The sequence below is a fragment of the Marmota monax genome, unplaced genomic scaffold (genome assembly GCF_021218885.2).
Source record: "Marmota monax isolate L192 unplaced genomic scaffold, Marmota_monax_Labrador192_F-V1.1 WCK01_AAM20220418_F8-fsc00003, whole genome shotgun sequence".
Taxonomy (NCBI): Eukaryota; Metazoa; Chordata; class Mammalia; order Rodentia; family Sciuridae; genus Marmota; species Marmota monax.
Window position 1 is genome coordinate 24,174,426 of NW_026694084.1, and position 576,716 is coordinate 24,751,141.

At 39.2% G+C, this 576,716-nt stretch overlaps 1 protein-coding gene across 4 annotated transcripts; it reads right to left on the reverse strand.

Moving 5' to 3' along the window:
* Window positions 1-60,525: 60,525 nt before the first annotated feature.
* Samd12 (sterile alpha motif domain containing 12) lies at window positions 60,526-446,512 on the reverse strand. Of its 4 annotated transcripts, none has more exons than XM_046464750.2 (5): window positions 446,377-446,512; window positions 405,745-405,923; window positions 294,801-294,900; window positions 239,999-240,139; window positions 60,526-68,618 (listed from the first exon to the last, which is right to left on the reverse strand). In XM_046464750.2, exons 1-5 carry the CDS (start codon window positions 446,387-446,389, stop codon window positions 68,596-68,598), a joined length of 456 nt encoding a protein of 151 aa, XP_046320706.1. In that variant the 5' UTR covers window positions 446,390-446,512; the 3' UTR covers window positions 60,526-68,595. The 4 variants fall into 4 exon arrangements, 3 of the variants coding, with proteins under 3 accessions (XP_046320706.1, XP_046320704.1, XP_046320705.1); XM_046464748.2 differs by having other exon boundaries at window positions 294,771-294,900; XM_046464749.2 differs by lacking the exon at window positions 60,526-68,618 and adding an exon at window positions 238,460-238,977 and having other exon boundaries at window positions 294,771-294,900.
* Between the last annotated feature and the right edge of the window lie 130,204 nt (window positions 446,513-576,716).

Sequence of the window (576,716 nt, forward strand, 5' to 3'; positions counted from 1 at the left end):
CCACAATAAGCAAAATTTTCAGTTTGCTTATTCCATTCTCTTTAATGTTTGCATTTTTCTAAAACTTCTTATGTATATTAAAATATGACAATAAAAGTAGAACACCTAGCTCAGAGGAGAAAGTGCTCAATAAATGGCATTTTCCTTTCTTCTGTTGCTTTTATAGGGTATTATGGCTAATAAAGCATTTCGATGTCCATCATTCATTTGGTCTTCTTAACCCTGAGAGGGAAGCAACACATTTTTATACCCATTTTATATATTTTACTTTTCTTGTGCTTTCTTCCTTGACCTCAGAGATATTTATAAATGTGCCATATAATTTTGAAATTGTTGATGTGGGGATGTGATTCTATATATCTTAAGGTGATTGATTTCTTTTTTTGGGAGGGGTACTAGGGATTGAACTCAGAGGCATTCAACCCCGAGCCACATCCCCAGCCCTATTTTGTTTTTTATTTAGAAACAGGGTCTCACTAAGTTGTTGAGCACTTTGCCATTTCTGAGGCTGGCTTTGAAACCTGCAACCCTCCTGTCTCAGCCTCCTGAGCTGCTGGGATTCCAGGAGAGTGCCACCGCGCCCAGCTAAGGTGATTGATTTCTAATGGAATAAATCATGCAGAAAACACACTGTATGATTTCAATTTTTTAAAAAAATAATGGAAGTGCTTTTTATATTGATTGTATTAGTTACATACATGTCAAAACGATCAAATTGCATACTTCAAATATGTGCATTTTATTGTACTTCAGCTTTATCTCCATAAAGCTATGGGGAAAAAAGAAAGTATTTAAATTAAACTGTGTCATTCCTACTTCCTTGTTTACATTATGAATTCTTTTAGGACAAATACCTTCCTTATGCTTTTTACCACTAGCTCAACGTGTCAGGGTTCAATAATGGATACAGAGTGACAGTGAGAAATGATTTTTCTATTGAAGTCCACCTTAAAAGAGGATGGTGGTTGTTTTCTGCTTCCAGTAGTCCTGCAGCTGATAGAATAAGACAAAGTACCCTTTCTAATGTGAATTTATGGAATGATTGTCTGCCCATAAAAAATTATTCTCCAGCTTGGAGCAATTAAAGTGGTCTCTCTCCTCTCCAAATTAATGTAATTAATACTATAGTCTTGGTTGTTTATCATGTCTTGATAATATCACAAGGGAATGAAAATATTGGCTCTTTTATCCCCTTAAATAGCTGAGATGAAACTGTTCGAGCTCTAATGTTACAACAGCTGTTTCTCATGTCCCAGAATATAATTGGTTGGTACTGAGGTTACTAAATTGTAAGAAATTGACTTTGGTTTTATGCTCGCCTGCTTTTGGTGGAGGGAGAGATGGGAAATGTTAGCTTTCTCTTGTAATGAAAAGGCAAAATCTTCCCCAGTGAAATGGCAGCTTCTGGGCCTTGTCTGTATAATTTTCTTCCACAACCCACTGTCTCTGTGTTTGCTGGCTCACGCGCCTGGGAAAGCAGGACCATCGCAACCTCCCTCCTAATTAGCTCTCAGCCCAATGCAGCGGCCTGAAATGCAGCCCGGCTTTCCCATGAGGGGCTCTTTCTGGAAGTCACTGTAAAGTGGTCTGTTTCCAGTGACAAATTCAATAGGGGATTTGAGATCATAATTATCCCAAATAATTTGTAGGACCCGAGGTTCTTTTATCAGAATATCTTCATTGCTTTGGGCAGTTGTTCTCTGAGTGTCATCCCTGGCCCTACCCCACCAGCATCACCTAGCAACTGCTTAGATAGGCAGATCTGCAGGTCCACTCTAGACCTATGGAACCAGAAACGTCAGGGGGAGGGTCCAGCAATCTGTGTTTTAATGAGTTCCCCAGGTGACAGTAATGCACACAAAACTTTTGAGAACCACTAGTTTAGGATACAACCAGGTTTTACTGGTTTGTGGAGGGCGATGCTCTTATTTCATTATCAGCTCATCTATTTCTTCCTTTTTTTTTTTTTTTTTTGGTACTGGGGATTTAACTGAGGGGCACTCAACCCTGAGCCACATCCCTACCCCTATTTTGTATTTCATTTAGAGATAGGGTCTCACTGAGTTGCTTAGTGCCTCTCTATTGTTGAGGCTCAGCTCATCTATTTCTAATCTTCATTAGTCTTCCTACGAATAGAACAAAGTACACACTTGCCTTCACACCAGCCTCCTCGAAGCAAACCCACTCCTTTATTCACTGTCAGTGTCTTTGCTCATTCTTTATGGGGTTGCAGGGCAGTGCCTCTGAATTTTTAAATCATAGGGTGTTCTCGTTAAAATGCAGAGTCTGATTTAGCATGGCCGGAGCGGGACTTGAGATTCTGCATTTCTAACAACTTGCAGATGCTGCTGCTGCTGCTGGAGGTGGTCTAGAGACCACACAGCAGTGGCCAAAACACTGGAGGAAACAAACAAACAAAAATGATATAAAGGACTTACTGGTTAATGGGTACAAAATGAGAGAGCCACACAATGACTACTGTAAGAGTCTGTCAGGTTGGGCTTTGAAGGAGCTCCTTGGACAAGGATCTTTCCGCTGCAGAAATGTTTTTTCTGTCTGCTTTCCTGCCCCTTGGGGTTCTTGTGCTCCGCACTCTTCCCTCTCCACTTCCACTCCTGTAACCCCTCCATCCTTCTTTTCTCTCCACTCCTCCACTTTGTCCCTGGACACTGTTCACCTCTCTGGTCCTTTCATTCTGAAGTCCTAACTTTGGTGATGCTCAATCAATTCTCATGAACTGAGAAGCTGGAACCAGTGCCAAAATTTTGGAGCAGGTCACAAGGGAAAGTCATAAGGTAGAACTGAAGGAGAAGTCCTAACTTTACCCCCTAAAGAGATTTTCCCAGTTGCAAATATCACCATTGAGATGCTCATTGCTGACTTCTCAGTTACCTGGTGTTCTCCACCCAGTGGGCTACAGTTTCTCGAGCCTTTGGACTCACCTCTTTAGATGGGACAAAGTCAAATGTGTGTTGGATTCTTCTGGTGGTTTCTAGACTGGCAAGTTTCCTTTAACCTTTGAAAACAACTTCAAAGTTTCCTTTGCAGAAAGCCAGCAGCAGGCACAGCTGATAGCTTTGTTCTGGGGTCTGCTTCCCCTAGCCCAGCTGCACAGGTGTAAATCAGGGGAGGGAGAGTCACTTTGAAGTGTGCTGTAAAATAATGGCACAAGGAGACTATAGAGGACACGGAAAATAACGCAAAAGAGTGACCAATTAGCAGAGAAAAAAACCCCAGAGCCTCCTGTATGAGAAAGTCCTAGGTAGTTTCTTTCTGGCTTCTCCTCTTCCCCCATTTTGTTGCCAATATAGGTTCTTTATTCACCAGGATGTGCGCCCCTGTCTCCAGTAGTCCTCAGAATTGCCCTAGAGTTATTTGGTTTGGAGAAGTATCAGCTTAAATTGAAGATCGGTCATTTTCCCTCTGGATTGCATTCTTGTGCTCTATGAGATAGACTGTATATCCAACAAATATTCAGAATATCCATGAATACTAGGGAATGATATTGGCCAAATTATATTGTAATATTTTGTACAAATGTGGATATGTAACAACAAATCCTGCCATTATGTATAATTATGATGCACTAATAAAAATGTAAAAAAATAAAAATTAAAAAAAAAGAATAACCATGAGAAAGTATTTTATCTTGCTCATAAGAGCTAACTTTCATTATCTTTTCTTTTTGTGTGACTAAGACTAGAGGGGAAAATTAAATATCAACATTAGACCAAATGAGTTAGCAAAAACAGGTGTGAGACAGACATCAGTTTGGAATGGAAAATCAGGGAGGAGGAGAGGATGGAGGTGAAACTTGATTATTGTCCCAAAGGATAAGAAAGGAAGTAGCATAGAATAGAGATAAGAATAGGGTCTTAACATCTGCATCCTGACTCTACCCTCACTGAGTGGGCGACTTTGAATAGGCCATAATGTCAATGAGTCTTGGAGTGACAGTGTATAGAAATGCTGCATAAATCAGGCAATAAGAGTGGGAAATAGAACCTACTCTAGCTATTTGGCATGGGATGTACGTTTGTATAGCCTGAAGTTCATATATTGAATTCTCACTTCCAAGGTGGTAATAGTAGGATATGGCACCTTTGGAAGCAAAGCTCTCATGAATAGAATTAATGCTGCTATAAAAGAAGTTGTCCCTTTCACCATGTGAGGACACTTCTATAGGGTGTTGCCCATGAACCAGAAATCAGGCCCTCATTAGACACTAAATCTGGGGAAACCTTGATCTTGGATTTTCTAGTCTTCAGAATGGTGAGAAATAAAATTTCCAGCAGCTCAGGAGGCTGAAACAGGAGGCTTGCAAGTTTAAGGCCAGCATCAACAATTTAGTGAGGTCCTAAGCAACTTAGTGAGACCCTTCCTCAAAAATATTTTTTAAAAGGACTGGAGATGTGACAGAGTGATTAAGCATCTCTGGGTTTAATCCCTGGTACCAAAACCAAACCAAACCAAACCAAACAAACAAAAATATTTTAAGCATAATAGGGTTTAAAATAGGGAAATAAAGGGTTGTACATTTATAGGTAAGATGGTCTGAATAGGAGGCACAAGTTCACCAATAAGCCATAAATATTCTCTTGCACCTCTGGTCAGGAAACTGCAGGAAATCACATTCACTAGCACATCTATCCCAAACCTGGTTCCCAAACCCACACTGCAAAAGCTCTCATTTGAAGAGCATGTGTATCAGCCAATGGCAACACTGGAAAAGGATGTCCCTCCTCCCTTCTATGTTCCAATCTTATGACAGCAGGACTCAGTGGCCGACCCTATGTTTGCACCTAATTTCACAGCAAAGGAGCCTGGGAAATGTAATTTTTAGCTTCCTGGCCCACATGATATAAAGCATAGTGGAGCTAGAGATGGTAGAAGTGGATGTTCACAACACCTAGTACAAGTATCAAGAGCAGCAAAGAAAATTAAGAAAGTCTGTACTGGAGGAGCAATCCATGGTGGGTGAAGTCAGCTCAGAGATTAGTGACAAGGTTTTACAGACATTGCAATAATCTTTCCTCTAGGCTGGAGGGAAACGCAATGACGGAAGACTCTCAGAAGAAAACTGTGAAGAAGGAAATGTGACTGCAGGGTTTTCTCATTCACCTGATGAAAAGGAACAATAGCTTCCATTCTGTCAGGTTGGAGAGTGAAGAGGCTAATCACAGCTTGCGCACACCCTGAAGCTGGGCCCCACATCTTCCTCTTGCTCAGCTTCCAAAAGGCTGAGGCCCATTTTTCCATTAGCTTTCATTCCGATCCTATCAGCTGGGATCTTCTCCTTCCCACTCAATCCCCTAGGGTGATAAGCTCATTTTCCAGCAGCCTGGAGTCATGGCTGCTTATGGAGACCATGCCAATCCAAACAAATCCAGCTGGGAGGCGCTGGGCTTCCTTCCCTCTGCTCTCCTCCCTGCTCAAACCACAGGGACTTTTGAACCTCAGGACCTGCAGACATGAGCTGAAGCAAGGGAGGCAAGTCACTTCCCTAGGGAGAAACACAGAGCTGTTAGAATGGTCCCAGTCTCACTCTTTCAGAAAACTTTGACACCCTTGAAGATGGCACTACTAAAGCAAAAAGAGAAATAATAATCAAAGTTAAAGGACAGTCCATGGTACTGTAAAACTGGAACACAGCCTTTTCTACTTTAAGTTACCTTCCACAAAATCGGGCAGTTTGTCTGTCTTATGTATTTTTCTATTTCCCTGTGCCCAGAACAGTATCTGGGATGTAACATACAAAGACTCCTCCTGTTAAAGGGTGGGCATCCTGTTGCAGGAAAGTTGGCATTCAACAAATATTTCATTTGCTCCCCTTTATTTTCTAACCTCCTTTGCACTTTGGCAGGGTTGCATGGTTCATTCTGGCCAATAGGCTGTGAGTGGAATTGACATGTATCACTTCTAAGCCAGCACTGATGAAGCCCTGAGCTTTCTCCCCTTACCCTTCCTTCCGACTTTGGAATTCATGTCTTAATCCACAGTGCAGACTGGTCCTGGTTTTCTGAGTCATTAGGAGTCTCTTCCTGCTGCATGACTTGCACAGGATTTTACATGAGTGAGAAATACTGGGCTAAGTCACCTAGATTTTGGGATATATCTGTTATTGCAACATAGCCTAGTCAATCCTGACTAATAAACATTGAGTTACTCATATATTAATTCACAGACATTTACTGAGCACTCCAGAGTGTTAGTCAAGGGACAAGAATATTTAGGAACTAACTAACATAAGAAGTTATAGAAATAAATTCTAAAACATTATGAAGTTCAAAGAACATTATTATCACTTCCCTGATTCAGGTGTTTTGAAAGTCTTGGTATTTTAGTAGCTCTTTGTATATACTCCCGTAATTTGAGACTGTCATAGATACTAATAGAAGACATAAAAATGAAAAGGTTAGTTTCTTCATGTACATGTGCCTTACATTTGCATGATCTTATTAGATTTTTTTTAATAATCCTGTAAAAATGAGGATAACTGCTCTCATTTCACCCTAGTGGATAATGAAGCTTGGTCAGAGGAGGGTCACATTGCTGATAAATGACAGAACCATGCCTCAAAAACAAGTTCTACTCTTTGGAAGCCAGTGACCCATCCAGCAAGCTGCTTGCTAAGAGGCAGTCTGATGTTTGAATTTCCATGATACAAAGAAATATAGAAACCAAGATGTATGGTAAGGAGACAGAAATAAAGAAGCCCATGGAACTCTGGTGAAGAGTTCTGAATAAAGACTATGAATATTAGTTTTGACTCAGTGAGTAACAGAAGTCTCATGGGTCTTAAATGGAGCATCTTCATACTTAATTTACATTTGCTCTGCCACTGGATTCCATGGCAATTACTAGGCTGTGAGCAAGGAAGAAAAATCAGATTTGGATTTTTAGTTCCAGAGACCCCAAGTCCAGGGAGAAGAATAAAGGAGGGCTAGGAAGAATCAGGGTACAGACACCGTCCTGGTCATTCCCTGTTGTTGTTGTTGTTGTTGCTAGAAAATTTTAGATGCTTGTTAATGGCCTGTGTTCTAGGAATTGTAGCTCCAGTCAATTTTAACATGAAATTATGCCTCCTTAGACTCAGAAACCGAAAGCCACAAACATCATGTGGCCTCAACTAAAGATTCTCACTGTATATCTGGAGGTTTTGGAGACATCTAAAAACACCTAAAAGCACTGGATTAGGAAAGTTTGTCAGCCTCAGCAGGAGGCCATGCAGCTCTCTCTGGACCTTGAACCTCTTGCTTCCACTGCCAAAATTAACAAATGTTAGAAGCAGGCTCTGACTATTCAACAGTGTAGAAGCCTGAACTGAAATGACATTAACCTTTTAAGAATCCATTTTGCATCCAAATCCTGCTTTCATCTCTGCGAAAAGAACCTATTTCTGGAAGTTTCCTTATATTCCCTCTAGAGGGGTCCTCTTGCCTTTGGTCATCTCACATCTTTTCATCCCTCAAGCCCAACTTGTCCTTCTTCTTCTGGGAACCTTTCCCTGACCATTGCTCCTCACTTCTGACCAAACCCTTTAGCCATTCCATTCATATCTGTGGAGTGCTTGCTTTAATTGCAGAACCCTTGCTAAGACTGGAACACAATAAGTGTGTTGGATGGCTTAGATCCCTGACCTAACTTCCAGTCCAATAGACCAAAGTACTTGCTTCCTGTCTGTGATTCTGCAACAAATTCAAGTCCTCCTATGCTGGCCCTAAGAATAGACTGCTGACAGGAACACCTAGGATTATAAGCACAGGTAAGCTCTTTGATGGCAGGGGCCATTCGTGTGTCATACATTTTTGATACCTGCAGTGGCAGGTGAAGAAGTAGGTTCCTTGATGAATATCTGCTGCTGTATATAAGTGACTAATATTATCCCATGTCACAGAGCTTATAGGAGGTGTGGAGAGAGAGAGAGACCAGTGAGAGAAGAGGAGATATGTTCAGACTTGGTCTGTGTAGAGCACAGACCCAGGAACTTGTTAGAATAATGAATAATAATAACGAATAAACCACAGGCACCAGGTAGGGACTGTTGATTGCCAAACTTATTATGGAAATCTGATGGCAAACCTCTTCTTGTTGAATAACTCAGCTTGTACTACTTATTCAAGCTTAACAATAGCATTTGACACCATGAAATTTATAACATTTAAAAAAAGAAAAGATTCCCAAAATATGACTTTAAGGTTTGTTTTTTGGGGGACATAGTCAGCTTGTGATTACCTATACACTTATTGGAACTCATTCAGGTTGTGCAAAACCAACAGACACACAGCACTTAAGAGGGTGGATCCTATTCCATTTAGGTAATGGGTTTTGCAAACTCCTTATTTACAGAATTAGTTATGTAGGACACCAAGCCAATTACATAAATGTTTTGGAACAAATGTAAAAAGTATTTTTTTATATATATATATATATATATATATATATATATATATATATATATATATATATATTATTAAGTTTTAGTTGTTGATGGACCTTTATTTTACTCATTTAGTTATAGGCAGTGCTGAGAATAGAACCCGGTGCCTCACATATGCCAGGCAATCACTCTATCACTGAGCCACAAACCCAGACCCTGTAAAAAGTATTTATTATTTAATTATGATTATTTTTAAAGCCAGAGGAGAACTTTGGGGTTAAATCCATCCCAAATCCCCATTTCATACAGGAGGAAACTGACCTATGAATGACCAAATGACTCAATGATTGCACACCAATTGGTATCAGAAGCTGGATTAAAAGCTCAGACTCACCATGTCCATCTGTGCACATTGTACCACATCACAGTGCAAAGTACAAAAAAATCTTAAGGGATACAGCCCAGAATATGAGATGATATTCTAAAGTGCCCCAAAATACAGAAGGTAGGAAGACACAGGATGGAAAGGATGGAAATCTCTGCCCTCATTTCCCAAATCCCCTTTCTGAGTTCGAGCACCTTGTTTATTTACTCCCTTGCATTGGCGTCTTGGGAGAACAAATGATCACCAACCTGGCTTGAAATACCAGCCATGCATTCTTTCACAGTTCTGGAGACCAGAAATCCAACACCAAGTGTCGGCAGGGCTGTGCTCCCCCTGTAGGCTCTAGGGCAGGATCCTTCTTCCCTTCCTCCAGCTTCTGGTGGCTGTAGGCATTTCCTGGCTTGTGGCCTCAGCACTCCAGATGCTACCTCTTTGTTCACATTGCCTCCTCGCCTTCTGTGTGTCTGTTCTATAAGGGTACTGGTGATGGTGTGTGGGGCCCACCTCTTCTCTCAAGGTCTTTAATCATGCTGGGCATGGTGATGCATGCCTCTAATTCTAGGGGCTTGAGAGGCTGAGGCAGGAGGATTGAAGGTTCAAAGCCAGCCTCAGCAATTTAGTGAGGCCCTAAGTAACTTAGTGAGACCTTGTCCCAAAATTGAAAAATAAAAAGGGCTGGGAATGTGGCGCAGTGGTTAAGCATCCCTAGGATCAATCCCTGGTACAAAAAAAAAAAGAAAGAAAGAAAAAAAATCCTAATCACATCTGTAAAGAAATTTTTTTCAAATATGATCATATTCTTTGACACTAGGAATCGGACATGAATACCTTTTGGAGAACTGGATTTTGATAATCACACCACTCTATTTCTGTTACTGCAGAAATTCATGATTTGGATAGTTATTTGGAATTATCCTCACTTGTGATGTGAGGGTCCACGGAGGGCATAGCCTTCTCTGTTCAACTCATCGCTGCTTCCAAAGCCCTTGGCACAGTGCCTGGGACCTAGCAGATATTCAGTATATATTTGTTAAGTTACTAAAATGATCTCTTAGTAATAAATATTAATATATTAAGTTATTATATTTTATTTCAATATATTATTTAAATTTATTATATATTATAATGTATCATATTTGTTTTATATTATTTTAATTAATAAAATAAAAATGCATCATAAAAATGTGATGGAAGGGGGCTAGGAAGATGAGGGGAGGGAAAAAGACAGAAGGAAAAGGAAGGAAGGAAATATTATTTCCAATCCTCACTACAGATTTTTATTAGACTGGGTTAAAAGTGAAAGACCAAGATGCGTTTTTCAAGCTGGAGGCCACCATTGCTAAACAATGAAGCTTGTAAGTCAACTGAAGTTCTCAAAATCCATGTATCTCCCAACACCCTCACTGGATTCTGGAGGTTAAGTCAGGGTGGGGTGATGGGATTCAGAGACCTGTGTGGTACACGAGCCTGGAAGAGCTTACAGTCCAATGGGGAGTCAGCCAGCTAGGTGCTTCCTACCGATGGTGGTGTGGCAAGTGACAAATGAACAGGGCCTAGATTCTGAGTCTTTTAATGCCTTTGGATGTTATTTTATAAAGCAGCATTTGGATGAGATTTTTCAGGCACAAGCAGCAATATTTAAAACTGGCTATTTTTATGGTAAATAACAATTTTTATAGCTATTATGTAATTTCAAGTACAAATATCTAGTGTAGCTCATGTTCAACTACCTTAGCCCAAGGGATTATGCTAAGGGGAAAATTACATATTTGGCATAAATCCAACCATTGAAAAATATCCATTTGAAAATGCACAATTATATCATTCCTGCAGCACATTTCATAAACGAATCTAAGTTTTCAAATCAGAATGCTCTCGAAGGTTGACCAAGATATCATCATTCAATGAGCATTCATTCATTTATTCATTCCCGCATTCATTCGATGGTTATTTAGTGAGATCCTATTGTGTGTTATTCTGGGAGCTGGAGATAGAATTGGGTAAGAATGTGGCCTCTACCTTCAAACAGGTCACTCTCTATGTCAGATGTTTTTGGGAGGCAGATGCAAAGTTGGGAGAGCAACAGGCTTATTAGAGAGAAAGCCTGTGGACGTGAAGGGGTGAGGAAGCAGGAGCAGGCAGGGAAATGTTTCAGACCACACAGCAGACACTGCATCTGTGAAAGGAAAGAGGAAGGAGACAGGACAGGGAAGAGAGAGCCTCAGACCACAGGCGGACCAGTCGCAGTCTCAGCCAATCCAAAGATTTCCTACTGAAGGAGTCTGGAGTTGGCCCTGGTTCCACTGTTAGGCTCACTCATTGGCTGGGGCTGCCCGAAAAGATCATGGCATCAGCTTTCAAGCTGAAGCAGATCCTGAAGGCATTAACAGCTGGAGGATGTCAGCTAACTGCACTCCTTGCAGCTAAATAGCAAGTTCTCTCTTGAAGGGAGATCAAAGTGACACAACCCCATGGCTGCCACATCTGATCAGGAAGAAGGCAAATAAACAGGCAATTTACATCCAATAAAGGTAATGACAAGGTGCCAGGGAGCCTAAAGATGGAGCACCAAACTCAGACTTGGGGACAGGGAATCTTATGTGAAGATATAGTGCTTAGGAGGATGCCTGGGTTATAAGTAGGAGCCAAATGAAGGAGGGTAGGGATAGGTAGAGAATGTTCAGTGCAGGGGAACATGGTGTGCAAAGCCTCATGGGAGAGAAAGCATGGCACATTTGAGGGAATGGCAAGGCCTACGGTATGATTTCAGTATCACATTACAGGGAAGTAATTGCAAGATGGAGCTGGAGAAGTAAATAAGGGGTAAAAACATCAAGGGCTTTGTGTACATGCTAAGGGATGCAGGAAGCACAGCCACATGGTCTGTGATTGGAATAATAAAAAAAAACACTAACATTTTTTCCCATCAGATTTTTTTGAGAATCACAAAGACCTCATATTCCAATAGTCTGGGTTTGTAACACTAATGGTCCTTGTGGATTTGGTACTGGGAATTGAACTCAGGGGCACTCAACCACTGAGCCACATCACCAGCCCTATTTTGTATTTTATTTAGAGACAAGAGTCTCACTGAGTTGCTTAGTGCCTTGCTGTTGCTGAGGCTGGCTTTGAACTCGAAATCCTCCTGCCTTAGATACCGCCTCCCCCAGCCCCCGAGCTGCTGGGATTACAGATGTACACCACGGTGTCCAATATTTTCATCCAAGGCCACTCATTCCATTCCCCAATGAGAGAGAAACCAAGACTGATGGCTTTGGTCAGAGGCATGGGCAACACAGAGCCATGGAATTCTCACAGCATTAGACCAAAGCATCCAAGCAAGAATCTGAAGAACCACGTTGGGTTCCCAGTATCAGAAAAAGGGTGGAAAAGAGCCTCGCATGTGTTCTGCCTGGTTATAATTTAAAAAGCAATGTTTAAAAAATGAGCCCTGGGATTTCACTTCCATTATTCCATCCTGTGGAAATGATCATAAATTTCAAGTTGGAAAATCATTGCTGATGACAGTAATGATGGCTAACATCTAATTGGTGTTCCCTGTTACCATGCCGAGTGCTTCACAGTTGATTTTATGTAAAGCTCACAACAACCATATTGTACCTACAAGGCAGGAACTATTAATCATGCCCATTTTCCTTTGAGAAAATTAAAACAAAAAAAAAAAGGTTGAATAACATGTCTGAGGTCACACAGATAATGTGCATAAACAAAGCATTGTTTTAAAAAACTATAAATGATCTAAAGCGAAAATACTGCATAAAATTTGACTATGTGTATATGAAATACATTTATGTAGTTATTAGAAAAATGTTTTCAAATTGTCATTAACAAACTTCAAAAATATTTTATGGTATTATTTTAGTGAAAATAGAGGAATGCAAATGCTAGGAATATAGCTTAGCCGTAGAGCCCTTGTCTGGCTATGTGTGAGGATCTGAGTTTGATTCCTAGCATCTCTGAAACAAAAAAAATACATGATTCTTATTGCTGGGTGTGGTGGTGCACGCCTGTAATCCCAGCGGCTGGGGAGGCTGGTCAGAAGGATCAGGAGTTCAAAGCCAGCCTCAGCAAAAGTGAGGCACTAAGCAACTCAGTGAGACCCTGTCTATAAATAAATACAAAATCGGGCTGGGAAGGCAGCTAAGTGGTTGAGTGTCCCTGAGTTCAACTCCTGGTACCACCCCCCCCCCCCAAAAAAAAAAGCAGAATGCAAAATGGAACATACAAAAGATGCTTTTTAAAATTGAGATCATTGAGGTATAATTTACACATTGTAAAATTCACCCAGTATAAACATACAATTCAATGATTTTGGGGAAATTTACAGAGTACAGCCATTACCACAACCCAGCTTTAGACTACGTACACTTTCTCGCAATCTGCCACACCGTTTGCATTTATTGCTATTTCCACCCCAGCCACAGACAATCCCAATACTTTCTTGACTGATTTGTCTTTCTAGACATTTCGTATAGACACAAACATATAATGTGATCATTTGTGTCTATCTTTCTTTTACTTAATATACTGTTTTTGAGATTTATCCTTGTTATAACATGATCATTGTTTGTTATTTTTTGTCTACTGAGTACTATTCCCCAGTGTGGTTATCCTGTGTTTTATTAATCATTTTATCAGTGGATGGCCATATGGATTGTTTCTACGTTTTGACAATTATGAATAATACTCTCATAAACATTTGCATGTAAGTCTTTTTATAGATTTTAAAAATATTTTTAAAAATATCTTTTAAATATTTCTTTTAAATATTTTTTTAGATGTTGGTGGACCTTTATTTTATTCATTTATTTATATGTGGTGCTGAGAATTGAACCCAGAGCCTCACACATGCTAGGCAAGTGCTATACCACTGGGCCACAACCCCAGTCCTACATTTTTCTTGAGTAGAGATTAAGTGTAGAATTGCTAGGTCATTTAATGGATACACCTTTAACTTTGAAGAAAGTGCAAAACATACTTACATTGTGGCTGGTACCATTTTACATTCCCACTGGATAATTTGTGAGAATTCCAGTCTATCTATATCTTTACCAACATTAGTAATGGTCTACAACTATTTGCAGCCATTCTAGTAGATATGAAGTCATATCTCATTGTGATTTTAATTTGTATTTATCTAAAGACTAATGATGTTGACATTGTGTGTGTGTGTGTGTGTGTTAGTTACTGGGAATTGAACCCTGAGGCACTCTACCACTGAGCCACATTCCCAGTCCTTTCTATTTTTTATTCTGAAACAGGTTCTCACTAAACTATGTAGACCAGCTTTAAGCTTATGATCCTACTGCCTCAGCCTCCCAAGTAGCTGAGTTTTATGCCACCACACCTGACTTTGAACATTTTTAAATAAGCTTATTTGCCATGTCTATTACTTCAAATCTTTTGCTTTTTAAATTGGGATGTTGTTTTCTTATAATTTAATTTTGAGTATAATTTTCTTATGGATACAAGTCTTTTATCAGATATGTGACTTCCAAATATTTTTCTTAGTTTTGGCTTGAGTGTTTTTTTAAGAGTCTCCCAAACAACACAAGTTCTTAATCTTGATGAAAATATGGAACAATTTTTTCTTCTGTAGATTGTGCTTTTGGTGCCTTGTCTAAGAAATCTCTAATTAATCCATGGTTCCAATGATTCTTTCCTGTTTTCCTCTAGAAGTTTTATAGTTTTAAGTTTTGCATTTATGTCCATTATACATTTTTATTACTTCATTTTTTTATATAATTGGAGGTATGGATTAAGTTATTTATTTGCATATAGATAGCCAATTGTTCCAGTACCCCTTATTAAAAGACCGTCATTCTCAACTGAATCATATATGTACCTTTTTACAAAATTCAATAAACAATATGTGTATGGGCCTATTTCTGGGCTCTCTATTCTGTATCACTGATCAACTTGCCCATCTTATCACCAGTATCACAGTGTTTGATTGCTTTATTCCAGTGATTCTCAATTGAAATAATTTTTCCTTCTCACCACCCACAGGAGGGAGTATTTGGTAAAGTCTGTACACAATTTTCAAATTTACTACTGGAGAGAAGTGCTGAAAATAAGTGAGCAGAGGGCAGGGATTCTAAGTATCCTGCTATGCACAAGATAGCCCCACAGTGAAGAACTGTGTAGCTTCAAATGTCAACAGTGCCACTATTAGGGAACTATGTTTTGAATATATAGAAGTACATACATATTTACCACAGATACATTATTATTACTGTTATTTTAAATAATTGGTTATCTTTAAAACATTCTTAGTTTATATTTACCCATTCTAGGGCTCTTCTTTCTGTTGTATAGCTTTAGATATCCACATGGTATACTTTTCCTTCTGGTTGAAATGCAAGTCTGTTGCTGATGAATTCTATCATCTCACTGTAAATCTGAAAAAGTCTTTAATTTGTCTTCATTTTTGAAAAGTATTTTTATGGGGTAAAAATTTTCTAGGTTGATAGATTTTTTATCACCATTGCTTTATAGCTCACATTATTTCTGATGAGAAATCTGCTGTCATCCTTAGTTTTGCTTATCTGTACATAATGGCTTTTGTCACAAGCTGCTTTAAAAAGTGTTTTTTTTTAATCACTAGTTTTAATAAGTGTATTTTTCTTAGTGTATTTTTCTTTATGTTCCTTGTACTTGAGATTATTGAGCTTCTTGAATATGCAAATTTATACTTTTCAAACATTTTGGAAAATATTTAACCATTAGTTCTTTTTATGTTAACTAATTTATTAATAAGTTGTTTCTTTACTCACAAAATAATGCATTTTTAGCTTTGAAATCATGATGTAAAACAAAAAGGTAAATAGCTGAAAATTACTAGCTAAAAGTAGATGGAAGTAACTCACACTGAACCATCAGCAATTGCTATGTGCTTTGGGCTGTAACTGGGGCATCAATCAAGCAAGAACTGAAGATGCATTGCTAACTCAACACCTAAGCTACCCTTAAAAACTGCTTAGTTTCCAAATGTTGTTAGTCCGACATCTTTGGGAAAAATTTACCCTTTCTCTTGCTTTCCTTCTTAACCTTTAAGTGTAAGAGCAGCAGACAATAATGCTTTGATGATAATCTTTCTAGTTTTTAGGATGGTGTTGTTTTAACCTGCATATTTTTGACCTTTTAAAAAGAAAAGTGCGCTGGCTCAGGGCTGCGGAGCCTGCGGAGGCTGCTTCTTGGACCCTGCTACTATCAGAGCAAACACCAAGCACCAAGAAGCCGAATTCCGGCTCCCGGATCTGAGCCCACGGGGACTGCTTCTTGGAGCTTACACTTAGAGGAGCTTACACCAAGCACGGAGCGGCTGAGTTCCGGCTCCCGGAACCGTCCCGGAACCGCCCTGGCTCAGGGCTGCGGAGCCCGCGGAGGCTGCTTCTTGGACCCTGCTACTATCAGAGCATACACCAAGCACTAAGAAGCCGAATTCCGGCTCCTGGAACTGAGCCCGCGGGGGCTGCTTCTTGGAGCTTACACTTATAGGAGCTTACACCGAGCACGGAGCGGCCGAGTTCCGGCTCCCGGAACTTCCCTGGACCGGGGCTAGGAGCCTGCGGAAACTGCGTCTTGGTCCGGGTCCTGCTGAGGGCCGGTCAGGACTCACCCATTGCTTGGGTTGCCCGGCAAGGGGAACGAAATGCTGCCATTAGCATAGGATACCAACATGGCAGAGATCTGATGTCAGCAGAAAGCGGTGGAGGAGAGATCTTCATCAATACCAGCGGTGACATAAGCAGTTGGTCTCCTGGTAAGGGGGGTGAGGCTCAGTCACCCGAGTCTCCTCAATTTGTCCTCGAGCCAGAGGGAAGGAACTGGGCCGCCGCCAGCCCCCGGAGCAGGCCCAGTGGCTCGCCAGCGTGGTGACCGCGTGACCCCAATTGGAGAGGGGGCGGAGCGGAGCCGCCACCCACACCCGCCAGGTGGGCAGACCCACGACCCAGTAGTACATGGGCGTGGTAGGAGGGGCAGGGCAGAGCCGCCCTTCGCGCTTGCAAGGTAAACAGACCTGTGACAGCCTGGCGGGTCAGGCCCAGTGGCCTGCCAGTGTGGTACACACGTCACCCCAACTGGAGTAGGGGCAGAGCAGATCCTTCTCCCACGCCCGGATCAGGCCCTGCCGGTGTGGTGGTCACGTGACCCCAATTGGAGTGGGGGCGGAGCGGAACCGCCACCCGTGCCCGCAGGGTGAGCAGACCAGTGATCAACCTGCAGATCAGGCCCAGGGGTCCGCAGGCGTGGTAGGAGGGGCAGGGCAGATCCGCCGCCCGCGCCTTCAAGGTAGGCAGACCTACAACAGACCGGCGGATCAGGCCCAGGAGCCTGCCGGCGTGGTACAAACACCACCCTAATTGGAGTAGTGACAGAGCAGAGTCGCCTCCCTTGCCAGGAACAGACCCAGCGTCCTGCAGGCGGGGTAGTCACGACACCCCAATTGGAGTAGGGGCAGAGCAGAGCCTCCACCCGTGCCCGAAAGGTGGGCAGATCTGCGACCGACCAGCGGGACAGGCCCAGTGGCCTGCCGGTACGACAGACACGTCACCCCATTTGGAGTAGGGGCAGAGTAGAGCTGCTGCCCGCGCCTGCAGGGTAGGCAAACCTGCAACCGACCGGCGGATCAGGCCCGGTGGCCTGCCGGCGTGGTACACTCGTCACCCCAATTGGAGTAGGGGCAGAACAGAGCCGCCACCAGCTCCCAGAACAGGCCCAGTGACCTGCCGGCGTGGTAGCCACGACACCCCAATTGGAATAAGGAGAGAGCAGAGCCGCCGCCCGCACCTGCAGGAAAGATACGCAAGCAGTATGAAAAGACAAGGAAAGAAAGGACCACAAGCAATGCAGGTCAACGCAACTTTAGAAGAGGTAACAGCTGCAGCAGATGGAATGTCAGATAAAGAATTCAGGATATACATGCTTCAGATGATCTGGAGTATCAAGGAAGACATTAAACAGCAAAATCAGACAATGAAAGATCACTTCGACAACGAATTACGCAAACAAATCCAGGAAGCAAAGGATCAACTATGCAGGGAGATAGAGGTTATAAAAAACAAGCAATCAGAAATCCTAGAAATGCAGGAAGCAATAAACCAACTTAAAAACTCAATGGAGAATACTACCAACAGAGTAGAACACTTAGAAGATAGAACATCAGACAATGAAGACAAAGTATTTCAACTGGAAAAGAACATAGACAGCTCAGCAAGACTGTTAAGAAACCATGAGCAGAACATCCAAGAAATATGGGATAACATTAAGAGACCAAACTTAAGAGTCATTGGGATACAGGAAGGTACAGAGCTCCAAACCAAAGGAATGAGCAGTCTATTCAATGAAATAATACAAGAAAACTTCCCAGACTTGAAGAATGAGACAGAATCCCAAATCCTAGAAGCCTACAGGACGCCGAATGTGCAAAATCATAAGAGATCCACACCTAGACACATTATAATGAAGATGCCCAACATACAGAATAAGGAGAGAATTTTAAAAGCTACAAGAGAAAGGAAGCAGATCACATTTAGGGGTAAGCCAATCAGGATAACAGCTGATCTTTCAACACAGACTCTGAAAGCTAGAAGATCCTGGAATAACATATTTCAAACACTGAAAGAAAATGGGTTCCAACCAAGAATTGTGTATCCAGCGAAATTAAGCTTCAGGATGGAGAATGAAATTAAAACCTTCCACGATAAACAAAAGTTTAAAGAATTCGCAGCTAGAAAACCATCTCTTCAAAACATCCTCGCCAAAGCATTACAGGAAGAGGAAATGGAAAATAACAATGAAAACCAACAGTGGGAGGTAGGACAGTAAAGGGGGGGGGAAATAATCAAAGAGGAAAACAAACCATGTTTAGTAACAGAAATAAACAAATATGGCTGGAAGAACAACCCATATCTCAATAATAACCCTAAATGTTAATGGCTTAAACTCACCAATTAAGAGACACAGGCTAGTAGAATGGATCACAAAACAAGACCCAACAATATGCTGCCTACAGGAGACGCATTTGATAGGAAAAGACATACATAGGCTGAAGGTGAAAGGTTGGGAAAAATCATATCACTCATATGGACTTCGGAAACAAGCAGGCGTGTCCATACTCATATCAAATAAAATAGATTTCAAGCCAAAGTTAATCAAAAGAGATAAAGAGGGACACTACATACTGCTTAAGGGAACCATACACCAACAAGACATAACAATCATAAATATTTATGCCCCAAACAATGGTGCAGCTATGTTCGTCAAACAAACTCTTCTCAAGTTCAAGAGTCTAATAGACCACCACACCATAATCATGGGAGACTACAACACACCTCTCTCGCCACTGGACAGATCTTCCAAACAAAAGTTGAATAAGGAAACTATAGAACTCAATAACACTATTAATAACCTAGACCTAATTGACATATATAGAGTATACCACCCAACATCAAGCAGTTACACTTTTTTCTCAGCAGCACATGGATCCTTCTCAAAAATAGATCATATATTATGCCACAGGGAAACTCTTAGACAATATAAAGGAGTAGAGATAATACCATGCATCTTATCTGATCATAATGGAATGAAACTGAAAATCAACGATAAAAGAAGGAAGGAAAAAGCATACATCAATTGGAGAATGAACAATAGGTTACTGAATGATCAATGGGTTATAGAAGACATCAAGGAGGAAATTAAAAAATTCTTAGAGATAAATGAAAACACAGACACAACATATCGGAATCTATGGGACACATTGAAAGCAGTTCTAAGAGGAAAATTCATTGCTTGGAGTTCATTCCTTAAAAAAAGAAAAAACCAACAAATAAATGATCTCATACTTCATCTCAAAATCCTTGAAAAAGAAGAGCAAAACAACAGCAAAAGAAGTAGAAGGCAAGAAATAATTAAAATCAGAGCTGAAATTAATGAAATCGAAACAAAAGAAACAATTGAAAAAATTGACAAAACTAAAAGTTGGTTCTTTGAAAAAATAAACAAAATCGACAGACCCTTAGCGATGCTAGCGAAGAGAAGAAGAGAGAGAACTCAAATTACTAGCATACGGGATGAAAAAGGCAATATCACAACAGACACTTCAGAAATACAGAAGATAATCAAAAACTATTTTGAATCCTTATACTCCAATAAATTAGAAGATAGTGAAGGCATAGATAAATTTCTTAAGTCATATGATCTGCCCAGATTGAGTCAGGAGGATATAGACAACCTAAACAGACCAATATCAATTGAGGAAATAGAAGAAACCATAAAAAGACTACCAACTAAGAAAAGCCCAGGTCCAGATGGGTATACAGCAGAATTTTACAAAACCTTTAAAGAAGAACTAATACCAATACTTTTCAAGCTACTTCAGGAAATAGAAAAGGAGGGAGAACTTCCAAATTCATTCTATGAGGCCAACATCACCCTGATACCTAAACCAGACAAAGACACTTCAAAGAAAGAAAACTACAGACCAATATCTCTAATGAACCTAGATGCAAAAATCCTCAATAAAATTCTGGCGAATCGGATACAAAAACATATCAAAAAAATTGTACACCATGATCAAGTAGGATTCATCCCTGGGATGCAAGGCTGGTTCAATATACGGAAATCAATAAATGTTATTCACCACATCAATAGACTTAAAAATAAGAACCATTTGATCATCTCGATAGATGCGGAAAAAGCATTCGACAAAGTACAGCATCCCTTTATGTTCAAAACTCTAGAAAAACTAGGGATAACAGGAACATACCTCAATATTGTAAAAGCAATCTATGCTAAGCCTCAGGCTAGCATCATTCTGAATGGAGAAAAACTGAAGGCATTCCCTCTAAAATCTGGAACAAGACAGGGATGCCCTCTCTCTCCACTTCTCTTCAACATAGTTCTCGAAACACTGGCCAGAGCAATTAGACAGACGAAAGAAATTAAAGGCATAAAAATAGGAAAAGAAGAAATTAAATTATCACTATTTGCAGATGATATGATTCTATATCTAGCAGACCCAAAAGGCTCTACAAAGAAACTATTAGAGCTAATAAATGAATTCAGCAAAGTGGCAGGATTTAAAATCAACACGCATAAATCAAAGGCATTCCTGTATATCAGCGACAAATCCTCTGAAATGGAAATGAGGACAACCACTCCATTCAAAATATCTTCAAAAAAAATAAAATACTTGGGAATCAACCTAACAAAAGAGGTGAAAGACTTATACAATGAAAACTACAGAACCCTAAAGAGAGAAATAGAAGAAGATCTTAGAAGATGGAAAAATATACCCTGTTCATGGATAGGCAGAACTAACATCATCAAAATGGCGATATTACCAAAAGTTCTCTATAGGTTTAATGAAATGCCAATCAAAATCCCAATGGCATTTCTTGTAGAAATAGAGAAAGCAATCATGAAATCCATATGGAAAAATAAAAGACCCAGAATAGCAAAAACAATGCTAAGCAAGAAGTGTGAATCAGGCGGTATAGCGATACCAGACTTCAAACTATACTACAGAGCAATAGTAACAAAAACAGCATGGTACTGGTACCAAAACAGGCGGGTGGACCAATGGTATAGAATAGAGGACACAGAAACCAATCCACAAAACTACAACTATCTTATATTTGATAAAGGGGCTAAAAGCATGCAATGGAGGAAGGATAGCATCTTCAACAAATGGTGCTGGGAAAACTGGAAATCCATATGCAACAAAATGAAACTGAATCCCTTTCTCTCGCCATGCACAAAAGTGAATTCAAAATGGATCAAGGAGCTTGATATCAAATCAGAGACGCGCCGTCTGATAGAAGAAAAAGTTGGCTACGATCTACATTCGGTGGGGTCGGGCTCCAAATTCCTCAATAGGACACCCATAGCACAAAAGTTAATAACTAGAATCAACAAATGGGACTTACTCAAACTAAAAAGTTTTTTCTCAGCAAAAGAAACAATAAGAGAGGTAAATAGGGAGCCTACATCATGGGAACAAATCTTTACTCCTCACACTTCAGATAGAGCCCTAATATCCAGAGTATACAAAGAACTCAAAAAATTAGACAATAAGAGAACAAACAACCCAATCAACAAATGGGCCCAGGACCTGAACAGACACTTCTCAGAGGAGGACATACAGTCAATCAACAAGTACATGAAAAAATGCTCAACATCTCTAGCTGTCAGAGAAATGCAAATCAAAACCACCCTAAGATACCATCTCACTCCAGTAAGATTGGCAGCCATTATGAAGTCAAACAACAACAAGTGCTGGCGAGGATGTGGGGAAAAGGGTACACTTGTACATTGCTGGTGGGACTGCAGATTGGTGCAGCCAATTTGGAAAGCAGTATGGAGATTTCTTGGGAAGCTGGGAATGGAGCCACCATTTGACCCAGCTATTCCCCTTCTTGGTCTATTCCCTAAAGACCTAAAAAGAGCATGCTACAGGGACACTGCTACATCGATGTTCATAGCAGCACAGTTCACAATAGCAAGACTGTGGAACCAACCTAGATGCCCTTCAATAGACGAATGGATAAAAAAAATGTGGCATTTATACACAATGGAGTATTACTCTGCATTAAAAAATGACAAAATCATAGAATTTACAGGGAAATGGATGGCATTAGAGCAGATTATGCTAAGTGAAGCTAGCCAATCCCTAAAAAACAAATGCCAAATGTCTTCTTTGATATAAGGAATGTAACTAAGAACAGAGTAGGGACGAAGAACAGGAGAAGAAGATTAACATTTAACAGGGATGAGAGGTGGGAGGGAAAGGGAGAGAGAAGGGAAATTGCATGGTAATGGAAGGAGACCCTCAGGGTTATACAGTGGAGGGGGTAGAGAGAGAGGAGGGGAGGGGAGGGGAGAGGTGGGGAGGGGGGAGGGTGGATGATGGGAAAGGCAGCGGAGCACAACAGACACTAGTATGGCAATTTGTAAATCAATGGATGTGTAACTGATGTGAATCTGCAATCTGTGTATGGGGTGAAGGTGGGAGTTCATAACCCACTTGAATCAAAGTGTGGAATATGATATGTCAAGAAATTTGTAATGTTTTGAACAACCCACAATAAAAAATTAAAAAAAAAAAAAAAAAAAAGAAAAGTGCCCAAATCAACTGCAGCTGAAAGTCATTTCTATTTTTAGTCTGCTGTAGCCCAAGTTTTATATAGGGATTTTTATTGCAGATTTCTATGACTGCATCCCTAACAAGCTCAGTAAACATCCATGACCATGGCTTTTGCAAAGTCCCATTTTTCATGTTGATTTCTGTGACTCTCTTCACAAGATCTTCTTTATACATCCTGTAGAATTTCCTTTTTTTTCCCCCTTTTTTGTCTCTAGCTTTTCATTATAAAAGTCTCTTGTGGTATAATTTAGTGTAGCACAATTTGTGTTTCTCCTACAAGTCTCTTGCTCTCATTACTTTCTTTGTTGACAGTACCAGATTTCCCCCCTTTGGTTTCTAGTAGATACTGTAATAACTTTTATCTGCCATCACGTAGAATTGAAATTAGACAGTACTGGGGTAACTCAGAAGATGCTACATGTGCTAGGATTCCACTTTCTCAAATGTATTTTTAGCCTCTCCCCTTTGAGACCTCCAGTTACATTTATACTTGACTGAGAAGTTGTAATATAGTTCAACTTTCAACTCTGTTCATTTTTCAAGTTAGTTCTTTTTTTCCTGTATTGCATTTTGGTTAATTTTTATTGCTATATCCTTAAGTTCTCTAATTTTTCTGAAATATCTAAATATCTAACTGCTTTATTTTGTCCAGTTAATTTTCCATGTTCAACATTTTAGTTTTCCCTTAAGATATATATGTATCTTATATGTATCTTATATATATGTCATATATATAACATATATGATATATACATATATACATACACATACATATAAAGGGATATATACTTCACGTATCTAATTCATATATTCAATCTTTCCTTCAACCTTTTAAGTGTGTGACAGTCAGTTTTAATAATTAGTTTAAAGACCTGTGTTCAATTCCTGACACAGTAACCCAGGGATTTGAGGTCAACTTCTGTTCCCTATACTAACTTTCTCCATGCATACTCTGGGCCAATCACTTAACCTCTTTGTGACTACTTTCCCTAACCATAAAATAAGGGAGGTAGATGGGATTGGTGACTTTCACCTATGTTCAGTGGAGCAGTGAAGTGGCATGAAGAAATCTCAAGCAAGATTAGGAAAGCTACTTACTTTCCATAGGAGCCCAACTTTTAGAAGGGGTTCAGTGGCTCAAGACGCTCTTCAAACTAAGCTTCAGAATAAACTTTCTTTGATGGAACAAGAGTAGGTATAAGAAGTGAGTGGGCTCCAGGAACAGAATATCTGGTTTTGAATGCTTGATCAGGCAAGGTTCTTTACCTAAGCTTCAGTTTTCTCAACTGAAAGGCAGATTATAAAATTATGAGGAGGACAGATGAGACAGTAAACTGTAGTCATATCCTCAGAGCTCTGTCCTGATTCTCCGCAATCCTGTTCAGCGCTTCTCTGTATTCCTCCCCTGGCTTCCTTTTGCTTCCGGAAGGTCAGTGCCTGAACATCTTTCTAAATGACTAACTTCCGGCTGCTAGAGCTGCTTTGCCAAGGCACAAAGAGAACAGAATTCAGACTGCGGTAAGACTTCACCCAAAATAAGACTTCTCCTCTCCTTTACTTATTTGTCCTGGGATTGTTCCCATTAATTCCTTATCTGGGCCTTTTTGTAGAGAGCCTAATGTAAAATATGAAAATATTACAGTACCTGGAACATTGTAAGTACTCAAGAGAAGTTAGCTATTATCTTTACTATTGTTATTGTTACTGTTGTTAATTTTTTTCACCCCAGTTTTTGGGAGTGGCTTTTACAGAAATGAGAAGTCATGTCACTTTGCAGTTTTATCCTGGGATAAAAGCTAAAACCTTATAGTAGCATTTAACTAGTTGAATGTTTTATTTGAAAAATATTACAGGAATGGTGGATGTTCAGTCTAATTCCATCATGTGAGTCTCTTTAATTTTTGAAACTAAAGAGCTAGATTACATAGATCATGGTCTTAGCAGAAGGGATAAAAATAATAACAAACATTAACAACCTGGAGTGATCATGGAGGACAGCAAATGCAGATGCAGATTTTGAAGTACCCCAAATCAAGGCCAACATGGGGAGATACAAAATGGGGAGAGTTGGGGGAAGCTGGGAAATCTGAAGGGAGCACAGACCCTCTGTAAAATGAAGTGGAAGCCACTCCAACCCTGAGATGTCTGACTGGGTGCTTCTCAAGGATCTGAGAATAAAGAGATTGTACTTGGAACCAGTTCAGATGTAAAGACCATGTCAAATTTTGGTCTTTACAACTTAGAAGAAATATAACAAAGTAGAAGAGGGTTCAGAAAAGAGCAGGGAGATGGTCAAATAATTGGCAGATAGAACCTCGGGGGAAAGGTTAAATGAGTTTGCATTGTTTGCCTGGAGAAAGAGAGGCCAAAGGTCTCCTTAATACTCGTCTTCAAGAATTTCAAGTTGTGATCTGACAAGATATTCTACGTTCCCAGAAAACAAAACAGGATGCCCCTTTAACTCTTTCCCCCACCAAAGTAAAGGATTTAAGATTAAGGATTGCAATAAGAAACTGAGATTTAAAACAGCAAGACTTTCTTGATTTAGGAGAAATGAAGATTTGAAAAAGTCCACCACTAGCAGAGATATGTCTGTTCTTAGTGGTTTATGAAGCACAAGTGAAATGACATTCTTATCAGAAGTAGATTTTTTTTTTTCAAATGGTGGCTGAAAATCTAAGAAGAGTCACATACTAATGTGAATAGATTTGACTTCAATTATTGCCTGCTTCAACTGCCATTCAGAGCATAATTTTTTATCGGTTCTTCTTAGTTATTCATGACACTAGAATCCATTTTGATAAAGTTATACAAGGATGGGGTATATCTTTTTCTAATTAGGACCCCATCCTTGTGGGTGGGCCTGATGATGGGATTTTCACACACATGTGTATATAGGAAAATTATGTTAGATTTATTCTACTGTGTTTCCTATTCCTATCTCCTCTCCCTTCCTTTCATTCCCCTTCGTCTAATCTATTGAACTTCTCTTCTTCCCCTCCCCACTTTTATTGTGGTTTAGCTTCCACGTATCAGTGAAAACATTTGACCTTTGTTTTTGGAGGATTGGCTTATTTCACTTAGCATGATAGTCTCCAGATCCACCCATTTACTGACAAATGTCATAAAGCCATTCTTCTTTATGGCTGAGTAATATTCCATTGCATATATATTCGACATTCTCTTTATCTATTCATCTGTTGATAGGCATCTATGTTGGTTCCATAGCTTAGTGGTTGTGAATGGCTGCTATAACAACAGCCATTGGTATGGCTGTGTCACTGTAATATCCTGAATGGCATCTATCAAAAATACAAATAAATACAAATGTTGGCGAGGATGTGGAGGAAGGGAGTGCTCATATATTGTTGGCAGACTGCAAATTGGTGCAACCCCTCTGGAAAGCAGCATGGAGATTCCTTAAAAAATACTAAGAATGGAACCACCATTTGACCCAGAGCAGCATTTGACAAACTATGGGCTATGAGGAACTCTCCTAACCCTAGGCTGGCTGAAGAGGGTGGGAAGGAAGCCCAGAGGATCATCATAGCATATTTTTCCCTTGCTGACAGTATCAGATAGTTTTCCCTGCATAACAAAACACACCAAAACTCAGTGGCATCTAATCCTTTTTTCCTCACGTAGACTTGGATGGCTGGGTTTCAAGCTGTACCTGCAGGTTGGCTCACCTTCATGACTCTTTGTTGTAGGACCTGTGTGGGTAACTGGGAAGCACCTGCCCTGGGAAAGCATTCCTAACAGTGATGACGAAGGGCAGAAGGTCAAGCCCCACTGTACATGCACAGCCCAGGCCCTTGCTTGCATCTCATCTCCTGACATCTCATTCATTAAACTCAAAGTCAAGGGAGAGGAAAGTGCCATCTGTCCTTTGTGGGAATGACTGACAGAATATACTGCAAAGGTTATGCATATAGAAATTGGTAAGGATTTGGGCCTTATAACACAGTCTATCTCTTTTTGCAGAGAGAGAAAAGAAAGGTCGGATTATACAGGTAGCTCCGATTCAAATGGCTTGGCATTAAGGTACTGGTTGCTTCAAGATTGGTCTGTACTGCAAGTACATTCTTGCTTGCATGGATGGACTTAGCTTAATTCCCCTCATAGGTCACAGAACTGAACTTGACTGTTGATTGACATTGCTTTAGAAGGGGGTTAAACAGAGGTCAGGCTAGTGCCGCAGTCTGGCTGGGCACACAATCACGAGCCACCACACAGCTTGTAGATTCAAACAGCAACTCTTTATTCCCGAACTCACACCAGCCGTCTACAATCACGTTCTGGGGAAATCCACATTCTCTGCCCAAATCCACATCCACTGGGCTTCTGTCTCCCCAAAAATACTGTCTGAATCCTGTGAGAACTCAAGGGGAACTCAGGCAGCAGGATACGCCCTATTCCCAGCAGGAATAACCTTAAACCTTAAACCTGGAACCTAAACCGGGAACGCCCTAAACCAGGAATATAAACCGGGAACACCCTAAACCCGGATCCGCCCTGGTCCTTGAGCAAGGTCACATACATGCAATGTCACTGCAAAATGTCCTATTTCCACGAGTCCTTCCACTAAGCAACATGGGGTACGCTGGCAAGGAAATTGTCATACCTACTTGGCTAATGGCTCCCAGCAGACTAGGAGCCAAGGATTACTCTGGGCCAGAGATGTAGCTCTCCTTTTCCCCTTCCTCCATATTCCCCCAAAGAAAAAGTGCATCCACCACCTATATCTTTAATCTGAACTAATAGTTTTACAACCTATCCAGTCATTCAATTTAGATGTGTGAACTTCACCCTTGATTCCTGTTTTCTTCATCCTGTCATCCAATTTGTTTTAAATCTCTTTAATCTACATCTGAAATGACTTTCTTTTCTATTTTCTCTGCTGTGGTTGACACTGAGCTCTTCCTTGTCTTTTATCTGCACTACGGCAGTGACCCTAACCAGGCTGCCTGCCATTGTACCCACCTTTCTCTGGACCATCTACAGCCCTGAAGCCAATTTCCTTTTGAAAAAGCAAGTTAGATTATGTTAAAACCTGTTTAAGCAAAAATGAAAGGACACATATGTTGGAAGACAGATATTATATAGAGTGAAGCGTGCATGTGTGTGTGTGTGTGTGTGTGTGATGTCAAAATCTTTACCATGGCCTTCAAGGACTTCTAAAATCTTTCTGTCTCATCTCAGTGCACCTGTACTCCAGTACTCCTAATAAAGACTTCGGATGAGCAAAAGGATACCTAGTAGAGCAGAGGAAGGAGAAGGGGAGAGGGGAGGGAAAAGGGGTTTTGTGAACCAAAATCCATTTCTATGCATGTATGAGTTTGTTGGAATTAACCCAAATACTATGTATAACTATAAAACTCAAATAATAATAATAATAATAATAATAATAATAATAACAACAACAACTAAGGAATCTAGAATAAAGTGTGAATTATAGTTAAAATAAAAAAAAGACTTCAAACTTGAACTTGCACTCCAGTACAGGTACAGAACGACTTAGTCATTAAATGTGCTATTTGCTTCATTAAAGTCTCTTATTTGCTCATACTATTCCCTATGCTTTGAATGTCCTCCCATATTTACTCCCCCAGAACAAAATTTCTTTTTTAATTAAATTATTTATTTTTAAAAATTTGTTATATATGATGGCAGAATGCAATTCATTTCATATTACACATATAGAGCACAATTTTTCAAGTCTTTGGTTGTGCACAAAGTATTTTCACACCATTCGTGTCTTCATACATGTACTTAGGGTAATGATGTCCATTGCATTCTATTGTCTTTTCTACCCCTTGCCCCTTCCCCTCCCCTTTGCTCTATCTAAAGTTCCTCTATTCCGCCCATGCTCCCTCTGCATCCCCACTATGAGTCAACATCCTCATATCAAAGAAAACATTCAGCCTTTGGTTTTTTGGGGATTGGCTTACTTCACTTAGAATAATATTCTCCAACTCCATCCATTTACCTGCAAATGCCATGATTTTATTCTCTTTTAATGCTGAGTAATATTCCATTGTGTATATATACCAAAGTTTCCCTATCCATTCATCTACTAAAGGATATCTGGGTTGGTTCCACAGTTTAGCTATTGTGAATTGTGCTGCTATAAACATTGATGTAGCTGTGTCCCTGTAGTATGCTGTTTTTAAGTCCTTTGGGTATATACCAAGGATGGGATAGCTGGGTCAAATGGTGGTTTCGTTCCAAGTTTTCCAAGGAATCTTCATACTGCTTTTCATATTGGTTGCACCAATTTGCAGTCCCACCAGCAATGTATGAGTGTGCTCTTTTCCCCACAACCTCGTCAACACTTATTGTTGTCTGTATTCTTAATAGCTGCCATTCTGACTGGAGTGAGATGAAATCTTAGAGTAGTTTGGATTTGCTTTTCTCTAATTGCTTGAGTTGTTGAACATTTTTTCATATATTTGTTGATTGATTGTATATTCTCTTCTAAGAAGTGCCAAAACAAAATTTCTAATTATTATCAAACATTTTTTGCTATTTTGCAATGAATCATTTTCTCCTCTGCATTCCCATGGCACTATCGTAGATGTCACCTAAGCATGCATGCATTTATTACTCACAGAAACCCCAGGAAGAAATGAAAGCAGTAATAACTTCTTCACAGAAAGGAAACTTTCAGAAAGCATTTAATCTAGAATTTTTTCTTTCCCTTTGTGAGGTCCAGAGTATTCTAGAGAACCTTCAAATCATAACATTTTAGGATAGATGAAGAGTTTATATAACTGTAACAGATAACCATGCAGAGCAGGCACTGGAGGAGATGAGCCTCCTGTGACCCAGCACTGTGTACATTAGTGTAATTGCAAATCAGGAACAATAAGAGATGGGGTTACAGTGCAATATCCAATAGAGACTTAAAAACAATTGTCTATAAACAGTATTTCAGTCTTGGTGTAAAAAGTTAAGCAAGCAGCCTAGCAAGGGACCAGTTCTTGACACCAACGGAACTGAGCTGACAGACGTGGAACCAGAAATGAGCTGCAAAGACCACACCAACCAAATGACATCCTCTTGGTAAACCCTGTTAGCAATGCTGCTCATGCTATAATTACATTGAACTTAGCTCTGCATATTAGTTACGGCTTAGTTATTAAACTTTAAACTGTATACACATGTGTAGTGAATGAGCACATACTTATTTATTTGTATCTATTTAATATATCTAATCTAGTTTAAGGTGTGGGTTCAATAGGCTTGTTAATTCTTTTCATTGTTTTTTATTAAGTCCTGGGTATAAAACTCTGCTGCATTTTGCCAACCACAGGATGAGCCCAACTCTAAATAAAAACAACGATGCAATGCTTAGGACCCACAGACCAGATACACTATTGAAGATTGTGGTGCGTGAACAAGATATGTGCGTTAGGGTAGGGCCATATCTAATAGTTCATAATTTGGTATCCTAAAGTTCTTTATTGTTCTATTCAGTTGTGACAGTCTCAAAAACACAGAACATATTGTATTCACTGTAAAACCTAGTTCAGTGCCATTTGTATCATCGACAACCAGTCAGTGTGCATTGAGCTAAATTCATGACTGCCAGAAGGTTCCCACGGATGCACCCCAGGCTGGATTGGAAGTGGATGTGCTCCAAGGAAAGGGAAAGCCAGGAACCCCAAGGTATTCCTTCACTGCCACACCAAGTGAATGGACCAGGATGAGGAGGTGCCCAAGGCAGAGATTTGATGCTTTTTTCACAATATACCTCAGCACATCTCCAGTCTGTTTAGCTTATGGGAGGATGAATATCTAAAAGGAGATGGTATGTTTCCGAATCAGCAGTGTCCATATTTCAAATTGAATAAGGTGAAGCAGGCTGGAATTTCTACCTGGTTTTAGATTTTTTCCCATCTTATTCTTTAGTTAATTCACCAAGCTCAGGGAAATTGTCATAGACATAAACCCAACATTTCAATCCAGCACAAACTTTTGTTTTTTCCTGTATCATAAAGCATACTTTTCTTTCAAAATGTGTAGCATTAATACATGATTTATTTTTAGCTTTATTGCCATGAATATTTTCAGAGTCACTATCCTGTTTTAGTTGAAGGCAAAGGAAACTATAAAATGGCCTCAAACTTGCATGGAATTTTCTGCAGAATCCACTGTATCCATTATTCCAGGGCTGCACTGCCTCTGAGTGACTATAGAAAAGGGCCCATTGACAGCAACGTCTTTCATTTTAGTGGCATTTTACATGGTGACAATAATAACATATAATCACTCAAGCCAACGCAGAACAAAGCATCTGTGGTATAAGATAACATCAGATTGTATCAGTGTGAAAATTTGGTCTAATATCATTGCTTGGATCCAAATGGTCTTTCAACCCACTTGCTCTAAGACGTCAATGCCATTTTCTGTGGGTGGAAGGTCAGAGTTGAGATTCTCTTTTGTGTTTCAGAGGCTGGTTGGAGAAACACTGGAAATCCAGTCTCCACGTGGGCCAGAGCTCTGAACGTTTTGAAAGGACTGTATGTACTGATCTAAGAAAACTTTTGTACTCAGTATTTTTAAATGACTGAAAGGAAATTAAGAAAAGTACTTCCATATTTACCACTTCCCACATTTTCTAAGCTATCCAGATCTTGAGCGTGTAATTCAAATTAAAAATCATTAAATGGGACCTATTATGTGCAAAGCCCCTGTGCTAGACATTCACAGCAATAAAAAGACAGCTACTATATAGAAGAATGGAAGCATGTATACAAAATACTATAAACTACTGCAAAATGTTGGGGAAGAGATAAAAAAAATGATTTGCCTCAGGGCTGAGTGGCAGAATGCCCAGATGGAAGGAAGGAGAAAGGACACAGAGAGCCATTGGTCATCTGCTGTTTGTTATCCATATTTGACAGGAATAAATGAATGAGTGAACAATGTGGTTTTCTTTTCAGATAAACTATGAGGGGTTGGTATGATTTTTGACCTATGGAAACTGGGAGAGGAGGAGATTCCAGACAGAAGAATAAATATAGACAATGACACAGCAACAGGAGAACCCACTGCAGCACTCGGGGAAATAACCAAGGGTTTTGTTAGACTTGACGAAATTTTCATAGAGTAGGAGTCACTAAGTACATTGAAATCATGCTTTTCCAGGACTGTAAAGTCAAGATGAGAAACATTTAATTCAGAGGTGCCAATTACAATTGGGATAGGATATGATTTGAATAGGATTCAGGAAGATGAGTATGGTTTTAAAAGGAAATACTTGGCTTTGGGCCAGGAGATCTGGGCTCCAATATGTGCTTCCCCAGTTATAAACTGACCCTGTGCATGTTACTTAATCTTTCTAAGCACCAGATCCTCCATCAGTAAAATGAAGACAAGAAACCCACCATAGACAAATTCCTGGACATGAGGAATGCTAACTCCAGGATAATGGTCACCTAAAGGGAATGGGCCTGGATAGAAACCTCAGCTGTTGCCAAAGCAGAGGTGGCAAGAGCAAGCATTGTGGATTCTAGGCATGGAGAACATTTATATTACTTTCCACTTTTCTAAATGAAATATTTAATAAATGTTTAAAAAGCCCAACTTGCCGTCATGGTTGCTGGACATACTATTTATTAAGTGTGTGATCCAAGCCCCGGGAAACAGCAGGTTTCCATAACTAAAAGTGACTTCATCGTTGTTTTTAACAACGTTATAGTAAAGGTACTAGATAGAAAATATAGCATGAAGAGAAGTGACAGAACACAGTTGCAGGCCTTCCACTCCCAGCCAAGAAGGGAAAAACAGAGACTAAATACTCCTTTCCGCTTATTACAACATAAAAAAAAATGAGCAAAATATGTGCAACAAAGTTAGAGGACACTAGACAAAGAATGGCAGTGTTCCCAGAGATATGGGAAACAAATGAGGTGAGCCCTGGGATTGCCCCAGGTGTTTCCAGGTGTCAGAGCAGGAAAGGAACTCAGGGGGATCCTGTAAGTCTCCCTGGGTTGAGAAGACACAGGTGAGAGTCCAAGGAGGCCAAGTTCCCAAGTGATTAGTTAGCAGGAGAAAATACCAGAGAAGAGAGAGCAACGTAGAGAATGGGCTCTGGGGATCTGTAGACCCCCTTGAGTATGCAGCTGAGTTATAATCAGCACATGTGTGTAAAGAAACAGCTCCAGGCCAGGAAGAGAACCATTCAAAAGAATTAGAGGAGACAGCCCTAAGATCTCATGTAGGACCACGAAGTTTGCCTGCTCACACCAGCAAGAACAGAAAATGTCATAATTCTTGAGGCATCAGATAGATGTCTCAGAAGGGCTTTATTTCACTAGTCGGGAAAACTTAATTGCAGACCAAGTTCTCCTCTAGCTCTGCCTAACCCCAAAGAATCAAACTATTTTCATTTTCCAAATTACTATATTCCAGAACAAATCTCAAAAATATTTACAGGAATATAAAAATATACAGCACACAATGAAGTAGAACTCCCAGAATTTAGGAATTAGTCTGACAAAGGATGTACAATGCCTGTACACTGGAAACTATGAAACATTGCTGAAGTTAATTTAGCCATACTTGAACAAATGGAGACATGTATTGTATTCATAGATTTGAAGACTCAATATTTTTAATATATAAATGTTATCCAGATTGGTTTATAGATTCAGTACAGTGACAGTCAAAATCCACCATATTTGTTTGGAAATACAATAGACCAATATTGGCGAAATAAATTTTCAAAATGAAAAAAGTGCATTACCTGACTTCAAGACTTATTATGAAATCACTGTAATCATGATATAATGAGCCAGATGTGGTGGTGCACACCTGTAATTCCAGGTACTCAGGAGGCTGAGACTGGAGGTTTGCAACTTTGAGGCCAGCTTGGGCAACACTGAGAAATCCCATCTCAAAACAAATAAACAAACATAATTGATATCAAGGTAGACAAATAAATCATTGATGCAAAACACAGTTCAGAAACAAAAGACAGACTCACACATGTGTATAATCAATTGATTTTCAGCAAAGTAGAGAGTTTCATAAATCATACCAAAAAACTTGCATATGCAAAAAAGAAAGAACAGTTTTGATCAAGCTATACACAAAAAATCAACTGAAAGCAGATCATAGATCTAAATGTGAAATCTTTAATTATACAACTTCTGAAAGAAAATATGGGGGGAAAATTTTATAACCTTAGGCAAAAATTTCTTATATATGATACCAATAGCAGGATCTACAGAGGAAAAAAAAAGGCTTTTATCAATATTATAAACTTCTCTTCAAAAGACACTGTGAAGAGATTGAAAAGACAAATCATAGCCCCAGAGAAAATATTCATAGATTGTGTATCTGCAAAGGGCTCATATCAGGTTGTATAAAGAACCCTCAAGGGGTTGGGGTTGTGGCTCAGTGGTAGAGTGCTGGCCTAGCACGTGCAGGGTCCTGGGTTTGATCCTCAGCACCACATAAAAGTAAAGGTATTGTGTCCAACTACAACTAAAAAATAAATATTAAAAAAAACCCCTCAAAACTCAACAATAACAATATTTATTAATTATTGTAATTTACCATTATTGTTTTAAATATATTTAATAAATAAGTTGAAATTTTAGCAATATATAAATGGTTATTTTACTCAAGAACATAAATAGCAAATAAACACAAGAAAACTCAATGTCATTCTAAAAACTGTAAGATAAGCTGCAGTGATAGAAAGATGACATTGTCTGCCTAGGCTGGGGAGGGCAGGGGTAGCTGGGAAGGAGAGTCTGAAGCACCTTTTAAGGGTTCTGGCTATATTCACCACCTTGTGTGTTTCACAGATGTGTATGTATGTCAAAATTTATCCAATTCAAACTTCAGGTGCAATTTAGGTTGAATGCAAATTATATCTTGCTTAGACATTGACATAATTTTGAGACAGCGAACTCTTTTTTAAAATTCTAATTTGTTATATATGACAGCAGAATGCATTACAATTCATATTATACAAATAGAATGCGATTTTTCATATCTCTGATTGTACACAAAGTATAGTCACACCATTCGTGTCTTCATACATGTACTTAGGGTAATGATGTCTAACTCATTCCATCACCTTTGCTACCCCCGTGCCCCCTCCCTTCCCCTCCCACACCTTTGCCCTATCTAAAGTTCATCTAATGCTCCCGTGCTCCCCTACCATCCCCATTATGACTCAGCATCTTTATATCAGAGAAAACATTCTGCATTTGGTTTTTAGGGATGAGACAATGCACTGTTACTGGAAGGAAGGAAAGAAAGAAATCAAAGATGACTCTAAGAAAATGTCAAGGTTTCAACTTTGACTGATTAATGAATATAGTGGTTTTATAAAAGAGAAGAGAGAGGAGAAAGAGAATGGGCAAGAAAATGATGAATTCATTTGGGGACATATGAATTTGAGATCCTAATGGGATGTTGGGTGAAGATGTCCAATGAAAACTAGGTCCAGACTTTCAAGAGGCATGGGTTGAAGATAAAGATGGACCCCTTTATAAAGTGATTATTGAATTCCTGCAAATGGATAAGATTGTGAAGGGGAGATGGAAGTATATGGAACTTTAAGAAATGTTGTACCTACAGGGGCAGAGGATGAGAAAAGAGTAGAAGTGATAAAGAAAAAATGGTTGGTAAGCTATGAAAGGCATCTTTGAAAGATGTCACAAATTCAAGGCATGAGAGAGTCTTAAAGATTAAATGGTCTCTAGCATCAACTGAAACATTAAAGTTAAGGAAGATGAGGACTGAGAAAAAAGTTGAAGGTTATTAGAAATATGGCCCAAATCAAGAGCAAACAAACAGAAACACAGCTTTGGCAGGATGTTAGAGGCTGATGCCTGATTTTGAGGTGCTAAATAGGGGAATATAACCTGTTACATATTATTTTAAGAATGTTGGTGGACAGGCAGTTTGTAGAGACTCAGCGTCAATAAACGTACTTCCTATTAGAGTTTGAGTGATGTGGACATGTTTTTAGGCAGGGAGGAGAAGGGCAGCAGGGGACAGTGTAGACCAAAGAGAAGTTATCACCCAGTGGTTCTTACAGTAGGTTACACAGAGGAACCTTCTGGCGGGAGGAGTTTTGAAGAAATACTGATGACTTGGTGCATCAATTGATCAGAATCTCTTATGGGAGCAAAATCTGGGAGAGCTTCAATCTTCTTAAAATAGGGAGCAGGAACATGGTAAGAGCCAGAGCATTGGGAAGAAAGGGCTTCCTTCCCAATGCTACCCAGATGCTCTTGGCATTGGAAATAAAATAGTTTTTCTTCATCTGGGGAGGAAGAAGTAGAGGAAAAGCAAAAGGAGCCACAGAGGGAGGATGAGGGAGAGGAAGAACTCCTTCCTCCAGGTTTTGGTATTTGTTGTGGTCAGGAGACACTTTCTCTGACTCACTCTCTCAGCTTACACTTATAATTATTATTGGGGTCAAGTTCAATGGTAGACATGTAAGGCCTTTGAAGAAAGAGGAAATGTAATTTTGAAGCATCTACTTCTGTCTTCTCTGGCTTTGGAAGGTCATGCCAGCCAGTGTCTGGTTCAGCTCTTACAAAGAGAGAGCCAAAAGGAAGGCCACCCACACCACTGTCAAGGGTCATTCCAAGCTATAAAACTGTGTAGCTCAGCACTGGTACATTTCTTGGGTCTGAAGAGGGTCAGACTATATTGTCTTTTCTTAAAGACCTCTGGTATTGTGTTCTTTTATCTGGTTTCAGTTTATTTTCAAGCTCTTCCAACTCTAACCTGTAATATAATTTTTTTTCTCTTAGCAGGTGACTAACTCTCTTGCAGAGTTAGTACAGAGTTGAAGGTGGAAAGAGCTGGCCACTGATGGAGACTGCCAAGGGTTCAAGTCTCCAGTCTGACTCTTGCATATTATGGGAAAGTTTTTTACTTCTCTGAGCCCAGTTCTAGTTTGCTTTTTAATCTATAATATAAAAATAGTGTCTATTTTTGCATTTATGCACACATGAAAATTAGACTCATTCTATCTCTATGTTTCTCTGTCTCTGTCCCTCTCTATGGAATGCAGTAGAAAAGAACCCTTTTTCTTACTCTATGCCCACTTTCAATACTTCACATTTGGGCTTCCCTTCACACCCAACATACATTGGTACTCCACAAACGTCAACTGAGTCTTACAGTTTAACTCAATTCTGACACTATATATCCGGAGATAACATCAGATTTCACATATTAAGGCCTCAGTCCCCCAAGACTGCCCTTACTTCAGGTGCTGATCCCAAGTCCCAAACTGTTGTGCTTCCCACAAATGGGATGAACATGGGAGGCTCCCACAATCCTTTTTCTGGGTAGGTCATTTGCTAAAATGGTTTGAGAACTTTACTTTTTCCTATTTACTATAAAAGGATATAACTCAGGAATAGCCAGATGGAAGACATGCACAGAGTAAGGTGTGGGGGAGGGGTTGGGAGCACCTCCACTTTCCACATGATCAGCAATCTGGAAGGTCTCCAATGTTGAGAGCCACAGCCGAAGGAGCCCCAGCAAACTTCCAGCTGCCGGCTGATGATTGGCTCACAGCGGCCCCAGCAACATCTAGCTGATTGGCTCCTCTGCGGTGATGCTCATTGGGCTGTTTCCCTGCCCTTTCAGACCATGGAGCTGCTCATTGGGGGACTTTTTTGGCTCCGCCCACGTGACCCAGCCAATCGGCCTCAAGAGCAGGAGGATTGTGGGAGGTGGAGAGAAGCTTGTGTGGGAGAGAGAGGCTTGTGGAAAGCCGGTGGTGGCAGTTGAGGCTCTGAGGGTTTTTCCTGAGAGGCTGTTTTGTTTGGCTTGGGTGGTTCTAAAAATAAAGTTAGTTTCTTTTGACAAGTGGCTCCTGATTGTGCCCAGCCAGACTGCGGCACTCCAAACTCTGAACCCTGTCGTTCAGGGATCCCATAGTTCAGGGACCCCATAGTTCAGGGATTTTTTTTTTTAAATGAAGGCTTTACCACATAGGCATGATGGATTATTAACTCAATGTCCAGCTCCCATCCCATTTCGAGAGGATGGGGAATGGGACTGAAAGTTCCAAGTATCTAATCATAGCTTGCTCTTTCTGGTGACCAGTTCCTACCAAGATTCACCTCATTAGGACAACAGACATTCCTATTTCTCAGGAAATTCCAAAGGATTAGTCACTCAGGAATCAAATATCAGAACAAAATATACTTCGAACACTCCTATTGTTCAGGAGATTATAAAGGGGTTAAGGAGTTCTGTGTTAGGAATTGGGGGCAAAGACCAAAATATACATTTCTCATTATAAATCACAATGTCATTATATATATATATATGCATGCATATATATACATATATATAAAATACTTGGAGACTGTAACAGATCCACCTAACAGATGATTTGAAGCACAGTGGTATAGTGGCTACAAAGTAAATGCTCCCTGTTATTAGTGTCCTCTCTTATGGTTTTAAATTGACTTATTCTATCTTATAAACCAATGGACTTCAAAATGTATCCATAGCATGGCATCAAATGGGAACACATCAGAAACTGAAATTCTCATGCCCAGACCTAATGGGGTGACTTAGTGGAGCCAATGACTTGTTCTGCAGGTAACAATAATGCACCTTGAAGTCTGAGCACCATGTTCTCCTCTACCAGACTGGCTAATATAAATAGATTATGAGCAGCAACTTCTTCTCGGGCTTGGTACTTCTCAGCTGGATTCTCAGTATCTGAGAGTTCTCACTTTATGGAACTAGCATGGGTGTACCATAGGGCTTGCGCTGCACTACACAATTCTTTACCATTCAGTTAGCATTGATGGAGTGTTTGTCTTATGCCTGGCATTGGTTTTAACTAATGATTTTTAGGGCCTTGTGTCTGATTATTCCACACCTGTATTTCCAAACTCATCCCTCTGCTTTCTTGAGGCAGGAACACAGGGTCTTACACAGTATTTGCATATGCCATTATACCAAATATACGATTGCCACTTGCTATTTAATTAATGAGTACTGCTAGAATTTTCTTCCTTTTCAGAAATAGGAAACTTCTGGACATGGAATCAATATTTTTCTTCTCACTTTTATGATTTGAAATATGATAATGACATGATTAAGTCCAGATTTTTCAACCCTTTATCTTTTCCTCCTACCTCCTAAACCCCTGGCTCCTATTTGTCTTTGGATTTGTCCTTGAAATATGTCTGCTTTGTGTAGCATTTGGCTTCTGGGTTGGTATGTTGGGTTTCTTGACTTCATCCGATTTTAGTTCCGTGCAATAAATAATAGCCATTTTAGATAGAGTTTTAGCTATGAATAGCTTCTCTCCTCATAACTTCATCTTATATTTATTGCCCAAAATGATAGATTGAAAGTCATCACCTAGCAACTGGCACATTTTTCTCTTGTGGTCTGGTTACTTGTAATGATTGACTATTGCTATCGCTTCATTTGCTCGTCCTGGTCAGAAATGGATATGAGGGGCCTATAAATAGAGGTCCATTTGCATACTCTCAGGATTATCAGTGCAACTTACTGAAATGAGTTCATCTGTGCAAAATACTTTGTCTATCAATTTATTTCTCACATCTGGAAAAGGGGTAGCTGATTCAAGCCTATCTCGGTTTTATACTCACAGAACCTTTATTAGTTCTGTTATCTCAAACCTCAGATCTCCTGTTGGAGACTGGCTTTTGTGGCTCAGTAAAGAAAGCAACTAAAAACTTAAAGCAAGAAAGAACACAAAGATTTTTATATCGCTTCATGTTCATTTCTCTTATATTGCTCTGTCACAAAAAATTAATGCTTTGTACTTTAAAAGAGCCTTTCATCCAAAAAACCTCAAAGAACTTATAAATAAGTAAGTATGATTATCCACATTTACAGGTTGGGAATGATGCACAAAGCTGTTAAAAGTGCATTGTACGTTATTGCCAGACTCAGAAAGAAATTCATTTTAATTAAATGCATATAAAATTAGTGGATTTGTGTATACTGGCTTTGTATATGCGTATTAGGTTTTTTTTCAGGCCTCAACAGACTACAGATATTAACAAAAGTTCAATAATGGCAAACTAAAATTTCTCTGGCTTTCCCCTCCTACATAATTCAAGACCTCAGCTTCTTGCAAAGCCCCCTGTGGGTATCTGGCTGTCCCCAGGAGGCATCTCCCCTGTACTAAGGAACTGTCCATGCCTGCTGGGCTTCTTCACTTCACTGAACATTAGTTTCCAATCAAGTGCTGGAATATACTTTTTTCCTCATTGCTCTGACAGATCCCTCACAAAGTTAATTATCCCTACTAGGTGTCTGGGTGCACCATGCACAGTGACCTATAGTGATGTAGGAGAATCTTCCTTCTTCCCTGTGCCATATCTGCTATTAGAAGGCAGTCTGAGGAGAAGTATTTTGAACTCCAGGGTTTTGGAAGTGGCTTTCTTTTCAAGGGAAACCATTCTATTGTCTCTTACTTTCTACCTAGGAGCTGGGCTCAGAAATGTGGCTTGATGAGCTCCAATCTGTTGGACCCAGAACTGAGCATCTTCTGTGTGCTCTATGCCACGCTCTGCTACTCTAGATCCGTCGTGGTGTGGGCTCTGGAGAGCTGACCTGTGAGCAAGAGCAGAGCAGCTCTTATTCTCCAGGACCTGGCCTAATACCAGCTACTAGGCCTCAGCATTTTCCTGTTGAAAAACATGACATTTTCACAGAACCTCAACATCAGATCAGATTACTCTGTTACAGGATGGGTCAAGACAACAGCCAGACTACCCCGTAGTTATGGTAGAACATACACAACAATATGAGCATTGTCTGAGCCACAAAAATGGCTGACTAGAAGAGGAGGATCGTGTCAGGAAAGGGAGATATTTCTATGATTGGGTATTTTAATAAATCTTATATTGAATGAGGGATCAGTGAAGTGAGGTTACAGCTATAATTGATAGAGAAGTTGCTTTAGTCCCCCACCCACCTTTTTTTTATTTAGTGCTGGGAATTATACCTAGAGTGTCTTAGGCAAGGGCTCCTAGTCCCCCTTCCGGACAACATCGAATCCAGGGAAAAGCCTTTTCCTTCATCCAGTCCTTTGCAAAATACCCGCCATGAGCCCAAATACTAGAGATGGGTCCTTTCTACATTACTTCCTGAGACTCCTTAAAAGTCTCTATGATATTCTTGCTGTAATGCATAAGAAACTCCAGACATCCAAGTATGAGGTCTATTGTTGGAGGACACTGGCACCCAAGTGGACACAAGAGTGGACTCCCTTCCCTTCTGACATTTTGTTGGGTGTGGCCAATGGAAGAAACAGCAGATAATGGAGTGTAAGAGGAGAATGAAGTCAGGGTACTTATTGCCCATCTTCCTCTGCCTACCTGTATCCTCTCTCCACATTCCAGTAACCACACAGGCTCCCCTGTGTAATAGCCTGGAAACACCGCACCATCCTTTTTTTGATTTCTGACCACACCTTTGCATATCATCTCTTTGTTAAGAGCTCAATTTACCTAGTCTGAGAGTGCTTTTGGTTTATCGCTGGGATCAGCAAGGATCAAAGCTTTCTTACCGGATTCTCTCTTCATACTCTGACCCTTTTCTCCTAAGTTGTGTTCTTATGATGCACTTTTAAGGCCTTTTACAAGGAGGTCTCTGGATTGCCTGCCTCACTGTTTGCCAGGCACATCCCACATAGGGCAGAATCGCTCTTTGGCAAGTTATCCTTTTGCTGTCATATCTAACGTGATGAATAGACTTAGGAAAGATCTTCACAAATTATTATGTTTCAAGATCAACCGACTGGAAAGTCTTACTTTTCTTTTACTGTGAAGTGAGAAATGTGCAGTTGCACACCAGTTGTGAAAAATCAGGTCCCAGAGGGGAAAAATTAGAGTCATGAAAATGAACATAGAAAGCAAACCCATTTTCACTACAAAGAAGGTACAAAGGATATTAACCAAACACATCAATGGTGTTAACATGGATCACCCAAGAGATCACCCTTAATTAGCACATTTAAAGATGTTTAGCATTGTAACACATTTCCCCCTCCCCCCTTTAAAACCAGCCATGGACTGATTATAGAGTCCCGGGAACATGGTAGACAAAATTCCTTTCCTCAAAGCTACTCTACCAAAACCAAAAAGGAAAGCAAAACCAACAGAACCTGGTTCAGTGCTTGAAGTTTTAGCACAATATTTGTTCTCCTAATGATTTAATTTGGCTCTATTATTGTTTTATCAAAAATGATACGTCTTTTTAAAAAATATTCAAGTTTTGAAAAGATTTCTTGCAAACAAAGTTGTATCAAAATTAAATGTTGGGGTAACATTTCTTTTTGTTCCAGTGGGAGTACATTTCCACTTTTATAAGTCAGTATAAAATAGGATTTGCTTAAAGGAAATTGTTTTGTAGTTATGTTTTAGGATCATGTGTAGTCCATCAATCAGCCACTCCAATACAGTTGGCAGAGGAGGGGCTCTATCAGGGAGATGGAAGAATAGTTTTGGAGACTTTAAAAAGAGGTGATATGTACAGTGACTTAAACATTTTAATTGCAATTAAAAAAATAAAGTCAACAGGGAGGGGAAGGGAATAAAAAAATCCCTTGTTTCTAATGTGAGCAGGGTCTTGAGTAGACTAAAAAGCTACATGGGAATTCTTTGGGGATAATTATCTTCTGAGAAATAATAAATAAAATTCCCCCACTTGTTCATTGTTTTCATGTACAGTTATTATTTTAAATAAACACATACATTAAGGAGATAGAAAATTTTGCATGAACTTAACAATTAAATATTGAGCCTTCAAGGAAATTTCAGGCTTGTGGGCCATGATCTCAAACCCCAAGGGAACATTTAAACTTTTATTTCTGCTATTAGGCAATATCTACAAGTCACCTCATTATACAGAGGGCAAGCAGCTCATCTGGGACTTGGGAATGCACGAGCGATTCACTGGCTGTGTGAACACGTTACTTAACCTCGCCAAGTCTTAGTCTCTTCATCTGCGAGAGGAAGAGATCTTGTGGAGATTAAATGCCACCCATAATGAAGAGCTCATCACAATTCCAGGCCTAATTCATGTTAGCCATTACTATTTGTATGCTTATTGCATATATATTAGTTTAATAATTTTATTTGAAAACTAATATCATATAAAATGTGGAGGGTACTTAGTGTCATTATTAAGATGTCATATTCTACGTTTATGTATACAGTACTTTGTAATTTCTCTTCTTTGCAGTTTTCTAGGGAAACAGATTTTCCAACCAATAAAACAGAATAGTTTAATTCATTGTAACTTTTACAATATGGAAAGGCATGCTAAATTTAATATTTATGATTAATTGATTTTGGTGCCAAGATAATTCATTTGGGGAAAGTCATCATTTCAACAAATGGTTCTGGCCCAATTAAGTATCCACCTGCAAGACAATATAGTTAGACTTCTACACTGTACAAAATACTCTTACCATGCACGAAATTAGCTCAAAATTGGTCATAGGCCTAGATTTAAGAGCTAAAACTATTAAAGATAATATAAGAGAAAAATTGTTGTGTCCTTGGGTTAGGTGATATTTTCTTGACAAATTTGACAAAAACACAATTGAAAGAAGAATAAATATATAAATAAATTGGATTATACCAAAGTTAAAAACTTTTGTGCTGCAAATGATACTATCAAAAAGGTGAAAAGAGAATGAGAAAATTTGGAAAGTTATATATCTGATAAGGGATTTGTATCTGAACTACATAAAGAACTCTTTTAACTCAATAAAAGACAAATAACCATATTAAAAATTGTTAAAGGATATGAATAGACATTTCTCCAAAGAAGATATACAAATAGCCAAAACACACACACACACACACACAAATCCTCAATATCATTAATCATTTTGAAAATGCAAATCAAAACTTCACTAAATTACGATCACATACTTACTAGAATGGCTATAATTAAGAAATTGCAAAATAACAAATGTTGGTGAGGATTTGGAGAAACTGAAACTCTCACACATCACTGGTGTGAATCTAAATGGTTCATCCACTTTAGAAAATAATCTGGTAAGTTCTCAAAAGCTAAGCATATAATAAATATTTGGTCAATAATTACATTCAGGAGATGCCCAAGAGAAGTAAGAACATCTACCCACAAAAAATTGAAGATGAATATTTATAGCACTGTTATTCATGACAGTCAAAAGTGGAAATGATGGGCTGTGATTGTGCCTCAGTGGTAGCGTGCTTGCCTAGCACACATGTGGCACTGGGTTCAATCCTCAGCACCACATACAAAAATAAATAAATTTATAAAAAAAGTGGAAATGACATAAATGTCTATCAACTGAGGAATGCATAAACAAAATGTTTACCCATGCAATTAAATATTATTTGGCAATAAAAAAGAACAAAGTGCTGACATATGCTGCAAAACAGGCGAACCTTGAAAACAACATGCTATGTGAAAGGATTCAGAAAATATCATATACCATGTGATTTCATTCCTGTGAAGTATTCAGGATAAGCATAGCTATAAAATCAGGAAGTGGGTCAGTAGTTGTCATGGGCTGTTGGGAGGGAGAATTGGAGAGAATAGAGAGTAGCTGCTAATAGGTATAGGGTGTTTTTTTTCAGGTCATAAAAATGTTTTAACATTAGAGCATAGTGGTGGCTATCCAATCCTCTAAATATATTTAAAAATATTGAAGTGTACATGTAAAATGGATAAATTATATGGTATATTTATTATATTTCAATAAAGCTATTTAAAAAAAGGAAGGAAAAAAGCCAAAATGGATCTTGAATGTAAGTGTTTATAGTCAGTTTCCTAAGTATAGGTTTTAAACATATATATATATACTTCATCATTCCATTGGTTTAGCCTAACACTACATTTTAGAGTAGTCATACTTGGCCTGTCAGAGTAAATTGAAAGACTTTGGAAAATATGGATGGGAAGGGTTTTAGTCAGCTTTTAAGTTGCTGTGACTAAAAGATCTGACCAGAACAATTTTAAAGGAGAAAAGGTTTCTTTGAGGGCTCATAGATTCAGAGGTTTTAGTCCATAGAAGGCTGGCTCCATTTCTTGGGGCTTGAGGTGAGGCATCATGGCGGAGTGTGTGGCAAAGGGAAGAGCTCACATCATGGTGATCAAGAAGCAGAGAGAGACTCCACTCACCACATACAAATGTATACTTAAAGCCACACTCCAATTTCCACCTCCTCCAGCCACACCCTACCACTTCAGCTACCACTCAGTTAATCCCTATTGGGATTAAATCACTGATTGGGTTAAGACCCTTACAACCTAATCATTTCTCCTCAAACCTTCTTTCATTGTCTCACACGTGAGCTTTTGGGGGATATCTCACATCCAAACCATAACCGGAAGGTAATTACCTTGGTCCAAAAGCATTCTACTTTGACTGCAAGGTAGGTACTATTGGATTTTTTTTTTTTAAAGAACAACTTCGTTCAGGCATAATTGATATACAAGAAATCTGCACCTAATGTATAAAATTTGATATGTTTGAATAGACATACATCCACAAAATCACTTTCACAATCTTAGTGATAAATATATCTATCAACTCCAAAAATCTCCTTCCCTGGTCACCAGTTTTTGTGGTAAGAACACTTGACTCAACATCTAGACTCTTAGCATTTCAGTGTATGAACTAGTTCTGTTAACTATAGGTACGGTGTGGTACAGCAGATCTGGAGAACTTAAATTTCATACCCACTGAACAACCCATTACCCATCCCTGCCAGGCCCTGGTAACCACCATTCCACTCTCAACATCTACAAATTGGACTATTTTCTATGTCTTATGCAACAGGGATAATGCAGTATTTATCTTTCTGTGACTGGCTAATTGCACTCAGCGTAACAGGCCAGATCCTCTAGTATCAGACTTTCTATCCCTCGCACCAGACAGGAAAGCTGCTTTCCCAGCAGCCTCTCCCTCCTATCAGGTACATGGCACAGTATTGACTCAGTTAAGAGTGCCACCTCCCCAATGAACAACACTATTCCTTACAAGGCTTGAAATTTCTTTTCTGTCTTTTGCCTTCTTGTCCAAGTATTGATCGAAGCAGAGTTCTATTTCTACGTGCTTATATAGTGTTAGGTTTTGTCAGACTGTGATGTTAGAGCTCCGAGGCTTCCTGATATAATGGGTCGACTGTCTTCACGGGGTGGAAGTGCAGGGAGTTAAGCTGGTGGATTACGGGGCTGAAGCTCTTGCCTTACAGGACCCGAAGGCTTGACTTACAACCAGTGCCCCTTCACCTCTGTCTTATTGACAGAGTCAGTGGTTGTCATTGTGCATTAGGAGGCTCTGTCCTTTAGACATGTAATCTCCGCTCTTTTTAATGTGATCACCTATTTGGAGGTGTGCTTTTGACATATATATAATATATATACATATATATGTTAAAAACTCAGCAATTAAAATTCTGCCCATTATTGTAAATAATACTTTTAGATGGTTTGATGTATAATGAAAGGATAAGCTATACAGTGATTCAGAATCATTCTGAGGCAGAAAAGTGGGGTTCAATCTTGGCGTTGCTAGTTAAAAGTAGTGAATTTGAGGCAAGTCGTATAAGCCCTTCTAGTACTACAATCCCCTCCTCTGTTCACAGGCTAATAACCTGTTTTGCAGTGCTGATCTGATCTGAGGGAAAGAGTTGCTGAAGTGCTTTTGTAAAGGGAGAAGGGCTCTCTTGGTCATCTTTGTTGTATATGGACCAGTTAATGCCCTTGCTGAGACTAAGGTTCCTAGCTTTTTTAAGTCCACAGGGCTAAGTGTAGAAACTCAGTTCAGATTTACTGATTTGTTGGTTGTTTGGGGAGCCCTTTTAGTTGTTGGCGGTCTGGTCGTATCCAAGTCATATTTTTCTGACTTATCTTGAAGGGACCTAGGACAAGCCATGGATCAGGGGTATCCGGGTGGATTATTCACTCACTCATTCATTCATTTAACAGCCATTAACTGAGTGCTCCTTGGGTTTAGATGCTAAGGATGAAGTGGCTGACTAGAATAACAAGGTCTCCCCTACCTTCTGGTATATATTATATTATTCTGGTATTATATTACAGAGGAAGAAGAAGATCCAATGGTCAATGAAATAAATATAAAATTTCAGAGAGTGTTTGGTGCTTTGCAGATAATACTGCATGATAAAATGTGGGGGTGGAGAGTTTTTCTTTTCTTTTTCCTTTTGAATAATTTCAAGTCTACAGAAAAACTGACATAATATTATGCCACCACACTGATTTTCTCATCACCTAAATCCACCAGCTATTAGCATTCCACCATATTGGCTTTCCTTCCCCTTTTATGTGTGTATGTGTTTATGCACATGTTTATATCCACGTGTGGGTTTTCATGTCATAGAGTAAGTTATAGGCAGCATGAAATTTTATTCTTAAATAGTCCATTAAATATTTCCCAAGAATGGGATCTTCACTTGTGTAATCACAATGCCTTTGAGACCCTCAAAACAAGTTCCAATAGCAGTATTCTATATGGAGTGGAATGAAAATTTTCCTTAGTGATCCCACAAATGTCCTTCATAGTTGTTTTTGATATTGGTGGTGGTGGTGTGTGTGTGTGTGTGTGTGTGTAAGAGAGAGGGAGAGAGAGAGAGAGAGAGAGAGAGAGAGAGAGAGAGAGAGAGAGAGAGAGAGGGGTTGTTACTTGCATGATGAAAAAGGTTTTGCTACAGATGTGTACCAGAATGTTTGGAGAGAAACAGTTTTGTGATGATCTAGTGCCTGAGCCTTCTACACATGGAGAGCAACAAGGCCTCCAGGTGGGTAGAAATAGGTGTGTTTGAGAAGTCTTGAAATTTTCTCTGAGCAAAAGGGACAGCATTGAGCAGAAGTAATGTGGAGGTTGTGGCAGGTTACATTGAGCCTCCTGGCTGCTGGTAGGGAGTTGAGTTTTAAATCAAGTCTAAAGGGGAAAAAGCCATGGTAGGATTAAAAACTTGGAAGGGATATGGCATGACTTACGTTTTAAAAGATAATTCTCTCTGTTATTTGGTGACTAAACTGAGTGGGGTAAAGAGGGAACAGGAAGGGCCTTTCAGAAGCCCAGGTGACAGACACTCATGCAGGTTTACCTGCTCTCGTCTGGTGTCACAACAAAACTCTCAACTATGATCCTACAACGAATTGAAACTTGTAAATTTGAAAGCTTGAAGTTTGGAACATCCAGGTATGTTTGGGCAACCTATAAGTATTTTCTTATGTCTTTAAAATCTATTTTATAAAGATAAATGGCAAATGAAACAATAAATGTTTTGAGACTAAAGTTAAGAAGTGTGTGCCCATAAGTAAATACAGTTAAGATCTAAGCTGAAGTTTATTAATGTAAAAAGTGGTAAATATTTAAGCTGAGCAATTCTGTGTTCAACTGAAAAGGAAAGAATAAGATTTAAATCCATATGCACACTTATGGAATTATGTAGTGAGAGACATCTAAAAAACTGAGGATCAGTTAGGAATTATGTGTTGTTGAGTTTCAGCTCTTTGGGAGCAAAATACTTTCCAAAAAATCATAATGGCTTCTTGTGTAAATTTTCAAGCATCAGGATTTTTTTTTACACATTTTTCATAGTCAGTTAGTCAAGTAATTAGTGCTAACTGCTACATCAGACAATCTCAGTGGCTTCCATAATGAAATGACACCTCTTTTCTTCCATTGCATGCTTTTAGCCCCTTTATCAAATATAAGATAGTTGTAATTTTGTGGATTGGTTTCTGTGTCCTCTATTCTGTACCATTGGTCCACCCGCCTGTTTTGGTACCAGTACCATGCTGTTTTTGTTACTATTGCTCTGTAGTATAGTTTGAAGTCTGGTATCGCTATACCACCTGATTCATACTTCCTGCTTAGCATTGTTTTTGCTATTCTGGGTCTTTTATTTTTCCATATGAATTTCATGATTGCTTTCTCTATTTCTACAAGAAATGCCATTGGGATTTTGATTGGCATTGCATTAAACCTATAGAGAACTTTTGGTAATATCGCCATTTTGATGATGTTAGTTCTGCCTATCCATGAACAGGGTATATTTTTCCATCTTCTAAGATCTTCTTCTATTTCTCTTTAGGGTTCTGTAGTTTTCATTGTATAAGTCTTTCACCTCTTTTGTTAGGTTGATTCCCAAGTATTTTATTTTTTTTGAGGATATTGTGAATGGAGTGGTTGTCCTCATTTCCATTTCAGAGGATTTGTCGCTGATATACAGGAATGCCTTTGATTTATGCGTGTTGATTTTATATCCTGCCACTTTGCTGAATTCATTTATTAGCTCTAATAGTTTCTTTGTAGACCCTTTTGGGTCTGCTAGGTATAGAATCATGTCACTGCAAATAGTGATAATTTAAGTTCTTCTTTTCCTATTTTTATGCCTTTAATTTCTTTCGTCTGTCTAATTGCTCTGGCCAGTGTTTCGAGAACTATGTTGAACAGAAGTGGTGAGAGAGGGCATCCCTGTCTTGTTCCAGATTTTAGAGGGAATGCCTTCAATTTTTCTCCATTCAGAATGATGCTAGCCTGAGGCTTAGCATAGATTGCTTTTACAATACTGAGGTATGTTCCTGTTATCCCTAGTTTTTCTAGAGTTTTGAACATAAAGGGATGCTGTACTTTGTCGAATGCTTTTTCTGCATCTATCAAGATGATCATATGGTTCTTATTTTTGAGTCTATTGATGTGGTGAATAACATTTATTGATTTCCGTATATTGAACCAGCCTTGCATCCCAGGGATGAATCCTACTTGATCATGGTGCACAATTTTTTTGATATGTTTTTGTATCCGAGTGGCCAGAATTTTATTGAGGATTTTTGCATCTAGGTTCATTAGAGATATTGGTCTGTAGTTTTCTTTCTTTGAAGTGTCTTTGTCTGGTTTAAGAATCAGGGTGATGTTGGCCTCGTAGAATGAATTTGGAAGTTCTCCCTCTTTTTCTATTTCCCGAAATAGCTTGAAAAGTATTGGTATTAGTTCCTCTTTAAAGGTTTTGTAAAACTCTGGATCAAGGAACTTGATATCAAATCAGAGACACAGCGTCTGATAGAAGAAAAAGTTGGCTACGATCTACATACTTTGGGGTCGGGCTCCAAATTCTTCAATAGGACACCCATAGCACAAGAGTTAATCACTAGAATCAACAAATGGGACTTACTCAAACTAAAAAGTTTTTTCTCAGCAAAAGAAACAATGAGAGAGGTAAATAGGGAGCCTACATCCTGGGAACAAATCTTTACTCCTCACACTTCAGATAGAGCCCTAATATCCAGAGTATACAAAGAACTCAAAAAAATTAGACAATAAGATAACAAATAACCCAATCAACAAATGGGCCAAGGACCTGAACAGACACTTCTCAGAGGAGGACATACAATCAATCAACAAGTACATGAAAAAATGCTCACCATCTCTAGCTGTCAGAGAAATGCAAATCAAAACCACCCTAAATACCATCTCACTCCAGTAAGATTGGCAGCCATTATGAAGTCAAACAACAACAAGTGCTGGCGAGGATGTGGGGAAAAGGGTACACTTGTACATTGCTGGTGGGACTGCAAATTGGTGCAGCCAATTTGGAAAGCAGTATGGAGATTTCTTGGAAAGCTGGGAATGGAACCACCATTTGACCCAGCTATTCCCCTTCTCGGTCTATTCCCTAAAGACCTAAAAAGAGCATGCTACAGGGACACTGCTACATCGATGTTCATAGCAGCACAATTCACAATAGCAAGACTGTGGAACCAACCTAGATGCCATTCAATAGACGAATGGATAAAAAAAATGTGACATTTATACACAATGGAGTATTACTCTGCATTAAAAAATGACAAAATCATAGAATTTGCAGGGAAATGGATGGCATTAGAGCAGATTATGCTAAGTGAAGCTAGCCAATCCCTAAAAAACAAATGCCAAATGTCTTCTTTGATATAAGGAGAGTAACTAAGAACAGAGTAGGGACGAAGAGCATGAGAAGAAGATTAACATTAAACAGGGATGAGAGGTGGGAGGGAAAGGGAGAGAGAAGGGAAATTGCATGGAAATGGAAGGAGACCCTCAGGGTTATACAAAATTACATACAAGAGGAAGTGAGGGGAAAGGGGAAAATAATACAAGGGGGAGAAATGAATGACAGTAGAGGGGGTAGAGAGAGAAGAGGGGAGGGGAGGGGAGAGGAGGGGGGATAGTAGAGGATAGGAAAGGCAGCAGAATACAACAGACACTAGTATGGCAATATGTAAATCAATGGATGTGTAACTGATGTGATTCTGCAATCTGCATACGGGGTAAAAATGGGAGTTTATAACCCACTTGAATCAAAGTGTGAAATATGATATATCAAGAACTATGTAATGTTTTGAGCAACCAACAATAAAAATTAAAAAAAAAAAAAGAAACGATACCTCTTGCTTGTGTGAAGTCTTCTGTGGATGGGACATCTCTCTCCTTGTCACCTCACCATCTGGCACGTGTGGGTTTCACAGTGGCCTGGGGTTCTCAGAAGAGAAGGTTGGAAGGAGGCATTCTGGGTATGCATTGCTTCTGCTCAGTAGTAGGGAGGGTATTGTCACCTCTGATCAGAGCCCATGGGCCCCAGCTAGTCTCATGGTGTGAATGAAGGGGGCAGCTGGGATATTCGATGAGTGTCAGTGTTTTCTCCATAGTATTACATATGAAAGTCTGAGATCTCAATAATAAAGTTTTCAAGGGTACTTGGTGTGGTGGGCAATGGTGTTAGAAGTAATGTTTGGAGTAGGAGAAAAGAAGTTGAAAGCTAATTCTTCTTTTAGAATTATCTTTTAGAAAGCTTCCTTCCCTCTTTCCCCTTGGCCCAAGGTTTTCTCTTCAACCTTTAAAGACAAGTCATTACTATAGTAGGGCCCAGGTGAGAGAGGCCTAATGCCAACCAACCTCTTAGACCAAATTCTGGTTATGGCCACAAGAGGCAAAAAGAAAGTATCTATGATTTAAATTTGGCTCATACAAATGAGGGATTACATAAAAGTTTAGGATCAAAACTGTGGGTATTAATGTGGATTTATCTGGATTATTTCTCATGTCATCAAATACTGGCAAAGGAGAGGCCATGAGGCAGCATTTAGAGCCAGCCCTGGCACCACCTACCTGGTATCTAGGATCACAACTTACTATCGTCACTACAGACTGAATTCAAATCATGTGAATTGTTAAACAGAAACAATGTTCAGCTTCAAAGTAAAACTGCTTTGGAGATTTAGCTCAGTACCTGGTGGCCACGTGGGTGGACTCAGCTCTGGGAAACCCTGTACAATTGGCAGTGACTGTGGGTCTCCAGGTCAGCTCCCTTCTCTGTGGCTCCTGAGGGGATGGTAGGGTATCGAAACAGATCTTTAGACAGGGTGCCAGCCAACTTTGTAAACTTACTGTGCTCAGAACCTATTGTCCTGTGATCTGTTGAGGAGCCAGAGCACCTGGGTCTTTCCCATTTATGGCTGCCAAATTGGGATGCTCACCAGAAACTGACTTCTGGGGCCCTGGAGGAAGATGTGACTGAGGTATGGCAGGTTTGGAATTGTATAGATCTAAAATCAACCCATTATAGATCTAATTGCAACCCATGTGCACACAGCAACCCTGCCCTTGTGCCCTATCCCTAGTCACTTCCTAACCATCTTCCAGCTAGACAGAGCCATGTGACTCACTGTGTCTGGTGAGCCACAGCTGAAGTGTTTCAGGCCTCTCTCTTATACTGCTTTATGGGCAGAAACCCAAGTTTTCCAGATGCTCGAACTTTTTCTGTCAGTCTGGGTACCCCAATATGGTAGGCAGCAGAGACCCTCACCACCCCCACTGCTGAGAGGTGGGCATGTAATAGAAGCAAGAATTAATATTTTGAAATGGTAAGCCATTAAAATTCCAGGTTTGATTTCTGGTTACAGCAGCATAAGCTAACCTATCCTAACTAATGCTGAATTTATAATCACTTCTTGGCTCTCCTGCTTGCTATTTTGATTCTCCATTTTCTCATGTGTAAATAAGAATGTACCCTGTAAGGACTGGCAGATATTTATGTCTGCCCTGCATGCTCTCACATCCACATTCCATGAGATTCTTGTGCTGGCAATCTAGGGATCCACTTTTCCACTAGAGGTCAGTCAATTTTAGGGGGTCATATCCTCATGGACACCCTGGCTGGTCTAAGGGATGGGTTGTGACACCCCCTAAAAGCCAGTCAGAATCCTCTTTCAGAATTGGTTTGAATATTGTGAGAGGATCTCTTTAGGGTAAACTTTGGGCTGTGAGGTACTATTCTTCCCACTCACAGAAGAAAGCAGCACTTGAGGATTTCAGAGCCAAAAGGTCCATCTAGCCTTGAACTTTTACTACATCATTCAATAAACCTCTCTTTTTCTCTCTCTGCTTAAGGTAGTTCGAGTTTGGCTCTAGTCACTTGCAAACAAGAGTCATGATCAATGCCTCTACTTTGTAGAGTTATTACAAGGACTAAATAAACAATGCATTAAAGTGCCTATCACATTACAGATGCTCCAAACACAGTTGCTATCACGGCTGAGGTTGGTTGCCAGGGGGCTGCAATCATAAGCATAGTATCTTGCTTATTCCTCATTCTCAATCCTTTAGGTAACCTTAAGATTTGATGAGCTCATAAACTGAGACCACATTATTTTGGCCCCCCACAGAATTTTTTACACCTGGTTTCACACGTTGCTTTGCCCTTTGCTGCCTCATAAGAAGCAGCTATTTGAAAACCTTTACTTTATATGCTACGGGGACTTTATTCACTGATTCGCTCAGGATCCCACCTATAAAGATCTATTAAGACATTTTTCTCAGACTTGTGCAGGAAGGAAAACTTGACTTTCCCAATAGCAATACTTTTCCAGCTCTCCTATCCCCCACCATAGAAGATGGAACTTGTCCCTCAGGGTTCAGAGGTATGACTCTGAGCACGGGAGGTACGATTTCTATTGCTTTACGTTAAAAATTCATGTGAGTTTTGTATTCATTCCTCTCTGCTATACATTCGTGTTTATTTTTATGGACATTGTAAATCCTGTATCAAATCACTTTGATTGCCTCCAAGGTTGACAGGAAGTTTATGGGTCCTTTTTAATAATGATGGCCGAAGAGTAGGGGTCAAACCCTGCACCCTTACCTTGTTCTTTTAATTGGTCTACATTTTCTCTGATCCTGATTTTAGTTTATTTTTAGCTTTCTGTTTTATGGTGTATTTTCTTATGAATTGTCTCAAGTACTTTGCGGAAATAAATGGGTTATGAATAAGTAAAAGCGCTCCTATAAACATAAAAAAAAAGGAACTGACAAGCTTTAAATTGTACTGTTTGAGGGCACAGGATAGATACCTGGTTTCCTATGAACAGCCCTTCACCCCCAACATTAGCTGAATTGGACAACACATTGGACAAAAAAAGGCATTTAAAATCTTTAAAAAAATGGCACAAAAAGGCATAGCCGACCTTCCTCTTATACACAGAAAATCAAAAAGTCCGAATTTGAGCAGAATACATTAATATCAATTTTGGAGAACAGAGATTGGAATCACCATTTGAAAGAATAGATTTAATTTGTTTCCTTTTTACCAAAGGCAATGAGAAAAATATTTTTTGTCAACAGAAGTGCCCATTATATATTCAACTTCACACATGGGAACCGAAGTTATGCAGTAATCATATCTTTACTATGAACATCCAATTCCTCATTAGCTGGTCTTTTGGATACCCTTAGAGACATGAAAGCACTCAAAAATCAAGAATGATTGCTAAAAATTTAATGCCTGTTTACTTACCTGGCCCCTTTCCTGGACAACATTCTCCATACCTTGTCTGAACAATTTCCTGTTGTATCCCCAGGGCATCCCATGGGAGGTCCCCAATAGCTACTTGAGGAATGAATCATAACTGTCCCTGCCCCCCCCCCCCCACACCCCGAGAGGGGAGTTCTGTGTTGAAGGCCAAGTCGTGGCTGGCTACATTTCTTCTATCATCTTTTCTTCACCAATTAAATTTATGTTGTTACTTAAGGCAAGAATTTAAAAAATGGAACGGGTTCAGAAGGCTCTTAAACCCATTGAAAACCTATGCCAAGATTTGTGTGTTGGGTACATTTTTCAAATAGAGCATCCACAGCCTTCAGCAGTGTTTCAAAAGTACTTTGCACAGCGTGCACTTGGATAGGAGGGAAAATGAGTGTTCTATAGCATAGCAGGGTGGCACTATGGTTGACAACAATTAATTGTATATTTCAAAATAGCTAATACAGTGTGTTTTGAATGTTTTTAACAAAAAGGAATGATAAACGTTTGAGGTGATGGATATGGTAATTATCCTGATCTGATTATTATACATTGAATACATCTATTGAAATGCCACATTGTACTCCATGAATATATACAATTTTTATGACAATGAAAAAGAAAAAAAGAACCCCCCCCCCTCAAACCGTGTGATTTTTGAAGAGGTCAAGGATCACTTATACAAGGATTAATTGCAGAGCACAATGTCTTATGTGTGGTATGTGCTCAGAAAGTGGGTGTGTCGATCAATGGTTGAGATTTTGAGTTTTCTAGTTGGACATAGCTGGGTGAGCTTTGTGAACTGGTCTAAGATCTATGTCTCTTTAAACTTTAATTTCTCTTTCTGTGATGGGAGCAATAATATGTAAGAGAACGTTGCTAGAATTAAATAAGATGATGTAAGAAATGCTTGACCCATTGTGAATACTCAGTTAATATAGCTCTTTTTAAAAATTATTATAATAAGTTAAATTGTACTTCAGAGACTATTTTTATATTCTCATCAGGACTCTTTCTCACTTAAATAATTTTTATTTTACAAATTATATAAAGTGTATAAAGAACTTTAAAAAGGATTCTATTTTCTTGTAACTTCATTATTCAATGATTTTGGAAAATAATGAGAAAAGACACAAAAGGAAAATAAAGGTAGGGATGAATGTGTCTTGTCCAGGGTCAGAGAGAGTGTTAACCTGACTGAAGGAGAATTAGGTCTTTATTTGAAACTCTCCCTTTCTCTTCTTCCTCCTTCCCTCCCATTTCTGCCTCCTTCACCGTGTGTCTGAGCATGCACACATGTGTGAACACGTTTTCAGAAACATCATCTCCCAAAAGGTAGCCAGAAATCTTTCTATATACTTTAAAAAATACATAGTTCTGGTCAGGTTCAGTGGTGCATACCTGTAATCCCAGCTACTCAGAAAGCTGAGGCAGGAGGATTGCAAGTCTGAAGCCAGCCTGGGCAACTTAGGGAGAACCTGTCTCAAAATAAAAAATAAAAAGGTCTGAGGAGGCAGTTGAGTAGTAGAGTATTTGCCTAGTGTGTGCAAGGCCCTGGATTAAATCTCCACTACTGTGAAAAAAACATTCCCCTAATTTAATTTTTTAATAGAATGTTACCAAAGGAAGAATACCCAAACTATCAAGTTTGATACCATTTGTTCTTTTTTTTTTTTCCAAATTCTTTGAAAGACTTCTGTTTTTCTTGATTTTATTGTATCCAAGAATAATTTTTAAAGATTTTTGGCTTAATCAATAAAAATCAACACCTGCTCATGTTGGTGAAGTTACCAACTGTGGGCCTATGGGCTTGCAGGATTGCTCAGATTGTGGTCCAAGTTCTTGTTTTCTTTAGAAAAACTGCCTCCATAACACTTGTGAGACAAAAATATATAAAGAAAAAAATATTCTTCAGTCTTAAGAAGGAAAGTAAATTACAAAGTACTAGAAGCTTCTGGTTTTCTAAATGTGTGCCTGCATATCTTTCAAAGCAAAAAGAATTGAGCAGCAAGTGTGTGCTGCAAGGCATGATGGGGTCAGCTATTTAAACCCTGAAAAATCCAGAAGAGAAAACTGAAATCTAGAGGGATGACACCCTGGACCTAGGTTAGACCACTGTTTGTTCCTCGCCCATACCTGGCTGGTGACAAAACTCAGATGTGATACTTTCAAAGGTTGAACCTATAACAGCTGATGAGTAATTATTTTTATTAATAGAAATTGGCCAGTTTGTTTTTAGCCCACTTTCTGGCCCCCAAGTCTCTGTCTCCCACCCAGAAGCCCATCCTTTTGCACCAATTTTTCCTAAGGGGCTTTAGATTCACCTGATTATGAGAACATTGCCATCAAACTAGTAATTGACTAAGAACTGCATTTCCAAAAATGCTTGGCCCCTGGACTGTTAGCTCCTATTCTCTGGTAGAAAGTAGCTGATGCTCAACTGAATTTTGGAAATGCTACACTGAAAAAAAATGTAGGATTGTTTCCTGCAAGAGTTCTCAGAGCCTTTAATATGGCAATGTGCATCTTGAATCTCTGGAAGAGAGAAAGTACATATATCATGTTTGTGAGTTCGCTTGGCTGTGCGCATTCTTGCATCTCTGCACACTCCCAGCATCTGAGAATGAATGGGGCTTAGAATATTATCCAACCAGAGGTACTTACATTTTAATAAGGGATATTTGAAGAAATTATTTGTCACACTGTTTGTTTCTCAATCTTAGAATGTAAGACCTTGAAGGTTAGGAAAGATGTCATTTACTTCTGAATCACCAACACCTAGCCCCACACATACCAAGTTCCTGGCACATACAACAAACAGCATATGACCCATTTATGTTTGTTAAATGAGTAAACAAAAAAGATTTCATACTGCATAAGGCTACGTTCCAGAGGTAGAATTCGAGCTATCCATGGTAACTTCATAAATTATTCTTCACTATAGATCATTGATTCCATAGTCCTGGGGCAAGAATGACTTAGAAAAATCTAGAAAAATCAATAAAGAAAATTATCAAGAAAATATTATATTACTATAATCTTTTTTCCCCTTTAATGATGGAAATAAAATCCAGTGTTTCCTGGTTTGGTTTGCATGATTTTGGGAGGCAGAATCAAGGCAAGAAGTAGAGAAAAAGCAGACTCAAGAAACGAAAATGGGAAAATTATATGGAAAAAGAAATGAGATTTAGAAGGGCTCTTCTAAAGAGAATAATGGAAATGGAAGAATGCAGCTGTCTTTGGGTAGAGGATAATAGGGGTGGCATAGGTGGGAAGAAGAATGTTTTAAGATCTTTACTGTGTAACACCTATGTGCACACACATCCACCCATTCTGCCTTGACAGCTTCATGAAGGACAAAGTCAAAGCTAGCCATGCTTTCACAGGTATTTTCCCCTCTGGGACATTCCTGCAGAGACTGGGCCATGAGGGGTGGGAGTAGGGGCTAAGAATATTTGGGTTATGAAACCAAAAGAAGAGATGAGTGCAAAATAGAGCCCTGGCAAGTTTCTATATTATGAGAAAGGGGACATAGGGGACATCCTCATTTGTGAAACAACTGTCTAAGACTCACTCTCCACTCCCACCTTACAGAGCCCCAGCCCTCACAGCAACAGAAGCATGTGGCTGCTTTTATTAAAGCTCTTCTGAAGTTAATTTTTCAGTGTTTATACACTATTCATGAAAGGTAATGGAAAGCTATTTTGCGATGTACACACGTCTATATGCCTTAATAATAGATATACAAGAAAGAGAAAGTATTAACGGCCCTAATGATTTCATAATCGCTGTATGAAACCTCCTCAATCAGGGAGACCTCTTGGCAAAATGAATCCACAGGAAACCGGGAAGCCTTTTAGGATTTCTCTAGCACAAAATGTCTAGCTCTGTAGTCTCATGGAAGGATTTTGTAAGATTCTGAATAATCTTAGGTCAATAAATTATTTTGGTGGCCTCCACTGAACTAAAAAATATCACTGCCCTTGATCTAAATATAGCTCCCATGTTTATCCAGAAAAGCATGAGTCCCCCAAGCCCTGGGTCGGCAGAAAGGCTTCTTTTTGTATTGGTAAAGTGGCATTTAGGGGGATCTGCCTGCTTCAGGCTTTGGGAGAATCTGTTACCTAAAGCTTTCATCTATCCAGATAACACAGCTGATTTTAGTCTAATGAAGCTCAGTAGACAGAAGCAAATTGATCTGGGGAGGGTGTGGCACCAACTTAAACTCAGCTTACCTTTCATTTGTGGAGCAGCTATGATGTGCCAGGAGATGGGGATACAAATACAAATGGACATCCTACCCTAAAAGAAAGGAGGAGAAGGGGAACTAGGTTGGAAGAGAGAGACTGAGATGGCAGAGAAGGGAGGGAGGAGACAGAGACAGATGGGGGAGGGAGGGAGCAGGGCACAGCAGAGAAAATTATCAAGACAACTGCATAATCAATTAAAGGGGGAGGACTGATGTGGACAGAGGAAGAACTAGAGAGAAAGAGACAAGAGAAGGAATGGACAGAGATGATCCCAGAGAGGCCAAGATGAAGACAGTGTTACATTTGCATGCTGTGGTTTCAAAGTCTTCTACAGAGGCTACCCAACAAGGCTGCCCCATTTTCCCACATCCTTAATCTGAATGCGGAGGAAACGGAAGAAACTTGTGCTATTGAGTTACAAGGTCCGTGGAGAGTTTAGAGGATTTATACACCAAGTTAGTGAGCTCATCTAGCAGGTTATCACAGGTTTTGCTTTTGGAAACCTCTTTTGGAAACAAAAACAAAACAAACACTAGATTCATGGTAAACATGTAATTAAAAAGGTAATATCTCTCTCTCTCTCTCTCTCTCTCTCTCTTACAGAATTTATAAATGCTCTTTCTTTTCTGGGGAAGGTGCCTTTCACTGCACCAGGCAAATCATCAAACTGAGTGCAGTCCTGGGTTCCGTAGGTGCTCATTATCATGTCTCATTGAAAAAGAGTGTGGGACATGGGAGTTTTGAGCAGGTCAAATTGTCTGCTGTTCACATTTGATGCATCCTATTATTCAGAAAAAAAAGTTGAAGAAAAAAAGTTTGGCATCTGTAAAATATGTGGATGATCGTGGAGAGCATGCAGATGTTTGCTGAGCTACCAGTAATGCCAAATCCATCTGGGAATCTCAATTTCTAACCCCAGCTCTCTTGGCAGGTGGTATTTGAAGGTCAGTATCTTCTTGGTAGAAGACAGATAGCTTACATTTGGTCATCACCTGAGAGATGCAAACGGGAGGTGCATGGAAATACCACCAATCAGGCAACTGTAAGCACTTAAGACTCCTGGGGGTGAAAACGAATTGGTAAGCTAAGATCTGCTGTCTTCTCTCCCTCAGGTGTGTTCCCATGCCTAGGAATGAATACCATTGTGATTTTTGTCCAGCTGTACTCAACACTAAAGTGATCAACAGTACGAGTCATCACACTGGTGGGACCTGGTGCTGGGGATTCTGTGTGCTGGAGGGAGGCCACCAATTCATTTCACATATATTATTTCTCCAGGAAACACAGCATAATTGAGGACAATTTTCCACCATGAATTGCATCATTAGCTAACACAGGGAAAGTGAAATGCTGTTAACTTTTCTTTTTCTTCTGCAAAGCTGATGAGCTGAAGAAAATAGAAATGAAAAGTTTAATGTAATTTTTTTTTTTGCAGGATGTATGTTGAAAATCAGAATCAAAACACTTTTACACGGTAATAGAAATGCCACATTTTAATACATTGCCATGCATATAAGGAGTCAAGTAATGCTGAATACAAAATAGTCAAATATACAAAATGATAAAGCAGATTTTCAAGCCTGATAGAGATCATGCTCACGGATACAAGGGGGCAAAAATCTGTACAGTTTCATTTTTATCAATTTAAAAAGAATCATGCCCCCAGTTCTTCTTGAGGAAAACCCAAAACAGAAGGAAATATTATAAGAAAATAGAAAGAAGACCCAAAGGGAATTGGCAAGTTGATAGCTGCTTAAGATACAGAAATCAGTGGTTCAAAATTGTGGTGCACAATAATTCTTATGTTTAGAGAAAAAAAGATTCTAAACATCTTAGGCCCTGGGAATCCAGGGAATGAATGTGAACATCCAACAGAGAAGGCACTCTTGTTTGGCCGATAACTTGGTTGTGTCCTCCTAAGTCTGGGTGTGGGAGTCTTCCTAGGGTGCATAGAGAGAGAAAAGCACTACAGTGCGGGCAATGAATAAGGGAAATGCTTATTTCATTAACCACTCTTGGGAGACCAACAGAACTCAGACTTCTCATTTAACTGCTCACTTAAGGAAGCTATAAAAATGTCTACCATCTACACAGGCTTCTGTGTTATGAAATGTGCTTTTTAGCCAGGTTAGTTTGAAAAGAATGAACCAGGTTTTCTTTTTTTTTTTTTTTAGTCAGATTCCCTCCTCATATTCTGTAAGGAATGCATTGGTCTTATATTTAATTCACATTGTGTTTTTTTTTTCCTTCCTCTTGCTCTCCTCAAATGAATACTAATTCACAATACGCAGTTTCTCCTCCTGGAGGAAGCTTGGTGTCTGTCTCTCCATCCCATGGCCCTCAGCTAGTCAACTTCATACTCTCATGGGGGACTCTCCCTGGGTCCTGGTGCTCTGAGCCTTTGGGAGGTGGAGAGGTGGAGATGGAGGGACACCTTGGAATGGGCTCTACAGACTGGCTCCCAAATACTGGAAAAAGCATATGTGTGTATGTAAAATGGTGATTGTTACTTTCGCATTATTCTTTCTTTTTCCTTTCTAAATCCCAGAAATACAAGCTTTGAGGAGAAAAACCTCATGTTAGGAAAGATGTCATTAAATAAAGCCCATAATCCAGCTTGCCATGATAATTCTGCATGCATTGGTGGAGTGGGATAGCTTCTCTCGTCAGCTCCATTTAGTCTCCAAATAACCTGGTCTGCTGAGCAGGGACAGAGCATCCCAGACAAGTGGAGGCCCAGGGAGACTGGGCAATTTCCGTTAGTCCAGCGTTCTCAAATTCGGACCATTTTATTGCCCTTATCAGAGCAGTGCCAATCCCTACAAAGTCCTAAGAATAACTCAAGTATATAAACCACAACAGATCAATATTTTCTTTTCTCAGGTGCTTTTTACTGCTAATATGTAATTTTGTTACAATATTGATCTTTTCTAAAATTTTGTATAAAGCTATTTAATTTAGTGCCTAATGATATTAAATAGTTGGATTAACTGGAACTACAGTAGTGTGATTTAGTGATATGAGAGTTTCAGTGGAATTAGTTTCTAAACATTTTTGCTGGCTTGGTTTTTTAGGAGATCAGTTACTTCTGCCCAATCATGACTGAGGCTCACAGTGCAGAGTCAAGAGTCTGCTATTTTTCAGCTCTTTGCAATGCAAGCCTCTTTTACTAGCCAAACCTCAGTCTCCTCAAACATGGCCTTGTAAGGACAGTATTTCCCTATTGGTGGAGGATAAACTATACAGAGTAGAGAGAGTGCCTTACGGTTGGTTGCCTGGTGTGAGTTTAAGCAAATGGAATTCCCTCCTGTCCCCAGTGGGGACCAACACCTACTGCAGAGGTTATAGCTTCTGCTTGCTGGTTATCAGAGGTGGGCGAGGGATAAGAAGGAAAAGGAAGGGCTAAGGCTGTAGCTCAGTGGTAGAGAGCACTTGCCTAACTTGCCTAGCTTGTGCAGGACCCTAGGTTCTATTCCAAGGGCGGGGGGGAAAGAAGAGAGAGAGAGAGAGAAAATGAGAAAGACAAAAGTACCAGCACTAAAACATGGCTGAAACATGGACAACCTCCCTGTCTCACATTTCCCTCAGTATCTACCTGTATCTAGGGGCCTCTTCAATGTGCCCATGAAAACCCCTTAGCTGGTATGTGGGGAAACATGCATTATCTAGAATCTAGACACAGGAATTGCCAAAAGCTGCCAGCTTGGATTCATAAGCAGCTCCCAATGCAGACAAAATGTAGTCAATTGTGGTTTTAAAAAACACTGAAAATAGATACAAAAGAACTAGAACTGATTCAGGGATCCTAGAATCAAGGACCGTGGCAGTGTTAAAATTCTAAATCTTATTTTTGCAATTGTGTTTGAGCTTAAAAGGTGTTTCTGTGGCATCTGTGCTATTTTAGAGGATGGGCTAAGCTCTGAGCAGATGGCAGAAGAGAATTCTCAGTTTGTGGGACAGGAGCAAGCTCTGTGGTTGGAGGCACTTAATAGCAAGCAAAGTTTTCTTCAAAGTTATTTTCCAAATGAGTTTCCCCACCCCAAGTGAAATAATGATCGAATAAGAGTTTACTGTTTTAGTTTTTTTTTTTTTTTTTTTTTTTTTAGCATAAAGTGTTTTAATATATTTTCATAGAATTTGAGAGGGGTGGAGGTGATTAAGTGCAATCCCACATAACAGAACTGTGAACTCTGGCACATCAACCCAACCTGGAATTCTACATCTGGTAGCTATGTGTATGCTGATGTGGCCAAACTATTCAAAACCAACTATTAATTTCTTGATCCAAACAACTAAAATTTCTTTTTCTTTTTTTTCTTGTGGTGCTGGGGCTTGAACCCAGGGCCTTCTGCATGTGAGGAAAGCACTCTACCAACTGAGCTTTATCTCTAGCCCCCAAACAACTGAATTTTTAAAAGCCTATGAAAAATGTGTCAGGCAAACAGCAATGTCTTCAGGGTTATAATAATTTTAGGTATGAGTATCTCCAAGATCAGATTAATTTAATTGAAAAATCTTTTTATAGTTCACAGTAGGTAGGGCTGTTTCTGATACTGCATGTTAGGCAGAAGGCCTGGGTTTCAGAGTCTTTCTAAGTCTCCTGGGTATGTCTGAGGGTTGGGAAGCAATCACGAAATAAACAACAACAAAGTGAAACTCCCAAACTATTGGCATCACAATATGCAGATTTTGTGTGATTATGAACAATGTCTAATAGCAACAACACTTTGTGATGTCACCCACCCAACTGCAGTCCAACACAAGACATAGGGTGACGGATTATAATTTAAGAGTAGGCTGTTTGTGCCTTTTCATGCTGGATGTAATTAGGAGAGGGAGGCTCTGATCTCGGAATGCTTGGGGTGCTTCAAGATTTTTAAATAGCCTTATGTGGCAAATGAAACTTCAGTTTTGCAAAACCTTTTACACTTGTTCCTTGGAAGCCATCTCTTAGTCATTTTGCCGCTGGGTGAGAGGACTAGAACGGGCTCATGCCTGATGACTCTTTCCTTTTGCATTGGTTGCTGATAAATTTTACCCTAAAATTTTTAGAAACAATGACTGTCTGCTCCTACTCCCCTGCCCAGGATTTCACCTGTGGAACGAAGGAATGGGCAGAAGACACCAGTATTGACACTGTCCCTTCAGCCACCTTCTCGGATGAGAAGCATCTATGTTGTTGTTCTTTTTATTAAGGTGTGGCAGAACCCGCCTGTGCTCTTGACCAGCACAGCTTTCAAATTAATGTACCCTGTCTCCTGAATATTGAAAGTCACTGGAGCAAAAATAATGGAAATATAGCCCTCTTTTACCTTGAAGCTGCCAGGGGAATCCACAGGACAGTTCTCGGGCTCCAGGATTAGATGCGGATTTAAGGAGAGGAGGGGCAAACCCTGCCTGTCTTTGAAATAGAGTCTCCAGCTGTGCCCCAGTAGGAACATCTCCTGGCCTGTCCCCTCCCTGATCCCTCGATTTAGTTTTGATGATCAGGGCTGACCAGTCCCCTCTTAGAGATGAGAATTCCACTGCTGTTTGGGCAGATAGCAGTCACCAAGGTCAAGCTTAAGAAGGAATTATTAGTCAGGACTGGGCAAAAAAAAAAAAAAAAGGTGAGGACTCTGTTTTTCTATTCAAGTTCTTTAGAGAATGCTTGAAATCTACCCACAGCACTATGTTAAAAGAAAGAGATGAAAAGGAAAAAAAGAAAATCACACACGCATAGGAAACAAAGCCAAGGGAGAGGTGAATAGAAACAGCCTTTGGGGAATAAAGGAATTTCTGTCACTTTCAAAGATTAGATTTTTAAGGGTCTATGGCAGCTTTAAGTCTAGTTGTCAAGTAGCAAAATTACTCTAAAGAATGAGGAGGAAAACATCTCAAAGATGGAGGCTGCAAATGCTCTAGAAGAGGAGGGCTGAGTAAAACGAAAGTGCTCAGGGGGTCCGGAAACTTTAGCTTCCCTGAGACTTTTATTGTTACCACCCCAAATCAGTTATGTGACATTTGCAGGCAAAGAAAGCATTTGCAAATAGAAAGGGTGGGGGCTTTAGAAGTTTTTATCCTTAGTTTATATTCTCTTGGAAGGTTGATCTCTCTTTTTACCTGGAAGAAATAAAAATGGTGCATTTCCCTCAGAACTAAGGACCATAAGCCTCTCTATTTGGGCAACTGCAAAGTGACTCTGGGTGGGGAACTCTTTAGGGGATAAAGGAATTCATCTATGTCTTTACTTTCTGGAAGTCGAAGTCAAATCTGTGGGGACACACCTCGCAGAGCCTGCGCAACGACTGGAAGGAAGGCCATTCCCCATAAGGAGAGCTGATATGTCCCTTATCCCCAGGCATGTCTCAAGCTACTGAAGTGATCTGCTTTTACTGGAGCAGAACCACCAATGCTCTGCATATTTAAATTCAGTTCTGGAGCTGGGACAAGCTAATCCCCTTGGCACCCTGGAGAGTCTGATAATTATTCATTTCTGTTCATTCCCAAGACTGCCTTCCCTGCACAAGTGTGGGTGTGAGCCTTTTAATAAAAGGTGTAGCACAGGTTTAAGTAAAAGTTAAGCATCAACAGTTTACAGCCCTTACACATCAAAATATTTATCCCTTAGCTCCCCATCTCTTGCTTCTTACTAAACAAAACTCACTGCACAGCCATTTCTGAATTTCTGGGAGGTAAAATTCTGCACAAGCGTGCGTGCACGCACGTGTGCGCGCGCACACACACACACACATTCCCCTTGGGAAAAAGGTATAGGTCAGCAGGAAGCAGCATGGGAAATCTCAGAGGATCACCATGGAAGCCAGAGGCTATGAACAAAGTCACTTCTCCATTTTGCTGGTTTAGCTTGTGACTGCTCAGATTTTATTCCACCACGTCTCCAAAGCTATGCCCCCAAATAATTTCAAACAGAGGTGGGCAGTTTGGAAAACAGGAGTAGTCATACGCAAGTAAGTGGTGTATGCCAGGCATAAAGGTATTTTTAGACACCATCTTCAACTGAGTTCTTTGATGGTCATTTTTACATTTGTCTTCTCCCATCTCCACCTTTCCCCATTGTCTTTTCAGTAATTATCTAGCACTCTTTTGACTCAAAAAAAAAAAAAATGTAAGCTAGGAAACTCTATTTATTTAATATGTTCAGACTTTTAAAGCCAAAGTATCAATGCACCCCACCACTTAGTGAATATCTGCACCATAAAGCATGTCCAATTTTCCAAGAGTGTAGTAGTGTAGTCCCAGGATGTCCCTGGCTGGACCAGTTCATTCCCAGCTACAATATCTCAGCACCTGGCAGTAGTTCTTTAGGATTCATCACATCCAATTCATTGTCCTCAGGACTCATTATAGAATTGGAGCTTTAGAGATTCCAGCATAGTGATCAATGGCTGTGTCTATATAAAGGAAGGATGGGGAAACAGGTGACCAGGGTGGATTTCAAGGAGAGTAACCTGAAAGCTGCTCTGGGAAGCTCTAACCAGCTCAATCTGGAAGGGCTGGCTGTACAGGAAGGGTACATATAATGTGCTATGGTGCTGTCCACTCCTTCAGGCAAGGGACCTGCCTGCTGCCGTGTGCATCTTCCTGGGTTAATCTGGCAGAGAGTGAATGCTGTCTGAAATCAGTTTTCATTGTGGAAGAGTGGGGAAGGGACAGTGTTTGGGAAGAGGAGGTACAGTTTTAGAAGGGCAGGAGAGTCTGCCTGGTACGCTGCAGTGGTCCCAGCTCAAAGATTGGCTCATGGTAGATACTCAAATGCTGGCTGAATTAAGAGAGGACTGGAAGGACAGAGAAGTCTTTCTGTTGGAACTAGGCCTCAAGAGACGGGCAATGGAGATAGGGATGTTATATCCTGAGGCACTGACAGTCAGAATTTGACCTCCTAATTCTGAATTTGTAGAGTCTTATGGTTTGCTGTGGGCCCTGTGGTCCTGATATTGACACGTCAGAGGGTCAGATCTCAGTGGTGACTGGAACTTCTCTGAGTTCCCTCTTGGACACCCCTTCTGTGGCTTTACAGTCTGACAGGCTTGTGGTCCAAATCACATCTGGATCTCTCTCCCTTTCATGAACCCCAAGTGGAGACAGTGAGGACTCAAGGAACCCCAAAATGCCCTGCTCACTTGTGCTGGAAGGGGTCCAGATGCTGTCACATCTATTTTAAAGAGAAATCTCTGATGCCTTTCGGCCTCAGGCGGGGGTAGTAGGCACACAGAACATACTCTGCTGAGGTTTTCATTCAGCCAACTTTGTATCCAGGGAAAAATGAGCTAAAATAAAATATAGGTCCAGTCAGTATCAAAGACAAGCTACAAGTCACTGAGTAGACAGTTCCTAAGACTGTGCTTTGTTATTAGAGAGTGAAAAAAAAATTAGTCATGAATAAAATCCCAGAAAGGATTAAAAGGGAGTAGAAGGTTCTATGCTGAGTAAGGAACCTAGTGTGGGACTGAACCTTTCCTTCTTTAGGCACAAAGGGGTCACTTGATACTGTTTCTCTTCAGAGAATTGTGATTGAACTTGACTTAGAATTTTTTCCACTGTTTAAGTGGGATCTCACACAGGAAAATTGCATTTTGCTGCCCTTGGCATCTATGGTCTTTAATTAAAAAGAAGGCCATCCTCCTTCTCTATAGAATGAGAAAATATGTACATTGGCCAAAGAGAAGCCTCCTGTACTTGAGTATTTGTATGTACATGTGTTAAGTTGTGCCTTGGTATAAGGAACCAACAGCTTCAGTGTTCCAATCCCCCAGGCAAGCTCCTACTTCCCTTTGGTGTTACAAGTAACCCGGTTATTCAGTAAAGTGTCAAGAGGTTAGGTCTAACAGTATTGTGGCCATATTTACACCAACCTACCACAAACGACTGGGGAATATGCTAGTAGTAGAGCTTATCTTGGACAGTCTGAGCCAGAAATAAGACAAGATTTATAAAAGAAAAAACAAAATACTTGTATTCCTACATGTACCAAACGTGCTAATTCATCTCAGCGTAGTGTTCTTTTATAAAGTGCTTCAGAGTTGGACAGAATACCTTTGGACATCATAACTAACATAACCAAGACACGTTTACATTCCTATCAGGGCATAATATTGTGAACACTTCCACCGAGACTGCAGAACTGCTGTAATTTTTTTTCTAAAACATCATGCCATCTGCACACATAATAAAATAATCCAGTAGTTGCCATGCTAAAACAGGACTGGTAGTGATGGGCACAGACAGTGCCCCAAAGGGAACTTGAGTTATGCACAGTGATGAAAACTGGAAGCCATCTTCCAGTGAAGGGTCTGCCAATGACCACTTGGAACAAATTGGCACTGTATAATTATGCACCTCATTTAAAAATCCACAGCAAACTAAGATTTTTTTTTTCCCAAAGCTTATAATCTTGACTGAGTGGGTGTTTTTTCATTTAATCCGGTTTATCTGTCAATGCTCCAAGGATCTCTTCCGGCAGGGCCATGAGTTAGTCTTTCTGTGGGGAGCAGGCAGGCCATGTTCATACCAACTGGCAGGACAGCAGCTTGGAAGGCTAACCATGTTTATGGAGAACCCTCGGCTGAGGCTGCAAGAAGAAAAAGGAGGAAATGTGGTGAGTTACTTCCTTTCTGCTCCCAGATACTGACATGTAGCAATTATCTTATTCAAACAAACCCTAACACCCTTAGGTCAAAGAGAAAGCTCTAGCCAGGATGGTGGTTACTCAACTGAAGGGTGGATTTGTGGTGGCTTGTGTTTATGGAATGTCCTTTCACCATTTGGCAGGGCATGGAAGACACCCATCTCAGAGGCGGGCCAAGCTGCCTGGAAGGAAGGAAATTGGCATCCAGCTCTGTGACGGGGACGTGGGTTGGGAAACCATTTCACATTTGTGGGGTTCATGCATGTACTTGACCTGGGGGAAGATCAGACTTGGGAAGGGTATGAGGCTTTTCGGGGGGGTGGGGTGGAGGGATGGTTTCATGCATCGGGAAAATGGTCTGGGATGAAGCCTATAAGGATATATTGGAAGTAGTATGGCTGGAACTTGAGTTTGTTTGTTAAAAAGTCAGACTGGTTGAGCAGGTTAGGGACTAGGAAGAGAAAGTCATTAAAACTGACAAGAGATTGAACTATTTGAATTGCAACTCTGCTCATGTTTGGTCTTGGGAATGCTGGTACAAATATATTTTCCTGATTTAAAATCTTTAATTTTCCTATTATTTTTATCTGGGTACTTCCTATAGTTCCCTATGCTCAGATCTCATATAATTCATTATTATACGAATACAACTATTTTGCTCAGAAAAATATTAATATAGTCTCATTTAGTACACAAAACTATTGGGCAATGAGAGAGAAGGACACTAAGAGTTGTTGATGTAAAAGAAAAAAAAAACTACTAAGTTTCAAATCAAACTGGTTCTTCAAAAGAGAGAATATATATAAAAACTTGCTACTTCTGAGAAAATGCAAAATTAAGAGGTACAAATAAATGTATTAAATATCAAATAAAACTACACACTTCCGATAAGGTTGTAATGTAAGTGGAATACTAATATAATGCTGATGGCATTGTACACTAAAAAAATAATGTCAATTTATTTAAAAATATTAAAAAATTATATTTCTTAATCCGGTGACCCCAAAGGAAATAATTTTATGAAAAATGATATATTTACATATATGTAACCTAGAAGTTATTTATAGTAGAGTAAAAATTGGAACAACCAGATTCCTATTGTTGAAAATTTAGGTTAAGTAAATAATGATAACTTAATAAGATAGATGAGCTGGGCACAGTGGCATACGCCTGTAATCCCAGCGGCTAGGGAGGCTGAGACAGGAGGATTTCAAGTTCAAAGCCTGTCTCAGCAAGTTATTGAGGCCCTAAATCACTCAGTGAGACCCTATCTCTAAATAAAATACAAAAAAGGACTGGGGATGTGGTTCAGTGGTTGAGTGCCCTCAGTACCAAAAAAAAAAAAAAAAAGATGGATGATTACGTGGTCATTAAAGTAACACTAATTACGATGATTATGGAGCAACTTGATAAACAGTTATGATAAGCTACAGTATATACTGACACACCTGCATGAGAAGAACTGTGAGTGAAAATGGTGCAGCTGCTAGGAGTTTTACTATTATCATGTTATTTTGCAAAATAGCCCCCCAAATTAGGCTCACAACACTGTAGACTTGACCCATGTGTATTGACTGAATGAAGCATCATGATTATTTTCATTCTCTAATACTGTCTAGAAAATAAATACTTTACAGTTATTCTAAGAGATAATATTCTAGTATTATTGAAGGGGAGGCAGAGACCAATGGGAGTAAAACTCTTTGGTCCAGGTCAACTCACAAGGGAGCAGCACAGCTTGGAAGGACAGCAGAGATTTTCTAGGAAACCAATACAGGACATTATTCTTGAGACTTTTGCTAAAGTCAGATCTGGAAAATGGATGACACTAAAAATGACTATGAACTGAAATAAGCATTATGAAGAGAATGATAATAAAGAGGCAGCCCTACGGGATCACTATACTTCAGATCCTTGCCAGCAATTGATAACTAGGTTTATCATCCAAATAACCATGGTGTTTTTGTTTGTTTGTTGTTTTTTTTTTTTTTTTTTTTGGTACTGGGGATTAAACCCAGGACTTCTTGCATGCCAGGCAAGAGCATTATCACTGAGCTATATTCCCAGCCCTTTTTAAATTTTTTTTTCTTTTTTTTTTTTGTTTTGTTTTGGGACAGAGTCTTGCTAAGTTGCTTAGGGCCTCACTGAATTTCTAAGGCTGGCTTTAAACTTGAGATCCTCCTGCCTTAGCCTGCCAAGATGCTGGGATTAAAGGTGTGTGCCACCATGCCCAACCTCCAGCTCTTTTTAGAAATGCTGTTTTGAGGAAGAGTCTTGCTATGGCACAATCCCCTTTGCCATCTTTCCGGGACACTTAGTGATTCTCCATTGCTCTTGGATGTTTCTGCTGCCAGCACTCTGTTTGGAGTGGGTCATGGTGATGCATGGGCTCTATGTGAAAACAAGAGGGTCCCATTTACATCCTTAACATGAGACATGTGTTGGGTTCCATCCCTGTATGCTTCAGCCACCTTAGACTCCTTCCAGCTCCCTGTATACACTGGGTTGCTCCTGGCCTTTGCTCAAACTTTCCTTCCCTTTAAGACAGCTTGTGGGTTTACCCTCTGACAACAGTGAATCCCAACCTCTCCATCTTTCCAGGTCCCCTCAAAGTTCACTATGAAATCTTCTCTCCCTCTAGATACAGCTAGCTACTCTCTTCGTGAGCTAGTAAGATTTCTTAAACTTATTACCATATACTTTATTTTAATGTATCCAACACTCCCCTTACACTTCTTTTTTTTTTGAGGGGCTAGAGATTGAAACCAGGGTCATAACCCTAGCCTACCTCTTCAACTTTTAAAAAAATATATTTTGATTAGTTTTTGATGGACCTTTATTTATTTATATGTGGTGCTGAGAATTAAACCCAGTACCTCACACAGGCTAGGCAAGCACTCTACCACTGAGCCACAACTCCAGCCCCCCTCTTCAACTTTTTGAAGGTGGTTTCAATGAATTATTGTGCCTTCCTAATGCAATATAGAGTGTCATGTATACAGAAAGTGCTTAATAAATCTTTGTGAAATTAAGAAAGAATGCTGTTAGAGAAAAATCTTTGTGTGTGTGTTTGTTGAATTCAGGAACTAATTTTGCATTCTTGGAATCAATCATCATTTCTGCCTAGAATCTGGCATGAGTAGGGAAGCTTTAGGAGCATGGGCTGTGACGGATCTCAGTTCACATCCCAGGCTCACCACATACCAGCTGTGTGATGCTGAAAACATGAATTTCTCCAAACCACAATTTCTTCACCTTTAAAATAGCAAGCAGACTCCCTACCTCATTGGGTTGCTGGGATGATAAAATGGGCTCAGATGACAAAGAACGCTCAGAGGTCAAGGCTTTGCACTCTCTGCCTGCCTGCAGAGGTCACGGTTACCATTTTGGCTTTCACTCTCCCCCAGAGTAGTACAGAGTTCAGAGACAGTTCCAATTAGGAGAGGGTGAAACACTTCAAGGGCAGCAAGGGGCTGCCTGGAGGCAAGGCAGCCCGCAGAGGGATCAGGAACAGATCTGGACTTGCTATCAGTTTCCCTGTTTCTCACTGCAGCAGCCAAGGGGCTGAAGGGCTTGGTAAGGGCAGGGAAGGAGAAAAGGTGCTGTGTTCCAGCAGCCCACATGCAATGGTCTGAAGGAAAGGAGCAGGACTTCAGTTCTTAAAAGGAGGTTCCGTGTCTTCATTCAGAAGGAAGGGGACTTGTCTTCCACCTGAAAGTGTCCTTTGTGGAAGTCAGGTTTGAGGTCTTTGGGGTGGGTCTAAATTGCACTGGGATGTGGGACAATGTGCATCAGGTATGAGATCCACAACTGCCCCAGCACAGCAACTCATGAACAGAGCTCACATTTCCTGAGCAGCTACCCTGTGCCAACTACATTTCACAAGCAGTCTCTCATTGCATCCTTGCCATCAGCTCTGAGGATTACACTACCCACTAACACAACTGGAGAAAACAAGGGCAGGTTCCTGAGCTTGTCACTGCTGTGCTCTGGTCTCCCACAGAACTGAGACTGGCACCCAGATCTGCTCTCACCACTAAGCTTTCCTGACTCTGTGAGAAGGAATGTGTGTGAGGAAAATGCAGGAAAGAAATCAAGTAACTGCTGGGTAAGAGTTCTCATTAACAATAAAAGTGGTTTGACCTAGAGAGTCGGTCCCTTTCTATTTAACAGTTCTTGTGTCTGGAGCAGTGGGTCCCATCTGGGTGCATTCTCTGTCCCTTGGGACAACTGGCAATATCTTCACACATTTCTGCTTGTCACACTTAAGAGGTACCACTGGCATCTAGTGGGTAGAGGTCAGGGACATAGCTAAACACCCTAGAATGTGCAGGAGAGCCCCCACAGCAAAGAACGACCCAGCTTACAATGTCAACAGTGCTGAGGTTGGTTTAGCAGATACAGGTCCTTGTTTATTTTCTATTCTTGGTTGCGAGCCAAATACATCCCTCCCAAAATAGGCCAAGATAAAAACCAACCTAAGTGGGCCTCTTATATGTACAGGAAATAAGGTTAATTTCAAACCTCATTCCTCTCTTCTATCCATCATTTTCTCATTTTATTTGATTTTATATTCAGTGTAATCAAACCCTCTAATACTAAATCACTTCTAACTTCTAGAACCCTCACAGGCATACCGTCATATGAATCAAGATTGGATGATTTAGACAGGTATGCTCAATTAATTAATTAGTATGTATGGAAGAAGTTAGGAGATAAAAAAAAGAACAAAGCATGATTTATGTGGCAATAAAACTAAACTCTGCCATCAGCCCTTTTGGTGGGAAAAGTCATATGTCTTTTGGGTGGCACTGATTCCATTTCTGCCATTCCTTGACCCCAAAAGGTTGAAGGGGTATTTGCTCCCTGAGAGTATGATTAAGTAATCAACTTTACCTCTGACTACATGGAAATGATGGTCAGAATCTGAATGTGGGTAAAGGGTAACAATAGAACAAATGATGCCTATAAACTAGGATGTAACTCTCAAAATTCCCTGTCAACTGGGAACCATAATGAGTCTGTCATGGTTAGTTTTATGTGTCAGCTTGATTGGGTCACAGGGTGTCCAGATATTTGGTTAAACATTAATCTGGGTGTGTCTGTGAAGGTGTTTGTGGGTGAGATGGATGTTTGAGTTAGCAGACTGAGAAAAGCAGAGAGCCCTCCCTAATGTGGGTGGGCCTGTCTAACCCACAGAAGGTTTGAATAGAACACACCTATAAGGGATAATTCACTCTGTGTTTCTTTGAGCTGAGACTTTGGTCTATATCTGCCTTTTGACCCAGACTCAGACTGGAGCTATACCTTTGGCTCTTCTGGGTCTCCAGCTTGTGTATTTTGGGACTGCTTGTCATCCATAATGATGTGACCAATTTCTTATAATAAATCTCCTCTCTCTTTCTCATATCTGTCCATCCATCCATTTATTTGTCCATCCATCTATCCATCCATCCATACATCTATCCATCCATTTTGTTATTCTGTGTCTATGGGGAACTCTGAGTAACACGGAGTCTACAGACAACAATAACCTCGATACTAAGCACTATCATTAACCAAGTGCTTACCATGTGCCTAGCATCTTGCAAAAAACCTACGTCCATTTTGAAGCAACCAAAGCAGATAGTACCACCACAACCCCCACTTCCAGATAAAGAAAGCCAGACTTGGAGACATAAATAACCTAAGACAGGCTGTGGTCTTTAAATCAGGCTATAATCCTTGATCTGCCTAGAAACTGTCAGGGACTTGTTGATTCCAAAGTATTAAGTAGGAAATGTGAGGCCTCAAGGCCCCATGGGAACGTTTTCAGACAATCATTAATATGTAGATGGGCTAAGAGGACCTTGGCCCCCATCTCTTACTCTCTCAGCCCTCAACTTTAAGGTTTCATTTAGAATGTGATTTGTTGCCTGGTTTTACACTAGCTCCAGGGGCCAGGGGGTATGGGGAAATTCTCTCTAGGGAGTTTTGGAGGGTTCAGGTGACCCTGTCCCAACTTATGCATATTGAAAAAGAATGCACTTGTGAGCAAGGTGTTTTCCCCCTTTCCCTCAGTCCTGGGGGTGGGGTGGGGACAAGGACACTGTGTTTGTCCTCATTAAGAGGCTCAGAACCCTCTCCATATTAAAGATGGGGATGCTAGTTACCCTGATTTGATCACTACACATCACAGACATGTATCAAATCATTGCACTATACATAAATATCTAAATTATTATATGCTATAAAAATCACAGTTTGATTTATGGGACCCCTCCCCCCAATAAACAGTAATTCTCTCAGAAATCAACTCTGCTTCCTGTGGGTTAAATTGAGTCTCTAGATTCTAGGGTTTCAAGATTCTGACATTTTGACTGGAAGTTCCCCAGCTTGCCTGCATTACACTCACCTGGGGGAACTTCTTAAAATTTTTATTCTGTCTAGCCTCTCTCCATCTCCACCGATTCAGAATGTCCAAGGGGAGGATCGGAAAACTCTATAATAAACAAGAGGCTCGGTAATTCTCATGAAGCCAGCCTGCCTGGCAACAGTCCATGTAAACACCTACGTCTTTCCCCTGGTACTTAAATGGTAGTTATTTGTCCTTTGGACAGAGAAAAGTGGTATAGGCTGTGGGAAAACTTGGTTTATAGCCTTGCTCTTTTCATATAATAAAATATCAAGAATCTTGGATATAATATAGTATAGTCACTTCCTTACAATCCACAACGCTGGTTTTAGAGTGGGACAGATGGGTGAGGCTTTGAGACCTGGCAAGCCATTCAACCAATCCAAAGTTCCAGGGATTCAGGCATGTTCTGTCGTCTCCATACTGTTAGCATCTGCCAAACGACATATATTCTTTTAGCACTGAGTAAAATTTCCTTCCCTGTTTGGTGATGTAGGCCTTGAAGAATTTCAAATTTGTGTAACATACTTTATTAGAACTGTCTGATGATGCCTGACGAGTGCTTCTCAAACTTCATTGTTTAGAACTCCTCTGGAGGGTTTGGTAAAACACTTCTCTGGGTCCCCAGTGGTAAGAATGTGATTCAGTAGTCTAGGGTGGCCCATGAATGTGAATTTCTAATAACATTGCAGGGAAGACTGTTATTGCTGGTCTGAGCACCTTCCTGAAGCACTACTGCTCTGAGCCTCAAGTTCCTTCAGGCAAACAGTAAGTTTTATTCTTCTCTTTCTGTAGTAAGGGGTAGAGTGTCTGCGATGCCAAAGGTGCTCTTGAAATGCTTGGTTAATAAATGAATGAGTATAGAAAAAAGTCTACATTAGTGAAGTTATCAGTTCCTTCAGGTCTGGGGAGAATTGATTAGTGGGGGACAAAACACTGTTTCTTGATGAGAATTGATTTAGGAATATCAGTGTCTGCAGGTATCAGAACTTCATAAAATCTCTGTGATCACTGGGCATATATCTATTAACCTCTTTATCTAGAAGACTGCTGCCCACAGTGGACCATCACTTTGCATCCCATGAACTGGAGATGATGTCTTCCTGGGAAAGAGATCCTTTGCTCTCAGCAGGGATGTGTTTGTACAGTCAATTAGTCAGTGGAAACCCTGGTGATTTCTTCTACACCAGACAAGGGCAAGTGTCTCAAGTCAGTATATCCTGACAGCCACTGTAAAAGCCCACAGAACTTTCCAGAAGAAAACTCTGTCCACTGGCACAAACAACAATGAATTTCATGAGAGAGCATGAAAATATACATAGAAGTTTAATCCAAGTTGTCACTGCAATTCCCCTCCCTCTCCACAATGCCAGTATACTCTGAGGGATTGCTCTCTAATTTCCCTCATCACTCTGTCCCTCAGCTGGCTCATTCCGGGAGAACGGGGCCCTGAGTGTTTGTCACCAGCATGAGGAAGTTACCTAGTTACTTTCCTTCCTTCCCCCCCTTTTTTTTAAAGTACATCTATTTTTCTTTGTCTTTTGCTTTACTGAGTTTTATTTAATCTCGAGGGCTTCTCTGTTGACCAATCCAACAGCTTCTCCACTGGAAAAATGTTCTGTAAGATTCACCTCTTTAGAAAAGGTGTATTGGGGCTGGGGTTGTGGCTCAAGCGGTAGTGCGCTCGCCTGGCATGTGTGCGGCCCGGGTTCGATCCTCAGCACCACATACAAAACAAAACAAAAAAATAAAGATGTTGTGTCCACCGAAAACTAAAAAATAAATATTAAAAAATTCTCTCTCTCTCTCTAAAAAAAAAAAGGAAAAAGAAAAGGTGTATCAAGACAATTCTCCAGTTTCCCAGAGAAAGAGGAAAGCATTCTTCAAAAGTAGTCTGTAAGTTGTAGTCTATAAGTGGTTCTCCTTTTGCATGCCAAGTCTCAAGGGGCCAAAAGTCTCTCTTTATGAACCAAGGCTAAGCAAGCTAAAAAATATCAATAATAAGGCTGATAACAAATTATGAAATTCAGCATACAAAATCATAGAGCAGAGTATCTTGAAAACCTTAGATAAGTGCTTATGAATATGCATATGAATCACACCTAGACATGTTGTTAATCACATGGTTCCAACAAGTCCTCAGGTGAATCTGTATCATACTTTATTAGAACTGTCTGATAATGTCTGACTAGTGCTTCTCAAACTTCATTGGTGAAACCAGTGCTACTGGTCCATGGACCACACTTTGGGTAGCAAGGCCAGACAGTTCCTTGATCTGTAGCAGCACTGTCCAGTGGAACTTTTGCAATGATGGAATGCTCAATACATATTCTAATATGGCAGCCATTACTCACATGTGGCTACTAAGCTCTTAAATTATGGTGAGTGCATGGAGGAAATTACTTTAAATTTGATTTAATTTTAATTCCTTTAAATTTAAATGGCCATATGTGCCCCATGGCTACCATATTTGACAGTGCCACACCGCAGAGTAGAAAGCTGAAATTCTGAGAGAATTAGTAAAAAGATTTCAGAAAGAAGAAACTGAAACAACAAGAAGCAGCTCTAAGTATTCTCATCTATACTGTAAATATATTCTTATTCCAACCTCCCCTTTCCTGTTTTACATTGGAAAGAGTCAAGGCTTCCCCTCTGTTTCCTATCATGCTCCCAGAATCACTCCATATACAAAACAGTAATTAGGAAAAAACTTTATAAACATTCTGAAGTGCAGACGATTATCTTGTTTACATAAACCTCTTCGAGTTGGCAAAACCAAGCAAGAAACCTTATGAGAAACAGTTCCTTTGTTATGAGTCCTTTCACCTTGGGGTCTGTCTAGCAGGATTCAGAAGACAGGCTCCCAGATCACATCGCTGTGGGTTCTGGTTCTTTGGCTTGGAACACAGGGGCAAATGCAAATAGTTCATCCATGCAGAAAGGTTTAAAGGAAAAAAGTGCTAAGTTCAAGTTGAGTTACCCCAAATGAGAAGGTGCTGAGGGTGGGGAATGGGTAGGGCTTGGTTTTGTCTAAACTGGAGCCGTCAGCTCCTAGCAGGTTATAGTCTGTATTGCAGTTAACGAGATTTGGAGATGTTCCCTGGATGGGTGAGTACTAATTTCCATTGAGGAAAAAGTTATGAGGCTTGGATGTCTTAATGATAACAGACAACTTCTCTGTGTGGGCTGAGCTACAAAGCATGTTGCTATGGAACTGCATGGATCGGGCTCTTTCTTTTGTGCACAAAGTTTCCCCTTAAAGAATCTACTTGGCATGAGGCACAAACCTGCTTGGGGACTCTTATGATTAATTGCTTGAACTGGCTGGTGGCCATCAGCAGGATCTTGCAATTTACCTGTTTCTATACAGAATTATGAAGCCAAAGGTTTAATGGGATTTCAGGTAATAGAGCCCAGATGTCCAAGACTATGATGTTTGAAATTACACCACTTGCAAGGCTGCGGAGCTTAAATCTTATTTATTTTTTGCTTAGTAGATTTCCCCATTCCCATCTTTACGTAACCTTGGACCAGTCAGATGCTAAGACCCACACCCTGACATACCATATCCACAGAGAAGTCATTCACACATGCACACCTGTGGCCAACTGCCCAGAGACTCAGAGGCTCCCTACTCTTGAGCCCAGGCTTTTGGGATCACCTTTCAGCCAAGGATATGGTAATTAACAGCCCCAATGCTTCTATGCAGCACTTAACTTCCAATTGCTTTCACACATATAATTGCATTTTTTTTTTCTGTTAGGGTCCAAAAGAAATGGACTGGGACAGGTATTATTATCTCCATTTTTTTAAAATAATTTTTATTGTTGGTTGTTCAAAACATTATTATTATCTCCATTTTGATGAAGAAACCAAGGTTCACTGAAGAGAAGGGACAATAATAGGTAATATTTGTGGAACCCTTGCAAGCAAGAAGTACTGTTCCTCTGGAGTTTATGAGCATCATTTTGTTGAAGACTGGTAACAGTCCCGAGGTTGATATGATTATCTGCTGTACTGTGAAACTGAAGACCGGAGTACAGAGTTTGGGTGACACCACTAATAAGTGACGGAGCCAAGATTGAACTTGGTACTCTGGCTCTAGTTACTATGCACTGATGCCTCTCTGAGGAAGTGTCATTAGCATTTCAAACAAGGCCAGGAACCTGTTGTAAATGTGGCATTCTTTTTACATCATTTGTAAGGAGTAAAAAATCCTAGGCACCTCTTTCTTTTATTATTATTTTTTATTCATAATTTTTAGTTATATACGACAGTGGAATGTATTTTGACATATCATACATACAGGGAGTATAACTTCCCGTTCTTGTGGTTGTACATGATGTAGAGTTACATTGGTTGTGTATTCATTTACAAACAGAGGAAAGTTATGTCCTTCTCATTCTACTGTCTTTCCTATTCCCATCCCTCTCCCTTCCCTTCATTCCCTTTTGTCTAGTCCAATGAACTTTTATAACCCCCCCCCCACTTATTGTATGTTAGCATCCACATATTGGAGAGAACATTTGGCCTTTTGTTGGGGGCGGGGGGATTGGCTTATTTTACTTAGTATGATTGCCTTCAGTTCCATCCATTTGCTGGCAAATGCCATAATTTCATTCTTCTTTATGGCTGAGGACTATTCCATTGTGTATATATACCATATTTTCTTTAACCATTCATCTGTTGAGGGGTATCCAGGTTGGTTCCATAGCTTAGCTATTGTGAATTGAGCTGCTATAAACATTGATGTGGCCCCAGGCATGTCTGTCTTTCTTTTTTTCTTTTTTCTTTTTGGTTCCAAGGATTAGATTGAACCCAGAGGCGCTTAAGCACTAAGCCATGTCCCCAGCCCATTTTTATATTTTATTTAGAGACAGGATCTTGTTGAGTTGCTTATGGCTTCACTACATTGCTGAGGCTGGCTTTAAACCTGTGATCCTCCTGCTTCAGCCTCCTGAGCCGCTGGGATTACAGGTGTGCGCATCCAGCCCCAGGCATATGTTTCTAATGAGAAACTAACTATGCCCTTGTTCCCTGCTCTCTTCCAGAGCAGTACAGCCTCCTGAGGGCTCTGATGAGAGCAGGGGGGTTCTGTTTAATGACATCCCATTTGAAAAAAGCCTTGGTCTAATAGTCCAGGCCCTTTATGATCACGTCTCAACATCTCCTCCAACCTATCCCAATGCATTTGACTACAGTAATTGGTCATAGTTGCCAAGTACGGCCCCACCTTTGTGGACACAGTCTCTGTTTCCTTCCCCATCAAATTCCTCCCTTCTACAGGGGCCAGCTGATAAGTTGCTTACTGCCAAGAAGTTGTCACTCTTGCACAGCCTCTGTCTCTGTTGTAAGCTTCCATATGATTTTGTTGAATAAAGGAATGAATGGAGCAGACCTCATTTCTATTTTTTAATGGTGTTGGTGATCAAACTCTGGGCCTCATGTATGCCAGGCAAGTGACAGACATATCACTGAGCTACAACCCCAGTCAACATCATTTCTAGATCACCATCCCAGGCACTATGTAAAATGTTGGGGATATAAAATGAATAACTAATAGCCCTTGCTCTTACCCTCAGGCAGCTCCCTGTCTACTGAGATATACACACACATAAAAATCACTATTGCCTAATGACCTGGGCATTGTTACAGAAGCACAAGATTCCAGGGGAGCAGAGGCTGCAGGAGTGCTCCTTGCTCTTTGCAGATAAAGCTGGGAATTCTGTCCAAGTCTTATCCCCTCTTCCAGGAAAGGAAACTTCATGGGGCAAAGGGACCGTATCGTTGCACAGCTCTCAAGCCCTCAACATAGTCTCCTAAATTAAGAAAAGTGACAACTAGTGAAGATGGGGTCCTTGCTTTCTGGCAGAGGCTGTCCAAGGGCCTTCCTTCCCTTATCTGCAGTGGAAATGAAGAAGAGGGAGGCAGGCCCTAGTGGCTGTCCACGATGGCCCCATTGGTACTGGTCCACGAGGTCCAGGGAGAAGCTCCTGGCATTTTCTCAGGATCAGTGAGCAGCAGAGGCCAAAACCACAGCTCTCTTTTGCAAGGTTTCAAGCAATATTGAATGTACTGCCTTAAAATAAAAATCCAGGAAAATCTCCCCCAACCTACACCTGTTCTCAAGGGTTGGAAAATATTTCTTATTTTTCCTATTTGAGAAGAGTGACTCTGATTATTTAGGATCATATGCCCCCTTATAAAACACTCTGCACAAATAAGCTTTTTTATTAGTGACCCTTGGAATTTGGTTTTGGGGACTACAGCAGCATTTCATTTGTGTTTCTCAAGTCTGTAGGATATGGGAGGGGGAGGCTGTCATTGCAAAACATTCATATCTTTCCAGAAAACTTGGGCTGCCCTACAATGTTAAAGAATCAGTGTGGAATAATGAAAATAACAGGTTCTTCCCCTTGCTAATTTTGAGACTGGTCAAATTACTTAAAACTCTCTGAGCCATCTGAGCTACAGCTTCCTCACCTGCGGGAAGAGAAGAATTTGTTTTTGTGAGAACTACCATATTCATGAAATCCAAGGTGCATTTAAAAAAAAAGTGTCACTAAGAAAGAAAAGTAGCAAAAATTACTGCCAGTTAAATTATGATGCTCTGTTTTGATAGTGCTTCACAAGGCAAAAGATGAACTTTCTGTTGCTTTGAGGTTTCTTTCATTTGCTCTGAAGAAACCTGGCAATTTCTCTGCCTCAGACACCAGCTTCATGGGCGGCAGGAGGTTCTTTTGCATGTATCTTAGTAATAAAAGGTGACATACCTTCATTTCCTTGTGATATCTTTCTATCTGAGCGCAAAGCTCAGATTTCTGCTTTGCAAAAACCTGTAAGAATGTGGTTATACCTCCAGTGTCAAAATTCGCCTCACTGATGGTGCTGTTTCCATGTCTTTTGGCTTAAAGATACATTTTCATTTCAATGCCAAATTATAGTGTAATATTTCTCAAACTATTATAAATAGCAATTAAACTTGAATGAAGTGATAAAAATATGAATAACTGCAGCCAAATTCATGTGTGCAAGGCTGCCATATGACCTATAGTGATTATAAGCCTTCCTAGATTATAAAATGTACAATTCAGTAAGGCAGAAATACGAAAAAATGCATCTCAGAGGCAATGAAAAATGGTAATTGAAAGAGCATATATCATGGGTCTTGCACCCAATAGATGCACAACAAATTTTAATCCTTTGCTTCTTAATAATGAATGAGAATGTGATAAAGTTCAAAAGAGTGTACAGGGACTGGACATCATCATTTGAAAGAGCTATGAAAATGCTAGGTTTAAATCTGATTCTTGTTGGATAACATTCAATAGCAGGAACCACAGAACCACAAGTGGTCTCTATATACTGAAAGAGATGGCTGCAAATTCTTTGTCATAGACTCTCTTCCTTCCTTCCATTGAGAGGTGAGATTTCTCTCCCCTTCTCCCTAGAATCTGGGCCATGCCTGTAAAGTTGTGACCAATAGAATATGGTTAGCAATGGCTTTCCACCAGTTGTGGGGTTATAATCTTTGGGAGGACTGGAAAATTGTTTTTTCCTCCTTTGAACTAGTGGCCTTTCTGCAAATAAGCTAAATAGCTACATGAAGAGGCCATGGGTGGGGAATTGAAGTGCTAAATGACAACATGTGTGGTAAAAAAACGAGAGGTCCCCATTGAGGCTTGCCCAAACTGCAAAATTATGCCCAAAGAATAACCTTGTTTTGAGACCCTAAAAATATGGGGTGGCTTATTACATAACAAATAGATCATTAAATTTCACTGCCTTGTTAATTTTCACAGATGCTCTGAGCAAGACTTAACTAGATTCCCAAGAAGCAGAAACTGAAATCCACTTTGTTCTGAACTGAAGACCTTTCATAATTATCCTACACAGTGGAGCTTGTCAGGGGCTAAGCAAAGCTCTCCTTAGCTCTCATGTGACTATATAATGAGGGGAGCCAAGACTCATTGCTGGTGGGTTGAGAAAAGAAACAGAGAAGAATCAACCTTCAAGAGGGAAAAAGTTTCAGCACATCTCTCTCTTTCTCTCTCTCTTTTTACACCCCCCCCCCGACACACACACTGTGTCTTGTAACTTACTTGGAAATGGAGAGCAGAGTCCACAAATTAGATGCTAACTGTACTTGAGAGACTCTCAAACATTTTTAGGTTTTTCATGGTGACCCCAGGGAATAATATTATATTGGAGACAAGCAAGAATTGCCAAAGTATTCATTCATCTCAGTCACAGATTATCCAGAATGGAATCTTAAGAAGGTACAGAATACCTTGTTGACAGAATAAAACACAGGGACTGGAGTCAGCCATGTCCTTCTGATGGGAAGACTCCACATGGAGACAAAGTCTGGAATATGATAACGTCACCTGTCACTTAAGGCAGTCACCAAGTATATATCATACTGTTGTTCAACATGGATGCCACCAGGCTGAGATCTCCTATTTCAACATGTAGCATCCTGAGCGCCAAGGTTACAGTTTGTGCAGCATTAGAGTAGGTGGTAACAGCGTGTCCTTGATGGTGTCAGGGATGCCTGCAGAGGCAGCACTGTCAAGCTTTTCACCCTTGGTGCAAGCTTAGTAGATGGATCTTTTTTGTCTCAGAGAAACTTTCAATAAGGGTGCCTTTTAATAAGGGTGTAGCAGGATGCTATCTACTATGGGTGTGGATGTTAGGAACTGGGTGTTTAATTTCATTTGGAAATCAGGAGGTGGGAAAAGTAATTTAAGTTCACTTAGTGTTGAATTCAATACAAATAGCTGTTATTTATCTTTGCTAAGCTATAGCAGTCATAAAATTATAATTCTTTCCTATGACTTGCTGGTTTCTTAAAGAAATCAGTAGTGTAGGACACAGCATGTGGCCATTCGGGGTAAGTGTAAAGTGCACTCAAACAATGACTAAAGGTGAAATTGAGGTCAGATAGGACCAGTCCTCAGATGAGAGGTTATAAGGAGACCAGACACTGTTGCAATCATTATATGGTAGGAGAATTTATTCAAAAGATTTTCCAAAAAATCAGAATAAGAATGATCAAGCCAGCTGTATGCAGTAGCACACACCTCTAATCCCAGTGACTTGGGAGGCTAAGGCAGGAGAATCACAAGTTCAAGGGCAGTCTAGGCAACTTAGCAAGGCCCTAAGCAACTTAGCCAGACCCCGTCTCAAAGTAAAAAATAAAGTGCTTGGGGTGTGGTTCAGTGGTTTATCACCCCTGGGTTTAACTCCCATAATGTGCTCACTTTTCAATAGATCATATCCCTACACACAAAGAAAATCTTCCTTATAAGTCAAGTCGATATCAAATACCTCTATTTCAAAAGTTAGGTTCTGACAATTTCAATAATCTAAAACAGATATTGGCCAACTATAGCCTCTGGAGGACCAATCTGATCCACTGTGTGTTTTTGGAAATAAAGTTTTATTGGAACGCAGCCACGTCCATTTGTTTACCTACTCTCTGTGGCTACTTTCAAATTACTGTCACAGAGATAGTATGACTTACAACCCTCCCCCACATTGACTATCTGGTTCTTTACCAAAAAAACTTGCTGACCTCTGATAAAATAAATCTAACACTGAAATAAATCTAGTGCTGAAATAAATCTATGCGTTAGTGAAAAATCTTGGAGAAGTTTAGGGATTGCTAGGAAAACAGCTGTCCCTGTGCACTTTGCTCTCTGCAGATGAAGCATGAGTCTTTCATCTCCCCTCGAACAGGTTCTGTGAAGTGGGGTAGCAGGATGGAAGCAGGAAGGACCTACAGAGAGCATCAATAAGTGGTAGTTGGTCGAGGACTAAAGTCACAGGAAAAAGTGTGAAATTGCAGCAATCTGGGTCCATTTAGTGTAGAGGCAGAATTAATAACTGATGTGCATTCTGTACCATAGAAGAATAAATAACAGATATGCATACTGATAGATTTTTAAAAAATCATTTAGGGTCTTAAAAGGGTAAGTTTCAGCAGCATGGAAGACTCTAAAGTTTGTTCTCAACATTTCTTGATAAAGTATTATCTATATAGACTTCAGAGAATTTCTGACATGGCTTTGTGTATCTAACATGTATGCATAAGTATTCCTTCACGATATCCGCTCTCCACATTAGTTTTCCTTGCTAGTCCCTGGTGTCAACATTCATCTTTCAGACCCTTGCAGTCGTTTTCATCTACCTTCTAATGCTCTCCTTTTTCTATGATCTATTCAAGACACTTTTCAACAGATCACATCATTAGAAATCTACCTGTCTCATTCATCAGCTCACACGCAACAAACAACTCCAGGAGCAACAGATTGTGCTCGATTCTGAGAGGGATCCAGAACTTGCTGAGGGAGTTTTTTTTTTTTTTTCCCCACCAACTGCTTAAAATATCTGGGAGGAAACACAATGTATTTACAGAGACATAATTGACAGTACAAGATATTAGCTGTTACAGCACAAAAAGATTATCAAATTTCATGGGAGTGAACACCGTTGCAGAGACTCGTCTGAAAGAGGCTGGAACTTGACCCAGGCCTTAAAAGAAAGGAGAAAGGATATTCTAAAAAGTTAGTGATGCTCACCTATATCCAGAAGTCTCCAGTGGCTCCACATTCTTTAGATAAATTAAAAAATACCATGTTATATCTGAGGCTCTCTATACTCACGACCCACCCACCTGCACCTTTCCCTAAGCCCTTCACAAGTAAGTTGTCCCCAATTCTTCTTGGTGCTTTTTGGACGTTGTGATCTTACGCATATGACTGGCATGCAGTTTGTACCAAATACAGCTCTGACCACATTCTGCAAGTTGGTCTGTACTTAATAAAACAAGTGCACTGGTTATAATTGTTATCAGAGCCTAAACGGTTATTCTCAAGTAATTTATTTGATGCATTGTGGATTAGTAAGAAATAGTTCACAGCCTAGTATCAGTGCTCAGCCTACACTTTAATATTTTTTTAAATTTAAATTTAAAAATTTTGTTTATTTATCTCTGAGACGGGGTCTTGCTATGTCAGCCTCACATTCCTGTGTTCAAGAGATCCTTCTACAATAGCCTTCTGAGCAGCTGGGATTACAGATACATACCATCCTGTCTGTTTCTCAATTTTTATTTTTAACTCACAAATAACTGTATATATTTATGGGGTAAAATGTTATACACACACACACACACACACACACATATATATATTATGAGAATGATTAAATCAAGCTAATCAACATATCTATCACCTCACACACTTGCCATTTTTCTGTAGTGATTACTTTTAAAATTCACTCTTTTAGGTATTTGAAATATATGATATGTCATTATTAACCATAGCCACCATTCTGTATGATAGTTCTCAAAAACTATTTTTCCTGTTTAACTTAGTATCCTCTGACCAACTCCCCACCTCCACCAGGTCCTCCTGGTAACCACCATTCCATCTGCTTCTCATCTATGGGTTTGATGTTTTTTGGTCTACGTATATAAGTGAAATGTGCTATTTGCCTTTCTGTGCCTGGCTTACTTCACTTAGCATAACGTCCTTCAGTTCCACTCATGTTGTAACAAATGGTCAGAATTCCTTCTTTTTAATGGCTGAATAGTATTCCATTGTGTACATATACCATGTTTTTTATCCATTGGCCCACTGATGGGCATTTGGGTTGAATCCATATCTCATCAGTCCATACTTTAAATAGTGCTACTCTACTCTACCTTCATCTCTTCTCATGTATCCTAAAGCATATACTGTTCATTTTAGGGGCTGAAAACTGGTGCCGTAGGCTAAATTTGAAATGATTATTAATGCTTAGAAATTGGAAGACTTAGACTTCTTTGGAAGTTTGGCATTTGTGACATTGCTGCTCCACATTCTCAAATGGCAATACTTGCCTAGAGCCAAGCAAATCTGCCCCTTTAGATGCTTCATGAAGCCTCTGGGTCCCCACAGTCCTCATGGTACTTTCTACCATTCTCAGGCCAGCTCACATTACTTATTCTTGAGTTCTCTTGAACCCTGCAGGCATTCATGTTGGCCATACTAGGCTATGATGTGCATTTTTGCACTTTGATTACATGATTATATACTCTAATTGCTTGCTGTGTGTTTGTCTTGTGCTGGCATATAGATGGGAATTCCTGGAGGGGAGAGACCGTGCCCTCTATTTCTTCATCTCTCAGTAGACAGCATGGTAAGTGCTAGCACAATAAGCAAGTGCTTGATAAATACTTTAAAAATAACTAAATGTGCAAATGGCCTATTCCATCTAGGTTATACACCCAAAGTACAAATTCTAAATCAAATATGCAGGTGATTTTGTTAACACTGTGGGTAGATTAATGACAGCTACGAATTCTCTGACATCTTTTCCTGGTAAGAAGTGAAGCTCTCCTTCTACCCGCTCACATTTGAATGCACGCTGGCCTCTGGCTGCTTTGACCAGTGGAGAATGGTGGAATGACTGGCGGGTTTTACTTGATCTGTTGAGAAGTCCTGCTGGAGAGACCCTGTAGAGGAGCCCAGAGAATATATGGAGCGGGGAGAGCCCCGCCAAGTCACATCTTCTAGCCATCCCTGCCACCAGCTCAAAGCCACATAGGAGCCTCATGTGATGCCATGTGAAGCTGTAGAGTTGCTCAGCTGAATCTTACCCCCAATCTCAAAATTGTGAGATATAATAAAATGGGCATTAAACAATGTTACACAGTAATGGATCAACAAAACAGAATTTATCTCAGAGTTTCCATTGTGAGCCTGACTGGTATTTTTATGAATCTTTTTAAAGTTATGGCATACACTGGGCATGATAATGCTTGCCTGGCATTCCAAGTAAATGGCGGAGGCTGTTCAGGAATGGAGAAACCGAACTGGGAATTCTGGGTCCCAGGCTGAGAAAATCAGTATCTCCTGGCACACATACCAGAGAGAGTGAACACTTTGGTTATTTATAATCCATGGTCACGTCCTTCAGGAATGGAAATGGGGAACAGTATCTTTTTCTCTTCAGCAATTCTGCTGGGTTATTAACTTTTTATTTCACATTTTATAAAGATATTTATCCATTATTTTGATCTACATAAATAATCTGGCTGTGATTCTGTGTTTTATGGCTTCTGTGTCAGTTAGGTAGTGGAATATAAAATTTGATAGTCTGTAAGAAAAGTTTCGTTTCAATTGCTAGACTCTAGGAATCTCTTAAGCCCCTAAAAAGTGCACATTTTTAATAACAGCCTACCTTCTCCCTGAGAGTGTTTTTAGTTAATCACTTCATTTTTCTCTTCAACCATTCTTATCATGTTGTAAAATCAGATTCCCAAAGAACTATTCTCATGTGTTTTTCAATTTCCTGTTGCAAACCCTGGGAGCCAACAATTGGTCACAGTAATGACTGAAGCTACCTTTACAGAGAAGTGTGATCTAGGCTTGTCCAAGGCCGGAAAAGGCAGTAGACAGAGTTGACAGTTGCCTCATTAATTCCTGATGCTTTACTCCCATTAAAAACAAAAACAAAATAAGAAACAATCAGATAACATCCCAAAGAACAGCCTTTCTATTTGATATGGCCATTTTGTAATCATTTGGCTTGTCACGATGCACATATGTTGAACATGTCTTTGTTCCAACTGCCTCAGAGGTTTAAGTGAAAGGGGTGGGGGCATAAAGTTCATAAAGAAGACCTTTGATGGACTGTGAAGATATGAAGACCTTTGGAATTATTTGCACATCATTTCTAAAAAAAGTTAAAGTTACATATATATATATATATATATATACACACACACACATATATATATATAACAGGAGGGAGAAGTTATTGAAGTTAAATTGGGTGAAAGGAGTGCCTAAGAGAAATGAAAGTCTCATGATGAAAGGAAATAAAGGATCCAAATATTTTTGTCTTCTCCATTACATATTTCTTGTCCAGCTCTATGCAATAAACTGAAGCCTATATTCATTAAAATGACTTCTACCCACAAGTGGTTCACAGTCTGAGTGGTGGAGTGGTAGAAAGAGGAAGTGACTTAACTGTTTTACAGTGGGAAAAGGACTATGTTAGTGGTGCAGAAAACATGCTAGAACACACAGGTAATAATTAACTACCTGCATGGAGTGGGAGGGGTCATTTAAATAGAGCCTAGAGCATGAGTAGGACATTTCCTTGTATAGCTAGAGGAACAGCGTTTCTTGGCTTAAGCCAACATTTGGAAGAATGAAGAAGCAGAGCTGTTTCTGGCATGCCAAGAAGAAGAAGAAAAAGAAAAAAAATCAACAGATTTGGCTTAGTCATAGGATGAGTTAATTGAGTGAGGGGCGGGAGAGAGAGGGGGTTGGGGCTGCTTGCAACCTAATCTAGTGTTTGGAGCCAGAACATGAAGAGACATGCATGCCAGGCTAATGGGTTTGGATTTTATCATGTAGGCATTGGGCATTTAGGAGTGTTTCAAAACTAGAGGGTGCGGCATAATCATAGTCACGGCTTAAAATATCACTGCTCTGCTACTGTGGGGAAGGTGGGCATGTGGTGTGTCTTTGCAACAATTGGTACAGTTGCTCTTTTACATTTGTTGGAGTAATTATTTGATTATTCCTTCCCTAAATACCAGAGCACCATGCAAACAAGGTCCATGTTTTGCTTTTGCACAGAACAGGGTCCCCAGCACCAGGAACATAGAAGAGTTTCAGAGATGATTGATGAATGAATAAAAATTATTGAATATTCCTGTGGGCCAGGCAAGGGATGTGGAAGGCCTGATCAGGGTGGTGACTGTGTCAGCAGGTAACAGGCAAGAGCTCTGGCATTTCAAAAATGAAATCATGGGTTAACTCTAAGAAGTGTGGATGGAGAAAGGACGAATGTTCAAGGGAAGCTATTACATAGAGAGTGAAAACAGAAGGTGGAGGAATGGATGTGTTTGATACAGGAAGATGGTAATTTAGTTTTAGAGATGTCTTTGAGGTACCATTGGGACATCTAAGTGAAGCTATAATGGGGCAGGAGGCAGAACATCATAGTGGCAGGAACCGAGAGGACAGAGGATCTGGAATTCAGGCTTTGTCATTTACCATCTATTTAACCTAGATGTACCATGAACTTTTAAGTCAGGCTTATAACATATAAAATAGAGATGATAAGAATTTCTGCCATGACCAATTAATATACCTTATAATAAGAAAATAGCTTAATAACTGGGTCAGTATCACATGCCTGTAATCCAAGTGGCTCAGGAGGCTGAGGAGGATCGAAAGTTTGAGGCCAGCCTGAGCAACTTAGTGAGACTCTCTGTCTCAAAATAAAAAGTAAAAAGGACTGGGGAGATGGCTCCGTGATTAAGCACCCCTAGGTTCAATTCCTTGTAAACAAAAGAAAGTATAACAACAACAACAAAGACCCCCCAAAAACCTTTATAATAATCTAAATTAAAAAGTATATGAGAAAGTGCTTTTACATGAACAGAACTTTATGAGGAGTTGTGGTTATTATTACTGGCACTGCACTGAAACACTAAAGTGCATCCCTCATGAAAGCACGGCATTAGTCATGTCAGTCAAGGTCCAATGCACAGGGCCACCTGCCCTGTTAATACTACACACAAGTCCTTGGTTTTGGCCAGCAGCCTTGTGGATGGGTGTGACAGCTGGGTAGTGTATGCTCACCATCCTAAGTAGAAAAATCTCTCTACCCTTGTCTTCTACTAAAAGTGACATATTCCAGCTTGAGTAGAATGAAGGGAGATTAACATGAGGATTAGGAGGTGTGTTCTGTTGATGAGGATGAAAGAACAAGTTAAGGCTCAAATCCATGTATTTTCTTCTCTCTCTTTTTTTCCCATGTATTTTCTTGACAGCCTCTGCAGCCATTTTTTACAGACACACATGGATTCTTTATCATTCTCTTCCTTCCAAACTTGTCACTTTGTTCTTCAGCCGTCATCCAAGCTTCATCACTCTATGTACCAGGCCCATGGATCCAATGCCTGGCTCAGTGCAGGCCTGAGCTACCCTTGCTGCTTCCTGTACCATGAGTTTCCCCTAGAAGACACCAGTTCACTGAGAACCCAGAAGCAGAAAACACCTCATTGAGATGACGTCTGGCCCCTTCTAAGGTTCTGTAAGAGCCCGGTGGACAGAAACTAAGAGAGGTTCTCAATTCAGGTAATTGGTTTCAAAATTCCTAAAACCAAGTACCATAGCAACCCAGCCCTGAGGAGTAGGTGGACTTGTTTGAGACAGTCTTCTGGTGGAGAATGACTCCTGTCCCCTAAACGAGCCACAAGCAAGGATTCCTTGAGGGACAGAAAAGTCGAGTTTCTGAGGACAATCAATAGGCTATATCCTTGCCTGTCTCAAGTTCTTTGATGTGATATAAAAGCAATAATGTGCCTGGGAATGAACTCATAAACGGTCATTCGTTTTATAGCATAATAAAAGGGCGGCAAGATTGAGTTGGGATTTAGGCAAAGAATTCGGCTGGTGATAAGGAGATCTGGTTTTTCTTACCAGCTTGCTCACGGTGTCATCTTCTGTAAATCACCAAGTGGCTCTTGACCTCAGGTTTTCCACCAGTGAAACACAGATAGAGTGACAAGGTACCATAGTCAAGCAGGTAATGGTCACTCCTGCCATATATAGTGAATACTTAGTAAGTAAGGGCCTGGCCCTGTTCTTGAACTTGGGACACACCAATGAACAGAACAGACAGAATTCTTACGTTCATGAAACATATTCCATGAGAGGATACCATCGAAAATAAGTAAATTATGATACACAGCATAATTATTTTGTTTGCTGGACTTTCTCAGGAGCTATGTTAAAAAAAAACACACACATGGAGCAGATAAGGGGGACATGGAGGCAGGGTGGGGACACTGGTGGTAGGCTCTGCAGAGGCCTGGGTTGTAACCTGGCTAGTGACCGCTGTCATTCGTGCTTGTGTCCTATAGTGATTGTGATGATTCAAGGAAGGGCCGAGAAAGCACTTGGTATGCAAAGATTCTACCATGATCCTACCTGATTCTACTTCAAACACTATAGGCCCCAAATCACCAATTTCATATCAGATAGTGTGCTTCAAGAAGTGGCCAGCTGTGGGAACAACAGTGATGCTTTTTGAGACCAGGGTACCTCTAAGATCACACACGACAGGCATCTGCAGCCTAACTTTTTAGTCCCAGGATTAAAAGCAAAATAAAACAAAACAAAACAACAAATAAAAGGTGATTCATAAATTTTAAAACAAAGCTTTTTAATTTTAAACTAACAAGCCTCCAGAGGCTGGCTCTTTTGAGAATGAGACACCTGAATGATCATCAGAAAAGGCCAAATTGCCTCCTCTAGGTAATCACACTAACAGGTTTGACTTTTTCTCTTTTCATGCCAGGAACTGAGTGCTTGTGGCAGAGGTGTGAATTTCAGTGCATCACTTGCAAAACTGCTGACCTCTGTGGGAAACATTCAAGTCCTTTGATGTAACTTATTGTTGAGCAAACAGTATTTCTGGCACTAAAAACATTTGGGGTTTATATCTGTTTTCATCAATCTTTCTCCAATGACATTATCGTTGCTCACCTATTACAGATATTTCTCAACTGAGAATTCATGAAAGGGCAGAAGGTTGCACAGAGTATTTATTGAAATGACCAAAAGATTTTGTTCCATTCTTCTCCTTGCCCTGGGCTTATAGAGGTCATAAAATCACTCATGGGAGAAGATTTTTTTTTTAATTTTTTATTATTGGAAAATAGTAAAAGTGTTTTTTTTTTTCATAGTCTTCTTCCTTTATTAATTAAATGCCACACATCTCGAGGCCAAAAAAACTATGCCTCATTCATTCATTCATTCATTCACCATATGCTTTATGTGCCCGGTGCTGTTCTAGGTAAGCATAGGTAGGCACAAGTAAGGCAAAAGATAAGAACTTACAGGTTCAGGCAGAGCTTTCCACCCCTGAACTTGGGGCTGGGTTTTCTGGAACCTCAGAGAAGGTTACTCCATTAAATTTACAGAGAACATGACCTTGCTTCCCAAATGCTACTGGGGAAGCATTCTGCTGCCTGAACTTTTGGAGGCTGCTGGCTCCCAGAGAGGATCCAGGAGTGATCTGGGAGGGAGTGGGCTTTGTGCCATGCTGGGGGCAGCAGGATCATTAAGTTCACTAAGTGTTTGCAGGGGAATAGGGTTAATGGGCCAGAACCTTTCTGGAGCTTAGAGTTCAAGAGTTCCAGTAAGTTCCTAAAAGAGTCTGTTAAGCGATTTAGGGAAGTTTATTTCAACTCAGCACAACTTTATGAAGGGCCTCCTGAGGAACCAGTTAGACTCCCAGTGTGAGAAGGTGAGGCTGAACCTGTCCCAGCTTCAAGGAGCTTATAGTCCAGTTCACACAGAGGACAGGCCAAATGCAGCAGGGCTACTCAGAGTGTGACCTTGATCTTGCTGAAACAGGGAAGCGGCTCTGCAAGGACAGATGACGGCCACTTCTCAGAGAGGGAAGCAACTTGCCTACGCAAACAGTGAATTACGGGTAGTGTGGTTCCCAGAGTGACTTCAACCACCCCTTCAGGCTTTGTTGGAACCGAGTCTCCAGAAACAGCAGACTCAGCCAAACTTTCTGCGTCACAAAGACTCATGTGCGTGTAGTAGGAAGAAAAAGGAGCCCACACGTATTGAGCACTTTCTGTGTTTGGCACTGTCTGAAATACAGGTGCATGCTAAGTATTTTCTATTGATTATCTTATTTAATTATCCCAAACCATTTACATAGAAAATACCATTTGTATAACCATTTAACACACAAGGAAGATGAAGAATGAGGAGGCCAATTTACTAGCAATGATTCTGACCTTCAGTAACTCGAAGAACCAGTATTCAATTTGTGTCTCTCTGGAGAGTTTACTATCCCTACTACTCTGCTGCCTGGGATAAGGTTTTTCCCTTTGACATCCTGAAGCTTCATGCCAAGTATGTATTCAGCAATGGAAATCAGAATATGGATAAGAAATCATGGTGGAAGTCCTAAACCAAAAGCCTTAGAAGGATTCTGTTTTTATCAGAAAGATAAGAAAGTCCTTATTGACAGCAGGCTATCTTCTCATGTGTCTCTTGACCTTGAAGGGTCTTACCTCTTCTTTATCATATCTATTCACATGCATCCATTCTTATGTCCATTCATTCAGCAAACATTTTGTAGGGTCTACCAAATGCTCTGTACTTTGTAAGAAGCTGGGGATACAAAGATAAGCACATACACAGCCCTGCCCTCATGAAGGCATCTTATAAAAGAGGGAACAGAGACCATGAAAGACGGGGACAGAGGGAGGGAGGAAGGAAGGGAAAGGACAGGTGCTAGGGAATGAAACTGACCAAATTCTGTTATACGCATGTACAAATATGACACAATGAATCCCACTATTATGTGTGATTATAACACCAATAAAAAATAGAGGTGGAGGGAGAATCAAGAAGATCATCATAGGGAGGATGATTAGAAAGAAAACTATCATTCAGTAAGATCTGTGGGATAAATGAAAAAGAACAAGTTCCAAGGGTCCACAGAGGGAGAAGGTAGGAGGTCAGTGTTGGGAAGTCTGAACCTTCACAGGAAGGATGACATGTGCACTAAGGAGAGGGACATGGGGGCTTTGGTGTGTGTAGATGCCTCATTGGGGACTGTGAGAGGGTGAGCAGGATCCTCCATAAACCTATGATACATCAGTAGCAGAGGACACTGGGATAGGGATCAGAAGACATGAATTTCCTCCTGGGCTTGGCACAACAGGGGTGTGACACTAGAAACATCACTCTGTCATTCCAAGTCTCTCTCTCCTCATCCATTAGACAAGAATACAAATGCATGATTGACCTCTCACTCACAGGATGTGGCTGAACATGGGATGGAGCTTGAAGAACATTTAAATACAGAACGTCAGGATTACAATCCTCCCCATTCCCAAGTGGTCCCTCACCATACAAGGACAGGCTCAACCTAAATGGAAAGTGACCAAGTCTAAGAACCAAGACTAGGGAGAATGAATCTCCTGTACCATGTGCAGAATGATTAAATCTCCCACTTACTTATCTCATCATTCATTAGTGTCCATGTTGCTTTCTTTCCCCTCTTTTCCAACTCCACAATGGACTTTTAGACCTGCCCTTTCCAGTTCCCCAGGGACTAATTTCATTATTTTGCTCCTACAGTGTTGATTTGGATGACAAAAGGCTGGAAATATACAACCAACTCCAGGAACTTCATGAGTTAACTGGCACCGAGTCTCTATCAGGCCTGTCGGGATGAAGAGCATTCAGAACACGAAGCCCTTGCACCCCCCCCCACCCCCTCTGGTTTCCCTCTTCATTACAGACATTTGTATGTAGACTCCCCTATGGGAAGTCTTCCCAGAATGAGAAACTACACACAGCTGCCCTACCATGACCAGTAATGACTGCCCTCACAAGTTCAGAGCTGAAGCCCAATCACCCACATTTACTACATCAGATGTTTCAACTCATACTAGAACTATTGGTTCCTGAATAAGCTAGAAGATACACCAACCAGAATTTCTAGGGATGCCACTGGGGACAGTGAAGTTTCTTAAGTTCCTCTGGTGGTTCTAATGTGTGCAGTCAAATTTGAGCATCTCTGAAGGACACATGATTTGTATGACTTACAGGGACAGAATAACTGGCTGGGGAATGAGAAACTAGTCTAATTTTTATGATCTGAGTTCCACTGAGAAATGTGCATTTGTACTGAGAACTGCATAGCAAGAAATAGTCAGTGAAAGAAAGAACTGAGGGCAGAGGGCTCTAGATGGGTAAAACAGCAAGTGCAAAGATCCTGGGGTGGGAGCCAAGATGAATGGGCTTGCCCCGCATCGTAAGGATTTAGAATCTCTACTAAGTGCAACTGGAAGCCACTGGGGATCTGGAGATTTTAACAGGAAGGTGGTGTGGTCAAGGAGCACAGTTAGAAAGCAGATACTGCCGTAGTCCAGGGTGGGAGCACGGTGGGCAGAACCCCAAGAGATTCTTTGCTTCTCTGAGTTGTTACGGAAAGTAAATGAGATAATGTAAATGCATCTAGGACAATTCCTGGCACAGAGTGGATTTTAAAATATTTGAATCTCCCTACTATAGTAGGGAGCCAGGTTTCAGTTCAATGGAAGAAAGAAGTTTCTAGAAGTCCAGCAGCAGGTACTTCTCTAGGAGTGAGGGGTCATGAGAAGATCACCTGGCAAGCATAGCATAAATATGATGATGTTTGGGTCACCTTCCCTCTCAATAATTCATTCATTCAACCCACATTACGGAACATAAACTTCAGGCTGGGGACAATGCCAGGTACTGTCAATCAACTAGTAAACAAGATAGTGGCTAAGGCCATTGAGATTTTTATCTGCTTCTCTGACCATTGATAACTTGCAGTTGTTTATCTGAAGTGTCTATGAGAAGGTGATTTGTATCACAGTTTGGTGTATATTAAGGTGATATAAATATATATATATATATATATATGTGTGTGTGTATGCCTACATACACATACATAAATACCTACACATATGCCCTAAGTTTTTTACTCATTAGTTCATTTATTTAGCACCCATTTGATTGGTCACTGTGTGTTAGAAACTGGAATTCCAAAAAGGTGGCTAACTAACTACCAATGTTTAAGCCCTCCTTTCTACATACCTTTTAGCAGGGCTGCCTAGCAGGGAGTATATGGCCCAGCATCCCTTGCAATCATGTGTGGCCATGAGATTGTGTTTTCACCACGAGGATACAGACAGCACTGATGTACACACATCTAGACCTGGTCCACAAATGCCCTCACGAGGCACTCCTCCACACTCTGCATTTGGTTGGATTGAATGGAGAAAACCACTGGTGAGATTTGAAAGCACTTATTGATGGTGGCAGCACTTCTGATGGCTTGGGCTGTAGAATGATGGCATGGATGAGGGCGTGCCTATTGAACTGTTCACTTGCCTACTAGTATTATCTGTGCAAGAAATAAAGGTGTAGTGTCTTGAACTTTACACATTTTTTTTTTTTTGGTCTGCTTTAGCAGGATATACCCTTATCTATAAGAAGGCCTTGATCTGGATCTCAGAGCTTGCAGCTGCACTGGGGAGACAATTTAATGACAATCAAGGTTGTGACAAGATAAGCTCAAGCTCCCCACAGAAGCATATAACAGGGGCATAAACCACCCTGGGGGATTGGGGAATCGCCCAGGTTGATACCTGGAGGGTGAACTGGAGTTCCTCAAGAGGGGAGAGAGGAAGGGTTTTCCCATCAGAGGATCAGCAAGAGCAGAGCCTAGGGCATGAGAGGGCACGGGTGCCTGGGGATGTGCAGCATGTTCAGCTGGGCTGCGGTCAGGGAAGAAGTAAGGATAAGGGAGGCGGGAGGGGTAAGGATGCTGCTGTATTGTGAAGAGCAGCTGCCAGAGCGGCAGAGGAGAGTTCTCAGGTCCCTGTTAGATTATCAGGCAGAGAGGCTCCAGAGTTATCAGGGTAATGCCTTTTCACACTGATGTCCAGCTCTGCATAGCTCCTTTCTTATTTCTGCTTTGAGAGAAGGTCCACAGTGTGTGTGTGCATGTGTGTGTGTGTGTGTGTGTGTGTTGGGTGTGACCAAAGGAGGCAAATAGAAAAGGGAGGAAGAAGGCTGATTCAGTCACTCTTGACATGAGCCATGTCAGAGAGCCAACAGAGGGTGTGGGCTCTCAGGGTGTCGCCAGCTCTGCTGGATGAAGGCCATGGCACTGGGGATTTGTGCTATGGGTTCATCAGCTTTGGCAGGTTTAACAGAAATGAAGGGTATCAGCCCAATTCCTTTCTAAACAGACCATATTGAAACTCTGCCAGAAAGAATCTGAGCAATATTCTGCAAACTCTAATAAGAGCTCAGAGCAGCCGATCAGAGCATTTGGCTTTGCAGTAGTACATTATTGCTTAGCTGGACCCAGGTAGCAGCAGAGAGGAATGAATCCATTTTTTCCATTCCCAGAGAATAATATTTTTCTTTCTCCCAAACTGAGAGGAATTTGGTAAAGTCTAAAGTGTATTTGTCTTGTTTCTTATTTCAACTTCTCAATAATTCATCCATAGGGTTTGGGTACCCATTGGCAAGGCAGTTGGTTTCCTGCCTGAAATATCTTCTCCTAGTGGAAACTGAAACTTTCTTTGGTTGAGATCTTACTTTGTAACTTTGATATCCCACATGCCAGACACTGACCGTGAGAATTAGGTATAAGGTTTTGGGATGGGCCAAGCAGTGGGGGCATTCCCTATATTATTTCCCTCTGGGACAAGGAAGGTTGACAGCTTCCTTGACCCATGTAATAGGAAGAAGATGGAGATGGTTTTGAAACCTGAAATACTTAGCGTCAAATCCCAGATCACTTACCTATGAAATGGCATTGCCCCTCCTTCCCCTAGAGGCTGAGAGAAGGCGACTATAAAGCCCTGGAGGGCAGCACAGAGAATTATTTCCAGGTGAACATTTGCCCATCTCCACCAATGGGGAAGGTCCACAGAACACTTTATCACTCTGGCACACAGGTAGCTCTGGGGGCCATGTGGTTTGGGAAATGGTAAAGTGCTTCCCATGGGACAGTGGCCTCTCAAGAGTCTACAGGGTGATGCCGCCTCACTCAAAGAGGAGACCTCACATTCAGGGGTCTCAGGCTAGTCCCTGGGGTTCTTATGGTGGAGCGGCTCAAATCTGGGCCTCCTTCAGGACAAGTGATGTGCTTTGACTTCACTTTGGGAATAATATTAAAGAAAGATGAACTCAGATGTTTTTATCTTAAGAGAACTGTTTTCTGCCTCGCCAAAAAATCAGGGCTGATGGTGACATTTTTTGGTGAGGAGTTTGTATCTGAAAGAATGCTACACTCTTTCCCATTCTTCATTCTGTCTTGGGATCTGATCCCTTTAAAAGGCCTTCCCTGGCTATTCTTCTCCCTAAAGAGGGCAGGGTCTACCGCCTGACTTTATATGTACCATTATCTGAACATTACACATATTGGTTTAATTTTGTGTTCATGACTTGTTTGCCCCATGGAATGCTCCTGTGATGGTGGGTACTGTGTCTCTCTTACTGCTGTCTCTCTGGTGCCAGTGCCTGATAGAGCATGTAAGAAATATTTATTGAATAAAGCAATAAATAAAATAATGTATGTATATGGTGATTGTTTTTTGTAGGTTATAACAATTAAGTAAATACAAAATCTATTACTGCAAAATGAGTCATTAAAAGTGGATAATAACTCAGCAGACATAGCCACTTTTGTGACATTTAAATATTTTTTAGAAGCAGAATTGATTTCCGCTTATTTTTTTCTTACATAAGTATCATCAGAAAGTTCACTATCTGGCTGATGAATTCCAAGGTACGTTTAGAAAAATAGGCTTACATTTTAGAATTTCATCCCACTTCTTGGTAATCAGAAGGCATTATACAAATAAGGTGTCAATTCTATCATCATTTATCTAAAAATCTTCTCGATTGTCTCAGATGTAGAAACCTCAAATCTGGGGTCAGTAAGATGCCACTCTCAGTCCATTAAGAAATAACATATATGTTATAAACTCTTTAAATAGACTTGAGTACCATAAGTTTATTTTTTCAACATATATACTGGTGTCAGCAAGGTTTAAACATTTTGATAAAGGAAGAATCCCGTTTCATCAGGTAATCAAATGTGGGTCTTACTACAAAGGGAAAGAGATCTTAGCTGTGGGAATTGATAGAGCTTTGTAAGATACTTCACTCAGCCGAGTGAAATCCATTTTGTTCTCAGCTGTTGGGGCTGTGCCTGAAGAGTGGTTGGGAGAACAGAGAAGCAAAGACAGCCCTGACTGGCAATTAGTGTCACGACAGTCACTGGGGAAACAGGCAAATAAACATCTGGAACTGACAACTCATTTGGGATTTCCTTCATTCCTCACAAGGTGTTACATGTTGAGTTTCCTGTCTATTTCCTCCTTAGTGCTCTGCTAAAAATAAAAACAGAAAAACAAAACAAAACCTTGGAAGACAATATAATAGTGGCTGCAAACGTGTGACTCCGGGGCAGGCATTCTCAGTCACAGACTAAGCGACACACTATGAACTAGTCTCTTTAAGCTCCCATAACTGGGTCAGTAATGGTTACTTGCCTACTACGGCTGTTGTGAGATTAAATAAGCTAATGGTACAGTGCCAAGCACTGAGTAAGACCTTAATGAATGTTAGCAGGTATGAATGGCTCTATCTAGTGATTACTTTATCCCCTTAACCGATTCCTCCACAAATCCCATACTGTAGCAATATTTGTTTTATTAAAATAATGACGCAGAAAAGCCCCACTGAGTAGTAATGTCTCATTTGTGAACGAATCTGTGACGACTAGGGCAGTCAGCAGCCATGTGCCTTCATGGCAGTATAGCAATTATACCCTGTGTTATTAAACTCTGTGGTTCCCAGTTCAACTCACTAAATAATAAGAATTAAATACAGTCCCAATAGTAGCACTTTCCCCTATCTGTGAAAAGAGTGGCACTCAACGGTGAAGCTCTCTAGCTAAATTACCAAGCACAAGGCCTAAATTTAGGATGGGGCCATTCTGAAACAGTTGATTACCGGATCTAAGATTATAGGTGTTCTTGTGAACTGTTGAAATTGATGAAATAAATATCAAATGGTAGATTATTACAGACACAATAATGGGAAAAACCTTGCCTAGGCTGGCTGAAAGTGTTCTGCATTGCTATAAGCTAAGATTATTGAAAAGAAACTGCAACCTGTGCTTATAGAAGACGCCACCAATGTCTCCAACTTCTGTGGGAAATCTGAGATAAGGACTGAATAGAAGAGTATATCAAAATCAGCCCTTAATTTTATTAGCAAACTAGGCCCTTAAGATAAAAAGACATGTGTTAGGAGATTGGAGCCTTCCCCCATGCCTCACCTGGGTGACAAAAACAAAACAAAAAAACCCCCAGAAACTCACAGCACAGAAACCTCTCAGGAGATCAGGTTGGAGGATGATGCAATATAATCAGAAGTTTGCCTTCTGGTTCCTAAGCAGTTCCCCAGGAGACCACGGAGCCTCAGCCTTTCTCTCTCCATCTGTAAGCTGAGGATGGTGGTAGTAATCCCATGGGTGGGTTAGTGTGAGGCTAAGGTGAGATGGTCACATGAATGATTCCATTCAGTGCTTACCACGACCTTTCATGAATGGTAGCCATTGTCCATGGTTGCATTCTGCCTCTGAGACTAAAACACTTTGTGTACTTGGGCAAATTATGTGCCCTTTAGGTTCCCCGGTCTCCTCATGGGGGGTAAAGATGACTGACGGTTGTACCTACTCTACCCAGTTGTCAGGAGAAATGAATGAGTTCCACAGAATGTGCTTGTGAGACCCATGTTTAGCCTTGCGTGTTTTAACTGCTGTTTCTGTTCTAACTATGATCATTGTAAAAACCAATCAGGTTCATGGGGAGGATGGGGAGGGGGAGTAACCTTTCCTGGGTTATAGTCTTAATAGCTATTTTTGTCCAGTGGGTGATGTGATGATGCCTTGGACTTGCTTGGACTTGCTTTTCTCTCTACAGCTGTCCTGTCCTGAAGCACCGTCCACAGTTGTACTGAGAAGAGCCACCTGAGTTCATCACAATGTCTCATTATGGGAGGCCCTGGAGGACAGGAAGCAGAAGGAAGAAGGATGGGAAGGCATTTGATCAGGGACTTTAATGGGACTTGATGTCATTGCCCAATAAGGTGTTTTTTAAACCGCTCAAATATATTAATTAAATGCAAAGATTTTTAAAAAATCAAAATACAGATAACTGTGCCTTGGCATTTTTTCTTCTGTTCCTATCTTCCTCTATTGCCTTCTTTACTTTCTTCCTTTGTTTCAATACATTGTAAGCTTCAAAGAATGAAGGCAGACAGGGACTTTCAGGTCTCAATAGTACCTTGCCTACCAAAGCTCACCTTGGCCAAAATTTGAGCTGCCCACATTTGTAATTCAGTAATTTGTTTAAAAAACAACAACAAAAATCAGAAAGCTAAGCAGTAAAACACATGAACTCACTAATGAGCTACAAGTTAACTCAAACTCTAACTTTAGATACTGCATTAAGTGACTGCTAAATAGGGAAGTAGTAATAATACCTCATTCACAGGACCATCGAGAGGGCTGCATGAGATTGTGTCTGACATCTCAGCAGTGCTTAGCACACTGTAAGAGATAATACATGCTAATCCATGCTGTTGGGGTCTCACTTTTATCATTCTAATATCAGAAGGCTAGAGACCTAGCCAGTCAAGGTTTACCTTTTTGTGTGTGTGCGTGGTAAAATATACAAAAATTTTACCATTTTAACTATTTCTAAGTATACAGTTCAGTGGCACTAAATACATTTACATTGTTGTGCAACCATCATTTTCTCTTATTTTGTGGTTAGGACCCCTGAAATTGACTTCTTAGATAACTCCTAGAACCTATGCCCTTCACCTAGTCAGAATTCCCTAGGATATGGAAGGCTCTCTTCTCTTGTGCTGACTCAAATGTAGGAAAAAGTTGTGAAGTTGGGCGCATTAAACACATCATTCATTTCGTCAACACATTCATTCCAAAAATATTATTGGGTGTATACTGTGGAAGGGGCATACAGATGAAAGGTGGCAAAGAGAATCTCAGTTACTTCTCACTACAGCCTCATTGGTAATTTTTTTTTCACTTTAAAAATGAGGTTGTAGAGGTCCAGAGAGGCTTGGCAACTTACCAAAGCCACATAGTAAAGAACAGAGATGGAATTCTTTATCAGAGGATTATGACTCCAAGAGATTTCTGGGTGAACCTAGTGGCAAGGATTGATATTCTTATTAATAGGGGTACAATTGCTTCTCCCTCAAGGCATGACAACATTACACCACTATGGTTGTTATCATGAGAAAGGGAGTCCATTCTCTTGTGAATCAAAGGCACCTGAAGTGGAAGAGGAATGATGTCTCGTGGTCATAAACTAAGAAATAGCTGAATTATCACAACAGGGTGTTCTTATGCATTGGGATGAGGATGCCTCTGAAGGTGGCAATGACTATAATGCTGATAACTGTCACCATGGGGTGCCTATTATGTGCCAAGTTCTACAATAGATATATTCATACCTGTAATATCTTCTGGGCATTTTGCTCTGTTAGATACTGAAAATAGAGTAGTAAATAAGATTGACACATGAAGTTCCTATCTTATGGAACTTAAAATCTAATGAGTAATAAGGATAACAAACAAATAATTGCATACCTTAATCCTTATAACATCCATATGAAGTTGGAATGATGATGCTAACAAACCTACAAGTACACATTTATTTATTCCAGGTTTGAAAAATCTCTGAACCTCAGTGAGCACCAGTTTCCTCACTACAAATATGACCACGGATGGGTTTGTTTTACACCAAGACTTTTCTACTATACTTTGGTCTCCTCTGGCTCCATTTTTTTTTTTTTTTTTTACTGAGATTATTTGTTACCTGTGGCTTCCAACATATAAGGCCAGAATATCAAAGGGTCTGGGTGTTCTCTTTCAAGAAGCCACCAAGTCTTTATAAGCAAGAATCTCCCCTCCCACTCCAATCTTGCATAAATGGATTCTCAGCCAGAACACAGGCCATGAGTTTCTTCCTGGTAGCTGTGTGCCAGAAACTAGATTTTCTCATCTGCTTTATTCTGTAGATTCCTGATTAAGATGCCACCTTCATAAAAGCTGAGCTCAGAGACCCTGAGAATCTTGGTCATTGTTGGGCAGAAGACAGGAATATTTCCATATCTCTGAATATCCTATGCAAGACGTTGATAAATTCATACTACTGCTAATAACAATATTCAAAATTTGTGCAGCTCATTACTATCTCATAGGCTGACTAAGTTGATTTTCAGAAAAACCTTGTAGGATATTTTTATTTACAGATGAAACTTGGGCATCCATGTGGAGAGGCCTATGTGAAGAGCAGCTAAAGCCTCCTGCCAACAGCATGCATGATGTTGGAAGCAGAACTTTCAGCTCTGGTAAAGGATTCAGATGACTGCAGCCTTGCCTGACACCTTAACTGCAACTTCAAAAAGAACTGCCAGAAACACCAAAGTCACTCTTAGATTTGTGAATCTCAAAAACCATGAGAGATAATAATATTGTTTTAAGTGGCTCACTTTTGGGGTGATTTGTTACACAGCAACAGTTAACTCATACAAAATTTGAGAATACAGAAATTCATCTTCAGTGTTACCCAGTTCTGGATTTGCATTCCCGTTTTGCCAGTTATTGGCTTTATAACCTTGGGCAACTCATTCTATCTCTCTAAACCTCAATTTCCTCATCTTTAAAATGGAGATAATAATACTATTTATGCCCCAGGATTTTTTTTTTAACCAGAGTAAATGAAATAGTGCTTGTTAAACACAATGATTGGCACGTAGTATGCAGTCAGAAAATGAAAGCTGTAATTATTATTGTTATTATAATCTTTTGAGCTCATTTGGCAAATATTTGAAGTACTGAGTCTTTTTAAAGTACCGACTACAGCCTTACTCCATTGGATTATGCAAAAGGATTTTTTTTTTTTAATGAGGCAGACTTGCTCAGTCAGTGAACACAGATTTGCCTGCTATTACCTGTGGTGCTGAAGGACATGCCAAGATTAAAAAGCCCTAACCAACCAGCAGTTGACTGGGCTTTTTTTCTCCTTGTCCACAAGATGCTGATGAAGAGCATTTTGTAATATAATTAAGATTACACTGAAGAATGAATCTTCCTTCACCCCTCATTCAATCACTTTTTCCTTCACCAGCGGGAGCCAAGAGCTTGGCTTCACCTTCTCTTACAAACAACCACCTGACCCCCAGCTCATTAGTCCCAACTCTGGAATGGTGTTCATTGATTTTCGGGGCCAGAGTCCAATACTTCTCTCCCATCTGTCTTTTATGGTCTGCCCTGAGGTCAACATTAACTACATGCTCATTTTCTAGGAGGGCATTGTTGGATGTGAGGGTGATTAGAATCTTCTTCCTATTCCTCGTTCTTCATACCCAAGTTTCTGTTCTGCCTGGGCCTCATGGTCCATTCTATCTCAGCAATCTGAGGTCAGGTTCATAGGATGGCTCACCTTGACAACCAGAAAGTACCTGTACTCACACATTCAGAGCAGAGCTCAGGAAGGAAACCTACTTCTCACCACAGTGCTCTGGGAGATGAGTGACCCCTTACCACTCTGCTCCATTGTCTTTTATGAGAAGACCAGGGGCTCACTGTAGAGACCAGCGTGATATGTCAATGTGACGATCTTATTAGCTGACATGTTAGTCAGCTTTCTATTATGAAATACCTGAAATAATGAATTTGTAATCAGAATTGGTTTATTTTGGATCACAGTTATGGAAATTCCAGCCCCAGATAGAGAGGACCTATTCCTTTGGGCCTCTGGTGGGGGTGCCAGATAGCAGTGGTGGGGGAGTCTGTGGTAGAGAGAGTAAATTGCTTACCTCATGGCTGGAAAGCAAAAAAGGAAAGAGGAAAAGGCCCTGATCCCATTTTCCTCTTCAGGTGACCTAAGAGCTCCCATAAGGCCCCTTGCTTTTAAAAGTCTACAGCACCTCTCAATAATGCCATTCTGGGGAAACCTTTAACACACAGACTCTTAGGAAACATTCAATGTTTGATTATAGTAGGTGATAGACAAATCTCTCATGGAGAAGTTTAAGATGACTGCATTTGTTATAAATGATCTTGATTCTTGATAAGCCCCATGGAGATGTTGATGAATTTAGGGGCCAGGAACTTGACTATTAATCCTGGCTTGGCTGCTGCCGAGCTGTGTAAACTTGGGCAGGTCATTTCATCTCTGAGTCACACCAGTTTCCTCCATAAAATGGGGAGAATAATACTTGCTTCACCTATTTTTCACAGAGATCAAATGGGATGGAATCAACAAAAGTACTTGAAAATAATAATTTAAATATGTCCAATTAATATAAATATTTCAGTTATAACATAACAGGGTCCACAATAAATAAGAAAGGTTTAACTAATGCTTCCCTCCCCCAGTCCCATACAACACAAAGCAATGACTTTTGAAAGATAGGTTCCACAAGTGTAAGTAAAACTGAACGGACAAGAGCCAGATGGGGTGGTGCACACCTGTAATCCCAGTGGCTCGGGAGGCTGAGGCAGGAGGATTGCAAGTTCAAAGCCAGCTTCATCAGATTAGTTAGGCCCTAAGCAACTCAGTGAGACCCTGTCTCTAAATAAAATAGAAAAAAGGGCTGGGGATGTGGCTCAGTGGTTGAGTGCTCCTGAGTTCAATCCCTGTTACCCTCCCCCCCCCAAAAAAAAAAGGGTATGGACAAAAGAAAAATTAAGAATTTATGTTTGATAAGAGACACTAAAAAAAAGTAAGTATAATACAATGAAAAGAGATTGTCAAAATGAAGGCAATTTTGAAAATCTTAAAGTAGATATTTTCTCAAATTTATAAGAGAAGCAAATAAGCAGGAAAAAAATAAATACATGAAAGGCATTAAAGTGCCCTCTACCCCTTCAAAATCTAAGAGTTAGAACATCTAGTCTTAGAATGGGAGAAATCAAACTGGCTAACAAGTAGATTAATTTATGCTCCAACTCCCTGATTAGCAGAAAATGCAAATTAAAACAGACAGGTACCATTTTGCATCCTTCACATTGGCCAAAATTAGAACTCCGAATAAGGTCATGCACTCTGGAGGGAGTAGACAATGGCTCACCCACCTGGGATGCAATCTGGCAGCAGCTAGTAAAATTGGGCACAAGGTAGCTTTCTGATCCAGGAATCACCATCCTTGGTCTAGAGCAGATAATTTTTTTCCCAGTTATTTTTATGAGGCAACCCAAGTGCATCTGACCAGGGTTACTAGAGTAGTAGCTAAGCAAAATGTAATGGAACACTAGGCAGCATCTAGAACCATAGACTAGATGTTCATGGGGCAATATGAAGAGATTCAAAATGGTGTTGAATAAAGAAAACCTATAAAGTCCACAGCACAATATCATCTGCATGGATTCAATACTTTCACACTGAAAACAATAGTATGTATTAATAACATATCAATATAATAATACATGGGCATTTTTGCCCAAGGTGGTGGATAATGGAAGTGAAATGTGAGAGAATAATAAAAAAAGAAAGAAAGAAAAAGGAAAAATGAGGGGATAATCTACAATAATTTCTTGAAAGATGTGAAGAAATTTTGCACCATGAATCAAATAGTATGGTTAATTCAACCCTGGGTAACTGAAGTGTACAAAAACCCCTGTGCGCATAGTATGATTTCATTTTTGTGGAAATTATACATGCAGGTGCACAATACACTTGAAAGATCAAAAGCATGAGCAATAAAATATTAACAGTGGTTATTTCTGGGTCCTGGCATGCAGTATGACTCTCATTTTCTTTATTTGTCTATCTGCATATTCTAGATTTTCTACAATGAACACATATTTCTTTTATAGAAAGGAAAACAACTTCACTTAAAAGATATGTAACTACACTAAAGATCTGTACCATATATCTTTTCTGTCTTCATAATCTTTATAACATGCCCATGATATAGACTTTGAGGATTGGTGTCTTAAAAGAAGGACTCGAGCCTTCTGGTTCTTCTTAAGAAAATGGACATCTGAAAACTTCAAAGAGCTGAGCTTTTTTGCATTTATATTTACCCAATTCTGCAGAGAGAAAATGGCACTTTGGAATAGTATTTTTTTGTTTTTACTGTTGACTCCTCAAAGAAGCTCAAGAGTGCATAGTTAAATGGCATTGCCTTGGATCCATGGCGTTTTTCACGCCCTGCTAGAAATTTACAGACCAGGAGCACTTTGAATATCTCTCCTTCCATTTGGTATCAAATAAAACCATTAGCTGTTTCTTCTCCTTATTCTATCATCATCATACTACTACTACTACTACTACTACTATTACTACTACTTGGATTGAACCCAGGGCCGACGACTACTACTACTACTACTACTTCTTCTTCTTCTTCTTCTTGGATTGAACCCAGGGCCTTGCACACATGAGGCAAGCATTTTACCACTGAGCTACAGCTGCAGCTGTAGCCCTGGCTTTGTTTTTTTAATGGTTGGAATTTTAGAACATTTTAATTCCTTTCTATGAGCTGTCCTCTCCTATAAATTTTTGCAAGGAAAAAAAACCCACTTACATTTGAATCTAAAATGAATGTTATTAATAATGACTATTAATAACTGAGATTCAATTCCTCTGAGGGAGGAACTATCTTTGTTTGATAACTTTTTAAAAATAAGATCTATAGGGTAGGAGGGGACTAGTAGTCAAAACTGTGAAAATGGATGATAAGATGCCCTGAATGTGATAATAGGAGAAATTTTGTTTTGTGTGCAAAAGGAAAGTAGAGCAAAGAAGTAGGAAAGGGGAGGGAAGAAAATATATACAGAGGAACCAAGAGGGGACATAAAGGTGTAAAGAAATAACTGAAGTGTCTAAGATCTACAAACAACCTCTTCCCTGCTGCACATTTTCAGTAGGTTTATTTTTAGAAATAGGATATGAGGTTGACTTTTATATCACGGAGGCAGCACTCATGGAAGCACAAGTCCAGAGTTAGAGGGACCCTGAGAATACTTAAGGCTCTTTAGAACCCACAGCAATCCTGACTTCCACAACCATCCTATAGGTCTCCAGAGTGACCACAGCTGGCAAGCTGTTTATTTTCTTCATCACCAGGCAAACAACCAGGGCATGCCAAGGTAGGCAGATAACTGCCTTTTGGGGGATCTGGACAAGATATTAAAGATTTTTAAGAAGCCTCAGATTCCTAAACAACTTTCAGAAAAGCTTCTCCACTGACACTGAGCTTCATCAATAGCTTGGAGCACTTGAAGATTGGAATTAAGGGACCAACAATAGGCACTCCAATAATGCACCACGGATGCTGCAGGGAGAAGAGGGGAGTGGCATCCAGTCGCACACATGGCTCATCTTTTTTTTTTTTTATTGGTTGTTCAAAACATTACAAAGCTCTTGACATATCATATTTCATACATTAGATTCAAGTGGGTTTTGAACTCCCAATTTTACCCCAAATACAGATTGCAGAATCACATCGGTTACACATCCACATTTTTACATAATGCCCTATTAGTAACTGTTGTATTCTACTACCTTTCCTATCCTCTACTATCCCCCCTCCCTCCCCTCCCATCTTCTCTCTCTACCCCATCCACTGTAATTCATTTCTCTCCTTGTTTATTTTCCCATTCCCCTCACAACCTCTTATATGTAATTTTGTATAACAATGAGGGTCTCCCTCCATTACCATGCAATTTCCCTTTTCTCTCCCTTTCCATCCCACCTCATGTATCTGTTTAATGTTAATCTTTTCTTCCTGCTCTTCCTCCCTGCTCTGTTCTTAGTTGCTCTCATTATATCAAAGAAGACATTTGGTATTTGTTTTTTAGGGATTGGCTAGCTTCACTAAGCATAATCTGCTCTAGTGCCATCCATTTCCCTGCAAATTCTATGATTTTGTCATTTTTTTAGTGCTGCGTAATACTCCATGGTGTATAAATGCCACTTTTTTAATCCATTCATCTATTGAAGGGCATCTGGGTTGGTTCCACAGTCTAGCAATTGTGAATTGTGCTGCTATGAACATCGATGTAGCAGTATCCCTGTAGTACGCTCTTTTAAGGTCTTCAGGGAATAGTCCAAGAAGGGCAATAGCTGGGTCAAATGGTGGTTCCATTCCCAGCTTTCCCAGGAATCTCCATACTGCTTTCCAGATTGGCCGCACCAGTTTGCAGTCCCACCAGCAATGTAATGGAGGGAGGATAGCATCTTCAACAAATGGTGCTGGGAAAACTGGAAATCCATATGCAACAAAATGAAACTGAATCCCCTCCTCTAGCCATGCACAAAAGTTAACTCAAAGTGGATCAAGGAGCTAGATATCAAATCAGAGACTCTGCGTCTGATAGAAGAAAAAGTTGGCTCCGATCTACATATTGTAGGGTCGGGCTCCAAATTCCTTAATAGGACACCCATAGCACAAAAGTTGATAACAAGAATCAACAAATGGGACTTACTTAAACTGAAAAGTTTTCTCTCAGCAAGAGAAACAATAAAAGAGGTAAATAGGGAGCCTACATCATGGGAACAAATTTTTACTCCTCACACTTCAGATAGAGCCCTAATATCCAGAGTATACAAAGAACTCAAAAAATTAAACAATAAGAAAACAAATAACCCAATCAACAAATGGGCCAAAGACCTGAACAGACACTTCTCAGAGGAGGACATACAATCAATCAACAAGTACATGAAAAAAGGCTCACCATCTCTAGCAGTCAGAGAAATGCAAATCAAAACCACCCTAAGATACCACCTCACTCCAGTAAGATTGGCAGCCATTATGAAGTCAAACAACAACAAGTGCTGGCGAGGATGTGGGGAAAAGGGTACTCTTGTACATGGCTCATCTTATTTAACTCATATTATAATCTTAGGTGGTGGGTACCATTAGCCTCATTTTACACAGGAGGGAGCAGAGCTCAGAAGGACTCCGTCATTTGCTGCCCAACATTTCAGAGAGTTAAGAAGTGGTGGTACCAGAATTTGACCCAGACCTCTTTGCAAAGTGTAGTCTCTTTCTACTCTTTTATTCTCTTTCTTTTGTAAGAACAATCAAAAGATATATAAAGCAGCTGCCTTCAGGGAATATTTAATAAAAAAAGGACTGACTGGCAAACTGATCTCTTTTGATGTTTCCATTACTTCTGGTGATATGTTCTTACATTTATCACAGAATCTTCCAGTTATAAGGGAAGCCTCGGAGGGTCTTTAAACACACAACTCTTTCTGGATGGGCTGAGGAGGTGTGGGTGAGGTTTATGGTGAATTTTGATTGAGAAAAGGCCAATTAATATAAAGGAAATGGGAACCCACTTTGGGTAGAAGGATTCAGGCGTAGTAGGAGGAGAAGTAGCTACAGTGTGGATCCTTGGAGCTGGAGAGGTGAGAAAGACTATAGATGTGTTTTCAGTTCTAGGCAGGCTCATTCCCTTCATCCAAGAAAATGTGCATTGATCAACTAATATGCAGGTATCAAATTCTGTGCTCCATGCTGGGAATCCAAAGATGAATATGGCAGGGGCCACTGGACCATCAGCAACCTACTGCAACTGGAATATAGTAGATACTATTGGTGGCCAACAAAATATCTGTTATTCTCTCCCCGTCCTACAAGAATCTAAACTTTCCAGCTACAGAATCTCAGCCAATCTTTATACCATTATCTTTTGCATCAGTGATTTGTTTAGGAATGGGTACCCATCTTCTGTGGATCCAATCAGAAATCTCAGGACTTTGGTCTGCTGGTAAGTAGAAGAGAAATCACCCCTCCTCTTTTTTTTTTTTTCATAAGAATATCAATGAGGAAACTTGTACTAGGAGCTATGGCAATCAATTTTATACCATGAAGGGATAATATGAGTTGTTAGTCTAGAAGACAGGGTCAAGACAAACAGAGCAAAAGGAAGCCCTAGGGCTGGGGCTGGGGCTCAGAGGTAGAATGCTCGCCTACCATGTGTGAGGACCTGGGTTTGATCCTCAGCACCACATATAAATAAATAAAATAAAGACATTAAAAAAGGAAGCCCCAGTGATCTATTGAATCTTTGGACCAAAATATACATGAAATCAGCCTATCTTTTTTTAAATTTATGTGCATCAGTATTTTGCACTTAAAGTTGAATTTTCTATAACATTCAGTAAAAACATTACAACCATTTAAAGGAAATTTAAAAAAGACCATCCTGACATTATATGCTGAATGCTATACTATGAACAGCCTGATAAGAGATTTCATAAAAGAGGCTAAGACCCCAACTCTGGGCTGCAGGGAAGGCTTTCTAAGGCAGAGATGATTTAGCTGAGCTCTGAAGAATAAACTTGAACCAGGTGGGGAAGGAATTCCAGGTATAGGGAGAGCATAGTATGGGGCACAAAGGCAGGAACTATATAATATTTGTGGGAAACTTCAAAGGGTTTGGTCTTACTTGGTTTTTCAGTACAACGCTTGGCCTGCTGGCTGGCAACCAACACACTGGAGAAGAGCTTGGGTTTCCTTCACTAGATGAAAAGGTGTGTCCAGATTTATATATGGCTGCCTAAGGAGGACACAATGAAAGAATGCAAGACTGGAGGCAGGGAGCTCCATTAGCGGGGGAGTTGGTATTTCGTACTATGCCAAATGATGCTACTCATTCATGAAGAATGAATGAGAGGGGAGACACAACACAGTCCCTGTACTCAAGGAGGCTATTGCTGATTGGGATTGTTGTAGATGATCAAATGAGAGATAGGTTACAGTTTGGATCTTGATTGTTCCCCAAAAGCTCATGTGTTAAAGGCTTGGTCCCCAATCGCTGGCACAATTGGGAAGTGGTGGAACATTTAGAAGGGCTAGTGTTATGTTGGTGCTCAAAACACTTTGAATGTTGGAACATTTTAGAGTTTTAGATTTTAAGATTAGGGTTGCTCAACCTGTATTCCCTTTTCGCTCACAAAATAGGGATCACATGGTGATTTCCACAGTAAGTATTTTTTTATTATTTTGCATTACGCATGGAATTCTATCCTTACTTTTGGCTACTCTTATGTTAATATTGGCTCTGACTATAGAGAGATAAGAGGACTGTTAGCTAGGGGACAAGCTGGTGGCTACATGGAGGGTGATGTCAGAAGAATGTCAAGATCATCTGGATTGATTGTTTATGTCTGCAGTGGGTACTGGCAGGATCTAATGTCAATCATGGCTGTATATCAACTCACCTGGTCTTAGTCTGCTGCTTGTTTTGGCCATTATCTGATAAAGTGACTAGCAAGTAGGTGCCTTTATTTATTTATTTATTATACATCAGAAGACATAGAACCTCTTCTGGAACAGAAGTGGCAATAAATAGAAGCCAATTAAAGTATGCTCAATGTTAACTGACAAAAATCCCCAGAAAGCTTTCCTATTAAAACAGTCTTTTAACTTGTTAACATGTACTTCTCCTTAAAATACTCATCTCTCTAAAACAGATCCAGTTTAAGATAAATACAGCTATGAGCACCTCTTTATTCATGAGAATCTGTTCATGCTCAAGGGCCATCAGCTGAACGGATCGGCTGCTATTGTCAAAATACTACTTGAACTAACAATTATTTCATTTTTGGAGATAAAAGGTATTATACATGTGCACATATTACATGATATTTTCCTGAGCTGCAGTTTCTGTTCTCATTAAGTCATTTCAGATACCCTATAAAATAGTATTTTAGAAAGTAAGAAAGGTGAGTCTCATGGCAAAGCAGCTTCTTGCTAACAAAAGACATGCAGAGATTCCAGGACTTCTGTGTATTGTCTGGGAGAAAGCAGACACAGACCCTTAAAATGATTGTAGATGCAATGTCAACTTTAGGATTATTTTTCAGCAGTAGCATGAACTTCTGATGGAGGCACGGGAGTTGTTATTGGAGGGCGTGGTAAATAAGATCTGGTGTGCTGCTGGCCTCCTGACTAATTGGTGATCATGAGCAGGAGTGGCCTCTGAGTCAATGAGAGTGAGTCCACATGCAGGTGTTGCAGGTGTTGGTGCCATGGACTTGACACGGGGCCAGCGGAGAAGCTGGGCAGATCTTCACTGGGGTTTCACCCTAGGCTGAGTTTCCGACCTTTGGAGCAGTCAGGCTAACTAGGAATTTCCCTGATTGTGTGGGAAGAGGGATCTGAGGGGGCAGGAGGCTGATGAAGCACAGAAGTGGCACATCCAGTATTTTGAATCCTGGTTCATCCAATACCGACTTCCCCCTTAGGCTGACTGTTTCAACCCTCTGAGCCTATCTTAATATATGAAGTGGGAAAAATAAGAATCCTACATAATAATGAAATTGAATATTTTACATAAGTTTCTGAAACACTGTTTGGTTTGCAGTGAGCACTCAATAAATGGAATTGACTTTAACGCGTTTAGTGTAGTAAAGACCCCAATCACCCTCTGGCTTAAAAAATAAAATGTTGGGTAGGCTAAAAATTGAGATAGAAAGTTAGTTAATAAACTGCTTTTCATCTTGTGAACACATGCAAACCACTGGGGTAAGTCCTAGGGAGTGAAAGATAGAGTGTGTGCTCCACAGATCTCAGATATTTACTAAAGGTTTCTCTGTGCCTATAGGACTCTAAGTAATTTTCACTCAGTCCTCACGACCCTATCACTGAGATTGCCACTTAAAAGTACAAAAATGAAGACACCCAAAGGTAAAAGAATTTGCCCAAGGTTGCAGAGCTCAATCACCAGGCAATGCTCCAACTTACAACAGCTGCAGTCACAGACAGGTGCAAAGGGGCTGGGAGCGAGACCTTCAGTGCTGGTGGGTGAGGGGCAGAGAGCAGGAGATGCTTCATGGGGGAAGTGCGCTATGATTATTTCTAAAAACCCTTGAGTCTGGTCTTAAAATCATACCTTATTCAGGTGCATATTGTCATAGCAGTTAAGGAAGTTGGGCAGCTAAGCTTCAGTCCCCACATAACAGAGTAGCACCAGGTGCCTCAGATGATATAGCAGGGTCCCTGCTGCCACAACCAGGGCATCAAACCCAGCCCTGCTTTGGTTATAAATAAGGCGATTATCTGGCTTGAAATGAGGTGGCAAAGGTAATCTCGCCCCTGAAGGTTTCTTGTCTGTCTATTGCTCACTGGACCTTTATACACCTGCACCTTTGCTGTGTGCACGGAAAGCCTTTTGCTTTCTGGCTGCTTGTGATTTAGAAGTTCTATCCCCAACTACTTCTTTCTTGGAATGGAAATTTAATCTTCAAAACTGTTCTGCACTGCTGGCCCCAGAATTAAAAGCAAGCATCTTCAATGGGGAAATTAAATTTATTTGATATACCTGCACATGTATAAAATTGGATCCAGCTCCTGTCTGGTTTGCAGGTTCTCATGGAATGCTTTTAGCTCTATTCCGCACCTAATACCCAGCTCACAGCTGAGAGGGGGGCCAACCTCAAAGACCTTGTCATGTACTGATCCCGTGCAAGGTGATCATTAGCCGAGAGCAGCATCATTTTCTGCTAGAGCTCCCCACGTACTCGGCGTCATTGACGGCAGAGGAGTCTTCCTTGGGGAGCTCAATATTCAGCTGGCTGAATTTTCATTAAAAAAAAGGGAAAGGAAGGAAGAGATAGCTGGGGGAAAGATACTTCAATTATAAATATCTATATTTCATTTTACATTCTCCTCTCTGAAGCTTCCTAGTCAGGCTCTGCCCAGTGCCACAGAGGGCAGAACTTAACGGTTTTCATTGGCCGGTACTTTGGCTTTCAGAAGAGGCTAAAGAAAATAAGATTTGTCCTTCTAGAATCCCTTCCATGTTCTGCAATTTAGCTGCTACAGAAACTGTAGTTGTGTTTTCCTCCTTCACTGTGTGTGAGGCGGCTTTGGCTGGTCCTTGGAGGACCAGGAGGGGCCCGTGATGCTCGTGTAGAAGGGTCTGATCTGGCCTGATTGCTTCCGGTAATAAATAAGGCCTTGCTCCATGATCCAGAAAGGCTGGGTGACTTGGGCTAGGACCCACAGCTTGTTACAGGCCCAGGGGGAGTGCCACATCATCTTCTCCTGCCTGGGGAGTGCCTGTCTAGCTTGATTAGTGCTCATCTGCACTCCCTAGCCGCTCAGCACCACCTTCTAGCTTCTTGCTGCTTCTTGCTGCTTCTTACTCCTTTTCCTTCTCTCTTGCTTTTCTCACTTCTTTCTTCCTCTCTTCCTCCTCTCTTACCTCTTTTCCTCCTCCTTTTCTTCTTTTTTCTACTTTCCTTCACCTCCCAAGTTTCCCCCTCTCCCTCCCTATCATTTACCAAACATTAGTTGATTTAATATTATGGGCAGTGAGGGTACTAGGCCCTGGGGACTCACTGGTGGCCCAAGTAGTCTCCATCCTGCCTGCAAACAGCTGGAATCTGAGCCAAGCCTTTTGACAGATAAAGCAAGTCTCTCCTTTTCTCCTCTGTGGGATCCTGGCTGCTCTGGGCACTTCTGTGAAGTGTGGTGATGGGGTGAGAAGAGCACAGTAGTGCTGCCAAGAAATGAGACAAATCCTGCGCGGAGAGAATCTGAGCTGAACATGGGTACACCACAGACAGCAGCGATGGGCAGACCTGGCAGCCCATTAAGGATGTCCGGGCCAATGTGGGTGCCTTGGTGAGAGAGAGATGGAACACTGCTTCGGAACCAGTTGGAGATTATACACATACGAACACACTTAATCTCTGTGCTTGGCAGAATTAAGCTGGGTGTAGCTAGTATTCCAGTGAGAAGCTTGTGAAAAAACTTTATGGAGGAACAAATTCAGGATTACAGAACTCAGTTTTCTCAGTGCCAAAATGGGAATAGTTGACAATAAGTATTCTGCACTATTTCTGTGCATAATTATCTATGATAAATTATCTTAAACTATAATGTCGTGTCCTACTATTATTAAGTAAAATGGCCCACTCTTGTTTTTATGAGAACATTCTATAAACTTCTTGCATCTCAGGGCCTAGTAGGTGGCCTTGTAAACAGCAGGTCACCAGTACGTCTTTGCTATCAATTCTGTTGGTGACAGGCATTTTAGGAAGTTTAGTTCCTGGTATTGCTGCTGCTCAGGTGGGGACATGCCATAGCAGTGTATTCTCTGTGCCTGGTATGATCACTGATTTTTAGCATGGGTTCAGTTAGTTGAATGGATAAATGAGTCCACTTATCTCCCAATCAAGGCCAGGACCCAGGAAAGAAAGACAGTCTGACCCATAGATCTAACACTAAAAGGCAATAGAGAGGTGATTAATGTGACATAAAAATCCACTTATTCTTTTTAAAAATGTTTTTCTTTGTAGATGGACACAATACCTTCATTATATTTTTTTATTATTTCTTTGTATGTGTGTGTGTGTGGGGTGTGTGTGTGTGTGTGTGTATGTGTATGTATTAATTGTAGATGGACACAAGACCTTTATTTTTATGTGATGCTGAGGATCTAACAGTGCCTCACATGTGCCTCCTCACACATGCTAGGCAAGTGCTCTACCACTGACCACAAACCCAGCCCACTTATTCTTATTTCCAAAATATTTATCAAGTAACTGCTATGTGCCAAGAAGAAGATGCCCAGCATGGGAAATGGAACACTTAGGCTTGCAGTATATCACTTCTGTTAGAAAGTTCTCATATTTCAATCTCTTTTGAAAGGATCTATTATTTTCAAGAAAATTGTCTCCAATGCTTTTTAGACACAGGCGAAGTTTAAATGACAATGGTAACCTGCACCATAACAATAAAAATGTTTAAACCATAGTTCCCAGCAAGGAAAGCAGATTTCATCCATGTGGAAACTGGTACATCTGCTGTGGACATGGAAGATGTATAAGAGGAGGGGGAGAACTGGGGCCATTAACCACTTATTTTAGAATATAATTTTAAAAAAATCATTGAAGAGTCAATTCCCTCTATGTCAATTATTAGGCTGTAGTGATTTTCTACCCAGGGGTCTTTCTGACCAGGGTTGACAGGAGGGCGAGGAACAGTTGCAAAAATGGTAGTGATGAAACACTTAATCTTCCCAATAGCCTTTATCAGTGTTGCAGCCTCCCTGCTGGAAAGAGGAAGGTTCCAGAAGTTATGATTCATGCCTCATGGAGACCCAGTGAGCTATGTTAGAAGTGATCATAAGTAATACCTCCAATGTCATCATCTATCTGGCTACACCAGGCTGCTTGGAGACAGTAATTAATAACACATATCTAAATTGCTTCCATTCCTGGGTCCTGGGCCTCAATCTTTCCTCCCACACAAACCTTTCCCCCACATTTCGTCCCATGACAAATGAGTCATGAGAGTTCTTCTGCTTCCTACATGACCACACCACATGATGGGCCCTTCCAACACGCCAGTGCCCACTGCATGACTGTACTGTTCTTGAACTTTCCACCACACAGTTTGGGACTTGACCTTAGTTAGTCCCTTGGGCCTGTGTTCTTCCATATTTCTGGACTCCTCCCATGCTGAGATCAGTCTTCTGTTCCTCTCTCACATTGATTCCAGAGGCTGAGAGCCATTCTGTTGTCAGCCCCCCATTCTCTGAAGCAGGGATGCCTCCTGCTTGAGGGTCCCACAGATCAGGTATTTCTCTTCTCCTTTGGTTCCTTCTCATTGCAAAGAAAACATTAACAAAGATGAAAAAAAAAGTTACCCTAAATCCTACCTTCTGGAGATAACTACTGTCAATACAATTAAGATTTACTCTTCTGGCATTTCTGGGTATGGTAGATGCAGGATAAATAATAAATATGAAGACACACATATGCATATAATTTCTTATTAATAAGGACCTTATTCTTTATATCTGGTGTAAACAGGTGCTAGGCCTACAAGTTACAAATGGGTTATGTTTCAACAGCTCCTTTTCACATTTGCTATGAGAACAGTCTCCTCAACGAAACGGTGCTATTCCTGGTATTTGGTTTCCCAAGCTAGACCTCGAAACTTATTTTAACCTATGAAGTATAAGAAGCATTTTATCTAGGATAAAATGGACAAAACAGAACCAGATAAATCTGTTTTTCAATTTTAGTTCTGCCAGTTCCAAATAAAGTCCATGTAGAGGTCAGACTTTGGTTCAGAGTTAAGACCAATTGGAATGAGGCTCACATTTCTCAATATTTAAAATAAACAATTCATCTCTCAAAGGCTTGTAAAAAACATTTTCTTAAATTGAATATATGTAAATGACCCATACCTATCAGTACTCAATAAATAATTACAAAGTGGTCAGCAGAAGCCCTTCACTCAATCTGCTTAGTCTCCATTTTTATATAGCCTCTTTTAGCCACAGGACTCTTGGTTTAGTGTGTCTTTTAGGATACCATGGACTCAAGTAGACTGTACAAATCCAACTCCAAATTTAGCAAATGTACTGCTTCCACTTTTTTTTCCCCTTTGATCCCAGGGATGGAATTTAGGGGCACTTGACCATTGAGCCACATCTCCAGCCTTATTTTTGTATTTTATTTTAGAGACAGGGTCTCACTGAGTTGCTTAGCACCTGACGGTTACTGAGGCTGGCTTTGAACCCACAATCCTCCTGTCTCAGCCTCCTGAGCCACTGGGATTACAGGTTGTTCCTATTTTTGCTAAACTGCCTCATTTCTCCTTCCCTATGAGGTTGCAATCCTGAACTTGAACTGGGTACCATTCATCTCATACCTCCCTACTGAATGCTCGGGCTCCTGACACAAGACTTCAAGGCATGGCCCCCAAATCTGTGTAATCATCATATTAGAAAAGGAATTTGGAACCAATGACAGATTCTCTTTTTTTACGAACATAGACAAACATGGCCAAGTATTCTACAGGCACCAATGTCACTACACTATAATTCCTGCTCTGTTTGGAGGAGATGAAATGCCTGGGGCGTGGTATCTTTCATGGCCCAGCTGCCCACGATTCAGTCAAACACCTTTTGCTAGGAAAGTGATTAAAAGTCACTATAGTAAAAAGAATCATCAACCCAGCCCGATTACCTAGTGATCCACCTGAAGTTTTAGACTGTGGAACCCCAAGGATAATCAGGAGATCTCTTTCAACTAATGCTGACTTTTCGGAAATACAAGTAGATGACTACTATGTTCTAAGAACCCCTCCCCCTCCCACCCCCAACCAATAACTGGCTATTTCCTTGCATCTGGTCAAGTCAAAGTGTCCTGATTTCATCAAGAGTATGCCTCACTGAAATGACCTTATGAAATCTGCAAGTTCAAGTTACATCATCCCTGGTTCATTCAATTCACAGATGAGCCTGGACTCTGGACCTGCGACTGAGGATGATCTGCCAAGAGAATGGTCTCAGGTTTCATATTCCCAGGTGGAACCTAGTCAGTCTTAGCCTCCAAGAATCTGGGTAACTAGATTCACCTGATCTAGAAGCCTATTACCAATGGGGACTATTAAAACCAGTCCTGACCTTGAAAAGACACAGCAAGTCAAATGCCATTCTTCTCCCAGTGTTCACAGTCGTATTGAATGCTGATCCCTTTTTTATTATGTACAGAGCCATTTTTAAATGAAATGTTTTCCCATGACCCTGCTCACTATTCAGATAAGTGTTCCACTGCAGGTTGCTTTATTCTGGTGTGAGAGATTATTCCTCGCAAAGGCAGACAGAAATAGCCTGACAACATGGACAGCGAGCTGTTAGAAGTACCAGAGGTTCTATCCACTGGAGTCAGGCGGAGCTGAGCGTTTTCACCTTTCTCCCTATCCATTGAAAAACACAAGCGTTTGCAAGGGAGGCAATAAAAGGAGGTGAATTTGTCCCAGGAGCTGGACTCTACGGGGCCATTCCCAGTCTGTGAACTTGAAAGAGAGCTGCAGCAGAACAGGAAATGGGTTGAAGTTTGTCATTTCATTTCCCCCCTCTGGGACTATTACATTTCTCCCTTTATCTGTGACATGAAAGATTGGTCTGTGCTTTCATTACAAACCACTTTCCTCATCTGGATTTTTGAAGTCTTATCTTTGGCTTGCCACACCTTACAAGTGATTTTTTTTTTCATACCAGCAATTGGGAAGTTAGGTTATAGTTTTGCATTCATTCATGTGTTACCTTCCATGAATTTATTTTTGAGTGCCCTCTATGGGCCTGGCACCATGCTGCTGTGATAAGTACGAATATACTGAACTTATTTAAATTAACCTATCAAAGGATATCTTATTGGCTCATATTATGCTGGGCTTTGTGCAACTTCATAAACCATAGAGATGACAACATCACCCCCCCCCCTTCCCCATATAATTTCTAAGTAGAAACAGGAGTAAAAGGGTGGTGAGAAAATTAAAAATGAACCACACCCTGAAATGGTTGTACATGATTGGCAGGAATATTGGAAATATTATCAGGCGTTCCATCTCTCTTATTTCATCCTAAATCAAAGAAATGGGAATGATGATGTGGCAAATGTCACACAGTCCCATTCATAGTAATTGCGATGACACTATACAGGAGATGCCCCTGAGAGGAGAAGCACTGAGAACCCAGGGATATGAAGACCTCTTTGTGGCTCCATGTGCACACCCAGGCCCAGACTCAGGGACTGTGGATTTTCATTTTAGATTCATTATTGAAACCTGGCTAACCACTGTTTAAATTCTTAACAGATTAGAAATCGCAAATTTAGCTTGAACGCTTAAGGAAAATGACAGCTGTCAGCCACACAGGCAGAGTGAAAGGGAAAATAAAAACCAAGAAACACTGACACAAGGGCTACAAAAATAAAGCTGATTCAGGGATGCAGGCGATCCTAACATGGCTTATGATATTATAATGGCTGTAACTAGTTTCCCAGCATAACAAACCAGGAGCCCAGGAGGTAGAGAGGGTGAAAGCAAAATCCCTATGTTAGAGGCAGGAGAGCTGAGAGGCAAAAGGCTAAAGGATGCTTCCAGTGATGAACACATGTCTTACAAGTCCTGACTCCCCATCTTGTGCTGGCTCCACAGAACTGCTGTTCTTGAGGTCTATTTACTTCTAGAACAAAAAAGGAAGAATCAAAATGGTACCAGTTGCTAATGTATATCAAGTTTTGTTTTTTTTTAATAAAAGAAGACATAGGTTCAGGTACAGACGTTCTTTTCTTTACTCCTTCATTCATTCTCCAAATAACTCCTGGGCAACTAACCTGTGCCAACCACTATTCTAGGTGCTGATGTGCATGGTGAGCAAAGCAGATGTCTCCTCTCAGGCAGCTCCTGCGTCATTGAACATCCTATACTCGGTTATAAACATGCTGTGGTTATTCAGGATAATATTCTCCAATAATCAAAACAAAACCTCACAAAATTCCAAACCCATGACCTGTGTTGCCTATATGGAACATTCCAATTACACTGATGACTTCTAAGCAAGTTTTGTATATCTTTGTGACTCAAGTACTTGCCTTTTCTTCTATCCCTTATGATAACCTTCCTCTTTCTCCCATCACCCAGAAAACTTGTACTTATCTTTGAGATTCGGAATAAATGCTCCCAAATACTAGAGCTAGTAGCTTTATTATCTGGGCTGTTGGGTTGTTTTGTAAACATTAGTATGGTGTTAGTTACAGGAGTATTAGAACTGAACAGCTTGTGTGTCAGTCTTCTCCCACTAGACTGAGTATCATAATGGAGCTGGTGGTTGTGCTAGAATCTTCTCTTTGCCCTTTCCAATTCCATTCTTCACCTTCTCTATCCTGCCCTGTGCCCTAGTCAGCACACCTTCCCTGTGGCTCCCAGTGGAGAGGTGTCAATGGGAGGCAACACCAGGGATTTAGGAAGGCAGAAGAGTGCCATTTATCCTCCTTGGCCACCTGCCTGTCAGGCCACCCTGAACTGTGAGCATCTCTCAGAGATGGTCTCTCTTTAGGTTGCTTGGTCAAATCTTTCCCTTGCTCATTTAGCCAAAGGGTGGTCACAGCTCCTCGCTGTTAACGATCCCTTGGGTATTGCACCATGTTTCATGACATTACCTACCTAGTACAGGAATTAGCAACGAGCCCCTTCCTGGAACTCTCCTCAAATTACAGAAAATTTAATTGCCCTTTCTCTTTCTTTTTGTAATAGTCTTACTCATTTTAGTATTCCAGTGTCTGACAAAACCCTGGCTCAAAGAAGATGCTCTATAAATGTTTGTTAAAAGTGTAAATGAATGAATACAGATGTTTTGATCAAATTTTAATCAGTCTTAGAGTTTTTTGTTTGTCGAAAAAAGCTGCTTTCATCAAAGACTTCAATTTCCTCAGAAGTTGTAAATTACTTTCTGAACTTCACTAGACATACTACCACTTATTAGCATTACTGTTCTTTGTCATTTTCAACTTTACAGAAAACAGAAATAAGGTGATGTCTGGACTTTCCCCTAGAGCATCCAACAGTTCTTCTTTTGAATTCTTCATCACTAACCTCAAACACAAAACAAAATCAAAGCATGAAACTTCTGTCCTAACCAAGCCTGGGTCAGAAAACTTCCACCTCTGAGGATACATATAATGACAGTTGGGTAGACAAGAAAGAGAAAAAATAAATTCAGTGAGACTCTCACATTTCAGCAAAAGTTTCCTCCTAAAGTGAAGATGACACATTAAGTGAACGTCAGCCTCAAGGACCTTCTTTGGGAGCGGCACTGGTAGCTGTGTTGTCTAAGTTGGCAAATTCCTGCTGGTAATGTGAAAATTGGTTTCAACTTAATTTGGCAACCAAGAAAATACATTATTATTTTTTTTGGGGGGGGTAGCTATTACTGTCCACAGTTAAAACTTTCCTGTGTTACTTTCCTGGCGCATGCTACTTGTAACAGTAGCATTAACAGTAATGATGGCTACTGACCACTCACAACTTTTTTTGCAATAGGTTACAGGTCCTAAACAGGAAACTTTTCCAAATTTATCTTTGCAACTTTACTATAAGATAGGTATTAGTCCTGACATTTTAGAGGGCAAAGCTGAACCTGGTGAGGAGTAGTCAGTTGCAGAGGACTTGAACCATGTATGCTGACTCAGAAGTCTCAGATCAGAACTGCCCTTCCTCTGGGTCAATACCGCTCACCCCTTGTAGCAGAAGGAGGCGTGGATAGAGAGGGGCTTCTCAATTTTCCAATCACTATATACCCGTTCAGTCTGTGCAGAAGTGTTTGCCTGTGCAGGGTCTATTAGTGAGACCACATTGTTTAGTTCTAAGAAGGGGTTTTGGATGACACCACAGGAGAAGGTAAAAAGAAAACAATAAATGCACCTTCGCAGATTTTCAGAGGTGAACTGGTTTCCACCTAGTAACAAAACACCATTTACATTTCTGCTAAGAGTCTCAGAAACTTTCCCACTAAGGGATAGAAAGCTCCAGGCCCAGGAGAACTTGACTGTCTCTTTAAATGTTACCCTGCACCTAATATATTGCAAAGAAACTACAATCCAGAACAGATGGAAAAGCATAAAGCAGATGCAGAGCTGAAGTCTAAATAGAGATGAACAATTCTTCAGTTAACAATAAGAAAATGAGATGGCAGCGCAGACAACATGGGAAGGCAGCAGTCTGCAAGGGAGAAAAGTTTCGGGAAATGTGTGTGCCACCAGAACCAAAGAGCACACAAAGATTACTTCCTGGTACTTGGAATGATATTCCTTTGTGTCTTCTTGGGGTACAAAACTGGCTCATGTAGAATACTCAGGAAGAAAGCTACAGGAACTCTGAAGACATTAAGACCAAGGGAGGTAAAATAGTTGAACACATACCTCCTAAGTCTGGACTTCAAGAATACAGCTTGGCTCTTAGAGAGTATTTCCATACCAAGAGGAAGCACTCAAATAATTTCAGCCAGATCAGTCAAGAAGAGATGTTGTTTCTCCTGATGAGTTTTGTCTATATCATTCATTCAATTTTTATAATGTAAAACTTTTTGCTTCATGGGTATATTCAAACATATGCAAGAAGGGGGAATAGTCCCATGAACCCACGATCCCTGCCACCCAGTGTCAGCAACCATCCACTGCAGGAAGCCATCCCCCAGAAGTAAACTGAGCCATGTTTGAGCTACTAGGCATGGAAGCCTGGTCTCAGGAACTCCCAGTAGGAATCCACTGGTTCCAGAACACTAGCTCACTGCTTAAGTTCTAGCACAATACCAGAGTGACCAGTTAAGAGCCAAACAGCCTGCTCACCCCAACCATATTCTGTGAGGAAGCAAGCACTGAGACAAGACTCCTCCCACACTGAAACCTTATACCTGTCAATCTTTGATCTGTAACATTAAAATAAAGCAAGCAAGGGTCCCATCTTTGTTAGACGCAGTACCCCTCTGGTGGGCTTAACCTATCACTGCCCCTGTTCTATAAAACATATTTCTGGTCTTTTGTGTTACTTTGTGGCACTACTTTCATAGCTTTATTTCACAGCCAGCCCATTCCTCCATTGGGAATCCATTCCCTGGTCCACGTGAGACATGAGCGAGAATCCACTTCTGCTACACTCGTTTCATTGTTATTTCGTCTCTGCTTATTTTTCTTGATATTTTAACTCAGCTTTGATAAAATGCCCTGTTTTAATTTCCCTGCTTGTAAAATGTGCCTACTTCTTAGAGCTATTAGTTGGAAGAGAAGTTGTAACTGTTCAGCAGAAGGACTCTGCAAAAGGGGAGTACACAATCTATGTTGATTACAATTCTTTTTTTTTTTTTTTTTGTGGTACAGGGAATTGAACTCAGAGCCTCACCCATGCTTGGCAAGTACTCTACCACTGAACTGTGTCCATAACCCTTTTATTTTTTGAGACAGGCTCTCACCAAGTTGCCTAGGCTGGCCTTGAACTTGTGATCCTTCTACCTCATTCTCCCAAGTAGCTGACATTACAGGTGTGCACCACCACACCTGGCTGATCATAAATCGTATATGTGGACACATAAAAACAATACAAGATATTATGGACAGATGAGATTTCACTGTCAAATACTGGGGCAGAAAAAAACTGGAGCTTTGGGGATCTGTCATTGTTTAAGTATTGGATATTGGGAGATGGAAATTCTTTTGACACACATTTTACTGAAGGTAGATGAAAAAAATACTGTTCAGGAGCACAGGCACATGTATCCCAGAAAAAGTGTGCTAGTGTGTCAATCCCCATGTCCACAGGCTAGCTTTTTATCATCACTATTAACCTTAATGCCACCAAGAGATGGAAGAAACCTACAAATACCCCAAAAGATATCATTGCTGACTTCTTTACAGGAAAGTCTCCAGCAAACACAGAGCAAAGCATAAGTGAAACTATAATTTGAAGAACATTGTATGTAAAACTGAATATGCCTAGGAGATGCTGAATAACCTCCCCTGCTGCAATACAGGCAGCACCAGAGACGAGGAGAGGAGAGGAGGGCAGTTGGCCCTGCCTGAGGCCAGCAGAGATGGAGATGAAGCTCTCCATGTTGGAGGCTCTGACGGTAAATGCACACACAGTTCTCAGAAAGCACCTACTAACTGTAAACGCTCCTCTCCTAAGCCAGGAGGAGACAGTTTTAATCATGTACTTTGAGATTTCCTTTACTTTGGGAAAGCTGTAGCCATATTCCATTGTCATTGAAATAGTGCTACATTCTGTTGCTTCTAAACATAAGTTTATTTCCAGTCTCAAATCTAACTTTCTTATACTGTTTCTTAAGAACACCTGCAAAAATCTACACAATCCTCAAGCTTTCCGTGGCTTCTGTCCTCCCAGCTCCTTAGTGTCCTTTGCAGGCTCTACAACGTAAGCTCAGATGCACCCTCCTCTGCCTGCTCTCCTTCCCAAGTTCCAGTAATGGAAGTTGTCAAATCCTGGACTTCTGGCCATCTTTTACAAAAAGCATGTTCTCATATTCTACTTTAATAACATAAATAATCATGTATTGGAATAGTCTTTTTGTTTTTAAAGCCAAAAAGGGAATACAAAAAATTATTTTCATAGAAAACATTCTGCAAGCCCTGGTGACCTGTCACCAAGTCATCAAGATACTCAGAGCTGGTTGTTTTTCTAAAGCTGGTTGGAATAACTTACTAGAGCGAAGAATAATATGGCTGCCATACACATAAGTGAAGTGGGTGAAGGTGGAGGCCAAGGGCAGGGAGAAAAAGTCTCTGTGGCAGAATGAGAACTGGAGTCTCTGAATGTGGCATGGATATCTGTACTATTTTACGTATGCTAGCAGAGACAGGGGACGAAAGACTTTACTGCTGCTACCTATTGGCAAATCATGGAGAAGGAAATGACAGTGAACTATTGTGGAGCAAGTGGAGCAAGTTGCAGACTTCAGTTGACACATGATCATCCTCTGTAGAATGGATGGGGACACCGATAAGAGAAAGTTTATTCAGAAAGTTTCTTCCCAGGCCCTCCATGTTCATCCTGCAAAGGGCAGGGCTTGGGGAATGCTGCTCAGTCACTCTCAAGTTATCTGGGTGGATGGAACTGCACTGAATGAGGCATTCTCATAAGGAGGACATACTGAATCCTGTTATCCTGGCACTATCATCACTATTAAGCTTGTTGGGCATCCCCAACTCTCCTTAGGACTCGTACATCTTTGAAACATCCACAAATGGCTAATTGATTAGGACTTGACCAGACAGCTCCAGGTGACTAATTGGTAAGGCGATATCTCAAAGAGAATTGTTCTTTAATTATGGACATTTGACATCTTTATGTAAGTTTTGTGAGATACTTAATATATTTCCACTAGACATCCATTGAAGCCATATGGCAGCCTTGAACATGTAGTACAAATTGGATATAATGAAGTATTTATTTACTTTAGCATGGCGAGGCATTCTGTGGAGGGCACTTTTTACCAGTTGAGGCTGGAAATTTAGGAATTTGGGTAGTAGACAGTCTTTATGTATTGCTACAGGCTGAACAGAGGTGGACACAAGGGCAGACAGAGTCCAAAGAGCAAAGAGGAAAGAAATGCAGAATCAATCCTTATTCCAAGGGGAGTATCAAAGACATAAAATAAAATAGTCGTTCTCTCAATGTCCTTGTTTTCACCCAGTAAATCAGTACAAAATAGTTTCCCTCTCTTTGCATCCATTCAGTCACTGAATTCAACAGGATTTAGAAAATGATGTGGACTAGATTCATAAGAGGCTCAAGGACATTTAGGTGGTCCATGAATGAGCATCAGGACCCTGTGATTCTCCTAAGGCATATGTAAAATCTGTATATAGGATGTCTTTTTGAAGTTAGTGTTTGTAGCTTTCACAAGAATAAGAACTTCATACCTGAAAAAGAAAAGTCAATAGCTATAGAGCTTCATATCGAAGACTGTAAGATCCTTCAGTGTGAGACACTAGGGTGCCCGGATATCAGTTCTCATCTGTGAGAATGGCAATTCTCAAAGAGACAAAAGTGATGATAAAGATTCAGAGGAAAGGAAACCCTGGTACACTGTTGGTGAGAATGTGAGGAAAACAGTATGGAGATTCTGGAAAAATTAAAACCAAAACTACCTAATGATTTAGTAATCCCACTTCTGGGCAGATACCCAAAGGATATGAAATCAGTATGTGGGAAACATATCTGCACTTCTTGTTCATCACAGCATTATGCACGGTTGTCAAAGATATGGAATCAATCTAAGTCTCTTCATCAGTGGGTGAGTAAATCAAGAAAATGTGGTACATGTGCTTAATGGACTATTATTTGGCCTCAAAATGAAGGAGATTCTGTCATTTGTGGCAACGTGGATGAACCTGGAAGCTATTAGGTGAAATAATCCAGGCACAGAAAGACAAATACAGCATGATTTTCTTATTTATGTGTGGATTCTAAAGGAGTCACACTCATAGAAGCAGAGCAAAGAGGAGCAGAAACTAAAGTGGACAGGAGTTAGAGAGATACTGGTCAAAGGATATAAAATTTCAATTAGGAGTAATAAGTTAAAAAGATCTATTATGTCTTATGGTAACCATAGTTAACCATAATATACTGTATATTTGAAAATGGCTAAGAAGGTGATTTTAACCCATTAAGTCTCAAGTTTTCAATTCTGTGAATATTTAAACAAAATTGACATAGGTGCATTAAAAGAGGCTGGAAATTATAATATAGTGCCTATATATTATTATGTGCATGGGTATTATTTTATAATATAATATTGCTATTATATAATTATACATTATATGCATTTTAAAATTTTTATAGGGGTTCTACATCTAAGATGATGGAACAAATGGGTTAAATGCTCTCAAAACAAAAAATAAACTGATTTAAGGTAATACACGTATGTATATTTGCTTGATTTACATTCTAAAATGTTTACAGATATCAAAACATCATGTTATATACTGTAAATATACATAATTTGTATTTGTAAATTTGAAACAAAAAAACCACCACCAACAACAAAACAAACAAACAAACCCACAGAGCTCCATGTTCAAGACTGTAAGAAATCATGCAATTTAAGACACTGATGTGAGCAAATGACTTCCTCCTCCACCCTGGCCTTTTAAAGTAGACAGCATATATGACATTTATTCTAAAGAAGGCAGGTACATAGAGTGCATAGACACCAATAAATTTTTTGAGCCTTCATAATGCTATGATTTTTCAGAAGATACTTTTTTTTTTTACTCTCTGCAAGATCAAGTACTGTCTCAAAGAAATGCAACCCAAAGTGGAGGATAAATAAAAGCAGTTAACATGAAGTGCTCTGAGAAAGCAGTGCCATCTGGTTCCTATCATTTGTAAGCTGGGGTACATCATTTTGTCAGCTCAAGGGTGAAGGCATTGCTTCAGTAGCAGGTGGACAGAGTGGGTTTGTGAAAAACTATGTGGAAATGGGGAGAAGAAAATTCATGGTTCCCTTCTTAGCTCTGGTGAAGATAAATTAATTTGTCTCTTTAGCACATATTTTCATCTTATTTTATTAACTAGTTTGAAAATATTTATTGCTTTACACAATTTGCAAGCATTTCCCCTTGATTATGATTTCATCTGTCTCTCCATCTATCCTCCAGTATACAGGCCTACAGTTTAAAGAGTCAAATTATTCTACATGGTTTGTTTGCTGTAAAAGAAGTATTGCAGTAACCCTCTTCCTCTCGCTAACCTAATTATCTGATTATTTTCCATTTTCTTCCATATCTCTAAAAGACGTGCTTTTATCATTGCTTTTAAAAAGTCCATTTCCCACTCCACTGTGGAGTACCAACCTCTCCTTCCTCCTTCCACTTCTACCATGTGTATTTTCACTTATGCAATATTCAGTGCAGGGAGTAAACGACCTTCACAATTCCTTTCCTGTATAAGATATGGTTTTCCTGGGAGATGAGGATCTGTGTCTTTTTGTTTGTTTGGTTTCCCAAATACTTAGCACTAATACTTAGTACCTAGCCCTAAACTCTTGATGAGCTAGCTCCCAGTTCCCTCTCTAGACCTTCCATTCTTCAACTGCTCTGTCTCTTTCACACTTCTGAAGGCTCATGCTCAGCTCTGCCTGGTGTGCCCTATTCCCAGAGACCTTCACTTTCACCCTGTTCAGGATAAAGTCTCGGCCTTGGGCCAGGTTGGCCATAGTAGCCTCCTGAATGTAAGAAACAGAGGAGAGGATTCGAGGATCTGATTGTTTCTCAAACTTTCTAGCAATGTTTATTTTAGCTCAGCTATCATTTACTAGCGCTTGTCAATGTAGTTTTCCATGGGTTCGTCTCCTTTCAACTCTCAAAATTTTCTAAAATTTTATGCCGTCATCGTTCCTTTGATTTTCCATGTCCTGATGGATTTATACCTTCCACATTTTTCTTTGCTGTTGTTTCTCTGGGGTTTCTCAGTAGGGAACAAAGGTAGAAGGGTGCATTCAATCCGCTATGGCTGTTTTGAGAGTGCTTTAGAAATCAATATTACAGAAACCTAGGCAAATATTTTAAGCAGGCATTTTATCAACATCTATTTATAAGACAATAACCAACATATGCTCATCTGTGACTTATAGGTGAAGAAAATGAGACCCATTGTGCCTCAAGTAAGTCATTTGCCAGCCTGACACAGATATCGAATACCTTGTGCCTCAGCCCCTTTTGCACTTAACCTTCCTCATTTTAGGCTTCTGTAGAGCATCGCCTTCTTGGTAGTCTATAGCTGTTTTCAAGTTCCAAATACCTGAGAATTGCCTCAGTCAATCAATACCTTTTGTCATGCTCTATTACAGCTGATCAATATGGACAAGGATGCAATGAGGTGGAAGCAAGATGTTTTATTCAATCAAGTTTTTGGTCTCTTTTATTGATCCCAGTGCTTTAGTAGTGTTTATAAAACTTCTATATTCCTCTCATCTAATTTGTTTTATTCTAGCTAGTGAGAATTGTTTGCATAAAAATACCTGCTTGCTCTTTCCTTCATAGTTTCAGACTGAATCCATCATCACGAAAAGATCTAGATTCTAGACTCATTTTTGCCCTGTTCGGGTAACCTTGGGTGGCTAATCACTACCCCTATAGGTCTCCCTCATCTGTGCAATGGGAATTGTTAAGGCTCACAGAGTAAATTCCAGGGATATATTCAGCGTGGCTACCACAATAAAGAAAAAAAAAAAAACTGGGTTGGGGTAATGTGATTGCTTTTAGTGGTGGGGGAGGGGAAGTACTCTTTAGTTTTCTGCAATGATAGCTGCTTCTTATAAAATCACAAATTCCTATAAATTCTCTGCCACTTCACAAATTCCTATAAACTCCTTGCCCCCAAAGTGTATTTGATTTTTTTTTAAGGCATCGTGACTAAATGTTCTCTCATATTCTCTTTAGCTCTAACTTCCTTTGAGTTTACAGACCCTGCAAACAACATTAGCCAAAATCATCAGAATCTTGGAAGTGGAAGAAGTAGACTTGCTGTGTAACCAGCCAAAGGCAGAAGGAAAATGTTGTAAAATAAAGTGTCCTCCCCCCCTCTCCTTCTATATGTTTGTGTATTTTTCTTTGATGAGGGCCTAAGAACAAGCTGACTCCTCTTTCTATATATTTCCATTTCCTGAAGAGACATTAGTGCTGGCAATATCATTACCACCTCCTTTCCTTTCTCCTATCTCACTTGATATGTTTGTCATATTTATATTGTGACTCCTACAAGGTTTGATGGTACTGAGTTTTTATTCGTCTCTTCTACATGTTTATTTAGATTACAATTTTTGCACTGCAAACACAGCACACCGAATGGAAACATTCCTCATTTTTATTTGGGTTTTTATTTGGGGGGTCAGGGAGCCACAGAACACAGTGTATGCTTTTAGTACTTTCCAGGGCTTGTTCATTAAAGAGGACATTCATGCCAGTTATAAGCTACTCTTTTCTAGCAATCTCTTGTGCATATCCTTGATTGTTTCCTAGACACACATTTGATTCCACTATCCCAAAGACAACAGTGACGTACATTCTGAATCACAGCAAGAAAGAAGTGAACCCAGAACAAATGAACAGAGAACAAACGAGCATAAAGAAGAGATAAGATAAACTATTTGTACCATAAGAAGGCCAAAGGGATATTGCATCAGTTGAATGTGATGATTGGTAAGTGAAGGTCAAAGGAGTTTCAAGCTTAAACCAAGTGGAGCAAGGGTGAGTTATCATCTCTCTTTTTATTAGGATAGAAAGCCATCATTCATGGTTGGAATTATGAGACTGCCTGAATGCTAGGGAAGAGTGTGAGGGGAAGAGGCTGTGGAACAAAAATAATTTGAGGATCTTTTGGATGTTATCTGTGTACTAGCAGCTTTTATACAAAGTCACCTCGTTGAATTCTTATGTTAGGAAAAGGACCTGTGATGACTGACTGGACAAAGTAGGTGGTCAGCAAAACCATGTGAGGGATGAAGAGGATACAGCTCAGAGTGAAGCGGATCAGGAAGTGGAACCCTCCAAGATCGACCTGTGATGAGCTCTGAGATACCAGGTGATAACTCTGGGAATCAGGTTGTTAATACATGGCCTTAAAAGTGAATGGGATGCATTGGTCCAATCCATTGAACATTAGGGATCACCCAGGCAATGAGGACACATGGAAGAGAAATTGGAGAACCTGCCTCAATGACTGTGTCCCACGGAAACAGGACTGAGAAGCATGGAAATAGGTACAGTCCTGAAAGTAAGGACAGTTGCCTGCAGGTCATAATAAAAGGGACACAAACAAAGCCTGGATCCGTGATACTAGGCGTGGCTGCAATGTGTTCAAGATCTGCCTTGTGCCCACCATTGGGCTGGCATTCTACAGAAGCTGTTTCACTTCTCAACACTAAACAACAATGAACACTTATTTGATGCCTACTGATTTCCAGGCTGATATCATTTTGTTTAATTTTGACCTCCATGGTATAAAGCAGGTATTACATTTTCTGCTTTGTAGTTGAGGAATTAGTCCAGGGAAGTGAAGATTTGCAAACGATCGAGTGAGCATGTGGTTAAGAGTACTGCATGACATGGATGTATGGTTTCATTGTAAGTGAAGGTGGTATGGATTTAGAAAAAGGAAAAGGCAAGTAAAATAGGAGAATTTGACCATGAACTACATAAACACAAAAGGACAACAGTTAAGTGGTTACTCTGTGAGATTTCTTGCACCACACATGGGCAATTTTCTAAATGATGCCTTTGATGGCATCATTTAGTACATCAAGGACAAATGTGTATTCTGTCCACATTCAAAATGACTTTTTGTTTGGTTTGGTACATTGTGAAATATCGTACAGATAATACAAAATGTAGGCTAAATGGCAAAAGAAATCATTATGCCTGTGTATCTATTACTAGATGAAGATTATTAATTGTATGAACCTTTTCCTGACTCTTATCCCTGTACTCCCCTTAGATGTAACCAAGCTTTTGAATATTGTATTAATCCCTGACTTATTTTTTTACAGTTAACCTATATATTTCAAAATAAGCATTAAAAAATTCCTGTTTATTAACTTTACATAAATTACAAAATAGCTGCTTATGTAGTCTCTGATTAGCTTTTTTGCTCAATACTATTTATCTAGGTGGACAGTCAATATACAGGGTCCACTTGTTTTCCTGCTGGATAGAAGGCCATTAAATAAAAATAACACAATTGACTTACCCATTCTAAGTTAAAAGATAATTGGGTAATTTCCAGTTTTCTGCTATGAACATTCTTGTGTATATCTCCCAGTATACAAATTACACTTTATCGTTTTTCTCTATGTTAGAGCCTTCAAAATTATGTTCAATAAATGTGGTGATAGCAAGTATCCTTAATTTATTCCTAAATTTAAAGGGGATTTTTAACAACTTTTCATTATTGTCTATGATGGTTTCCATGTTTTTTCATAGACTGATTTGATCAGATTAAGAGAATTTTTATCACAAATAGTTATATAATTTTATCAAATGATTTTTGTTATCTATTGAGATAACCAATGGTTTTCTCCTTTAACAATCTGATAGGATTATTAAACTATTAACTAAAGTCATTACTTTAGTTTTTTAAAATGATGAGCTAAACTTATTTCCAGGGATAAGACCAAATTTATGATCTCTTATTTGAAAAAAAATCCACTTGGTTTGATAGTGTTCTATTTACTTATTAATGTTCTAGCTATTTGAATGGCATATAATTGTAGTTTATTATATCGATTATGTCAAATTTTGATTCAAGGTTAATGATGTTCTTATAGAATACATTTGGGAATATTCTCTTTTTCTATTGTCTAAAATATTTTATGTATTTTGGAGATGAATACTTAGAAAAACACATGTCAAACATTTTGGTTTAGTGTTTCCCAGTGGGGAAATATTAATTACTGATTTCATTTCTTTCATGATTATAGTAGGATTATTCAGATTTTGGTTTTTTTTCTCAAGTTAGTTTTGCTAATTTGTGTTTTTAGGTTGTCCATTTTATTGAAAATTTCAAATTTGTTTGCAGAGTTAGTAAAATTGCCTTTTTATCAGATAACTTCTCATATACATGTAATTATAGACCTCTTTATGTTTTTATTCATGCACTTTTTGGTCATCAATCATTTTTATTCAATATTAATTTCAAAGAATCTACTTTCAGTGTTTGTGAGCCTGAATTTTTTCTCTATAAGTTTTTGTTATCTTAATACCCTCATTACTTGTGAGTTGATTCTGCTATTTTCTAAAAATTTCAATTGATGACTAATTCATTACACTTTTTTGTTCTTACATAAGCATTCAAGGCTATAAATTTCTCCTTAAGTGTTACTTTAGCTTTATCTACTTATTTTGTTAAGCAGTGCTTATATTATCATTTAATTTCCATGATTTCTACTATGATTTATTCTTTGACCTATGCATTATTTTAAAGTGGATTTTTATGTTCCATATTTATGCATTTAGGTTACATTTTATAATTGATTTGTTTATAGTCTGAGTGATGAAATGGACTCTTTTAAAATCAGTTGAGACTTGCTTTGTGCTCTAGAACATGTTTAATTTGTACACATTTTCTGTGCTTCTCTCAAAGGAAAAACTTCTCTTGACCTGTGGGAACAGTATTCTGTATATACCTTGAGGCTAAGTTATTGTGTCCTTCCAGTGTTATGTATTCCACCAAAAGCCACATAAAGATTTTCCTATATCATGTGGAATTGCATATTTCTCTTTGCAGTTCTGTTGATTTGCCTTTAATATTTGAAGCTATACTGTTCAGCATACACAAGTTTAACATTACTATAGTTCCCTGAAGACTGTTAACTTTTAAGAAAACACAGTATACCTCTTTAGTTTTAGTATTTTACAGTTTACTTTTAAGCTTATTTTGTTTGACATTATCATACTAAAGAAAGTTTTTCATTTGCCTGAAATACAAAATTTCTAACCTTTATTTTCAACTATTCTGTGCTTCTTACAAACAACACATGGGAAGATTTTGTCAGATTGTGAGTTAATCTAGTATGAAATTTTTTGTCTTTTAATTGAAGAGGATAATGTAGTTGTATTGATTTTGTTGATTAAAATACCTCGGTTTGTTTTTACTATTTTTTTCGGGGGGCGGGTGGTAATCTGTTCTATAGTTTCAACTTTTCTATATTTTGTCTATAAACATCTTCCTTTGTTGGTTTATTTTCTGGTACTGGGGATTGAACTCAGGGGCACTAAGTCACATCTCCAGCTCTTTTTGCTTAGGGATGAGTTGCTTAGGGCCTCATTAAGTTGCTGAGGCTGGCTTTGAAATCGAGATCCCCCTGCCTCAGCCTCCGGAACTGCTAGGATTACAGGCATGCAATACCACACCTCACTCTTTCTTGACTTCTTGTTTAAAAATTTTTTTTTCTCTCTCTAGTTTCTCTTCTGCAAACTTCACAAATTGATCACAAGGACCCTCCATTACCTGGAGTTGTGAAATTCAAGTGTTCTCTGTGGGTTTTTCCCTAATTCATCTACTGCAAATGTCTCCCTTTGGATTCCAGTTTTTCTTTTTTGGAGGGGAAGTATGTGAGATACAACCTGAAATCTTGCTCAGAATACAAGTGTTAAGTTCTGCCCATCTCTCTCCCACAAAATGCACAGCCCTTAACCTAGACCACCAAATGCCAGTTTCAAGACATCTGTGAAATAGAGCTTTCTGGTTGTTTCTTGACTTTGACTTACTTACTTTTTTTCTTTCTCTCTTTCTTTCCATCCATTTATCCATCACGGAGCACTTTAAGTGTAGACTGGGAGGATTTTCTCTAAATATATGGTCAATCATCTTGCTAGAAAGGGAAGATCATGCTTTGGTTTTGATGCAATCATTCCCTTACGTAGTTTTGACAGGTTTTTGGAGGTCTGGGATAAAGGGGGGAGAGTAGTATTTGTGTGTCCTGAGTAAAAACATTTGCAGATTTCCAATTCCAGATATTATTTAGGGATCAAGAAAACAAAAGGAACTAACCCTAATGAAATATTTTCTGTCTAGTATATATATTCTTTTCATATGTTCACTTTAATCCTTAATAACAACTCCATTAAATAGTTATTATTACTCATTTTATAGATGACATATTGAGACAACATTTTGAGTTAAGTGACTGAACTGGGATGCAAACTCTTGCACATCTAATTTCATAGTTCATGTCTTTCCCCAGATACATTTCATAGTTCATGACCTCCTAGTGATTCTTTTCAGAGCTTGTAAGAACAATCCTAGTTAGTCTTTTACTCGTAATTTTCATAGCAAACAATGCAGTTATTTACCGGGCACTGGTTAGAACTCTGCTAATTGCTAGTGCTCATTATGTTAGTACACATGATATTTACTGACTCCAGAAAAATTCCAGATTGTGGGAAAATCTAAACAGTGATAATATAAACAATTGCTTTCAAAGCAAACCTTTGTTTAGGTTCCAGTGTTAAGCAATTTTAATTGTTATTTTTACTTTTGACCAAATATCTCATATTTAAAATCCTTTAAACCTTTGAGAGCAATTAAGCCTTCCATGAAATCTCCTGATGTTGGTTTATATAATAAATCTCACAAAATACATCTATCTGTTTATGCAAGAGCCCACGTAGCCCTGTAGGCTATTCTTAAAATGTTAGTGAAAGCACCTTGCCAGTTCTCACAGATGACCCAAGAGAGTCATATATGAGCTAATCTCATTTTATCACTATGCTTTATCACTGTGGGACTTAACCACAGGCAAAGGGCTGAGGAAGAGGCTTTCTTTCCTTGTCTTTCCATGTGTTCTCCCTTCCTCCGAGGAATGTGAGTGTCTAAAGTGGATTGCAGAGAGCTCCAACATCTGGGTATTCCTAAAGAGCAAACCATAAAGATGGCCCTCAGGCCAGTTCTCATTATTTACTGGATACTTGCTGTTGCTAAGTCTTCACCAGTGGAAGGTAACCATTTCTGCTCCAAACCAGATTGGAAACAACACACCTCCCTATGGGAAAGAGAGTTTGGATCACTATAATTTAAGGGTCAGTGATCACAAACAGAAAACCAAGTTGGGTAAGTTTTCCATTTGGGAGCTTCATACATGATCAAAGAGACCCATATGGCAGTATAAAGGGAAGTACAGGGAAGCAAAGATGCATTATTTCCATTATACATCGCCATGTGTATTTCCAAGTCGCTTTTAAAATGTGTTAACGCCCAAGGTTATAAAAGGCTTGAAATCCTTCTTTGTTTAAAGTTTGTCCCAAAATATAATAGAGAGAAGTATTAGCATGCTTCCCCAGTGGGTGTCTCTTGCTCTGCTATTAAAATGAAATGGGTGTGTTTATATAATCTGGTCATTTAGAAAAAAATTATGCAATTCAGTATAATTTTCCCAAAGGAGTTGAGATTGAACAGAAACCAACTGCACATCTGGGTCTGGGTCTGCTTCAGCCTCTAATGCGAAAAGGAAGATGAATTCCAACTGGTCAAAGAGCTCAAATGTTCACTCCTGACAAGTTTTCCCCTTGCTGGAATAAAAAGCTTAAAACTGTTTTTCTGAAATATAAATTACAATCAGCTGGTGTTAGTTCTGTTTTTTCTTAAGATTTTCTACTGATCATAAAAAAAAGTCTTTTATTACTAACTGAATACACATGAAAAGGAAAATACCCTAACACCTCCCATGCCTTTTGCTGGAATGGAAATTTAGATCAAACTTGGATGTGCCCTGTGTTTGTCAATATGAGGCAAGGATCAGATAGTACTGTCTCCTCATTAATGTTCATGAGTAACACTGACAAGAAATGGTTACATGAGAAGCGATGCAAATGCTGTTATCTTTTAAAACTTGATTTTAGTCACCTTCTGGACTACATTGCATTATGCTTTGAAATAAGACACAGGATTGAAATAGTTAATTCACCCACCACTTCCTTGCTTTGACACTGTGGAGGGTACTTTCAGTGCTTCATATTATTTATATAAGAGGCAATAAGTAAGAAGTCTATTTTAATGTCATAATTTGGATTTGCATTTATGATGCATTGTTGCTGATTTCCATGTGCACAGTCTTGTATCCCATGTGTATAGTATTGTATCCCATGTGTCTAAGATGTCAATGTTTCTTTTCAGGGAAGCTTGTTGGAGATGAATAGTCTGGCCTCTTGGGATTCATTTCATCCAAGAGGCACTTGGTTAAGCGGATCATTTGAGTGTAGACAACATACAGAAACAACATACAACCTATGATAACAACTTTCTCATCTGCCAAAGATTCCTTTCTAAAGGAGACCACAGAAATTCAGAGTCGGACCTTGTACTCTTTCTCCATGTGTATATGGGCTAGGCCATTTTCTCCTTTCAGTGGTGGTGATGGGGATAAGAAGGGAGACTGCAGACAGTAAGCTTACAGGCTTCAGTCCATTGCAAGTATTCACATAAACAACAAGATCAGTAGCCATAATATTTTCTTTAGCTGAACAAGGCATTCCAGGGGCAACCCCCTGTGTAAATGATAGCACAATGTCCTCATTCTTAGTCAAAATATATTTTTAGTCCAGTTGTTATGGTGTCACAGCAAATGCAAAATATTCTGTTAGTGGCATTTTGTAGCCAAGCAACATGGAGAGGAGCATAGGCCCTAAAAGTACAGTGCACTTATCTCGAATCAACCACACTGCCCGCTCCATACTGCATGGGCAGGGATACGCCTGAGTTTAGATAGAATCAAGGACAAAAATTATCATCGTCAATACCTCCAGGGTGTTTTTGTATTACAGCCTTCAACAGAAATATGGTAAAGGTGGCCTGGATGTTGCTGATATTATTTACTGACCTGGAGGGGGTTATGACTCTGTACTATCAAGCTTAGGAGGAATAAAAAAGTTGTAGGTCAGCTCCCAAAAGCAAGCTCCAAACAGCAGCAAAAGGGAAAGAGAAAAAGCTTAGCCATTCTTCAGAAATGAGAAACCGGTTTGAGCTCAGCTTGTAGTGAACACACATAAATGGTGACAGGAGATTATTTTCTCATTAGGGAACTGAGACTTATCTCAATTGTATTACTATATACATGCTGTGCCCCAAGCATTGGGTGAGGAAGGTTCTCTAGAAATAAGAGTGCTTAGTAATTGCAGCCTGTGTTAGCCACCTGCACAGGGGCAGGTGTCCCCATGCTTTCAGCTTACATGACGGGAGTGTACCTTCTGTGTCCTGAGCAGAAAATGCAAGACTGCTTTTGTTTGTTCCATGTTGATGATCATAGTCCAGTCATAGCCTTAGCAGCACCTCAAGTTTATATGCACATGTTATATTGTTAAAACTCATCCATATATATCTAAATTCAATTTCAGAAACAGCTAGTGATGCTAGCAGCACCCATATCATCGTTTCTCCTTGACAAATATGGAAACCATGGCACAGAATTTCCTAAGGTCCAGGAATTGTTATTCTAGAATTGAAGGGTTCTGGGAGAACTCATGTCAGCCTCTAATTTCACAGAGAAGGAAACAGAAGACCAGAAAGTTCACACAGCAAATCAGTAAGAAAGAAAAAACTGAACTTGAACCAGGACTTGGAATCTACTGCTGTTCCAAACTGTAGCATTGCCTGTGTCCAGTGGAGAGAAGTTTTCTTTCTTCAGGGGCTTTTCCTTGTGCAGTGGATGCAAATAGCCAGGAATTCAGATGCTGTGCAACAGAGACTGCTCCATCACTACTGACCGGTCATTTCCTAGCACAGTGCCCATTCTCTAATGGGTACACAATAAATATTTGGTGAGTGAAATATGTCTTCTATTAGATACCAGGCATTAGTAGGAATAGATCTGCTGACATTTGGCATAAAGTGACAACCTCTAGGCCAGACGTGAGAGAGTATGTGTCATCTGCAAGTCAATCTTCTATGTAGATGACATGATATATGCAGAAGTAGCTTAGAAACCTGATTTGGGGTAGGGGTGGGTAAGGGATGTGACTTAAGTTCTGAGACAAGCTGGTTGAATGCTGAGAAGCCTTGGTTCTGGGAGCCCCAACTAGGTATGATTCCAGAGCTGTTCAAAACTCTTCCCAAGTTCTAAGCTGATATTGCATCTACCTTCCTTTAAATCTGCTCATCATCCATATTTTTATATTAAAAGCTCTGGTTCTCTCCAGGGGGTCATTTCAAACTATGTCTCCTCTTCCAACCAGTTAGTTAGAGACAGCTAGTTAGTCAGCCACTGTTAGAGACAGGCCTTGGATCCTTAAAGTGCTTTTGGTAGAAATGAGGTTAATAAGCACTGAAGGAAGACATCAATGATCCCTGTTTCAAGGCAAGTCATTTGGAGAAGAGGGTGAGCAATTGGAGCTGAGTGACATTGGGCAGTAATAGCTTAATTTGCCTCGGCTTCGGTTCATCAGGTCTTTTCACTTCGATTTTCTTATATGATCATCATGACTTTATGGTGGAAGTAAAAATATAATTTCCTTTACTTAAAAGGGGAAATCAGGTTTGGAGTGGCCACATCACATGCTCAAGGTCAAAAACTTGGGAGGAACTTGAACTCAGGTCTTCTGACTCCAGGACTGCTGTTCTTCCCACTTTCCTGAGGAACTGAGTTCCAGGCAGGTGAAGTCTGTTTCTTCCTTTCACTTCCCCTGCACAGGCTGATGGGAGGTGTTAGAAAGCTGGACTCCAGCCGCTGCCTATTCCTTCTACGGTCCAAAGAATTGCTGATCCAAAGAGAGGGAAACCATGTAAACCCTGTCTTTCACTCTCCTGCAATTTATTCCTCTTGCTTTTCAAACACACAATATTTTTCTCTAAGCTTCAAGAAATTGTTGAAGTTGAAATTCCAATTAACCTCGGAAGTAAGTGCTGTAACTATAGGGGAGCTTATATCCTTCATGAAATGAGAATGAACCTCAAATATTACTGGAATTTGCTGAAACTGGACAGGGATCAGGATGCAGATGCTTAAGTTGACACCATCTAGTTGTTCAGACTGGAAATACAGGCAAGAAGTGCAGGTTTTAAAAGCAAATATGATTATTTTTATTATGTAGACTGTTTTCATTAACTGTGGTTCTCTATGATCTGATTTTGTTTTTGTTTTCACAACACACATATGATATACAGATATTTACACAATATCTATGATGCATATCCACATGCATGTATAGGTATGTGTGTATATTTGGGGGTTACGGATTAGATATGAAGTGTCCTCCAAAAGCTCATATGTAAGACAGTGCAAGTAATTTCAGAGGTGAAATCAATGTATTAATCCACTGAAATGAATTAACTGGGCAGTAACTGTAGACAGGTAGGCTGTGGCTGCACAAGGTGAGTCACTAGGGATGTGCCTTTGGGATTTATATTTGTCCCTGGTGTGCTGAGCACTCTCTGCTTCCTGGTGCCGTGTTCTGAGCTGCTTTCTTCCTCCACACCCTTCAGCCATGATGTTCTGTCTTAACTTGGGCCCAGAGCAATGCAGTCAGCCATCTATGGACTGAAGTCTCTGCAACTGTGAGTCCCAAATACACTTTTCCTCATCTAAGTTGTTCTTCTCAGGTCTTTTAGTCAGAGCAATAAAAAAACAAAACAAAAGCAAAAGGCTGACTAAAACAATGTGTATATACTTATTTATATTTTATTTTCTCTTGTTCCTTAAGAATATCATTTAAACCCAATTTAGGCAACAGGTAGAATGAACTGGACAACTGATTTGGTGAATTAAATACACAAATAATAAAAATTCCAATGGGTCTAGACCTATCACAAATAAAATCTAAGTGCAGCTGCATGTGGAATTTCACATTATCTTGATATTTCGCCAGGGCTCATGGAGAAAATACACAGGACTCCTTCTTTGGCACTTTAATTTTAAAAGAAACATTATCCTTTGGCAAACATAATACACTGCTTTTCCAGCCTCATTTAGATTTTACTCCTGATAAGTTAATAACACCTTTTGAGAAATTGGTTATCAAATGTGGTTTAGCCTCTGTGGTGAGGTCAGAGCCACATTAGGTAGTATGGTAGACACCATACTCTCTGGACACTCAAGAGATAGTTATGAAAGGGCAGATATGGATCCTAAACATTCCATTCTTTTCTGCTAAGCTAATCCATCACAACATTTCCTCTATCGATACTGCAATCTTTCCCTGATCAGCCATAGTCAATCTGAACTGGCACTAGACCACCCCTGCATGATTCGGTGAGGTAAAGCTAAAGATAAGAGCACCTAGCACTCAACTCCAGGGAAAGGAGGTCCATCTTGGGTCCAATGATGAATCTGTAAAGAGGATGGTGTGTACTGTGTCTTCTAGCATAGCCAGAACTCAGAGAGATGGAGGGAAACAAAGATGATAAATGAGAAATGAGCAAAGATGATAGAGAGAAAATGCATGAATAGAGGACACCGAGAAGATGAATGTCGAATAAAAAGAGGGCTAGCCTTGGGGCTGGAGAGTAGGGTTCTCTTGTCATTATCTAGGAATTTCGTTCAGAAACTTCATCTCTTACCATACACTCACATTCATAAATACCAAGGGTAGAGACAGAGTGGTTTCTAGTTTATAGATGTCCACTGGCACACTAGCATAAACTGTATCACATTCTGATAGGTATATGACTCTGAGTCACAGCTTTCATGTCAATAAAATGGATAATATAAAGAGGACTTCAAAAAGACTGCCTAAAGTTCCATCCACCAAGCTCATTAAGGGAAGCACTTTGACATACAGTCTGGATTCATTATGAGCAAACATGATGATTACTTTTTTTCTCCTTCTAATGATAACATGAAGAAAGCTCCAGGTTTCTTGCACTTTTACAAGACAGATGAAATAATCAGCCAATCTCTTTACCGTTTATAGTTTGGGTGTACACCTGGCTTGAGGCAGAACAGATTGAGATGACCTCATTATTTCCCTTCAAGCAATATGAGTCTATAAATTTTCACACTGAATTGGACAAGAATCAGCATATCCTGTTTTGAACATCTGCACAATTAGACTGATAGGTGAGTGATTCTGATTGCCTGGGGTATCCTTGTCCCCTCCAATCTTCATCCATAAGGACTCTTACTTTTTCTGCCTAGACAAAAATGGAACACCAGGATGGACTGGAAATGATGGCATAAAATTCATTCAATTCCCTTGCAATTTGCCTGAAGTAACATATGTGTACTCAACATAATTCTTTTTATAAAATGGGATATATAAGAATCTTGGAAAAGTAATGGATCAAAATCTATCTGTTTTTGGAAGCCACATGATCCCAGGCAGACAAATGACCTAGCCAATAATTCTTTTAATTCTCAAGTGATTGCAAGAATTTACATGCTGCTATACCCTGTTAGATCCTCCCAGGTTCCTCCTCATCCCCTATTAGATTGTTCTGCTCTGAGCCATGTTTGTTTCAGAATGGTCAATAGTGAAGAGCCTAGGAAATAAAATTGCACGAGTACATTTTGGGATTGTACCTCCTCATTCTGGTTTGCAAATCCTTCGAGTCTTACATTAACTTTCCATGAGAGGTCTGATAGAGTCCATGTTATAGTGATCACATAAACTTCAGAAAGTATATAGAGATTAAAAAAAAACACCTCAGGTAAATAGAAAAAGGCAAACAATCCATATTGCAGCTTTAAGTTTTCCTGTATTTAATGAAATATGAATGCTGCCAATAAAAAATAAGGAACCAGTGATATTTTCTCAGGCCACTGTGGCATCAGTAAGCTTAAGACACCTGTTTTTCACCCCACTTCCATTCCTCTAATAAAACTCTCTAATGTGGCTTGTCATGCTTGAAAAACTGTCCTGCTTCTGATAATGTGGGAATAGACACAGGTGTTTCAATAATGGGACTCACTTGCAACACCAGATCTGCCCTTTTCTACCTGTGTGACAGTAAGCAGCTTTCTTAAGTCCTCTCAAGCTTGGTTTTCTCATCTGTAAGCAGGGAATAATAATCTACCAAGCCAGACATAGTGGTGCATGCCTATAATCCCAGTGGTTCAGAAGGGTGAGGCAGGAAGATCTTGAGTTCAAAGCCAGACTCAGCAACAGCAAGGCGCTAAGCCACTCAGTGAGACCCTGTCTCTAAATATAATACAAAATAGGGCTGGGGACGTGGCTCAATGGTTGAGTGACCCTGAGTTCAATCCCCAGAATAATAATAATAATAATAATAATAATAGTAATCATCATCATCATCATAACAATTTCACAGAGTTACAGCAAACAATCAGTGGGATGCTATATGTACTGGACCCAGTTTAGTATTGGGCACTGTGGGTATACAATAATTGGTGGCAAGTACTCTTATAATGCCTGGACCCTCTGAGAATGCATTTGACACTTGGGAAAAGACCCAGCACCACTGGCTGAGTCTGGTGGGAGGGGATGAACATATGTTAGAAAGCTGTGCTGGACCCTACTGTCTGAGATACAATTAGAAATGGCACTTTTTTGGCTTTGTTAGGTCCTGTTCATCTCTGAGCATGGTTTGTTTCCTGTTTCTCAACAAATCCCTCTTCCTTCCTTCTGAAACCCATCCAACCTTCTTTTTCTTTCCAGCATCTTAAAAGAAACAATAAAGGCTGACACTGCCACTCCCTGAGCCTACTGAGAACATTTTCTTCCGCTACCCCTGGGGCCATGTGTCATTAGCTGGCAGGGTGCTCTATGCTCCTTTGAACTGGAAAGCCAGGGTGGCGTGACCAGGAACTGAGTATGATGGGGAATTACTAAAGGAATAGGGAATAAAGTGTGAGAGTTAGCTGGATTTGCATCTCTTGGTCAACCCCTAGGCACCAGCAGAATTGGGTAGATTCTTTTGAGAATGGTAAGGAAGATTTGGAGAAGCGCAGTTTGGGTGCTCATCACACTGCCCTCAGTTAGAATCGACATCTAGCTTCTCCTGTAGGAATCCCATCTGAAATCACAAACTTGTGTCCACCATGTTGAATATAGCCAGGAAGGCAGCCTGGTCTGACCCTGAACGTCTCACTCAAGTCCTTGCTCTGGCCCTTACTATCTGGATGTCATACACATTTTTTTTTCTCAGCTGTTAAAAAATTGAATTGTTTTAAGGATTAATTACATAGCATATGTAAGGTACTTCATGCTTGGAATATAAGCAAAAATCAGCAAATTTTGTATGTAGCAACCAAGAAACTGGCTAAGAAAGAATGTTCTTTAAGCCAAAAGCAAAAATGAAAAATGAGAAGTCAGAGCAAAGAGCTAAGGAGAGTAAGAGGAAATAGTTTATTGATGACAAGAGTTGCGATAGTGCTGGGAGTTAGAGGGAACCCCTGGACCTGATATTCATCATCTCTGCCTCCTGACAAACACCTGGTGCCCAGTTTTTACTAACCTGTATAACTCATGGCATCAATTTGTAACAAAGAGTAAAGAAAGAGTAGACTAAGGGAAAAAGGACATTTATGAGGCCCATCTCTAGGGCTTTTTCTTGTTGTTTGATGTTTCAGTTTTCTATGATCGTAGTTCACCTTTTATTTATTTTCCCCATTGTCCTAGAGAGATGGTGGCAAATCTTCATAAAGTTGGGATAGGGTAAGCTCGCAAGACTTGCTGGTTCATGGTAGAAAGCCACTAATAAGTAAGTGGCCTGAACAGTCATATTTTCTACCCATGCTTGACCTGACGTTGGCCCCTAGGAATAGGAAAATGATGTGAAAAACTTCTGCTTTTATGGATTCACTTAAGTCCCATGTTCTTGATGGATATAAACTTGCCATTGGAAAAGAGAATACTGTCACAGGATGGACTGACTGTCTTGAAGACCAAGCATGAGCATATGAGCAGCAGTAAAATTTATCATAAAAATAGCAATGGAAAGGACAATAAGTATGATAATAATAATAGCAACTAATGATGACAGACTCTGTCCTAAAATTTTATTGACATTATCTTTAATCCTCAAAACAATGCTGCAAGGTAGATATTATGATTCCCTTTCTACCAATGCAAAAACAGACTGAGAGACGCTAAAGTAACCTGCCAAAGGTCAGTGTGTAGTATAGATGGAGTGAAACTCAGACCCCTGGTGACAATAAAGCTTCTTTTATGTCATCTCCCTGCACAGCTGTCTATAATGATCCTTTCACACATGAGTATTCTAGTTGCCTGAGACTCCTTTCCCATCATTTTGCTTCCTTCTGGTTTAAAGCTTGCAACCATTGGAGACTAGGACTCTAACACAGTGATTTCAGAGTTCTTGAAGACTATCATAAACTACAATTAGTTTACAATAATTAGCAAGAAGCAAATACTTTTAAAAAACCATCCATTCACTTAAAATGATTTTTAATTTTATGATGACTAGTATATAATTATAGCAGAACAGAGCTATTTAGTTAAAAAAAAAATAACTTCAAAGATGAGAACCCATTTAGTGTTTATTTGCTCCAGGGTTCTAATTACTTTGAAAACTACCAAAACTTCATATATGATTACTAACAGCATTCAATAACAGCTTTGAGGAGTTGAACCAACCATTTCTTTTTTTGAGTTCCATTAACACGAGGAAAATAAATAACAAGTGATAAATACGAGGGCAAGTATAGATGACTTCATTGTTACTTTCCCACTTTGCTACCAGTTTCTCAGGCTGGAAAAATGAAAAATAATACCATTCGTGTCTTCCTGGTCATTTTTGAAATGAGACCAAAAACACAAGATCAGTGAGGAACAATAAACATGGTATTGTTTTTCTGAAATATATGAGCAAATCTTGGTAGCTCCAATTTGGTTTCATTACATTTCCAATATGTGCATGCATCCATTCATCTTCTTTTCTTTCCATAGTTAAGATTTATGCACTTTATTAATCACCCCGCGACAGTCATCTCAGCAGTTTCATTTAGCAGAGTAAACCAGTCAAACCCCATCAGACTTCTGGGGATGTCACATGGCAAACTTTGGATTCCTGGCAACTTGAATTACTCTTGACAATATGAGATGTTTTAGAGTGATCTGTCTTAGGGCCATCTAATATATCACATCTGCTTCTGCTCTTTTCCTAATTGATAGGTTGAAAGAGAGACACCCTCTAGACCATTGCAAATGTCCCCCTGAGGAGCCTTGGCATGCAGGTTCCTTGACAGCAGTGGCTCAAAATCAGTGGCAAGCAGCTAAATATTGTTTTAAAAATGTAATGTGCATGGTATGAAGAACATACATGGCATTTAGCAAACCTAAACTCTCTGAAGGGCTTTGGTGAGCAATAGCAACCTGCCACACATTCTCTGCATGCTCAGGTAGTCTCAAAATGGGATGCTGCCAGGTGTGGTGGACCAGTCCTTGGCACCGGCTCTTTAGCCTACAGAATGCTCACCTGAAGTGCAGGCTACCAGCACCATACTTAAATTGTTGTCCTCTCTTCTAATTCTTGTTAGCACTGTATTTTTAAAAAATCACTTTCCCAATGTCAACTCCACTCTCTGTAAGGATAGAGTTTTAAACTAAATGTAGTCTCAAATAATTTTCAAATACTCTTTATTAAATCCCCAACAGCATTTTGGAGTTACCTGCCAGCTTCCTTTGAGATACTGAGGGTACAGAGCTGGATTCCAAATGTAGTTATTATCAGAAAGAAGCAAATTTACAAAATTATTCACTTACGAGAGGTATCTTCTGAGGCTTTTTGGTTCTGCCTGTTTCTATGATCAAACAGAACAGTTTAGTGGGGCACTTTTCACATTGACGAACTCAAATAAGGAAGAGTCAATGACTTGGCAAGCTTGCAAAGGACCAGCTAAGTAAAAATTATAGCCTTTATATAACAGCATGGCACATGAGACCAAAAATAAAAAATGACCAATTTGATCTTAAGAAAATTTAATGAAAAATCCAGAGAGGAAAATGGGTTACTGCAGTGCTATTTCTATGGTCTTTCAAATGCAGTCACACTTTCAAATCTTGGAATTAACATCATTTGAAACTCCCCAGCCTCATGAGTTTATAAAGTTGCAGTGCAGTTTAGCCAAGAGAGTACTTGACTAGAAATCGAGAGGCCTTCAGTTTAGCTTTGACCTTGCACTAAACTGTATAAGGTCTGAACCATTATAGCTGCTATGCAAAAAGGGACTGGAATAGACAGTGGTAATCAACTGGTGGCCCTCAAAGGTAGCAGGCAGTTTCCTTTCTTATAAAAACTAACAGATGTCATGTGTTTATGCATAATATGATTGAACAGGTCAATCCAAACATTGCACTTTATTTGCTTCATATTTAGATTATATTAGTTGAAAGAGGTGACACCAGTTATTTAACATAAATTTAACGCTTTCATTGGAGGATGCTGTTTTTACTCACTAGGAATTCAAGTTTATTACTACTTAATAAGTGCAAATTATAAAAAGAATATTTCAAAAAATAAAATTCATAGGGAAAAATTAGTTTAAATGAAAATTTGTGGCTCCCAGTATAGACATGGTTTCATGAAAATCTCAGCTTGGGATTTCTAGGATTTCCAATAAGTAAATACAGAAATAAATTTTTTCTTTTTTTTTTCCCTAAATAGTTTTTTTTAGTTGTAGATGGGCACAATACCATTATTTGGTTTATTTATTTGTATGTGATGCTGAGGTTTGAACCCAGTACCTCACACATGCTAGGCAAGCACTCTACCACACCACTGAGCCATAACCCCAGCCCCTGAAAATAAATTCTTTAGTCTTTTTTCCAGTGTCCTTGGAGTTTCAGTGTAGGACTGTTTTTATTTACTAACCCTAAGCTTTACAACTCTTTCCCCTTTCAATTCGGTGTACACCTGCAGAGAGAGCACTTCAACCAAGCCTCATGATTTCCTAGGCTTGCTCCTTGCTTCACTGGCCTAATTATTTTAATAAGCAGCTTAACTGAAATGCTGGCTTACATTTACATTTCAATTTAATTGTGCACAGTTCCTAATACAATAAACCTAAAAAGTCTTTTCCCATTTGTGACAGGGTTTCACTGTGTCTGTTAGGAACGCTAACAAAAAACATCTCTTTACTTCTGTGCATACACCTTTTCTTTTTTCTTTCTTCTTCATTTTCTTTCTTTTTCTCTTTCTTTCTTTCTTTCATTCATTCATTCACAATGCACATCAAAAAGAATACTAAAGCTCTATTGGTTGACCCCTTAAAAAAAAGTCCCCATCCAGGTCTGTAGGAGAGCAAAGCTGGTGGCTGTCAACGAAGCAGCAGCAGCATTCCTTGGTCATAGCTTAGGCAGCCTGGGTTCCCATCATTCAGCAAGATGAATTTTCTCAAAAGGGGAATGAACAGGAAGTGGAAAAAAGAATGACATGGAAAGTCACTTACTAATCATAGTCCTCGGGGACTGGAAAATAGAATTCCCCTTATGGTCTAATTATTCTTCGGTATCTTTAATGAAACCAAATCAGGCGAGTTTCCAGCATCTGGCTGATGTTTCAGAGGCCTGGTTTCTGTGTGTCCTTAGCTCTGAAAGGAAATATTTACTAACTTCCTGGAGTTTTCTTATTATCATCTATTAACATTAAGTACCCAGAAATATCTTTGCTTTTTTTTCTAACATTGAAGGAGAAAGTTAGAAGAACACAGAAGATCTATGTAAATCGTCATGTGTTTTCCTTGCTCCAAACCACAAAGGAGTGACTTTGGAATGTGGTTATCAGGTCAACAAAGAGCGGCTGACTCTTGGCTGACATCCTGTTAGGCACGTAGCAATGGATCTTAAACACGACCCCGTTTTGCCCGGCAAAAGTAGATATTCACTCTCATCTGAGCTTCTACATGTGGGCCTGTCAAAGTAGAAAATGCTACAGGGTGATGCTTTAGAAACTGAATCCTATTGCCTACTATTAATGGCAGCAGGCCAGAATCAGGGATCTTGGTTAATCTAGTAAAACACATTCTGGAATCCTTGGATCAAAAGCAGTGTTTACAGAAACACAGAAAAAGCAATAATAGCTACCTCTACTCCATACTACTATGGGCTAAACTTTAATCTTCACTCCATTAAAAAAAATTGCACATTGGGCATTATCTCATTTTATTTGTTCTTCATTTGAAGCTCAGAAACTTTAAGCAGTTTTAAGGACCTCAAAGGTGCTAATGGTAGCACCCAGCTGGATGTTTTTCAGGTACCTTAAGGACCATCCAGCTCTCTTTTCTTCATTTTACACATGAGGTGCAGCAATCGAGAGCACAGAGGCATCTAGACAGAACAAGGAGTGTGGACAGTAAAGCTCTGGGTTTTTTCACACAATCAACTTTGATGATTCATGCTAATAGCAGGGAATGTTACTTTGATGGTTAGCTACTTGTGGGTCAGAAAAATGTCTGTTTTGCTCACATCAGCGGTGGTACAAGCTGGGCACTTAATCAATATTTGTGAATGTAAAGACAATATAGAAAACTAAAAAGAGAAAAGGGAGAAGTCAATTTGTACTTGGCTTCAAAAGATATGGTTTTCCCGAGCCATTTGCCTTCTTAGTGAATGATATTATCATAGCCTACTTGCTTTTTTTTTTTTTAAATAACATTTTGGTGATGGAAACTGGCACCAGATGAGGGCAGCCTGCTTTCATGTGAGGTCTTCCCCACCTATCCTGACACATCTTCCTGTCAGGATAGGTGGGGAAGACACTTATGCAGCAATGAGGTATGTGCTGACATTCAGGGACATAGGCAGAGAGTCTGCCATGCAACACTGGAGAGTCAAACCCTTCCTTCCAGACTAACAGCCAGGAATACCATTTTCTTGTTCAATGAGTGCAGATCTTTTTATTTCTATCCCAAAGCTCTGGAGCCTAACAGTACATCCTCACTCTCCCCTGAGCTGAGCAAGCTGAAAAGACTGACACAGGTCAGTCAAACACGATCGACTTAGGCATGCACCATTGTTGGCAAATGGAACAAAAAGTAATTGCCTCACCAGTGAGGCAGCTTCCCTCACTAGGAGAGCGGGGTGCTGCCTGGGCCTTGAACTCTGCAGAAATTGAGGATCTAGTTTCGCAGGTTTTTTTTTCTACAGTGACATTAATAATTTATGAGTAGGCTAGCACACTAAACCACATGTGTAAGGAGGGCCTAATGGTGGGATAAATAGGGACTTCTTGTTTTTTTTTTTTTTTTTGTGGTGCTGGAGATTGAACCCAGGCAAGCATTCTACCAATTGAGCTATATTCCCAACCCAGGACTTAACTTCTTAAAAAAAAAAAAAAAAAAAAACCCCAGAAATACAGAAGGATGAAAAAGAAAAAAAAAAGTAAAAATATAAGTAGGTAATGTGCAGAGCAGAAATATTATCTTTTACATACTGTCAACAATCAGAAAATATAAAAGAATCATGTAGTTATGTAACAAAAGGTAAGACTTTGTAGTTTCTACTGTTATCTGTTTGCAGGGCATCTGATTGGATCTGGGTACATTTATCTGGCTAAAGGTTGTTTTTACAATTATTTAGACTCATCAGTTAAGGAAGACTAGGTGCATTCCACTCTGTGTATGTACTGTCAACAGAACTGTCCCCCAAATTTGTAGTGCAGGAATTTATTAGATAATCACGTGAGAAGGAAAAAGGGAGAAGCTGGCTTCTAGTTTTCAGAATTGGTGGTAAAGAAGAGGAAAACAAACTTTTTGTTGTGTTTTGTTTTTGCAAATGGGAGTCATCTAGTCACAAAAGGGGTGGAACTTGTCAATTTGGGGAATACAGATTAAATCAGAGTTCTCCATCAATTAGCAATAGCACAACATGAAATAAAAAGAGAATTGGATTCCTCTAATCAGCTGAATTGCAAGGTCAGAGCTCTAAATTATTGCTTGGTTGCTTCAACTGCAAATTATTGCTTAAAGGATATTTTTATGTTTATGCATTCATTTAATCTCTGTATTTATATGCTTTTCTCATAACTATCAGAAAAATGCTGTGATACAACTATGTATAGCAATCCAATATGTATAGGTTCCATTTTTTATTATTCTAAATCTTAGAGTTGCTTTGAAGATCTGAACTAACCAATATTCCACTATTTGAAAATGGAATCATGTCCAAACAGCACATTTGAACCCCAACTATCAATGGACAGTAAAGTTACATAATTCCACAGATATGAAAGTATCAGATGTTGGAAACCCAATTTAGCATTTTAAAAGTACACAGCAATATTTTACTAAATATAAAATACATGGTGAGAAAATATATGTTATATCTCAGCTCATAGACGATTGCTCAGTAAGTGTGATGAGAATGCCAGCTATCATTTAGTGAGCATTGACTAAGAAGTTCACATAAGGACAAGTACTAAGGAGATCCGCTGAAATATAAGACTGAAATCTTGCTCATAATGAACTCAATATAAAGGTAATAGAAGAAAGAACAACAACAATAACAAAAATGAGCATCACCAAGCATTTCTGATAGACTCTGCACTCAGCAAGGAACCATGACAATAAACTTGACACAGTAAATGAACCAGGTAGGTGCTCTCCTGCTCAAGTTGCTGGTAGAGGCTGAGAGTTGGTGGGGCCATGGTGTAGCAAAGCTGCATCTTACTGCTCTCCACCTGCCCCTGCGCTCCCTAAACTTGCTTGTTCTTGGTTCCTCTAGTGCAACATGCTCTCGTTTTACTGTTGTTGTTCAAACTGTGTTCAAAATGTTCCTCTGCCCCCAAATGCTAAAACATTCCCATCTGTCTATAAGAAAGGCTTCCTTGAGCACAGGCCAGGTGAGCCTCTCCTGTTATATGCTTGGCATATAGAAAAATCAGAAATTTCCTATTTATTTGCAAGAATGTTTGATTTCTGTCTTTCTCCGCCATTAGGATGCAAATTCTTTTTTTTTTTTTTAATTTTTTTTATTGGTTGTTCAAAACATTATAAAGCTCTTGACATATCATATTTCATACATTAGATTCAAGTTGGTTATGAACTCCCAATTTTACCCCAAATACAGATTGCAGAATCACATCGGTTACACATCCACATTTTTACATAATGCCCTAATAGTAACTGTTGTATTCTGCTACCTTTCCTATCCTCTACCATCCCCCCTCCCTCCCCTCCCATCTTCTCTCTCTACCCCATCCACTGTAATTCATATCTCTCCTTGTTTATTTTCCCATTCCCCTCACAACCTCTTATATGTAATTTTGTATAACAATGAGGGTCTCCCTCCATTACCATGCAATTTCCCTTTTCTCTCCCTTTCCATCCCACCTCATGTATCTGTTTAATGTTAATCTTTTCTTCCTGCTCTTCCTCCCTGCTCTGTTCTTAGTTGTTCTCATTATATCAAAGAAGACATTTGGTATTTGTTTTTTAGGGATTGGCTAGCTTCACTAAGCATAATCTGCTCTAGTGCCATCCATTTCCCTGCAAATTCCATGATTTTGTCATTTTTTAGTGCTGCGTAATACTCCATGGTGTATAAATGCCACATTTTTTTTATCCATTCATCTATTGAAGGGCATCTGGGTTGGTTCCACAGTCTAGCAATTGTGAATTGTGCTGCTATGAACATCGATGTAGCAGTATCCCTGTAGTACGCTCTTTTAAGGTCTTCAGGGAAAAGTCCAAGAAGGGCAATAGCTGGGTCAAATGGTGGTTCCATTCCCAGCTTTCCCAGGAATCTCCATACTGCTTTCCAGATTGGCCGCACCAATTTGCAGTCCCACCAGCAATGTACAAGAGTACCCTTTTCCCCACATCCTCTCCAGCACTTTTTGTTGTTTGACTTCATAATGGCTGCCAATCTTACTGGAGTGAGATGGTATCTTAGGGTGGTTTTGATTTGCATTTCTCTGACAGCTAGAGATGGTGAGCATTTTTTCATGTACTTGTTGATTGATTGTATGTCCTCCTCTGAGAAGTGTCTGTTCAGGTCTTTGGCCCATTTGTTGATTGGGTTATTTGTTTTCTTATTGTTTAATTTTTTGAGTTCTTTGTATACTCTGGATATTAGGGCTCTATCTGAAGTGTGAGGAGTAAAAATTTGTTCCCATGATGTAGGCTCCCTATTTACCTCTTTTATTGTTTCTCTTGCTGAGAGAAAACTTTTCAGTTTAAGTAAGTCCCATTTGTTGATTTTTGTTATCAACTTTTGTGCTATGGGTGTCCTATTAAGGAATTTGGAGCCCGACCCTACAATATGTAGATCGGAGCCAACTTTTTCTTCTATCAGATGCAGAGTCTCTGATTTGATATCTAGCTCCTTGATCCACTTTGAGTTAACTTTTGTGCATGGCGAGAGGAGGGGATTCAATTTCATTTTGTTGCATATGGATTTCCAGTTTTCCCAGCACCATTTGTTGAAGATGCTATCCTCCCTCCATTGCATGCTTTTAGCGCAAATTCTTTGAGGTACAGACTGCATGCGCCATGTTCTTCATGATCTCCAGCATTTGCCAAGTGCAAAGCACAGAGCATGTGTGCAGTGACCACTGGTGAAGACAACAGCCTGGCTATTCCTTGATAGAGCCAAGGCAGAAGCTCTGCTTGCTTCCCTTCATACCATGCCATTCTCCCTATATGGTGAGCTCCCCACTGGTGACACCTGAAAGCCTCTGCCAGCTTGCATTATCCTGCAACATAAGGCAAGCACAGTTCTGGCCTCGATGCCCAGTGGTTAACTGCTGGTCCCTCATCCATTCATTTGTTCATCCTCTATTCAGCAAACATCTTTTAACCATCCAATCTGTGCTTGGCACTGTTCTAGATGCCAGGGATACAATAGCCTTAAAAACAGACATGAATCCTTAAAATGAATCACATTCTATTCTAAAAAATTTTACTTTACCATCTTGATCCAATTTCTAGGTGTCTGATGTATATGGCTATGTATTTAAAGCTGTATGCAGAAAAATAGCTATTAGTATAGATATATTTAATATAAGGTTTATCCATGAAAAAATAATGTAATGATAAGCCCTCCATGATGGATGTATGTGAATGGCCACAGAGCTTTTCAGGAGCCAGGTGTTTATTTTGTTCATGCTCTCGTGACTGCACATATAAGTGGAATGCTTTCTCATAGTGGCTTTCGGGCTGGTTTATGTGGACAGAAGAAAACTGAGGTCATTGCCATGCAGTTGCTTAGCATTTTGTCCTTAATTCGATGTAACTGATCCTAAGAATATCCAGACCGATGTCACTAGAGTCTGATGGCCATTCAAAACTCAGAGTTACCCAAATGTTTAAGCCATGGTCACATCATTGGTACCAGAACACCACCTTCCAATGTCACAGAAGAATGTATATTAGATGAACAAGTTCTGATATGCTCATTTAAAAAGCCAGAAGAGTGAAAGTATATGTCTAGTAAATAAACTGTGACTGAAATTTAATGTTATTAGTAAGTAAATGTAGATTAAAATTGAATTCCTAATTAGAAAAGGTTAAAAAAGAAAAGACCTATTTAATGGAAGTTTCAGGACAGGAACTGGCTAATACACACTTGGTGAGAGAGTAGAATCATCAATTTCAGAAGGGCAATTAGTTCACATGGGTATACAATATGGATTCTTCAAAATGTCTGTAGATTTTTTTTGAGTGCATTAAATGTGTCTTGTGAAAAAAATCACATAATTTTTATAATATGTTTACTTCTAATTATATAATACATAAAGAGAAAAAGTTAGATGTAGTGCTTATAATAGAAAACGTCTGTCCTAGTGACCTGATTTCTAGATGTAACCACTTTTAAGTATTTTAGCTATTTCTTACAGTATTTACCCCAATTTTTCATAAACTTATATCAAGGGATTTACTTGCTAAGAATCAGTTCTAGAAATATTATCAGGTATGTTCATAGAGATTTAGGTATAGTTAGGGACATTTATCCTATTGTTATTTATAATAACAAAAAAAACCCTGGTAGCAGCATTCGTTTAGATTATTTGATTAAATGATGATAGCCTAAGTGTATATAACAGAACATAATCAGATATTTTTAAATAGCATGGTAATAAATAAATACAAATTACATGAATAAATAATAAAATATTGATAAGGATTTTCTTGGGATAGTGGCTGGTATTAAAGATGAATTTTTCCTTGTGTACTTTTTGGCCTCGAAATTTTCTTCAATAAATATCTGCTTACTTATAGTCAGAAAAATTAAGAGTTCTAAAATATGAATTATCTATTTTATGTAATCTTTGGGCTTCGATGTCAAAGAAGTAATGTGGGGTAGCATGTGAAGAAGGAGATGAGGGAAGGGCATATTTTAATAAGGCATATTTAGGACACATTAGTGATGTTGTCCTATTCTATGTGGGGAAAACATCACTGGGGCAGTGATACAGCATTTGCATAATGTAAGAAAGATAGCTTGACTACTATCAAGATCATAGGGTATAATGTATGAGGAGATCTGGAGAGAACTGGTTTACTAGAGGTTGGAATATACCAAGTCCTCAGCTGGGAAAGCAGTCAGGCTCACTGGGATTGCAGAGGGCAGGGAAGGAGAACATGCATCTCTAGGCAGAGTTTGGATTATAAAGTGGGTGGATCAGACATTCTGCAAATAAAGTACAACTGGCCTCTGCAACCATGGGTTCCATACCTTTGGATTCAACCAACCCCAGGTTGAAAATACTTCAGAACCAAAACAAGCAAACTAAACCAAACAAACAACCCTGGCTGTTACTATACTGAGCACCTACAGACCTTTTCTTGTCGTTATTTCCAAAAGAGTACAATAAATATTTACACAGCATTCACATTGCATTAGGTAGTACAAATAATCTAGAGAAGATTTAAAGTCTATAGGAATATGTACATAGGTTATGTGCAAATACTAGACCATTTTTATAAAGGACTTGAGCATCTTTAGATTTGACATCTGTAGGGGTCCTTAAACATGACAGCTATATGTGATTTAGATGGCTTTATCCAATGCACAAATTCACAAGTGGAGGTGACTGCATCTATACAGGCTGCCATCTGCAATATGTGGCCATTGGCCTTTGTGATCAACTAGAAAAGGGGAGAGAATGGAGGACCCTCAGGGAATTGTATGGTAAGTTTGGAAGTGGTAGATACATGCTATTTGCCAGTATGCAGTCACTTGGTGAGGCTGGGAAATAGTCTTCCTGCATGTTCAGGAAGATGAGGATAGCAGCTGTTACTCATGTGTAGTCCCAGATCAACTGCATCATGATCAACTGGGATCTTGTTTGAAATGAAAATTCAGAAGCTCCACTCTAGACCTACTGAATCAGATATTCAGCAGTAAGTACCTAAGCAAGCTCTTTGGGTGCTTCTGATGCACATCCAGAGTTGCTGAGACACTGGGATGAGTGGTTATCTAACCAGTCACTTTCACATTTACTTGTTAATTTTTAAATGATACAGATTACTGCATGTTCAAAAAGTTGTATGCGATTCTGAGCATCTGTATACTTATTCCACTGGGAATTAAACTTACAAGTACTACAATGCACAAACATAAATACATCTTACCTCTTTTGAACTTAACATGATGCATAAAGATGTTTGTTAGAACTACATGCATTTTTAGGGCATTCTCTTATGGAATCAAATAATTTTATGCACTTGTAAGCATTTCTTAAAGGTCAAAGGGTTTACACATGTCTAACAATGGTTGAACTGTTAACAGACTTTCAAGCAAATATACTGGAGTAGAAATGCTAACAACAAATTAGCACCAAATAGACTGACATGAGAAAAAATCTGGAAACTAAAACAATCTAAAAACCTTAAAGAGAAAACACCATAGCGTATCCCACCATTGTGTACATCCACAAGAATGGGGTACTAATTAATATAAGATATATTCCATGCTTGTGTAATTACATCAAAATGGATTATACCATCATAAATAACTACAAAGAACCAATTAAAAAAAAGAATAAGAAAGATCCACTGGTTGTTAATAATTAGCAAGGTGCATTCAATGTGTAGTGACTGCATCTATATAGGATCCATAGCATGTGAAATGCTAAAACAGTGAGCTCTGTTAAGAGCAAAAATGTGAAGTAAAAAAATAAATAAATAAAAAGCCATTACAATGGAAGTGGTTCTCTTGACCCATTGATCCACTGAAATATTTTCCAGCTTATTAAAATGCTCACTGGAGACAGGTCATTCAAAGCTAAAAGCTAGGATACAAAAGCAGCTGGGCCCTCATATGCCCACTAATATGTCATGGGATGAGTCACTGGACAGCATTTATCATGGACACCTATGAGTTACTTTGAAAGCTGGAGTACTGCACTTGTGAAATGCTGTACCTTAAAAGAAAGAGATTGTTCATTTGTTCACACTAAACAAACGCATAAGCAAAATGCCTTAATATTTCATTAATTATGTAAGACCTATTAGAATGGCATGGGTCATGATGTGCATAGATACTTTATTTTTTAACCAGCTTTTAAATCATAAAAGCCATACAGCTGTCTGGATAAAATGATCCACATAAATGGATATAGCATGAAAAGTAAATATTCTCTTTTGCATTCTCAGACATAACCATTGCCATTTGTTCCAAATGCTATTCTTAGAGAAGTTTCCTACAGGTAGAGTTCTTAACTGGTGTTTTTGGAACATTTCATTTAAAAACAAAGTATCTTAATAATCTGCCCCAAAGAGAGCAAAAATAATATGCAGGAGATGATGACAGCAAAAATTGATAAATTCGAAAAACTCAGGCTAGGGCTAAGATCAAACATATGAATACATAAATGCTGGAATTGGGAAAACTCTCTCTAATATTTTCTAGCACCATATGTTTGAAGTGTTTTTTTTTTTTTTAATTTTTTCTCCCCCATGGAGTGCACTAAAAGGGAGAGGACTTGAGGGAGAAAAATTAAGCCTGTATCTTAGCCATGGAAGCAGAGAAGAATTTGGATTCCTTTCAGGAAAGGAGAGAGAACATCCTCAGTTGTTTACCGTTCCTGAATTTTTCAGGTCACGTCTCGTAATGAGACTGGTAGCATCTTGAATCTGTAGTTGCATTTGTTTACCCCTTTGCTCAAAAGCTCATTTATGATATATTTATTGAGTGTCTACTGTGTGACATTAGCTCTGGTCTCCAAGAGCTAACAACAGAGCTGTAGAAAACAAGACTAGCATACGTGAAACATTCGGAAAAATAAAGAGTGATGATACATAATAAAGGGCTAAACTGAATATAATTAAGTGCTGGCCTGCATGGTGCCATGAGCAACACTTAATTAAATCCAGGCCAGAATCCATGTCCTGGTTCAAAAAAGAAAAAAAGAGTCTTCTACAATCTCTTACTTTCCACTGTAACTAATACCTGAGCTCAGCCCAGTATGTAATTTAAACAATGACTGTATTTCCAAGTTCAAAAAGGAAAATCTGTGTTTCTTGAAATGTGTATGTGTGTTCAAAAAAATATGTTTAGATTTTTAGAGGAGGGAAGGTGGATTTGATTGCATTTAGTGATTGATTCTTCAAATTCAGTACTTCTGGGAAAAAGATAACTTAGGCTCACAAAATACTGAGAGAAGCCTGAGAAATCAGCAGGGCCAATCCCTGACCTCCAGATGAATGAAACCTCTGACCTGCTGCCTTGCCAAGAAATTAAGGTGAAATTCTTGTCTAGTTTTTCTTCCTGCATATATTGAATAAAAGTGCAAGTTGGCATCTGGTATGGGAGCATTATAAAGCCACATGTGATGCTCACTAATACAAATGCCTGGAAGGAAACTAAGTTAATACATATGGTTTTAAATTTACAAAGGAAGATTCATCCATCATCAAAGACCCAGAACGCTCTCTGCCATGACATTAAAAAGAAGTGATGACGGATATCTGTTTTCATTTGTGTATCATCCTCATCCACACAGGCAATCAAGAGAAGGACATGTGTGCCTTCTTAGGACTTAATCTGGGGCATGCAGCACATTCTTCAAAGGAAATAAAAGGTCTGAGTTCTTTTAGACTTACTATGCCAATCTTATGTCAGGGACACTGATGTTTTGGGGTCTTCAGAAGAATGACACTTATGCATACTACCAAAGTCATCCAACTAGAGGTTTTTTTGAAAAGGGGGGGAAACACAATTATATGCAAGAGACAAATTCTGGAATGGAATCCTGTGTTACATCCCTGATACTGTATAGTTTCCTTTTCCAAGAGAAAGAACATGTAGCCTGCACCTTACCCCCATGCATATTGATTGGAGTAGATATTAAGGAGAAGATCTGTTTTGGCTATGATTGACCAAGTGAAAGGTGAAACAGAATATTCCATGTCTTCCCTGTTGGCAGGACCTCCTTAGGATCTCCAAAAGAAACTTTGTTTCTGTTCCAATTTTGGCCTTTTCTATTTGGCAGATGTTGATTTTTTTTTCTTCTGCCTGTGTTTCTAATGGAGCTTGAAATTAACATGGCTTTTTGTTTACCATCTAATTTGTGTGCCGCCATCATCAATGCTGTCAGCATAGTGCTGGGAATAGGGTTTGCTTACTGCTTCTGTTGAGCCAGCAAATGGAGAGATACAGAAAAGACGGTTCGGCTCATCCCATGCCAGTGCAAATTCTTTTTGCTGTCACAGAAATGGCTTTCACTAAGCAGCCAATGACCTTCTGCTTTGTCGGCTATAAAAGCCAATGACCACCTTCAAGTGCTCATCCTCAGAGACATTATATCATACACTTAGCCTTCGACCCAGGAAAGCACATCCTGACTACCCTCCATTCCCTGTGAATAGTGGTACCCAGACTTAGAACCTCTTCCTTATGATCTCCATCCTTTAGATCATCTCCCATAGGCCCTTGGGTTTGCTCCCCTTCTGCTCTTCAGATGTTCCCGATATGCAGTTGGCACCCAATTCACCTGTTTTCTTTGTTTTGCCTTCGCCTTTTCATTCTAAGTTATGTTTATGTTTCATGGTCATATCAGGTTCATTTGGGAAAGAGAGAAGTAATATTTCTTCCTCCAGAAAGCATATTGAAGCTGCAACCACTCTTGGAAACAGAAGTTGTGCTTTGGTTTGTAAGTCTTCACTGTCATTGACCCCACCGCTTTGTCTGTTAGTCAGCTTCTGTTGCTTTCTTACCAACTCAGCTTCTTCATAAAGCTTCTTCATCAGCAAATATATTTGAGAAACAGAATTTTTTTTTTATTTTTATGCTTTAATTAAAAAAATATTTTTAACAATTTACTATTTTAACCTTTTAAAAATGTACAGTTCAGTGCCATTAAGTATAGCCACAATGTTAAGCAACTGTCACTGGTATCCCCTTCCAAGAGAGCCTTTCCATTATCCCCAAAAGAAACCCTGTGCCCAATAAATAATTACCCTCCATTGCCCTCCACTCCCAACACCAGGGAACCTCCAATCCACTTTCTGTCCCTATATTTTTGCCTATTCTAGATACCGTCTATATGTGGGATTATGCAATATTTATCCTTTAAGTGTTTGGCTTAGTTTACTTAGTATAAGGTTTCAAGATTTATTCATGCTAAAATATGTATTAGAAATGTAGTCCTTTTATGGCTGAATAATATTTCACTGCACATATACACTACATATTGTCCATTTGTTTGGTGATGGAAATTCAGGTTGTTTCCACCTTAAAGCTATTGGTATACATGTACTTTGTTTGAGTCACTTCTTTCACCAAAGGACCCTCTTCTGTTTTGTTAATTTCTCACCTTTATTCAGAAATAACATCTGATGACATCTCAGTGATTAGCGATCTACGAGTGCACAAACTGGGTCTGGATGTGGCCTCAGTTGCTTACCTGATCACTTTCAGGTACATGCTCCACTCTCCTCACCTGCTCTGGTTGTGTGGACCTACATTTCCCAGATTCCCTTGCACCCTGGCTCCTAGGCAGTTCTAACTTGATGTGCAGTACTGGAAGGAAACTGAGGGGCAGGAGAAGGGAAAGGCAGCATATCCTCTGCCATTTGCCTCTGGTGGCATCTTCAGCAGTGGCTGCATTTCCTCCTGGCTCTAGATTCCACTAGAACAGCCCACTGGATTCTGAGGTCTGCCTGGCAGCCTGTACTTCTAGGCTCTGCCTTCTCTGTCTCCAGGGAAGGGAGAAACCTCCTACTGTTGCCAATCTCTTGGTTGCCTCATTTTTGAGGTTTTGATACTCAGTTAATCAAATGTGTCTGATAATGTGTTGCCTATGTTAGTTCCTGTATTAAAGTTAATTCCTGCATTAACTTCCCTCTGTTTCCCACTGATGATTGTCTTATTAGAAAAACGAAGGTACAAAGTTTCTTAGGCCACAGAACCTGGGGCAGTGATTTCCAGTTGCCCTGAGCATATTACCTATCTGACAGAATAAATAGGTGGGATTCTGTTTTATCAGTCTCTTCGGTAGTTTGGTGTGGTCATGTGAACAATTTTAGCTAAAGTTATGTAATGAGATATGCTGCATGGCAGATTCTAAACTTTCAAAAGTTAGTTGCCCCATGTTTTGTCTGGAGTTCCGTACTGGAACATGAAAGCATGGACCACATTCTAGGCAGGGCAGGACCAAAGGCTAGAAGGAGCCTGAGTCCTTGAGAATATCTTGAGTTAAGTTACCACTGCAGCCTTGCTCTGCTTACCTCTGCAATTTTACATGAGCAGCAAGTAAAACTTTTTTTTTTTTTTTTTTTGTCTAAGCTGTTGTTATTTTGAGTCTGTGTTTATGGCAGCCACAGTGAATCCTAATCACTTCAGGACCCAGATCATGAGCTCAGTTTCTGTCTCTGACTGCTGCTGAATTTTCCTGTATCTTTTCTTAATTAAAGCAAGGTGGCTGGTCCTCTGATCTTAAGTTTTGGCCTCCTCCTGTTTATACTTGGAATTGACCTGTTCTCCTCGAAAAAGCTTTTGAAAAGTTGAATTCCATTTAACAGCTTCTGCTTTGCCTATTACGTTTTCTCTGAAAGGGGGGTAAAATCCAAGCTGATATCCAACCTAGAAAATGATTAAAGTCTGGATGTTAGAGAATTTTTAATTAAAAGCCTGAGAACATTGTTCCTCAGGTATTAATAAAGTCAGTAAAATGGAGAACCAGCGTGACCTAACATCACGAGACAGGCTGTTAGTGTCCTAGTCTGATGGCCCCTTTTCATGGAGCTGATGGGCTGTAACTGAACCTAATGACTGCTAAGCACAGATAAATCTCACCTGCACTTTACCCAAGTGGGCATCAATTAGAAATATGGACTTTTAGCATTGTGGTTACCAAAGTTTATTGTGTGTGAAAATCATTTGGGGGAACTTGTCCTAAATGAAGATTCACATCTGTCCACTCATGATTTAGTTGCACTTGGGTGGGGGCTGCGGACTGCCTATTAAAAAAGGACCCCAGGTGCCTCTCAAGCACATGGTCTATGGGCTACACTATGAGGAACACTGTTTCAGGGGAATTCATAATGGCTGTGAGGCAGCCACAAATAGAGAAAGCAGTCATCAGCTGGGGGTGGGATTATAGGACTTTAATTGACGTCTGTCATGTGCCAGGGATTCTGCTAGGTGTTATTCATACACCACATTAGTTTATACTCATAACAAACCTGCATAACTATTATGGTTCCCCTTGCTTTACAATAAGCAACCTGAGGCTTGGAAAAATTAAGCAACTTGCCTAAAGTTACGGAGGAGCTTCAGAGCCTGTGAATGATAGAATGAAAAAAAAATTATATATATATATTCATTCTGTGCCTTTCTCTATCATGCTCAATGTTTGGCACACTGACCTGCATGGAAACCATCACAGACCCTTCATCTCTGGCTTCCGGTTGATTGGATTCTGCCAATGTGAAGTGCTGACAGAGGACAGGAAGGAGGGAGGGGAGTGAGCTCAGGATGTTTATTCCCTCAGCATCCCTTACTGCAAGTGGCCAGTGATGGTGCCCTGACCAAAGGTCACAGCTCTTGTTGCTGGCTCTTTCTATATGACTGTTTCCTTCCAGGTTCCTCTAACTGTTCCTCTCTGCAGAGGGAACACTGGCCTCAGCTGGTAACTGACACCCTTCTTCTTTTCCTCTTTAAATAGTTGCATTCAAGTATGGAAAAAATAATTTGCAAATCAAGAAGGAGCTTAGCCTTGAAGTCTTTGTATCACCTGCATTTGAGCTTATTCTAGCAGTTATCCTTTGAATTATATTGATCATTTCCAGAAGGATGACCCTAATCAGAAGGATTACGGTCAGCTCTTTCCCTGCTCTGCAGGTTGTGCATGACTTTGGAGTCACAGTAGTTTCTTTATCAAGTTCTCCAAGTCATTCTGTTGGTGTTTCATCTGATCCTTGCCAGGAACCTCCCTGACTCAGACTGCCTGGTTCTGAAGTCTTCCTCTGTCCACTATTCTATATCCCTCATTCTGCCCTACCCACGTGGTGACAGTGATGTAGTAGTGACACTGGCTGAGCACTTACATGCAAGGTGCTGTGATGAGTTTCCCACACTGACATTTGTATACAATTTCCACATCCTCGCTATGTCTGAGGTACTGTTTCATCCTCATTTCACAGAGGAGGAAAACGAGGTTCAGAGAGGTTGCTGTTGACCCAAGCAGGCGATGCCAACAATGAGCAATGCACACTCCTACCAGGTACGGGGCTAGCACACATTGTTTCCCCAATGAAATGTGTGGGTGAAATCCTTGAAAGTAAAGATTTTGAAAAGTCTATGCCACTTATTTTTCAGACCTGTATTTGGAAAAATGCATTGCACCCTGTCCTCGCATCTCAGTTCAGACCCTTCCTCTGCACAGCTGGGCAGATGTAATAGCTGTTTGACTTGTCTCCAGCCTTGCCCCACTTTCCCCTGCATCCTGCTTATCACACCGCTGGATTAATGTTTCTCAAATTCCTTCTGATTAGGGTCATCCTTCTGGAAATGATCAATATAATTCAAAGGATAACTGTTAGAATAAGCTCAAATGCAGGTGATACAAAGACTTCAAGGATAAGCTCCTTCTCAATTTGCAAATTATTTTTCCAGCCTTGAATGCAAGTACTCCATATATAGCCAGAGGCCTAAAAAGAAAAAAAAACAAAACAAAATATATTCATGATTAAACCATAATCCATGAGGACATCTTATATTTCCAACCTATAAGCCTTTGCTTAGGGAGTTTTCTTTGCTTATGATTCTATTCCTTCTCTTAAAAATTCCATGAAGTCTTTTCTTATCATCTTCACTTAGTTCCTGAGTCTCTGATTGTACCCCTCCCATATTTCCTGTCTCACTTGATCACAATTTGTGCTCCTGGTTAGGACACGAGTTCCATTCCTGTTCATTGATTCACTACTATGCTCTCCTCAGTGTATCTGCTCTCATGAAATCTACTCCTTGAGGCAAGCAACATCGGAGGTACTTAAGGAATAATGACTGAAGGAGAGAAGATCTTTAAGGCTTTCCTACTTAAAGAAAAGTTGAATTCACATCCAAGATGTTTGCTGTCACTTCCAGGAATGAGGACTGGCATTTTGCCTATAACGTGCCTTTTGCTCAGAAGGTATTTCTTTGATCTATAATCCTCCTTAGTATCTACTCACCCTTCTATCGAGGTATTACCTCTCTAATTAGAAAATAATCACCTCCTCCTGAAGGCTGCCTGTTTACTTTAAAATGTCTACTTGTTTGTGGCAGCCTGATATTATCGATTTATCTGCTTGTTTCTTTACCTTGATGGGTAAGTGGTGTTCAGTATCTATTCCATTTTGGAGCACAGTGTGCCTCACTATCCAGAAGAAACTACAAAGCCAGAGAGCTTCTTGTTAAATATTCGCTTGCAGCTAGACTAGAGATGCAGCCAAGTAGGTACTCTTATTGTGAGATTTGGAGAAGGGTAGAGAGGTGGCGGCTGCACATCCACAGCTGTGGAGACTCTGAGTTCCACTGAGGCTATGCTCTGAGGAACAGCCAGCACTCATGGTAAACAGAGGATGCTGCAGTGATGGTGGGTTCCTGGTCTCTGGATCCCAGTAAAGACGGTGTGCACCTGGCTTCAATGGTTTTGCTGGTGTTCTTCCAAATCTCCACCTCCCTTATTGAGGCAGAGTCACCAGGTGGGTGTCTTGCTCAGGTGTCCTTTCTAGGATTCTAGCAAAAAGCCTGGACTTCCTGTCAACAATTTTGTAGGCATCCAATTTCTTATGTTCAATATTTTCTGCTTAAAATAGCTAGGATGGGCTGGGCACAGTGGCACATGCCTGTAATCCCAGGGGCTGGGGAGACTGAGGCAGGAGGATCACAAGTTCAAAGCCATCCTCAGCAATGTCAAGGTGCTAAGCAATTCAGTGAGACCCTGTCTCTAAATAAAATACAAAAAATAGGGCTGGAGATGTGGCTCAGTGGTTGAGTGCCCATGAGTTCAATTCCCGGTATGGGAAGAAAAAAAAAAAAAAGCTAGGATGGTTTCTAATTCCTATACTTGATCCTTGATTGAAATTCCTACAAAGAAAGCTTGTTGAGAGCAGGTTCTGTATCTTTCTATTTTGTTTTTCCCCTGAGCCTAGGATAGTGCCTGTTACACAGTAGAAAAATTTTAATGTATGTTGATGTGAATAAGCATTTTACTAATCTAATGATCACTAACTGTCCTCTACTAACACATTTAATTTTTAGATCTATGAAGTTAGGACGATTTGTTTCATTTTACAAATAAAAAGTTGAGTCTTGAAAAGGTTTAGCAAATTGCTCAAAGCATCTAAAACAGGACATGGTAACATGATCAGATTCCAATTCAAGTCTGCAGTCTTCAAAATCCTTACTCTTTCTATTACGCCTTTACTACTATCTATGGTAAATGGAGCACTACCCTTTCACCTGATTTCAATAATCAGAAGAAAAAAATAGAAACTGATTTTTTAGTATTACTAATTCTTGATTCATTGTAAACATCATTACTTAGCTGAAAATGTTGACTTTTGAGAAAGAGGATGGGTTACCTTCTTGAAAAGTCAGTTTCCTGCTATGTGCAAGATACTGAATAGGTGGTCAGAGTACCTTCCCTGCCCCAATGAGCCTTTGTTCTCCTCACAGTCACAGAGGGGTCAACAGAATGCTGCTGATGGCTTCCTGTCAGGAGCTGCCTTAGTGAAACCAAAGGAATTCACAGCCTTTTAGGATTTACCAGTTGCTGGGTGGAAGATAATTGACTCGAGTCCAACGGAGAATTCCTGGGACACTGAACTGGTCGACCCAAAATGGCATTCTTAAAAAATGAGAACCCTTAGGAATTTGCACTATTTTCCAATCCCATTATGGTAATTGCAGACTGAACATATTTGTCTGTTTTCACTTAAGATTTGCTACTAGACTGATGCATCGGAATTTTAATGCCATATGATTGTGTATTCTGTAAATTAAAGTTGCATGGTGTATTGGTTGGGGATAGAATATTTTACATTTCATTACATCTGCAGCAACTAGACCTCAGCTAAGTTGTGAATTTCCTAGAACCTCAAGACATCTCTCAGGTATGTGCCAAATGTTTGCTTATTGTAGGAGGCACATCAAGGTGTCCTACTGCAAACACAGACCATACAATTTGGAGAAGCTGGATGTGGAAGCTGCTCTGTCTCCCCTTGAATTATGGAGCAATCCAGAGGGGACACCTAGAATGCAAGAGAAAGAAATGAGCTGGGTTGAAGTCATATGCATTCTAGAGAAAGGTCAAGGGTCAGCACACTATGGCCTCTGGCCAAGTCTGGTCCACCACCTAAAAAAAAGCTTTCTTTTTATCAATAAAGTTTTATTGCAACACAGCTAAATACACACTCATTACATTTTACTAATGGCTGCTTATGGGGCTCTACCAAGCAGAGTTGCATAGTGGCAACAGACTCAAAAATCATCTGGCCCACGAAACACAAAATATTCATTATCTAGTCCTTTATAGAAAAAGTCTGGGGATCCCTGTTTCAAAGCATTTCTGTACAATGTAGATCTGCTAGATTCACATTAAAGTTTCAGATTCATTCCAAAGCAAGTTTAGGTGACTGAAAATAAGACACAGATGCCAAGGCTCACGAGAACTTGGAGTCTCTACAGGACCTTGGTCCTCAAGAAGTGTACCAGAAGAAGCCCCTCTTTTGAATTTTCTTAGTTGGCTTGTTCTTTTTTTTTTTTTTTTTTTTTTTAATCTCTGCACTGTGACCTCTGTTCTGTGGAACTCTTTTCTCTTTAGCTAAATTCTCAGAGAGTGCTAACCTTTCACCTGATTTCAATAATCACTGGTTAATTTCCTCTGATTAATTCCCTTAGAAACCGATAGCCATGCTCTAACAGCAAGTCAATCTTTTGTTTTACCCCCTTTCTTTTGAGATGAGCCTAGGCAACATAGCAAGACCATTTCTTGAACTCCTGGGCTTAAGCGATCCTCCTTTTCTAGCCTCCCCAGTTCTGTAACTACAGGTACAGGCCACTATTCCAGGCTTGATTTTTGATTTTACATTTTACTAGTACCTTGAGCTCAACATGTCCAAAGGTAATTAATCGTCTACTTTCTCATTAGTGTCTGTCTTTATCACCATCCTATGAGTCTTCTTATATTTGACCTTGAAACCAGAGTGGCTTCCTCAATCTTATTTGCCTTAGAAATGCATCTACAGAATGGTATTTTCTCTTCACTTAAGGATCACTACTCCTTTACAAATTTTCACCACCTCATATCTGGATTGTTCAAACAGCCAGTTAGAGGTCTCTCTCTCTCTCCCCCCACACACACCCCCAATAGCATCTTCTAATCTTTAGTAATTGCTACTTTCATCATGTTACATAGCGGCTCAGAATTTTGGGCTGTTCATTGAATAGAAACACCTTTCAAAGATGAAAGTTATTGATACTGTGCCTCTGCCTCCCCTTTCCTCGTTTCTACCACGCTGTCAGCATTCCCAAATCCCTTAGTCTGTGGGCCCACTGCTGCCTAAATGTCCTCCTTGTCTCCTCCATGTCACCAATCCTCATATCCTTCAAAGCCAAAATAATGCCTCACCTCATGAATACTTGCATGAACACTTCATCCTTGCTTTTGTTCTGTTCTCTAAATTCTTACAGAATTTATGAAATTAAATTATAAATGGTCTTAGTATATTGTTCCATGTGGGCTCCTTTCTTCTTGTTATTCTCCCCTCCTCAACTGTTCCTACCATCCCCATCTCCAACAGCAGCTTCTATTACTCTATTTATAGGGTGAATATCCTTAAAGAATATGCTCTATACATTCTTAAATGTATCATGCCTGATACTACAGATATTTGGTAATAATTTTATCTAAAGTGTAAGACTGGGGAAACTGATATTCAGAAAGGTTAAATAATATGTTCCAATAAAAATCAGTACAAATTATCTGGCAAGAATTAGAGCTAGATTCAAAGGCTGGGATTACTTCAAAACTCCTGGACTTTTCAAACTACACTCACACGATGTATATAATGAGCCAGGTAAAGTTAGTCACTGTGGTTTGGTATTAAATGAAATAAGTATATTCCTATAGTTATGACTGGTCCTTTTTTTAAAAAAAAAAAAGATGAAACCAAATTGTTAAGCATATAGCTATGGAAAAAAAATTTGAAATTTTCAGCTATCTGATCATTGTATGGATCATAAGATTGGAATTTTCCCTTCTAGCCAGAGCCACTGGTACCAAATCACTAAGAGGCACTTAAGAGATTCCCTCCTGTCTCAAGTCTGCTGTGGGAAATAGGGAAGGCATTTTTCTATCACAAACACAAACTTAAACTAGAAATCCATGTAGAATAGAAACCAATTTATGCCCCTCTATCGACATATTAGCAGAAAGCACTGATGGTATGCAGGTGTGAGAGCAGCAGGGAGGAAAATTAGATAATCTGATGGCAATTTGCTAATTTATAAGGGGAGAGAAGGTGTTCTGGCTTTTCTTCACTCATGCTTCCTTGCTTGGCCAAGTACAAGACAACAGCTCCAACAGCTGAGGAGATGGTTTTGGAGTTCATCCAAGATGTAAATGTGAGACCTGCCAATCTTCCCTTCTTTCCTGCAGGTACCTACCTACAGAGACTCTGCCAGCAACCTGAAAGTGCTAGGGTTTATGAGGAAGAACATGGAAATTAACAGTGTTTTTTTTCTATAAAGAGCATACTATATGAGGACCATTTGGAACAGAAGACAGGATGCATAATTAGTGACTTCAAAATGCAATACGGTTCCTTCAGGCTGAAGATGGTGACTATGTAGGAGTTAATATAAGGGGTCAGATAATATTGACTTTTTAAGGAACTTCTGCTGTGACCTCATATATTACATTTCCTCCTAAGTCTGAAATAGTCACTCTGGTTTATATGACTAAATGGAAAGAATGCATGCTCCAATTTATAAAGATTTTCACTAAATAGATAATTTAGGAATTATCTGGTTTCTAAATGTAGCTTTTGTTTTGTATATGTAATAGTGTTTAGGGGATGGGTAGAGAGGGGGAAAGAAGGGAAGGAGAGAGAGAGGAAGGAGGGGTCCTATTTTGATGAATAATTCTGCAGTTTTACTTGAAAGATATTAAAGGTACCTGAGGTGATTTTCATCTTTAATCTTGCTAAAACGGACAATGAAGTATTATTCCAAACACTTTAAAAAGACCCTATTCCAGATTTCACAATCTCCATTAAAGTGGCAGGAGCAGATACATTTTTCTATATATTATTTTTCTACATATTTTTTTGTTCTGTGTCTATCAAGCTATTTCAATTCAAAAAATCTATAGAATAACATCAAATCTAAATGTCATTCATTAAGTAGGATGTAACTCTATTGCCAACGGAAATCTGAAGATGTTTTATTTATCATCTTTCTATACATTTTATTTTGAAATAATTATAGATTCACAGGAAGTCACAGAAAAATGGACACAGAGAGGTGTTTATACATCCAAACTAGGAAACCGGTAATGGCACAATCCACTGGTGTTACGTGTGTGTGTGTGTGTGTGTGTCTGTGTGTCTGTGGAATTCCACCACCTGTGGCCAGGTAACCACTTCCATGTTCCTGTCCCAGCACCAGCAGGGCTCCCTCATGATGCATACATTCCTACAGCCACATCCATTACCCAGTCCCCATCCCTCACTCCTATAACCACTAATTTGTTCTCCATCTGTATAATTTTATTATTCCAAGAGTGTTGGAATCAGAGGGTATACAACTGTCTGAAATCAGCTTAATTTCAACATAATTTAGCATAATTCCCTTGAGATCTATTATCTCATATTTTTTTGCCATGTATCAATAGTTTGTTCTTTTTATTGCTATATAGTATGTCACAGAATGGAGTTACCACAGTTTACTTAAACCTCACACCCACTGAGAGATATGAGAACTCTTTCCAGTCTTTGGCTATTACAAATAAAGCTATAGCATACAGGATCTTGCATGAACAAGGTTTTCATTTCTCTATGATAAATGTCCAATGGCTTTCTTTTTAAAGGAAAGAAACTTCTTAAAAATCTTGGGATGCTTTATTTGTGCTTTATGCAATAAGTAGAATAACATAATATATTGTATACTTAGTAATATTATATATTATTATATGTCATATAATAATATACAATAATATATTGTATACTTAGTAATATATTGTATGTCATAATAATATACAATAATATATTATATAATAATGTATTATCTAGTATATATATACATATATATATATATATATATATATATTATCTAGTATATATTTATTTATCTAATGTCCCCTCCCCACACTTAATAGCATAACTATATTATCAGGGTTCAGAATGATTCTTTTCCTCAGTTTCCTAATCAGAAGCTTTGGAAAACTGGCTTAGTATGTCACTCTTAGAGATACACTCACATGGAACTATTGTTGTGTGCTTTTTGTGGATGCTAATTTTCCAACTGCTTTTTGTAGCTCTTCTAAAAACAATAACAAAAAGCCCCATTTTTTTTGTCGTTGTTGTTATGTGAAGTCCCATGTTTTTCTACAAATTTTAAAACGCTGGAAACTAGAAAAATGGCAAATTTAACCACCTAATCAAAATATCAGGTCAATTATAGATTTGCTGACTTATTCCTTGAAGTTATAGACTACTTCTATAATTTGCATAATTAGCTTCCCCTCAATCTCCTAAATTCTTGAGTGTGGATTTTCCCCAGAGGAGTGAGATTCATCATCTCACCCTTTGGTAAGACATCAGTGGAGTGAAGACATTTCTCTGAGCCAAGAGATGGCCATGAATTTGTATCATCCATTAAACACTGGCAACAGGATCCTAGGAGGTGGCAGTGATAGTGCACAGACTTATTCAAATGTGGGTCCTGGAGGGTTTTAGTTAAGAGCTTTGAAACAGTTATTTTAGAATGAACCTCAGGAAACTTAAAAAAAGAAAAAAAAAACCTTGATAAGAATCACTTTAAAGACTGTTGGAAAAACAAAATTGAACTCCCAGCTATGGAGGAGGGATGAGGAAGGGGAAACTGCTTTGGGCCCATAATGAGTCTACCACTATTAGAACTAATAGAAACTTCTAGAATATAGTGGTGGGGGAAGCATCTACTTAGAGGAGTTACTACTAGGTTTCATCCTTAGAACTGCATTTTCAATATCAGATTGAAGAGATTAGAGATTTCTGGCACCATCTTTCCTTTGGGGTGAGTTACCTTCAAAATGCAGAAGGAAGGCCAGTCAACTTTTGAAAATACAACAAATGGTACTAATATTTCTAGCTTATTTTTTAATTTTATTTTGCATAATAATATAAAAATATAAATTCTATAACTAGCTAATACGATGTTAGAACCAAAGTTTCCATGAGACTTGAAGGTAATAGACGATCTATACCAAAGGAGGGTAGAAGACTGCAGGGCAAAGTTTGAAAGAGACATGTGAAAACCATTATCTTGACTTCTTGGCCAGAGAGAATATAAAAGAGCATATAAAAAGGTTGGGAGTTGGTGTTTAAGGAAGATTAATTTAAAACTTAGAGTAATATCAATGGTTGGTAAAGATGTGGAACAATCAGAGTTCTGATACACCCTGGAGAGAATGTTGATTGGCATAATCAGTTTTGGACAGAAAAGAAGAATCTACTTTGAAGACATGTATAGTGGACTGAATTGTGTTTCCTGCCCAAATTCACATGTTCATATACTACCCCCCTAGTACCTCAGAATATGACTGTATTTAAAGATAGGGTTAAAAATATGATTACATTAAAATGAGGTCATTAGGGTAAGCACTGATCCAATACAGCTGGAATCCTCATAAAAAGAGGAAATGTGAACATGATACAGACAGGAAATACCCTGTGAAGACAGGGAAAGGATGGCCTTTTACAGCCAAGGAGAGAGACCACAGAAGAAACCAACCCTGATCTCAGATTTATAGGTTCCAGATCTGGGAGAAAATAAATTTCAGTTGCTCAAGCCACCCAACCCATTATACTTTGTTCTGGCAGCTGCAGCAAACGAATATGACAGACTAACCCTTCCGCCCAGCCATTCCAGTCCTAGTCTTTCCAAGAAGATGTATAAACGTGTTCCCCCAAAGACTTGTCCAGCTATATTCAAAGCAACACTTTTTATGGATTGAAATACATAGAATACATAGAATACATAGAATACATAGAAATACATAGAATACATAGAATACATTGAAATACATAGAATACCCATGGACTGTGGAATATGTAAATTAAATGTGGTATTCACATATCGAACAGTTTGGAGGAAGGCACGGATACTCTAAAACTGCAGGCAACACAGAAAATATCACAAAGAAAATGTTGAGTGGAAGGCAGATACATGAGCACATAAAGTATGATTCCCTTTATACTAAGTTTAAAAAAAATAGATGGCACTGTTCTTTACTATTAGAATCATATTTACCCCTTGGTGGGGGGGGTAACTGGAAGAGAGCAAGGAGGGAACTCCTGGGGTGGGAGTAATGTTCTATTTCTTGATCTGTGTGGTAGTGACATGGTGCATTCAATTTGTCAAAATCCAGTGAGCCGGGGAAGGAAGATGGCGGCGAGGGGAGTGCATTGCCCCCGTGTGCTGCTTCACTGTGTGGGAGTATGACAAGTCAGGACGGCTAAAGGATATCTTGTTAGGAATTTCCAGCAATAGTGGGGTGCTCCGGAACCTGGAGGAAGGATTTCCATCACACAAGGATCGGCTACGGGGACTCAAACGCGAGAGGTTTGTCGCACGGAGGGTAACACTGCTTATTCAGCAAATCGCCCCGCGGCTAGAGTCTGCAGCGCGCGCTGGGAAACGAGGAGATAGCGACGCAGGGATACAGCGCTGCAGTTTCTGCCAGCCGTGCAAGCACCGTACTCAGGGCTGAATTCTGGGTTCGAGTCGGGGGAAGGAAGCGGTCCATCTCGGTTCTCCACACCGGTCAGACCACAGAGGAGGCCAGCAGCCACCATGTTGGAAAGCTGACGTCACCATCCCTGTTTTCGACTGACCACAGCTCATTCAGCCATAGAACAGGTAATTTCAGGCTGCCATTCGCCTGCGGCTTGCAGACAGATTGCTAGGGTTCAGTGCCTGGGTGCTTCTTAGAACCTGATCTTATCGGAGCGAACAACAAGCGCGGGGCAGCCGAGTTCCGGCTCCCGAACCGTCCCGGAACCGCCCTGGCCCAGGGCTGCGGAGCCTGCGGAGGCTGCTTCTTGGACCCTGCTCCTATCAGAGCATACACCAAGCACTAAGCGGCCGAATTCCGGCTCCTGGAACTGAGCCCGCGGGGACTGCTTCTTGGAGCCTACTCTTATAGGAGCTTACACCGAGCACGGAGCGGCCGAGTTCCGGCTCCCGGAACTTCCCTGGCCCGGGGCTAGGAGCCCGCGGAAACTGCTTCTCGGTCCGGGTCCTACTGAGGGCCCGTCAGGACTCACCCGTTGCTTTGGTTGCCCGGCAAGGGGAACGAAATGCTGCCATTCGCATAGGATACCAACATGGCAGAGATCTGATGTCATCAGAAAGCGGCGGAGGAGAGAACTTCATCAATACCAGCGGCGACATAAACAGTTGGTCTCCTGGTAGGGGGGGTGAGGCACAGACACCCGAGTCTCCTCAATTTGTCGTCGAGCAAGAGGGGAGGAGCCGGGCCTCCGCCAGCGCCCGGAGCAGGCCCAGCGGCTCGCCAGCGTGGTGACCGCGTGACCCCAATTGGAGAGGGGGCGGAGTGGAGCCGCCACCCGCACCCGCAAGGTGGGCAGACCCGCGACCCAGTGGTACATAGGTGTGGTAGGAGGGGCAGGGCAGAGCCGCTGTTCGCCCTTGCAAGGTAAACAGACCTGTGACAGCCTGGCGGGTCAGGCCCAGTGGCCTGCCAGTGTGGTACACACATCACCCCAACTGGAGTAGGGGCAGAGCAGATCCTTCTCCCACGCCCGGATCAGGCCCTGCCGGTGTGGTGGTCACGTGACCCCAATTGGAGTGGGGGCGGAGCGGAACCGCCACCCGTGCCCGCAGGGTGAGCAGACCTGTGACCAACCTGCAGATCAGGCCCAGGGGTCCGCAGGCGTGGTAGGAGGGGCAGGGCAGATCCGCTGCCCGCGCCTCCAAGGTAGGCAGACCTGCGACAGACCGGCGGATCAGGCCCAGGAGCCTGCTGGCGTGGTACACACACCACCCTAATTGGAGTAGGGGCAGAGCAGAGTCGCCGCCCATGCCAGGAACAGGCCCAGCGTCCTGCAGGCGGGGTAGTCACGACACCCCAATTGGAGTAGGGGCAGAGCAGAGCCTCCACCCGTGCCCGAAAGGTGGGCAGATCTGCGACCGACCAGCGGGACAGGCCCAGTGGCCTGCCAGTACGACAGACACGTCACCCCATTTGGAGTAGGGGCAGAGTAGAGCTGCTGCCCGCGCCTGCAGGGTAGGCAAACCTGCAACCGACCGGCGGATCAGGCCCGGTGGCCTGCCGGCTTGGTACACTCGTCACCCCAATTGGAGTAGGAGCAGAACAGAGCCACCGCCAGCGCCCAGAACAGGCCCAGTGACCTGCCAGCGTGGTAGCCACGACACCCCAATTGGAATAAGGAGAGAGCAGAGCCGCTGCCCGCGCCTGCAGGAAAGATACGCAAGCAGTATGAAAAGACAAGGAAAGAAAGGACCACAAGCAATGCAGGTCAACGCAACTTTACAATAGGTAACAGCTGCAGCAGATGGAATGTCAGATAAAGAATTCAGGATATACATGCTTCAGATGATCTGGAGTATCAAGGAAGACATTAAACAGCAAAATCAGACAATGAAAGATCACTTTGACAATGAATTACGCAAACAAATCCAGGAAGCAAAGGATCAACTATACAGGGAGATAGAGGTTATAAAAAACAAACAAACAGAAATCCTAGAAATGCAGGAAGCAATAAACCAACTTAAAAACTCAATGGAGAATACTACCAGCAGAGTAGAACACTTAGAAGATAGAACATCAGACAATGAAGACAAAGTATTTCAACTGGAAAAGAACATAGACAGCTCAGCAAGACTGTTAAGAAACCATGAGCAGAACATCCAAGAAATATGGGATAACATTAAGAGACCAAACTTAAGAGTCATTGGGATACAGGAAGGTACAGAGCTCCAAACCAAAGGAATGAGCAGTCTATTCAATGAAATAATACAAGAAAACTTCCCAGACTTGAAGAATGAGACAGAATCCCAAATCCTAGAAGCCTACAGGACACCGAATGTGCAAAATCATAAGAGATCCACACCTAGACACATTATAATGAAGATGCCCAACATACAGAATAAGGAGAGAATTTTAAAAGCTACAAGAGAAAGGAAGCAGATTACATTTAGGGGTAAGCCAATCAGGATAACAGCTGATATTTCAACACAGACTCTGAAAGCTAGAAGATCCTGGAATAACATATTTCAAACACTGAAAGAAAATGGGTTCCAACCAAGAATTGTGTATCCAGCGAAATTAAGCTTCAGGATGGAAGATGAAATTAAAACCTTCCACGGTAAACAAAAGTTTAAAGAATTCGCAGCTAGAAAACCATCTCTTCAAAACATCCTCGCCAAAGCATTACAGGAAGAGGAAATGGAAAATAACAATGAAAACCAACAGTGGGAGGTAGGATAGAGAAGGGGGGGAAAATAATCAAAGAGGAAAACAAACCATGTTTAGTAACAGAAATAAACAAATATGGCTGGAAGAACAACCCATATCTCAATAATAACCCTAAATGTTAATGGCTTAAACTCACCAATTAAGAGACACAGGCTAGTAGAATGGATCACAAAACAAGACCCAACAATATGCTGCCTACAGGAGACGCATTTGATAGGAAAAGACATACATAGGCTGAAGGTGAAAGGTTGGGAAAAATCATATCACTCATATGGACTTCGGAAACAAGCAGGAGTGTCCATACTCATATCAAATAAAATAGATTTCAAGCCAAAGTTAATCAAAAGGGATAAAGAGGGACACTACATACTGCTTAAGGGAACCATACACCAACAAGACATAACAATCATAAATATTTATGCCCCAAACAATGGTGCAGCTATGTTCGTCAAACAAACTCTTCTCAAGTTCAAGAGTCTAATAGACCACCATACCATAATCATGGGAGACTTCAACACACCTCTCTCGCCACTGGACAGATCTTCCAAACAAAAGTTGAATAAGAAAACTATAGAACTCAATAACACTATTAATAACCTAGACCTAATTGACATATATAGAGTATACCACCCAACATCAAGCAGTTACACTTTTTTCTCAGCAGCACATGGATCCTTCTCAAAAGTAGATCATATATTATGTCCCAGGGCAACTCTTAGACAATATAAAGGAGTAGAGATAATACCATGCATCTTATCTGATCATAATGGAATGAAACTGAAAATCAATGATAAAAGAAGGAAGGAAAAAGCATACATCACTTGGAGAATGAACAATAGGTTACTGAATGATCAATGGGTTATAGAAGACATCAAGGAGGAAATTAAAAAATTCTTAGAGATTAATGAAAACACAGACACAACATATCGGAATCTATGGGACACATTGAAAGCAGTTCTAAGAGGAAAATTCATTGCTTGGAGTTCATTCCTTAAAAAAAGAAAAAACCAACAAATAAATGATCTCATACTTCATCTCAAAATCCTTGAAAAAGAAGAGGAAACAACAGCAAAAGAAGTAGAAGGCAAGAAATAATTAAAATCAGAGCTGAAATTAATGAAATCGAAACAAAAGAAACAATTGAAAAAATTGACAAAACTAAAAGTTGGTTCTTTGAAAAAATAAACAAAATCGACAGACCCTTAGCCATGCTAGCGAAGAGAAGAAGAGAGAGAACTCAAATTACTAGCATACGGGATGAAAAAGGCAATATCACAACAGACACTTCAGAAATACAGAAGATAATCAAAAACTATTTTGAATCCTTATACTCCAATAAATTAGAAGATAGTGAAGGCATAGATAAATTTCTTAAGTCATATGATCTGCCCAGATTGAGTCAGGAGGATATAGAAAACCTAAACAGACCAATATCAATTGAGGAAATAGAAGAAACCATAAAAAGACTACCAACTAAGAAAAGCCCAGGACTGGATGGGTATACAGCAGAATTTTACAAAACCTTTAAAGAAGAACTAATACCAATACTTTTCAAGCTACTTCAGGAAATAGAAAAGGAGGGAGAACTTCCAAATTCATTCTATGAGGCCAACATCACCCTGATACCTAAACCAGACAAAGACACTTCAAAGAAAGAAAACTACAGACCAATATCTCTAATGAACCTAGATGCAAAAATCCTCAATAAAATTCTGGCGAATCGGATACAAAAACATATCAAAAAAATTGTACACCATGATCAAGTAGGATTCATCCCTGGGATGCAAGGCTCTTTCAATATACGGAAATCAATAAATGTTATTCACCACATCAATAGACTTAAAAATAAGAACCATATGATCATCTTGATAGATGCGGAAAAAGCATTCGACAAAGTACAGCATCCCTTTATGTTCAAAACTCTAGAAAAACTAGGGATAACAGGAACATACCTCAATATTGTAAAAGCAATCTATGCTAAGCCTCAGGCTAGCATCATTCTGAATGGAGAAAAACTGAAGGCATTCCCTCTAAAATCTGGAACAAGACAGGGATGCCCTCTCTCTCCACTTCTGTTCAACATAGTTCTCGAAACACTGGCCAGAGCAATTAGACAGATGAAAGAAATTAAAGGCATAAAAATAGGAAAAGAAGAACTTAAATTATCACTATTTGCAGATGATATGATTCTATACCTAGCAGACCCAAAAGGCTCTACAAAGAAACTATTAGAGCTAATAAATGAATTCAGCAAAGTGGCAGGATATAAAATCAACACGCATAAATCAAAGGCATTCCTGTATATCAGCGACAAATCCTCTGAAATGGAAATGAGGACAACCACTCCATTCAAAATATCTTCAAAAAAAATAAAATAATTGGGAATCAACCTAACAAAAGAGGTGAAAGACTTATACAATGAAAACTACAGAACCCTAAAGAGAGAAATAGAAGAAGATCTTAGAAGATGGAAAAATATACCCTGTTCATGGATAGGCAGAACTAACATCATCAAAATGGCGATATTACCAAAAGTTCTCTATAGGTTTAATGAAATGCCAATCAAAATCCCAATGGCATTTCTTGTAGAAATAGAGAAAGCAATCATGAAATTCATATGGAAAAATAAAAGACCCAGAATAGCAAAAACAATGCTAAGCAGGAAGTGTGAATCAGGCGGTATAGCGATACCAGACTTCAAACTATACTACAGAGCAATAGTAACAAAAACAGCATGGTACTGGTACCAAAACAGGCGGGTGGACCAATGGTACAGAATAGAGGACACAGAAACCAATCCACAAAACTACAACTATCTTATATTTGATAAAGGGGCTAAAAGCATGCAATGGAGGAAGGATAGCATCTTCAACAAATAGTGCTGGGAAAACTGGAAATCCATATGCAACAAAATGAAACTGAATCCCTTTCTCTCGCCATGCACAAAAGTGAATTCAAAATGGATCAAGGAGCTTGATATCAAATCAGAGACGCGCCGTCTGATAGAAGAAAAAGTTGGCTATGATCTATATACTGTGGGGTCGGGCTCCAAATTCCTCAATAGGACACCCATAGCACAAAAGTTAATAACTAGAATCAACAAATGGGACTTACTGAAACTAAAAAGTTTTTTCTCAGCAAAAGAAACAATAAGAGAGGTAAATAGGGAGCCTACATCCTGGGAACAAATCTTTACTCCTCACACTTCAGATAGAGCCCTAATATCCAGAGTATACAAAGAACTCAAAAAATTAGACAATAAGAGAACAAACAACCCAATCAACAAATGGGCCAAGGACCTGAACAGACACTTCTCAGAGGAGGACATACAGTCACTCAACAAGTACATGAAAAAATGCTAAACATCTCTAGCTGTCAGAGAAATGCAAATCAAAACCACCCTAAGATACCATCTCACTCCAGTAAGATTGGCAGCCATTAGGAAGTCAAACAACAACAAGTGCTGGCGAGGATGTGGGGAAAAGGGTACACTTGTACATTGCTGGTGGGACTGCAGATTGGTGCAGCCAATTTGGAAAGCAGTATGGAGATTTCTTGGAAAGCTGGGAATGGAGCCACCATTTGACCCAGCTATTCCCCTTCTCCGTCTATTCCCTAAAGACCTAAAAAGAGCATGCTACAGGGACACTGCTACATCGATGTTCATAGCAGCACAGTTCACAATAGCAAGACTGTGGAACCAACCTAGATGCCCTTCAATAGACGAATGGATAAAAAAAATGTGGCATTTATACACAATGGAGTATTACTCTGCATTAAAAAATGACAAAATCATAGAATTTACAGGGAAATGGATGGCATTAGAGCAGATTATGCTAAGTGAAGCTAGCCAATCCCTAAAAAACAAATGCCAAATGTCTTCTTTGATATAAGGAGAGTAACTAAGATCAGAGTAGGGACGAAGAGCAGGAGAAGAAGATTAACATTAAACAGGGATGAGAGGTGGGAGGGAAAGGGAGAGAGAAGGGAAATTGCATGGTAATGGAAGAAGACCCTCAGGGTTATACAGTGGAGGGGGTAGAGAGAGAGGAGGGGAGGGGAGGGGAGAGGTGGGGAGGGGGGAGGGTGGAGGATGGGAAAGGCAACGGAGCACAACAGACACTAGTATGGCAATATGTAAATCAATGGATGTGTAACTGATGTGATTCTGCAATCTGTGTATGGGGTGAAGGTGGGAGTTCATAACCCACTTGAATCAAAGTGTGGAATATGATATGTCAAGAAATTTGTAATGTTTTGAGCAACCCACAATAAAAAAATTAAAAAAAAAATCCAGTGAGCCGTACAATTAATATAGCTGCACAGAAAGTGCTATATTTCAATGGAAAAGTTTTAGAAGGAGTTTGTTTTTTATTATAAAGAAAGCTGGCAGAAGCTCTCTTTCCCTAAATTGCTTGTTTTTACTTGAGGGATAGAAAAAGGAGGTTCTGTTTTTTGACCTCGGCTTCAAGGGAACTCTCAAACAAGGTGGCATGTCTCTGAAAGCCTGAGGACAGGAAACAGCACCTCCTATAAGGAACCTGAAGAGCCAAACCTGTGGCTCAGTAACTGCTCTGATGGCAGAATGCACGAGAGGTTTTGATGCTGTGGACAGTCTGCCCTCCAGTTTGTCCAATGGGCATTTCCTGTGGACCAGATCTGGACCATCTGTGTATGAGCTGGTGTGGAGAAACTAAGGTGTCCCCAAGAGGCCACTTAGTGGGGAAACACATCTCAACCCAGAGGTGATGAAGCATTGGAATACCATGAGTCAACGAAAACACAAATTTGTGGAAGGACACAGGTGCATTTGCCACCGGTGAGCTACCTGCAGCCGGAGATGATGTTTGAGGAACCCATCAGAGTAAACAGCTGCCACTCCTCAAGGGCAAGGGCCAGCTTCTGAGAGTTGGTCAAATGAGGATTTTCCTGACTCATTTCCCCTGTCCTGTGCCAATCAAGGAAAGGTTAGAAACCCCTAGTTAGCAAAGAAAGGAACACTATGTGGCTGGTTTTTCAACATGTTTCATACTGAGAAAGAGAGGAAAACCATTAATATTTTTATGCTTGATAAGTTTCCTTATCAAAACTCAGCTATCAGACTCCTGGTGGAAATTGTGGCCCAGGGAAAGATAGCTCAAAAAAAAAAAAGTCAGAGTGATTTATAAATCGCTATTATAAATACTTACTTCTGTCCCAGTAGTACACATGATCTGGAAGTTGGGCCAGTTGAAGCCTACACCCTCAATACTACACAAGAGGAACTGTGTTCAACATAAGCAGGGGTGAAGGAGAGGTTGAAGTAACCCCACAGGATGAGGCAGAAACTCATGTCAACAATAAAATATGGACACAGGGGAAGAGAGCCCGTTCAATGGTTGGGGCGTTATACCAGTTCCACTTTGATATGCTGAGTTTGGGGTGCCTCTGGGATATGAAGATGAAAATTTTCTTGGAACAGCTGGAAATTTAGTAATGAGGCTCAGCAGAGCTAACTGGGATTAGCATTATCAGCATGTGTGTGAATTTCTATCCAAATTCATCAGCTCCATGGAATTCCATCCATGGTTCCCTTGTGGGAGGGAGGAGTTTGGGAATCTCAGGCTGAGAACCCATGGCTAAGAGAAGAACAGTCTTCTTTTTTGGAGAGGAAAAATTATTTATGAATAGAGTGGAAATTTCATCTTGCCCTGGTAGTGTGATGGTACAATGCATGTAGGGGCAGACTTGGATCTAGACTCTTCGGGTTTAAATACTACCCCCTTCTGTTTATGATCTGTGCCAGGCTAGTTATTGAACTATGTGACTTCTTTATGCCTCAGTTTCCTTATCTGTATAATGAGGAAGAAATAGCACCCACCTCACAGGTGATAGTGAGGCTCCACCATGACTTTAGCTATTCTTATTCTGACCACCTCCACTCATAGATATCTCTGGCCACACCAGATGTCTTCATTCTCTTTGCCTCCAAATTGCTACTCCTATTATTTTTCCTGGGTTCACTTCTCTTCACATGACTGACTCCTACTCACCCACTGAGATGCAGCTTAAATACCCCCTTCTCAGAAATACTTTCCCAGAAGCCATCTCTGAAGCCGGCCACTCCCCATTACTCTGTCTTTGGCATCCTTCATCACAATTTGTAATCTTTTTGTTAGCTGCTGTTGTCTGCGATGAGCTCCATAATCGCCGGATTGTGTCTGCCTTGATCCTCTCTGTAACCTGTGCCCACCACATAATCAACTCTCTACAAATATTCATTAAATGAACAGTGGAACAGGGAGCAACTGAAATACAAGAAAGATCTCTGGTTCTATTCATGCCTGTGGACAGTGCATAAACTTTCAAGGTGGGTATGGGCTTTATTTGTCTGTTCTCAGTCATGATTCGGAACAAATAAAAGGCCCAACACATTGTTAACATTAAAATGTTTTCAAGATAGCATTTAGCATTTCTTCAAGTATTAGAAGGACTCTCTCTCTGTCCTAGGCTGAAGTAGAGTAAGACATTTATATTAAATCCTGGCGTGTGGTATAACAGTTCATACCCACATAGGCAGTACACACAACATTTATAGGTAAAGTTTCTACCAAGCCAGTATTTTGCTATCAAAGTAATGGAAGAGAGATTGATCTAGTATTCAGGAGCCACATTTCTAGTTCTGATTATTCTTGTTTAACTGGGTAACTTTATCCAATCACCATTTGAGCCTTAATTTTTCATCTTACAAATGACAATCTAAAAAATACATGCTAGCGCCGAGACTGAAAAATGTCCATCAAAATCCATTTTCCCTTTCACACTCTAGAATCCAATTCAAACTTCTGAGACTGGTGTGTTTTTGTGATTAAGGTCTTGCCAACAGAAGGTGAGCACAAGTGACATTTGTGACCTGTTTGTTTCCTTGCTCAAGGCCCTTTACTTTCAGGCTGGATTCCTAACTGATTATGTGGGACAGAGTTACCGACTGACCTGTAACCTTCACCTAGAAATATGAAATGACAAAGAACTAGGCCATTGACTTTTGGAACACCTTTGTTACACAGCTAGTGTTTCTATGACTAATACACATGTCCAAACTACTTTATAGGACTGAGAAATGTGATGTATGGGGAACAGCTTTAGGAGGTAACAAGGGCTATAAAAATATGTCATCATTATTATTAACACAGAAAAAAAACCATCTAGAATGTCTGACCTAGGGTCCATATTTAATATTTATTTATTGAATGAATAAATGAACATCTTGCTGGGAAAGAAGCTTGAGATAAAAACAAGTTCTATATAACATAACAGCATTAGCAAGTTATTTGTTTGGACAGGGAAAAGTTTTGATTCATTTGGATTCATAAAGTTAAAAAACAAACAACTCCTGGATATGTTCTCTTTTCAAGGAGATTCTTATTTTTAATATATTTTTTCCATCAAAATAAATACTAGGGGCCAGGGTTGTGGCTCAGTGGTAGAGCACTTGCCTAGCATGCGTGAGGCCCTGGGTTTGATTCCTGGCACCACATAAAAATAAAAATAAAAACAGAATGAGATGGTCATCATTACCCTAAGTATATGTATGAAGACTCACACACACACAAAATAAAAAATAAAATAAAATAAAGTAAAATAAAGGTACTGTGTCCATCTACAACTAAAAAATATAATAAAAAAATAAATACTAAAGAGCATTTTGACAAAGGAAAACATCCCTGATCCTATCACCCCAACACAGCTCTTTCATTTCTTCCCATTGCCTTCTTGTATCTACATGCATATCTAGTTTTTATAGTTATAAATTTAATTATTTTCTACCTTATTTTAAAAATACATTTAATTTGCACTAAGGAAAGCACAGTCTTGGCAATTCTCCAGAAGTGATTTCAACAAAGAACCACCTAATATTTCTAATGCTTCCAATTTAATTTTGCCAAGGGGTTCCATTTTTATTAAAAGGCACACCATGGAGGGAAGGTGATTTTCATAAAAAAAATACATAAGGGCGTTAATTCTCACTATAATCAGGTGATAAAGATTATGAATGTCACAATTTTTCTACTTTCAATTTAACAGCTATCTTGTGGGTCTTATGAATATTTCATGAGGGGTCACTGAGTACATATGGACCATACCCAACAATAACAATGATTTCAATGGTTAATTCAACAAATAATAAATATTTTTTGAGTGTTCCCTATATCTCAAGTAGGAAGTGAATTATAATGAGTCAGACCACCTCTGTCCTTGAAAAGGTGTTATATAGTAGGGATGAAAGATAAGAAGACACTGCAGTGAGTTTAGGGTAGGGGTGGGGCTAGGGGAGATACATGGAGAAAGTGAGACCTGACATTTGGCTTGAAGTCAGAAAAACAAAGGATCCAAGCTCCCTGAGCACAGGGACAGGAAGAGAAGCAAGAAAGGTACGATGTTGATGGGCTGCAGGTTATTCTACTTAACTGGAAGTGAGCAAATGAGGATGGAGCAAGGCAGAGGTCAGATAACACACACAATGACTAAGCTTTGTCAGAGTAGTGATGGGGTTTGTTCAGCAATGCCCAGGGCAGCACCTGGCATGCTGGCATTCAGTGTATAGGTTTGGAATGAATAACCTGCACCATGCCAGGTAGGTGACTCATTATTGGTCATGGGGATTGGCTTCTGGGTAAAACGGAGGAACACTCATGGCTGGGAGGGGACAATCACTCCTCTCTTTGTAGATACTGCCTTTGTGATGGTGCTCATTTACAAGCTGGGTATGTCACCTGACCATGGCTGCTTATTTATTGTGGCTGGTTCAACCTGTCTGCTGCTAAACAGGGAGGATGAGGCATCTTGAGGCCTAATCTGAGAGTTGCTCCTTTCCCTCAAATTCATTTTTTAGTAGCCTCAAGAAAACCACAAATGTAGCCTCTCAGAACATGCTTGCAAAGGAAATGTATTAATGCCACCTCTAACTCCGAATTTAAGAAGAAGAAAGTTGGCCTGAGTGCAGAAAGATGTGGGGGAGTGGCAGGCGAAATAAAGTTGGGAAGGGAGAGACAAAGGCTATAAAGACATCTGCTAGGTTTTTTTCTTCCTCCACCTTTATTGAGGTATAATTGACAAATAAAAATTGTATACATTTAATGTAAATGTATAAAATTGTATGCATACATTGTATGATGAGATGTTTTGATATGGATATACCCTGCGAAATGCTTGCTACAAGCAAATTAGCATAACTATTCCCTCATGTATGTCTGTGTATGGGTGTGTGGGGGGTAACATTTAAGATCTACTCTCTTAGGAAATTTTAAGTCATCCCTCAGTATACAAGGGGTCTGGTTCCAGGTCTATCACCCTATGCTAAAATCTGCAGGTGCTCAAGTCCCTTAGACATGTTGTGTAGTATCTGCATATAATTCATGCACATCCCTCCATGTACTTTAAATCACTTTTAGATTATTTACAATAGATAATACATTGTAAATACTGTGTAAATAGTTGTTGTACTCTATTATACATATAGTATATTGTCATTATTCCTTAATGACAATATATTCTTCAGTGTTGAGCAATATATGTTCAGTGCAGGTGCAATTCTTTCCCCCTGAACATTTTCTATATATGGTTGATTCAACCCATGGGGGCAGAACCCAAGGATAGTCAACAGCACACGACACAGTCTCATTAACTGTAGTCACCATGCTCTGTATTAGGTTTCCAGACAATTTCTTACTGAAAGTCTGTAGTTTTTGACCAACATCTCCCCATTTCCCCCATTCCCCAGACCTTTGGTAACCTAATTCTTTCTTTATTCTTGATTCTAGCCCTATTTTTGCAACTACTTTCTGTTGAAATTGAACGCCAATGATGTAAAAGTGTCAGAAGTCTTACTCTCTAGGGAGATGAATGGATTAATAAAACAGGTCTAGCAATACTGAATAATTTGGAAGCAAAACCAGCTTTGACTCACAACAGCCCAGCAGGGTGGCTTAATTTGGAACCGTTTTGCCACTGCTCTGCTGGGCATACTAAAAATGCATGGTGCTGCTGACTCCGTGGGGAGGGGGCACATGGATTCAGCTGCAGAAGAGTGATGTGAAATTAAAGACAGAATGAAATGTGTGATCTTATTTAATCACACCTGGTGCTTCAATTTCTCAATAACAGCACCCTGCTCCACTGTGTCAAATTAGATGGGACGGACACACACACACACACACACACACACACACACACACACTCTACAGGTAGAGGATGGATTAACTCTCTAATGCCTGTCAATCATTAGCAAGGATCAAAAAGGCAAATGAAAACTGAGACTTCTCATAAAGAATTTGGGTACAATCATTCCAGGATCTGCATCAGCACACAACTGCCCCAACCGAAGGGTAGATGGTGACATGTCATTTCTTTACAAAGGCCAAAACCTCAGGTTTCCTGACTGGGAAGTGGTTTGGAAAAGAGCATATATTTTTACACCCAAAGTATGTTCTCATTCATATTCTTCTTCTGCTTTGCTGACCTAGTGAGTGGTTTATGTACTTTAGATTTCTAGAGGGGTGACAGGTACCAAGAAGAAGGGAAGAGAACCATTTCAGTCTATTTAGTAATGTATATTTTTGAGGAGTTTAAAAGTTCATAAACATGTGTGTTTAGGGGAGATCACCATACCTCTCCCCTACTTTGATCTCCCTCTCCAGATAAGGAGTTGTTATTTTGGGGCATCCTGGGGTTTGTCCTGAGTATCAAACAATTTAATTATGCAGGACCTACATGTTTCCCTGGCTAGTCAAATAATTTATGGAAATGGGGTGCAAAATGACCTATAAGTCACTCTCTGTAAAGGACAGCAATGTGCTTCACCTAATATAAAAATGGTTAAATGTTCATTCCTTTAGGTTGGAGTCGGGGGATGCCTTCTATATTATTCCATTTAGCAGCACAAGATAAATACTTAGATGTAATTAGTCTAAAACAGCCAGCTTTATATCACATTTACAGAAAATGTAAATATGATAATATTTGAAGCAAATCAAAGATGAAAATAACTAGAAAATAGCTATTTTGGTCCTTTCCACTGAGTGACCATGTACAGGCCGGTAAACAAGCACATGAGTAATCCCCTGCAGATGCACTGCTAGCTTGGAGATTTGTTTAGAAAGACTGATTCAGTGAAGGGATGTATGTAGGGAAGCCATGAATGCATTGTCTAGAATTTTAAAGTAACTGATTTTTCAAGAGCGTGGACTTTCAGTTCTCTGTTTTTAAACAACCTCCTAAAAAACTCCTACTGTTAGAAATCCACAAACAACTGAAAGACCTTCTAGTTTCCTTCTTGCTTCTGAAAATCCAGTGTGTTTGCCATCTTGGTAGCATTCTGTCACCTGTCTATGATCCTGGTCTGTTCTTCTAAGATTGGTTATCTCCTGAGGGCAAAAATCCGACCTGTTCATCTCTGCCATCCATTCCCCAAACATACCCTCTGGCCATAGGTGCACAATAACACGGGTGTGAATGGAGCCATTAGTTATTTCAGATGGCATTATTCTGGAGAACAATTAGTAATCCCAGTCTCACAGTGTGTGGGAAAACAATGGATACATGTGAGAGGAAGGAAGAAAAAGATGGCAGAAAATCAAGTGAAATCCTATTGAAATTAATTCTCTGATATTAAAAGAAGTACTGAGTAGGTCCTTTATAGTGACTGAGGATCTGTATTATTTTTGCCATGTGGTGCTGTTCTCTAGCTCTTGATGAACTTAGTGGTCTTCAGGGACTGTGGCCCTGACCTTGACTGGTAGACAGTGAAGTCTGCTTTGCCAAGGATGGGCAGAGGCCAGGCTGACAGGACTTGTACCAAGGTTCTGATATCTCCTTTTCAGAAGACAGATTTCCAACTTGAAAAGTCACAAAATGCTAGGGATGCCTTCCAAGGCTGGGGATGTGGCTCAGTGGTTGAGTGTCCCTGGTACCCAACTCCCTAAAAAGATTCTTACTATTGACACTATATGTTTATAATCAAATATATTATAATGTAATAGATAATCAGATAATCATACTAATCATTTCTGAATACATTTTGGCTCAGTGATAGCAGTCTGTATGCTTTACCTCTCTGGAGAAGCAGCAGTGGATAAAACCATGCCTTCCCTTTTCTTTAAATCCTGCAGAAACTTGTCCATACTTTTAGGGTAAAACTACAATCTGAATTGTGACTTTTCCAGGCCCTACAGAGTGTGTCGCTCCCCATCCTGGGTCACTGTCTGCCTTCCTTATTTACTGGTTCTGTTATTTTATTCAGCTCACCAAGTATTTTCCAGCTTCTGGGCTCTTCCTACAGACAGTACCCTGTTACATTGCTATTCTCCTTGCTTCTTTGCTTTACTTATTTATCAATAGTCGTTCTGAATATTGGTCACTTCCTTAAAAATCATTTCCATGACCCTTTAGTTTAGGTCCCCCTTCATATACAACCATACACAGATGTTATTTGGTAATTATTTATGCAATCCTTTTTCTATTCCCTAGGTTCCTTTTTATATTTTCGATGTCATGGCAGCAATGGAAAGGCATGTTTTATTCATTGCTGTGTCCTCAGCACCTGTCCCAGCACATAGAAGGTGCTCAATAAATCTTCGTTGAATGACTAAAGTCCACCTGAGTTTACTACAGATTTGAAGCATCAGGCTGTGTGATATAGGGCATAGTGGGTGGACTTTACACTGTATTTGAATCTAGCTTCTGTCCTTGACAGTAAGGGGAATAAGTTTTCAACTGTAAGCGTGATTACAAACCCACTGTGGAGATGACATTTATGCACAATGCCATTTGAAAATGATGCTCCTCCGTGTTCACAGTCATGTTGCTAGTAAAACCCCCTGGCCTGTAAGCCCAGCCATCCTTTTGCATTCCTAGGGGAAATGTCTCCCATAAAAGCAAGTTTCCTACCTTCCTTTCAGAAATCCAAAGAGAAGCAAGAATCAGGAAAAGCTTCTACTTGGTACAGGAAAAGCTTCTACTTGCTAACAAAGTCACTTTGTAAGCTTCTAGAAACTTGCATCAGATGCCACATAGATGATCGCATGTCTCCAGCCTGAGAGCAGAGCACAGCTGTTTGATGAGAAATTAACTGGAACATATTTTGAGAAAGAAAAAAAAGTTCACTAAATTAGGAAGTTGGGTATCATGAGTAGGTAAAAGGAACGAGGTACCCATGAAGCCCCTTCTCTAACACAGACATGTGAACTAAGACCACAGTGAAGATAGCCAAGGACAGTGAGTGGCTACCCCTAACAACTTTTTCTCTTACATGTTTTATTTTGATGTTAAATTTTAAGTATAAAATAGCAAACATACAGGAGTGACTAAAATCTTTCAATTACTATTGAATTTTAAGTTAAAGTTTTAAGTATATAATTATTAAAAATCACTATTAAAATTAGTATTACTATTAAAAGTTACAGTAAACCAAAAACCTATGCACCAACTAGTGACTTCAGAAGTAGAATATCAGCAGTGTCTTTGAAGTCCTGGAGTGCATCTCCCTGGTTTCACCCCCAGCCTGAACCTGCAATAACCACTATGCTGCAATATTGTTCATCTTTTACCTGATTTTAAAAAAATACTTCTAGCACCTATGTATGTATGTATGCCTCATAATACCAAAACTGGTGCTACTTAGCTTTGCCTGTTTGTGAAATTTAAGTGAAGGGATCATACTGAATGTCTCCTATGATATGAATCTTCTGCTCAATTTTGTTTTTTTAAAACTTTTATCCATAATTATTTGATAATTAGTCGCTAATTAGTGTTTGAATTCCATTCTACAAATAGACCATATATATTTTTTAAACTATAACTGCAGATAGATGTTAGGTTTATTTCCAGTTTGGGGTCATTACTTGCCCTTTTTTGTGGACTCACTTTGACATCTGAGGAAGAGGTTCTTAATGCCAAAGGCTGAGATCTGGAGTGAAGAGCAGTCCTTAGTCCTCAGAAGGAATTAAAAATTCACTTTTATAGAAAAAGGTGGAAAGTACAATGCAGGAAAGAAAATACACACAGCTCAACCACACAGAGTTCCTATGAAGGTGGGGATTTTCTCTAACCAAGTTGCCACCAATGTGGACATTCGTTTAGAAATAGGGCAAAACCCTCTGAAACAAGATAGCAAACTGCCTCTATGCATGTAAGTTCCATCCAACTTACACAGACATTTCATGTAAGATACTAGATGCAACAACATTGGGTACAAAGAATAGTGGCAAGGTGAAGTACACGCAGACATGGGGAGATGGGTCTTCATGAAAGAATTCCCAGATATGTAGAAAGATGCTAAGGCAAAGTTCTATGGCTGAGTCCCATGGACTTGGCTCCTCTCCATTCTCCTCAGGTGCTGCATGATAGAATCTACCACATTGATGCACATCATGCAGGCCCCAACTTAAAAGTGCCTGGGAATATAGGAAATAACCTCAGGCAGAGTTATCAAATAAGCCCCCATCATGGAATTAAATAAGTTCCTTTACCTTAAAAAAAGGAATAAATACAACTTCCAAAAGAAGAGAATAGCATGCTTTGGAAAAGATTTTGCCACAATGCAAAAGTCCAACTTCTTTGTATTTTGAAGGTAATTACTCAAAACACAAATGTGCTGAAAGATAGGTAATGAGGCCACAGATTGAGATTTAAAAAAAAAAAGGTTCTTATGAAAAGAATATAAGCAAGAAAATGATCCCATTAACAGAATATAGGACTACATGGAAAGTTGTAAAGAGGAAAATCATCCATAATTAAATAGATTAGACTGGGGAAGTGGGACAGTGGTTCCCAAGTGTAGATGATCACCAGAAGTACAAAGGGGCAGGAGGCGTATGCTAAAACATACATGCCTTGGGAGAAATGTGGGAGATTTTCATTCAGTAGGACTTGGGTGAGGCCAGGAAATCCGTACAAAAACTCTGAGATGATTCTGAAAATTGGCCCGGTTTATAGCACAAAAGAGAAAATTGCTCAAAGTTCAGAGGGAAGAAAAAGGCAGGTGAAAAAGATTAAAGAGAAAAAAAATGGACTAGAAACATGGACATGGTCGGTGCAGCTCAGGCACCGGGAGTGAAAGAGGAAGGAGTCAGAGCCCCCACCATAGAAGCAACATTGAAAATGCATGTTGAAGAACATATCCCTGAGATGAAAAGAGAGCTCCAAAGTGCTTTATTATTGTGGACTTGGTAAAAACCAATAAACACTCAGATCCAATGAATGTTAAGTCTAAAAGAAAACACTTCCCAATATCTAGGAAACAGATCCCCTACAAGACGGAAGATGCCAATAGAATTTGTCTATGTGGTTTTCAGGGAGGACGGCTGTTTTATGATTCCTAAACTCTCACTGTCTGCCCAAAGCTGTCAGTAACAAATGAAGCAAAGAGAAGACATTTTCAGCTAGGAAAGGGATCTGGAATGCCAATGTTCTCTTCAGTCACTGAGCGTAAGCAAAAATGTGGAAATGGAGGAACACAAACATTGTTATATAACACTATTTCTAAGAGAAATGTAAATAAAATTCTTGAAACAGTGGATCTAATTATGTGAGAATCAGCAATTCAGCTATTACAGACTGGGACAAAAATCTCACAGAATAACACAAACAAAGAGGGAGGTATAGTGTGTGTTTGGGAGGGTGGAGTTGGGAGCAAAGGGAAGGAAGGTGTGGTCATTTCTTGTTATGATTTGGATATGAAGAATCTCCCAGAAGCTCATGTGTGAGACAATGCAGGAATTTTTAGAGGTGAAATGTTTGATTAGATTATGAGAGCTGTAACCTCATTAGTGGATTAAGCCATGTGATGGATTAATGATATGAATGGATTACTAGATAGTAACTGTAGGCAGATGGGGCACAGCTCATGGAAGTAGGTCAAGAGGCCCTGCGGGTGTGCCCTTGGGGATTACAGTTTGTCCCTGGTGTCTCTTATTCTCCTTCTGCTTCCTGGCTGTTGCGGGCTGAGAACATTCCTCGGCCATGCCCCTCCAACCTGATGTTCTGCTTCACCTCCCACCCAGAGCAATGGAGTCAGCCAACCGTGGACTGAACCTCGGTAACCATGAGCCCGAAATAAACTCGTCCTCCTCTAAGATGTTCTTGTTGGGTATTTTATTCATGAAAAGTTGACAAATATATTTCTTATTTGTACAAAGGGATGAATCAATGGGTCTTAGAAAAGATATTTTAAACAAGCATCATTATTATTTAAAAAATTGAAAGGAACTTAAAAACAGAAACCATAGTTTCCAAATTCTTGGGATGGGAGGAAGAAATCAAAGAAAAACTTAAATGTACAGTAGAACCAGCCCTCCTCAAAAAAGAGGAGGCAAAAAAGAAAGCAGCAACCAAACAAAATAATATTACAAAAAAATACTAAATATTAAGCAAAAGATATTAAACAAAAATATTAGAACATTAAATGTAATAGTTTGAATCTGGAATGACCCCTCCAAAAAACCCATATATTTAAGGCTTGGTTCTGAAAGCTTCAGTATTCAGAGGCTGGGCCTTTGGGAAGTGACTGAACTTGTAGGATGTGGGACGCAGTTGAAGGAAGTGCACCCTTGGAGGGGAAGGCAGGGACCCTGTCTAGTGCCCTCAGCGCCCTCTGTCTATCCCCTTATTTACCCCCCTCCAGCCCCTCTTCTCTCTGCTTCACAGCTGCCATGTGGAGAGCAGCTGTGCTCACTGTTGTCCTCTCTGCCATGAATGACGTTCTGCCGAGCCACCGACCTAAAAGCAATGGAACCAGATGGCGATGGACTAAAACCTCTGAAACTGTGAGCCAAAAATTAGCCTTTTTTTTTGGCCGTTTACTCGCTTTTCTTGGCTATTTTGTCACAGTGATGGAAAGCTACCACACTGAATATAAACTAAGAGAACAGAAGAAACAACAAAAGGATCATTTTAAAATAAATGTTCCTATTTATGAAAACCTAAAAAATATGTCCACCAAAGTGTACGGCTAGCTGCTTTTGCATGGTGGATTCAGAGTAAACTTAAGTTTTTTTATTTGTGCATAATTAAATAAAAAAATTTCTGATACCGATTATATATGTTTGTGACAGAAAATAAAATGTAAACTTAAAATGTCTCTTCTTTCATCAGAATGAACACACACATCACGAAGCTGCTCATTAAAACTACAAATGATCAGCATGGCTTCAGTGGCTGAGATTGACATTTGCTGTGATTATTCCACCTGTTTCACTGATCTGACTCATTTCCCAGAACAGGATGCCCAGGTGTCATTCACTTATGCAGTCCCAACACTAATTACTCTTGCAATTGTGCTCCTCCCTGCTTTTCTCAGCATGACCGCTGGGGTGATAGGAAGGTGCCCTTGTTATGCTGGCTTATGTCTGTGTGCAGAGGATAATCTCTTTAGATTGCACCCTGTCCTGGGGTCAGTTCCCGTAAGGTCATGAGGGTTTCTGGTGACATTCCAACACTTTAGCACCAATATCTTTATACCATAAGCTTTTATTAATACTTTAGACTCAGTCCTCCTAATTTTCCCTGTCACAGACATCCAACTCCAGCAATACTGAGGAAGTCACCTCTTGAATCTTGCTTCCATCCCTGGGATGCTTTACCTGTTTTAGTCTCAGTCCTGGAGTCCCCAGCTCCCTGAACTCTGGAACTTCTTTCTCCCTTGCAGGGGAAGGCAGGGGCATCTTCTAGTGCCTTTGGCACCTTCCTTCTATCCCCTTATTTATCTCGTGTTATTGTGACTACTTAGTAATCTGTCTTCCTGAGGAAATGTCTGTCTCACAGAGAAAAATTCCTGCTGGCAGAGAATGTGTGGTATTTGCCTCTGGCATTACCTCAGTGCCTGAGAAATAGAAGGTACTTGATGGTTACTGCATGGAGGGCTTCTCAAACGCTCACCTCTCCCTCACATCTCTTTCCTTGGTGGGAGGGTCTAAGAGACAGCAGTTGCCAGAAGCTTTTACCTAGAGCTTCTGATCCTCACAGAGGCACTCTGTCCCTTGTACTGCTAAGCTTTTTATGTGACAAGATAAGTTGGCAGAGGCTCAATGGCAAATTGGCTACGCTGTATAGTTCCAGCCTCACTGAAGACCCTAGTGTACTTCATGCTTCTTCTTATCTACATCCTACACTGTCGCACCACTCTTTGGTGGGACACCAAGCTTGCACAGCTTCATCATGGTGCCAAGGGTGCCACTATCAAAGAGAAGGGACATTCACAAATGCTCAATGTTGATGTTAAATATTCCCTAGGTGAGGAATTACCTTGTGTACACTTACTTTTTAATAAGGTGAATAAGTAATACACCCTTTTGTTTCATGTGTGTATAAACGAGGGCAAGAAGGAGAGTCCTATTTTCAGGAAAAGGTCAAGGGAGTGTTGATATAGTAGAACTTACAATAAATGAGTCACTCATCATAAGGAGCTCAAGAGATACTAAAGAATTGGGGTTTATGTATTGCATCCTCCTCGGTATCTTCTCTGCTCGCTGTCCCTTCTTAACCTCTGCTGAATGACCTATATACTCCATCACATTGTACTCAGTTCCAAACCACCCAAGCACCACAACTCTGGACTGTGTGTGTGTGTGTGTGTGTGTGCGCGCGCGCGCATGCGTGTGCACCTGAGTGTCACAACCCTTCAATGCCTGCCTCATGAGCCAATAGGCACCTTTTAAGATGTAGCTCACATACTGGGTCTTTTGCAAAACACTCCCCAATTATTTCACCTACAGAAACACAGCACTGTGGCATCAGCCGTTAGTACTATGTCATAGTAATGTAATTTGTTTGTTTATACATCTTCATCTATGCATTTATTCAACAACTAGTTACTGAGCTTCAGGCATGAGCTGGTGAGCTCTCTGAGGACCTGGCCTGCATCTGCCATACTTGTCACCCTAGACTTAAACACTGCACCTGGATAGGCTATGTGTACTCTTTCTCTTTGGTGCAGGAAAAACTGATGGAAACATTAACTCCAGCTCTTTGATATTCAGAAATGACTATGCTCATTTTATAGCAGAGAGATATCAGCTTTAATATCTATGAGATGTAGGAAAGTCATCACAACTTTCTCCTCCTTCCTCTTCCTCTTTAATTGATTATTCTTATTGCCAGGAAATTCTCTTTGAATCTGATCTGATTCACATCTCCCATAATTCCAAACCTCCTTCAGATTCTTCCTGTCTTTGAAATTGCAAATGTTGCCCTTCCTGACTTTATTTATTTGAAAATTATTCTACCATTTTCTCAGTCAGTCCCACTTCCAAATAAATGTGGTGTGAGAATCTCAATGAATTTTACTCTGTTCGTGGAGATCACTTTTCAAGTCTAGATCTTTCAAAAATATTTTCTCCAGTGCAATGTTGAGGGTTTTACATCATATTGCAAGCTGTGGGGGCCAGAAATCGGTAACCCTGGTGAATGCACAGCCACTACTAAAGCCAGAGGGATGCCCAGCTCTCCCAGGAGTACACACCCCTGCCTCAAAAGCCCTTTACCTACTGTGGGACACCCCTGGTGAGGCTCAACTAGCTCCCTTATTGCTGTCTCACCCCAAAAGCCAGGTTTTCCTTTCCCATTTTGAATGTGTGTGGCTCTCTGTAGCTTTTCACTAACACATTTCCCTACTCCCCTAGCACTGCAAGATGCTTGCTGGTCTTACAAGGAATTGTCTTCCCTCACTATCTAGGGGGCTGACCACAAAGGTACTTTATTAAGCCCCAAGTACAATGTCAAATAATATCTGACAAAGGATTTTCAGTAACTTCTAACTCTCCCATGACTTAGTGTGACAGACAAATGCTTTCCCCCTTATCTTGCTATTCTGAGGATGGCAAGCAGTTAGCTCCACTTTAAAATTTATGCTGAATCTTCCAGTTGCCCTATGCTGTCTCCCGTCTTATGGAATGATCAGACATCTGACAACCTCCCTTCACAAGGAGCCTGGAGAACACTAGCACTGTAATCTGAGGGTGTTGGGTTAGGCAAAGAGGAAAAACTAAGTAATGGGTATTGAGGGCAGCCCCTGTCTGTGGCGGGCACCGTACATGCTTCTCTCCACGCCTTAAAACTAGCTCATGATACAAGGAGACTGTTACTTATTCACATGTTGCAAATAAATTCAGATTTGGCAAAATCAGTCACAGGGAGTGACAGCACAGATTTTGGAAACCAGCTCTTTCTGACTCCAAAGCCATATGAGATAATTAAACATCAGGATAAGTTATCTATGAAAGCTAGTCCTTTCTTGAAGGGTTAAAAGCAGACACATTGCTGTCATTCATGGAGAGGTTATACATCATTTTACCTTGAGTCAGGACATGGACAATATCCTCTTTCAAAGTTCCTTTTGGGTCTATGATTTTTACAATGGTAGAATCATCTTTGTGAATTGAGGAAGAGAGAGCTTTATGCTTCCAGAATTTTATCTGTGTTATCCCCCTTTGAAATTTTTGTCACTCTGGATTAGGGGAGAAGACTATGTAATCAAGCGGGTCCTTAGTAATTGCTGGCTTGGGACCAGTCATCCATGCTGCATGCCAGCTCTACTTTTGCACATCAGTGTTCCTGTATATGCCCTGGGTCCCAAGGTATTGATTGGTTCAGACCCCTTAGAAGGAAGGAGACCAAGCATGAGATCTGGACATGCTTTCTTTAACCTTATTTCACCTTCTAATCACCTCCAACTTCTGTTCACTTAAGGTAGCACCTTCTGTAAAGAAGGTTGACCCGAGGGATTCTAGATTTAAATGTACTAAAATCACTGGGGTGACAGATTGTCACAGCTAAGAGCAATGCATAGTGAATCTATAGGCCAAAGAAAGGTTGTGACACTTAAAAGGACAGAAACAAAAATTAGTAGGCAAGTTATGTTTTCATGGAAATTTAAACTTCTTCTTTTTCTGAAAGTTGATCTCTTTAACCAGAACTGGGTGAAACACACCATTAGGGTCACACTATGTGCAGCTTATAATCAATCATTTTCTGTCAATAGTTGCTTCCTTTGATATTTCCTAATAACTTTAATTTTATAATTTTATGAATTATAATTTAAAATTATAATTTTATAAGAGACAAGGAGTTTATATTTACCTTGGATTCTAATGTTAAACTAACAAGCTACTCTTTATAGACAAAGATATCTGTATGACATTTCCCCTCAAAATGTTAAGAGGCCGATAAATTTTTAAACTGTGGAGAAGAGAGGAGTTGGGTTGCTATTATTGTTTTACCTTTTGTTAAGGTATTTCTACTTGAGGGAACTCAGAGTTTATTGAACAAAGGTGGCAAATTGGTTGGGTATGTCACTGGGTGATCCTCTGTAAACAGGAAGTCATTGGCACCTGCAGGGCTCCACTTGCAGAGCTAGACCACAGCAATCGCCCAGACAGGGAAGTGTCCCTCACCCCAACTTCCTGACACCCTCCTGTCATTCAACAGAAACAGAAAGAAATCTTTCAAGACTGAAATATATTTAATCAGCACTCTACAAAAACCCAGATATCAATACTCAGTCTCTCTGGCAGAATAAAGATCTAAAGGGCCACTTAACTAGAAGACTAAAAAAGGTCTTACTTCTCCTCTGACTTCAGTAATTGTAAAGAAAGAATGGAGGACAATTTCAACAGTCAACACTTTGTCAAACATACTTGAGAAGGAAAAGAGAATTCCTTGAAAGCCCATGGCAGAAGTGGGGGATGATTAAAATCAAGGGCCTCCCTCAACTCTTTTTAATTATCTTAATTGTACATATTTATGTACAGTATGATAATTACACATGTATAGCATGTGTAATGAACAAATCAGGGCAATTAATAATTTCCAACCCTTTAGACATTAAAAAAATTTTTGATTAACAATAATGGTACATATTTATGAGATACAATGTCATATTTCAATGCATGTATATGATATGTACCAATCCAATCAGGGTAATTAACATTTTTTTTTTCTCCTTGTCATTATTTGGTGTTTGGAGACTTTGAGCTCCTCTCTTCTAGTTATTCACAAAATATATAAAAGGTAATTGGGCACGATGATCACCCCACTGTGCAGCAGAATACTAGAATTTATTACTTCTAGCTGCATTTGGGTCCCATTAACCAATCTCCCAATATCTTCCCTTCTCCCCACCCTTCCCAGCCTCCAGTAATCACGATTATGCATTCTGACTCACTTTAAAACAAAACAAAAACAACTCACACCACTTTTTATAAAGCCAAACAAAACTGGTGTCTGCCCTGAATCTTTCGGCTCTAGCTGTGGCTTTGAGAAGTGTTGATGGAGGGGCCTGGCTGCTGTTTTCTGCAGTCAGTTGGTGCAAGCAGAGGCGGATGGAGTGATGCATCAGTGGTTTTGTTCTTGCTTTTCTGATGGGTCCCTGAGGGTGACTCTGAGAAACTGTGTCCAGCTCTGGTGGGGTGTTACTCTCTTCCTCCTTCCCCAGCACCACTGGGTGCAGCGAGGCTGCCTCATCGGGGGGCATGTGCTGTGCAGCCCCCCACCCCATGCTGGGTATGTTTTCGCATAGCTTGTCATTTCATCTGGATGTAAGTGTGAACAGCGGCTAGACGGAGATAAAATGGTGTTTCTCAATAAAAGAATGTGCTACCCAGGAGGCATGACCAGTATTTAATTTGCTGCCTGTGTTCAATAGACTCTGAGCTCCTCAAGGGCAGGGGACCGTGTCTCATTTGTCTTTGTATCTGCGGTGACTAACACACATTCATTTGTTCATTCATTTATTCAACAAATATTTACTGAAAGCTGGAGGTGCAAGATGAATAAGGCCCAGGCTTTAACAAAGAATTAGACATTTCGTTTGTTCCAATGGCTAGATTGTCATGGAATAAAATGATTTCTAATATGTTACAAGAAACATAAGTATACACTCAAAATAAGTAATACAAAAGCTGAGCTGTCTTACTCATAGACTCATCAGTGTCAGAGATGACTGGGACCTGCTTTTACAGATAAGGAAACCAGCTCTCAGAGCTCACCAATCCTGGGCCTTGTGCTTTCTTCACCCTGAGCAAGGTGGCCCATTGAAGATAAGATACTTTAAGTAGAAATTTCCATTGCTCTCTGTTATCTTTCCTGCCCTCACTACCTAATTTTGTCCTATACAGGTATGCCTCTATATCTGCAGGTGACCGGTTCCAGGATCCCCCATCCACAGATGTTCCAGTCTCTTACACAAAATGGCATAGTGTTTGCATGCAATCTACACACACCTTCCATGTATCTCTAAATCATCTCCAAACTACTTACAATCCCAATACAATGTAAATGCTATATAAATAGTTGTTTTACTCTATTGTTTAGGGAATATCTACCTGTATAAACATAATTTCTTTTTTATCAGTCAGTGGTTGGTTGAATCTACAGATGTAAATCCTATAGAGATTTTATATACCCCTTCCTCATATGTAACCCTCCTTGTATATAAACATGTCTATGAATACATATACATAACTTTTTAATATTTAATTCCAAAAGTTTACATAATTCAAGGGTCTCTAGACCATGGTTTAAATAAAAATCACGAACCCAAATTCCTTTAGGAACCAGGATATAAAACAATTTAAGTAAAACTAGGTGATAAAATGAGAGTCAGAAGAGAGGAAACTAGAGTTTCTTGATTCAGTTATTGAATACAAATTTGTAGCTTAAAGCAACCATTTTATTTTACTTATGCTTTTGTGGGTTAGGCGTTCATGAAGAGCTCAACTGGATGGCTCTTTGGTCCATGTGATGTCCACACACAGGGTTGAAGGATCCATTTTCAAGATGGCTTTTTCATTCATATGTTTGGGACCTGGATGCTTCCTAACCTTTCTTTCTTTCTCCACATGGTGTCTCTCTCTCTAGGGCCTCCTCCTATGGCTTTGTCTTCTCACAGCATGGTGGTCTTAGGGTACCCTCAAGTGTTTCAAGAGATGGAAACAGAGCACTACTAGTTTCTTAGGTCCTGGGACCAGAAACAGATTTAACCTCGCCTCTGCCCTATTTTACTGATCAAAGCAGTTATTAAGGCTTCTCAGATTCAAGAAGAGGGACCCTAGGCCCCACCTCTCAAAAGAGGGTTGTTAAACAACTTACAAATGTCTTCTGTGTGCCATAGTCTGTTAAGAGAACAACCTCCACATACCAGGTTGTTGCCCTGAGAGACTGTGGCCCTGAATATGTTTGCTATAAAACAGGCCATAAATTGGGTGGCTTAAACAACAGAAATTAATTTCTCATGTTCTTAAGTCTAGAAGTTCAAGGTCAGAGTGCCAGCATTGTTGGGTTCTGGTGAGGTCTCTTTGCTGTACTACAGACTGTTGACTTCTTATTATGTCCTCACATTGTATAAAGACAGCGAGAAAGTTCATTGTGGTCCCTGTTCTAAGACAGTATCCTATTTATGAGGGCTTCATCCTCAGGATGAAATTATAAGGGAATCAGTGTTTCAACACACACACACACGTTTTCGAAGGACACAAATGTATAGAATATGACAGGTCCAGTGTGAAATATTTTGAACTTTATAAATAGAGGATGAAAATTTACATTTTAAGATGTTGAATCTCCTGAGTTTTACATGCTGGAAACTAACTCAAATTTTTTGAAGCCCTCTGTGCAACAGACATGGACATGTGTAGACACTGCCCATACTTAACCTGTGTTTACTTTCTGCTTCATGCACTAAAGAAAATTCTTATAAAGAAATTTGTAGAAAATACTGACATGTACCTGGAAATTTTGCCCACCATGGAAAATGAAGATTTTAAGAGTGTTTCATCATCTCTGACAAGAGACTTTCACTGGAAACACACCAGTAGTAAATGGAATCCTTCTATACAACTCTATTGTGACCCATAAGAGAAAATTTATTATCTCCTATTGTGAGAATTTCCTTCTCCCAGTTCTATCCTGGCCAAATCACAGTTTGATAAAGAATATAGTGATTTTCATTTCTTAATGAATTTGACTAAGAACTAGAAATATGAAATGATGAGGGAAGTACTGACTTGGTGTCCCAATGGAAAGAAAAATCAAGAGAAGCTCATAAACTCAATAAGAAATCACTGATATCAAAAGTCCCAACATAGATTAGTAGTTTTTCAACTCCAGTGATGGAAACACCTCCTGATTCAGAACTATGGAGTGTCCATAAATCTACACTTGAATACTCTGAATGATTCTGGCAAAGGTAGTCCATGGATTTCATCACTGATACTCAATGACATGAACGGTGCTATGATTTGGATTAGTGTTTCCTAAGAGTGTGTATGTTAAAGGCTTGATCCCTGGGGTGGTGCTGTTGGACGGTAGTAGAACCTTAGGGAGGTGAACATATTGGCAGGTCCTTGGAGGATATCCTTAGGTCACTGGGGATGTGCTTTTGAAGGGGATTCTGAGATTCTACCCCATCATCTCTTTCTTTGCTTCCTGGCTTGTTATAGGACCACTTGCTCAGACATGTGCTCTTGTCATTGCCATCTGCCACCTTTATCAGAGACCAACTGGCTGGGCTGCCCAGTATTGAAATTGAATCTCGATTTGTAGCTACATAAACTTTTCTCTTTATAAGTTAATTGCCTTAAGTGTTTTGTTCTGGTAACACAAGCTGATTAATACAGATAGACTTTTGAGATAGAGCAAAACTGGGCACAGTTATAGTATGGATAGTAATTCCTTTTATGAGTTGGTGATGGCAGTGGCTAAACTCGAGTTTCAAGAGAAGAATGTATTTAGTAGGCTTTATTTCCCTGACTCAGTGTGGAGAATGTTCTAGGAGTAGGAAACAAGGTTTCTAGCTCTGACTTTGCATTAGCTAGCTAAGTGAGTTCAGGGGAGTCATTTGCTTCTCAGAGCCTCAGTTTCCTCATCTGTTCAGATAAGGAGGGCTGGCCTGGGTTCCAACAATGGCAAATACAACTCCCCCATCTCATGCCTGAGATTGACCCTACTCACCCAGTACATCAGTCATCCCACTAAGCCTTAGCCTTAACCACTTTCAACAGCATGGAGTTGGCAAATGGTTGAAACTAATTTTCTAGCCTTGTTAGAGAATCTGGGTGATTTCTTTCTCTTCCTGTTTCATGGTTTTAGAAAGAAAACCAGGTGGAAAAAAAAACATGAAAGCTAGTTTTAGAGGGAAGAAGAAACAGTTTTGGGGGCAGAAGCTATCCAGAAACAGCATCATGCAATCTGAGTAGATAAGAGTGTCAATCTGCTGGCAGTGGTCCTCATCAGGAAGGAAATCTTTATGTAGTGGCCTTGAGAGAATTCTAGCAGCCATGTTCCAGAACCATCCATAGGAGAGGGAGGGCTGGGATTAAACTTAGCAAAATTGTGGGTTTGCACATGCATGAACTTGAGGGTGAGTGTCCCTTTGCATTTTGTGCCTGTCATTTTGATTGACTTACCCTAGTCCTAGTTCTGAAGGGGGATACTGGGACTATAGGGACACAATATTGCTGTGAGTTTCCCTCTCCATCATGGACTCCTTGGGCAGAGTGGGAGTGGGTTATATGTAGAAAGGAAAAGGCAGACAGATCTGGCCAACTAGGCCAGAAGTTTCAAGGAGCTGATTTATTGAAGGATTTTAATACAGAGGGCAAAGGCTCTGGAATATCTATGTAATTTTGTTCAAGTTATTCAACCTCTTTATGTCTTAGCTTTCCAATCTTTAAAGTAGGAATGAGAACATCTTCTTGGTAAGAACTATGAAAAGTTTGAGAATGTGTATGTGGACCCAGGACATGGTATGTGGATATTATTTCCTTCTTTTCAACTTCTATTCTGCATCTAGTGACTTAAGGAAATGAAGCAAGCTAGAAACAGCCAAAAATGGATGTGAAAATTCATGTCCTTGTACAGAGGAAGCTTGGCCAGTCCTTACATGCATTGTTGATTTTCTGACTCATGATTCCATTCTCTTTTAGCTCCTACCATCCTGGTCAGCTTGGACCCAATGCAGGAAGGTTAACAATACAATGCTGGGATCTCGCCCACCAGAAAAAAATTTTCTAGTGCTTCCCTGAGGCCAGAATTCTGGGGAAAAATATCTCACACTCTTATGTCATAGGCTGCATTAGTAAGAACTAGGAATACTATTTATTTGATTAGTATGTTCTTGGCATAGTGTTGGACATTTTATAAGCATTATCTAAGTCAGCCTTTGCAACATTTTAAGTGGTAAATGTAACTATTACCCAGTTTACAGATGAGGATATAAAGGCTAATATCTTTAATAAACTGTGGAAATTAGGATACAAACTGAATCTGTTCCTGAATTATTAGCCATTATTTACTATTAGTCATTCAGCACTCTGGAAATGCAAAAAACATAAATGGAACTCACCTTCCTCAGGGAGTTTTAGAGATGAAAATAAAAATCAGCATTAACATGTGATTGAAAATAGTAGCATAAAACAGTATCTCTCAACTCAACTGGACAGTAAGATCCCTGGAGGCAGTGACTTATCCCTTTACCAGTGAAATGAATGGTTCTTGGTAGAAGCTCAATCACAATGTGTTGGTTATATAAGTAAATACAATGTAAGTGCTAAGGTGCACGTTATGGACAGAGATATGGATGGGAATCCAAAGGTCCCTAGAGGTATACTGGAGAAGGCTAGTTTTGTGAAAGACAGAATGGAATCTGCACTGGGATTTGGAAGGTCAAAAGGGACCAAGATATAGAAGAAACATGTACGTGGAGGTCAGATGCAGCATAAGCATGGGGTATTGAGACAGGAAGATGAACTGCTTAGAGAATGAACTGTTCGACTAGTAAGCTTGGCAAGGAACCAGTTAAACCAACCTATAACTGGTGGTTCCTGGTGCAAAACTGTCCATTAGTTGGAAACAGGTCAAAAAAGGCAGTGAGGATAAGGTCAAAGGAGAGCAGTTGGCTGGTCTGGACATGCAACACAGAGAAATGAGATGGAATGGTTGGACCACAGGAAACACAGTGCTCCTCAGCGGTAGGGGATATGCAAATGTAAGTTTTGGCAGCTGTGGGAAACTAAACAGGAGGGCAAGTGAGCCATGAAGAATATGGAGGAGGAGGAGGACTAGGAAAGGCACTTGAAGGAATGCATGCTGGGGCCAATCACCCTCTCCAGTTGGCTTGTCACGCACCACTGCAGCCTACCTGTTCTCGAGAGACCCTCATTGCAGCTGTTTGTTCAATAAAATGAACTCAGGGAAATCACATTTATTGAGGGATGGCACAGGCTTAGTCATGAGGCTTGAATGGCATGTAGTCCCTTTAGTAGGGTTTTCTGATTAGATATATTAAAAATCACAAAAATGTTATTTTAATACATTTTAATATAAATACTTTTGTATAAATAAATTACATAAGTAATTTTAATTTGGGCTAAAGAGCTAAGTTTAAAATGGAATACAAAGGGTGGTTATGTCTTGGGACTAAAGGCTCCATGCTTATCCTTCTTACCCAAGTATTTTAAAAGGACAATGAAATTATACTACTCAAACTGACAGTATATATGTCAGTATATATTCAATCTATAGGTTCCAGCCAGAATGTAAACTGTTACTTGGTAATATTCTCTACATGGGCCTGAAGAATTCTACCATCTATCACCAAAAAGCCTAGAGTAATGGTGTGGGGTGACCTTTGGCTGTAACTATAGAATCAAACAGTCCACTATGGCCCACACTGCATGGTGTAGAACCCCAAAGGTCCATGAGATGTTACAAATGTTGTGAGGAAAAGGGAGTATGGATATGGCAAGGGTCCCTCAGAACACTCCCAGATCTGGTGATTCATTTGGAGGACTCACAAGATTTGGTGTCTCGTTATACTCGTGGCTGACATACTGCAGCCACAAAGCAAGTCAACAAAGGGAAATATGCATGGGCAGAGACCAGAGGAAACTGGGTACAGCATCCAAGATCCCCTCCCTGTGGCCATGTACATGCATCTAATTCCTCCAATTATGTGTGTGCAACATCTACCAGGGACCCTCATTAGAAACTCAGGGCTCAACATTTGTACTTGAGGGCCAGTTACTTAAGCATCCTACGCCTGGCATGGTCCAAAATTCCAGGATCCCAGAAGGAGGGCAGGTGGTCAGTATAAGTGACCCTGCCTATACAAACAGTTTAGGATCAATGACCTCTTCTGGGAATGGTGAGAATCTTCCCCATACCCAAGTTTCCAGACACCAGCAAGTATCAGCCTTCAATGAGTGAGGGCCTTCTAGGAAAAGCCATCTCAGACCTGCTATGTGAAAGTTTCTCTCTATGATGGTCTAATAAGTATAAAAAGTGGGGAAAAGTGGGGGAAATCCTGGCCACGGCAGCCACTTTTTGGAGATTAATTATACAGGCTAACATATTAAAGTCTTTGGGAAGTCCTGCAGTATATTTGACATTTTCCCCCTAATCAATATTTTCAACCCTGATAATTTTTTTTTTAAATGAAATACTTATTTGTACCCTCTAAGGTACTAGCATTCTACAGAACACAATTTGTGGAATCATCAACTAAATGTCTGACCTTCCATCACTTCTCTGGCTCACCATTCATTGAACACACTCATAACAAGGCCAGCATCTATCTAATAGTCATAGTGTTAAGCATTTCAATACAGCTCACAGAATAAAACAGGATGTTGGTCTGGGTGACCCATGACGGAGGCAAAGCAGCAGGCAAGGGGTCACAGTGCAGACCCTCACTTTGACTGCCTGAGTTCCTTTCTCATCTTTGAGATCAGCCGGGTGATTAGGTTCTTAACCTTGCTATGATTCAGTTTCCTTATCTGCAAAACCAAAACAGTGCTTAGTACACAGTGAGGTCTGAATGCTACAAATGTGCTTATTATTATTGTTTTCTTAAGATAAATGAGATTCTTTCCAGCTCAAGAAATGCTGATCACATACACAACAGATTCTGGTGGCTCCAGAGACTGTGGGATGGGCTGGACAGATGAGAGTGGACTGAGCATTCCAGAATGGGCCCAGCTTGAGCTGCCTCTAGGTCTAAGAAAGCCCCGACATCCAAGGCCAGTCAAGGCAGGGGCCAATTCTCAGGAATAAACGAGACTGTCTCGGGCCAAAGGCACCGTTAATCTCCCGGGAGTCTAGGACGGAGGCCAAGAACAGAAGTGATCTGCTTTTGACGGCAAACAGAGCAAGACTCTAAACAGCTTTCAATCAAACTTGGCAATTTTATCCATGTGCTCAAAGAAAGGCACCTCGCAAGAAAATCACCCCCTGCCCCGAATCAAGTCTCATTCAGCTCTACGTGGCTCAAGAAAGAACAGGGAAAGATGCCAAATTGAAAAAATGACAAACTGCCACCCGGAAAAAGCCAATTTTTAATATGCCTTAACATTTTTTCTTTATTCCTTCTCAAGCTATCTCAGGTTGAGGAATGTTCCAGATAACTGATTAATCCTTTATGGAGATACATGAGAGTCAGCGGTGGCCTCCCTGAAGACGAAGGACAGTGATATATATTTCACAGAGTGTGGACACAGGTGGGGTGTAAAAAAGCAGGAAAAAAGCCCTCCAGGCACAGGTTATGATAAAAAAAAATACCCTGGAGAATTTTGAAAAGGCGTGGTGAAGAAGTTAGCCCGCCATCTCCTTGAGATAATCCTAGGTTTTGTCATGTCCATAATTGTTCTCAGATATTTCCTTGCAGTCATTTTCCTAGGATTCTTCTGCTCTTTGAAGTCAGGATCTGAAACACTCCTTACGTTTTCATGGCACCTTGTCCACCTACCTCCAACACTGAGCTCAGTGCTTGGCATGGAGCATGTGCTAATGAATGTGTATTGAATAAATGAAGGGCCTTCAGGGATCCTTCTGCTATAAATGTCCAGTGTTTGCCTGCTTACCATGGACACATGTGATGTGTCCCTGCCTGCTTCCTCTCTACATCCTGCCTGACTCCCTGGGGCAGGACCGATTCTCATAGTACATGGTACTTTCTGGATAATAACAAGGGAGCCCTGACTTTGTTCCGAGCACTGTACCAGAACTTTTACAGAGATCACCTCTTTACTTCATAGAACCACCTATGAAGGTAGGTCAGTTTGCTCCTTATAGATGCATGTCATTGAGGCCCAGGGAAGAATGGTAGTTGCCCAATAACCCAAAGCTGGGTAGTAGAGCCTCTTCTCCAGCGGCCTCAATCTCAGCATTGACTACACTATGCTATGGCTTGACATGGGTGAGCCAGTTACTGGTCTGTCAGTGCTAACCTGTCATGGTGGTGGGAGGAGTGTTCCTTATATAATTCCTCAGAGAATCAACAGACCAGACTGAACAGCCCATGATAACACACAATAAATAAATAAAACCAAGTGTTTGTGGTCAGACAGATGTGTGGTCAAGCTCCTTCTTCTCCAGTCAGTTCTTAACTATGTGACTGTGACCATGGCAATATTATTCAAGTCTCTTGAAGCCTTGATTTTTCCTTCTCTACAAAATGGGAGTTAAAGGGGAGAGTACTTCATGAAGTAGTTTTGAGAAATAAATGAGTTAAACACTGTGAAGCGCTTATTCAAGTGCCTATCAGACCTTAAATAATACACTGACTCATCTAAAGGTCTGTTTCATAACCACAGAGCCTAGGATTTGCCTGAGGCTCAGGAGGTGTTTGACCAATATCTATTAGATGCATTAATTCATATATGTCTTTATTTGGGATCCAATGTGGTAAGATCCACAAAGAATGGCTAGTTGCATTTTGGCTGCCTCAGAACGAATCATCTTATTTCCAGGATTCAAGCCTCATAAGATATGTGTAGGATGTGTCTGGGCCAGAGCACAGTAGATTCTCAACACACATGGTACCTAAATGACCAGAGTCAGGATGGGAAACCAGTCTCCTGCTGGCTGATCCTTCCTTATCTTATATATCTTGGTGTCATTCGCAGTTCTGGTATTTTACTTCATATCCTTTGATCACATCCATCATCTTCTTGACATATCTCTGTGACAATCTCCTAAGAATAAAAACCTCCTCTTTCTTGCCAGGTAGGACATAAGTTTTCAAAATTCACTTTTTTCCATGGCTGTCTGAGCTATATACTTCTTCCTCTAAATGTTAAACCATGGGGTGGGGGAGATGCTAGTTTGGCAAATTTATATCTTTATAATTTATTAAGTATAATACAAAAATCAATTATGTAATAATTATGGCCAACACCTGTTAAGCTATCTGACCACAGCTTATAGGGACGCCTCCAGGATGCAAGGGACATACATGCTGTCCCTGCTTCTAGCTGTTGCTGATTGGATCAAGTTTGGCCTCTGCTGCCCAAAGAATTTGGGATTGGAATGGGAAGGGTCAAAACTCTGTTGGGAGTAGAAAGTTGCTAAATTAGGAGAGCACTTGAGACAGTTCTGAAGGCTCCAGTCATTCCCAAGAACATTTGAAAGGAGGGGGGAGTCATCTTCTTTCTATGAAGTGAGTGGTAGATAAATTATATCTAAAGAGTGAAGAAGTAAGTAAACAGAAAAGCAGAAAAAGAGATCAGACTATCCTGAGGATTCTTTCTGGCTTTATAGTTAACAGTTCCAATCTTTCCAGAGGCTCTGGCTGCCCCTTATTCCTGAAGCCCTATCTAAGACTCCTCTGTGTGCATTGAGACAAGCGCACCATGCCCATTTACTTTGCTGAAGCCACGTTGTACTGTCTTTGCAACTGCAAGAATTCTAACATATGCAGTGGTAAAACGATGATTACAATTATGTTTATCAATAATAATCCTTATACACATTTAACACGGTGCACATTTACAGAGTGCTTATTATTATTAATATCTACTACAAGCAAGTATTACAGTAATGCTGCTGAAGCAGTCATCCAAGAACTAATAATTGGGTAGCAGCTGGAGGTTAAAAAGCATGCCAGGGAGAGTGAGAGAATTTACTGAAATGATAACTAATATGAAAAGTTATCAAACCACTGAAGTTAATTCCATTCACAAGAGTCCATCAAGGTTAGACAGCCAGATCAGTAAGAGGGTAGGGGGAAATTCCTTCTAATAAAAATGATAGAACAATGGAATAGATGGATTGCTGTTTTTTAGATTAAGATTACAAGAGCACAAGACATTGGCTTTGCTTAGGTGGTTCAGAAAAAAAAATGGCTACCAGCTCCATGGTTCCTAAGAAATACGCACCATTCTTACAGATGCCAATAAAACATTACACAACTGTCAATTTAGTAATGGAAGTGCCACCAAAGATTCATATTTAACAGAGACTGGATGTAATAGAGAATGGAGAAAGGTGGTTGGTGGGGACCTAAATTAACTAACCGTGATTGAGGAAATAATTGAGGCAATAAAAAGATCAATAGGAAATCAGGCCATTCTCCAAGACCTCAGGGCTTCTCAGTGGAATGTTTTAAAAGAAGAGCATTTCATTGACTTGTCCTATTTTTAATACACTAAGAAATGCAGCTCAGGTGCCTGGTCACTGCTGAAATGGCTACACAATGGGACTTGTGCTAACTTCAGAGCCAGCAAATGATGGACGGGACTTGGAACTTGGTCATATCCCTGTCTCAATGCAATACAGCCCTACAGACAGATCAAAAACAATACGAATATTGTTCCAGATCATAAAAAATACAGTAATTATGTTGCTTTTGAAAATATGAAAAACTCAGGAGAATATAAAGAGAGTAAAGTTTATTCTTAAACCACCATCCAGAGATACACCATCTAAACATTGCTGCATTTCTTTTCAGTATTTTTTTTCTCCATGAGAATAATTATACTTAAATTTTTCTATAGATATGCCACTTAAAATCAATATCGTGATCTTCCTGAGTATGTTTTCATGTTCTTCTTTTTACTTATTCTTTAGTGAGGATTTTCTCTTGTCATTACATGTATTTCAATGCAGCATGACATTCATTGTACACTTTTCTTATAATCTAGCCAACATATTAGATAATGGAATAGTTTTCATTTTGCTACTTTGTAAAGATTTATTTGTATAGACTTATTTGCAGTCCTGAGATATTCATAAGCTGAGACCCAATTTCCAATGTGGTGGAATTTGAAGATGGAGCCTTCACTAGCTAATTAGATCATGAGGGTGGAGCACCCATGACGGGATTGGTGCCCTTCTAAGAAGAGTGATTCCTTCCCCTCTCCTCCATGTGAGGATGTGGCAAGAAGGCAACTGTCTGAAAATTGGGAAGAAGGTCTTTGGCAAGAGCCAAAATCTGCAGGCACCTTATCTTGGATTTCTAAGCCTCCCAAATTATTAGAAATATATTTTTCTTGTTTAAGTCCCTCTTTAGATTTTCTTGTTTAAGTCTTTCTTTAGACTTCTCTTCAGATTCCGGTATGACTTCCCTAGTTTATGGTATTTTGTTATAGCAGCCCAAACTAAGACATGGCTTTTAAACCTTATTTTTTAAGTGTAGTTTATTTCCACTTCCTTTTCCTGCCCTTCCTCCAGGTTCCACCCTCACCTCTGCTGGGCTCTGTGCTATGCAGGCAATCCCTATGGACTGCACAGTCCCTACAGATCCTTTGTACTCTGCTTTTGGTCTTTTGTGTCCAGTCAAGAGGCATCAGCAGGAGGCAGGCAGTAATTATGTTGCTTTTGAAAAGGTGAAAAACCCAAGAGAATATAAAAACCCAGGAGGTTGGGCTGTGCTTCCCTCTACCTGCCCTGCGTGTACCGTTGTCCTGGTGAACAGGATTGGCCCTGAGCGGTGGGAAAATGGAAGTGGTGGCAGACCCAAAGGGAGATTGCAGGAACGTGCAGACTTAAGGGATGACCAACAGCACTGATATTTCCTAAGGCCCGATTAGCATAAATTTGGACCAATAGCACTAGTGGTTTTCCAAAACCTGATTAGCATAAATTTAGACCAATAACATTGATATTTTTCCAAAACCTGATTAGCATCAATTTGGACCAATATCATTCATGCAAGAGCTTTATAAACCTCTAGACTGGCACACTCCAGTGGCAACCTGCTATTGGGTTCTCATCTGCCCTGTGAGAATTTTGTTTCTTTTATTCACACTTGAATAAATCCTATTCCTTTCACTCTTGCTTTCCATCATCTGTGAATTTTATTCTTTGGCTTTGAGAGACAAGAATTGGGAAGGAAATTGGTGGTGAGTTTCTAGGGTCCCCTGTTACCCTGGAAGGCATGGTCCACCATAAAAGCTTTAACATTAAGAGCGGCCATTGGATATAGAATATTCCAACTTTGCCAGTTGCAACCCTCAGCACTGACGCTAGTGGGCATACTCTGTCATGATTAACTGCTCACACTAAAACAGGCTTTGTTGGCTGCAGAGGTCTGCAGCTTATGTAAACCCCCAGCCACCAGCAGAAGCTGAGAAACTCCGGTTTCACTGGCATCGGCTGCAGCCCACCAAAATGATTCCTTCCCTCCCAATAGCAGACCCCTTCCATGACTTCAGCTTTGCACATACTCTGAGAGCTCTCTCCTTTTGTGCTCTCAGGATTCTGTTGTGCAAGCCCCTGGGAAAACTCAGCAACCTATGAGTTCCTTTAACCTAAGTAGCTGCTTTGACTTCTCTTTAGATTCCCCTATGACTGGTATTGAAAATTACAATGAGCTGCTTGTACATTACATGATACAACACTGTGGAAATCATTTATTTATAACAGCATTAAAAAGTCAACATTATAAGCCCCATTTCAAATAATGGAAGGCTCAATGCAGGTAAAATAACTCGTGAAATAAGAGAAATGGTCTAGATTCTAGAACTCTCTTCTGAAATATTTTCAGAAAGTCTCTCTCATCCTATTTCCTTCAACCCCCTACCCTCTGCAATTTTCATAAAACAGATACTTCCCGCCTCCCAGCTCTTGCTTATCCCTTGACCTTAAATGGTGCTGTTTTCCAGTTTCCTCCTCATTTCTAAGCTGAGACTGAATGCTTCCTTCCTTCCTAAATTCTTGGAGCCTACCACCTTCTTTCTTTGGAGAGATAGTTACGTTGTTTTATATGGTAGCGGATAGTCACATGTAATAATTTAAATTTACATTAATTGAAATTACATTATAAATTCAGTATTCTTGTCTGTCCAGCTCTGTGCCATGGGAAGCTGGTCCTCATGGATTACCCCAATCCCTGCCTTCTAATTCTGGTCGTCTTTGGACAGTGAGAAACCAACAACAGGATGCCTCAACCACAACTCAAATGTTCACTAGCCACATGTGCTTAGTGGTTACTGAACCACTAGAACTTTCTATCATTTCAGACAGTTCAATTGAACAAAGATGTTCTAGAGCACTTAATTATGTATATGACTCAGTGGAGTATTAAAACACAAATATTCTTATCTTGTCCTTCACTGTATTTGCGGAGTGAAAAAAATAACAAGGAAGAAATTCTGCCTTCTTTGTTCTGAATCCAAACAGTGTGGGGCACACAGGAGATTTTAAGAACACTTGCTAACGTGGGTAATTATCATGACTATTTCTCAATAGAATGTTCAAACATAAGGACTTTTAATACTTGAAGCAAGGGTATAAAATAGGATTATAAATTGGGAAGTTTGGAGGTAATGGTGGTGGGGATTCTTCTAGCCCTACAATAATATCAGATTAAACTGTGTTCTGCAAAACATCTATCTTATATACTTGGAAACCTATCTAAGACATTAGAAGAAGTTCTTCAACAAGTCACACATTCTGATCAAACAAAGTAATATCAGCAAAAAGACCTCAATGCAGGGATTGAGTTTGTTCAGTGGTAGTGCACTTGCCTGGCAAGCATGTGGCCCCAGGATCAAACCTCTGCTCAGGGAGAGAGAAAAAAAAAAGAAAGACTGAGACAAGAGCTTCTATATAATCTCATCCTTTAGATTCATTCACAAAAAAAAAAAACAAAAAAAAAAACAAAAAAACTGTCTTTAGATATTGGAGCACCTTTGATTTTGATTCTAGCTGACAAAGAAACTGGCCTGTGTCTGAAGCAATTTAGTGGAAGCGATAAAGCTATGCATCCTGTACAATGCCTTCTCTCATCTCACTGGCTTGAGATGACACAGAAGTTTAACAAAACTTGATTCGGCACTTGATTGATTGACTTGTAAAATATCCACTTTATCCTTATATTAATCTCTAGAAAGAATATGTTCCTGGAGGTAGATCCACTTACTCTACACCATTTATTGACATCTTGGCTAATAATCACTGCAAAACTTTCTCTTTTGCTCCTCATTGCAACACTGTGAGGTAGGCATTTCTGTTCTATTTTATAGCAGAGAAAAACTTATTTTCAGAGAAGATACATCCTTTTCCTATGGTCATACAAGTACTAAGGGGCAGAGTGGTGAGAAGGAGTCAGATTCTCTGAATCTATAGACCATGATGGGAGCCACTCTGTGACAGATTATCCCAACACTGGCATAAGCAATGTGTGAGGCATGGCACGATGGCCATTCTGAAGTCTCCCTTCGTCTGCACAGCTTCTTGTCCCCCTGAAGGCCTTTCCTGACATTCCTCTCAACAATACTTCATCAGAAAAATTTCATGATCTGCACAAATGTTGACCTACATGGAAGAGGGAAGGACCCTTGGCACTTGCACATCTTATTTGATATAAAACAAAACCTGATGGGCATAAACTCAGGAGTCCTTAGTGGTCAAGTAATGGCAACCCACACCCCTAGCATTGTATGTTCTGATTGCTACAAAACTACTTTTTCAGTGCAGATACCTATTTGTAGCTCTGTAGTCTGTCATCTGTCTGCTTTCTTAGGTGTGTCTAAGGGACCTCAAACTTAATATGTCACAAATGGACCCTCAGTTCCAGGGCAACCTGCTGCTCATGTGCCTTCTCTAGGTTCCTCCCCACCCTGTATTAGCTCAGGCAGGGTGCTGAGACTCACTTTTGACTCCCAGCCCCACCAATCCCGCATACACAGTGCATCACCAAGTCCTGCTACTTCTACCTTCAAATAGATTCATCCAGGGTCAGTTCATTGGCCTCCATTCTAGTTCTCGCTATCATCTGTTCTTACCTGTATTTCTGTGAAATGGATAATCTGACCCACCCCTGATTTCATTCCTATCATCACCCAGGATACTCTTCTGCACAGCAGCTGGCACAATTTTTCAATAATGTAAATGAGGTCTCCTTCCTCCTCTGCTTATGACAATCAAAAGGGCAGATGTCAGTCAAAGGGTAAAAACTTCCAGTTAGATAGAAGGAATAAGTGGTAATGATCTATTGCACAGTACAAGAACTAAAGTTAATAATAATGTAGGTTTCACAACTGACCAAAGAATGGCTTCTCAGGTTCTCATTAAAAAGAAATGATAACTAAGTGAGATAATGGATCTTATCTTGATTGAATCTCTCTACAATACATGTATACACACCACAATATTACATTATATTCCATAAATATATTCAACTATTTTTTGTCCACTAAAATATATAAATTAAAAAATTCTTTCTCAACTGCTCATTGTATTTAGGATTCTCTGTGGCTCTGAGGCCCTGCAGGATCTGGCCTTTGTCTGTGTCCTGGACATGTGTCTCTCCCCCTAGCTCTGTGGGTCAACCTCTGGCCTTTGTTCAGTTCTTAGAAGATGCTAAACCCTCTTGCCTTACTCTTAGCATGTGCTTTTCCACTCGTGGGCTTGCTCTTCCCCTACTCTTCATCTTTTCTCATTTAAAGGCTGCTATCACTCCCTAGTCTAAATTAGAGCCTGTCCTTGCATTTCATATTTTAGCTTCATTGCCCTTCACACAATTTAACAGCAAAAACACACCCATCTCATTTCCTGCAGGAAGGACCTCAGATAGGGTTATGCTAAGTGGACAATGCTGTTATAGGGACAACATTGGATCACCCCATTGAAGAGACCTGATGCAGGACAACTTTTAAAATTCTCCCAGATCCTGTGAAGTCTCTCATGTCTATTTTTCTTTATTTTTTTTTTGGGGGGGGGTACCAGGGATTGAACTCAGGGGTACTCAACCACTGAGCCATATCCCCAGGCCTATTTTATATTTTATTTAAAGACAGGGTCTCATTGAGTTGCTTAGCACCTCCTGTTGTTGAGGCTGGCTTTGAACTCACAATCCTCCTGCCTCCGACTCCCGAATTGCTGGGATCACAGCTGCTGTCACTGCGCCTAGCTTCTCATGTCTTTCACCATAGATTTTACCCCAAAACCAGTGACCAGTTTCAGGTAATAGTGATATTTATGCTGAATTTCACTAGGTTCAGAAAATTCCCAAGTTCCTATTTATCTTTACCCTGTCCTGCTTAGGCTATTATATTAAAACACAAATTTAAGTGTCTATAAAATTGGGATTTAACACCTATAATTATGTAATTTTTGTTTACTGGCTTCATGCTACAGTTCTAGCACTATCCCTTGAATACCTTTTCTTTCTGCCATTGTGAGTCAATATTGGTCACCAGGTGACAAAAGAAATGGTAAGAAGAAAGGCCAAAGAAGAATACATATAACCTGGGAAATATTTAACTTAGGATATTAAGAAAAACTACTGATTAAGCATGTTCCAGAATAGTATATGGTTGCCCCAGGGCCGAAAAAATGCTATGCTAACTCATTAGAGAGTCCACGGGCGTATTCAGAGAACAGAAATTATATTAAAACTGTATTGTACACCTATAGATGTAAAAGAGGTCTTTTAAGAAAACACTTCAGAAAGACATAGCTATAGTGGATCAGTGACACAGGGTATGGCACTGAATTATACACACAGTTCTGTGCTGCATGATGCTTCAGTCAACAAAGGACCAAATATGTGGCAGTGGACCAAGACCACACTGCTGACTCCTGCAGTAGCCACCTTAGTTTGTGTAAGTAGACTCTTACGATGTCACACAACTACTACGGCACCTAACAAAGCATTTTCTCAGAATGGATCCCTGTCATTACATAATGCATCACTACACACACACACACACACACACACACATACACACACACACAGAGTCAACTAATAATGGTTTCACTGATGATTTTTTTGACTCTAGGATGCATTGGTAAGTTACACTATTTAGTAGGTGAGGCGTATTAAATGCATTCCTGACATAATATTTTCAGTTTATGATGGATCTATTTGCATATAACCTTACTGTAAATCAAGGAAAATCTGTGTGTGTGTGTGTGTGTGTTCCTTCTCCTTCTTTAAGTCTATTTCTGTTATGGGCTTAGTTGTTTCCTCTCCAAAGTTCACATGTTAAAGTCTTAGCCAATATACTCAAGTGTAACTATTTGGAGGCAGAGCCTTTAAAGAGATAATTAAATTAAAATGAGTTCATTAGGGTAAGTCCCAACCCAATATGACTGGTGTCCTCATAAGTAAAGGAGACTAGGACTTTGACTGCCCCCAGAGAGAGGACTATGTGAAGACACAGGGAAACGTTAGCCATATACAAGTTGAGAGAGAGCCCTCAGAAGGAACTTACCCTCTTACCATCTTGATCTAGGACCAGTAGCCCCCAAATCAATGAGAAAATAAATTTCTGGTAAGGTACCTACTCTGTGGTACTTCATTATAGCAGCCCTAGAAGACTAATGTCATCTCCCACCAGGTTTTAAAACCAGCTAAGGGAAGAGTCATCTGTACTGTGTTTCCAGCTGCATCTCTGGTCCCAGCACAAAGCAATGATGAGATATTATATATCCAGTGTATCCAGAATCATCACAACAAGCATGGAACAGCATTTAAGAACATCAGATCCAGAGAGTGCCTGGGTTCAAATCCTTGCTTCCTCATGCCTGAGATGTTATGGCCAGGTTCAAATCACCTAATTGCTCTGGACTCAGTTTCTTTCTTTCTTTTTTTTAAATATTTTTAAGTGGTCAATGGACCTTTATTTTATTAATTGTATGTGGTTCTTGGAGTCAAACTGAGTGCCTCACACATGCTAGGCAAGTGCTCTACCACTGAACCACAACTCTAGCCCTGGACTCAGTTTCTTGATCTGAAGAAGAGAGATAACAATAGCTCCCTTCTCAGAGTCATAAGGATGCAATGACATTGAAAGCAGAAGGCTTAGAGCAGTGCTGATGCACAATGAGCATGCAACAAATGATAGTGCGTATTGCTAATGATGCTACTCACCCTGGCCTCATGGGCTAAGGGGCTGTGGACCAATCCTGGTAAGACTTGGGGAAACTACAAGGCAGGATAAGAACTTTAAATACAGTTTGAAACAAAACGACTCATACTTCCATTAAAGTTCAGTTTTAAAGCCATGTGTTTTATGGCTTTATAATTCTTAAGGTTCTTAAGGTTCAGATATCTAGCACCAGAAGTCATGTGGATACATTAGCATTATACAATAAACATAGAAAATGGAAGTATATCTTGAGGCTGGGGTGTTAGTGGGAGGCAGAGCACTTGCCTAGCAAGCATGAGGCTCAGAGTTCCATTCCCAGCACTGAACACAAATACGTAGCTAACTAAATGTACATCTGACTTACTCATAATAACCCCAAAGTGAAAACAACCCAAATATCCATCAACAGATAAATGGATACCAAATGTGGTACAGACATTGCAAAAAACATAAGTCAGCTTTCACAAGAAATGAAGTAGTGAATCATACTAAACATAACCCCTGAAAACATGCTAAGTGAAAGAAGCCAGTCATGCCAAACCACATATTATGTAATTTAATCTCCATGAAATGTTCAGAATAGGCAAACCAAGAAAGACAGGAAGGACAGAGTGGTGGCTGCCAGGAGAAGGAGACATGGGGAATGTCTGCTAATGGGCTTTTTTTTTTTTTTGGAGTGATATAAATATTTGGGGGTGATGGTGGAGCTGGCTACACAACTCTATGAATATCCTAAACCCTGCTGAACTGTGCACTTTAACTGGGAAAGTTGCATGGTATATGAATTATATCACAATAAAGCTGTTATTTAAGAAAAGGAAAAAAAAAAGAGAAAGAGTTGGGGGAGTGAAAGGTTTAAGCTTTTGAATACTCATTGGGCTAAAGGATGCTTTAAAGTAGGGGCTGTCTTGGGCCTAGTAAGTTTTGAGCATGTAATAAGGACTCCATAAATGTTAATCTAATCAAATACTGGGTAAGTTTCTCTTGTAGGGTCTGGGACAAAGCTCCCAGGTTCAATCCATTCTCCTATCTTGCTTGGGAGACGCTTAATCACCTTTTCCTCTTCACCTGGGTGGTAAGATTTCAGTTGAAGTCAACACCCTCAACAGCATCAAGGGGATTAGGAGTCAACTCCTTCTCAACCTTTTCTTTCTCAGCCCAGGGCTTGAATAGAATGGGCTCCCTGGAGTTTAAGTGATAATTATTTCAATTATCTTTACTGTCACAGCACTTACTATCTTCCAGAAGCTATTTTAAGGATGAGGAAACAAAAGTACTGGCAGTTCCTGACCCCAATGCAGGGTTAACCCAAGGGACCAATTGACTCTGAGCACAACGGCTTCTCAAAATAGAAATTGCCGAGCCACCATAATTTTAGCTCTGATTATGATATAGAGAAGAAAACAAAAGGATGACTTATTTAAAGATTCAAATTGTGCCTACTTTATGGAGTGACTCCTCAAGTCATTGGAAATTAGACTTTCTGGCCCCTTAAACTTGGCTTTGTCTACTGATCTCTTAAGGAAAAATCATACAAGATAGGGAGTCAAAAGCATGGTTGTTCACAGGAGGAAAAATGGCAATATGTGTATATGACCTCAGAGTTGTGCAACGAAGGGTGGGTGATAAGGGAGTTCATATTTGTGGTTGTAAATAAACAGAGAGTCTAAATCTAAGTCTACCTGTACCAGGTGGGGAACAAGAGAGTGTCTGCACTCCTCTTCAAAGCTGTGTATCAAAATGACCACACACTTAGCATCTTAAAACAACATGTTTATGATGTCGCAGCTTCTGTAGGTCAAAGTCCTGCCATGGTTTATTCTGAAAGCAGTCTCTGCTCCACTCCGGGGCTCATCAGCTGCGATTGGTGTAGGCTATGGGATTTCCACCTCTGGAGGATAGATCTTATCAGCCAAATTGTTGAGCAAATTCTGTTCTGTGTGGTTGTGGGACTGAGGGTACAGTTCTCCCTCTGGCTGTTGGCTGGGGCTGCTCTCATCATTTGGAGGTATCTGGCAGCTCCCTGTGGTCCCACAACATGGCAGATTACTGCTTCAAACCCAGCAAGAGAACCGCTCCAGCGTAAGGGAGGACCCAGTCTCTCTTTAAAGAGCTTTCATTTGATTAAGTCAGGACTACCCAGGATGATCTCCCTTTTGATTACCCAAAATCCAATAACTGGGACCTTAATTAATCTTTAAAATCTCTTCACCTTTGCCTTACAACATAACCTTATCAAGGAAATCACACCATATGGCGTATATTCGGCCCACCCTCAAGGAGAGGGCAATGAATGGTGCATACACTGGGTGGGGGGATCGTGGGGACCCACCAGTGACCAAATCTTTTGTAATTTCAATATTCAGAAAAATTAAAGAGTTCTAATATTTTCTTATTAAGGTAAAATTCACCAATTTAACCTTTTTAATGTGTTCTCTTCTGTGAGTTTTAGTATATTCACAAGGCTGTACAACCATCACCAGTCTTTTGCGACTGGTTCCTTTTATTTAGGATAATATTTTGAAGGTTTGTTAATGCTGTAAGGGGATGTATCAGTATTTCATTACTTTTAATGGCTAAATAATATTCCATTCACAGAGCAATATTGCATGCTCTCTTGTTTATCCATTCACCAGTAGATGGGCATACAGGTTGTTTCTGCATTTTGAATATTATTATTGTTAATACTGTTATGAACAACTGTGTACATACTTTAGTGTTGATGTATGTATTCTAATTCTTGGGCAGATACTTAGGAGTGGAATTGCTGGGCCATATGACAACTCTACTTTTTTAGAGGTCAGGTTTAATTTATAGCTACATATTACTTGAATTAAAACCAAATAAATACACTCAAATCCATTTTCATAGTCCTCTCAAGCCAGAGAAAAAAGTCTTGTGTTAATGTAAATACTTAAAGGATAGATGTCCATTACTGACAACCTCCCATTACGGTAGCTGGAGAACGATCTTCTGAAAATGTACATTTTCTAATTCTCGGATCCTCTGAAAAATATTAGATTGTGCAGCAAAGGAGAATTAATGTTGCAGATGGATTAAAAGTTGCTCTTCATTTGATCTAGGGATGGGAGAGGATCCTGAGGTATTCATGGGGGCCCAGTCTACTCAAAGGTCCTTGTAAGTGGAAGGGGGGGACCAGAGATGGTAGTGTGAAAGGACTTGGCCAGGCCTTATTGGCTTTGAAGATGGAGGAAGAGAGGCAACAGATGAGGAACACAGATGGCCTCTGAAGGCTGGAGAGAGCAATGAGATGGAATCTCCTTCGGAAACACCTGAAAGAAACACCGTCTGCTGACATCTTGATATTAGCTCAGGGTAACTCATTCCAGAATTCTAACCTCCAGAACTACACAATCATGAACTGTGTTGCTTTAAGCCACTGCATTTGTGGTGATTTGTTATAACAGGCATAGAAAAATCATGCTAGCTTTCTCCCTCCCAATATATTGTATATTCTCTACGGGGAAGTCAGTTATTGTCTCCAAATGGAACCTGATTATGGCACTTCTTTGGTAAAAGCTTTGGTTAATGAGTGCGTGGAATTCGTAGGAATACAGTCCACACGTTTAATGTGGTCTAAAAAGTGGTGGTGGTCTAGCTTTGGTAGAGCCCTGCAGCCTCACCTCACACAACCCTTGGATCTTCTGTAGTGAAATGCCTTAGCATTTCCTCCCGGACACACTCCCTGACCTCTCCTGTCCATCCATGACTGTGTTAGTCAATACTCTACAACCTCACAAGCCCTTACATTCTGCTCTGAGGAGTCATGCAATTAGTAACTTCATAATTACTAGTCTGCTGTTTATTTCTCTTGCAAGACTAATTTATCTATTTGCCCATTCAGTTTGCTAAGCACCTACTATGTGCCGGGCTCTAGATGATCCACAGGAGATTGGACTCAGAATGCATTGTTCATCACTGATCCCCAGCCCTTCATTAGATACACAGTAGGTACTCAACAAGTTGTTGGATGAATAAATAAATGTTTATTCCATTTTAATCTTTAAAAGTATTTATTATAATGATAGCTACAAAGACTATATTTTATTTTATTTTTAAATAATCCCTTTAAAAGTATGGAGGGAAAGACTGGACAGAGTTCAAACTCGCTCCTTCAATTAGCATTTTGAAAAGGCAAATATGAACTCTCAGGTGGTTAACATAACACCTTTGACAATTAACGTCCCAAGGGACCACAGTGAGGGGTACTCCTCACCTTCCTGATCCAGCACCCACAGCTGCATATGTGCACAAACATACTCACACATGCACATTTCCATGAGAAAACAACATGTACTAATCACAGCTTTGCTTTCATAAGACTTCGACATGGTGGAGAGGTCATTGATGAGTCTTTTAAACTGATGCAAGAGACATTTTCCAATTTATTCTGTGAGCAAATGTGATGAGCCTAAGTCCCCTGCTAAGAAATTCAAGCCTTGAGAACTGGATAAATAAATATAAATGAATTCATTTGACAGAGTGACATTTTCATTTAATTAAGGCAGAAAATCAGCTCTAAAACAAATGATTACCCCTGACAAAGAAGCAGAAGCTAGTCCTTAATTAATAAATTTCTAATAGCTCTTCCCTAGGCTTAGAGCCATCCTTAGGCCATGAGTACATTTGGGGAGTGAGAAGGGGGTGGGGAGAGAAGTTGGGGTGAAAAGGGAGAGGAAGAAGAGAGGGAACACAAAAGGTAATGCACATGTAAACTTTCAAAGACAGGAAAGACCATTCATTTTTGCTTTTCTATGTGTCAAATCCAGCTTGACCAAAGTTACTATAGTAAAACTCTGTGTAAGAAAACAAATATCCAGCTGGGAGCAGTGGCGGACACCTGTAATCCAGTCACTTGGGAGGCTGAGGCAGGAGGATTGAGTCCAGTCTGGGAAACTTAGATTCAAAATAAAAATAAAAGAGGCTGGGGATGTAGCTCAGTGGTACAGTGCTTGCCTAGCAGGTGTGAGGCCGTGGATTCCATCTTCAGTATAGGAAGAAAATTTTAAAAATTAAACAAATAAAAGAGAAAAGAAAACAAATAGCCAAGTCTCAGGAGAGGATTTCTCAGGAGAACTTTTTAAAAATACAAAACGATTTTAGGTCAACAACATTTTCTTTTTATTAGTTCATCTCTTGTCCTTTCTTGTAATTTAGTCTCAATTTTAGGGACACAAATACCAAAAGAAAAATCAAATTTCCTGATACTTAAAGGATAAATATCTACGTAAGTAGCTTGAAGGAAACATGAATCGTGACACCAACCACAAGTCATGTCAGGAATGTGAAGAACTGAAAAGAATACCCAAATGCTTCTTCGATATTTTCAGAATTTCCACATATTACTCTCAACAGTGCTTAAAAGTTTTAAGAGCTAAAAATTAGCTTTGTTCTCTGATATCACCTGGAAAGAGCCAATATACAAATGTATAGATCAAAGCCATGTTACCTCTTACATGGCAGCCACCTGAATTGCTCAAGGTCACGTAATGATTCTCTGTGCACTCATTTATGCAGCTTCAATTTCAGTTACATCAATTAAAATGGCAAAGAGCAAAAATTTTATGGCCTGGACCCTAACAAGGTAGAATTACTCAGGATATTTGCAGGTCATGAGGAAATGCTGGGCTCACATCTCTATTTCTTTATGCTGTTTTTTGGAGACCAACAAATTTGATTTTTTAGTGACCCAGAACCTCAGAAATGCAGGAGGTAGCTCAGGAAAACCACACCACCAATTCTTAGCTGTCCAAATGATGGAAATTGGGGGATGATAACTATGTTTTTGATAAACAAACTGTTAAAAGAAATAATTTGTTTTAATAGGTTCAAGTATTAATTTTTTTAAAAAAGTATATCACAGACAACAATTTATTTGTAAAGACAAAAAAAAATATTTGAAACAAGAGATACTTCATTCCAGGAAGATAGGCTGAAGCTTTAATTTGGAGGCAACTAGTCATCTTACCAACTGTGATGGTCAATTTTATATGTCAACCTGACGGGGGGCCATGGGGTACCCAGATAGTTGCTCAAACACCATTCTGGGTGTATCCCTGAGAGTGCTTTTGGATGAGGTTAACTTCTGTATTTGTGAAGCAGATGGCTTTACCCAATATGAGTAGGTCCCGTCCAATTAGCAGAAGGTCTGAATACAATAAAATTCTGACTTTCTTGCATGCAAGAGGAGCTCCTACTACCTGCCTCTGAACCTACACTGGTCTTGTCCCTCAAGAACCATGGAGCGCAGATCCTTTTCTTAGATCTTAGGGACATAACTTGCAAGACTAGGTGATAGAGAGCTCCACCCTGGCTTGGGCCTGAAGATGAGATTCCTTCATGTACCCCTTGGGCTAAAGGCTTCCTCTTAATAACCTGATCAGGATAAGCAAGCTCATTAAGCCTGAAGGGAGTGTTCCTCTGATGGTATTAAGCAGCCAAGATGCAAGCCACATTGATGTCCTGTATGCTTCAAACCTGTACATTGCTAGGCAGTGGCCTCAGGTTTCACATGCACCGGTGTCACTGGACTTTGGCCTGTGAGTCTAATTCAGCAGTTTGGGGGTAAGATCTAGGAATCCGTGTTTTGAGGAGGAATGCCCTCAAATTCTGCTGCAGTTAAGTCTTGAATTTGGGGGAGGAGGACACATGAAGAGGAGTGAAGGACAGCACTTAAGAAACCTTTTTTATTGTTTCCCAATCTATCACTACTGAGCAGTCTCCCGAGCTGACTCTTCTCCACCATTTGCCAGCACCGAAGTCCAGGCTGTCACTCTCTCCTGCACAGACAGATGCAACAGCCCAGCAACTGGATGCCTGGCCTCACATCTGTCCCTCTCCAGGGCATATTCTCATCTTTTGTTATATGAATCTCACAAGGACAGTCTGGGTGACGGCCGCTTAGTAGTTCCCCACTGTCCTCAGGATAAATTCTAGATTCCTTGAGGAGAGCAAGGCACTCACTTCACCACTGGACCTTCCTTGCCCATGCAGTTCACTTCTTGCCCCTCTCCTCCCTTCTCACCAACTCTTGACTCTCTAATCACATTAGCATTTTTACATGCTCCTGGAATGCATCAAACTTTCTCTTCAACCTTGCTCTCTGAGATTGTTCACTCTACATGTCAACTTGACTGTTGTGGGATGCCCAGATAACTGGCAGAAAGTTACATCTAGGTGTGTCTATGAAGGCATTTCCAGAGGAGATTAGATTTGAATCCGTACGCTGAGCAAAGATGGTCAGACCTCACCCACTTCGGTGGGCGTCACCATATCTGTTGAGAATAACAACTGAACAAAAGTGGAGGACAGCAGATTCTTTCTCTTTCTTCTTGAGTTGGGACTTCTATTTTCTCTTGGACATCAGAGCTACTGATTCTTGGGCCTTTCGACTCCGGGACTTGTACCAACCATTTCTCCTATCCTCGTGTCTTTGGACCCACAATGAATGACAGCACCAGTCTTCCTGGTTCCTCAGTGCACGGATGGCAGCTCATGGGACTTTTTGGCTTCTATAATCATGTGAGCCAATTCCACCTCTCCTCTGTCCATCCATATCTGGTGGGTTCTTTTTCTCTGAAGAACCCGAACACAGGCTCAGAACAGGCTGTGCCTTCCGACCGGGACACTTTTCTTTCTATAGTGCCCAAGCACCCCCTATCCTGGCTAGCGCCATTCTTTTTTTAGACCTCAGCTTCCTGAGGGAGATTTTCCTGATCTCTTGTAGCCAGGGAAGTCCCTTTGTTTACTTGCTTCCCTCTCATTTCACGTGTCTGGTTGCTATGATTCCTTGATTAGTGTCTTCCCCTTAAAAATCTAAAACCCTTGTGTGAGGAATGGGTCAGTCTTGTTTAGTGCATTTCACCAAAACACAAAGGCCTGCCACACAGCAAACACTCAGTAAAGATACATATACAATAACAGCATGGTACACTTCTCCAGGCTCTTAGTACCTAGGTAATTTCACATTTGCTTTATGTCTAAAGAGAAACTAAACACACCCTGCTAACTATAATCCCTGGCTCAGCCCAGAGGTTACTTTCCCTCGGAGACCTTCTGGACACTTTCCTTTGGATCAATGTCCTTCCTATGGACATCTCTGCTTATGTCTGTCATTCCTCAGATCTTCTGTGCTATAACTTTTTATATATGTGTCTTTTTCACTTGGCTTTCAGGGCAAAAAACTGCCCTCATTGAATCATCTCTAATATATAGCCTAGAGTGTGCTTATACTGGGGATTAAATATAGGGGCTACATCCCCAGACATTTTTATTTTATTTTTGAGGCAGGGTCTCACTAAATTGCCGAGCTGAGTCTGGCCTTGAACTTGCCCGAGTAGCTGAGATTACAAACATTTGTCCCCACACCTGGCTCTCAATAAATTTTTTTTTAAAAAAATTGTTGAATGGCTGTATATTGTTACTATAACAGATGAACAAAATAAAAATTGAAGACTAAAATTGCAGGGTTTATTTCAGAGAAAGATAGAAAACTTTGCTCTTGTTTGGGTCAAGAGGCTGGACAATGGTGGTACAATCGCTGAGTCCTCTCAGTGTGGTCTAAGTCCACTGTGCCTCCTGAAACTGGGATGTGGAGGCCGATATGAGGAAAGGCTTGCACAGCCCCATCATGTCCATGTCAGACACCGAGAACTGTCACCCCAAGAAAAAGGCTGGAGAAATTTGGTAATATGCAAAACAAGGAACAGGAATCCTAAAATCACATAGATGACATATTTCTGTTTTCTTCTCAGAAGAGCTGGAACAAGCTCAATGTATCTCTGAGAGTGGCCTTGATTTCCTCTACTCTAGTCCATGTGACATTGTCCTAATACAACTGACTCTCTGAAAAGCTCATAGGACATTTGGCCAGACTGCAGGGTCTAGGCTTACCCTGAAGAAAGAAACCAACATCAGTGGTAGAAAACCCATAATATACCTGTCTTCAATGTAACATCAGTCCTGTGAGATCCTTCACATCTATAGTCAAATCACAACATCAAAGTCGCATAACAAACCCCATGACCATCCTAAATTGTCCACACGAGACATTAAATAATATTGTTTCATCTGGAATATTTAAACACAAGGGTCACTGGTAAAGAATTTTGAGGTTGGTGGATCTGCAGAAACAGAAACACTTGGAGTCTTTGGGATTTCCCAAATCCAAATTAGAATAACACATGAATACTTCTTTCATGTATTGGTTAGTTAGAACATCTGGGGGAATAGAACAGGCAAATATTTTTCTACCATGAAGACTGCAACAGGTCTTACTTCAAACAAAACATACTCTTGAATGAACAGACCATAATGGAGTCCCAAAATAAAATAAGAGTGGATGCTAACTGGGGAGCACATGACACAACTGTAGACCCTTCCCACAAACTGGCATGATTTTTCATAGTTCCTTAAAGAAGTTTGTGTTCAGACCTCTCTATGTAAAGTTCACATCAGGAAGAATTTCTCTGGTGGCTTGTGGATTTGATAAAATTAGAAATACTCCTCAGCACAGAATCTGCATAAAAGGATACAAAAGTTTTAAAGTGTGTCAAGGGAACTCCAGGGAAGCAGCATTTTGGGGAAGTGCTAGTGTGCTGGAGGACACAGGGAAGGTATACACAGTAAGCAGACCATAATCAAATCATACTGAAGTAATGAAAGACCCCAATCACAGAAGAAAAACCTGCACAAAGTCCTATAAGATCGCTCATCTTTATCTACCATGAGCTGCTGAGCAATTAACTGGGCTGCAAGGGAAAAAGTTCACTTGACAGTCACTTGACAGTGTCACCCAGGAGAACACTAAGGATTGAAAAAATTAGGGAAAAACAACTCAAAGCAGGCGGATGGTTTCTATATTTCAGTTCTTGCCATTGTCTTTACTGGTCAACTCAATACAAAAAGATCACAAGGAAGTAAAGGAGACTCTGAGACAGTCAGAAAAAAAATAAAATAACTTCTGGTTAAACGTTGTTCATGGAGAAAGATGATCCAAAATGGCTTTGTAAGTACTCTTTGCTTTCTTATTACAAATCCATACAAAGATTGATATTGTATTTGCTGCAATGAGAAGCTTAACTGGAAAATGAAATAGAGTTAGAAAATCAGATAAAAGTATGACAATGAAACTTAAATCAGTCAAATCACATAAAGGATCCACTTTCTGTGGAGCACTATGCTAGGAGGTAGGCGTGCAAAGAAAAATCAGAGCAGCATGGGGATTGTCCCTGGTCTACTGGGGAGATAGGGACACTTCACCACCATGTCTCCATGAAAGCTCCTCTTCTTGCCTCAAGCCAACCTTTGTTCAAATGCCAAATCTCTTCTCCTTCAAGAGCCAGTGCATGTGTCATACCTTTGGCGAGTCTTTCTCATCCCACCGATTCCCTGGGGAGGCTAAGTTCTAGTTCTCTGCCATCAACAGATATAGACAGCTCCATAAAGACACCCACCACCCTACTCTCATTGCTAGATGAGGTGCTTCTTTTTGTCTCTAGTACGTACTATAGGACCTAGAGTGCACAGGTCAAGGAGCAAATGGGCGTGGTGTGATGAACATGTCAATGTATGAACAAATAACTCAGTAATGCAGAGGGGGAAATGATTGGTTCTGCTTGAAAGATGAGGTGAAACTTGTCAGAAGAGGTGACATCTCCTCAAGACAAGGTTCTTCATGAGTTTTATATGCTACAACCATACAAATCCTATGAAACAGATCCCACCCCTAACTTTACAGTAAAGGTATCATAATAACTGGAAAGTAATTTCCCCAAAATTAACACATCTATGAAATGTCTGGAATGGCTTTCCCAGGGGTTGCTAAGACATACGAATTTTATTCTGCAGGCAATTGTAAGACACTGAATGTTTTAAGGTTAGAAATAATGTTGCCAGAAATCTATGGATATTAACTATGGCAATAGAAGTGGGAAGTTAATTGAAGGATAACTGAAGGAGCAGAGCAGACATGAGAGATCAAATGATAACTAGGAGGGAAGGAAGGACAAATTCACACCGTGACAAGGGAGGTGGGAGCCAGGGAGAGGCTGGCAACCCATGTCACAAGCAGAGCTTGGGGCTTGTTCACTGATTTCCATGTGAGTTCTGAGGAAATGGAGCAACCGATGGCTACTGTGAGCCTTCTGCATCAGCTTCAGGGGTGGAGTGATGGAAATATTAATCTTGAGAGGAAATGCAGGGGGAAGAACAGACAGGGAACATGGTGGAAAAGACAATGGGATTATACAGAGAAATTCTAAATTTGGTATGTCAGAAGAATACTCAGAGGTTCACATTTTCTAGGGAAAGTAAAATAAATCTGAAGCTTCAGGGGGGGTCTAAGAAGTAAATTTGAGAGTCACTATGAATTAGGGGTTGACTAATGGAGTGGGTGAGAGTTTCTGGAAGAGTGCTAACTGAGAACAATGAAGGACACCCATCCCCAGTAGGTACAAACAGAAAAACATTCAGGGATTGGTAGAGAAAAACAGCCGTTAGAATGGGAAGAGGAGAACCAGGAGAGTTACTATGATCACCCCATAATTGAAAGCAGGTGATCAGGGGTCATCTGGGTTATCTGACCATAAAGCAGAAATGTTGAGTGTGCTGGGGACCTATGTGAACATCATATTTGAACACCGGTGCCACAACTAAGTAAAAGACACTGAAGAGCTATAAATTGAGATAGTGTAATTTGACATCAAACAAGGCCATCAGATATCATATGCATAAAAGGGAATCTGATGCTCGTATTTTCTGTTACTGGTGTAGGGCATATTAACAGATTTTCTTCCTAAGGTAAGAGACACAAGGAAGGATTCCTCAATGACAATTGGGGAAAGCCATAGAGTCCTACCTGGTACATAGATACTGAGAAAATTTTTTATTGAATATGTGAGTTAACAGTGTACATGTTTGGCCTTCATCTTACTACAGATGGTTTACAAGTGACTCTCAGGAAATTAGGGGGTTCTTAAGATAGTAGTGGCTCCAGGAAGCAGTTGGTGGGACTTCGACACAGATGCAGTGAGTTTTCAGAAAACCTTCCAACATTTTTTAATGTAGGATGGCCAATCTCCAACCCCATTATTCTGCTTTTAGAACACTGACCTGGCAGTTTCTTATGAGGCAAAGCATATTTATGATACAAATCAGTAATTTCACTTCTACATACTTCCCCAATCAAATGGAAACCAATGTTTATACAAAAACCTTTATGTGAATGCTTATGGTAGCTTTATTGTGTGCTACAAAACTGCAAACGACCCAAATGTCCCTCAACTGGAAAATGGATAAACAAACTGTGGTCAGGCATCCAATGGAACACAAATGAACAGCACTGCACACCAGTGTCCTTCAGTCTCAGTGCCTGTTGGTAAGGAAAGGAGCCAGACTCTATCATTTCAGTTATATTCCACTCTGCAAAAGGCAAAACCCCAGGGACAGAATGGATCAGTAGTTGTGGGGGTGAGATGGGGGAAGACTGGTGGTACCAAGAGGGATGACGGCAAAGGAACACTGAGTGAATGTTTTTTTGAGCAATGGAATCTCCGTATCTTGAGCATAATGGTGGTTATACAACTATGGGCATTTGCCAATGCTTGCAGAACTATACACTAAAAATGACGAATTTCTCTATATGTAAATTACACGCTAATAAAAATAACGAGAGAAAAAAAAAACACTTGAGTGGGAATTAAGAGAACTGAGATCTAGTTTGAGTCATGCCACCAACTAGCTATGTAACCTGGGGGAATCTTCTAATCCCCTCTGAGTCTTGGTGTTCCCATCTGTAAAACGTGATCAGACAATTTCTCAAGAGTTGATTGCTCTATTCTACAAAGACTCCCTCCTTGAAGCAAGGTGGTGGACCAGATGGCCCATTTTAGTTCAGATGGCCCACTTCAGTAGCTGAAGTATCACTGCGGAGGTGACTGGACTAAAATACCCATTCTGCACACAGTTCTGAAAAGTCTTCTTAGATTAGAATGCAGTGTTTCTAATTTTTGTCATTCCAAAAGATGGAACTATGGGAAAGTCCATCTGGTCGCACAATTCCCAACTAAATTTTGACACATATATTTGGACAATGTAGAAAAAGTCCTCTGGGAAACACTAACATTTAATGAGGCAAAACTGGCCCTGGTAAACAATCAAGCTTTTCTTTTTACATTTTGCAGGCACTAATTATAAAGGCAGTTGAAGATGACAGTGTTTACTACCATCATCTGCCTTATCTTTCAGTTGGGACACTGCTTTTCATTGAAGTACCCAAATCTCACAGCTGAGACATTTTTATACTATTCATTATTTATAGCTAAGAAAGCCACTGAAAGAGACACCCCAGGAGTGGGTTCACATTATAGCACCCCTTGAATTGAGGGAAAAACTTATAACTTAAAGGGAAAATACCAAGAATAAAAACAATAATCTTCATGTCAAAAATGTCAAAAGCTCACAGTTTTACCTTATAAAGCATAGGTCCATCAACTGTGGCTTGGTAATTTTTTTAATTGTGGTAAAAACCATGTAACATTAAATTTAGCATCTTAACAATTTTTAAGGCTATAGTTCAGTATTGATAAGTATACTGAGACTACTGTGCAACAAATCTCTGTAACATTTTTCCCCTTGCAAAACTGAAACTCTAATCACATCAGTGTGTGATTCTGCAATCTGTATATGGGGTAAAAATGGGAGTTCATAACCCACTTGAATCAAAGTGTGAAATATGATATATCAAGAAATTTGTAATGTTTTGAACAACCAACAATAAAAAAAAAACCTGACACTCTATATTTGTAAACACTTCTTCTTCCTCCCCCAGTCCCTGGCTGCCGCTCTATAATTCTGACTACTTTAGACATTTCATATGAGCAGTAGAATCATACATTATTTGTCCTTTTGTGACTGGCTTATTTCATTTAGCATTATATCCTTCAGGTTCATCCATGGGGCAACCATTGACCAGATTTCCTTCTTTTAAAGTGCTGAATATTATTCCATTGGCTGTATATATGATGCTTACTTTATTCATTTATTGATAAACACTTGGGTTGCTTCCGATCTTGGTTATTGTGAATAATGCTGTAGTAGACATGGGTGTACAAATATTTCTTCAAGATCTTGCTTTAAATTCTTCTGGATATATACCACAAAGTAAGACTAATAGATCATATGGTGATTCTCTTTTAAATTTTCTGAGGAAACTCCATATTGTTTTCCTTAATAGTTACACAATTTTACATTCCTACTAATAGTGCACAAGGGTTCAATTTTTCTATATTCTTTTCATTTTTGCTATCCTAGGATAGAACATAGGGCCTTGCATAGGTTGGACAAGTGTTTTACCAGAGAGATACATATACCCCTAGCCTTTTTTATTTTACTGAGACAGAATCTCACCATGTTGCCCAGTTGGCCTTGAACTTGTGACTCTTCTGTCTTCAGCCTCCTGAGTATCTGGGATTACAGGTGTGCACTACCACACCCAGCTCAATTTCTCTATATTCTTGCCAACATTTGTTATTTTTTTTTTAATTTTTAAAACTTGTTTTAATTAGTTTTACATGACAGTAGAATGCATTTATGTTCTTTGATATATCATACATAGATGGGATATAATTTCTCATTTTTCTGAGTATATGTATTGTAGAATCACATTGGTCATACAGTCACATACATACATAAAGTAATAATGTCTGTTTCATTAATTCTACTATCTTTTCTTTTCTTTTGCTAGTGTTCTAATAGGTGTGAAGTGATATCTCATTGTGGTTTTCCTTTGCATTTATCTAATGATTAGTGATGAACATTTTTTTCTGATGGTGGATGGCCATCTGTGTACCTTCATTAAATAATTAGCAATTCAAGTGTTTGCCTGTTTATAAATTGATTATTTTTATTGTTGCTGAGTTGTAGATACTAATCCCTTACCAGATATATGACTTAAGACATTTTCTCCTATTCTATACGTAGCCTATTCATTTTAATGGTAATTTCCTTTTATGTGTATCAGTAATGATTTTTGTAAATAAAGTTTTACTGGAACATGGCTATACTCAATTCATTTAAGTATTTTCTGTGGTTGCTTTAGCACAGTGCAGCAGGTACATCAGACACTATATAGAAACTGCAAAGATTAAAATGCTGTCTGATCCTTTACAAAGCTATGTTTTCCCACATCTGGAATAGTTCATATGTCATGAACTGTGGTATATGGTTTCTACATAAAATCTCACTGAATCAGCACTCTGAGATGGGCATTCTTACCTCATTTGAAAGATCAGATGCAGAGAAGTATGATGGATAAAAACTTACTGGGGAGTTGGACCTGTATCAGGCTTTTTAGCATTTGTCTGATTTTAGATATATTACTTAGGTTCTTGGTCCTCACCTTTCCCTATATGTGCACTGAGGCTAACAAATAGCAGTGGTCATGGTAAAAAAAAAGGCAGGAATTGATGTGACAGCTAGTGCATGCTTTGTAGATAATGAATAGTTAATACATATTAGATATATGAAAAACAGCATTCGGTTTCCCTAGGGAGTTTTTCTTCCTAGAAATATGTCCATTATTAAAATGTTAAGAATGTCCTTCATATCCTTGATTATAAAATGACTTGGAGGATCTTAAAATAATTGTTCACCACTGCTGTGTGTTATGTAAAGCACCTTTTCCCCAATTTCTCATGAATCAAGCAGAAGGAAAGTGTAATAATGATTTTCCAACTTCATACTCTGTTTCCCAAGAGACAACTAGAGGTATCCTGACCCCGCTGAGTTTCCAGCAGGGATGTGCAATCAAGCAAGACTATCAGATCGACACCTGGCTGTTCTGTGGACAGGACACAGAGGACCAAAGGCTATTAGAGGAGAAAATCACCTTGCAGGCACCAGAGGGATGGCATGAAAGCAAGGCCAAACATCGATTATGTTACTTGCAAATGTCAAGTAATTGTGGCAACCTTGTGAATAAGAGCCAGGTGTGAGAGGCCAGGATTTCAGCTGAAGGACAGTTCCAGCTTCACACAGTGAGTTGTTTCAGGAGACTTTGTCATGATTCATTGATAGTGATTATGAGCGGATGTACTATGCATCCACTACACAGAAGTTCTTAAATGCCTTACAATTTTTGTCTTCTGTTAGCATCCAGCAGGACAAGACCAAGAAAAAGGTGGGTGGAGAATTCATGTTCCCTGTGCTCAGGTAGCCCATAGTGGCTAGGTGGAGCTCTTCCACTCCATTTGTGAGTATCTTGGCTGCAGTCCTGGGGCTCCTAGCCAACTGTGTGAAAACACTGGTGCAGAATCAGAAGCTCAAGAAGACTTTAATACCAGCAACCAAACATGGGAGAGGTAGGCTTAATTATTATTTTATTTTTCCTAGAAACATGCAGAATGAGCTTTCATATGCAAGTATTTAATTCAGACGTTGCATACAAACAGATGCAACTCTGTGTGTGTGTGTGTGTGTGTGTGTGTGTGTGTGTTTAGTTTCTACAGCTAAAAGTGTTGAGAGAAAATCTGTGGAGTGCATTCAGTTGTTTTATTTTGGAATTGATTTTCACATTTGTGGCAGGCTCTTTTAAATATCTCTAGTGGGGGTGAGATTTCATCCTTTGTGTATGGAATTACTCTTTGGAAAGAATGATAAGAATAATTAGCTCCATATTTTGGAAATAAGATGGGTACTATTGCATGAGGAAACAAAGACAAAACTTAGAAAAACACAAATAATCCCTCTAAAAATGAGCAAAGGATTTGTGATCTTTTTTCCTGAAGAAAATATAAAAATGACCGATAGACACACGAGAAGCCATCAGAAAAATGCAAATCAGAACCACAATGAGACATTACTTCACACATAGGAGCATGGATTTAAGATAATAACGAACTCTGGTGAGTAGCTGGGAATCTGGTACACTCAGACATACAGGTAGAAATGTGAAGTGGTGAAGCTCTTCTGGCTTTTGTTATGTTTGGAGTTGCCATATAAGCCAGAAGTTCCATTCCTAGGATAGGCCCAAGAGAAACGAAAACAGGTGTTTACTCCAAAACCAGCACATGAAGCAGAATTAGTGATCATAGTCAAAATTCAGAAATAATCTAAATGCCTATCAGCAGATGGATAAATAAAATATGGTATAGTCATACAATGAAATAGAAAGAAGTTAAATACTGACATATGCTTACATCATGGGTGAACCTTAAGAATTACCTCGGGTGAAAGCTAATCATAAGAGACCTTATGCTAGATGACTTAATTCACAGAAAATGTTCAGAACAGGAGAACAGAAGAACATCAGTTCTTTCCAGGAGCTGGTGGCTAGGGATGCTGGAAGAAAACCAGGAATGACTGTTGATGGTATGAGATTTCTTCACAGGCTGATGAAAATGCTTTAAAATTTATGACAACAATAGTTATCTCTGTGTATATACTAAAAATCACTGAATTGTACACTTTACCTGGGTAAATTATATGCTCTAGGAATATATCTCAATAAAGATGCTAAAAATAAGAGTTGCTGGAATTTGTGAGTTTGATTTAATTATCTGATTTCTACTGTTAGCTAAGTATCTTCTTTACTGTCACCCTACTCTGAATGATTTATATATTTTGCTTCTTTGATTCTTACTATCTCCTATTGGTTGGGCAGACTTATTGATCTCCATTTCAGAAATTAGGAAACTGGAACACAGGGTGATTAAGTAGTTTCCCTGAAGTAACACAGCAGTGAGTATTGGGCCAGGATTGAAAATTCAGGCCTATCTGGTGTTAATATTCACATCTTCTTCTTTTTTTAATTTTAAAAAACTTTTATTCTTTTGAATAGTGCAGTTTTTATTAACTTCTAGGGGAGTGTTCTGAATTTCCTTACACAAACAGAGCCCATACAGATATTTCTGCATTATCATTTCTTCCTCTTTGGCAGAGGTAGTACGCTATACATGTTGTTCTGAACACTGCCTTCTTCATTTCTCAGGACATCTCAGAAGTCCTTCCATACTGATATGCTTCATTCTTGTGTTTACGGCTTTAGAGGATTCCAGTGCCTAAATGAGGCACCATAATTTAATTAACTGTTCTCCTTTGATGGCTACTTAAGTTTCTTTCCAAGATCCTGTGTTTTGAAACTACCTTCAAAGGCAGAAGGGAACTCATAAGAAATTCAGTCATTTTAAAAATAAAACCCTTTCCTCAAAAGTGAACTACTTTTATCAAACACGTTGGTTGGTTAAAAAAACACACAAACAACAACAACAAAAACAACTGTTAAATTCCAATGTAATGGACTGATGTTATGTGCCTCCCAAAGTCACAGGTTGAAGTCCTAATTCCCAAGGTCGTCATGGGGCCTTTTAGGACCTGAGGGTAGTGCCCTTCTTAAGGCAGCTCCAAAAGAGATAGTCTCTGCTTCTACCACTCCAGGATACAGTGAAAGGGAGGTCTGTGTTCAAGCAGGCCCTCCCCAGACACTGAATCTACCAGGACCCGGATTCAGGACTTCCCAGCCTCCAAAAATGTCAAAAATAAGTTCTTCTTGTTTACAACCTATTCAGTTTGTGGCATTTTATTTCAGCAGCCTGAATGATTCAGATAATCAATACCAACAAAAATTAATTGCATTATGCCAGAGTTATAGCCCCATGTGAGCCATGAAAATGTATTCCATTTCTATAAACAGGAGAGGCCCAGGGATTTCCAAAAACTAAACAGCATTCAGTTGTTCTGAAATCTCTGTACCTATTTAGCATATTGTTTCTGCTGATTAATATTTGTGGAAATGAAGAATAAGACATTCCTACTGAATCACAGATCACACGTATGGTGACTCTCCATATGATACCTATGTTAAACCAATCAGATTCCTTGAATGGAATGGAATTCCAATTCTTATTTTAGCAAAATGAGACACTGAATATTTTAAGGGTTCCCAGCTGTCTTAAGAACTTCTATTAGCAGTTTTAATAACAACTTGTCAATTTTCTTTCCCTTTTTCCTCTTGTAAAGAAACTATCACGTTAATAAGGCAATGGATTTTCTAATGGACGCCTACCTTAAATGAGTTTGAGCATTTACAGGTAAAGGGGAAGCAATAAGAAAGGTAAGATGAGTGCAGACAGGATATCCAGGACCAGAGACCGAGGGTCTCTTCTAAGGGGAATGGGAGGTAAGAACACCAGTGTGGAGCTTTTCAAAGGGAAAGAAAGTGCCAATTGAATTGAAAAGGCAGGACAAGAACATATATTGAGCTTGAGTATCGGCTTGGGGAAAATCTTATGGTACACATCCAGGGTGATGAAGACTGTGGAAATGGATTTTGCAAAGCGAGTGCAGTGCAGATGGACAGGAGTGAAGGACAGGTGTCAAGGCCACAGTGGATGAGCAGTGAGTGTGGGTCTCATTCATGGGAAACAAAAGAGCCCAGAAGCTCAGATACTAACTAGAACCTGGACAGAAATATGCTGTGCCAAAAGCTTAAGAAAAAGTGTGTGCTTCCTATTATAACCATCATGTGGATTTGCAGTGGGAGATTTTGAAAACAGAAGAACATAAAAAGAACAATTAAAAATCACGCGCAATCCTACCACCCAGTGAGAACCATGATTAAAATATTGGCAGACTGACTTGCATTCTTTTCTTTATGTACATATAAGACAAAAAAAAAAAAAAATATATATATATATATATATATATACACTCACTTCTATACATATATATTTTTATCTGCAAAATTGGGCTCATATTATCATATTATAAATAAATTTTATACACAGCCCCCCCATTTCATAAGTAGTTTCCCATGTTGTGTGTTCTTCCAGGATGTAATTTTAATGATGCCATTATATGTCTCCTATAAATTTAAGCAAAATCATTAGATTATTTCCATACTGCTGAAACTCTAGGTTGTTTCTAATTTTTTTTCCATCTTATAAATAGCACTGTGATGGACTTTCTTGTCATAAGTCTTTATTTATTTCCTAAGAGAAACTTAAAAGTATATCAGTATGTCACATTCAAAATTCATTCACTCAGCGGACCAGTCAGTACCTATAACTTCACCACTGGAAGCCTCTTGGGACAAGATTCAAAAAAAACGCATAAACAAATAAACAATGCTATTTCCATATCACTCGCAGTCTATATTTATCCTTCTGGAGCAGTCGTCTTTCAGGCAGTACATTATTTCCTCCAGGCAAATGGACTATTACTGGGTTAATCTAAATGCAATAACAAGAAACTTGGCTGACCCAGATTTCTCCAATAGAAGTGTGCAAGCAATTACAACATTCTGCAGATTGAAGAATACTCAAGGCTCTCAAAAACACATATTTTATCAATCCTTTCATTTAAAATGATGCACAATTGAGCATTAAAAGAAAAAAAGGTTAGAGTCAATGTAGGATGATAGCAACCACATCTTAGGTAGATACATATTTACACATAGTGTGACTTAAGGTTTTCTTCTAACTTTAGCTTTTTTCCTCTGTCACTTCTATAGTTATAGGGCTTTTAAGTACTCTAAAACATGTTGAAGTTATTAATGATTCCTATTAAGAATTATATGGTCTTAATAGTCTAGTCATAAATTCTTTACAGCTTATATTTTTAAATTATTCTATTTTCAAGACACTAAAGTAAGGTTCTCATGATCTCTAGAGTATGTGTGTGTATAAATTCATTTACATAGGGACATTCAATTAAAATATTTTTTCTCTGACTGGCCAATAAAAAATAAAGTAAAACAAAACACAATAACCCCCCTACCTGTACTGCTATTCACATTAAATATGAAATCACTCAAATTCCAAAGGCTTCTTAGAATTACCAGTCAGATGAAGATATCTAGGGCTCCATGGTATACTTGTGCAGAGTGCACACTGTACAACTGTTGAGGACACAACTGAACCCTGATCTATGTGACTGGTATCTGGAGTTGTGCAGTATGCAATCTATAATAGCTATATGTGAAGAACTTGAGGTTAGTTCTAATAGTTCTGTTTGCTTATCCATTACTTATTCATGCATCTTTTCCTCTAGAGAGCTATGAAAAATAAAAGTTTTGAGGGAGGGAATTGGGTCTTTAAATCTATGTAGTTTTTTTTTTTCTTTTAATTTTAAATGAAGGAAATTCTGCAAAGAAACAATAACAAATTCTCCCTGGCTCCCCTCTGTTACTATGAAAAGGCTTTCTGACTTCCATCTCCCCTTCCAGCCATCCAGTAGGAAGCAGTGATGTACCTTGTGTGAGTAACTGCAGGTTTCGGACTTCTTCTCGCACCTTCAGCTGGAGCACCTGTTGCAAGATGTGCTGCCGGAGGTTCTCCTGGGCTATCCCCATACGCTCAAGCTTTTTGTCCGTGAGTCTCAGCAGAGCTCGCCCTGAAGGGTTAAGAAATAGAGAACAACAGATGAGCAATTCGCTGGAGAAGAATTCCGTCTTGGTCCTAGTTGATACCCACATAGTAGAAGTTTCCAACCATACATACACTGCAGAACAGAGGGCCCTCCGTAGTCCTTGTTGACAAGAATGGGCAATTGGGATGAAGAAAATCTATATGTGTACGAAAACCCCAATTTGTATCTAATACATTCCAACTAACCTAAACGCTGAGTCAGATAAAATAGAAAATGTTTAACCTGGATATTTGGGTCACCGATGCAGGTTTCCATAGAAACAAAGCTCTTCATTGAGGGACAGGTTCTCAGGGGGCCACAGGAGCCCAAGGCACCAACAGCCCAGATACAGAACTGGATGCTCTAACTGGTTCTGTAGAAACCCAGCAACACTGAGCCCAAGACACAATCTTGTCTCTGTGAAGCATGCATTTAGAGTCGGTTTTGAATCTTCAGGGCTCCCACTCTGGCTGCTCCTCTGGCACAGGGCTGGAGTCCATCTCCAGCTGCTGGGGCTTTGCCTTAATCCCAACCACTGGCCCCAGGTGAGGGTTCCAGCAGGGCCAAGGGCAGGAGGAGCTGGAGAAGCTCAACAAAGCAAGATAGCAAGCCTGGGTTGGAGCCCTCAGTATTCACACCCTGGGCCTAGGTGGCCAGCATGGCCTCCTTGGATGCTGCCTTGCCCGCAGAGGTCTACCTGCTTCCCCTGTACCATGATTTCTATTAAATCCTCAAGTTCTCCCCAGCTGGGCTTGCCCTGAAATAAGCACTTCCACCTTGAAGGTTAACTATAAGAAATAAAGGGAATGATGGTTGTTAACTGCCCATGGCACCACCCTCTAGTCTCTCCTGACATCCTTAGGCATTACAACTGCAGATCTTTTCTCATTTCCATAACTGAAGGAGAGTCAGAGTCAACTACATGTGATCCATGGTAAGTCTGCGGGTATATTATTACATACTCCAGAAACTAAATGTTCTACCACGGAGAAAAAAAAAAAAAAGACCACCAACCAGATGGTGAAGTTAATGGACATTTTCATCAAAGGAACAGGAAAGCCCCTGTGGCCTGTGAGTGAGAGAACCCGTGGGGCACAGTCTGTGCAGCCTGCTCTTTTTACTCCCTTCCCTTTAGCCCTTGTAAAATACACCAGTCAGGATAAGTTAGCTTACATGGTACAATAACAAACAACCCCCAAACATCAGTGAGTACAACAAAGTGACTCTCAGCTTGTCCAGCATGTTGACTGCAAGACCACCCGCCTCTAACTGGGCTGTTTAGAGAACCAGAGGGAGAAACAAAGGCACTAGAAGATCCCATTGATGACACATTCAGTCCAGAGTCATCTCTGGCCGGAACTAATCACAGGAACCTTCCCACTCACAGGGCTGCACCTTTCACTTCCAACATGTTCCCAGAAGTGAGGGGGTGGTATAGGAATGTTGGTCAGGAATATTGGATGGGAACTGTTTAAGTCAGGTTTTGTGTCACTGTGACTAAAATACCTGACAAGAACAACTTAGAAGAGGGAAAGTTTATTTGAGGCTCATAGCGTCAGAGGTCTCAGGTCATAGATGGCTGACTCCATTGCTGTGGGCCCGAGGTAAGATAGAACATCATGGGGGAAGGGCCAGTGGAGGAAAGCTGCTCAGCTCACTGCAAGGTCAAGAATCAAAGAGAGAGAGAGGGTGAAGGGGCCACGGGGAAGAGGCATCCTTCCAGGGCAGACCCCAGTGACCTTCCTCTTCCAGCCATGGCCCACCTGCCTATGGTTACCACCCGGTCAACCCACTCAAACTAGGATGGACTGATTAGGTTACGGCTCTTCCAATCTAATAATTTCACCTCTGAATATTCCTGCACTAACAGAAGGAGCTCTTGGGGTCATCTCATATCTAAACCATAACAGGAAGCAGTGGCAGAACTATACCATTACAGATGTAGCCCTGGAGTAGTTCCTGTAAGGAAGTGAGCTCAGAAGTGGGCATGTTGGCAGGGGTGTCTGAGGCTTCAACAGAATCTGTATCTGTCACAAGGATCCAAGGCAGCTAGCTGTACCTCAGGCTGGCTACCGAGGGGATTAAGGTAGTCATAAGAAATCAGGGAGAGGACAAAAGCAGACTCCAGGGCTTCCACTGCCTTCTGGGATGGGTGAAATGAGGGACCTTGGGATGTTCAGAGTCTAATGTCTATGGATTTGGCATTTTCCACAATAAAAGGGGCTTTGCACCTTTGATTAAGGTAAGGACCCTGAGATGGGAGATACTCGGCATGATCCAGGGCAGGGTCCACCCAGTCTACCTACAGGACTCCTCTAAGCAGAAGAGGGGGATGGTAGAGGGAGAAGGAGAAAAGATGTGGCAAAGCAAGCAGAAGTCAGAGGGAACTGGCCAGGAGCCAAGGAGCTCAGGCAGCCGCTAGAGGTTGGAAAAGACAAGGAAACGGCCTCTCTCCTGCCCACTCTGGGTATGCAGCACTACCAACACCTTGCTTTGAGCCCCAGGGGACCCATTTTAGACGCGTGACTTCACTACTGTAAGATAATAAATTTGTGTCACCTTAAGCCTCTAAGTTTGTGATAATTTGTTACAGCAGCAATTGGCCTTGTGACTGGAATTTACACGTTCTTAAGAAGTCAAACAGATGGCTTTAGATTTCCCTTGCTTTCACAGTTTCTGGGTAGTGGCCATAATCAAAAGCAGTGAGCAGAGGCCTGCCAAGGAAGGGAGAGCCAGAGTCCCAGCTCCAGGACGGGAATGGCTTCTGTGTTCCACCCACTGTTAGACCCTGTATTGAAGTCTCACCTGAAAAACAGTGAGTGGGACTTGGCTATCAGTTACGTGGATAATTGGAGTCCAAATAACAGAGATCTGGCATGCTGTAAACTTATAAATACTGCATGATACACTACCTGAAATTCAGAAGATCTAAATCCCTCCTAACACCAAAAGGTAGACCACTCTGTGGTTTCCAAAATCATGACATTCTACAGCAAGAGCTTCTGGGGCTCTGCTCAGACCCTGGGCAGCTGCAGTCTGGAGAGGACACTGGCCCACGATTAGAGTACTAATGTTACTAAGTGATATCAGGGCTTTATTCCAATGCACTCAGCTCAAATGTTCCTTGTTTGATGAACCCTCTCGTCTCAGCCTTCCTATAAATATATCTTATTGCTTGAAGTATGGACACATGATACTAGCAGAACAGTGATTAACTACATCAGGCTTGAATATATGAATTACAAAACTATCAATTATAAAAGTCTGGGTGTTTTCTGACTGTGTAATACAATCATACTTAGTGTTTTATACATGATACATGTAGCTATTCAAATTGTTTCATCCAAATCCTGATACTATAGATCTCTTTGTTTTTATTTCCACTTGGTAAGAAAGGGAAATTAAGAAATTCAAGAATTTTTAAAGCATGAAAGGTTTCCATAATTCTTCCCACTATTTCTTTAGTTGTGCTTGATCTTCCTTGATGGAAAAAATAAAAGGCTTAGACTTCAGGAAGAGAGATGAAGGTTAAAATGTTCAGCATTTCCTGACAAAACAACATCTAGAACACCTTGGATCTTATAAGAAAATCTGATTCATTTCCTTGGATGGTTTCTTTCAAGTTGATGGTTCTGGAAAATCCCTGCAATAATTAAATCATTTCCAGGAGCAAAATGTCCCACCAGTTTTCTATCTCGCCCCTCCTGCTGACTACAAAATGAAAAAGTGTCCAAATATGCGTGGTTCTGCTTTTAATGCAGGGAAATAACAATTAGTAAATCAATAAATTACATCCTTTGTTTTTAAACATATAATGTTAATTTTCATTAATTATCAAAAAAAATTCAGTATTTTGTTCAACAAGCATTATTTGGGCACTAATGATGTGGTGGATATAATGATGACGTCCTGGGTACGATGATGAACACAGAAGACAGTCAATCTTGAAGACTTCAGGTTGACAAGGAAGGCAGCCCATGACATGTCCATGGGTGTGTGTTGAATGCTGTGAAAGGGCAAATATGGTAGTTCCCCTATTTTGGGCACTAGGAAGCTGTCATTGAGTGAAGGACATGTAGTCTAAGAAAAGGAAAAAGGAAGAACGCATTTTTACAGCTTCAACAGTCCCAACACTCAACACAAGAATATCTCGGCCACCTTGTTCTGCAGTCAACTGCTCACATGGAGGAGGCTCAAGGAGTGAAAATCAATCCAGTCTCAGAAAAGAAGTAGCAACTGAGTTTCCTGATTATAGGTAATGTTGGATGGCGGACTTCCAGGCTCTTCACAGAACCACACACTCTTGGGGTCGGGAGAATAATGAAGTCCTTATTATCGACCTTACTCCTCTTCTGTCAGTCTTTCCTTTATCTAGTACTTACTGGGCACCATTACAAGCCTGGCATTATTCTGGATGCTGGACATGTATAGATGCTTAGTGCTTTTGCCTCCTCAGAGCTCACTGTTCAGTGAGAAGAAGGCAATGCACAAAGAGACTGAGGCCCAGGCATTGATGTAGAGATGGAGATATGATGGTAGGTAGGTAGTAGTAGCTGCTGTGAAGACAAGGCAGGAGCAGGCACAGGAAAGACCCATTGGAAAGATGGGGGGGGCTGTCACAGTTTGGTGTCTCCTGAAGAGGAGACCAGTGGAACCAGAGAGAACAATGAAGGAACAGAAGTGTCAATCAACTGGAGGAATGGCTAGCATCATGAAGGCAGAGCAGACAAGATAAGAGAATGGTAAGGAAAGTGGGTATAACAGAGGGCAGGGGCCAGACTACAGAGGGCTTTGTAGCCTACGGAGGACTTGGGATTTTATTCTGAAGGTAGTTGGTTACAAGCAAGGGTAGCTTGGACATGATATCAGGCATTAAAGAATCCCTGTGGGGCTGGGATTGTGGCTCAGTAGTAGAGCGCTTGCCTAGCATGGGCAGGACCCGGGTTCTATCCTCAGCACCACATAAAAATAAAGGCATTGTGTTGTGTCCATCTACAAAAAAGATTCTCTCTCTCTCTCTCTCTCTTTAAAAAAAAAAAAAATCCCTGTGGTCACTATGTATGGAATGGAGAAGAGTCAACAAACTACCACATGGTCCATACAGGAAACCATGGTGCCTTCAGACTGGGTGGAAAGGAAGAAGTAGTAAGAAGTAGAACTTTGAGCTATTTTTATGAATTTACCATGCCAGAAGTAGAGTCTGAGAATAGGCAGACTTCAGAGATGACTCAGGTCTTTGCTTTGATCCACCAATGGCTAGAGACTCCATTTCTGAGCAGGAAATTGAGTCAGTACTCTAGAGAGGATACGTTAGAGGGAGGAAATCATGGTCATGTTAACTGCTATTTTTTCTTTTGAGAGCACCTGGGAATCTGCAGAAGTAATGAAAATGCTAGAATTAAACAAAGGAGAACAATTAAAGTATTCTTTCTTCCCCTAGCGCTCTCATTCCTTCAAGATGTTCCTCAAATTCCAGAGCTCTGAGTTGATAGGCGTAAGGCGAGCACAGGCGTAAAATGGCAGAATTTAGAGAAATGAGTATTTCCTACAGCCCAAGCTCTATACTGATTAGCCCCATGTGAAGCCTCCGATGCTAAAAATACTCCCTAAGAGTTCTAATGGAGGCTTGGGCCAGGGAATATTCAGTGGGGATGTTCGTCCAGCAGAAACATGGTTCTGGTTCTGTGTTTGCATTCTTGGAAAATTATAGTTTTGCTGCAGTCTGAAGTTTGAGCATTTATATAAGGGCACTGTTGCCCACTAGAATGCCGGCTCCAGAGGAGTAGGAGGATAGCTAATTTTCTATGCCAACTTGACTGGGCCATGAGGCACTGGATATTTAGGTATGTACTATTCTGGGTGTTTTTATGAGGGTATTTTCTGATGAGATTAATATCTACATTGGGAGACTGGTTAAAGCAGAGTATCTTCCAGAATAGACTGCACTTTCTGGTGTTGGGACTCTCATGGGGACATCAGTTCTACAGATTCTGGACTTGCCATCCTCTACAATCACATGAGCAAATCTCTTACAATTAACCTCTCTCCCTTTCTAAAAATATGCATACATATACAAATACACAATGTATATCTCTTATTGGTTTTGTTTCTCTGGAGAACTGTACTATGGTAAAAAAATATTTCCTGTTAGGTTTCCTATGTGGGTACACAGTAGTGCTCATAAATATTTATTGAACATATACACTTAGTGCTACTAAAACAATGTAAAGGTGGTGTTGTTAACCCACATACGAATGATCTCCAGGTCATTAAATTACTGTCTCTTCTGATGTAAGAGTCTTGACTGGAAACTGATTGACAGGAAAAACAGCAACAAGAGGAAACTGGACATAGTAGAGGGAAGAGGTTGGTGGTGACCACAGTAGCACATACTAAGTTCAAGGAGCAGAGACCACGAGGCTACCTGAGGGCTTGCCTTCCTACAGGCTTAAACAATGACATGGGTTTGCTTCTGATTTTGAATGCATGCCATGTGAGGTTGAAAGCCCCTTGCTTAGCTGATGAGCAGCAAGGACAGGTGAAGGATCATTGAATCATGGAGCAATTTATTAGTTTCCTTTGGTTTGCATAGCAAAAAAACTACAAACATGGGGCTTAAGATGGAAATTTAGTCCTCAAAGATCTGGAAGCTAGAAGCTCAACATCATTTTCACTGGGCTGTCAGGAAGCTGTAAGGGAAAATCTATTCTTTGATTTTGCAGCTGCTGCTGGCCACCAGCATGCTTTTGCTAGTGGTTACATCACTTTAACTTCTGTTCAGTCTCACACCACCTTCTCTTGTGCATGTAAACTCTGTCTCTTACAATTAGATTTTAGGTTCCACCTGCATAATCCAAGAAAACCTTCCATACAGAGATTCTTAATTTAGTCACCTCTGCAAAGACCCTTTGCTTTATAAGGTAACATTACTGATTCTGAGGATTAGGACGGCTGCTTTTTGAGTGGTTATTAATCAGTCTGCTGCAACCTAAAAGGAGCCTTTGAAGCTTCGGAGTATGTTCCATATGAAGTGAGGCCTGGAACCTGTGAATGTAAAACTGCACAGAGGATGAGACAAAGACCACTCTAAGCTCCTTGTCTCTGACCTTCAAGTCCAATCTGGTCTCTGGCATACTGCAGATGTCCTCCAGTTTTGGCTCAGAGAATCGAGACAGACTCCCTGTCATAGTTTTCCCAGACAAATGACTGCATGCTATATGATACAATTGGAAATGACAGGGTAGGTTGGAGGTAGCAGTGTGGCTTCAGCCCCTACCCTACTGGGAAGTCTTGGTGCCACGGCAAGTGGTTGGGGGCAGGGGTGCCAACCAGAAAACGGGCTGGATTACAAGGCTTCTTTTCTTCTAGAAGTTGGTATCACTGGACAGTTCTCCCAGTAAATGGCCCTTTGTTTTCTGAGTTAGCTCCAACCTTGCTCTCGGGTGATGGTCTGTGTCATGTACTAAGCAGATATCCCTGGCTCTACCCTAGCCCCAGCAACAGAGCAACAAGCACTGAGCACACAACAGAGTCCCACACCCCAAACCTGTGCTTCTCCAATCATACCACTATTCCAAAATTGGAATTTTTTGAACAAAGAAAAATCTAGAAAGAGAAAATCATGAGATCATGGGGTTACAAGCGAAACGGTGTAGATTAATACTAAGGAAACCACAATTTGGGTCATAAGTTCTTTATATCTCAGATGTGGATGAAAATGACACTATTTCACTAGACTGTGAGGAGCAAATGGAATACATACATACGCATGCTCTCTGTGACTTGGAACCTCTATAATGGTGCAATTTAGGTGTAATGGTTCTTTGGCTGGCTGCTACCTCTTTATAGCCTCGTCCTCCTGCTCTGCCTCCTCCTTCTCATAACAATGATAATAACAGCAAACATTTACTGAGCAGTTACTATGTGTTAAACACAGTCCTAAGAGCTCTATCTGGATTATCTCCTTTTTAAACAACTCTCCGAAGGTGATCTATTATCTATGAGTGACAAAGAGCTATAAAGACAGGTAAAGGTCATATACCCAAGAAGCTGCAGATATGGGATACAAATACAGCTGTAGATCATGCTGTCAACCACTTCTCTACCACCACCCGAGGAGTCCTCAGATGGACCTTATGTACTCCCCAAGTCCATTTCTGCCAGTTCCCACACAGGAAGCCCCATACAAGCAGGTGAGTCTGAGGCTCAGAGCAAGACCACCATCTCTGGGGACATAAAGGCAGACAGTGGGAACACCTGTACAGCATCCCATCACCTCAGTCTTCACTCAAGTGAACACAGCTCTCAGGAGCCTTTGACAGCAGTCACTGAACAGGCTGGTCCCATTCCATTACTGCAGACTGTGTGTGTGTGCCTCAGACTGAACAGGTCCCTCTACTAGGAACTAGCAAGACAGAGATAAACAAGCTAATTCTCTTGCCAGAGACACAAACACCAGTTCTTTGAGAGTCATGGGAGGGGCAATTAACAATTCAGTGGGGAACCTTGAACAAAAGACAGAAGTCAAGGTGTGCACGTTCAGGGCTCAGAACAGGCAAAGATAGGCTAGAACCAGAAAGGTGCAAGGCCACACTACAGCATGCATCCCTGGGCAGGAAGCTAGTGTCAGGAAGTAGACGGTGCCAGGTCTCAGTGCCTCACAAACCAGACTTGGGCCTTGGGCTTTTCCCCTCTTCTCCTCCCACCACAAGGGAGCACATGTTCACAGTAGTAAAACATCTCACTGCAGAACTCATATCAGGAACACCCCAGGTGCCTATGCTGCCTCCTTGCCCATTGCTGCTAAAGAACCTCTTTTGTCTTTTGGGAGCTACTCTTCCGCTCCTTGTGGGGCTTTGCATAAATAAGAAAATAAAACAACAAAACAACTATACCAAAGTATCTTGTATTTGTCAAGTACTGAACAATTTTCTTAATTATTATATTTATTTCTGTCTTCTAATTCCCTCCTGCCTCCCCCCACAATGGAAGCCCCACAAGTGAGGGCTTCATTGCTGTTTTCAAGGACCCTGATGTAGGCATGAAATAAATATTTGCTAAATTAACGCTGGGTGTATGACTCAGACAGAGTAAACAGAAGTTCTTGACTGGAATTGCTATGGTTTCTAAGGGGAAAAAGTTCTCTTTCCTTCTTGGACTATGTCCCAAGGCACAATGCAACGCTACACATGCTGTTATGGTTGTCTTTGCTGCCATATAAAGAAAATTTGCTAGAGAATTAAGCCAATGCAGAGGGGCGTGGGGATCTCAGACAAGCAGAGAAAAACTGAAGTGAGAGGAGGAAGGTGAGGGAGGAGGGAGAAAGATCCTCTGAATGCAGCTTTGCCTGAGGTCAGATACCCTGGGTGTCTCTGTTACATAAATCAATACGTGGTTGGGGGACAGGGCTAAGTTGTGGAGTCCTTTGTTCCACTTGCACTGGGAGAATCTTGAGCCACAGATTCTAGTTTTTGTGTTTTCAGTCAAGTCACTGAGCTGTCACTCCATCCCCATCTCAAGAAAGCCTGTCTGGTATAGGTGAGTGAGAGTGATAAGAATCTACAATAATTTGATTTCAAAAATTAATCACTGGGGGGCTGGGGTTGTGGCTCAGTGGTAGAGTGCTCGCCTAGCATGCACGAGGCACTGGGTTCGATCCTCAGCACCACATAAATGTAAAATAAAGATATTGTGTCCACCTAAAACTAAAAAAATAAATTAAAAAAAAATTAATCACTGGCAAATTCTGGTGTTTTAATTATTATCCCTTAGAAATTATTTGGACTGAACCTTCAGTTTGACCCCATACTTATCTGCTGGATTCACCTGGAGCTTGTCCTTATTTAGTTACCCCGGAGCTCACAGATTCAACAGCTCTGCTTGTCAGGTAACACAGCTGTGTGACAAGGTCTGCCCTGTGGGACCCCTGAGATAAGGTGGACCCTAGTGGACTGGAAAGTGAAGTATTTTTCCCCCTCAAATTGGCCATTTTAACTCATCTTTGCTATGCAGAAACACAGCTACAATACAGATGAACTGTTGCCACTTACGTTTTTAAGAATGAAAATCAAGAAGTTTATGAAATCTCCCCATTTAAAATTCACTGATTTTTGTTCTCTACACTGTGAGAGCCAAACAAATCCTGGGCTTGGGTCATATTTGGCTCATAATGTTCCACTTTCAGTCTCTGATTTTTTTTTTGTCTGCCTTCCCCCAGATCCCTCCTGTTTTCAAGGACTGGAGTCTGGGCAGTCTTGCCCTGAAGCTTTTAACTGCCTATGGGCACAGAGGCCAAGCCCTCCCACTCCCAATGGACAGCTTACTCTAAATTAGCAGCCAGTTACCAGGAAAGGTAGTTGTGCACTGGTTCCGCTAGTTCGAACTAGGCCTTGGTTTTTTATAACCTAAAGATAGACTTCAAATCTGTCTTCCTAAACCCCCAGCCCAATGTCCAATGTCTGTGATTTCCTAAAGGTGACTACGAATCACCCAATCCCAGAGCTAGCAGGGACTCAAAGGTCAGCCAACCTATTACCTCATTTCCTGGCAAGAATGCGAGCAAAGCCTTCCAAGACCAATAAGTCTTCTCTCACTTCTAGCCCAGAGCACAGCCCGGTGCCAAGCCTGGTCACTTGCTTGGTTACAGTTAGAATCATCAGCAGCTAAATGAAGGCCCTTCTCTGGGCCAAGGAAGAGAAGGGTTAATGGAAATTTGCACAGTGGTTACTGTAAGTAATTTACCGTACTGATGGGAACTGTATATTGATTTTTTTTTTCCAGTCTTGGGTAAAAAGACTGTTTTAGACAATCTACTTTTTTGCTTGACTATATTCAGGTGCTGATGATGTTAATAGGAGGAAATTGGAATACCATTAATTCCCTTCTGAAATATAAATTCAGAAAGAAATTTTATTATGGTGTTTTCAAATGGAGTAAAAATGTGATCTCGCATTATTTTTAGTGCTCCAACAAGGAAAAAAAAAAAACAGCTCCCCAACAGTCAATTAAAGGTTAAATATTTTTATGTTGTTTGTAGTATATGAAGTTAAAAATTTCCTCTAAAAATTGATTTTAAAAAGCCCTAAAATATTATATTTGAGGATTCTGGGAAGAATTCATGAGAAGACTCAATAATTATTGCTCTTGTAACTCAGAGCTGATTTTTCAAGCAAAGAATTCTAGTACCAACCTAATGGAGACTAGAGCTGAAGATTTATGATATCATAAACAACCTTCAAGGCCTTTTCTGGTTTTGATGCGTAGACTAAATCTCTTGGTGTTTCTGCTTGTATCTGTTAGCATTTGTATGCATTGTTTTGGGACTCTTTGTCACTAGATGAGTCGTGTCACTTGTTGTGCTATCCACTGTGCATTTGGCATCTTTTAAAATTAATTAGCAAGAAGCATGAGAGGTATCTATTGACAAGCTGCCTCCTCCTCCTCAATATTCTGCTCATGGCCATAACAGCCAACACACATAGCATTCGGATATGGAGAAGGAGAGACACTGGGAATGCTGGTTCTACACAGGAATTAATTAGAAACAGTACCCCCCCAAATAATGTTTACAAACAAGTTTTAAACCAACTTCAACTTTCATTCCCTAATACCAAGGGATTTGTTTTCCCTTAGAATTTTGAATGTTTATTACTATCAGGAATTCACAAGTGAGTATCACCTCAATTTCAGAGACATTCAGTAGAAGAAGTAGAAAGTGTTCATGCTTTTACATAAGGTGAGCAAGCAATAAATACTTTAAAAATTATGGGATAAAATCCTGTATCAAGGACCACAAAGACCATGAGATCGATTAGGAAAATTTTGATAAAAATAAAAAGGTGTTGGGGGGGTAGAGTTAAAAATCCAGAGCTAGTCCAGGGCTGAATCACTGGTCATTAGCTACATCATCATTGTTGTGATCTTCAGGCTTCTGTTACTTCACTAGTAAAATGGGGATGATGAGACACCCTCCCTCCTGCAGGAAGCAGAATAAAAGGTATTGCTTCTACTGCAGAACCATGGTGGGAGACCTGAATGGGCAGTGACCTGCTGGTGATACTGGGAAGCCTTTCTCAGGAAGGAAGGGTGGAAAGAAAAAGGCAATCCTATTTACACAGGAAACTTCAAAGTCATCAATGTGATATGCAAGTAGAGTTGAACTCTCCTGCTTGACTTCATCTAGAACAGCTTCTCAGCATTATTAACATTTATCTTTATTTTCTTATAGTCCATTTTCATATAATTACACAAGCATGGAGTATATCTTAGTCTAATTAGGACCTCATTCTTTTTATTATTTATTTATCTAAGTTTTTTAAGATCCCGTTCTTGTGGATGTAACCAGTGGTGGAATTCACTGTGGTGTACTCATATATAGACATAGGAAAGTTATGTCAGATCCATTCTACTGTCTTTTCCAATTCCCACCTCTCTTCTCTTAATTCCCCATTGTCTAATTCACTGAACTCTATATTCTTCCCCCATTCCCTGCAATTGTGCATTGTGGGTTAGCTTCCACATATCAGAGAAAACACTGGATTTGGGTTTTTTTTGTTTGTTTGTTTATTTCCCTTAGCATGATAGTCTCCAGATCCATCCATTTACTGGCAAATGTTATAAAGTCATTCTTCTTTATGGCTAATACTCCATTGTGGATATGTACCACAATTTCTTTATTCATTCATCTGTTGATGGGCACCTAGGTTGGTTCCACAGCTTAGCTATCGTGAATTATGCTGCTATAAACATTGATGTGGGTGTGTCCCTGTAGTATGCTGACTTTAACTCCTTTGGATATATATTGAGGAGTAGGATAGCTAGACCAAAATGTGTTCCATTCTGAGTGTTTTAAGGAATCTCCATACTGCTTTCCAGAGTGGTTGCACCAATTTGTAGTTCCACCAACAGTGTATGAGTGTATCATTTTCCCCACATCCTCACCAACATTTATTGTTACTTTTATCCTTGATAACTGGAGCTGGGTAATTCTTTGTTGTGGAGTTTTGTCTTGTAGAGGAGGTTTTACATTATTCCTGACCTCTTATCTGAGATGATTTCCCCATTATGCCAATAAAAATGTCTTTATATTTTTGGCCAATGTCTGATAGAGAGTAAAGCTGTTCTGGTTTACTCTTTATCATTGTCCATTGATTTAAATGTTTGCATGGTTCTCAAAATGCTAATCCAAGAGGCCGACTAACCTTCAGAATTTGAAGTTTGTAGGACTCAGGTGTATTGGGAGGCGAGCGAACATCAAACTCACTTTTGGGAAAAGCGTCTACTAGTCTACTATGTGTCAGGTCCTTTTCTCATATTATCCCAGTTTAACCCATGACATTGCCTGGAACAAATTCTTCAATTGCATTTTAAAGATGAAGAATATGATGTTAATGGAGGTAAAAAACACACAAGTGGCAGAATAGGGATCCCAACTCAGTTCTGCATATAAAAACTTAAAAGCCTTTGACCTTAAAACATCTCAAAGCATATAACAACAACACTTCAAGTGAGATTAAACTTTAGGGGCTTTGTGAATAAATGTGAAATGAAAGGTGACTAAGTTTAATTATTGCTAGAAGAATTAATGAATTAACATTGAACTTAGGCATTTTATAGCCAAATCAAAGTCAGAAGAAAAAATTGCACCAAAGGATTTCACCTTTCCCTTCAACTTCCTCTTTTAGTTCAACTTATTTTGGGACCATATTTATTGCCATTTACGATTAATTATAGTGAGAGGTTATTATTGATTATAGTATAATAATCAACATATCATTATGATATACTCAATATATCATTATACTCACAGTGAACAAAAGGTTACTTAGAACAATGTTTTGAAATTTTTTTCAGGTAAGAGAGCATTGAAAATGGCATTTTGTCCTAGAATAAGGACCTTGCTGTAGTCAGAGAAAACCTAAGTGGGCAATGTTTTTTTTTTTTTTCTTTTAATTTTATGTTTAAGTGTGCATTCCTTTTAATTACATATTTTAATTGTATTTCTTTTTGTTTGTAGGAGACCTAACTTGCAGTAGAAGGCCTTCCTCTGAAACTTGATGCCTAAATATGCTGGCTTTGTGAGCTTAAGCAGCTCATGAATGCCCCAGAGTTGACATGATAAAATTAATATTGCTTATTACTGGTTTCCTATAAAAAGTAATCTCAGTTGAGGATTTAGGTGAAGTTTGGAATAGAAACTAGTTAAGAAATTGGAGCTGATGTTGAGCTCATAAATGATGCTGCTTCTGCTGGACAGTTGGTGATAGGAAGAGGAACAGGGAGAAATTTTGCATGTAGAATCAAAGAGTTGATGAGAGATTGTTTTTTTGACGCAATACAGAAAGGGCTATCCAGGGTAAGCCCTGTGTTCCTGGCTTGGCAATAAAATAAAGGAAAGTTCAACTGCTGTCATGGGAAACAGAGAGGGAGCAAGTGAGAGGGGAAAGAGCAATACTGTTGATCTGGATGTATAATAAATCTGAACTGCCCACATCTATGTGATAGTCAATAAAAAGGCAAAGTGGGCATGTAGGTGAGCAGGCGGGAGCTCTGAGGGCAACTCTGGAGTTTTTGCCAGCATCATAGTTGACAGATAAATGCAGGGGCAAGGAGAAACTGGGTGTGAGCCAGAAGGGGTCTTGTACTGACCCCTGGAGGAACTCTAGTACTGAGTGGAAGGTCAGTGAGACAGATCCACCTGGATACTCCTGGTGAATGGAGATATGAAAGGAAATCTGGGGAGAAATGGTTGTCAGGAGCAGTCACCATCTACTCAATGGCCAAGAATCTAGCAAGATGGATCATGAGAACATACCTCTCAACGAGAGGCCCTTGAGGCACAGGAACCCTGAGTCTGCAGACTGCATGGGGAGTGGCGTACAACATGTCTAGGTCACTCAAAGACAGTTTTTCTCCTAGGTGACATTTTTTTTTTTTGACCCAGCAGATAAAGGAGTTGTGTGGAAATGGACACCAAATGGAAACCTCTGACACCATATTATTGTAATAAAATATCATCATAAACAAAAAAATGTATGGGGCCATTATGATGGGTTGGGTGTTAACTGTTAGCAATTTCTCATTTTTGAATGTATGAACTCTCTAGATAGGTTCAGTTATCATCCCCATTTTTAAAATAAGAAATGTGGAGTTTGAGAATTCAAATAATAGGACTATGATCACATAGATAGCAAGGGATGGTAGAATTTCAAAGGACTATTTTTCCAATTCCATAGTTCACATTCTCCACCCCTCTCTGCTGTCTGGCCTTTGCACATACAAAGAGATCCTTTGAAAAGGAAGAGAATCTTTCCATGTCTTTTTATTGCTAGCCCTCATTAGAGTGGCGTCAATTCCATTCATATGCAATTCTAGAAAGTGAAAACTTTACCTGACAAAGTAGTTCAGTGGTTTTGTGGGGAGAAAGGTCATGGAGAGAGGAATGGATTCAAAAGGAAATGAAGAAAGTTGTAAGTGATAGAAACGTTTATTAACTTGATCCTGATGATGTTTTCACAGGGGTTTTCAAGGTGAAACTCATCAGATAGTACATTTAAATATACATAGCTCATTGTGCATCAGTTATACTTAGAAAAAGCTGTGAAATAAGGAAAAAGTGAATAAATGGTTGGTGAAAGTGTGGGAGAGAGGAACAGAAGGAGGAAGACCAGAGAAAAGTAGAAATCAGAAAAGTTGGGCCAAATCAAACCCTCGATAATTGATTCCACTGATTGGTATAGACTTCATGCTGTGCCATGTAGATATTCCTTATGGGCTCCTTCCAGTGGGGCATGCTAACAGCTGTCAGACCTTCTGTGAGTTTCTGAGAGCCACCTTGTCCAAGGTCATGCCCCCTTCCTGACAGCAGCCTGCAGCCAATGGCTGGTGGGTGGGGGTTTGAGGAGGAGAAGGCATGAAGGTCCAGCTCCTCCGTGCATCCTGCTCCCAACCCACTCAACTTTGAAGGGCAAATCTAGCTCCAGTGTTCCTCATGGGGTTGGCCGAGGTCTTGTCATGGCTGAATCATGCCTGACTTCTTCCTCTGCCCATTCCTGTTTTTTTCATCTCTCTCCCTGATGCTGAACATCTGGATACCATTGAACAAACCTGTGACAGGTAGATCATTTCTCTGGGTCTGTTTCTTAGGGAACCTATACTCGGACAGGGTTTCAAGGGGTAAAGAGGTATATATAGACTGCAGAAATGTTACATGTTGCCATGGTGATTTGAAAACAGCCCAGGTGGCTTCACTGCACCCTCCAGCACGTTTCTAGGTCACCTATCTCTTACAGTAGGGGTGTGTGCAGGGAATGAAAATGGATTTTAATAGTGGCCTTTGTGGCACATAATTAGTAAGATAAATCTGTTAAAAATTCTATGTGTACATCTTCTATTGATTTTGTAAGTGTGCCTCCTTTAATATAAAATGCTATGAGCACTACATAATCACAGTACACAATGTATCTGAGCTCTATGTAAATCATAATACATATATATGCATACACGAGCAGGTCTTTTCACACACACATAAACAGTTACGCATAATCTACTTTGCTGAAGGCTTCTATCACAGGCACTGTGATAAGTGCTTGACATGAATGATCTCATCAGGTTCTCACAGGTGGGCACAATTACTTTCATTTTTTTCACATGCAAAAACTAAAGCCCAGAGGTCAAGCATCCTGACAACAACTCCCCAGCCAGCACTATGAATCAAATCTAGGACCAACAGACTTCAAGCCCTATACCTTTAAATTGTTATGCCACAATGAATATTGTTTTGAATATGAAAGAGAATAACGAAAACAAAGAAAACCTCACTGACCCCTCATTTTGTAAATGTAGGTTTTATGTAATGGGTTTCTTTCATTTGGATATACCTGGATAAGTTAAATAAGTAAAAGTCATAAACAACAAAGCCAGGGGGGAAATGTGGCATTGTCCTCTGCCTCTTGCAGAAACTGGGACTTCTCAGCAATTGAAGGGAGCCTGCTTCTACAATTGAAATGTTTTCCTTTGTATGCAGAGTAATGGAGCATAGCAGAATACAGAATTTTGTAGCCTTCAGCTACAAAAATCTGTAAATCAACACACCCTCCACCATGTGTGACTGTGAGAACATAGACCCTCACAAGCCAGGACACGGCCTCTGTCAAAAGAAGGGCTGGTTCCTATGAATACTGATCAGCCACTAAAAACAGAACCGAGATTGAGAAAACATCTTATCACCGATAAATGTATTGCTATCCTAACACCAACAGCTTGAATTCAATGAAAACTATATTGGTTAAATTAAGTCTTCTACATAAAGATGTCAAGTGTTACAACTTCACCATTACAGTGAAGAATAGCTGTTCAATGTGCCTAAACTGAAGAATGAGATGACACCATCCTTAAAATGACTTTACAGAACTGTTGGGTCTGAAATCATATATCTCTAATGCAACATCAAGTTTCTTTTCGGTGGTTGGGGCTGGAATTTTCAGTGCCATGTCACTCCAATTCAAGACATCTGGACCATTTTTGTATGCTGCTTCTAACAAAAAGAAAGGTGAATGTGTGTAGTGAATATTCCTGGAGTTCTCCCTTGTTCATAGAGGGCTATGAAAACTGGACATAGCTGAAAATTTACATTTATGACATTTATTTTGAATTTTCTTTGCTAGTAAAGCAACAGTCCTCCTGGTTTTCTTTTGCCTTAGATACTATGTATTCCTGGGTTGGATTATTATGGTTATGGGCTTTTAAAAAATACAAACATTAAAAACTCATGGGGATGTGTAAATTGGATCTGTGAGAATTCACCTTTATATGAGCTAAGTCATGAGATTTGTTGTGAAGATCTCTCTCACACATTCACACACACACACACACACACACACCCCTTTGGAAGATATTGATGTTGCTTAAATATCTGCTACATGTGTTTCTCCATTTAACCTTGAGATATAATTTTCAGAATGTCTTCCTATCATTTACAAATGTGATCCAATCCAACTTTTAAGATGAAATTGAGCCTTTCTTGAGCATGATTTACATTCCTTTCTTTCTTCTTGATAAATTATATTTTAAGCTCAAGATTCTGCTTTCTAAAGCTCTATTTCCTTGTCTTTCCATACGAAAAGAGGCACGTGTTTTCAAGATTAGATTCTAAATTATCCACTGCATTTAATTATGAAAACCTATGCCACACAGGGAAGTAAGAGGAGAAGAAAATGGTAATGACATGAAGAGAAATAATTCAGGATTACAAAATTATTAAAATTAGAGATAGAAAAGCCTTATTAGGTCATCTATCAAAGAAAGTATATGCATTCAGCACCTAGATTTAATACGCCAGAGAAGTTGGGTCACCCGAGGTACCTCCAATCTTCTGATAATGTAGAGAAACTGAAAAAGAACATTTAAGGAGGGGAGCCCTTAATCAAAGGCAAGTCCTCACAGATCAAAAAATCAGAGAGAAATATGTAAGATGCAGAGGAGAGGCAAATGGAGAAAGAAGGCTCAAACATCAAGGAGACAGAAATTCACTTGAAAGTTTTCTAGATAGAGATGCAAGTCATGTCTTTTGCCCACACTGATCAAGTATTCAGGGATGGGGCTTATTAGAGAACTCTTACAGCTGGAGGGGTCAAGGTTGAGGGATGTTATTGTGTTTTCAAGCCTCAGCCTTTCATCTATGGAATGTCACTTAACCCTTAGAAATCCCTGGGCCTGTGTTTCTTCTAGCAGAGAGCAATCCTGGCCGAAAGCATTCTTCTGAGTGTTTGTGTTGGGAAAGGGGCTATGAAGGAGGCATCAGGTCAGGGGTTCTGCACTGATACAGTGAAATTGTGAAATAATGGAGGCTGAGATTACCAAGATAATCACAGTAAAGTTACCCAGAAACCTGAAGCACCTACAGATTTCACCACACAACCTCTGCTCACGCGAATCTTGGAAAAGGCACAGTCTTGTTGATCTTTTATTGCTTTTCTTCATTTAAAAAAAAAAAATCAGACACTAGTAACTAGCTGCTACAAGCCACTAAAAACCAAGTAGCCTGCTAGAATACAGAATGAAATTGGGTAAAAAGGTGCTGGTGAGCAATCTCGAAAGTGTATCAACATCCTTGTTAAGAGTCCACCCACACACTCTGCGCTGCAGATTGGGTGCTAGGCTTCTCTTGTGATTTATCACATCTCTCCACACACTGAGGCCAGCAGCTGTCTCTGTAGGGAATGCTACATCTTCATGCCAGCCCTCCAACTCCCTAGTGCAACTCTGAGAATTCAAGAGTATTTGCTAATTTTAACCAGGTCACTGTTGCAACCGAGCTAATGAAAACAAAGAGAAAGAGATAAAATATGTCCTAACTTGTTGAGCAAATTGGGCTGTAATTCTCAGTGAAAATGGGGGATAAAATTGGCTATACCTCCATAAACATTATGTATTGTATAGCCTTTGTGCATGTGTGACATTTTTTTTACCCCGTTGGGACATAGTATAGCAAAATGGTTGTTATAGAGTAAGATTCTCTGGGATTAAAATCTAGATGTTTCATTTATTAGTTTGGTAGATTTGAGCAATATGTTAAGTTCCTTTATCCTTATTTTCTACATCTGTTAAAAAAATAACAACACATGAAAAATAATAAAAAAATGAAGAAATAAGAGATCGGCAAGACTGTGTCTTTTCCAATGGAATCTAACAACATTGTCAGGAAGATGAGGGCTAATTGAAATGTTCTCTACATACCTAGTACCTGTCACCCAGGATGGCCCTCATAAGAGCTGCCATTAAAGTAGAAACAACAGCAATAAACCAGTTTCTTACAATAAATTTTGAATACTAAGAGAAAATGAAATTAAAGGGTGAATTTCAAGGATTACAAGTCTGTCTTCACATAACACAATGAAGAACACTAGATAAGTAAATGAGAAGAAGGGAATCTCTGGGGGAGGGAGAGAAACAATAGGGGCATCCTCTGACAAAAGAGCACCATTAGCTTGAATCCAGAAGGCCACTGGCTCTTCATAACAAAAAATGTTTCCATATTGTTGGAATATGGACAATATGTTGTCTTTGCCTTTGGTCTTGAACAAAATGTCTCCATGTGATTTTTTTTTTTAATTGATTTTTGGTATCTATCCTGCATCATAGTCTCTGAATTTCTTGGATCTATGGTCTGGTGCCTGTACCAATTCTGAAAAATTCTTGGCTTGCTGAAAAAAAAAATTAAAATATTTCTTCAGACTCATTCTTTTTTCCATCTGGAATTCCAATTGCCCACATGCTAGACCATTTGATAGGAAGTGCAGCGGTGATTTTCTCAGGCAGTCCTGATTTCAGGGTGCCTCAGTCCTTAGCTTGAAAATATAGTCACCATAGATTTAACCCAGTTTTATTAGTTTCCATTTGAGGTTTCTACCACTCAAACATTTAAGTAGTGGTGTACATACAAACTTCAAGGCTGAAAGTGTTGACAAAGGAGGCGTGCTGATTTCATGGGCTGGGATTCTGATACATCAGATCTAGAATCTAGGTGAGGCCTGGGACTGTGTCCCTACCAAAAGCCTCACTGAGGTGAGACAGATAGTCTGTGGACAGCTCAACACATCTGTTCCTTTTTTCTACTAGTGGCACTCATAACGTTTATTAGATTAATGCCCCTCTCCTTGAACCTGTTCTTTCATTCACCTACAAATTAGTTTATGAATGAACTGTTCTTACAACCCAACCATGATGGCTAAAATTAAAAGCACTGAAAAAATCAAGTGTTGGCAAGGATATGGAAGATCTTGAACTATCATATAATGCTGGTCAAAGTGCAAATTTGATTAATGACCTTTGAAAATTCTGGGGTATCATTAAGCTTAATATCTGTAAACCCCAACAATTTCTTTTCCGAATGTGAAAAATGAGTGCTCAGTTCCATCAAAAGATGTGTACAAGACTGTTCATGGAAGCTTCAATGGAAATAATCCAATGATTCTCAGCAATAGAATAGACACATTAGGATACACTTGCATAATTGTAGCGTTCACCTATTAAAAACCCCCAAACAATAGCTATATTCAATAACATGGATGAATCACAGAGGAAATGTTGAGTGGAAAATAAAAAAAACACAAAAGTTATTAAATAAACAAACTTATTTGATGGTGGCAGAGTTGGAATAGAGTACATCAACTGAGAAGAGGCCTGTGAGAGTCTGCTAGTTTTACAGAAGGATTCTATGGCTTGAGCTGAGTAAGGTTTATGTAAGTGTATGCACATGTGTCAAAATACACTTAGCTGTATAACTAAGTTTGTATATTTTACTGTATATAAATTAAAACAAAAAAGAAAGAAAGAAAAAGAAACAAAGGGAGGAAAGAGAGAATGGAAGAAAGGAAAAGAGAAAGGAAAGATAAATCATTTTGTCCTAGAGACTGAAAGTTAAAAAAACAAGTTTGAAAGCCCTTTGGGTCTTTGCCATTAATGATTTCACAGACTGTTATGCCCCTTCTCAGCATATTTCCAAACTAGGTGGAGATAATATTTTCCATAAATAAATATTAACAGTAGATGGAAATCATATGGGCAAATAGATAATACAGCAAAACTCTTTGAATTTTTTTGGTGTTCTCTTGATTGTTAGTCATAAAACTATTTTCCACAAGGCAATTTCAATGAGTTTCAGACATCAGGAGGCTAAGGAAGGCTGGTGTAACTAGGTTACATACTCTGGATTGAATCAAATGTAAGTATTTCCCTCTGACTACAAAAGAGAAGTCTTCTATAGGAAATATGTACAATTTTTTGAGACTTTCATTGAAATTTCAGCCTCCTATGTTTCTTATGAGAAAATATCTTTTCTTAAAAAAAAGTGTGGTTAAAAATATAAAACAATTTACCATCCTAACCATTGATGTGTACAGTTCAACAGCATTAACTATATTCATACTGTTGTGCAAAAGACTTCCACATTTATTGCATCTTTAAAACTGAAATTCTATATCCATGGACTTATATAACTCTGGCATTTCCCCTCCTTCCAGCCCTGGCAATTAGGATTCCACTTTTTGTTTCCATGAGTTGGACTACACTAGACATCTTAGGTAAGTGGTCTCATGTATAGAATTTGTCTTTTTGTGACCAGTTTATATGACTTAGCATAATATCCTAAAGTTTCATCCATGTTGTTCATGTGACAGAATTTCATTCTTTTAAAGACTGAATGATATTCCTGTGTTTGCATGTGTGTGTATATACACAAGTTTTCTTTCATACTTTTTTTTTTTTTTTTTTGAGAGAGAGAGAGAGAGAGAGAGAGAGAGAGAGAGAGAGAGAGAGAGAGAGAGAGAGAGAGAATTTCAATATTTATTTTTTAGGTTTCGGCGGACACAACATCTTTGTTTTATATGTGGTGCTGAGGATCGAACCCGGGCCACACGCATGCCAGGCGAGCACGCTACAGCTTGAGCCACATCCCCAGCCCTCCAGCTCTGTTTTTGAGACAGAGTCTTGCTAAGTTGCTCAGGGCCTCACTAAATTGCTGAGGACGGCCTTGAACTTGTGATCCTCCTGTCTCAGCCTCCCAAGTATGTGCCACTAAGCCTGGATGTTTTGATAGTGGCCATCCTAATGACTATAAAATCATCAGCCACTGTGTGTTCCTAGAAAAAGCCGATCACAAAATCAAATAAACAGAGGGGGAAATATTAAAGGTGGAAGGAGCCTAATCCTGTTTTTTTATTTTTATTTTTATTTTTTTGCATTCATTAAACTAGAAAGGATAATGTGTGGACACAAGTCTCATTTTTTTTTTTGTTTTCTAGTAGCCAGTTAGGAATCCCCTTCTTGACAAACATCACAGAAAGGACAGACAGGAAGATGAGTCCAGGCTGATTTTTGGTGACAGCTTTCAACTGTGGTTTGCAGATCATTGCTCTATCTCATAAAGGACACCCTTTTCCTGTGATGAGCAAGCCACCTTCCCTTTGCCTCTTTACCTACTTTTTCATTACTTACTTTCTCAGCCAGATACTCACACCCCATGAGAACATTTTTGTCTCAAACCCTACTCTCTCTCTCACAAATGTATCTATTATCTTCATATTACCCTAATTCGATCATCCATCCTCAGAGCCATATTCTGGACTTGTTTATCCCTGTGAATTATTCAAGCTCTTAAATCTTTAACTTTATCAATACTTCCTATGGGCTCAGTTGTTCCCTCACCCCAGCTAACACTGCCCTCCAACCTCATCCACACTCAAGTTCCTTGTGCCTTCTTTTCCCACGTCTGTAAATTCCCTGAGTTCATTTTCTAATCCTATGTTTATTTATGTACCAGATTCTCTGAACAATGTCCCTCAAATTCAATGTCCATTGTATTTAGGCTGCAAAAGACCAGCTAAACGTCATTCAAAGATTACACGACTTCCCACATAAGCTAAGTCCCTTACCTGGACCCTCACATCTGCCTGCAGTTTTTACTGGGAGTCTTTTCTTAACTCTGCATCATTGCTCTTCCAAATTCTCTAGGATCATCAATATCTTTATCCAGCCACGGTTAGAGTAACAAGGTCTGGCTGGCAGAGAAGTGTTGGCAGAAGAGAACTCCTTCAACTTTATGCTTTAATACCAACCATCTTACTGCTCTGAGACAGAGGTAGACCAAGTGGTGAAAGTTTCAGTCTTCCTAGGTTGTCTGCTATCTTGTTTCTTCCAACTTAATAAGATGTTTGGTAGTAATTTTATTCCAAATAATATCATTTTTTATTAAATTTGTCATGCTGTTTTCACTTTTAAAAGCTCCATTAGTTGCTGATTTAAAGGAAAATTCACTCATTTAATCATCAAGTATTCTTTTATTTCAAGCAAAGATCAAAAGCTATAGTGGCTCAAAGGAATATAGGTAAAGCCTCTGAGTCAGAATTTTTAAATTTAATCCCAGTGTGGTTACCAATTCTCTATGTGGCCTTAAGCAAGACATTGTAACTCACTTTTCCTTAGTTTTCCCATTAAAAAGAACAAAAATGATATTAATACAGCTAATTCAACTTGTTGAAGAATATTAAATCATTTATGAGGCTTTTATGAAATGTAAAACCCAACACATGAAGTCACAAATGGGAAGGGAGTGGAGGATAGGGTAAAAAATGTTAATCTTTGCTAATATAGAAAGTTAATTTTTCAAATTAGCCTCCAGTGGGAACGCATCTCACAGGAAAATAAGTCCTGATCTTCTGCAATGTTTTACTAGATCACTGAGGAGATGAGCCAAGAATGAGAGAGTTCTGCATTTTTCTTTTTTGCCTCAGACAGAGCAATTTCATTGTTCATTCAAGAAACACCCAGTGCCTACGTTGTGTCATTTTTTAAAAGTTAAGTTGACAAATATTTATTGCATGTCCCTTATGTCAGTTGCTTTCATTCTTTGTATGTTTGTACCCTAGGGGGATGTGCAGGTGATTCATTAGAATGTAGCAAGAAAATCTTAGACTGTACGTTCATATTTATTTTTCATTGAAAAAAAAAATCTATTCGCTGGAAAGTCAATGAATTTAAAGTATCCCAGGAAAGGTGAATTCCACAGGCTTGAGGAGGTTTCAATGTTGCCCACACTCACTGGCTCCAGATTAGTTCCCTGGGACATGTTCTTTACCTGTGCCTGGTTACATGGGTTTGTATATATCTAGCCTTAACTAAACTGGCTTCCATAAAATAGACAAGAAAATTAAAAAGTTCATGAAAACCAAAAAAAAAAAAAAAAAAAAAGAAAAAAAAATGGTGATGCTGGCATTTTTTACTCTTAAAAAAAAACATTTAATTATCTGTATAATGAGGTAAAAGCAATAACAATGTTCCATTCTTACAATAAGATGGTCCCTGAATTAAAAGTTATCAAGATGGACAAACTCTATATTTATATTCACTATTGCTCATTATGAATGTATCTGAAAATATCTTTTTTCCCTTGAAACATTAGCTAGTGATAATTTGAAGCCATCATGATTAGCATATTGAAGAATGCTTTATATTTGTCTTTTTTGGATCCATTTTTATTTTCTGTTTAGAAGTATGCTTTACAATGAGCATAATCCTAAGGTTGTTTATAAAGGGCATAAGCGTGTTTGCACATATCAGGGATATATGTTCGAAAGTGTTTCTTCAATAGGTTGTGTGATAGGAAATAAACTGGAAGTATGTGATGGAGATTTGGGGAAATGAAGGTTGAAAGAGAGCTAAGGGAGATCTGGCAGAATACAAAGGGGTGTGGACAGTCTAAGCTCAAGTCTGAGTATTTCTTCAAGGGCCATGACAAATTTCTCATGTGGAATATTTTCTGTTCTAAAAACTGTGTGGTGTTTTAAAGCATGAACTTTAATACTTTGACATCCTCTTCTCTGAGTGGTAGGAATCCCTAGGATCTGTGTGGGTTTGCATCTGTTTTATCTACAGACTTTGTTGTCAATAAAAGCTATTCATTACTTTCCTAGTACTTTTGGGATGCTTATTATGCCACAGAGGAAACTACCTGTCACATGTAAGAAGTTCATTGACCACAAGTCAGTCACATGGGTGAGGTGCAGGCTGTCCAATGGTTCCAACTGAGCCCCATCTTCTGAGCCACACACTTAAGTGAGACCATGTCAGTTTTTTCTATGCCACCAATTTCCAGGGGAATACCAGTGAAAGACCTCAGACAACACTGCCAGGTGCACAAGGATAACCTGGCAGAGCTATGCTGAAATTTCTTACACATACAATCGGAGATATGAACAGGTTTTTAGTTTTTTTTTGTTGTTGTTGTTGTTGTTGTTCTGTAGCAATAGATTAACTTTCAACATAATTTTACCAGGAAAAGAGTTTCCAATCTAACAAAAAACTAAACAGTTAACATTGACTCTGAGACTGGGTGTGGGCAAAGATGGAAAGACCTTGAGGATATGCTTTCAGTACAGAGTGTGGAAAATTTTATCAAAAAGTGGGGAAGGTGGAAGAAAGGAGAGTCATACTGTTCAGTGTGGAAATTTTTGTAATACTGTTGTGTTGTTGTGGAAAACAAAATGTACCAATAAATTGAAGAATGTGGCTAAGTAAATTTCCAGCAGAATAGTAAAAGTTTCTCTTAACTGCTTCAAAGTTACAGGAAAAAACAGTTGAGTGAAAAAAGGAAATTTGTAGTTTTCAAGCAGAATTTAGAAAAAATAATGAATGACCACTTGCTTAGCTGAAGAGCAAAACTATTTCTCAGTTCTGTTGTCTCCCAATAGAATATGATCAAAGTAAGAAAGGAAACCAAGGCTCAGAGACAAAATATAGAACATTATAAAAAAGATAAATCTCAGGATAAACAATATTCAGAAGATTTAAGGTGGTGGCTCATGGATCCTTTTAGTATACAAACAAACAAATAAATAAAAACCAGATTTTTTCTCAGGAGTCTTCAGTGTGCCTTACAGATTCTGTTTAAAAATAGGGCTTCAAATGATCTTAAGAGCATTGTCACAAAGCAATCTTACAAAGGAAACACAAGAGAAAAAAATACATATTTCAAAGATTTTATGCATGTGATATTGTGTAATAGTGTGAATTTCAGTAAGATTTATAGAAATCTGCAATCTTTTTAAGAGAATTGTATTGGCAGAATATATTGAGAGCTTGGACTAAAAGAAGCAGATATGGAATAAAACAAAACAAAACAAAAATCAAAATTCTATGGGCCAGAAATTCCATGGGGAGACAACAGCTCATCTAAGGATAGCCAATTTCTTATGAGAAAGGAAAAATGACTCAAAGGATAGAACCACCAACCTATAATAGGAACTGGTAAACAATAGCCTATAAGTCAAATTTAGGCAGTGGACTGGCTTTATATGTCCAGTGAGCTAAGAATGTTTTTTATGGAGCTGGAGTCGTGGTTGAGTGGTAGAGCACTTGCCTAACACATGTGAGGCACTGGGTTCCATCCTCAGCACCACATAAAATTAAATAAATAAAATAAAGGTATTGTGTCCATCTACAACTAAAAATTTTTTTTAAAAATAATGTTCTTTACATATTTAAGTCTGTTTGTAAACAAGAATAAAATTAAACCATGCTGCAAACAAAGCCTAAATATTATTGCATGGTACTATATAGACAAAAACAATCTAACCTTCACCTAGAGCAAAAAGCCAAGAAACAGACAGAATTACTCCCAGGAAACAGTAACAGTGAGCCGGTAGCAAGGGCCTAGATACATGTCAGAACTGATATGGTCTTGTGTCTACTGTGGCTAGCACATGCCTAATCTATCAATTTGTGCTGGAGGGAGGATAAGTAATCTCTTTCGTTCATTGATATTCAGATCAAGAGGAACTATACCCAAGGAATAACACCTTTTTGGTAGGAGTCTTCTTTGAACGTGAAATGGAATCCAGGTAGCAATATTGTTGATTTGTGCATGGGACTGACATTGTAATGGATGGGTCTTTAGGTGGGTGGGTCTCAGGAGGGGCCAAGTCTAATTCACATATAAAATGTAAACAATCTGTTTCTTGAGCAATAGCCATGGTGATTTCAAAACGTGCCTGGAAAAACTCCACTGTACTTTTGCCATAGAGAGACAATAGCTCTGCAATCTGGGAGGATGTGTATCTACACCAACCCACAGAGCAAGAGAAAGATTACTACATAAATTTTAAGATGAGGTAAGAAAAGGCCATACAGTGAATATTTGTTCCTTTTGGTATTTTTTTCCCCTGGGTAATGTCTCTGCTGTGTAAAGATTTTGATTACCCTAAGAGTTGGAGTCTAATATAAGCCACTCTTCTTGACAATCTATCTGAGTCCAAACCTGTAGCCAAGACACTAGACAGGTGAGTGACCTTGTCTTGGGCCTCCCAGACCTGTCCATCTACCTGCTGAACACTACTGAATTCTTGGCCCACACATTCTGAACATAAAAGAAGGTTGCTGTTTTAAGCTGCTAAGTTTTGGAATATTTTGATGTACAGCAGCAGGTAACTGGAACACTTCACTGTGTACATGCAGGATATACTCTATGGTGGGGTGGTGCTGCAGACCCAGCCACATGATACACATTGATCAATGATTCCATTGACCAATAAGATATAGCAGTAAGATATAATCAGAGGCCCAAGAAGCACTTGCAAGATTGGATTCTCTTCTCTTGACCCCTACCATGGCTAGGAGAAGATATATCTGGGACACACACACACACACACACACACACGTACACTGGAGGGCAAGAAACATGGCAGCAAAGCAGAAGTGCCCAGACATTCCTGCCATATAGAGTATCCACAAATGTACAACAGGCTGCCTCAAAGAGAAGTGAATGCGCATAGCCAAGACCAGAAGGAATACTCATCCAATCTAGCCTGCACCACGAGGAGGCGAACTTGGGTACCCATTTGGGAGGGTGTGCGTGTGTTGTTATGTACCATTTTAGTAGTTATAGAAAATGAACACAATGACAATTTTTATTTCAAGGCACTTCCCGAATAAAAACACTTTGTTTTAATCATATTTTCATGCACTGTCCCTAAGATACGTGGGATATCTATCTACTGTTTTGTCTTATGATGTCCTTTCCTTCTTTTTGCCCCTCTAAATCCTACATATTCTTAATAGCCTAACTTCAATTCTGCAACCCTAGAATCAGCCTAGAGTATTCCATCTCATAATGGCCTTACCTCTGGGTTTCCATAGAATTCATTTGCTGTACCATTGTCTTGACAGTTGCTAATAGATTGCTTCAAGGTGGTATGTAACTTAGTTTTGTGTGCCGCATCTCCCAGCCTGCATTTTGAGATCTCTGAGGACAGTTATCTGTTTCACACTATTTTTGACCTTTCACCCAAGTCCAGCAGCATTAGCCCAGTTTGAAGTACAGAACAGTCATTCAACAGATATAGGCTGAAGGCACAGAATGAGCCATAGCTCTTGAAAGGATGTTAGATAGGCAGAGACAACAGAAAACACATTTTATAACATTGCTTTGCCTCGCTTTCTATTACTTCAAATTTGAAAGAATAATAAAACTCTTTATGGAAGATAATTGAGCAATTTGGTACAGGGTCAGGGGGTGGGAGGGAAATCTGCTGAAATCTCAAATGTTTTCAGTGAATCAGAGTCTTTATGGGTAAAAAGGTATTAAACAATTGCTCTCAGGCTTGACTATCTGCCAAATGACTGATCATAACGGCATAGCTGTATTTCCCAACTTGGAGGTTTTGCAAGTCATTAATAAACTGTGCAACACTTACCAGGTGTTTGGCTAAAGCATGCTTACAGAAAGAGTTTGAAAATATTTATATTCCAGAAAAATCCTCCCACTGTGTTTAGAGTTGAAACAGAAGAATCATTTTCCTTTAAAAGACTGTATTTCTTATGTAGGGACAGTACATTCCCAAGAATCATACAGAGAACTACTACCATGAATTTTCTTGTCTCAACTTTATCCCCAGGGAAATTACAAATGAGGATGACAGGGAGGCTGAATTAGAGCAAGTAGTCACCTGCCAAAAACTGTTTAGTGACAATGCATGGTATCTATTTTTTTTTTTAAAGGAGAATAGGAAATATCTCTTAAGCATCTTTTGGGAAGAAGACAGTCTTCTTAACAGCCCATCTACTTTGACTTCACTTGCAAGAAAAGGCAAGCACATTTATTCATTTCTTTTCTTTGGAAAAGGGGTCTGTGGTTAAGACTAGGATTGAGCCTTCCATCCATAAATTTAGAATGAGGTTAAGTATATATTTTATCACTGAAATAGATTTGGGTAGAAGAGGTAGAACTTGGAGATGAAGTGCAAAACATATTCTGAGGTCCATTAAAGGTCGGATGAGAGTAGCCCTTTTTGTATGAGCCATGTGTGTGGCGTTGCTTACAGAGCACTATGAGATGGTAGGTGTGAAGAGTCTGATCCACAAAGAATGTTCTAATTAAAAGTATATGTCTAGGGCCTACCTGCCACAACTTTTTGAGCTAATGGGGACACTTATGAGACAGACCACTTCCCTTGCATATAGTGGAGTGAGTACACAGCATACACCGAAGCTGATTAATTTATGTCCCAGACTGACTTGTAGATTAAAAAAACAAGAACCTGTGGCTGTCAGCTCATCTCACATTAATTAAAACAGTAAAACATGCCTATCAAAGGGGAATTACCTCAGGGTGAAAAAGATGGATCAGGAGTACCCAACTTGTAGTTAGGATGATGAACGTCCCGGACTTGATCCCTAGAGTGGTGCTGGGGGAGGTGATGGAAACTTTAAGAGATGGAGCCTAGTGGAAGGCCCCTAGTCACTGAGGCATGTTCCTAAAGGGGATTGTGGGAACCTATCCCCACCCCTCCTTTTCTTTCTTTCTTTGAGATGAGTAGCTTGCTTGGCCATGCATTCCCTGTCATTTCCATCTGGCTTGCCCATCAGAGGCCCAAAGCAACAGGGCTGATGTTGGGCTGGAAACTCAAAACCTGTAAGCCAAAATGAACCTTTATTCTGTATAAGTTAATTACCTCAGGTATTTTATTATAGCAATAGAAAGCCAACTCACCTTAAAGGTGAGTATCCTACCATTAGTTGATGTGAAAGCTCCCCCTTGAGGAGCTCCAAGCAACTGCAAAGCACAACTGCAAACCTGCCATCACCAGCTGCGGTCCTTCAGAAAGCTGAACACTTCTTTGGGCAAAGGGGAAAAAAATTCCTCACAGGCATTTCTGCCAAAGCCGATTCCACAAAAGGATGACTTCTGCCTCCTCCACCAGAGATCTTTTATTGCTTAACTGGCGCTCTAACATGAACTAAGATACATATAATGAACTTTTCTGTCACACTTGCCCTGCCACCTGCCAGGACGCATCTCCTTCAGACCAACTGGAGGGAAAAACCTTTGTTAAAACAAAAAAGATAACCCTGTTCTCGGGTGTTTTTTTGGTATGTGTAGACTGCTGCAGATAATGAGGTGTTTTATATTCTGAAAATGACATGAGGGGTGGGGAAAGATACTTCTTGACAAAAGGTTGTACTTAATTGGAGGAAATTTCACTTGACTACATGAGAATTTGGAGATGCTACATTTCGTTCAAGATGAGCAAACCACAGAGCTGACTCTTAATGAGGTTTGGAAAGGATTAGATTTCCTCCCAGCCTGTGGCCCACGGCAACCCATTCTCCTCTAGAATAAATGAGCTTCTTTTCCAAGTATGTTTTGGGGATGAGCTGTCCAACTTGCCCACATGCATCAAGGAAGCCCCTGGGGCACATTCCACATGCCCAAGTGGCAACTCACATGTTGGGATCTGCCTGTTAAGGGCTGGACTGACAGGGCCTGGCCTCCCGCGGTGACGCAAATGGATCTCCCACTAGAGTGGTCTTCCTGTTCTCTTTTATCCAGGGAGGGGATTTTTTTCCTTTAAAATTTCAGGAGACATCTCCCACAGAACAGTGAAGAACTGATGTCAGTGGTCAGTGTTATTACAAAAAAGAATCGGGTTTTCTTTCTATCAAAGGAGGGAAGCTCGGTTACAATAACAGTTCAACAGTTCCTACTGAAGTGGCATCAAGGCAGCAGTTTACAACATGCACTACCACCTAAGTCACAGTACGACAGCATTAAATGCAGGATGACAGGAACACAGGGAGAAAATGTTATGCGAAGTGATGACCTTCATACTTACATTATTAACCACATTAATTATCATTAACTCTAATTATATTACGTCGCTCAGACCAGGAAAAGGATTTTGGCTAGAAGTCATTAACTTTTTTTTCCCCCTCAGGGTCTATTACTCAAATTTTGGCAAAAGGTAATCAATGATACTATCCTTTCACCCTATATCTCTAATATGGCCTTGGGAGTCAGCTGGAATCAAAGAAATCTTAAAACTTGGGGCAGACTCAAATAAGGAAGACTTGGTTTCATCTAAAATAACACAAAGCTAGTTGAACTGAGTGTTTTAGCCACCAAAATTCCAGATTGAAGGAACTGTCCTATGTGAAAACTCAAACCATCTAGCGGTACCTAGTTTCATTCCTTGGGGCTTGATTCTCCTGAGCAGCGCTATCCATGATAACCAGCACAATAGAAATCCAGGCGAACCTGTAAGCCCCCCTCAGTGCCTCCACACTTGTCCCCCAGGATCTAAATCCATCTCCATTCTTTCACTCCTCAAATACTTGGAGAGATACGTGTATGCTATTTGTGAGTATATGATACAGAAGTCTGATTTTGATGATTCAGTTAACTTTTTACATCTTGATTTTTCAAAGTGTTTCCAGATTGGCAAATGTGTATTAACAATACTGCAGGGTTTTTTTTTTTTTTTTTTTTTTTTTTTTTTTAGGAGAATTTTTTAAAAAATGGAGCTAAGTGGAACTGGGTTAGTGAAGAGAGACTGTAAACATGTGCAGTAAGGAGTATCCAGTTTCCCAGAAGCCAGAATTTCTGCCTTCAAGAACAAGCCCATTTCCCCAGGCTTCTTGGTGTCTCCATTTTACTAGAGCCACCCTCTAGTAATAGCTCAGCAAATGTTTATTGAGTAAATTAACAAGCAGTAATTTAAAGATAATTGAACAATTAGTAGATAATGAATGATTTGTAAATTAGCAATTTATAATAAATTACAAATTATTTAGTTAATCAGTAAATAATTAAACTTCAATGGAGATAACTAGGAGATATTCCAGAAGGAAACAAAGGGCCAGAATAAAAAAAAAAAAAAAAAAAGATTCCCCTAAAAGTTAAAAGTCCACGCCACAGAATATTTGCAATGAAAAGAAGTGTTATTATTTTCCAACACTGTAAGATATAAATGCACACTGAAACAAAATTAGATAAATTAGTGAGTAGTACAATTCACAGTGCCGTCTTGCATAGTAACCTATTATTAACAATGATTTATTTAATATTCAACTGTTAAATGCCCAATTTAGAATCGTACAGTAAAGACCTACTTGAGGAGTTTCTAATTCAAATTCCATTGTTTTGCAGATGAGGAATCTGAGTCTCATTTCAGATGTCCAACCTGCCCCCAGCCCACATTCCCAGTTGGCTCCTATCTTTTCTTTTCCTCTATTCCTTTCATTCAATCCTTATCCTTCAGTGCTTACCATGTATTGTTTCTATGCACTAGACCAATTTTTGTGATTTCAAAGGTAGCAGGCCCCAAATAAATAAGGGTATATTTGTAACGAAGCGATGAGCTTCATAATTACATTATTATTACGTAACTACATTATTATTATTCTTTTAAACCATGATGTTTCAAAACAGGCACTATCAATGACCTTCTAAACCTGGTGTGGTTTGGTCCTAAATGACTTATGCAATGTTTGTTTCTAGAGATACTTCTTACAAGAAGTAGAACAGACCTGTCTGTAGATCCAATTCACTTCCTAGCCTTTCTTTTTAAATGTACTAAGAAAATCCAGCTCAATGTGATAAGGAAGAATGCAGACTGCAAAAAACTTCCAAAAAAGAAAGCCAACCGGTTTATCAAATAAAAAGCAGAAATGACAAATATAATTTTCCAACCAGGAAATGCTTTTGCCATCTAGCATCCAATACATGATGGAAGAGTATTAATAAAACCTGCTTTTCCACTGCTTCTCGTGCAACTAACTGTGGTATTTTGTTAATTATCTCCAAAAAAGGTTTTGGTATACTTTTCATTTCCCACTTATTCTAATTAAAGATAACAATTTCTCTTGTTGAATTGCAGCTTCAGTATCATACAGTCTTCAACAAAATGCCTGGGAGATAGATATATATATATATATATATATATATAATCTCACCCTAGAAGTCTTAATCTCCTAAGATTGGTGTCAAAAGTCTTCCCCTATGGTTTGCCTATTAACAGCATGTCTATACTTGGTAAATATGACTGTTCTGAGTATTAACAGAGGCAAAATGATGACAGTACAGAGGGTAGAATTTTCCTTGTACTGGAGCAAAAAAATTAACCTTAGTTGTCAAAGGAGCTGTGTACTGCCATCTACTGGCCACTTAGCCTGGGTAATTTTTTTTTCTTTTTTTAAAAAACATCTCAGAGTTTTAGATTCCTCATGTGGAAAGAGATTCACACTAATATTCGATCAACAGGGTTCTGAGATTAGAAAATGTGTGTGAAATACCACTTTATAAATTTCAAGTGTGATACAAATCTCAGTGGGAAATTTCTTATGAGTGACAAAGCTTATAAGCTGATGGGGACGTCTTCAAAACAGTTAACCACACATGTCAAGAAAACTGCTTGGAGAGACCAAGTGGCCTCCCAGTCCTTTCTGCCGCAGTACTTACTGTCTGCACCCTGCTGCCACTTGGGCCTGTCGTGGGCAGCTGTCTCCATTTGTGGGGAGATAGGCTAGTCTTTGACTTGGACTTAGTGGGGGCACATTTTGCAGAATGTGTCTTTCACCCCTTTTTCTATATGCTCCACTGATCATCACTGTAATCTTACTACAAAATGGAAGACTTGGAATGACTAGAGCAGTCTCTCCCACCCCTGCCCCGGCCCCCTCTGGATTTGCCTCAACATCCACTGAAAGATTTATAAAGAAGGACACTGTGCAACATGTGACCTTTTGAAACTGCTCACAGTATGTTCTCCCCTGGCAGGAATTCTAATGTCTCGTGGCTTGTGTTACCTGCTGTGTACCAACCACTGGGGAAGGACGTTGAAAATTCAATGAATTTAAGAAAAGATGTTCAAGCTTCTCTTTTGGAGGAGTCTTGGGGGCGAGGGAGGCAGACAAAAAGAAAATATTCAAAGAAGTTACACTGCCCCCCAGGGTGGCTTCTGCAGAGGACAGTGACAGGGACTGGAGATGTATGATTTATCCTGGCGCTCACTTACCTACAAGGGCTGGTTTTACTACTGCGGCTGCCCACAGCTATGGCAAAGGGGAAGGAACCTGATCGATATCAGATGTCAACGCTAGAGCGAGGAAAGAGTGACAGTCCCGACTGAGGACTACTGACATGGAGATTAAGGGGCCTGGGTGCTGTGCTTCGCATTTGCCTGTGTGTGTGTGCGCGCGCGTGCGTGCGCATGCACGTGTATGTATATGTACATTTGTGTGTGTGTGAGTATGAGGTTGAATTCAGAATACAACCCAGGAATCTAGGACATGGACATAGCCAGGAAAGAGATGGTAGGTGTTGGACAGAGGAGCAAAGGGACCAGATTTACAACTTCTCTGGAAGTAGAAATATATACAATAGCCAGAGAATAACTACCATGAGTCACAGAAAATAGTCTGCATTAAATGGACACAGAAATGCATTTACAAGATGTTTTAAAGAAGAAAAGAGAGGGTTACGCCACCATCTGAGGCACAATGACCTTTCTTAGCAATAAACATTTGCAGAGAAAGCAGTCTGAAGGGCTGCACATCAACATGTTTATATGAGTGATTGTTGTAGAATTAGAGAAGGAAATTTTATGTTTCCTTTTTGTGTTTGTTGTTTCTAATTTCCCTACATCAAAAAATGGGGAAAAAGGGAAAATGTGGCACAGGCTTTTAAAAACTATGACTTCTAAATTTCTTACGAAAATATTACTGAGAAAACAGAACGGGCAGAGGGTGGAAGAGGTCTAAACAGGCCTTGGCAAACCACAGCCTGTGGGCCACATCTAGCTTGTTGCCCTTTTTTTTTTTGTAAAGAAAGTTTTATTGAAACACAGCTACCCTACCCACTCACATGGTACAAAGACAGAGTTCAGTAATTGTGACACAGACCATAATGCCTATGTGGCCAAAAGGCCCCACTGAATCTTCTACAAAAATGTTTGCCAATCCCTAACTAGTTGTATGAGGTCGAGAAAGTTGGAAACTCCATATCTCAGCTTCCTTATATCCAAAGAGATGGATAATATATCTTAGAGTTACATGAGTTAATGAGTTAATGCATTAAAAGTGATAAATTGCACTTGGCATACAGTAGATGCCCAATAAATATTTTGTGCCTACTTCTTTAATATTTATTTTTTAGTTGTAGTTGGACACAATACCTTTGTTTTATTTCTTTATTTTTATGTGGTGCTGAGGATCGAACCCAGGGCCTCACACATGCTAGGTGAGTGCTCTTCTACTGAGCCACAACCCCAGCCCTTGTGCCTACTTCTTATTACCTACTTCCCTTCAATAAGATGCAATACTCCACTATTTCCCTTAAATAAGATGCAATACTGTACTATTAGGTTAAAACTAATGAAATTACTACTTTGGGTAGTCATGATTAGTAGGCATTGATAACTTACATGGTTCAAGATATGCATTAGACACTCTTTGCACTTCTCCTACTTAAATTGTAATTTCCAAGATAGTATCCACCATTGACATTAGGTAGTTTTGGGTTAGCTAAATTGCCACGAAGGGCTGGAAATCAAACTCCAGCATTGTTGTGTCTAAGTTCAGACATCTGTGTGACTGAAACAACCTGCTATATTGATACTGCGTTTTGTTGTTTGTGAAAATCAGGCAAATAAGCACTTAATGTCCCTGTGGTGTGACCGATTCTATGCCCATGCCCTGAACAAAAGTGTTCAGATAAGGGAGATTCATGTCCCCCCTATGATATGGCACCTGGCTCTTAAATTGTAGCAGACCCAGCAGGCTTCCACAGCACTGTGACAATCGCTCTTGATCTGAGCAGAGTTCCAGACAGCCTGCCAAAACATTCTGGGAAGCCCTGCCTGAAGAGAATGTGGGACTCGGGACACTGCAAGTTTGGAGAGTCTGACATGAGCACTTCTTCAAGTACACTTAAAGATGACATTTTGGGGCTTAGTTCAGATCCCAAAGAGGAGTTCTTTACAAAAGTAAAAGGGGACTTTTCTGAGAATGAGACAGGAAGACAGAGTTGAACATCAATAGAATGTAATTATAAGAAGCTGAAGATAGGAAAGTATAGAATGAACTTCATGAAAAAGAGGCAAATCAGGAAACTGAAGGACTAATCAAAGTGTTCTTATCAACAGAAATGAAGAAAGGCTTTAAGTTCAGTGCTAAGACTATCAAAGGAAGAACAAACTCAATTTAATCCAATCAACACTTATTAAGTACCTATTTTATGCCAGGCACTGGGTTAACACAGCTAGAGAGATTAAGATAAATCAGACAGTTTTTCTACCCTGGAGGAGTTTGTGGGCTGGTGGGACGGAGATAAATACATAACCAAATAACTTTAATATCATGTGATAAGTGCTATAATATTAGCAATACTAGCTATCACTGCATAAAATGTAAAGAAAATGCATCATGGAAAAGTTAATTCTGCTTGGAGAGCTCCAAGGAAGTTAGGGAGGAGGGAATAAATAATGGGCGAGGTGGATATTGAGTCAAGAATGAGAGGGATTGGTCGGAGTCCGAGGACAGTTACCAATGAAGCTCAGGAAGGACATCATATGCCAAGCTAAAGAACTGGGATTCAGTAGGCATTAAATCTGTGCATAGAAAATGACCCTGTAAAGTCTGATTTTAAAAGTCAGAAGAATAGATGTTTTCCTAGAGGCTCGTGAAGCAGGATCATAGGGAGAAGAGACCACGATGTCCAGGAGAGACCCTGAAGACACCCAGAGGGACGGTAGGAAGAACAGATAGGAGGGGTCATATGTGGGATTCAGCCCATGTTCAAACTGAAGCGCAAAGTGAGACAGAAGGTCCAAAGATCCAGAAGTGTGTGTGTGGGGGAAACAGATGAATACAATTATACAATTCTGGTTGTAGGAGAAGGGAGGAGAGCCAAGGTTTCAGCCCTGGGAGAGAGGGCTTTTCCTCACACATAAAGGAAGCAGGGAAGGAGGGGTAAGGAGGCAGCCCATCTTGTTGGGGTGAGGTAAGGGAAATTCACTGCCATTGGTCTCTATTCTTAAAGTAATGGGAGAGGGGCAGAGTCTTGTGAAAAGGCTTGTGAAACCACCAATGCAGCCTGGGAAAGGGAGTAAATGAGAGACGGATAAAAGAGCTATTCAATAGCTTCAGGATCTAGCTAGACCAATATGTCATGTGTTGGTGATGGCACTCATGAACACGTATATTTGACTTTTACCAATAGTGCATTGGGCTCATCTCATTCATTATTAATCAAATCATATCCTTAATGGGTACTGAAAGATACCCAGGGAGGAAAACCTAATTTCCTTTCCCTGGATCTCAAACCTATGATGTAGTTCTCAATTCATCCTTCTTTCTTCACCTTTTTGCAGTTCCCCTTTCAGGATCCCGAAATCCAAATGCCTCTCAGTCTCAGGCCAGTGCCCTGGAATGTGAAAACAGGGCTCTGAGGCAACAGCGGGGTAAGCCCATGGCTCAAGCGCTCTCATACTTTCTTCTAAAATTTTTCCAAGAGGCCAAAAGATTATATACACACAATCTGATGTTTGAGAGGCTCTACCTTTATTGTTAGGGACTTTATCTTCCAAAATTTTATGCAGGATAAATTTGGCCCCCTTTGAGCCAGACTTCCCAATTAAACTGGTCCAAAGATACGAGTTCCTTCTCATTTCTTCTTCCATACTAAGTTCCATGTTTTTTTTCCTATACTTCCCACTTGAACTTTTAAGAGGCTTTCTTTTACCATGTAAAAGAAGTCAAAATATGAGCTCTGGTTTAAAATTCTGACTTTGCTATTCTGGGTTTGCATGACATTAGAAAAGCTACTTAAGTTCTCTGGGCCTCATTTTCTTCATGTATAAAATGGGAATAATAATACCTACATTACAATGTTATTGCAAGAATACAATTCAAAAATATGTGCAGAATGCTAGCTGGAGTGACTGGCATATAAATACTTAAATACTTTTCTAAATTGCGTGGTTTTCCCCAACACGATGATAGTTTATGGAAGGGCAAGAACTACATCTTCTGAATTCTTTATATCCTGAGTAACTAGGAAAATACCTTTGGAATATGTAATGTTAAGTATATAAAAGATGGAATGATATTTATAATAATCATTACTAAAAAATGCATTGGACAAGGCAAAGTTTTGGTGGGTTGGGGAAACTGAAACTGACTGGTAGGTGTTGGAATGTTAATTAGAGAACTGAGATATTCTTCTTACACAATGAACACAAAACCAACCCATATAAACAAACATGTGTATATGCTTATGCATATGTGTGGAAAAACAAATCTATATTTATATAGTTCCTTACTACTTGCAAAGTGCTTTGCTTTACACAAAAATTTTTAGGAATTTCATACAGCTATAAAACAACAGTAATAAGAGCTAATGTCAATTTACTATTTTAGAGAAAAGGAAGCCCAAGGCTCAAAGACATTAAATGAACTTGGCCTAGGCCACAGGCAATGAACACTTGGTGGATCAGACTTTATAGTCTTTCTCTAATATTTCATAACCGCCAAAGATATGAAGTTTGTCAAGCGTATTTTAACAGCAACACTGTCTTAAAGTTAGTATGGGAATTGAAGGATATCTTTAAAGCGAATCTTCATGGAGAACAAGTTTGAACAAAATGCCCTAAAAAGATGCTGGCCAACTCCTCTTGAAGACAGCTGCAGTTCATCAAAGTAGTTCCACAGGATCTTAAATATGATTAGCTTCCCCCCCCCCATGTGGGCTTCAGATTCCTCCATCACTAACGTATTTCATCAGACTCATCACCAAAAATAATGACATTCAAAAAGAGAGCCATTGGTCCACCTAGCTGATGGCCTCTAAAAGCCTAATCTCCAGTTCCCCAATAAGTGCTGTTCCAAAGATTCTGCCCTCACAATCCTGGGCTCTGTAAGAATGGGAAGATACTCTGTCTTAACAGAAAGGGTGCCTGTGGTATATTAATTTCCGAACAGGAAATGGGAGCAAACCCCATTGGGAAAGGAATTTTCGATGATGCAATCTGACCCCAGTGCTTTCCAAAAACATATGAAACACAAATGAAAGAAACTGACACAGTAATTAACACAGTCATTAGTTAAAAAAAAGGGGGGGGGGAATCAAATGGAAACAGAATCTAAAAAGCAAATAGGGACTTCTCAGAACGCACCACACGTGATTGCCTTGATTTCTTGGACAGGGTAAAAAGCTCAGTATTCAAAATATAAACAGAGGATTTAGACCTTTAGTCACATTTTATTTAGTTCCATATGACATTCTCATAGGGGACAACAGAAGTACAATCTTTACAAAAAAAAAAAAAAAAGAGGGAAAACTGGATTTGGTTCAAGGTGAAGAAGATGAATTCCATCACTAGAACACTTTCACTTTGCTCCTCCAATTTGCATGGCCCCCTATTGGACTTTTCATAAGAATGGGACTTCTGTTCTCCCTTAGCAATGTGGCCAAGCTTTGAACATTTTCTGGCAATCCAAAAGTTGTGTGCCCTTGTACAAATCAGTTTAGCTCTTGGACTATTTTTGTGAAGACAGGAGACATGAGGAGGTCCCCTTTAGTCAAATGGTATAGAACCAATGATGCTGGGGTTTTCTATCTCACTGTGATGGGGCCAATGTGATCCATCCCCATTAGCACAGTATTTAGTGAATAGTGGTGCTCACTAAATGCTTATCGATTTAACTATAGGTTGACCGATAATGATGATCAGAGGTGGTTTTTATTGACTTCAATAGAATGTGCAGCCACTTTTGTAAGAATTTTCTCCATTTTCACTCCCTAATCATCCCCAAAAGCTGGAATGGTAGATCCTGCTGATGGTAAATGGTCATCTCCTCTATATACTTTGAGTGGCCCACTGAACCCTGAGCCTCACTCCTCACCTATAACAGCTTGCAAGATTGTTCTTATTCTTTAACACTGAGCAGTTCTAGACAGAGTTCTGGGCTTTTTGCAGCCAACTGCTCATCATGTTCATTCAAATCAGCACAGCCTCCAGCACACAGAAAGCATCTAAGAAACGACGAATTATTAAAGACGTCAAGGTTTTCTAACATGGGACTGCTGCATAGTGCAACTCCTCCTTCTGTTCTGACCGTCTGATCTAGGAAACAAATTGTTCATCTGGTGGCAACTTCCACTATTAATCTGCCAAATATTATCACTAATATTAAATAAACCCTGCATTTAGAATATCAATAAATGTATCCTTGGAGCAGTAGCTTCTTTATGTTAGGCTACAAAGTGTTGGTGTTCTATGATGAAAATGGGAGAAATAAAAATGATGTATGTTTTTCTGAAAGCAACATTTATTACATTTTTAAATATTGAAGGTTTTGGGGGGCGCTAAATATTTCTTTGGTTTCTAAAATGGTGAGAGTCATTTTTACTTCAAAAATTTTTCCATTAAGAAAAATATGAACGTGGCAACCACACGCCATTCAAAAAAATATCTTCTGCAGTTTAATTCATCATGAGTTCCGAAGGTCTTGGCTGCACGGATGTAGACTCCAAATACCAGAATCTCAAGAAGCCAAGAGGGTTCTTCTTTTGTTGGTCCAACCAAACTAGTAAAACTATGCCTTTCCTTATAAGAATAGTTTAGTAAAAAAAATAAATAAGGTAGATTTTTCAAATTTTATCTTTATATGGACAATTATCTATGTTGTAAATAGATGAATATGAAACCTTATCCATCCATCCATCCATCTTTAATGTAAATGACCCAATAGCCAGGATGGAAATATGTAGGATAACATTTTCATTTTTTCCCTTTCAAAAGAGTATGTTATCTAAAATTTTAGAAAATCAAATCAACTTTATTGATATATAATTTATATAAATTCCACACATTTGAAATACAAAATAGACGATTTTTGAGGAAGGCATAAAATATTTTCTTCACCATGCAAAGTTCCTTGATCAATCTCCCTTCCATCCACTACTCCCATCAACATTGATCTGACTGTGTCATTCACTATAGGTTATGCTCGCCTGTTTAGAATTTCACATGGAATCCCATAGTATGTGCTTTTGTGTGTTTCATCCAGCACAGTGTGAGATTTATTAACACCAATGTGCATCAGTTGTTGGTTCATTTTATTACTAAGCAGTGGTTTTAGTGTAAATATACCATGATTTATTTTATTCCCTCTTGAAGGACATAGTGGAATAGGAAGTTGCCTATTCTAAGTAAAGTTCTTTTGAGTATTAGTGAACTATATTATATATATTTGTGAACTTTTATGAATTTTTTTTATTCCTCCCCCCCCACCTTTCTCTTGGGGGAAATACACCAGAGTAGAATTGCAGAATCAACTCTCAAGGTTGTGATGAACTTTATAACAAACTTAAAGTTCTTCAGTCAGTTGACCATATTGTGCTCACAGCAAAGGACAAAAGATTCATTTGCATCACATCCATAGAAAAGTTTGATATTGCTTGGTATTTGAAACGAAGGTATTCTAGGGGTGTAAAGTAGCATCTCATTATGGTTTTATTTGCATTGTCCTAAAAAATATTTCTGAGCATGTTATTGTGAGCTCATTACCCATTCTTGTATCTTTTCTCTAAAGGGTTGGTTCACATCTTTTGAGCAGTACTATTGGTTTATCTGTCTTCTTGAGTTTTAAATGTTATTTATCTTTTACTCCTCCTCCTCTTCCTCCTCCTTATCCTTTCTCCTCTTCTTCTCCTATTATTCCTCTTCTTCTTCATTATCATTCCTCCTCCTCCTCCTCTTCTTCCTCTTTCTCGCTCTTGCTCTTACACGCACGCGCACACACACCCACACACTTTATTCTGGCCTATGGCTTGGTCCTTTTATTTTCTTAATGAATTCTTTGAAGAACAGAGGTTTTAATTTTGAGAAAAATAAAATACTAATTTTCATCTTTTTTTTTTAATTTTAAAGTTTGTACTTTGGGTGAGGGGGTTATCTAACCAATCTTTGCCTATCCTCAAAGTTCTGAAATTTTTCTCTTAAACTGTCTTCAAGAAATTTCATAGATTTGGGTTTCTCATTTAGATCAATGAGTTCAGATTAAATTTCGTATGCAGTATGACGTAGGGGTAGAAGTATGTTTATCCAGCTATTCTTTAAAAAGAATACTCTTTCTTCTGTTGATTTTATTTGCTATCATTTAAAAAAGTAATTTTCCAAATATGTATGGGTCTATTTCTAGAATTTCTATTGATTTATAAGTTAGATTTTTTTTAGTAACATATTGTCTTAGTTATTGTAGTTTCATAGTAAGTTTTGAAATCAGGTAGGTAAATCCTCAAAAATTTGCTCTTTTTCTAAAGTGCTTTTACTACTCTTGCTTCTTTAAAGTTCCATATAAATTTTAGAAATTAATGTGTTTATTTCTTTAAAAAAACACTGCTGGGATTTTGGTTGAGATTAAAGTGGATATATATGTCATTGAGTGAAGGAACATGATTTTAATGTTGACTTTTTAAACTCACAAATGTAGTACATCTTACCATTTATTTAGAGTTTCAATTTCTCTCAGCAGCTTTTTGCAGTTTTATGAGTAGTCTAGCACATATTTTATCCAGGTTTTATATATTAACTTTGTATTCTATGTGATGCTAAATTAAATCATTATTTCTTGTAAAATTGTTTTCCTGAGTTATTTGTCTCCTTAGTATCTCTTAGGGTTTTCCATAGAAACAAAGATGTCATCTATGGGGGGGAAAAAGAAATGAAAGGTTTTACTTCTTCTTTTCCAATTTTCGTGCCTTTAATTCTTTTTCTTGTTTTATCTCACAGTCAGAATCTTCAGTACAATATTTAATAAAAAGGAGGAGAGTGGATATGCATGCCTTGTTCTGGGTTGTAGAAGAAAACATTCCATTTTTCATTACTAAAAACTATGTTAGCTATGGGTTTTATTATAAATGTTCTTTATCAGGAAGTTTTATTTCTAGCTTTATCATGGATAAGTACGGCATTTTGTCAAATGCTTTTTCTGCCTCTATTGAGAAGAATGCATATTTTGCTCCTGGATAAAGCATTCTATAAATGTCAATTAGGTCAAGTTGATTGATAATACTATTCGGGTCATCTATATCCTTACTGATTTCCTCCTTGCTGTGTCAATGAACTAAGGAAAGTGAAAATGAAATTTATAGCTATAATGGTGATTTTATTTATTTCTTCTTTGAATTCTATCAGTGTTTGCCTCATATATTTTGTAACTCTGTTGTAAGATATGCAAATCTAGGATTTTTATATCTTTGTGGATAATTTACCACCGTATCATTCTATAATGTCCCATCTTATTCTTTTTTACTTTTCCTTATTCTAAAGGCTGCTTTGCCTCAACTTTACCCAGACACTTATGCTTTCTTTTGACTGTGGTAGCATGGTATATTTTTCTTCAACACTTTACTTTTAAACTGAGTCTATATTTAAAGTATGTTTCTTATAGATAGCATATGTATAAGTTTTCTTCCACCCAAGATGATAATCTCTTTAAACTAGCATTTTAAGATTATTCAAAGGTAATTATTAATATTATTGGATTAAAATTCACCATCTTCATAACTTTTTATTCATAGATTTTTCTGAATTATCTTGATTTAAATTGAGCATTTGATACGATTTCATCTTATTTTTCAATTTCTTAATATGTCACCTATATTTTGTTTAAAAAGTTTTTTAATGGTTATCCTAGAGTTAATAATATATGTTTTTAAAGTAATCTAAGGGGAAAGGGGAATACTGGGGAATGATATTGGCCAAATTATATTGTTAACTGTGTACATATACAAATATATAACAACAAATTCCACCATTATGTACAACTATAATACATGGGAAAATCTGATTTCTTTTAGGATTCATCTGTGTCCTTTTTTGGAAGGTAGGTAGTTCTGACATGATAAGCCTAGGTATGATTATTTTGGTATTTATTTTGCTTGATGTTCTCTGTACTTTGCGGATTTGTGGTTTGATGACCGTAATCAATTTCGGAAAATTCTGTCATTATTACTTAAAGTATTTTTTCTGCCCTCTCTTCTCTTCCTGGTAACTCTAATAATGCATATTAAATAATTCACGTTTCTTAATATGGTTTTAGTTACTGGATGTTCTGCTCTGTGCTTTCATTCATTTTCACCTAGGTATTTCATTTTGGGCAATTTCAATAGATCTATCTTCAAGTTCACTGATTCCTTCCTTGGCTGTGTTAAGTCTATTGAAGGTCCCATTGAAGGGACTTTTGTTTTTGTTTTTAATTTACAGTATTTTCTTTTGGTCTTTCATGTTTCCATATCTTTCTTGTGCTATTTATCATTTCTTGTATATGATATGCTTCTTACATTAGAGCCTTTAATGTATTATGTATAATTATTTTAAGTTTTATTTCTGACAAATCTAACATCAATATCACAGTTAAATCTGGTTCTATTGATTGTCTCTTTAGTCTGATTTTTATTGCTTCTTGTCATGCCTTATGACTTTTTGGTGAAAGCTGGACATTTGTTTGGTAATAATAACTATATTAAATGGGTCTTTACTATAAGTGTATATGCTACCCTGGCCAAGAAGTGAGATGTTTTGGTTGTGATAGCCATAGACTCCAAGACATTCAAATTCCTCTTTTGGATCTGTTTTTCCTTCTGCTCTTGGCTTTGGTTCTTCCTTTTGTTCTGCTCCTCAGAGAGAATCTGTACCTGTAGGTTCTTTCAGTCACATCCTACTTGGTTACTATTGTAGACATATTAGGGTGATTTTAGATTTTTAACTGAAATTCCAGTAAGTATGTCTGGAATATTCCTTTAATAGTGTTTCTGTCCATCTCTTAGGAGTGGAAAGCTTTATTTTTGTCTCTTGCCCCTTACCTATTTCCTGTTCCCAGATTATCTTCTAAATACCCTCTCACCTATTGACTGTGGTATGTAAGCATACATAATGTTCTCCTTAAGCCAGATTTGATTTGTATCTTGTCAAGGAATTTTAGGTCTATACCATACTATTCTTTCAGTGTCTTTGGTAGTTTTTGGCATCTGGGTTATTGTGACCTAATAAAATGAAACTGGAAATATTTCCATTTTTCTGTATTTCCTGAGAGAATTTGGGAAAATTTAGTATCAATTCCTTCTTGACTATTTGAATTCACTGGAAAAGGCTTCTGGGCTTAGAGTTCTCTTTGTGGGAAGTTTTAAGCAAAAACTTAATTTATTGAAAGATATGTGGCCACTTAAAACAGACTCAAAAAGGATAGAAAATCTTAAGTTGTACTTTTTGAGGAATCTGTCCATTTCATATAGGCTACTAAGTGTACTGACATAAACTTGTTCACAATATTTTCTAATCTTTAAATGTATGTAGGGAGTTTAGTGATGACCTACTTTCTTCTTGATACAATGCCCCCTCTACCATTTTGGTCTTGTTTTATCTAGCCAGGCATTCATCAATTTTACTGATCTTATCAAAGAACCTACTTCACCTTTGTAAAATTTTCTTCTACTGCTTGTATGTTTTGTTTCGTTTAACTATTAAGTTTATTAATTATTTATTATTCATTTTGGAATTACTGTGTTCTTTCTTTCCTAACTTCTATGATGAACATTTTATTCATTAATATCAAGTCTTTTTAAATACAGGCTTTAATGTTATAATTTTCCTCTAAGTGCTGCTATGGCGACACCATATAAATCATTTGAATAAGATGTTTCTATTATCCTTCAGTTCCAAATTTTCTCTAATTAATTTTGTGACTTTTTTCTCCATCATGTAGTTACGTGGATATATGTTAAGTTTCTAAGTATCTGGGAATTTCCAGATATCTTGTATGATTTCTAATTTAATCCTGTTGTGGTCAGAGAATGTATACCCTGTAAAAGTTCAAATTTTTAAAATTTATCTAGCTATGCCTGGCATTTAGTGTATCAGGATGAAAAATTCTCATGAGATTGAAAAGACTGTGTATTCTGAAGTCCCTGGGTGTAGGTATCTGCTTGCATTGAGGTAGGGGGCCATATGCAATTTTAAATAAATGAATTAACTATGATTTATAAATGAATTGAATAGAAATAGGCTAGTCAAGGGGTTAGAATGGAAATGTTTAGTAAGAAGAGAGGAAGCCAGCATATCTAGACTGAAGACAAGAAGATCAATGTAACTGAGGGAACAATGACCCAGAAAATGTAGGGGATGTCTGGTTAAAGAAAAGCCAGAAAAAGTTTGTAGAAGAATGTCCCCTGAAACGTAGAGAAGGTGGAGGGTAAGAACTTTTAGGGAAATCCAATTAGACTGTCTATATCTTCTCAATGTAGAAGGAAGAACATCAACTAGAGACAAAGGAAGAACTTGGAAGGAAGTATTTGGGATATCTAACCAACAGTCCACCAGGATGAAGGAAAGGGTTGAATAGTGATGTCATGATTCCTCAGAGGCCTGGCAGAAAGAGTCTGCAATGGTGGCTGTCATCTGTGGCTTTCTTGGGCAATAGTTTCTAACCTGGGGACCTAAATAGGACCCAGGACTGTGTTTCAATTAAACCTCATATGAACCTGCTAATAATTTTCAGCTATCAACTTAATGTGTGATAAGTCCAACTATAAGGCTTATCCCCAGACTTAGGGGATCGGATACCTAATCCAAAATGAGAATTAAGGAGGATTTTCTGTAAGAGCTTGTATCTAAACCCAAGCTGGAAGGAAAACTGGGATTAACTAGGTTAATGGCTAAGTTCGAGGATGGCAGAGAAGAGTATGGTATTTGAAAGACTTCAAAGCTGTTAACAGGACTGCTGCTGAGAGGAGGAGAGAAGAGAGGAAACAAGACACCATGACCACTAGCACCCAAGTTCAGAAGCCCGGTCAGAAAAAGAGGGTGCTTTTTAACTGGGAATGCTTGAGGTGCTTCAGCTAAGCTGGCCGGCCATGCAGCAGGATGCTGGAAGGCACAGACAAGGAGATATCTGGTTGAACTCCTCAGGGACACATACCCCTGCCCCAACCCCAGCCCCTAGTCCTGGGGGCGGGGAAGGGATTCCACTGAATAATGCCCCAGATGCTCTCCTGCCCTCCCTATGGTGTTTGCTTAGCTCAGTCCCATGTTGTGTCCCCTTTGTGGACTCATATGCCTTGATTTAGTTGCTTAAGCCAAGAACTGAAGAGAGTGCTTGGGTGTGTCATCGACAAGAGGGATGCTTGACTCAGAGAGGAAATACTCTTAGCAAATCTATTTGTCCAGAGACCTCAATGGCATTCTCTAAAAAGCTTCATCAGGAATGAAGTGAACACTGATGTCCATTTGCCTAAGTCCTGTGTTTATTTCTCAAGAAAAGAATTTTTTTTTATTGACCCTGTAAAACTTTGGATGGTACTCAAAAGTCCTTTCCAACATTCAGAAGCCTATCATCCAGAACCCATCAAGAAAAACTCATTCAGAATCCTCCATTTAAGAATGCCGAGGGATATTTTTCAAAAACTAAGTTATTAGGAGTAGAAATTTAGTAAGCTTTCCAACAAAACGGATTCAAAACAAAGAATAAAGGCTATTATTGGAAAATTGACGTATGAGAAATAACTCACGCCCTAATCATGTCAGGAACTTTACTATGTAGATATAAAATAAAGCTGGAGACTTCATATAAAGCACAGAGCAGTTCACATGAAAGAGAAATGGCAAAAAAAATACAAAGATATAGAGAAGTAGAACACAATATCCAGAGGGAAAAGCAATAAAGACGAGAAAATGTGCAGATGAGGCACTGTGGTAGTTAAATACATTCACATTGTATTTGGTTACACTGGATTCTACTAAGCAGTATTCTCATAGGTACATCACATAGAGTAATTATTCTACTTCTTTTGACACTTGTTAACTACACACCCCATTGGTCTCTATGGGGAACTCTAGCCATAATAAAAGACTGAGAAGACAATAGCAAAGGATAAAGGGGTAGAAAAGCTCAGAAAAATCAGCAATGAATGGAACAATGTTTTGCTAGCAAATGCACAGAGCCACATTCCAAAGGTCTGAAAGAGACAAAGTGGTTTCCCTTTATTCAACAGCATAAGTAGAACTGCCAGATTTCAGGGTGCTACTTCTCAGCAGAATACTTTTAAAAGGGGAAAGAGGTACAAGTGGCAATGGTGGAAACACAAAAAAGGACCAGAGGTATTCATCTATTTTTACAGGAGGCCATTTAGAGATATGACAAATCAATATGGGCCATTTATAGGGGATACACATGCAGACATCTGTAGGATAACCATTGTTGTTCCATGAAGCAGACCCGAGGAAACCCTTTACACATTCAAGGTAGCTTTTAAAAAAAATATTTGATATTCTCAAAGAGTTCTAAGTACTTCACCCATGAAAATAAGTCTTTTAAGTTAGCAAGGGAAAGAGCCCTTCACAGATGGAGGATTTGAAGGAAAAGGAGTGGAGGGGACTTAGCCATAGGAAGAATACCAGGCACAGCTTGGGGCTGAAATCTCCTCAAACCTGAAAAGATTCTTAACTGTGCATAAAAGAGAATCTGAAAGTTGCCTGTGAGCTTTTACCTGGTCCCAGTAGAGCTTCCTCATCAGCATTCTGGGCCAGGCCTCAGAAAGCTAGGGGAAAAAAACCTTGCAAGCACAGGAAAATAGACAAATTTCTTTCCTTCAGGTCTAATCTGATGATTTAAATCTATATATCCTATTGCCTCTCCGGCATTCTAACCATCGTACTCCTTTTAAAGAATGCTTCGGCAGAGTTAACATAACGTAACTTCTCTTCTGATTAAACACATCTGCCACAAAATAGCAGGTGCTCTCTGGACACAATGAAATAATCAGAAATTCTAATAGGAAATTTACAAAAGGTTTTGAACACGGGTGGATTAAAATATATCTGGTGGTGGTGGGGGGGGTGGGTGGAATTTGTTTAGAATTTAAAGTCCTTTGAATTAAAGCATAAGAAAAATGTTAATCTAGTGGAAATCTTTGTAAAAACACATACAACCTTGTTTTTTAAACTACAAAGGTTAAAATGATGATCCTCATACAAATGAATGTGCAATTAAGATTTTGATTTAACTCATTAATGAGGAAACTGGTATGATGTTACACCTAGCTTAAGAGAGAATCCAAACAGCAGACACAATTAAAGATCTGGAAAGCTGAAATCAATCTGCAAACAGGAGGCAAAGTTCACCTATTCTGCAGTGGCTAGGAAAGTCAACTAAACCTCTGTGGGACAGAATTTACATGTCAAGAGACAAGAATTTTGTTGTAGAATAGTTTCTCCTTTCCTACAGGACATATGTTCCAAGACCACTCTGTAGATGCCTGAAAACACAGATGGTACCAAACCCTAAACATAACATGTTTTTTTCCTACACAAATATACTTGGGATAAAGTTTAATTTATAGTCACAGTAAGAGATCAATAACAGTAAAATGGATTGTAGTTGATCATGTATAACTAAAACTACAAAAAGCAAAACTGTGTCAGGCATGGTGGCACATGCCTGTAATTCCAGTGGCTTGGGAGGCTGAGGCAGGAGGATCTTGAGTTCAAAGCCAGCCTCAGCAACAGCGATTTGCTAAGCAACTCAGTGAGACCCTGTCTCTAAATAAAATACAAAATAGTGCTGGGGATTTGGCTTAGTGCTAGAGTGCTCCTCCTGAATTGAATCCCCCGTACCCCCTCCCACCCTGTAAAACAAAACAAAACTGGATTGGGGGATGAACTACGGTATTGCTGTCAGTCTACAACTTATATAATTGTAAGGCAACTCCCTAGAATCACAGTTAGATAACACAAGATGGTGTGATACAGACAATGATGCATGGTTTTCCATGGACAATTTTTTCTCTACATGGATCACTGACAATCTTATTTACTCACTCCTTAAACCTAGTACCTGGAGAGGTCCCATAAATACTTGCTAAATGGAAGAATGTCAGCATTAAGCTAGGCCCTTCACACGTGTCATCCTGTTTAATCTTCCCAACAACCTTTTAAGATAAACATTCTTCTCACTCTACTGATGAGAAACTAACTTGCAAGACATTATGCAGCTACTGTGTCTTAGAGGTTGGGGTGAAAGGCAATGGAGGGTTTGACTCAGGCATATGATTAGAAAACATCTATCTCTCTCTTCTTTCTCTTTCTCTGTCTTTTCTTCTTTCCATTTAGTATATGTCCTTTTTATTTACTATAACTGGACCATCTGCCTCTAAATCAAGGGCTGTTTATGTTATGTTGAAATAACATGTTTCCCTAATGAGCATGATACTGAAAATCCTTGCTTTAAGAAAAATAAATGAACAGCAGCACTTGGGAGAATCTCAGCACAAACAAGAGACTCTCGATTGCTCTTGTTTGCAGCCTTGCAGATTAGCACAAGGTATTTACCAGCCCAGACTTTTGTTTCTCCTTAGGTGCTCTTTCCCAATTATCAGGATAACAGCTAGATGAATCCAACACTGCTTCTGTGTGTTGTGTTGTTTTCACAGAGTCAGGGCAGCACTTAGAAGCACAGCGGCAGTTTGTACTCACCGTATGCTTGGGGTAACCAGGGACTCCCTCCATAAAACCATGTTGAGGCAAGTGCTATAATCATCTCCTTTTTACAGTTGAAGAAAGCACAAGTGACACAGCAGCCTTTACAAAGTCACACAGTGTGTTGCAGCTCTGGGCTTGGATCTGACCTTTGGAACCACTGCCCTGTCCTCTCCCTGAGTCACTCTAGATCTGTACAGACACTTGAGGTGGTCTTGAGGTTTGCTCTATCAGTACATCTTGATTTTTTTTTCTAGTACTGGGGGTTGAACCCAGGGGTGCTTAACCACCAAGCCACATCCCCAGTCCTTTTCATATTTTGAGACAAGGTCTCACCAAGTTGCTAAGGACCTTGATAAATTGCTGAGGCTGGCTTTGACCTGGAGATGCTCCTTCCTCGGCCTCCCAAGTCACTGAGATTAACAGGTGTGTGCCACCACACCCACCACAAATTGATCTTTCACAGATACTTTGCCCTGGTTATTATCATAGCCTCCAAGGGCACTGGGGTTTCCACTGCTTCTAGCATCATGGGGCTGGCAATCACCGATTCAAGTCCTAGAAGCCATCTTCTGACCACCTGGCACTTAGAATCATTCTTACTTTAAATTCATTCCAAGAGAGGCAGGGGCTAGAGAACAGGGGAAGAGAGTGGGATTCTGAGGACTTCAACAGATGAAGGTCAAACAGATGTGGACCAAATGTTAATCTGATTTCATTCTCTCTGTTCCCCAAGTCCCCAAATAATTCGCTTTCTTTGCTTGCCAGAAAATAGGCTTCTCTCAGAATGAAGTGAGGGTGTGTTTTTCAACAGCTCCAAATGACACTTGATATGAATGACAGCACAGGACTTCAGGCAGGAGGTCTAAATCCATGATTGGCTCTATTATTCCATTTAACCTTCATGACCACTCTCTGAGACAGACAGTATTATGCTCTTTATTTGGGAGATGAAGAAGTGAGGTTGAACAACTGGCCCAGGTTAGAGTTTGCTCAAGATCCCAAGGAAGCTGCAATTTCTCCAAAGCAGAGGTGTTTCCTGATACCAAGTGTGCCACCAATAGCAAAACGACAACTGTTTGACCACACATCTCATGGCCTCGTCCCTTTCTCATGTCACATGGCACAGAGCCCGGGGAAGTGGGCCTTTTACCCCATAAGCCCAGAAGCATGAGAACTTTAATCCTGAGGGGCGTATGGCTTACCTTCCTCCATCTGTTCTGAAGCCTATCTTTCCTCGTAATTCTCATCCCTAATGAGGGACAGCTCTGCTTTCAAATAAGATCATGAAAAGGCTTTTTGCCATTACTATCTCACAACCATTAAGGGACATTAAGCAGTCACTGTCTGTAATCAGTCAAACTGTTACTGACTGGCTGCTCATTTTGTGCGGTGGAACAACCACCCCTCTGTGGGCTTTTCCTATACACTTATGGGGACAACTAAAAAATGAAATCTAGACACCTGCAGTCTAAACTAAGCATCCTCACTGCCTTCAGGACTTCTGGAATCTCATCCCAAAAGTTCATGAGCTCTAGTTTAGGGGAGACAAAAAGTGCAATGAAGGACCACTTTAATACTTGAGAATTTAACTCGCTTGTGAACTCAGCTTAAGCTACACCTGACGGTGTTCTTTGTATATTCAGTCATTGTCAACATGGTAAGCAGAAATCTAAAATGATCTAGCTCAGCTTTTTAAAAAATATTTAGTGTTAGAACCCTCTTTACAAATTGAGTTTTCTGTATGAATGGAATATGTAAAACAGATGTAAAGGGAACGGGTTTGAGTGATACACCTACCTCAGCCCCAAAAGCACTGCCCATCTCCTTTGGCCATCAAGGGCTCCATGGAACACACTTAAAAACCACCAACTAATTCCTGCTCTAGGGTAAGAAGTACACTACAAAAAGAAATACTTTCTGCTAAAGTGTCCCTTTCAAAACAACAGAAGTGCTGAGCACAGTGGTGCATGCCTGTAGTACGCCAGCAGCTCTGGGGATGCTGAGACAGGAGAATCGTGAGTTCAAAGCCAGCCTCAGCAACAGCGAGTAGCTAAGCAACTCATTGAGACCCTGTCTCTAAATAAGATACAAAATAGAGCTGGGGATGTGGCTCAGTAGTTAAGTGCCCCTGAGTTCAATCCCTGGTACCAAAAAAAAAAAAAAATAGGAGTAAATGAGCAAGGAGAAGGGTTAGGATTTCTCAAGGTACATGATGGTGGGTTTGAAAAAAGGTTTGGAATCTGGAGTGCTCAGATATTCCACAGCAAGTCACTTTCCCATGGGGACATCAATTTTCTCTCAAAAGAGAGGGAGGATCTGTACTAGACTTAGATTTCTCAACATTTCTTCCACACAAAGCCCTTAGTGTGGTGTTCCTCAGCCTTATCTTTCATTGTAGTGTTTGTGAATGAAGGGATGGAGGTAGAGCCACAGGGGCAGGTGAGGCCTGGCAAAAAACCCCAACTCCAATCCACTGTCATGGTGGGAGGTGTACTTTCTCCATCTCAGCCCCCAACTGACAGACTGGTCTGAAGGGTCCTTGCAATTCACTGTACTGTCCTGTTTTATGCTTCAAGTGCCTTTTAACCCCCCTATATAATACTCCAATAGTCTTGATCTAAGCCAAGCTTTACCTTGTCCCCCTAAAGGTATTTATCAGAGGGACACTGAATTAGTATTATTTTTCACTCAGAATCTTGGAACATCTCAGGGTGTGGACACAGAGGACGGTCCTCAGGGAATTGGATGGCCAGATCATAGGAAAAGTGACTTTCCACCATAGACTCGTCTACATCATGGAATACACAAGAATAGCTCACCAGTAAGAAAAGTCAATAAACTTTAGCTAAAATAGCAATAGAAATAAAAAAATAAAGATTTTCCTAACTGGAAAACTTTCCTGCTTAGATCTTTATAGGAATCCTATAAGCAAGTCGCTTTGGAGGACTCCCTTTTTTCTCTAGGAATAGTTTGCTTTTCTTTTCTTGAGGATCCCCCAGTTCCTTACCTTGAATGCACTTTTATATTAGACACTCAAAATTCACAGTTTCCCCCTCAAAACCATTTATGTTTGTTAAATGTCATGGTTTGTGTGAATCTGGAGTCTATCACCGTTTTAGAGTAACCCCATGCCAGAACATTTTAGCAGGAAGATACTGTTTCCTGGTAACGCTATGGGTGTGTGTGTGTGTGTGTGTGTGTATGTGTATGTATGTGTGTGTGTGTTGAAATATCTCGAATACTGCATACTTTACCAGTTATGTCATGCTGTTTGAATGACTCACTGTAGATCTGATACTGATTCGGACAATGTTTCTTCAACCACTTGCAGACATCCTGCTGGGTCCATAGAGCCACTGGTTTTGACAGCTTCACAGTAGATGACTATAAATAGAGAAAAAAAAAAGGTCTGTTAATGCCGGCCCCATGCCTAGGAAAGGACTATTGTCGAAAGTCCTAGAGTGGGGATTCCCTGACGATGATTATCTGGCTCTTGTCTTCCTTGTAACCTCTACAGACTTTCTCTGTGTTGTTAAAAAAACAAAGAAAAGGTCCAGGAAGAGGAGGCCATAAAAATTATACGTATTCTTGAGTTATCATCTCCACTGGGAGAAAACCTTAGGAAGTAGAGTTTTCTACTAAAAACTCTAACAACAAGATAATGGGGTTACTAAGCAAGTAATTAAATTTTAGGGGTAAAATAGCAGCCCCCAATGACCTTTCTCTCTACTCAAAAATGCATTCATCTCTTGTCTCTGACATCCCTAGGGCCTAATGCAACACTTGCCCCTGCAAATGCGAATAATTATTTTAGGATTGAATGCTATAGGATTTAGATACTTGCATACTAAAAAAGTGCAAGATGGCCTGCAGGATCTGGACTTAGGGTGACCCTATAAAGCCTAGGAACATTAGTTATGCCACAGCGGGGAAGCCAACAGTCAATTCTGCCAGCATGTGGAGAATGGTAATAAGATAATGGAGTAGTTAGGCTTCATATAGAAGCCAGCTAGTCAAGGCCTTTTATTGCTCTCTGGTTCTCTCAGGGAAGTGTTTCTAAGGGAAAAATATCAACACACACAGAGGTGTAAAGGTCCCAGCCTTTGAGAAATGGTGGATTTCAAATACATTTATTAATAAGCATTGACTCTGTCAGGGGCTGGTCTCCCCCATGGATCCCAGGAATTTGGTTTAGGTGAGATGAAAGCATCAGCATCAATATTTTTTATCATTCTGGGAAAAGTGTTTGCCAAAAAAGTAGGTCTACAATATTGATAGTTCTTTAAAGGGTCTTGAGTGGTACAAAGATCCGCCCTTAAATATCACTGCCCTTCTCACCAGGCATCATTTTCTTCTACTTCTCTTTCCATGTTTCAGATTAAGGCAAGGAAAAAGCCTTAATTTGGAAGGAGTGTGATTTAGCTTCCTTCAAACACTTCCTAACATTTTTTTTTCCCCAACAAAGAGCAGGTTTGCTTCAGTTTCAGAACCTGTAACAAAAAGCAGCAAATCTAGCAACATCTACTTACTCTTCTTTTTTCTTTGATTATGTTTGAGGCAAACTTCACTTTATGGCAAATAAAATACGGGATAAAAAATATAATTCATTTTCTTCAGTAACGTAAAGTTTACTTTTAAAACAAATTTGAGCTAAAAAAAAAAAAAAAAAAACCTCACTGCCCCAATTTTAGGAAAAAAAAAATTAAGGAAAAGTGGTACAGATGGTGAGAAGAAAATAGTAAACATAGTGGGAGGAATATGTAGGGATTCTCATTTGGAAAGCATAGGGCTCAGGTATTATTTTTTTATCAATGTATTTTCAATTGAATGGTTCTTTGAGCCATCACAAAATAATTCCAAAAAATACTTAACCAAATTTTTTGTACTATGATATTTGTTTCCCCTTTCACTCTTATTAAGTGTGACAGATTCTATTTTTCAAATATGGCCATACATATGCAGGAGGGTGAGGCTATATATATCATTCTATGACTTCATATGTAAATCAGACATAAATGTGTGTATATATACATATATACACATATGTGTGCACATGTGTATATATGTGCACACATATGTATATGTTCTCATTCAATGTGACTGAGCATACTTATTTGCACTGGTATTGATGTTTCCGCCAGTTGAATTTCAGCAGGGTATGTGACCATCATGACCAAGGTGGTACAGTGGAATTGATGTTATGTGATGTCTGCTCGTAGCACTCACCCTTAGAACATAGCCACCATGGTATGAGGAAGCACAAGCCACATGAAGAGACCATGCACAAGAATGTTTGCCAATCCTCCAGCTAAGGGTTCAGCTGACAGCCACCACTAACCACTTGACAAATGAGTAAACAAGCTTCATATGATTCTAGCCTCAGCCTCAGAATCTTCTCATTGAGGAACCCAGACACCATTATGCAAATACAAGACTTCTTTGCTGTATCAAGTGAATTCCAGACTCATATAATTGGTGAGCATCAAAAATAATTGTTGCACACTACCAAGTTTTAGGCTAATTTGTTTTGCAACACTAGTAACTAGCGAGGAGAGCAGCTGCTATAACTTTGTGTTCCTTAGAGTGCATTGCATTTAATAGATGTTCTGTGAGGGCACAATGAAAAAGTGAATGAGTAAAAATAAACAATTTTCACTTTATCTGTGTTCCCAGGTGCATGTGACTATCCCGTCTGCAGTGAGTTTCAGGTCCAGCCCTCCCTGCTCTTCCCCACAGTGTGTTGTGCTTGCATGGCTCCTAATCAACATGGCTTCCTCTGCCTACCACCCTTCTTCAGTCCCTGGTCTCGGCCACCATTTTCCTTCTAAGCTCTGTGTGAAATCATATTGTTTGTTTCCTAATTTTGATGAGAAAGGAGAACCTTGGGCATGGGGGTACAAATAAGTACTTGTTTTTTTTTGTTGCTATTGATGTTGATATTCAGTCTTTTTTGGCCATCATTACTTTCTTTCCTTTGCAAGATTAGGAAACCAGAATTTAAGATCTTTCAGGTGGAAATGCAGTTACCACCATGTTTCACAAGTCAGCATCTCTGAATCTGGCTCTCTCCTGCTCTAAAAACTTTCCTTCAGATTAACTGAATGAGTTTAGAGCTGACACATCATTACCCTGAAACTCTTGCAAGTTTCTTGCAAGTACAGCTAATCACATTTTTTGAAGACTCCTATAAACCAGTCAGAGAAGGCTGTAAATTAGGAAGGAAGAGGCAGGAGGATGGAGTTGCTTATACATCAATATATTAAACTTCCTTCTTCCTGAAAGGTCATTCTTTAACTGGCTCATTTCCCACGCAACAGACGACTCCGCACCAAGACTAACCCATTCTGCTGGGCTTCAGCTAAAGATTTACCCCAAATTGCCAAGTCAACTCAGAACAATCCTGACCCCATATGCATTTGTTGTATATTCTCCTTTTGTTATAAATTCAGTAGTTCTGAGGCTAACAGTCAAGGAACTGGTTCACTTTTCCTTCAGAATATATTCTCGCTAAGTAATAATTTAGAATCAGTTGCTTGGACAGGAGTAAATACAAAGCTTAAGACTTTACAAACCCAGAGGGAAATGTCTCCATATAAACTGGTATAACAAATGAAACAGAGACTAAAGATTCCTACTATTAACAAGGGTTGTTTATCTCCTCTTAACCAAAGGGCAATAAAAGTATCAACCCTATTTATCAGCTGATTCTTAGCTTTGGTTGAATTATAAAATTGTTAATAGTTTACCACACATTAACTTGATAAGCCATTATGACAATGTTTCTGGGTTCTCAGAGATAGTCTTCATTTTTTTTTTTTAATTTCTGTCTGAGCCTCTCTTCTTGTAGCACCTGGGTGAACCAGTCATACCTCCTTCCATTGTCACCGTCCCCTCCCCAACAGCAGTCAAGTTTGGGGAGTAAATGCCTTAATCTGATGCCTTTAAGGATCTCAACATTTATTTCTGTGTGCAAAGTGGAACAACAATGAAAGACACATGTTAAAGTACCCTCTGTGGCATTTAACAGACTGCCCCATGGAAGGTGGGGACAGAAGGCTGGAAGGTACCATATCTTTCTACTACTCTCTCATCCTCTTCCTCCCAATATTAACCCCTCCCTTTACATCCATCACTAGCTGATCATTTTCTCTGATTTGCTGCCAGGTCTTTTTTTTTTTTTTTTTAATTTCCTCACAGTAGGAACCTCAACCAAAATAAGAATAGTTCATAAAACAAAGAGATAAAGCATTTCATATTTACTAGGAACAGTAAGCTAATAAGAAAAAAACATCCCGCCCCAAGGCAAACATTAAGAAAACATTTACTCCAGTTGCTTTCTCCATGTTCACTTCTAGAACATCATTCCTAGATTTACAGCCCTGGAGACAATTTTGGTTTGTTCTGCTACCCTGAAAGAAGGTGGAGGCAGTTTATTATGGTAACCTATATGCATTATGACACCAAGCAGAATTCCAGGCATTTCCTTTTGGAATTGGTCCTCCTGGCCTTTCTATAGACAAAAGGGAAAATGCATTTCAGATGCCTAATTTCCATTTTACAAGACTTTATAAAAAATACACATTTCTAAGGAAAAGGTTGTTTGCAAATTGTTTTTGTTTTTTTTTTAAATGATTCTTATTTTAATTTGCCTTCATACAACAACTTCAACTGTGTTTTATAATAATTTCTGATTTGTTTTTAACTGGAAAGAACTCTTAAGCATTTAAGTTTTCCAAGATAAACATGAAGCTTTTCTGCTAAATAATAAAAGAGTTAAATGTTTTAAAGAAATTTGGTATGGAAAGGACATATTACAATATGCATTTGAAGTTAAATTTTATTTTCTAATTTAATTATCCCTTATCTTTTTGCCATATAAATTCTCTTTTAATTTACTTGGTTTTGGTTTATAAGAGAACACTGCAATTTTAACTTCCTAATTGCTGAATAAGCTCTTAACTAGGCGAACTTACATGAGACTTCATCCATACATTGTGAAAAAGTAGAGAACATTCAGATGGATTCCATCCAATGGTAGAACAAGGGAGAGTTATGGCTAAGCACCAGAAAGTGGCAAACGTCTTTTCAGCATCTCATTAGATGCCACTGTTTCCAAACTCTAAGAACTCTCTTCCCTTTCTATCTTTCAATGTTCTGTAGCTTCTTGTCCTCTCTTTTGCTGGCTACCATTGTGCCATCCTATTCAAAATAAGAGAGAGAGAGAGAGAGAGAGAGAGAGAGAGAGAGAGAGAGAGAGAGAGAGAGAAACTGAGACTGTAGAAAGAGAAAGGAGGAGAGGGAATAAGAGGGGAAAGGGAAACAGAATCAACCATTGATGTCTACTTTAGCAGTTTTTAATGTTCATTTACCTGAAGAAAGGTAGAAAGGTCCTCTATGAGCAAGAGGAAATGCTCAGCATTTGATCTAATTAATTTTAAATACTAGTAATGCCCCCTTCTGTCACTCTGATTCTTTCCTGGAAGGAGGTGGCTAGAAAACTTTTAAAAATTTATCTTGCCTGCTTTATCTGATTCCAGGGTAGCCTGGGATTCACTTTTAATGCTCATTCTTGGGTTTGAACCAAAATATTTCAGAACGAATAAAGTTGTTAAACTTCACATCTTCCAAAAAGAAACCATATCACTGCCAGAAGGTTTCCAGGTAAAAGATAAACACAGTTATTTCCTCTTGGGTGAATGAAAGACAGATAAATGTAGTGCTATTTGACATTCGTTCATCTTTGCTGCTTTCACATCACCTGGATCATTTCCTGCTTCCTAAACTGTGATGCTCCTGAGAAGGGTTAATAGTTTCTAAGTAGCAGCACTGGGGAAGCAATTTGATCAGCTTTCCCAAATACATACTGTGGCATCATAAGATGTCTTTTTTTTTTTTCCAACTGTTTCTCAGATGGTATCTATCACAAAACTTTTACATTTACCATTTTCCTCCATTAGCTTCTGTGACTTGCTGCTATTTCCTTCAAAAGGTAGTGTCCTAAATGTGCTAACTACAAAAATGAAATCTATCTGATGAAAAGCCTAACTCTTTATTACGACTGAGACACATCACAGACTCAAGCTGCACTTAAGAATCTCACTCTTTGAATCCTCTACAAATGAACTGCTGTCAAACCAGTGATCTCTTATCCTGAATGTAGATTTTTCTGGACCTCAATTTGTGTTTACAGGTGTCAACTCATTATGTCAAATCTTTATTAACCAGTGTATTGGTTATTCTCCTACATTTGCATCATCCATGTTGAAGAAAAAAAGGTTATTTCTCTTAATTTGCCCATATCAAATTTAGGGAAGATCTTTTTTATTCCTAAATGCTGAGAACCACAGGCTCGCAGAAATTGAAAGTTTAAAGGTATTTGAAAAATCAATTAATTCAAGTTTAAAACTGAAGTAAGAATCCAATTCACTGTAAGGCACCTCAAATAGTGGCTGATAGAGCGGAACTATGATGACTATATCAAGTTGTGTAAGTGAGAGTGTATACGTGTGTGCATTGAAACGACTTCATGTGGATAAAGACTACATGTCAGTTTCCTAATAGAAAATGATTACCTTCTCTCTCCCATCCCATCCTTTTTTTTTTTTTTTTTTTGGCTGCATGAAATTTGAGGAAACACTGATCTAGATTCAAGGATCTCCCTGAAAATTCAAAGCATTAGGAAAGTATTATCTTTCTCACTGATTGGGACCCACCTTTTAAAAAAATGCAAAACAAGCTTCCTCACTACCCTCTAATTTCTATTTCAAAAGCAAATCAGTGCTCTTATTTCCTTATCATTAGATAGGCCGATAAACCCCACAATGTCACCCACTCCTCTCCCTACACAACCAAAACCTATATGTAACTGACCACGTTCCATGTATCCAATACGTAAACAAACTCACCATGTCCAAGATGAACCTCGTATTCTTTACCCCCAAACCGCTCCATCTGTCACTTTCAACATCTCATCTGATACCAATCCAGCTGATAAAATCTCTTATCTGATAGAAACTTCCTCCTAGTACTGAGGCCTGAAATCTTGGATTCACCATTGACTATTCTTTCTATTATAGTCCACATCTAATTTACTGGAGAAACCTGAAGGTTCGACTTTCAAATACATCAAACTCCATCTCTCCCAACACCCTCACCGCCACACTCCTGCCCAGAAACGCCATCCTGCCTCACCTAGAGTGCTGCCTCTGGGTATCTCATACACTATCAAGGTGTTCTGTTCCTTCCTGGACTTCATTTTATTTTTATTTTTAAAATATTTTATTTTTTAGTTGAAGTTGGACACAATACCTTTATTTTATTTATTTTTATGTGGTGCTGAGGATTGAACCCAGGGTCTCGCATGTGCTAGGTGAGTGCACTACCACTGAGCCACATCCCCAGCCCCATGGACTTCATTTTAAATCTTGGAAATGACTTACAAGGTCTCACACAACCTGGCTATCGAGCATCTTTGATGTCATCTTTATTAATTTTCCTGCTCCATTGCTGCTGCCAAAAAATGCCAACCATGACTACTTCTTGCTCTTCCCCTAGACACCTCCATGTTAATTCCTCACTTCCTTCAAGCCTTTGTTCAAATGCTCCCTTCTTAGTAAGTTATATCTGGATCTCCCTGTTTAATAAAGCCAACTCCTCTCTGGTGCATCCAGTACCTATTACCTCACTCCAGTGTTTCTTTCCCCATGACACGTACCATTAAACACACTACATAATTCACTTATTTTATCTCCTGTTTATTATCTGTCTCTTTTCACTGCTTCGTGCTCGGCACAAGGGCTGGGGACTTATTTTGTGAAGAATCTCAAACTTTAGAACAGTGCCTGGCACAAGACAGGCACTCAATAATTATCTGTTGAGCAAATGGAAGAACTGTCTGGTCCGTCATCATATATCACAGCTCCTACATCTTTTGAGTGTCAGAAAACTGGTGCAGGTCCCAGCTGTGCTCTTGACATTCTCAGGTTGGGACTAAAACAGCCTTTCCTCCAATTAGATTTCTCCTAGACTGAGCCAAAAATGCAGAGGCAGTCTAGCACTATAATTCTTAGTAAGATAGCTCACATTTCAGATCCTCATTTTTTTTTCTATTTTTGACAGAGAGAGTGATATGATGAAACAAGCTTGGCATTTGGAATCACGCAGACCTGGAATGAAGGGCAGCTCTGGCATTCACTAGCACTGTGGACACTGGGTCAATCACTGAACTTTTCTAAACAGGTTTCTCAATACACTGCAGTTAATTCCTACCAATGGGTTGTGCAGATTTAAAATGTTTTTTTCTAAAGCATTTACCCAGGGTCTGTCCCATACCATGTGTTCAGAAAGTGGGTGTTAATAGCTCTTGAGTGGTTTTCATATGCTCTTTGGCTGGATTCTCCAGGCAGATTTGGGGAAATGGGAGGGCAGCACAGTGGGCCATCTTGGGAGTCTGGGTGATGGGAGTTGTGGGCATGGTGAGATGACGTTAGGTGTAGTCACTAAGACTGAAAGAAGAAAAAATAAAGCTGATAGAAGACTAGAAAAAAAAGTTGATAAGGAGGAGGAAGAAAAGGCACAAGAGGAAGAGGTAGGTACAAGACCAAGAGGAAACATATAGAAAAAGGGGGGAAATGATAGATACTGAATCAAGAGTGGAAAAGAAATGCTCCTTCTTATGAGGGCAACTCCTCATTATCATTAGAACCACACAAGCATCACCTTTTGACTTCCAATGAGGAGTTGTCCATGGGTTTCCCTCTGAGACTCCAAGTTAGCCTTTCCCCATTTTAAGGGACATTGTGTGCAAAGTGTCCTAATCCCATGCCAAAGATACAGCCAGATTCCCCAGGGACCTCACAGAGCTATTATAAAGGTGTACAACCCAGATGTGCAGATGCTGCTGCTCAAAAGCTGTAAAACAGATGCTCCCAGGCAATGCTGGTGAGATCTGCTGGCCCTACATGCATGCCACTGGGCATCGGGTTTCCAAAAACAAAGGAACAAACAGATGTGTCGAGGCAGTCAACAAGGAATAAGGTGTCTCTGGCATCCTGGACAGCTCTGCTTATGGAGGCCTGCTGCTCCTATTGGCCCAGATTGTGCAGCCTGTCAAGAGAAATCCAGGAGGAGAGAATCACACTGTACTTTGTGTCTGCTCTGTCTTAACAGGAAAATCCATCACTCAACCATGTCCTCTGGGAAATGCAGTGCGTGCAAGACACAAAGACACACTTACACTGAGAAGGTACCTTAAGAGCAAAAACCCCTGTGTGAACGTTGGATGAATAAAAGCATAACAAAAACAAAATGTGGACTAAAAAATAAATGGTTATTGATCCTCATTATCTCATACTTCAATGTTTCCTTTGGAATAACAATATGTTAGGCTGATAATAAGGATGTCCTCAGTGCCAAAGGAACCAAATGTACTATGATTGGCGGTCCTCGGTCGTAAGTTGACTTCTATATCCCCACCTCTTTGGTCTGGGGGAAAAACGGGGCCATGTGGCTTGCTAGCAAAAGATTGTGACCGTGGTGATGATGGGCCAGGTCTGGGCTGACAACTCCAGAGATCTGGCATCCTTGCACATGTTCTTGCTCTTTTGAGAGCCCTATGAGAAAGGTGCAAGGTCCAGGCTGGCCTAGGAATGTGGCAGAAGAGCAGGCTGGTGCCATTCCACACAGAGGTTGAGATACAACGTTCTAACAGAGCATGGGAAGAAGGGTTTTGAGGATTTTAGATAAATCATCTTTAATCTTTCCAACAACCTACAAAGAAGTTATTGCATCTAGTTTACAAAAGAAACAGGCTTGGAGAGGTGAAGGAGCTCATCTGGAGTTACACTGCCAGTGGATTTCAGAGCTGCATTCTGTCCAGGTCTGCAAGAATGCCACGCTCCGTTCTTACTTCACAATGTCACTCCAGCTTGATGGATATAGTGGGAAAAGAAGGATCAGAAATGTGAGTCATCTTATTGAGGTTCTCACTGCTAGACTACTTCTTTGATTACTCAATTAAGACAAATTTGTTCAAAGACAATCTTGTCTTTGTTCTGATCTGGGTATGCCAAGAGCAGAGTGGGGCTCAAAACCAGTCTTCTGCCCCTAGTCCAGGGCTCTTCCCATTCTCCGTGTGGTGGAAGGAAGCACATTTTCTGCTATTTACATTTTGCACTGCTAATCTCTTTCAGTTGTATCACCAGTAAAGTGAGAAAGAAAATACCTACTCTGCCCATATTACAAAGTAGTCAAGATCTAATTAACTAATCAAAGAAAAATAAAGCAGAATTTTTAATTTGGAGGCTTTTAATTTTTTTTTTAAAGAAAAGAGAGGGCTGATAGGTCTGAGGGAAGACTCAACCACCCTTCTGTTGGCCCTCAAGAGAAAGCAGAAGCACTACAAAAATGTTGATGCAATGACTGTTATAAGGGAGTGGGAGTGAGGATCTCTGGGGATTGGAGAGTCTAAAAACTCTAGAATCTGTTAGGGCATTGGTCTGTGCAAAGTTTCCAATACCAGTTTGGGGCTTTAAAAGTTAAATTTACTCAAATGATAGCTACTATGGTTTGGACATGAGAAGTGTTTCCCTAAAAGCTCATGGGCTAGAAACAGGATATCCAATATAGCAACATTCAAAGGTAAACTGATAAGATTATGAGAGCTGGAGTCCTGTCAGTGGATTAATCCATTTGATGGACTCATAATTTGAAAGAACTACTGGGTGGGTGGGCAGGTGGAGCATGACTGGAGAAAATACATCACTGGGGGCATCTGTCCATGGACCTTCCCCTCTCTACTTCCTGGCTTCCATGAACCAAGCAGCTTTCCTCTGCGCCAACCCTTCCACCATGCTGATCTGCCTCACCTATGCACACAGAACAGTAGAGTTGGCCAACCTGGGCTGAAACCCTTGAAACTGTGAGCCCAAAATAAAGTTTTGCTCCTCTAAGTTATTCTCATCAGCTATATTGGTCACAGCAATGAAAAACTGACTAACATAATAGCCAAACCCCCAGCTCCATGAGTTCTTGCTCACAAAATAGTTTGCCTCTCTGTTCAATTCAACCATATGATGAATTAATGTTATGGACTGAATATCATGTCCCCTCAAAATTCAAATGTTGACATCCTAATTCCCAACTTGAATTTGGAGATAGGGTTGTTGGGGAAATAATTAAGGTTAAGTGAGGTCATAAGGCTCCAACTGGTAGAATTAGTGTTCTCATGAGATGCCAGACAGCTTTTTCTCTTCCACCACATAGTGAGTGAGTGGCCATCTTGGAATCAGGAAGAGGTCCCTCATCAGACCCTGGCCATGCCAACATACTGATCTCAGATGTCCGGCTTCCAGAACTCTGAGAAAATACATTTCTGCTTTTTAGGCCCCCCCCTGTCTGTGGTACTTTGATTTGGTAGCCTGAGCTGCCTTCACATAAGGACAGACTAGTTCAAAGAGAATGCTAAATTCAGAGAAAATAGCCCAAGAGTCTAAGATGGATAGAGCTTTGAAAAAAATCTCACTTCTAGTTTAGCTTTTTCCTGATTCTAGTGAGAAGCATTAAAAGTAATCCAGAAAACACATTTTGTTACATATATGCTTTTACTTTCAAATACTGGTTTTTAAATAATTAAGGAAAATTTTGACTGAGTATTCACACTATTAACATAAAATATCATTATTTTTTATAAACTGCTTATCCAGAATCTGTCCATGCACACATCTTCACACAGCCATATTGTCTTCTGAACAAATAATTATATATCTTTATTTGAATAATAATTTAATTAATTTTATGCTTCTACAGTCATCCTGCTTATTTGTAATCTTTTTTTGCTATCAAAGAAAGTATGCATGTGGTTTAAAATAATAAATTATACAAAAGGACTTATATTAAAAAATATGCTTCTTGTCCTATCTCTTTACATTGGCAACTTTTTCTTAACATTAGGACCCACACCTAGTCCTAAGTCAAAGATCTTCCTTTTCCAACTTCAGTTGCGATCTCCAGGAGCAACTTATAAATGCTATTTCTTTTTGGTCTTTTTAGTTTATCACATTTAGAGAATTACCTATTGATATCCCAATAAATAATTAGGACTTATCACACATAGTAGCTATCTTGTCTCATCTACTATTCCAAATGTTTGCAGCTGGTATTATTAATTAATATAATTAATTATCATTGAAACATTTAATAATATTCTTAAATTAATGATTTTCCAAATAACAACTTCATTTGATTTTTTAAAAAATCTACTTGTTTCCTTTTTTCTAAGTTCTCTCGTATTATCTACAGTATTACTTTTCTATTGTCCAGGTTAATAATGGATTTATTCAGTCTTACAACCTCTATCTGGTCAGTTATGTTGTGATGGGTTGATTCAAAGTTAAAAATCTTTAAGCAGTATTTATTATGATCATGAAGAACTACTCAAATATGTGACAATTAGTCTGGTTTGGATCATTTTTTCTCCTATCACATTCAAAGTCATATCCATTCAGAATCTCAAAGTTTCCCAGCATAAGAAGCAGATAGACTTTGTTCTTTTCTTTTTAACATTTTTTAATTTTTAAAATTTTCTTCTAACTAGTTATACATGACAGCAGAATTCATTTCATTTCATTGTACACAGATGTAGCACAACTTTTCATTTCTCTAGTTGTACACTATGCAGAGTCGCACCATTTGTGCAATCAAACATGTACCTAGAGTAATGATGTCTGTCTCATTCTACCATCTTACCTGCCTCCGTGTCCCGTCCCCTCCTCTCCCTCTCCTTTGCCAATCAAATTTCCTTCATTCACCCCATCCCCTGCCATTCTGGATCAGCACCCACTTATCAGAGAGAACATTCAGCCTTGGGTTTTTGGGGATCGGCTTACTTCGCTTAGCATGATATTGTCCAACTCTATCCATTTATCTGCAGATGCCATAATTTTATTTTTTTAATGCTGAGTAATATTCCATTGTGTATATATACCACAGTTTCTTTACCAACTCATCTGTTGAAAGGCATCTAGGTTGATTCCACAGTTTAGTTATTGTGAGTTGAGCTGCTATAAACATTGATGTGGCTGCATCATTGTAGTATGCTGATTTTAAGTCCTTTTGGTATAAACAGAGGAGTGAAATACTTGGGTTAAATGGTGGTTCCATTCCGGGTTTTCTAAGTAGACTTTATTTTCTCATATGCCAGCCATTGCTTAAATTCATGCCATAGTTTAGTTTCCTTCATTTTTGGAAGAAATACTTATGAAGTTTTGGGGTCTTTGTGGTATTTAATTTCCTTTCTTTTTTCTCATTTTTTGAAGCATCAACATTTTTCAAAGACTTCCCAAAGAGCTACCTCATGAAGTCTTCCTTGCTCTAGAATAGATTGGCTGCTCCCCAGATTTGCTATGTAGGGGACACTTAGGATTTGCCTCTCTTGCTCCAGGATGGGTGAGTGGATGGATGTGCTATTTCCTAGATTCTTGTTTTCCCATTTCTCAGTTTATGTCTTCTTTCTGCTGGAACACATTCTTAAGCACTTTCCTAAGCTGCCGCAGTCTGGCTGCAGCAAAATAACCGGGGGGTGACGAACAACTTGTGTAGATTGATACAGCAGGAGTGGGAGCCGTTTATTGCCGGACAGGAGCGGTATTTATACATTCCATACAGCTTATCTAATTAGCATAAACTAGATACATCAGTCAACCAATAAGGAATCTCTACACTTAATGGCTCGCTGGCGTTACTTCACAAACCACTCCCTCTGGCAATATGCCAGGCGCCATCCAGACTTGTTTACAGACTCTAACATTCCCCTGGCAAAATGCCAGGTGTTATTTTGACTTGTTTACAGACTCTAACACTAAGCAAGGGTTTGTGGGACATAAACATTCTCAGATCTTGCACATCAGAAAGTCTTCACTCTTCCTTTACACTTAGATTGATAGGATGGGAAGATGTAGCATTCTAAAGTTGAAAAATAGATCCCTCGCAATTCTGATGGATTCTCTCTCCAGCTTACTATCTTTAAATAGTGCTGTGAGAAGTTTAATTTGACTCTCTTTGCTTTTTGGGGTATCTTGGTTACATTTCTCTGTACAAGGCTTTAGGATATTCATTGTTTTTTATATATTGACATTTCATGAGAATGTACTTAGATATGGGTCTTCCTTCACTCTTCCTGACAGGCATTCAGTAGATGCTTTCAACTTAAAGGTTGAGTTCTAGTGATTTTGTGTTACTATTTTTGTGTTATATATTTTAAAATAAGTATTATTATTATTTTTTTAAATATATCCTCCATTGTCTATTCTCTTATCTAGAGCATGTTTCATTAAAATTGGATCCTCCAGATTATTTTTATTAATATTTATTTTTAATTGTTTTAAATATACATTACATCAAATTGCCATCTTATCCATTCTCAATCTAAGTAGTAACAACTACATTTATACTGTTCTGTACCCATCACCAGCATCCATGTCCACAACTCTTTTTACCCTGAAACTTTATACCTATCACACAATACTTCTTTATTTTGTCTCCTCCTAGTTCCTGTCAACAACCATTCTACTTTGTTTCCTATGAATTTGGATACTGTGAGTATCTCCAATAAATGGAATCATGTAGTATTTGTATTTTTGTGACTTGTTTATTTCATAGCATGATGTCTTCAAGTTCATCCACCTTGTAGCCTGTGTCAGAATTTCCTTCTTTTTGAGGCTGAATAATAAAATTCAATTGTAAATGTGTATCTCACTTCACCTACTCATCTACTTATGGACACTTAGGCTGCATTCACCTTTTGACCTTGTGAGTTATGTTGCAATGAACCTGGATGGGCAAATATCTCTTTTGAGATGCTGCTTTCAATTTTTTTCAGGTATAAATCTCAGAAGTTGAATATTTTCAAAAAACATTTTTATCACTATCAATTCATATCTTCTACATTAGGTGCCAGCAAAGTGAATGATTGTGACAAAGACCAGGTGGCTTGCAAAGCTGAAACTATTCACTTGCCCTTTGTAGATAAAGCTTGCTGAACCCTGTTTTACATGATGATTTTTCTCAATTTCATCTGTCAAATCACTTATTACATTTTAAATTTTATTTTAAAATTTTACTTTAATTCCCAAGGACCATCTTAGTTCTGATTTCTTTTTCAAAGCATCCTGGACTTTTAAAAAATGGATGATTTTTTTATATATATATATATATATATATATATATATATATATATATATATATATATATATATTATATATCTCACATGTATTATCTTTTTATTGATTCTTTTTAATTTATACATGACTGCAGAATCCATTTTGACAAATTATAAAAGCATGGAATATAACTTTTTCTAATTCCATCTCCAGTACCTCCTTTTCCCTGAGGATACTGAAGTTTTTCAAAGGAGAACTGATGTTTTTCAAACATTTTCTTTCAACATATTTGACTTGATCTCTGGGTTACCTGCAAATAACTGGTTTATATCTTTGTTTCTTAACAAACAAGCAAAAAAAAAAAAAAAAAAACAAAAACCAAAAAACAATGAAGTAATGAAGATCTCACTGGGATTTCTGCATACTTGTATTGGACTTCTTGACTGATGGAATTTTACTCAGAGTGTCCTAGGGCCACAGTGAGGATAATATTGCTCTGTGGTGCTAACATCCATGCAATATGCTCCAATTCATCCCACATGTGTTAAACAGACACATTCACATATACATTTCAGGGACAGATGATGATGATTTGCTTTTGCTATATTCTGGCCATTGGGCTTTCTTCCTATAAGTTGAAGTGGGCAGGGAGAAGAATGCTTGATAAATATTTCTTTAATTATTCTCCACTTTATGTTCTGTTTCTCAGTCCTGTCCCCAAGGCTAGAGCCTCTTTAAAAATTTACTGTCACATCAATTCTCTCCTGGCGCTACAAATACCTGCTCTGTGTATATTTTGGTCACAGTCTTTCTACTTGGTTTCCCTGTATCTTCTTCACTCAGTCATTTCTCTTCTGCTCCATTCTCATTTTTACTACTATCTTATATTCTTATTTTTTCTAATGGAATTCAATGGGAAAAGGAATTAGACATCTATGTTCAGTTTTACATCTTGTACAGGAGATCTCCATTTGCTTAAAAAGTATTGCCATGACATAATTTACAAGTGCAAAAAACTATGTTCACACACAAAAGTATGTTTGTATGCACTTACATTTCACTAAAATGCTCCAATTTAATCATTCCCCTATAAGTAGACATTTAGATTTTTTTCCAATCTTCTGCCACTATGTATTGTGAAAGTACTTAACCTCTCCCTATGTCCACCTCCAGCCACTATCCCATTTGTCTGGTCTCATCCCAGCTAAACATCATGGAAGAGTTGTCTAGGTAACAGTCTGCTTCCCTTCACATTCTAGTTGGGCTTCCCTCCCCATCCTTCCACTGAACATGCTCTTGTCATGGTCTCCAAGGCATATAAATTGCTAATTCCAATACTACTTCTTTCAATATCACACCTTTTATCATGTGGTCTCTTGGAGCCATCTGACTCAACAGCATACACTTTCTTCTCGAAATGCTTTTTTATTTGGCTTTCATACCTGACCCCCCCCCCCCACTCCCTCTGACAGTTTTCTTTCTGGGTCACTGACTAATCCTCTCTTCACCAGCTACTCCTCCTGTGACTTAAATGATGTATTTTGGGATTTAGACCTGGAACCCTTTCTACTCTCTCTATACTTTCTACTGAGTAATTTCAAATACCATTTGTTTTAAATTTTGTCAGATGTCAACGACTCCCAAATTTATACTTTTCCTCCACTATTTCTCTCTAACTTTGTAATGGTTATGTGTGAGACAATGCAAAAAGATTCAGAGGAGAAATGATTGGGTTGTGAGACTCTTAACCCAATCAGTAAATTAATCACTGATGGGATTAACTGAGTGGTAACTGGAGACAGGGTATGGCTGGAGGAAGTAGTTAATGGGAGGTGTGATTATGGTGTATATATTTTGTATCTGGAGAGTGGTGTCTCTCTGTTTCTTGATCACCATGATGGTCAACCTCACCTTGAATCCTAAGGAATGGAGCCAGCCTTCTCCGAACTAAGACCTCTAAAAATGTGAGCCCTCAAATAAATCTTCCTCTTCTATCATTGTGCTGGCCAGGTGCTTTAGTCACAGTAGTGGAAAACCTGACTAAAACAAACTTCAAACTCATCTACGAGCTTCCTTCTTGTTCTCAATTATATATATAACAGGACGTTCAAACTTAACCAAAACGGAATTCATGACTCCCTTCAAATCTGCTCTCCTATTCATCCATATTCATCCTTTCATTCTTTACCCTTCCATCCCCCCATCCCTACCACACAAACACCTATTCATCTACCTACCTCGGTCCATAAAGACCATAGAGTCTTCTTAGAAGGCATCTCTAGGGTCCATACACTAACAGCTACTTTTCTACCCCAGTTCAAGACACAAATATCTCTCATTACATCAGGCAAAAGTCTCCTGATTTTCCAATTTCTACACTTGCTACTTACAATTTTTCCTCTATAGTGTAAAGTACACTTTTAAATCTATAAATCTGATTGTGTCCCTCAATGGCTTACCCTTGCACTTACAACAAAATCTAAAGTACTCTCTGATATGTGGGTGTTAAAACACAATAGGGGGGTGGAGAACAGAAGTTCATTGGATTAGACAAAGGAGAATGAAGGGAAAGGTGGGGAGATGGGAATGGGAAAAACAGTGGAATGAATCAGACATAACTTTCCTATGTTTATATATGAATATACCACCAGGGTAACCCCACATCATGTCCAACAACAAGAACTGGATCCTAATTAAGATGTTATACTCCATGTATGTCAGTCAAAATACATTCTACTGTCATGTATATCTAAAAATAAAAAAAAATTAAACTCCATTCTGCAGTGTTCAGGGACCTCTATTGGTGCATCCTCTACCTTTTCCCTACCTTGGTCTTGATGACCCAAGACCCAGACAGTGTTGTCCTCTTATAACACAGCAAGCCCATCCATACACGAGGGCAGGTAACCAAAGCAAGCTGTTCTCTCATGGCTGGTTTTGGCTTCAGGCTTCATTTGGTCTCTGCTAGGTACCATCCCCCTCAGAATCATCTCCCTTGACCACACAATCTAACAACCCCCATGATACTTTTAACACGTTGTGTTTTCATCCCAGCCCTTAACGTTATCTGATTGGTTCCTCCACTCATTTATTTCCCCAAATCAGGCAGAAATAATCTTTATATGAATAACTTATTCAGTAAATGTGGACCTCTTTTCATTGTCCAGCTTTTTTCTTTTTTTTTTTTTTTTGGATGATATATAAATTCTAGAAGTGGGAAAACAGAATAAAAATTTCTATCCTATGTCTTTGGTCCCAATTTGATAGAAAAGCAGGATTTTAGCGTTAAGACAAAACAAAGCAATGAAGCAACCTGCAATAGCTAGGAGTGCCTTGTGCATCTGAATTTGAAAATATGATGGTTGTACCCTGTCTTATTCATTCATTCAAACATATTTACTGGATACTCATTCAGTGCCTGGCATCACATTCAGTGTTGAGAACTGAATAACACAGAAGACTTTCTTTCATTCTATATTTCATTTTCACAAGTAAGAAACAATCTGACCGAGATGTCTAGAGAAGGCTGAGTGACATTGACAGAAGGCACTCTTTCTGACTCTGCTCAAACGGAATTTCACAGACGTGGGTTTGCATTTTGGTTTTTCTATTTATTAGCTATGAGCAGGTGATTTAATTTCTCTAGGATTTTGTTTCACCATCAGGGTAAGTGGGATATGATATTTTTCTCATAAATTTGTTATGAAGATTAAATTAGAAAATAAGCACAAAACTTGCTGTTTAGACACTGGCACCAGTGAGCAGGAAGAAATGTCAGTCTCTACTATGACCATTATTTTATGATTCCTACTACCCCGGTTACAGCTGCTATTCCCAGTACTCTATTATTTTTTTCTTTATTCAAGAACGGTGGAGCAGGTAGAAATCAGATTTAAAAAGGGTTTTCAGAAATATTTGTTGACAATGACATTAAGCCAGATTAGTTATTTCCCACTAACAGAATTCACTCAGACTGATAGGAAGGCAAAGATGCAAAGAACTTGGTGGTTACCATCTTATAGGTCTTTTTCAAAAAACAGCATGAAAAGATAAGAAACACCACACCACGTCCTGTTTATTTTTTTAAAGACCTTGACATGAAACTGGCTCTTGTTATTAGAAGGAGAAATTTTAGCATGCTGGCTGATTGGCCAAGAAGATCCAATGACACACAGATCCTCCAACCAGAACACACACCTTGGCCAGGAAAAAGCGTTAGGAATTGCTTGGCCTTTTTTCCAATATGATCCGTCCTTTGGGTCTTCCAGGTTGACCCATCTTCTCTAGGGAGGATTATTCAGGGTCATAGATAGAAATCTGGAATCTCACGGAGCAATGTTCACTGGGCTCACATGAATACTGTTTGTGGAAGTGAAAGCTGTGATCTTCAAAGGAAGCATTTAACATACCTTAAAGAAGAATTACTCTCCCATTTGACAAACATCACCTAGAGTCCATGTGAATGAATAATGAAATGAAAAGATAACACCACAAATTAAGTTTCCCAAGTTAACTAAATCACATTTTTCCACAAAATATCATCTAAAACCCTCTTGCACATTTTCATCCTTTCTTCCTCCTGTTTCTTCCCTTTTAATAAAATTCCTTTCTCATTTCTGTATTCCATTCCCATTTTCCCCTTGATCATAGCTGGGTTGTTAAATTAAAAACCGTCATCCTCTGTCTTTGCATGCACATTACTTTCTCTTTCTATTCTGGGGCCTCATTCTGGTCCATCAGCCATTTGGCATTCTAAGCAGGTGCACAAGGAGGCTAGAGGCTCAAAGGTGTCTCCTACATTTCTTGACCTCTTTGATTTGAAAGCACATTACCTTAATAATAAAAATATCTGGGTTATACATTTGATATACAGACCAGAGAGAATCAAGTGTAGGACATTTCTTTGATGCTTAAAGAAAGGCCCTGAAAAGGATTCCAAACTGATTTTCCACTGATTCTCTGTCCTCCATTACATTTTTTTTCTGTACCTTTCATACATCAGCAGAGCCCTTCAGAGTCATTTGGGATTATTGATTATGAAGCAGCAAAAATCTTTCACGTTGCCAGCAGGGTGATGCCAGACTCTCTCTCGGCTAGCTTTTCAATCAAAGGATTTCTACTCATCAAATGTATTTTATTCCATAATTCTTTTGAGTCAAACTAGTTTTCAAGTTAGTGTTATTCGTTGAAAAGTGACCATATAAAAAGTTTAAAATCTGTAGATTTAATGTGTCTGACACTTAATTTCATGCTCCGTTTGCCCCATTGTTCAAAGCAAATAGTAGTTAAGTCTCCAGCTATATATGTGTGTGTGTGTGTGTGAGTGTGTACGTGTGTGTATGTATGAGTGTATGTTTGCATTCAGTTCATGACTTCAGTTTTAAAATATTAATATATTGCTTTTTAAAAATATGCTACACAGGAAAGGTGTCAAACAGTAATTTTTAATCTATCACATTAACGCTGCAGTTCCTATTTGCAGAGTGTTCCGATTTCCAGGGTTAACATATTCAGCAGCACTTCTCCATAATTCTTTATTTTCTACTTTAAACAAGACTACCTCCCAATGATGAAGGACTGGACAAAAGGGCAGTGCAGAAAGCAGGGAAAGTGCTTCTGCATATTGTAATTCCAATTATTTAAAAGCCACTTAAAATAAGCACACCATTATTAATAACTAGGGATGATATTTTGTGTCAGGTGCGTGCAAAGATCTTCAAATCTGCCAAGTAAGGACTAATTCCCAGAAGTTGAAAAGAAGAAAACATAAACAGAAAGAAATTTTAATATTAAGCAGGAGGCAAATGATTAGCTTTTTCTATAGAATAAGTAGAAGATTTATGCAGTCATGAAACATTTAGTCAAGCATCTACTGTACACAGGCCCTCTGGAATGATCTAGGTAAGGAAGACTGACACCTGCCCACACGTGGTTTATGCCCCAATATGAGACACCTACTATCTCAGGTCAACAGCATAGCAGTGACCAGTGCCATGAACATAGTATAGCTGAGTGAGGACAGCACCAGGACACAGGCAAAGGGCACTCACTATAGGACAGGTCTCCTCTAGATGGAGCAATCAGGCTTCCTTCATATTACAGCTAGTCACTGAAATAAAACTCTGATATAAGTTGGAGGTATTTTGCATACAATTAACATATCTAAACCTCAGCATGTAAAAATGAAAATTAAAAACTGTGTTACAACATTGATTTTATTGAAAAGCTTTTATTTTTCTAAAGAAATGTGTTTTTTTAAGGAATAATAACATAACCTCCAATCTGCTCTGAATTCTAATATGATATTGCCCCTCGAAATTATCCCCTCCATTAATCTTGCCCTTCTATGAATTATTAATATTTATATTGTCCTATAATCACATAATTACAATGTCCCATCACTACACAATGGCATTGTACTATTGGATGGACCAGGTATAAAAAGACAAAGTAACAACAACCTGCCATCAAATGGAGGGGAAATTTATTTATTCATTTAAATTCATTTATTTAATAATTATTATGCACTTACTGTATGTAAGGAACTATGCTATCTGCTGGAGACACAAGATGAAAAAATTGGGATTTGAGGTAAAGGTCTCCAAAGAGATGAGGAGAGAGAGGGAGATGCAATGAAAAAGAGTCGAATATAGAGTTGCAAGGCCAGAGAAAAGTTTCAGAAGATAAATGGGGCACCCTAGGAACACATTCATCCTGCTGTCTGACAAGTGAGGGTAGGCATGGAGTCGGTGGAGCAGGAGATAGAGCATATGGAGAGTACTTTTAGAACAGAGGATATCAATGAAATGAAAAGCAGAAACCTCAAAATGGAGAGAGTGGGGACATTCTGAGAAGGGAACCCTATCAGATGGAGAAGTGTACAGAAGAATGAGAGGAGAGCTTGGGGAGATCAGAAAGGATGAAGCCACCAACAGTGATATGGCTTGGTTCCCACATACAGTACTGATGTGTGCTTGCACACAATCGCTCAGTCTCTCAAATGGATCCAGTCTGGGCACTTGTGATGCTAGGGTGAAACAGACCCATCTCTATGGCCCCATCTGTCATATCTAACATCACTGGTACCCACCATATCTCCCATTTTCACCACCCGGCATGTCCCCAGAAGTGTATCTGGGGCCAACTAAATGCCTACCCCTTTCATGCTTCTGTGCTCTTGCCTGTAATGTTTTATCTCTCTAGAAAGTCGCTTCTACCTTCTTTACCTGGAGAATTCCTGCACACCTGTAAGCCCTAAATTAAATGTGACTACCATTAGAGGATTTCCCCTGTCTTCTTCCCATAGCTCTTGGCAACCATCTCCAATTAAATCCTCTTTCCTGGTGAAGCTTAATTATCTGCCTAAATGTCTGCTCCCACACAGAACCATGGGCATTTCCAGGGTACTGACAGTTCTATCCATCATTTCTACCCTTTGTGGTTCCAACACATGGTTGGCCACATAGTAGTTAATGATTATACTGTTCTCTTATATAAAATTTACTATTCCAGCAGTCATAAAAATTCATGTACCTATGGCAGAAGACACTATACTATGTTTTTAAAAAATATATATATGGCAATTCTGAGATATTTTCTCACTATAATATTTCAAATAATACATATATGCAAAGAACCTCAACACTGTTTTCATACTATTCTCTCAATTCTATTTTTCTCAGCAAAGGTAGTAACTATTATCACTTTGAGGTTTAACTTTATGCACATTTTCTTTCCTACGTATTTTACACATATACATAAGTAAAATAGCAATGCATACTTTTCTAGGAGTTCAGCCCACTCCTGTAAATGGGACAGTGCCATATGTAATGCTTTCCAACTTGCTTTGACTTAACAATTGGTTTTTGAGATATTTTCTTTTCTAGAACACACTGATTACCTTGCTATTTTCAACCACATCATATTGTTCACTAGCAAGCACAGACAAGCAAAGGAAAAGAATAATTGAGTTTTGTCCAAGAAATATGCAAATATGAAGAAGACTGATTGTGTTCAAAGGGAAAATGTACCCTTAGGCTAGATTGCCTTTCTGAAGTGCAAAAAGTATTTTTCTAAAAGTCTGCAATGTACAATTACACATCAAGGTCTTTACCCATTAGAAACATGGACATGTATGTTTAAAAGCACACACACTGATGTGTGTTGATAGTATTTGCAGTAGTGAAAACTTGTAAACATGCCAAACGTCCACAAGGGTTAAATAAACTGTAGAACCACCTGCAGTTGATTCTGTCAGTCTTGGGTAGAGGGTATGAGATGAATTTGATTTTATTCTAATCTCATGTCTGTTCCTTCCTAAGGCTGCTTGATTTCAAATCTCTCTTATTTCTAATATTTTCAAATACTGCAATTCAGGATTATGTGCACATCTGATAATACGATTCCTTCAAAGACATTGCTTATTTCCAGAAATTTTTAATAGCCTTGTCTTGCTTCCCTTTCTACACAAAGTGAAGGATGTGGTTATTCTGGTAAACTTGTACAAGTCTCTCCTTCATTCTGACACAAAACTTGAATATGATAAAACAACAACAGTTTTTTGCTTTATTACTAATAGGCAAGTGTTTAATGTCAACCGTATTTAAGGAGCTGTGGAGAGGACAGTGATAAAACCCAAAGATAGACCTCTCAATTTCACACACATCATCTACCCTCACAGCCATGGGTCATTAAAAATGAGATGAACAGAATATCGGAGTGCCTGTGTTTGTGCATCCAACTGTCCATGCATCCTTATGCCGGACAAGAGATGGATTGAACATTGTCTGCAAAATCAAACAAGAAAAAAATGAACCAATGAACAAATCAAGGAACTTGGTACCGTGGCTGAAAAAAAAAAAGACAATGAGAAATGAGAACTGGTCACTAAATCAAAAGCAAAGAGAAAAAGCCTCACTTGGAAATAAAAAGGCAAAAGGCTTCTAATCAGATGCCAGGATAGAAGCTTAACTCCTGGTAGAAATAAATGAAAAGTAGGGCAAAGCACTGGGTCCAAATGGAATCTCCATCGGGTGTGGGGAATGGATGGCTCCTTTTCAGACAAAGAAACTGGAGCTTCACAAGTGATAGGGTAAAGCTAGAACCATGTACCTACAGCCACCCAGTTCCAGGCCAGGGAGAAGCCCAGGCCGGCAGAGCAGCACAGGTCCTAAGGGTTTGGTGAGACATAGTGACTTAGGCAGGCACCACCCAATTAGGAAGTCTGGAAAAAGGTGGGGGTTTATCTGGGGATCACAGGAAGCACAACAAAGGCAGAGGACAAATCCGGTGTACTATGGGAAAATGAGCAGGTGGTGAGTTGCCGGGAGAAGGCAGGGCACCCACCACTTGGCAAAGGCTCAGAGAAGGAATGTGGACTCTGAGAGGACAGACCAGATGCCAAGGAAGAGAGAAACCTCAGTCTTCCAGAAACTGAAGGACAAAAGGGAGAATCCCATGAAGGAAGACAGGAAAGCAACCCTATTCATTAGAAGCAACAGGCTACAAAATGGGGCTGGGCAATTCCTACAAAGGCCACGCCCACAGGAACCCAGGTAGCAAGACCCCGATTCCTGTGAGGGTACCTTAAATTCCTTTTGATGAATGAACAGCATGCTACACCCTTGTCCTGGAATGGAACCTTTAAATGTGGTCAAATGGCTGTAGCTGTGGGGATCAGAGGACTTCCAGGGCAGGGGGCCAGGCAGGTCTTCATACTCAATTACTAGGTTTGGCAGGAGGAGGAGGGGAAAGTGAGGTTTTGGCAACACTGCTGGAATTATAAGACCTTAATTAGATTACTGGATCAACCTCTGACTAGCAAAGAATGTCCTTGGGGAGGGCGTTTAATCTCTCTGTTAGATTGCGTCTGAATTTTCACAACTTAAAAAAATGAAAATAATATTTCAGAGGCTGCTTACAGAAGAAGCTCATAAGAGCAACAGTGTTGCTAAAACGATTAGGATTTTAGCTGATCCTTCAATTATATACAGCCCTTCACCCTCTGGCCTTGCAAAAAATAACGGAGGGCTGGAGAAGTCCCCTCAAATAACCACTGCAAAGAAATGCACTTGCTTTATATTTATGACAGGTGATGCAGCTAACTCTGCTGAACTGAAATTGGTTGTGTTATAAAATAGTATAATATGACTGAGTCATTCACCTTCAAAAAACCTATAAATGAGAAACGGCAGGGACAGAGGGAGAGAGTGACTTTGTATTTCCTATGGCCCATGAAACTTGGACAGAACCACTACAGAGAATACTTCAGAGAAAAGAGATCAGAAGAAAGGCATTATAGGTTGACCATACTTAGAAGCAGAGAGAATTAAAAAAAAAAAAAGATGTAGAGGATAGCTGTTGATACTTGGGAAAATGAGATCAATTTGGAGTCCGGCCAATGGAATGCTGACTATTTAGCTAAGAATAAGAGCCTTCTTCTAGAAGTTTCCAAAGGCAAGTAAAGAAGATATGGAGAAAATCTTCAGAAAGTGGAGTGAAGGATAAAAATAGTTCAATTTGATACTATTGGGCTTTTTCTTTTTTAATTTTGGTGAATTATAGTCCCTGTTAAAGACTTAAAATGGGCTGGCCCTTTTAGCTTTTTGGGGAAAGAACTGTAAATGCTATTGTTTAAAATTGGAGCTAATAAAAACTAATTATCAGTGGAAGATATTAGCCACTCAGAGAGTTATCCCACCATAAGAAGTCATTTGTAAACACACCTAAGTTCTGTTGAGTCGACTTAGTGTTGTCTTTAGGAAGATGCAAATAGATAGTAACTGCAATGTCTTAGCAGACTGGTTCAGTCTTTATGGAGATAAAGTGGAGGCAAAGTGCTTGGGTATCATTATTTTAGTACTACCTAGAAGAGAGTTTTCCATGTTAGCAGTGAGGAGTGATTTCTATATCCTTAGCCATAGCCCTGGATGAAAATTAAGAAAACCTAAAAAGCTGTTGTTTTTAAAGAGCAATGCCTGAGACCTATCCCAATCAAATTAAATCAGAATCTCTGGGGACAGACACAGGAGCAAAGATTATACTTCACAGCCAGGGCTGAGACCCTTGCCTTAGTATGGGCCTTCAGATGTGTGAGCAGAACTAATAAAACTTGATGTCTTTCCAACATGATTACTCAGCGCCCTCTGCTCTGGAACCACCCCTTCTTATGATTATTTGATTTTATAGATTGACTGTCTTTATAGAAGCTAAAAGACAGTGGCTGACCCATGACTTGCTAGCTATAGTTCTCACTTCAAATTGATAAAAGAGACATCTCATTTTCTCAGTTTTCCTCTTGTTATTCTTAATAGTCCTACAGAGTCTCCAGGATCTGTTGTACTAGACAGAAAAAGAAATACACAGCTTCAGACTACATAAGGCAGAGGATAGGGGCATCCAAGATGGTAGAGAGGAAGTAGGCTGCAGCTCTTGATTCCTCTGCAGGCTGGAAACAAAGAAGGGAAAGAAGAGCTGATCCAAGAGATCAGTGGCAGAGGGAATGCACTGACTTACAATACTGGAAGGTCAGAAGTTTGGAGGAACTCCGTTAATTCTAGTTATGAGAACACAAAACAGGAAAGAAGTGGTTAATCCAGAACCAGTACCTGTACCAACAGGGCAGGGTGGAGGGGTCAGGTGGCAACAGAGGATAAAGGGGGATTCCACAGGATTCTCTTAAGTGCTACACTTGGGAAAAACTACGCAACTGTCTCCTCTATTGTAGAACTTTAAAGGCAGTTATTGTATTTCAAAAGGAATAATTAAATTCCTATTTTTATTATAGTAAAGCAATTACACACAAACAAGATGTGAGGTGCACTTGCTTGAATGCCTTGTTCTTCTGCACCTGGGGTGACCAACTATCCTGCTTTGCCTGGGTCCAAGGAGTTTTCTGAAACCTGAGACTTGCCCTTTTAAAACCAAGACAGTCCTGGGGAAACCACGCTTTAGGGGGTTCTAGGGACTCAAGACTTTCCATGCCAAATGGATCCAGGATGAGGTAGCAATACCACATATACCCTGAGTTTCTATGATGAGTCTGCTTTATAAAAGAGGCTCCCCAGATCACTTGATAGTAACTAAAGGGGAACAAGCAGTTTAGAGATGTACTTCGTCTCATGTCAACTCCTCAACCCTAAGAATGAGAACATCACAAGCACTCTACTACACTTGTAACTGACACCTTACACAGGGACTCTGTAGATTAATCTCAATTGAGGATTAAGAATGGTCACTGTTCATTCACAAGCAATATGGAAGAGAAAAGAGAAGACTCAAGAGAGGTCTTGAAGCCCAGAGATTCAGGGGAGGCCTTGGACTAGGGCCACCAGCTAGTTCCACTTCACAGGATCACAAGTCAAGACAATCCCAGGCCACGTAGCCATACCTAACATGTGTTGAAAACTCAGCACATGGACAAGACTAAGATATTTACAAAGATTATATAATACCATCAGAAGTCTGTGAAATAAATCTAATTATGAAATTCATTTTTTATATGAGAAAACCTAAAGCTTTATAGACTCTCAGTTTCTGCATGTCCTGCCCATAGTAGACAGAAAATACCTCACACAAAAATACTAGTGATGAAAATATTCTAGTGGATAAATATATGTCTATTAAAGGATAATTTAATAAAACTCATTGGCTTTTATAGGTAGTCTACAGAATGGCTGATGTCTATTTAACCAGGCCTGTAACCGACCATCCTTTACAAATTACTTAAAGATAAGATGAGAGAAGGATTTGGATTAATATTATTAACCCAGCACTCAAGAAAAGCGAAATTACAAATGATGTGTTCTGGCTAGCAGTAATAGAAAAAAAATGCAGCATGTGTTAAGAAGGGAAATTAAACTGAAAATTAGATTCCCTGACCACAAATTTTGACAAAACTTAAAGGAAATTAATCAACCACTTTACACTTGCTTTGCTGATCACAGAAAGCCTCTGACTCCACTTGACATAAGCAAATAAAGATGGTAACACTTGACATGTAATTCTTGGCTCAACTTAATTGGATTGCTTCACAAACCATTTTCAGTAATCAATGATTCCTAGTAGGAATCACAAAAGAGAATATCAGGCTGTTGGGAACTGAAATGACAGGATGGCATTTTCTTGAGGCACCTATACAGAGGCATGGTCCAAGAATCAAACACCTCGTTCTGGCTGCAGCTCCTTGTCCATATGACCACCTTGGGAGCCCCTGTACCCTCATTACCCAATAGAGCATGGGGATCCTAAAGTCTGACTCTCAGGCTTATAGACCCACTCAGTATCTATACGACCTGGAGCAAATCATCCTAGTATGTCTGTGTTTCCTTGTATGCAAAATGGAAATAACTGTACCTACCTCAGAGGACTGTCAAAAAGTGGTATAATCCTTGTAAACTGAAAAGAATAATGTCTTCTCATCAAAAAGTCTACATGAATGCTTATTGTTTTATTGTTTTTGATATCTTATTTATAAAATGATGTGCTACCTCTACTTTGTTTTTGATCCACTTGGAGTCAGAGCAGTGGTAGAACCTATGGAAGACCATGGGGCTATGATCTTTCCTGAAAAGTAGTCTCAGTGTATAATTACGGGTATCAAGACATCTAGACTGTAGTCACTTTGTTTGATGGACATCTAGTCTAAGACAGCTTTGGGCTCAGCATCTCCTAACCAGTTTGGAGCCTGTACAGGCCAAATGTGCTAGTTGGTTGGAAACTGTTTGAATCCTGCTCCATCAATTATGGTCTGAAGCAAAAATGCAGAGTAGATTGTTCTCAATCTGTTTATTCTAGGGTCAATCCATTTATGAGTCAAGGTTGCTACTTAGACTTATTTGCTCAAATCACCAAGACACTTATCCAATTCAAGAATCTAAAAGCCTCTGACAAGATCATGAAACTCATGGCTCTTTGAGCCTTACTGGAACAGATGGATGAGGACCAAGTGACACATTTTGCACATCACTTTCTCTACCCAGTGGGAGATCAAGACCTGCTACAAGCCACCAACTATGTCTCCTTCATCAATCCCATCCTCAACCACAAATTTACATTGCCAATGGTAAAAATTTGGAGATCTTTGAACAATATCAGGGTCCCCTAACAAAAGAAGTGTGTGTTATAATGATAATAAATAATAATATCATCCCAGGCCTGACTTCTAAATGATATGAAATGATTGTGGATGGTGGTCAAATAGCTATAGCAAAATAAAAAAAAATCTATCATGACCTTTGGCATATTTTCCAGGAAAAAATAGGAACTAGCAAGGAGGGATGGGTTATTACCAACTGCTCCATCTTCACATGTTAACAAATAAACAAAAAAACACTCTTTTGGCAACATCACCCTCTCTAAAAATGCCAAAATGTCTTTCAACTATCTGGCTACTATTTCGACAGGCTCAGAAATAACCTTCAGAAAATGACTCACTGCAAAGGGAGACCCAAAGAGGCACATGGTCCTTCACAGAGCTCTGATGATATGAAATAATATTTTATTTCTAACATGAAAGTGTTCAGTGCACTGCAAACTGGTCTTAAAAACCTTCTTTCCACCTTGAATCAGAAGCAGGTTGCTGGGCACAGAGCTGGTGAATTAAACTAAACTTTAGCTTTAAGATGGCAGCAAACCAGATTTTTTTTTTTTACTCCAATTGCAACTCTATCACTGACCTTTTTATGAACACTATGTCCTGATGAAGGAATATGCAGGACTTTGGTAATTTATCCATGGATGTATAATTCTGTCACTGTGCAGAGAAGTCAGGTACAAACAACAATGCCCAAACAGAGAAGAAAAAGCCTAGAGATGCAAAGTTCAAGTGTTCTTTGAAAAGTTGCAGGTTGTGGTGAGAGGCCACAGCAGCATCCAATCCAGAGGGTTTTGCCAGTCTCCCAGCATGCTCATCTCTTCAATGCCCCAGTCCACTCATTTCTTTCTGCCTGGAATGTCATAGCCCAGCACACTTTTTCTGGGCAGGTCAAGGCTCACTCTTCTGCTAGAAGTCTCTTGTCTTCCTCAGATCTCCTCAAACTACTCCTGCCACCTAGATGCTCCCTAGCAGTGGCTGCCTTGCTGTGTGCTTTTCTGTGACTCTCTCTTATTCATGGAAAAGAATGAAATCCCACAGGGTGGCGACTATCATCACTTTCCTCTGCAGAATTCCCAGGCGAAGTCTGTGAGGTAAGTGCTATTTCCTACATTTTATAAATGGAGTCCACAGAGGGTTCAACCATTGGTTCAACTTCCTTTGTGGACAGTGAGGCAACAGAGACTACAATTTAAGCATACTTGTCTTTGAACCCCCCTAAATCCAGGCAGCTAGTCCACAAGTATACACATTTGCACAGACAGGCATGTCTTTAGTTTTTATATTGTTACTGTGGCATTAATTATAATTGAAATTGCATTGGAAACAAGCCAAATGTGTCCAGAGACAGGAAAATGTTGCAATAAATTATGGTATATATATTACTAATACATACACACACATACATATACATTTTTTTTCTTCATTTGTTGTAGGGGGCAGAATGAGCTGCAACTTCATAACAGGATTTCCAGTGCTGAGAACAGTAGCTATTTGTTGAATTAATGAAGAAACCACTAAGATATAGTGTAAAGAGAAAATCAAATCACAAAATACTATATAAAGTATGTCTCCATTTATACTAAAAAGCTATTTAAACACCACACACTTGAAATCTAGAAAAGGGGTAATAGGATAAGAATACTTAATTTTTTAATCCCATATTTTCTCTCTCTTTTAACAGTGAATTTGTTCAATTATTTATGCAATTTAAATAATTAGCATGGAAATGATAATCTGGCCTGAGCAGCCTGGGTATTGGACTGCAAAGCAGGCCTTAGACTAGATGGTGCTGCCCAGCTGCTTGGAAGCTCCTGCATTTTACACTACTCTTCTCTTTTCACAGAGGAAAGAGGAGACCTGGAGGTGGGAGATCCAGAGTCTGCTCTGTGCACCGCACACACTTACCAGGGCAACTTCAACCTTCACAAGGTTTGTCACTGATTCTTTAGCCTGAGTGTAGGAATAATGTCTCCTTTCCAAGGTAATTGAGAATAAATAAGATGATGCATGCAATAGCTGCGGCTACACTATAAAGCACTACCCACATGTAGTGGAAGATATTATTTATCCCTGCGATTATTACTCCCATAAAGTACTAACACAGTGTCTCACATAGATAAGGCGTATAATGTAAATTAGAGAAGTGAATGACTGTATTAGAATATGTGAATTTAGTCTTCTGCATTTATTCAGCTTTATGCCCTTCCGAAGAGAATTTTTTTTTTCTTTTTGTCTTTTGGGGATATCTCATTGGGAATTTTTTTTTTTTAAATAACATCTGAATCCCATATGCCATCCAATAGAAGATGCCACTGATTTTAAAATATGCATTAATTTTATATGCCACTAAGGCAAGGAAAGAAAGATGTTAAATAAAACCATGTCATACTACAATGCCTGATTCTGAAAATATACATTGAAGAATCTCTGAAATATAGTATTTAAATGAAAGGCTTCAGGCAAATTAGCTAATCAATTATACATTGTGTCTCTCAAATGAAATTACTAATTTAATAATAAAGTATGGTTTTCTCATGCCACTCATGTTTTAGTGTCTTGTTTCCCTTTGGATGTGCTGGCCACAGCATTTTTTTCATGTTTTAAAAATTATAGAGAATAGATAATTACGAGTGAATGCTGACCTTTTCTTATTATGAATAATTATGCTATTAAAAGCATCATTTGGGCCTTAATTTGATATACAAATTATTCAATTACCTAGTCTGCAGTTGTAAGGACTTTTAGCAAACATCAGTTTTTGGTGAGAGGGGAAGGCTAAGCTTGACCATGGAACAATTTCATCTTGCACTCTGTTGCAGAAATTTGCGTTGTGTCCAAATAGAATTAAAGTCCTGGCTAAACCAATAACTCCATTGAAGTGCTTTATAACACAAAATCATAACCAATGTGTTATCACCAAAAAACATTTCCAAGAAGCATGGGTCAAAGAAACTTGATAAAAATCCCCTTTGCAAAGGCATAATTGAAGCATGTCATCGAAAAATAAAACTAGAGCTAAGCAAAAACATCTTCCTGAAGATGTTTGAGTTTAGTGTCCATAAAGCTTGTTTCTAGTCCTATCTATTCATCGTCTCCATTTTGGTGGTGATGATGGTGGTGGAGACTCAGGTGCTCAGTATCTTCTACAAAAGCAGAGAGGTGGATCTACCCCACAGACCACCACCTACAGCCAGAGGGATATAGACAAAAACCAAAACTGAGTTCGATTCTTCGTTTCATTATTTACTAGCTATAGTGTCATTGAAAAACCCATGCTTCAGTCCCATCCTGATTGTTGCAGGATTGGGGATCCATCTCCAAAGCCTGTCCCATAGCCGGGATTCAATAAGTGGGAAGTAGAAGGGAAGAATTATTGTACTTATTCTGTGGTTTTTCTATTAGAATTCCCCATTAGAAGAAAGTAGCTGGTTATAATTATTTTTTAAGGAAGGGGAAAAAAAGAGCCTGGTATTTTCTGATTCAGAATAGAAAGCGGGTTTGAAATATTCCATAAATTCTCATCTTACCTATAGCTATTGCCTTACTATAGATTTTGACAGTTTCAGAATTAAAAAAAAAAAAAAAAAGACTTCAAGTGGTCTGTTCTAAGAGGAGTGCTGATTATCTCTTATTTGTCCACCTGGCATATTCTTAGTCCCTGTTGGTCCCAGGAGGCTGACCTCTCCATTGCTCTCCTGCTTCCTGTGAGGATGAATCCCTGGGAGGGGCTAGCAGGAGGTGGAAAAGGGAGAAGCTGTGTCTTGCTCCCTGCCTGTTTCCTGGCTCTTCTGTGCGGCTGTTTCCCTCTACAGGGCAGCTCCTACTTCAGGGCTTCAGTTCTGAACAAGGCTCTGTCAAATTCTCCCTCCAGCTGCCCTTCAAGCTCCTTCTCTAGCTGCCCCGGAGGGGGGGGGGGTCTTTCAGCATGCCCTGTAGGTTTCCTAAGCCCTAAGCCTACTTCCAAGTAGTCCCTTGCAACACCTAACTTTCAAAAATCCTAGGTGAGTGCACAATTTGTTTCCTACCTTATTGATAGAGAACCCCCAAAGAGGGTGTTGTGTCCACTCCTTCCAGACTCAAAAGCACGACACAGACTTGGACATCCTTCAGTCCCCAGACCACATCTTCTGAGCAGAGGGAACAAGTCTGAGTCACTGGTGTGTCTGTGAGCCTTCCATTCTTTGATTAGTCCTTAGCCTCCTGCTTCAGAGCTCCCAGATTAGTCCCAAATTGCCCATCAAAGTACATGAGACAATTCATGCGTTTTCCTCTCCAGCTCTATCCCTCGCCCTGATTTGCTTGCACTCTCCTGCTAACTAATCATCCCAAACTAGCTGTGGTTCTCTAACTCATCATGTGCCTTCACAGGAGCCAATTCCTCTGCCCAGAGGATGTTGCCATCGAGACACTGATGGCACCTGAAACCTAGAATGCTTCCTCTCACCCCCCATCAGGGGCCCTGCCCTCTTACAGTACAGCACCTGTCTATCCCTACACATCAAAAATCTGCAAAAAAGTGATTTCATGTCTTGGTTATACTCCCATCCAAGATGACCAATCACTTAATAGTAGAGCTGTACTTTTCATTCCAAACCGAATAACATAATGACTATGATCATCATCAATACTGTCATCATTCTCCTAGTCATCTAATAAACACCAAAAACAGTGCTAATTATATGCCAAACATTGTTCCAAGTGCTTTTATACATATTAATCCACTTACTATTCCCATCAATCCAAAACGATACAAATATCACACTCATTATACAGAAGTTGAAACTGGGACATGGAATGGTTAAGTAAACTATCGGCCTCTGAAGGTAGCAAGTTACAGAGCCAGGAAATCCAGATGGCTCCAGGGTGAGCACTCCACACTTGACCACCTCTCAAAAGCACTTAAATAACATTTGCTGGATTATTTCATAAATGCTAATGAGGCTTACCATAAACAAAACTGGATACTGAGAAAGCAAAAAATAGGAAGAAAAAGCTAAATTTGGTTATACAAAGCATTTTAGAAAATCTTATTTTGGGCTTGAGATGCATTAGTATCACTCTATGATTTTCTGCCCTTTTTATGAGCAGATGGGATCAACGGATTAACAAATTGTTCGATGTTGACAAAGCAAGGCACTGCTAAGATCTGTATGTCTTTCCCCAGAAAACTCACTACACCTTCAACAAAGCAGGAACGGACAATGCAATGTTTGCAAGATTCCTATGAAAAGTCCTCCTTCATAGAAAGCATTCCATTAAGTAAAACATCTGCCACTTGGTATTCCAAATGATATGAAAGGTGATGCTTGGGTGTCACTATTCAACCTGTTCCCAATGCATCAAAAGAATTTTGACTTGTCACCCATGGTCCTGAATTTCTAGTCCCTCTGGGCCACTCAGTGTGACAGCCTGGTCTCACCTCCATGCTACAGGTGTGTCCTCTGACCTCCTTGTCAAAACCTGAATAGACTGAGCCAGTTCTTCACATCCTGGATTGCACAAAAAAGGAAAGATTCTCATCTTGTGACAGAGGGCAGGAACAGCAAGAAAACTTCAACGGTTTGCTAGGCACTCTGTTCTTTAGGGAATAAAGGGATAGTAGAATTGTTTTAGAATATTTTCGTCCCTTGGTGCCTGAAATATTTTATCTTACAGTGATAAAGAAAGAATCCAGGTACAGTCTAGTCCAGAAAGATGAGACATCATCAAATTCTTTCAAAACCCCCAATAGTTCTAAAGCTCCCAGATTCCAATTCAGAAACATCACTTATCACCACAAAAATACACAAGAAATGGGTGGAAGTCACACAGAAGGACTTGGAGACAAGATGCCTGACATCACTATCATCTCAACTTCACAAATCTGAACAGGTGGCTCTAGGAACAAGACAATACTAGGCATGTTCTTAAAACTACTAAAAATAAATGCTAAAATTATTTCATGCCCTCATTCGCATACTGGCAGCCCTAACTACCAAAGGCTTCTGCCAAGTAACCTTCGTGCTCTGAAAATGTTCCTTAGCTCCAGAGGCTGTCTGCCAGCTCCTGAGCAGTGCTCAGTACCGTGCCCCTACTGACGGCAAGAGTGCAAATGCCAGTCCTCTAGAGAGCCTGCCCCCACTGGCTCCAACCTGGACACATCCCTTCCTGTACTGCACACGTCAGCAGGCCTCCCTAGTCATCTGGGTGACTGATGGGACCAGGGAAGAGCAGTCAGATGCTGTGGTCTGTTTGATGCTGAGTTCCAGATGGCTGCATACAGTTCCTCCGGCAGCAGTTCTTGCTTATTCTCTGAGACAAGTGCACAAAGTTAGCTGACAGTAAAAGATCCTTTGCTATAACAGAACCCAGAGATTTTCGGTTTGTTATTTGCTTTTTCCATTTACCTATCTTAAGTTAGGGTCCTTAATCTTTTGCCTTTATATGAATGGCTCAAATGATCCTTTGGCCTAAATACAAGTTCAAAGTTCATAAGTCCCCAGGAGCATTAGGAATGGGATAAACACAGGGGTTATTCCCAAGTCATTTCTATAATATTGTCTGTGGGATCTGTACTAGACAGTCTTTCACCATTATAATGAAATACCTGAGGCAATTAACTTACAAAGAGAAAAGGTTTATTTAACTCACGGTTCTGGAGGTTCCTGTCCAAGACTGGTTGGACCTATTTGCTTTGGGCCTCTGGTGAGGGTACTGAATGGCAATGGTGCTTAGAGCAAACCATTTCCATCATGAGCCAGCAAAGGGCAGGGGGTCCCATAATCTTCAAGGGCACATCTTCAAGACCTAAGGACCTTCCACTAAACCCTGCCTCCACAGGTCCACAGCACCTCCCAACAGCACCATCCTGGGGACCAAGCCTTAACCCATGTACCTTTGGAAGACACTCATCTAAACCCCATAGCAAGATCTAAAATTCTGACGGGGAAGCACCAATGTTATTTAGCAGGATGGAACAGAGTAAGTCCTTTGACTTGTACAGCCCAGCACTAACCTACCAAGGAGGACAGGAGAGACCGTGGGAAGATGGCTCTTGAGGGCAGATGTGGAAAGTTATGAACGTTCGCTCCTCCATTTATAGCTGCCTTCCTAGCTTCTGCTTCCTCAGACTGTACGTAGGGTGACACTATCCACCTCAGCAAGGGAAGCTCAACTAAGACAGCTTTTCACAAAGCCCCTGGGACAGGAAAGTACTCGCACTGTCAGCACTGGGTCAGACTACCTCTAATTATCTGATCCTAGATTTCAAACAAAAAACAAACAAACAACAACAAAAAAAACAGACACTGTTCTAAGTATAGTATCACACTGATGCCAGTTCTTCAAAAACCAAAAAACCTCTGAGTAGTTATATGTTCAGTAATACAGCCTGCCTGGCCCCGTACCCCCAGCTGTCAATCAATACGTCTTCATTCTTATTCTAGCCACCATCCAGTTCCTTAAATATAAATCCTTTTCTATTACATTAATTTAATAAACAATTCTTTTAAAAGGCATCGAGCTTAATGATGACCAGAAAATTAATTCCTTTTGAGCCTTAGATAATTAGCAGGATGGCTTGGCCAAAATACTTTCCTCTAACAGAGTTTTCCCATCAAGAGAAAGCTGCTGTTCTGTTTTTCAATCAGGACTGGAGGAGAGCCCTGAAACGTCAAACTTGACTGTAGGGCCATTGACTACCTGAAGAAGGAGGAGAACATGGGCACTCATGGAGGGATCAATGGGCTTTGAGGAGAGCAATCTCATTTCTTTAGGCCACAAAGTAATGAACCTGATGCATAGATCCAAGGAAAGGGAAGTAGTAGATGTCAATTTTATTTAAAACACTTATACAGCACTTTGTAAATGCTAACTCATCCTCATGACTGCTCTAAAAGAGTATAAGTATTCCCATTTCATGGTTGTGGCCACTTAGGCACAAAGAAATTAAATAACCTGATCTCCTACAGCTTGCAAATGGCAGAAATGGCCAAGCAATTGGCTCAAGAACCTCTGCTATTACCACTGCTCTGGACTGCCTATCTACTTCTGTTACATCTGAGTCTCTTCCTAATGACCAGCTACTTGGGCAGATTCTGTCCTTGCTGTCTCTGAATCATTGATCTACTTTTCTTGATCCTGCCTGTCTTCCTCCAGCAGTGAGGGGCGCTCCAGGACCTCATTAGAGAAGAGCTGACACTTCATTACTTGACATTGAGCTACCTGTGCAATGAAAATGTGTCATAATTACTTAAGGCCAGCATCAGCAAATTCCTGTTCCACACTTGGGACATACATTTCAAGACAAATGAATTTGGTCAACTGTTTCCCCTCTGTTACTCGACAAATAGTTAATAGTCATTATGCCTTTGCTTAAAACCCTGCACTAGATCCCTTCAACTTAAATTCCTCCATTATTATTTCTCCGAGCATATCTCCTACTAATCTCCCTCCGTTTACTCCTGTCTAGGCGCATTGGTCTCTTTGTTCTTTCTCTAACTTGCCAGGCATACTGTGTCTCAGGACCTTTGCACTGACTGCTCTTCTCATCTGCAGTGTTCTTTCTCAATATCCTCAGAGCATTATTCAAGAATCTGCTTAGGCGATGCCTTCTCAATGAAGCCTCTTCTAGCCATCAGTCTACCCACCTGCAATTTCTTTTGTCTCCATAATACTCATCATCATCTTATGAAATTGCTCCCAGAAAGCAAACTGTACATCTTTCTGTCACTTGCACTCATTACACATCCACAGAAACTGTCAATTGCTTCTTTCTCCATAGTTACACAAAGTAACTATTTGTATCCTGAAAACAGGATACAAAGGCAGAATGGCAGAAGGAAGAGATGTATACATCGAATAGAGTCACACTTGGATTCAAAATGGGCAAGCCCTTAGAGAACCAGAATAACAGCAAACATCAACAAACCATCAAAAATGAAGTGAACTGAGCTGTATACTTTCAGAAAACTTTAGCATTGAGTAACTTGACTCTCCAGATAAGGAGAGGCAAATGGTCTCTCTCCCCTACCAGCTTCATCAGGAGGGAATGCTGTACTTGATCATGGCTGTTTATGGAGAAAGGGTTGCATGGCACATGTCCTCAGTAGGAGACAGCAACAGTCAACCATGGCATGGTGAGCAAATTAGGAGGTTAGAGAGAGGAAGCAATCCCTCCAGCCTGCAGTAAGAGCAGCCTTTAACTCAGATGCTCATCCTCCAATGCCTTCCGACATATGTTAGGCACTGTTGGGACCCAGGGATGCAAACATGAAGAGTCAACTAAACTGGACATTAAACAATATAACATGTTAACTACAATAATAGAGCTTGCAACGGCCTCTTAACTGACTGACCCTCTACTTGACTTGGACCCCTACGAAACACTATCTGCAGAAGCCAGCGGAATGACTAAAAATGCAAATCAGAGTCTAGATCCTTCAGATATCTCACTTCCCACTCAGCTCAGATCCAGTCCTCCATGTAGCCTGCAGAGCCTCCTGGGATCCACCTGCCTTCCACTTGGGGTTCACTCTGGACTCATTTGCAGGGGTGCTGCCCTCTTCAGTCCCCCAGAGGTCCTTTTGTGCCTCTGTATAATTCCCTCCTCCTGCTGTGGCCTTCCTCTCTGTCCCTCCTCCCCATCAGTCTTGGTGCAGCAGGTCCTTCTATCTTTCAAGTCTCCATCTAAACAAGCCTCCCTTGGAGCAGCCCTTTGCTGAGAGCACTGCCATTCCCATCATGCCTTCTACAACAATTTATAATCAAGTATTAAACTCCTGGAAGCATAAATAGCACATGGTAATTTCCATGAAAACATGGACCATCTCGACTTAGCCAATCTGCATGTTTAACACCTAACACTGTTTTGGGCACAGAATAGAAACTGAAAAACCACATGCTCAAGAGTTGGCTAGGTGTTTGGCCAGCTCACTAGTGAAAGGAAGAAGAGGGAGGAGGTTAGGCCTTCAGGGACATTAAGAACGAACCAGGGAATTCTCCATAGAGATAGGAAGTAAGACCCTAACTGGCTTTGCAGAGGGCTCTTTTGATCTATTTTCACCCATGATTTCAAGTCAAAGATTTCACCAGCCCTGTGTTAGGTGGTACTGGGCACAGGAGGGATTTAAAAATGGTTGATCACAACTCTTGCCCTCAATGATCTTAATAAATGTGAGGGCAACCCTGACACGCAAATGGGGGAAAAAATAGCAGAGGCCCAATAAAGAGTTCCACGAAGTATAATAAGCTTCTCAAAATAGGGCACAGAGAATGAATCCCATAGGCAGCCTGAAAAGGGAGGCATAGAAGGTACCCTGGAGGCAGCAAGAACTGCAGTTGCTCTTGAAAAATACTGCTTGTCCCAGTGTGACAACGTCAGGTGAGCCTTATGTATATCAGCTCATTTAATTTCCCCCAAGCCTCATCAGCGAGATTACAATTATCATCTCTCTTTTACAAAACAGGCATGATCATATACCTAAGTAATGCAAGAGTAGACATCAAGTCCCAGCAAACTTGCCTCAAAGAAAGATGCCTAATGACATTTGTTAGATGACCATTATTATTTTCATTTTTAAAAAATGATCATGAGTAAAGTGTATTTTTAATTCAACAGGTACAGAAGCTCATAATTTCAGACATGAAATGAGTCCATAAAACAGAAAGTCACACCCCTGATACAAGATGACATGTGCCCTCCAAAAAACAAGCAGTGTCAGCTATTTCAATCTCATCCCTGCAGTAATGGAGACTTTTTTGAGGAAAAGATTGTCTGAACATGTTACAACTTGCTTCATACACGCCAACTCCAACTTTTACTGAATGCCCACCAAATGAAAGACAGGAAGGGGAAACATAATATTATATTTTATTTCTTTCTTTAAAGCTGTCTGAGGATCAGTAATTCAGGACACCCACAGAAGTCACCTTACCCTGTAACAAGGACATTCTGATCCGTCTGCAATGAAACTCCTTAGAAGGGGTCGAAGAAGGAGCTACCTGCTTTTACTGAGCAGTGTTTTCATTTGGCATTTTGAGTATTATTCCCAGGGAAGCCACAAGGAAGAGAAAGTAAATACATTTTACATTCAGTAAAATTGGCAATTAGAGGGCAGTGCGGCAAAGTATTTTTAAAGTATCTGATCTTTGCCATCCATCTCAATCTAAAAAAAATTACAGGTGCAAATATAATCATGCTAGCTTTATGCAGAATATGATGAGCCTCATGAATAAATTATTGGAGAGACATGGAAGAGGTATAAGGGCATTAAACAAAATTATTTAATAAAGTAATAATCATGTCAGAAAGCATACCTGCTATTTGTAACAATCAAGACAATAACTGGGAGTGTTTGAGGTTAAAACATAAACCATCAGCAACATCTTAGTAATTCACTGCACTTGACATTTTAAGGAGACATTATTTTGCATTAGCATGTACTCTTTATGGAGAAACATACCACTTAGATTTGTAAATCGAAAAAGACTGACATTATAAAAACCTTTCTACATTTATTGCCCTGCTTGTGTCATCTAATGTGGTCATTTACAATTTGCTTTAACGAATAAGAACTTCTGTCAATTACTCAAGTCTTGCCATATTGAGACCAAGATTGCCATCTAGTGAATTTCATTATAACATGTAATTTACTGGTCAGTGGCCAACTTTGATTTTCTGTCTTAAAGATGAAATTGATCATTACAAGTCACATTTAGAACATCAATATTATTATGTTTCCTAAATACCTAATATTACCTTTATGTAACAAAAATGTGTATAATCCCAAAGAATGCATATAATTAAAACAGTGTTAAAGAAATACTTTTGATGACCTATGAAGGACCAGAAGTTTCTCATATTGTTCCTTATTTTAAGATAATGCCATGCTGTAATTTTTATTCCCATTCTATAGATCAGAAGACTGAGCATCAGAGAGAGAGGCCTGCAGCAGGTCACCCAGATAGTTTCAAAATCATATTGATTCATTCAGCAAATATATAAGGGGTGTCAGCTCTGTGTCCAGTATTGGTCTCAGGATGGGGACATAGCAGGAAGCTAAACAGAGAATGCTAAGAGCATGGAAACTCATTCTAATGAGGATAAACAGGTAATTAAAATTATCATGTAACACAGTGACAGATCCTATTAGGAAAAGTACAGTAAGGTAAGGGAAAAGGCAGGAGTGGGTGGGAGATGGGATCTGAGAAAGGAACTATGAGCAAGCACCCACGTGGGTGAAGTGCTCATGTGAACTGAAGAAGGGTTTTAAAAGTGTCCCTTAAGTTGAATTCCTAACTAAGCTATGATACCCTAGTAAATCAATCTCTCACTCTCTCTCTAACACACACACACACACACACACACACAGATAGATGGATTTGTGGCTCCCCAAAGTTTCAGTTATGCAAGATTAACGAGTCCTAGAGATCTACTCTAGAAATATGCCTATAGTTAACCATAATCTAATGAACATTTAAAATTTTGGTAAAAGGGTAGATCTTTTTTTTTTTTTTTTTAATGGTGCTGGGATTGAACCCAGGGCTTCATGCATGCAAGGCAAGCACTGAGCTATATCACCAGCCCAAGAGGGTAGATCTTAAGTTTTCTTATCCCAAAGTAAAAATAGTAATAATAATAAATAAAGAAGGTGAGAGGAAACTTTGGGAGGTGTGTGCTATGTTTAGGGCATAGATGATGGTGATGGTTTTAGGGCTATATACTTATTTCCATGTTCATTGGGTTGTTTAACTTAAATATGTACAGCTTTTTGTAAGTCATACTCCAATAAAGTAATTAAAACAAATATCCTTGTCCCCTTATGAAACAGAATACATTAGTTGAAGTTCCCTCACAAAACCAGTAGCTAACAAATCCTAGCTCTGCCCTTCCCTTCCCCTGGCTGCTACTACACTGCCGTCAATTCTTGGGCACTCTACTCACAGAGGGATAGAAGACTGTCAAAGCAAAACAGTCAGCTTGCATTTTTGAAGTTGTAGTTACAAATTTAAATCTCCCTATTCTCCTTCTTTGATTCATTTATCATTATTTATGGGCTATCTGCTCAGGACTTTGGGGATATGGAGGTCAAGGAACCTACACGATGAGCCCTGGTCCCATATAACTTTTGCTCTAATGGATCTACCCAATGATACCTGTGGGTAATCCTGGGCTCCTTGCTTGGGATCTGCTTTGTCTGTCTACAATGGAAGCAGGATGATCTGTGGACCCAAGCCATGGTTTGTCCCTTAGATGTTTCTTCTTCCATATGCTCTTTCATAAGCATGATCTCGGTGTCATGTTGGTTAATCTACACATGGGATCAGCACCAAGGAGATGAATGGTGTGGCTCTCCACCTGATGGGGTTGAAAAGCTTCATGGGGCAAAGACATCTACTAACTTTCCAGAAGTAAAGTGATGGCCTCACTTGCAAAGATCCTGCCCCTGGGACTAATTCTTTTCCTCTTTGACCACATCAATACTCCTGGGACAGGTGGCACATTACAACATTCCACACCAATGCTGCAATGGCTTATTCAAGGCATGTTTCCCCTGCGAATAGCAGAGGTGGTGGTGGGAGATGAAGGAGAAGGAGGAAGAAAAAAACTCAGTAGACTGGATGGTGGGAACAGGCAGAGGACAAAGGAACCAAGACCAAGTTTAGTCTACTTGTTCTAAAGCTTTCTTAAGCTAAATATTCTCAATCAGACTTTCCCTTTCTCATCCATTTTCTCTTTTAAACTTCATTCTGTTATGATCTTTGTGTTACAGAAGTCAGCAGGTGGCATGCATATGTGCATATATATATATATATATATGTTTGATATATACATTTCGTAAGCCAGACATTCTGCCTTGGGCTAGCCAGGATTTATGAACTTTATATGCATTTCCAGAAACTCATAGGCATAAATTATTTTGGATTTTTGATTTAAACAAATTAACCAATATCATTATAATTACTCAACAACGAGGTAAATTCAAACTCAGATGATTGATTTCTGTCCTCAGTTTCCTCATGTCAAGAGTCACTACGGGGTAGAGGGGTAGAGTTAATGTTGTATCAATCAGGGTCCTGGCAGGAAACAGATGACACAAAGGGGTAAATGCTGGAGCGAATAAGGTTTAAGAACATTGAGATAAAGCTATTATAAATTATCTGGGTGGGCATAACCTTAGAAGTTGAAAAGTGTGGCGGAGGGGATGGGAGAGATGTGACATGAGGACTGCTATAGTTTGGATCTTGATAGCCCCAAAGGTCCTTGTGTCAAAGGCTTTTTCACCAGACTATGGCACGACTGGAGGTGGTGGAGCCTAGGAGAAGGAAATTAGGTCATGGGCGGGGGGGGGGGGGGTGTGCTCTTGAAGGGGATATTGAAACCCCAGTTCTTTCCTGTCTCTCTCTGATTCCTGGTCATCATGAAGTGAACTGACTCCCCCACACCCCCCGGACAGGCACACTCCCTGCCATGATGTTCTGCCTTGCTACACACCCAAAGGCAATGCAGCCAAGTGACCATGGACTGAAACTCTTGAAACCATGAGCCAAAATAAACCTTTCTGGGTTAAGTAAACCTTCTTTTAGCCAGAAGTATATTTCAGGGGTAGAGTGCTTGCCTGGCAATGTACAACACTCTTTTGGTTCAATTCTCAGTACTATTAAAAAACAAACAAAAAACCTTTCCTCTTTTTAAGTTGCTCATCTCAGGAATTTTGTCACAATAATGGAAAGCTAACACAGTGCTTGATCTGCTTTTGCTGGCTGTGAAGATGAAGGAAGGGGCCATGAACCAAGCAACAGACACTTTCACAAACTAGAAAAGACAAAGAAACTGATTTATTCCCTAGATTCTCCAAAAGGGAATGTAGCTCTGCTGAGAACTTGAAGCAGGGCATATAACCGTAGGAAAGGTTACCACCTCTTGGCTCAAGAGCAAGGGAAGAGAGGCACAGCAAAGTAGAGGTGGTGCCCATCAGGAGCCAATATCTCGGGTAAAAGCAAGCCTCCCCTAGCTAACTGCAGCCCCACAGAGGTAGAGTAGGAAGCAATACTCCAACCTCGCTCTCTTCCTACCCTCTGGCATCCTGCTGGTGTTTGCCAACCAGAAGTCAGGGAGCAAGAAAGCCAGTGTGAGCTGTTTCTGCCAAGATGTGAAGAGAGCAGAGGTGGGTGCAGAGTGGGTCTGGCAGGGCAGGGAGAGGGGAGAACAAGTACCCAGTACACGTGTACACAGATGATCTGGCAAAGAGCTGGGGACGGTGGGCTTTCCCACCTCGGTAACTCATTCCACCACTGGAGGGTATTAGTGGCTCCAGGTTTCTGGTATTGTTTTCCAGCTATTTTATACAGTTTTGCTGCATATGAACTGAAGAGTTAACATCCTCTGGAAGAGTGTAAACAAGTTTAGGGGAAGGCACCCTGAGTTTAATGAGTAAACCGAGTAGGAGGAACAGGAGGGGATGGAGAACAATCCCGGCCACGCTCAGGGTGCATCCAGGCTACAGAGGTCCCCTGGAAACATGAGGTTGAAAGCAGGCCAGGCTTCTGCTGTCCAGGCTGAGAGTGGCCAACAGTGTGAGCACTTCACAAAGGGAAGACATCCACATCTGGATGCCTTGTGTGGCTTTGGGAAGACAGAAATAAGGACTGCAATTTTATTGTGCTTTTAGCCTAGGACAGATTATGTGTTATGCTAAGCACTGTCACAAATATTATTTTATTTTGGTCTCACAGATGACCTGTGAGGTGGGTGTTATTGGTCCTCCTTTGGAGAAGAAGAAAATGAAACTCAGGGAGGAAAAGTAACTTGCTGTGAGCTGCTGTGCCACAGACTGGGATTTGACCCCAACCCTTCCTACTCCAGTTCCATTCTCCTGTTCGTTATTCAGTGGTCCAGCATGGCCTCAAATCACAGCGGCATCACCTGAAAGGCAAGCCACCCACTGCATGCCTGATGGCTTTCTATTCCTGCAATCTGATTAGTTTCACCAGCGGACCATATTAATAAAATACATCGTTATCGTATCACCACACTATTCTCCACCAAGTGCAATGGTGCATCTGGGGAGTTGTCCTGGAAGGGTCATTACCTCCCTGAGTAAGCACGAAGAAAGACAGTCTCTGGAATCAAAGGCACCCAGTCAGCACAGATATTAAAAAAAAAAAAAAAATCAAGAACACGGTCAAATGTGGGTTGACTCTAGTAGCAGGAATTTTCAAATGCCAGCCATGTCAACCTCTAACCTCCTACTAAGTTTCTTCTAAACTAAAGACATAGATGAGTTTCTTCCCCTTTAAAGTTCTCTAGAGAAACCACCTTTACATTCCTTCAGTAATCTGTTCTGGTGCTTTAAAACCCTTCCTATCAGGATGTTTTTTTTCTTTATATCGACTGGAAATTACAATCCTGTTCACATGATGGACTTATAATGCCTTTCATTTTCATATTAAAAACTCATTTGAAACATTTTCTACTTAATAATATCCTGTTCTAGGTAACGTTGTTGTAATGGCTGTTTTAGTGCTTCCTGTGTTGGTGGGTTTTCTTTTAATACGTTGAAAGGAAGTAACAGGACTTAATAGCTCAAAACAACTAAATAAATTGCTGGTCATTTTTAGGACACTGGGTGGATACTGGGGTGGGGGGATGGGAATAAAAGGAGCAGTTCTGCTTTCCCGAGACATTCTAGAAAATGCAGATTAACATGGGGGAGGAACGGCACTTCTGCCTACCACCTCTATGCCCGGTCCCTGCCTCTGTGTCCTCCTCCTGGCTGATAGAGAAAGTCTTCATTGAGTAAAATGAGTTAAGTCCTTAGTCTCTGGGCATTTTTTTGGTATAAAGAATCTGCTATTGTTGATGTAGCAAATCATTATCATATGTTAACATTTTGCAGCTACTCAGATATGGGAGTCATGTAACTTTGCTATTTAAGATGCTAATCAACTTTGCTCAGTACAAACTAGAAGGAAAGAGAACCCATTTATTGTGATTTGGTTCTGCTATTCTTGGCAATTAACTTATAATCGTGGACCTTGTCTATCACCTTCCTATTCCTTAAAGCAGCCACTACCAGAAATATAAAGTAAATCCCACAAATTGTTATTTGTGTGGAAGAAGGATGTTTCATTTTCATTACCTTCATCCTAAAAGGACAGAGAAACAAAACAGAGCAAAATATCAGAAAGAAGTGGATGACACTTGTGTCCAAGGGTAATAATGAAGCTAGGGTGTTTTTTTTTTTTTTTCAAAAATGCAAATCTGAATGTGCTGCTTAGGATTCAGGGTCAGCAAGGAATATCAAAGCATCTCAAGTCCCTTTCTCTTCTCTCTTCTTCCTCTCTCTTGTAACTCAGGATGCTACATACAATCTGCCCTTGGATGTCCAAAGTATTTGACCATAGCATGTGGCCAGCATCTGTAAGGTCCAAGGCCACCTCTAAGTTCCCGGAAGCAGGAAGGAGAGGAAATCAAGAGACAGGTGGCCTTGCTCCAGTATGTCCCAGAGGAGTCCCCCAGGAACCTCCAAAGGCCATTTTGCATCCTTTGGTCAGAACGTAGTCACAAAGTCATAGGCTAGGAATGAAGTTACACCAGCCATGTCCACTAAAAACGTTAAGATTAAGGAATGTGATGAGCTCTGGTGGAAACCTGGGAGGCACTGTGACTGTGATTATGCAATTCTCCAGAGTAAGACCTGGCACCCTTCTCCCATTGCCCCAGGACAATGTCAAGGCCTTTCACAGGGTGCACCAGTGTTTCACAGGCTGCTGTCCCTCTCCGGGTCTTTCTCCATGCTTCCATCAAGGTGGATTTCTCCAGTTCTAGAAGAAGTGTGTTCGTTCTCACTCTCCAAACTCCGGGAATTTCCTCCCTCTTTTCCTTTTTTAATTCATCGGAGTCACTTCTCCTCCTCCTTGAAAGATCTGCTTAAATACTAGTCATATTTAAGCAGATTTAAGGCTCTGACATCCCTTAGGTATTTCTGTGGCTTTATGTTCCCATGAAACCGTATCACAAGGCTCATCCCACAAGTGCTTACTAATTGAATATCTTGGTCAACTGCAAATCCATGAAGGCAGAGGCTACTCTGTTCATTAATGCCTTCTTGGTTATCATGGTATTTTTCTTTTAGGTAAAACTGGCTTACAGGAAAAATGTACATATCTTAAGAAAACAATTCTGCAAGTTTGCTTTTACCTATATAACCAATATCCTGATCAAACGAGGAATATTTCTACCCTTACCCTCAAAATTTCCCTCTTGTCCTTGTTCAACAAGTCCCTACATCTTCTAGTAACTTCTATTTTATTTATATTTTTATTACTATAGATATATTTGCCTCTTTTTGTACTTCCTACAAATGGTACCGTATACTTTGGGTCTGGTTTTCTTCACTCACCATGATGTCTATGAGATTTAATCATGATGCTGTGTGTGTATATAAGTGATCTGCTCTGCTTTCATGCTGTAGATTCTTCCACTGTAAAAATACACCAGTTGGTTGATCTATTCTCTTGGTCGATGTCTGAGTTGCTTACATTTGGGGAGCATTAGGAAAAAAGTTGTACAGGTTCTTGAGCATTTTCATTTCACTTGGAAATACCCAGGGGTAGAATTGCTGAGTCACTGGACAGATGTGTGCCTCTGTGTGTGTGTGTGTGTGTGTGTGTGTGTTTAACTTTATATTTACTGTATGTTTATGTTAAGGAATGGTATCCACTTTTACAAAAGTAAAACCATTTTACATTCTACATTCCTATGCACAATCTAAGAAAGTTTTGGTTGCTCCACATCCTCACCGACATTTGGTGCTGATTTTTTTTTTTTTTTTTTTGGCCAATTGAGGATCAAGTAGTATCTCATAGTGGTTCTAATTTGCGTTTCCCCACTTCAAATCTGAAGTGTATTTTCATGTGCCTACTGTATACCTTCTGCCTGACTCTGGGCTGGGAATCTAACCTAGGGCCTCACACGTTTTGGACCTTCTTTTGTTTAGAAGGTCTTTGTCAACTTAAAAAATCTGGGGGGGGTTTAATACATTTTTAATGGATTTATATGACATCATTTTATATTCTGAATACAAGTCTTTTGCCAGATACCTACATTGTACATATTCTCCTCACTCTGTAAAAACAGTGTTTGACAGTAAGAATTTAAGAAATATATTTTAAATTACATTTGAAAGGATGGAAGTTACTTGATTCACAAGGGGGGTAGAGTTCGTGCACCTGAACAAGCGTTGGCTCTTTCCCTCTCAGTGGCTGCCATGCCGTCCCTGCTGTTTTGATATTTAGTCACAGATGACTAATACTCTTTGTGTGTCTCCTCAGCTATTTCAGTTGTATTATTACAGGAGTCCAGTGTATCCTAAATTAGTTGAGAAGAGAAACATACTTCTTCCTTACCTGACAAAATCATGTAATAAGTAAACATGATGGGGGACAGAAAGAGGAAACCCGAGGAATATTTTGAATTGAACAGCCCTGGGGAGTTGTTCAGAGTCTTATATGTCCAAATCCTGCTGCATAAACCTCACACAAAAGCCAGTATTTTATACTTTGACTACAAAAGATGACTTATTCATGACTGGGAATGTGGCTCGCTTGTAGAGTGCTTGCCTACATGTGTGAGGTCCTGGGTTTGAACCTCAGTGCCGCAAAAAAAAAAAAAAAGATTTGCCTAAAATAAGTATTTATAAAAGCCACAAGAATAACATACATAGAGCCTTATCATTCATATATATAAAATTTTTTTTGATACCAGGGATTGAACCCGGGGATGCTTAACCACCAAGCCACATCCCCAGCCCATATCATCATAAAGTCCTAATCATAGGCTAGCTTCAAGTACCACACTAAAATGCAATTCAGGCAGGAGACATCTGTGTATACATAGCATTAAATAATAGCCTACAACAGAGGAAAGGAAACTATTAAAACCTAACACAGGAATAACCAGCTGGAGGGCCTAATACCAGCAATCTCTTAGAAGTGAATACTTCTGACATTGTACTGGCCTAAAACATTTACGCTGTCATCAAATAGTTCAGAATATATCATTTTGAACTGAAAATTAAGAATATTTGCTGGGTAGCTGACCAAGTGATAAATTTGGTGGCTAGCCTTGAGTCCTCCCTCTTCTTCCATCTACTTCTCTGGTTAACTGCCAAGGGCTCTCTACTAAATTCCTCTCTAATCAATTACTGCCTTTCTTCACATCTCATCAGTGCTACCAGCAAAGGCTCTAAATGTTCTCTCCTAGCCTCTCTGGCTTCTGCTCGTCACCCATGGTTCCATTAGACAAGGCACAGGTCCTCCTAAACCACAGGTCACTCTTCATGTCTGCCCTCACCCCCTCAGTAGCTGTGGTAGGAAGAGCGACACAGCCCTGAGGACGTTCACTGTCCTAATCCTTGAAACCTATGAGCACACTCCCTTCCACAGCAAAAGCGGCTGTGCAAATTTGACTATGGCAAAGGGACAATCCCATGGGTATTTTTAAGAAGGGGACAGAGGGTCAGACCAGGAAGGATGTGAAGAGGCTGTGCTGCTGGCTCGGAAGAGAGTGGGACTCATCAGGAGCCATGGAAGGGGAGCGTGCTATAGAAGATGGAAAAAACCAAGAAAAGTGCAGTTCCCTGGAGACCCTCGAAGGGGTTATTGATGCCTTGCATTCAACCTTAAGACTTGTTTTGGACTTCTGACCTCCAGAAATGTAAGATAATAAATTTGTGCTATTTTAAGCCACTGTGTCTATGGTGATGTGGTATAACAGCCACAGGAAAACAGTACAATAGATGCACCCGTTTTCATGTTATAAACACCAGCAGGAGCTCTGGGCTGAGGGCACACACTTTTATGGAACTGCATTCGTGCTCTGGTGTGGAGTCTGCGGTCCATGTGGCAGTCCCTAGGGTCCCCACTGAAGGTGGCACTTGCAAACACTTGCTGAACTAATCAACGATGGACATGAGGCACCTCCACAGCGTTCTTTCTGCTCTGAATCCTGTTTCCTTATTCATTCACTGGGCTAATTACTGCTTAATCATCACTTGTCTTGACTCAGTTCCCAGCATTTCCCCCAAGGAGTTGGTCTGTCTTTCCCAGGAAGCTTCGTCTCTTCATCTTCTGAATCCTTCTGCGCATGCATGTCTGTCTCCTCTACAAGGATGTGAGGGTCAAACCCGCTTCTACCTTCTGAGTGCTCAGCACTGTCTCGCACAAAACACGTCTGCAACATGTCTGATAAAAGACTCTCTTCCATCCACGCCAAAACACAGGGCCTAGCCCATGCTAGTTTCTCTAACCATCAGCTAAAGATACAAATGCCTGTGCATTATGAAATTCTCCTAAGAATCACACAAGAAAACACCCAAGAAATGCACGGCAAATGTGTCTGACTCACAGTAGGTCTTCAGAATATGGTATCACTATTTTCTCTAACAGAAGATATGAAAGAAGGAAGGGTGATCTTCAGCAAAAAAGTGTATAAATGGAAGAGAACCAAACCTGTCAACTGGGGCCACTGAATTGCCATGAGACATATGCCCCAACCACACTAGAACTGACTGGGCATTAAGTGAGCCACAGCATGTGACTCTTACAATCCCAAATTCCAATGCTTTGGGAGAGAATATACATCATGATTTTCACTTTTTCTCTCAGTCCAAAAAAAAAAAAAAATCCAAATATATTGACTCTGTCACGCACTTCTTTTCACTCAAAATTAGCTAGGTGTGATTTTTACATGATCACTTCAGCTAATAAATGAATATGTTAATGGCCAGTTGAAAACTGGCCGAAAGCTTTTGACATTGACAAGAAGAAAATTAATCTTCCTGTTTTTGATCATTTACCTAATTTCTTTATCTTCTAACTTACAGTTTAATTTGTGGCTAAGAAAGTCGAGATACAATCTCCACAATTATTGACTGACACTTCTCTCATCAGTTTCTTCATCTGTAAAATGAGTATAACAATAGTAGTTATGTCTTTTTTAAGGTTTTAGTAAGAATTAAATGAGAAAATACATGCAAAGTACTTCAGAAGTACCTAACACATTGAGTTATTAAGAGTTAGCTATCAAATGTTAACTATTACTGACATTAATCTTTGTGACATGTTTTCAAACAATAAAATGTATAGGTCAAAGGGATCACATTGGATATGGACTCCAGACTTAAGTGTATAGAAAATATAAGAATCACAAGCATTAAGAATATTAATTCACTCAAAAAGTGATGCCTTTTTGAGGCTCTATAGTCTCAATCAAGGGTGTATACATATTTAGACACGTAAAAATGGATGAGATGACTGTAAAAATCTAATAAGAAATGCTAATGAGATCTGAAATGTTGGAGATCAATGAAACTTAAAGACCAAAATGAAATTTCTGAAGACAGAACCAGATGGAGAATATGAAAGAAAGGAAGAAAGTCAGGAAGTGGAAGCAAGGAAATAACTCAGGATGAATTACACAGGAGGACAGAAGTAGATAATTAAGGACCTGGAAGGAGGCGGGGCATGTGCTAAAACAGGGTGCAGCTCTGAACACAGAAACCATTCTCAGGCCCAGCACGCTCCTGAGTCCAGCTGAGACAAATGTCCCTTTGCTTTTAAGAAGGCATTTACAATCCATTTAATCTTTTCAATGACCACCCAGTTTCCCCTTAAGGACCCTGTTTACACAACTATATGCTGTTCCCTTGAAGACAGGCTCATTAGTATGTTACATAAGACATAAAGAAAATGAGATAGCTTTTGCAATGAAATATAAAAAAAATCCTTAATATACACTAAAAATATATTTTATTTAAGATCTGCTAGATCGGCATGTTATGCATGTAACATTTATTACCTTACAACACTCCTAGAGGTATGAAGATAGCTCCAGGCTTGTCACCAAATCAAACTAGAGAATTGCTGCTCTGAATTTCTAACAACATCACTGCACCATCCCTTTCTCTTTCTGAAATCTACAATGCTGGCTGTTTTGTGGTAATACAGATTTATCTTACCCAAACTAAATTCCTTGGGAAAGGTCAGTGTTCATATCTAGCCTTCGTTGGCTTATAATGTAAAACATGAAAAACATGAAAATTAATAGAAATAGAAATGATATTGCAAAAACATGTCACAACAGAAAACATCTGTAGAGGTTTAAAGAAATGATATTTCTTTAAAATAGAAATATATGTTTATTCGTCCATTCAACATCTATGGAGAGGGCATCTATCAGGTGGGAGGTATATGGTAGAAATGGTAGGTACAACTAGTAGAAAGAAAAACACAGTATCTTTCCTCAAAAAGAAGTGACCCTCTGTGGTGATCATTTACTATGGAGTGTTATAATATGAAATGCTCTAAGAACATGCTTTATACCCCATCACTCTCCACTGAATACATGTTGGGTTATGTATGTAGACATTTGTGTGTGTCAGTAAGGGTTAGGTTATGCGCAGTAACAACCCTCAAATCTGAGGGACTTAATAGCATTTTATTTCTGACCTACATTCCACGTCTTCTACAAGGGCTCAAAATAGCATAGGGACTCAGGGTCTCAGGTTGACAGAGGCTTATCATGATATGAGTGTCTATGATGACCACAGATGGGGGAAGGGGAGCACTTGGCCTCCAATTAGAAATTAAATGCTCAAATGGAAAATGACACAAATCCCTCTATTTACATCTCATTGGCTAGAATATTAGCCACACGCCCACAAAGTCACTTAAGTCTCCTCCAGCCGAAGTAATGTGGCAGTACTCTCTCTCCTGCCTACCTTGGATAGTGGGGCTGAGCATCAATGAAGCAATGGTAGATGAAACCACTGTGAAAGCCTAAACTTTCTCCAGAAATGTAAATTAGTGTTGAATAGGAGTTTCGTGGGCTTGAAGAAGACATTGTGGAGAAAAACTGAGGCTGCTAAAAGATCAGTACAGATAAAAGTACAAATAATTTATGAATCTTGGCCACAAATTCCAAAACTACCGAGTTGAAAGTCAAGGGCTTCCAGCATCCCTTCCCTTGAGTAACAACAAACAAAAAGGGTGCTGACCTCCTTGACCTTGAGTTTCCTCATTAGAACAAGGCTGTCAGGTGTAGACACAGAATACTGTCCTTCATAGAGCTTCCTGATCCTCCCTACTGGGACAACAAAGCATCTTTCCTGGACATTCTTGCCACATGCCTCTTCTCCACCCACATGAGAGAAACACCTGGGGCTCAGGACCCGGGTCATGTCTGTGGGTTTTTCTCGTCTTTGACTTTCTCCTCCCCCATCTTTTCTTGCCACATTAATTTTTCTCTTCTGTGAATAGAAAAATGTCCAGCCCACAGGGAGGGGGCTCCTCTCTGAAACCATTCTTGAGTCTTCCCGACTCTGTGGCCACAGTACATTGCTGTCTTGACTTGCTTTCACATTTATTTAGTTCTGATAGTTGTTGATGTTCGGGTCTCCACTATTATATTGTCCATGGTGCTGAGCATGGTGGTCTGTATAGAACAAGAACGCCATTGTAGACGTATGTTCTGGCATTTCCTCTTACCCTTCTCAAATGGCCCCTGACTGATTAGCATGGAACACTTCAGAGCCAATCTACCATGAGCTCTTTTTCTCAATATGAACCTTCTCTTTACCCATTATCTCTTCACCCAAACGTTTAAAACTGTCAATTTCATATCACATTCTCCCAATGTCTTCCTTTCTATGAAAGTAGCTGTTTGTCACAAGTGCCTGGGAAGCGCTCCAAAATATAGTCAGATTCGAGTAGATTTTTAAGTGCTCTCATAATAAAAAATAAGTATGTGAAGTAATACATGTGTTAATTAGCTTGATTTAGTCATTCCATAATGTGTACATATTTCAAAACATCATATTGTAATTCATAAACATATATAATTTTTTGTCAATAAAAACAAATTAATTAAAAATGTTTTTAAAATATACAGATTTCTGATCTTCACAAGACCTACCAAATCAACATTTTCTGAATGTGCCCTGGGAATCTGTCCAGCCTAGACAGATGCCTCTGAGTGACTTTGGAAAGCATCTTTAGTGTATATTCATGTGTGATAATGGGTTACCTCCATAAACCTATGGTAATACAAGTGTATTAGCAGAGACCTTAGTCTAATGCAGTGTTTTACAAAATTTAACATGCAAATAAATGACCTGAGCCTCCTGTTAAAATGAAGATTCTGATTCAGCAGGTCTGGGGTGAGGACCAACCTTATACAATTCTAACAAGCTTCCAGGCTGTCGACATACAGACTGCTTTTAATTGCTATATTAGTTTGCTTATTAGAAGAATATTAAAACTATATTATGATGGGCAAATCAATCTTTTATTATCCTAAATATATTAGTACAAGTCCAAATATGTAACTCTTCTTTATTATAAATTCAGTTAATTTATAAGAGCAGTGAGATTGTTTGATGAATACAAAATTTGAAATCTTGAGTTATGTGAGACAAATGCGTATTAGCATTAGTGTTTTAATTTTACATACTGTTTCCCTGATGAGTGTCCTGATTCACAGAGACAAAAAAATAATCACAACTTTATAATTTAGCAGCTTGTCATATAATCTTAGGTGTCAACAAAATAGAACAGCAGCAAAAGCTTTTTTTCTGATCTCTATGTAAAAGTCAGGGTGAGTTAAAGCACTAATAGTCTCCTGTGTATTCAGATCTGGAAGATATTTAAGGACACATTTTCATTCAAGTTTTTAGTGAATAAAAATGCAACATTAAATTCAAAGCAAATATCAGTTGAACATCATGGCTGCCTAGGCAGTTTTGAGAAAGACATTTTAAAAACCACACCTGGATCCTAAAAAGTAGATTCTCTAGGCTCTTCCAGCATTGAGTTATGGTTTACATGGAGGATAGGTCTGTGAGTGGGAGGAATGGCTGAGAGCATTTGAGGGTCTTTCAAATGATGAGAGTAGGACTTTTGCCCCCCTCTTTATGGAGGGCCAACTACATAGGTTTGGTCTCCAGAAAGTTTTAAGACAAGGATTTTACTCCCTCTTTTATTGAGGGTCATGCCCAAACAATACATTTGCCACAATAAGGCACTAATGTGACAGGCACTATAAATAATCATGCAGCACAAAGAAAACCTGTAAGTGTGTGTGTGAGGCAGAGATATTAAAAGCATCAAGGTAACAATTTTTTTATGTTCAGTTGTTGATTCTGTCTCAATATTAAAGAGCTTGGTGGCTTTTAATGATGAAAAAATTATGCAAACATTAAAAAACAATTTTATATAATTATTTGGAGTTTGCTTCCATTTTACAAACAACAATTTAAAATAAATCCATTAATGCTGTCTATGGGGAGTTCTTGCAAGTAAAAGAAAATGGATCATGCACTGCAGTTTGGTTTAATGTGAGAAAATAAGCTCTCCTACTAGTAGTGCATTATAATGGAAAATTAAGAAACCTAAGTGATTGTTTCTGTGACTGGGAGTGGGTCTTTAATGGGGCAAGTTCTTGAATGGAAAGATATTAGAGTCATCCATTCACTTACTACTTACGAAGAGTAGAATCAGCCATGCACAGGAATCCCTTCTTACCAGCCAACACTTCCAAGGCTCATCCACCCAAGCCCTCCTGATCTTATAGCGAACAAGCAAGAAGGTCAAACTACATCCTCTAGAAAGAGTCCACAGAGAATTGGCTTCTTGTTTCAAAATTATGTTGTCTTTCATCATTTCTGAGAAATTTAAGGAGAAAGTCAATGTTTTGAAGCTAAATGTTAGTGGGGAAACAGGCGCCACCTGGAGGCGAAAGGGGGGATCACAATATTGCCATCCTCTCCCTCCCGATCTCTTCCTGGGTCAATCTCTCATGTTGATCCTCCTTCATCATGACCACCTCTTTTTCTGCAGCAGGTGAAATCCAGTTAAAATAAATACAATGTCAAACTAAAATAAAGAGATAATCCTATCACAAATGGTTGCTTGGGAAGATTTTTTAGGGTCTAAGAATTATAATAAGACTATTTTTGCAAGTTGGCGTTACAAGGCAGAAGTCATTCCTCAGACACCTCATTTAACTATCTTTTTAGAGTGTTGTAAAGGCTACGTCCTGAAACAGTTTCTTAAGTTAAACATACCCAAGAAACATCCTGTGTTATACATTTTCCTTGACTTACCTTCATCCCCTGCTACCATTTAAATCAGCCATTTCTTATCCCCTCTTGTTCCGTCAGCATATTATGAAATTCATATTCACTATAATATATACTGTAGATACAGTTGAATGGGAGGAAAAGTCACCAACTGTCAATTACTTCTTCACTAGCCTCTTCATACTCCTATGATGTCTTCTAGAAGAACAGACATTATAGAGAAGTCCAGATGAAAGCCACACAGCTATAATGGGTAGATTCTCTTTCCTGAGCATATATTCAGTGTCAGGTCCATCTAATCTTTAACATTATCCTGTAAGGCCAAACAAAGGGGACCCAGCTATAAATTATTTCCTCACCTGGTAAGACAATCTGGTAGATATCCCTTGACTTCGATAAACTCGGCACTTAGCAGAAGGTATAGTGGGTTAAATGGTGTCCCTGAAAAACTATATCCATGTCCTGTGAATACGACCTCAGTTAGGAAAAAGGTCTTTACCAACATAATAAAGTTAAGGGTCCTAAGGTGATAAGACCATCCTGGATTGTCTAGTTGAACCCTAAATCCAATAACAAGTGTCCTTCTAGAAGAAAGGCACAGAGATATTAGAGACAAAAGCAGAGATGACACAGACATGCAGAAGGGAAGACAACATGAAGTCAGAGCAGAGAGAGAGGTAACCTCAAGCCAAGGACTGAGAACAGTTGGTGAAATTGGAAAAGACAGGGAAAAAATTTCCCTAAAGGGTGACAGCCCTGGTGACCTGTATTTTGGACTTCTTGCCTCTAGTACTGGGAGAGAATAAATGTCTTTTGTTCCAAGCTACTCAATTTGTTGCAGTAGGCACAGAAAATTTAGAGAAGTGCCTCCTCTTCACGAGTGACTATTTTTACTTCCAACTCCTGCCATATCTGGTATGCATTGGAACAGGGTGGCATTGTGATAGAATCTGAGGCTGGGTTTTGGTGAAAAGCAGCAGAGGCTGAGCAAGCCTAAGAGACCACTGCCTTGTAACATTATTCAGACTTAATTAACCTTGGAAATTTGGCTTCTCTAGCATATTTTTTTTTCCTTTCTTATGAACACAACTTTTTTCCCCCCCAGGGTGGCACAATGAAAATCACTCTCCCTAGGCTCCCAATCATGTGACTGAGTTCTAGTCTGAGAAATATAATGGCAGTTTTTATTTGGCACTCACCTTTGGCCCTTAGGTCTTACCCCTCTTGGGACTTGGCATGCAAATATGATGAATGAAGTTGAAATCATGCAAGTGAAAATGTCTCATGCTAAGGAAGGCAGAGGAGGAAAACAAAAGGAGCCTGTGACATAGAAGACTTCACGCATCTGGGCGTCAGCCATGCATCAGATGCTGTAGGCTTCATATCGTGTAAGAGAAGTCAGCCATGTACTTATGCCACTGCGTAATTAGATTTTCTGTAACTCACAGCCAGATGTTATCCTAGCATGTCCACCAGCTTAGAAACACAGAATGTCCTTTGTGAATTACGTTACTAGAACTCTTCTCTACATTAGGATTTACAGGGGAAAACAGCCAAAAAGAATGTACTGTTTTGCCTCTTATTTTCTAGTCACTAGGATATTGTCCTTGGGCCCCATAAGATTTGGATATTCCTTAGTGCCCTGGACATAATTTCATTCTTTAGCATCATGATTACATTATTAGCCCTAAAAAATAAATAAATAAAAACAAAAAAAAACTTTTAATAAAATTTAGCTCTCTTGCTACTGTTATAGTCACCAACAGGACTCAGGACTTATAGGTATGGTCACATCAATGAAATAAATCAATTGATAACAACACTGGTCTCTACACACCAGTAGTGGAGATCAGAAGGAGGCAATGAGATAGGGAAGACCAAGCTCCAGTTTTGAAGACTGGAACCTTGTTTTTCCTAGAGACTTCTTGAAAACTTCTAACTTTCTACTTATTCTTGATTATATTTAGGCACTAGTCAACGGCTGTATCTTTAGTCTTTTAGTATTTTTATTCTTCTAGTATGTTAATAGGTTTCATTAAACCTAATAACTTATTTACTTTTTTAAGCCTGAGTACTTAAGAAATCCTACTTGGCTTTTGTCTCTAATGAGTAAAACATCTGAACCTGATGTTGGAAAGACAATTTTGGAGGAGCCCATTCCCTCCTGACAGTCTTTATCTTGCCTAACATTATAGGTCTTCCATGTTTTAGTGTTACTTCACAATTTTCCACAGGGAAAATTGGGTCAACAAGAACTAGAAACAGCTACACCATCTTAATTTGGGTTTCTCAAACCATAAATGGATAAAAGCATTTAGTCATGACTTGATGCACAAAGAGTCCTATGTAATTGTCATCGTTATCAAATTTAGTTGACAGGCACTAGAATCACATTCTTCCAATAGTTTCCTAGATCAACAGTATTTATAAAAAAATTCAGCCACAGCTCATTTTCAAAATGTTAGCTTATAACTTGGACAACCTGAAAAAAAAAAGTCTTTTAATGACTACACTGTTGTGGTGTAAAGTGTGACAAGCTGTATAATGCAGAAGTCCAGAGCTGATAAGAGCCTTCAGCTATTGGACTGTTGGCATATATCATGTGCTAGCCTGAAGCCTATGAGCATAGTTGTGACTGGGTCTAAGTTGTGACTGGGTATGGTGGTTAGAAATTTACTAGCCATGTACTCTCCAAATAATTAGAGTGAAAATCTATTTCCACAGTTTAGATACAAAACTTTCAAGCATAAGGCATTTGGGTCTTACAAAATCAGTCTAGCTACCACCCACTTTCTTTTCCCAGTCTCCACTTACATGGCCGTAAATCTCACAACGCAGTCACAATGAGAATTATACAGGAGTTGTGTACTTTTTCACCTTTGCAGCTGTTTTTGTGCAATTTTTCTCTATCCCTAGAAAGACTTCCCTATTTGTTCACTTATTACTTATTTTACTCAAAGACCAAATGACATATCTTTCTCTGTGTCTTTTGGGGGAAAAGTGATCTCCTCTGAATATTACTTTGTATTGAATTAGAACATGAACACATGTCTTACATAGACGACTAGACTGTAATCTCCTTGGAGTTGTAAGCACTGCAAACATCTACCACTAAGTTCATATTGAGGGCTTGTTATGTACAAACATGGTATGACCAGCATCTCACATATTCCTTCTTGTTTCTATTTTTGTAGATTAAAAAATGAAGCCGATTTCATTATCATCCCTAAAAAATATACTACCTAGAATTTGTTCAAGATCTCAGAGCTAATTAAGATTTGCACTCTGAACTATAATACCAATAGCAAGAGTTAATTATAAATTAGCTAATGTATGGAACATAGTGTCTAGACATAGAAACAAATGGAAAACAATCTTAACTTCTAATTCATGAAAGAAGTACTCTGTAAGGCCAGATCCTATTGTCTCTCAAAATGTGAAGGTGAGGCCTGCTTGGTCGAACAAATTCCCAGGCAGCATAATCTTCTTCCCTTTTATAAAAACTAATGAATCATTAACTGGGCGTGGTGTGCATGCCTGTAATCCCAGTGGCTTGTGAGGCTAGGCAGGAAGATCAAGAGTCCAAAGTCAGCCCCAGGAATAGCAAGGCACTAAGCAACTTGGTGAGACTCTTGTCTCTAAATAAAATACAAAATAGAGCTGGGGATGTGGTGGCTCAGTGGTTGAGAGTTCTATCTCTAATACAAAAAACAAACAAACAAACAAACAAAACCTAATGAGTTAGACTAAAGCAGCCTTTTCCCAAAGGAGTTTTATATTTTCTGCATTTTTCCATCTAGAAAGTCACCATTTGTACAACCAATTATAAACTGACTTGTTCATGCTATTTTGATTTACCTCTTCCAATTTCTGCCAGTCTGAGAACATGAAACAAGAAAGACATCCATCACTTTAGATTCTCACCTCAACATCTCTTGCACAATTGCTGCTTCTATGAATTCATTTTTCTCTCTTTGTGCAAAGGATTGCTGGTTTTCATTATTTTAAGTAGGGGGGTGTTTGGGGTACACAGCAAGTACTCAATGAATACACAATGTCTTTTATTTTCAACCAAATTTTTGGGCACAGTCAAAAAGGTAGGCAGAGTATGACAGAGGTGGAGAAATGAAAGGGATGAAATTCATTTTCTCCAAACTCATTTTATTCTTCAACTTTGAACATTATTCTGGGCCCAGGCAACATTAAAAATGGAACTTTAATGTTACAACATGATTGAAAGTCTGGTGTCATACTGAAGTGATGGATCAAATTTCTTATGGAATCTGCTCTGTAATAACATTTCATATTCTTAATAATGCTCTGGTCTAAATATTGACAGTGAATTGCCACTCGGGAGGCAGGAGGATGATAAAAAAAATATCAAGAATATTAGCCTTCTTCCCTTAAGGTTCAATAATTTTTTGGTAAAAGAAAAGCACCACTTTCTTAGGTGATTCTAAATTGATCTTCAGTGAGGAGGTGAAAAGATCACAAGTCTAGGAAATGTGCACCTGTGTGTGTTGGTGTCCCATAAATGCTAAATAATTACATTCAAACTTCAAAAGTTCTTGTGTGAATCGATTTGGCCAACGACCCAAAATTTAATATTATTTAGCCCTCAAGGAGTGATTCACAGCCAATACAACCATGGAGTCTATCCTGATTAAACACACAAGCCTGACCAGGTAAGGCAGGGGCCTGAGTGGCTGACACCAGACTGCAGAACAGACCCAGGACTTCAGAAACCTCCTCTCCAAGGAAGAGAAATTTTATTGTGTCTTCATAAAACTTGCTCTTTCTCTGAGGACAGGAGCACACGTATCGACACATGTTCTGTTTCTGAAATAGTTCTATCTCTGAAATGTAGATGCATATGAATTGGTAAGTCCTAGACATAACTTACCCCAAACTGAGACATGAACATTATACACACAACACCCCATCAGTCATTCCTTTTGTATAAAGTCCAGATTTTGGCAAGTTTATTTTTAATGAGAATTTAACATCAGTAACAGCTTTAAGCTGTCTTAACATTTACACGTTCAAATATTTAGTTTATTTGATTTTTTTGTTCTTAACCTAAGTCCTAAATACCTAATGCTGACTACTGTCGATCTTAGGTTATAAATCCTGATGGAAGGATGATAGCTGTGCATTAATACATAATTTCACCCTAAGGCACAGCATTATAATTAATGTTAAGTAAACTACTTCAATAATAATGCGTAATATTGCCATTGATATTTAAAGGGGATAATATTGAGGGTAACAATTATCTGTGCAAAGTATAGCAGTTAAACACACACATACACACACACACATTCTTTCCTACACAGAGTTTCCTAAGAAACAAGGTAATCACAAGTCCTCCTAATCTCCCATTCTCAAATAATTAAAAACAAACAAAACAATGCAATAGCAACAACAACAAAAAACCCACCTCTGCCTGAGTAGGCTGAGGTAAGGCCTAAGGATCTTCCCTGGTGAATAACTCATGATTCTGATGCAGATTATACACTGAGAAACTCAGAGGTATTTCATGGAGTGGTTCAGTAATACAATCAGTTTTTAAAATAGGGAAGGGAACTACACAAATTTTACAGAGGCTTTTTTATAATATTTCATTGCTGCTCAGGAAGTAGGGCGATGATTTAATCTATATAACTTGATCTTGAACTTTGAGGACAGGTTGGGCAACACAACTTTAGGACGAACCACTCATAACATAAACCAAGCTAAAGCACTTCCTTTCCCCAGGTAATTCAGTGTACAATTTGTACCACAGCCATGGACAGTGGATGATCAGACGTTACGTGTTGGAGAGTGGCACCTACTGGTCAAGTTGAGATACTACAGTCTAGCTCTACGAGGCACCCAATGCTCAGAATCTTCCCAACCACCCTCTAAAAAGCTGAATAGGGGAGCAGTATTTAATATTCTTCACAGTTTCTATGAAGAGTGTGGGTTAATAGTTAAAAGGGTTAATAATTCACAATACTCAATATACAGAATGCATTTCTCTCAAGCAAAGAAACTGTGAATGTAGTTACTTCATTGATGATTTTAATACTATTATAGCTTGAAGTTTCTCAGGAAATTCAAGTTAAAAGGTATAACAGCACTGCTGTCATTTATAAAATAAACTGACTGTGACAGTCTGGGATATTATATTTTTCTTTACAAAGAACCTACTGGAATTCAAATATTACTTTGCTTATCATTGACAACTCATCTAGAACGGTAGAAGGAAATTGAACTGTTAACAAAAGGGATGTCTTAGTGCAATAGATTCACCAAATTACAAAAGAATAAATAAATAAATACAAAAACTCAAAGCTACAGAGATTAAATTAATTTGATTATTTCCCTGGAAAGCACTCAGAATGATGGGAATAGGAAAGGGGAAAAATCGATTCTTATTTAGAGGGACTGACAGCAATTGAAATTGAAATGTTCATATGAAAGAGGAAACCATTAAAAACTGTAGGTGATTTGACAATTCCACTTCTTTTTTAGTTTGCAGTGTTATTTTAGGAACATAATATATAATGTCTGGCAGGTCAGTTGACAAATTTAGAAATCTCAATGTTTAAAAACAAAATATGTGAATAGATGTTTTGTGGTATGGAAAATCTGGGTAAATTTGATAATTCAAACTTCAGAGCAATGTTTGCTAAACCTCCTCTATGTCAATTATCACGGCAGGGCCCAGGCAAGTCTATAGTTCCAGTTGAAGAGGTACTTTCTTTAAAGACTTACATTTAAGCTTCTACAGAAATCTCTAAAGTGAAGGGGAAAAAAATAAAATATTTTTCAATACCATGTAAAACAGAATCCACAATGGAATGAAGGTTTTCACAGGGCTTTACAATGTCACATAGATCATTTAGTGTGAAATTAAACAGACAAGATTTGGTTTTGTTAAATCATTTCCCATTGTGCTGACTTTAAAGGAACCCATTTATTTTGTAGAAGCACACAAAAGTATTACATCAGAAATCTGTAGTGAATAGAGAGCCAGCCTTTTGCAAACAATTCTTAGCTATTTTTAGGGAAGGCAGAGAGACAAATCAAACTTGCTCTTTTTGTTCATCAGTGAAATCTGAGCCTCTAATTCTAAAAAATAAGTAGTAGTTTTAAAGAAAGAATAAGGGGCACTGTTGTGGACATTTCTTACCTTCCAACTCTATCCATTTCCCTTTATCTGGGGATGGGATCTACCTTGTTTTTAGAGCACCTAACACTCCCAAATCCATGTATCAATTAGACAAGTAAATATGGTCAAAATGCTTCTGTAATTCTGGAGAGAACTGTCTACTGGAGTTGAAGGTTGAGGGTCACTACATGCACAGAATGGGTGGGAAGCAAAGCAACAAAAGAAAAAACAGAACTAAAAGATGAGATTTATCATGCTATGTGAACCCTAAATCCAGTCATGCCAGAGCTCATTTCTTTTTGTTTTGAGTCTATAAATGCTTACTTTATTAAATGACAGGATGGTTGGTTGATTGCTTAAAATAGTCTTGGTTACAATTATATCACTATTGAATAAGTTCTAGAGAATTCAAACAGATCAACTTGCACTCAATGGGGTCATATCAGATACTCAACATTTTATGAGACTACACGAAGGAAAATAAAATTGCCAGATTATAGTTGGAAACACTGGCTTCTTTTCCAATCAAGAAGTTCAATCCTGAGCACATATTCTGAGGTCTCTCTGATCTCTGGCTCCAGTCATTTTTCCAGTGGTATCACCTAAAACATTGGTATCTGTTAAGATCCATTCATACTGATCTTCTATCCATGCTCAAATGTACCTTCCCCTTTGTGTCTGTACACTGCTCATGTCATTCTCCTGGCCTAGAATGTACCCTCTTACCCTGCTGGCTCCATAATTCAAAGCCAAGTTTAAATATCATTTCCTCTGTAAGGTTTTTCCACAGTCTTCTGGTCAGTTATAATTATTCCTCCTCTACAAAGCTCTTGCTTATATCAAGTAATACAAGCTAGAAAACATTTTTTTGCGTTATTAAGAACTAGCTATAGAAAGGTCAGTTAGTTTCAATATTATTTTGCACTGGTGTCATTGTTCTCTTGTCGTTATATCATGTATGGGTTTCATCTTGACTGGATTATGAACATTTTGAGGACAGGGACCATATTTATTTTCCCACTGCCTAGTTAACTGCCTTGGCAAAGTTAATATTAAATAGAAGATTCATATTAGACATGTGTTAGTCATTTGATTTTTCTCTTGCAAAACCAGAGCCCATAAAAACTAAATGATGTGCCCATCCCAAATGCAACTCAAGGACTGGGAGATTTAAGATAGCATTTTAGAAATAAAATATTAAAACCACCCAGTAAAGATGAGTAGATTTGAATACTTCAAGGGATAAAGTGTCTGCACACATGGATCAAGAAATATTAAATCAGGGGATGCAGGAAAGTCTGTGGGGATTGCAAATGGCCAACATTCCTCATGGAGTACATGTGAAGCTGCAAAATTATAAGTTGCCTGGTTAAAGAATATATTTCCCCCCAAATACAAATATAGGTCAACTATATTGACCCTGGCAACACACAAAGTAAGCAGCAAATCCAGTAAACACATATATGCAAATAAAATAAACATATAACATGCATGCACATGTTAAGGACCAAACCAAACAGCAGTCTTTCTTGTATAAAAAAAACACACAATATCTATCTGTTAATGGTTGCTCTAGAGAGAAAAGAAGAAGGAAAATGCCTGCAAGGCAAATAATGAGAGGTGGTAAAAGAATCTGCTGTCAGAGGTCATGCTTGATGCCTACAGGGTGATGGAGGTAATGTGAACACAAAGCTCCAATACCAACAGCAAATGGCACCTGCTCTCACTTTTGGGGGGATACGGGCAGTTATAGGAGTTGTAGCTAGTCAAAAAAGAATATGCCACCACTGCTCCTTTCAAACTATTATTTCTATGTGGGAATTTGGGTTCAAAGTTTCCAGAAAATTTGATTTTCCAAAAAACACAAGATTCATATTTTAAGTGATTTTTTTTATTATCAAATAATAGTAAGTAATTTAAATAAAGCTTCTAAAGCACTGGGCAGGCCAAAGAAACACATCTGCTGATTGAACTTCTAATTTGTGCAGGACAGCAACCCTCTGAGTCACAAGGCACTTAAAAAGTTATTCTTTAAGCTCCCACGCTACTCTTTAATGGGTTTACCATGGAGTGCCCTAAGATGAGTTGAGGGATACAGGAGAAATTTTGAACATTTAGGTAGTTCCATGTGTTTACAAATTGCCTTGACTTCCCATCTCTCACTTTATCCTCAGAGTAATTTTGGATGAAAGGAATTATTGTCAGATTAACTTTAGAGTGGGCTCTGGAGAAAGTAGAAAAGAGTCCCATGAGTTGCCTATATCCCTACCTTTCATTCATTCACAGCAAATATTTATTGAGCACCACCTATGAACCATACTTCTTCATTCCTTTATTTTCTTCAATGCTACAGAATGAGAGGGCTAACCAGCTGTTGAATATTATTCATACTTCACAAATTGTGAAGGTGGTAGACCACCTGTGAATCATGTTCTTTGCACATGAAACACTGACTTAGTATGACACAATTAAACAGAGACAATTGTGGGTCAAAAAAGATACTCACATTCAACTAGATCGTCATATGGACAGAGGCACTGACAATGGAGGCTAAGAACCATTTAAAAGAGAAATTCCTTAACACTGGGAACACAGCATTATTAAATTGGCATGCATTTGTGCTCTGAAGAAGGCCCACAGATATTTAGTGTCAGTCCTCATACACCAGCTCACAGAGCAGCAAGATATTATGGGGCATAACTCAAAAGCCACAGGCTGACAGACTGAATCTGTGCCTGTGAAGCAGTGTGGACAGGTATGCTGTCAGGCACTGTTCATCTGAGATCCCCTTCTCTACATCTTCCTCATTGATGAGTCCCTCTTCAACCCCAGTTTTTCCCCTCCCCACATTCTGATGCATAGAACTTCCATTCTTTTCCATCCTTCTCTCAGGTTTGTCAGATTACCGTGATGCTTTGAAAGCCTTTACTCAAGACTGCAGTCCCCAGCACTTGGGTTCCCATGACTGGTGGTTCCAAACCCAGGCTCTCATAAAGGTTAGCCACAGAGTCATATGTGAGAACGGTGCTTCCTGATGGCATCCCCAACTCCCCATTCACCGTGGGATCTGTGAATTTGCTGAGAGCGCTTTCCAGGGCCCTGGGAAAGACCCAAATGTCAGACAATGCACATCTCCATGGCCACATCCTCCCTTGCCACTAACTTCTCCAACCCCTCCTCATCTCTATCACATACTCACTGTATATCGCCCTCTCTCTGTGGGAATTTCTTACATAGTTCCACTCTAATATCACCTACTGGACAAACCACTGCTTGACTTCATTTATGTTGGCTTTGGCCATTATGATGGCATCTTAATTTTTTATAAAAAGCTTGCCCAGAAATTTTTATATTTTCCACAGTATACTGTTTACATTAATTTCTACGAATTCCATATTTCAAGACAGAAATCTAGAACCTTCTTTTTAGTCTGGTTCTTCTTTTTCTGTGTGAGTCAACAGCCCTCCCCTAAATAATCAGTGGGAAAGATGCCATTTTCATTTCTGAATGGTTCTTAGCTCAAAGGGGTCCTTGACATACTCATCACCAGGGGAAACAAAGTAAGTGAGAAGAGCAAGATTCTCTGAAGTGAATCCAAACTTGTGGCCAAACTGCTTCAATGCACAGACAGGTGCCACCACCCAGTGGTTATGTCACTGCTGTAGAGTCAGGTTTAAGGGTCAGCCACAGGTATAGCACATCCTTGCTTAACTGGGGAAATTGCTTCACTGCTCTTAATTTCCTCATCTGCAAAATGGAAATAGGAATAATACCATCCCCCATAAGACTACAGAGAATTTTTAGGGCTATAATACTAATGGCTAATAATAACCCTTGGTACCTGGTAAGTGGCCAAGAAATGTCTGAAACAACAAATCAAAGGAGAGTATGTCACCCCCATAAAGCCAACCTGGAGGAATTCTTGACACTGTATCATCAAGCACTTACAGAACATGTGGTGACTGATAAGGAACCACACACTCTGCTGGTGATGCCCATCAAGAGGACGTGAACGGTCATACAAAGATCAGAATCGATTATACACACATTAAGTGGTTTCCAATGACATTATGGCCTGGAGATTTGTAGACTGTTGGTCAATTGACCAGCATTTATTAGTAACTCCTTAGGTTTTGAATAGATGACTTTGTAAGACATATTTTGGTTGTCACTCAGTCACTCCAAGGTAGCATATACCCACCACTCCCATCATGAACCTGGGGAGGAAGGTGTTGATTCACATGTTCAATTGCAATGTCTTTTTTTGTGGTTGAATCAGGCCTTAAGCAGTGTCCTTTGGTTTGTGTTTCTCTCCTTCTCTCCGACAGACAAAACTTATGGCAAGTAGCACCACCAGACTCATCCCCTACCAACTTAGCAAGTCCAAGGTAAAAGGGAAAAGGGAGGTTATTGAAATAATTTTCGACACCCCCCCCCAAAAAAAAAAAAACAAAGTCCTGTTTGGATTTCTAATTGGCCCAGCTTGGGTCTCATATCCACTTTTGAACTAATCACTGGCCAAGGGGAGGTATTTCTTTGAAGGGTACATGCCTACCGTGATGGTGAGGGACAGTTGGCTCCACCAAAACCCATGGATGGGCTGCCCATAGGATTGAGGGCCTGAGTTACTCAATCAGTAACTCAGGAGAGGGGTGATGGACCGGTAAGCCAAGAGAGGCCCCTTTCGATGGTGACACAGGAAAAAGTTAGAGCTCTGTGATGATGAAATGACAAAGCAGACATCCCTGCACAGGTAAAATCCACATCCTATTGGCTATGGTGCCAAGATTTGTATCTTGAGAAATTAGAAAACGGCCTCTTTTATCCCATCTCTTCCTCCAATTTTCCCCCCTCTGCCATGATGCCCAAAAGGCTTGAGAATAATTCACTGATTTTTAGCTCTTGTTATCATTTAGATGTGAAGTAGTCCTCAAAATCTCATGTGTGAGACTGTGCAAGAATTTTCAAATGTGAAATAAATGAGAGATGTAACCTAGTTAGTGGATTAAGCCCTGACATGGAGTAGGTGGGCAATAACTGTAGGCAGGTAGGGTATGGCTGGAGGAATTAGATCACTGGGAATGCGCCTTTAGGTTAATATTTTGTTCTTGATGAGCAGAGCTCTGTCTCAGCTTCCTGATTGGCATGACCTGAGCTGTTTTCCTCTACCACAACCTTCCACTGTGATGTTCTGACTCACCTTGGGCGTAGAGCTATGCACTTGGCCAACCATGGACTGAATTTCTGAAACCATGAGCCAAACTTTTCCTCCTCTAAGTTGTACCTGTCAGTTATATTGGTTACAGAAATGCAAAAGCTGAGACAGTTCTATATTTCAAGCATGTAGCACCGTTCCTGCCTAACATTTTCTAAATGATAAGTTTTTATCATGTTAAACCAGGAGTAGAAGGGAATCATCTGAGGATCAGTCACCCTTCTCAGTCCTTTCTATGTGATCACATTCCTTAAAATAAGCTTTTTCCATACCCTATGGCGTTACCATTACACCAAGCACCTCTGAACTCCTAGGGGAAAAGACATAAGGAAGTTTGTTCCAAGCAACACATACAACTAGGTCTTGGTGAGGCTTCTGACCAGGTAACAAGGACTGGAACACGGCATGCATTCATTCCCCGTTTGTGACAAGTATGAGTTCTTATAAAATAATGTGAAAACCAAGGACTTCAGACAGCAGCTTTGCATGACACAGCTACACTTAGGAGGCGGGAGACTTGAAAATGCAGATAACTATGACCATCAGGGGAAAAAGCAATAGTTGCTAGAGACCCAAGACCAAACACCCTGGTTTTGTGCCAGCAAACAAGACTATCATGTGAGAATGAAAGAAACCCATTTAGAAACCTCCTCATTTAGATCCTCAGTGGACAGAAATCTTTCCCAAGTTCTGGAAGATCTGTGATTTTCTACACATCCTAAGTTAAAACTCTACTTCCCTGACTAAGCTCAACAGAGCCTCTCCAGCAAAATTCAACACATAAGAAGCTACGATTTCCTGAGCACATCTGTCTGTCATATATTTGCCAGGCACTTATGTACTAATCATTAATAAAGAAGAACCTAAATGGCTGAAGTTCAAAAGTAAGCCTAAGTTACACCAGCGCTCAATGCAGGTCTGACTGATGTTCTCATGTTCTTCCTTCTGCAGATAAATTTAAAGTCCTCTGGGGCTACTTTTCTAATCAATGTTCTGTAATATATTTATGTCCACTCTAAAGTATATGGAGCACAGTTTTACTCATTTTGATGATTTATAGAGATGCGATGGGTATTCCTTCCCAGTAACATACAATATTTGATGACTGTGTCTATGCATTGTGGGATGCTGATGCACCATCAAGTGGGTCCCCCTTACCAGCCACAGCTTTATCTAAAGGTCATCTGCTTCATGAGATGGCCTTTGGGGACACGTTGCAATTAAAATAAGGAAAAAGAGGCCCATAGATTGTCTCCAATTGTATACTTTTAAAATTAGTACTTGCTTTTACTGGTCACAACTAAACAAAGTGATTTTATATCTAGTCTGTATATTCTAGATAATTTGACTAATAAAGCCATAGCAACATCATTTGTATTCAAGCTATTAGAGTACATTTAAGTTCAGTGTTGAAAAAATGTAATAATTATGTTGGTGCTTCCATAAGTTATAATTGCCTCTTGTATGATTGCTGATAATTTCAGGTAATTGTCAGGAATATGAAAGAGGTGTCTGTAGTCCCACAGTAAAGAATACTCTAGGGAAGGCCCTACACAATTGAGGGGAATTGAGGAAGCAGAGCGTGACTTTGTTCCTTGCATAACTTGCATGGTTTTTTTCTCTAAGATAAATATATTGCCAGACAAATGATTTAATTTCCTTACGACAATCAAACTGAAATATACCACCACCTTTAAACAAAAAAGAAAAATAGGTATAAAAATAGCTATCTTCAAATTTCTGCCTTTTCAGAAAATGCAGCCAATTTAAATCATTTAGATGCCTACCTGAACATTCTTCTTGCGCCTGGAATGTCTAAGCTGGCAGGCAGGCAAAAGATCACACGACATGGGTGTGAGATACTTCAAAATATCACCATTACCACTGGCAGGGACAGAAAGAGCTCCTTAACACCAGTCAGTTTTCTCTACATTATTAGTATGAAGATAAAAAGGGTACAAAATAATAACTTGAAAAATAAACCCATGAAATTTAGACACTGCCACTTTAGTCTCAGGCACGTATGTGAATTAAACATTTCAGAAAACATATAGCCCACCTGTGAAAATACAGGCTCTTGATGGCAAACTGCTGAGAGCGCCGACTAGATGTCCGGGAAGAATAATCAGGAAACCAAGTGGCTTATGTTCCTCTTCTGTGAGACTCATCAATAAGATGTCTAAAGACAATCACTTATATTTTTGCTTTTTCCAAATACCAAAAGGTCAGAGTGGCTCAATTTGCTGTTTCTTATACAAACTTTTTTTCCATTGATTTAGAAAAGAGAAGAGCAAAAAGATAGTAAAACTCCAATCAGCCTGAGAGAAAGGTTAAAGCCATTCTTTTTTATATCCATTCTGGGTAGTGATCCATAAAAAATAATTAGGACAAGGGTAAACCTATTAAGTAGCACAGATTTGCCATCAGTCTCGTCAATCTGTATTTGCTCAGGCACTAAAGATCTGGTGGATCCTGTAAATTTATAATTCAAATGTATATTAAATATATGTATAAATGTCTCTCCCTTCATGCCATCTAGATGAAGCCTGTGCGAATGCCTGTTTCTTCACCTTCAGTCCCAACTAGCATCCTCATGCATGCTGATCGAAAAATTGTAGCATTTCCCCCTCCATTCTATTTTTTTGCATTGACCAATTCTTCACACATTTCTGAACATCCATCATGCAGCTGTTATCTCTACCCAGCACTCACTGTCTGTCACATCTCCCTTGATCCTCCCTTTAAGCTAAGCTCCTTTAACACTGGCTGCCATGTCTCTTTCCTTCATCCCTCTGCTGAGTGGAGGTGGCTGAGCATAGGGTCCCTCACTCTCGGGTTCTGCCTATGTTTTGTGCAGGATTTTGTATTAGAGACCTGTCAGAGCTGGTCTGAAGGAGGGTGCATTTGAAATCATTTCTCTTATTGAGAGATAAGTGCTCCCTGTCATTTATTCTTCCATTCTTGCTTTTACCTTTCACACTATTCCATATTTATCCTCAAGCTGCCTGCATATTTGACAATGCCGTTGCCGATAGTGTTATTCCACCAGATATGCACACGTAGGGCTGAAGTGACTGATGCGTGACCTTCCATGCTTTCTATGCTTAATACGCACATTCAGGCTTCATCCGGGACTGTTTGGGACATGCTGATGATCCCTATCTGGGTCCTTATTTTCCGTAATGGTAATAATAATAATACTAAGTGAGAAGGCCAAGAATTTATTAAGCCTCTGTTTTTCCCAGGTAATTAAATGTCATATCTCTGCAGTCAACTCATTTTGTTAGCAATTCAGCCAGATGAAAATATAGAAAAAAATGCAAAAGTGAAGCTTTCCTTCTTCGTGGTTGCAGGGGGATTTTTTTTTGCCTGTTCTTCCAAATTCCCATTGGATTACTCAATAGGGAACACAAACACATGACTGGAGGGTGAAAGAGGGGAGAGCATCTGAGGGCAAGAGACAGGATGCGCTAGAGGGAATCCAAGCACATCATCAAATTCCATTTCACTTCAGGCTGTTGGTGGGCAGGGAGAGTAATTTCAGCAATAATTTGGGTGACATTAGCATATCAATGCTAGTTTACAGTAAAAGAAATTCATATACCAAACTAAATTTAAATTTAAAAAAAAGAAAGAATGCCCAGACAGATGAAATACGAAATGGTCATATTTCATCAGCAAATACGACCTTTAATGATATTCCCATCAAAAAGAAACAGACAAGAATCATTTCACGAGAAAAGAGATAAGTTTTCACAAAGTTGCTGGGAATTTTTTAATCTGCTCATAAGAATTCAAGGTTAAGGAATTTAATCACCAACTTAATTGTAAACTCATCAGCGTTATATTTCCCAATTTGTTATAGTGAGAAACTAATGTATCATCAGACATGAAATGCATCCAACAAACGCAACGCAGTTTAATGGAAAATCAGTTAAAGATGGTTTTCTCTTTATTTACCCAAGTTAATAAGACAGAAAAAAGAAGACATGGAGTTGTTCCTGGGGACATAACCAAGTAACCCAGTTAAGACCATCCCAAAATGAGACTGTAAGACAGATAATTCTGATGTAAAGATGTTTTATACATATCCACGATGGATTTTGTTTAGATCTCTCTACTTAATAAAATACACAATGTTCCTGGCTGTTTTGGTCCTTGGGGGTCAATGCAATATTTGATATTTCTCTAGCTGAAAATGCAATTTTATTGGGCTTTACAAAATGTACTTTTTAGATATATATCTAACTCAAAACATATTTTATACCTGAAAATAGTTGGCCCAGGCGAACTGAAGGGATGCACAACATGTGTGCAATGTCATGCACAAAAGTTTTAAAATGAGCTCTGGGAGTTACAAACCTTTCAGAGACTGACGACTCTGCACATGGTTTATTGAAGTCTGTAGGGAGACAGTTATGGGGGGTGCGGCGGAGCATTTCCTCAATCTATTGTGGAATAGAAGTTTTTATTGCTTGTGGACAAAAAGACATCCAGACTTGGAATAGTCTGGAAACTCGAGAGTAGGTACCAATGACATGTTCAGACTCAGAATAGTCGGTAAACTTGAAAGTAGGTACCAATGTTGGAGTGGCTGAAATGGACACAATGACAAGTCGGCTGTCATCACCTAGTGCAATAGTATACAGGTCCACTCTGCCCCACCCCCTCATTATCTTTGCAAAACGTGTGTAACCATAGGTGAACCAGTGCTCATGGAATGGGGCATATTTTGCCTCTCCTTCACTTTGTCAACATATATGCTTGGAATGCGAACCCAACCTTGCACAAATTTAGCTCTCTTTATTCAGTATCTACAGCTGGAAGAGCTCAGAGAACACTATGCAACCCAGCTGGCCTCCCTTGAACTTCAGGGCCAGTAATTCAAAATGCTTAGTGTTCCAGTGTCTCCACAGCTTGTCCCTGATCCACTCACTCACTCACGCCCCTTCAGCACCCACTCTCCATTCGCATTGCTGAGTAGAAACTCCAGTTCTTACTTCTGAGACTTGGGAGAAGCTCTCAGAATAGTGCTTCCTAATCCTCCCACCACCTTGGCTGTGGCTTGCCTCTCTTGCCTCTGGCCCATTTCTTTTGCCTTTTCTTTTATAATTGTGGACACTCCTTTCTATCAAACTGTCCAACACATGTCCACTCCTTCCCCATGTCCTCAATTTCTCCCTCTCTATGGGATTATTCCATCAGCATTCAAACATCTTTTTACATTTCCCAACTTAAAACAACAACAACAAAAATCCACCCTCCACCCAAGTCCTGCTCCAGTTCCCATTCCATCCCTCCCCTCTTTTAAGCAAAAGGCCTGGAGGGTCCTGTCCTTGCTCTGTTCTCCAGATCTACTGGCCTATTCTCTACTGAACCCTGAACCAAAACCAAACCTGTCAGGCTTCATTTTTTTTTGGGGGGGGGCGGGGGTGGGGGGAGGCAGGGCAGTGCTGGGGATTGGACCCAGGGCCTTGTGCATGCAAGGCAAGCACTCTACCAACTGAGCTATATCCCCAGCCCCAACCTGTCAGGCCTTTTACCCCCAGCACAGTGACACTGCTGAATCACTCTCAGCTCCCCCTTAGCACGTGAGGCACACATATTTCTACTGTTTCTCCTAGAAACACTTGTTTCTGCACCCAGGACGTGACTCACCACTTTACCTCCCACTTCAGTGATTTTCGTTTCCTTCTTATCTCCCTGGTTTCTAAATACAGGATGTCCCAGCATTCAGTCCCTGCAGCTCTTCTCTATCTCCTCTCTTCCCCAGGGAACCTATTGGTCTCCAGGCTTTAAAACCCATTCATAAGTCATTCCCTCCAAGATTTTACCTGCAACTTGGACTTCTACCCCGAACTTCAGTATTATCTAGCTGTCTGCTCAACATCTCCAACTAAAAATATGACAAAGAGAATTCCTGATTTCCACCCTCATATGACAGCTCTGTTCCTCTTGCAGTTCTTTGACACAGTTAATAACTATGATCTATCAATTAATTGCTTAGGCCAAAAACCCTGAGTCAATCTTAACTGCTCCTTATCCCTTGGGTACACACCCATAGCAACCTATCATCTAAACACATTGGCTTTACCTTCAAAGTGTGTAAGTATCTGAACCTCTCCTCCTCCCCAGCACCATCACTGGCTGGTCTAACACTCTCACTCCCTGGGATGGTTAATAGTTTTCTAAGTGGGATGCCTGCTTCTCTCTTGCAACTGATAGTCTATTTTCAACACATTAGCCAGAGTGAGGCTTCATAAATGCTAAGTCAGGTTTTAACACAGCACAGTGTTGTTTTACTCCCTCTGTATAAAGGCAGAGATGTTCCCAGTGGCCTCCCAGCCTTTACAGGAGATGCAGTCCCTTCTTCATCTCCTCATCTTATTTCCTGCCATTCTTGGTTTTTTCCACTGAAGCCACATTGATTCTTGGCTATTTCTCCAGAACATCAAGTAAGCTCAGCTCAAGGTATCTGTCTGGCTATATCCTTCAGGTCTCTGATCAGGTCTAGCTTTTTAGCAAGACCTTCCCTGGCCACTCTACGTTATCCCTGGTCCACCCACTGTGCCATGCACGCCTCTTCCCTCTTCCCCCACTTTGCACTACTTCTGCATGACAATCACCACCATTTCACCATACATTTGTTTGTTTATTAGTTGACAAAAACTCCTGCTAAAATGTGCATTGCTTCAAAACAGGTAGTATTTTGCACTCATCTGTGCCCCTTGCCCTTGGCAGTGGTGAGAGTACAGCACAATAAATATCAGTTCAAAAAACAATGAATGGCCCAAAAATTCATTAGGTATTTTTAATGTTGTGTTCTTATCATTCCAAATAGTGCCCTGTCCCAGTGATTCCACAATTTCCCATTCCATGCATCCTGTAAGCTAATACCCATGACCGAAATTTGTCCTTGCCTCCTCTAACAGTTGGAAAAGCTTGAAATGTGACATCTCACAGTGTTTCTAACCTTCTCCCAACCTCCTCTATAGTGGCAAAGCAGTTTTCATAAGAAAACACCTCTATTCACTTAGGCCCACCAACTTTGCTGATATTTATGAAAGTTCCTAATTTAGAAGTTTAAAAATACTGAAGCATCTAGTCACATTTTATTGTAATTGTTTTACTTCTCTATGTCCTTCACAAGACCTAGGCTGGCAACATTCGAGTGACTGTGTGGAGATTGAACGGATACTATCAATAGATAATAAATAACACTTTCTGGAAGCTCATCAGCATCCTGCTGTTTTACATGGATTTTCTCATTTAAGCCTTTGAACAACAATATGAGGTAGAAACTATTAACTCCCTTTGCATTTATGGAACCTGAGGTTTAGACAGCTAAATAATTTTGCCAAAGGTCACACAACAGCAAATGGCAGGGCTGTTCAATCTCCATCTGGCTCATGATATTAACGAGCCTCAGAAGCATCACAAGAAAACCAGGAAAAGCTCCCCTACGTGGCTACAGATCAGAATCACCTGAGACATTAATAAGCTGCAGTCTTTGGTATCACCCCTAGAAATTCTGTTTTGGCAGCTCTAGGATGGAGCCCAGGGATCTGTATTTTAAGTAGGCTTCCCAGGTGATTTTGGTACTGCCCGTGTTCGTAAGCAGGAAAGGGAACATCAAATGGGGTGATTAAGAGGAGTTCGTGAAGAAACTATTTACAAAGTTGATGGCAAGGAAAAGTAAAATGGGGCACTAGGCAGAGATCGTTCAGACCCCCAGGCTGAAAGGGATAAGGTGAAGGAGCAGTTGCCAGAAGGTGCAGGGTAGCTAAACCTGGAATAAAAGACTGCCAAGCAGGAGCCTGAATGTTAGGTCAAGGTCAAAGACAATTAGAGGCCAAAGGACAAGTGTTCCTTGTTGATATATGCCTTCTTAAGTACTGGGCAAAGCAGAGAAAGGAGGAGGTATATAGATCCAGGGAGCTGGAAGGGAAACATTCTGCGTACTACTCATTTGAGAATTAGTTTCCTATGGAAAGAAACGTTGGTCCAGTGATTGCACTGAGCATGTCAAACAAACCTGCAAACACAATCAAATGTTTTCCTTGAAGGCAGTTTGGAATATGTATAATCCCCTGCCTGCTGAATACCTACATGCTTTGTACATAATACATGTCCTGCTGAACACATACACCCCGCCCCCACCCCCACCACATGTCATATGCAAGTTGCTTTGTCCTGCAATCCTAGCCATTGGACAAGAGCCTGTTCATGCAGGCTCTTGACCCAGGCTTACTCACCTGCAACCCTTCCTTTTCTCTCCTTTGCAACCAGCTAATTTGAACCCTTCTTTATTCTCTAACTTATATCTTAGATCCTGCCCATTTACTTCTCAGGGCCACTGCCATGGCTTGAAGCCACATGGTCTCTGCCTGGATCACTGCAGAAGCCTCATAATTGATCTTTGCTTCCAGTATCAACACTCCAAACTATTCTTTTCGGAGCTGCCAAAGCATCCTTTTTGAAATGCAAACCTGATTGTATTTCTTCCAGAATTAGTACCCCACATCTGTTCCCCACAGCATGCAGGTAAAGTACCAACTATGCACACAGTATTTTCTTATTTCTATTTCTAGGTCATTTTGCTAATAGAGAGGGAAAATTATTTATTCTTCTGTATTTATCATGAATTAAGTCTTTACTAATTCTAGTACTTTGTTTTATCAACCTTCACTACTCCCATCCAACCCTAAGAATAAATATCTCACTCTTTTCTCTCTTCTCACTCAAATTTTCCCCATTCCCAATCATCATTTTATTTTATTTTTATTTTGGGGGGTATCAGGGATTGAACTCAGGGGTATTGAACCACTGAGCCACATCTCCACCCCTATTTTGTATTTAATTTAGAGACAGGGTCTCACTGAGTTGCTTAGTGCCCTGCCATTGCTGAGGCTGGCTTTGAACTTATGATCCTCCTGCCTCAGTCTCCTGACCAATCATCAATTTAAATTCCAACTTTCCCATGACTGGTTCTTTGGGTGACCACCTTGCTGGTCATCTATAACCTCACCCGGCAGCTGGCTATACATGGTTAAACAGAATAGGCCTGCACAATTCTAAGAGATAACATGACCTCACAGTCCTCAGTAATGCAGCACCCAACCTATGTCTTTGCCAATTACCCAGTAATTTTTATTGGTACTATTCATATAATGTAAAATAATTTCCGTTTGTAAATTCATACTCCAAGTATATCTATGTTATTTTCAGAGATATAATGGAAGGTCTAGTTCTTCCCAGAATGCACAGTGGGTACTAACTGAAAGTTTCTTAATTCATCAATGCTTATCCATTCTAGCACAGAATTAAAGAAACACACTAATATGTATCAAGGACTCATTAGGTGCCAAGCCCTTTCTGAAGTGTCATGCAGTTAATACTTTATCTTCAAAATAATAATGTTTAAAAATAATTTGTGTTTCAAAAGAAGCAAATTAATATTTCCCATATTATGTGCAAATACCAGATATTTTAATGTTTTTTAAATATTTTCTAACTGTATGCAAAGTAATCCCATTTAAAAATAAATTTCCTTGATTAAAATTAAGTTGAAACATTTTATAACTTTACTGTAACATAAAATTTCATCTCTGAATTGCCTATTTAGTCCTTTATTCTATTAATCTGAGTTTGTTTAGTCAGTGATTTTACTGAATGTGTCATAGACATTAATTCAATGCCTTCTATATGTCACAAATATCTTCTCCCATGTTGTCACCTATGTTTAACTGTTTACAACATGTTTTTATATTTAGAAATACTTAATGTTGTGATGCTAATAAAGTCTTTCTCCTATGTTACTTTCTAAAATGTTAAAGATTTGTTTTAGCATATTAGATTGTTAACCCACATGGAATTACACACACCCACACACACACACACAAACACACACATATATATATACATATACATATATATGTGTGTGTGTGTGTGTGTGTGTGTGTGTATAGCCTAAAGGGAGATATAGATATATATTAATATTTTCTTTTTTTTTCTACCCAAATGTCATTATCTCCATTTTGCAAATGACAAAACTAAAACTCAGAAAGGTTAAGGAGTTTGTCTGATATTGAGAGGTAGCAAATGGCCTAACAAGACTATAAGCCTAATGAGACTTTCTACCAAACCAAGCCACCTCTCAGGAGGCACGATCCATTCCACATTAAAACATTAATAAACTCAGTGCAAACATCCCAAAAACATCACACACACTTGTGTTAGTAGCAAGGAGTGCCTCGGCATTGCTGATCATATATAGACATACCTGCCAAGATCTGCTCTGCATTTGCTCAGAGATGGAATCACGAAGTCCAGAAATAGAATTCCATTATCATTCAGCACCAACTAGCTGCTATCGTGAAAATGAGGATGTCTCAAATTGACACTTTCTCAAATGGCAATTCTATGTTTTCTGGTATAGCATCAAGTCTAACTGATAATAACCAGAGAAGAACAGCAGCATTGACCTTCTACTCAAAATCATGAGGCTGAAATATCCAGCTTTGACCACCAGTCCCCAGGAAATCCTGTCCCACTGCATGTTACATGGAAGATGCTTTGGTATTTTTTATCTCACCTACCTAATGGGACTCAGAGTAGATACTTTGGTTGCCTTCCCAGTTTATAATGAATTTCTTGGCATCTGGGAATGCTCCCCCTACCCCTATCCCAGAACCACAGAGCCTCAGAGAAAAGCCACTGTCCACCTTGTGTCACAGGTGATTTCCCAAAGCTGCAACAATAACTCACACTGGACCCATCACATTCTTTTTCTCTTAGAATTTAAGGTTAGGATGAGGGAGTCAAGCCAACTGCATCACAAGGCTAAAAAAAGATTTTGTAAGCTCAGGAGCTGTGAGTGGTCATTTACTGCCACATAGCCTGGGAAACAGAGAAACTAACTGCAGGAAAGAAAAGGGGAAAGGATCTCTACACTGAGAAAGACGAGAGCTGAAGACAGAATATGGAATGGGTTTCCATGACATTCTGGTTGGGATCATGCATTTATTCAATAAATATTTACTGTGCACCTAGTATGTGCCAGATGTTATTTTAGGTGACTGAGAACCAAGATATCACTCCATCCTTGAAATGTTTCACTTTTTTGCTTAAGCTAAATGACAGCAGTTTCTGCTTCTTTTAACCAGAGATTTATTGACTCATACAGGTTCATAAACACAAGACTCCTGTCTGAGATGTCTTACATTCTCAACTCTTCCAGATGCCAGCTCCATTTTTCAGGAACCCCTATGCTACCTGTACAATCACTCATCTTATACACCTGTCACCTAAGGTGATTCCAAGTTCTTCCAGGGTAGTGGTTTTAAACTGCCACGACATAGGTCTCCCGTGTACTATGACAGATGATGAGCTATGTCATTAGTAATTTTTTAATTATAATAAATTGCTAAAGTTGGCTAGCACTTCACTATGTTTTTTTTTTCCTGAGTAGATTCAAGGTCATGGGCAATGCCAATTTCACTTGCATCTCTGTATGCTTTCTTAGTGCAAGGGAAATCTGATATAACCAGCATGCAGGGAATTTTGTCAAACCTGGGTGTGCATGCAGGGTATGTTAGCTATGTGAAACTCATCCCCACTATTTGCCAAGGAAGATGGAAAGTGAAGAGCCTCAGAGACTGTCTTTTTCACAGAATTCTAAACATCAGAGAAACTCAATAAATGGTTGCTGTTGCTGCTTCAGAGGCTGAAACTAGGGACCTTTCTGCTCCTTAAGCCTGTACCAGTGCAGTTGTCTAGGTAAAACATGTCCTTGTGTGCTCTAAGCCTCAATCCTTGAAAAATTTTGTCTCAAGCTAGAATATGTGCAAAAACTGGGTAAAAAAAAAATCTAGTGATACAGACAAAGAAAGGTAAGAATAGGACTGTGAACCTCACTTTTTGGCTTAATTCCTTTTTGATGGGAAATGTCCCTCTGTTGGGTCCCAGGATTCTTGGAGGATCACTATTGGTCCAGAGATGGGCACATGACCTGAGTAAGGCCAATTGGGATCCTTTTTGAGAAGCTGAAAGGATGCAGGCAAAGAAAACAAGATCTTCAATCTCAACTGATACAAATACAAAAGCCTGGAGTTACAAGGATCTTTTACAGAGAATAAACCAACCCAGAAAATCTACCACACTGAGCTATGTTTACTACATGTATGTTAGCTCATTAAATCCATATAACCCAGAAAGTACACAGCTAGTAAGCTCACTTTTCTGATAAGTAATCTAAGATTTTGAGTTTAAGTCACTGTCCAAAGTCTTAGAAGTTGGCAAAAATGTGCATCTTTTTGTTTCGAAGGCTCACCTCTTCCAAAAAGACAGAAAAGATTTTATAAGCCTTTGAAGCCAATCTGAAACTTCCTATCCGTGAGAATGTAGTCAAGTCTTTGATTATCAGCTGACTTACAAGCAGTGCAAGGGATCAGGACCTAAGGGTAAACATTTCAGACTTTGAGGCACAGATGATCTCCGTCAAAACTATTCAAATCTGCCATTGGATTGTAAAGATAATTACAGACTTATGTAAATGAGCATATTTGATTGTGTACAAATAAAACTTTATTTGTAAAATAGGCAGCAGAAAGAGGCAGGATTGACCTTTTAGTAATAGCTTGCTGTTCTAAGCTATTACTTGAGGTGCAACTAGATTCAAATTCCATATAGAAAAGTTTCATAATATTAAGAATTTTTCATTTACCCCATGATGAAACATGCACATTTGTTTAAGAAACTGACAAAACACACTAAGTAATCAAGATGATTAATGGGCTAACCCCCAGTAAGTCTGGTATTTTGATTCTTGAAAGAGAACCATGCCAATTATCTAACTGAGGATAAACCAGAGAAAGTTGAGGAGAGTAGGCAATCGTAGATAGCAGACATATGTCCACTGAAGGGCAGTCCATCTTCCTCCATGCCATAAGAAAGTACTACTAAGCCAATGAGAAACAGACTACACTGCCTAGATAGAAAAATAACTGCCAGGGACTTCCAGACAATAGCAGAATTAAAAAATCCAAATAGCAAGAAAAGAGCACCAAAAAAACAAGTTCTTTCCATGAGATGTTTAAAGATGATTAGATCATATCATTCTCAATGGGAAAACAGACACATTTCCACTAATTTTCTAAGTATTTGTTTTTAAAACTTAAATCACTTTGTGAATAATTCAATGTGTTTAAGACATAAATTTAAATATCCGTGAGCTAACAATATTTGCTACAAATATGAATTAATACTTAAAATATTGCAGTGAAGAAAGTGTACAATCTTTGATCTACCGTTCAAAGTCTGGTTTCTAAGGGAATGCAGTTCTAAGGGCAATTGGAGCGAGGCAGCTCTCTCATTTCAACTCCCCTCCTCTCTGCATAGGAACACAAGGGAATTATCCCAGACCTTCCAGAACCAGGAAACTAGAGAACAAGAAGACAATTTTATGACAATCACTTTTATGAGATTACTTATAACTAGATCCAAGTGAAAGTTAATTTCCAAGCCAGTACACATTTAGGTAATGATAGGCTGCCTGTAAACACCATTTAACAAAACACATTTTATTTCTATTATGAGGAATAATTTGCCCTTGAGGGACAAAGTAGTCTTGTGTGTAATATAAAAACACAGAACCACGGACTTCCCAAGGTTGTCTACATTTTTCTGTCTCCCCTCCCCGCTCACATCCAAGGTTATCCCTACTTTCCAGCTAAACATCCAGGCATCTTTGCACGAGAGTAGGAAAAAAGAAGACAAGACAGAAAAAAGAGAAATGGAAGAAATGAAGGATGGAAGAAGGGAGGGAAGAATGAAAAGAGGAAAAGACAGAAGAGGATGAAAAAAGGGAAAAGATGAGGAAAAAAAGAATTAAACTACCCAAGAATGAAAAAGGGGGAGTCTGTTTTTATATAAGCCTAGTTCCTCCCATGTCCCCAAATGCTAAAGAGGCAGGGACCCTTGAAAGGTCATTTCCATGCCTAAGACCCTGGAGAATCCCTACTTGACCCCTTCCTAGTCAATCTGGGCATTCCCAGAATCTAGTTCCCTTACTACACTCATGATGCCAACTATACCTCTTGGTGTACAACTTCCAAACCACTTTCTCTCTACCACTGATCATCTCCAGGTCTCTCATTCTGAGCCTCTAATGGCCAGCTGGTGTTTCCCTTCATTCAAAACCTTCACGTGAGCAAACAGCTCCCCTCACCCACACTAGTATTGCTCACTGTGGAAACCTCAAGGATTGCGACTCCACACCTCTCGGCCACATAGACTTTTCTTTCAGAACATATTTTTGCATCTGTTCCTTCCTTCCCCACCCCTTCTGATACCACTCAAATGTTAGGCATTCATGAATTTTTGGAGTGGTCTTCATATTCATCCATCATCACCCAATCTCTAGCATCTCTGCATGCCAAGCCACTGGGGCTAAATTAATCTTACTGAAATATCATTTTCACCCCATAATTCTCCTGGTAAGAAAAATCTTCTGCAGCCTCTGTATACACACACAGAGTCTGAAGTCTTGGGTCTGGTGTTCTAGGTCTTTTACTATCTGTTCCCCATCCCATCTGTTCCTCACCACCCACAAACTGAAGCTCTCTATGGTCAGAGCTAGTCTATAAATTCTTCTCCAAGGGGGGCATATATATTGCCACCTCTTCCCAGCCATATATTCAACTAAATATCACTAACAGTTAATCATCCTATGTGCTAGACATGTGGGGACACAAAATAGGTCATCCTTCACTTTTACAATACAGTACAATAGTTTAAGTGCAAAACATTCGCAATGCAAAGTCTAGAGGTACATCTGACCAGATGCCTGTCAAATGGGAAGACCTAAGAAAACTAGAAACAGAAAGGAATGCCTCCTTTTTCTTTCCAGACTTGATTAAGGGAATTAATCTCCCATGAAGACCTTCAGGACAGGGTGCTAAAGGCTGAAGGACAAACTGTAGGGCCAAGCAAATATAACAACAAAGGCCTAGCTAAGGAGGAAAGCGCACAGAGGCATTGTTTCCAGGGTAGGAGTCATACTGTCCTATAGTCAAGAACAGTGTGATCCCAGGGCTTCCGAAACGCTGGGTGTTCTTAGCACATGACCTTCGAAATGGTGGGAACTGCAAATCAGTCTATGATGGTACAGAGGTGCTCTGGGAATTCCACCCAAGCCTTAAGTCTTGGAAATCTAACTGAAACTAAAGGACCTGCTGCAGACTGTAGAGAACCATCGCGAGAAGGGCAGCAGAGAACAGAAACAGCCCAAAGCCAAGAGCATAAGGGTTTGGCTTCCTCCTCCCGCTTCAGTCTCATTCTTTGCTAGGGACTTGGCTGGGGCCCCGGTCAGCGGCTGTCATCTCACTAGAGCCCTCCTTCCTCCACATGCCTCCTACTCTGCCCCCTGCACATTCTATTCATCTGCTAACTAGGAAACATTAAGGGGGAAAGAAGTTAGATTTATTGAGAACATACCTTGTGCCAGGGATTGTGGTAGGTGCTTCCACCTTGAAAGAAGAGAAGAAGAAACCAAATAGATAAAGGTCAAGTAGGGACTGGAAGTGCTGAAGGCAACTGCAGATGAATGAAGGCATGGGTTCTCAAAATGTCTCTAGCTAACTGCAGCAGAACCCTGGAGGACAACTGAGAAAATGCAGATGCCCAGGCTCTAGTTATAGATCAGCAGACCAGGGATAAGGCCCCAAATGATATGTTTGTATGTGTACACGGACATATATCCCATATAAACATGAACATATACTATGATGCTGCTGCTGCTGCTGCTGCTGCTGGGGATTGAACCCAGGGCAAGGCAAGCACTCTACCACTGAGCTATATCCCCAGCCCACACACATATTTTTAAACAAATAACCCAGGTATTTGTTCTGATAGTGCTCTGTGCCGCCCTCTTCTCACACCTGGTAGCTGTTATTCCCAGAGCTGCAAGCTGTGTTGAGGTAGGAACACTTTTTGACTTGATAGTGAAATGCCACTCACCACTGTGGCATTTCACTATCAAGCTTTGCAATCTTCTGCTCTCCACCAGAAATAACACTAAAGCACACCATCATTCCTGGCAGCCTACCCTTTGTCCACAGGCCTCCCACCAGCTCCCAAGGTGTCCAGCTGAGGCCCCCCCGGAAGGGAAAGCAAACTTGAACCACCCTTGAACCACCCGACTGTCAAGCAGTCAGATGAATTGATCTGCTTGTAGGGCAGGTGGCAGTGGAGCAATAAATTAGCCCTATAAAATACTTCAAATTTAAATGAGTAATCTCTCTTAATTACAATGAGATATTTCTACAGAGGATTTTTTTTTTTTTAAGCAGGCAGATAAAATGACAATGTTGAACTAACTGGCAAGTCCCTCTGTACCTCCCCAACTCCCAGCCCTCCATTTGGGCAGCTCAACTTGCAACATTTGGGAAGCTTTATTATTCAAGGTGATGATGTCAGCCTCAGCAGATCTGCAGCATGGGGTGGGACAGAAGGAGCATTACACAGACTCCGTGGGAACCCAGCCCAGTCAGCTCTTGGCGCCTGGAACAGAACAGAAGGCCACATTGGTTTGCTTTACAGTAGGCTCCTAGCAAACACAAAACCAAACTCACGCATTTAATTACTGATACAAAGTTTTTCATTGTCCAAGATCTTTGAAAATTATTGTTTAACACAAAACCAATCAACAAGCCATATTGAAAAAAAAAATGTTCATAAGATATGCAGACTTTTGCTTGAGACTCATTTAAGAAGCAAAGAAATAAAAGCCCCAGGCCAAGTAACAGGTAAGTACAGAGATGGCAAATACACCAGAATTTAATCTGTAAATACTGAAAGATTAGCTCAAACTGGGACCAGGGACAGAGATCAAAACCAGCACAGTCTGTAGGCATTTCCTTGTGTGCATGCACACACACATGCACCCCTACCTATTAGAAAGCATCCAGGAGTTTGCTGAAACTCTGACATACTATTCCTCGGACCTAGAAAGGCCCATCCCTAATTTGTTGGTCAATTAAGAATAACTTTAGCAGCTCAGGAGGCCGAGGCAGGAGGATTCAGAGTTCAAAGCCAGCCTCAGCAAAAGGGAAGTGCTAAGCAACTCAGTGAGACCTGACTGTAAATAGAATACAAAATAGGGCTAGAGATGTGGCTCAGTGTTTGAGTGCCCCTAAGTTCAATCCCTGGCATTTCTCCCCACCCTCCAAAAAAGAATAACTTCAGTGACGCTTTTCCTGGTGTCCCCAAGGTAGAGTTAGTCTCTCTCTCCTGTGCTTTCCCTGGTCTTGTCCCTAATACATCTATTACTATCTATATAATACTAGGATGTAATAAATCTACATTTCTGATGCCCCGCTAGACAGTAAACTACATAGACTAAATGTACACCCCATTCACCCAAGGATCCTGGAACCTGGCATAGTACTTAGCACATGACCGTACACAATGCAGGTTGAACAAAATATTAAACCAACAATTATCTACACTACGCTCTGCTAAGAGAACCAGTCTTTATGCATTTCTTGGAAAGGAGCATGTGACTGAGTTAAAGTCACAGATGACTGTGTTACATGCCCCAAGCTTTTGTCATTTCTAGTATCAAGTTGAAGACATGTGCTTTCTGAATGGTTTTCTTTAAAATTAGTCTCTTTTTTATTTTTTTTTTCTTGTCCTAAGTAACAACATCCAGGACATTAGCTCACATTTGGTGTGCTAATTACATTCTGTTCAAATATATAATAAAATATTAAGTTATTCCATCAAGCACCGTTCATCTGTCTGCCACCTTTGAAGACAGAGTGATAGAATGGTGCATGCAACCCACTTGAAGAAATCTTGCACTAATAAAATATTCAAGCTGAAAAGGTCATTGGAGATTATCAGTCAAACTAGTCACAACAAAGGAAATCAGCTCCAGAGGATCCTATTTCTTTCTCAAGTAATGAAAGTGGAGAGCTGTAGACATTGGACAAACATCCAGAGCCCCAAGCTCCCATTTTAGTGTTTTTGCTCTGACAAATGGGTCAAATACGGGAGAAAAATAAGAGCTTTCAAACATTTAAAGGACTATTGCAAATATTTTCGAGATACTTTAAAATATACTCTTTTTATTAAAAAGACTGGAAGAAAACAAAACATGCTCTGTGGGGTAATGGATGTATTACTTTCTTTCTCCTTCTTAGTTTCCTAATAATTTGCAATATGGTCACAGTTACTGTATCTTGAAAAAAAGTTCAAAGTATGCCATATGCAATGGGTAATTTATTGTACCAAATTGACTAGATTAGGGTGCCAACTTGTTTGGTCAAACACTAGTTTAGATATTACTGTGAAGGTTTGTTTATTTATTTTTAATATCCACAATCAGCTACCTATATGTAAAGCAGATTACTTTCATAATGTAGGTGGGTCTTACCCAATTAGTTGAAACTCTGAAATGCAAAACATGAGTATTCCCAAAAAAGAATTCTGCTTTGAGAGTACAACATAGACATCTTGCATGAGTTTCCAGCTTGCAGGACTGGCCTATGGATTTCAGACTTTCCAGCCCTCAAATCATATGAGCCAGTTCCTTAATCAATCAGTCTCTCTACACATAGGTAAACTGACCCTAGGCATTCCATTGGTGCCGTTTCTCTGTAGAATTCTGACTAATACCACAAATTTCCATGCTTGTGCTTTTAGGAGAGAGAGGCTTACACCTAGAGAAGATCCAGTAGGGATCTGAAAAGAAAAGAAAGGAAAATAATAATTCATCTACAGAAAGAGCTAATATTCATCTGTTGTTTGTTAACACAACAAATGTGAGACCAAAGCAAATCAAGTCCCACACAGGACACCTCATCAAATCAATTAATTATAAATTAGTTTCCATGAAAACCTTTCCAGGGCACATACTGAAGAATTCTTTTCCTGATGTTGTTTATCTTTACACTTGATTTCCATTCTTTGTTTTGTGATTTAAACAAAACAAAATAACTAAAACACTCCTACCCAAGTTTCACAGTTTGCAAACGGTATTTTTCTCTTTTTGAGTGGGTGCCAGAAAAAATCTCATTTCCCTAACACTGCACATTCCTCCTCTTCCTCCCCCTCCACAATGAAGCCAGCAGGATTTCTTCTAGGGCTCACTTTGCATTATTGATGTGCAGTAGCAGGCTTGTCTTCTTGCATGCTGTCACAGAGCCACCACTCACAGTGAGTGACAAGGGAATGAATTTTTCAGCTCTTAGGGACAGCCAAATCAACATTCAAAAATTTTAATGAAATAAAATTTAAATAAAATTAAATAAGAAGTCTTCTTCTCTGCAAATCAGCATATCCTAAATTTCCCCGTTTCTTTTAAAAGACTGAAAGTATGGATGAAGTGCAGATCAGCTTCTGGATGTGTTGAATGCTTATCATGACACTTGCTAAGCAGAGAGACGAACCATGACTAAGTGTTTACTACATGATCCATAAAGACCCTTGCACTCTGTAGCATGGGAATGGGTGAAGGCCATAACTGGGTCTTTGAGCAGTGTGTCAACCCATCTCTTGAGTAAAGTGATTTTTAAAATGATGCTTTAGGTACAGTACCCAGGCTTGATGGTTTCCAGTGAGTATCATAGTAATTAGTGATGTTCCACTGAACTGGTTTAGAAAAAAGAAAAGACTGAAGTCACATCCCAAGGATGGGGAACTGAAAAATGTGAGGACAAAATACTTATGGACCAAGCTCAGAGCAAAAGACATAGAATTTAGATGTGAAGTCTTCTCTCTTAGGACTCATCTATGATCTCATCTTAAAATGCAGGGAACAGAAATTTATCTGCCAGTCACTCTGTAAGGATATGTTCAAGTTTTAAATGGAAAACAATTCCACTTAGAGTATTTTTCTTTCTTTTTTTTTTTTTAATAATCCTAAGGATCAACAGTCTTCATTTTACATTCTGAAACTGAAAATGGCACCCAGGTATCCTTCTAGAATTTCTGGGAAGGCCATAATGAATTGAACAGAAAGTTTCAGAATGCGATGTGGCATTTTCAGGACTCACGTGACACATCAAGACTCCCTGGTTGACATCACAGCCACAATATTTCAGGCATCTCAATGACTTACTTTTTCCAACTGGTGAATGACAATGTCATTAAGTCCCTTTGGCTGTCACCAAAGATTAATTTTTAGGCCCCAAGATTCTTTGAATTGCAATCATCAATATCATTTGTTAATGTTACATTCAGAATCTATAACATATAAAGGGATGACAAAGACAGTTTATCCTCAAGAAACCCAGAAGCAATAGAAACAGACATGGACTCAGCTACTTACGATGTAAAAGAGCCATAACAGATAAATGAGCAGAGAAGGGACACTTAGCAGTGTTTTCCCTCCTCCCCCAAAGGCATAGATGAAGGTTTGTTTAAGAAAGATGACACATAACCAAGGGAAAATGGAGGAGATCTCAAGAGAGATGCCCTTGGGGTCAAGCAAGGAGTACATACTCAAGAGAGAACACATCTATCTCCAGAGGGAGAAGCACCCTAGCATGAATAATCTTTTTACATTTTTAGCTTAATATAAATGTCACGGTGCTGCATATATTATTCTACAATTTGACTGTCACCATTATGAGTCCGATAACTTTAACCACTTTCACTAATAACTTAGTATTTCTTATATAGACATAACACAACTCATGTACCTGGTTTTCTACTCATGGAGATTTAGGTTGTTTCTTATTTTCTGTCATTATAAACAATACTCCAATTAGCATTTCTGTAAACGTCATCTTTCCAACATTAGAGCTTCTCCATGCAAGTGGAATCTCTAGGTCATTAGCATGTGGATCTTTTGCTCTGTCACCTTAGCTTATTGGTTTGTGTGCACAAAAATAATATGCATTCTTTAGTTTTTAGTCCATGGTTGAACTTTGTCTACTGTTAGTCTGTAAACAAGTCAGGATGGCGCCTGGCATTTTGCCAGAGGGAGTGGTTTGTGAAGTAACACCAGCGAGTCATTAAGTGTTGACTGCTGTATCTAGTTTATGTTAATTAAGATAAGCTGTGTGGAATGTATAAATACCCCTCCTGTCCTACAATAAAGGGCTCCCACTCCTGCTGTTATCAATGTACACAAGTTGTTTGTCACCCCCCCCCCCCGTTATTTTGCTGCAGCTGGACTACGGCAGTCCACTAGACCAAGACTCTTCATTAGACTGTTCACACTTATTCTATATCTATCTGTTTTAACTCTGGTCCACAAAGGGCCTCAATTACTAAGAAAAGGAAGTTAAAACTTCTATGAGTCTGAAATTGCCAATTTCTCTATTCAATTTTTGTACATTGTGAGTCTATCTTATTAGGTGCATATAAGTTTAGAATTGTTATATCTTACTAGTCAATTGTTCCTTCTATCATATATAGTAACAAAGTTGACAACTGAACCATAGACAATCTTTGTGCAATCACTGTCAAGAGCCTGGTCCATGAGGAGGAGCCCTGCAAAGGTGATACTGAGCTAAGACTCAACAAACGAGCTGATTAGGTTTGAGGGCAAACTGCTGCAAGCTCACATGTACACTGGCTAGCCAAATTTGTTCAGAAATTCTGATCCAAATGTACCTACTAGATACCTTACACTTTATTTGGGTTCAGACAAAAAAGAAAATTATTTGTTGATTCTCTACTATCTCAAAAGACTCCCTTTTTGAGTCTTTTTGAAGCTAGACTTTGGCCTGGCACCCGTCCCAAGGTTATCACTCACACAAAACTAATTTGAAAATTAATTTTTCAGCTTGTAGCTCCTGAAATACATAGGAAATATAAATAAAGATGCCAAATACACATGAAGATGGGTATATGAACTCAAAATCTCTGAGGAAAATCATTTTACCCACCTTGAACCCAGATGAAGACAAATAAATATTCTTTTGTGAACTAGTGGGGAGACTCTTTGCACCATACTTTCCAATGGAGCGCAGCCTTTGAAGGGCTCTTGTTCTATGGGCTGCCTCTAACAATGAGCATTTCAGGTCAAGCATCCGCCCTCTAACAAGGGTGCCACAGGGTCAGCCCTCACCTCCTGGTTTTCAGCGCCCTTTGTATTTAGCACCTGGTGGTTTAGTTTACTTCCTTACAAGGTCTGCCATGCATCGCTTAGGATGTTTGTCATATTTCATCTCATGGTTCTTGAGATTCAAAAATGGGAGGACTTCCAGCTTGTCTACCATGCAAATTCTGCCGGAACCAAACATGGTAACATAGATCTCATGCACTTGAAGCTCCATCTGGCCTGTGGTAACTACTACATAAGTATTTGTTGTCATTGAAAGCACTTCTCTTCTTGGTGTAGAAGGTAGACAACTCCAATAGGAAGCTCAGTGCATTGCAGTGACCTGAATGATTCCACAAAAGTATACATCTTGAAATTAAGTATAAACAACAATTTTTGGGGCTGGGGATGTGGCTCAAGCGGTAGCGCGCTCGCCTGGCATGCGTGCGGCCCGGGTTCGATCCTCAGCACCATGTACAAAGATGTTGTGTCCGCCAAAAAACTAAAACTAAAAATAAATAAATAAATTCTCTCTCTCTCTCGTAAAAAAAAAAAAAAAAAAAAAAAAAAAGAAAGAAATTAAGTATATTCCTATGGGGTATGTAGAATTGTTTTTTAAATTCAAAATGAAATCAATTATGTGCTCTTTGTTGGGCAGGGGATGGCTTCAATAAGCAATACATTTCTCTGTAAAAATACAAATTTAAAAATAAAATCTTTCTGGGCCCGGTGGTACATGCCTATAATCTCAGCAGCTTGGGAGGCTGAGGCATGAGGATCATGAGTTCAAAGCCAGCCCCAGCAACAGTGAAATGCTAAGCAACTCAGTGAGACCCTACCTCTAAATAAAATACAAAATAGGGCTAGGGTTGTGGCTCAGTGGTTGAGTGCCCCTGAGTTTAACCCCCAGTAACCCCCCCTGCCAAAATAAAATCTCAAAAAGTGATCATGTAAAACTAAGACCACATCATAAACTATGAGTAGCTAAAGTTTAAAACTCCAGTGCTTTTTTGGGAAATCATTATGTACATTTAGACTAACTAGGGACAAATATAGTGCAGCCAGAAGAACTTAAACTTCAGGACCTTTCATTTGCTCAGGGACAAGAAAAGGACCTTCCTATAGATTTGCATACTTTTAAAATTTTTTTTTAATATTCATTTTTTAGTTGTAGTTGGACATAATACCTTTATTTATTTATTTTTATGTGGTGTTGAGGATCCAACCCTCGCACATGCAAGGTGAGCGCTGTACTGCTGAGCTCAACCCCAACCAGGATTTGCATGATTTTATGAATTAGTAAAGTTTGTGAAATTTGCAACAGAAAGACATTTCACCCATAGTCAGTTAAGATCACTTTTTCTGCCTCCACTCACCCATCATACCTTTTTTATGTTAGTGCTAGATGATCCAGATATTTTGGAGATCCAGCTATGGAGGAATTGAGATGGCATCACATTTAGTTTAGGTTTAGTGAGATGTATTTATATAGTCTGCATGCCATTTTCTAGTTTACTTACTCCTGTATATAGTTAAGTTATTACTAGCTGTCCCAAGATAGGAATGACTTTCAAGATACTTCCACCAAGTTCCTGCCCATAGTAGCCCCATTCAATCATGGGACAGTGGCATTTGGCACTGGAAGTTGTTGTAGAGCAGAAGATGCAAGTTTTAAAATGTAATGAAGAGCTGACCATTTCAATATCAGTTAATACGAAGAAATTCTTGTCAAATATACTAAAGGAAAGATTAAATTACCTGTCTATTCTTGTTACAGAAAATATTACGAAATCACTGTTTCAGGAAGACACCATCAATGAGTAGTCAAAATATGCAGAGATGTATCATGAAGGGATGTCAGGTAGCAAAAACATTTTTTGCAGTTTGTATTATTGGCTCCTTCAAATTTGCATTTTGGTCACTTATGCTAAAATCATACTATGCCAACTTTTATGTTTGAAATTTTGTAGCAAAATTCTCAAAACTGTATAAGCTTCAGAGGCCACCAGACCTTCATGTATATAAGGCACAAACAAAACAAAACAAACAAACAAACAAAAAACAGGCAATGAGCGTAAAAACAAAGCACACATTTAATTAAATAATGAATAATTGCATTTTGGTCCCAATATTATAAAAAATTTAAACTTTTGATACTGCACAGCAAATAAATCCTTTTATTTATCTATTGGCAAGAACAAAACTTTAGGAAACACGCATCTCTGTATTTTAAATTATATCTACTTTGCTCTTCTGTAGGGCCAATCTATAATGGAAGTTAAAATTATTTATAAATACCCCAAATTTTAAGTTTTACCATTGTCTTAAAACTGCCTTCTTCAATAAAATAAGCCAAATGTTAAACTGCAACTCTCAATTTGACTAGAAGAAAAAAAATTAGTGTATTAAAGTTTATGGTTCAGAAGACTATCTGATTAATAAATTTGGTTCAGAAAGCTGTAAAATACAAGAACAAATTTTTACTCCACAAATACTGAAATCAATGCCTAGTAATCAAGTATAAAAGAGAATTTTAAAAAGTAATTTTAGTTAAATAAGTTAGGTTGCAGCATTTCTAGAAAGAAGTACCTCCCTGGAAAATTATGAGATAAATGAGGAATAAGTTGACATCTAGTATAATATATACTGGATTTCCCTCCTTGATTTTCATGTCAAAAGCTAGGAGTTGCTAAAGATGGGTGCAGTCTTCTCTCTGCTACATTTCTTTGATGATGTCATTTGACCTAACCACAGGATGTCCAAACAGAAAGTGCACTAGGCATCTGAAAATGAAGGAAGGGGACTCAGGAGAGAGGCCGGGCCTGTGTGGAAAGAAGGATCCAGATGTCTTCTGCAGACACTGCCAAGGAGGGGAGTGGTGAGAAAGAAATAAACCTTGGGAAAAGGCCAAGGATGGTGTTGGAAATCACCAAGTTTGAGGAATGATTAAAAAAAAAAAAAGAGAAGAAGAGAGGCTATCATAATTGTGGTTGTTTTAAAGATAGAGGACTTGCATGCTCAGTCTGAAACATTGTGTAGAAAGATTAAAGTGGACAAATAGAAAAAGCATACAGCAAAGAGAACCAGTGGTGTCCAGAGACATGAGCTAGAAATTTAAGATCAAGAAGATGGATTCGCCAGTGCTAATTTTACTGTTAGTCATAAAAAACACATATTACATGCTATTGTTTATGTACCAAATAGTGCGTATTTATTTTAAAAAGTGTGAGTGGAAACATGTGCTTGACCCTGAGAATCACTTTTAAGAGCAGTGGGAGCGGCCAGGCCTTTCCCATTCCATTCTCAGCCATCTCCAACCACATCTACCGCCTGAAGCTAAAAGCCTGTTCTGCTTTAACCTATCAATGACTCTAAAAATGAAGGAGGGTGAAGGTGGGAGTTCATAACCCACTAGAATCAAAGTGTGGAATATGATATGTCAAGAAATTTGTAATGTTTTGAACAACCCACAATAAAAAATTAAAAAAAAAAAAAAAAAGAAAAATATACCCTGTTCATGGATAGGCAGAACCAACATCATCAAAATGGCGATATTACCAAAAGTTCTCTATAGGTTTAATGCAATGCCAATCAAAATCCCAACGGCATTTCTTGTAGAAATAGAGAAAGCAATCATGAAATTCATATGGAAAAATAAAAGACCCAGAATAGCAAAAACAACTCTAAGCAGGAAGTGTGAATCAGGCGGCATAGCGATACCAGACTTCAAACTATACTACAAAGCAATAGTAACAAAAACAGCGTGGTACTGGTACCAAAACAGGCTGGTGGACCAATGGTACAGAATAGAGGACACAGAAACCAATCCACAAAATTACAACTATCTTATATTTGATAAAGGGGCTAAAAGCATGCAATGGAGGAAGGATAGCATCTTCAACAAATGGTGTTGGGAAAACTGGAAATCCATATGCAACAAAATGAAACTGAATCCCTTTCTCTTGCCATGCACAAAAGTTAACTCAAAATGGATCAAGGAGCTTGATATCAAATCAGAGACACGGCGTCTGATAGAAGAAAAAGTTGGCTACGATCTACATACTGTGGGGTCGGGCTCCAAATTCCTCAATAGGACACCCATAGCACAAGAGTTAATAACTAGAATCAACAAATGGGACTTACTCAAACTAAAAAGTTTTTTCTCAGCAAAAGAAACAATAAGAGAGGTAAATAGGGAGCCTACATCCTGGGAACAAATCTTTACTCCTCACACTTCAGATAGAGCCCTAATATCCAGAGTATACAAAGAACTCAAAAAATTAAACAATAAGAAAACAAATAACCCAATCAACAAATGGGCCAAAGACCTGAACAGACACTTCTCAGAGGAGGACATACAGTCAATCAGCAAGTACATGAAAAAATGCTCACCATCTCTAGCAGTCAGAGAAATGCAAATCAAAACCACCCTAAGATACCATCTCACTCCAGTAAGATTGGCAGCCATTATGAAGTCAAACAACAACAAGTGCTGGGGAGGATGTGGGGAAAAGGGTACACTTGTACATTGCTGGTGGGACTGCAAATTGGTGCGGCCAATTTGGAAAGCAGTATGGAGATTTCTTGGAAAGCTGGGAATGGAGCCACCATTTGACCCAGCTATTCCCCTTCTCGGTCTATTCCCTAAAGACCTAAAAAGAGCATGCTACAGGGACACTGCTACATCTATGTTCATAGCAGCACAATTCACAATAGCTAGACTGTGGAACCAACCTAGATGCCCTTCAATGGATGAATGGATAAAAAAAATGTGGCATTTATACACAATGGAGTATTACTCCGCATTAAAAAATGACAAAAATCATAGAATTTGCAGGGAAATGGATGGCATTAGAGCAGATTATGCTAAGTGAAGCTAGCCAATCCCTCAAAAACAAATGCCAAATGTCTTCTTTGATATAAGGAGAGTAACTAAGAACAGAGTAGGGAGGAAGAACAGGAGAAGAAGATTAACATTAAACAGGGATGAGAGGTGGGAGGGAAAGGGAGAGAGAAGGGAAATTGCATGGAAATGGAAGGAGACCCTCAGGGTTATACAAAAGTACATATAAGAGGAAGTGAGGGGAAAGAGAAAAAAAAAACAAGGGGGAGAAATGGATGACAGTAGAGGGGGTAGAGAGAGAAGATGGGAGGGGAGGGGAGGGAAGGGGGGACAGTAGAGGATAGGAAAGGCAGCAGAATACAACAGACACTAGTATGGCAATATGTAAATCAGTCGATGTGTAACCGATGTGATTCTGCTATCTGTATACGGGGTAAAAATGGGAGTTCATAACCCACTTGAATCAAAGTGTGAAATATGATATGTCAAGAACTATGTAATGTTTTGAACAACCAACAATAAAAATTAAAAAAAATAAATAAAAATAAAATGTAAAAAATTCAAACAATGCAGAATGTGGATTAAAAAAGTGAAACCTCATTTTATTCCCAACTCTTAATTCCACCTTTCTCCCTATAGGAGACACTATTAAAAGTGTGGTCCTGAATGTGTTACATACACATCTGTGTAACAATATGTAATGTGAATATGTAAGTGTATGCCCCATGTATATACACATATTTTATGTTGTGAAATATATACATGCATCTGTACATATGTGTACATATTCAACCATGCTGCATACTCATAAGATAGTTCTTTTCCAACAAAATAGAATCATAGTACATGTATTATTCTAGTCTTATTTTGTTAATTTAAAAAAAAAAAGGAGATGGAAGCAGCAGTTAGATGCTGTCAACTGCATACAAACTCAAAATGGGGCACTGGGGAGATGCATGCCCCAGACGTCTTGACATTGGTAACAACTGCTAGGAGGAACCTGGGAGAAAAGCTTTAAAATCTTCAAATAATAATTTTCAGAGCAAAAAGAAGGCTGATAAAAAGAAAGTAATGATCAATACTGACTTGAGAGCAATAGTTTGTTGGGGTTTGCACATGGCCTGAGATTCAGCAAGATGCCTGCCTGAGGAGCTTCACCATCTAAGAGCATAAAACTATGCCACCTTGACCAGTCCAGTTAGGCTAAGCTTCTGCTGTAGTAACATCCTTCAGAATCTAGCACCTTATCAAATGTTTATTTCTTGCTTATACAAAGTGAGCTATAAGTCAGCTCCTTGGCAGCTGTCCCCCATGCAGTGACTTAGTGATCAAAGTCCTCTGGGCTCTGTCACCTTTACATATAGGCAACACACTCTTCAAAGGAAAGGAGTCAGGACCACTGGAGCACCTGGCTTTGCTGCCCCAGCCTATAGTACAGCATGTCAATTTCTCTCATAGGTCACTAGTCTAAAACTAGATATTCTCAGAGACCAGGAAAAGAGAAGTGGAGACTGGTGAATGCATGTAACATTTACCATGACAGCAATGTGAAAAGAAGGTACACAGCCCTGCAGGGAATTAGCAAGCCATAAAGCTGCCATGCAGTACCAGCTGCTTGTCACCAACAGGCCTAATCTTGAAGGAAAAGTATCATTGGCCTCATTTCACTAGATGTCTACAACAGTTAAAGCAGGCCAATGTGGTTGAGGGTGGAGGTCAAAATTAGACAGGGAGGAGTTATTTTAATCAAGTGTTTTCATTCTGTGTCATTACCTCCAATCTGAACATTGGTGTCCTGGGTCCATCACAGTCCAATGATCTGAGCAAAGACAGCAGTCATCAAAGAAATAGCAGCTGCACAGAAGGGAAACTAAAGGACTACCACCTTGCAGACATCAGGACCCACAGACGTTCTCTCAGTTTCTGAACACTTCATTGCACGCACAAATGCACACACCCAAGAATGACAAATGTGACCTCTGGTCTTTATTGTTAGCAGAGACCTCCCCTTGAAACCTGAATTCACGTGTTCAACAACCTATTTGATGTCTTCTCTTGGATGTAACTCAAATTGTAAAATGAACATGTTCAAAAGGAAATTTTGATTCCCCATCCCAAGATTCCCCTACCCACACTCTCTTGCCAGTTTTCCCTATCTTACTAAGTCTCACTAAATAATACCGACACCCAGTTAGCCATGCAAACCAGAAATTTAGAAGCCATCTTTCATTACTACCTTTGCCTCATGAATTGTATCTAATCACACCTTACTAATTCTATCTCCAAAATAAATTACAATTTTTTCCACTTCTCTCCATTTCTATTAACACCATCCTGCTGAAGACACCAGCATCTCTCAACTGTATAACCTCTGACAGCCATGTTCCAGTCTCCCCATTTCAATTCTTGCTACCTTGTAATCAACTCTGGGAGTAGCTAGAGCCTTCCCTTGCATCTCTTCCTTCTGTAAAGCTTTTCAGTGACTTTTCCATTGTAATAAACATCAAATTCACACAAAACCTCCAATTTCATCTTGAGATATTTAAAAGCCTGCCACATTGGTCTTCTATCTATTCCTAAACAGAATGCATTCATTCCTACTTCAAGGTCATTATGCAGGCCGATCCAGGTTTGAGGAATATTCTTATTCCCTTCCCTGGGCATGGCTGCTCCCTTTTAACCCTTTAGATTGTATCTCAGAAAACACCCTTCTTAGCTCACCCTTTCCATCTCCTCTCCTCTACTCCATCTTCACTATTTCAGTTTCTCAGATCTCAGTTTCCTTTCAAATATGTATTAGAATTTGCATGATGGTACTTGTTTGATACCTGGTTACCCAAACAGAAGGGAAATTCCAAGGTAGGGGTCAATTCTGTCCTGTTCAATATAGTATCACCAGAGAAAGATCCAGATATACACTTTTGGATGTAGAGTATGTGTATTTTTAAGGATATAAGAGCCAGTCTCACCAAAGAAGGTTAATAATACCAGCAGCTGGTGTGCCATGGGTCATTAACTCAATGCCCCTGGAATACTAGCAGGACCCAAGAGTGAAGAGAGACAGACATGAGCAGCACAAACCAGAAAGACTGACCATCTACAACAGGCAGCTTCTACACAGCCCAGCTGGTGCAGAGGCAGACTTCTCCTTTCCAGATATTTAACGTTTTTTTTTCCCCAAGAGAACTGAAAAATCTGGAGTTTATAAATGAAAAAAAAAAGAGATTTCTACTGCAGAAGAACACTTTAAACTTTAAGTTTGTGTGGGAAAACAAACAAAACTGCAGACAGCCAATTTGGATCCTCTGCTAAGGCATGTGTGCATGCATATATATATATACACATATATCTGTGTATGTATGTTCATGCATGTATATATAAATTTTTTTCAATCCATCTTGCCAAAATATCTCCTGAGGGTGATGATGATATAAAAAATAATAATTGAAGCAAACTTACACAGTGCTTTCTCTGCAAGGTGCCTTTTTAAGCATTCAATATATAAACTTCAACAATCCTAACAACCACCCACTGAGACAGAGAGTATTATTATTCTTACTGGACATATGGAGACAATGAGGCACAGACAGATTAAGAAGTTGTCTCTTATAATGTAGTTGTAAATGTCAGGGCAGAGCAGGGATCAAACCCCAGATCCTGGAGACTGAGCCCTTTCTATGTTTTGATAAATCAAAACAGTGAAATCACGTCTTCCCCATAAAAACTTTCTTCTGGATAACAAATTCAAGAATTTATGTTTTTCTGTCTTCTATTTGCTTCTGATCTGTCAATGGCAATCTCTAAGAGGTATCCTGACATGTGTTAGAATTAACTCTTCATTATTTAAGAGAAAGGCTGGAATCAGATTTCCCCTCCAAATAACAGATTGCCCACACAACATACAAGTTTCACAAGTGAACAGACATGAATATTTAGGAGCCAAACTGATCAATTAGTTGAGGATAAAGAAGTGACATAGACCAGCTTTGGTTTTGGTATTTGTCTAAAATCCCAAATTCGCTATTTGCTATTTGTCTGCTGTTAGGATTTGGCTACAGCTTTGGTTTGGGGTGGGTCACGTAGCCAAATACCATTTTATACTTTTGGCAATCCTGAACTTGTATATAATAATGATCATTTGATAGTACAGGTTATTTACATAGCTAATTACAATAACACTATCAATAACCAAAGGATGTCCTTTGGTTTTACTGTTGCTATATGAAAATTCTTCTTTCCAATATAAGTTTATAATATATATATATGAGCAACATTCTCCCAGTTTGTTTTATATTTTAAAAGTTTAGGGCTGGGTTGGGGCTCAGTGGCAGAAAGCTTGCCTCACACATGTGAGGCACTGGATTCAATCCTCAACACCACATAAAAATAAATAAAATAAAGATATTGTGTCCATGTATAACTAAAAAAATATTTTTAAAAAAAGAAATAAAAAGGGTTTATAAGCAACCTAGAGAATAAATGTGTATTGATTATTATAAGGATTCATCCAAACAATAAATATTGACCCCCTTCCTTAGAGTAGGCATGGTTGTGAGTCATGGAGGGGTGTCCATCAGAGTTCACCCTCTATGTTTATATTAAATAATAATAAAGAAATTATACATTGTTTTGTTTTTAAGAGTAATGCAGGCATGGGGTGGAGGACAATAATAGGACAGAGTCAAGTGATCAGGGCTGTGGGAAAGAGGTCACTCCCTTAGAATTGTCTCATGAGGAGGTTACACCGCAGCAGGGATCAGGAGGAAAGAGTGTGGATTCTAGGCAGAGGGGGCAGCCAAGACAAAGGCTCTGAGCTGAGCAGGTGCGTGGTTTGAGCCAGGAGCAGCCTGAGCATGAAGAGCGCAGTAGCAGGTAACATGTGTGACTTGTCAGGAGACAGATCACACAGGGTCTGGAAGGACACTGGAAGGACTTTGGCTTTTAATCGAGTGAAATGGATAGGAATAGCAGATCCTGTGCAGAGGAATGGTATAATCTTATAAGATGATTTTGATTTTTTAATTAAAAATCATGTTTTATAATAAATATTTTGAAAATGCTGCCCTTTAAGGGGAAAAGACAACCCTACAAGGGATAGCAATAAAATGAAACTTATTTTTGAGAATTTTTAAAAAGCATCTTTTCCAACAGCCCAAAGCTTTAGTTTATGGGATTGTTTCAATGAAACTGTATCATGACCATCAGCCAAGATGGCAAGTCTAGGAGTTGAATCTTTAGTCAGTTATTATTGGAAAGATAGAAAGGTTAATGACTGGGGGGGGATATCACCATTGGCACTACTATGGTAATCACAGAGCTTGACAAAAAGTCTATTCTGCTCCTTTGTTGACCTCAGTCGGAAAAGGGCATATTTTCAGTATCATAAATGTATGACAGCTTTGAGAAATTATTACCACTGCTCCATAATGCCAGATAAAAAAAATCTGCTTGGTCTAATTTTATTAAGTTGTACTAAATAGGTATTCTTATTAATATCTCATATTTATTATTATATGTCAAACATTCATTTTATGATGGTGATATTCAACTTCAGTCAAATAATGATTTAATGCTCATAGACAGTTGGCTTTTGACCAAAATGCACAGCTGGCATATATCAAGGACTCAATGTTTGTGCCATATAAATTTCACACTTTGCCCTAACCCCTGATGGGATGGTGAAATTGGATGCCTTTGGGATGCAACTGGTTTAGATGAGGTCAGAATGGGATTGGCATTCTCATAAAAAAAGGGTGTCTGCCAAATGAGGACAAAGCAAAAGGTGGCCATCTGCAAGTCAGGAAGGGGATCCTCACTGGAACAGATAAGCCAGCACCTTGAACTTAGACTTCAGAACCATCTTTCAGAACTGCAAGAAATGTCTGCATCTTCCACTAAAGCCACCAGTCTATGGAACTTTGTTAAGGCAGTTCAAGCTAAAACAATGTTTGTCTAAGGGTACGGTTGGAACTGTTCATACATTCCTGGTAAGAATGTTGGAGGTTTAAGCCTGTGTACCTGGTGGTCTGATTTTTTTGGTTTAAGTGGGAATTCCTAAAGAGGAGAAATTGCTTTCCATGTCTCTCACGTTTGGATTAGATCAGGAAGATAGAGGAGGCTTCAGGGAAGTCAGCTGCACTCTCACTGAAGACCCTGAATGTCACTGAGGTAAGGCTGAAGGATCCTTCTTGGCATCTGAAATCTTGGCAAACCATATACAAGCGAAGGAGGGAGACTATCTGAACAAAGGAAGGGATGCCTGCATCAACTGTGACCCGATATCTGCCTGGCCTGAAGGGTCAGTTAGAATTTCAAGGATGAAGGGTAATGAAGTGGCAGCTATGGAAGAATCTCTTGTCCATCACGTGGGTGATGAACCACCTGTACCTGCCAGTACAGAAAAGTACTGGTAAGGTCAACCATGATAGCACCCAGTGAGATTTATCTTCTGTTCACTTGTGGAGAAGCTGAAAATAATGAAATAACTATGAGGCAAGGAGTTTTGTGACACAGAAACTGACTTACTCACTTATCAAAAATCCCACGTTAATTATGTGCTGGACACATTAGCAGGCACTGGTGTTTGAGCAGTGAATAAGATAGACAAGAAAACCACTCTCAAGGAGTTTAAATTCCAGTGGACAGAAAGAAAACAAACAGGATTTCAGACAGAAAGAAGTTCTTTGAGGAATATGAAACTGAGTGATGTCAGAGTAGCTGGGGCAAAGGTAGTTAGGGTGGTCATGGCAGTCCTCCAGGAGAGACACTGTCGGTCCAGGATCTAGAACAAGCTGCACAAAGACCAGGGAGAGAACACAGGCAGAAGGGATGGCAGTCCCCACCAGCTCCAGAGAGAATGAGCTGAGCATATTCAAGAAACTGAAAGGCATGTATGTCTGGAGCTCAAAGAACCTGGTAGGAGGCAAAAGGCCACAAGATATCTTAATTTCTTATCAATCATGATAACAAATCTGGATTTTATTTGAAGCACTCTGAGAAACCATTACGCATGCTAAGCAGGTGAGTGGCATTGCCTGATTCATGATTGCTGTGCGGGAAAGGGAATCACAGGAGGGCAAGAGTGAAGTGGAACCCCGTTAAGAGGCTGTTCCTGAGCTCCATGGAAGTGGGAGCCCAGCTGATGGCAGCAGAGGCAGGTCATGCATGGATTCCACAGTATAACGGAGAAGAATCAATGAACATGGCTCCTTGACAACTGACCAATCCACCTCTGAACAATGGAGTAGTCTATGCCAATTCAACCTAACAGTCTCTTATTTCCAAAGTTTAGTCATTATTGTGAAATCTTTCTTTCTCCATGTAACAGTGATGTAGGGCAGTTTAAAATTATTACTTATTATAATGTTTCTTTACAACTATAAACGTTTGGCAAGCTATATACCAACAGAACAGAAGTTATGGCCATTTGCATATCTATAAAGCAGAAGAAAAAGCAGGTGTTTCTTAACACAGTTTCAAGTACCTCCCCGCCCTCCACTCCCCTTCTCCACACAGTTCTTAGTACCACTGGATAGCAGTCCAGCATCTCTGATCCGCCATTCTGAGGCAGAGCCAAGGTGATATGACACAGTGAGGACATGCAGCTGCCCATCTAAACTTAGCATCTCAATGAAATGCAGCTGCCTCCTCAAAGCCACTTGGGCTATCAACACCCACCATGCTGGACCGTTTACTGTCTGGCCCTTTGCAGAATAAGTTTGCAAACCTGTTCTAAATGGTCACCAGAATCCAAATAGTCACAACTTGAGCAGCAACTATAATGCATGCTATTAGCAAAAGCCAACACAAAGAATTTCTTGAAACTCTTACTAAACAATATGCACTTTACAAAGAAGATATATTAGTAGATACATGTCAAGATAGAGTGAGAACAGGAACAAGAGACTGGAGAGAGAGAATAAATTCTATGTTACAGATGTGTATTTGTTGAACCATCAAACCCCTCACTGGGAACTAGTATCAGCCCTCTTGCTACAGGCGTAGGCAAAGACCAAACCTTGCCTTCTCGCAAAGACCACCCTCCACTATTCATCTTGCCCTGACTCGTCCTTTTCTATGTGGTTCTGTATTATCTGCTCTATGTCCTTCACCTGGCTGGATGGGACAAGGCATTTCCAAAATCCCCTTGTCAAGGATTGAGAGACTCTTCATTATAACTGCAGAATGAGCTCAATGAGTGCAACCTATGTTCATCTCTGTCCTCCTCGAGTCTAAGTTGAACAAGTTGCCGTCATCTAGATGCATGAGTTTTGAATTATGTCAATCAATTCTGTTATGACTCTCTAACTGCTGCCATGTTAGGAAGGGTTTTACACATGGAGATTCAGAGTTTCTGGCTGAAAAAGAACATTTGAGCAGAGTGCTAATAGACAAGCCATCTCTAGAACTCAAACGCCTTTTTCTCCAGAGGCCTATCTGTGCTGTGTCAAAATTGTCAGTGGAATTAGAACTGGACCCTGTGATCTACCGAGTCTCAAGGGCTCCACCCCATTTTACATCCTCAAATGGCACACACTATAGTCTCCATTCACCAGAAAAGTACCATAAACCAATGGCTCCAATCGCTTATTACATATAGTTGTATAGGCAAAGAAAAGTGGAAAACAGTGGTTATGTATTAGAATAACTGGGTTTTAGCAGAGCATAGTGGCACACTCCTGTAATCTCAGTGACTCAGGAGGATGAGACTGGAGGATCACAAGTTTCAAAGCCAGCCTCAGTAACCTAGCAAGGCCCTAAGCTACTTAGCCAGACCTTGTCTCTAAATAAAATATAAATAGGGCTGGGGATGTGGCTTAGTGGTTGAATGTTCCTGGGTTCAATCCGAAGAAGAAGAAAGGAGAAAGGAGAAAAAGAAGAAAGAAGAAGAAGAACAACAACAACAACTGTGTTTTAGGGTATTCTGACAGCCTCAAGGTCTTGGAAAAGACATTTTTGCCTCAAGATCTTGGAAGAGCCATTTTTTCTAAGTCTGTAAATGAGTGAGATTGTCAGATGCTCCCTAGGTTTTCTTCTTTGTTGATCATACCATGAATCTATGGTTCAGAAACACCCTATGTGTTGTCACACTTTTCAGAATTTATCACATTTATAGTAAAAGCTTACATCTTCTCATGTGAGTTTACTGTAATTTCTTATGAGATCTGTTCGAGCGCCCATTGTAGAAATATTGGGGCCCTGGAACTCACTCTGTATGAAGTCATTCTTGCTTTCCTCTCTTGTTCTGACCCTTATGACAATCCTTAAAATTTGTACTCATTATGTTCCTCATGCATTATGTCCTTTCCCATCATTGGTGACATTATATTGGGTTGGCAGCTTTGTTTGGAGACACTTGTTCCTTGAGCCAAGAAATACAGATAGCCAAGAATGAGATCATTGTATCCCCAAACTGCCACGGACCTTCTCAGAGGCAGCTGAGCAATGTAATTTGATCAAGGTTAAGTACAATCCACGCTTCATCTTTTAACCCAAGTCCAAGTTCTTTTAGCTTTCTATTTTAATCCCAGATTAATGGCTCCTGCTCATTGTTACAAACGTCCACCAGTTGCCCTGCAGTCAAGTTAATTTGTCTGCCTATGGCTTGTCCAAAACACCAGGCTCTCTCCTTCTGCCTTCCAGGCCAGCTCCTTTAACTCTGTGCCAAAGAAATACAAACTACATCTAATATCAGCCTAATGAGAAAAGGCGATCGACTGCCAAAGATTCACATGATGTATCCCAAGGCAAGTGCGGGCAGTTATTCACTGTTTTCGATACTGGCATTGTTTCTCCCTTATATAATACAGCAATCAAGATTTGCTGTGTTTCCCTCGGAGGAGTAAAGAATACACGCAGCGTTTTAACCTCTTCTTTTGCCTCGTTGGCCAGATTCTCAGTGTAACAGACTATATTTTCTTTTCATATAAATCATTTGTTCATTTATTGTTAGGGGAATAAAAGCCCTGGATTTAGAGCTATTTGAGTTAGGTTTGGGTTCCATCTTCCTCTAGTTATTAGCCAGAAACTGAGAACTGAGGAGTCATTTAAATTCTTGGGTTTCTCAGCTGTAAAATGGAAATGCAGATTTTATAAATAAAAAGTGTGAAGCAGAAATACAAATTTGAGGGACAAAGAGCTTGGGTCCTGCCTGGAATTAATATCATGGCAGGGAAAATCAGGATTATTAGCTTTATGAAACCTTTGTTGGAAATGCATAAAAATACATCTAGATACGTTTTCTTATATAAACGCCTAGAAATTTCAGAAATACACAGCTTCTAATTTCCTAATGCTGTGTTTAGGTCACTTGTGATAACATAGCCCAGAATTCCAGGATGGGGAATAGCCAGGATCCTGCCTACTGATGGGCTGATGTTGTTCCATAGCCAGAGTTGCCATGGAAACTCAAATTCCAACCATCCAAGCATTTAGGAACATGACTTTCAAACCAAACTCCTGAATATTTTAACAATTTTTTTTTTATGACTGAAGCATATGTCCACCCAGGCCCAAGGACAAGGGTCAGAGAGAATGTCAACACAATTTCATTTTTCATATTATTCCTGGACTCAGCAAATTTCAACAATTTTTCCAAATTAGAGCTTGTCATCCAACAGAATTTTCTGCCACGAGGGTCATGTCCACACTGTCCAAAACATGTATGCCCTAGACATATGTGTTATCTAAGCTCCTAAAAAGTCACTGGGATAATCACAGAAATGATTTTTTTTTCATATTATTCAACTTAATAAATTTAAAAGCCATGTATGGCTAGTGGCTATCATATTGGACAATGCTGGTAGAAAGTAAATCTATGTTCTTTGTTTAGACATCCAAATCCCATACAGCTTGCCCCCAGCCAACTGATATGGCTTCAATTTCTACAACATAAACACTGACTCTAAGAGAACCTGACCAATCCACTGCCTCACCTTGGATCATGATGCTTAGGCATCATTGCTAAGGGTACCTTCTATTCTTGGTGTTATGTTTTTGAATTCTACCCATACTTTATAGCACAGGTCAAGTTCTACCTGTGCTAAAGCACCATTCCTAGCAGTCTTCTCCAAAGTGCTGTGTAAGTAAAGGGTTAGTAAACCTCAGGGTTGGGCCTGTCTAGGAAGGACCTGTCTCCCACAGGGTTGTTTTCTTGGAAACTGTAATGTGGAACTCCACGTGGTCTGCAGAACCTGTGACTTGGCATTAAGCCCACATGACTAGAATGGTACAAAAGGTTGCTGGGAAAGAGGCTGTACCTTCTCTGTATCAGAGACACACCCTTACCTCAACTCTCACCTGTGGCAGCTGTGCATGCCCCATGTGGATCAGAGGCAAAAAAGCTGTGCCCTAGAATAGAAGACACAGACACACCCACCTAAATTCAGTTATCTCATACTTGACAAAGGTACCATAAACATACACTGGAGAAAAGATAGTCTCTTCAACAAATGGCACTGGGAAAACTAGAAATCCATATGTTGCAAAATGAAATTAGACTCCTGTCTCTCACCCTACATAAAACTCAACTCAAAGTGGATCAAAGACATAGGCATTAGATCAGAGACCCTCTGCCCACTAGAAGAAAAAGTAGGCATAACTCTGCATCATGTCAGGAAATAATTTCCTCAATGAGACTCCTAAAGTCTTAGGAATAAAATCAAGAATCAATAAATGGGGCTGGTATCAAACTAAAAAGCTTCTTCACAGCAAAGAAAACAATCAAGAACGTGAAGAGAAAGCCTACAAAATGGGAGACAAATCTTTGCCACCTGCACCAGATACAGCATTAATCTCTAGGATATATAAAGAACTTAAAAAACATCAACACATACATACACACACACACACACACACACACACACACACACACACACCAATCAATAAACGAGCATGGGAACTGAATAGACACTTCACAGAAGAAGAAATGTGATTGGTCAACAAATATATGAAAACATGTTCAACATCTTTAGCAATTCAGTGTAGTTTTAATTTGCATTTCTCTAATTGCTAGAGATGTTGAGCATTTTTCATATATTTGTTGATCAATCACATTTAATGCTAAGTGAAGTTAGCCAATCTCCCCAAAACAAATGCCAAATGTTTTCTTTGATATAAGGAGGTTGACTCATAGTGGGATAGGGAGCGGGAGCATGGGAGGAATAGACGAACTCTAGATAAGGAAGAGGGGTTGGAGGGAAAGGGAGGGGGCATGGGCCTATTAATGATAGTGGAATATGATGATCATTATTATCCAAAGTACAGGTATAAAGACACGAATTAGTGTGAATATACTGTGTATACAACCAGAGATATAAAAAATTGTGCTTATATGTGTAATAAGAATTGTAATGCATTCTGCTGTCATATATAAATAAAAAAAAAACTATATTGAGATTTCATCTCACTCCAGTCAGAATGGCAATTATCAAGAATACATGTAACAATAAATGTTGGTGAGGATGTGGGGGAAAAGGACACTCATACATTGCTGGTGGCTCAGCAGATTGGTGCAATCACTCTGGAAAGCAGTGTGGAGATTCCTCAGAAAACTTGGAATGGAACCACCATTTGACCCAGTTATCCCACTCCTCAGCATATACCCAAAATACTTATACTTAAAATCAGCATAGTATAGTGAGGCTGCCACATCAGCATTTATTGCAGCTCAATTTACAATAACTAAGCTATGGAACCAATCTAGGTATCCTTCAACAGATGAATGGATAAAGAAAATGCAGTAGATATACACAATGGAATATTACTGAGCCATAAAGAAGAATGAAATCATGGCATTTGCCAGTAAGTGGATGGAACTAGAGAATATCATTCTAAGTGAAATGAGCCAATCCCCAAAAAAACATTTGCTAAATGTTCTCTCTGATATGTGGATGCTAACTCACAATAAGCAGCAAGTGTGGCGGGGGGTGGGGGGGTCAGAGAGAATAGAAATTCACTAGATTAGACAAAGGGGAAGGATGGTAAAGGCAATAGAATGAATTGGACATAACTTTCGTATGTTCATACAGGAATACACGACCAGTGTAACTCCACATCATGCACAATCACAAACAGCTCACAGTGACTGTTCTCCTGCAGCCATCTTGAGTATCTGATGATTAATTCCTTAGCATGAGTACCTAGAGAGGGATTTACTGGCCCCAAAATTACATACATTTAAAATTTTAATAACTGCCTTCAGACTGTTCTCTAGAAAAACTGTACCAATTTACATGACTGATTAGCTTTAAATGCATGCACTTCTAGCCACAGTTTTTTTTAAACTTAAGTTTAGAATAGATCAAATTACTAGAGATTAAATTTCCCACTCAAAAGGAAAGAAGGTGCCTCAAACCCCACTAGCCCTCTAAATGGGACAGAAGAGAAAATGTAAGTATGTTTGCACATGCGCAAAACAAGCTCACATTGTCTACAGGACAGAAACTTCAGGGTGTGTGATGCTGACAGAGCCCACAGAAATCCCAGAGGGTGCTTCCAATTCTGTCTCCCCAGCAACTACATTTGCCATCTAGTTCTTCATAAGAAATGGGCAATTACCTTGTCTGAGTTTTACCAAAGTTTCTAGTCTATTCAGCCATCAATATGACATTCATGTGAAGACCCCAAAATCTTCCATTTCTCCTAGGGGGTTTTATTATAGATAATTTGGACAAAGTGAATCTGGCTTCTTTCTAATATGTGGTCCATTCCTAAAGAAAGGTTCATTATCAACTTTTACGTGTATATATTTTTAAACACTTGTTTGGGGACACAATATCAATAAACAATTTTTATATAGTATTGAGGATCAAACCCAGTGCCTCATGTGTGCGATGCAAGCACTCTACCACTGAGCTACAACCCCAGTCCCTCAACTTTTATATTACCAAAGAATTATGTTATCAACAAATCAGCCATGAAGGGATCTACAGACCAAGACAAAGAACTGTGACATAGAAAATCAGAATATTCTATAAAACCACATATTCAAAATAATTCAAGAGTAATGAAGTCATATTGGATTGGAATCAATTTTTTATATGCCAATTTTGGGGGCAAATAAAAAAGATAATTTGGAAGTGTTTAAAGTTGAATTAAAATTAAATATCCATACTTTTCTTTGACACTCTGATTTTTAATATTTGAACCATTCATTTGAAAGGATCTTACTCAGACAAATTGTATTTATCTTCCTAGCCAAAGAAGACCCTGAGGGCATTTGTTTTCCTAGCTCTTTCAAGACTTCTGTGTGGCCCCCAAAGATTGATCAAGTTTAGATGTCATTGGTTCACTTGTTTCCAACTCTGCTCACAAACCAAACATGAATGATCACCAGCCATTTCCTATGAGGTACAGCTTGTCATCTAGGAAGTCTAGTGCAAAGTCCCTGCAGTATCTTCCTCACTAATCATTCCCCACTTCCTGCCACACACCCACACAGACGTACATGATAATGCCATCAGTTTTTAATTATCCAAGCTCAAGAAGGGAGCAAATAATAACGCCTATTCAAAAATGTAGGTAAAACAATCCACTGTGATTTTAATTTGGACCACATTATGTGGAGGAGTCAGGAGTGGGTCACTGGAGGACAGCCAAGTGACCTTCCTACTTAAGATATTTCTTGGGTGCTTACATTTGCTGTCCAAGGTTGGAACGTGTGGATTTGCTCAACAAACCAATGAAAGGAAATTCTCCTGCAAGGACTACATGAAGGGAGAGACCAAATGCTATGTGAAGACGAATTCCCTCAATTTCCAACAGAAAAACTGAAAGGAACACCTTCAACACTATGTACCAACATCTTCACTGACTTCAGACAAAAATCTAAATAGTGCCAGTTCCAACACAGGTAGCTCTTAGAAGAGGAAAACACACATTTTGGTATCTTTACCAATCCATATTTTGTCAGTTTTTTGGTACCTACATTTAAAGAGAAGACTAAAAAGAACTAAGTATCCTATAGCAAAACTGGTCAATTTTGTCTTCCACTAATTAAGGATCTGTTTACTATCATCCACCTCATAGTATGGTTCTGGGACACAGATAAGCCAGTACATCAGTATTCCTTCCAACAGTGCCTGCAAACATATATATTTCATAAAATGTCAGTTATTATAATTAATTTTTCAGCAAAAGACCCTCATACTCGGGCTTTTACAAAACACTTCCATTAGCACAAAATCATCTGATCCACTCAACCTGAGGAGGTAGGTTTATGATTCCCACTCTATAGATACAGAGCCTGAGCCTCAGGGAGTCCTATGATTTACCCATCATCATGAAGGGTTAACTCTAAGCCAGGAAGGTCAATCTTTCAGCTTCGAGTCTAAGACATCCTTCTCTATAACCCATAGCTCAGAGCCCCACACTATTAGACTGACCACAAATGTGTTTCAATTCCATCCAAAGGGAAGGCAGTCAATATTTTCATTTATTATTACATATCAAGATGCTGTGCTCCTTTAACCCAAGATACTACAGTGCTTAGTGAGAGTAGCATCGGGTCTCCTCTGTGGCTGAACCACAAGAGAGTCTGCAGTTGCAGGAGCTGCAGCTTCAGAAACCTTCGTTAACTGGCTTATTACCTACCTTAGGCGTCTCAGCTTCTCCCTGCAGTCGCTTGGGGGTTCCTTTTTGGTCAGGCACCTTCTGGAAATTTTTGCTTTTAATGGATTGAGATTCCACACCTTCACCTTCAATTTGCAGTTTAATACCTTCAGCACGGGAAGGGTGATCAATACCCCGTGGATTCAAACCACAGTGGAGAGCTAGGAAAGAGGGACAAATAGGACTCAGAAAACAACTCACATAAAGAAAGTGTCCAAGACAGAAAGTATTTCATCAGGCCTAAATGGGAAGCAAAAAGACATCTGAGAGTTAAGACGTAGTGTGATAACTGTGGGAAGTACCAGAATGAAGAAGGAGTATGGGGCAGTAGGGAACCCTGAGCTTGAAAATCAGGGAGACTTAAGTGCAACCAGTTGCAAGTTGAGCAAGTTAGCAATCCTCACATTTCTGATGAGAATCCCAAATTAGGCAGCTTCATGACTGCTTCCAATACATTCAATTATTGCATTTAGCTTATATCTCTGCCTACATCTGAAAAGTGCTCATTCCTGTCCCTTTCTGAATCTTCTGTATTCTCCAAATATCCACTTAAGTCTCTTCCTTTCAGTCAACCAATATTTAATGAGCATTTACTATGTGCCAATCCTGGGGCAGGTCCCGGAACCATGCACTTAAGTAGGACAGAAGCTATCCTCAAAAAACTCACAAGCTAAGAGGAGGCAGCAAAAAGAACTAGTGATTTTTTTAAAACAGTCATCACTGCTATGGGAAAGAGAAGGAAAAAACCAGAGTGAAGAGATCAACAGAGACAAGCCCCAGTGGCTTCCATTTTTTTATCTTACTCTCCCCACATCCTTTAACATGCATACCCTCACAAACAAAACCTAAAGTTTATTTTCTGGGATATTTATTCACTCAACAAATCTGTATTTATCTCCTCCTGTGTTCTCAGTATTATCAAAGAAATAGCAGTCAATGTTACAAGAACCATACATGACTCGTGTGTGTGTGTGTGTCCAAGTTCATGTGACAGGAATGTGTGTTTTGAGGTCTACGAGAAAGTATTTTGCCTCTGTATGACCCCAACCCTTCAAATTTCAGTTCCCATCCTCATCCCCTTCCCTTTGACATCAGATAATTTAAGGTCAAATACTTAACCACCCCCCCACACACACACACACTTACACACATACCACCACACACACACCCTCTCCCTCAAGACTGATTTGTTGGTAATCTCATTTTACCCAGTATCTTTGGCCCCCTCCTTCCTCACCATTCTTCCCCTTATCCATCTTCTAAGATTCAAAGTCCTGGGTGAGGATTTTGGGTACCCAGGCCTCCTCTTCCCCTGGCTTCTGAAGAACGTTTCACCTTGAGGGAAGGCTTCCCAAAGTCAGGAAGGACCCTTTCCCTTCCATTCTCCACTTCCTCCTTAACAGAGGCCATCTCTCCCCATGGCTCTTGATGCAATGAATGTGCAGGTGACTCCAATTTTCACTCCAGCCTGAACAGACCTGATGAGTGCTGCTCAGTCTCTATGTCAACACATGGCAGATGCCTCAAACTTAACATAATCTAAACTGAACTTTAGTTATTGTACAAAAAAAAAATTGCTTTCTCCAGCCTTCTCCATTTATACGCACAGAAACTGAGGAGCCATGGAGAATCAGCACACGACACTCTCGCCATGTTTCACCACATCCTCTCCTTCAATCACTACATTCAGGAGCTCTGCACCCAAAGTGCTGCTCAGATCCATCGCTCCCACCATCTCCACCACCACTGTCGTCCTGGCCCAAACTACCCACCTTTCACATCCAATCTGCCAAACTAATCCAAGAGCTCTTCCTCAACCCTGAAGATCCATTAAAATTAACTGTGAAGGGAAGTGGGGGAAAGACTCTTCTGCTTAAAACTTCCTAATGGTATGGCTTCATACTTTTATAATTCCAAAATCTTAAACTTGGCCAGCAAGGCCCTCATTATCTGTCTCCTTTTTATCTTTCCAACTTCCATCTTCCACCATGCTATTCCTCATCATATGCCTCCTTTTTGCTTCACCAAGTTCCTTCTCTCCTCCTAGACTTTATACATATTTCCTTGCCTGGAATGTTGTTCCCTATTCTTCACCTAATTCCTACTTGTCATTCGGGGTTTGGCTTACATGCAGATCCTTCAAAAACTCTTTCTCTTTGTCCCCTTTCTCATCCCAATCTTCCATCTTCCCCATGTTAGGTCATGTTCCTGGAATAGTAAGCACCCAACAAATACGATCTTGAAACGAAATCTAAATAAGAATGAGCTAAAATAAACATGGATTGTACAGAGGTTCTTCTGCAATGTGATCTTATTTCTACCATAAAGACATTACCTGTGAATTTCTCTTCTCCTGATCTCTAAGCTTCCTAAAGCCAAAGATCAGCCTACTTTGTGGTACACATTAAGTACTAAGTATGTATCAGTTTGTGTGGCCTCCCTCAAGTTAAACTTGCTGGCCAAGTTTAAGTTTTCTTTGGGGAAAACTCTGTGACTCGATTATATTAATTTCTCAGATAAGGGAAATGAGGCTCAAGGCAGGTTCTGGCCATAAAAGTCAACACAGGTGTCTATGGAAGGTCATAAAGATCATGGATCATTTAGGATGTACATGATTTCAAGTAAGAGATGAGCAAATTCAAACTGGATCAAACAGTGAGAAAATATATTAGTTTTCATTACAGGAGGTCCAGTCACAGCACAAGTGTAGAGTTGGTTGATTTGTGGCTCAATAGTGTCATGAAGAACCTTGGATTTTTCTTTTTTCCATCTCTCTCATGTTGCTACTCAGAGAACCACCTTTATCCTAGACTTGGAGGCCCTTAGAGTACTCAAGAGTTACAAGCCTCTGGTTTTTATCTTGCAACAAAGACAGCCTGTCTGATCAAGGTCTTGTTTTCCCTAAACCTCCTCCAATATCGCTTCTTTTCTCATTGGCCAGGAGTAAATCACATGATCATCACTGAACTAAAACCCAGGCAGTGAAGACAGGGTTACTCCTAAACCAACTGACCTTTAGCTAGGGACAATTCTCCAAAACACATTGCCAATACTCAATAGGGCCGGGGCAGAATCAATGCCAGGGAACTAAACTACAATGTCCAAATTAGGCAGTGGTGGAAAGAACTTGGTAGCCAAAACCTGTAAAAATATGAGGTCAATCACTGTTTTTCCAAGTCAAGGAGTGGCCTAATTACGATCCATATTCAATTAAACATACAAAATCTTGATTAATTTTAAAAGGTGCGCTTCTGTAGGGAGATGGCAGATTGGCAAGGGAAAGATTTAGACATTAAAGAGGAAAAGAAAAATGTCTGCTGTTCATCTTTCTCAACGGTATTAACCCTGATTGCTTTCTGCCTGAGAATCAGGGGCTAAGAATACCAGGGAACTGCTGGTAACTTCCAATACCTCCTCTTCCCTTCCCCCATCACCCTTCATCAAAGCAGACTTATATACTTCCTTCACCTCTGGCAATGCTGGTCCCTCTCCCTAAAAGAGGTTCCATCCCACTGTGATCACTCCGCAGTTCCACCTGCCATGCACCTGGTTTCCAATTTTTTTTGTACATAAAAAAAGGTGGCACCTTCAAGATGACAACTCAAAACAATGGCTAGAATACACACACACACTACACACACTTGCAGTGAAATATTTTACCTCAATGTTTATAAAGCAATGTTGTAAAATCTGTTTTGGATTTTAATTTTAATTCCACATTTGTATGAATTTAATGTTTTTGGTTTTTTTTTAATTTTTATTGTTGGTTGTTCAAAACATTATATAGTTCTTGATATTTCACACTTTGATTCAAGTGGGTTATGAACTCCCATTTTTACCCCATATACAGATTGCAGAATCACATCAGTTACACATCCACTGATTTACATATTGCCATACTAGTGTCTGTTGTATTCTGCTGCCTTTCCTATCCTCTACTATCCCCCTGAATTTAATGTTAGTGACCTTTGAACTGAGTCACACTGGAAGCAATTCAGGTACAGATCCCAACTCAGCTGCAGTGCCAGTTCAAGTTCAAGAACTAGAACTCTGGTAGGCACAAGAGTGACTGGGAAGATGAGGAGAATGTGGAGAGGGTTTTGAAGTTGACCCATGAGGGATTGAGCCCACTAAATTGAGTAAATAGCTAGAGTGGAAACAAGAAAGTGTAGTGATGAGGACAGAAGAGATGGGGGCATCTTTGACATGATGAGCAAAGAGAAGAAGGTCACGCCCTACAAGAAGCCATTGGAGAGTTGCTTGGTTTTAAAACATTAGAGACATGAAATTTCAGGGAAAACAAAACAAAGGGGGTGAGAAACGTTTTAAATAACCAAGTCTAAGCACAAAAAACCTAAATCAACTACTGGGCTTGCAGTCACAGAGGGAATAGTGATGGAGGATTAAGATATTTCTGTGAAGAATAAGGCAATGTGTGCAGGAGTCAAAAATCATCATTCTGCCTGTAATTCCAGTGGCTCAGGAGGCTGAGGCAGGAGGATTGCAAATTCAAAGCCAGCTTCAGCACAAAGTGACGTGCTAAGCAATTCAGTGAGACCCTGTCTCTAAATAAAACACGAAATAGGGCTCAGTGGTTGAGTGCCCCCGAGTTCAATCCCTGGTACTCCCACCCCACAAAAATCATTATTCTGCCTCCCAGTTTTAGATATCTGACATTTTTGAGCACCAATTTTTTACTAGCAGGAAAGTTCCTCCCAATATAAAGCAAGATTGTGGGAAGAGGGGATTTCTGTTTCATTCTGCATTGGATCAAAGGTTCCTTAAATGCCTATTACATGCCAGGTTCTCCTTAAATGACTTTTACTCCAGGTTCTTGGAGTAATAGGCATTTAAGTGGAGTGGAGACCAAGCAATGAGTAGGAGATGGTAACTGCCCTCCAGGAGCTTACAACTCTGGTGGGGAGGCAGGTGGATCAATTTGGTGGGCGTTCTCAATATTTAAGTAGGCTGAGGCACCTGGGCATGGTGAGCATGAGACAGTACAGGCTAAAGGTTCTTGACCTGGTAGCCAGAGACTCCTAGAAGGCTTTCCAAGGAAGAGATCTGAGCTGACACATGAAGGGTGTAGGTGTTCGTTTCCTAATAAAAGGAAATAGAACTGGGGTAGAGCAGAACTTTTTAAGAAGAGAGATCAGTTTGAGCAGAGTGTTGGAAGTATGAGAGTTTGATTTAATGGGGAGAAGGTATGGAAAAAAATAGGAGGTATTCTAAGTACAAGGTAGAAACAACCCAAATGCCCATCAATGGAAGAACAGATAAACATATAAACTGTTATGGTTTGGATGTGAGGTGTTCCCCAAAAGCTCACCTGTGAGACAATGCAAGAAGGTTCAGAGAAGAAATGATTGGGTTGTGAGATTCTTGACCCAATCAGTGAATGAATCCCCCTATAGGGATTAACTGAGCAGTAGCTGAAACATCAGAGTGTGGCTAGAGGAGGTGGGACATGGACGTATAGTTTGGGGTATAAATTTATATCTGGAAAGTGGAGACCTCTCTGTCTGCTTTCTGATCATCAAGTGAGCTGCTTCCACTACACTCTTCCACCATGATGTTCTGCATCACCTCAAGCCCCGAGGAATGGAGCATGCTGTCTGTGGATTGAGACCTCTGAAATCATGAGCCCCCAAATAAACATTTCCTCCGTAAAGTCGTTCTAGTTAGGTCTCTTAGTCATAGCAGTGAAAAACCTGACTGAAACACATACAATGAAATATTTCTTAGCCTTTAACAGAAATGAAATCCTGAACATACTACAACATTGATGAACACTGAGGACATCATCCAAAGTGAAATAAGCCAGACATAAAAAAACAAATATTGTAGTATTCCTCTTATATAAGGAATTCAGAGTAGACAAATCCACAGAGATAGAAAATAGAACAGTAGTTAACCCAGGGTTTGGGCATGAGAAAATGAGGGGTATCTGGAAGTTATGTGTGTAGTGTTCCAGTTTCAGATAAAGAAATGGCTTTGGAGATGGGTATTAGTGATGGTTATACACAATGTGAATGTAATAAATGCCACTGGAAGGTACACTTAAAATAGTTTGAGCCAGGTGTGGTGGCTCATGCCTGTAATCCCAGTGGCTTGGGAGGCTGAGGCAGGAGGATCAGGAGTCCAAAGCCAGCCTCAGCAAAAAGCAAGATGCTAAGCAACTCGGTGAGACCCTGTCTCTAAATAAAATACAAAATAGGGCTGGGGATGTAGCTCAGTGGCTGAGTGCCCCTGAGTTCAATTCCCAGTACCCAGAAAACAAAACAAAATGATTTGAATGAGGCTGGGATTGTAGCTCAGTTGTAGAGTGCTTCTCTAGCATGTGAGAGGCACAGGGTTTGATCCTCAGCACCATATAAAATAAATTAATTAAATAAAGGTATAAAAAAGTAACAAGAGGTTTGAATAATATTTTATGTATATTTTAACCAACAAAAATTTTAAGAACAAAACCAAAAAACAAACAAACCTACTCCCTCGAATTTTAACACTCAATTGTCTCAGTAAATGGAAAGACAAGTTCCAAAGATATCTTTATTCAAAAGTTTGTTTTTTCATCAATGATCTCTTTGTAATTTTCAGCTACAACAATTTTTTTTGTGTACTTCTGTATATACGAAAGGTGGATAAACGAAATGTGATGCATACCATGAAATCTTGTTCACCTTAAACAGGAATGAAATCTCAATACATACAACACGGATGAGCACCCAAGACAGCATGCTATGTGTGTGTGAAGAATACATCTCAGCAGCATCAGAGTACTTTAGAGATTTTTCTGGAAAGAATTTTTTTTTTTCTAAAACATGTTCCAGCCTAATGGCAGAAAGAACTTCTGACTGCTAGAAGTGATCCTGGGCCCCCCGGGGCCTGGCCTTGGATGTGATGCTGGTTACAGTTGCAGGAACAGACTGACTGGAAGTGCCTCCTCGATGATGCTCTAGGAGCCCAGGGATCCACCAGCACTACTGTATTCATCAGGGAGAACAAGTGAGTCTTCCTCACCAAGAAGTCATGTGACTTTCCAGTCCTTCCAATCCCCACTCACTTCACAACTCCCTTGTGAAGTAAGGGATGGAGCTGTGTTCAAGTTAAAAGTTCCTTTATTCTGATAAAGCTCTGCCTTGAAGAGGGAAATATGCAAACACTCCCACCAAACACACGAGATGACCTGGCTCCTGTACCTATGGTTCCTCCACTCCCACCAAGCAGAATCCTCTCCCAGCAACCTGAAATGCTTAGTGCACCTCTGCTCAGACAGAACTGATTATTTTATATATGATATACTTGGTCCTTCGATGATTTGCATGGATAAACCCTTCAGGAAATATTTTTGCTTTTTTTTTTCACTGTAAAGCTTTAATTAATCTTGCACCCAATATATCCTCCTAATCAATGTTGATAATTTACCTCTTTTTCTTACTAGAGGATCTGAATGTGTCTCCATGTGTATGCACCATGAATTGAAAATATTTATTAATACGTATACCTAGTCTATAACTAGGAGTCCATGGAAGCACTTTACTAATCATTGAGCTTTTCTGATCTAGGGTGTAGCCAAGTAACTAACTTCCAGTAGGTACCCAATTATTGTTTAGAGGATGAGCATAGATATGAAAGATATCTTTTTAATCATACTCATTGCCACTGTCTTCTTATGAATAACTTGTACTTTTTTCAAAACAATAATAATTGATTCTAACATAATTGTATAATTCACCAAAAATATGTTAAATAACAGAATCATAGTGCTGTCCCCCCAAATATTGATTTTCTTAACTGCCACCTGCACAGCAGACTGTCTTATTCATCTGTGTACCTGCAACGCCTAGATAAACAATTGTGCACATTCTGCACCCAAGGAATATTACTAAATGAAACAAATACACTCCAATTCCCCATAATTCATTATTAGAAATGAGATGGTTTGTTTAAAGATTCAGGTATATGTCTTGCTAGATCTAGCAAGAGACGAAGGTCCTGTGGGACATGGTTCTCCTTTCACACCTCCTTCATATAATGTACATATAGAAGACCCTCTAATATCTGTTTAATGGAGATGGCTCATGTATTAAATTCTGGATTCAAGTTCATAAGAGACTCTGCAGAAGTAATCTGAGCATCATAAAAGGTCTACAACTCTTTGTAGCAGACACTTTTGATTGGCAACACATTCCTAATAGTCTCAGTCATCTCCTGCGATAGGGCTACAAAGAAAATACTGAATTTCCCAGTCTTCCTTGAACCTAAAAGTAGATAAGAACAGGTCATTGCCTAAGAACATAAGAAGTCTGATGGGGAAAAGTAGTACTGGAACTGACAAAAACAGGTCTTAATACATCCTGCCCTCTTTCACTACCTTGACTGCAGGTGTCCAGACTGGCCCCAGACATTTTGCAACCTTTGGGCTGTACCTTGAGAGAAGATCAAATGACTAACAGCCACATTGACTCCAGCATCATTGGGCTACTCAAACTTTGTCTTTAATGCCCACCTCTGGACCAGATACTATATGAGAAAAGTAATCGTCTGCTTATTAAACCATTGTGAGTGAGTTCTTCCACAACTTTCAGATGAACTATTGCACAATGACACATAATTCCATTTCTTTTTTTTTAAAGAGAGAGAGAGAGAGAATTTTAATATTTATTTTTTAGTTTTTGGCGGGCACAACATCTTTGTTTGTATTTGGTAATGAGGATCGAACCCGGGACGCACGCATGCCAGGCAAGCGCGCTACCGCTTGAGCCACATCCCCAGCCCACATAATTCTATTTCAACTGATAATATGATTAATTAGCTTGCTTTTAAAGAAGGAGAAAAGAAAACTAATATCCTAGGAAAATATTTTAACCCAGGTTTCATAATTCCTATCATGATAGAAGTTGAGGTCCATTATAAATATATGCTGTTATTAAGAGACATTACCGTTAGAGGTGGAATCAATCCAGATGACACTGTGAAGATCTGAGGGCAAAGCTTTATTCAGCTGGAGGTCTTCTGGTGTCCCTCAAAATTGCCATGATCATTCATGAAAATTTTTGTATGTATGAATGGAAACATATTTATTAGAATCAATCAGATCACTGATGTTTTCATATGAAAAATATATAGAGTGCACCAGAAATGTTTGTCTAAGGAACACAGGCTTGGGTTTATTAATAGAAAGGGAGTGTAATGTCTCCTTGGGCAAAGGAACCTACCCAGAAAACGTCTGCCAGGACAGAGGTCAGAAAACTGTCCTATCAACCAAATCCAGCCTTCCCCATTTCCATATGGCTTGTTATTCAAAAATAGGGTTCATATTTTTAAGTGATTGAGGAGAAAATGTAAAGGAGAATATTTGTAACACAAGAGAATTGTACAAAATTCAAATTCCAGTGTTCATAAAGTTTTACTGAAACACATCCATGCTTATTTATGTGTTACCTATGTCTAATTTGGGGTTACAATGGTGAATAACTGAGGCAGAGACCATGTGGTCATTGATGAGTGAAATGTTTACTGGCTGGCCTTCTACATAACATACTTGCTGACCCTTGATCTAGGGTAGAGTGTACCACATCCTGGAGGACACCAAGATTTGGTAGAACCCAGCACAGTCCACCCTAACAACACTGAGGAAGAACTCACAGGTCTTTGCATGACTAGCCTCTGATTTGTTCCACACTCCTCCATTTCCAGGAAATTTAAATGAGCTCACTTGTATTTAATTTTATTATTTGGGTCAAGGTCTAAAGAGCCAAAATATGATTTTTAACCTCTCATTGGTCAGCTAAATACAGCTTTCCATATAAGATGCTAAAACTTAAACTCTCTAAATACAGGTAGAAGTTCTTTTCTCCCTATCAAAACAATAGGGTTAAAGGACTTAAAAACAGCATACTACAGGGACACAGCCACATCAATGTTTATAGCAGCACAATTTACAATAGCTAAACTGTGGAACCAAACTAGATGCCCTTCAATAGATGAATGGATAAAAAAATATGGCATATATACACAATAGAATATTACTCAGCAATAAAAGAGAATAAAATCATGGCATTTGCAGGTAAATGGATGGAGTTAGAGAAGATAATGGTACGTGAAATTAGCCAATCCCAAAAAACCAAATGCCAAATGTTTTCTTTGATATAAGGAGGCTGGTTCATAGTGGGATAGGGAGTAGGAGCATGGGAGGAATAGACAAACTCTAGATTGGGCAGAGGGGTTAGAAGGGAAGGGAGGGGGCATGGGGTTATTAATGATGGTGGAATGTGATGATCATTATTATCCAAAGTACAGGTATGAAGACACGAATTGGTGTGAATATACTGTGTATACAACCAGAGATATGAAAAATTGTGCTCTATATGTGTAATAAGAATTGTAATGCATTCTACTGTCATATATAGATTAAAAAAAGTAAATCCCCCCCCACACAAAATAGGGTTAAGATACAAACTTTCAACAGAGTTCAGCAGCATTAAATGATAAGATGTACATACTCAGCAAGTCTAAGTAACTAGTAATGGAAAACTCCTCTCTTTCATGCAAATAGGGGCCCGGGAGAAGGAAGACACTCCATCAATGTGAAGAAATAATGGGGATAGTGAAGGACTAGAGCCATAAAACATACCCATTTGTCTTTACAAATTTGCCCAATGGTTGCCCTAAGAATAGTGTGACCCTTGGAAATGGACCCAGATGATGGTCCATCCTACCTGGATGTTCAAACCACATGCCCCTGTATCAGGATATTGACCTCCCTCAGCCACATGATGCACACTTACTCTGGTTTGCTTGCCAACAGAAACAATTTCATCTTTGTAAAATATTTGTTATAAGGGAAATCCATTCCCCAAAAGCTACTTAAGTGTAATCACCACATCAAATTCACCTGTCCTATCCATAATACCAGGACTAGATAATCTAAATGGAGTAGTCATTACAATGTTGCTTGAATTATGTATTTCAGCATCAGCAGACAATCTCTAAGGCACATAAACTTTTCTTATTCAACAAGAGAAAACATGAGCAGTTATACTTGGAGGTTCTGTTGAAACTGTAGACAGGAGGTTCTGGTAACAGACTGTATAAGTAATACGTGGTCTACACTGGTGACTTTAAAATGTTTTTAACCATGGTACTAAAAGAAACAGATTCCATCTTGTGAACCTGTGCCCAAACACATCTATCTATATTTATGAACTGAACAAAGTTTTTTTTTTAATGAATAATACTTTCCTCCACTGCATGCCATCTACTCTTTTTTCCCCTCAATCCATCCCACCAAAAATAAAAATAATGGACACTATAAATAAGTCAAATAAGAAGACTGAACAGGAGGGAAAGGCAGATTATCTAAATAATTTGAAACTAGAGGAATGACATGATAGTAGGTTCTTGGGCTTTCTTTTCTTTCTTTATTTCTTTTTTTTTTTTTTTTTTTTTGCCTCATACACTCTAGACTTGAAGGTGAAGACACCTGGAAATGCCAATGAGTACAAAGGACAAGAGAAAGAACCAGAAGAGGGGCTGCCTAGAAAGATAGAAAACTTTCAGACAGAAACTGCTCTACCCAAACACTACAGAAAGAAACGTGACCTTAGCATCTATACTAACAGAGGCGGAATATAAAGACTTCTACCCTCACTGGACCTTAGTAAGGTATCCCATTACTCCCAATAAAGCAGTCTCATAGGAGGTCAAACCGAGACCTCAGACTTTTACGTCCATCAACCTCCTCACCCCCAATGTCAACTGCGATGTGGCAAGGCTTAGCTTTACCTCTCCCAGACAAGAAGAGCAGGGCCCTCCTTTCTCTATGGTGTCTCTGGAGAAGAATCAGGGTTTCCACAATCACCTAACCATAACAAAGTGCCCCCCTCCTCTTGGGCATCAACTGAGGTCAAGGTGGATATGGTTTTTAACTCCACCTGGAAGTAAGTAGCTCAGCTGCATCTTCTTTTTTCTCTGGGCAGAATTATGTTAAAGAAAGCCAACAAAAACAGAAGGTTTAAACAAGATTCCGACTCATAACATAAAATGAAAATACCCAAGTTTTGATCAAAAATAACCTATAATCAAGAACTAGAAATATCTCAAACTGAACTGAAAAAGACAATCAATAGATGCCAACATCAAGATGACAGTGTTGTGAAATTACATGACAAAGATTTTAAAGTAGCTGAATTAAAAATGCTTCCATGAGCAATTATATCTGACACAAATAGAAAAAATAGCTGCAGCCAAGAAACAAAATCACAACAAATGGAAATGTTAAACCTGAAAAATATAATAGCCAAAATAAAGGACTTAGTGGATGGGCTCAACTGCAGAATGGAGGAAACAAAAAGACTGAATTGGAAAGGGTAAAGGGCACTTCCTTCAGTGAAAATGTTCTGCATCTTGCTTTTGGTTATAAAATACTATATAAAAATAAAATTCACAAAATTGAAACACTTAAGACATGTGCTTTATTATAATCATATAAAATAAATTATTATATATATTTTATGTAACAAAAAAGACACGAGAGATACTTTATAGCATTTACAAATGACCCCCACTCAACATACATTGATTTAAGCCCCAAGCTCTACCACTGACATGCGATAAATATTTAAGCACAGGCAAGTTGTATCACTTCTTTTCTATAAAATGGCAATAGTAATATAAACTTATTTTTTATCCTCACATTGTTATTTGTATTGATAGAGGTACATATAAAATTCCTGAGGCCTACCATGTGTTCAATCCTCCATCTTTACCCCTCTGCCCTCCTCCCAGAGTGGAGCAATGTCAGGTATTAACAACTTTAGCAACTGTTAAATAAACAAAACATTAACCACGCACTTTTAAAGGATAAACACAACGTAGACTTGAAAATGCAATCTTAAGTGAAAAAAGACAACCTAAGTGAAATTCAGTTAAAAACCAAATGGGGGAAAAAAGAGACAGCTTTTAGAATATATACACAACATTGGTGGGAACTGTGGAATGAGGTTATAAATAAAGATAAAGCAAATATCTGCACATGTAACACAGATCCTACTGACTAGATGACTGTATTCTCCACCAGACCAAGTGAATGAAAAAAAAATCACCCTCATCTTTTAGGAAATCTTTACATGTGACAATCCAGTACTTCAGGAATAGAAGAGGGACTTCTATGGAAGTACTTTATATGGAAATCGTTTCAGCTCCATCACTAAGGTAGGTGTTAAGAGGAGGAAAAGACTTGGAGATGCTAAGCAATATGTCAAAAGCCACCATGAAAATGGCACAAGGGAAAAGAAGTGTTCCCAGCCACCCATGGTTTTGCCCCACCATACCTTGCTACTTTGGGAAATGAGTTTTATCCTCTACATCTTAATCATTGCTTAGTAGGTAAAATCATGGGTTCTAGAGTGAAACCAATTGGGCTTTACTACTAAACTGGCTGCATGCTCACTCTAAGTGTGTTGCCTTTATTAATGTTAAAATTTTAAAATTAAGACAACCTATAAAATTATGAATAATCATAAGTTCTTTATAAAATCTAAATAATTAAGTGAAAATATATGTAAGGTGCTCAGTTGATGCCTTGCATATAATGAGTGCTCAACAACTACCCACCTCTGATATAATTAGAGATGCGCACAGCATGCTATTTCAGGGTGGCCTTCAACATGGTGCTTAGCATCTCTAAGTCTTGGCTCTTGTTAATGTCAATTTAATGATAGGATTTCTTCAAAACCAAATACTTGAATTATTTTGAATATATCAGTATGTACTTATACACACAGCTCCATTAAGAAAGAAAGAAAGGTGGTGGATGGGTAGGTGATCAGTATTTCTAGGGAAGGTAGAAAGGGACAGAAGGTTATATAAAGTCTTTGGAGGAAAAAAATAAACTTAAAATTCTCTTAAAGGGGTAACCCCAGAAACTAAGGAAAGAATACATAAGAAGGAATACAGGCAGAAACAAAGTATTCACTAAAGCACAGAGTCATGGAAAAAGCTGGATAGGTTCTAGTCTGACTTTATGAATATGAGCATTTCTTCTTTCCAGGGAGGGTGGAGCAAGACTATCCAAGTCAGCAATTTTGTTGCTCACTACAGAAATGTCCAAAGAGGTATTCAAGTTTAACAAGCTCCAGCCCTCGTTTCACTTGAGCTTCACAAATGTGTATACAATCATCCCTCAGTATCTGGGCACAACTGTTCCCAGGACCCTCTAAGAATACCAAAATCTGCATATGTTCAAGACTCTTATATTACTAGTATAGTATTTGTGTACAACCTATGCATGCCCTCCTGTATTCTTTAATTATTATTTATAACAATATGATGCTAATGCTATGTAAATAGTTATTAAACTGAATTGTTCAGGAAGACAAAAAATATTCTGTGCATTTTCAATACAGATGTAATTTTTTTTCCTGAGTATTTTCAATTCATGGTTAAATCCACAGATGTGGAATCCATAGATACAGAGAGCTGACTGTATATGCACTGTGTGTGTTTGTGTGTGTGTGTATCATATTATCTAAAACAAGAGTTATAATAATGAAAAACAGATTTTAACACATGAATTGAAATCAGCATTTGTACAACTTGTGACAATCTGAGGGTGAAAAGCAGCTGAGAGTTCAACAGAGCCATTGATTGGTAGATATATAACCTGCTAAAGATGTCACAATAAGAAAAATTACTCCTTTCCTAATATCTCAAACATATTAAGAAAATTGATAAGATGCCATCAAAGTTGGTGGATCAATACTCTTCAGTATGCACTGGTCAATCCTTTGAAACCACATTATCCAATATGGAAGCCAATAGTTACAGGTGGCTATTTTTAATCAATTATACTTAAAAACAACTTAAAAGTTAGTTTTGAGGTGGTGCTAGGCACATTTCAGTAGTCCCACGTGACAGTGGCTGCCACACTGGATAGGGCGAGTTACTGAACATTACTATTATTACAGAAAGTTCTATTAGATAGTGCAAGTTTGAATGATTATCAGTGCCTTTCTCCCCAGCATTAAATCAATTTGTTCTGTTCTGTAAACTTTAAAAAGAACTGAGAAAACAAGAATTTGAGGTCAGAAATTACTTTAGAAAATTCTTCCATGATTGCATAATTGTTTGTAATCATCCAAGTAATCATATCCACACTTTAGAGATAAGAAAAAATAATCATCATGCCATAATTAGGGGTTTTATAAAATTCCTAGCTCTTTGAGAATAAACAGGCTTTGTAAGGAGTCCACTCCTTTTTCATACACATGTCAGACATGGTTTTGTAAAAGTAAGTGACTCTCTGCTTAGTTATTGGAAACAACTGTCAGATCTTTGAATAATCTTCTCCCCAATCTGGTTCCTTCTGTGTGACCGATCACAGTTATTTTCCTGTTACAAGCTTTTAAAGACCAAGGATTATCTCTGAGGGGGATAGAGATAAAGTGGGATTCAGAGATAAATCGGCTCTGGTAAGGCTCACAGCCTACTAAATTAACAGCTCCAAATGCCTGTCCAGAGGGGAGGAATACAGGATGCAGCTTTGCTCAATGTTCAGCAAAATCCAAAGGCAGCCAGCCACAGGAGTGTCCTCTGCCAAATGCTTTTAGTGTACAGGTCTGTCCTATATTCTGATACAGTCTTTCCTACATTCTTTTGAGGTTAACTGTGCATCTTTCATAAAGTTTTAGGTAAGAGAGGTGGGGGGAAGGTGTGTGTGTGCATGTGAGAGAGAGAGGGAGAGAGAGAGAGATTGAATGCTATAGAAACTATGTACAAAATACAAGTGTTCTCCATTTAAAATATCTTATCTATGAAAGTGAAAAGTCTGAGTATTTCTGTGTTATTGACCAAAAATAAGCCAGCCAATAGTTATGTTACAGAGGATATAGGGGAAGGGAGAGTGGGAATAAAAACTGCAGAGAAAGTAATGATGAGAAACTGTAAAACTGAGAAAGGAAATTATTACCTCCAAGCCAAAAAAAAATCACAAAAGACTCCACAGGAACCTGGTATTTCAGATGAGTCTGAAGAAGTAGTCGGATTTCACAGAGATCAGGGGAAGGTGTCCGAGCAAAAGAGATAATTTGAAAGAAGGACTAGGAAGAGGTGGGACATTTTCAAGGAAGAGCAAATCAGTCAGAAGGGAAAAAAAACATGAGAAAAAAATGGATCTGAACTTGTAGCTCAATGGCACAACACTTGCCTAGCATGCATGAACGCTGGGGCTTGATCCCCAGCATCACCAAAAAGAAAAAAGAAAGCATGGAGATGAGACAGGAGGAAAACGTGGGTGTCATTACAGTGTCCAGGTTGGACCTTGGGTATTAGAAGATTGTGTAATTGTTTAGTGAAGAAGAACTGTAATCAATACATGCTTCAAGCAGGAAGACACTTCATTCACATTGTTTTAGTATAAAGATAGATAAACACACATTAACACTATTCACATTCCATGTGCTAATATATGTGCATCCTTCAAGAGGTAGTTTATCTTAATTAAAATAATTCCTGCCAGAACCTGGGAGCATAGCTCAGTGATAGAACTCATGCTTAGCATGTGCAAGGACCTGGATTGGATCCCTGGCACACTCAAAAAATGAGAACCTCTTGCCCTATTCTATACCTACATTCCCTACTCTGAACTCCCCGTTACCCACACCCAGGGCAGTGCATTCCGGCTTTCCCAGTCACTCCCACAAAGTTAGGCAGCCAATCAATGCTTGTTTTTAATCAATGTCATTGCCTATGTCCCTTTAAATATTCGGCCCATCTTAGAAGCTAAACAATGACCGCCAAGCCCCATCCCAGAGCCCCTAGGTTTCCAATACAGTGCTACAGCTGAGCACTGGTAGGCGTGCATCCCGGGAAATCTTAATCACACACGTGCACATCACTCTAAGAGATAAGTAAAGCACAAGCAAACAACAGGAAACACAACTGAGTACTTAAGAAAGGATTTATGTTCCTACTTAGCTTTTCAAATCAGACAATGCTCCTAAAATATTTTACCAGTTTCCTCATTGGTCTATATCTTCTTGGCTGATACACAAAAACAAACAGCAAAAGTCTAAAGAATCCACTCTGAAAGATTAGCGATTCATTTTATGGTGGTGCAAATTATTTCTAAAGATGCTTCCAGTCACTTCTCAATATGATAGCCATTAAAACATCATAAACACCAACTGTTACCACTTAACTCTCTCCTTAAGATTAGGGAGGGAGGGTGGGAATCAAGAATACAAAGCTGATCAGAGAAAGTCTATGTCTCCCATTTGCCTCCAGGGCTGTTGCTGCTATCCACAGCCATGAGGCCTGTAAGCTCATGTTTTTCTACCTTCCATGAGCCTACTGACTCCTTCCCTTAAGTCTGTTAACAGGCTCACTTCTCACTGTATATGACAATCTTCCCTCAACCCTCCTGTTCATTTATCAACAATCCACTCTCTTCTTTTTCTTCCTCCCATTGGTAAAATTGCTAAAAGTGCTCTATCACTTAGAGTGCAAATAGACCCATATGGGCACTAATTTAAGCATTTTGCATACTAGGGTAAACTGAACTATTGTTTGATAAATATACACTCACCTCCCCTTTGGGCAAAATATATGTCCCTATACAAAGATGTTGGCCTTGGCCATGGGAGTTCATTTGGTTATGGACATGAGTAGACAAGATGTTAGTAGAAATGTTAAAAATAGCGTATGCAGTTTGGTTTAGCATCTTATGCACTTGTGATGGCCAAAGGAAAGCATGCCCAGAGACTACTGTCCCTTTAACCTGGACCCCAGAATGGGGCAAAGTAAAAGTGACCCCCAAAGGAGGCCTGGAGCCAAGGCCAGATACCCAGAAAACTGTAAATTAGAAAATGAATGTGTGCCCATAAGCCACTCAGACTCCACAAGGATTTGTTAGTAGTAGGTATTGCATATGCCAAGAACATTTAAAGTATAAGAAATAGATATGTTAGGATTCCATTTAACAGATGAATAAACCAAGACTAAGGAGATGAAATAACTCACATGCTAACAAGTGGCAGAGGCAGCATCTGAAACCAGCAGTCCAACTGCAAAGCCTGCACAGGAAGGATTTCACCTCACTGCTCCCAAGAGCACCAACCACCTGCTAAATCCAATCCCACCACCTACCCACGCCTCAATCTGCTGTACCGGATCTTCCCTGGTGGCTGATTCCACTAATGATCCTTAATTGCTGACCCCACAGAAAGCTTTCGGCCTTTGGCCTTCCTGGTGCCTCTGTCACAGTAGCCACTGTGGATCATGGGCACCTCCACCCCTCCTCTCTTGGCAGATGACACTTTACCTTTCCTGATTGTCCTCTTCATTCCCTGTTACCTCTCAGACTCTTTATTCTCTTTTGCCTGTAACTCCTCCCCAACTCCCACTCTCCTTTCCTTTTCTCTATCTTCCTAGCAACTTACTGCTCCCTCCCTCCCTCCCTCACACTTTCTATTGCAATTGGACACTAGTGAGCCTCTGGGGAGCAAATCTGGTGCAGCCATGCCCACAAAAGAAGAGCATGCCCTAGCAGAGACAAACACACAAACTCTAGAAATGGCTCAGGTGCCAGGGTATATAAAAGTGTATGCAAAATTGACAGGCTTGTGTGTGGTACAGGGGGTGGTTGGAAAGGGAGAAAACCCCACCCAGTCTAGAGGCCAAAAGCCGCCTCTCATGAATACAGTAGCCATTGGTAATCTGCCTATGTACATGGCACCTGTTTGATCTCTCATGCTTTTTAAACTTGTCTGTTCTTCCAGAAGACCCCAATAAAAGCACCAAATTTAACCTCTGCTAGTAGCACTCTGGAATTGTTTTAGTTAAGTCTTTCAGATTATAAAAATGTATTATTACCATGGATCCAGTTGTCAGGTATTATTATCAATTTTGAAGAAATAAATTTTGAGGAGGTATAAGAATGCATCTTACAAAATGTTACAGTTAAGCCTACCTTTGACTATTAGGAGTTTTAAGTGAATTAAAATCTGTAATGTACAATTAAGGGAATTAACCAGAATTGTGAGCTCACCAAACAGATTTCAGTATAGATTTTGTCTTTATCAAATGAACTTAAAGAACAAGTTGCAGTTAAAGTTTGAGTAGAAGAGCCGGCTGAGGTTGTTCCATGTCTGGTTGTTGCTGTTTACATCCCTTTGTTGAGTCTACCTCTTATAAGCCTACACCTTCATTTTAGCAGGTAAATGTTGAACACTTCTGCTTCCCGGTCAAGACAGAATCAGAGGCCACTGATATAGTCATGGAAAAAGTAAACAGACAAGTTGCTCATATCTACTGCCTCGTCTTGATTTATACACAAAACCTGGAAAACCTACAAAACTAAATGTTTTGCAGTTTACCTAGAAATAATATAGAAAATATTGCTTTTATTTTTGGTGAAGAAAATCAATTTTGTACAGTTTATTTCAATCTAAATAAAATGTGAATTTTGTTTAAAAAAAAAAAAGACTTCCTGAGAAGCTGCAGGAATCCACTAGGCAAAGAGATAACCAGGCAGATGGAATCCCGTGTGTAAAGCCTGGGAAGTTGGAGGACGGTGACACATCCAAAGAACAATGGAAAAATAATTTTTTTAGACCTTTATTTTATTTATTTTTATGTGGTGCTGAGGATCGAACCTAGGGCCTCAAACATGCTAGGTGAGCATTCTGCTACTGAGCCACAACCCCAGCCCAGAAAAATAATTTTTGTTTATGCATTTGAAACACCACCAGTACTGATGCCACCCTACACACACACACACACACACACACACACACACCAAAAAAAAACCCAAACAATAACAACAACAATGGGTGCTCTCATTTAGGCTAAAGACAATAGTGACTAATCTCTTGTAATGTCACTGAATTTAGAGAAACAGATGTTTGGAGGATCTTGCCCCTTAGAACACATAACCTAGAGATTTCAGAGACAAGAGAAAAACATACAAAGTAAGAGAAGTAATCTATAACAGCTATGCCTAGCACACAGCAAATCCCAATCCCTGCTCTGCAGGCAGCAAAAGGGAAAACGGAAACAAGAAGGGCAGGAGGCAGTGGCTCTGCCTGCTAATGCAAAATTAGACCAAAGTTACTGGCATTTCATCAGCCACAAATCCCATGCCTCCAGTTGCAGGGCTGACTCTATGTCATTCCAGCCTGAACTTGGACATCTATTCCTCTGTGAGGACATTCCTGACCACATCATCCAATCGTTTTCTCGATCTTCTTCAGGGCATTTGGTACTCTGACCCTGAATGGCTTGCTTGTTTACTGTCTATCTCCTGGAACAAAAACTCAAGTCATGAGACCGAGAGCTCTGCAATATTGTAACCCTGGCACAGAGGCTGGCACCTGGGCAGCACTCAGTAGATAATTATTGAACAAATGAAAGGGAGTAGGATGCCCCTCCTCTTTTATAGACATCCTCCTATTCTTTTCTTGGGTATTCCCCCCTGCAAGCCTGCCTCAGATATTCCCTTTATCAGGGACCTTTCAAGTCTGTAATCGTACATCAGGTTTTATATGTATATGTCTCTGCATTTTTCTGGGTAAATGAATCAATGAATGTAGCTTTCATCAGAGAATCAAATGATCTACATCTGCTATGAACTAAATAGTGCTCCCCCTTTATATGTTGAAGCTCAAGCCCCCAAAGTGACTACATTTGGAGACAGGGCCTTTCAAGAGGTAATTAAGGCTACATGTGGTCATAAGGATAGAGCCCTAATCCACCCAACATAACGGGTCCTTTATGAAGAGGAAGAGATGCCAGGGAGGTACATGTACAGAACAAAAGGCCTTCTGCAAGTCAAGGAGAGAGGGAGAAGACACCCAGAATGGCCAGGTGACACAACTAGAAACCCAGACCAATTCTTTCCCAAGGCTAGATCTACAAGTAGACGTCTCAGGTAGGAAAGGGAATAGGTGGTCTCTTTGCACTCAGAACTGGTGGGGTTAAGTGGGTTTCCCGTGACTTGCAATTCATATAGCATATGTCATGTCACACAAAACCTGGTTTCTTAGGACTAGAAGTGTCTTCACATATCTGTAAAGTATACTGGTTTTCTAACTTTGAACTTGGACCTTATCAATAGTGCTGCAGAGTGCTCTTGAAGAGTTTTAAGTGAACAAACTGGTGTCTTAAGATTTTTTTTAATGATATGATCAAGGCACAAAACTGAAGTCAGAAAAAATTAAGTTTAGAGGCTCTTGGATTCTCCACATGAGAAGAGATGAAGGCAAAAGCTGTAACAAAGGTAAGAAAGATGGGGGGCAGGGGAGAGGTGCTTACAAATCCTTTATTCAGATGGGAGGTTTGGAAACTTTTTCTTTAAAGGACCATATAATACATATTCTAGACTTTGCAGATCACACTGTCAGTGCCATGGAACCTTGCCACTGTAGCACACAAACACCACGAACCATACATAAACTAATGAGCACAACTACATTTCAATAAAACTTTATTTACAAAAACCAGGCAGTCATTTGCCAACCCCTGACTTACAAAGTAAAGTGAGTCAAACTTGGCAATTGACTGGATGTGAGAAATGAGGGAAAGGTAGAGTCAAGCTAACTACTAGGTCTGGGGGTCCTAACATTCTCAGCCTTTGGTTCCAGAACCATAAATTCATCAAATCACTGAGTGTCAGAGTGGGTTGGAAACTCATTAAAATTATATAGTTCAACAGTCACAAATTAATGGTGGCAATGTTAAGGGCAGGTGTTTCTGAGGCGGTGCCTAGTTAGCCCAGACAGGACCAGAATTTCTAACTTAGGTTCAGTATTCCTTTTTGGCCCCATATTCCTTTAAGTTTCCTCTAGGTGAAAGATTTCTCTTTTGACCTTGAGACCAGCATGTAACATATAATAATAATCATTTCACATTTATTACATATTACTGGACATCAATATGTGTCCTAGAGAGACTGCGTCCCATCTCAAGAACCTCAAAGTCTTATCTTTGTGACACACTTCCCCCAAGCAATTTTTGTGCTTCTGATTTTTTTTTCATATCTGATCAATTTCAAATGGTTGTGAAACATGTACCACACTTCTTTGCTCTAAGGATTATTCACTTTCTAATCTGAAGAGTGTTTTATGTTAAAAGCATATAGAAGATTTATTCAAGCCAACAACTGAGGTGCTGCTTATTCAGCCTCATGACAAGAAAAGAATGAATCACAGACATGCATTATCAGAACATAACCACAGTCTGCTCCAATTGAAGACCAAAAAATTCCACAAGGCAAGAAAAATGCCTTTGACTGTCAGACAAAACCAAAAACCATGCAAAGAGAAAAGGGCTAGAAGAAAATATGCCAAATTCTAAGAGTGACAGTCTTTTGAAGGCAAATCCATGGATATTTTTTTCTTTCTGCTTTCCATAGGGTATATGTAAGAAACATGAAATTGTAATTATTTTAAATGGTCAATTTTAAAGATAAAAATATACAACATAGTAATATTTCCTAATTCTTGAATTTCTAATATTTTCTTGATCTAAGATATTACAATTGGGTTTAAAAATTGCAGGTTCACAAACAATACTGCTCTAAATATGAAAGATGGCTGTAAAACTGGATAAGTTATTTTTTCTCCATGCCTAGTGACTCATCTTTACTTAAATATTCCCAGATACCATACTTTCCTCCTTATTATCCTATTTTCTAATATCACTCCCCTTTCCTCCTCAATCTAGTAATAAACCTAACATGGCATCAGCTTAGTATGGTGAGTCCAACTTTTTATGGACAATCATCTTTAAGCATGGTTTCTCCTTCTCAGAGAAACCTTAGAAACACTGTATTCTTTCTCCATTCTCGCTTCTTTCAGGCAATCCTTACTCCACCAATCCTTCCCTGAGAATGGGAACATGGAGGTCAAAATAAAGGGCAGAGGCAGTATCAAAGCAAATGACCATGCCCATGGCTGAGCCCCTCTGGTTTGACAGTTGGCCCTTCCAAACAGGCCAGTTCAGCATTGACAAGTTCTCACTCCATTCCTATTCCAACGATGAAGAACTAGTGGATAGAGGCAGAGAGAAAGAGGAGGGAAAGCTACAGGGATGGAAAGAGATAGCTGTGGAGTGGCCCATGGGACATCTCTCCATGCTAAGTTTAAAAAGACTGAGTCAGCAGAGAGAACAGATGGGGAGCTCTCTGGGAAGCAGTCAGCAGATTGTATGCTTGGATCAAGATCTGAAATACCATAATCTTAAGATACAAGTACCCCTAGTGTTCCTACGCCAAACACTGCTGTACCCTATACAGTCCTTTTCTACTCTCCCTTCTGCGTCAGTTTATGGTTGGTGCCCACAATAATACCTCCTAATTCCAAATATAAAGAAATATACTTTTGCCCCAAGAAGTCCTATAAACAGGAAACCTCTCTTTGGGGCTGGGTGTATTCTGGTCTGCATTTTGCCTCTGTGAAATCTGAGTGTCCACATAAAAGCATGGCAGCACCATGATGGAGCTAGGAAACTCTGGCTTTCCTCCCGACACTGTGTACACTGTGAAAGAGATCCGAGTTCAATCAACAACTCTTTTCTGAGCACCTTCTAAACACCAAGTATTCTTCTCAGTGCTCAAATATGTCAGTAAAAAAACAAGATTATAATCATGGTGGATGGATACTTTGGGTCAAAGGAGTCACATTCAGGTAATGAAAAACCTGGATAATCTGTATTTACACTATTCACTTGCTTAGAAATAATACAATTGAATGTGCACGGATATTGAAGCTTACCTGGAAGTTAATAAAAAAGGTAGCTGTGGGCATGGACTTCTGAGTCACAAGTTGGTTCAAGTTCTGGTTTTTTTCTGGGTAATTAACCAACTGAATATACAGAGCTAAATATTCTGACAGAAAAAGATCCTTTCTTTTGCCAGTTCATCATATGATGAAGACCATGATCAATAAGCCCATTCACACTTACAGAGTTTTCCTTGTTTTTTAATTTTAAATTGGGCCACTCAAATATGAATGGAGACCCTAGGTTATTAAACATTTGAAGAAAACATTTAACATGAAAGAAATTTAAAAAATCAGTTCAGAAGAAGTATGGAAAGAGAAGTTTAATTAAAAACAATAAAAATATCATTAATACTCAAAGAAATAGGGGAAGACATTAGATCTATAAAATAGGATATTAGAAGATTTTTAAGAAATTCTTGAAAGTTAAAAAGATAGTAGAAATTATGAGTGCCATAGAAGTTTGAAATTAAAATTCATATGCCAGAAAATAAAAATTTAAAAATAGATGAAAAATAGCAAATATAGACTTTAAAAAATAAGAACCAGCCTAGCAAATTTATCATCTCAAAAATGGGAACTGGAGAAAGAACAAAATGGATAAAAGGAAATCAAATAACCAATTCCAAGAGTCTCAGAAATGAATGACAAGTTTCCATTTTGAAAGACCATTAAATATACAACACAGCAGACAAAAATAGACTTGCACCAAGGTGTATTCTTGTGAAATTTCTGAACACTAGGATTAGAGAGAGGATTCCATAATTTCAGAAGGAAAAAAGTCTCTCTTATACAAATGATCAAGAATCAGAATGGCTTCAGGGTTCTCACAAACAAGTCTGGAAACTAGAAGATATTATGTGCTTCCAAATTACGAAGGAAGACAACCTCCAACATTAACAAGAATGAAATTTAATCAGTCATCAATCAAGTACAAAGGTAGAAAAAAGAATTTTCCAGATCAGCAAGTTATCACAAGTATACTTCCCATGCACCTTCGCTAGAGGGGCCACTGAGGCAGGCTCACAGCCACCAAAGCCACAGGGGGATCAAAGGGAAAGAGGATCCTGCAACAGGGAACCTCACACCAACACTTTCAGGAAGGCAATGGGTGGTGGCGGGAGGAAATCCAAACAGATTTCTGGGAAGCAAGACTGAGAGACCAGACCTGCTGGGAACAAGTCTGAACCATTCAGGGGAAATTTCTTCTATGGGAAGAAGTTGACAGGATTCCTAAGGTATGGCTCCACTGGAATGAGATTAACAAATGGTGGAACCCTTTGATTTGAATCAGTGGTAAGTTTAAAGTGCACTCAGCAAACAACAATAACAAAAATAACAAAACTTAAGCAATTAGAAAAAGACAATGACTTTTTAAAAGTTTATGTTCACATATAACTTGAATAAAAATAAATTTTAAGGTTACAATATGCTTATCATACTTCCTGATAATGGTTTCAATTCTGTACACTTGCCCAGGCTTCTCTCCCAATTGTCTTCATTCTACCTTTGTACTTGATATATACATACATATACATACACACACACACACACACACACACACGGTGGCCTCAGTTAACTTACCTACACAGAGCCTATTTCCTTACATGCAAAATGGGAATAAGTATAAGGTTTAAGGTATAGAAATTTGTAGAAGCCACACTCCTTAGTATACAGTAAGCATTTAATGGTAAAGAATATTTATCTGTTTGTATCTGTACATAAATATTTAAGAATTTTATAACATGAAAAATGAAATTCTGATTTTGAAATATTAACCCAAGAGGTCATTTAATGGCTGATATAACAACTGCAGTGTTTCCAAATGGACTGAATCAAAGATTCTAAAACATTAAGATGAATGCACAGCCCCCCAGAGTATACCAAGAAAAAGATAAGATTAATCAAATATCGGGAAGATGACTAAATAGAGGCAACTAACATGAAACTCAAAAAAAAAAATGGGAAGAAAACCTTGTGAAGAGAAGATATTGAAGATTTGAAGAATAAAAGAGTATGGCAATAATTGGGTAAAAGTAGTGCATATAAATAATCAATAAGCTTCAATGAAGGTAGAATAGCATTTAGGAAGTGTGTCATAACTCATCTCCATAGCTCGCCAGAATGCTGTCCTTGTATTGCAAAGACCTCTTGTTCCATCCAACAGATACACCTTTCATTACAAAAGGTGATTTTTATGTCTTTAGCCTGGATGATGGCCACCAATGAGTGACAGGACAGAACAGAAAATAATGACTCCTTTGGAAATTTGGACAGCTATTTATTGCCCTCTCAAGACTTCCCATTACTGGCCTCATTAAATGCTAACTCTAAAGAGAATGAGATGATTTGTTTTCCTTGTACATATTTACAAAAAAGAATGCATTGATATTTTTTTAAATTTTATCAACAACTATTAAGATTTGCTAGAATAGTGTTACTCAGCTAGTGATGTAGATAAATCCCAAAGGCTGTTACCTCTCCTTGTGTGATCCACTGAAATGTCTGGGTAGCAGATTTGTTTAGTGGCAACAGAGCAGACACTCTAAGTCGTCTGAACTTGGGTTTGAATTCTTACTTCATCATTTTCTACTTGGTGACCTTGGGGAAATTATTTAATTTCTCTAGGACTTCATCTCTTCATGTAGAAAAGAGATAATACTAGTAACCATTTTTAATGAAAACTGGAATATTTAAAATAACCAACAATCAGTATGACCTGGACACAAACCCAGCAGAGCCGCACTAGGATTTACCTGCTGATACCACTGAGTGCCTAATAAGTGTTAGCTACTCAAATCTCTGCTGTTACCGTTAGTTCCTTATTAATGTTTTCATGATCTTTTTCTTCCTATGGGAAATATGAAGAATTTTCATGCTCAGAAAAACATTTTTTTTTAAATTATTACCTTTATATGGGTATTTAGAAGATCTGGTAATGGAGGTGAATTAACAAAATATTGGGAAAGATAAAGAACTTGACCTCTCATCCCACTAAGCCAATGACTAGGCACCTCTGGAGAATTACATGACCTCATGCCCCACTCTGGCTACTTTCAGCCATAATTTAAGAAAGTTTCTGGAACCCTTTTAAAATCATAAGCCAAGTACTACAGACAGCTGTTAACATCGCATTTACAAACGACTTCAAAGTGGGCTCTGTGCCATCCCTTGTGCTCATGGTAGCAATGATAGAAGCCAAAATAAGAAGCCTGAAGACACTAAGTTCTAAATCTAAGCTCTACCACTACTCTGTTAGGTGACCTTGGGCAAGGGATGCTTCACATCCTCATTTATGAAAAGGGGACAAATGAGTCTGCTCCACTTGCCAGTGGACCCCTTGTGGCTCAGGGGAGAAACTACTCTGGAAAGCAGGATAGTAGAGGATAGGAAAGGTAGCAGAACATGACAGTCACAAGTATGGCAATATGTAAATCAATGGATGTGTAATTGATGTGATTCTGCAATCTGTATATGGGCTAAAAATGGGAGTTCATAACCCACTTGAAGCAAAGTGTGAAAGATGATATATCAAGAACTATGTAATGTTTTGAACAACCAACAATAAAAAAAAAAAAGAAAAAAAAAAAAAGAAGAATAGAGGTGGAGAAATTATTTATTACTCAATAAAGTAAAGAACTATGATTAAGGGAGGGGGGATAGTAGAGGATAGGAAAGGTAGCAGAACACGACAGTCACTAGTATGGCAATATGTAAATCAATGGATGTGTAATTGATGTGATTCTGCAATCTGTATATGGGCTAAAAATGGGAGTTCATAACCCACTTGAAGCAAAGTGTGAAAGATGATATATCAAGAACTATGTAATGTTTTGAACAACCAACAATAAAAAAAAATTAAAAATTAAAAAAAAAAAAAAAAAAAAAAAAGAAAGCACTGTGCAGTGTAAGGCCAGGGCAGGGGGAATACAATGATGATGGCCTCAGTGTGAGCCCCAGCTAGCATGCAGGTGCCACCACCTACTGAGTTTCAATTAAGAACCCTGGCCAGCAAGGCAAGTCAGAGGGCAGGAGTGTCCAGGGATGGGTAGGGGTACTTAGTAAGCAAGGCACTAAGCTCCAACCAGGGAAAATCTCTCCTTTATCATTAGAATCAAGGACAATGACCTCAGTACCTAAGCCTGAATCTTAAAGCTTCTGAGAGCAGGAAGTCAAGGCAGCAGGGGACAGGAGGATATGGAGATGGTGTTTCTGTCTTGGCAAAATTGTAAAGTTGACCAAATTTGTTTCTGGCATCTTTTTCCCCTTTCCTTTCTGAGACTAGACCCACTTTCTGTTGCTTCCCTAAAACCCCATTCCCAGTCTGCAGGATTAGAGAGCCCTTGAGTACCTCTTGGCTAGCTGGTGCACCCAACCCTACTGCACTGGCAGGCATGCCCCCAGCCTAAGCTCTCCAAAACATGTTCTAAAAGCTATGTCCTCCCCCAACACTTTAGCAAGAGAAATCTTCCTGCTCCATCCCAGCCCTGCCTGTTAATTACTACAGAATCAAGAAACTGTCAAAGACCTGCATGTTCTTCTAGCTCACACTTCAATAGTTTCATTTTTAAGAAAAATTCTTAAGATGATAATGTCTTAATATAGTATTCCCCAAAGAGTCCGAACTACGAAATTGCATAATCATCTTTTTGGACAGTATCTTGATCAAATTTCAACTCCATCATTTACAAGCTGTGTGACAATGGGCAAGTTATGTGACCTTTCTCTTCTTTTCATTATTTGTAAATAGGGATTATAATGGCTTTTACCTGATAGAATTGATGTGAAGATAATGAGTTAAAATATGAAAAGTATTTAAAACAGTGTCTATTACATAGTACAGGGATTAATTTTTTATTATGTGTTTATTTTGCAGTTTCAACACTCCTTAACTGCCAGAACTACTGTCAGAACAGTGCCTTCTCTAGGAGTTAATATCTAAACTTTTAATGGCCCCTGCCCTATGGGTGATCTCTTCTGTCCTTTGAATCTTCAAATTCTACCTCTCCACTAAGCCAACTCACACAGTCCATAACCACTCTCAAATATCTTCTAGCTTTGAAAGAAAAAAAAAAAAAGCTTACTTTGAACTTGCTTCCTGCCTAGGTACAGACCTCTGCCTTGGTTCCAACTTTTCTCCCCATATTTTCAATCTCCAAGACTTTGATCTCGATCTCGATCTCTCTCTCTCTCTCTCTCTCTCTCTCTCTCTCCTATGCATGTACTTCAACAGCAGCTGCCTCATTACCCACTTAATCCTTCAACCATAGTCATACAGATTCGCCTCCCCATTCATTCCATTGTTTGCTAAACCCAGGGGCATGTCCTGACACACACCTGGCCAGCTCCCTGTGCATCAGGTGATACCAAGACTCGGAAAGGGCACATTTCTCCCACTGGCTATTTCTTCCAGTTTCCTCTTCCTGGTCCCATCCATGCTCTCCCCATTAGGAATCTGCTCTGGCCCCAGTGTTCTCTTGCCGCAAGTGTGCTCAGAGGAGGATGTCAGGAGGACAACATGTGAACACGGGGGACAAAGGCATTCAAGGCAAGGGAACAACATCAGCAAGACGAGGGATTCCTGGTGTGCTGTGAGTACCTAGGAGGCTCCTTAGGATTAGCCCTAGAGAGGAAGCCATGGCACCCTGGAGAGCTTGGAATTTGTTTTATTGACAGTGGAGCACCTGAAAAAATGGGAGCAATTATGTGTCTACCACTTCCTCTAACAGTCCCACATCCTAGCTGTTTTCTTCTTAGGAAACATGTCCAACATTTGCCCCCATTTCTTTCTTTTCCCTTATCACTCTATTATCACTTCACCTTCTCCCTCATCTTTTCAGTCTTTCCAGACTACAACCACACTTCCCATAGCAGCAAGTTCACTCTATTAGGAAACAATGGAAAAACTACCATGACTTCTCAAGAGGAGTCCAGGGCACTATGAGGACCACTGCTGTGGGCACGGAGGCTGTGCTCTGATGCAGAGGGAGAGCAGCTCTTACACAGCATCCCCTGCCCAGGTTCCTGCCTTTTCTCTGGTGATATATTGAGCACAGGAGTCTTAAATCTCTGACTCAATCATAAGCTCCCGGAGGGAATTTTATATGGTCCTATGACATTCACAGTGTTGCGTTCACAGCAGGTGCACAATGAATACTTGTTGTCTAAATGAAATGGTGATTTTCACTAATTACATGTGGGGTGTGCAGGTGAATTGAAAGGTAGCATGGAAAAACAACTTTAGCAAAACACCCAAAGACCAGGAAAACCTTACAAAGAAAGGATGCAAATGTGCAGTCAATTAATAGCCAAACACTGAGATTTTACCCACTCAACAAAATTTTCCTCTATTGCAGAGCACGATTAATGCTTTGATTTTATTATAATGCTGTTTTTTTTTTTTTTTTAAGTGACCAAGGTTTCCAAAAGACAACTAGTAACCCAGAACCAAACTCCCACTCTGAGACAAACGAGAAAGCAACACAGTAAGGTGAAAAAGCAAGGACTCTCTGCAAAAGGGGGCATTTGCCTTCCCAGTTCGGTTCTGCCACACATTATAGCAGTGTGGCCCTGGGAAAAGTATCTGTCTTCTCTGGACCTAAATTCCCTCTCAATTATTAGGGGGAAATTTCCACCTACCTCGCTGCATTATGAGAACTTATTTTTAGAGAATGACATAAAGATCTTGGCTCAGAGTTGGCATCAAGTAACATTAATTCTTTTGTTTTTTCAGCAAATAGTCCAGTATTTTCTATGCACCAGACAGCAAAAAGCACAGAGGGTAGATCAGAGAATAAAAAAAAATCAAATGACAGCTCTCATTAATCTGAGATTATTCATCTTTAGACCCTGTGAAAAAGGATAGAAGCCCTAGATCATTTTCCCATGAAATATATACATAATGTCCATACACAAACTATGCCTACAGTTGTAAAGGGATTAAACACCACATGAAATTCTTCAGTCCCTCTTGTTATCTTAGACAAAAAACCCTGCCTCTATATCAGTCTCTCTCAAATACATTTGATAAGAATGGCTTGGGACACAGGTTTGACTTAGGGTCCCGTTTATTTTACCCAAAAAGAATAATCCAGAAGACTCATCATATAAGGAAATATTGCCTAAGAAGATCTCACAGTCTGTGGTCCACCTAGTTTTCCTAAATTTACTCACCTTAGCATATGACTACAAGTCAAATACTTTTAGAACCTGGCACCTAGTAGGTCTTCAGTAAATTTTCTTAAATATATTTTTTAAGAAACAACATTACTTCTAAGCAAAAAGAAATGAATGTGATACCCACATCCCTTTCCTAGATGATTCTAACACCAAATACCTATCTCACAGATGATCCAGGTAGAAATATTTACTAAATAACGACAATGGAATAAAGTCGGGATTTCTCTGTAGAAAAGAAACAGAAAGAAAGACCTAGGCCACCACAAAGCACTGGCACACATCTAGTGCTGCTTTCAGAGACCCAAGGACAGGAGACAGACACGTCATCTCCACCTCTGTTCTTGGTTACTGATTGCTCAGTCTCCTGCTCCAATAAACCACTGGTCAACAGAAGCAGTAAAAAGCACCAGACAAAATCAAGTTCAAAGTACACAAACTACAGCCTGGTTAATAACACATTTTCACTTCTGCATAGAGCACAGGTGTCTCTCCAAAACCAAAAACAAAACCCTAAAATGTTCACATTTTACAACTTCAAACAACCAAATGATATGTAGGACACTATCTTTCTGGATTTGAAAGCAATTCCACTATCAGGCTCCACACCCACTTTTTAGCAATTCTTTGAGGTTCTTACACAGGGTTTCTGTATAAGAACAAGCACTGCTCCTACTGTACAAAGACCCATTTGAAAGATCCAAATCTGGGGCAGAATCACACGCAGCTGCAAAACCAGAGGCTGGCCCCTGCCATTCTCAAAGTTTAATCACTATCAACTATCAATAGTCAACAAACCTTTTCTTAGGCTTCACAAGATGCAATCCATCTTGTAGCAAGACCAAGTCACCTTGTTGGACAAGACCAGCTCCTTTCAGGGACAGAGTGAGCTTTTCCCCTCTCTGGATAAACTCACTTTCTGTGGCCTCTCAAATCTGGTCTTTCCTTCCCAATTCTTGCTCGCTTTTCCCCCAAATTAAGTCTTCGTGGCCCGTTTCCCTATCTGATGGTTTTCCACAACATCGACAAAACCATTACTTAGAAGTTGACAACAAATTCTTATGCTACCTCTTATAAAATTAAATTTAGAAGGTGTTTCTTTGGTTTGCTAAAACTAATAGCATGTTTAGGCTAAAATCATGCCTGAAGACTGGACTAATGCTGGAAATCAGGGGTGTACACGTGCCATAGTGACACTGCACACTCAAGGAACTCATTTCTGGAGAATTGTCCCTTTCTGATTCCACCCAATACTTGCATGGTCCCATTAATCTAAGTCTCTTATTTTCTTGAGGCCTTCTTTACTAGATGATTTCTACAGAGAAAAGTTCCAAATAAAGGAGAGTGTACATGAGGCAAAGCCACTCTGAAAAATTGTTTGGCAGTTTCTTACAAAGGTTAAGAGTGTGTGTGTGTGTGTGTGTGTGTGTGTGTGTGTCTTGAAAATCTCACTATTTGCACAAGAGAAATTAACAGGTTCATGCACCTATAAGCAATTGTTTACAGTGGTTTCCTCATAATCATCAATTACTAGAACCAATCTAAATGTCCTTCAGTCAGTGAGTGAATACACTTCAGTGTCCATTCAATGGAATCCTAATCAGCAATTAAAAGGACTGAACTATTGCATGCATCAACATAAATAAATTTCAGGGCTGTACACCTAAGTGAAAGATGCCAGACTCAAATCTGGCAGAATGTGATACCATTTATATGACATTCTTGAAAAGACAAAATCAGAGGGATAGAATTCAGACTGGTGTCTTCAAAGGCCATGGGTGAAGGGGAGGGTATGAGGAAATGTTGTGGGGAGGTCTTGGAATTGTTCTACATCTTGATTGTGGTGGGGATTATAACACTGTATATACTTTTAAAACTCACAGAAATACAAAAAGTGATTTTGCTGATTACAGAATCATACCTAAATAATCCAAATATAAAAAAAATTTAAATACTAGTATGAAATCATAAAAGACAAAGTGAGAAAGAGAATATATTTGCAGTGGTGACTAGAGTTTCAAAAATAATAGTGAAACCATTTGAGCCATACTTTATCTTGAAAAAAAAAGAAGCTGAAGAGTTTGCTTTATCTCTTACTTAAGTTAGGTTATACTTGTGATATGTGTTAATTCTTAGAATAGAAAAAGAATCCATTTTTATTTGTTATATAACTTCTGCAACTATATCTATGCCAGCAGGAGGAAACATCTTCCATTTCACACTTGACTTTTCATAGTCCAATTGTAAAGGAAATCACTTTTTTCCACCAAAAAAATATTTCAAGGCATCTCTTTTTTGCCCAAGACTTCTCTTAGTTCTTGGAAGACACTAATGGCTCTTGTGAATGCCTTTCAAGCCAACATCAAAGCCCATTTTTCTCCTGTTTCTTGATTATCTGGCCTACTTTAACTGGACCATCGTTTTATGAGTTCAGCAGTTTTACAACATCATTTTCATAGAGCCCATGAAATTTTTCCTCTTTGGAAAGAATTGAAAATTTTCTTTCAAATCAATTTACTAGGCATATTTATTGTGTGGCTGGATGTTGATCAGCTAATCAGACATAAACCTACCAAATTGCTGGTGTTAAGAGGCAAGTAAATTTTTAAAGGGAAAAATTATATAAGTTATGAGCCTTTAATGAATAGTTCCTATCATGAGAGTTTTACTTCCCTCTGTTGCTTCATAGTTGCAGGGATTCAGATAATGAATACATCAAAAAATACAATTGAGGATGCCTTACATTTTATCCATATCTCAACTCCAAGAACCATCAATGAATCTTTCATTATCCAACACCTATTACCCCACACACTGCACTAGCATGGGATATAAAAATGTCTCAGATATTTCCCTATGTGGCAGAAAAATAAGGTAAAACAGCATCATCACCAGCAGGATTATTCATTGCACAGTCACTGAGCACCTGTGAGACCAGGTCTTAAGACCTTTCTTGATACAAACTCAATGCCATGACATGCTTATGAATTCATTACTATTAATATTCCCATTGAGTGGATGAACAAAAGAGTTCTGAGCCACTAAGTGAATTAGCCAGGCAAATGCTGCAGGTCCTCCGCAGAGATGATCAACCCTTGTCTGGCTGTAGAGCTTACATAGTTAAAGTCAACACTGCCAAAGCTGTAGCACCCTTGGGGACAGCCACACACTTCGGGCGCAGTGACAGACCAAGAGCCCATTCTGCCCCAAGTCTCCAAGTCAGCTGTGGCTCTAAGAGCCCCAACTCACCGCAGTCCACAAACACTGTCAAATCACTTGAGACCCAGGATGTGCTGAACAGAATACCAGGAACACCTTCTCCAGCAGCAAGGCAGGCCTGAGGATCAGGGAGGGACAAGGAACCCAACCTTCCTAGTAGCTCCCCAGGCCCAAGTGCCCCCTGGGAAGGGGGCTGCGGGAGGCAGTGAGGCAGGCCACCCTTGTCACCAGCAGCTGCCAGCCCATCCTGTTCTTCACTCCGGGAGGCAAGCCATGCGAGCAGCTTCTTGCACCCACACTTTAGAAAAATCAGACTAAATATAACCACATTTGCTCTTATGAGCCAGCTCAGAGCAGAGGGTGGGGGCCTGCTCCATTTCCACTTGAGGAAATCATGGAGGGATCGGCTTGATTTACCAGGGAGGACCTTCCCTTGTTTGCACCTTTGGTTTCAAAAGGGCCATATTCAAGATTCAACTGGGCTGTAGAGAGTACTGAAGGTTTGGCCAAACAGATAATAGAAACTATAGGGGAAAAATATGTGTGTGTGTGTGTGTGTGTGTGTGTATGCGCCAGACAAGATTTAGAAACCTTCTCATTCACTTTTATGAGCACAGGGAAGAACCACCACATCAACCTAATGGGAAAAACCCATTAGAGAGCCCACATTATACATACACTACTGTTTCCTGCCCTTCCCCCACTCCCCACCCATCAAAATCCTACTCAAAGCCTTGCTCAAAGGCTATTCCTTCTATTAGGCTACCCCGTCCAGCTCAGAACCAGCTCAGAACTAAATGCTACATTTGTTCTCTGCCCTCCCACGATATGGTGTTTGTGCTTTTATTTAGAACTGATATCATTCGGCCTAATCTGCTTCTCTGTCTCCTTCACGAAAGTGAGGGTTGTGGCAGGGGAAGGGAGTTGAAGGGCTCAGCTCCCTCCTTTATTAGATCCCCACCAAATCTAGTAGAGTTCTGGGCAGCAGGCAGCCCTGTACTGCTTATCCACAGAAATTCAAAAGCTGCTTGAACGGCAGTGAATGAGAATTTGCAACAGCCCCCCTTTCCATGAATTACATGCACAACATTCCTGGGGTTCAATCATGGGCTTCAGACTTCAGGCTGCCTTCTTGTAACTTGTCACCACAGCAGGTACTGTGACTCAGCATTGTAGACTCTGCTATGCCAGCAAAGTTTCGCATCATCTCCCCTCCTTAGCACCAGCCCTTGTTTCTTTTAGCCTAAGAGAACAACAGCAATGCCATGACATGCTTATGAATTCATTACTATTAATATTCCCATTGAGTGGATGAACAAAAGAGTTCTGAGCCACTAAGTGAATTAGCCAGGCAAATGCTGCAGGTCCTCCGCAGAGATGAGAAAGAAAGGGTGGCAGGAGAAGAATTAGTAAGGGCTGTGCTATGTAAGGCAACCCCGGATTAGACTGAAGCCCTGTCTGAGAGGGCTGTGGAAGACATGGGAGTGGCAGGAACCTCTGCCACAGCAAGTTCCACCCAGGATTTGAGGCCCCACTTCTGGTTCACACAGTCACTGCACAGGAATTCTCAATGAGTGTCTAGTCACCATTCTCAGGTCCTAAAGCAGAGTGCTCAACAGAAACTGCTGGGATAGGAAGCTCAGATCTGATAGGTTAGAGAATAAAAGGAAATCATAAGAAGAAAAGAAGATACTAGGTGATACATGAAATGGTAGAGGACAGGGAAGCAGTTAGTTTAACAACACCATGGCCCTGCAAGGCTCAGTACCTATTAGAGAAACTTGTCCATAGTCGCACTGCTTTTATGCCTACTCTGAAGATGATACAGTTGGGAGCTCTCCTGAAGCATTTCGGAAGCTACTGTGGAAATCAAAAGCACTCACAATCCCACCTGGCAATTTAATTGTCATCCATTCACTCATCTAAGCTTTCCAGAGAGTCTACCATGGGCCAGGCCTAAGACCACAAGACAAGGTAGTTAGAAAAGTCCAGGTGGGCTGGCATTGACAGAAAGCCCCCCAAGGACAGGAGGAAGCACCTCTCCTTTGCTTCCCATGCCATATGAGGGGAAATTCTTCAGAATGATGCTTCTGGTCTCTATCTACATCTTCTCAGGGGCTGCTCTCAGGACAAAAGGAGGCAACTATCTGGTGATCAGTCCCACCTGGTTGCTGGGGGAACACATACTCTGCTCTTGAGGCTGTCAGTGTTACAGAGGGAGGTGCCCCTGAAGGTCATTGGCACAAAGCCAGAAAAAGTTACCCATATACCCTTGTAATGAAGGTGACATTTTAATGTCCCATTATTACTCCTTTAACTCTGGCAAAGTTCTCAATTCAAGGTGGATGAAGAGTCAGCATCTTCTGGCCTCCAAAACCCAGGCACCTCTTTCCACATTTTCCCCCAGACTTAAAAAAGACCAGTGATCGGTAGTCTTTTTTCCACTCTTTTACAGCAGAAAAACTATAGAATTTGAGCACCAAGTGACTTATCAGGGGTCACTTGATAAGTCAATTCAAGCACTTAAAATGGAAAAGTCAGATCCTCCAACAGATGTCACTTCAAGTGCACTAACTTCCATTTGAAATATTGGGAGGGGTACTGAAAATTGGAATTTTTTTTTTTTTTTTTTTGCCATGTAAGAGGACTATTCTATTCTACCTGGAATGGAAACACTATGTACAGTGCTCACCCACCCTACTTTTTTCATAAAAATCTAAGGATGAAGGAGGAGAGGAACTGGGAACAAGAAGAAAAACTCTTCTCTGGCTTGGGGGAATCAGGCATTTATATATTTCACTCATGAAACAATTATTGTGGAGGTCCTAAGTGCCAGGCACTGCTCTTAGATGAAAACAAAACTGTCCCTTATGAGTCTACATTTTTCTTCTTCCTGTATAATACTGCAATCTCTTTCTTTCAGATAAGGTCTTATCAGTCACATGGTCACAACTGTCCACACAGTCTGGCCATGGAGAATGGATGACTGTAGTTCCTGCATGCTACCTTCTACCTTCTATCTAGGGGTCCTATTTCTCCATTAAAAAAAAAAAAAAGACAATACATGCCAATATAATCCCAATCCAATACAGACCATAAAGTGGTGCCCTGTTCTGTGGTTGGAAAACACTTTTCAGATGCTCAGCTGCCCATAAATGCAAAACAAAGCACAGGTCACAATAAGGCTAGGGACCATAAGTAGGATGTTCTTAAATTCGGAGATGAAAATATAACCCAGGGAAGCCATAAAACAATAAACAAATGGCACCTCTTTTTCATCTTAAATACAAAGCTTCAGATTCAGCAATACGAAAGAGTGTCTTACTTGCAATTAACACTTTTACAAGTTCAAGTTTACTTAAGAGAAAGGTTACACATTATAAAATCCTTCTAATTTGTTACTAATTAGAAAGACTGGCGGGCATGAATTAGTGAAAATTTGAGATACAAAACACGTGCCAAATACTATGACTTTTTCTAAGGAGAGGGCGTACACGCAACACTTCCTGAGAATCTTGATTCTAGGGACCCTCCTATTAGACCCTTCATTTATTTAATTCAATTCTCACAATGTTCCCAGGAAGTAAACAATAGTGAGCCCATTTTTATTCCAGATGTGGAAACTAAAGCTCAGGTGGTAAGTAACAGTTTCTATATTTCCTCCTCCAGTTCCTCTAGCAAAATTCCTTATTCTCTGAATCAGTGTTTCTCAAGGGGTTTGGGTAAAGTGGTCATTATGGTCTTGGCCTGAAAACTTTGTATGGGATTATCAAGCACTGCAGGACATTTAGCATCGCCAGCTCACTGGCACAAAATACAAACAGCAACTCCCAATAGCAGTTTCTACACATCTCAGATGTGTCCTAGAAGAACAATGCCATCCTCAACAGCAGAGGAAAACCACAGCTCTGCTTCTTTGAACATCAAGACAAAAGACTGAAGGGAGGAGTTCTTCCTTTAAAAGTTCCCCCTATCTTCAAATATCTCAGAAGTCCCTGTTTAGGCTAAGAAAGCCTCAGACACTATTCTGGAGCCAGTTATAAAAGCTCCATAAATATATGTATTGCCATGTAATCTGCAAGAATTTTTTGAGTACTCAAGATGGGCCAGGTCCTATGCTATTGGGCGGGAAGATGAAATCAAAGAGCACATGGTCTCTACCTCCCAAGGGCTTAGAGTCTAGTGAGAGATTAAGTATGGTAAATACTAGGGTAGATATAAGCATGGGTGGGTACTAAGGAAGCAACGGGAAGGTAGAGAGACAGGGAGGACTGGAACAGGTTCCCAAAGGAAGAGAAGCTTTTCTTAAACCTTGCAAGATGACATGGGAGGAGCCAGGAAGGTCCCAGTCCCTGCTGAGAAAACTGCCTCTGCAAAGACCAGAGACAGGAATCACATTTTCAACAAAGCTTAAAACACTTCCTTCATTTTTCAAGTTCAGAGCTCATTGTGATTCAGAACCAGGATCTCCTGTTTACTAGATAGGCACTTCAGCCAAATAAGTCACTAGAAAATAAAGCAAAGTCTCTGTACTCCACACATACTTCTTTTCAGAGCTTATTTTGGTAAGGTCTGGCTCCACTGGTATGATTACCCATTAGACAAGAAATATGAGTAATTCTATACTTCTTACAGTGATCAGTAAATTGTCTTCAAGAACACGGTGGACTGAGGTGGGGTTGTGCCTCAGCCATAGAGTGCTCGCCTAGCACATGCACGGCTCTGGGTTGGATCCTGATCCTCAGCACCACATAAAAATAAATATTTTTTTTAAAAAAGGTATGTGTCCAACTACAACTTAAAAAAAAAATAACACAGTGGACTGCCAACAAGTGGGAGTATCCCTCACTTGGGGACACAAGAGAAGCAAAAAGATTATAATCAATGTCATCTGATGAGTGAGTGGAAGGGTTCCAGTAGGTCAACCTACCGTTGGTCTCAAGCTCAAAATGAGCTCTACCTCGACTTTTTGTTTTTGAGGTATCTGAAATCTTGTCTCCTTAATCAGATGTCACAATGCAAAAAGACAAATTCTTGCCCTATTTTTATGTTTGCACAGAAAAGACAAACTAGAAAAGTCTTTGGTTATTTTTTTAATGGCAGATCAATCTATCTCGGTATCTAAGAGAGAGAAAGAAAGAATGAAGCTCATTTTTGTTGATATGGTTGGAAAAGCAGGTAGCGGCCAGCTGAGGATCTCTGAACCTGAGACAGCTTATAGGTAGTAGTTTCCCGAGTTCATGGGTTCTGAGTACAGGAGCTGGGTTGTTGCTACTTTAGGTTGTTAAGACAGTAATTATAAGGAAAGCAAGAGTCAGGTTATATCAATTGCTCTCTCCTGGGACAGGAAGGGGAGGCAGAAGCAAGTAAGCCCATGTGGTTGCTTCTTGTCTCTAGTCTATAACGAACAGGCTCATTTCCCCTTGGCAAGGAGCCTGCTGTTGCTGGCAGACATGCCCTCTTTTTCCTACCTCAGTTCCCCTCTGTAGAAGCACAACTCTGGTGGTGAAGGTAGGCTCCCACTTAGATCCTTGATTTTATCACTTTATCATTCAGGCACACTTTGACCCTTAATTTGACATTAGAAACCCTTCTGGTCCACGTGTGTCTCCTCTCCCCCAGAAAGTACTATCAATGAGAAAGCCCTTGTTCCAAAGTAAATGAACCTGAGATGAAGAACTGGAATCCCTTCAAAATCACCTGACTCTACTTTTAACCAGGAAGTTCAAAGGAGGCAGAGCTGTGCAATTAGCAAGTCCAAAGTTCAAAATTAATTGGGGGTGGGGGGGAGAGGAAGGTGGTCTCCAAGGCTTTCCAAAGAGGCGGGTTGTCTTCCTCCAGTTCCCCCACCCCAGGCTGATTCCACTTCGTTTCTGTAAACTTTACTAATCCCTGGAGAGCTGTATAAACACTGACAGGTGTAGGGACACCTTCACCCTCTGGGTACATCTGCTGCGCTGTTGCTGGGTACACTGGGTGCATAGCCCTTGACCCAATCGCAGTCCAAGCTTCCCGATGACGCACCTGGTCAGGGTCCTCTCCCACGTTTGGGGGGGACAAAGTGAGCATCCCCAGTCCAGGGGACACCCAGTCTGTCTTGACAGGAGTGGGCAGGATAAAAGGGCACCTTGGGGCTGAAACCTCATGCCGAACTCCCCGGCTTTCCCTCCATTTCCAGCATATCGTTTTGAATTAGGGGCACTCTTCTCTTCACCTCCTACCCTAAAGTCCTGCTCACCCAGAGTCTCTCCAAAGCAAGACAATAATGCGCCTTCCGGCCTTCCTCGCTCAGGTGAGTGCCAAGTGGTGTAGGAGGAAGGGGCCCACTCTCCACCACCCCCTTTTTTCGCCTCCCCACGATCGCCGAGCTTCAGCAGGGATGTGTGGATTGGGGTGCGCGGGTTAAGAGGGAGCTTAAAATGCCCCAAGCGTCCCTTACCTTCCACAGCCATTCTCTCAGAGCTTCCCTAACGCATGCATAATTTTCTTGGCCGAGGTACTCCTCCTGCCCCGCGCTCCCCCCCTCCTCTCGCTTTCGCCTAAATATTCTGCGCTCATCTGCTCCAGGACCAACCTGCCGCGGTCACGCAAAGCAAGCAGCCGGCTCCCTGCTCGGCGCAGGGCGGCTGGGAAGTGTAGTCCCCTTCCTTAGCCGCGATCCCGAGACACCCCGAGTCCCCGCGGAGCGCGGCTTGCGGCCACACTCGGACGGCAGCTTGGGCATCAGCGGGTTCGGACCAAGCAATCTCTCCTAGGGGACTCGTTAAGAGGACAGGGTACCGCGGAGCCTCGGGAGGTGGCTGGACTACATCTCCCAAGATGCCATGCTTCCTTCTTTCGGTGCTAAGAGGAGGGATCGGTGATTGAGACCTTCCCTGTCATTAGGAGCGCCTAGGCACCTGGCCCCCACGCTGCTCTAGGCAGAGGGCCGCCGAGTTGCGATATGCTCTGGTCCCTGGTCCACTCGTTTTGGGGGGCGAGTAGAGCCACTGGCTGTCTGGGGTGCTCCACCTGAGCCAGAGACCTGCTGCACAGGATGCGATTGAAACTTGTTCCTCTGGACCGGGGATGTGTGGGGTTTGTGGGGAATCCCGCCAGGTCCAACAGCGGTCTTCTAATCCTCCAGGGTGGTTCTGGAGGCTAAATACTTATCATAGGCGTGGGTGAATGCGGGAGTGGCCTAAAAATACCCAATAGACAGCATCCCCAAGGGATTATTAGGAGCAAAACCTAGGAGCCAGGATTCCATTGAAGGACATCTGACCAAGAAAACCTCCCTGGCTACTGAGGTGTGTGAGGCTTTCACCCTCCCCGGCCTGGGAGTCTGTTGGTGGCCAGGGATAGGGTCTAATAATAGTGCCCAAGAATTAGTGTTCTTTTGACTTCTGAACCTATGCTCTACCTTCAGGAGCTGGTGATGCTATAAGAAGAAAGGATACGGGGAATCATGTAGATGGCAATATAATTCCAGAGCTGGTAAATATTGGGAAAAAAAATTAAGTTCCCAAACTTTTTTTCTGCTGCATGAGGAAATACAGATGCAGTTATGACTGGAAGGAGTAAGGAAATGATCATGAAAACAGTCTGATTTAGGATTGGATTAAGACTTTAAAGGCTTGGAGCTCAGAAATTTCTGGTACTTCGATCACCCAAACCTTAGCACCATTGCCCACCCTCCCCCTTTTTAACCCTGCTCTGCAAAATAACTCCAAAGAAGTACAAAGACCAGATTCCATGATGACTACTTAGACTTTTGTCTGTCTTGGAAAAATTCTAAAAGAAAATTTTTCATAATAGTTTTGTTTGAGAGTGTATGGCACACCTGTTTCTCTGGTCACTATTTACTCACTTAGTCCTCCTGTTGGCTAGCATGACTGTATAGAGAATAGGTACTTTTAAAACTACCTGCATGTAATTATTAAATACCCTTGGTGATACTTTAATCTGAGTTCATGGAACTGTGTTCAAATCAAACCTCAGGCTTCCATCCTAGGTACAATAGAGAGATCTGTCCAAAAAGACAAACTTTCCGTTGAAAAGAATTGTTGGATTTAATATACAGCTACATATTCTAAAACCTGGAAAGTGCTGAAACCCAATGCTTTCCTCCTGCCTCCTGCATATAGTCATCAAAGTGTTAAGTCTTTCTTTAGACTTAATAGATGGAAAGCAGAGCCATATGTTTTAGTTATATTTTTTGCTGCTGTGACTAAAAGACTGACCAGGACAATTTTAGGGGAGGAAAAGTCTAGGTAGGGGCTCAAGGTTTCAGGGTTCAAGCTGAGGTTGAACATCATAGTGGAAGAGTGTGGCAGAGGGAAGTGGCTCACATCATAATCAGTAAGCAGAGAGAAAGAGAAAGAGAGACTCTTCTGGCCAAATATAAAGTATATACCGCAACAGCACACTTCTGGTAACCCACCTCCTCTAGCCATACCCTACCCACCACCAGTTACCACTCATTGAATCCCATCAGGGGATTAATTCACTAATTGGGTTAAGGCTCTCAAAACCCAATCATTTCTTCTCTAAACCTTCATTCATTGTCTCACACATGAGCTTTTGGGGCACACTTCACATCTGAACCATAACACCACACTATAGGCAATGTCAGTGGTTCTCAACATTGGCTGTACAAATATATCTCTATTTTTCACACGTTAGGGGTTTGGGTAGAAGCACTTAAGTTTTAAAAGTCCACAGGTGATTCTAATCTTCAGCAAAGCTGAAAATCATTGTTCAAGCTCTTAAATATCTGAGTGATATTAAATGTATAAGTCACTGAAATTTATTGCTAATGCAAAAACTTTGTTTGCCTAAGTCTTTAATAACTTTCCCAACTGATGTGTGTGCCTGTTGAATTTTTAGTATAAACATAAATAGGATGTGAATGAAATATTAGTTTGAACCACGTGAAGCAGGCTGTTTGACTATTTTAAACTAATAACCAGTGTGGTTTCTTGTGCTTCAAACTAATAAATGATAAGCAGCAGTTAAGCAGAGGTTTCTGATTCTAGTGGAATATTTATTAAAATCACCTGGGATACTTTTGAAAAAATTGCAGTTCTCAATAAAATGGCCAAAATAAAAAAACAGGAAATACCAATTCCTGTTAAGACCGTGAAGCAGTAAGGACTCATATTGCTGCTGGTGTGTAAATGGATGCAACCTCTTTGGAACAACTCTTGACATATTAAGCTCAACATCCTCTTGTCTCATGACCTAGCAATTCTACTTTTACATGTATGCTGTGTTCTCTAAAAGACACATATAAGAACGTTTATGGCTGCATTGTTTTTATATATATTTATATTTTATATTTCCCAAGTGGGAAATATAAAATATTCATCAATAATAGATTAGATAAATAAATCATGATATAACCAAATAGTCCTAAAGAGCAGGAGTCAATAAAATGTTGCCGCTATGACCACTAGGCACCACCTATTTAAGAGCTATGTGTGATTTACATTTTTAAATGTTGGGAGAAAAAGCATAATATTTTGCAACACCTGGAATTTATATACAAGTAAGTACATGATGTCTTCAGTTTTTCTTCTTCACCTACAAAGCATAAAGTGCCATCCCTCAATGTTACCATATGAATGAGAAGCAGGTTCCTCAGGAGGAGGGAATTAGACAAGACTTTGAATACAGAAAGTAGGGGACCCTGGTAGCCATCTTAGAGGCTGCATACAAGCAGAATGTTGAGTGAAAAAAAATCAGACAAAAAAGAATATATTATAGTGCTTCCATTTATATGAAATTTAAAAACCAGACAGAGCTAATTGATACCATTAGAAATCGGTATAGTAGTTCCCATACTATGGAAAGGGAATTTCAGGGAAGAACAGCAAGCTCTGGAAGCATGCCTCACAGGGACACATGCGATGGTGTCCTTGGTTGTTATGCGATTTACAAACATGTATACTGTTTGTGAGCACATACTGAGCTATATACATATGATTTGTGCAAGTTTATTTGTGCATTAGAGCCCAACAAAATTTTGAAAAGGAATAAATGCTTAAATTCCACGAGATATGATAAATGATCCATTTACCATCCACTCTTTAATTTTCTGTGCCTTCTCGGGTTCTTTCTTTGCCAGAAAAGTGGCCGTTCTATTCAATTTCATTTAACAAGTGTGTTTGGGGGACCTACTATTAGCCAGGTATTCATCTAGGTACTTGGTATATATGGTAGACTACATCTCTAGAAGAAGGTCTAAAAATTTACACCACATCAGTTGATCTTTTAAAAAGTAAATTATTTGGGTTGGCCTAAAATTATCATATCTTCCCTTAGAACCAGAGATCTTTCTCCAGCTGGTAGCAGAAAATGATGGTAAAAGAGGAACTACAAAAAATCCTAGGCATGAGAAGTAATCAGCACTCTTTACTCCTTAAAAATGAAGGGAGCAAAATGTATGATATGTCAAGATCATTGTAATGTTTTGAGCAACTAATAAAATTTTTTTTAAAAAAATGAAGGGAGCAACATGAGAAGGGATGCACTTGGCCACTGAGGTAGCAGAAGCATTGGTTCTGTGGGTATCAGGAGCTGGATTCTGCCAACAACATGAATGAGCCTGCAAGAGAATCCTTCCCCAGATGCTTCAGATAAGAGTCTATGTAAATCAATGGATGTGTAACTGATGTGATTCTGCAATTTGTATACGGGGTAAAAATGGTAGTTCATAACCCACTTGAATCAAAGTGTGAAATATGATATATCAAGAACTATGTAATGTTTTGAACAACCAACAATAAAAAATTAAAAAAAAAAAAAGAGTCTAAGCCAGCTGACGCCTTGATTTAGGTTTTGTATACACTTAGCAGAGAACCCTGATGAGCCCTCCCAGATGTCTGAGTTCCAGGACTAGGAACTAACAAAGAGCCATTGTTTTAGGTTGCTAACTTTGTGATAATTTGTTATGCAGCAATAGAAATGAATACAGGACACATCCTGTACAAAACAGACTGTAATCCTGGCCATATTTTTGTGGGTTGAGACAGTTAAAAACAATGATAATATTAATAATACCAATATTGACCAAGTAAATCAGATTCTGTGGGTAGAACTTCCACTCCCCAGATTTCTCCCTCTTTTTTCAAGTTCTTCAAGTGTTTATATCTTCTATTTTGCAAAATCGTTATTAAGAGAGCACAATGCCTGGTAAGAAGAGACACATTTGACATTTCTCTCTCGTGTGTTCTAGTAAGCTCTCACTGAATCTTGTCATGTTCCTTTGCAACATGCCTCTTGAACGAAGGCTTCTCCGTTCTCTCTGCCACCATCCTGTGGAAGTCAGACAGACCTGGATTCAGTGCCTGGTCCCGGTGAGAATGAGTTACTTCTCCCTGGATATGGTATTTGAAAGCATCAAGCATGTTTCCACAATTATAATGGGCAGTGAAGATTCTCATATTGTAATGTTTTGAGCAACTAATAAAAAAAATTTAAAAAAAATAAAGGATGCAACATGAGAAGGGATGCACTTGGTGTTTTTGTTAGCCAGCTTCTCACTGCTGTTGACAAGTCCCTAAGAAAAACAAAGGAGAAAGATTTACTTTGGCTCACGGTTTCAGAGGTTTCAGTCCAAGGTCAGCCTGTTCCATTGCCTTTGGGTCTGAGATAAAGCAGAATATTATGGCAGAAGGGCATGATGGAGGGAAACTGCTCAGCTTATGGTAGCCAGGAAACACAAAGGGGGGCAGGGGTGAGAGAGAGAAGAGAGGACTGGGTGGGAAGAAATGCCTTTCCAGGGTACATCCCCAGTGACCTACTTTCTTTAACCTGGTCCCTCTTCTACAGTTTCCACCGCCTCCAGTAGTTCATTCAGCTATTAACGGATTAGTCCCCTGATGAGGTCAGAGCCTACATGATCCACTCATTTCCCAATAGCTCTATCTCTGAACTCTGCTGCCTTGGGGACCAAGCCTTCAGCACATGAGCCTTTGGTGAACACTTCATATTCAAACCATAACAGGGTTATTTTAGGATTAAATCACTTAATTTGGATAGATCACTTAGAAAGGTACTTGGAATATAGTTAACACCACACATTAGTTTTCTTAGTGAGGAAGGTGAAGTGTACAAAATACCTGTTCCTATCAGGTGCTCAAAAATGTCACTTTTACTTCCTTTCCAAAGTTCTAATCATCACTTCACACACAAGTATATATGCTCTCTCCCTTGTTTTAATCTATTTATTCCATGAACATTTGTTAGGCAGTCACCATGAATCCAATACTGTTGAAAGGCCTGAGAATTCAGAGATAAAGTCTTAGGCTCAACAGGGATAAGACTCAGGATAGAGGAAGAAGAGAGGATATGGTGGAAATAGGTAAGTCAATATACTGTCAAATGGCATGGAATAAGGGCTATGGTTAGTGTGATGGTTAATTGTGTCAATTTGGGCCACAGGGTGCTGAGATATTTGGTCAGAGATTGTGGCTGCTTTTGTGAGGATGTTTCTGGATGGAATTAACATTTAAATCAATAGACTGGAACTACATTATTAACTTTCCTGGTTCTCTGGACTTCAGATTCAAACTGTAATTAAACCATCTTCTTTTCAGGGTTCCAGCTTGCCTATTCCCTTTGCATATCTTGGAACTTGCCAGCCTTCATAAACTCATGAACCATTCCTGATAATATACCTCTTTCCATATGTCTACATCTTCTTGGTTCTTCCTCAGTGGAACCCTGATTAATACAGTCAAGTCTACACAGAGTGTAGATCTCCTAGACTCTAATAGGTCCTTAGGGATAGAGGAAGTCAGAAGAAAAGAGAATCAAGAGGACCTCCCCCATGTCCTGATTCTGGAGCCAGGTGGCAAGAAGTGCTTGGAGGTCACTGGAGAAGACAAGGGCATTCTGGATGGAATTCATGGTGTGTGCAAGGGTGGGGAAGGGAGAAGAAATCAGGAACCTGCAAAGAGGGCCAAGCACAGGATGTGCATATAAAGATGCTGAGAAATATCCAAGCACACAGATGTCTTGTATTACATCCAGTTTCGGCTTCCCCAGTAGTAAAAGTGAGTCAATGAAGTATAATAAGTGGGGTGGCAAATTCAAATTTTCCCAGCTCAAAACTAGTAGCTTGTATGCATAGGAGCCTCCATTGGAGTCTCTTACATAAATGTATTTATAGCAGTATTTCATATTTTTATCCAATAATTATTAATATAATAATTGCAATGACTATTGACTGATTCTGTGTGCTAGATAGCTACAGTGCAAGCATATCACACATTTCTCATTTACCAATCATAATAACTCCTGGGACTGGATCAGAGCATATATATAAATTCAAGCACAGAGAAGTTAGTGATTTGTCCCTGTGTTTTCAGCAAAGCAGAGTGTGAGAATTTCTTTCTAGATATTCATTCTCTCCTTCCTCCTTATTAACAGAATCTTGATTTTATTTAGGATGATGAGGATCCAATTAAAAGGCCAAATGTTCCAGCCTTCCTTGTGTGACTAAATTCTGGACAACTGGATCTAATAAAAGTTTTTGAATGGGATTTCTAAAAAAGGTTTTTAAATGGAAATGATAGCTAGTGCTAGGCTCATTTTCCTCTAGTTTCCTGCTTTGGACATAGTGTTTATGGTTGGAGCTCTGATAATCTTTATGGTTGGTGACATAGGCTACAAGGAACTGAGCAAAAACAGGGGCACTTGATGTTAGCCAACCAACCATGCAGTAACTTCGTCTTGTATATTTTTTAACTTAATCGATTTTATTTTTTTGAAATACATGACAGCAGAATGCTTTACAATTCTTACTATTCATATAGAGCACAATTTTTCATATCTTTGTATATAAAGTATGTTCATGCCAATTCATGTCTTTATACAATTCTTATTACATATATATACCACAATTTTTCATCTCTATATAAAGTATGTTGACGCCCAATTCATGTTTTCATACATGTACTTTGGATAATGATGTCCATCACATTCTACCATCCTTGCTAATCCTCTGCCCCATCCCTTTCCCTTCCACCTCTATTCCCTATCTAGAATTCATCTATTCCTCCCATGCTCCCCCTCCCTACCCCACTATGAATCAGCCTCCTTATATCAGAGAAAACTGTGGCATATATACATAATGGAATTTTATTTAGCAATAAAAGAGAATAAAATCATGGCATTTCCAGGTAAATGGGTGGCTTTGGAGAAGATAATGCTAAGTGAAGTTAGCCAATCCCCCCCCCAAAAAAAATGCTGAATGTTTTCTCGTCTTGTACTTTGTATGAGAAAATAAAATTGCATATTATTCAAATGACTTTTACTTTTTGTCTCTGTTATCAGCAACCAAGTACATTTCCTAACTGATAGATACAATATTAGCAAGGGACAAAGTCTGGGTCCCATCCCATGCCTCCCATGAAATTTATTCATCATTATGCTGTTATTGTATATAAGCACTTCGGGTGCTGGAACTGAGTCCCTTTCTTATACTTTCACATTCTCAGTCACAATCTCAGTCATAGTAAGTACTTAATAAATAATTCATTATTACTATTTTCATTATTATCAGCATTTATCAAGTGATTACAAATAATGAGCTCTTTAATGAGTACTTTCATTTACTCTGTGTCATTTGATCCCTGCAATATTGTCAAATATCACTATTTATAGATGAAGAAATCAATGCTCAGTGAGATTAAATAACCTACTCAATGTGTCAAAAACATACAGTAGTAGTGAGATGAGTCAAGTTTAAGTGCAGAGCTTTGTAGCATCAAGTTGTTCCATCTTGATTTCAGTACTAATGACATGATCATAAGTCTTATTTCATGAGCACTTCAACAGTTGTTAATAATGATAAAATGAAGGGTTTAAAATATTTCAGTGTCAGAAAGTGTGATGTGTACAGTGACTCAGTAATTTCTGTATATATTGGAATGTGCAGAATAGTAAACATCAGCACATCACACTCTTTTAGTGATTTAAAAGTAAAAATACTAAGATGTGCCTACAGGTTTTGACAGTTGCTAGCATTTAAAATAATTTATATAAATATTTTCCTGAATTTTGGTCTTTTGCCTAAGTTGCCTTATTTATAAGTTTCTATAGAAAACATTTGAAAGTCTCAAAGTGAAATGGTTGGTCATGTCTCCATTCCATGTAGGGTGATCTTATAAATCTACTAGAAAGATCCAAATCCTCAAATCTAAAACAGTTTTTAAATTTCTCTCTTTTTTTAGTTGTAGTTGGACACAATACTTCTATTTTATTTATTTATTTTTATGTAATGCTGAGGATCAAATCCTGTGCCTCTCACATGCTAGGCAAGCACTCTATCGCTGAGCCACAACCCCAGCCCCTCAAATCTAAAACTTTTGACATGATCAAAAGAGAGAAAAATATGATTCCCTATATTATTAAATTAAAAACAATAACCCTTTCTATCTTGAGTCTTAAACAGAAGTGCCAATCATTCTAGCTATATCAGGTTTCTGTTGGAAGGACAGAGCATATTTTTTAGCAAAACATAGCTGTTTTTGCTTAAACCACATTGCATAAGAGTAAATCATGTGTATTGTCTGTATTTTGATAAGTTGGTGAAAGAGTTTCTATGCCTTGTTTTTTACGTTCAAAATCAAACACTCAAATTTCATTACCCACAAATGGGCAGAATCTATTTCTTTGTTAACCATAGTTGCCTTAATATTTGGTTTAAGTATTTAAGCTTCATAGACATAAGAACTAGGCTGTCATCCTAACAGCTTCTTACTAGTTCTTACTAATTCTTGGTTATTAATCAAGTCCTTTGACATATCTGTGTCCCAGTTTCCCCACATGTACAGGAATATAGTTAATTGAATCAAGCACAGATTACCTAACACAGAATACTGGTGCTCAGCAATAACTAGCAGAGTGTAGAAAGAGTACCGGGCACTGGTCCTGGAACACATTGAACATCCAGTAAGTGCTGGCTTTCACCCTCGTCATGTTCCAAGGAAGCCTCAGGAGTCATTCCCAAGAATGCAGATGCACTTTCAGTTAAGTGTTGATGGGCCTCGAGGCCATTTGCAGGGTCTGACTTGCAATTAAGTCATAGGATGAGCTTAAATTGGTCTGTACAGAGCCTTCTCAGTCAAGCAGGAAAACATGTCTATGCAGTGGGAAAGCCAGTACTGGACTTTTGCCCATTCTTTTGATAGATTCTGTTGATAGAATTGAGTGTATGATTATTGCAGATCATAATGGCTGATTACATGCAAACGTGCTGTTCTGGAGTTGGTATGCTCATGTAGATTTGCAGTAGTTCTTACAGGTGTTGCCCCTTCCCCCCAAGTGGAGATCATAAACAATGCTAGCAGCCCAGGAGTGGTTCTCTGGAAGTGCTTGTCGTCTACACACACCTACAGAACACTAGAAGGGCTGCAGCTGATTTGCAACAGGGCTGGAGGCTACATTTTATTCCTTTCTCTGAACTGACTAGAATTCTTTGCTAGACATGCTAAAGCTGACGGGTTAATGTTATAATTTTTATTTTTTAATTTTTAAGTAATTATTATTTTACTTGTACAAATTTATGAGGTACATTGTGATATTCAATACACGTATACAATACGTACCTCATAAATTTGTACAAATAAAATAATAATTACTAAAATAATTTAAAAAATGATATTGAAGCTTATAGTTTGAAATATGTACTATTATACTATAACTATGTATCAGATACTTTCCAGATATCTAAAGTATAAATATTGACAAGATAGCCACTATATTAAAGATAGCTAATAACAATAAGGCACATGAGATACACTTCTAAAAAAATTTTCATAAAATAAAAGTGGCCTACCACACAAAAAAATAGAATTTTATAAATTTATAAAAATAAATTTAAACTCGGACAATTTAATCATAGATCCTTAAATTTTATCATAGAATTTAAGGGTCATGACAAGATCCTGAATGACCCTGAGTATATATTTTCCCATCTGTTTATTACCTTAGTTGTGTCTTTTCTTGTGTGTACTAAGATTTCTTCAAGTGGAATAACATTTTTGGAAAAAAGAATAAAGAAGGAGTTTTCTGATGGTAAAAAAAAAAAAAAATCAGGGCATGTCATTATTTCTTAGTTATCTCCCTTTCCCTCTGTTCCTCTGTTAATAATTATCTGAAATTTTTTTTTTACTTTTAATGGTTATATACGTTACAATGAACTTTCAACTACATTATTGTATTTTATCCTTAAGTTAATGGTGAATGAATATTATTTACTACATTTTATGGGCATGAATCAGAGGCTGGAGAGGATAGATGAGTTGTCCAAATTCATACAACCAAGGAACACCTGACTTCAGCACTTTCAACTTCCAAATCTACTACTTTCCTCATTCCATCTCAATGCATTATCTATCTCTTCAGGTGTAAAAGTACAACTTATTTGGCTTCTCAAAATATACAAAAATGCACTCTGATATGGAAAATTCCATTTGGTATTGAACATTTCAATATAATTCTACCTGAATTGTGCAAAATTACTCACAGAGAGTGAAACTTTTTCTGAGTGAGCTTAAAAAGTGCAGTAGTTTCAATGGAAGATTCTAGTAGGAAGGTTTTCTTGTTCAGCATTCTTTAAGCCTCAGCTGCAATCTTCCAAGTTGACTGCAATTGTTTACTAACTTCTCTATCTGCCATACATTCCTGCCCTGTGCAGTCCCTTCCCCATCAGTAAACAGAATGATAGGACTCAAATCTAATCATCTCACTCCTCTGAAGTCCTTTGATTGCATTCTTTGCCCTTTGGTTGTTCCACAAGACCTAAGACAGCTGGCCTCAGCCTTCCATGACAGGTTAATTTTCTCCATTCTTGCAGAGCTAAAAATCTTTCCTTATCAGCACTCACATAAATTTGTGAGAATATATTTATTTTTGTTTCCATTTAAATACTGTCAGTGTCTGCTCTGCTTCCCTGAGTGCAGGGATGAATCTGAGTTTGCCCACTGTTGACATTCCAGCCACTAGCACTCTGTCTGGCCCATAATAAATACTTAATATATGTATTATGTGTTTATAAATAATGAGTGACTGGAGGAGTCCATGAATAAACTATCTAATCCTGAGTCTTTATTTTTTTCCAATGATACTGCAGATTGATATTTTGTATTTATTTGTTTTAATATTTCATGTTGTGGGAAAAGATATTTTTATACATAGAATAAATTTGGAAATATCTTAGAGAAAATTTCATCTAAGCCCTCTTTATTTCATAATGGAGACAAAAAAGTGAAAAGGTTTACCCAGTTTACACCGTGGCAGAATAATTCCTAGAATCCAAATCTGGGTCCAATTTTTTGTTGGTGGTTTGTAGAAGGTTTTGAGTGTGTCTCCCAGGTGTTCATTGGTTGGAAGCTTGGTCCCCAGTGGGACAGTGTTAAGAGGTGGTGAGACCTTTAAGAAGTGGAGCCTTGTGGGAAATTGTTAGTTCATTGGGGATTTGCCCTTGGAAAGGATTAATATAGTCTTCATGGAATCCCAGTCACTCTCTGGCTTCCTCTCTTGCCATGTGATCACCCTGTCATTCCCAGGTTCTCGCTACTGTAATACCATCTTGCTGTGAGGTCCTCACTAGTCAAGCTGATGCCAGTACCATGCCCATAAACCTGTAGAACTGTGAGCTAAATAAACCATTTTTTCCTATACAATTTATCAAGTCTCAGCTATTTCAGTATAGTAACAAAAACTGACCAATAGAGTTGTGTGTTTTAAGGTGGCAAGGTGGTAAGGAAAGTTTTTGTTGTTCTGGGCTCATCTTGACTTGGTGGCTGAATGTCAAGCCAAAGAGAGTAGAGCAGCTGTGCTCCTCATTCAAGGTATGTGGGTAGTTTAGGGTATCCCTTTTCCAGGCTGATGGAGTAGCAGCTACTGGGGGAAATTTCTTCTCGTAATAATGGCAAAGGAACAAGAGGGCAAAAGGAGACATGAAAGATGTTTAAGGTCTGACTCAGCCTGGACATTTTCATTTTTTCGCCTATGTCATTTGTCAAAGAAAGTCACATGATCAATCCCAAAGGTGAGGTATGAGGAAATATACTCTGCCTTAGCAAGGATATGAATGCAGGGAAGGATGGAGACTTGGGCTAACTATCCAAGTTCCACGATGACTATGCATTGATTTTCTGTGGCTGCCATACAAAGGAGCATAAGCTGGGTGGCTTAGAACAACAGAAATTTATTCTCAGAATTTTGGACGCTAGAACTCTGCAATCAAGGAGTTGGTAAGGCCATGTTTTTTTTGAAGGTTCTTTGAAATAATTCTCCCATACTCTTCACTTTAGTGGCTGTGGGCAGTCCCTGGCTTGCAGCTACATCTTTGCAATCTCTGTCTTCATCATCAGGAGGCCTTCTTCCCCAGGTGTGCATCTCTATCTCCAAATCTTCCTTCCTTATGAGCATACCAGTCACTGAATTTACAGCCCTCCCTAAACCAATATGACCTCTCCTAAATTTGATGACATTTGAAAGGTCCCTTTTTTATTTACTTTTAAAAAATGACAGTGGAATGCATTACAAATCTTATTACGTGTATACAGCACAGTTTTTCATATCTCTGGTTGTATATAAAGTATGTTGACACCAATTTGTGTCTTCAAAAATGTACTTTGGATAATGATGTCTATCACATTCCACCACCCTTGCTAACCCCCTGCCCCTTCCCTTTCCCTCCCACCCCTCTGCCCTATCTAGAATTCATCTAATCCTCCCATGCTCCCTCTCTCTACCCTACTATGAGTCAGCATCCTTATATCAGAGAAAACATTAGGCATTTGTTTTTTGGGGATTGGCTAACTTCACTTAGCATTATCTTCTCCAACGCCATCCATTTACCTGTAAATGCCATGATTTTATTCTCTTTGATTGCTGAGTAAAATTTCATTGTATATATATGCCACGTTTTTTTAATCCATTCATCCACTAAAGAGCATCTAGGTTGGCTCCACAGTTCAGCTATTGTCAATTGTGTTGCAGTAAACATTGATGTGGCTATGTCCCTGTAGTATGCTGTTTTTAAGTCTTTGGGGTATAAACCGAGGAGAGGGATAGCTGGGTGAAAAGATCCTATTTTCAAATATGTTCATATTCACAAATATTGGAGGTTAGTAATTCAACAGATCTATTTGGGTGCACAATCAATCAACAAAACAGAATATGGTGCTATCTTTTATAAATCACGGTATTTGTTTTAAAGTCTGGGTCCTAGACTCACTGTAAATATCATCTGAGAGCTGATTTGAAATTAAAATTCTTGCATCTCACTCTAAACCTACCTAATTAGAAACTTTGGGATTTAGGACCTATTAATGTGAGGTGTGACAGGTTCCTCACATGATTTTAATCCATGCTAAAGTTTGAGAACCACTACATTAGAAGACACTATAACTGAGATTTAACTATTGTTCTGAAAAAAGAGTGAGAAGTAAGACCTGTGTGTGTATGTGTATGTACCTGAGAATTTAGTGTTATTAGAGTATAAATGGGGGCATCCAACTACTGGTAAGATGCAAAGGAAAGGAATTGCTCACAAGGGTCAGGTGTTAGAAGTACAGTGGGTTTAACCAATCCTTGGAGGAATATGAAAAATCTTGGTTCCACTTCGCCCATGGATGGATGGAGATGATCAAGTGCAGTTCTTTCACCCCAAGTCATCACAATGAATATTCATTTCTTTGGATATGAGGAAGCTGGGAGGGATGATCCAGATTGGCTCCTGAGTGACACCTGAGCTACTTTGGGTAGAATCAATGAGAAAACATAGGCAAGATGTTTTGCAGTGTTAGATATGTTTATTACCAGAGAGCTATGGATGCCCTGGAGGTCTGTCTTCAATTTGTTCTGGAAAAGAATGACCTTGTGCAAAACTAAGAGAGTAAATTACATACCTGAGTATAGAATTCAGGCACAGGACACAGGAATTTAATTTACTAATAAACTCACATCTAATATAACTAAATTTAAGAGCTTAAATTATCTTCAATAAGCTCTTAAGTTCAAGAGCTTAAATTATAGAAAGTCAGAGCTTAGATGGGGTTAGATTCTCAAGTTAAAAGTGTAGTGTGAAAACCAGAAATGGCCAATTTTGCACTTTAAAATGCTTTAAATTGCCCATGAAATATGGGACTGGACAGTAATTTTATGTATAATAATCTCATAGCCTAATTTCCTGATGTGCCAGAATTGGGGAACATAGAGGAAAGTCAATAAGAATAATCTTTATGCAAATATATGTTTATTAAAACATTATTCCTTTAAAATAATAAATTCCTTGTTATGAATGGGGGCAAGGATAGATAGATCTGATTTTTTTAACCTGGACTCTAATGTCTTAATATGCTTTTTGGTTTTATGAGGATTAAATGAGAAAATTAAAGCTTCATCTTAGAGCAGTGGTAGGTCTGTAAATAAATTTGAATTCTGTTCAATAGATTTAACCTGCCTCTATGTGCTAACTGGTACTCCCTTAGTGGTTATGATTTTCTGGAAGTTCTTCTTAGTTCTTTAGCAGTGTCCAGGCATTGTGACTCTGGAAGCCGTGTGCTTAACTATTCCGCTACTCCGCCGTTCTAGTTTCTCACCTGTTTTGTTCCCACCACATATAATTTTGGAGAGTGGCAAAAATCAAAACAAAACAAACAAACAAAACAACCTAGAACATGGATCTGGACATGTTGCTCTCAGGTGTGGGCCCAAAGATGTCCCTCCTGTGCTGTTCTTCTTGAAGGTTGGGAAGTAATATGGCTAAAACCTCAGCAGCCTTTTATTCTGGGGAGAAAATAGGCTTTCTTGTTCTCCAGAGGGGCAGGGAAAAACTGCATATTATGTTGATACAAAATAGAAGAATGGATTTTGGATTATTCTGTGGTTAAAGATGAGAAAAGTCTGTCCATCCGTGGTCAGAAAGTAAAAATCTTGGAGTTTCGTGCAGTCAGAGCTAGGCAGCAGGCTTCCCCAGTGCTGATGACAGATTAGTGCCCTCATAAACCTGAAGGCATGATCTAAGGCTCAATCCTAATGTCTGCAAATGCAAAGAAGTAAAAGAAAAATGAGACATGGGAGATGATTTAGATCGTACCTGGGAGAGAAAGAATGTAGCACAGCCAAGATGTGCCTGGGAGATAAGGCCAGCATTAGCACAGACCAGCATAGGTTTTGCCTGCTAAGGGTCTTTTCCAGCCTGTGGTAACTGTTCAGAGGAGGCATTTGAAAAGCCTTTCTTTGAGGTCTGTTTGATTCAGAGATCCTAAGAGATGGAAATATGAATCTTATGGGATAGGGGAAATTATGGGTTAAGTTTTACCCCAGAGCTTTAAATGCTGATGGAGTCATACCTGTTAGGTGTCTCAGGTAATGTAGGGTATATTCCTCAAGGTCATCCTGCATCCTAATGCAACTCTTCTATGGACTCTTGGGGGTACTTTCTTCTCACTCATGGGCTGGTTTCTGGAAAAAGAACAACAAACACAATGATGAAGACTGCCTGAGGCCCTGGTTCATATGAGGGCTGCCTTATGTGTCTTCATTATTGACTCTACCTAACAGCATATAAATATACATGCGCATGTGCATATACATTTAAATATAACAACATATACAAATACTGCGCACCCTGGAAACAGAATGAAGTTCAAACTCTGCCTCTCTCTATGTACTGGCTGGGCAAACTAAAACAAAATATTAACATCTTTGACCCTGATTTTCTCATCTATAACATTGACAATAATCTATCCTCTACAGGAGTTTTTGTTTTGTTTTGTTTCTGATACAGGGGATTAAACTCAAGAACACTTTAGTACTTAGATCTACCCCCAGACCTTTTTAGTTTTATTTTGAGACAGGTCCTTGCTAAGTTGCCTAGGGCCTTACTAAGTTGCTGAGGCTGGTTTTGAACTTTTGATCGTCCTACCTCAGCCTCCTGAGCCACTGAGGTTAGAGGCGTGCACCAAGGTGCCTAGCCCTACAGGGTCTTTTTAAGAAAAATGATCTCTATGTATTACCAACTAACCTAAAATGTAGAAGCTTGAAATAATGAACACTTATCATTTCACACAAGTTATGTGCTTCACGGAACTGAGAACAGAGTAGGTGCGTTGTCCCAGCTCAGGGTTTTACATAAGGTTGCAGCCAGGATGTTGGTTGGTGCTGATTTCATCTGAAGGCTGTACTGAGACCAGTGGAGCTACTGGAAGCTGGCTCGCTCCCACACTTAGAAGTCAGTGCTGGTTGTTGGCAGGAGGCTTGAACCCCTCACAACATGGCCCTTTTCATGGAATTTCTGGGTTCACCTCACAAAATGACAGCTGGTTTCCTCTAGGGAGTGATCCAAGAGAGCAAGGAGGAAGTCACAATGCCGACTTGTTAGAAATGAGATACTAAGGTTAGCTCACACACAAGGTGAGCAGGATGAGGGTCTACTTTTTGAAATGCATGTCAAAGGGTGGACATATTTGTAAATTTCCACTAGAAGTAAGACAGTTAAAATTCTTGTAATAGAATTTCAAATTTCACTAAATGAGAACAATTGTTAATTGAAAGTTTTAACAGTATCTGTTCTATTCTACCTCTTTGGTCCCCAGCATAGTGTTAGATCACAGCCTTTTAAGATAAGGAGATAAAAGTGTTGCTTGCCCTGTGTCTGGTGTTGTGCTAAACATTTGTGTGGAACAGAACATTTAATCTTCATGATGATCCTGGAAAAATGGGTGCCAGTCTATTAGTATCCTCATTCTACAGATGGAGGTAAAAGTATGACAGAGAAGTTAAGAAGTTCATTGGATTTTTATAGAGAGAAGATTTTGTTAGATCCCAAATTGGTCTCAAGTAGTCCTCTCGGGTTCAGCTTTTAATCGTCTTACTGTGAATATTCCCACCAATCCAGGAGGCCCCCAGATTTATTCAGGTGAAGCACTTCTATCTCTGAAGTTTATTTGTCTGGAACTATTTTGGAGGTCAGAGAGAAGATATTTGAATTGTGAAGTCTGTATCTTGAGGCCCTTTGTTCAGATCTAGGTTGCCCTAGAAATTCCCAGTTAAAATTTCCCCATGTGAAAGACAGGAGCTCCTCTTTTACCCTCTTCCTTGTCCATCCTTTGATAAAAAAAAAGTACCCCACAGCCCTACTTTCTTGTTTTACACTTTCAATTTCTCCTTGAAACTTGGATGTCTGAAGGTCCTATGGCTACATCAAAAGTTTGAAAACTACAAAAACTGATGACCTCAGAGGTCATTTTGTGTTCCAAATTCTTATGATGACACGAGCCCTCTTTGTCCCTGCCTCCCCATCATTACAGAAGTCAGTGACCAAGTCCAGTCAATTCCATTCTCACCAATTGCTCTCTTGATTTTCCTTTTCTCATCCCTTATCATTCTACATCTGATAAGAGCTGAGATTGAAACATTGAAGCAGTCCCTTAACAGGGTCCATATCTCCAGTCACTCTCAATTCCAAATTATCTTGTGTCCAATGGCCACATAAATCTCCAAGAATGTCTTGCTTGGCTTGCCACTGTACTGTTAAAATAAATCCTTTTTTTCATTGACTATGTCACTTACTTCAGAGAGAGGTCCCACTGGTACCAGTCTACATCAATAGGTAGCTTTTGCCGAGATCAGCCTAAAAGAAATTAAGTCATTTTCCTTACTAACAGAATAGCTTAAAGACTCTTGTATGCTGATGTGCAATGTGAATCTTCTGGAGAGAGAGATAATGTGACCTAGGGGTTTCTTTCTTGGCTTGTTGTGGGCACGCACAGGTTGAAGGTCATGGATTTTTTGAAGTTATCCACATGGAAGATGTTTGTTATCACCATGCCTCTTCCCTGATGCTTTTCCCTTGGTGATGAGCCCCCTACTCTCAATAATGCACCTTAACATGAGAAAGTTCAAAAAGTCAGACCTCACAGGCTGTTGCTCTCTCTGTCCTTTGTGCCTCACCATTAACCTCCCCCAAAACCACCACTTCAGAATGTCGAGATATGTTTGTGCATGTACACATTAATCTAAGTTTCTTTACTGAAGGACTGGGCATGAAGGACGGTGCTGAACCGGATGAAAATTTTCGAAGCCACAAACTAACATAACTTAGCGTCCAAAATATATGTGTGTGCGTGTTTGTGTGTGTGTGTGTGTATGCATGTGAGTATTTGTGATGTATCTCTAATTTGTGTGTATGTGTGTGTTGAATAAGAAATTAACCCTTCACTAACTTGGTCCTCTCTGAGCACATTGACAGTTTCAAACCTGACTTCCCTATCCCTAGCTTTGTCCCTCTATCTGAGAGTCTTATCTTTTGGACTTCCCCAAAGAAACTCCATTCGTATTATGGACAACCCCTATGCCTACCCATTGGGTCATTCCAAGATCCATTGTGATTTCACTCATTAAGACAGCTGAGATGACCCATAGAAGCAAGGACAGCAAGCCTTTGCATCCCGCCGAAGTTCAAGTCAATGAATCCAGAGTAGAATCCTGTGTTTGTTTGTTTGCTTGTTTGGGGGCAAGTAATGATTTCTTTTGATATCCCAAGAGATGAGGAACAGGACATGAGGACATTTCTGGTAGTGCACACCGGTGGCATCATCCAGGTAGGCATGTGTCCCCCAGCGCAGATTTCTTTGGAGGTTACCCTAAAGCTATACCTTAAAATCAACTCTGATGATTAGAAATTAGATTGGTTAGAACAGCACTGAACTTACTTTAAAATTATCTTAATCCTCAGGGAGAGCAGAGTTCCTCTGAACCCTAATGAAAAGCAAAGTATTTTCTAACTGCTTTGTAATTTGCAAGATAACTTTTTTCTTCTTTTAAGGGCAGAAAAGTCCATTATTATGCACAGTGCTATTGTATTCCTTCAATGCTTTTCACTCGTATCACTTTGGACATTATGAAAAGGAAAGGAATTGTATGCTCCCTAAGATGGTTTCCTTAGTCCTATAAAGAGAACATTTGAAGGATCATTCGAGCAAGCAGTCAGGAACTAAGTAGCTAGGCACTAGAAATGAAACACTAATAATATATTTCCCACCCTGAGAGTTGGCCTTAAAGGCATTTATCCACTAATTTGTTCATTTGTCAATTACTTTGGGTGTTTACTATATGCTATAGACTATGTTGGGTAGTGAGGAGTTCTTAGACTGAATTCCCTGAGGTTAAACTCTGAGACTGGGAATTGTATGAAAAGGGTTATTCTCTAATAATAATAATAATCTTGGGAGATACAACTAAAAGAAAGTAAGGGAGGAGGATAGGATTGGTCAGAGAACAAAGTGTTGCTTAATGCAATTGAACAGAGACCTAGTCCAGACTGGAAGCTCTGGAGCTGAGATGACCCTGCAGAGCTGTCCCATAGAAGCAAGGACAGCAAACCTTTGCATCCCCATGTCAGTTAGTCATTGGGGACCCATTCTCCCTGAAAAGGGGTTGTAACATGCTCCAAGGAAGTCTTTGCAGCCCGAAGTTATGTCATGACTTTGAGACATTAGCAATCAATATTCCCAGTAGCTGGGAGATGGGGAGAAATCTGAGAATACCATACCCACTACTGGGATATAACAGAGACATGGATCCGTTCATGCCATTAGAAATCCAATCGTCTGGATAGAGAGATACAATAGGAAATAGGGAAGGGCCAATGCAGATAGGTAAATTCCAGGCTGTGGAAAGTGCTGTGAAGACACAGAAGGGCACCTAGCCTGGGCTTGATATGAGGACTGGGCTTGTGTGGGAGGGGGTGGGGGAGAACATGGCACAGGCTCATTTCAGAATCAGCCATGGCTGGATAGAAAGGGCAATAGAAACATCAGCACCAGGGGAGGGAAGGGAGCTGGCCCAGGGCTGGACCCTGAAGCATGGCTCTAAGAGAGCAGGCAGGCCAGGCCCAGCATCTGGGGATTTTTATCTGGATTATTCTGACAATCACAGATTTCAACAGGGAGTTACACGATATAATTTGCACTTCAGGAAGATCATTCTGGATGCAGTGTGGAGAAAGGATTGGAATAAAGAGCAACACAGGGCTCCTCTGAGGGACCATGTGGGCGACTGGGTCATTAGTTTCAGGTGAGAAATGATAGTGATTAAAATGGAGGCATGTCAGTGGGGATGGAGAGAAATGAATGGATTTGAGAGATATTAAGGGGCCAGAATCCACCTAAGACTTGACTGATTGGATATGGGTCATTAGGGAAAAAGAAGAGTCCACCTCAAATTTGTCTTTGAGCCCAAGCAGGCTGGTGAGAGTGGGAAGAATGGATCTCAGAATGTCAGACTGAAGCAAGGGAACCAATTAGAGCCTTGATAAACAACATCTTTTTGTACAGAGACCCACCTGGGAGGGGGATAAGGCTAATGGACCTAACTCTTTCCATATAAGTGAAAATGGCACTATAGAAATCTATGAAAATTATATATATATATAACAATTTAAATACCTCTTTTTAAAGAAAGCCAATGAGAAAATTGGCTCTGCACTTATCCACTCAAATATTAATATGTGGACCACATTTAGACATCACAATGTGGAGGCAGCTTGCCAATATTTTTGGTGCCTATTTGTGAAGTGCTTTGACCTCACAGAGAACATTCTAGAGCCTGTTCTTTTTACCTTTCAGGTAGAAATTCTTACATTCCTAATGAGAAAGATTGTAGAACGAATTGGACATACTTTCCTATGTGCTTATATGAATACACGACCAATGTAAATTCACATCATGTACAACTAGAATGGGAAGTTATACTCCTTATATGTATAATACGTCAAGGTGCATTCTAGTGTCACGCATAACTAAGAAGAACAAATAAAAAGAGACATCAAAAAGAAATCATTACATTCCTAATTTATAGAAACAGGAATGGAGGATCAGAGAAGTTGCATGACTTTACTTTCCAAATGCCACAAGTTGAGTCTAGAATGTCGATTCCATTCAGGGCACTGTTTCCTGAGGTAGTGGCCACAGTTTGCCAGGCTGTTAGGCAGAGGTGACACAGAGAGGAGATCATTGTGACTGCTGCCTGCTTCATGTATCAACAAGGCCTCTTTCTCTCTGCTCAGAGGAGGAGAGGCTAAGGGGGCAGGTAATGTCTGTTTCCCTGGAGGTGCAGAGAATGTCACTTGGGCATTCTTTCTACCTGAGAGCATTCAGAATACTTCTGGGGCTGCTCCCATGTTTCATCTTATCAGCCTGGCTTTAGCCTCAGGTTACTTGGACCACCACTGCTAGGACCCACAGAGGTGGTTTCTCCAGATAGCTGGTCTCTGTAGGCTGTGTAGGGCAGCTGCGAGGATTCATGAGTCAACATGTGTAAAGCTCTCAGAAGAGTGCCTGGCGCCAGGTCATTCAATGTATCAGCTATGAGTCACAGTGGTCCCAATACCATTAGGTCACCAAGGATCTGGCTTGTGGTATGTCTGTCACATACCCTAGCACACCATTGGGGACATTTGTTTAAGATACAGATTCTTGGAACCCAAGACTCACTACCAAAGAATCTCAAGGAATGTGATAGATAAGCCTGAACATTTAACAAGTGTCCTTGTCCATGTGGGAACACACATCCAGCTCTCATCTCCACCTCCAGAATCCTTTCTAAATTCCAGAGACAGCGCTCCAACATTTCAGCCCCAGTCTTCAAGTCTTAATAACTTGGCAACAAAATGGAATAAAGAAAACATGACTTACAAAAAAAAAAATAAAAGCTGCAGTTGAACTTGGTTTCTGGGTCATGTTATAGACAAATGAACTAAAAGTAGGTCCCACCCCCAGGTTAGTGATGTGGTAACCATACTGGATCAGACAACTTCACCCTTAACTAGGCAGGGAAGGGTCCTTTCTGAAACTTCCGTGGTCAGGTTCCATCTGGTTGGAATCTCAGGCCACGTGATGTACTCCCTTCCTTTGGCAGACCATGTGTCAGACATTCAAGTATAATGAAAAGGGAATTTGTTTCTTAATCTGGTATTTTAAAAATTCAGATGCAATTAAATGATTGTGGATTACCCTGAAATAGATTTTCTGTCTATGAACACATACATATATAGATGTAGGCATTTCAGATATTGCCGTGGGTTGGATGTGGTTTGAATGTGTTCCCTAGGGTTCATGTGCTGAAAGTCTGGTGGCAGGGTAGGGGGATGATGTGGAACCCTTAAGAGGTTGGACATCTCAGAAGGTCCTTAAGTTATTGAGGGAGTTGTCCTCAGAAGGGATAGAGGAAGCTCTGGTGGAAATCCCTATGCTCTCGTTAGAGCCAGTTGATGTATGAATATGAACAAGTTCAACCTTTGAACTGCTCTTTAGTCTCCTATTTTTAGGTATGATCTCTTCCTCCCACATGAATTTCTGCCATTGAGACCCACTGTTAGGCACCACTAGTGGTAGAACCAATGGACCCTCCATCACCTGCCTGATCTTGGATTTTTGAACCTCGAGAACTGTGAACTAAATGAACTTTTCTTTATAAGGTTAGCTTGCCTAAAGTATTTCATTATAGCAATGTAAGTGGACTAACACAGGTACCTTTATTAGTCTCTCCATAATCACTTTTAATCTTATTTCTATAGGTGGTTAGTTCCCCGTCCTTTTATTCTTCTTCTTCCTTATTGCCTTCTCTGTTGAAGTGTCTTGAGCTACCTTATCTACCTCCTTAGTCCCATAATATTATCTTTGAAATAACCATAAAATTGAGCAAGAAACCACCCTTACCATTATAAATACTGGTTGTAGGGAGTCATAGAATGTTTTTAATTTAGTTGGAGATTAGTAGTAATACTTATTATTAAAAGAGCATTTATTGAACAATAACTAACAAAAGCTAAGTACTATACACACACTAACTCAGTGATATGTTAGGACTAAATTACATAACAATACAAGGATTTGCAATTTTTGTATCAACAATTTAGCCATTGGCCATGCATTCTTTCCTAACTGCCTTTATCTTGTGTTTTTGAATTGTACTTTCTGTGCAAGGTTCAAAATGCTAATTTGGCAACATTATCTGCACAACCCAGAAAGTGGGGAAGATGCCTCTTCTTACATTTTAATGCATTGCTTTTGGCTTCACATCTTTCTGTTTATTTCATATGCTGCTTCTGCTCTTGATGATCTCTTCTTGCTTCCTGGAATCTTCCCTGAGGACATGTGTCCGGCCATGCAATCTTCCAAGGGCAGCAGATCTCCCCGTTTGTCCCCTCTGACACTTTCCTGCCTGTATGGGCACATTTCAACAAATGCTTCATCTACAAAGCTCTCTCTTATGCCTGTAGAGGAGAGAAGAGGGACTTCCCATGTCACATGATTCCTAGCATGGCCCCATGATACCTTTCTCACTCTTTTCTTTAGGCGAAAGCTTGTAATTGGAATAATCTAGAGTATACTTTCATTTGTTTAATTTAAAATTAGGTTGCCATGAATCTTATTTTATAAACATACAAGTGTAAAAAATGTTATGTGCTAAAAATCTTAAGGGATCCACAAGAAAAATTCTGCCAGAAATAATGAGTTCACAAGGTCACAAGATACAAGATCAATATATAAAAATCAATCATAATTCTACATACTAGTGATGAAAAATCTGAAAATGAAATCTAGAGAACAATTATACTCATAATAGCTCCCAAAAGAATAGATTACTTGGGATTAAACTTATAAAAAGAAATGCCAAGCTTTTAAGACTGAAAATTATACAACTATGTGACAGATTTCAAAGACCATCTAAATAAATGGAGAGAAATTTCATGTTCATGAATCGGAAGATGTTAACTCTACCCAAATCATTCTATGGCTTCAAGTCAGTTGCTATCAAAATCTCAATATGTGCCTGATGGACCACTTTTCTACTCTCATGAAAGGGCCTGTATTCCCCTCTCCTACTCATTTCATGAGGCAGAAGCTGTATCAGAGTTATGCAGATACAGGTATTTGTGCTTTGTAAAGGTTTCAGTTCAACTGGCTGTGTAAAATTTTCAGTTGGATTGGCTTCCCAGTTATTTGTGACAGCCAAATGAACTATATTTAGCTGAATGAGGCCCCTGCCACAACCTGAGTAAGCAATTATTGTCTCCATCCAGGTTCAAAGGGGCTCAAAAGACATCATTAAGAAAATGAAAGAACAAGCCACATACTAGCTTGAGAAAAACCTTGGAAATTATATCTTATAAAGAACCTTTGTACCTCAATAATAAAGAGAGAAACAATTCAATGGGTCAAAAGACTAGAATAGAATTTTCACCAGAGAAGACATAGAAAACACTAGTAAATACAAGAAAAGATAATGGGCATCCTTAGCCATTATGGATATGCAAATTGAAAGCTCACTAAGATCCTACCTTTATGCAGTTATAAACTCTTGAATAACTATTATAAAAGAGAGAGGGGGGGATGATATGGAGAAACTGGAACTCTCACACCTTAGTGGTGGAGACGTAAATGATGCAACTATTTTGGACAACAGGTTTTCAGTTCCTGTTTTCTGCTGTTAGAAAAAATGCCACAGACTGGGTAAATTGTAAATAATAGTAGTTTATTTGATGATGGTTCTGGAGGCTAGGAAGTCCAAGACTGAGGGACTGCATCTGGTAAGGGACTTCTTGCTGACCTTATTATGACAGAAGAGATAACATGGCAAAAGAACATGGTGGGAGGAGAGGGAATGGTGGCTGAATTCCCCCCTCTTATAACTCACCTGTTCCCTCAATAACAGCCTTAGTTCATTAATGAGAGCAGCACCTCAGACCTAATCATCTCTCAAAGTTCTCACCTTTCAACATTGTTGCATTGGAAATTAAGTTTTCAATATATGAATTTTGTTCATATATTGTTCAAACCAGTGAGGCTAGCAATTTCACACACAGGTGCCTGACTGCAAAATATGAAAATATGCACATGGAAAGACTTACCAATGAATGTTTGTAGCACTATTATAATATAAAACCCCTAAACTGGCAATTGTCTAAATGTCTCTCAACTTATGAATGCATAAACAAAATGTGGTATAGCCACATAATGAAATATAATGCAGCAAGATAAAGAATTTAACTTATGCACCTTCAACATGAATGACCCTCAAGAATGTGATAAGTGAAGGAATCCAGACACAAAACACTGCACATTGTATAATTCTCTACATGTGAAATACCTAGAAGAGGCAAATCTACAGAGACAGAAGGTAGATTTGTGGTTTCCTGGGGTTGGGAAGGCAGCAGAAGTTAACTACAAATGGGCACAGGGTAAAAGTGCTTTAAAATTGATTACAATTATATTTGCACACCTTTATAAGTTTGTTAAAAATCACTGAATTGTAGTTTTACAATGGGAGAATTTTGTAAGTTTTATGTCTCCATAAGCCTGGCTGCTTAATAAAAATAACCAGTATACTATGGAGAGTAGGAGATAGAGATGGAGTAAGGTTGGTAATACAGTAATGATCCTCAAGAATGGATAATGAATAATAAGGGTTCATTACATTTTTCCTTTTTACATTTCTGCATATTTGAAATTTTCATAATAAAAACTCGTAAATATGATTTGAAAGAGGACACATCAGACTTTACCTCCTTTAACATCAGATTGGAAACACAGCTGGAGGAAAATCCAATCTCAGTCATGATTGTGGTCCCCTTGCTAGGGTCATTCAACATGGGAGGTTTATGTATGTCCCCAGATTTTCAAGTCACCAGGCCAATATGATGTGTCCATTATCTGGTGTGAATGAGCTTTAGACAGAAGAGAGAATACTGTGTTTATGCCTAGGCTGGACCCAGGACTCTTTTCTGAGGTCAGCAATACTCATGTGTAGGGCAACCTTCCTCAGGTCCTCTCTAGATTCTTGAGAGGCTGTTCCTGTCTGAGTACTGGTCCCTTTGTTCCCAAGGGTGATGAGACTTCCTGGGCTGGGGGAATCACAAACTTCCTTCCTGCTTTCAGTCCTGGGAATAACCTCTGCAGTCTCTTTCCAGGTCTCTTATGTTAATGAATTAACCCACTTGTGCAACACTCTCAGGCAAGCACAAACAGATCACTTTTGGGGGGAAGCAAGGGATATAAAAAATAAGCAAAAACACAAGGGTATTTTTTAAGGGCAATTTTTAGCTAGATTTACATTTACATTTACATTTTAGATGGATTTACATTTTCACAATAGCTAGGTAAGGAATTCATTTTATAGCTATTTCTTTATTATGTGCTAATGCACCTGAGAGGCATGGATACAAAAATATTCTCTGATTTAAATGTGTCTGTGCTTGTGTGTGTGTGTGTATGTGTGTATATATAAAATTCAGAGAGTAATACCAAGTAACTTCCACTATTACAAATTTACCTTGAGTGTGCCAAACCTTGGTGCATTGGTGCATTCACTTATTCAGTCATTCATAAAGCACGTATTTATTGAGCCCTTCCAACTAATGTCAGGCACTATATGAGTCACTGGAAATATAATACTGAATAAAACCAGCAGAGACTTTGCTTTTCTGCAACTTGGACTCTAGGGCTTGTGTTTTCAAACTTTAATGTGTATAAGATTCGCATGGGAGGCACTGTTAGAAGGTAGATTATGATTCCTGAAGTTCTTGAGATTCTCACTCCTCTGGAGACTGTAGCTGGTACACAAAACACACACTGAGGTGCAAGGTCCTAAGGCATAAGGTGGGAAAGTTGAGAAAACATAAACGCTCATCCTTCATCCCTCTATACTGAATGATTTGTAATTTGCTTCTCACCTGTGCCGAGTGATGGATACTGACACACTCTGTCCGAGAGCCAGCACACTCATCATCTGGCCCCTAAGTAAATTACTGCTCTCTCTTGCCAAGAGACCACCCTGGCCAAAGAGCCCATGCCAACCACACCCACTGAAGTTCTGTCTGTTCACACCCCGTAGCTCCTCTGATTAATTCTCAGGTCAGGACTTGTGTGTCAGCCTTCCCTTAGGGATCTGCTCATGTTTTGCACTTCAAAGGCCCATCTGGCAGGTATCAAAGGCTTGTCTAAATCTTTGGAGCTAAACTTGAGCCTTTTCTGGTCTTACATTTTAACTCTTCCCTGCTCATCTCAGTCAATGAGGAGAGAATGCAAAGAAAATAAACAAGTTAAAAAAATACCCTTGTGTTTTTGTTTATTTTTTATATTCCTTGCTTCCCCCCAAAAGTCATCTGTTTGTGCTTGCCTGAGAGTGTTGCACAAGTGGGTTAATGCTAATCAGGCCTGGGGCTATGGTTCAAAATAGCAAGCTCTTCAGAAGAGCCAGGTTGCTCAGCACTTGCCCGCCATCCGGGCATACTGTTAGATGGTTCAAGGTTACAGGAATCCTGCTTCTAGGAATTCATTCCAATGAATTCATTGGAAGGGCCGAAAAAAAGTATCTGAAAAGGAAATTTATCACAGAACCATTTTAATACCAAACATTTAGAGAAAAATAAAAAAACCTAAAAAAATCTGTATTAGCTTCCTGTTGCTGCCATGCCTTTCAAGAAAGCAAACTTATTATAAAGTCAGAAGTTTGAAATCAGGTTTGCTGGGCTAAAGTCAAGATGCTGGGGCTGGAATGTTCCAGAAGGTTGTAAGGGAGTACTCCTTTTCTCTTCCTTGTTAGATCTGTTGGCTGCCAGGCCATGTTCCCGGGCTTGTGGCCCTCTCCCATCTTCAAGGGCATTGTTCTATCCCTTTCCATCATCCTATGGCCCTCTCTAACTCTGGCTGCTCCGGCATCCCTTTCCAAGGCCTGCTGTGATTATAGCGAGACCTGTGCATAGTACAGGAAAATTATCCCATCTTTAGCCTTAACCATTTTAAGATTAAGTTCTTTATCATAATCACATCTGCAAAGTCCCTCTTGTCTATAAGGTAACCATCACAGGTTCAAAAGATTAGGATGTGGAAAATGGGGGACCATGAGTTGGCCCATCATAACATTGAACCAGAAGGAATAGCTAATGATTTTCATATATTCAATGGAATATTATGCAGCCATTAAATTTATTCAATGACATTTAATAAAATTGCCATAACTTATTCAGTATTTGCTTACCCAATCTAACACTGTGTTCCAGGCCACGTTCTGAATACTGGGGAGAAGGTCAAGAGAAAAGGCCCTTCTCTCTGCATTTTATATCCTGTTTAAGAAAATAGAACATAAACAAGTAATTTTAATCGCCAATCGATGCGATAAAGCAAATGAGGGAGAAAGGGAGGGAGAGTTCTTGTCTAGGGATTAAGGAAAGCATTTTAAGGAGGCTCCATTTCAACCGAGTTCTAATAAAGAGAAGGAGCCAGATAAGTCTCTAACCCTGTTGCAGATACCAACTCATTAATCCTTACACTATCCATGCTGTTTAGGTATTATTTTATCTGCATTTTACAGATAAGAAGACTAAGGAGTGAAGAGATGAAATAATTTTCTAGTGATGGGGGTTGCCGTCTTGTGTGTGTGTGTGTGTGTGTGTGTGTGGTGTGGGCATGAGTATCTGGATAGGGAGACACTATCCAGATAGTAGATGAGGACGATCCTAGAGAAAGACCAGCAGAAGATGTACCAAACATGTTAGACGTTCCTCTCTGAGAATCAATTGCCCCAGATTTTTCTTCTTCATAATTTACTCATTTTCAATTATTTCTGTTGTGAACATGTATAATTTAACATGTAGGGAAATAATTAAAAGGAAAAGGTATTGTGTTTTAGCATAGTGGTGTCCCCCCGTGGATTTGACATTATCTCAGCTCTGTTGTCAGAAGAAGAGAAAGATAAATGGCCTCCTTCTATAGTCCAGACTGAAATTACATCAAACTCTGCTGGTCAAATTAAGTCACAGAGCAGGTTAATTTCCTAGACACCCAGGGCATAATTATGGCTTTCTTGTCCCAGTCCAGTAATTTTTTCACTAATCAGTGATGTTTCTAGGAATATTCTTGTTCAAATAACCAAATTCTCAGCATTTCCAATTTCTGGCATTGTAGAGAAACAGCTTTGCAGAGACATCCCTATTTTTTTTTTTAATGTTCTCTCCTAAGTTTGGATTCTGTATGCCAAGTTGGCTTTCTTTGAAGAATTCCCCTTGTCTAACTTGACATCATTTAGTTTATTTATGTTGGAGAACCCTTAGGGAAATACTATACCTGTGTTATATATGTATGTATGTGGGTGTGGATATAAAATTCAGAGCAACAAATCATTAGAAGGTGAATTCACTTATCAAATTCCTAGTCTTGGGAGCTGTTCAAAACTAAACTGCATAAATCACCCCTCTGTACCCTGTGCTAGACACAGCAAATAAGAAGAGGGCAAAATCCAACCCAAGGGGTAGAAGACCCTGTGAACACATTTTAGACTCCAAATCTTAAAAGTGTCAGGAGCTATATTTTTAAAATCTAGATTCTAACCTCCTTGCAGGCAGCAAGCACTTATTTCCTTTCTTAGGGCCCAATCTTTCCTCCAGTTCCTTCATATGTCCATGATTTGTCTAGTTCTTAGCACTGAAACTTGCACATTTGTACCATAAATATGTTAGAAGAAAAATAAATACAATCCTCAATCTATCAAAAAAAGAAAGAAAGAAAACAAGAGATACTAAAGTAGTAGACTTATTATATACATGCTTATATTCTTCACTAATATACAAGTATCATTTTATTAAGAATTTGAGAACATTTAAACATGCATATTTTGCTTTTAATAGAAAATTTTAGAAATACAAAGTAATGATAATTAAAAAGCTTATATTAAAAACTGAGGACACAAGTCTAAGCAAATCATAGTTTATGCCTTAAAAATGACTTCCTTTTCCACTGTATTTTGTGCCACCTTTAACATTTGGACAATTCATAAATGAAGGCAGCCATCAGATTATATAATCAAAATATATGGAAAAGAAACTATTAATGAAGGCAGTCCTGAAACATGGAAAAGATAAGCATAGAAAGGTTTTTGGAACCCAATTAACTGAGGATCAGAGAGGCTTTTCTTTTTTTCTTTCTGTTGTTCTTTTTCTTTAAAATAGATATGAGAGCTTAGTTTAAGCTTCAGGACAACGCCCGTGTTTGAGTAAAACAGAGAACAGATTTTAGTTGAGCCAGGCACTACTTTCGAAATGGAGTCATTCTGATAGATTCCAGACAATGGATTTATACAAAAAGAAACAAAGCCCCATAGACATTTTTGTTGTAGATGTTCTCACTATGTCAGTACAAAGCTATAAAACAAGCAAAGAACTGAGTGTAATTACAGCCTCTCTCAACAGAGCGAGGAGAATTGGTTTGAGAAAAGCCCCATTGTAACTCATTGCACGAGGGGGTTCTCTCAGCAGGACCATAAATCAGGCTCCAGTGCTGGGTCCACACCATGCTGGGGGGAACCTTGGATTTGATTCAGAGAGATGAAGTGGGTTAGCTGTGGCTAGGCCGTAGGATGAGGGTTCTAAATTCTGAGAACAGTGAGTGAGAGTTGGATTTAGCTTTTACACTATGCCCAGTTTCCATGGGGAGGTCAATCACCTTCTACCAACAGTTGTTACTGCATAAACCACCAGGGCCTTCCTCACTTGGCCATTCAGAATCTTTCTCTGCTCTAGAACACTGACTTGTATTCTTTTTTTCTGACTGAAAAGCTCTGTTGTAAAACTTAATTTCTGAAAAATGGAAAGTGAAAGTCTAAATGTGCAGAACAAAGGCTTGCAGCCTGCTGATCCCAGGTGTGAGGGATTATATTACTGTTTATCAAAAATTCACTTTCCTTTCTTGAATAACCTCTTCCTGTGTGAGCTTTATGCTTCTATGTCATGTTGAAGTTAGGAGTGGCCATGTGAACTTGCTTTGTAAAATGGGCCCTGGGTGAGAGTAGCATGTATACCACTTCCAAGATGAAACATTTTAAATGTGTCATGTTTCCAGATCTCTTCTCTCTGTTATGTTGGCCATAGATGTGTCTGAGATAGAGGATATTCCAAAAGTCTGAATCCTGAAGTAACAAATATTTAGAGCAGCTAATGGTCATGTATTACCGAGAATAATTAAACCTTTATTTTAAGTCACTATAATTTTTGATATTTGTTACCACAGCAAAAGTTAACCTCTCCTGACTGATACACCTACATTCTAAGACTGGCCAACTATGAAAAGAAGTTCTAATTTTATGACTATGATTCTTAAAGAAAATCAAAATTCCAAACTTCTCTTTAAGAAGTGTCTCTCTTTTCTCTAATCTTTGTTTAGTCCGTCTCATGACATATATTCAACTAGCCAGTTGACATGGTTGGGAATACCTGTTTAGGCTCCTGCTTCAATCCAAGCTGAGTGAAGTGGGCAGGCAGCAGCTTGGCTGGGGGTGGGGGTGGGGGGAGGGGTGGGGGAAATAAGCCTGAAGCCATGCTTTGGCTGGGACATTTACTGTCTATGTGTGTCAGGCACAACCCTAAAATGACCTCAGTGTCTCACCCCCTTAAGTGTGGATGGAAATTGTGAATATGATTGGATACTTCTATTGTGATTAGGTTACTAACAGGTTCACTTGAAGTTAACTAATGGGTCAATTATTCTGGGTGGCCCTGTTTTAATAAGAGAATATTCTGTGAAACTTCAGAAAGGTAATGATTCTGCTGACCTGGAATGAATCTGCCAATGCTTGTACCAGGTGTTCCAATGCAGGTACGAGGACACCTGAGCAGTTTAGTTTCTATTCAGTCTCTGATACCTGGAACTTTTCTTCCATAGTGCACGGACAAGAAGTTGTCTCTGTATCTTTCACCTTATCCAAGTAATGCTTTGAGCACGTACTGAATAATTAGTAAACATTCAAGATGAAGAAGTAAAAAGATAGTCCTGGTTCCTCAACTTGGCTGTGTTGTATTTAACTTCCAGTAGCTTCAGAAAGGCAGGTGCACAGCCTTTATGTGTTTTGACCACTATGCCAGAGAATACATGGAATGCTAGAGAAGTGCTTAGGATGAACACTCTAAATCAGAACTTTGTCACTGAGGAAAGCTTTCTAGAGTAAGTTATGTCCAATCCAAGACCAGAAGAATATGTAGCAATGAGGAGAGAGAGAGAGAGAGAGAGAGAGAGAGAGAGAGAGAGAGAGAGAGAGACAGAGACTGTGTGTGTGTGTGTACATGTGCATGCATACAGCTGTGGAAAAATGGGTTCAGGTATCAAGGATAGTAGAAGTACATGGGTAAAGAATAATCCAAAGGAATATCCCACGTGTGAAGGACCAATGGGGTGAATCTAAATGGCAGGTACAAAGGGACATTGTCTATAATGGAAAGAGTCAGATCACACAGGAACTTCTAAGTCATATTCAGGACTCTGGACTTTATTTTAAGTCAATGGGGACTCACTTGAGGGGTTTTAAGAAAGATATTTCCTCTTTCTGCAATTTCCCCTCAACTGATCCCCCACCCCTGCATATTCTCACCTGATCCACTCAACAACCTCTTCTTCCTCCAAGAGTTGGATTGAATCCTGTGGAATCTTTCCAGACTCTTTCAGGTAGACACAGTATCTTCCAGATAGAGAGAGACATAGATCTCTCCCGAAACACATTTATTTTGCATTTATTCACTTTTAGGCCTTTCTTACAAGACATACAAATCTTGGTTGTCTGGTCTTTTCATCTATGCATTCTCAGTGATAGAGTTCTTAGCTTACAGTGGGCACTCTATAAATATGGCAGAAAAGAGGAGAAGAATGTAGGCAGGAACCTTGGGATGATCTAAGCTGTGAAAAAATTTAGCCATTGAAGCTGGGTCACTGGATTTCTCCTTACAGTCTGCAGCTTCTGTAACTGGGAACATTAGTTTTTGAAAAAACTCAGAATGATCCCATTCAGAGGTGACATATGGCAGGGAAGCTTGGGTACTAGAACTTGCCACCACCCATCTCCCTGGATCATCATAGGCCAGCAAGGACTTGACCCATCTGTTCTCATTCTCTGGACCAGTTGACATGGCTGGGAATACCTGTTTAGGTTTCTGCTTCAACCCAGGCTGGGTGAAGTGCACAGACAGCAGCTTGGCTCTGGAGGGGTAGGGGGTAGGGGAATAGGCCTGAAGCCATGCTTTGGCTGGGACATTTACTGTCTATGTGTGTCAGGTACAACTCTAAAATGACCTCACTGTCCTACCCTCTTAAGTGTGGATGGAAATTGTGAATATGATTAGATACTTCTATTGTGATTAGGTTACTAACAGGTTCACTTGAAGTTAACTAATGGGTAAATTCTTCTGGGTGGCCCTGTTCTAATAAGAGAATATTCTGTGAAACATCAGAAAGGTAATAATTCTTCTGACCTGGGATTAAAGAGCCATGTTGTGAACTGCCTATGAGGGTCACATGACAAAGACTGTATGTGACCTCAAGGGGAGAGGGGTCCTGATTGACAGTTGGCAAAAACCTCAGTGGTACAGCCACAAGAAGATTAATTCTGCCAAAAACTATGGAGCTTAAAAAAGAAACCCTGCAAACTTTACATAATTCTATCCCTGAGCAGTATCTTGACTGCAGCACCCTGAAATCCTGAACAGAAAGGGTCCAGAGAACTTGTATATGATCTCCTGACTCATAGGAAGGCTGAGATAATGAATTTGTGTTGTTGATTTAATATTGTGGCAACGTGTTAGCAAGAATACAGCAGTAGAGGCTATGCATTGCATGATGGTGACTTCAGAGAAGCTCTGTAACTTCCCTGAATCTCATTTTCCTCATCTGTGAAACAAGGAGGATAATTAGATTCTTTCATGAGCTGTTGAAATCCATTGTAGTATTATATACTGAGTACCTCGTAGTTCTTTTACATAGATTAATTACCATGTCCAGCCCCCACACCATCGATGCAATCATTTTTCTGGAACATTCTTTCCTCTTGCCCTTCAAGAATGGGCCTGAGGATTCTAGCTGCTAGGTGTCACTTGCTCAGCAGCCTGTCCTGCGGTCAGTGTTCTGATGAAAATTCCTATTGTAATGCATAACCATGAGGAGTCCAGAATGAAATTGCTTTGGGAGCCTTTGTGTGATTAACATTTCAGCTGTTTATGGAGTCTTTGCCTGATCATTTCCTGTTTTAAAAAATTAATGTGCCAGTTTCTTTATTATTAAAAACCAAGAAGGGGAAGCGCAGTTGGAGCACAGGAAATAGTGTCCTGTAATCCAAATAAAAGTTCCTGACAGTGAGAATGTTTGGGAGACACCGTTTACATTTGAATGCTCTTTGAATCCCTACAACTTTTTCCTTGGATGTCATTCCACTTTGACTCCAAGCTCTCTGCCCTCTGCCCCTCCTGCCCCTGGACTTGAGTTGGAAGAAAGCACTTGAGCATTGTGACTTTTTAATAGCATCCATCTTATTGTATGTGACATGATTGCAAAACCCAAAGAATGAGGCTTAGAATCCGAAGAAACTTTGCAGGGCATATAGCTTGTCTCCCTCATTGTACCAATGAGAAAACGGAGTTTTGGAGGCTTAATTCCCCAATGAGACACAGCTCATCAGTGAGTAGGTTTTTCTCTGAAAGAAATCTGAGCTCCTGACACTTTCCTCATGTAACCCAAATCTGTTGCTTTTATGTTCACATATGTTTAAGTTTTAAAATTGATTTCAAGATACAAGGATCAAATGTTCACTTTCTGGGGATATGCCTTAATGTAGATGTCATGATGGGTCCTGATAGCTGTCGTGCGGCTGCCAACAGAGCTCCTAAGGGGAACAGAAGGCTCTCCTAAGTCAGATAAAAAGGTACAATTCAAGAAGAAGGAAAGATTTAGGTTATATTTAAGGGGCAGAAATATCTTGGTGGCAGGAACTAACTTATGGTACCGGAAAATCACGTTCTTTAAAGATCGTTGGGAAAACTGTAGACTTAGGCATCCAACAAAGGGATTCACCCATTAACTACTGTATCTCTCACTTTGCTCTACCCACAGTCCTAGTTTCTGATGATTGGTGTGTATATATTTGGAGAGCCTGCATTCCCTTCTTCCTAGGGGAATAAAACAATTCTGTTCTAGAATGTAATCAACCTGGGACCCCAGTGAAGCCTTTGGCTTGACTGGGCATTTACCCCATGTGTGTAGATATGTTAACACAGCCGGCCTGCGACCAATATCCTTAGAACATTCTGCCTGATGGTTGAATGTCATTGGGGAACTTCACAGAGAAGCAATTCCCTGCACTGATCTCAAATGGCCCCTAACTGATAAAAACAACATTGTCATTCATGCTGAACCCCTGCTTTCTTTCTCGCACCTTGGAATTTTGGTACATGACAGGCAGTCAATGCTGCCATGGTCATCTCCCAATAAAATCTTGGGCACTAAGTCTCTGATGAGCTTCCCTGGAAAAAAACATTTCACACACTGTGACAACTGTTGCTGGAAGAGTTATCATGTCCTATTAGGATAGGCCCTTTAACCTGGCTCCTGGATCCTCCAGACTTTATCTCACGAACCTTTTCCCTTTGCTGATTTTGTCTTATAGCCTTTCACAGTAATAAATCTTAGCAATGAGTAGTACAACTTTGTGCTGAATCATGGCAATCTTCCTACAAAATCAGCAAACTTGGGGCTGGTCTAGAGGCTCCTTCTATTCCTTACAAAATAGATTTGTTTCTGAAAAACTTCCCTAGTACCACTGAAGCAGGAGGTTCTTGTATTAGGGAACTCAAGTTCAAGAGCCAAGGTGAAGGGAGCAAATCTAGTATAAAATAATGTATCCTACCTCCTATATCATTCCTCCCTGTTTTACTCATCTGCTTCTTCTCAGATAGCATATGCTTCTCTTTTAATTTTCTAATATAGTTCTTACTCTCCATTTATTCTATCTTCTATCTTGGATTGTGAGCTTTTATGACAGAAGGAATTATACAAAGATTATTATACGTGGGAATTATATATAGGTTAGCAAAAAATGAAAAAATTAATTATTTTATGGAAACTTTGTATTTATGCTCAGAAAGTTTGTTTTCTAACTAAAGGGAGATAATTAATATTTTTGTTGCATAATTTTTGAATCTTATAAGTGGAGTTAATATTACCTGCCTACTTTACAGAGTTAGAAGGGCATCATACAAGGTAGTTTTTATGCAACAATTTCAAAACTTTGAGCCACATGAAAACATTGAGACATCCTTCTGGAGCTCAGCACAAGTGGGTTGCATGAGAAATATCTGCTCTTGAGATGTGGATTAGGCTCTTTTTATTCAGAAAATGACAAAAGAATATAAATATTCTTGATGAGAAAGGGACCTAGGAATAGATAGCCCTGAAGGTTGTGAGTATTGTCTTCAGATATTGAAAGGACAGCCATAGAAGGGGACTTTAGAGTGATTCTATATAGTTTTGGAGATGGATTCAATATTAATAGGAAACAAAACAAAACAAAAAACAAAACACGGAAGCAGAAGAGGCAAGACCTGGCTGAGCTGCAGGGAGGTAGCCAGAGAACTTGGCGTTCAGAGCTGTTTGGGAGGAGATTGAACCACTATCTGCTGACAGTCTCCTAACGTTGTACATGGGTTACATGTCGGATTGATGAATGAGCTTCCTCTGAGAGCCACCCCCACAATTTTTGCTGTAATGCTCTCTGCATTATTACTTATTGAATCATTCTCTTGAAATGATTCACTCTTTTTATGAGATAAATTTTGCGGATTTGATGCTTTAGTTATTTTTTTGTAATGCACACTAAAAACATAACTATATAAAAAACAGATTTGTCAATAAACCCCAAACTAGATGCTTCTCTACCTGATATTCCATGGATATTCTTAAGCCACAGGAAAGTCAAAAATTAAAACAAAACTATGGCCTGGGGACCCTGACTCCTGTCCTTGGGCCAAGAGGATCACACAGTCTTTCTTAAAGAAAAGGTTGGGGGCTGGGGATGTGGCTCAAGCGGTAGCGCACTCGCCTGGCATGCGCCGGGTGCTGGGTTTGATCTTCAGCACCACATAAAAATAAAATAAAGATGTTGTGTCCACTGAAAACTAAAAAAGAAATATTAAAGAATTCTCTCTCTCTCTCTCTCTAAAAAAAAAAAAAAGAAAGAAAAGGTTGGCACCCCATATGTGGGGTTGAGAATGTTGCCCTGTGTCTCCTTATGGGAGACAAGGCCCTGTTTTTTCACTCATGAATGTGCTCATCACAGTCCATCAGGACAGCAAGAGTGAACCAGAACTCCCACCAGCTGGGATGTGTGGAAATCCTACCTTAGCCCTGGTTTTACTGCCCAAACCTCCCAAATAAAGACTCGGCACTTAATTCTTGCTCTATTTTCTAGGGATCCCGTTATGACATCCTGTTCCCTCATACATACACTTTGTCTGCACAAGTTTTAATTCTGCCCTCTTGACCACAGTTGATTGGAGCAGAGATGGATAATTGACCCAAATGGATCGGCTTTCTTCTTGCTAGAATTTACATTTCAACTTGGAGACATGTTAGTTTGAGCTACCACAAACCAGGAGGCCACTGGGGAAGAGCACTGAATGGTTTGTTCCAGGTCTGACCTAACAGCAGGTTCAGCTGTGTGTTCAATGAGGAATAAGCTGTGGACAAAATAGAGGAGATCGTTCTACAAGCACTGCAAACACTATAGTCCGCAGAAGCAAATGCCTGAAGCAACCAACCTTTATTAATCAAGGCTGCAAACAGAGGTAGAAACTTAGGACACCTGTTGATATCTTAAATGTCCTGGTATCATTTGAATCTGGTGCGTCCCCCAAAGGCCTATATGCTAAAGGCTTCGTCACCCGTCTCTGGCCCTTTGGGAGGTGGGGGAACCTTTAGGAGGTGGGGCCTGGTGGAAAGAAGAAAGGACATTGGAGGTGTTCCCTTGAAGGGGATATGGGGACCCTAGTCCCTTGTTTTCTCTTTCTTTCTGCTTCTAGGCCACCATGAAGTGAACAGCCTTCCTCTGGCTCACACTCCTTCCCATGATGTACTGTGCTGCCACAGCACCCAAGCAGTAGGGCCAAGCACCCGTGGACGGAAACTTCTGAAACCATGAGCCAAAAGAAACCTTTCCTTCTTTTAAGTTGACTTATCTCAGGTATTTAATCGCTGTAGTAAAACACTGACTAACACAAGTACCTTGGATATGTTATATGACGCGTCACCTATTGGAGAAATGAAGTCATGTTTAGAAAAGCCCATATTTTTTTTTTTTTTAAAAAGCTTGATTAGACAGGGTTACCTCCTTAGACTCCTTAACCTCAAGGTCTTTGTAGGCCTTGGTTCCTCTTTTAGAGACTCACATCATATCACATTTAATACATTAAATTAACCACATTTTAATAAAGGAAGTGTAATACTTTAACCTATATAACTGTCTAAACATTTGTCTATGAATAGTTAACAAAACAATGCCATCTGTAGATATAATACTAGTGTTTACGAGTTCTTATATTGAAATATTATTTTTCCTATTTTATAGAAAATTCATTTTTATTGCTCGTCTTTCCTCTTTTTTGTAGGTTTTGAAATTTTGTAGGCCTAGCCACTGTATGTTGATTGCCCTAGTGGAAGAAATGGATTTATTTGAAAATCTCAACCTTTAAAACATTTTCTAATCTTTCTATAATTACATTTCCCCTAGCAGCAGCAAAGCGTAACTAAGAAGTACTATAGCATTTAATGGCTACAATATCTGCTCTCAAGAGGAGAAAAGTGATGGATACTGTTTCCACAAACATGAGAATTGTTCCAAACGTCAAAAGCTGCTATCGATCTTCTCCGCAATGAAGAATACTCTCATTTCACTGTTTATTTTTGAATTTATTTATTTAATTATTTATGTTTGTGATTGGGATTGAACCCACGGCCTCAGGCGCTCTAGGTAAGCATTGTACCCCTGAACTATAACCCAGTGCTAATCTCGACGCTTCACAGAAGAAATACAAATTGATCAACGAATTTATGAAAAAATGTTCAACATCTCTAGCAGTTAGAAAAACGCAAATCAAAACTACTCTAAGATATCATCTCACTCCAGTCAAAATGGCAATTATCAAGAATACAAGGAACAATAAATGTTGGTGAGGATGTGCGGGAAAAGGTTCCACTCATGCATTGCTGGTGGGACTGCAAATTGGTGCGATCATTATGGAAAGGGGTATGGAGATTCCTCACAAAACTTGGAATAGAACCACCATTTGACCTAGGTATCCCACTCCTCAGTTTATACCCAAAGGGATTTAAAATCAGCATATTACAGTGACACAGCCACATCAATATTTAAAGCAGCTCAACTCATAATAGCTGAACTATGGAACCAAACTAGATACCCTTCAATAGATGAACAGATAAAGAAAATGTGGTATATATACACAATGGAATATTACTTGGCCTTAAAAAGAATGAAATTATGATATTTGATGGTAAATGGATGGAGCTAGAAAATATCATGCTAAGTGAAATAAGCAAAGGTTGAATATGTGGATGCTGACTCACAATAAGGGCAGGGTAGGGGCTAGGGAAGAATAGTTTCTTTAGATTAGGTACAGGGGAGTGAAGGGAGGGGAGGGGCTACGGGGGTTGGAAAGATAGTAGAATCAATCAGGCATTATTACCCCATGTACATATATGACTATACAACTGGTGGTATTCTACATTTAGTACAACCAGAAAAATGAGAAATTATACTCCATTTACATATGATGTAATCATCATGCATTCTACTGTCATGTATAATTAAAAGTAGTTAAAAAAGAGAATGCTTTATCAGAAAGGATAACTATGTAAGGCACATTTCATAACAAGCCGACTTATGTGAGCATTAATTTATCTTATTCCAACTTAAAATGTGTGAAAGCACCACATGTAATAAGATGCTATAGTTCAGGCTGCTTATTTAATTTCAATATTTTTGACATAAAACAAAACACTTCAGTGATCATGAAATAAAAATAAAATGGTTAGATACATTTACAGATATTGCATTTGCTGCTCCAAAATAAAAAGACAGTTAAAATATACTGCCTTTGCAAATATTTTACCTTTTCTGAATTACGTTTCATCCAAGCATGAGCTAACCAAGACTGGGAAGGATGTGCTCCATCGATTCAATATGGTTACATAAGAAAAATCTCATAGCATTTGTTGGGGTTCAGCTCAGGGTCTAGCTTTCAGGAACTTTCTCTGCTGCTGACTGGATATTGCTATGGCTTGGATATAAAATGTCCCCTACAAGCTCATGTATTGAAGGCTTGATTGCCAAGGCAGCAGTCTTCAGAGGTTAGGTGTTTGGAAAGTAATTAGATAATTTTTAAAAAAAATTATTGGTTCTTTTTAGTTATCCATGACAGTCAAATTCATTTTTATGTAATTATACTAGCTTAAAATATCTCGTATTCTAATTAGGATTCCATTCTTATGGATGTAGCAATGGTGAATGTACTGTGGTGTATTCATATATGTACATAGGAAAATTATTTCAGATCCATTCCACAGTCATTCCTTTTCCTGTACCCCATCCTTTTCCTTCACTCCCCTTTGTCTAATCTACTGAATATCTATTCTTCCCCTCTCCTCCCGTATTATGGGTTAGCTTTCACATACTAGCAAAAACCTTCAACCTTTGGCTTTAGGGAACTGGGTTGTTTCACTTAGCATGACAGTCCGAGATCCAATCACTTATTGGCAAATGTTAGAAAGTCATTCTTCTTAATGGCTGAGTAATACTCCATTGTGTATATACACCACAGTTTCTATTTCTATTCTTCTGTTGATGGGCACTTGGGTTGATGCCACAGCTTAGCTATTGTGAGTTGAGCTGCTATAAACATTGACGTGGCTGCATTTCTGTAGTATGCTGCTCCTTTGGAGAACTCAAAAAACTTAACACCAAAAAACCCAATGAGTAAGTGGGCAAAGGAACTGAACAGATACTTCTCAGAAGAAGAAATATGATTGGCCAACAAATATATGATAAAATGTTCAACATCTTTAGAAATTAGAGAACTGCAAATTAAAACTGCACTGAGATTTCATCTCATGTCAGTCAGAATGGCAATTATTAAGAATACAAGAATAATAAGTGTTGGCACTTATTATTAGATCTTGAGGGCTCTCACCCATCAATGAATTTGCTTATTGATGGATTGATTCATAGATGAATGGGGTATTGGGGCCAGTGGAATCTCTAGGAGGTGGCAACTAGTTGGAGGAAATAGGTCATTGGGACTGTGCCTTTGAAAGGTATGTTTTGTTCACAATCTCTTCTTCCCTGGCTCTTTCTGCTTCCTAGCCCTATGAGGTGAGTAGATTTGCTTCACCACATGCTCCCCACTATGAGGTTCTGCATCACTAGTGTCAGAAACAATGGAGCAAAGTGACCATAGACAGAAACCTCTGAAACAGTGATCTAAAAAAAACTTTAGTTCTTCAAATTGATTTTTCTCAGGTATTTTGTCACAGCAAAGGAATACTTACTAACAGATACTATCTTGCATTATTTTCTGATTACTTTCTGTCTGGCCCTTCAGAGATGGCAAGAGTCTTGAGGGAGCATCTGTCAGCTCATGTCTGATTTCAAAAAGAAACCCCATTGAGCAAAATCATGTTTGCTGTGAATTTTCTCATATGCATTAGCAGACATTTGTCTTGCTTTTAATAGCCTCGGGGGCCCTACTGTTCTGCTGGTATGTATCCAAATAGACTAATCAGTTCTTGTAGATCAGATTTGAATTAATTTCTCTTTTTTCCCTCAATATATTCATTCAACCATCAAAAAATACTGGTTGAACTGCAACTATTGTCTCAAAGAGCAAACCATATGCAAATCTTCAAAATCATCATTTTGAAGAGAATGGATTAAATAAATATGAATTTATAATCCATAACTTTGTATTGAGGGCCACAGCCGAGTTGGGATGACACATGGCATTTTTGCCAGAAGTAGTGGTTGAGAGGTGATGCCATCGAGCCACTCAGATGATGACTTTTGGGCTGGGGATGTGGCTCAAGCCGTAGTGCGCTCGCCTGGCATGCGTGCGGCCTGGGGTTCGATCCTCAGCACCACATACCAACAAAGATGTTGTGTCCGCCGAGAACTGAAAAATAAATATTAAAAAAAATTCTCTCTCTCTCTCTCTCTCTCTCTCTTTAAAAAAAAAAAAAAGAGAGATGATGACTTCTGAGTTCTCCCAGAGTTCCCGTTGAGTTCCAGTTGAGCTCTGGTGGGGATTCCTGAAGAGTTCGAGTTGGTTGGTGAAGTTCCGGTGGTGGGAGTTCCGGTTGGTGTGTGGTATGTGCCTGGAGGAGCCAAGTGGGTGGCATTCAGGAGAGTTCCCGGGGAATGTGCTGGTGGAGTTTAGAAATAAAGTTTGTTCCTGCTTGAGTGGCTCGTGATTTGTGCCCAGCCAGACTGCAGTAACTTTGGGACATACATTAAAGTCTAACAGTGTGTGTTGGTCAATGTGAGTTGATGTAAGGTGAAGTATGTACTGCTACATGCATATTGTATTACCTTTATAAAATTTAATGATAACTATTAAGTCTTGCAACTCTTCCCCAAAGAACATTTGGAATATGACTAGGAACATATACTTGAAATCAAATCTCAATTTTATCACGTTTTTTGTGTAACTTTGGAAGTTAATCTTGCTTCTTTAGTTTTCTCGTAAGGAAGACATGTAACACTTACACTTCACAAGGATACACTGAACTATTATTGTTTAAATTGATAATAGTATTTGCCACATAGTATGTTTTTTCAGTAGTGGAGATTGACACTAGAGACTCTCACACATTAGGCAAACACTCTGCCAATCAGCTACACCCCCAGATTTAAAAAACAAAACAAAACAAAACAAAAAAAACCTTTTTCTATTTCTTCTTCTTTCTTTATTTTTTTTAATTTTTTTTTTTATTTTTTGCACCAGTTTAGGAACCCAGAGATGGTCCTACTAAGTTGCTTAGGGACTTACTAACTTGCTGAGGCTGGCCTCAAACTTGTGATCCTCCCACCTCAGCCTCCTGAGTCACTGGAATTACAGGTGTATCATGCATGGCTCATAATAACTGTTTTTTAAAAAATATTTTTAGTAGTTTATAGACCTTTATTTTATTATTTATTTGTATGTGGTACTGAGGATGAACCCAGTGCCTCACACATGCTAGGCAAATGTTCTATCACTGAGCTACAACCCCAGCCCCTTAAATAACTTTTTGACATAATGCTTGGTCTTACTGAAACTCTAAGAATAATCATATGTGAGAGCAAAGATCTCAGGGTAAACAGGCAAAATTAAATATATTTTAAATTCAAACAAGATGAAAATGATTGTTCATTATGATGTATCCCATGTTACAAATATGCAGATGTTAAAATAAGACTTTCAAGGAATGTTGGAATGAAGAATTTTTTAGATATGTTTTAATGACAGTATATATATATATATATATATATATATATATATATATATATATATATATATATATATTATGATGTTGTTAGAAGGCACACTGAAATGTGCTAGTAAGAAAATCCAAATACTAATGGTGATTATCTCACAGGTATTAAAATTAGGAATAATATTTTATTTTTATCTTTCTACAATTCAAAACTTGCCACAAACATGTATTTTTTTCTTATATTTGGAAAACAAAACTCAAGAAAATATATTTTAAAGAAGGAAATACAGATAAAGAAAAATAGATGACCAAAGAATTATATTGCCTATTTTTTTTTCCTGAGTTGCTAGTTAAGCATACTGAATCCAAATCACAAATCGCTTTGAAGGTGGCAACTTTGAAATCAAGAAAATGTTTTGAGATATAATTAATTAGAGTAAGTGTCCTTTAAATGAATAACATTAAGTGTGTGTGTGTGTGTGTGTGTGTGTGATTTGTTTAAAAATTCTTTAAAACAAGAATTTTTAAACAAATCACTTTATATCCAGGAGGTGAGGAAGCCAAAGCTGATGAGTTTTGGATAAATTCAGCAATAACTCACGTCGGTAGACCAGTAGGAGCCAAAGCCAAATTCTGGGAGGAATAAAAACTCCGCTACAGACTGATGATCTTGGGAGTTGGTAAAGTAATTTGCAAAGGCTAAACATTATTACAGATGTGACAACTGGTGATACTGAAAGTCACTCCATCACCTGCCAGCTAAGTGAGAGTCCCCTTGCCGGTCTATGGAGGTCACTTATTTCACCAACAAAGTCCCTTCCCTGGTTGTGTGAGTTATGAGCCCAAATCCCCAAGTTTCTTAGTGAAAGTGTACCTTCAAATGCTTTGAAAATTTTTCTCCTCTTATTCCCTGGCTTGGAGGAGAATGAAATATGCCTTCATGGTGGGTGTCCAAGGAATATTTATTGCCTAAGCAATTCCTATCTAAATTTTCTTAAAATAATAGGGAAGGGAAAAATATGCTCTGAACATTTATAAACCTATGTACTGAATTAAGGAATATACAGAAGCAGCTTAATAGCCAATATAATAATTGCCAATTGTAATGGTGGTGGATGGGGTATCTTTCTCATTTTTATAGTAGCTGTTTGTCTGTGTTACAGAACCCTAGAGACAGTTACATAGTTAACAAAAGTTACATATTAAGGTTAAGACCGTTCTTCATATGGGAGACAGGCCTGGGAAACATGCTTAGCCACTTTTAAAAAGAAATGGATAATTGTAATTCATTTGAAAGCAAGTGATCTTAATTTATGACCTTTAAAAGAAACTGTCTTTATTATACTGCAGAGGATTCTAAGTGTGTATCATAGCTAATATTTTATGCATACATTTTTTTTCAGTTGAAGGCATTTGCTATAACTCAGCTTTAACAAACTCTGTTTTCAGCCATATCTCAGAGCAGGACACATGTCTATCGCCCAGCTATAAATCTGAGGTTGTTATGATACTTTTATGAATCTGATTCATGCAGAAAGCATTATCCCTGCAACTTTAATTAAGGAGTCAGGAATTTTCCCATCTGAATTCCTAGCATTCTGTACACTTTATTGCATCTTCCCCCATGAGTCCCCAATGAGATATTTGGATTACAAATCCTTAGAAGAATAAAATCCATAAGCTCTAAATCAGGAATGGGTAAGTGGATTTGATCCAGCTTGAGAACTGACTTTGATGCTTCAAATTGCATGGAGTCTCTTAGGATTGGCTCCATCATTAATGTCTAACTTTTTAAAGCCGTAATTTTAGGTGTTTGTTGGTATCAGGATATTAAGATGCAGGCTTTTGTTGTTTGGTTTCCTATTTCTGGAAAGCACTTCAGTCTCTTACTCAGGTTCTCTTAAAGCCAAGATTCTTTTTGACTCAGGACCAATAAAACAAAATCAGGTACTACACAGAGAGAATGCAACGTATGGCTTGTTACATTATATGCTGTTATTTTAATACAATAAAGTTGTGGATATATATTTGTGCATCTGTGCAGGTGATTTTACACAAATAAATGGAAACTATACAATTTTATGCCATTATATCTTTAGGTCTGGCTGCATCTTTAGACATTTGCCATTACCCCATACAGCCCTGATTTCCTATTATAGTGCTAGTCATACAAACAATATAACAATAACAGTCCCAGCTCTTAAATACCAGCCCTGGTCTAAAGGGTTTTACATGGGTTAACCTATTGAATGCTGATAAGAAACCAGTGGGCTCATTACTAATTGCTCCATTTTCTAGATAAAAACTGAGACAATAAAAGATTAAACATTTTTGTCAAGATTACAGAGATAGAAAGTGGCAGAGTTACAAATATGTGTCCAGGCATATCTGTCCCCAGAATTCATGGTCTTGTGCATTATGTTATGCTACCCTAACTAATATATTGTCAGCCCATGTTTATTGAGCATCTTTGAAGTAGCACTGTCCTATTAGGGAGGAGAAAAAGTTTACAACTGTGCCCTTGATCCCAAGAAGCTTGAAACCTGGGCCTTAAGACAAGAGATGCACAGGAGAAAACTTAGGAAGAGGACATGACATGTTAATGACATTGACAAGAGGAGCTCTGCAGCTGCTACCACACTTCAAACAAAATCCATGTCATTGTCTGAGTTATCTGTGCTTCACAAGAAAGGAAACTGGAGGTAATGGAAGTCCCATTTCTAGTAATCAGCAGAGCCAAGACTGGCACTTGGGCACTTTATGTTCACAGCCTCTGATCTGGACCCTGTCTCATACTGGTTGTGAACCCTTCTTCAAACATAGACAGATAGCAGAAAATAACTCTAAGAGCTGAACAAGGGCAAGAAAATAGTGGATCCAGTGAATCAATTTCTTAGCTATTTAATTAACCCGATATTTATTGGTTATCCTCACTGTCTCCAGCCATATTGAAGTGCTTTTGGCTCTCTGAACTTCTTATGCCTTCTTTTTGTTTCCATATCTCCGCATATTCCCTACCAAAAATGTCCTTCATGATTTGCTTCCCCTAGCACCATCTGACCCACTAATTCTACTGCCTCCACTACCTCTACCAGCACCATTGATTTCTACTTACCCTCAGGTCTCAGCTTAAATCCCCAAACTGCTGGGAAGCCTTCCTGTCACTCCATGATGTGAATGGGTTTATTCGTGTAATCCCACCCCTTAATTACAATACTCTGCCATTATTTCTGCTTTTCTTACCTATTTCATGCCCCTGTCTATCACATACCCCATTCAACACTCTCTAGCCTACCTCAAAAATAGTCTCTGAACATCTTGAGTGCTGGAACTGGATCTTGGATCTTACTTCCCTGCTGGATTACAGGCTCCCAACATAGTGCCTGACATATATACCAAATGCTTTATAAATATTTTTATAAATGTATGTATTTATAAAGAGCGGGCACTGTGCATATAAAGCATGTATTATGTGATAGGCATGAGCTAAACATTAATTTCCACAATCTCATTGAACTCTGATAATAATCCTTTCAGATATCAATTCTATTTCATAAACAATGGAACTGAGACTCAGGGACATTAAATAACTTCTCAAGGTCACATAGCGAGTAAATGAGTTGGAATTAGAAATTAGGTCAATTTTGATCCTTATCCTGTGCTACATGAATAAATGGTTGCAATGTAGGTAATAAAAGGCATAAAGTAGATCTGGTAAGGCTTTCAGGTAACGTAAAGAAATCAGAAATCATTTTCTCATGGTTGATTTGGGAGGACAGCATTGTCTTTCTCAGGAGGTGAATCTGAAGATTAAGTCTGAGTTGGTTTGAGGGAGAACAGAAAGAGGGTTCAACAGGTATAAAGATCTGAGTTTATGAGACCCCGCTCTCATAAACTGAGAGATTCCCCCAATCTCTTCCTTCAAGGAGCAGTGAAGGGTCTTCTATAACCAGAACACAAGGTGCAGCAGAGAAGCAGCCACAGGACTTGGAATGACATGTGAGGGGGAGAGGCAATCTCATGCAAGGCAGGAACTGACAGGGTTAGAGGAGTGGCAAAGAGATGCACCCACCTTAACTCCACCACTGGAGTGGGAGTGCCTAGGAAAGGCCCAGAGTTATCAAACCCTGGGAGGGAGGTTAAATTTTGCGTGAAGTCAGGGTGAAACAGTTGGTAAGTAGAAGAAAGAATTTTCTTCCATACTGTAGGAGAAATATGAGAGACATGAGTCCAGAGCTTTTCATTTTGTTCCCAACTCTTCAACCATGTGCCATTGGCAGTTGAGTAGACCTGAGAGTGTGGGAGATGCGTCAACACAGTGGAGACCCGGCTCTCATTCTCTTTCTGTAATACCTGCCCCTTTATCTATTGTTATGTTTGTTAATGTGCTAGAGTCCCTAGGACTGGAACAGAGAACATGAAGGACATATGCTTTTATTTGTGCGTTTTGTTTAATCCTTCCAAAGTGAAGAATGTTATTAGAGAATAGAAGATCCGAGAAGGAACAGGAGTGATCAAGTTTGACAGCTAGTAAACACCACACATATGTGATATGCAAGTCTGTGGTCTTTACCTGTACTATAGATTTAAAAGATAATAGGTACTAAATACTCAGTGTCTCCTTGGAGTCAAACACTTGATCTAGATAACACATAACAAATGGCACAAGATATTTTCTCTCTCTGATCATTTAGTCCATTAATTTGGGAAGAGGAAAATTTTGTCTAACATTCACTTGATATATTTGCTGCAGCTGTTTCTTCTCTCTGTTTTTCTTGACCTCATTTTCTAATTCCACATTTAGAAGGAATGGGATATTTTGATTAGTTGCCCAGACATTATAAATTCGTTTTTAGAATCTTAAATTTCTCCTACAAGTTCAGAGCGCGAATCTCAGAGAAACTTCATGAAAGAGTTTTCTGAATAAATGTATGGTGCCCCTTGCTCTCTCAGATTCCCTAAAACAAGAAATGGACAGGTTATCATGCTATTACATGACACCCTGTTCCTGAAAGCCACCATAAGCTGCTCAGGTTAATGTATTTCTACACTGTATCAGCCTCTTTGTTCCATTGATGCTATTTTTTTTTTTTTAGAGTTTTGTGAACAGAAAATAGCTCCTTAGGAGAACATTGTAATTGCTCAATCTGGATTTTCCAGCCATCTTGGTATAAGGGATGATAAAAAGGCAGTGCCAATTTGAAAAGGTTGATTAACTCCAGGTTGCACACGCTTGGGACACTGTGAGTGCCTGGATCAAGGGCTGATGTGTTCCAGATGAGGTATGAACACTCAGGCTTCCATTGGGAGGGAGACAGGAACTAAAGGGCATTATCAGCCACTCATTTAATCTATCAACAAATAGAGAGGGAGTACCTGCTCTGTATCGGGCACTATTCAAGACACTGAAGATACAAAGTCTCTAACTTCAAGATGCTTGTGTCCTTGAGAAAAGAAAAGCAACAAATAAATGCATTAAATTCTATCAGGAAAAATAAAGGAGCATGAGGAGTTAAGATGTAATAAGGGAGAGGCATGCTATTTTATATCAAATGAGCAAGAGAAGGGCTCTATAAGATTACATCTGAGAAGATAGTTGAAGAAAATGATGGAGCAGATAGGCAGATGTCCGGGGAAGTAGGCAATATTCTTGGAAAAGGAGCACAAATGAGGAACAGTATGGATGTCCCTAGGACTGGAACAGAGAACATGAAGGACCTTTCTCCTCACATCCTCACCAGTATTTATTGTTACTTGTGTTCTTGATCATTGCCATTCTGACTGGAGTAAGATGAAATCTCAGTGTAGTTTCAATTTGCACTTTTCTAATTGCTAGAGATGTTGAACATATTTTTCACTGACCATTTGTATTTCTTCTTTTGAGAAGTGTGTGTTTACTTGTTTTTCCCATTATTGAATGGGTTATTTGTTTTTTGGATGTTAAGTTTTTGTGTTCCTTGTATATCCAGGATATTAATGCCCCATCTGAGGAGCAGGTGGCAAAGGATTTTCTCCCATTCTGTTGGTTTTCTACAGGTGCACTCATACATTGCTGGTGGGACTGTAAATGAGTACAGCCACTCTGGAAAGCAGTATGGAGACTCCTAAAAAAAACTAGGAATGGAACCACCATCTGACCTAGCTCTCCCACTTCTAGTATATATCCAAAAGATTTAAAATCAGCATATTACAATGACCAGACAAATCAATGTTTATAGCAGCTCAATTCACAATAGCCAAGCCATGGAACAAATCTTGGTGTACTTCAACAGTTAAGGGATAAAGAAAATGTCCCATGTACACACAATAGAATGACTTTATGGCATGCACTGGTCAGTGGATGGAACCTACTAACATGCTAAGTGAAATAAGCCATTCCCCAAAAGTCAAGGATTGAATGTTTTCTCTGAAATGTGGAAGCAAATCCAAAATAAGGGGGTGGATAAAAAATTTGTAGAAGAAAAATTAGTGGAGTACACAAAGGGGAATGAAGGGAAGGGAGGTGGGAGAGGGAAAGCTAACTTTCCTGTGTACATATATGACTATACCACAGTGAATCTCTCTGTTGTGTACATCCATAAGACACTAATTTAAAAAAAATTAAAAAAAATTTTTAAAAGTCTGCTGTGTAGACTGGGAAGCCACTGCAGGGGTCTGAGTAGAGGAGTGACATGATCTGACTCACCTTTTATAAAGATTCCACTGTCTGCTCTGTAGAATAGATGTCGGGGGCAGATGTGGAGGTACAAAAGCCACAGGAAGGGAGACTCTTGGTCTAGCAAGGAATGATGCTCTGTGGACCAGGGGTGCAGTGGTAGAGATAGCACAGGGATAGAGTGGGCGTCATATTCTGGAATTTTAGAAGGAAAAGCTGACAGAATTCGCTACAGGTTGGTTGCAAGAGAGAGAGGAAATAGAATTTTTTACCCTTACTCCTGGTTTCAGGAAAGTGTTGTTTAGTGGGACAGAAAAGATTTCATGAGAAACGGGATGAAGGCAACATCTCAGTTTTGGACATGAGCAGTGAGATGCCTGGTGGACATCTGCATGAATTTAGAGGACACTTTTAAGGTGAATCTGGAGGCCAGGGAAGAGTTTGGGGTTGAAGATTTAAATGTGTTGTTCATTAGTCCATGGTAAACCCATGGGACTAGATAGAAGTATCCAGTCCAATGTTCAGAGGAAAATAAATTCTTGACAGCTTCTAGGGGGTCAGTCTACTGCCAACTTGGGATATAACATCCCACCTGGTTGCTTTCATCCCCTCCCTTCAGAGGGCACCATGCTCTTAAACTTTCTCTAAATCAGCTTTCAGTGTCACTCAAGCTAATCTCAAATCTTTTTTTTCCCGAAATTCTAAGAGCCTTAGGTGAACCACAAAATGGTTGGTATACTTTGTTCATCAGGGAACAATTCTGAGCTTTACTCGTTTCCCTGTCTTACCTGTTATGAAATGAATCAGTGTGGCCTGGCCTCATAGAACGGCATTCAAAATGCTCATTCCTCCCAAACATCTGCCAGTTATCACAAATGTGTTTCTGGATTGTTAGTGGCAATGTAGTTACTAGGCAAGGACCTGGAGACATTTAAGTACATGACTTCATTCTAAATGCATATTTGAGAAGGTGGACACTTGAGAGGGGCGCTGTGCATGTCTCATAATAGGGCCATATACTATTAATCCCTACTAGAGGAAGTAAAGGAATGCTTTGTAAATCACACTGCTGAAAGTGAATGGTGGCTGCATTCAGTTTCGACTATAACTTTTATCCATAAAAGAAAAAAAAAGAAGGCATCAGAGTGATAGTAAAAAGGAGCATATGAACTATTTCTACACTAAGGTCCCAAAATAGAATCAATTGTGACATGGATGAAATTCAGAGTGTTTCATTCAATAGGATGGGAGAACAAAGAGAAAATATATCTAAGGGGCTGGATCAAGTCCATGCAGCACAAAGAGCTGTCAGAAGTTGGAGAAGATCTATCCTGGCAAAGATATAAAAGGCATGCAGTCAAATAATGGCAGATGACCGTGCAATTGATAGATGGCATCTGCTGATAGAGGTGCACTGACTGCTCCAGAGTTTGGAAAAGGAGGATTTAGGAACACAACACTTAAAGAAGTAAAAACAGGCAGTTTTAGCCGTTCATAGCAGGCAATTAACTAGCCACAAGCCTAGAAAAGAGCCAGGACTTCAGTGTTAGGACATAGGGTATTGGAAGCCAGGGCCACTGGAATAGAACCAAAGGGGTCATGTGACCTCAGCAGGGGTGATTTACTAGGAAATTTAGGTGAATAATGTTTGCTTTATCTCCTCTATCAGTCATAGTTGCAGCAGGATATAAATGACACTATCAAATTGGATAATTTTTGGAGAGGATAATGAAGGGACTATTACCAAGGTGTATTAGTTGGCCTTTCACTGCTGTGACTAAAAGATCTGACCAGAACAATTTTAAAGGAGAAAAAGTTTATTTGAGGGCTCACAGTTTCAGAGGCCTTAGTCTATAGAAGGCCAACTATCTATATTACTTGAGGCTTGAGGTGAGGCTGAACATCATGGAGGAAGAATGTGGCAAAGGGAAATGGCTCACATGATGATCAGGAAGGGGAGAGAGAGAGAGAGACTCCTCTTGCCAGATATACATATCCCTAAACCATGTCCCAATTCCCACCTCCTCCAGTCATACCCTACCACTTCAGTTACCACTCAGTTAATCCCTATCAGGGTATTAATTCATTGATTGGGTTAAGACTCTCACAACCCAGTCATTTCTCTCTGAACCATCTTACCTTGTCTCACACGTGAGCTTTCTGGGGACATCTCACATCCAAACCATAACATAAGATATTGGCAACATGTAGAGAAACCACAAGGATTACTGCAGTACCCTGGATCTAGTGACAGTGGGAAGTTGTTACCATCCCTAGACCGGAAGGTATAAAGGGAAAGCTGTAAGTGACATTTGGAAGCAGAGAGAGAACAATGAATCATATGCCAATTATGGAGACAACAAACTTATAAGAGCTACCTTGGTAGACTGAGAGAGAGGCAACCAACCCATGGTGACCTAGCAAAGTTGGGGTTGGGGAATTGTATTTCTGACCCCCACCTCACCATCCTTCTAGTCCCACATTAATTTTCTCCACTGGCAACTCAACAGGAAACTGAGGGCAAGAAAAATGTTGAGTTGTTCATATAAGCCAGCCCCAGCACAGAGCAGGGTGGGCGGTGAAGGACATATCTTCAGGGACAAAGGAACATTATCCAGCACGTCTCCCATTGAGGTTGCTCACAGCATGGTGATCAAACTCTGGAGTCATTGGTTATGTCATTTTATATCAGAGTCCTGTTGCTACTATATTTCTCTTAATGAATTTTGAATTGATTTTAGAAATTAATTCTATAATTTTCTTGTGACTAGTACAGTAATATTGTGTTGAAATTTTGGCATGTTAAAAGCATCACTTTTTCAAAGCAAACATTTAAAAGAATACCACAATTTTAAAACTCTTGGAACTGTGTGTACGCATATGTACATGTGTATATTATTACTATTTAATTTTTGGTACTAAGTATTGAACTCAGGGGCACTCGGCCACGGAGCCACATCCCCAGCCCTATTTTGTATTTTATTTAGAGACAGAGTCTCACTGAGTTGCTTAGTGCCTCACTTTTGCTGAAGCTGGCTTTGAACTCCTGATCCTCCTGTCTCAGCCTCCCGAGCCACTGGAATTACAGGCGTGTGCCACCATGCATCCCCAGGAGACTTTTTAAATAAAAGATTCACTTCATTTGGGGAATTTTTCATCTTGAAACAATTTTGACTACTTCATAATATTTATTTTTTAAATATATTTTTAGTTGTAGATGAATACACAATTTCTTTATTTTATCTTATTTATTTATTTTTATGTGGTGCTGAGGATTGAACCTAGTGCCTCCTGCATGTGAGGCAAGACCTCCACTATTGAGCTACAGCCCCAGCCCCCAAAATATTTTTAGGTTGTTCTAAAAGCTGTGTCTACATAGTCTCTAGTCCTCAGAAATATCAGAGAAACCCCTTTTCTACAAGACAGCTGACCAACCACAAAATTAAATAAAGCCATAGATTTCGCCTGTCCTCAGCCTCTTTCTCTCTTTGGTCTTCTTTAGCATAAATGTTTCTCATTCTCTTCTGTCCTCTTTATATTTCAGTTTAAAATACTTGACAAGCTATTAGAAATAAAGGACAATATTATCTTATTATTATAAAAACCAGCAGTTTTATTAGCAGTGTCATGTAAATTAGGCATAAATTTGTCATAAGAAATAATTGTGATATTTACTTTTTCTAGAGAGATAAAATTCAATGAATTGTGACATTGAAATTGGGTGATGGGATTTGCCATATTTACCTTTCAGTGATGTTTTATTGGGCTATTAAGACTCACACTTAATTCAATAAATTGGATTTTTAAAAGGTCTTTTTAGATTCATTTTGTATATTTATGTACCACCAGTCATTGGATATGGAATATCCCTGAAATTCTTAGCTCCTTAACTATCCCAACACATTAGTGGGATAATATATAATTTTACAAATTATCTGGTATTAAGTTTGAGTTCTTTGAATACACTGCATTTAAAGGCAAAAAACTCCAAATCTGCATACTTAATTACACAGCATTATCATTTCTATCCCTAATTCCTTAATCAAAATAGTCATTAGCAATGCAAATCATAAAGGAAATTGGATTAAGACGGAAACAAAGATTAGTGCCTAAAATCAGATAGCTAGTTTTAGAAGGTCAAGTTGAAATTGGGTTCTATTTTATAATTCAAGTAAACAATGCAACTTCCTTGTCATAAACCTTTTCAATTTTAATGATAAAGCACTGTTTTTGTTTGTTTTGATGAGACTTTTACATGAAGTTCATGGGTAAAAGAAACTAATTGGATTTAATTTAACTCATTAAATTATTATGTATTTTAACAGAAAGACCAATAACATATCAAATCATCCCAAATTAGGTAATATTGCATTTTGGGGGTGTGATTTATGTAGTTGATTTTTGGTAGATTCAGTCGAAGCTTTTCTTGGTCTCAAGATTTATATTGGTTGGATGTGTGACTGTAATTCTTTCAGTTGAAGCACTTTTATTTTGAGTATTCAATTGATAGCAATCCTTTACTACAGAACAAGGGTTCCAAATAATTATTGAGAAATCCAGCAGTACTTGGGAGAAACATAAACAAATTAAAGCTTCAACCAAGGCAAAGTTTAGCAAAGGAGCCTCTCTATTAGCTCCCATCTCCTAGACAGTCGTACTCTGCGTCCAGAAGGCTGGATAGATTCAATGGGCTGATGTCTGCATAATGCAAAAAACATCTCTGCTATTTAGATTTCTAGATTGTACATATTAGGCATATAAATATTAATAAAATTTTCTGCCCTTAAATATTACATGTCACAGTTAATATTCTGCACTCTCTATCTAGCTATTTGCTTTCCCATATTTGCTGCTAGAACTTTATTAATAAATTTGAAGCTTGTTTTTCCCTATGTGTGAATTTTATCTGGAACACTACATTCAAACAACTAAAGGAAAAAAGAAAAACTTGCTATCATTTATTGAGGATAGCAACGTAGGATGTGCCCTATGGTTGTCACAATGTACGATGTTACTGAGATAAATGGCTCTTAGACACAAAGTGCTTCATCTTGTGTTAAACATAGCAGAGGAATTTTTTTTCATCTCCTGGAGGGACTGTGTTCCCCCTTATTGGGGAGCTAGTACAATGGGGTATTAAGGATGCTGAAGCTTCCTGCATTTGTGGGAGACCCCATGGCAATAATAGTGGTTCTCAACTTGGCTATCCAAGCTCCAAGGGATTCTGATTTAATTTGATTGAGGTATGGCACATGTTTCTCATGTAATTCTAATGTACAGCCACCATTGAGAATAGCTGGTCTGGAATGTCAACTCACCAAGATCAGAGATCTTTCTAATATGGGTCAGTGAGTTTTAAAGTCAAGCTCCCTAAAGAAACCTCTAGGCCTGCTGAATCCTCAATGAAAAGAAGTTCTGTGGTCAAAAAACACTTGGGGAGTGTTACATATCTTATCTTCTTGGAGAAATTTAGTTCACCTTCATGTTATAGACAATGATAGAGAGATCTCTAATTTAGTATTTTACAGAATTTTTACAAGGATTTTTTTTTCACATCTTCATATATATATTTTGTATAATGATGAGGGTCTCCTTTCACCATCCATTTTTTTATAACAACTTATATGTTCTCACGCAACTAGCACTCTGTGATCCACGTGTTGGCTATATTGGTTTATATTTTGCAGAACTGTTTCTGATCTCTGTGTTTCAAAAAATTGCCCACTATGGTTGCTTATTTATGAATACACCAAAATATGTGATATGCTTCTATTGGTCACACTTTTATTGGTAAGTTCTGTGTCTGTGTGGTTGTTGAGTAAAGTACATATTGCTGTGAACCCCATTGAAGGTGAGCTTATGCTCTGGGCTACTCTCTTTGGACCTGAAGTTTATTAATGCAAAGGACTTGGGATTAAGGCCATCTATCTTGAGTGTCCAATTTGACAACAGAGAAAACTCTGTACCAGTATTTGTTTGGAAGTTACCATCTTCCCAGTAACTTAAGTCCCCCTTTTTTTTTGACACTCTCTGCATCATAAGTCTGAATTTATGAATTCCTAGTCAAAAATGCCTTAAAATACTGAAATCATCATGAAATGTGTGTTTCTCTCTCTTTCTCTATTTTTTTTGTTTGTTTTGGGGTGTTCTTGGGAAGAAAGCTGGGCAATATGGGCTATGGGAGGAGTGGGGAATGGAGTGACCACAGTTATGGAGGGGTAACCAAAGGGGAAAGGGTTTACTCACAAATCAGAGTTAGGTTGAGGGGATGGTAAATTGGCTGTGAGGCTGGAGGAGGCAGCAGACATGCCATTTATCATTTCTCCTTGGATAGAAATGAAGATGTGATTAGAATACACACTAAAAAGCAAAGCTACCCATCCTATCTGTTGACTTCACATCCCAGGTGTTGACTTATTCTGTTTTTTGGCAGAGTGACAACAGACCCCCACCTGTTCTCTTTTTCTTCTCCTGGCTTCTGTGGCCCTTTGAGTCCCTTCTTTTCCTTTTATGGCCTTAACAGCTCTTTCTGGTCTCCTTTGGGTTGGGGAAGGCACTCCTGAACTTTGCTCCCATGGTGGCATAAGCTCACTTATTTTTGTTATGTTATGGGTTCCAGGTACTGAAAAGTTTTCTTTAGCTTTATCAGCACTGTAGTATCTTTATATTGAATACAGTACATATTATAAGATATTACTTTACATTGGCTGTAATATCTTTGAGAGTAGGAGGTGATCGTTCATTCATGTCTCTAGACCATGGTATACACCTAATAGAGCATGGACACATGTTCGTTAAGCTAAAGTAATTGACTGATTCCATTAACACTCAAGAGATACAAAATGAAAATGAAGTAAAGGCCAGCAAGGGGCATCACCAAAAAGAATAATGAGTTACATTTCTAATATATAGTATCCTTTGCTACTTAAATAGATTAAATAGATTGTTATTTTGATTTGGTATTTATTATAGAAGAGCTGAAAAACAAACAAATAAAGAAACAACAGCAATACATATACTCACTGCCCAAAGATAACCATTGTAAATAATTCTGTGTATATCCTTTCAGGTCTTCATCTACATATGGGGTGTGTGTGTGTGTGTGTGTGTGTGTGTGTTTATAAAAGAATTTGGATCATACTGAAAAAAATGATTTTGCAAAATCTTTCATTCAAAATTCTTTTTTTAGAAAGAGAGAGAGAGAGAGAGAGAGAGAGAGAGAGAGAGAATTTTAAAATATTTATTTATTTATTTAGTTTTTCAGCGGACACAACATCTTTGTATGTGGTGCTGAGGATCGAACCTGGGCTGCACGCATGCCAGGCGAGCGTGATACCACTTGAGCCACATCCCCAGCCCTCATTCAAAATTCTTTCACTTGACAATATTTAAAGAACTTAATATAATGTTCTAGGCACTACTTTATGTTCTAAAGATAAATTAGTAAATAGTATCTTAAGTATTATTTATGAAACTGGATTTTTAATGACTTGCTAATGCTTCTTATTTTAAGATTAGTCATAATTCATTTAATCAGTGCCTTACAGCTACAGTTACCCTTTCACACTGTCACTAGTAATCCTGCCACAATCATCTGTATTCCCTAATCTTTGTGCATTTCCCTGATCACTCATGGGATGGAAGGGGAGTTAGAAATTTAGTTATCCTGACAAGCTGTAATAATTTGTAAGTTCTGGGTCACATTGGTATATGACAGTACTCATCCTGTCATCCTCAGTAGTGTTAACTTTTATTCTTATTGTTAAATATATCTGTCCAGCAACCTATTGTTTCCTATTAGAATGTATTTTATTCTAATATATCTAATGTTCACATCCTTCCACAAATTTTTTGTTGATTTCAGTGTATGTGAACATTCAAGAAATAGGAACTTTAAAATAGATGCCTATGAGTTCATATTTGAGGTCGTTTTCTTTCTTTTTAATATTTTTTTTAGTTGTCGATGAACCTTTGTTTAGTTAATTAATTAATTTATATGTGGTGCTGAGAATTGAACCCAGTGCCTCACACATGCAAAGCGAGTGCTCTACCGCTGAGCCACAACCCCATAGCCCCAATAGGTCTTCTTTTGAAGATCTCAGTTCCACTTTGGTCTATGGGCAAAGGTCTTGGGGTTTTTAGAATGGCTCTGTGCTCACTGCTTTCCTTGATCAACACCCTCAGTGCATGTGTGCACATTCAGTTGGAGTACATTAAGCAAGGCAGATGGTCAATGAAAGTAAAATGTCCTTCAAAGCATAATAATAGCATCCCAGGGGCTCCCTTTGAGTGTGGAATCATTCTCTGAGACTGAGCACAATAATTTGCTGGGGAATCCTGACACATCAGTCCTTCATGAGGAAACCCCAGTTTTGCTTCGATCAATATGGATAGTACTGCCCTTTGTGAAATAATATCACTGATCTTTCTAGACAGAAGTAGAAAAAGTCAAGATGTCCTTAAAAAGAAGAGCTTCACATTTCCAAAGGCAAATTATCAATTTATGAAAAGGAAGGCTCCTCCAAGGACAAGGCATGCCATTCCCTGGGGATTTCTAAGTGTTAATACAATGTAATCAAAATGGAAAGCTGTTTAATTAAAGTAAAATAATAAATAGCTTACAGATTCTCCATATGTGTGGGTTTTCATGCAATATAAAATTAAAGGGAATTTAGCTGGTCTCTAGAGAAAAGCATCTTTGCCTTGGGTACAAAAGCTGACACTACAGTGGATGAATCCATGTGTGTGTGGGGGGACTTGAATCTAGCTTTACGGTTTCCTCTTGTTTGCTCTTTTTTCCCCCCATAGTTTGCATTTTTGCTTCCCACGAACACATACATCTTAGAATTCATATAACTTTTATGTTCTATTGATCCCATCATGTAGCCTGGAAGTCAAATAGCAGATCTGAGAGGAGTTCATTAAGTTTTCTCCGCATCATTGAATGGATGAGCATTGTAGGATGTTGTACTGCAACTAGGGCCTCTGCCCACTGGATGCCAGTAGCCTCCCTCTCCCTATTTATGACCACCAAAAATGTTTCCAGATGTTACTAAATGTCCTTTGGTAGGCAAAAATCACTCCCCATACAGAGTTACTGGGGTAATGTAGTTCAGCCTTGAAGAATATTCCATTTCATCTCTTGGCAGACCACATTCCATTGCCTACCCAACAACCAGAGTGGTCTTTCCTAAAAATAAGATTTTATAGTCTCCTTGCTAGTAATAGGCCAATGGATTCTCATGACACTGCAGTAAAATATCAACACCTGTATCTTCTACATAACCCTTCATGATTTCACCCCAGCCCACTCTCTGCCTCCTTGGACATTCCTTTTTTTCTCTTTCACTCTTGTAGATTCATGCTGATTAAAGTCACCTCTCAAAGAGGACTTCCTTCTTCACCATTCATGTAGCTTCTCCCTCTTTCTAGTCACTCATTCACAACATGCATTTATTTTCTTTATAATCACTTATTACAACCTAAGATTATTTGGGTACTTTTATTGATGCACTAATTTATTGTCTTTCCCCACAGATAGTAGAAATAAGCTCCATGGATTAAAAAGAATTTCTGTTTTGTTTACTACTCCTTATCCATGCCTAGGATAAAGTCTACTACTTCATAGTTGATCAAAATTATTCTGTGAATAAATGGGTACAAGTAGAGATTGTGACTCAATATATATATTCTCTTTTACCATATTCACACTTAATGTCTCAGTGGTATTTTAGATGTTCAAAAAGGCCTAGAGAAAAAAAATGCAACTTTATTCATCTTGTATCCAGATAACATGATCTAGAGGTGCAAAAGATGAAATGTAAAAAAAAAAAAAAGATGAAATGTACCATTATGTATTTGATGGTATCTTGTGTATATGTATGTACAGTTTACAAAAGACCACTAAGATTTTGTGCATCCATAGAAATCAACATTCCTGTGTTAAGTATTCATTAAGAGGGGAATATTCAAAATAGCCAGATTCATTTTCCTCCTTCCAGGGGATCACTGTCTGGTGGAGAGTTGGGTGTGGACATCGAGACCATTAAAGATGGTCTGGTAAGTGCTTCAGTATGAGACGAAGCACCTGAGCTACAGCAGCACTTGAGAAACTCTGGAATAGACAAACCTAGAGTGTATGTGTTAGAAATCAGGGAAGTCCAACTAGAGGTCTCTCTCAAAATCTGCTGATATGTTCTGGTAGAGACACTCTCCACTTGGGTGAGAGAAGAGTGCTTATGCATCTGGCCACACCATGGCTGAACTCCATGCCCACAAAGCCTCCGGACTTGGAAATCCTTCAGTTTCCTCACTTCCTTTGCTTGGTTTCTATTTTTGCCTTGAAATATGTGCACTCCTAAAGTTCCTTGCTTCCAAAAAGGATTCTGAGCCAGTAGGGGAAAAGTTTGCTTTGGGAAATTTCCAAGCCCTTGTGGACTCATTAATTGCTTTTTTTTTTTCCCTCACTGAAACAGCAAGGGAAATCTGTACCATCAAAAAATAATACAAACTGGAGGGGTGGGGAAGAAATAATATAATATTGATATTCTTCCCTCAATGTGTCCAACATAAATATCATGCTCAGAAATTTCCTTTCATTTTTGAGCATGGTATTATGTAAGTAGGGACAGTGGTCTTTTTAGGTATTTTCCACAATTCCAAAAATGTGACTAGGGTTCTGAGGTGTGGTCAAGTAATGGGAATGCTATAAGAATATTTTCTAAAACAACATTGTGGCATGAGAGTTTATGACCTGGGGAGTCTGGCTCATCAGTCATTCATCTGAGTAGCTGCTCAAGGTGGTGTAACGGTTGCAGTGTGGCGTAGTGTTGGAACCACCACCAAGTCAGTGAAGATTCCTGTAGTCATTGCATTACAGTGTGACACAGGAACTTAAAAAGAAAATATCTATCAGATTAATTTAATTCATGAGAGGGAATTCATGCTCTTTTTGATTTTGGAATCGGGCACATGCTCTGAGCTTTTCCCCCAGTAGTGCTTTCTGGGTGAATTCTAATATGCCAAAGTCACTCAGATATTTTTAACTTGGGAGGACAGACAACAGAGAGGAGCGCCAACAGAAGGTACTTGAGTTTTCTGCTCCTTAAGATGACTGACTGATCATCACGAGAATAAGATTCTTTTCTCTCTTTGGTGCTTGGAATTTTCAACTACCCAAAGTGGAATGTGGGAATCATTTGACTTGTTACCTGTGGTTGCCTCCTGATACAACCTCCTTTTAAAATCTTTTAATTTAATTTTTTAAAATTATTTTTGACAACATCTGTGGTTCCAGTGGTGTCCTGAGATGGTTTTTGTAATCTTTGCTTTTATTGTTAGCTGAATTTTTACAGGGCTTTCTTAAATTGCTTTTATAACACCATGTCTCCTCCACAGGCAAAATGGTCACATACCCTCAGCATGTCCAGGGTAGGGAATCACTGAGCTGGAGCTTCTCTTCTTCCCCAAGAGCTAAAAACATTCACTTTCAGGTCTTCTCCTGTCCCTGTGGAACCATGTGTCAAAGTCTGTATTGCTGATGGCATTTGAAATGGTATGTGCATAGTTCAGGAAGCATAACTGTTTACCCATTAATCACTCTGGGCCACCAGTCAAAATATTTTCTCTGCAGAATGCCTTTCCTATTTTGTACCAATTAATATTGGATGGAACTCAAGAGTCACAGTTAATCTGTGGCAAAGCTTTTATTTGCTGTCAGGCATGCAGACATGAAAAATGCTCAATGTAATATTTTAATTAATAAAAATATGCTGAGAAGTGTATTTTTCTGAAGTAGATTTTTATTACACTTCATTACATTTCCAAATTTAATGGACACATATATTATGTCCTATCACCATGGGAACCACATCAAGACAGTCTTTTTATAAGCTTTTGGATATAGTTATAAAACTCTCACAAAGACAAAATTGTTTCTTGTAAGTTTAAAAGAAGCTGTGCTCATTTACAGTATGTATAATTTACTACAGAGCTTGAGGCAATAGAGAGGGTCTTTATTTGATTTAGAGACTAACACTTCTTTTTATGATGCTCTTACATTTTAATTATTTCAGGTCTATGTTCATGAAAATATAACTTGGTTGACTGTGAAAGCAAATAAAAAAACACACAAACTTTGTATAACAGATTAAAAAGATGAAATTCTTTTTTTTATAACTGCTTAAAATCAACCCACTTAAAAATAAAAATTTCCTAACATACATAAAAGTAGAAACTACAATGAACCCAATATCCAGCTTCTTCAATAACCATCAACATTTTGCTGTATTTATTTTATGTATCCCCCACAAACACCATGTTTTATGGTTGAAATATTTTAAAGTAAATTCTGAACATTATATCATTTTACTATTAAATACTTTAGTATATAGTTTAAAATTGAAAGGAGAAAAAAAAGAAGACCAGGTAGTGGACAACTTTATATACTAAATAAGAATATCATAAACAATATGAAAAACAGAAACCAAACATATTGAACAAACTAACACATGTAAATGCAAACTGGCTGACTTACTATAAAGGAAAAAAAAAAGAAATATCAGACTTATCCCTGCTAAAGCAAATTCTTTCTCTACACCATTTAAAAGGGACATGCCTAAAATTGATTTCAAAGGCTAAATTTTTTTAAAAGTAGGCAATTGCAAATTAAAATAAATCAGAAGTCTTAATATAGGCAAAGTAGAATCAGAACCAAAATCATTAAAATAGATAAATAAGAATATTTTATGTTATTAAAGGCAAAAAAATATAGCTTCAGAAAGCTGTAGGAATTAGTATATTTTAACCTAATCATACAACTTTCAGAAAGCAATGACTACAAGATGTGAACTAGAAATGCACTAATAATAGGAGATTTTAACACACTTCTCAATGCTGGGAAAGTTGAGGACAAATCACTGGTAAGAATAAAGAAGACTCAAATAACATTGTAATGAGGTGGATCCAATAACTCCATATTGAAATTTGAACCCCAATAACTGAAATTATGCCTTGCTTTTATCAAAGGCTTTGAAACTAAAGTTAGTGAAATCTAATGGGGAAAAAAAGTCATAGAGTTTGATCCCTGGCTTAGAATTCTCCAACTCTTTCAAAATTAGAAAAAAAAAGGTGTTCATTTTTTTATACTCAAAATTATTTATGCATCTTCCTTGTTCCAGTCATATGGTCTGCCCCATCCCAAATAGGGATCTGTTCTATCCATTTATGATTTTCCATATTAAAAGGAAGCATTGGTACTGATTTTTAGATCAGACAGAGTTTGAAATATTTTCCTCAAGTGTTTCCAACCTTAACTTCCAAGAATTATCTAGGGTAGCCTAATCTGAGCTTTCTGCCTTTTTTGAATGCCGGGAAAGAAACATGAGATTTCACAAACAGTCAGATTGCTTTTCCATCTGTCCTAGCCCATGCATGACATATATAGGGCACTTCTTAGTTCAGTGGACAGGTAACCAACATGCTTGTTTAAGGAAGTGAAGTATTAACCTGTTTTGTAGGGGTGCTACTTCTTTTCTTTGTTTAAAGACTCTCCCTGTCTCAGAAAGAATCAAATTTTAAGGTGGAGATTGTGAAAGTAAATTTTAAGGTTAATTTTAAGGTGGAGTCTTCACAGTAATGCAACATTGGTTGAAATGCATTACCTTTAGGATTTTTGTGGTCCCTAAAGCATAGCATATTTTTTTCCCTTTCAGCTTTCATACCATGAATATGAGTGACATAACAAGGAGCATAGTTTACGTCACAGCAGCCAAGATTGGTTGTAATGGGATTACAACTGGGTACCATCGATCTATAAAATGATGAAAAGCTTCTGTAATATATGGAACTCACAACCATTTTGCTTAAGTGGCTAGCTGCTCTGCTAGCTTAGCATTTATCCATTTTTTAATTTTTTTTATATTTATATATGACAATGGAACACATTACAATTCTTATTACAATCTATATAGAGCACAATTTTTCATATCTCTGGTTGTTTACATACATGTACTTTGGATAATAATGTTCATCCCATTCCACCACCATTTTTAAGCCCATGCACCCTCCCTTCTATTCCTACCCCTCAGCCCTATCTAGAGTTTGTCTCTTCCTCCCATGCTCCTCTCTTCTCCACTATGAATCAGCCTCCTTATATCAGAGAAAACATTTGGCATATGTTTTTTGGGGACTGAATAACTTCACTTAGCCTTATCTTCTCTAACTTCATCAATATACCTGCACATGCCATGATTTTATTCTCTTTTATTGCTGAGTAATATTCCATTGTGTATATATGCCACATTTTTTTATCCACTCATCTATTGAAGGGCATCTAGATTGGTTCCACAGTTTAGCTATTGTGAATTATGCTGCTATAAACATTGATGTGGCTGTGTCCCTGTAGTATGCTGTTTTTAAGTCCTTTGGGTGTAGACAGAGGAGTGGGATAGCTGGGTCAAATGGTGGTTCCATTCCCAATTTTTCAAGAAATCTCCATACTGCTTTCCATATTGGCTGCACCGATTTGCAGTCCCACCAGCAGTGTATGAGTGTACCTTTTTTACCACATCCTCGCCGACATTATTGTTGTTTGTATTAATAATAGCTGCCATTCTGACTGGAGTGAGATGCAATCTTAGAGTAATTTTGATTTGTCTTTCTCTAATTGCTAGAAATGTTGAACATTTTTTTTTATATATTTGTTGATTGATTGTATATCATCTTAGAAGTGTCTGTTCAGGTCCTTGGCCCATTTATTGTTTGGGTTATTTGTTTTTTTTGTGTTTTTTTTTGTGCTTAGCTTTATATATACCCTAGAGATTAGTGCTCTATCTGATATGTGAGGGGTAAAGATTTGCTCCTATTCACCTCACAGGTTGTTTCTTTTGCTGAGAAGTAACTTTTTAGTTTGAGTTCATCACACTTATTGATTCTTGATTTTAATTCTTGTGCCAAAGAGTCTCATTAAGGAAGTTGGGGCCTAATCCCACATGATGAAGATTAGGGCCTACTTTTTCTTCTATTAGATGCAGGGTCTCTGGTTTTATTCCTAGGTCCTTGATCCATTTTGAGTTAAGTTTTGTGCATGTTGAGATATATGGTTTTAATTTCATTTTGTTGCATATGGATTTCCAGTTTTCCCAGCACAATTTGTTGAAGAGGCTATCTTTTCTCTAATGCATGTTTTTGGCATGGTTGTCTAATATAATATAATTGTACCTCTGTGAGTTAGTTCTCTGTATCATTGGTCTACCAGTCTGATTTGGTGCCAATATTATGTTGTTTTTGTTACTATTACTCTGTAGTATAGTTTAAGTTCTGGTATAGTGATGCCACCTGCTTCACTCTTCCTGCTAAGGATTGCTTTAGCTATCTATTCTGGGTTTTTTATTTTTCCAGATGAATTTCATGACTGCTTTTTCTATTTCTATAAGGAATATCATTGGGATTTTGATCATAATTGCATTAAATCTGTATAGTGCTTTTCGTAGTATGGTCATTTCAATAATATTAATTCTGCCTATCCAAGAGCAAGGTAGATCTTTCCATCTCTTAAGGTCTTCTTTGACTTCTTTCTTTAGGATTCTGTAATTTCCATTATATAGACTTTTCACCTCTTTAATTAAGTTGATTCCCAAGTATTTTATGTTTTTTTAGGCTATTGTAAGTGGGGTAGTTCTCCTCATTTCCCTTTCTGAGGATTTGTCACTGATATTCAGAAATGCTTTTGATTTATGGGTGTTGATTTTATATCCTGATACTTTTCTGAATTCATTTACTAGTTCTAGAAGTTTTCTGGTGGAACTTTTAGGGTCTTCTAGGTATAGAATCGTGTAACCAGCAAATAGTGCCAATTTGAGTTCTTCTTTTCCTATGTGTATCCCTTTAATTTCTTTTGTCTGTCTAATTGCTTTGGCCAGTTTCTAGTGTATGTTAAATAAAAGTGGTGAAAGAGGGCATCCCTGTCTTGTTCCAGTTTTTAGAGGGAATGCTTTCAATTTTTCTCCATTTATAATGATGTTGGCCTAGGGCTTAGTATAGATAGCCTCTATGATGTTGAGTTATGTTCCTGTTATCCCTAATTTTTCTAGTGTTTTGAACATAAAGGGGTGCTGTATTTTGTCAAATGCTTTTTCTGCATCTATTGAGATGATCATATGACTCTTATCTTTAAGTCTATTGATGTGATGAATTACATTTTTTGATTTCCATATGTTGAAGCAGCCTTGCATCCCTGGGATGAATTGCACTTGATCATAGTGCATGATCTTTTTGATGTGTTTTTGTATTCAATTCGACAGAATTTTATTGAGAATTTTTGCATTAGAGATATTAGTCTAAAGTTTTATTTTTTTGATGTGTCTTTGCCTAGTTTTGGAATAAGGGTGATATTGGCCTCATAGAATGAGTTTGGAAGTGCTGCCTCTTTTTCTATTTCCTGAAATAAATTGAAGAGTATTGACATTCATTCTTCCTTAAAGTTCTTGTAGAACTTGGATGTGTAACCATTCGGTCCTGGGCTTTTCTTGTTTGGTAGACTTTTGATTTGATGGCATCTTCTATTTTGTCACTTGAAATTGATCTGTTTAAATTGTATATATCATCCTGATTCAATTTGGGCAAATTATATGGATCTAGAAATTTGTCGATGCCTTCAATATTCTCTATTTTATTGAAGTACAAGTTTTCAAAATAATTTCTAATTATCTTCTGTATTTCTGTGGTGTCTGTGGTGATATTTCCTTTTCCATCACATATGTTAGTAATTTGAATTTTCCCTCTTCTTCTCTTCGTTAGCATGGCTATGAGTCTGTCAGTTTTATTTATTTTTTCAAAGAATCAACATTTTGTTCTGTCAATTTTTTCAATTGTTTCTTTTGTTTGATTTCACTGATTCCAGCTCTGATTTTAATTATTTCCTGCCTTCTTCTGCTTTTTGTGTTGATTTGTTCTTCTTTTCCTAGGGCTTTGAGATGTTATGTTAAATCATTTATTTGTTGACTTTTTTTTCTTTTAAGGAATGAACTCAATGCAATGAACTTTCCTCTTAGAACTGCTTTCATAGTGTTCCAGAGATTTTTATATATTGTATCTGTGTTCTCATTTACTTCTAAAATTTTTTTAATCTCCTCTTTGATGTCTTCTGCAAACCATTGTTCATTCAGTACTATATTATTTAGTCTCCAGGTGTTGGAGTAACTTTTATTTCTTATTTTATCATTGATTTCTAATTTCATTCAATTATGATATGATAGAATGCAGGGTAGTATCTCTACCTCTTTATATTTGCTAAGACTTGCTTTGTGGCATAATATATAGTCTATTTTAGAGATGGATCCATGTGCTGCTGAGAAGAAAGTGTATTTTATCATTGAAGGATGCAATATTCTATATATGTCAGTTAAGTCTAAGTTATTGATTGTATTATTGTGTTCTATAGTTTCTTTATTCAGCTTTTGTTTGGAAGATCTATCTAGTGATGAGAGAGGTGTGCTAAAGTCACCCAAATTATTGTGTTATGGTCTATTTGACTCTTGAACTTGAGAAGAGTTCGTTTGATGAACGTAGATGCTCCATTGTTTGGGGCATATATATTTATAATTGTTAAGTCTTGTTGGTGTATGGTTCACTTGAGCAATATGTAGTGTCCTTCTTTATGCTTTATGATTGACTTTAGCCTGAAGTCTACTTTATTTGATGTCAGGATGGAGACCTCTGCTTGCTTCCGCAGTCCATGTGAGTGGTATGATTTTTCCCAACCCTTCACCTTCAGTCTGTGGTTGTCTTTTCCTATTAGACGAGTCTCCTGGAGGTAGCATATTGTTGTGTCTTTTTTTTTTTTTCATCCAATCTGCTAGTCTATGTCTTTTGATTGGTGAGTTTAGGCCATTAACATTCAAGGTTATTATTGAGACATGATTTGTATTCCCAGCCATTTTTGTTTATTTTTGGTATTTAATGTGACTTGGTTTCTTCTCTGAATAGATTTTCTTTTAGTGTAATACCTCCCTCTTCTGAATGTCATCATTGTTTTTCATTTCCTCTTCTTGGAAATTTTGCTGAGGATATCCTATGCACAGGCATTCTAGTTTTAAATTCTTTGAACTTTTGTTTGTCATGGAAGGTTTTTATTTCATCATCAAATCTAAAGCTTAGTTTTGCTGGATTTAAGATTCTTGGTTGGCATCTTTCGGAGCTTGGAATATCTCCTGAATTTGAGGGTTTGGGTTGAAAAATCTGCTGAGATACAAATAGGTCTCTCCCATATGTGATCTGATTCCTCTCTCTTTGTGGCTTTAAAGATTCTATCCTTATTCTGAATGCTAAGCATTTTCATTATTATGTGCCTTGGTGTAGATATGTTGTAGTTTTGTACAGTTTATGTCCTGTAAACCTCTTGTATTTGGTTTTCCAATTTGTTCTTCATGCTTGGGAAATTTTCTGATATTATCTCATTGAAGACATTGTGCATTCCTTTGGTTTGAAACTCTGTGCCTTCCTCTATCTCGATAACTCCTAGATTTGGTCTTTTGATGCTGTATGTTCTGTTCATGGTTTCTTATTATCTTCACTGTGTGATTAACTTTACTTTCCAGATTGCATACTTTGTCTTCATTATCTGATGTTCTTTCTTCCAAGTGATCTAGTCTGTTGGTTATGCTTTCTATTGAGTTTTTTATTTGGTTTAGTGTATCCTTCATTTCAAGGATTTCTTACTGGTTTTCTTTCAGAGTCTCTCTCTCTTGAAGTATTCTTTTGCTACCAGTATTTGCTCTCTTATCTCTTTGTTAGAGTGATTAATTTTTGCCTGCATTTGCTCATTTAGGTCATTCTTTAATTCACAGATCATTTTAATTATGAATTTTCTGAACTCCTTCTCTGACATTTCATCAACTGCGCTGTCCATGGGCTCTGTTATTATAGTGTCCTGGTTTGTTTGGGGCACGTTCCTCCCTTGTTTTTTCATGTTGTCTATGTGTCTTCCTTTCTTGCAGTGTGGATCTGAGATTTTACAGTTTATTTCCTATGTTCTTGTAGTACCCATGCAGATTGTCTGTACCTTATCTTGATGTTAGGCTTCCAGACCCTGCTGGTGTCCCTCAATATATGCTACTGCATCTAAAGGTGGTGGTGGCAATAGCAGAGGTAACTCAAGATAATAGTTAAGGTGCTCCAAGATGGAAGCAATGCCTTTCAGAGATGAGGCTAAAAGGGTGGGCCTCATACTCTCTTTGGGATGCCAGCTCTGAGATGCAGCTGCTTCTAGGCCTTGTCTACTGTCAAAGTTAGGGGCTACTGCATGGGGAAGACAATGGCAATGACTGCAGTGTCCCAAGATGGAAGTGGGTTAGGCTTAGGCTCCCAGATGTGGGGGGATTCAGACCTACCCTGGACCTGGGTCCTACACAAATTGGTGTGGGTGGATCTGGGCTGGGCCTGGGTTCCCGCGGTAGTCTGCTGGTTGGAAGGGGCGGTCTCATGTTGGAGACTGGGCTCTGGAGGTTGTCTGCCCCGCTGGTGGAGGGGTGGACCCAGGCCTACTGTGAGCCTGGGTCCTGCGCAGGCTAATGTTGGTGGATCTGGGCTATCCATTTTTTGTAAAAAAAAATTCTTGTGTCTTTATTTGTTTGTGTTGTTTTACTGTGGTCAAGTTGTGAACTACTGCATGTGACATTTGCAAATATAACAAAGTGGCTGTGAATATGGACTTTTGGTCATATTGCTCTGGGAATCAGAAACACTTAGCAACATTGGGACCATGGTAATTGGCTTCAACTCTGAGGTTTCTATTTGCCTCCTGCAACATGGGAGACAAAATAATTATTTATTTGACTAAGTTGTTCTGAGGATTCAGTTGAAGAATTTTTGTGCAATGCTTAGCACACACGTACATAACATTCCACATTGGAATGTAGTTACATGAATAATAATTCCTGTAGTTACATGAATAATAAGTGGAATTAAGCTTTTTAAAGATATTGTAAAATTTTTAATTATAGTACAATTACATAAGGTCTACCATCTTAATCATTTTTAAGTATACATTTCAGTACCTCACCACTTAGGGAGAGACAACAACATTGGTTGTTATTAATGACAATATACAGCATTAAGCCAAATAGTTCCTGCTACAATGTTGATTGTTACAATAAACAGAAATGATGTGAACAGTTATAACAGTAATAAGAGTAAGTTTGTAAAAGTGTTTACAATTTTGAATGGTGGCCAGGGAGAGAACACAAGTGATGTGGATATGATGATTATGAGGGAGGAAGAGAGAAAAATCAAAGTAAAAAAAATAAAGGAAGAGTGAAGAGAGGACAATAGAGATTGGCTATTAGCAGAAGAAAAGAGAGAAAGAGAAGCAAGGGAAACAGAAAAAACAAGAGAAAAAATATATAAAGTAAAAATTTTAAAAATTAAAAAAGAAATACAAAACCAACCCCAAATAATCAAACATCCTAGCTTAAAATACTGATCTATGAAAAATACCTGGCTTCAAAAATGCTAGAAATGAGAGAAAAAATGAATATGAATAAGTATTCCTGAACCATTCAGGTCACAATTAAACAGAGGGAAAAAAATTAAAAAAAAAAAAAGAAGATCTTAAAAAAAAAAAAAAAAGAAGATCTTGATGAAAAGTTAAAGAACTGTTTCCATTGGTTCAAAAGACTCTCGGCTTCCCTTTTTAGCAGTGTTAGGTGGGGTGGCCTGAAGGGTGAGATTGCTGGGGAGTGAGAGGAAATTCTGTAGGGGGACCTCCTGCAGGTGGGGTTTAGGTTTAGGTATGCTCCAGGTTGTTTGCTGAATGCCAGTTGGTCTGAAGATACTAAATCAGTGCATCTCCAAGGCCCAGCAGCTTGCTCATCCAAGCTGGAAGACTGCACTGCAGGGATCTCCCCTGGGTCCACTCCTGTGCTCGAGGAGCCATTCTTAGTCTAGTCCATCATCTATGGACCCCACATTTCCTGGTCTCTTGGGTTCAGTCTCCAAACTCAACCCCTCCCATCCCCAGCCCTTTTGAGTCCCCAGCCAGGTGCATCTCTCCCAGCTGATCCTGCAAGTGGCTGGATTGGAGGAGGACGAAGGGATGCAGGTGGGATTCCACGACCAGTAATCCCAGTTAAACCCTTCTCCACATTTTGATTTTAATGATGATGATGATGATGATGATGATGATGTTGATGATGATGATGATGATGATTTTGGGTACTGGGGATTGAACCTAGGAGCACTCAACCCCTGAGCCACATTCTCAGCCCTTTTTTATATTTTATTTAGAGACAAGGTCTCACCTAGTTGCTTACTGCCTAAATTGCTAAGGCTGGCTTGTGATTCTTCTTCCTCAGCCTCCCAAGTTGCTGGGATTACAGGTGTACGCCACCACGCCCAGCCCCTCCACCTTTGATTTTCTCCTGGTCATTTAGGCACACTCTACATCATGCAGTGTGGGTTTGCCAGGCCTGTATTTCAGGCCAAACTTGGGTTTGCCAAGAATCTGCTCCCCCAGCTTCCTGGCCCTGTGCTGCAGCTGCAAAATTGTTGGTTTCTTTCTCTGTCCTCTGCAGGCAGCTGGGAGAGATGCAGCTTCTTTCCTGTACAAAGATATTGTGCAGCATGCCTTTCAGTTTAGTTGGGCAGTGTCTTTGATCTCTGGTCTCTCTGTGCCCAGACACACATCAGGCCTCCTAAAAATCGGGGTTTCTTTAATTCCCTTATCCCTCCATTTTGCTAGCAGAGGAACTGCTCTGGCTGGTGCCTCCAGCAGTGGCAGTGGCAGTGGCCCTGGGGATTTCTTCCTTATTTTATTACAGTCAACATCCTGAATCCCTGATCTGCTTTGAATGTCCACTATTAAATCCCAGTAAAGTCCTCCCAGCCCCCGCCCTTTTTTATTTTTTAATCCATCTTGCTGAGAAGCTGCCTGTCCGCTTTCTTGGTTTTATGCCATGGAGCCACCAGGAAAGCAACCTTCTCTATTCTGCCATCTTGTAAAAACTCCAAAGTATACAATTAAGTAGTATGAAGTATACTCACATTGTTCTAAAACACACTTCCAGAATTTTCCATCATGCAAAACTGAGACCTCATACAACAAGCCTTTCAAAAACATTTAAAAGCAGGTTTAAATTTACAGAAATTTCGTGAAGAAGGTAGAAGAGAATTCCCATATACTGCAAGCCCAGTTTTCCCTGTTATTAACATCAAACATTAATATGCTATATTTGCTGCAATTATAAGGTCAATGAGTTATTGTTTTCTAAAGCTAATACTTCATTCAGATTTCCTCAGTTTTTACCTAATGCTCATTTGACTTGTTCCAAGAGCCCATCCAGCATTCAACATGACATTTAATTGTTGTGTCTCTTCAGATTCCTCTTGGCTGTAACATTTTCTCAGAGTTCTTGTTTTTGATGGCCTAGACAGTTTTGAGAATTATTGGTTATGTATTTTGTAGAATGTTTCTCATTAGGGACTTATTTGATGTTTTTCTCATTATTAGAATCTGGTAAAAGTACATATTATCACTATGCTATCATGTTGAGCCTGACTGCCTGGCTAAAATATCATTTTTCAGGTTTTTATGCCATAAGTTTTCAAAGGTTTCAATTTGCAATTTTCAGATAAAAGTGATATTGAGAATCTTTTTACATGCTTTCTTTCTTTCTTTTTTTTCTTTGGTGGAATGTCTAGTCAAATATTTTTACCCATTTAAAAATGCTTGTTTTCCTATTTGGGGGTTTTAATAACTTTTTGTGTATTTTGGATACAAGTCCGTTATCAGATAAATATTTTAACCAACATTTTCTCCTCCTCTGTAGTTTGTCTATTTATTTCAATGTCTTCTACAGACATTAAAGTCCAACTTGTCATTTTTTTTCATGAATTGTCTTCTAGCATTGTTTCTTTCTAAAAACTCACCACTAATCACAAGCTCAAGTAGATTGTACACTTTGTCCTTTTCTAGAAGTTTTATAGTTTTTTATTTTGTATTTTACTTACAATATGGAGGTGTATGATTCCTTTTGAGTTGATTCTGTGAACAGTGTAAGGTTGATATCTAGGGTCTTTTGTGTGTCTTTTTGTGAGTGGACATTCAATTTCCCTTTTATCCTTTGCTGAAGGGAATGTCTTTTCCTTCCTTGCATTGCATGTGCTCCTTTTTCAGATACCAGTGTTAGAATCTATTTCTGAACTATTTTCCTACATCGACTTATGAATCTGTTCTTCAGTGAATACCATATTGTAATTTTACAGAAAAATCTTAAAATAAACTTGTGTGAGTTCTCCAGCTTCGTTCTTCAACACTGTGTTGGTTGTTATAGGTCTTTTGTATTTCTATATAAACCTTAGAATAAGTTTGTCAAGATCCATAAAATAGCTTGCTTTGACTCTGATATCGATTTCACTGAATCTACAAATTGATTATTGAGGTACAGTAATTTTTATAATACTGAATTTTCCAATTCATAAACATACAATATCTATCTATTTATTTAAAATTTCCTTCCACATCTTTCACCAGAATTTTGAAATTCTGTGTAAATCTGTTCAAGGGTGTTTTTACAATATTGCAATAAGTGTTGTTGAGGAAGTCTTGAGGAAAAAAAGAAGACCATTACATGCTGCGACCATCGAGGCCAAACTAGCAGGTTCCAGTGAGGGGTGATGGGAGATTGGAAGAAATAAGAGTCAAACACGCAGATCTTGAAGATAAAACAGCTGGGTTTGAATGGAGCTCTGCTTTCTAATGGAAAAGCAGGTCTAAAGACTTAAACTAGCAATCTTTATTATATATGTCTCTAAGTCAGATTAAAGACTATGGGAGCATTATTCTTTGTATTCATGAAAGTTACAGTTAGCAACAGTATGCAGCTATTTCCTCAGTTCCATTTTACAGTTGCAGTGTGCAATGTTAGAAGCATTGTGCAGCTCTCAAGAAAGTTTATTTTTTAAAGTCACTAATTCACACGCAGATTCAGGAGCAGCAGAACTGGTGAAATATTGTGGTTATCTTAGCAAGGAAGTTCCTTCATTCCTAGGAACTGCAGTGCCTGAGAATAAGGTCGAAGCTGATAAGACTCTAGCATGAAGGACATCTCCATAGCAACCAGGCATCCTATGCCTTTGCACAGAAACTTTCCCAGTTACCAAGTATGCCTCAGCCATGAAGTCATCAGGGACCCCAATTTCAGACACTGATCTCCCAGTCACTGTCACTGCTCTCCACAATTGTACACTATTAGTGGGAATATAAATTTGTGCAGTTGTTATAAAAAACAGTGTTTCTTAAAAAAAAAAGGAAGAAAACTTAAAAACAGAACTACTATAGTATCCAGCTGTCCCAATACAGAGTATCTACCCAAAGGAAGGAAAGGAAATAAGTGTGCTGAGGAGATATCTGCATGCCCTTGCTTCTCATAGGCCTATTCACAATGACTAAGTTAGAGAACAAACCTAAGCATCCATCAAAAGATGAATAGATAAAAAAGTGGCACATATGCACAATAGAATGCTACTCATAGTTTTTCTTCTGCTATATTCCTTTTAAAAAATTATTTGTTCTTTTTAGTTATATATGTCAGGACAATGTATTTTGACATATTATACGCACATGGAATATAACTTCCCATTCTTGTGGTTGTACATGAGGTAGAGTTACACTGGTCATGAACAAAGGAAAGTTATGTTCAATTTATTTTGCTGTATTTCCTATTCCCACCCCTCCCTTCCCTTTATTTTCCTTTGTCTAATCCAAAGTACTTCTGTTCTCCCCCTGCCCTTATCAACATTCTGCATATCAGAACATTCTGCTTTTGGATTTTGGGGATTGGCTTATTTCACTTAGCATTATAGTTTCCAGTTTCATCCATTAATTGGCAAATTTCTAGAATGCTACTCATATCCTGTCATTTGCAAAAATATGGATAAATCCGGAGGACACTATGCTAGATGAAATAAACCAGGTACAGAAAGACAAATGTCACATGACCCCATATATATATGTGGAATCTAAAAATGTCAAACTCATAAAAACAGAGAGTAGAATAGTAGAACAAGGGTTAAAATAAGAGGTTGAAGGAAGGATTTTGGAGATGTTAGCAAAGGGTGGAAAATTTTCGATACAAAATTTCTGTTAGGAAGAATAAGTTCAACAGATCTATTGTAAATCATGGTGAATATAGCAAATAATAAAGTAATGTATAGTACCTGAAAAGTGTTGAGAATGGAGTTTAAATGTTCTCACTACAAAGAAAAAAAAAGGCCAATTATGTGAAGCAATGCATGTATAATTGGCTTGATTTAATCATTCCACAATGTATACATATCTCAAAACATCATGTTGAACACCTTGACTATATACAAGTTTAGTCAATTAAAAAATAAAAATAAAATTCATAGATTAAGATAATGAAAATATGTCTTTATGAAATAATAAAGTCCTTGTATACATAGGACCCAATGTGCACAGCTAAATGTATTTCAGTGGTTTTGTGCCATAATAGAAATATACTCTGGACTTACTAGAGCATAAAAGTAGGAAATGGTTGATTCTACAAAACAGCTTGCACTTTCATGAAAATTTTATGAAATATTTCAAAGAATAAATGGACAACATTTGAAATTAAAATATGAACAAAAAGAAAAGGAAGCTGAGAAAATAAGTTGGTAAACTATAGAAGAGTGAAGCAGCATACTACATTCATATTCTTTAAGAAAAAAAATTGTTATAATTCCCCACATATTGACCTTGTATATTTAAGTTTAGAGCTAAGTATTTTATATTTTTGGTGCTATTGTAAATGATGTTAAAATTTTTAAAAAATTATTTATTTATTTTTGAATGGTTTTAAGTTCAGACTATTGACTCCTGAGATATAGGAAGACAATTGACTTTGTATAGCAACTCATATCCTGGAACCTTGACAAATTTGCTCATCAGTTCCAGAAATCTTTCTGTAGCTTCTTTTGGATTCTCTACATAGACAGTCATGTTATCTGAAAATAATTGCAGTTTTATTTATTTCTTGAAAATGCACATGCTATGGGTTTGTGTTTTCCTTTTTTATAATACCTTTATCTGGTCTTCATGTTGGAGTAACATTGGCCTCATAGCAGAAAAAAAAGTGAGAAGATACACATTTACAAATGTAAGAAATTAAAGAGAGTTTTCACTACTATTGCCAAGAACACGAGGTGTTCCATCCAACTTATTTATATTCTGAAAAAGAATGTGGAGAACCCTTATCATATCTTCATTACATGTCTGATAGAATTCTCCAGTGAAACCATCTGGGCTATGTTCGTCCTTCCTTCCCTCCCTCCCTCCTTCCTTCTTTACTCCTCCCTCCCTTCCTTCCTTCCTTCCTTCCCTCCTTCCCTCCCTCCTTCCTTCCTTCCTTCCTTCCTTCCTTCCTTCCTTTCCTTCCTCCTTCCTTCTTTCCCTCCCTCCCTCCTTCCTTCCCTTCTTCCTTCCTTCCTTCCTTTCCTCCCTCCCTCCCTCCTTCCTTCCTTCCTTCCTTCCTTTCTCCTTCCCTTTCTTCCTTCTTCATTCCCTCCCTCCCTTCTTTTCTTTCTTTCTTTTGCAACTTATTCATTTATTTAATAGATAGAGGCCTATTCAGATTATCTATTTCCTCATTGTATGTTTTAATACTTTGCATTTTTTTCAAGGAATTGATCCATTTCATCTAAGTTATCAAATATTATTTTATACTTATTTTAAAGGTAGTAATCTTTCCATTTTTCTTGGCATTAATAGTGATAATCCTTTAATTTCTGACATTAGTAAACTTGTGTCTTCTTCCTTTTTTTCTGCTTCACCTGGCTAGAGGCTTATCAATTTTATTGCTTTCAAAGACGGAACATTCCATTTTATTAATGTTCTCCATTGTCTTTCTGTTTTCAATTTCCTTGTTTCTGCTTTTAATTATTTTTCTTCTGTTTGCTTTGGGCTTGCATTCTTATTTTTCTAGTTTTCTGAGGGAGAACCTTAAGTTATTAGCTTTAGATCTTTCTTTCATTGTACTATATGCTATATTATATTTAATTTCATTATGGAATGAAAGTACACTTTAAAAAATTTCTATTCTTTGAAATTTATTGAGGTGTATTTTATGGCCCATGTATATTTATTGATAAATATAATGTTTTAAAGTTATTCAACTACATAATTTATTTTATCTCTCAATTGGAAAATGCACATATGGCATAGGTTCATCACCGAGACTTGATAAAAACCTCCTTCTCTATTCTGAAGCCTCTGACCAGGTCTCCTTTGCTGGGACCAGCTGGCCTTGATACATGAGTGTTGACAGTGATAATATTGAATTTGGGAGAGGAAGCAGCAGGCCTTATTGAGTGCCCACTAAGTTCTAAGTACTGTGCTTTACCTCTCTCAGTTCTCACAGGGACCCTCCTGGGATAGATGCTGTTACCTCCACGCTGCTTCTGAAGTAATTGAGGGTTGGAGGGCCATTTAACTTGTCTGATCACCTATCAAACAAGTGAAAGAGGAGAAATATGAACCTAGTCATTCTGGGCACACTTGCTTCACTGTTGTCTCATGGCTTTCCTTGTTTAACATGGTATATTCTGTATTGTAAATTTCTATTTCTAAGAGCATGATCTCATAAAACTTCCTTTACTAACTCTTTGAATGACATTTGATCCTCTGATCTTAGATATCAAGACCTAGGGATAAAATAGTGAGCAAACCAGACAAGATCCTGCCATAAGAAGCTTCTAGAACAATGAAGACAATAGGCATCAAACTACATAAAAATAAGTGTGAAATTATGTAAAGTTGCAACTTTATATAAAACTTGTTGGGTTTGATATGGCATAAAATAGGAAGTGATTCATCTTTTTCTGGTTTTTTTTTTTTCCTTTAAACACACTTGGGTAAATTGCTCTCATTTTCAAAGAAGGTATCTTTGGCATTTCTCATAATTTTTATTTGAAATATTTATGGACATGATATTAGATTTACAGAGTAATAAGAAACAATACAGAGAGAGTTCATGCCCAATTTTCCCCAATGGTAGCATTTTACAAAACTACTATCACAACCAGGATATTGACATTGGTAAGATCCACTGATCTTATTAGTTAATTCCAGTCTTACTTGTGTTAATGTGTGTATGCATGTATTTATTTCTATGTAATTCTATCACATGTGTAGGTTCATTTATCCACTGCCATTTTAAGATACTGAAGAGTTGTATCACCCCAAGGGACCATTCAGGTTATAATATCTACCTCTTTGACCTCTTCTCATCTCATCCCTGACTCCTGGAAACCACTTATCTGTTTTTCATTTCTAATAAATTTTGTCATTTCAAAACTGTTATAGAGTTGGAATTATACAATATATAATCTTTTCTGTTGTCTTTTTTTTCACTTAGCATCATTGTATGAAGATTCATTTAGATTGTTGCCTGTTCAGTTCTTTCCTTTTTATTGATGAGCAGCATTCCGTGGTTTGGATGTCCCTCAGATTGTTTAACCATGTACTTATTGAAAATATAGAACCCCTATCCAAGTTTCTCCATTAAAAATGAAAGTGGATTAATATTTGTGTACTTTTCTTGTGTGAACATAATTTTCATTTTCCTGAGATAAATGTTTAAGAGTGTGATTGCTGGATTATATGGTAAATGCATGCTTAGTTTTTAAAAAAAATTCATACAGATTATAAGGTGACTATCTGATATTACACTCTTATGTGCCAAAGAATGAGTGATTTGGTTTCATTTTACTAGCATTTATTACTGTCAATATTTTTAATTGTAACTGTTATGATAGATGTATAAGAATATCTCATTGTGTCTTAGTTTGCATGTTTCTGATCTCTAATGATGTTGAATGTCTTTCAAATGCATATTTGATATCTGTATATCCGCTTCCTTGAAATTTCTAAAGCATGTCTTTTGACAATGTTCCATTCAGATTTTTTGTTTACTGTTAAGTTTTAAGAGTTTATGTGTCCTAGATATGAGTTTTGATAGACACACAGCATGCAAATATTTTTTCACATTCTGTAACTTGTCTTTACATATTCTGGACTTTCTTAGAGAAAAACTTTTGAAATATTTTGATAAGCTCTAACTTATCCATTTTTCTTTTTTAGGAATTATGCTTTTGTTGTCAATCTAAGAATTCTGTCCTAGCCCTAAATGATTTTTCTTCTTCTTTTTTTTTTTGTAATTTTTCTTCTAATGGTTTTAAGTTTTACTTTTGACCATTAACTCAATGATCCATTTTTAGATTTTTTTATACAAAAAATGTGAGATGTAGGTTGAAATTGATTGATTGATCTATTGATTGCTCTGACTACATTTGTTAAAAGAATTATCCTCCCTCTGTTGAATTGTTTTTGCATCTTTGCCAACAGTCAGTTGAGCATATTTGTGTCAATCTGTTTCTGGGATTTTCATTCTATTTCATTGCTTTGAGGCTGTGCTGCTTATACCACACTGTCTAGATTACTGTGGCTATGGCTAAGTCTTCATGTCAGCTTGAACAAGTCTTCCCAGGGTATAATTCTTTGTCAAGGTTGTTTTATTTGTTCTATATCTTGCCTTATAAATTTTACAATATTTCTCCATGTCTACAAAAAAAGAATTTATGAGGTTCTGATAGAAATTATACTATGCTTTCAGATCAATTTTGGAAGAATGGATATCTGTCCTATGTTGGGTCTTCCAATCCATGAACATGGTATGTTTCTTTATTTTGGTGATTATTTCTTTCATCATAATTTTGTAATTTCTAACACGCATATTCTAAACATTTTTAAAGTAAAGCCTAAGAATTTAATTTTTACTGGAGCATTTGTAAATGATATTGCATTATTAATTTCAGTTTCCACATTTTCATTGTAAGTGTATTGATATATGAATAATTTCTTTATGAGATCTTATATCTTGCAACTTTGCTGAACTCATTGTTAGTTTTAGGAGTTCATTGTGTGTGTGTATTCCTTGGAATTTTTGATGCAGACAGTTATGTCATATGCAAATAAGGATGATTAATTTTAGATCTTTCTAATCTATTTGACTTAACTTCATTTTCTTGCTTTAGTATCCATAAACCATAATACCATATAACATTTAGGCTTTAAAAGGCCTGTTTTCAGATATTAAGATGTCCATACCAATCTCAAGCAAAATTTTAGTCTCTCCTTAGTTACAATCTTCAGGCTAGTTGTGAGTAAAGAGATGCCCTTTATGCTCCGTGCTTTCCTTTCTAATCCCCTCTGCCTAGTATTGGATAGCATGTGTCTTTTCACTCTTTCCTAGCATCTGCTTTCTTGAAGCCCCCTCCTGGTTTCTCATGGTCAGCAGAAAGCCCTGTGGATAGGATTCTAGCCTGGCTAACTTCAACCACATCCACTTGACCCTGGGATAGATATTGCACATCTTTGCCCTTCTAAATTCTAGGTATCCAAACTTATGCCACTGCTGACTTCTCTTCTTGTTTGTACCCAGAGAAAGCTCCAGCTAACTTCTCATCTCCAGATTTTTCCTGAAGAATCAGGCTCAGGTATTCATCTTTTCTTTGTCTTCAGGGAATACATATAAGGTATTCTGGTAATTTCTTCTGTTTAGACAATACTGATCTCTATGAAAATTTCTACGGGGGACTTTTCACCTGTCCAGAGATGGAGGGGAAGGGAAAGAGCAAGGTAGGAAATATCCCATATTCTCTATATCTGCCAATCTCTGTCAAATCAGTGTATCTTTTTCTAAATGAACATTTTGATTTAATTTATCTAGATAAGTGTAGGATGGACCAAGCTTGATCATAGCAAGCTTGATCTCTTCATAGATATGAATCTAGCACTTTGTTTTACAACTTAGAGACTCATCACTTGTTGTATCATGCATGTTTCAGGGCATCTTGAATTTTGTATATGAAACATTTCTGTTTATTATCCCACTTCACTCTGACTGATGTAAGCTAGAAGTACAATATGGTTGGGGACTTTATGCTTGTTGGGGGAGATATGATAGAAGGCTTCTTTGACAAGTCATGCTTGAATTGAGATCTGAGGGATGAGCAAGTATTAACTTGTCAAGGAGAGCAGAGGAACATTCTAGAAGGAAGGGGGCATGAGTAAATGACCAGGAGATTGACACTGCTGAGGAATGTAAATAGCCAGTGTAACAAGAGTTCAGAAAGTGAGAGTATTATTGCTGTATATATATACGTGACTGTATGACCAATATGATTCTGCAACTGTACACTCAGAAAAATGAGAAATTATACCCCATCTGATTCAAATGTATGATGTCAAGATCATTGTACTGTCATGTGTAACTAATTAAAAAAAAAAAGAAAGTGAGAGTATGTCAAGAGCTATGAATGGGATGAGATTTTACCATGCTTGCAGACAAAGTTAGCTTGTCACCTTTTTATGGATGCTGGCAGAAGACTCTGGGTTAAGGGACAAAAGACACTATTATATATGACTCAGCAAGTACATCATATGCATTTTATATTATTTTCTCTCTGCTACCCTCCAAGTCTCAGGGAGGAGACACCTGTGTGTTTCCACTCAAAGGCGGAGCTGCAAAAACAGTGAGTTTGTGACATTGAGCTTTGGGAGCCCTAATCCTTTAAAACGGGCAACAAGCCTGCCTTCCCCTGGCCAGTATCATCTTTATGATATTGGCAGTATCATATAAGGCAAACTTACGTTCTCCTCCCGAGAGAACAGCTATCTTTAACTTTGGATCAGTATTTCTCCTTTTATTCTATGGATCCTAGATGGTCTTCTGCTTATTTTTTGAGAGGCAGGTCAAGTCTCCCTCTTGCCACTTTGCTTAGCTATTTCCCTGGTCTCTCCTACCTTCTGTATCAAATTAGTGACTTAGTTTTTAGCCACCCCTCTAACTCCTGTTATCTGTTCATTGCTTTTGAGTCCCAGTAAACTCTGGGATCCTGCCCATAAAATATCTCCCTCACCTGCCAGATGAAAGAAGATCAACTTCTAGGCTCTCGTTTCCATCTGGTTTGTGTGAATGGAGCTCTCACCATAATTGTCACACCCACACACCAAAAAATGCCTTTTTGGGAAGCTTCCCAACAATTCTTTCCCTACTGATTGTCAAGAGAGAGGATAGTATCATTAACTGGATAGTAAAAGAGGTAGAAACATTCAAGGGTTAAGTTCTTTAAGGGATTATGTTATACCCCAGGGTTTTGGTGGGGTTGTGTTTTTTTTTTTTTTGGTTGTTGTTGTTTGTTTCTTTTTTTAATCTTCAATTTATACAGATCAGAGTTAAGCAAAAACAAAAACAAACAAACAAACATAAAAACCCAAACAAACAAAAACCAAAAAACAAAACAAAACCCCCAAAAATCCCATGTACATTTGTTTAGATAGATACTATCAGAAACAGCCAACATTTTGTACTTAGATATCCGAAATACTTTATTTTTACCCTGTTTCTTCATTTCTTCTTACCTCTGCATTCTTCAAATGCATGGTGTACCCTTTGCTTGGCTAAAACTAAATATAGAATTTAATGTCTTCATATGGGTAGTGCTTGAATCTGTAACTCTACTCTCATTTTCATCAAGACCTTGAAAGGAAGAAGGACAATCTGGGAGCCTTGAAACATATAAATACTCATCCTTGTCTGAGCCTTACAGGCATATTCCTTCAACAGGGCAACCAATTTTCAGTCGCGGTGACTATATTCATCTCTGAGCCAATTCAAACCAATTTAACAAATAAAATTTTATGAGATTTTGTCACAAGCTTCACCAAAGGCCAATTATGAAACATCTACTTCATTTCCTTCAGCCATTGATTTTCTAATTTGTTGGCAAAAATCTATGACTTCAGTCTAATGTGATATTTTCTTTATAAGCCCATCTTATCTTTTGCACATGATTCCATTGTGTTCTAACAATTTAAAGATTTCTCATCTTACTATTCTCGTTTCATTATATTGTTAAGGTAGAGTCTCTGAGTTACAATAGCTGGCGCAGCCATGCTTACCTGACTGGTGTAATGATACCGCATCTGTTTTCCTCTAATCTTGTGGTGCAGGTCTAGAGTGCTTTGTTTAAAGACAATTATAGGCAATTCAAGGATGCTTGTTAATTTTCTTATTATGTTAGGATGCATATCATGCAGACTGAATGTTTATGTTCATTTTTACTCTACGCACTCCCCACCTGAATTTTGCCAATACTTCTTTTGCAGCATCTCCGTTATTCTTATTGTGCAAGTTTATTTTTTCTAATTTGACTTGGTAAACAGGAGTTGAGAAATGACTACAATCATTTAGCTAAGTTTAGAGTCATAATAATTTAGTACTCTACTTTTTATTAGCAGACCTGTCTTCCATAGAGTTTATATTTCTCCCCTGGTACAGTTGTTTGATGTTTTTTTTTTCCTCCATTTCCTCTTCTTTGCTCTTAGCATTAAATTTTATTCTGAATTTTCATGCAAGAGAAAAATTCTGGCTAGACTCTTACAGGGCAGGTATTTTTCCTTGTTCTTTTGCTGTCCCTCTCAATGGGACCATAAAGCAAATTACAGACATTAATTTTTATGACTTGGAGACCAAAGTTAAAGAAAACTGTCAACAAGAATTACACAAATGACTATAATCATTTGCCTTGATAAGAACTTAAGCTTTTAAATACTGGCACTTTTAAATCCTGCCTGCAAGTATGAAAAATCTTCACTTGGCATGAATTGGGCATTGTAGGAAATCACTATGGCATTCAATATGTTAAGTAGGGGAATCGAGAGAAAAATGAAAGGAAGAAATTATTCTATACATAGATATCATGATTGACACAGATCCTATGATCTAAAAGTTAGAAAATATACTTCATAATGAGTGCCTAGAGAATTGGTTTACAATAAATGTAGTTATTAAGGTGTTCTTAATGTATAAGATCTTTCTTTGAGAAAAATCTTAGGACTGGGAATGTGGATCAGTAGCTTAGCACTTGACTACCATGTAGGAGGCCCTGGGTTTGATCCTTAGAACTGTAAAAACAAAACAAAACACACAAAACCTCACCATTTGCACACATAATCTTCCACACTTTTTAAAATTAGAAGTAGATAATTACCCAAAGGGACCAAACATACCACCATACAAATAAGGAAATTGAGGCTACCACGGTAAGATTAGCTAGGGTCTTTCATCTGGCGAGACACTGGCTGAGACCTTGACTTTCTCCCCAAACCATTATGTGGACTGTGGAAGTCTAGACATGGAGATGTCAGCAGCCCAGTTTGGCTGTATCAGAGGGGACAAAAGTAGGACAAAGTGTCTTAAATGCCTAGTAGAACAGGTCATAATTAATTGATGGTCCACTGAGATCCATTCCACATACTGAATGAAAATATCATATGGTCAGAGATGAGTTGTCAAACCTTTCTTGAACAATGTTCCCATTTCCCAAACAAGAAAGCTTTTAGGTTCCTATATCAGCTAGAGTTTAATTGGAGAAGATTTACTAATGTGTGTGTGTATATGTATGTATATATATATATATATATATATATATATATATATATATATATATATATATATATATATATATCTGTGTGTGCAAACATGTACATACAAACATGTCTTGTTTCAGGGATTTGGCCATGTGCAGTGGTGGGAGTAGACTGAGATCTTTCTGTAAAGCTGCTGTCTTTGCATCTGTCATTGGTGGTTGAAATTCACACTGACAGCAGCCCTGAAGGGAAGATGTATATAAGTGGGTGAGAGTAAGATCAAAATCAAGCTGTAGTCCTCAAGCATGAGCAAAAGTTCACAAGAATAATTGAAACCTGTGTCATTTCTTACTGCTTCTGATTTTGGTGCATGCTCTACAAAAGCCAACATCCCTTGTCATGGACCAAACATTTAATACAAGAATCAGAAAGCTTGTAATGAAGAGATTGACTTCATTTTTGTTGTTGACTGAAAGCTTACAAGACCTTGTTCCCCTCCTCCCTTCTGTCCCACATTGAGCAGGCTGATAAGAAAGCCTGGATGATCCTTCCTCTGTTAGCAGGAAGTTCAACCCATGTAAGCCCCTTCCTGTGTGAGGACCATCACCACAGCCCCACCCTCTAGCCACCCAAGCCAATCTCTTTGCCCTGCTTTCTCTCAAGCCATTGTCCAACCTGCCTGAGAGCCTGCCTTGCTCTCCCTGAAAACCCCATTATGTGAGCACCCTCTTGGTGCCTGTGTGGTGTCATTAGTCTCAATATTTGAACCACATTTTAGGTGTGTGGGGTCCATTCCACCTCCATAGGGTGACCGATACAAAGTTGGAGGATCCAGAGGAAGGTGAACTGTTGTAAGCCCAGCCACTCTGTCATGCCAACAAGAGGAACCATAGATCACCAACAACATATATGAACAACAAATGATTGATGCTTTACTTCTACCCTCCAAACCTCTCATAAGAATCTCCGTTATGACCTACTCTCACCTGAAATATACAAGAAAGAGAATTTGGGGAAATATTCCCCCAAGCCAAGTTAACACATTGCAAAGTCATTGTAGCTCATCTTTAATTGTTCCTTTATCTTGATATCCAGAACCATTTAATAACTGGCATAATCTAATACATGCTTTATAGATTTCAGCAATTCCTTTCTTTCTTTTCTTAGATGAGATATTATTAAAGCACTGTACACAATGCCTTGCACATACTTAACTTAAAAATTAGCTATTATTATATTATCATCGCTTATGATTTGATTTCCACTATCAGTTATTAAGGGCTGAGTTTTCCTATCAATCACTAAAGGTTCTCTTGACTTTTCTTGTCTTCACATTCTCTGAATTTGCAGTTGTGACAAATTTAATGAACTGATATGGTGCTGCCAAAGAGAGACAGACAGACAGACAGACAGACACAGTGGTGGTGGTGGGAGGTGAAGATTCTGATTCCTAGCAGAAGTGGATTTCTAGTTCAAGTAGTCCATGGAGTCAGACATCCCCATTGCAAGTTGTGTATGCTTTTCAGGGGATGTGCAAAGACATGGCTTTCCTAAATGCTTGTCCATCCCTTTTTTACTCACCCTTTGATTCTCCTTTATGGTCTCTCTTCCGGTTTTCTGGTACAAGATGTAGGGTGTTGGGTTTATCTTAAAGAATTTGGATCTGTTAATTTCTTAAGTACATTTCAAGAGAAAAACAAAACCATTGCAAGGGGAAATAATGTGTAGAGAATTTAGTGCAATCCTGGCAGGAAGATCGTTTTTTTGTTTTACGATAAATAGAAGGCATGTTGGGCAGTGTCGAGTAATATAAGTGTGCATTTGTTAGGAGCTTTCTGTGAGACAGGTTGTGTGCAAGGAGAGTGGCCTCTAGGATGAAGATCAACACAATGTGCTTTTAGTAGAGGGTGTTCTTGGGATTGACCTGTGCAAGGGAAGAGATAGAAATAGGATTGGGCAGAGGGAGAAGTTGGGCTGAGACACAACAGTCTCAGTGGAAGCCTTGCTCAACCCTGTGGGGCATTCTGAAGATGGCCTGGTCCTTCAGAACTGCCCCTGGCTGGGGTGAGAAGGCAGGTCTTCTATTGGCCTATCTTAGTCTTTACTGGACGTGGGCCATTCCAGGACCCGGAGAAGGTGTAGTTTCTGGTAGTGGCTTTCTTCAAGCTAAGGCAATTCTTGGGGGGCTGGCTGAAGGCTGAGAACTGTTTGCCAACTGACCATTCAGCAAGTATGGGACTGAGACCTTCATTTCCAATGAGTAATCTGATGGTTTATCACTGAGTCCTGAGTATTCTGAAAGGAGTGCTCATACAGGGGAGATTTTATAGGACTGCTGTTTTGTTATCCTATTATGAAATATTCTCTACTAACCCAATATCCAGTACCTACACTGCTAGTGGTTAAAGGGAATAAAACCATAATAAAATGTGTCTTTAATACTTTTTTATGAGCCTCATGGCCAATTTCACACTTTTTTCCTATAATGTCTCTATATCACAGTGCTATAGCCATGTCAGTAGGTTACCTTGAAAATGACTGGAGAAAACTGTGACTTCTGCAGGATCTGCTGAGGGAGAGGGACCCATGTCTGCTCTCTCCTAGCTGGACTTCTGGTTCCTGTCTGATTTAGAAGATCCAGGGGGATCTCCAGAGTCTCAAGTAGAGATACAGTAACTAAGATAATTTCCCCTCTGCTCACCTACCACAAACTTGTTCTCTCTTTGCTCTGAGCCCTGTTAAGTTGACACTAAAGGATGACTCTCCACCTCCCTTTTGGCCTCCTTATTGGGCTCAGCTGATGGGAAGCAAGAAAGAGACAGAAAGCACATGGAAGGAGAAAATGGTTGAGGAATTTCTTCCCTGATTCCTCCATGTGTCACTCCATTTGGCAGTATCAGGGTCCTCCTGGGACTGCAGGGCAGGTCCCCAGTTCTCACTGGGCTTGTTACACTAATTTCACTCTTTTTGTGGGGGACTTAGGTGGGAAGCGTTGGATGGATCACTACAGTGCATAGCCAATGTCAGATTTTTTTTTGAAAAATTTTAAAAATCACCAATGGCTTTTTAACCATATATCATTTCCAGGAGATCTGCCCCTGGAAACCCAGTTAATTAGATGTGGATGTCACACAGGATCAAAACAATAACTGAGTTTTTATGTTATAAGATGATCCATGCTCATCTTCCTTAATTGGTATCTGTGGTTTGAAGGTGATAGCAGGAATAAGCCCAGATGCAGTGCAAAAGCAGGGCTGTGGATCCTGAGGCAACAGTTTATCATCATTAGCAGAGGTGATAAGGCAGGTACCAAGAAAATCTGGAAGGTCTCCTGCTGAATTAGCAAGGGCGCCTGCCGAGCTCGGGCGCTGTGACTTCCGCACACCTTGCTCTAGGCTGCCTGTGGCCAGTGTCTCCTAGTTTCTCCGCACCTGCTCTCTCTCCTCTCAGACAATTTTCTTCACTGATCTGTCTCATTATAGCAGCCCGTTATTACCTAGTGACAGGGTGAGTTATTAGGGGGAATGCACCTCATAAATGATGAGAGTGACTCTATTCTCCCCTCCTAACCCATAGCAGAGAAGCCAGTGCTGTCTCTATGCTTCCGAGCTCTCAAAAAAATGGAAGAATTAGAGCTTTGCAGGTTTGGGTCCACACAGGAGGATTAACTGTGGGTTCCTCAGGGGAGAAGGGGTGGAGGAGTGGCCAATGCCAGATGGACAAAGTTAGAGTGACCACTAGGGCTAAGAACATGGTCCAGGTATAGGAAGGGAAAGTGTGGAATGTCTCAGGGGACAAGTCCTATAAGCTACATCCCTGAGTGTGTCCCAGGCAGGTATAGATGGAAAGATGAATTGAAAAGCTCACCAAATGGTGGTCAAGATGTGGGATGTTTTTGACAGACATTTATTTATTTTATTTCAATGTGTACAGGACAAATACCTACTTTGCAAATTAAAACTGTGGTTAAAACGACTGTTATTTATTTTTTTCTACTAAATACATAGAGTTGAAGAATATATCAAGAAAATAATCACATAGATAGTCCCAAAATGTGTAAATGCCTGAAGTAGGGAGTAGTTTGTAGCCCCCAAAGCAAAGTGACAGATAGCAATGACCATTAAGACCTTGCAACATAACAAATTACTAGGATTCTTCTATAATCTTATGGAAGAGGAAAATGAGAGTTAGATACCTACTGAAATTGAATTTTTCTCCATCTGAGTGGATGGAGACATAGAGCAGATAAAATTTGACTTATAAAAATAAAAGCAGGTATACAGGGTATTCCACATGTTCCCCTATCGATTTACTCTCCACTAGCACAGGTCTGATCTGTGCCCTGCCTGACACACATCAGCTGGCTGCTTTGCCCCCTGGCTTTAATTGGATTTATCCAGTGCCATGGTTAGGTCAAAGGGAATAAGGCCCCAGGGCACCATAAAGTCCTCTTTAAAGTTTACGCCAGGCGCTGGCCATGTATTCTCTGGTAGGAGACAGGACAGGGGAGAATCAGGTTGGGGTATGTATTGCCCAGCTCCTTCCAGCTCAACTATTGGGAAGAAAGAGAGGGGAGGTGGCAGAAGGAGGAAGGAGGATCCTGGAGGTAACTGCTGGCCCTCTGCTCTTCCTGGACCTTGGGTACTGTACCAGCCCTTGTTATCCGCCTGGAGGACTCCACCCTTCCTTGTTACTACCCTGGAATACTGCACTATTCTTTTTATGGGATTGCATCCTGTTCTCATCTTTGTAAATAGTACCTTTTATAAAGTCTTCCATTTGCCTGTTGAAGTATAACTTCTGTTTTTTTGCTGGGACCCAAGATGATACAACCTGTGCCATGTTGTGATCCCCTATAGCTATGACCTGCAATTTGACTGCTTTACATTTAATAAAATAAGCAATTTCCTTAATATCTTCCTATTTGTTTGCTGGCTATCTAGTGGGTAGGGCCACTATCTGTTGTCTTTGTCTGCAGGGCCTATGTGTGTAGCATATAATGATTAGGTGCTTAATAATGGCTTGTTGACTGATTTACTATCCCGACAAAATCTAGGTCACAATTTCCCCAAGTAAGAAGAGATTCACAGATTATTGGATACTTGTCTGTTAGAATAAAAATCTTGCAGCTGAGGAACAGAGGGGTGAGTCTGTCCTCTGTTCCTATGCTACGAATTTCCCTAAGTCCTTTAATTTCTCCTATGTCATTTCTTGCCTCGAAACATCCCTATCTAGTAAATATGGCAAAACAGCTTTCAGTAAGCAAACTTCAGGGGGGAGGGGAAGCATGATAAGTACAGCACATGCTCATTCCTTGTTAATTGTTTGATCCTCCATCTGTTGGCCTGGGATAATATTGATAAAGGAATTAAAGACACAGTACTGTCTTCTGAGTCAAATAAAAACAGTCATTCTCAAGTTACAGAGTATGACATTTTTATGTTTTGCAACATGAAGAGCAAAGACTATTTAATTTATTTTAATGTGGTTAATTTAAAGCTAGACTGAATCATCTAGTTAGCTCATAGGTTCTTGACTTTTAAGATCAAACATTGAGTAACATGTCTTTTTTTTTTTTTTTTTTTTTTTTTGCAGTGACAGTTGCTACTGTTGATAGTGGCTTATATGTAATCAACTAGGAAGGTAACCTTGAATGCCAAACACAAAAATCTATAAACCAGAAGCTAGAACTAACATGATTTGCAGAATAGAGTCATTCTTAAATGAGAGGCAGTTCCATGTTGTTTCAAAATTTGGTGCTTGAATATGTCAATTCATTCTCTTAGTGAAGAACTGATAGAATGGTGGAAAAGTTCCAAGTAAATAAAAGCAAACCAACCCTGATAGTTGTTATTTGAGGACATTCCTAGAGTGGCTGGGGAAGTGAACAGATGTCAACATCTGGATGAGCTTGGCTTCCACAGAGGACACGTCCAATGCAACATGACATCTTCAGTTGCATTGGACGTGTCCTCTGTGGAAGCCAAGCTCATCCAGCTAGGGCCACTAAACCAGATTTGGAGTTGAGCCACTAAACCAGATTTGGAGTTGATAATAAGCAATGGCAAACAATTACAGTTTGATACCATGGTTTAGAACCTATAATCAGAAATGAAATTGAACAAATATAGTATTTCAACATCTTATAATTCTTTTAATTAAAGATTACATATAATATTTTTTAATTGTATATGGACACAATACCTTTGTTTTTATTTATTTATTTATTTTTATGTGGTGCTAAGGATGAAACCCAGTTCCTCACACATGCGAGGCAAGCGTCCTACCACTGAGCCACAACCCCAGCCCTCAACGTCTTATAATTTTGAGATTCCTGAAGACCCCTGTTTTTGAAGATAAAGATAAAAAGATGTGAATTTCGACTTTAGTGTGATATATGAGCCATGAAAACTCTTTTTAAAAATATACTTTACATATCGAATGAGTAGCAGATTGATTCTAAATTTGCACATAACTACCATTCTGTTTACCAAACTCCAGTTTATGTTCAAGTATTAGCAGATAATGTTCAGAGGGTCCCCAGGTCCCTAGGAGGTCTCAGGTCGGCCATCTGTCTCTGGTTAGTTTTCACTTCTCAAGTCTTTCATCCCACCAATGCCCTAATCTTACCCTAGTGGTATCTGGTTTTCTCTAGTGAAAATTATAAAGGGTATTAACTGAGTCCAGACTAATCAGGGAATGAATGTGCCATACATAGTCTCTCCTTTTGGTATTCCTAGGAAGATTATTTCCCTTTGTTTGTGTTTCCTGCAGCCTACTTTTATGTATCTGCTGTAATGTGAATGTTTCCTTAAAAATTTCATGTGTTAGAAACTTAGTCCCCTCTTCAAATACTGATGGTATTTGGGAGGTGGGACCTTTGATGGGATTAGATGGTGGCATGGGAATGGACCCCCTGTGATGAGATTAGTGGCTTTATAAGAATAGTAAACCAGACCCCAATTAACAGCTTTCTGTATCTCTCCATGATGCTCTGTTATGTTATGGTGAAGCAAGAAGTTCTTTACTAGATGCTGATGCTGTACTCTTGAAATTCCCAGACCCCAGAATCCAAGCAAAAATGCATCTCTATTTTTTACAAATTAGCCATTCCGTGCTATTCAGTTATAGTGACAGAAAATGAAGTAAGATAGTATCTTTCGATGGTATTTTAATTATTGATTATTATCATTGTGCTTATAAAATGCATTGAAGTCTGTTTTTATTTTGCTTATATTTAATTTGGCATGCTCTCTAGTTTTGAGCCCAATCATTTCAAGACATCCACCTTTCACAGATGGAAAAATCCAGAATTATTAAAATGGCTTTATGGCCCACCTATATTAGGGCATGAAGAAGTTGAAGGACTGAAGTATGAAAGGCCTTTTCAGGCAGGTAAAGTCAGAATGTGAACGACAGTGTGTGTGGTTGAAATATGTCCACCGTTGTCAGTTACATGGCTTTGGGAGCTGGGGAAAGATTTTATAAAGCTGAATCAGATGAAATCATACAGGAGAACTGATTCTGCCACAGTATCTTTTTTTTTTCCCAGAAGCTCTTCTTTCTTGCTATGGAATCAAAATCAAGAGCAACTCCCAGTGCATTTCACAGAAGAGACCAGAATGTCGGTGCCATTTTAAGATTAGGATAGATGGATGCCATCTCTGGGTCCACAGTCACAACATGTGGATGACATGGTGACCAGAGTTTGATTGTATTGAATGATGCCCTGTGTAGGTCAGTACGGCTGCTATCAAAGATACCCAATACAGAGGAGCAAGTCACCGGCAAGAGGGAATCAATGGTTGTGGCTATGTAGTCCAAGTTCCCTGGAGAAACATGAAGCTGAAAGTCCATCCCTAAGAGAAAATGGCCAAGCAGAATGGCCATACTTAGAGTGTAGAAGAGAAGTGATTGACACCAAAGAAGGATGCATAGGTTAAAGTGGAATGAAAGGAACTAAGCCTGGCTGAGATCAATGGATTTCAAAGGCTGTTAGATCAGAAAAGTCTGCAACGTTTTGGGTTACAAATTGAGAGAGTGGCCTTCACTTAGCAAAAACACAAGAAGACAGATAACGGAAAGGTAAGAGCAACAGGTGCAGGTTTGGGATAGAAATTTAGTTAAGAAAACCAGAGGAAGACAGACATAGGGCAGCAAAGCTACTCTTAGACACCATTCTCCCAGTAAGAGAAGAGGATGGAAACAGCGAAGCCAAGGATAGAGGATGATAGGCTCAAGGGCCTTATTAACTCCTGGCCAAGGGAAATTACACAAAACTTCCCCCTGGGGAAAGGTCACTGACAGGTAGACACCTGACAGACAGAAGGTAAGCTGGCATCCTCTGATCTGTGTCTGGCCTTCAGGTAGCTTCAATTTGTCCTTTTCTGTATATTTATGTGTTAGTCAGATTTTATTGCTGTAACAAATGCCTGAGATGAATTAACTTACAGAGAGAAAAATGTTATTTTGGCTCACAATTTTGGCCATGGTCAGTTGGCCTATTATTTTTTTTTTTTTTGGAGCTTGTGACAAGGCAGTGCCTCATGGAGGAAGCACTCAGCAAAGGAAGCTGCTTACTTCATGGTGACTAGAAACAGAAAGAGATGAGGAGACCAGTGTTCCATAATCCCCTTCCAGGGAATGTCTCCAAGTGACCTAAAACCTCCCACTAAGTTCTGGCCCTGAAAGGTTGCCACCACCTTCCAATAGCATTTGTTAGGGACCAAGCCTTTAACACGTGGGGCTTTGGGGGACATTCCAACTCTGCACTACAGCAATTTGAAAAGGCCATGGCAATCCGAGCAGGGCCACTTCAATCTGAGGAAACTAGGATGGCTTTACTAAAGAGGAGATGTTTTTCTAAATTAGCAGCTTTAATTTTAAATGCCCTAGGGGTTTAAGAACTTCATGCAGGTGGTGGTTAATATAGAATCTTTGGGTAGGTGAGCTTTCTGTAACTGTGACAAAATACCTGAGAAAGATCATCTTAAAGGAGAAAAGATTTATTTTGGCTCATGGTTTTGGAGGTTTTTCATGGTCACATGGATCCATTGTTTCTAGGCCTGTGGTGAGGCAAAACATCATGGTGGGGTATGTGTGGTGGAGCAGAGCTACTTACCTCATGTGGCCCAGAAGGAGAAAGGGTGGTGGGTTCAGCTGGGGAGAAGATATACTTTTCAATGAGTTGCCCCCAGATACCTACTTCCCCCAACTGGGTCCCTCCTCTTGAAGTTTCTACCACCTCCCAATAGTTCCACCAGCTGTGGACCAAACATTCAGCACATGAGTCTTTGGGTGACACTCCAAATCCAAACTTTAACAATGGGCAAACTCCCTTGATACACAACTATGACATCTAGGTGCCCATTCTTGATGGTTCTGGTCAGACTTCTAGTTGCAATTAACTGTTGAGCATCTTTAGCTCTTCTGCACCGTTTAAACGAACCACTTTTTAAAGTCTTGTTTAGGGTCCATTTCCAACCTAGTGAGACAATCTCACTTTGATTGTGACAACTTGCTTCCTTTCCTGATTGTTAGGCTATAGTCTTAAATAATGATAAAAGTAGCCAATAATATGCTAACCTGCTTTGTGTGTTCATGGCAGCCAGGGAAAAAGTCATGGGACCCACAGCAGATTCAATGCAAAGTGACCCAAGTCACTCTATTTACTCCATTTAGGCCCACCTCTAACTCAGTATCAGTACTCTCTTTTTCTCTTCCATTTTTTTTTTCCTGAATCAGGTATGGGTTTGAGAATTGCGCCTGGCATAGTAGAAGTGATGTCTGCAAACCAAACTCCCAGTTAATCCTGCATCCTGTCACTGTATTTTAAATATTTGGTAATTACAGAACTGTTTCCCTGCTTTTATTTGCACTGGAGAAATTTTTAAATGAGCTTCATTTCTGAAAACACCTGAGTTTAGGAAGGGGAGTGATTACTCCACTTTTTCCTCCCATTGTTGGTAGGGTTTAGTCACACAGCTCCTGGACTTAGACTTCTCACATCATGGCACTTCAAGGATGATCAGAGTGGCTGCTGAGATTCAGATAAAACTGTCTGTCTTCCCTACTTGAGTGACAAAGGAGGAAGGGAGCCAGAGAAGGGACAGTACCTGAGTAGGGTCACTGATTAAGTGTACCGTGTGTCATAGCCTTGCTGGGCACTTCCTTCTCCAAGTTCTCCCTTGGCTCCCTTGGCCTGGTGCCTAACCTCTCCTAGGAGATGGTTTTAACAGTCTCATTTTAGAGAGCAAACACTGGTGGCTAAGCCAGGTTGTCTTAGGAGAGTCTGGATTTGAATCCAAGTCTGTCTGCTTCAAGGGATGAGAGCAGTTTCTTTTTTAAGACAGTGTCACCATGCACAAGGCTGTCATCCCACCATAGTATGAGAGAGGAAGGGGCAAGGAAAAGCATTGATCTCTTTCCTGGTAGGCATTAACAAGCCATTAAATTTTAAACAGAATTCCAAAGCCCTTCCTCCCCCTTAGCCTGCTCACCCCTGGTGAGGACCTCCTGCTCCATTCAGCAGCAGCAACATGGCTCAGTTTTGTCATTAATCAAGTCAGGCAGCAAGCATCCTGTCTCCTCCCCAGAGCATGCCACAGTGCCTGCCCCCAGCTGGACTTTGTCGGTTTCAGGCTGAGTGGAGAAATGGGTCTTCATTTACATGGTGAGAGGATATTTGCAAGGGATTTCCTTCTTCCTCTCTTCAGATGGAACACCTTCCTCTTGAAAAAATGTGTTTAGTTTTTCATAATCTTAAAAGTTATATGTTTAGATTATTGAACATTTTAGAAAAGATCAAGTTTGAAAAGATTATATAAATTTTAAAAAAGAAATTTAGCTTGTAGTCACAAAGTCAGCAAGAATATCTGCCTATAATACACGTACATGGGTGATCTCCAGGATACATTGTTGAATGATGAAAATCGATTTTTAGCACACTAAATATGTTTTGAATGTGACTTTTATATAACTTTTTTAAAAAATGCTTTTTAGTTGTTGTTGGAGCTTTATTTTTTTATTTATTACAGGTAGTGCTGAGAATTGAACCTAGTGCCTCACACATGCTAGGCAAACACTTTTCCACTGAGCCACAACTCCAGCCCTCATACAACTCTATTTAAGTAAATATGAATATGTTGAGGAAAACATTTTAAAGGACACACACAATACAATCTTGGGATGAGCACCTCAGTGACAGAGATTGGAATCTGTGAAAGTGGGCTACGTCTGTTGCTTTATATCCTCCTAGTTATGTTCATTTTTTAATTAAGTTTTACTATTGTAGTTACAGAATTACTTTTTAAGTTATGATTTTATAATTAAACAAAGCAGCATCAATTCCTAAATTGAATATTTATGTCTTTGTACCAGAGATAACCAATTTTACATTGCTATGTTTCATTTTTAAAAGTTTGGGTCTAACCCTAGAAAGAGTTTTACTTCAACATTTTCCCCCTTCATATCTGAAGTGCTTTCTCATATCATGAAAAATTCCTTGAAAATATTATTTTCAGGTGTGTATTGCTTCATCTTCTGAATTCTTTATAATTTACTATCTCTCAGGTATAAAAATCTTAGATTATTTCCAAGTTTCTGAATGGCAAAAAGTGTTTCCATGAAGATCCTTAGACAGACTCCTTGGTTTGCATGGCTATTTCACTTGATCATCTCTAGAAGTGATATTATGGAGTATGGAGACTTGTGATATATGTTGCTGCAGACTTTCTTGGCTGGGCATACCAAGCCAGTGGCCCCCAGATTTTGTGTCAGTAGACGCACAATATGGCCTGCAGCGGGCGATGCCTGCTATGGTAGAGGAAGAATGTAGAAGTGTATACCCTTAGCAGTGTGTAATGATGCTGGAGTTCCAGGCTAGCTTGGTTGAGTGCACAAAGGCAGAAAGTGTCTGCTTTGGGCTTCCCATGAGCGGGCAGGACCCACTTTTACCAGTTCCACAGTCCTTTTCTGTTAGACTATAAATTGTCCAATTTATTCAAAAGAGATTCCTAACTAGTTACATTTTTCACTGTGAGTTTTGCCAAAGCATCATCGATGTGCAGTTTGTCATTTAAAAACAACTTTGTCATTTGGTGAGAATATTATTTATTGTTTCAATACTTTGATTCTTTATGAGGTGGAGATTTGTTCATGTGTTTACTGATAATTTGCATTTTGAGAGAGTTGAGTATTTATGTCCTTGGCCTATTTTTTTTCACTGGAGGTTTTCTCATTGATTTATAAGAACTAATTATATGTAATAGATACTTGTCTTTTCTATCTTAAACATTCTTGCATTTTCTGCATTCCATATTTGCCCAATAGCTTTATTTACAATGTTTCATGATAGATGAGAATTCAAATTTTCATGTAACAAATTCTATTAAAAATCCCTTTGTGATTTTTTTGCTTCTATGTTTATAAGGTTTTTTTTTTCCATGTAACTTAAATATCCACTAATATCATCCCTGGGTCTTGTTTATTTCTTACATTTCACTCTTGAATCCAGATTTCATTCTGATGCATGTGTGAAACAAGTTATCTAATGTGACAAATTTTCCTAAGATAATTGAATTTCTCCTTTTCAGCCTTCTACCTCCCATTGCCCATGTGGCTGGATCACGAATGGGGATAATTGATGGAAAAGGAAGAAGTGCCAGTGCCCATGTGCTAGAAATGGGGTGCTCACCTTGCTCGTGTCCTGCAGGGAGGCATTTAATACACCACTGAGTCTCCTAAAAGGACTGCTTTTCAGACTGCCTGGAGTCCTCATTAATTCTAGTCCATAAGTAGTGGTACTTATCTCCTTTGTGCTACTGAATATTATTTTTCCTGCTCTAAGATGTGATTTTTTTTTTCTCTTTTGTTTTAATTCCCATGGTCACCCATGATACTCTTTTCAAAAGAGGTGGATGAAATTGACTTCCAGCTTCCCCTATGCCCTAGAATAGAAGCCCTGCTTTCATGATAAATTGCACAGACAAAAAAAGGCAGCAGGAGTTGCTTGTACCAAAATGAGAGTGGCTTTTGGCTCTGCTTCAGTGACTTTGTTCCACATTTCTCTCTGAGCTCTCAGAGAAAAGTGATAATGAGAGTTTAATCTCTAGACTTGTGCCATCAGCTCTTTATTTTCCTTGGAATATTTTAAATCCTACAGGGCCTCAATTTCAGCCACTAGACACAGCACTTTCATGGTAGTACTTTCCTGGGGTGGAAATAATCAGATGGTAAAAATCCAGGGTTTGCCATATCTTCCAGCTGTGTGATTGGGTCTGTTTTCATTATTTTGAAAAGATTGAGAAGAAAAAAAAAAAGAAGCTTATTAGGAGTGAGATGAAGGTTGGAAGGAAGCTATTCTTCAATTTACGGGAACTCAGCTACCCTTATGGTATAGTATTCAGGATCTTTGTGGACGTGGCTACTTTGATCTTCACATTTCTCTGGGCTTTCTGCTCTCGTGTAGTACAGACACCTGGCCTGTATATCATGGAAAGCGACACTAGACCTCAGCACCACATGAACTAATAGCCCTCAGAACCATAGGAGCTAAAGATTCCTTCAGGTGACTCCTTCTTGGAGAAAGTAGATTAACATTAAACAGAGACATGAGGTGGGAGGGAAAGGGAGAGAAAAGGGAAATTGCATGGAAATGGAAGGAGACCCTCATTGTTACACAAAAGTACATATAAGAGGTTGTGAGAGGAATGGGAAAAAAAAACAAGGAGAGAAATGAATTACAGTAGATGGGGTAGAGAGAGAAGATGGGAGGGGAGGGGAGGGGGGATAGTAGAGGATAGGAAAGGTAGCAGAACACAACAGTTACTAATATGGCATTATGTAAAAATGTGGATGTGTAACCGATGTGATTCTGCAATCTGTATTTGGGGTAAAAATGGGAGTTCATAACCCACTTGAATCTAATGTATGAAATATGATATGTCAAGAGCTTTGTAATGTTTTGAACAACCAATAAAAAAAGGAAAAAGAAAGAATAGTGTGACTAGAGGAAGTGTTGAGGTCCAACAACTGTGCTTCTCCAATGTTTTGAAAGCAGTAACTTCCCTGTTCCAACTCTTATGCAAATAACCCTTTTAATGACCACATGAAACGTGGGATACAGATTGTTGCCTACTCATCTCTTTGTGTAAACCAAATCAAGTCACTTTTCCACTGTTCTCTGGCTCTCCCTTCATCCAACCCAGCTCTGGGACTATTATGGCTCTGGTCGTCTGTCCACAATAGCCATTGCTACCCTGGCTCCCTGATCTATCAGGAGAGGAAGCTGCTGGCTGCAGCTCTTCCTTTTATCTCCTTCTCAGCTGCAAAGCATCTTTGTTGAGTTTACAGTGCTTAAATCCCATCCCTGATAAGTATCCCCTGTTGCCAACCCCTCATGAAGACTGGCTTGTCCCAGAGAGACAGAGCTGGTCAAGGGCACCTAGCATTGACCTTTTATTCAAGTTCAGGGGATTGAATATTGCCTAGGAGCCCAGAAGCTTCCCCTGCCAATCTTCAGACACAAAGTCTTTATTATTTTCCCCCTTTAGGTGACTCAACTTAATTTCAATATTGTGTCTAGATCTTTGAATTTCAATTGTCTCTATGAGATATCATCAGGGTATTCTGCTGATGTATATGTATATATATATTTGTGTAAACTAGGTATTTTAGTTTTCCTTAACAGAGACAAGATCTTCTATAATGTTCTTACTATGCATCAGGCTGAGTGCATGAACAACAACTGAAATTTATAGAGCACTTACTATGTGCTAGACACTCTTTCAATTGCATTACATATAGCATTTATTTATTTTTACTTATAACAATTTAAATATGCTGGGCATGTTCTAAGAACTTAATGATTATTAGCTCATTCACACTTTGTAAGAATCTTTTAACTAGGTAGCATTGTTATCATCCCTATTTTCCATATGAGGAAGTGAAGGCACAGAAAGGTGTAGAGAATTGTTCAGGATCACACAGCTAGCTGCCAGCAGAGCTGAGGTTTTAACAGTGACAGTGTGGTTCCAGAATTCAAATTTTTCACTTCTACACATTATCCCATGATGGAATACAGCTCATTTAGTCATCCCTAGGAGGTGGGTAACATATCTCCATTTTACAGACGATAAAACTGGGACCCAATGTATTTCAGTAATTTTCTTGAAATCATATTACTGCTAGAAGGAAGAAATATAAATTCAAATTCTCTTATTTGGAGCCCACAGACTATATAGCAGCAATAGAATCTTCAAAAGGTAAATTTGCTAAAGACATGCTGTTGGTAAGAACAGAGACAAGAAATATATCCAAATCTGCCACCCAAGTCTATGTATTTATACATGAATATATAACAAATATATAGTGAATTATGAATATAATAGTGAATACATAATAAATTACTATTTATCTAAATGTTTTGGGAACCTGTTTAAAAAACTTCCCTGATCATATGGACTAAGATAATATTAGCAATAGCTGGCATTTGCTATATTTTAGTAAGTAGTGTTAAAATATGTATGCATATATTTTTTTTTTCATTTTTTTAATATAATACATGAGCAAAATTCACCAGAATCCCACAGGCCTAGAGAGCACAGTTAGCATTCTGGAGAGCGTCTTTACAGTCATCTTTCTCCACACATTTTAAGCACGCCCCAAATGCACGCTCATACAATTGTAGGTAAATGGAATCAAACTAAAGATACTATTTGTAACCTGCTTTTATCTATTCATTCCTTCAGCCAAAGTGTTTACTGAAAGCTTAGCATTTCCACAATGATATGCTTGAACGATGTATTGTATACATTTTCCTATTTTGATGAACAGATCAATCTTTACATGGGCAATGAGTCGTATTAGTCAGAATAAGCAGGGGTATTTTGCAGTAATAAATTAACCCTGCAACTCAGTGGCTTTATGAAATGAGAATTATTTCTTGCTCACATAGTTGGTTGTGGGGTTTGTGGCCCTAAATAGTGATTCAGAGACTCATGTTTCTTCTGTCTTCTGATTCTCCTCTCAGAGAGAGGCTTCTGCTCACTGCAGCAGGGGAAGAATGCTGAAACATCACACACAGGTTTTCCACGGACTCGCTTTGTAAGTAAAACAAAACTGGTGACTCTCAGCACTCTCACCAGAAGCAGCCTAAAGATGTTGCCTAACATGAGGCAGACTTGGAGATGTAGTCCTCTGTGTACTCCGAGGAAAGTCCTCCCAACCATCACCTATTCCAGCATTGCAAGGGGCTGAGCTATTGCTGGTGACACTTCACGATCCCACAGGTCTGGCTTTCCTGAGAGACACCTCTCTGTTCCATGGTCCCTTAGACTCCCAGCTGTGGAATAAGTCTCAGCAAAATCTCCTGTGTCACTCCTCTTACCTGGAACTGCTTCTGATCTGACTCGACCTTGACCGATTTAGCATCTATTACCAGCACAGTCTTCATGCTGTGCGCCAGTGTTTATCAGCTTCAGCAAAGTCACCCTCCAAACAGAGAAAATTAGCGGTGGCTTATATTTGCATTCCTTAGTTTCAAAATATTCATTATATTTTACTGGCCTTTTTTTCTTCTCTTGTGGATTGTATAGTGAAATCTTTGCTGGTTATATTTCCTCTTTTGATTAACAAACTTTCCCAAATGTTCTCTTCAATACAGTTCTATTTGATATTCCTTTGCTGTTTTTGGACTTCAAAGGGTAATCATTTGTTTCAGTGTATTGAATTTGGGGAACAAAGATGTACACAGGTAAGCAGATTACTAAGTCTCCAAATTGGAGTTGGGGCAATCACTAAGAGAAAGATGGGAAAGGCCATCTCTTAGGGTGATTCCTTCTCTTTGTACCCAGGAGGACAAGCCCTTTTTAAATACGAGGCACATGTGGAAGTATTTTGAATACAAACAGTTTTTGGGGATTTCCAGTGGCATTTGTTCATCACTTCTGCCTCTGTTAAACCCTTTTATCAACAGTTCTCTTTAGACCAAGTCTGTGGCACATCACAGTCTCTGGAAGGAAGAAAGAAAATGGCTGAAGAAAAAGGAGTTGGCCGGATCAGGACTGCGCCATATTGCTTCCATGACAATGAGAGAAAGATTGCCAAAAGAAAGGTTTAATTTTCCTTTTGAACCTGACAGATGGAAAAGCAGCAGCAGAAGTAGATTTTAACTAAAGGAAATGAGGCAAAAATATACGATAGCTGTAGACAAATGGTCATAATTTGCTGAGTGTTAAAACTGGAAGAAAAGATAGTTTCAGGGTGGTTTAGACCCAGAAATGGAAATGAAGATTTGCAAGTCAATTTGATTGGCAACAGCTCCTGGAGAATTGGGTTGAGATAGATTCTGTGACAAAGTCAACATGCAATGATAAAGAGTACTGTTGGTCACCTTATGATGGCTATGAAGGTTCAGGAAGGGAAGGGAGGCAAAACAGGTGCCACATCTTACCATTCTTTGGTTAGAATGTGGCTTACTATTGTGGCACATGATAGAAAGGACCTTTTCTGAGATGAGATTGAATAAAGGTGATTGCAGAATCTTAGAGTGTGTTTGGGAAAATCAAAACTTTGTAATAGAGGGCCCTACCCACCCCTGATATCTGCTTGGTTGAATATGGGAACAAAAGTGTTTTATTTTTTTTGTGTGTGGGAACTCAGCATTCTTTTCAATTTTCTATAGACCATGGACTGCTGTCATGAATTCACACATGTGATCAGAAACATCAGGTTTGTTTGAGAATTGCTTATTACTGAAAGACATCAGTGAGTAAAGGACGTAGGTTTCATGGTGCATAAATTATTCCCTGACCATAAACTAAGTCCTTGGGGGAGTTTCATTAATCTTTCAAGTTGGTCCTATACTGTGCCTTATTTCCAGAGATCTCAATAAAGAGCAAACTAGTCTATTAATTCTTGTATTCACTTCGCATGTGTTTTTCCTTCCTTCTAGGTGCAAAGTACTAGTATTTTCGGTATCTCTAGAGTCATAAAACATAGTTTTCACATATGAGGAGCTTGTATTCATTGAGGAACAAGGATAACACAAAGAGAAACCTAAAATATATACACAGTAATGAAGAAAGATCCCTATGATAACAAAACCTATACAAGTCCAGTAGTTGGTGGATGCTCAGGAAGGGCTTCACAATGGGAATAAAAATTAAATGTGGATAAAGAAAGAAGTAAGAAGAAGTAAGGAAATGTGCATTTGGTTGGGGTGGGAATGAATGCAGCAGAAGGAGAATGAGCCCGTTGTATAGTTGTCTTACTGGAGAGGAGAACAGTGTTGGACAGGGCCATCCCATGCATTCTGGTTGGTTTGGAGTGTGTCTGACTTAAGTCCACAGTCTTGTGGAGCTTTAGAACTCTTTTGATGCCCCAGGATTCCTCTGGAGATGTCATTCTGATTGAAAACCATTCCTCAAGTTTGTCCTTCTGAGAGCTCATGCTTCAGAATGTCCCCAGATCTGCATTTCTCAAAACTATTTGAGAGTGCAGAAAATCTGCTTTAAGAAATCAATGTTAACCATATCTTTCTTTTAACGTTTTAGTGTATTGGTCTGAAATAAAATAATAGTTTGTGCATGTGTATATTTTATATTATAATGTAACAGTATCTATTCCATATAAAGAATGTTGTGAAGTTGCAGAAGAAACCACCTAATGCATGAATGCATGATATTTAATTATTTCTAGGGTTTGCACTTATCAACATGAGAATCATGGTGATGTATATTGCCTGTCAAGTGGTTGCTGGACCATTATGTATCTTGTTGTGGAATATAAATACATTTTAATGATAGTTAATGTTTATTGACTATAAAATATTTATACTACACAAATTGGTTCTCATGCACCTGTAGCTACCAGAAGGCCTTTTTACATGAAAATCAAATGTAGACATTCACAAACTGTTTCAAATAAAACCAACCAACCAAAAGGCAGAATGCTTCAAAAGTGAACATAGTAAACACTATATTTAATTTCTTTTAAAAATAGAAACTGGACTCTCCGAGTCTAGTTAGCCAATTTTTATCTATTTATTTATTTATTTTTTTGCGAATGCACTTAGGTAAAACAAAATTTTCTCACTATGTGCCAATTAAAGCAAATTATAGGAATAGACTTGGTGCTACTCTTGATATGAAAAATATGACCTATCAGTGGTTTTCCTCAGTAAAAATTATGCCAGCTGAAATAGGTTGAATTGTGTCTCTGCCAGAGGCGCACACACCTGGAATGTGTAAAAATGGACTTATTTTGAAACAGTGGCTGCAGATGTAATTAAGTTAAGGATCTTGGCATGCGATCACACTGAATGATGAGACAATGAGATCCCAAGGCACCTGTTGGTACTTCTTGGTAACATAGTTGTACTGTAGTAACATCTTTCTTGTGAATTTTCTTAAGCCACATCATAACTAGCATTTATAGTGTGCAAAACATTTTTAAAAGTCCCAAAACCATAAGACTGAAAATAACCTCCAGTTTTTCTAGTGAAGAAAATGAGATCCATTGAGGTCAGGAGACTCAGCAGTTACAGTCCTGTAATTTTTCATTGACAGAGTTGGAATTAAAACCTAGGATCCTAGATTTCAAATTCAGGGCATTAAACAACAACAAAATCAACATAGCAATGAACAACTGAACAGCAGATGTGTGCTTCTTAATTTTGAAGAGGAGCCTGAGCAAAGGAAAGGAGATGAATGGCTACAGGTAAGATGTCAGCAGACATGTGCTAAATTTCACACAACTCCTATTTCTCACCCTGACACTTAGGTTTGAAATTTGTGCAACAGTTCTCTTACTGGGAGCCTGATAGATTCTTAGACATATGAGACAAAATTGGGATTTTTACTTATTAACCACCAGTTTCATTAATATTCTTAAAGAAGACACACAAATTATCATAATTTCAATAAGAAAACATATATCAATAAAAAACAAAAATTTTTTGGCACCCCATTCAGTTACTTAGGTCCAATATTCTCTTAGTGATAAATTACTATATACTGCTAATTAATAATACCAATTAATTATTAATACTAATTATTATGAAACCATTCCCAGTAGTCTCAGTTATAAGAACAATGAAAATAATAATGATGATAATAACTAATGGCTTCCATGTTTATGCTCATTCTGTTTCCATGACACTGTAGGATATTATGTGTGAATTATCTCACTTAACCCTAAAATTACTCTGATTTCTACTTTAAAGAAAAAGAATCTGAAAAATTTGGGGAATGTGCTGCTGGTGCTATTGCTGGCAAGTGGTAGATCTCATATTTCAAGTTGGGCTGTGTGAGTCCAAAGACTGTTTTCTTAAGGTGTAAGACAACTTTAACGTAACCTATACCTTGACTGAATTTAGCCAAACATTTTACATAAGGATGTAACACATTAAAGTTATAGGAAACTAAAAAAACAAATCATTATTGTCAGAAAAATTCCCTAATTGCCTATCATCATGAAAAGATAAATGTTTAAATAAAGAATGAATACAAAAATAAAAATTATGAGGTTATTCAGTATTCCTTTAAATAAGGAAGAACACCAAGGCAACAGTTTATCACGTGTTCACAAATGCAGCTTCAAGGAGGCCTGGACTTGTCTGGCCAGGGCTAATCTTCTGCAATATTTCCACTTCAGGTCTTTCTGTTTTTATAAAAAGTGGATCAGCAGGCAGGTCTACTGTTATCTTGTACTGACTGTGGGGAACGATGAGACCTGGGAAAGCTTCTCTACCTTCCTGGGTTTCATTTTACTCATGTGTAAAATGTGACATATGCAGACTCTAAGGTCATCTTAGTGCTTATTATGGTTTACATATGATGTCCCCCAAAAACTCACATGTGAGACAATGCAAGGAAGTTTGGAGGAGAAATGATTGGGTCCTAGCCTTATCCTAATCAGTGAATTACTCCCTGATGGCATTAACCGAGTGGTAACTGGAGGCAGGTGGGGTGTGGTGGAGGAAATAGTTCATGGGGGGTGTGGCTATGGGGTATATACTTTGTATTTGGAGCATGGAGTCTTTCTCTGCTTTCTGATCATCATGTGAGCTGCTTCCCTCTGCCATAATCTTCCATCATTTTGTTCCTATCTCACCTTAAGCCCCAAGGAATGGAGCCGACCTTCTATGGACAAAGACCTCTGAAACTGTGAGCCCATTAATAAACTTATCCTCTCCTGCAATTGTTCTGGTCGGGTCCTTTTAGTCATGGAAGCAGAAAAGCTGATTAAAACAGTGCTGAAGTGCTCTCTTGCTTTTTCCTTACCTTCTGACTTCACAAAACTTTTCTTTTACCAGCAGTGGGGTTCATGAATAGAGCATCTAAGGGTTATCCTGGGGTACCAGTTTTATAGGGGTAGCTGGTAGATGCACATTGTATCAGTTTTGCTAATCTGGAAAGGCCATCTCCAGAAGTCCCTTCATGGATAGATCTAGGCTAAGGCACAAAAAAAGGTTCTGCACAAGATTTGGGAGGTGGAAGTGAAGCAGCTGTGACATTCCTTTCATGTCCATGTGGCTCATGCTGGCCCTGAAGTGCTGTTTCAGCTTCTCCATGTTTCTTTTATTGCTGGCTCACCCTGTGGGCCTGTGTGGCTCCAGGCAGATTCTCCGTGTTCCTGATTCCCAGGGTCAGGTGTAAGTTTTGCTCCCCGACAAAGGAGGTCATGGCTCCTACCTTTCAATCCAGTCATCAAAGTTGGAGGCTCAGAGGCAGCAGGAATGTGATGCAGGTTCTCATCCATCCTTGGGCCCAGTTGTTCCTCTACTCCTTCTGAACCTGCTTCTCCCACCTCACATCCTACTCTCATTCCCAACTGCCAGAGGGGCTGACTTCCCCAGCTGCAGAGGCCAAAGCTGAACAGACTCTTTACCCCGCAATCATCCAAGATCAAACACCTCTAATAAACCCCCTATGATATAAAATTCTGCCTGGTTCTGTTTCTCTGAACTAGTTTTCACTAATCTGAATTGTTAAATCAACAAGGGGAAGAGAGCTAGACAGAGAGAATAGAATCCAGCAGAATCTTTGGCAGGGAAATAATGAATGTGTTTGGAAAAAAGATTTTGCTGAGCCATTTGAGGTGCCCTTTAATGGGAACTAGGGTAACAATTTGTATTTACTGTGTTTCCTTTAAAGAAGAGGAGTTTAGTTCAGCTCAGGGCTTTTATTTTTATCTTGAATGGGATGCAAGTTAGGGGGCCAGAATTAAATCATTTGGGCACATCAGAAAATGAAGACTCTACTACTGATGCTCTCATTGCCCTCTTTTCCTTATGCAGAACTCTGAATCTTCTTGAATCACATGTTTAAACCTATCTTAGGAATATGGACTTGACTGATTTCTGAATTATCAGGCGGCCTGAGGGAACTGTGTCTCCATGTGGCTCTGAATGCCATGTGCTATTTCTCTTCCACCAGGGACAGAAGCTGCACGAAGGGTTTGCAAAAGTGGCAACTTCAGCTATCATTGAATGAAGAGAATTTTCCTCTGCTTTGGGGGCACTAGAATCGGCAGTCAGTCCTACTCCCCAAGAAATCACTCTAAAGCATAGTTTCAAACAAATAAGATTCTTCACTAGTTGATTAGTGAAGAACTAATTGAGCTGGTTGATTATTGCTTGAGCTTCCTGTATAGGTAATACTTTGCTTCTTAATTTGAGTAACCTTCAAAAACTGTTCTCAAATTTCCAGAAAATCAAGAAGGAAGTGTGAGGCCCAGGCATCCCTAATTACATGGTGCTGACTAATTCAATTTGTTCTTTTGTTCTGCCACCTATGGAGTATAAAAGAAATTTCAAAAGATTATGAAGGAGGGAAAATCCACAAACTTAACCTTAATAGATTACACTAAAAATTAAACAGGATAATATGGAATCTTGGTAGGGATTTTGATACTTATTTTTTTGTGTGTATTTAAGGAGCTGAGCCCCAAAGGCCCATGCATTGAAGGCTTGGTGGCCAGCCTGTGGTGCTTTGGGGTGGGTGGTGAGTGGTAAGGAGCTATTCATTCTCATGGGTGAAGAGCAATTAAAGACACACAGGGTAATCTTGTAACATTTCACAAACATGTACAGAAATTGTGCTTTGCCTGGAAGAATTGCAGTGACCTCTGTTTTCTTTTTCAGCTTTTCTAGAGGCCTCCTTGTTAATAGGTAAATTGTCCTTGATAAGCTGAGCCATGTGAATGTAAAAGCATAAAAAGATATGCAGGCATTATTAGGCATATTGTTAATAACAGTAACACATTTTCTTCTTATTTTCTATTATTGGGCATATTTTTGTTTTGTCTGAATATTTTGTTTCATGTAATGGTTAATTTTGATGTGTCAGCTTGGCCTGGGCTTTGGTGCTCATTGTTTGGTCAAACAGCCATCTAGATGTTGCTGTGCAGGTACTTGAAGAAATATGATTGACACTTACATCACTAGACTTTGAGTTGATCAAATTACCCTCATAATGAGCGTGTGCTTCAATTAATCAACCGAAGGCTTAAAGCAAAGACTATGGTCCCTCTAAGAAAAGAATTCTGCTCCAGACCCCCTTTGGCCTAGACTACAGCATCAGCTTTTGCTATAATTTCCAGCCTGCCTTCCAGCCCTACAGATTTTGATTTGCCAGCTCCCAAAATTTGAGTCAGTAGCTTAGAATAATTCTATCTATCCCCTCTAGATTTCTGTGTCTGTCTCTATCTGTCCTCTCTGTCATCTATTGGTTCTGTTTCTTTGGGGAACCCTGAATTCTAGCTGACTGAAAACCACTTTATCAGAAAGTAGATGAGAGACTTTTTAGATCAAAAGGATCTTAGAGTTGGATCCCATCTTTGAAATTCATTAACTTTCTATCCTGTGGGAACTCTTTTGTTCTGTTTTTTTGTTTTTTGTTTTTTGGGTTTTTTTTGCCATGCTGGGGATTGAACCTAGGACCTTGCCTGCACTAGGCAAGTGGCTTTACCACTCACTGAGTTACTTCCCCATCCTGGGAACTTTTTTTTTGTTGTTGTTATAATTTTTTTATTGGTGATTTTTTTTAATTTTAAAATTTCAATTACATTTTTCAAAAAAATTTCTATTTTTAATTTTTTTAGTTATAGCCAGGGAACTTTTGAAATGCTCCAATTCTCATTGTTTCAATAATCATGAAATAGGAACAATAAAGATAATACTTATTGGACTTTCACTATACTCCAGACACTGTGCTATGCATCTTACACTTATTTGACATTCACAATAGCCCTAACAAGAAAGGCAGAGACTGGGCACATTTGCAACTTATCAAGTCACCCTGTCTTCAGTAAAGAACCCATGGTGGCTGCTGCTTCTACATGTGCACACCTACAAAGAGCAGGTATCAGGCTCAGCAGTGGGAGAGTCAGACACCCTGAACAGTGTGCTGCACCTTCAGCAGGTGGGAGTTTGGTAGTTTCTCCTGATTTATCCCATATCCAACCTCTGGCATTTACTCAAAGATTTTTTTCTGGTTTAGTAAACAGATCTCACCAATCACAGATGCAAAAAAAAAATGGCAAATGAACCTTTTTTTTTGTTCTCTGAAGTGAATGCATACACCAGAATTCCCCTAAGTTAGCCAAAGAATGGACTCTGGTTACATTGGGGATTGAAGATGCTCCAGCTGCTTTTTTCCCTCTAAGATCAAAGTAATTCTTTGGCCATGCATGCTGACAAATGCAAGATGAGACCAATAACTGTTCATAGTTTCTCTCAGTACAAACATAAATATTTTAGGTGGCTAGACACAGGTCTTATTATGGTGACACAACCCATTTCTTTTATTCTCAGGGAGCTGAGAGCTGTTGGACCTCTCACTTCCAGTATGCTCAAGAAGCTGAGTTGCTGTCTTCTCTACTAATATTTCAGCACCATAAGGGACCTCAAAAGAAATTGTACAAGAACATTTGTAAGTGAAAGCTAGCAACGTTTCATCATTGTATAGTTACTATGATGTTTGTTTTGTTCTCTTGAATCACTTGTTTCTCTCTACAGTCTCCTCTCCACAGTACAGTCTACAGAATTTCTGGTTTTAATTTTTTTTTTTTAGTTATTGATAGACCTTTATTTTGTTTATTTATATGTGGTGCTGAGAAAAGAACCCAGTGCCTCACATATGCCAGGCAAGTGCACTACCACTGAGCCACAGCCACAGCCCTTTGTTTTTAATTTTTAATACATATGGCTGGATGACATGCCAGGGGTGTTTAGTTTCTATCCTTAAATAAGAACTTAACTTCCTAAGCATCCCTTCCAAATCCCTAAATAGCTTTAAAAAACAAATCATAAATAATAGCTATTTTCTAATTCTGCTTATGCATTATTTAATACACAAAATTTCTCTATTGGAAAGCTACTTCTTTGGGAGTTCATTTAAACTAATGCTGACAGTTGTTATTCCATGCTCCCCCCAACCCCAGTCAGGCTGAGGAGTGGTGCAGCTGGATGGTTGCTGGAGTTGCACTGCCTGTAAATTTGCATGGCTCCTGGTGGCTCTCAGCCAATGCCTGCCAGGCTGGATTAGGAAATCCTAGTTTCTTGCCTCAGTTAGAATCATTTGGTACAACTCCAGAGCTCCCTTTTGCAATTGAAATAAATCTGATTTCTGTAGGTCTTTGGCCGGAGGTCACGACTTTGCCTGACATCTCCCCTGCCCTATTTTTCTTCTTTTGACCCTTTTGGAGCAACAATTTATCCAACAAACTTTACAAAACCTGACATTTTCTCCCTACCTCAAAACCATACTCCCAATTTTTTTTAAAAAAAAATTATTTATTTATTCTAATCTGTTATATTTGACAGTGAATGCATTTCAATTCATAGTACACATATAGAGCACAATTTTTCATGTCTCGGGTTGTATACAAGGTAGAGTTACACCATTTGTGTCTTCATACATGTACTTGGGGTAATGATGTCCATCTCATTCCACTGTCTTTTTTACCTCCTCCGTAACCCTCCTTCCCCTTTGCCCAATCTAAACTTCCTCAATTCTTCCCATGCTCCCCACCCCCCATCCCCATTATGGATCAGCATCCTCATGTCAGAGAAAACATTAGGCATTTGGCTTTTTGGGATTGGCTTACTTCACTTAGCATAATATTCTTCATATCCATTCATTTATCTGCAAATGCCATGATTTTATTCTCTTTTAATCCTGAGTAATATTCTGTTGTGTATATATACCACAGTTTATTTATCCATTCTTCTACTGAAGGGCACCTAGGTTGATTCCACAATTTAGCTATTGTGAATTGTGCTGCTATAAACATTGATGTGGCTGTGTTACTATAGTATGCTGTTTTTAAGTCCTTTGGGTATGGACCAAGGAGTGGGATAGCTGGGCAAATGGTGGTTCTGTTCTAAGTTTTCCAAGGAATCTCCATACTGCTTTCCATAATGGTTGCACCAATTTGCAATCCCAACAGCAATGTATGATTGTGCCCTTTTACCCACATCCTCACCAACAGTTATTGTTGTTTGTATTCTTAATAGCTGCCCTTCTGACTGGAGTGAGATGAAATCTTAGAGTAGTTTTGATTTGCATTTCTCTAATTGCTAGAGATGTTGAACACTTTTTCATATATTTGTTCATTGATTGCATATCATCTTCTGAGAAGTATCTATTTAGTTCCTTGGCCCATTTATTGATTGGGTTATTTGTTTTTTTGGTGTTAAGATTTTGGGGGTTCTTTATATATCCTAGAGATTAGTGTTCTATCTTATGGGTGTGTGGTAAAAATTTGCTCCCACTCTGTAGGATTCTCTATTCACCTCACTGATTATTTCTTTTGCTGAAAAGAAGCTTTTTAGTTTGAATCCTTTCCATTTATTGATTCTTGATTTTATTTGTTGCACGATAGGAATCTTATTAAACAAGTCAGGGCCTAATCTGACATGATGAAGATTTGGGCCTACTTTTTCTTATATTAGGTGCAGGGGACCCTGTTATTAATTAATCCATTGCACATGAATCTTTTCTCAGGGTCTAATACTGCATAACCTGATGTAAGACAGAACCTACAGTTGTCAGTATCAAAGCTCAAATTTTCATGCACTATCAAATTTGAGATTCATCCTAAGAAGATTTATTATAAGATAAAACTCTGATTAGGAGTAAATGTAATTAGATGCACAATGTATACACTCATTCACTCTTTGGTCATATATTTATTAAGTACTTCATATGTTTCAGGTCTAATGTAGGTACTCATAATACAATGTTAAATGAGATTGCAAGGTCTCTGTCTTCATGGATTTACATTGTAATTCTAGAATAGGAGAAATAATTTTAAAAAGGACCAAGATTATCACTGGTGCTAGGTGATATGAACCAAATAAAACAAGGCTATGTTATTAGTAGAAGGAAGGGCATGATTTCACTAGAATGGTCAGGAAGGTGCCCTGAATTGGGTGGAGATGTTCTCTGTGAGGCCACAATGGGAAGAGGAAGCAGGGCATCTGGTGCCATGAGAAGGAATAGGAAAATCCAAACACCTAAACAGAAGCAACCTTGGAGAGTTGGAAGAACAGAAAAGCCCAGAGTATCAGAAGCATAACTGAGGGAAAGAGGAAAAGATGAAGAAAGCAAATGATAGTTGGTGGTCAGACCATGGGAGGCTTGTAAACCATGTTAAGGAGATTGGGTTTTATTCTTGGGGTTACCACTGGTGATTTTTATTTAGCAAGATCATTCCAATTGTACTGTTGAGAGTTGAAGATGCAAGGGCAAGAGCAGATGCAGAGGCCATTTAGCAGGTTATTACTTTAGTTGATGAGAAAAGATGAGAGTGTAGTGGACCAGGCCAGCTGCTCTCAATAGAAGAGGCAGGTGGATGTGAATTTTGAGGCAGATTGAGATGGACTAGATGTGGTGAGTGAGGGTATAGAGCTTGCAAAGATGGCTTTGTGCCTTTGGGATTGAAGCAACTGAGCAGATATGTGGCCATTTACTAAGATGGAGAAGGCTGGAGAAACAGGCTTTGGAGATGGGAGAAATCACATTTACTTAAGTTCACAAATGTAATATTTATTATATACCTTTGGTTTTATAGCATTTGAAATTTGTTTTGGTTCTCATGGCCTTTAATGAAGAAATTGTGGTGATTAACAGCAGACAGTGCCTTCAGTGTAGTGTTTGTAGCATTTATTGCTTCTACCAGTGAATAAGATCCTTTCAAGAAGTTTAGTTTTATTCTACCAGCAGGAGAGTACTCTAAGGGAAATTTGTCCCTGCTGTCCTCTATTCACAATTATACAAGGTCCCATTCTTTGACACAGGAATAGTGGCAACGCCCACTGAAGTCAGCAAGAGAAACTCGGCTTTTTTTTTTTTTTTGCCATGAATAGTGCAGTCCCACAAATCCTGAAGATAAGAATTGGAAAAAAGAGTCAGGACTACCCATCAGAGCTTGGTTTGGATTTCAAGAGTGAGCTGCGTAAACATTTCTTAAGTATGATTCATATTCTTAAATTCTGAGACACAGCTTTTATTAATGAGGGGGGAAAAAAATTCCACCATAACCCAATGTGAGTCCTTGAGATTCAGTCATTTAGGTTCTAAGAAACAGAATCTTTCAATGAGAAAGAGGTTACATTCACTGTCAGTATCTTGAGAAGCATTCTCCACCTGTTGCAGGTTTTATATCAGCTCCTAACAGGCTTCAGAAGGCAGGCACTTATGACCAGAGTCAGTGAGGTTGTCTTTTAGGTTTATAATAAGGGCTTTGCTATAGGAAGAGGTTTGTAGCTGATAAACCCATTCCTTACTGTATTTAGCAGTTGGAAGTCGGCCACTAGCCAATTTTCCACTCTTTAGTTTTTTCAGAGTACAAAACTTTTTTTTTTGGTTGGTGTGTTTGTGAAAGATGGACAAAGTTTATTGAGAAACTTGCTGTCCAATTCTCCAGAGAAGGCTTTTGTTTTCCCAACAAGGGCTTCAGGTGGTGCGTGCTGTAATGTCAGGGCCCCACCAGCAGATGGCAGTCGCACCACACTGCGCTTTGGCAGTAGGGGAAGCTTTAGACCAGGAATTTGTTCTTTTCGGAGAGGGAGGGTCTCCTGCGCCTTTTGGGCTTGATGGGTGGGGTCACTTGTACGGAGACAAATTCCGGGGAACCCACTGCATAAGTCTACGAATTGGCCTTAAAATTAAAGATGTTCTTAGTTGGAGATGAAAACAGAACTGAGTTTAAAAAAAGGAAAAAAAAAAAAAAGACTCCTTAAATAAATCTGTCAAAATGAGCTATGAGGTGAGCATCCCAAGGTCCTGGGCTTATTCTGGGCTTTGTTTCACTGATACATGGATCAATATAATCATAGTTGAGGAGCTGGCATGAAAATATAATGGCCAAGAGAATAAGGCAGGAAACAACTGCAAAAGTACTTTATTTTCAGAGGATTAACTGAGCTTGGAGTGACTGGTGCAGGGTGGGTAGGGGAAAAATACAAGAAACTCAGAGGTGAAATTAGAAATCCTAGAGGAGTTTTTTCTTTCCCCCTTCTTCCATGGCGATGGCATTTTCATAGGAATTCTTTATAAAAACTAGGGAATTTTACCAGCTCAGGGACATTGAATACCCCACAGTCATTCCAGCTACCACATCATGGTGCTTCCCTGAATTGCTCCAGCTGTGACTCAGTTGGTTGTGGTTACTCTCCCTTTCCCACTTGTTAAGTGGTTGCTTTACTTTTTGTTGAAGATGTGCTGGTTTGGGGGCAGGTGCAGGGATTAAATGGCACCAGAAAGATGTTCCTATTTCTTAACCTGCAATGTGTTTTTTTTGTGTCTAAGTAAAAAGCATTTATCTCTGTCCATGTTTGAGTTGGTCTTTGGAGACCAGTAGCTGTGTGGGAGCAAGGCTCTTTTTAAGGCAACTGGCCCCAATCCTTTGTTAGAGAGAAGCCTTAAGTGTCATGTAAATGGATCACACAGGTCAGAGATCTATGGAAATGTTTCTTTTCCCAGGGAAATATTGAAACTAGGACTATTGTGGAATTACACAGTGACAGAATCATCTCTAAACAGATGAAAAATGACAGATACGATCATAAAGGCATTGCCAAAGGAATTAGTGATTCTTTTAGGAATTAGGATTAGTTTTCTGGTTCTAGTGTGCTTTTCTGGTCTGTGGAGGCCAAGGGATTGCTTATTTTTCCTTCAATAATTATATAGGTACATGATCACTCATCTATATTTGAGCAGGGGTCAGATATACGTGTCCTCCATGCCCCAGCCAAAGTCGAGGCAGTGGAAACAGTCTAGTTGGCATAGAATCGGAGTGGGGGTGGGCATTATCCACAGAAATTTAAAAGCATAATGGAATGGAATAAAATTTGATCTGCTTTTAAATTGTCACTATGCCCAGAAATTCTTAAGTACTGTCAGTGAAGAAACCTTTTTCTATTCTAATTTCTAAACATTTGCTGTGATTGCAGCTGAGTTTCAATAATATATATGCAAGCTTGAAATTAGCACATTTAAATCACTTATTTAATAAACACAGGATTCTTTGTGGAAGCTAATTGAGAAAACTCCCAGCTATGCACTTGGCCTTCAACACATGTGGGCTTAGCTACTGCATTCATTTTGGAGGAAGTTCCTTATGGTTCAGAATCCTTCAAGCTTGCTTCTGGTGTAGTTTATATTTCCAACACCCATGGTATGATATATTCCTGCACTTAAACAGTATGTTTGAGGTAAACAAAGACATCTATATATGATGTTTCTTTTCTGAGCTATAGCTTTTCTGTTGTGAAGTAAACCAGACAAAAAAATATTTGCAGACATTCAAAATCAGTTTAATGAAGTCATAGAAAACTCGTTTTTTGAAGACTGATGCATAGATATGGCAGAAAAGACCATTAATAATACAAAATGTGAGGCTTTGCACATTTACATAGAACAAGAATCAAATTAGAAGAAAAATGCTCAGAGAACAGAAGATGCTGGGTTTGCATTGACAGAGGAAATAAGAAGGTAGTGCTTGCATGCTCTGATCAATTTCACCAAATATGGACACTAATTCTAAAGTAGAAAATAAACTTATTTTTTTACCAAATATAATAGAAATTTATGATGTGTTTCTGGTGTATGTATTTTAGTGCTTTTTTGACTGAAAACATTTGAAAGTGACTGGAATTGATATCAAATACATGGACAGTAGGTAATTTTTGGAATTTATTACAAAATGAAATTGCTATGAATCTTTGCCAGTCTTACTTATGTTTAAGAATTTTCTTAGCTATTTTGTATATCTATTGCCTCATGTGAAAGATATTTTATGACATTGAAATTAACAAAAAAATTATTTATCTATCAACTATTAGAGAACAGACTGGCTAAAAGCCTGTGTTGTTTATTGAACATAAATACATGGAGAAAATTAATTTGACCAAATTAGTGAAGAATTTGTATAAAGTTAAGATTAGGAAATAGAAACTATAAGTTGACTACTTATTACTATAATAGACCAACTTGTACATATGTTTTTCTTTTAAAATCACAGCAATGCAATTAAAACAATTAACTCATTACTTTTTTTATTATAGTCATATTTATTTTATTTAAAAATAAATCAAATCATTACATATAAAAATTCCATAAAAGAAAAAAATCACCATGCTTTTCTTTTTGATCACTAGTTTTTTTTTTTTCATGTGATAAAGGTTGCTCAAAGTAATTTTCTTCTATTGAGGAAGTGCTATTAAATTGTTCCTCTAGATGTCAATGATGCCAGGTAGAACATGGCATCGTTTTTGTAAGAGCTTTTTGTACTGAAGAGCTCAGAGACTCACCATCTTGAGCATCTATCATGTTGACACTTCAAAGTTTCCCTAGAATCATCCAGCTAGCATACGGGGAAGAAGAAATTAGGGATGAGACAATGCTGAAGATGAGACTAGATTATTTTATGGGCATTCCTGGCAATGACACACATCATGCCTCTCCCTATTCACTTGGTCACATTATGCCATATGGTACTCACTGAACTGCACCAAGGTATGGGAGATGCAGCCTTCCAGTGTGTCAAAGAGGAAAGAAGAGGTCTGGTTAGCATCTAGCCAGCTCTGCCACTTTGTCTGTGCTGGGAACACCTCCTCTGTGTTTATCTACTATTGTGAAAGCTCCTTAAGTGGTATCTCTGCAATCTCTTCCTGTTACTAACCATGCAATAGCATTCCACTAAATAGTTAATAGGTTCAATCAAGCCAGCGAACTGCATTTTTTTTCAAGTGACATAATCTGTGTAAACAATACATTAAAAGTCAATAAATATATTGCTGTTCTGATTGGAATACGAGTGACAAGTCAGGAACACTTTAGTCTTTTCATTACCTTGCACACTTCCTCTCCCTTTGCTTCTTAGCCATGGGACCCTAAGCTACCTGTGGAATTCCTAGACTGTGTTGATCAGAGTCAGAAATGTATTACAGAGGCAAAGTCGAGCTGTGAAAGCTTCTAGAGCAGGGAGCATGCTGTGGAGGGATTAAACTCTGGCAGGCTAGGTTGCTGTACCCTGCTGGTACTTTTCAGCTTAATTATCTTCATCTCTACTTAACGTCTCTTTAAAATGGACAGCCCTGCCGACTTTCATGTTCATATATACAACTTTTTCATACAGTTCTTCATATTGAGCTTGTTTTATTCCTTCAAAATTGAGTGCCAGGCATCAGGAAAACTATGATAGAGACTCTAACTTCAAAGGAAAGAGTTCTCATGGTATAAAATTAAAGCAAAAAAAAAATATCTAAATTCAAAGTTGAGTAACAATGTAATAATCATAAGGTATAAAGAACCACTTTATATCTACAGATATATATTGGGTTTCTTGATTGTATAGCCTAAGCCCTGGGCTGGGCTCAAAGTCCCACCAAAAGCAATCAAGCCAAATGTCTGCCTTAGTTGTCAGGACTCAAGCCAATCTGAAGTAGTTGCTGTGCCAGGAGAAGAAGCTCTCTACCAGTTTTGAGATTTCTTTCCATAAAAGAAGGCAACTGGGAACAGCAGGCATAACTACATGGATATTAAGTTTAGTTTATTTTTGCTGGCTGACTAATGCAGGACTCCACACTGAGCACAGAGCCTGGAGGTCTGTCTTGTTGATAACCCAAAACCAACACCCCTGTGAGCTTACATTTGTGAGTCTTTTCTTCTTTTCCTTAAACCTTTCCATTAGGCAGAGCCAGCCAGTGCAATCTATTGTACCCAACCCATTGTTCTCTTTATCTGCACAGAGTCTTTTTTCTTACAACATCACTGAAATGAGGCAGAGATTTATATCATGCTGTGAGTTGCAAAGCAGATAGGGTTGTTTCACATTTATAGGGACCTTTGATCCATTTGGCTCTAACCAAAACATTCCTGTCTTAACATGTTCTTGTGATTCCAGAAATGTAAACATGGAACCCTAACGAATTCAGACACTTCACACTCAAACTGTTTCAGAATCCATCTTTTTGTTTATATGAATTTTTTTTTTCATCTGCAACAAGTCTTAAAGTGTTAACTCAGTTTTTCATGTATTTCTGACCTCTTACACACCAGATATCAACTCTTCATATTGTTGTCAGAACAATGGTCAAAACATCCTTCTGTAAATATGCATTTTATCACATGCTATTTTCCTTACATATTATAAAATTATATACTATTTTTTTCTTTATTCTGTTAATGTGGTAAACAGCATTAACTGATTTCAAAACCTAGCCTTCCATTCCTAGAATAAACCCAACTTTGCTGTGTTGTTTAATGTTTATATATCACATATCTTTTGTACTAGTTTAATGAATAAAATTAAGCAGATTAATTTTTATTCTGGTAATGTTCTGTCTGGCTTATTGCCAAGTTTATGCTGATTGCATAAAATGAATTGGAGAAGTGTTTGCTTGTTTTCCTGTTCTCTGTAAGATTTTTGTGTGAGATTGTTACAATTTCTTGCTTAAATGTTTGATGTAATTCTCAACAATTCCATCTGGGCCCAGAGCATATTTAGTTTGTCATGAGAAGATTTTTAATTATAATTTCAATATCTTTAACATAGATAAAATCATTCTAGTCTATGTCAGATAAATTATATTTGGGATGCACTTATACTAAAAATTATTATTTGTTTCAAATAAGTAAAATTTAACCACACATCCTATATTTTATCTGACAATCATGAATGGCAGTCATTGGGTCTAAAGGAATAGTGACTGTCCCTCTTTATGTTAATTGTAGTTATTTGTTCCTCTTCTTTTTTATTGACTAGCCTCACTAGAGGCTTATTGATTTAATGAGTCTTTTCAAAGGACTATACTTTGAGTTGTTCATTGTTTTTACTGTATGTTTTCTTTCCCATTAATTTCTACTTCTACTTTTTTCTTTCTTTTTTTGTATTTAGCATTTAGTTTGCATTTCTAACTTCTTGAAATAGAATATTTGACATTTGATTTTTAGCTTTTGTTTTTAGTTTTTTTTTTAAATTTTTATTGTTGGTTGTTCAAAACATTACATAGTTCTTGACATATCATATTTCACACTTTGATTCAAGTGGGTTATGAACTCCCATTTTTACCCCGTATACAGATTGCAGAATCACATCGGTTTGTTTTTAGTTTTAATATATAAAAGTAATTTCCTTCTAAGCAAGGTTTTAACACATTTATAGAGAATCATGCTCAGGGATTTGGATTTTATTTCTAAGGTCATAGAAACTATTAGTTTTATCCTGAGGAGTGATAATTTTTACATTTGCTAATTTTGACTTATGCAATTACTGTGTTGTGAAAATAGGAATTTAGGAAGTGCTATTGTCTGAATGTATGTGGTCACCCCTCACCAAATTCACTTGTTTAAATTCTAATTCCCCAATATAATGGTATTAGGAGGTGGGGCTTTGGGGGAGTGATTAGTTCACGATAGCATCCCTTATCAATGGGATCAGTGCCCTTATAAATTGGCCTTAGAGAGGGCTTTCCCTTCTCAATGTAAGGACACAACAAGAAGTCGCCATCTCCACAGAATAGGCCTTCACCAGGCATAGAGTCTGCTGATGTCTTGGTCTTGAACTTCTAAGTCTCCAGAACTGTGAAAATAAATTTCTGTGGTTTACAAACCTCCCAGTGTATGGTGTTTTTCAGCAGCTTCTAGGGACTCAGGAAGACAGCCTAGAAATGAAAAAGCACATGGTTGATAATAGGACATTGGGAAGCAGGACAGAAAACGGGCAGTTGAAGAACACTCTCATCATTATTAGAGGGAAGGAATAGAGAAGCAAAAACTGGTTCATCCTGGTACAGAGCTGAGATCACAGACAGTAGGTAAAAGAAGCTTCTTCAAGTTCCATGTTTGACAGCTGTGTTTATGTTTAAGATATTTCACTGTGTTGTACATATATATCATATTTGAATATATAGCAAACCTCTACAATGAAGAATACTTTTAACAACTGTTTTAAACATGGGTGCACAGCATGCTGGTACTTTAGCTTCCCAGGCATAGCTAAACTCTACCTGTGACCCTTAGACCAAAGGTTCCATTGACTCAGATCCTCAAGGATAGAGCTCAGCACCAATCAGTGGCCACCCTGAGCTTTCCTAGATTGATGTGCCAGTGTAAGTTCTGGACTGGAAACCACCCCAATCTGAGCCCATTCCTTTATCTTTGTTTATCTCATTTAGTGATGTAGATGCTATCCGAAACGTTTTGTGCAACTTGGTGAGAATTAGCTTAAAAATAAAAATCATTTTTCCTTTCAGTGGTAGATGATAAAGGATACAATGTCTTATGTATTTTAAGAGAGGGTGGTTACATTTAACTCATAGCACATCAGATTCTGGATTGATTTTTTTTTTTCATTGAAAGAGACATAAATGGGCTGGAATAAAACTTCAGGGGTTTGTTTACGATTACTGCATTCCATCTTTATCTTAGGTAGAGTAAATTTGTTTTCACATAAAATGAATAATGACAAGATGTATCCTTTTTGTGAGGCCATCAATAGAAATGGCCAAAGTTTGAGATATCAAGAAGAATTGAACACAACTTACCTTCAAGAATAAGTGAGATTTATAAACGGGTGACTGTCCTACCACATTCCAGTATTCTGAAAGTCTCACTGTGCTCCCCATCCTGGCCTGTGGTGAAGAAGCTCAGAGATTTTTTTTTTTTTTTTTTTTTACCCATTCATTGCCTAGACCTATCAGGACCAGGTTGCTCTGCTGATACATACATGGAAGGAAAACTTTTTTCAAAGGAATCATTTTTTGTGGCTATGAATTTGGATGTTTAGGTAGGTATTGGACTGAAATTTGATGACACCCTTTAAATTTCCACCATTATATAAGAATTTATAAGAAGCTGAAATCCTTGAAGAATGTGTGGGGAAAAAATCCTCACTTTTAAAACCACATAACACATTCCTATCCTGACTATGTGACATGTTGTGGTTAAAGTTTCAATGATAGAGGATAGCTTCATTATATTTAATGCTCAGATGTGGGTTTGGGTGTAAACACAGGAGAAGGACTTTTTCCTTGTTTATATTCATTGTAACTCTTCATTATATTTAAACTCAACATAAGCAAATAGTAAACCTGTGTTCCATTTGACCACATCTTTGCTTTAATAGTAGAGTTCTTGCTAACAACTTAGTAGAAAAAACTCAAATAAGGACTAGAATTATTGAACCATCTATGGTGGTTTCAAGGTACTGATTTACTTCTCCATTTTTTAAAATTCTTTCATCTCTCTCTTTATGGGTGAATGGGGAGAAGGAAGCCTTAGAGATCTGTGCACAAATAAGCCATCCTGATGATTGGGAGGGTACAAAACTCGCTACTCTCTATCAAGGCAACAGATGGCAATAGGGATGAATATGATAAAAATACCTGCCTTCCTGAAATTCCTGACAAATCAATAGTTAGGAAATAATGTAATATGTGCTAACAATAGGGCCATCTATGGAGTAGAGTGGCTTCAGCTGGAACAGAGAAGGAGAAGAAAAATAGAACAGGGCGAAATAATGAGCTTTTGGACCAGGGTAGTAGCAGTGGCAATGAAGAGGGAATGGTGTATTGAAGGCTCTTAGGAGAGGAGGATCACAGACCTTCAGAGTTTCATTTTGGCACTACCATTCTTGAGCTTACTTTTTGGACCAATGCAAGGCATGTCTGAAAATTCTCTGAATCTTCATTTCTTCATTTGTAAAATAGGACCAGAGTACCTAACTCATAGGGTTGCATTGTGTAGATTAAATGGAGATGATTCATAAAAGTTCTTAGTATGTCTTAGTATACAGTGCTTCAAATGTAGCAATTCAATGGACATCAGCTATTACAGTTACTGTCAATACCAGGACTTGGGTGAGGAGTCACACAATGTAGGTGAAAAGGCTTGGGATTTTAAGAAACATAGTCTTTCCTTTAAATCCCATTATTGCTTTGTACTATCTGTGGGACTTTGCAAAGGCTGCTCAATATCTCTGAGCCTCAGTTTCATCATCTATGAAACAGGAATTGCAGCCACTATTTATGGGTGATTTTAAACAATAACGATCAAAGTATGAAAACTTTGATCTAAACTCTGTAAATAATTGCCACCATTATTGGGAGCTTAGAGAGGAGATGTTTAGGGTGATGTTCTCAGATTTGTTTTGAGAGTACTAGCTGGATAGTTGTGGTATGTACAAAATGTGGGGGAAGAGTGGGCTTGTTTAAAGATAAAACAAGACGAGTTTTGTTTTCATCTTGGATGAGTACTTCTGGTGCTTCTACTGGGTAGTTGGAGATAAAGATATGATTCTCAGAAAGAACTTTGGCATGGAGTTCCAGCTTTGTGTATTAGCAGTCTATAAACTGTATTTTATACCAATGGATATGCATAGGATTTTCTAATCGGAGAAAGAATCCAAGTTTGGAATCTTGGGGGACACTAGCTTCTAGGAGGAATGATGGAGAAAAAGAAGTCTATGATGATTGAGAATGAACTGAAGCAGTGGTGTCAGGAGGAGAGCTGGGCAGAAGGTTTCTGTGATGCTAAACGATGAGAGATGTTTTCATAAGAGCTCACAGTGTCAGATGTCAGATGGGGAGGAAACTGGACAGAGCTCACTAGAAACCTAAGAAATTTCTGTGAAGCAATGTAGGTGGAAGGCAGATTGCAGAGATTTGAGAAAAAAACATTGGGCATGGGAGTTGAGAATGTGCCAAACTCAAATTTTACTGCTCATTAAACACCTGAAAGAACAGGCCTTGAAGATATGGTATTTAGATAGCAAAGGGTTGATTGGGTGGTAGTCATGGAAAAGAGGTACTGGAAAGAGCTCCAAATCATAGCAATGCTTCATTCTAGTGTTTTTTGTTTCTGTCAGGGCTGGGTTGAAGAAGGTATTGGGAGGTTCAAAGTGCACTTAGCTTAAGAAAAACAGGAAATCAGAAAGCACCGAAGATAAAGATGGAGACTACTGGGTCTTGTGGGAGATCATCCAGCTTAGGGAATGAGAACCGAGGGGTGGGAAGAAAGGAGAGGGTGATGAGAGTAAGAAGGAGGAAGACTGGCCCAGTGTGTTTGGGCAGCCAAACCACTGAGATACTATGGACAGATGATGGGTGAGCAGGAAATAAGGTGAATGCTGGGAGCCAAGGGAAGGATAAGTGGTCATAGCAGATATCAAAGCAAAAATGCCAACTTAATGTTTGTCCAGTTTTGGTCTTTTTTGTGCTGTCTACTTTACCAGCTGAGTGAATCCCTATGGGCAACTCATGAGGTGAGGAAGAAGGAGTTAACATCTTGCATTTACATAATCATCTTTCATTATCCAAAAGAGTTTAAGCAACCAAAAGATTTAACATGTCCAGTGTGAGCCTAATGACTTCAGATGACATATATGTGTCTCTCCCTCTGGGATATTTTTTTTCTTCTTTGCTAAAATAGAGCTTCCTGAGTGAAGAAAAAAAATACTACTGCTCATCAAAAAGTCAATAAAAGATAAGAAGTACAGTGTTGCAACAAGGATAAGAGAACAACGGGACCAGAAAAATCTAGTTTAGATTGGAGATGGCATGAGGTACCTTTGATACCTTATGTAAGTTATTTGAACTCTTTAGGGTCATAGATCATGTGTGAGGCGAGGATTGTTATTTCTGTGTGAAATACAGTTCAGTTAGGCAAGGGATTCTTTTGATAGCAATGAACATGGCCAGAAGTAGAGCAAGAAATGGGAAATAAAGATACAGTTTTCAAAGCTATAGAAGGTAAGTAGCAAAGAGTTAAATTTTGGAGTCTCCTTGGAACAAGTTCAAATTATGGTTTTACTATGTCGTGGCAGATGGCCTTGTGAAAGTTCCTCTGTGCCTATTTCCTCAGAAATAAAGCTGAAGATAATGATAGGTATCTAAATGGTTGATGTAGTGAGTGATAAATGAGATGATAGGTGTTAAGTGCTTAATGATGCCTGGTAACCTAGAAGGGTTCAAACGGGTAGAAAATAAAATGGATGATATCTGTTTATATAAGAGCCATACTTTTCTTTTTAAATTATGTTGTTCTCTTGGATAGAAAAAAAGGGGGGGAGGGGGGAATATGAATATATTGGCAATAAGAGTACAAGTAAATCTGGTAGTAATTTGGCAATTCATAGTAACATACCATTTCACAGCAGGAAGAAGGGAAGGAAGAACCAAGAACAAGCAAAAGAAGAATATTATTTAGACAGAGAACTAGTCAGTCAATGACTAAAAATACTGTGGGATGGTCAAAGAAATTGAGTAGTTCCTTGGGTCAGGAACATTGTGATTTATTAAAAAAAAAATAGAAACAAAAACAAAATGCCTCTCTCCAAAGACCATTCTGTAGTGTCCCCAGAGTCTTTCCATTTCCAGGACTACCTTGCTTTTCAGCCTTACTGGGCTACTCATGGAGCTTTGTGGAAGTTGTTTTCCTGAAAAACAACCCACATTTCATTGTTTCTACTTCCTCAAATTCAAACCATGGTCATTGTTAACAACATCTGCACCCCCATTGTCTTGTTATGGGTGGAAACTGAGAGAAGATGAAATCCTTCCATCTGCAACACTTTATAAGAGAAAATTAAGATTTCAGAAATGGGCAACAGTGTATTTGCATGCAAATCTTTGCATGCGGCAGTCTGTGAGAAACTAGCGTTTTGGCCAAATTAGACAAACAACAAATATTTATCCATTGCCTTCTAAGTGCTGAACTTGCAGTTCAGTGGCAAGGCACAGGAATTAGTGTTTAGAAAGAAAAAAGGACCTAATGGTGACACATTGAGATCAATGAGAACATTTCCTATGTTCTAGAAGCTCACAGCTGATGGGAGAAACAAAGTACATGAGGAATGATCTTGTGCTGTGGGCTCCATTGAGTATAAAGGAGGAGATGGAAACCAAAGAAATCTGTGGGAGGGCTATATTGTGTATCCATGGGAAGCAGGTAGAGAGTTTCTGGATGTGGTGGAAATTTTATTGGAATATTAAGGGAATTTCTGGATGTATTTGGAACTCTTATTGGACTACAGGGAGAAAAGATCGGCTATAAAGGTGGAGTCGAATCTCTTGCTCCTATTTCAAAACTATTTTTTTTCCCAACTAATAGGTAGGCTTTGTCTTCCCCTATACCAATTCTTCTGGTAAAATCTTTGGTTATCATTTGTTAGCATAAGTCAAATCATGAAAAAAAATGCAGAAAACATCCAACAGTTGTCTGAGCTCAAAATATATTACAGAAGAATGCTGTAGAAAGTGGTGGTTTTATGGTCATGTCACTCTATTATAATTTGCTGTCATGGACCAGCAGATCTGGTCTTCTACCTTGAAGTCATGTCCTTGCATTCACACAAAGGGCCATAAGCATGCAATGGAGGTAGCCTCATGTTGGTCTCCAGGAGTGTCCCTGAATGAGCCATCACTTGTGGGTACCCATAAAGGAGAAGGGAGGAGAGAAAAGTCCTGCCTTTTTGGTAAGACGCATTTGATCTTTCCCAACCACAGCAGAGGACAAGGCAGGTTTCCTGGAAGAAGCTTAGGGGAGGGAAAAGGAAAATTAGAAGGCTTCATCTGAAAAGTTGGGGCTAAGCTTGAATTTCTAATTGCCAGAGGTCTTTTCCAAGAAGCAGGTCTGTCTGTGGTGTACCAGCCTTCAGTGGGTGGCTCCTGGATCATGTCTCCTTCGTCAACCAGGCTGATGGCACCAGCACCAGCAGCTTTCTTCCAGGAACGCAGCAGCGCCCATCCTCTCTGGTTTTCTATTGAGTTGGTCTGGCCCTACTTAAGAAGAAAATAATTGTTATTCTTTACTCTGTGTTAAGCAGTAATTTTTTTTTTTGAGACACCCTTCACATCAAGGCCAGCCCTGTGCAAAATTGTGCAGTAGACAGTTGCTTTTAAGCATTTCTTTTCTTTTTTATTTTCTAATGCCTGTAAGTCAACCTAGGCATCTCTCCTTGATCCAAAAGTTTGGGGCTGTCATATTTTGACTGTCAGAAATATTTTCACATTCATCACTTTGCCAGAAGGATATGACATTGGAAGCATCAATCATGGTAACACACTCACTCTGGGCTGAGCATAAAAAGCCCATAAATCCATGGGGGATTTGACCTGGAAAGACTATCCAGGAAGTGAACTATAAAGGTAAGGATAAGTGTCATCATTATTGTGGTGGCTGTGGGAATCCCCAAAGAAAGGTAGAAAAGAAGATGACAATATTGTTTTGAAATTTAGGAAAGTCTTTTAGCTAATAGGAATGCTTAGTTCACATCAGAAATCTATATGTAATATTGAGTGGCCTGGATTGAAGTAGTGATAGTGTGGATAGAAAATAGGTGACAGATTAGAGAGATATTTAGGAAACAAACATTGTATTTTTTGATGATTGCTTATATGCCCAAGTTTGGGAGCTGTTGAGGGAGATGGAGAAATCTAGAAAGCCTCTAAGGATTATGATGAAGCCCAGGTATGAGGATGCCTTCCTAAAGGTGAGGAATACAGAAAGCAGAATTAATTAAAGATGTTTATTTTGACAGTTATGGGTGTAGGTGAGGCTTAACCCAAGCTCAAAAATGTACTGATCATGTTCTACCAAAATGGCATCAACTTGGTTTCATTACATTAAAATACATCTCTTTTATTACCCTGTTAAAGAATTTTGGTAATTCTGGCAATGAAAAATTGATTGAAGAAATGTCTTTTATTTTGGTAAGACAGTAGGGTGGAGTAGGGTATGGAGGTGCCTGGAATTAATTTGCATAATCTGGGACTCTGGTTATTGTGTTTACATTTAGCTGTACATTTAATTTTTCCCTCAACCCCCTAACCCCAATATATGTCCCCTTCAGCCTTTAGTAAATTATTTTATTTCCTTCCATTTTAGCACTGATGAACCCTACTGTCTGTACCAAGCTTACTGGTTATAACTCAAGAGATATCCCATCTTTGTGTACTTATAGTCTTAAGTAAAGCAATGAAGATTTCCTGGACTCAGGATTCAAAGAGAATATCTACTGTTATAACAGAAGATATTGGGAGTCAGGTGAACATAGAACCAAGTGAAAATTTCCAAATTCTTTCTGTTTTTCAGGCAAATAAGCCCAATATTGTTGCAAGCTTACAGAAGCAAGATACTTGAGAAAAGAGAAAGCTTTAGATAATGTTATAAAAAACTTGATGTCCCTTGGTTCCTTTCTTTATATCAATGTGATACTTAAATACTCATTTTATTTCTCCCTTATTTCTTGATACAAGGGTATTTAGTAAAAGCCTTATATTCCCAAGTTCCCTACTCTGACAAGAGTTATATCTTGTTAGGATGTGAGGTAAAAGAGAACAGTAGGCTCTTCCCAGGAGTAAATAAGGAATGAAAGTTTATAGAAAACATTCCAGTAAACAATTTAGAACCAGAAATCTTGCAATTTAAATATAAATACTTTCACCATTCATATGATTAGGCATGATGCTACCTAATGCCACTCATCATGAGCCTTTCATCTTCAGAAAGAACGTATACACTTGTCATGCAATGTGGACCTAGGAAGTGGTTTTGGATTGGTTTTGGCATCTTTGAGATGGTTTTGGATAAGATTCTGTTATGAAAGCTGAACACAAGTCATGATTGCATGCTATAAGAATGCCCTGTGTTCATGGACTGTTCAGTCCCCTAAACCCACACTGAGATCTTGCAGGGCAATTAATGTCAGAGGCAATTTAGAAAGAGGATAAACGCTAGCTACTGAAAAATATGTAAGTGGCTCTGAGTCTTGATTCTGCAGATCAATGACACAATTGCTATAATGGACAGTGCTTCATCCAGCTTGGCAGAGACACATACCTTGGATGACCTCACCAAGTGGTACTCTAGGGCCCCAACAAATTAAATGCCACAGTAGGGGGTAAGCATGGGAGGGAGAGGTCACAAGACACTCCAATGGATTTAAAGTAGGAGAGAGAGATGTACGTTCTAGTTTTCCAGCTGAGATTGAAAAACCAGTGAGTTCATCAACTTTTATGTAAAAAAGCCATTATATGACATCAATTGTGATAAAAAATCCAATAAGCAATAATATCGGTCAATTGAGTGGGAGAAAGAAAAGAGCATATTCATGTGAAAATTTTCATAGAAAACCTTTGTTGTTAAGTTCAACCAAAATTACAACAAAATAATAAGATTGATTTTCTTGAGAACAATGACAATTTATTTTTAACTTGTGTTTTCTCGCCCAGGACAAAATGATAAATACTTAGAACATTCTGGTGTATGGTCAGTAGTCAATAAATGTCTGAGTTGGATGAATATTTGGCTGAGGTCTAACACAGTCATCTACATATCATGTTTATAATATTTCCATGATTATAGCTATGGTAATACAAATTTTACTCATTATTTATAATTAAAAGTTGCTCAAGTTTTTCTGTATGATCCAATAACAAATATTTTAAGCTTCTCAGGCTAAGAGGTAAAACTGAGAATATTATGTAGGTGATTAAATAACAAGAGAATAAATGAATTCCCATGAAATTTTTATTGATGAAATTTTAAATATAATGATAATGACTAAGTAACATTTTTAAAATGGAATGTGAACAGTGGAAATATTTGTGGGGGATAGCATTTTACTTAGAGTTCCAAGTTTTCCCTATCATCAAAATTTATTGCAAATATTATCTGCTAATGGTGATCTTTAATGAGATTTTAATTATTTCATTTAGAAATTGTATTTCAGATAATTCAGATTCAAATGGAGATAATGTTATTAGTCTTTTTAATTTTTTCCCTACCATTTAAAAATATAATAGGCATTCTTAGCTCTCTACAAAAACAAGTGATAGACTGAATTTAGTTTGTTGACTGCATGTTACTGACCCCTTATTTATACCTACTGGTTTTGAATAACATATAGTTTATTTATGTGTTTGTTTTATTTTTGAAACCTTCATGGAAAGACATGGAATTAGAAAATTTCATCTATTTGCTGTATCTCACGTACCAGAAAAAATCTCTACATTGGAGAGTTGTTCTTTAATTTTAGAAAACAGTTATTTCATAGGTATTGGTCTGAAAACAGCCAAAAAAATTATTATGGTTAATCTGATAGCTTTACTCTTCAACTGAGTTTGACTTCGTGAGATTAGGCTAGAGGACAAGGGTTTCACAAGAATTTCCTCTCTCTGGGATAAAAATACAGCGACAAGGACGGAATCTCAAGGAACTGCCAAGTACACTGTATGCCCAAATTTGAAGTTATGTTTTTCTGTAGTCTTTTGGTCGGAAATGCTTGAAATGCCTCTTTGCGTTGTAATCCCTGCTCCCCACTCTCTCTTCCGGGCGGTCTCTCTTCCTTCCTCCCTCAAAACCCTAGATTCTTTGAAGTGCATGTCATGGGCTTCATTATCCATTCCCCTTCCTTGTTGCTTTCATATCTCTGCCTTCAAATGTCTTGTCCTCATTTATGGTGTCCCCTCCACCTGACCTCACTTATTTCCCTGTCATTTTTGTGTAGGATGATGGTTAAAGGCAGAGAGTCTGGTCTGGAATCAGTCTGACTGGACTGAAAGCCTGGCTCTATCATTCACTGGCTTAAACTATAGTTAACAATAGCACTTACCTACTAAACATTAGAATTAAATAAGATTTTTGTCTTAAAAGTTAAGTAATTAGAAAAATGACCATCATTTAGTGAATCCTCAATATATTCAGAATCTTCACCATCACTTAAATATAAAGTAATAAATGCCTAATTCCAATATAAGTGGGGCTAAC

Bases quoted from the DNA above. Each gene is read 5' to 3' on its own strand.
- Samd12 (XM_046464748.2), bottom strand. The intron at 294,901-405,744 runs GTAGGTAATAAG...CTCTATTTATAG, and splicing joins GAGAAGCTGAGACGCCTAAG to TCATCTACTGTGAAGCTGTC. The intron at 68,619-239,998 runs GTACATCACTGC...TTCTTCTTGCAG, and splicing joins CCTGCAGTTACTCACACAAG to CCTCAGCCGAGGGTTCTCCA.